The sequence below is a fragment of the Peromyscus leucopus genome, chromosome 13 (genome assembly GCF_004664715.2).
Source record: "Peromyscus leucopus breed LL Stock chromosome 13, UCI_PerLeu_2.1, whole genome shotgun sequence".
In the NCBI taxonomy this organism is placed as follows: Eukaryota; Metazoa; Chordata; class Mammalia; order Rodentia; family Cricetidae; genus Peromyscus; species Peromyscus leucopus.
The window spans coordinates 45,491,412-46,068,127 of record NC_051074.1 but is presented as its reverse complement, the minus strand read 5'-3'; the positions used below and the strand labels follow the sequence as shown (position 1 = coordinate 46,068,127).

The 576,716-nt window shown below is 39.5% G+C and overlaps 6 protein-coding genes and 2 pseudogenes across 52 annotated transcripts in view; 5 read left to right on the top strand and 3 right to left on the bottom strand.

The window, feature by feature from the left end:
- Map2 (microtubule associated protein 2) overlaps positions 1-91,399 on the top strand; it is a 279,474-nt gene extending 188,075 nt beyond the window's left edge. For 6 of the 35 annotated variants that reach the window (XM_037210313.1, XM_037210310.1, XM_037210312.1 and 3 more), the window contains 14 exons: positions 20,898-21,182; positions 41,758-41,871; positions 43,838-43,915; positions 53,421-53,636; positions 55,261-58,968; positions 59,160-59,366; positions 59,547-59,681; positions 63,096-63,157; positions 68,752-68,896; positions 71,593-71,933; positions 80,657-80,749; positions 83,089-83,170; positions 87,869-87,981; positions 88,430-91,399. In XM_037210313.1, coding sequence (XP_037066208.1) covers positions 20,921-21,182; positions 41,758-41,871; positions 43,838-43,915; positions 53,421-53,636; positions 55,261-58,968; positions 59,160-59,366; positions 59,547-59,681; positions 63,096-63,157; positions 68,752-68,896; positions 71,593-71,933; positions 80,657-80,749; positions 83,089-83,170; positions 87,869-87,981; positions 88,430-88,645 — 5,772 coding nt within the window. In that variant the 5' untranslated portion in view covers positions 20,898-20,920 and the 3' untranslated portion in view covers positions 88,646-91,399. Of the gene's footprint in view, positions 1-20,897; positions 21,183-27,690; positions 27,798-41,757; positions 41,872-43,837; positions 43,916-53,420; positions 53,637-55,260; positions 58,969-59,159; positions 59,367-59,546; positions 59,682-63,095; positions 63,158-68,751; positions 68,897-71,592; positions 71,934-80,656; positions 80,750-83,088; positions 83,171-87,868; positions 87,982-88,429 lie in introns of those variants that run through there. The other 29 variants (XM_028870078.2, XM_028870075.2, XM_028870079.2 and 26 more) reach the window with 29 other exon arrangements.
- A 27,021-nt stretch (positions 91,400-118,420) lies between these two features.
- Positions 118,421-298,976, top strand: Unc80 (unc-80 homolog, NALCN channel complex subunit). Of its 7 annotated transcripts, none has more exons than XM_028870069.2 (65): positions 118,421-119,110; positions 120,055-120,103; positions 122,735-122,891; positions 123,932-124,233; positions 134,196-134,319; positions 136,697-136,776; positions 138,861-139,000; positions 149,263-149,524; positions 150,645-150,779; positions 153,466-153,682; positions 154,379-154,519; positions 156,322-156,590; positions 157,561-157,956; positions 161,627-161,773; positions 165,886-166,033; positions 167,102-167,250; positions 169,508-169,674; positions 170,712-170,810; positions 174,696-174,904; positions 176,098-176,204; positions 177,270-177,366; positions 180,040-180,212; positions 193,735-193,947; positions 202,856-202,991; positions 206,417-206,550; positions 210,442-210,607; positions 215,490-215,693; positions 217,471-217,571; positions 220,363-220,563; positions 225,224-225,331; positions 226,934-227,072; positions 230,035-230,216; positions 230,789-230,920; positions 233,391-233,577; positions 234,184-234,312; positions 237,388-237,531; positions 241,937-242,037; positions 243,016-243,102; positions 244,111-244,294; positions 245,428-245,522; positions 247,321-247,410; positions 248,373-248,474; positions 250,689-250,869; positions 252,529-252,797; positions 254,586-254,720; positions 255,081-255,219; positions 255,911-256,007; positions 259,390-259,560; positions 262,867-262,959; positions 263,720-263,755; positions 264,103-264,321; positions 269,072-269,272; positions 271,391-271,514; positions 272,473-272,598; positions 273,737-273,860; positions 274,642-274,848; positions 276,338-276,522; positions 277,278-277,443; positions 278,932-279,111; positions 281,705-281,843; positions 284,221-284,277; positions 291,675-291,756; positions 292,816-292,927; positions 294,052-294,251; positions 295,040-298,976. In XM_028870069.2, the coding sequence occupies exons 1-65, from the start codon at positions 119,019-119,021 to the stop codon at positions 295,304-295,306; spliced, it is 10,005 nt and encodes a 3,334-aa protein (XP_028725902.1). In that variant the 5' UTR covers positions 118,421-119,018; the 3' UTR covers positions 295,307-298,976. The 7 variants fall into 7 exon arrangements, with proteins under 7 accessions (XP_028725902.1, XP_037066204.1, XP_028725901.1 ...); XM_037210309.1 differs by having other exon boundaries at positions 234,181-234,312; XM_028870068.2 differs by having other exon boundaries at positions 174,696-174,910.
- Positions 298,977-300,170: 1,194 nt separating this feature from the next.
- Rpe (ribulose-5-phosphate-3-epimerase) lies at positions 300,171-318,892 on the top strand. Of its 2 annotated transcripts, none has more exons than XM_028870063.2 (6): positions 300,171-300,377; positions 308,987-309,066; positions 315,273-315,412; positions 316,600-316,734; positions 317,139-317,225; positions 318,239-318,892. In XM_028870063.2, exons 1-6 carry the CDS (start codon positions 300,256-300,258, stop codon positions 318,359-318,361), a joined length of 687 nt encoding a protein of 228 aa, XP_028725896.1. In that variant the 5' UTR covers positions 300,171-300,255; the 3' UTR covers positions 318,362-318,892. The 2 variants fall into 2 exon arrangements, with proteins under 2 accessions (XP_028725896.1, XP_037066203.1); XM_037210308.1 differs by having other exon boundaries at positions 300,285-300,366.
- A 1,037-nt stretch (positions 318,893-319,929) lies between these two features.
- Positions 319,930-413,968, bottom strand: Kansl1l (KAT8 regulatory NSL complex subunit 1 like). Of its 5 annotated transcripts, none has more exons than XM_028870057.2 (15): positions 413,860-413,968; positions 398,136-399,255; positions 373,587-373,728; positions 367,010-367,207; positions 366,459-366,580; positions 360,184-360,388; positions 339,626-339,788; positions 337,412-337,519; positions 329,331-329,456; positions 327,341-327,462; positions 326,370-326,494; positions 325,054-325,108; positions 323,776-323,888; positions 322,351-322,522; positions 319,930-321,547 (listed from the first exon to the last, which is right to left on the bottom strand). In XM_028870057.2, the coding sequence occupies exons 2-15, from the start codon at positions 399,224-399,226 to the stop codon at positions 321,317-321,319; spliced, it is 2,973 nt and encodes a 990-aa protein (XP_028725890.1). In that variant the 5' UTR covers positions 399,227-399,255; positions 413,860-413,968; the 3' UTR covers positions 319,930-321,316. The 5 variants fall into 5 exon arrangements, with proteins under 5 accessions (XP_028725890.1, XP_028725892.1, XP_028725891.1 ...); XM_028870059.2 differs by having other exon boundaries at positions 327,341-327,459; XM_028870058.2 differs by lacking the exon at positions 413,860-413,968 and adding an exon at positions 412,167-412,598.
- On the top strand, positions 376,135-384,344 carry LOC119088905 (annotated as a pseudogene).
- Positions 413,969-426,968: 13,000 nt separating the features above from the next.
- On the bottom strand, positions 426,969-461,576 carry Acadl (acyl-CoA dehydrogenase long chain). Its single transcript, XM_028870056.2, has 11 exons — positions 461,448-461,576; positions 452,922-453,077; positions 451,262-451,399; positions 449,546-449,710; positions 445,332-445,398; positions 441,916-442,080; positions 441,297-441,398; positions 440,264-440,377; positions 433,646-433,773; positions 432,275-432,361; positions 426,969-427,641 (listed from the first exon to the last, which is right to left on the bottom strand). The coding sequence occupies exons 1-11, from the start codon at positions 461,513-461,515 to the stop codon at positions 427,548-427,550; spliced, it is 1,284 nt and encodes a 427-aa protein (XP_028725889.1). The 5' UTR covers positions 461,516-461,576; the 3' UTR covers positions 426,969-427,547.
- Positions 461,577-520,920: 59,344 nt separating this feature from the next.
- Myl1 (myosin light chain 1) lies at positions 520,921-540,787 on the bottom strand. Of its 2 annotated transcripts, none has more exons than XM_028870052.2 (7): positions 540,536-540,787; positions 529,146-529,173; positions 526,095-526,238; positions 523,532-523,705; positions 523,009-523,086; positions 521,732-521,774; positions 520,921-521,217 (listed from the first exon to the last, which is right to left on the bottom strand). In XM_028870052.2, the coding sequence occupies exons 1-6, from the start codon at positions 540,647-540,649 to the stop codon at positions 521,746-521,748; spliced, it is 567 nt and encodes a 188-aa protein (XP_028725885.1). In that variant the 5' UTR covers positions 540,650-540,787; the 3' UTR covers positions 520,921-521,217; positions 521,732-521,745. The 2 variants fall into 2 exon arrangements, with proteins under 2 accessions (XP_028725885.1, XP_028725888.1); XM_028870055.2 differs by lacking the exons at positions 529,146-529,173; positions 540,536-540,787 and adding exons at positions 529,418-529,442; positions 530,194-530,301 and having other exon boundaries at positions 520,926-521,217.
- Positions 540,788-546,850: 6,063 nt separating this feature from the next.
- Positions 546,851-548,990, top strand: LOC114693630 (annotated as a pseudogene).
- The last annotated feature ends 27,726 nt before the right edge of the window (positions 548,991-576,716 follow it).

The following is a 576,716-nucleotide window of genomic DNA, read 5'->3' as shown; positions in this document are numbered from 1 at the left end:
CAGAGGGATCCATAACTTGACAGTTTTTCTGAAGCTGTGTAAGGACATGCAGGCTCCTGTATTATAAAATTAAGGGTTTTGTCTGCCCTCTGCTTGCCACCTGGAAGGGAAGTTAGAACTTTTTGAGACTAAAGCATCAAGAAGCCAGGTGAAGAAAGAAATGAAATCCCCAGAGATAGTGGGAAATAGGCAAGTAGCTGGAGGGAGTGCTTCAGATGCAATTAGTATTCCATCTTTAGCTCTACACATAGCTGCAAAAATAAGATGCATTCACTTGGCCCTCCTGATGAGGGATGAACTAGATATACTTAGCAAGAGGTGTGCACATATTTATGTGTGTATGTGTGTTCACATGCACATCTATTTCAATACACATAGTTGCAAAAAACCCATATTTCTACAAAACACTTTGCACGCATGTGACTGAGATTAAGGCATGTTAAACTCAAAGTCCTGTGATAATTCAAACTAATTCTAATCAGGGACAGTTTATGTTATGAGGAACTTTTCAAGCCAGCCTTCAGCCACTATCCCAGAGATCTGGCTATGTCCTTACAAAGTATATTGCCATTTTCTGGAGTTGTGTGATTGGTTTGTGTCCCTTTTGCACCTCAGGCTTCTATTGTCAGCAACAAACCAAATACAAAATACAAAACCTGGAGAAGGCTATGGAGCGTCCTGCCTAGAGTCCCAGTGCTTGGGAGGCTGAGGTATGAGGATTGTCAGGAATTCAAGGCCATCTTGGCTGCCTCATTTCAAAATCAAAACAAAACATTTCTGCCTCATTGCTCACTGGAGCAATTTTGTCATCATTTGGAGGCTGAGGCAGGAGGATTGTGGTGAATTTGTGGCTAGCCTAGGCTATGACTACAGGGTGACATTTTATCTCAGAACTCAAAGGTTTCTGAGCAGGATAATTTGCCCTGTGAAGCTTCACTAGATGGCAAAGATGCAGAATGGATTAAGGGGTCAACTCTGAAGAAGAAAATTTGAGATTTCCACCATTGACATGCACCTCATGTAATGGTGACAAGAACTTTGTAGGAAATGCAATCTGTAGCTAGTGGTGAGGTAAGAATGGATTTGTGGACTGAGGATGTATATACTTACCGAATATATGAAATGTTGGGACTACAGAGGTATGAAGAAGATGGTGCCATAGAAAAAAAGCAAAGAACACTGAGGACCATTCACATTGTGGGTGAGGGAAGAAGAGAAACAGAAGAGTTTAGCATAGTGTAAAAGGAGGTCTCATGCCTAAGGTGAACCAAGAGTGCTCTTACAGAGGCATGCATTGAGTCGAGGAGAATGGAGAATTTACAGCATTAAATACAATGAATTATTAGTGAGCATCAAGGGGCATGAAAACATCAGTAACTGCCCAGCTCCCACCTCCAGCTGTACTTTCCTGAACTTTTTCTGCCTATAAGCACCTTAAGCATCTCCATTGTTACCTACTGAGACACCATGATAGAAGTCAAAGAATTTATTTTTAAATTAGCCTATATTCAAGTGATGAGTTGTAATTTGACATCATCTGTCCTCTCCTTCAGTTCTCTCATTTAACTGGGCTCTGTGATCTCAGAAATCTCCCAGATTTTATCCCTTCAGGCCAGGCTTCCAATATGTTTGTCTGAATCATGTAATGACTTTGATTCTTGCCACTTTCCTGATCCTTATAAATAGATGCCACTCTCTGTGCTATGACCATGGAATGCTGAGGGTACATCACCTTGTTTCTTTTTCCCATATAAAAATTTCCTAAACAAACCCAAACAGAGCTCATGGCAGATATCTCTGAACAAGTTCTACACACACACACCCTCACTAATACCATTTTTTCTTCCCCTTCCAACCACAGTAGAATACTTGTTGATTCCTAGTTAAATGTATACCTTCCATTGTTATCATTGTCTTTATTCATTATGCTCCTTCTATTTGAAGGCCCCCATTTCCCTTCTGTATTTTATCTATCACTTCAAAGTTTATACAAACTGTGAATAGTCCTAAAAATAACTTGTATTAATAATAATTTGTATTGTGTCTCTGGTTAATAAGACACATGCATAGTCTTTTAACAGTCTTAGACTAAAGGAAAATCACATATGATACCTTACCATTTCCATCTCTGTCTCCATGGCTTGGTCATGTTCTCAAAGACAAAGATTTCACCTTTCCTATAGTTGTGCCTTCGCAACAATAGTAGGTAGCAGATAATATTTAAAACATTGTTGATATTTGTTACTGAGTAACCAAAGATTGAAAAGAGTCCAAGTAATCAATAAAGAAGTGATAGAGAAGTGACTACAGATTGTATGGATGTTGGTTTATTGACATTTTTCTCAGGGTCTGTGTTTGTTAAGTGGGTGCATGTGTGGGTGCCCATGCTCCCTCGTGTGTGTGTGTGTGTGTGTGTGTGTGTGTGTGTGTGTGTTGTTGTTGTTGTTGTTGTTGTTGTTGTTGTTTTAGATAGGAGAAAGGGTATATTCATAGTCCTCCGTAAGAAAGAGAAAAAATAGGATGACATTTTGGCATTTGAGATTGCAGGATACTATTATTATTGTTGTTGTTATCATCATCAACATTATTATTGTTATTATTGGAACAGGGTATTGTAAAAGGCAGGAAAATGTTACATTGTTACATTCGGGCAGATTAACAAAGCAGAGAGCCTCCTAAAGCAATAAGGAGGGCAGACAGAAGGGTCACAGTGACAGGCATGTGTAAAGGTTCTGTCTTTGCTTCACTTCAGAAAACTGGATGCTTTCACCACGTCCTTGGGAAAATGTAAAACAAAAACAAAAACAAAAACCTGTGCTCCTAGGAAAGTGACTGCAAATTCTGTCCTCCCTATGGCACATATTCCAGAAGAACCCACCTAAAGCATGGACCATCTGCACTCCAGCTACACCCGAGAGCAGAGGAGCACAAGTCAGAGAAATACCCTTTCTCCCGGTTTGCTCTCACTTCTCCCACGCCAACACCCACGGCTCTTCTCGTGCCCGTGAGGATGGGCTATGCTGGCAGCAACCTGGGGAGGGTGACTTGAAGTGTTTTGTTTAATACTGCCACTGCTCTTGGTCGTCTCCTCTGTAAATGTTGCATTCTATTATAATCTCGAAAAATAGAAGAAACAACTTCTTTAAAGGTTGCATTTTCCAGACATGGTGGTACACTCCTGTAATCCCAACAGTTAGGAGGTAGAGGCAGGAGGATCAAACGGTCAAGGTCATCTTTGCTTACATAGCAAGGTCTAGGTCATTTGGGGGATCTAACGCTCTCTTCTGGTCTCTGAGGGCACCAACATGTATGTACATGCATGCAAGAGAGTGTGTATTTGAACACGCACACACACACACATTATTTTTAAAGTGAAAAGAAAAATTTCATTATAGGTTTTTTTTTCAGACCAAGTATGCTATTCAGGTTATCTAAATGCTTTAAGAAGGAGTTCTGGAACTTTTTGTCATAGCTTTGTTTTGGCCTCATTCAACAGTACTGCTTGGGGTGGGAGGTAATCTTTGTAGACAACCAAGGACCCAGGTTCCTGATGTTTGTGATTTTGCTTCGTCATCATCTATAGTCAACTGATGGAAGAGCAGAAACCAAGAAGTACATGGCAGGTACATACAGGCCAGGGGTGCATTTCCACTCACGTGCTTTTTTTCTCTTTCTTCTGGGCAGAGAAGGGCACTCTACCTAAATGCTCAGAATAAGAAGAAAGCGGCTCCGTAAACTGCTAGTAAACGTCTGAGTTCTAGTAGCAGTCTATGAAGCAGGACCGTTATATACGGGTCACATAGCTTAAGTGCTGACAAAGCCAGACGTCAGTCACACTATGCAGACACAATCGTAAATCATAATTCCTATATCATGTTAAAATAGTAAATGTAATAGGCAAATCAGTCTATCAAAGTTAATTCCTACAACAGTACACAAATGTGTTTCTTTAAAGAAATTCTTTATAAAAATAGTGTTTCCAAAGATAACAGCTAACAAACTCTGATGTCCGGTATTGCTGTTCACTTACTACAATAACTTTTTGTTAAGAGAATTAATTTATTAAATTTTTCAAAGCTTCATTGTAGAATGAATAAATATTTATACTTTGATAGTTAAATTCATTGTTAGAACCATGAATTGGAGTATCAAATAAAAGCACTCTGAATTTAAGAGGAATGTGTGCTTTTAAGGAAAAGTAGAGTAAAGGTAAACAAATGAGGAAAATACCCACACTATTTAGCACTTTTTTAAAAATGTGAAGTTTTTTTTTTACATTTTGATGACCTCCCAAGTAATCACAAAGTCCCCTGTCATATTTTACAATTGTTTCATCAGTATTATGTATTTGGATGGTAATGAACACGTGGCAAGTACCATTGTATCCAATTATTTTTAAGAAATTAATATTCGTCTTAGGGTTACTTTTTCTATGATGAAACGCCATGACCAAAAGCAACTTAGGGAGGAAAGGGTCTATTTCACTCACAGTTCCATATAACAATTCATTATCAGAAGCAGTGAGAGCAGGACCCTGGAGGCAGGAGCTGATGCAGAGGCCCTGGATGGCTGTTGCTTACTGGCTTGTTCCCAATGGCTTACCCAGCCTGCTTTTTATAGAACCCAGGACCACCAGCCCAGGGATGGTGCTACCCACAATGGGCAGGGCCCTCCCGTATCTATCACTAGTTTAAAAAATGCCCTATATCCAGATCTTATGGAGGCATTTTTTATCAATTGAGGTTCCCTCCTTTCAGAGAAGTCTAGCTAGTGTCAAGTTGGCATAATGCTGTCCAGCACAGTATTGTTTCAGTGTTGTACAAAAGTAATTCTGTCGCCTCGGCAGTCCATCAAATAAGCTTATTTGCTAATGAATTCTGTCACAGAGTGTTGCTTTCCTCTGACTATGGAATTCTAGGGGGGTTGTGAGTAACTCCTTCACAGTCAGTGTATGATCACTATTTATTCCCACACAGTTAAAATGTCTACTCCCTTTGAGAGTTGGTGACACTTTAATCACATACGCGTGTCACTAGAGAACATTTAAAATAGAGAAATCCCAAGAGAACTGGCTATTTGCTAAAGTAGATAAGGAAAGGCAGATTGGTGCTTCCAACTGTGAGAAGTTTGAGAAGCAGTGAGTAAAAACCACATGGTTGAAGTTGGAGGCTGATGTTTTCTGGGTGTGTCTGTCAAATCTTTCCTCCTAAGAAGTGTGATGATGTGTCTAACCGTGATAATGTCTTGTAATTTTTTTTTCCTACTCATTTTGCTCCCACCTGCACTGATTTTTTTTAATGAATGTCAAGGATTCCAGTTGTGCTCAGTAATTACTACAGGCGGCAGTTTGATTCAGAGGCAGCTGTAATCTCTGGAAGAGAAATTGAGAATTCACTAAAGCAAATACTTCAGTGAGAGGGTGCCAGAGCCTGAGTCATTTAAACTCACTGTGAGCAAAGCATGAGGCAAGATCCAGTAGTCATCCATCCTGAATGGAGAGCAAAGGGCAGAAAAACACAAAAGACCTTTTCAGTGGCACAGCATTGTGGCTCTGTGAGTTCTTGTTACCAGAGAGCAATGTTTAGTTAAGTCACTGTGGGTTTTGACTGGGGGCATATATTTACAATTATAGTGAGCCTTGTTTGGGGGAAATAAGAATGTTCAAGGAAACTTTGTTGACAAACCAAGAGGAATTTTCAAATTACAGTGCCCTATACAAACCGTGGATATCTAAAATGTCACACATGCCTACATAATGGATTTTTGTATATACTGAGAAAATACTATTGGAACAGAGCACAGAGGCAGGCACGTTTTTCAGTGAAGCTCTGCAGGAAAGTAGCAAACTCATAGGTATTTATAAATATAATGTTCTTGTGGTAGAGTAGAGTAACTATATTATATAATATAAAATATCTGTTGATGGCTGGGACTATAGTCAGTGATAAAGTACTTGCCTCACATGCACGAGGCCCTATGTTCAATCCCCAGTCCTGCAAACAAAAACATAAACTGAAATATTTGTGCTTGGATAAAAACATATTCAGCCTTATTCGCTCCACTGTAATTTTTTGATTTCAAGAAGTCCGTTCTCCAGCTAATGAGCCTGGCATCGAGAATCCACCACCTTCTCCCAGGCTTCCTCAGCATCCTGTCATGAGTCACCATCCTGTCTCCTGGGATAACTGTGAGAGGCTCCAAACTGAACTCTAGGTGTCTGTTATTGCTCCACTACGACCCCCTCTCTTTTCCACATAGTAGCCACGTGATTCTTTTAAAGGTCAACACTACCCTGTAAGAAACTATTATATTTTGAGATAAATCTAAATGCTTGACCAAATTGTCTATGAAACAGTTCTCATGGCACTCTGCCTTTGTCTAAAGCCAGCCTCACACCAGGAAGCTCATTCTTGCCCCGTGGCTTCTGTGCCCACGACAGACTCTGGTCCTTCAGGAGCATCCTTGCCCCACACAACACTCTCCTCCTTAATGGAGCATCCTTTCATACTTTTCTCCTCTGAGGTCACCACCCCAATCCATCCTTGAAACTGAAGATTATTTAGGCAACTGGAGAGAAGGGTTGTCACACAAACATGAGGACCTAAGTTCAGACACTCAGCATCCATGAAAAACTAGGCCTTTTCTGACTTTCCTGTCCAACAATTCTGTCACCAATCATATCTTTAACCTGCCGAAGGAATCTCACCATCCTCAGCTGCCATGTTCTCTTGCCATTAAAAGCCTAAATCTCCTTTACTTTCTTCCTTTCTTCCTTCCTTTCTTTCTTTCTTTCTTTCTTTCTTTCTCTCTTTCTTTTTTTTTTTTGTCGAGACAGGGTTTCTCTGCATAGCTTTGCGCCTTTCCTGGGTCTCACTCTGTAGACCAGGCTGACCTCGAACCCACAGAGATCCTCCTGCCTCTACCTCCCGAGTGCTAGGATTAAAGATGCATGCCACCACCACCCAGCTCCTTTTCTTTCTCATAGCGAGGTCCCAGATGAAATGTTAACATTGCTGTGCTTAATAAAAAGTAAATGAAGCATGTTGTCTTTTAAAAGAATAATATATTTCTCTGTAGTATTTGTTACTGTCTAGAAGTGTGTATTATTTTAATTTTATATTTCTTTGTTCTGTTTTTTTTTGGGGGGGGGTGTTTTGTGGTGTTGGGTGCTGAACCCAGGGCATTGAGCATGAGTAGGCACTCACGATACCACTGAATAACACCCTAAACTTGGTCAGATATGTTTTTTTTTTAATTTTGCTACATAGGTGCCTACTATTAAATTAACCATTGCGTATAAGATAGAAACAGTTGTTTGTAGAGAAATTCATTGCACTGGGTTTTTTTTTTTCCATTTACTTGAAAATATTTTACCATCTCATAACCTTGGACTAATTATATACATTTCAGGCCTGGGGGTTTTCAATATTTTATGTCACATTCTGTCGCTTCGCAAGTTTGACAGAATGCAAGTAGCCAGCCATAAAAATTGACCTTGTTTCTAGAATTCACTCCAGGGTACAAAGACGTCTGTTCAAAGAGAGAAGTCAAACTGTATGTGAAGGCTGACCCATTTGGATCCAACCTGAGTTGTGAGGGAATTCCAAATGATAAGGATTTTATGGACATCCTTTCAGGCTAGACTCACTGGTGTAGTAAGCAAGGCAACTTTCAACTTATCTCAGAATTCCTATGAGTCACAATTACAGCCAGCAGCAAGCACACCACAGCACATAGTCTGCCCCAAATCCATAACAAATAAGAAATAAAAGAATTTGCTGTTTCATATAATTCAAACTTCACTTTTATATGGCTTATAGAGTCATATAAAAGACCTTTCTAGAAGTCAGTGTCTGCTATCACTAGCTGGGTTTAACCCTCTATCCATGCCATAGGGTAGCATCTATTAAAATGTATATTTTCTAATATATGTGTGTATAACATATATAAATGTATATAAACTCACTAGTTTATGCCTATAGTTTTTTTATAATAATGACTTGGAAGATTGATATTTCTTTGTTCATTCTCCATTACTGTTTGCTATGACTCCTCTGTCTTCCACAGTTGAGTGTGAGCTGTTTATAGAGTGAGTCCATATGTTAATCAGCATTTTATTTATGAGGCATAACAGAATTTCTGGTATAAAACTGGTAAGCAATAAATGTTTATTGAATGAATTCGAAAAAGCACAATAACCACATTAGTAACAATCTTAAAATTAAATGAACACTTCAAGAGAATCTCATTAAAGCAATTTGTAAATTGGTGCCTTTCAGAGAAAGATCCAGTTCCACAGCCACTGAGCTGTCTCCTACTTTGCTCACAACCTTTATTTCCTTGCTCTAGCACCTTACCATTTGAATGTAGTTCTGACCATGTCTGTCCACACGCACAAGTTTAGCCTGGTCTCACATCTGAAAACAAATGACATTCTAAATAACCTCATCAGACTTACACTGAACAACAATTTTTAAAAACTCTATAGCTTATTGAAAACTAAAACAGTCAATAATAAATTTCAGTGAAGCAGAACTCTTCAGAACATTGGCATAGGACTTAAAATATTAATAATGAAAACACCTTTCAATATAGTATGAAAGATAATGTTTTATTCTCTTGAAAGCAGATCAATAAGTTATATAGTTAGATAGATAATAGACAATTCAACATGAGGACATTAGTTTACAAGGCAGTTTTGTAAAAACAAATCTATTTAACATTATAGCAATGTGAGGTTAGGCTTTGTTAATTAATCATTATCAGTTTAGCTCCTCACATAGAATCCAGCCCAGTTGCATCCCAAACACAGTCATAGTTCAGATCCATGTGCCCTTTTTCTAAAGCAACTGTCTCTAAGAGCATCTCCATGCTTAGTCATGTCTTCCTCCAGTTCACATTTCATTGGTCCATTATTGCAACAATCATTCTAAATAATAAACCTGAATAAGCCACACCCTTCTTCCTCATCTTTCACAGATGCGGAGGCCCTCCAGGACAGAGGCTGAGTGTGACTTAGTGCATCTCTTATGATTCTGTCTTTGCCTCATTTTTCCTATATCTTCCTTCACTTCTGGGCTACAGGGAACAGTTGATGCTTTACATCTGTCCTGTGTAGCTAGAGTTTTTTTGCTTTGTCCACAGTCAGGACAAGTCTTTGTCACCCGCCAGTCCCACAGCCGCTCAGACCCAACCAAGTAAACACAGAGACTTATATTGCTTACAAACTGTATGGCCGTGACAGGCTTCTTGCTAACTGTTCTTATATCTTAAATTAATCCATTTCTATAAATCTATACCTTGCCACGTGGCTTGTGCCTTACCGGTGTCTTCACATGAGGCTTGTCATGGTGGCGGCTGGCAGTTTCTCTGACTCAGCCTTCTGCTTCCCAGAACTCTCCTCTCTCCTTGTCCCACCTACTTCCTGCCTGGCCACTGGCCAATCAGTGTTTTATTTATTGACCAATCAGAGCAATTTGACATACAGACCATCCCACAGCAGTCCTGTCTTCATTCATTAGTAGACATGTGTTCTTTAGCCTCCTTTGTGCCGGTGGACGAGGTGCTGTAAGTACAGAGATGAATTAAATGCAGCCTGCCTCCAGAAACTCACAGCCTAGTGAGGGAGACAGATGGGACAGTGAAGAACTTCTAACCTGGAGTGAAGAATCATGTAATGAGAATACTGGGAAAGTGCCCATTAAAGTGTCTTTCCAAAAATTATTCCCCAGCCTAAGTTTTAAAAGACAAAGAAAAGTGGAGGAAAACGTATTTGGGCATCAACATTCTCCCTTTAAGTTTCCTGACATATCTTCTGCTAAGTCCTGTTCATGCTTTATATTCAGATGCTGCCTGTCACGGGAGGTACTGTAATAAAAGTTTTCAATGCATGCCTAAAACTCTCCCCATCTCCCTTACAGCACATATCAAGATGTATGTTGTTGTTGTTTTCTGCAACCTCCTACAACAGCATTGTGTCAAACATCTTTTCAATTCCCAGATGCACTAAGCCTTTTCTTTTAATGTTTTAGAGAGTAAACTAATTAATTGTTTGATGAATTAGAGTTGTAATCTTAGAGTGGACATCTTAACATCATCAGTTCAGCCTCCCATCATACTAAACAATTATTGATTTTTGCCATGTTCATGACAGAATGGCCATTTGACTTTTGCTTAATCACAAGTACCGACAAAGAGTATATGAATTTCAAAACACACAACAAATGCTCTGACTAATGTTGGTCTGCATCTGGTTATACCCACTAGATGTGGCGTAAGATTTTAATCTTAACATGTTAGAAGCAAAGCTTCATTCACCTGGCTCTATCTTAGAGGGAGAATTATTCATCAAAAGACTGCCATCTTAAATTTAAATTTAAAAATACAATTTATATTTTAAAAAGAGTTTGAAGGGAGAGACGCAGAATGACTGGGAAAAGCTGTTCCTAGTGGATTATTAAACAAAATACCAGATGTGGGATATCACCTTTTGAATTGATTATAGGAGCCCCAGACGCTTCCCAAACAAGAGAGGCTCTTGCCAGTCCTTTTGGCTGCCCACCAGAACTAGATGGTAAGACCGAATTGCTGAAGATACTATATACCTTAGTTACATGATGTAAATAAATCAAACTAGAACTGAGGTGGAAAGTTCCTTCCTGCTGGCTAGATTTCATGGATCTAGAAGGTTCTATAAAGGTTACTGGGAAAGAAAGAAAAGGTGTCGACAGTCTTACCTACCTATGAACTACAATACCAACCTTCCAGTCAAGATGTGCCCACGTGTCAACTAATGTCAATAATGTTATAGGGGTAACCAATCATTCTCTGTTTGGGATTTGAAGCCCACTCTACAGACAGGAATGCATGTCTAGTACTGTGAGCCTGATCAGGAACCAATGGTAGGTGGAGCCATAGGCCTTAGTAGGGAACTTAATATGGTGGCTAGCTAAATTAGCACAGCTTCAAACTGCTTTTGAAATATTTATGTTTATATTTAGAAAAATTCTACTCAACCTTAATCAAAGAAGCCTTGCTTTCCCATGATTGTCAATAAATGAAGTAACTCATAGATTCACAAGATGCTAAACATAAACAATGGCTGGGTCCTCAGCCCTAAACAAAACATTTATGCTGTCCCCTCTCAGGCTCAGTGGACACTGCAGAAGAAGGAACTGAAAAAATGTAGGAGGAGAGAGACAGGAAGAAGAAGTGCAAAAATGCCATTTTCTGGGCAAAACATGATAATTACAGTCAGGAGCTCACAGCAGCTGCAGATACCTGGCTCTGCACATGAGTGGGCAAGCCTGTCTACAATTAGGCATGGGTAGAGGAAGGGCTCAGGGAACATCACTGCTGAACTTATCTGATAGAGGTAGAGTATTTTAACTATTTTACAGGGACAGGTGGAGTCACTGCCTTGTTGTTTAGTCATCAATGATCCCACCAGGCTCCAAAATGTAGTTCTAATCCAAGGGTCCTAGATATCACCCTGATTAAACTAAATGGGGCTCAAACACAGCCCAAAAGTCATGAATCTAAGAAAGGGACTGGTAGGCAGGAGCAAGGCATGAAGGCATAGGAGAAAAGTAAGATTAGGTAGGAGAGAGAGTAATAAAAAAAATCCATTATATGTGTGTATGAAATTGTCAAAGAAGCAACTTTTTAAAGAGACAAGCTAAGATGGAATGATAAGAGCGAGGCTGAGAGAAAGTGCTCTTTCTCATCATTGACCAAGACTTTATCTTCCAAAAGCAGATCCAATTCATAAGAATCATAGTTTCCAGATTTGGAATTTATTACATTTTTATTAGAAGTTTACATCACCTTATTATTTTTTCCTGTGTTTTTAAGAACTGTCATTTCCTTCTTCAACTTTTAGAATCTTGTTTTTAAGCTGAGTACCACATTTTGTCATAAATAACATGGCCTCTAAGATTACAGATGCCATAACCTCCAGGAAAGAAATGCCCAGGGCATTTTATCCTTAGGGGTTGACCATTCTTTTTGATAGTAGCAACCTTATGAACCAGCCAATGACTTCCCCTCTTGAGGAGTTAAAAAGCTCCTCATCTCATGGTGATGTAACACCCATGGCCTATAAATCTCCTTTGGAGTATCTGTAATTCTATATGATTTTCATCACATTTGTACCCAGAGAAGATTTGATTTTTACTGTGTTTTGTTATGTGATACTCAACAGAGGCTGACCGTCCTTGGATCACAGTTGATGCTGGGTATCTTTGAAATGAAATCATCCACTTTCAAAAGTCCAGTTTATAATTTCCTTCTTAAGCTTTATATCCTGACTTGTACTAGTTTAAAACATTATTAAAGTCATGATGATCGAACTTCAACATTAACAGTAGTGATATGGAGATCAAATCTTATCTATTCATTGCTTCAGTAGTTCATTATACCCTTCAAGTTTGATGCCATGTGTAAGTTGACCTATTTAGTAATTTGTAGAGCCATGATTCAATCTTAGTTTTCTTGTTGGAGACCTATTATTTATCTCAGTGCAGAGAACTAGCATCTAAGTGCAAACCCTTAATTAAAAACCATTAGTAGAGCTAGAGTTCTAGACTATAGCATTTAGACTTTATTTCTGAGAGGTATTTGATCTTCTGTGTGTATAGTATATAGAAGGGCCTAGACATATTACACATTTGTGAAATATATGTTGCATACCAAAGTCACAGTAGAAAACTCATTATTCAGTTTGGGATGATGAGTTACATTGGATAGTGTGGCAGCATTTAGTGAGCATTTCCAGCCTGCTTAGAATTATGACTCATTTGTATTATCCAGGTTTAACAATAACCTAACACTGGGAGTTTTTATATTCTATGTCTATCATCATCAGAGTTAATGTCTTCTGTGCCCACTAACTTTCTTTATACTAATTTTTAATTAGCGTGGTGTGTGATGAAGAATGAGTCATCTGATAAAATTGTAGGTATTCTATATTCAGCCTGAGAAAAGCAGAAAGGATCCAAAACAAATACCCAGGTTTTCAGCTTCATATTTTTCATGTCATTATGAACATTAACTTTGATATTATGTGGAAGACAAAGGGCAGCAATTTTGGGTTTTAAGCCATTTATCAGCAAATGCTTAAAGTTAGAAACACCCTTCGAATACATAAATATGTGCTACATGAAATTGTGATCAATTTAGAGATCAAACAAAGTTTCTCTTGTGTAGTACTGGGATTGGGTAGTAACTGTACGAAGCATTATTGAGCCTCCATGAAAAGAGAAGCAATATTCATTTGCTTGATTCTGTTATGAAACTGCTTGTTTGATTGTTTTGTTCCTCTCTAGATAAGTAGCAGAACAAAATTATATGCCCTCTGTTTGGATTGAACTGCATGCTTCATGACTGATAGGGCAGAACGTCTCAAAGAAAATGCCCTAAAGTCCTTGTGCCAAGGTACTATAAAAATTGAGACTTGTCTGTCTTAATCTGACACATAATACAGTTTTCCTTTAGACTTTCCCAGTTTCCTCTTTTGCCAGTTCCTGACAGTATTTAATGATGCCTGCTAATAATTATAATTGATGACTAAATATTTTGTACTCTTTCCAATATTTAATCCAAAGACAAACAATGAAGTACATGTTTGTACAGGAATCCTAAGAGGAAAGTTCTAGTCCACTTCATCCCTTTTAGCACATACATCTGAATTATTCAGCACATTCAAAATCATCTACCACACGTTCGCACCGAGAATCACCTCATTCATATACAAAGCCATCAATCAGTAAAGAAAATTAAGCAAGTATACTTTAATAAGCTAATAGTGAATGCCAAGTATTAGGCAAAAATAAACACTCTAATAGCAATTTGAATATGTTCCCTAGTCTGTCCATCGTTTTACAACATGGACTAGTTGTCTTGTCATAGAAGAGGGACAAATTTAAAAACAAAATTCCTTCAAGGTATTTCTACCTCTTTCAAGTATATCTATGTACAAGTTAAAAATTACCTTATTCCCTGTAAGGTAGAATAAAAACAATCTATCTCATGATTAGACTCTATCAACTTATCATAAAAGTTCTGGTCAATGGACATGAAAAGCACCTCTATTTGTAAGAATGGTCATGTGTCCTCTCAGCATACTTGACTCCACCCTTTTCTTTGGTCACTCTGTAGCGATATTTCCTCTCTGAAATTTTGCCCCTCACTGCTCTCTCCTGACATGACTGGCTTGTCTGAAAACACTAGTCCTCAAAGCTTTGTCACAGTCACCAGTAAAAAGATTAATTTGCAAGCCCCGCCCCCAGGGAACTGAATTACTACCTCTGTTTTAGAGGGGGGGGGTGTTGAAAATATTTGAGGATGCATTGAAATGGTTGGTAATCTAAGAGCATTTCATTTTCATTATTTTGAGACTTTTTCCTGAGATGGGTTATAATACTTTATTGTGGGGATATTTCTAAACTCTTATCTCATGCTCTGTTATATCCACTCAGTCTTGCTTGGGTCTCTTCATTTGTTCTACTACACGTGCTTTAGATGGAGTTAGAACTTCAGTTGCTTCTCCTCCACCATCGTCCACAGCTCCAAAATGAAGTTCTTTTCTCTTCAGCTAATGGTGGCCAAACATCCATCTCTAATGGAAACTTTTTTTCTCGTGTTTGCCTCATGGTTGGTAGTTGAAGACTAACTCAGGCAACAGTAAACAACTATTTGAAACACATGTTATGATACCTGCTGGCTTTTACTTTCCTGTAAGTTATCAGTTATGTATATCTTTGACTAACCTCTTTTACACTTGGAAAGGAGGGTAAGGGAAAACACCAAATCATTAAGCAAGTAGGTAGAAAAACGAGAAAGTGGCATCTTTTTCCATAAATTGTCATGATTTGAATCTTACCCCTGGATTTTCTTGGAGAAAACAGTCCTTGGTAACCCAGAAAGATGTCAGAACTGTTTGGAGGATTGTCTTCTGTTGTTTCTACTTTCCTGTTTCTCCTTAAACAATGGAGGCAATGTGACAGCTGTATCCTGTTTTCTCGTTTCTACACAGTCAAAAGACATACGAACTAAGGAACCACTTTTTCATACATTTTATGTATATATGTTTCATACATTTTATGTATATATGTTACTTTTTCTAAGGAACAGATAATGAAGGAATCATCAAAGCATACACACAAGCTTTTTCATGTGCAGGATCCAGCCATTTTGATAATAGATGCAGGGGCAGAAAAACACTCTGTATTTTAAACCAGGTGGTAAGTGCAGTGTGTTTTAATGTGCACATCTAGTTTCATAAATAATGAAAACCTGTTAATCTGCCATCACCAACATAAATCAATGGTCATTTGTCAAAAATTGTCATCTAAAGTCATCAGCAATATTTGTGTGGAAAATGATTGAATATTCCAAGAAAGATGAACAAAACTATACTTTAAAACTAAAAATTTTTTCTAGAAAGCACATTTTTCTGATAGAGTATGCTCAGCTATAATCTATCTGAACAATCTAATTATTAAAGTTTAACACAAGCTTTTCTATAGAAAAGACTAGTTGATTCTGTTTTGTGTCTAATACACTTTTTGTACATGAATAGAAATTTATCATAGGGTAACACGTGACTTTCTCATAAAAATCATGACTTAAAGTGTTAAAAGTTAATGTGACAATTATTATTCTCTTATTATATAGCTCCTACTTGATTTCAGAAAAGATTTGATAAATGTTACCAATTAGTCATCATAAAGAACCAATAGCAACAACTTAAAAATGGAAGAATGCAGGAGGGAAACATTAAACTCTTGACAAAGAGAATGTGGGATATATAGATAGTCTGATAAACTAAGAATTATCAGAAATAAGTAAAATATATTATTTTATTTCTAAATTTCAGTGAAAGTTTTCTTATTGTATATAGATCCTTACTGCAAGAGTCAATAATACAATAAAACAATATTTAAATAGTAATTTATCATATTTAGAGACAGATATTTGGGCTGTCTGTGGTCAGGTCTAATTTTTTTTCTCACAAACACAAAAACATGAATCTTTTTATCACATCCAGACAGATACTTGAGCAAACTGGTCAAGTTTTGAAGCACAGAGTGTAATCTTAAGCCTAGAAAAATGTTAAAATTGGTATTTAAATATAAGATAATCTCAATACTGTAAAAAATTTTAAGGAACAGCACTGATAATGGGAAGACCTACCCATAAGCCACAAAACTACTCTGCAGGGGCATATATATTATTTAACATGTTAGATTAAAAAAGTCTAAGTAGGCCAGGCAGTGGTGGCACACACCTTTAATCCCAGCACTCAGGAGGCAGAGGCAGGTAGATCTTTGTGAGTTCGAGGCCAGCCTGGTCTACAGAGCAAGATCCAGTAAAGGCTCAAAGCTACACAGAGAAACCCTGTCTCAAAAACAAACAAAAAAAGTCTAAGTAATTGAAAATTGGAATACATTTGCTTTAAAGTCATGAATTGAGTTTTTCTTGAGTTTTTCATCCAACTGTTTCCTTGCTACCCTAGTTTGATTTTTCTTGCTGTGATAAAATTCTGAGCAAAAACAACTTGGGGAGGAAAGTGTTTATTTCTTCTTACAACTGACAGAATGTCATCAAGAAAAGCAGAGGCAGGAACCTGGAAGTAGGGACAAATGGAAGCAGAAACCATGGTAGAATGCCGCTTACTGGCTTGCTTCACCTTTGTTGCCCCGCTACATTTCTCACACAGTGTAGGTCCTTCTGCCCTAGGGTAGCATTGCCCACAGTGAACTTGACCCGCTTACATCAATTAATGATCAAAAAGATGCCCCACAATCATGCCCACAGGTCAGTTTTATGGAGGCAATTCCTCAACTGAAGTCCCATCTTTACTACTGTGTCAAGTGAACAGTCAAGGTTAGCCATCACAAGTCCACCTCTTGGCAACTTGAAACACAAGTAAAATGTGACTTCAGAACTTCCATTAGAATTTAAGTAAAATGCTTCATCCCATTTCAATAATCAGTTGTGAACATAAATTAGCATGATCCAATAGCATCTTCTTTGATGCAAGAAGCTCCCTCCCCCAAAGCAGCAGCACACTTTTTCAATCCTACTTCCTGTCACAGTAGCTTTGTCAGTATATGAGGACTGACACTTAATAGACAGACTACACACATTTCAAACTTAGGAAATGTCTGAGGAACCCACCATTTGTCATGTAGTTGGGTAATGCTTTGTAGGCAAGGACTTTGATTTATTTGCAATGATGGTATTGAGTGAAATTAGTGTGTGAGGTAATCCTTCTTCCAAAATTAGTTTTTTTATTAATTTTTAAAAGATCCAAATTTTAAAAGATTAAACACTCAGAAATTTACAGTGTAAAATGTTTAGTCTCTTAAAAAAAAAATGATGTGAGTCTTTAAAGTAGATGACAACTGAAAAGCATGCTGTCTATTTAGATACTGGTCCCTTAGTTAAATGTGAAGAGTTTTTGTTCACTGAGAAATTTGTTCCAGAGAGTCCTGGGAATGAGAGATGAGACATAGTCAAATTTAGCTGAGAGCTGTAAGTAATTATCATGCTGTTATTTTGACTATCAAGAACTCCCAGGTATGTAAGAACTATTGATGAGTGGTTTTTGTTTGTTTGTTTGTTTTGTTTTAAAGAGCAAAAGTATATAGTGCTTTTACAGACAACCCAATTTTGGTTGTCAGCACCCACACTGTGTAGCTCACAACCACTGTAATTCCATTTGTAAGGGTTCTGATGCCCTCTTCTTGACTCTGTAGTCACTACACTTACATATGCACACTCATACAGAAACAAATGCATAACCACACATCAGTGTCCTTTGGTTTCTAGATAAACTTCATTTCTAAAAAATAAGTAAAATAAAAGTTTAGCTCTTAGAGTTGAAAGTACACTACAGACTTACATATTTCCCAGATCCTCTTAGATATGCTAATATATAGGATATTAGGAAACAGCCACTGGCCAGTTGTTTTGGGAAACTTTGCATCATCATATCAACCTGAAATGGAAATACCAAGTAGCATAGGAAGCAACTCTGAGAAGGTTCAAAGTGTGCACACTTGTGTGGAATAGCACCTCTTCCACTTCAGTGAGTGCTTAACCTGTTATTTCCTTCATAAACACATAAACCAAAATTAATCATTTAAAAACATCAGACATTTTCAGTAGAATCCAATTGTATGGTCTATTTGAATAGGACTCCTCAATCCAGGAGGTCAAATCTTAGAAAAATCTAGAGATGAAAATTAAATATAGTATAGTATCTCAACTAGAACCCTGAAAAAGACAAGCAAAAAGATTCCAGCTAATAATGTATAAATATTGTTTATTAACTATAATGTGTCATATTAGTGAAAGACACTCAGAATTGAAAAAATTGTAAATGATGAGTTTGTGGAAACTCTATGCTTCCTGTCCATTTTTTTTTTTTTTTACACATCTCAAAGTGTTATAAAACACAAAGCCTATTCATTTTTCAGAAAGATACATTAGCAAAGCCTGGACTTCTGTATGTAAGTTTTTTCCTGTATTCACTATTTGCTCTTCACACACACACACACACACACACACACACACACACACACACACACACACACAAAGAGATTGGGCCAAAGAAAAGTATGGAAATTTTGATCAGGAATAGTAAAGGACATTGAGGCACACAGAAATTCGGATGCTATGGAAAACAGCTCTGTATCTAGAAGGTGACTATTTGAATCTGGATAATTTACTTCATCTCTAAGATGTGTGAAGATACTATAACAATTTAAAAAACACAGTGTTTATATTCTTCTATCAGGTAATTTGATATTTGACTGGTACGTGATGCAGAATGGAATGGGGGGGGTAGAATGTTGCTGGATCACCTTTATAAAATGGGCACATTTAGTTTCTCATATGTACACAGAGGGATGTTAGTCCTGAGGGTACATTTTCCCATCAGGTTCCATTCTGGACTATTTGCCACCTCTGGGCATGCTTATTCATTCCTTGGTGATAACTCAGGACAGATTTACAAGTAACTCTAATTCATGTACTTGACCAAGTTTCCAAGTTCCTGTTATTTCAGCAGAAATTGTAGAAAAACAACTTAAAATGATTACTTGTAATGACTGGTGGTACAGTAAGGGGTGGGCTAATTATAACCATAACAAATGTAACTATTAACTTTTCCTTTGCATTATTTGCTTTAATTTTGTAATCAGTCACACTAGGAATAGTTGGAAAAAACTCTTTGGACCATGAAGTTCTTTGCACGTTGTAGGTGATATAGATACTCCTAGTTGGTACATGAGTCCTTCAATCCATGTTTTAAAAGCTAAGCTCTGTATATGCTGTTTAAATACGGTTTTATGGAAGATAAACAGAATACTTTTGGAAACAATTTGGGAGGCTCTCCGGTGTTATAATTAGTTGAGATGAGTGGACTGGTCTCCTTATTTTCGATATGAGTAAAAAGCATAGGAAGCAAAGAATAGCATTGGATTCAGAAGCAGGTCCAACAAGATAACTCAGCAAGTGAAAGTGCTCGTTAGCCAACAGAGACAGCCTGACAACTTGTGTTCAGTCCCCAGAAGCCACATAAAGGTGAAAGGAGAGGGCAGGCCAACTCCATAAAGTTGTGCTCTGATATATACAAGAACACGCTGACGCATGCATGTATACACACACACACACACACACACACACACACACACACACACACACACAAATAATAAGTAAATATAAATTGAGAAACAAACAAGGGGTTCTTGGAAATCTGGTAAGAAAGCTTGATCCACAGCAGTTTAGTTTATATGTGGGATCTCTAAACAGCTAATAGTAAGAAGTAGGTTCTCCCAAACACGGCCTTGATTTGTTTGGAAGTCTTCACCTTGGTTACTCTTAAAAAAAAAGTAGTGCTCTTGGTTTCCATTAGAGAGAGTTATTACGTATGTTGTCATCCATTGTGTGGGAACGATAAGCCATCAATAAGTCTACATCACCGACTAGAGCTTTCCAAATGGAGGGGTGAATCACCCTGTCAGTTACATCTCTAAACTTAGTAGCATCCGCATGGAAGAGAAGGTCATACGGTATCTTCCATTCACTTAAGGTTAAGAAAATGCCTCCTCCACAGTGAATCCATCCTCTGCTGTAATTCACAGCTTCCTCGCTCACGACAGCACCGTAGCATTTTCAGATCCTACTTGACTTAGTAGTGAAATGAGATCATTAAGCACAACGTAACTCTAACACTATTGTTTTCATTTTTTTATCTGTAAGATTTGGGCTTGTAGAAAAATGTCAGACCCTCTTATATTATAGGTAGAGTTAAGAAATGTTTATTGAAAAATTTAGTGAATAACCTTCATTCGTTACATCAGAGTACTCAGAAAATTATATCTAAGTGGCTTGACGTGAATACTTTTGAAATGAAAGTACTGGCCATTTTCTCTTCAGGTTCTTTTGGAAGTTGTATTTTTAAAGGGTAGTTGAGTTTATCTGATAATCTAATATCCTCTAGACATTCCCCTTCCTGCCTTTTTAAAATTTTTCTCATGCTGCAAATTTCCCCAATGCACAATTCTTTGACTAATGCATCAATATTTAGACTGTATGTCAAAGACATTGGTTAAGATGGGTCCTGAGGTATGGTTGTTGTTGTTGTTATTGTTGTTTGGGGGGGCATTAAAATATATATGATTTCATGGAACATTCCAAAAATTCTTTGCAAAAGCAATGTAAAGGTAAAAATTGTGTTGGTAACATGTTAATTTTTTTTAAGAATGGTTATCAATAAAGTAAGCCACTGATTTGACCTCAAATTTTTCTCTACTTTACTACTGATGCATTTTTAGATCAGGAGATTGCCCAAAGTGATAACTAACACACACACATTCTGTCTTCAGGAGACAGTACAAAGCTCTGAAGGATGGCTGATGAGCGGAAAGACGATGGAAAGGCGCCACACTGGACGTCAGCCTCACTGACCGAGGCAGCTGCACACCCTCACCCTCCAGAGATGAAGGACCAAGGCGGGGCAGGGGAAGGGCTGAGCCGCAGCGCCAATGGATTTCCATACCGAGAGGAGGAGGAGGGCGCCTTTGGGGAGCACGGGTCACAGGGCACCTATTCAGATACCAAAGAGAACGGCATCAATGGAGAGCTGACCTCGGCTGACAGAGAAACAGCAGGTAACTGAAAGCCGCCAGGATTTCTTTGTGCTTTGTAGTCCGGTGACTCTGAAAGTGAATTAATTTGCAGCAGCTGGTCCTTTCACTCTGCAAGGACTGGAGTCTGGTCAGGAAAAGTCGGTGCCCTAGCAAGTCAAGCATCAAACCCCGTGGCAGTTAGCCTGACTTCCCCCAACTTTGTTGTGGTCTTGATCTTGTTTCTCACTTTAATTTTTACTACCCTAATCTTTTTAGGCAAATTCTCAGCGTATGTACATTTTGCCATGAACTGTCAGTGTTTTAACCCATTGGAGAAAAAAAATAACAATGCTTTGTTCTTATTACCTTGAGTCACATTGGGCCTAAGTCCAATGGATTGATTAGTAGCATATTTCTTTTTAGTGTAGAAAGAACTGTGAACCATCTCATCAGCCTTCCAAAGAAGCAGGAGAGAGGAGAAGGGAGATGAGCATGCATGTTCAAATATAGAGGCCTTTCACTGTTTCTCAGCTTTCTAAAAATCAATACCCTGAGGATTAAAGAACAATATGTTATCACTGAAAATTTTTACTTTTAATCTTTATTTTGTTTTGTGTATATGAGTATTCTACCTGCATATGTCTGTACCACATGCAGGCTGTGCCCACAGAGGCCAGAAGAGGGCATTGGATGCCCTGGTACTGGAGTTACAGATGGTTGTGAACCACCATGTGGTTCTGGGAATAAAACTTGGGTCCTCTGGGTTAGCAATCAGTGCTCTACTGAGTGATCTCTCCAGTCCCCAATATAACTAACTCTTGCGTACTTCTTTCTAAAGTACTCTCATTGATACTATCCTAAATGGCCCCATAAGTATAAAGTATAAATGAAAAGAAACATTACCTTACAATATAGCATTCTTCATCAACCATTTCCCCTTTTGCTGATATTCAGAAGTTTATCTATTAGAACTTACAGTGGATCGCTCCTTCAAAAGCCTGAACAAACTGCAAGTAGTCGAATAAAGAGGCAGCTGCACTGTCCCCTTCAATCCCTTACTTATTTGAAGATCGATTTCTGTGCCACATCAATTAAACTGTGATGTTTATCCACTATACACTGTGGTCAAAACCTTACATATAAGGTATGGGGGTATACTCAGTGTTAGATCACATACTTAGCATGCACAAGGTTCTTGGCACAAATTGTGTGTGTGTGTATACACGTGTGTAAACATGTATATACGTATATATATATATATGCATGTCTGATTTTAATGAGGAAATAGTGAAGACATTTTAAGTGACAGAAGAAAATTTATAATACACAGTATAAATTTTTAAACACAAGTTTAGTGGGGTGTTTTCTACATACTAAGTGTTGTATTAGCTTCCACACAAAATCCTATGCCCAGACTCCATGGATCCAAGGGTCTCATGGCATTATGACCTCTATTAAATTAATTTGCATACAAATCATGGGTTGTTAAGTGCCAAATGAGAAGTATAGAAAGGCAACATTTAAAAGGGATTGTTTTTACTTAGGACAAATTTTCCCAAATGTGTCCTGAAGTGCCAAATAAATTTCCAGGGATATAGCAAGATAGTATATCTATTCAGTGAAGTACAGGGTAACTTGGTCTGCCAAACACTGCAGAAACCATTAACTTGTGGTGATTCTGTTTCACCATTAGCACACTCTGTCTCCCTCTTAAAGACTGGGTGTCTTCTTCACTAAGTTCAATCTTCTCCAGTTGCTCTGATACAAGGCCTCTGAGAATTCCATAAAAGCCCTGCAGAATTCCATGTGCATGGGAAAAAAGAATGGCAGTATCTCTTGATTGAACTAGGAAATTGAGAAGCTGTGTAGTGCTCCAAGGAGACAGACATCTTAATAAGACATTGTGATTGAAATGGAATGAAGATATGCTTGCCTTTCATGGTTGCAGTGAAGATTATAAAATAGTATAAAGTGTATAAAGCCAGTGCTCCAAGACATAGTGTCTATTAGTTACCATCATCGTGGGTGACAGTGGTGGTGACAGCCTTGAACAAGGACTTTTGATTTCTGGCTGAGTACAGTGGAACTTGATGAGGGTGGGACTCTCCACTGAAAGGACCCTGATAGGTTTGAGGCAAAAGGGGATGAACACCAGCTACAGCATCATGGTTAGAAGGAAGGAAAGAGATAATGGTGTAGACCAAGAGTTTCCTTATCATCCATCCTGCAGCCCCTGGCTTTTCAGCTGCAGTGTTCAATAAATGTGTGTTGGGCCAGCGACTGCATGATCAGGCAAAGGCAAAGACAGTCTTTTTCAAGTTAATTTGAAAACTATACTTTTGTCCCCTGAGTTTAGAGACCTTTGTTGTTGCATTGCTGTTGGTTTGTTTTTTTGGTGTTTGTTTTTTGTTTTTGAGTATGGCAGCACTCTGTAACCCAAGCTGGCCTTGAACTCGCTGTATAGTCCAGACTCAACTTAAAGTCAAGGTTATCCCCTTATCTCAGCTTACCAAGTAGCTGGATTACAGATACGTATGCACCACCATGCCAATCTAGCTTGGTCTCTTCAATACTCAACACATGACCCTTATTGACTAGCATGGAGTAATACAATGCAATATAGAAAAAAAAATCACTGTGTATAGTATGCATGTTCAAGCCATGGACAACTAGTATCATTTAATATTCTATTTATTCAGTGGTCTTAATGAAGTATTTAACAGCATTGGAAAAATCTATTTGTCAGGTCAATGTGTACTTGCCAGCTTCCTTGAAAAGATAATATAAATTAAATTCAACTCACTGGTATTTCTTTTGAGTGATGGTGTCAGGAACATCCAGTGTTTATGGTGGACTCATCTCAGCGTGTATTAAATGAGTCTTATGTTATCCTGCAGAAATTGATTTCTCAGTGTTCATATGTATGCTCATAGTGACAGAGGTGGTACAGCATCATCTGTGGGTTGCCATAGTGATGTTTTCAGTCTAAACTATGGTGTGATTTTTAAACTAACTCCTTCTAAAAATAACAGACCAATTATTGAATCCCTAAGATGTGCAAGTGTGGAAAACTGTAGGGAAAGAAGGAATGTAAAACTTGGTTTCCTTATACTTACAAAGAATACTCCAATGATAAGTTAGTACGCAGTCAGCTTCTTTCCAAACAAGTTTAATAAAATAAATGTTCTCATGGATGTTTTATGGGTAACTTCCTTAAAAATGTGCTGTAAATCATCACTTGTATAAGCAAATCCTTTTAAATCTCAATATGGAATTTTTAAAATGCTATGCTTTGAGGATGGTGACCTTATGGGAACTGGTGTTATATTTGGAGGTAAACATTTCAAGGACCAAAGAGTTCATTCTTCTTTTCACTCACCTGTAATGCAGAAGTATATTGCATTTCCCCCATAAAAAATAATCTTCAAAAGCAAAACTGTTCACATAAAGCACTCCTCAGGGGAAGGAGGTCCTTGGCTATGCTTGTAGTAGCCAGGAAATTCCTCAAGTTGACTCAAAACTGTTTTTTCTGCTTTCTTCTTGGCTATGGTTGCCTCTTCATTTCCAGAAGGTTTTTTTCCCCTGAGCTTGTTTGTAATCATCTCTATAAACAGGATTACAGAATGGAAGCATCATGTCTTCCTAACACTGGGCCTCCTTCAGCCTCCTGTCCTACCTTCTTCTCTCTCATACACCATTTGAATATTCATTTTCATTTATGGGCTTTGAGACATTTTAAAGATGAGCATCCATCATCAACTTGTCTTTGTTCTTGTGCACTGAGACCAGTATTGGAAATCAGGATATGTTAGAAAGGAATAATATTCTAATTTTACTGCTTTACCCTTTTCTAGATATTGACTCCTGCCATACAATGTAAATGAATGCCCATGGAAAGATGGGTGGAATTATTTTCTCAACTCTAATTTTGATGCTTTATTTCCTTGTCCTTTTTAAAGGACACATAGGCACATGTAAAAACATGTGAAGCTATTCAGAATCAAGCCACCTAACCAAAGGGTAGTTCTTTTTCTTTTTAAATTGTTTTCCAAAGTATAATTGAGAAGAAAAAATGGCTTATAATAATCCATTCCTTTCTTTAGCCCTTTGTTGAAGAAAGCAAGAGAAATACATCTTGGTCCCCACAGAGTTCCAAATCTGAATGACAACTAGACACCTCATCTATAAGTTTCTTATCCAGAAGCAAGGCTCAAAGTTACATTAGAATTTATATTAAAATAGCATGAGGTTACTTGCAAAAATACAGAAAAGAGTTGATTTGTATCTATAAAATCTATAAATCTTTGCATCTAAAAGTCTATAAAATTTTGATCAGAACATCATTGTAGGAAGTGGAAGTTTTAAAAGTTACCTTTCAAGTGATGCTTTAAGGATGTGGAGACACAGTTTCCATAGTCAGTGTGCTCGTGATTTGGCAATATAACTGATTGTCACTTCATTTGGTGTCTTGTTATCTATGGTATTGAATCTTACCCTTACTGAGTCTAATTATGAAATCATTTTGATATAATGTTTCATGGTTGTAACAGCCATATCCACAAAGTATTAATTCCATATTCCTCACCTTGCTCTGAATACCATTATCTATCCAGGGATAGAAAAGTCTCTGGCTCCTTTTCATTCCCCAAGGGTAGTTTGAAAAACTGGAGCCTGCTCTCCTTATCCTTATTGACATCCATGGACAGAGCCAACTGTGAATTAAATGAATCAGAAAGAAATGGTGTTAGGACAGGATAACAGTGTTTTTTCCTGCAAGTCATTGTTCCTTACACAATGTGGAATATCAATTATTAACGTAGAATTTATACACGGTAACCAGTAATATTCACAGTCTAGAGATGGCATATAGGAGGATTGCAGAGGCTTCATGCAAACATGTCATTTTATGTAAGGACTTGAAGAACAGAATTTGATGTTAGAAAGGTCTTTCAGCCATCACCCCACTCAAAGACACCAAAGGACAACTGTGTACTTAGAACCACAGCTTGGAAACTTGTATATTTCCACAGCCTTGCATCACAGGCTTCAACATGGCTCTTCAGTTTGTATACCAACCATCATGGCTTTGATCACATTCTATCATTTTGGGATGTCCACAAAGATATCTATCATTAGTGTTTCCATTTACAAATGAGGAAATAAGGACACAGTCTGATTAAAAGAGTTATTCAGAGATGCTCATTTAGAAGATGAGGGTGTTGAATTGAGAACCCATTGACCGGGAGCCTTGTGCAACTTGGTTTCATTCTGTGTTGTCTATTCCCCAAGAAAAGACTGTGTAAATTTTGTGTGTCTACTTTATCATTTATTTACTTTCTAAGCAGGCTACTGACTGTCAACGCTTTTAAGATTTTTTTAGAATAGAGTTAATTTGGGAGGGGGCTCTCAGAATTAATCTTGTAAATTTCACCATTTGTCCTTTATTGGAAAACATTAATGGAATTTGGCCATTCCCTTGCCATACTTTCAAATAATACAACAGTTATTTGGAAGGAATGTAGAAGATAAGCTTTCCTATCTAACACTCCTCAGGTGTAGTCAACCCCTGAAAGCGTTTGCTACCTGGTCCAGGCTTCTTGTCTATTAGAAGACAACTCCTCCACTGCCGCTCTGCATCAGGCCCCATCCATGGCAGGCAAAGTGCACATTTGTTACAGAACTCACATTCACACTCCTGGAGCATGGCATAAAATCATAGCGTGATTCTCAGTTTCCTCCTGAGTGGAGAAAGAAGGGAGGCAGAGGGGGGAAAAAAGATATTTATAGATGTCAAAATATGCAAGTGTTCACAAGCAGTCTTTGGTGACTTCAACAGGCCTCAGGCATGATGGTTGGACAAAACAAGTCCTGATATGAAGTGGTTCTTTTTTGGATATTACTTGAGGTAAATATAAAAACTAAAGGGCATTTCTTTACCTTACTCCTAACCATTCCCTACAATGCCTTTTTCCCCCTTGGCATGTCTATATTTCTAGATCTGCCCTCCCATACCCAGGAGACAGTAGAGCCTTCTCTACACTTTAACATCCCCATAGCTCAAGCAGCCCCGTGCCAGACAGACCCGGACCCAGACACATACATTTATTGTTGCAAAGATCACATAGTGGAGCTGGAAAGCACAGGATGGCGTTATGGGGGCAAGGTTGTCATCACTCATGAAAACAGCAGATAGCTTGAACCTTCTCTCTGTTCGTCCTTTTCAACCTTAGAAAAGTGAAAACTGCTTTTTGTTACCCTCCTGTCTTCCATGCCTCCATTTCTAAATTGAGATCCTCCTTAAAATACGATCTATTGCGCATACTTTATTAATGTATGCAGAGCAAAATAGTGCAGGGCCCTTTCTCCAGCAAAATGACTAAAGCTCTCCGCATCAGCCCCTGAGGCAAATAAACAAGCAGGCCTAACAATACAAAAGGTTGCAGATTTTCTTCTTCTTCTTGTTGCCATGCCAACCACTCATTGCTCTGGCTGCCATTTCCCTGAGCTCCGCAGAGAGAGGCGTGTGCAGAGCAGTTACTTAGCATTCAAGGGTGGATCTGCAGAAAAACACACAGCCTCACTGCAAAGCGTCGGGCCTGGCGGCACCGGTGGACAAAACCAGCAAATGGGGATCTTTTCAGTGTTTTCCTCATGAAGGTTAGGCATTTGGGCTAGAAAGAATGAGAGAGAGATGGATTTTTTTTTTTTTAAATTAAGGCAGTTCCACGAGGTTTGTATCTGTTGTTTGCTTTGTCCTGTGTGGTCTCTAGCAGATGAAGTGGGTGTGGGTGTTCGTTTCTGTCATACTATGTGGCTTGTGGTGTTGATGCCTACTAGGTCTGAACCTATCAGGTCCAGCTTAAATGGACAGTGTCATAAAGAATGTGACTCTTGCTCTTGGGAAGGAATGGGCTTCTGTGTACCAGGTAATCCCAGCTAGAGCTTTCTATGCTTTACAAAATAGAGGAAAGGCTGTGCGCTGGATAAAGTTTGTCATTTAAATATCCGGTTGGATGGTGGTTGTCACATCATTGTTGCTTCTCAGTCAAAGTGAGAGTGAGATGACATTGTCTTAGGCCAGTGATTCTGAGTCAAAATATTAGGAAAAATCAATTTCTCAAGACCGCTTCGATTAAACCCAATGACTCAGCAAATTGAAGTGTTATTTTCTTTCTTGGAATTTTAAATGCCTACATTTAAATGAGTTGTGATGAGCAAATCTCTATATACACACAAACACCATACACACACACACACATACACACATACACACACACACACACACACACACACACACACACACACACACACATTGAATTAAATGTAGGTATAACTTAATTATATTTTGTTTTTCAAACTTTCTCCTAGTCTGTATTTTCTAGAATCTTGCCATGGTTTCTCCTTTCTAACTTGCTGTTGCATTTTATCACTGTGATTTCGTTCATTGCTTTTCAATCTGAGGGCTAAAAAAAATCTCGATTTAGAAAAAAATTTTCAGCAGTTCATAAGATCTTTTTCGTTTAAAATGAATACGTGAAAATAATAAGTAATGGAAGTGACTCTTTTGAGATTCATTCCTAGACTGTAGTAAGCCTTTGAATTGATTAATATTATGAAGGAACTTTTGATGTCCCCTGTGTTTGCAAGTATTCTATTCTCTCCTCACAAAACAAAAAAGGAGAAAGAAAGAGAGGGAGGGAGGGATTGGGAGAGGAAGAAATGTGGCGGTAATTTTTAACATTAATTTTTCCAGGTATCCTGAGAATTTATGAATCATCGAGCAATAATGTGTTATTTGAGTTATGTAGTAATATATATTTACATATCATGCATCCATAAGTATATAGATACTTTGACAATATTGCTGGCTTTTATCAGATGTATATGGCACTGGATGACTAGTATCTGGGCTTTCAGTTTGCTTCTGTGGCCGTCGGAAGGTTCCTGAGTAGATGGGGAATACTTCGCAGTCAACACGCCTCTCTTTTTTCCCACACGCTACTCAGATACACTGATTTTCTGCTTTGGTGTGTTGAGCCCTCCTCCCTTCCTCCCGGTACCTTCATGCTTCACTGCTCCTTAGCAGGTTACAGAGAGCATCTGCACCTGCTCGCAGAGGAGTATGGAAATTCACGTCAAGAGCAGATGAGTAGAACAACTGGTGCTGCCTTGCAGCCCTGGTACTTTCAGTCTTCTCTGACCAGGCATTGTGAATCCCAGGAGAAAAGGCTAAACCACATGCTACCAGCTCACCATGCAGCAGCTCTCAGAAAATGAGTCACACTGTTCAGCTACACTCATAAAAAATACAGTTCTAACCTAGCCAAGCTGGTGAGCAGAGAGAAAAAGGGGTAGGCCTTGGGTTCTCCTTCATCTTTTAACAGCTATGTAAATGCTAGGTATCTACCAGAATATGAAACTAAAATGTCTGTGTTCAAAATTTATTGCAAGAATATTCAGAATTTCAATAAGCATTATACTTAGGTAGATAAAGAGGAAGAAACAATTCCAGGACAAATCATCTATACTACAGCATCCTGAACACTAGACTTGAGTCTAAATTGGAAGTATAGATCAGGACTGTACTGGCAAATGAGTAACGCCTTTCTTTATGGGCTTCTGCAGTCTGAATGATCAGTCCTCTGAATGAAGTAAAAACCTTTTCTCGTAACACAGTTTTATGGTACCAAGCCAATCTGTGATGGTTTCATTCAAGAGCAGTATTGTGTGACATAATTGGGAAATCATTTGGGAAGGGTTCTCAGAAGTCTACCAGAAAAGGCAGAGAGCTGCTGTGATCTCAATCTCTGGTTTAGCTTTCCTAAACACCTGCAGGGACTATGGTTATATGTTTCTAAGAGCATCCATTCAGGTGTCCATCTACTGAGGTTATTTATTAAACTAGTTTTTATACCAAGACTGTAAATGCTTTGAACTTGTACTCTGCTTTTCTTTCTTCCTTTGGCATACATTACTCTATTTATTTCCTGGTGTAGATTCTAGTAAGTATTTTAATTAACACAGAAAGAGATTGAGAACCCATGTATGGAGTTAAGAATGGAAATCACATAGACAAAATTGTGCTACAAAAAGGATACTGTAGTGTTAGTAATGCATTTGTGAGAAAGACTGAATCAGAACAATATATTGGGAATGAAAGAATAAATTGAGAATCAATGAGATGAAGCTGGAGTCATTGTCAAGGTGAGAGAGCTGGTTGCCATAGAAAGTAATTTCCCCATTTCAGTGGGGAAAATATTGCCAGAAGTGACTTTCTGTAAAAGTGGGGGTGAGAATTGGAGGGTTGGGGATAACAAAAGCACATAGCACATCTAATCAGAGACATTTGCTTGATAACTGCCAAATCGGAAATAATACGAAAAGTTAAGATCAACAAACTGTTGCTGGAGAATTTGTCTCCAGCTCCCGCAGCCAAGTCCTGCCAGTCCTGGAGCCCAATTATAAAATAAACATGCAGATGCTTACATTATTTAAACTGCTTGGCCATTAGCTCAGGCCTATCATTGTCTAGCTCTTACTCTTATATTTAGCCCATTTCTATTAATCTGTACTTTGTCATGTGGCTCGTGGCTTACTGGTACTTTACATCTTCCTTGTCCTGGTGGCAGTGGCTCCAGGCATTTTTCTCTTTCCTTCCTCCTTCCTCAATTCTCCTCTCCCCTTGTCCTGCCTATACTTCCTGCCTGGTCGCTGGCCAATCAGTGCTTTATTTATATAGAGCAATATCCACAGCACTTCCCCTTTTTTTCTTTTTCAAAAAGGAAGGTTTTAACTTTAACATAGTAAAATTACATATAACAAAACAATTATTGAGTAAGAATTACAGTTACAATATTAAAGAAGATATCTATCTTATATTTGTGAGTTTAAGGTTTTATATCTAACTTATCTTTTATCATAACTAAGGAAAATTGTAAGTATCTAGTCTTTAACCACATCAAAGACCTCAGAAGGATATAATACTACCTGAGAAATGGGAGCAGGATGCAAGCAACTTTCAGGAGTCTTGCAGGGTAGACAGAGACAGCTGACAGCCTGGACAGTCATCCAAAGTTCTCTTGTAAAGTTGGGGCATGTCGGCAGAGCATGAGACTCTTAATCTCAGGGTTGTGGGTTCATGCCCCACGTTGGGCGCCAATTGTTGCTGGAGAATTTCTCTCCAGCTCCCACTGCCAAGTCCCACCAGTCCTGGAGCCCACTTATAAAATAAACACACAGACGCTTACATTATTCAAACTGCTTGGCCATTAGCTCAGGCCTATCATTGTCTAGCTCTTACTCTTATATTTAGCCCATTTCTATTAGTCTTTACTTTGACACATGGCTCGTGGCTTATTTGTACCTTACATCTTCCTTGTCCTGGAGGCAGCGGCTCCAGGCGTTTTTCTCCTTCCTTCCTCCTTCCTCAATTCTCCTCTCCCCTTGTCCTGCCTATAGTTCCTGCCTGGTCACTGGCCAATCAGTGCTTTATTTATATAGAGCAATATCCACAGCACTAAACTTCTGAGAGACATAAAAAATCTAACAGATAAGAATCATACAGATGCCCAGTAATTCTCTATTTTCATTCTTACAAAACTGAGCCCAATGTAACCTTAGCCGATTGGAAAATGTCCCCAAAATAGCTTGAGATGGGAACACAGACATGTATGTTCTATTTGATCCTCCAGTTGTAAGGTAAAGATTGATTTTCCCTTCTGTGTCAAGAACACTGCAAATCTCAATCTTGATTAAAGGATAGCCTGAACCTTGAAGCATATTGTATGTTCTCCATCATAGGCTTAATTGTACTCATTTAGAGGAGTACAGTAATACTAGCTTGGAAAAATAATACCCTAATTTTGAAAATCATCTGAGTAGACTATGATTGATGTCTCATTTCCTCTGTTTCATCTCTGAGTCCATGAAATGACTTTTCAAATGGTAAGGGTTTAGATAGTAATCAGTACTTGTATATTGAAACGTGAAAATTGTACATTGACTATAGGAAAAAGAAATTTTGCTGTAGACAGAGCTGAGCATTGAGCCTAGGGCCTTGTTCTTATAAGCAAGCCCTCTACTGTGAGCTACATCCTTGTCCTAGGAAAATGTGTGTGTGTGTGTGTGTGTGTGTGTGTGTGTGTGTGTGTGTGTGTGTGTTTTCAATTGTATGTATTTATTTTGTCTTGTTGTTTAAAGGGGGGCTTCCTGTGATGCATTCTTTTCTTTTTAGATAATAGGTTGAGCTGTAAATAATACCTGTTTCCTTTATAAGCAGCACAGAATGTCAAATAATTGAATGTGTTTTCTCCTTGGATCATGTTTCATTTGAATTCCTGAACTTGTCATCTTCCTTTAACAAAAGGTTATTGGCTATTACCAACTTGAAAAAGCAAAGATTTGAAACATTGCAAAGAGTGGAATAGGGGTTGAAATGTAGCTCAGTGTAGTCTCACTGCCTGGATGTGTGAGACCCTGGGTTTCATCCCCAGTGCTGAAAAATAATCCCACTAGACTGCAGATGCTGTTCGTGGTGCTTTTCTAAAAGACAGCACACATGGTAATATGTAAAAACGGGCTTATCTTCTTTTTCCCCAATCCCTTTTTTGTTTGTTTGACATGAGGACTGTAGATACACACCAATGAGTTGTGAAAATTGACCTTTTCCTAAAAAAGCAAAGCACTATGTTGACTCAGGATTATAAAGCATGTTAGACATTGTCATCAGGTCATTTCTTGCCTAACTTTTCTAAGTCCTTATTTCAATAGGAAGTAAATGATTATGTTTGCAACCCCAAATGTAGCCACTATGGAAAGCATAGTTTAGGAGGGTGAGGTCATTTAGTTGGGATATCAGTCACCCGCTGCCTTCATTCAATGGCATGTCAGTGGATTATAAGAGAATATTCAGTACTTACAATTCTCATTTAACTTGCACATCTGATCCAAGTACATTCGGGATTATGCTCAAGATCTTAGCTGTTAGTGTCATAGATTTCCTTTCTTGTTGTTAATTGTGAATTCACATTTTGTAACCAGGATCAGTTCACAAATATGAATTTGGTATTTTGATGTGAAAATGTATCCTCCATTGTATATTACACTGAGAAAATATTGACCATTTCTTCACTGGGAGAAAACGTTCTGAGGCCTCTGTGCCTCTGCTCTCTGATGTAACAGAAGGGAAAGCAAAAGCCCCACAGAAGCACAGGGTCTCCCTCTTCACCAGATCTGATGGAAAATAATTATGATAAAACAATTATGATAAAATATCTTAGAATTTCTATTTTATTATAACACTGAGATATTCTTAATTACATCAAGATAATCCTTCCATTATGGTCTACAGATTTTCAGATAAGACACTAGTTAGTATAGTACTATATTAAAAACCTCTCTTTCCATGACTTTTGTTGAACCAAGTCATTCTGCCTCGTTTCATGTTACATTTCCCAATTATATTTGAAAAAAAGGAGCAGAGGTGGGTTCTTGAGGCCCTTGGGTTCTTGGGAGCGTTTTGCTTTACCTTTTCTTCCTTAGGAAAAAGAACCCACACTACCAATTCACATCAAACACTCTTGAGGGGTGAGAGGTGGCTGTAGATACTGGGAATCAGCGGTTCTTCAGTGCAAGTGGGATGAAAACAAGTAAGAGAAGCTGGGCAATCTTAGATATGCTCTTAGAAACAGGAATCGGTTCAATGATATTTTCCTATGAAGGTTGTAGGATATCATAGGAAATCTGAGTTTCCGTATCCTCAGGATGCCCCATAAACCTCTTTCACAGACTTCTGATTGCCTTACTAAATCAAGCACTATCTGTGATTATAGGGTGTAGTGTAAGCTATACCCTCATCTTCCCATTGCCCTAAGCAAAGTTCAGAAGTAAATCAAGCATGCGCTGAGCGCTCTTCTGATAGCATTCTCAATTCTGTTTCCTTTGTTTCTCCAAGTTGTCTGTGGTCACAAGCCCATACATAGGCTACTCACTCACTTCCCTCTTGCAAAGCCTGCTCACCTTTCCCCACAGCACTCCCTCCCACATAGCATCCTATCTTGCATATTTCACTCTACCACACCATCAAAGTGCATGCACCATTCTCTTTCTGCTGGGCTCCAATTTAAGGGATAAATGTAGTATTAGAGATGGAAATACCTGAATATTAACAGAGATTGAGAAAAGTAAACAATATTGAAGCAAAGTCATCTATGTAAAATTTTATTTGGATAGGTCCCCTGGATATATTTAATGTCATTTGTAAGTATGTACAGATTTTTTTCTGATTTTCTACTGCTTGTGTCTTACATATCTTTCATAATGAACCTTTTGTATCTTACACGTGAAGGAATACTTGCTTGCACGAGTCCAGAACAAAATTAATCATTACTTTAGATTTTTTTGGACATAAAAATTTTTAGAAATCATCAAATGCTTTTCTTTTATTTTCATGATTATATCAATTGCAAAGGCAATATTGTGCTTTGCATTTCTTTTTCTACTTAAAATTATGCTCTTGGAAAGTCGTTCCATTTTTGCTACTAATTGGTTGGTCCCAGCAGAATCTGTTTAATGTTCAGCAGTTGTGCTTGTTTGGAAGTTTCCAACGAAGGTATCCACCTATGCTGTGCTGTGGCTGAACTTTTATTTAACTATATTATTAATAATAGGGGCTTTGCTTACATGTATACTTCTCTTCTCGTGTTTCTTTTACTATAGGTGTTTCAATTCTCATAATTTCACTGTACTTTCCAAGATTGTGAACAATGATTCTATGTATATGTGCCATTATAATTTGGAAAATATAAAGAATTACTATAAGTAACATATAATCAAGTCCCTTTCAGTGCTGGTACAAAGAAAATACATGTGAACAACATTTTATACAATTACTGGGTCTAAAATAAAATATGTGGTTAGAATATGGGCAATCAATTACTTAGTTTGTAGTTTATGAGGCAAAGCTGATTGCTGCCAAGAATTGCAAATTCATTCTCAGAAATGTGTTAGGACTGAACATTTAATCAAACTGTCCTTATACAGAAATCATGTTGCCTTTCCTGTATGGTGACTGAGTGTACTCTATGATATATGTGAACAAAGTAATTTAACTGTGAAGGGATTCTTAAATTATGTAAGATCTCCCGAAACTTGATCAAGTTATGCTGAAGACAAGCAAGAAAAAGGAAACAAGTGTTCACTGACTTAATAGTTTAAATCATATTATGACACTGGTTACAATAGAAAAAGCTATGTTTAGGTAACTAGTTAAGACTATTTCTGATGTAAAAGGAATTTATATTTCAAAAATCTCATCCCAATGGCTCCTTTTGAAATATCTGTATTATGTTCCCATTTTCTTATCATGTCATTGCCCTCAGGCTTTCTACTTTTTGTTGCTGCAGAAACAATACTTTCATCATGTGAAACCTTACATTCACTCCTGATGCCCAAGTCTCTCATGAAATCCAAACAGAGATTAAACCTTAAAAGCAGGGAGAAACTCTTGTATATTTCAGTGCGGACACACACAGACAGGCATGCACAGGCACACACGTGTATGTTTTGTGTATTCCACAGTTATTCTTTTTAAGGGTAGAGTTGTTCAAGCTCTCATTGTTTTACTAATAATTTATATTCACATTGTTTTATATTCTAATCATTTGATAGTGTAATGTGTTTCAAGTCCTAGCAGAGAAGACACTACAAGTTTTCAAAAGTCTGCAAAAAAAATAGTGCAGTTTTAATAAGATGTAACATAGAATGTTTAAATCTCTCATTTTGGCATTATCAATCCCCTTATGCCAAAATGATTATATTTAATGTGTTAAGATTAGAACAGTTTAAAATTTTCAGGAAGCAAATTCTTCATTAAATTTATGTTTACCCAATTAATTTAGATAAGTGAAATATTATACTTGACTTTTCTGTTTTATCACCCTTCTGTTATATGAGCTACAAGTAGCAACAAGTGTGTGTATACATATAGCACTACCAGAAATCACTCCCAAACCTTAAACCAGAAATTGTAAGTATAAAGCTAGATTGGGAACATATTCACTTAACTATGTGTCTTTTGCTTAAATATTTTCCACCTCTATATCCATCTGGGATACTAAATTTAGAAATAGAATTTCCCGTAGTTTCTGTTTCTGATCTATGCTTGTCTAATTACTTTTGTCTCAATACTTGATGATCCTTACATTGTAGTCTTATCTCACTGATATTTACCTTAGCTTGCTACACCTTTCTCCTTAACCAAACTTGAAAATAAGGGCAGTCCAATTAAATCTCTAAAGAATGTGTTTGAGTAGGCCAAAGTATAATCTAGGTAAGATTATGGATTTGAACACACAGGTTGAGGTAGGAAGAAAAGAGAGTGGAGAGGGACAGAGCAATGGCGTAGTAGTTAAGAGTGTGATGTTCCTGTTCTTACAGAAGACCTGAGCTCAGTTTCCAGCATCTAATCAGATGGCTCACAACTGACTCTAATTCCAGCTCCAGGAGATCCAAACCTCTGGCCTCCACCCACACCGGCCATCACTTGCACATACCCACACTTAGAAATATACACATACATGAAATTTTTTCAAAGGGAGGTTTATAGAAGAATCAGTCAAAAATCCATGGCCACTAATGTAAAAGAAGAAAGAAGAAAAACAAAACGTGTCCTTCCATAAGATTACCTCGGACTTCAAAAACAATGTGTGCAGGGTTGCCACATCTTATCTTTGTATTTCCGAGTAATGGCTAAGCATTCTTACATTGTCTAAAACAGACACAAAATAAACTCCCTTCCAGAAAACAAACAAAACTGAGCTCTATACAACTGTGATTTCTTCTCTTAAATGTCTTTGTCTTCATCAATTGACTCTACTTACAATGTATTTGCCCCCTTAAATAAGGTGGGGCCTTGTTTCAATCAGTATATCTTCAGAAGAAATGTTCAGGAGAAAGGGCTGCTGAGCAAAGATGTGTAATTGCAACATTGCCTATTGTGATGCTGTGTGTCAGTAGAAGTCTGAAGGGTGGGGTATGCCAATGCTGGCCTCCTTAATTAATGCAAAGATGCCAGGGGAACAAACAAACAAAACCCTCCGACAATCTGCTCTTTAAATGCTTTCATCACCAGCTGATTCAAGGAAATACTTTCATAGGAGCCATTTACTCTCCAAATTAAGCAAGAAGCAAGGAATTTTCCTTCCCCCCACCCCTTCTTCATGAATTTATGGAGGGTGTTTGTTCAGCAGAGCACTTCGAACTACACAGTGCTTTCCTTGTTGACTGGATTCCAGCAGCAGCAGCAATTAACATTGGTTTCCTAGGCAACCATTTTGTACCCTACTGAGAAGAACCTTCTTGACAGGAGCATTCTGTCTTAAATTGTTTTGTTTTCCTTTTTTCACCAAGTGTACGGTAGACTGATTTGTCATTTCTTTTAACACACCATTATTGTACCCACGATGCTTCAAAGCAGAAACGTTTAGTGGTTTTTATAGCCATATGGTTGAATTTACTGTCAATGCGTCTTGGTTCACTTTTAACAAGCTGCAAAAAATCAACAAAAATGTGTGCCCTGGCATATGCCGATTTGCTTGCATTTTGTGTTCACCATCCAACTGGTGAACCATTGCAGGTTTAAGGAGGCACAGCTGGTCCTGATCCACATCCACAGGCTGCACATCCAGCAATTATTGGGGCTACCATCAATGTTACATCTTTGCTCAAGAAGCAGCTTAGAATTTTCAGAGCTCTTGAAAGATTGTCAAGTCCATCAATTTTGCTAATCAACTGGGATTTAGTAAGCTAATATCACAGAAACCACAGTCTGAAGATGTACTGTGTATGGATCCTGGACCTGTCTTTAAAATTCTGCCATGATGAAGACTGAGAACAAAAAGGTCCTAGGGAAGGTGTAGTGTGAATGATCTGCTGGAGGAAAGCAAGGGGCTGGAGCAGCTGTAAATTCTGAGCTGTACTGTAGAAGAGTGGTGCAAGGCTAATTTAGACACCTTTTGTAAGGGACAAAAGCCTGAAAAAGTGTCTGGCAAACAGTGCCCAGCATTGAAGCTAGGAGGTATTCCAAATGTTTTCCTAAGTGGTGATACATTACCCATCTCTGTGTTCTTTGTACTGTATCTTTATGTCACGTATTCTTTTTTTTTTTTTTTAAGATTTATTTATTTATTATGTATACAGAAGAGGGCGCCAGATCTCATTACAGATGGTTGTGAGCCACCATGTGGTTGCTGGGAATTGAACTCAGGACCTCTGGAAGAGCAGTCGGTACTCTTAACCACTGAGCCATCTCTCTAGCCCCCATGTCACGTATTCTTATACTATCCAATAATCAACAGCTTTACATCTTTGTAAGAAGTAATGAGATAAATTAGATTCAGAGAAGTTACCTTTCATGTTTCCTTCTAAATAGTTTGTAATCAAATCTACTTGAGTTATTTCTGAGTTATCGTTTTGTTACCTGTGACCTGACTTTACAGCCAAGCTATTTTCATTAATTGTAGAAATTCATTGTTATATTGACATTAATGATAAAATAAAGACTATCACAAGTTTAACATTCAGACATTAGTCAACTACTAGTAACTTCTCCAATGCTAAGCTGATGTTAATCGGCTGAAGTCCTAACATTCACAAAAGAGAAAAAAGAAATACCATGTATGCTCCCTGACTAACGCAACTTATGCCATAAGCTAAAAAAAACCTTTGCTTCTCCAAGTTTTGAAGTTCACAAGATAAATAATATTTCCAAATAGCTACTTGCAATAAGCAGTATTATCCTTTCAACTATAGATGTCAATATTACCTTTTAATTGTGTATGATAACTAAGCAATTTATGTATAATACATTATTTTTAATCATCTCAACAGCCAATTTCTAGTCATAAATTTGCATATGTGTTGAAAAAGAAAAAGAGAAAGTGGAGAAAATAAGCTAAGAAAAAATTAAATGTCTTTTACTCTCTTACCTATAGGAGGAGATTTCCTGCTGTTAATTGTCCTAGGGAGCTTTAAAGCTACCAAGCTCTTTGGACCTCCATCTAGATGGCAGTCCAGAGTTGGGACTTGATGATAGGAATCCCAAGTAGATAGGACCCAATATTTATGCAGTCAGGTTTGAGACCAGAAAATTTAAAAAGAAAAAAAAAAGACAGTGTTTTCTTCCTTCAGAATTTTGTCTTTGAAAAATACTTCTTCTGATCATCATTATACTCACAAATATTAACAACAATGAGTTATGATATCAAGAGATAGCCTAGAGGGGCTGGCCCCTCAGAAACCACTACCATGGTCGTTAGTGAGATATGGAGGTGGTGAGAACTGTCTGGACATCCTCCTTTCCCTTCAGATTCTTGGTGCGCTCTTTTATAATAATGTAATTACCTAGCTGAGATCCCAAGTGCTATTACTTGTTCCATTTTGTGAGTGAAACTTAAAAGCACAGTGAGTTTGAATGAATTTGTTAGGATAAAATAACTAGAAGGTCAAAATTCTTCAGTACAAACCCATATTTCTCTGAACTAAAGACCTTAATAATTCCTTAATAACTTACCCTAAAGGATAGTTACCCCCTAAATAGGTAAAAATATGATGGGTGGATGGGTGGGTAAGTGGATAGATGGGCAGGACAGATGGATGGAAGCAATGGATATATATGTAAGGATGAATGAAAACTATCATACATGATTAAATATATGAAAACAATAGGTGTATATATATGACAAGAGTCATAGTTTTTATAATTTTATTTTTATTAGTTTGATTTTTTATAACTCATACTTGGTCATTTGTGTTTCTTTGGTACATTTATTCTTAATTATCCGTGAACTTACCCAAACCCTGAGTGAATTTGCTCCTATCCCATGAGTCAGTCAGTGGAGATGCAGAATCCACCCAGGAGAGCTCTGATTACATTTCTCCTGGGGAAAAAAGCCATCTCTTACTCTGTAGGGAACACTACTGTTGATATCCTGTTGATAAATTCCTTTGCTGCTTTCAAGGAAGACTGTAAGTTCACTGGACCAAATGAAACCCCCAGAGCTCCTGTTCATGGCCATATATTTCCAAATACACTGAAATTTTGAATAGAAGGTATATTATTTTCTATTTGAAAAGATTTAATAATGTTATTATTCCAAACAACTAGAAGACATTAGGTAAAGCAATATGAACTTAGCTTCCTAATATACTATCAGAGTATCTTTAAAATAGAATTTTTAAAATCAAAAGTGGGTGCTGGGAGTTGAACCCAAGGTCTTATGCATGCGAAACAAGCACGGTACCACTGAACTGCTTCTCCAGCTCCTGATAAATCCTTTTTAAAAAAAATAGAAGTTTACTGAGACTTCCAAGATCATGTTAAAATTATTTTCTGACAATTATGCTTTAAAATGTACATAAAACAAGTCACCTCGTTCATAGATTACATTCAAATGGAAACCAAAAGCACATTTCTAAATGAGTTTTGCCTCAAACAAAAACAAAAGAAATTCAAATTTCTTATGATTTCTCTTCCAAAATAAACAGAAACTAAATTACTGCTCACCAATGAAACATGATAATGTGTATACAGTGCGTTTTGTGTAGGATGAATGTGACTGCATGGACCAGAGGCATGCCTTCAGTTTTCTCCTCACTTGTCTCTACTGAGACTGTTTTAAAAACCCCTTTATAAAATGCCTACAATGTTATTTTAGCTATTATGTATGAATCCATTCTGTATTATCAAGTTCTATTTTGTTATAAACAGTTAAACTAATTCTCAGTTGATACCAACATGCAGTCCTACACAAAAGACTGAAATATTATAGCAAAGCTCAGTTATAATTTTGTCCCATAAGCTAATGATAATTGTGCTTTTTAAATACTGTTTTCCAAATAAAAAGAGCTTTACCTCATATAAAAAGTTGTAATTTTAAAAAGTTAATTAATGCTCAAGTACTTATGACTCCAATTTAAATGATACTCTTCTGAAACATGTCAAATTCTTACAAAGTATATGAAGTAATTGTGCATTTTTAAAGTTGGCAATGATAGTGTGAAGTATAGATTGTTTCTAATTTACACAAATAATAGGAACAAAAACTTTTATGTTCATTTTCTACCCTTTCGCAAAAAAAAAAAAAAAAAACAAATGGTATTAATTATCCAGTCTAGAAAAAAGCTCAGTGAGGAAGGCTTCAAGAATTGTGTGCGTGTCAAAAGAAAACACCCAGGACTGTGATGGTTTACCAAGTAGATAGTCACATGTGTCTCAGTACAGTTCCCTGTGGGGTGTTCTAAATGCTGCTGGAAGATACTAAATATTACATCAGTGCTAAAAAGAAGATTCAGGAATGATCTATAATACAAGGTTCGTGCTGTCCCAATGTCTACTCTGTCTACCTCTCTTTTACTCCCAATTTTTTTGTACCACACTGGAATACTAGAAGAAGCATTCTCAATGAACAACTTATAAATGTTAGACTTGCACTGAACAATTAATGTATCTGAGAAATCCCAAATCCTGAAATTGTTCTTTTTAAATGCTGTTGACAGTTCTTGAAGCTATTTGGTTGGACTTCTGGTCATTATGTGTTCTTCTGTTATTGTTTATTTGCAGAGGAGGTGTCTGCAAGGATAGTTCAAGTAGTCACGGCTGAAGCTGTAGCAGTCCTGAAAGGTGAACAAGAGAAGGAAACCCAACACAAAGACCAGCCTGCAGCTCTGCCTTTAGGTAAATAAGAAGAGCCTAGGTCAGGGCAAGCATTTGCTGCCCCTTGTCACAGCATAAAGTCTACATGTTCAACAGATTCATTCTACTTTGTACATACTTTGTGCACGTGGCATTCACTTATCACCTCTGTTAGAAGCAGGAGGACCTATTTTGGCCCCCTCAGTGGGTTCACTGGGTTACTTTGATAGGCTTTAGGGTAATACGTTTCTTGTTAGACATGGTGACCCATTTTGTTTATTAAATCAGGATTTATGACTCCATGCCCATGAAGAAAGTGAACTGACACTTCAGTTATAGATGACTGTCTCTCCTTATGGGTTCAAGTACACAAAACCAGTAACCAGAGCTTTGTTAGAATCATCAGTGGCTTGAATCACATAGAAAAGACTGACCTTGTGATTTGAGAATTGACCACATAGCACATAGCTCATCCATCTAAGGGCACTTCAATAGCCTTGCCTTTTCCCATGGTCATAAATGCCCTTCGGTGCCACAGAAGCCTGCAACACATAATTACTGAGGAAGGCACTCAGCCAAAGGCTTGCTGCCCAGCACAGAGAGAAAGGTTGATCCAGCACTTCAATATAGATATATATTTTGATACACAAATACATAGATTATAAATGATAGACAGGTAATAAATACAAAGATAAATTACAGATACATAGATAAGTGATATACATAGCTAAATTATAGGTACATAGATGCGTGGATAGACTGATATATATAGCTAGATAAATGGAGAATGGGCAGATCATAGAGAGTTGGATAAGTAGATAGATAGATAGATATGTATAAATGGAAGGAGGCTTTCTAGGATTCAGTTTTTCTATTTCATACATACATGTGCACAATCTGCCAAAAGGCATGGCTTCTAAATCCTAAAAACATTTCCCTATTTTATAGCTCAGTGTATCCTTAAGATTTGTTTTCTTGATTAAGGGTCCTTGACATGTCTCCTAAAAATAAAGAATAAGAATATTTTCCTTTCCCAGATTAAGAGTTTAGAGTACAGTCAATATGTGCCATTCTGAGTGTTTTGATTATCAAGGACTATCTTTCTCATAAACAGAAATGGGGGGGGAACCCTAATTTAAAACATTAACCTTTAATCTATCATTCATTCCCATTCTTCGTTTTCTCTGAAATAAAAATAAAATTTGAAATCATATGTGCCACAAATCCCAAAGAGCCAGGGAACTAAACATCTGTTGTCACAAAGCCACCTCGAAGGTGCCATTGTGTTAGGAAGCTTCAGTTCATAGAATCTATGAAATCTGTTTAGCCACTGGCATCAAGTGGGAACTGTTTCCTTTGGAGTTCCTTCCCTGTGTGGTAAGTGTCCAGGAGGACTTTAGAAAAGGCTCAGAGCTTTTCCCAACATACTCCCTCACTGTGATGCCAAAGCCAGAAGGTGGCCCAGCTCCCACTAGGTGGGTAGAGCTTGCCTGGTGGCCACTATAGGCTGTGCTGCCTTTACTTTTCCTTTCTGAAAGGGAAAGATACAGAAGACTTAACCTTAAACTGGAGGTGAAGTTTCATTTCAGATGTTTGCCAAACAATGTGACTATGAATGATCCAGATAATTTTTGTTTCTAGACCTAGCAGAACATTCAAAATTTTGTTGTTTTTAATTAAACAGTTCTAATCCCAACCAAAACGCTTGTCTAGTTATGTTTTAATATAGTATCTCAGGGCTAAATTAAATACATTATTAACTTTACAAGTTCAACTTGGGTTTTTTTTTTTTTTTTTTTAACAAACGCAACAGAATTTTTTCATTGGTTTCTAACTTGTTTTTATGGAGAAAATGATTTTGAAAAATATGGAATGTTAATCTTCTAACTTGTCAACAGGTAAATCAGGTGAAAGATAAGAGTTTCATAGGAGTCTGTTTGCAGATGGGAGAGCCACTGGGCTGATAGAATTAACTGTTCTGTCTCGTGTCTTCATTTTTGACCTGTAGCAGCTGAAGAAACAGCTCATCTGCCACCTTCCCCACCACCATCGCCAGCCGCAGAACAAACAGTTGCTGTGGAGGAAGGTAAGGTCTTGACCTTATCGGGTTGGGCCCATCCAAAAGGGTAAATAATAAACTCCAGTCCACAGCCAGGGAACCCCAGTGCCAGGTAATGTAGATCAGGGATGGTGCTATTTCAGACAGTCAAGACAATAAGCCCATGAATGAAAGTAGAATCAGTTTCTATGTACAATCAGAAGTATAAGAATATGGTAAGTATTTCCAAAAATGGAAAATATGACTATGTGAAGAAAACTGTGTGTTCAAGATGCTAGAATAACTATAAACAGTTAACTTAATGTGGAGATGTTGGACAGAAATGATATGGTCCTCTTATGACTGAAAAGAAATAACAAATAACAAATATAATCCCCATGACAGTAGTAGTCAGAACTTTCTCATGGAAGTGCCAGAAATGATATATTTTACTCATGGTTATATTGCCAAGAACTTCCCCAGAGTCTGCCCCAAAGCAAAATCTCAAAAAAATATTAATGAATAGACCAGGAAGCTAATGAATGAACAGACTGAGAGCAGTGAACTGGAAGACCATGGCTACTTCCCCACTGAGACCTACTGCTGTCCATGAATACTTTTATGCACTAGCTCCACACAGAACACCACATCAGCATTTCAGTTCTCATTGACAAAACAGAGGGATGCTTTGAAGAACATTCATTCAGAATGTGAGATGAGAGACACTTGATTACACTGCTTCAGCAGAGACTCAGTCCCAGGACTCAGCATATACATAAAGGCTAGCTGATCTGTGTAAGAGGAACAGCAGCAGCTTGTTTTCAGTTTCAACGCACAAAGGCCATTGTGTTCCTTTTCTCCTCCATTTCTGTTTCCTATTGTCACTTCAGAGTTCATTTGCTATGTCAAAGATAAATAACATCATCATTAAATATTTATCATGTGATAATTCATAATCTGATTCATTTCAATATTTCCTAAATATAGAAAGCTAAACTACTCAACTGCATACTGTTAGCTCTGAGGCAATATTTTTTTAGTCACAGATTTATAAGCAGTGCCTTTTCTTCGCAGCAAGCTGTTTGTTAATTAAACTATCCCCCTCCTAATCTGATACCTGAAATAACGTTAAACAAGTAAAATTATTCAATGAAAAAAATTGGCAACTGTAATTAATGTGCAATGGCAATGGGCTGTTGGTTAATCTTCTTAAATGTGGTGTACAATATCATTTATACATCTGATTCTCTTTTTTGCCTTACGCTTTTCCAGTCATCTGTATACCATATTTACTGAGCACCTACAGTGCCCCACAAACTTCAAATTCTGAGCGAATGCTTGAGAACAAAACATTACCCCTGCTTTCAAAGGGCAAACTGCTTAGTGAACAAGAATGGAATAAATAGGCTTACAAATAATTCAAGTGTGTTACCTCTGGGAAGGATAAAGACCGAAGCCTCCAGACAGAACAGCAAGGGGATCCTTCTTTCATTGTATTGCTAGTTCCAAAATAAAAGGAAAATATTGATAGATCACAGATGGAAAATGTGGGGCAGAGGAAACAAGATGCATAAACGCATACAGATAGATGAAAAGATGCTGTATTCTAGGGCAAGGAACCATGGCTGCCAGGTAAAGAGGAAGAGGGAAAGGATTAAGGAAATAGAGTGTAGGAACTATTGGGAGCCAAGGGCCTAGATGTCATTCATTTCCTGCTGGATGCAGTAGGAAGCTGTGTACGACAGTTGTACTGCTCTCAGGTCATTGAAAGTGTTTCTGAGCTCCCACTTAAAACCATTAGAGTGCCCCAGAACCCTCTTAATGCAGAAAGGGCTATGATGTTGACAGAGCTGGCCCACTCCAAAAGTCTGCTTGAGGTCTGGTTATTGACTCCTCTTACTCAATGGTAATTGTAGCAGAAAAGGAAGTAGATTCCTCTCATCTATCTGGAGACCCAGCTGATCTCTTCCTTACAGAAAACGCAATGCACACAGTGAAAATATGAATAAATAAGACATGGATTCACTATCCTGTAAAGAATCACCTTCCCCACATTGGTCCAGTATATTCAGGGAAGACACTAGCTCACTTCTCATTGCAAACAATTCATAGCTATTTTCAAACCTTACTTTGTGTTTTCCTTTTTTTTTTTCAAAAGAGATATTAAGGTACATAAAGATCTAACGATAGACCACCATATTTTAGTTATATGAAAAGATATATGTGTATATTTTATAAATGCTACATTATTAATTTAAATGGCACATGATAATCTCATCTTCAATGCCTGAAAGATGTGATCAAATCAAAGTTCTATTGCTCCTTTATCTAAAACCCCAATAAAATTAATGTTCAACAAATAACAGGCTTTTAAAAAATTATTTAAAATAAAAAAGCCACTGAGAGCTACAAGGAAAAAAAGAAAGACGTATTCAGTTTCTTAATCAAATTTTCAATGAGTTACTAAAGACCCAGCCTGGAGTATTACTGACAGCAGGTCAGCTGGGAGAGGGAACAGGTGAGCTTCATTGCTTTGTCTAAGAGATTCTTTTCCCCCAGGACACAAACTCTCCCAGCAGCTTTGAGGGCACAGGGACAACCACAACATACAAATATACAAATAGAAGAGAGCGCTTGATTTCAAGTTGTGTAAATGGGCGATTCTGCAGACTCTTCCTTCTTGAGACATTTTTTAAAAGTGTTCTTTCCTAAAGGGAAAGTTTCCATTGAAAATAATTTGACATTCATCACTTTTAAAACATCCATATATAGCCAGGCTGTGGTGGCACATGCCTTTAGTCCCAGCACTCAGGAGGCAGAGTCAGGCAGATCTCTGTGAGTTCGAGGCCAGCCTGGTCTACAGAGAAAGATCCAGGACAGGCACCAAAACTACATGGAGACACCATGTCTCGAAAAATAAAAAAAAAAGTCCATTTATTTTAATTAAACTAATATGAGCATATCCCAGAATGTGTCCTTAAATGGGGAAATATCTAGAAGAGGTTTTATTGGGGAAAAGTTAACAAAAATTAGTAAGTAGCTCACCTAGGAAGAAAACCACGGCACTGTTATAGAAGGCTCTATTAGAATGTTTCCGCACCACCTCTGATTCTTCCTTGGTCTAGCCATAACACTTGTCATTTGGACTGAGTAGTTAGAACATGGAAGTCCATGCAAAAACAGTAGAATACTCTGAACCAGGATTTCTTCTGTCTTGTTAGGTTCATACAGAATTCCGGGGGTTATTTTTCCAGTGTCAGAGAGACAGCCACATAGTTATTGTTCTCTGAAAGTAGTTCACCTCCATGTCATTTGGGGGTGGCAGTAACCACCTGGAAACTGAGGAATCTTTGATCAAAGCTTGCATAGTGAAGAAAGATAATGGGGAATACTGGAAGTGGGGTCAGCTGCCTTCTGCTGTGTGTCGTGATTCACAATAATTAGTCCTTGATATCCCATGAGAGCTAGAGTCTCATAAACATGACTGCAAATGTGTTCCAAAAAGGTCTGACCAACCAAGGCTGAGTTTGGAATGACAAGTCTTCCTTTTGCCCAATATGAAATTTTAAATATATTAATAGGAAGTTTAAATAAAAGCAAACTAAAAGAAAAATATTCCTCAGTCAAAACCAGCTAAATTTCATTCCTGAAGTTTGTAGTTATGCAAAAGAGCTATGTAGAAAGGCCAAGATTCACAAAGTCATCATATCCTTTTATATGTCACATTGTTAAATGAAGCAGGTTATTTTGTGACAAAAAATAGTTCCCAAAGCATGTTTACTTATAGTAGTGGATAAATGCATTCAATTGTTACCTTAAGCCATGAAAGTAGCTTATAAAATGAATTCACATTTTCCCTAAGTTTCTCAACTCCAAATTCAAATGTCAAATTAAGGTAAAGAAGAAAACTTGAGCATATATATGGAATACAACATGCAAACATACATGTAGTCATACACTGGCTCAATACAATGGTTAATCTGGTAAAGGGCACTTGCCCCCAAGCCTGACAACCTGAGTCTGATCCCCAGGAACAAAACTGTAGAAGGAAAGAGCCAAGTGGTCCTCTGAATATCATATCACATGCATATGATAGCGTGTGCACACACACACACACACACACACACACACACACACACACACTTAAACAGGCTATTTTGTATGGTCACACATTATGCTTGGCAGTTTTATAAATGTCTTATCATTTACTTCATCCAGCAACCCGCAAAGATATTTACATGTTTTTGTCAGGGATATCATTGTTTACAATTGGATAAACGAGTCAGGTAGAATTTATATCTAAATATGAGTCTTCTAACGCAGAATTCCATACTTCCCTAAAGCTATGTCCTCGGGATTTTTAATCTAGGACTGTGAAAGTCAATTACCTTCAGACAGAAGTTCTTTTACAAGCTACTATTCTTATATGGATTTTTATAAAACTTCTCCCAAATACATACTCCATTCCTTATTTATTTATGTTTATATATTTATTTGTAATTACTTACCCACTCCTAGTGGGTGGTAACCAAAAGCATCTGTCATGTACATTTCCTCTCTTCAACAAATGCGACTCTAATGTCTTAACATCCCTCTTAGAGACTGCTGCACTATTTTTTCACACTTAGTCACCCCCTCCCCCCAGCACACAACTCTCTGGCTCGTCTCCGGAGCTTGCACCATAGATGATATTTGCTCACAAGTTCTGACCAGAAACTTGATGTTCTTAGAGCACACTGTTCTAGGAGAGGCCTGGACTTGGTCAGCTATTTCTTTCGAGTGAAGGGACAAAGACTTAAGAAGAAATGGCCTTTCTGCTTGGGCCATTAAAGGTCCCACAAATGGTTCCGCCATTCTGAGATTAGAAAAGTTTTCAAACTAGAAAAAAATGTCACTTCTTGTGAGACACTATAGATCTCTGAGCTGTTTTTATGTCTTAGCCCTTAGAACAATGATGGCAGCAGAAGCCGAATGCTTCAGAAGGCTGAAACATCACTGATATCTAGCATCTCCTCACCTCCAGCTCTCAACTCTCAATGCCCCCTTTGTATTGTGATCTTCTTCTCTGTTTCCCAGAAAACACATGTTGAAAAGCAGAGAAATACCGATCTCATTTTTAATCTAGGACTGTGAAAGTCAATTACCTTCAGACAGGAGTTCTTTTACAAGCTGCTATTATATGGATTTTTATAAAACTTCTCCCAAATACACACTCCATTCCTTATTTACTTATGTTTACATATTTATTTTTAATTACTTACCCACCCCTAGTGGGTGGTAACCAAAAGCATTTTTACTTACTTGACAGTCCGTGAAATCGGCTGAGCAAGTTAGACATTTTATATGTCATTTGCATGCATGAGAAGTCGGAGAGTCACTGGGGAACATGTGACTGACGAGGACAAACCAAAAACCTGTGGAGGGGACCCACTTGGTCCTCAGCCCCTGCATCTAGTCTCTGCTGCAGAACAGATCCTGAACAGCTTGTCTCCTCAGCTACTACTAAGAACAGCAAACATCATTTGGGGATTATTTCCCAGGGTATAATAACTACCATTATTATGAGAAATTTCTGTGTACCCAACCAGGAATAACTTCCATGGGACTATCAATAACCAGTGTGCTGACTAATAACTAATATGCTGAAGGGTTAACAGCATTCTCTCCACTGAGTGTTATTTTTAATATATTCATATTTGCAAATTTATTTCCAGTTGACAGTACTTGGCTATTGAAAAAAAAAAGTTACGGTCTTTACATTACAGTGTGTTTGCAAAATAAGGCTAGAATATTGGTTGTTTAAAGTCTGAAAGCTGAAAGGTTAATACTGCACAGAGAGATATTATAGGTGTTGTTTCTGTCGTTGAGGGTGACAAACTTTAACTTAGGTCTAGATATAAGTAATTGTGATTAGTGATTACTCGGGTAACCTGAACAGAATTCTGAGAGACAGTGACCACATCAAAATTCAAATAGGGCACATCCTAAAGGTTCCTAAAGCTCATTGACTCATAGGAGAGTCCAGACGGTCCTAAGCAGACTAATCTACAATGGGAACTAAGGAACTGTATTACTTGCTGGTTGGAATCATTAACTAAAACTTAAATTAACCAAAATGTTAAGTATTTGTACATGGTTGGATAATCACAGTTTCAAACAGGAGCCTTTTTTTCCCAGTCATTGAGCAGACATGGTACCCTGACAACGTTTCTCTTTCTTAATTTCTAATTGGAATTTCTTTGAAAGAATGCATTTGTTTTGTGATGTTTTGTTTCTGTTCCAATATTTCCTTGGTTATTCTGAATTCCTGGAGAATAATGCACAGATAATTTCCATTTCGCAGCATGGGTGTCGATTTCTTTTTTATTCTTTTAGATCAATAGCAAAATTTCCTAAAGAGTAGTTTAAATTAAGTGCCCAGAAAAGCATGCACCATCCACTGCCTCCATCCTCCATCAGCCCCCGTTCGTCTCAGCCCCTCCCATCCTGCTGTGCTGCTTTGGTGACCCTTCATGTCCTCCTGCAGCCGTCTGTCTCGTCTGTCTGATCTCACGTCGGTCTTGTCCAGTTCTCCCTGCAGTTTCTTCCTGTGTGTCTGTCTGTAGATGCAGGGGCTGAGGACCAAGTGGGTCCCCTCCACAGGTTCCCCAGCCATGAACCTGCCACCGGCGGGGAGAGGCGCAGGCTTCTGGCCCCCTCCATCTCGGTGTCTGTACCTGATGATGAGCCTTACAGTTCGGATGAGGAGTACTATGAGCATCCTTTGTTCCGCTCAGAGTGGACTGGTGTGCTCCCCAGTGTCCCAGCCCAGAGCGCAGAGGCCCATGTGGGCCAGCAGAAAGGTGAACAGGAGCATGGTGCCCTCTTCTGCTCCTCCTCCCCACCTGCAGCTCTGTCCACCATTCATCACGTTCAGTGTGCTTTCGTGTGGGCGGGGGATGGGCACGAGCTTGTTTTGTCCACATGACAGCGAAGTCCCTACACAAGGAGTTTCCCACTGAAACGCCTCAAAATTTATATGAAAGAAATTTGTTACAGCAAACAAACGACCATTCCTTTTTATACTTTTTTTTTTTAACATTATTTCCTATGGGGTGGGAAAGGAGAAGAAAAAGGGACAAGAAATAATTCAATTGAAATATGGCACCTTTTTGTTCTTTGTCAATAAATTATTCAGTGAGAACATACTATTTACCTAAACTGAAGAAGATGAGCCTTATAATTGTTTTCCTCCTTAGATGTGGACTATTCTCAGGGCCAGCCTTAAATGGAAGTCACCTTTTTACAACTGTATTCATATGCGTGTTCTTAAAAAAAAAAAAAAAAAAAAAAAAAGAACCCACTTAGAAGCGAATAGATGTTATGGGATGAATTTATGACTCCACATCAAGAAATGTGAAACGGTGGGGAGTTCTTAGGTGGCTGTTCTCAGCTCACCTCAGCAGAGCTGGGGGGGAAATGAAGACTGAGAGTCGGAGCCTCCATCCCATAAAGCTGAACCACCTATGTGCCATTGACTATCATGAGAGTGAAATTCATGGGCTGCTATTAACCTCAGATTTTAACTAGGGATTTTTGTGAAGAAGAATGTGTAGCTAAACTATTCTGCTCAGACAGGAGTATTTTCAGGTGAGGATGGTGACTTGCTGTGTGCAGAAGCGCTCCTTTTCCTGTGAGACACAATGTCATGGGAAAGACACAAGGACGGACATCTCCAAGGCAGCCAGGAGTCAGCCCACAGACTGCCAGCCACAACCAGGACAGGAAGGTTCTGCCAAAGTCATTTTGAAAACCAAAGACCTCCAACAGCTGAAGTCCCGAGAACTATGCCCAGCATTAAAAAAGACAAAGCACTTTTAAAACAGTGTGAAGTTCAAGCAATTAAAATATATGAGAGATTTTTAATTAAGATGTAGGTACAGGCCGGGCGGTGGCGGCGCACGCCTTTAATCCCAGCACTCGGGAGGCAGAGCCAGGTGGATCTCTGTGAGTTTGAGGCCAGCCTGGGCTACAGAGTGAGAAAAAAAAAAAAAAAGTAGGTACAGAGGACACAAGAATACTTAATTCAAAATTTAAAAATTAAAGGTCAAAATATTACGTGGATCTGAAAATTTGTAAATTAACTTGGTTAGACTTCATCTAATAAGCAGGCCTTGGTGAAGTTAGATACATTTAAAGTTTTTTTTAACTTTAGAATCAAAATGCATGCTTTATAAAAAAATTTCTGAATGATAAAGAAGAATTGAAAATTTTAAAATATCCCTTACAAAATTAAATTACAGGCACAAAAATGTCTGCATGGTAGATATAAAAAGATAGACGAGAGAGTTCTGCCACCCTCCAGGGTGTTAGTATTTCCTAAAAAAGAAAATTCCTTCCCTTTCCACCTGTAATCTTTCCCACAGGGCCTTTTGCACAATGTCCAGTTGTTTCATGGAAATATCAGAAGAATCTTCCCACTGTAGACTTCTAAAGCAGCTAATGTAGTTTCCTTTAACTTATTAAAGGGTAGAATGGATTCATTTATTTTTGTGGACATTTGAAGTGTAAAGGAGAAGAAAAAATGAACAAAATAATTCATGGCCTTCAGAAGCTTGATGTTTGCATTTAAAGGCTGACATTGTTTCCATTTATACCTTTGGGAGGGATATTTTGAGGAGTCTGAATGCCACTCAGTCATCTTTCCTTAGTGATTTTATTTTGAATTTCATAGTAAGATTAGATTGCTAATATAATCTTTTTTTTTCTTTTTCTTGGTGTCAAAAGAACTATACATGAAGTGTTGCTGATTAAGTAGCACTAAAACAATTGTATTCAAGGGAAAAAACACTTTTATAAATGATAAAGTTTTAACGTTAAAAAGTATTTTATGTTCAATCTTTCTTTTCCTTGTGTATTACATAATTCAATGGAGGCAACATAAATTGACCTTTAGCCCTTTTTCAAAAACACTGTATTTAGAGTGCTCTGATGGACTTTCTGTTAAAACTCTTAAGCAATTGAGTAGGTAATGCTTTGAGGCCAAGCCTATTTTATTCCTAAAATTGTCTTGCAAAGATTGCACATTTTAAATAAAGCAATCAGGGATTCTTGTATAGGGACTTCCTGCATTGGAGAAAACACATGTCTAACCAATTGGAAGGCTTTTTTCAGCACACCAGTACATCTGTCTTCTCACCATCTGCTGGGGCAGCACCATCTCTAATTTCCAACAATCCTTCCCACATGCTCATCTTTACTGCCGTTCCCACTAAGAGTGATCAATCCATAAAACCCTTTCAGCTCTCAATTTTTAAAATGAATAGCAAGTCTTTCGATTAGAGTTTTCAAAGGCATTTCTATCAGTATATTATACATCATAATTTTCCAGTGAGTACATAATGTGTCTGTCATTCAGTTATTAATTTGCTCATCCAGATGGAAAAGGAAAATATACCTAATGCCCTGGAGAGGTTATTCAAACAGAGCTGAAAGTGTTCCACGAATAATATTTCTGTCCTTCCGTGGTGTATTGTTCTGTGGTCATGATGTCAACATCTTTTTCATCCCCAAGAAGAAGAAACGCTAGAGGGTGCGATGGCTGAGGGAAAGAAACCTGCTGTCCTTCCCGGAAAAGAGCACGGGGCTGCTAAGTCCTCAGACCACCTCCAGGGCCTCAGTGAGGGCCAAGTGGAATCTAGTGCAGAGGCGCAGATAGTTCCAGAAGACAGTGTAAAAGAGGTCCCGGAGGTGGCTCCAGATGTAAAAATCCCTTCCTCTCTCAAGGAAGGTGTGTGTCTGTCAGGATTTGCATGTGTGCCGCAAATGTGCTGCCATGGATTTCACTAAGCGAATGCCTTTCCAACGCTGGTCCAACGCTGGGTCTCCTCGTGGTCCTAAGACACCATTTCAGGCTTCGCGAGCAGAGACCGTGGCTTGTGCAGATGCTGTGAGAGCTTGGTCGTCCCCGGCTGCAGCTGGTTGTCCTTTGCCATGATACAATACGCTTTGCCGCAGGCTAATGACGCTGTGTGAACTCTCTTGGTTTTACCCCCTCCCTCCTCATCGCCAGTGTTTGCCAGTCACATTGCTGATACATGTATATTTTTGTTTTTATGTTTTGGGACAGCAATCCATATGCTTTTTCTTTTCAAACCCTAGAGCTGGGTTTTAGCACATACAGGCTTCAATGATAGGATCGCTTTTGTCTGCAGCCGCAGAGCGCTACGTGTTTAATGCTTCAACAAACGCTGCTTTGGTTTCCTTCAGAGACCCTGCCGGGGCTTCTCTTGTTGTCTCTCCAGGGCAGCCAACCCCTTCATCATGCCTGTATCGCTTGAGTTTTCATCCATCCAGCTTTCATTGCGAGCTTAACGACTCCATTGCTCTCATTACAACAGGACACACAATTCTATCAGGTCATGGTAACCCATCTTCAAGAGATGGCTGAATTTTTATGAGTCACTGCCAAATCCTTTTCCGATAACTACGCTTAGCTCTAGTGACCACAGGAAATCGTTTAAAAGAGACACTTGGGTTGGCATGCAAATAAAACCAAGACTGTGTCGTTTATCTGAAGTCAAGTATGTCTGAGGCCAATACTGGACAACGTTTTGCCAGCTGGCCAGGTCCAGGGAATAAAATCAGGACCCTGGGGCGAAAGATATTGTAATAGTTGACTCATTTGGAAAATGTCTTGCTCTTGCGACTTCCCATTGTTATAATTCAGAAGCCGTGACTGCAAATTAAAATTTTAGATTAAGTACAAACTGGCTCATCAACTCTTAGGTCATGTATATAAAATTGGCAGCAGATGTTGACTTTAATCTCAGCTGTCTTCTCAAACTTTATGCCAGTAACTTTTAGTATCCCCATATGGGTCCTCACAATTTTTTTATCAAGTTACCTGGAACTGCTAATACTTGAAGAATCATTATGTATTTCTTGGCATCTGTCCCCGTGGCCTGCCAGCTTATTTTCAAGTGAGAAAACTCAAAATACTCAGTAAACATTCTTCATATATATGTTCTTGTACCCTGTTAACTAGTTCGTTGATGTGGATTAATTTCAACTTTTATCAATAGAAAAAAAGACGACTTTTCTTTTTCATTCTAATACACACCATATAGTGTGTAGAAGAGACCAAATAAACAAAAAGAATACGTAGTCTGAGGCAAACTCCTCTTATAATATTTACAAAATTCATTAGGAACAGAACTTCACTCAGTACTAGTACATACAGAGTCCAGTCCTAACATTCCATGCTCATTTTTCAGTGGGCAGCATGCTTGCATGGTCCATAGCTTCCCTTTTACCCCTTCCATTCATTTCCTATTTGTAAGTATGATTTTTTAAGCTTACTGCCCGAAAGCTGTTGCCTATTGTTTGTTTAAAAATCAACCCGGTTACTTCAGATTTACTTACAGCCTCGAAGATGGAATTCCCAGAGCAGCAGAAATTGACTTCCCCTTTCGCTGAGCCTTTAGACAAGGGAGAAAAGGAGTTGGAGATGCAAAGTAAGCCTGGTGAAGACTTTGAACATGCTGCCTTAGTTCCTCAGCCAGAGCCAACTGTAACTCCCCAAGATAAAAAGGATCTCCAAGGCACGGAAGGAGAAAAGTCGCCTTTTGCGCACACTTTTGGTACCAACCTGGAAGACATAAAGCAGAACACAGAACCAAGCATAGCAGTACCTAGCATTGGCCTCTCTGCAGAGCCTCTGACTCCAAAAGAGCAGAAAGACTGGTTCATTGAAATGCCAATGGAATCAAAGAAGGATGAATGGGGTTTAGCTGCCCCAATATCTCCTGGTCCCTTGACACCCATGAGGGAAAAAGATGTGCTGGAGGATATCCCGAGATGGGAAGGGAAGCAGTTTGATTCTCCCATGCCAAGTCCCTTTCATGGTGGGAGCTTCGCTCTTCCTTTAGATACTATAAAGAATGAAAGAGTCACAGAAGAACCACAACCCTTGGCTCCTTTCTTCTTCCAAGCAGCTGACAAAACATCTCTGCAGGACACCAGTGGCCTAGCTATGGCCAAAGATAGTTCTGGAGATGAGAAGCCACAGAAAGATAAAGCAGACAGTGTGGTAGATGTCCCAGTCTCAGAAGCTGCCACCATACCCAAAGATGCTCATGGTCCAGTTGTGGAAGGCTATGTCACAGAAAGTGTTTCAGGGGAAGAAAAGGGTGCCGCAAATCAAGAGAAAAAAGAAACTTGGACACCCAGCAGACAAGAACCTACAATCACTGAAAATGAACCGCAGACAAAGCTTGAAGAGAAATTATTGGTCTCTATCGAAGAAGCTGTGGCAAAAGATCACGGACCCTCCAAACTGAGAGATGATGAAACAGCTGTCATTCAGCCCTCCACCGAGCGTTCTTTCTCTAAAGAAGAACAGAAAGGCCAAGAGCACGTGACCGATGAGTTAAAACAGGGCTCCTTCCCTATAAGTCTCGAACAAGCATTTTTAGATCAAGCCATGACCTCTGAGACCTTGGGAAAAATTACATCTGAGCCAGAGGCAGTAAGTGAAATGAGAGGAAGCCTGGGGCTTTTTGAGGAGACCGTAGCTGGCAAAGATAAGTTTGAAGGAGTTGGGGCCGCAACAGTAGCTGAGGTTGGCATGCCATTTTATGAAGATAAATCAGGAATGTCCAAGTACTTTGAAACATCTGCATTGAAAGAAGATGTAACAAAAAGCCAACAGTTGGGCAGTGATTACTATGAACTGAGTGATTCAAGAGGCAGTGCCCAGGAGTCCCTTGATACTGTATCTCCCAAGCATGGTGAAAAGGAAAAAGAATCCCAGCCCAGTGCTCCAGCACAAGAAGCAGGGTATAGCACACTTGCCCAGCGTTATCCTTCTGAGTTACCTGAAGAACCAAGTTCTCCTCAAGAAAGAATGTTCACTATTGACCCAAAAGTTTACGGGGAGAAAAGGGACCTTCACAGTAAGAATAAAGATGATTTGACACTTAGTCGAAGTTTAGGGCTTGGCGGTAGGTCTGCAATAGAACAAAGAAGCATGTCCATCAACTTGCCTATGTCTTGCCTCGATTCCATTGCCCTTGGGTTTAACTTCGGCCGGGGCCATGATCTTTCCCCTCTGGCTTCCGATATTCTAACTAACACTAGCGGAAGCATGGATGAAGGAGATGATTATCTTCCCCCCACCACACCTGCGGTAGAGAAAGCCCCTTGCTTTCCGATAGAAAGCAAAGAGGAGGAAGAGAAAGCAGAGGAAGCAAAAGTGACTGGAGAACAAACTATTCAAATTGAGACATCCTCTGAGACACCCTTCCCAGCCAAAGAGTATTACAAAAATGGTACCGTCATGGCCCCTGACCTGCCCGAGATGCTTGATCTGGCAGGAACCAGGTCCAGATTAGCTTCTGTGAGTGCAGATGCTGAGGTTGCCAGGAGGAAATCGGTCCCATCAGAGGCTGTGGTTGCAGAGAGTAGTACCGGTTTGCCACCTGTCACTGATGAAAACCAAGTCACTGCAAAACCAGACAGTCAACTGGAAGACATGGGATACTGTGTGTTCAATAAATACACAGTCCCTCTCCCATCTCCAGTTCAAGACAGTGAGAATTTGTCGGGAGAGAGTGGTTCGTTTTATGAAGGAACCGATGACAAAGTCCGCAGAGATCTGGCAACAGACCTTTCACTGATTGAAGTAAAACTTGCTGCCGCTGGAAGAGTCAAAGATGAGATCACTGCTGAGAAAGAGGCATCTTCACCCACTTCTGCTGACAAACCAGGACTGAGTAGGGAGCTTGACCATGACAGGAAAGCTAATGACAAACTGGATACTGTCCTAGAAAAGAGTGAAGAGCATGTTGAATCAAAAGAACATGCCAAGGAGATGGAAGAGGCTGGTGAGAAAGTGGAGCTCTTTGGATTAGGTGTAACCTATGAGCCAGTCTCCACCAAAGAACTGACAACAGCTGAAGATACATCACCTGAGAACGCAGCAAAAGGTCTCAGTTCAGTGCCCGAGGTAGCTGAGGTAGAACCAACCACAAAGGCCGATCAAGGGCTAGATTTTGCTGTGAAGAAAGCTGAGCCTAGTCAGCTAGAAATCAAAGTCAGTGACTTTGGACAGATGGCTTCAGGGATGAATGTAGATGCTGGGAAAGCCACAGAGCTCAAGTTTGAGGTTTCTCAGGAACTGACCCTCTCATCCAAAGGACCTCAAGAAGAGGATTCCTTCATGGGTGTTGAGTCTGGCCACATGAAAGAAGGTGTAAAAGTCAATGAAATAGAAGTCAAAGAGAAGGTGGCAAAGCCCGACCTGGTGCATCAGGAGGCTGTGGACAAAGAAGAGTCCTATGAGTCTAGCGGTGAGCACGAGAGCCTCACGATGGAGTCCCTGAAGCCTGATGAGGGCAAGAAGGAAACATCTCCAGAGTCATCTCTGATTCAAGATGAAGTTGCCCTCAAACTGTCTGTGGAAATCCCTTGCCCACCTCCTGTTACAGAGGCTGACTTGTCCACTGATGAGAAAGCTGAGGTCCAAATGGAATTTATTCAGCTGCCCAAGGAAGAAAGCACAGAGACTCCCGATATACCCGCCATACCTTCTGATGTCACCCAGCCACAGCCTGAGGCAATTGTGTCTGAACCAGCAGAGGTCCCAAGTGAGGAAGAGATAGAAGCTGGGGGAGAATATGACAAACTGCTCTTCCGCTCAGACACCCTTCAGATTACTGACCTGGTTGCCCCGGGAAGTAGGGAGGAATTTGTGGAAACCTGCCCGGGTGAGCACAAAGGTGTAATTGAGTCCGTGGTGACCATCGAGGATGATTTCATCACTGTAGTGCAAACCACAACCGATGAAGGGGAGTCGGGGTCCCACAGTGTGCGCTTTGCAGCGCTGGCTCAGCCTGAGGAGGAAAGGAGACCATGCCCTCACGAAGAAGAGCTTGAAGTAGAGATGGCAGCAGAAGCCCAGGCAGAACCCAGGGATGGCTCTCCAGATGCCCCAGCTACCCCGGAGAGAGAAGAGGTTGCATTCTCAGAATATAAAACAGAAACCTACGACGATTACAAAGACGAGACCACCATTGATGACTCCATCATGGATGCTGACAGCCTGTGGGTGGACACTCAAGGTGTGCTTCTTTTTTTCAATCTTCTCCCAAAATAAAACCCAGTAGCCTAGTGGGGAATTTGTTTTTTTCTCCTTAAACATTAAAAACAGGTCTCTATTTATATTACATTGTGTTAAGTATGCGAAGGCTTTTGTGCATCTGTCACTAATGTTCTCACTGTTCATGTTGCCGTGGTTTGCTTTGATCCACAGATGATGATAGAAGCATCATGACAGAACAGTTAGAAACTATTCCTAAAGAGGAGAAAGCTGAGAAGGAAGCTCGGAGACCATCTCTCGAGAAACATAGAAAAGAAAAACCCTTTAAAACCGGGAGAGGCAGAATTTCTACCCCTGAAAGAAAAGTAGCTAAAAAGGAACCTAGCACGGTCTCCAGGGATGAAGTGAGAAGGAAAAAAGGTTCATTTCACAATCGATTCTTTTCAAATGTGTTTTTTTTTTTTTAAATTAATTTCTTATTACTCTACTGAAAACGCAACTGCCTTACTGGTTACTTATTAAAAAAAAATTGTTCATTTTTTTGTTCCAAGTGTATTTTCTTTCCTGATGGTATGCTGTTTTGTGTTTTCTTATTCATAGCAGTTTATAAGAAGGCTGAACTTGCTAAAAAAACAGAAGTTCAGGCCCACTCTCCTTCCAGGAAATTCATTTTAAAACCTGCTATCAAATACACTAGACCAACTCATCTCTCCTGTGTTAAGCGGAAAACCACAGGTGACTGTTTGATTCTGCAATGTGGCTGGCAAACATAGATGTGTATTTTATTTTAATCTCATTACTGTAGAAGCTTCTTCATTTTGTTTTACTTCCAAATCTCAGCAATCATGAACAATTTCGCTATTAAGTGTCTTGTATCATTATTCTTTTTTTTTCCCTCCCTGCAGAAGAGGTCATGACCATCTGTTTCTTTGTCATGCTCAGACATAACAGTGCGTGATTGTATCTTGGCATTGTACTCTAGTGTCACGTTCTGGGGATTCCTATTTTCATTCTGTGTGTTTGGTTAGACGATGGCGATGAATTTAACCGTGGTATGCATTCTCATTATTTTGCTTATTTATCTCCTCCATGCTTAAATCCATGTATATTTGTCCTATTTTCTCTATTGTTACTGCCAAATCTGTTACTGGTGTTGACTTTACCGAGACAATGTATAATGACTTAAGATACTGGAAATGAAAAAACCTCCTGGAGTAATACTAATTTTCAAGATTATTTTGCTTTAGATGAAAAAAAGAGACAAAGAAAGAAAGAAAGGAATGAAGGAAGAAAGAAGGGAAATGATGTCTATCCCATCAGATTGTATTCTTCAAGTCCAAAATGAATACCTTTTCAACTTCCTGTACTTCATCTTTGGGATTTTCTTAAAGTTATTGATCCAAACTGTCAAATGTTCTAATATAATTCAATGTGCAGAATTCTTAGTTAAAACTCTAGTCCCTTGAAAGTTAATTAAATTAGAAATAAACACGTTTCCTACAATCTCAGCACTGGGGAGACAGAGGTAGATGGCTCTAGACTTCCAATGTGAGACCAGCCTGCGCTACATCGAGACACCTTAATATAAAGGAGAGGGGAGAGAAACCTCTGTTTTGTCACCTACTTATCCCTGTCTCTCCCAAATATACACATCTATGAGCTTGAAAGTCTAGTAGAACAAAAGAATGAAGTATGGCAGAGACATCATAAAGGGGTCTTTCGAGATGGCTTATTGTTACAAACACTCACTGCTCTTACAGAAGACTGTTCCCAGCACCCATACGGCAGTTCACAACCGTCTATAACTCCAATTCCAGAGGATTCAACCCCATCTTCTGGCCTCTGTGGGCACTGCACACATGTTCTACACTTACATGTAGACAATACACCCATGCACATAAAATAAAAATCCTTTTTTATTAAAAAAACATAATAAAAATCTATACAGCTCTCTACAATGCAATTTTATTTTGAAAATTCACTATAGAGTAGCAGGGTATTCATTTTGTGTGCCTAATTATGCTCTGATAATCTTAATTTTGTATTTTCTTAGTATCTATGTGGATATGCTTGCAGTCTACAAAATATCAGGAAGAAATGTTCTCTTTTCCATTATACATTACAAGTAGCTTAATATAATAGGTCACTTAAAGATTAGGAGTGACAGCATTAATGTAATGGGTCATTTTCATGATGAGGAGTTCACCTAACTGAAAAAAAGATGAGAGTCATTGATCTTCTAGAACGACCACCAAAAGTCACTAGTATTTTTGTTTGCTAGATTTAGGGCTTGGGTTTTGGGCTTCTGGGGTTTTGAGACAAGGTAATTGCATGTAGCCCAGATCAGCCTCAAATTCATGATCCTCATGTGTTAGTCTCCCTAATGTTTGGATTGCAAGTGTGCAACACCATACCTGGCCAAAGTTCCAAGTAGTGTGTGTTTCTGTTCTACATATAGGAACCATATGGTGTGATTTGTGTAAGAACAATACCCAAGCCAGGATTTGAATTTGGAAGGCTCTTTTGTACACAAATATTGAGAAAGGATCAGGGTACGGAGCACTTCCGAATTAGAAGTTAGGAGTTAGCATGTCATCTCCATATCTTGTATCTTGATTTGCTGATTCTATCAAATTTTTAGAAATTTTATTTACTCAGACAAATAAAGAATCTCTTTAAGAAATCCTGTATTCTGACAGCTAAAACTGCTGTCAGAATTGCGGGAATTAAGAGGAACTATAAAATAGTAAATAGTTTGTGTGACATGCCTGCATGTCAGTGGCCCTCCCTCCACCTCCCTCCTTATATTTATTCTTTAAAGGAAATTTAAATTTGGAGACTAACTAGGGCCTCCCCTTGTTGAAGTCAAATACCAAAAGACCCCAGCAGGAAGCCTATACACTATGTAGGGATTATTGAATTAAAGCAAACTATATAGATATGCTAGAGGAATTTTAAATATATCATTGTAGTGGATGACATCATTTTCACTGCTTCTTGAAAGAAAAAATCAACAATGCTAGGATCTGAAAAGTCCTCCTAGGCAGTCCCACAATGAATAGAGCACACTGTAGGTAGCCATTGTCTTGATATAAGAACTCACATAGCATAGGACTCCTTTTCAGAACTAATATAAGGCTTATGAGGATATTTTTTCCCCTGAAAACTTCTTTACCAAAGAAAATTAAGGAGAGAGTAAACATTCAAACTAGAGTATTTTACGTCTGATGATACTTGTCAAATACTGTTATTTTTCAAGACACAAAGGATGATCTTATACTGTAAGATATTAAAGTCCAGTCAGGTAAGTCATCCACATAGAATGTGCCGGAGGTGGTGGTATTTAAAACTGAGACCAGAAGCAAACAGCAGCATCAAGAGAAACAGCAGTAACAGATGTGGTAACGGTGTCATATAGGAAGTGCATGTGTAGAGCTCATTTTGTATTTACTGGACTGGAAGTTTCTCTCATCCTCTGTCCCTGAGAAGCTGTTTTCCTTCCCTCCTTGTAGTAATTTTCACACCAGGCAAGTATGTCGATCATACTGCAAAGTGAAGAGGTGCACAGGCAAAGGGGTTTGCTGATCATGACAGCCTAGGAGATAAAATGCAGAAGGACCCACAAGAAAGCCAATGGCTTACTTCTAGAACAGGAGGGATTGGCATGTCTGTATTGTGACAACCGAGAGAGAAGAGGAGAGACAGACAGACAGAGAGAGAGAGAGAGAGAGAGAGAGAGAGAGAGAGAGAGAGAGAGAGAGAGAAGGAGGGAGGGAGGGAGAGAGAAGAGAGAGAGATTCAGTTTCCTTTCCTTTAGGCATTTGCCTTGATGTTCTGTGACAGTTGATCTAAAGATTCTATGTGTATACAGTAGATACTCAAAAGTACCTTGATGTCCCATAGAAAACGAGATGTGTGCTGCCCTCCCTTGTGCTTTGGTAGAGGCTGGTCTATGTTCATTCACGCACACTGTAGCTGGAGCCACATAATGCATTACTGCTACCCAAGTTTCTTTGGTTATTGAATTTGAGCCTCAAAAGCAAGAAGTTGTACGTTGCACTAGTCTGGTACCGTAGCAGGACACCCAGGTATTGGAAAACACGTTTGTGTAAGTTTTAGCCGCTAACTTACTTGTTTCTTTTCCCCCAGCAGCAAGTGGTGAATCAGCTCAGGCTCCCAGTGCTTTTAAACAGGCGAAGGACAAAGCCACTGTGAGTAAACCAAGTCTTCTCTTGTTTTTTACTTTTAGTATTTATTCAATGTCTTGCACAATGTAGGTATCATGTAGACAAGTATATTTACTTTAAAGGTCCATTTTAGACTGCTTGCCACCCAGCATTATCTCTGGAGCATCCAGACCCAAAACTGACATCATCTAGAATGACCAATCATGGTGGTTGGTGAGGCTGCAGCCAGGCTTGCTCTCTGTTAGCAAGGTAAAATACAGAAAATTGCACAGTGAGTTGGGTGCCTGCAATGGGGAAGAACAGTTCACTGTTAGCCTTTATAATTAACATAATGTTTTACATTTTCGTTACAAAATAAGTCTAAATGGAACTATGGAGAGGAGCAGGAAGTAAAATTAAGTATAATTCATTTCTCTGAAGATGGCTACAGTTACCATTTAAATTTTTTAAAAGTCATTTTTTTCTCCAGTTTTATAGGTTTAGTAATCAAAAACAAAACACTGTGTATTGATTTTTAATTAAGTAGAAGCATTATTACAACCATTTTAATGGCAACATGACATTCCATTTTATTAATTCATCACAACATAATCAGTTTCCTGTTATCTGGCTTTCAAATTATACTTTCCACTGAATTATAAAAATATTGCTATTGAGGTCTTTTGTGCCAGTTTCCTTAAAACAGTTTTCTCTCACTGAAATTATTGGTTAAAGACAGTATTGTATTTTAAAATCAGTGCTTCATATTGCCAGTCATATTGTTCTCTATTTGCTAAATTATGATAATAAGTATTGTTTAAATGTGGATCTATTAATAATTAATATTTCATATGTGTGTCAATCCTTCCTACCTTTTTCTTTTTCAATTTTTATAACATCAACTGTGTTTTAAAAAGACAGAAACCAACATGAAGTATTTTGCTCTTTTTATGATTGGAAGAAAAACAATTAAAGGTATACTAATGAAATCCTAAATTTATAATGAACAATTTGAAGGATTTCAATATGTAGATTATGAGATAATTTGCCCCCCCCACAATCATACATGATATTTAAATCACAGTTCTTAGCTTAAACTTAGGGTCTTGGGTTGAGGATTTAGCTCAGTGGTAGAGCGCTTGCCTAACAAGCACAAGGTCCTGGGTTTGGTCTTCAGCTAAAAAAAAAAAAAAAAACTTACGGTCTTTATTTGATAACAGGATAAATTCATTCTTTATATGAACACATATAAATTAAACATATGCCTTAATAAATGGTAAGTAATATAATCCATTTATTGCCTCAGTAAATATGGAGCTGTATTTTGAGTGCAATGTGATAGTGATATTTGGATCTCTATTGTCTATTTCTGATTTTTTAAAAAACTAGTGTGTTATCATGTCTGAATCTTGAACATTTTTAGCTATATGGTCTTTTATCCCTATATCTTAATTTTCTAAATTTCCTGTGCAATAATTCAGTTGGGAAAATTAAGTATAGTAGTTTTATAAAACAGTATACTACCTAGATACAATAGTCATTTAGTATTTATTAAATAGAATTAATTATTAGTTGATATTATATTATTTTTAAAAATATAGAAAATTTCAGTCACAGATACAAAAAATAAGTCTGAGAATTTCCTCTTTAGGAAAAGTTTCAAGTGGACATTATCAGGAAAAACCAGGAAATTTTCAAGTTGCTTCAGGTCCAAGAAACTCATGGGACTGGCATTTAATACTTAACTTTGAACAGATACTATGTACATTATTGCCATAAAGCTAACATTTGCCCTTCCAAATGTCATACATTTCATGTGTCTAAAGAAAGACTTACTCTATTGTTTCTGCTTTTGATTTATCATTTGTTCCCCCTCCTAACACCTAATGTACTTCTTTATAATTTCCTAAATCCCCAAATTCCCTCATACTTGATTTACTGCTGATAATGTAGTTCAACTCTAAGATTTTCGTTGTTCTTCACTAGCAAGCTCACCAACCCCTTCCTTATTTTGGTTAAGGTTTGGGTGGCCGTTTGCTTCATATCATCGCTTGTCTTGTTCTTGTCTGTCTTAGAAGCAATGTCGCCACTTCATTCTTCTTTCCTGGTTATATTTTTGAAATTCATGCTTCTCCGGTAAAAATCAATCAAGAAATAATGGCTTGTGCTAACCCAATTACACTTCCCACTCAAGGTGCTGGTACCACAGAGGAAGGAGAAAAAATGTGCATCTGTGTAAGCTTATGCCTCCGCAGAAGTGTCTGTGGAGTCAAAGCTTGGGATGAAAATCTCGGTTTCATCCTCTATTTTTATAACAGCCAAGTCAAAGAGATGATTTGAAGTAATCGGTTTGGCTTTGTCATGCCTGTCTACATTTCTAGCAGTGTCTTCCAGGAGACACGTGGTACACAGCACGGCCTCTGTCAGAGGTACCAATCCACACACTCTCCCTTGTGTGTTGTCTCCCCAGGATTTATCCTTACCTGTAAATTAGGTCCTGTGCATTTTTTATTGATAATCTCTTCAGTGCTGATTGCCTTTGTAGCATGCATGACATATTATATATGATTGTTCTGTATCCATAAAAGTCATTTAAGTCAACAAAATAGCTTGGCCAGTTTGTGTTTTCTAAGGTGACCTCATACAATAATTCTTAACATTTTTCTGAGTAAGTCATGCAGATAATCAAAAAAAAATTTTCTTAATCTTCAAGGTAATATTTTTCCATGACTTGGAACAAGATTCTTAAAGCATGTTCAAGTTATGGATGGTATTACCATCATAAAGGCTACACTTACTAAAGGAGCAAAGTGCCCATGACACTTTCTAATGACACATAACTGGAGAACCTACAGATTGTTTGGGAACCTCAAACATAAAATCCATAAAGAATATTTTATCTATGTCCTTGTTAAATACATACATACAACCTTGAGGTGATCCAGAATCTACTGTTTGCCCTCATCTTTTAATCCAGCTCATAGAAAGCTTTGCTTATCGCCATTATATTATTCCTATCTTAATACTGATTCTCTGCTCAATTTTCTAAGTTGGCAACAAATCCCTGATGATTCACACTTCATGATATTAGAGATTTATTGTAATCTTAAGAATAGGGTGATTTTACTCACAAAAATACTAGCAGTTTGTAATTTCCCAGTATTGGCTAGTGCACTGATTCTGTCATTTCCCATAAGGAACCACTCAAACAGCATATTTTTTCCTGTCTTCATAAAGCCACGGATAAAGAAATAACTAACTTCTTTTCAAAGTGAATTCACTGAAAATAATGTAAATTATGAATGTATATCCTATGCACGGCATGTATAGTGAAAGTTGCTTTAACAAACCCTGTATAGCTGACACCTCGGAGTAACCCGTCTCTTTTTTCTGAACAATACACTTCAGAAGAGAATGGACTGTCATGTCTTTTCGAGGATTGTCATGTCTCTTTTTATAATCCACATTTCAGAACCAAAGTCTAGGTTGGCCTTCAGCCATGAGAGATTTTGACGCCAATCCGCATCATCCTAAAATAAATAAATAAATTAATAATAATAATAATAATCTTACATGTTGCTGTTTTGCACAGTTGATGAAGGTGTTTCCACCTTGAGTCCTATCATTCACCTCTTTAGTTCAAGTTCTACTCCTTTGTCATGTAATTTTGTAACCATGTGACCACGTACAATGCTTTGGTCTCAGAATTACACAAATCCAGTCCCTCTGTGTCTAAACAATACTATTTGTTCCCCCATTCTTCTGCCTATCCATCCTTTGGCTGACTCACTATTTAACAACTGTCATTCATGTGCCTCCTGTGTGTGGAGCATAGACAGCATGAGCATTTGAAAGGAAAGGAGCAAATAAGATAGATGCCTGTTCTAGATCAGATACACACCGGATCAAATGCTTATTAGCAGCACTCTTTGTGCATTGACATACAGCTGACATTTCTTAAATGAGTATTCTTGACTGAATTCCATCTGAAATAATGCTATTCAGTGAGCATACTTTGTCTCACATATTCATCTGTTATTGGTTACAGTCATTTATCATGTGTTTTATTAAAAGCAAATGCTTAAGTTCTTAGGTGTTTATGTATTTATAATTTTCCATTTGCTTATAGTTTCATTTATTGGGTACTTATTTTTGTTTTCTTTTATGGCTAGAATTTTACTATGTCAAAGATTCCCGCCTGACAGGCTAGTACAAACTCCCCACGAGACAGCCCAGCCTACCCTAGCATGACTAAACCCGTTGCATGTTCTGACAGCTTTTTAATACAGCCCGCCTCCGCGGGCTCCACACACCACTTGCCTTGTGTAGCTGGAGGGCTTCTCTCCAGGTTCCCCAAGCCCCGCAGTCCCACAATCCACATATAAAATAATCACTCAGACGCTTATATCACTTATAAACTGTATGGCTGTGGCAGGCTTCCTGCTAACTGTTCTTTTATCTTAAATTAACCCATTTTTATAAATCTATACCTTGTCACGTGGCTGGTGGCTTGCCGGTGTCTTTACAGGTTGCCTCTCCTGGCAGTGGCTGCAGTGTCTCTCCCCTCAGCCTTCTGCTTCCCAGAATTCTCCTCTCTCCTTGTCCCACCTACTTCCTGCCTGGCAACCTATTTCTTGCCTGGTCACTGGCCATCAGTGTTTTATTTATATAGAATGATATCCACAACAGCCTTGCTCAGAATCAGGGAACAAAGTAAGGGAGAAGGTCAATAAATGGTGAAGAAAGGAATAAAATCGAGGAGAACGTTATATGCCGTGATGCAGAAAAACCTATGAAAGGAAAAGATGTAAAATTAGGAAATCTTTGACAGTCTTAGCAGTAGACCATATTAATAACAAATACAACTGAAAAATTTCGATGGACCACTTTCATGTTAGAAAAGAAACACGAAAGTTTCCATTTTCTAGAGCCTATTCATTATTTCCTATTTATTATTTTATGAAATATCAACTAAAACCAACAAAATAAAATGTGACATAATCCATATACAACATACGCAATAGATAATATGTAGTCTAATAACAGTAAACTGCCTTCAGTATGACACATAGACTCCCCATCAGACACATCAGGGTGCACTACTATCTCTGCCACAGGCAAACTCTGGGAATTTAAAAAAAAAAAAAAAGCATTATTAAGCTCATTTCCTCAGCTTTAAAATGTGCATAATACTTTGCAGTGAGAATGAAATTCTAACTTGATATGGTACACTTAAGAGTTCCTGTCAGATATCTAGGTGGTTATGTTCATGGGTGGAATGTTATACTGCAAAACCCTCCTTCCAGTCCATTCTGACTTAAAAAAAAAAAAAAAAAATAGGCTGATGGAGCTTTTGGCCCAATTAGCAATTTATGAAGTTAACATTCATAAGTTCATTCCATCTACATTTAGGTTTAAAAACTGAAATTCATTATTCATGTCCCATTGTGTCACTCCAGGATAATAAACTCTGATAGGACAACTGGAAATGTGAATTCTAATGAAAGAGAAAGTTTTATTAGTATATGAAAGTTGGCGGTTTATAATGAAAGAATTTCTCTACCAGGAAAAATGGGCAGGACAGTGTAATCACTTTACATAATTAAAATGAACCTAATTTCTTTGTTTTCCCTCATCAGGATGGAGTCACCAAGAGTCCAGAAAAGCGTTCTTCCCTCCCTAGACCTTCCTCCATCCTGCCTCCTCGCCGAGGTGTATCGGGAGACAGGGAAGAGAACTCATTCTCTCTGAACAGCTCCATCTCTTCAGCACGACGGACCACCAGTAAGCTGTCCTTGTTGGCTTCCCTTGAATCATTGTCTAATCCATCCATTGAACGAGGAGTTTACTTAAAGAAAATGAGCCTGTATTAAAAAGATATGATCTTTCATAGATAAGAATTAGAAAAATTCTAGATTGTAGATTGTTCCAAAATAACTTTCTGAGTCAAAACAAATGATGGAAGACATTGGAACAGATTGTCTCAGTGTCTACTGAATTTGAGATGGTCATTTTTAAAAGACTCTTTTCTCTCTTGTTTCAAAGTTAAAACAAAAAAATCTAAAAGAAATTAATAGGTAAAATCACCTGGTGAGTTGCTTTATACATCTATACACGCTTAACTCTTACCAGAATTCCACATCTTAAATTCGAAATGGAAAAGCAGTCAAAACCAACCTAACATCCCAGGTTAGAGAGATATTTATTAGGCAAAGTCCTTCTACAAAAGCCCGAGGCCCTGAATCTAACTCCCCAGCACCGGTGTAAGACAGTACAGTGTTGGGCATCTGTAACCCCAGCCCTGAGTGGAGCAGGAGGGTCCCTGAGCTCAGTGGCCACAAACCTTAACAAATCTCTGAGCCCTGAGTTCAGCAAGAGACCCTGATTCAAAACATAACGTGGTAAACGACAAAGGGACATGACGTCAACCTTGGACTTCTGCAAGCACCACACATTCCCAAGCAGACACCAAAGAGAAAAATGAAAATTCTGCTCAGTTTCTTGAGTATTTTTATGTCAAATGACCTTTAAAACATGATGTGTTCTGTACAGTATCTTCAATTCTTTTTTACTCCTGGCCCATAATGGACTGATCAGCCATTATAGCAACCTGTGTGGTGTGTATAATGTTCCGGTCATTACACTGTGGTTTACATTGCTGCTGAGGCTATCTAGTAAATCCTGTATTAGAATGGTGTCCCACTTTTCCACTCAATGAAAATAGCTACCATTTTTTTAAGCACATATTACATACAAAACTGTTAACACTTGCGTTAACAATTCTGATGGTTATTTGTTAGCAGCCCCAATTCACTGACAAAGAAACCAACCTAACAGAGAGGATAATGTATTGCATGCTGCACAGCTATTACCTGGATGGATCTGGTCTTCAGTCCATTGATAACTTCACAATTTGCCATAACACCTTAACATTGATTTGGAAGAAATCTTGTTAGAGAGATGTTCTATCAAACTATATGGAGACGCAGATCTCTGTAATTTGGGAACTAGTATGTAAGGATGGAAACTGTCACTACTGTCACATTATAGCTCATTTTAACTCAACATTTGCTTTCAAAAATTTTAATTAATCGTCCTATGCAAACTTCACTCTCACACATGATACTTACTTGTTTTTTTCACAGTGAAAATGTTATTGCCATTAGAACACTTGTGCCCAACACTATTTAATTTCATGGAATATTAGCATCCTTTGAAGTCTATGCTAAGAACACTTTGAAAACCTTAAAACTCTTTTACAATAGAGAAAAATAAACTGTTGGAAAAGAACTAGCAGGAAGGACATATAAGAGTTTGTAATCTCCAAGGGAGCAACTTTAACTCCAAATATCTAGGGTTGGAATTGGGCACAAGCAAGAACCCCAAGACAAAAACATCAAGTGCTGCCTGAAGGAACATCTTAAATTATGCCTGTGTGTTGCTATGGAAACAAAATGGCACTTTCTACATAAATCCACTTCTTCGAGCCACCCTGCTCTTCCCTTTAAGAGGTGTCTGTATATAGACTGCTTTTTAAAAAATGTTCTGATCCAGTGCTTTGTGACTTCTTTGTTCACAAGTCTACTGAACTGTGTCACTTGATAGTGATTATAACTGACATGTTGACATCTACAAATATTGGGCCTCTTTTAGCTCTGTACAGCAATAGCAAAAACATACATAGGCAATTAGAAAGGCAAGCATTTCGCCCTCCTCTGTCTGTCTGCCATCTCCTTAACTACATACAGGAATGTCCTGGCATTTATGCAACCTCTGAAAAGGTGTGAAGGAAACAATTCTATGCAGGAATCTCATGAACTCTGGGAGAAGGGAACATGTGTAATGTTGGATTCATTCAGTAGTTCACTTAACTCAAGGTATAATGAAAGCCTCTTACTAAATGTGTTAGTTTGGAATTATCTGTGCTCTCAATATAAACTGGGACATGAACATTGAAACCCACACAAGCTAAAACTATGGGAAACAATTACACAGTTGTGTATGATGTATACATCTGAGTCTCAGAATGGATGTGCTTGAAGAGAGGAATGAATGATCCATGCACCATTCAGGAGTCTTCCCACAAGCAGGGATCCACATACCTCAATAAATGAATGCTGTTTCTAGCTGCAGGTCATCCATGTGGCCCAATAACAGAAGAAAAATTTCCAAGGATTCCCAGTAAGAACTATGAAACTAAATCAGAAGAAGTGCAAGTTTTAAATTTGTATATTAACATATATCCAAAAATATCACCAGCTTATGAACATAAAAAAAAGGAGGATCTCACCTCTGAGCATTATTGTGGTCTTTCATAGAGTCCTGAACACATTTGACTTTATGACTACCATGTATGGGAAGAAGGGTGAATTGAAGAGAGTTTTCTAATGCTGTGTTGTGTTTTTCCTCTTCCTCGTGTGTGTGTGTGTGTGTGTGTGTGTGTGTGTGTGTGTGTGTGTTTTACCCGGTTGTTAACATAGGGTCAGAACCAATTCGCAGAGCAGGAAAGAGTGGCACCTCAACTCCTACCACCCCTGGATCCACCGCGATCACGCCTGGCACTCCCCCAAGCTACTCTTCACGTACCCCAGGCACTCCTGGCACCCCCAGCTATCCCAGGACCCCTCATACGCCAGGAACCCCCAAGTCTGCCATCTTGGTGCCCAGTGAGAAGAAAGTCGCCATCATCCGCACCCCTCCCAAGTCCCCAGCAACTCCCAAGCAGCTACGGCTCATTAACCAACCACTGCCAGACCTGAAGAACGTCAAATCCAAAATCGGATCCACGGACAACATCAAATACCAGCCCAAAGGGGGTCAGGTAAGCACTCCAGGGTATCACATGCCTGCTATCAGAAATCCAATCCCCTTCACTGTTAAGTGGCTTCTTGTGTGTTATAATCTGACAGTTTTGTGTGCAGGTGATGGGGATGTTACAAGGCCACTGGCCACCATTCTCTCCTCAGTCTGCATCTCTCGTCTGGAGAACCAAGCTTAGGAAATACATTGAAAACCAGTCAGTATGCCATTCCCTTCTGATCACTAATGGATACCAGTGGGCTTAACCATAGGCAAGAATCCTGTAGTTGATTTCTGAACAGGTCTCTGTAGGTTTGGGTATAATAAAATTAACTTGTATTCCAGATTTGAGCTTTCTCTTTTGGATTTAGACCATGAGCTCACCTGACTCTAAACATTAGTGATTTCTATTTTAACTCCTTCATTTATGACTGATGATAACTTGTGATATGTCTTACCATTTCCTAACATTTAGTCCAAAGTCACAGTGTGGTTCACCAGGTGGCTGCATGTCTGTTATTGCCTACATATTGAAAGGGGTGGGGATTTTGGTTGATACTAAACAGACAACTCTATACAATTCTAGTGAACATAACTGTAGCCATGAAAGTTCTATTTAAGAACGGTACTGTTATGAAAAAAGCTCTCTTTCCCCCCAGCAGCAGGTCTAGAGCAAACACTTATTTGCTTTCTAAGCAGAGGGCTCTGAGTTCTCTTCTGACCTGGCTCTTGCTTGGACAAATCATGGAAGAAAATGATACAAAGACTGTTTAATATAGCTCAGACTATTACTATAGTATTGGATGGTTCAACTTCAAAAGGTTTTTTTTTTTTTAATTATTCTCAAAATACAGGGCAAAAGCCAATGTCTACCTCTGTCTGTGAACAAAACACAACGCTCCATTAGATCTCAGATCTCTCTGCACCTTACTGCTTTTTCTGTCACTCCACCACTTGTGTCCTATAATTTCTGCCTCTGACTTCTGACATCCTTCCTTCCTGCCAAGAAAATGCTGTCTTAGGAGGTTTCAGAGAAAGCTCTTGCTGAAATGTGAAGTCTCCAAGCACTCCTGCCTACCATCGGTACCCCAGTTCTTTGCTGATCCATCCTTAGCATCAGCGTTCATTTGTTTTAACATTATGATTCTGTTCTAGGAAGGCCCAAGGGCTTAAGAAAGATCAGCTGATGAGCCAGGGATGGGGAGGGTGACGGGCCCCTTTAAGAACGGCTGTAATAGTGTGGTCACAGACAGATAACATTTCACAGAAGCTGCTGTGAAAATATGAGGTGTAAGAAACTTTTAGAGCCAAAAATATAACCCAAATTCTAACCAATTTGATCTGCAATAAAAAATAAAAAGAACAAGAATCATCTCATTGTTCTTAAATTCATCAGTTTTATCCATATAAGAGAAGGAAACCTTTGAGTCATTTAGAAATAGCCATCTTTTGGCATTTTTAACTATCATATGTAAATCATTCAGAAGAGTAACTTGAATAAAACCCATTTAGCATACCATTAAGCTTAAATGGAATGTTCTTCACCATAGCTTTTGATAGGAGCTGTCTAAAACTGGAGTAACCTGTTTTGAAACAAGGTTGTGCTACAAATCCCAGGGTGGCTTTTAATCCATGCCCCTGCCTCAGCTCCCCAGGTGCTGAGATTACAGGACACCGGACAGGTCCCTATTATGAAAACTCCCATGTCTGCTGATTCTTCTTCACTCAAAGTGACTTTCTTTGTCTCCTGGAGAATGTCTTATCATCTCTTAGATTCAGAAAAAAAATGTAATTTCTAGGATGTCATAGAGAACCTGAAAGGAAAATTTAATAAATATAAAAAAGCATTGATACCATTTCATAGAAATTTTATAATGTGTGATATTCTTTGAGGGTTCTTGTAGGTTGCCCTAACCTTTCTGCTTTAGTTTTATCCATAGATTTACAAGACCCTTTAAACCGATTCAAACACAGGAGGATGCCCATTTTCTTCTCTTTTTGTTTGTTGATGTTGCCAGGCCCACTTCAAATGGACCTCCACCAAGGTGCCAATTCATAAAGTTGGTATATAATTTTGATCTGAAATTAAAAAAAAAAAAAATCCCCAGAGAGTGTGCTTAAGGACTAGTTAAGGCATATTAACCAAAATTTATATCGTGAACAAAAATAGCTTCAAAATCATGGCATTATTTATTAAAAATCTTCTTTCACTGGGAAGGGGGTTAAACTGACTCAGAATCACCCTGTCCCAGCACCAGACAACTCAGAAAGAAATCTACAACCGAGAAATGATGCCATGACTCTTGTTGCAGAAGCAGGAAGTCCTGCTTCACCAAGATGAGAGGAGGAGAGAAAATATTCGCCCCCTGCTCCCGCAACTTTTAGTGAATGCTGTAAATTAATTAAATGTACAAAGGGAAAATTGATACTTGCAATTGAGCTGTCTGTAGAGGAAATATTTATGTCTGAACACTGTAGCATTTTCCTCCTAAAAGCCCCCTAACAGTGAGTGTATCTTCTCAAATACTGGGAGTGAAGAAATCTTTTTGTGTGTGGATATCTACTGGAGGGCTTGACTAGAATGTTTTACAATTCCTACTTTAAAGAATGAATGGGAAATATGTTACGTTAGGGTGTCATAGAAATTATCAGGGCAATGTGTTAAAGACCTTTATTATCTGGTGGCACTGAAAAAAATTGACATGCTACTTTCAATTACAAGTTCATGATTATAGAGTTTTTGAGCAGGCAACAGCCAGCCCAGAATTATCAAAGACAGAGCAATCCTGTAGTTCGCAGAAACTAGGGTTTATAATAGTGGTGTGCAGAAATCTGGCAACTTTGTTACTTATCACTGATTGGAATATTTGTTGATTTCTGTATTTGTAGCTTTTTCACCTGTTTCTTATCTCTTACCTTAAGGTCTAGTTTCTGTCACCAGAGAAGCTCAACACAGTTAGATAAGGCAAGGCAAGCCAGTGTCTGATGGGACAGATGAGTTAGTAAAAAATGTGATGAGCTTTGCAGAAAATAATATAGTTAATCCTCTCAGTCCAAACACGGGCTCATTCTACTGAGGAAAACAAATACACAATCATGGATTCACTGGAGAGAGCAAAGTTGGCTCATTTAACTCAAGGTATAGCTGCAACTTATAGCTAGAGAGTTTTCCCTCTGGGTTCTGCCAAGCCCCGGAAGTCCCTTATCCCACTTTTAAAATAAATATACTGACACATATTATTTAAACTGCTTGGCCATTAGCTCAGGCCTATCATTGTCTAACTCTTATATTTAGCCCATTTATATTAATCTATACTTTGCCACGTGGTTCGTGGCTTACCAGTACCTTACATCTTCCTTGTCCTGGCGGCAGCTCCAGTAGTCTCCCCCTCTGCCTTCCTGTTTCCTCAATTCTCCTCTCTGTTAGTCCCACCTATATTTCCTGTCTGGCTACTGGCCAATCAGTGTTTATTTATACAGAGCAGTATCCATAGCAGCAACTATCTTATGAAATATTTTAAATTAAAACTATCTGTAGCAAAGTTCTCAATCTCAATTTAATATAAACTTTAAATTAGTATTTCCTTTTAAGAAGTAGATGAAACAAACACGTAGCTTAAGAAAAATTAGGCAACTTGTGTATTACCTTTCCTGTGAATCAAGCTTTACAGAAGGGCTTTGATTTATAGGGAATCATCCTATATGCATTGAGACATTTACTTTTTTTTCCCCATCAACTGTATTGAGATCATTTAAAAAAAAAAAAAAAAAAAACACGTTTTTTCAGAGTGTCATTCCAGCACTAGGGAAACAGCAACTGGATGATTGCGAGTTCAAGGCCGGCCTGGGCTACATAGTGAGACCCTGACAACAAAAGCCCCACAAGTTCTGTGCCCCTATACTAGGCTCAGGCGTGGGGATATGCGTGGGAATTTGATTGCTTGCCTTATGAAGTCTCATTTATTGCCTCAATCTGTCTTTCTCAGATTAGCTGGGCCAAAGATAGTGGAATTTCCAAGAAAGACTAGGGCAAAGAGAGTAGATAAGACTGTTTTCTCATTCACATATAAAGATCAATGAGGTTGCCGACTGGTCTATGACAGATGTGCAAGAGAGAGCAAAGCGTGGTCTCTAAATCCTGAGAGACTGGACAGGCTTTGTTTTGACTTCTCTTGCCTTCTTCTACTGCCTTAATTAAGGCTATGGTAAGTGATAAATGGGCAAATAATAAAATAACGAAGTTGAAAATAGTGTCAGTCACCTTAGTATGAAGGGAGGAACTATTCACTGAAGTCCAATGCATTATGCTGAAAAGACTTATTTACTGATCATATTTATCTCTTTTTGTTATTAAATTCATTGCTATCTCAAAACAAAAGGTCCTTAGATCAGTGGGCCTGTCTATATTCAACAGAGATTGTGAAACGATAATTCAAAAGTCTTTTGTAAGGTAACAAAATTTCTAGAGCTGTATTTGTGAATATTAATTATTCAAACCCCTGAGAAAATCATTACTTGGAGTTCACTAAACTGAGATCTGTACTGCCCTGTTTGGTTTGCTATTTGTTCAGCCAAACAAGGGCATGACCAGCCTAGACCTCGGGGTGCAGTGGGGAGCTGAGCAAGGGAGTTTAGAAGTTAATTTACTTCAGTGACCTGGTCTTCTAGTCCTTAGAATTTTCTAAACATTTTAATGACAGGAAAACATCAACATGAAGAAATCGCCCAGCATGACTTTGAAGGGACTCCTTGCTTGTCGCTTGCTGATTTTCTAGAATCACGCTGGCGGCTGAGTTTATAGTGCCTGCCCCTTCCATGCCCTGTTGGGGTGCTGCTTTGAAGTCTTGACGTGTGTCAAATGGAAAAACTTTTCCAAGGTCTCAGCATTGCCTGCTCAGCATGGGGATTTCAGTGTGGTCCCACTTTCTGTGCGATGTGATAAACTGCTCTTGATAAACAGTCTCTAGGAAAGAGTCAGCCCCTTCTTCAACTTATACTCTCCCTCTAGAGTTTCATGTTAATTCTACATGAAATATAAATTTATTTCAACTTACATGTCTATTTAAGATTATCTATTATTTACATCAATTTTGAGGACATTATAGGCAGGGTTAATTAAATTTCTGAATTAACTGTAGCAGTCCTAAACCCAAACGTGTGTTCATGAGAACATAAACTTTTCGGATGAGTGCATCATTGGCGTGGTGACTTTTCATCTTCAGGATATCTGACATATTCTTGCTTTTGCTTTAATCTGATGGTTTTCAGCAACCAGATCAATAGTTTCCATTCCAGTGTAATGGGAGTTCCATTTGAGAGAGGCAGGTGATTTTGTAATCAAAGGATTTTAAAAAAAAATTCTAAGATGTGCTGAGGAGTAACGCCAAAGGAAATGGTCGTTTTTCCGAGAGGTTGCAGGGAACTCACTGCCCACCACCTTTTCACAAGATTCTTAGGAGACAAATTCACCTGGGAGAAGATAGCAACAATATTGCAGCTGAGGTCCATCCCTCCAGGGTGTTGGAAGATTACAGAGTGCTGCATTTGTATGATATCACACACTGACATTACCTGTATCTTAGCAATGGGGCTGACATGTAGTTGTTTAGATAAAGACAGACCCCCTCAGTGTGTGATAAAATGAATAAGTAAATATCTCCTTGTGCAAGAAATTCAAGTTGATCCCCGGAATGAATGTCTCTCACTTATATTGGTTTGCTAAAAACAGACCTCCAGAGATTTATCTTCTTTCATTTTAGATGTTCCAGAATGTCCAAGTAACTACTCAGATTGGCTCTTTACTGGCCTTTTCCTAAAATAATCCCATTTTTGTGGGAGAAATGTTAATCTCTCTAAAGGAACAGTCTATTGTATGTACAGGATATGGTGATAAGTTGTCACAGTTAAAACACCATGCTGAAGTCCCATTAGAGTTATGTAAATAATATCCAGAAATTAACTATGTACTTCTCAATCAAGGTAGAAGAACAGACAGAATTCATAGTAATTTCAAACTTCTGATTAAATGTCTAGTAATATATTGACCTATACTTACGTTGTGATGATACTGTGTTCCCCAAAATATTGTGCACCCTAATAAACTTATCTGGGGTCAGAGAACAAAACAGCCACTAGATACAGAGGCCAGAAAATGATGGCACACATGCCTTTAATCCTAGCATTCGAGAGGCAGAGATCCATCTGGATCTCTGTGAGTTCAAAGCCACAATGGAAACAGCCAGGCATGGTAACAAAGAGCCTTTAATCCCAGGAAGTGATGGCAAGAAGCAGAAAGGTATTTAAGACGTGAGAATGAGGAACTAAGCCTGGTTAAGCTTTTGGGCTTTTGAGCAGCAGTTCAGCTGAGATTCATTCTGGATGAGGACTCAGAGGCTTCCAGTCTGAGGAAACAGGATCAGCTGAGGAAATGGCAAGGTGAGGTGGCTGTGGCTTGTTCTGCTTCTCTGATCTTCCAGCATTGACCCTAGTACCTGACTCCATGTTTGTTTTTATTAATAAGACCCTTTTAAGATTCGTGCTACATTATATACTGCATCAAAATTATATTACTGTTATCTGAACAAAAATTCAGCTAAGCTACTGAATCACCAATGTCAGAGTAAAATGCAGGAGACTAGAATCACCTTCAAGCATTTAAATTGAGCCATTATGCAACATGGAGGGCTATGTATTTTTATTTGTCATGCTTTTCCTCATTTTAAATACAAGTGTTACAAAGCTATTGCAATACATATATTTGTAAAGAATATGTCATTATTCATGCTCAAAGCCTGTTTCACATTACAAATTGAGTAGAGATGTATCATTTTAAAAGACCAGTTAAGTTTTTCTCTGGGAAATGAGTGACTCTGGGAAAAATCAACAAAAGCAAGCTTTTTAAATTATAGGATTTTTAGATTCTAGAACATTCTAAGTGATGTTGGCAAGGTGAGTCTTTTTAAATCACATATTTTGGAAATCATTAAAACTGTCAAATAAATGTTAGGGTCAAACAGATCTATGAAGCTGAACGTGTGTTTCTGTTCTTGCAATAAGTGAATCAGAATCAATGTTTGGGTTCCGATGATTTAATGGTGAGTCACTTGAGACTTTAATGATAAAATTGAAATTTATGAAATAAAATTAGAAATACCTTTCATCCTCATAGATTAGTAAAATGGCTCATATAAATTCTATTTCATTTCCAGAATTATTTAAAATATTACCACTAGGCATAATAAATTGAGAAGATAATTTATGATTGAGGTTTTAAATGTAATGGTCTTCACGGTTTTAAAAACAACTACTTCTGCCACTTATGTAAAACTCGAAGAATGTGGTACATTTAATGGTAGCTGTAGATCCTGTGCTATCCCCACAGTTCTTACATTGAAAGTTTTGTTATGCCCTAGAGAGCAGCCTAGCATCATGTCTTCTGAATTTAAATGTTGACAAGAGGTCCTTGCCTTGGGCTCCTTATGAGAGCTGCCAATGATATTTCTCTGCAAGGGACAAGCTGTCTTGTTCATGTTAGACAGGCACTGTGATTTAAGCCTTGCCTATCTAAAAATAGGATTCTGTGCCATTTTGAATCTTAGATTCTTTTCTGCAAACACCGATAGACTTGTTAATACTCTCAAGAAAACTTACATTTAAACTAAAGTTGTTAAGATTATGTGCAGAAGATAAACTGTGCCTTCAAGATATAACAATGTGATTGTTTTTAAGCCATCGGGGGAGATGTATCCAAAAGAAAGAAAACAAAGTATACCAATGAGCATAACAAAAGTAAATCCTTCTTTTTATATTTATTTTGTTTGTCCTTCAAAACATGCCAACTTCAAAAGACAGATGAAAGAAATTATGGCAGTTATGACTCTTAGAGTATGTTAGAGCACAGTAAAGTCTTTCCAGGTCCTGATTTGCTGTGGTTTTCAGGAAGAATGCTTGACTTCCTGAATAACTAAATAAAACGTTTTGCCTCAGGTCTTGAGGTTGCAACCAAATCCTAGGTGGCCTAACTTAAGTCAGCTGACTGATGGACTTTGGTTTTCTTACCTTGGCATGTGAAAGCAATGCTTCCTAATGTTCACTAATGGGTAAAGGTTGCTCCGGAGCTGTTGCAAGCAGGGGGCCTTTAAAAGATGCAGCCACCCTCACAACAGACCCAGGGGTTCTTTGTTGACCTTCCTAGGGAACCAGGAATTCTTGCATGATTGGGAATCCTGACTTGGGAGTGTCAACCAGACCAAGCATGGGCCCCCACCACCCCCCCACCCCACCCCCACCCCACCCCCCCACCTTGCACTTACTCAGTGTAGGGTAACAGAACAGTTAAGGTGGTTAATAACTGATGACTGCAGGTGGGGGGTGGGGAGGCTGAGAGTAGCACTGGCATATCCTCCAAGATCTTGGGCTAACCTACACTGTACTATACTACTGAGCTACTGAGTAAACCAGAGCCCCAGTGTTCCAGCCTCCCCATCACAGATGATCTGAGTACTATTTTTCCATTCTCCCTGTTTCCAGATTCTATCTATAGAGCTAGGATACTTGGCCTTTGGGGTTCCAGGAAAATGAGGACTCATACTCCAGGACATAGCTACAGTTTGGAGGCAGCTTAGTTTCTTCTCCTTCATGACCGTGGGTGGAAGGAAGTAGAGGGCCTCTGTAGTACTCCGCAGCATACTAGTTCCTTCCTCCCAGGACCTGGAAAGAAAAAATGTTGCCTCCAATTCCTTTTAGGTTAGGATTTTAAACAAGAAGACCGATTTTAGCAAAGTTCAGTCAAGATGTGGTTCCAAGGATAACATCAAACATTCTGCTGGGGGCGGAAATGTAAGTAGACGCTCCTCTGAGAAAGCTGTCTTGAAAGTGTGTGGAGCCTCCTACACAGCCAGTTCCCTCTTCTTCTTCTTCTTCTTCTTCTTCTTCTTCTTCTTCTTCTTCTTCTTCTTCTTCTTCTTCTTCTTCTTCTTCTTCTTCTCCTTCTTCTTCTCCTTCTTCACAATCCTCATCCCACACTTCTTTTTTTCAACACTTGTCATCTAGCGTGCTGGCTTGCTTTCTTGGTGATGGGCTCCCCGTCCCTTCCTGTCAGATCGGTTGAGAAAGAAGAGCTGGCTAGATGTACTGTGGTTTCCCCGGGGGATGGCCAACCCTCCTCACCTGCTAACTGTGTCTTGGCCTTTTCAGGCAGCAGGGTGCTTCTATTGCTTTATCTTTTCCTCCGAAAAAGTGAGCCAGGCTCACACTTTCCTAACTCCATTTCATTTACTCTTGAGGCAAAGACTGGTATACATGAAAGCACCCAGAGTATGTCATGTCAATCCTCCATGGTTCATTATTCATGAAAGTTAGGGTATCTCCTGGAATAGTACAACATTGGCAAAGCATGGCTCATCTATAATTCAAAGAAAAAAGACTGTGGTTCTAGCATACATTCTATCCTGATGGGCTTTTTCCTGTCTCTTTCATTTTGTGTAAAAAATATCCTATGAAAAGAAATGAATACTGAATCCACACTTTTTTTTTTTTTTTTTTTTTTTTTGGTTTTTCGAGACAGGGTTTCTCTGTGTAGCTTTGCGCCTTTTCCTGGAACTCACTTGGTAGCCCAGGCTGGCCTCGAACTCACAGAGATCCACCTGGCTCTGCCTCCCGAGTGCTGGGATTAAAGGCGTGTGCCACCACCGCCCGGCGAATCCACACTTCTTACCTGTTGGTGGAGGCAGAGTGGAAGCAGTCAGTTAAGCTCAAGCTCAAGAAATCATGGTCCCCCAAAAAACAAGAGTAATTTCAAAGGGTAAATCATGCTGACTCTACTTTTTTTTCTGCCATCTAAGCATGAAACTCTGATAATCTGTGACTTAAGTAATGTACAGGGCATCAGACACTGAACCTTCAGTAATCTAAGATTCCTCTAACTTCTCACTCATTGGCTAAGCAGAAATGGATTTAATCACTAAAAAGAAAATATTAGTCCATTCTATAAAGAACGGTCACCTGATGATCAAAGCAGACTGAGCATGAAACCTCTGCTGTGGAAATGCCACAGTAGTGTTTGCTGGGCTCCTTCATGGATGCTGGTCTATGCCTCAGGATAGGAATCCACACTGACTTGGTTGCTCTCCTGAGTATAAGTGTGCATAACATCATGTGATACTTCACGAAAGAAGCTCTGGTCCAGTTTATTCCCTTGAGGGTAGCAGAAGATGGACCATGCTGCCCTACATGGCAAATGCCTTTGGTCCAAATACAGCAGTAAAGAATAAGTTCAGATAACATAAGATCTTACACTAAGCTTAGGCTGGCGCTTCCAACCTGCAAAACGGTGGTATTAAACTTCCCTTAAGAGAGGAATCACCTGTTTTATTGTGCATATTCCCTGTGTCTGAGGGATTCTTAGATTCTTCTGATGCTGATGGACACTGGACCATTCATTCCAACAGGTGGTAGAAAACTATGCTTCAAATATTGACAGATGAAACATTTCAATGAACCATAAAAAAAAAAAACAAGAAAAACAGTATCATTTTATAACTCAGTGTGCAAGAAAAATTCCATTTAGCCAAGCTAAGGGAACAGTTTAGGAAAGCCCACTTAGAGCTCTCTTCTGTCTCCATGCTGGTCTTGTTACTGTAGGCAGCATTAGTCACTTCTACATAAAAGTCACCTTGTACATAATAGCCCATCCTTCTCTTGGTTCTTTGCTATGGAAGAGTTTAACATGGTGGGACTTTTCTCCAGGGATGCTTGCCTTATTAATACAAATTTCTCCATGCTCTTACAGCATTATCTATTTTCTACTAATAAAACTTCTATTCCAGGGTATTCACTTACTTGGGTTCTCCTTTCCAGTTTGAAGTAGGGGAAACAGATGGGAAATTTGTGTGTGTGTGTGTGTGTGTGTGTGTGTGTGTGTGTGTGTGTGTTTATGCGTGTCTGGGTGTGTCTATGTCTTGTATGTGTGTGTATGTGTCTGTGTGTGTGTTTATGCATGACTGTGTGTGTCTCTGTGTGTGTTTCTGTGTGTGTGTGTGTGTGTGTGTGTGTGTGTGTGTGTGTTTCTGAATGTGATGTTACATGTTACAAGTGTGGGTGCATGTCCCGATTTGTGCCCAGCTTGGGAGCCCTGCATGTCTAAGCTATCTAAAGTTCATTTTCTGTGATTCACACAGGTACAAATCGTTACTAAGAAGATAGACTTAAGCCATGTGACATCCAAATGCGGCTCTCTGAAGAACATCCGTCACAGGCCAGGTAAAAATATTTGTAACAGTTGAAGAATACTTAATTGGATTGAAGAAATAGACAAGCAGAATTCTTGATGCTTTTGTAGAAAACATGAGTGAAAAACTGTTTCGAACTCTTGATACTTCATGATTTGTTAGTCGAAATTTAAGTTCAAACTGTCAGAGCAACTTCCTCTGAGATCAGTGAACCTAATTACCTGGAGGAGACCATGTGTATAGAACACTGGAGTTCTTTTAGAATATGTAGACTACAAAATACATCAAGTCTTATATGTAAGAACAGTGACCGAAGATAGTATCTCCAAATATTTTTCCGAAAATTTTTTTCTACAATATGTGAAATAGGATTGGGTCTCACAGCTTAAGAAAGTCATTTATCTGATTCACTTCTCCAATTCTTTCTTGAGTGAGTAATCACTGGGAATCCTCAGCAGAAGGCAATATGGCATCTTACTTGGCCCTAGACTCTTTTGTCTTTTAAGGGTTATTTCATAGGCTGGTACTTTAAAGTAGAACTTAATTTTCCACTTGGTGTGGAAGATCTTCATTTCAAATGTATGAATGTGACATGAGTCATGTTTTTGCTCTGAGTATTACAAACAGTTTATTTGTGCTAAATTTCACCTCCAGACATATATAATAATGGGTAACTGTCAAATGTCTAATGTCTTGAGGATATTTTGACACTGTACAATTTGTAACATACCATTGGATTACAGGATGGCAAGACCATTGGCTTTATCCATCTGTTTGGCATCTTAACATACAAACCAAATGTAGACTAGTAGACTATCATCTCAAATATTGTCAAAAGTAAGTTATAACAATAATTGAGCTGAGACTTCTAGACAGGAAATTATTAAGACCCTTTTGGTTGGATAAAAAGATGGGTAGAACAAGTCTCAGAGTGGACAGCTACATTAGAAATAGCTAGAAATGAGTCTTCACTGTGCCAAAGGGTGTTCATGGCAAATCAAGGAGATTGAATCTTTGTATATGGACTCTGCATTGCTGGTTACAGAGCTGCACCAGTAGACCCATCCTTTCTCCTTGCCTTACCAGCCAGGGCCCTTATCTTAGTTCAGATCTTCAAAACCCCTGTCCATAGCTGGTCTACCACTGAGGAACTGACTACTACTATTAGTTCAGTTTATAACATAACTTGGGTATTTTGCTACATTGCCAATTTTCTTACAGAATACAAAAAAAAATGCTGGCTTCTTTGATTCTAGGCAGATGGAATTAGTCAAATTCACCTGGAGTTTGGATACACAAAAACCATCATAGAAATAAAGGCAATATTCTGTGTATAATTTGCTGGACATAAAAGACTATTGTCACAGACTCCTACTTGTTTCTAAATCTGTCTTCTATTATAACTAAGTTGGATGACTAAATTCATAAAGGAAGTGTCAACCTGGTGATCCTTAACAATAGCAATCTTTTCAAAAAGTTGCTGTGGAATGTAAGCATCCACACTGAAAGAAAAGTTCAACGCCCAAGGGCACAAATAAAAATATCTACACTTCACTTTAAAGCCTGATGAAGATTATAGTTTTTCATGATTACTGCTCAGGGTGACTGCCAAAGTATTTTAAAACCAGAGGCATATATCTTTAAATTCAAATGGGCTTGTCTAAACGTTACATAAGACTCTAATGAGAAACCAACAGAGCTAGCCTTTGTTGGATGTAGTTTGTGTCAATATATTATTTTTCTATCCTTTAAAAAAAGTTCAATAACATTTTAAATGAACTATGTTAACACAGCATACAGTCAAAGAAAAGGATCTTTGGAGAGGAATTTCTACCAGAAGCTACCAAAAAAGAAAAATGCAAAAATAAGATTCCAAAGCAATTAATAGCCTTAGTTAAAAGGTCCAACATTCCCCAGCTACTCAAGGTGATTACATTTGTATGAATCATTATGAATAAAGCTAATCCCATCACAATCAATAAGTGAGACCCACAGGCTAGGTAAAACATAGGAAGAACAATGCTTCATGAAATGATGCATATTCTGAGGTATCTCCCATACATGAGAATTATATAGTAGTTTATACACCCTAAATTCGAGGAGAAAATGAATGCTTTTGAAAATGTACTTCAATACCTTACAATTACAAGAGGTCTTTGGCCAGGCACTTGGGTATTAACATCAGTGTCTAGAGTTAGAACAAGAAAGATGTCACAAGCTCAAGAAACATGTGACTGAACCTTAATGAGACCTCTTTCTTTATCTGGTCGGAAGATACTTTGATCAGGAAGGTTTTCTCAAGGCGAGCCTCCCCTATTGCCCTTGGGATGTGTGGACCCTTGCAATTCCCCCCAAATCTGGAAACTTAACTGACCCCTAAAAAGTTACAGAGATCCCTAAACATCAAGAACTCTAAATTGAAAAGTGTTTTCCATATTTTTTTTATAGATCCTTGCAACCGTTTTTCTAAATCAAAATCCAGTGGAAGTATCAGATTTTAGGATGCACTTCTTCCAGACAAATGCATATAGCTGAAACCAAGCATCCCTTGAAAATCTCTTAGGTGCAGATATATAAAAAAGATTGTAGTTTACCTTTCTTTTTTATTAAAAATTTTTTATTCATTTTTACATACCAATCAAAGATTCCCCCTTTTCCCTCCTCCCACCCCTCCAACATCCCCTCCCAACCTACCCCCCATTTCCTCCTACAAGAAGGTAAGGCCTTCTTGTATACCCATGAGGAGGTACATTTAGTAGAGGCAGGTCCAAGCCCCTCCCCCTGCCTCAAGGCTGTGCGAGGTGTCTCATCATAGGTAGTGGCCTCCAAAATACCCTAACTGTCATCATAGAGCCTTTCTCCAGTAACTGATGGAAGCAGATGCAGAGATCCACAGCCAAGCACCAGACCGAGCTCCAGTCCAGTCAAAGGGAGAGAAGAGGGATTCTTTGAGCAAAGGCATCAAGATCATGATGGGGAAACATGTAGTCTATCTTTCTAAGTCAAAGATACCAGCAGATACTCAGCCATGGTTAACAGTCTGAGAGACACTGAATAACTACTAAGTGTAGAAGGAACCCCTACATTCAAAAGTCTGCAAGGGGTCTGCAGGGAAGGACAAAACAACTCTAAAGGGTGGTCATGGCACCATAATCATCAGCAGATTCTCACACTTCAGACTGTTAACAATAAAGGAAATAGCGTGATCAAAAGCCTATCTCTGGCCTTTAATCCCAGCACTCGGGAGGCAGAGCCAGGCGGATCTCTGTGAGTTCGAGGCCAGCCTGGGCTACCAAGTGAGTTCCAGGAACGGCGCAAAGCTACATAGAGAAACCCTGTCTCGAAAAACCAAAAAAAAAAAAAAAAAAAAAAAAAAAAAAAAAAAAAAAAAGCCTATCTCTGTGTTATCAGAAGAGTGGCCTTGTCACCATCTGTATAGGAATCTATTCAAAGTCTGTATGCTAATTAAATGGAGGTCTTAAAACTAGTTATAAAAATGCAATGCTTGACTCATTTCATCAGCAAAGTTGTTGATATTGAAAACGTACAAGTGAGGGCAGTCTTCTCTCTCATATGTAGAGGATTGGTTCCAAGACTCCATGTGGATACCCAGATCCTCAGGTCTCTGACATAAAATGGCATGGATTTCCCTTTCTATATGTTTTAAATCATTTCATTATTATTTATAGCATCTAACACAATCTAAATGTTGTATAAACTTGATTATATAATATTTGGGAAATAATGATAAGGAAAAGGTCCCGCAGATGTTCAATACAGATGTATTTTTTTTTCAAGTATTTTTTTGTCCAATGAGGTAGACTCTGCAGATACAGAGAGCTAGCTGGATATTGTCCACATACCCACTCTCCCAGTTTGATTTCTGCTGCTGTTGAGTACCATAACTAAAAGCAATTTAGGGGAGAAAAGAGTTCATTTCAGCTCACACTCCTTGGTCACAGTCCATCGTGGAGGACAACAAGGGCAGGAATGTAAACAGAAACTAAAGCAGAAGCCATGAAGAAATCCTGCTTTGCTGGGTTGTTTTCTGACTTGCTTATTGGCTCCTATTCATCTAGCTTTCTCACAGCCCAGACCCACCTGCTCAGGGATGGTGCCACCCACAGTAGGCTGGGCCTTGCCATATCAATCAACAGAGACAGTCTCTAACAGACAGGGCCACAGGCATTCTGATCTGGACAAGCCCTCAATTGAGATTCCCCTCAGATAACTCTAGATGAGTCAATTACACAGCTGTCTAAGACATACACCATTATAGCCTAAAACTTTTTTAGATAAATGGATTTTTATCATGAAGATCAATAAACAATAGTTTCATTTCCATTTAATTTGTTCTGGTAAAAATAAAAGATTACATGTCTGAAGTTTTAGAAAGGATGCAATAGGATATTTTCATGACTGTGTTATTTTTAGAGGTATTATAACAATTAGGAAAACCTCTCTGGTTTCTAAAGCAGACGTGGATAGAGAAGTAATGTATAGTGTGTGAGGCAATCTATACAATGGTATAAAAAGAATGTCATTCTGTTGCCTCATAAGGGGAAATGATGTGGACTGAAGATTCGAGCAGATTCCTCTCATGTCTGGTTAGGATGGTAGAATATAGCACCTCTGGCGTCCTATATGGTTCATCCTTGTGTGAGGATGGTTTTCATAAATAAGAGATTTTATTTAAGCAAGGAATTTAGAAGGCTTTCTCCTCTTAAAGGTGGTGGACGTGTGAAAATTGAGAGTGTAAAACTGGATTTCAAGGAAAAGGCCCAAGCTAAAGTCGGTTCCCTTGACAATGCTCACCACGTCCCTGGGGGTGGTAATGTGAAGGTAAGAGATGAGGCCATGAACCAGTCATGTGTTTGTGCAAACTTATTTCTTATGAAATTTTTAAATATTTCTTTTATTTTTGAAATTATAATATAATTACATCATTTTTCCTGTCCCTTTCCTCTCTCTGAATCCTTCATTCTCTTTCAAATTCATGGTCAATGTTTTTAAATTTATTGTTGTTACATACATATATGCATGTTTATCTACATAGATGTCCCTAAGTGGAAGAACATATACTACCACTTTAGTATCCCAGCATATTCCCTAACTATATTCTGAAATAGCTTGATCAAAATGCGTCTCTGGTTAAAGAACTTGTCCAACAGGAAGGAGGGATGCTGAGCTGAATAGACATCATTTTCTTATCAGCTTTGGGATGCAGGGAAAGAACCAGGGACTGGAGAAGATGCTTGGACTAATGAAAACTAATGTTTCCCTTACACAGATTGACAGCCAAAAGTTGAACTTCAGAGAGCACGCAAAGGCCCGTGTAGACCATGGGGCTGAGATCATCACACAGTCCCCAAGTAGGTCGAGTGTGGCATCACCCCGACGACTCAGCAACGTCTCCTCTTCTGGAAGCATCAACCTGCTTGAGTCCCCTCAGCTTGCCACTTTGGCTGAGGATGTCACTGCCGCGCTTGCTAAGCAGGGCTTGTGAATACTTCTCCTTTAGCTCTGGAGTAATATTTAGGCATGAGCTCTTGGCAGGAGTGGGCTCTGAGCAGGTGTCATATTCATTCTTTACAAACCATAGATAAATAATCTCACCCCCAAACTGTAGTAATTGTTACAATTTTATATAAAAAATGAATAGTATATGCAGAAAATGACCTGATTTCCATCCGCAACAGGAACACATGGCTTTATATGGATACAATTGGACAATTATTTTCGCTCTGCTGTTTTGCATGGAGTATTATTATTATTTTTAAAATTGCATTTTTACCTTTCATGTGCCTGAAGGCTATCCAACTCATTCTGAAAGGCCTTGTTAAAAATTCCAAGCTGCTCATTTCACTATTCTGTTTATGGTTGAAAAGATTAAAAAAACCGCCCATTGTCCCTTAATACAGGTTGAGTGAAATCAAGGAGTCTGAAGGCATCTGATTGGGGGAAAGAACGAGCATGTAAGAAACACATGTTTTAAAGTGTTATTTTATATAAATGGGAAGAAAGATGGAACTAAGTTATTAACATTTGGGACCTGGATGATGATATCAGAGTATGCCATTCCAATAAATTATTTAACTAAAAACTAGATATAAAGCATTTGAGCTATGGTCGAAGAGTTGTGTCAGAGTGCATTTCTTAGGGTTGATGCACTTTCATTAGGATGGGCTTGTGTCTGATTAGAATGTCAGTTGATTGGCTAGATTTGTGTCCACACAATCAGTTTCACACCCCCATTCCATCTGTTTGATACAGTATTATAGATATAAATATATATATATTTCTCTGTGGCCATTTGTGATACTTCCTCATATACTTGAATATGATACTTCTTTATTCACAGTATCTGTGTCTCCTACACCCTTTGGTGTTGCAATTTTAGGTATGTGAAAGTAGATGTTAGCAGGGTCCTCTCCCTATTTAAAACTACATTTTAAAAAGACAAAACGTTTTAGCATGAAGTTGCTTTCTGTAACAACTCAAAGCTGTAACCCTGTTTCAGTGCCAGAATCAAGTCTCTCCTGTGATGCTAGAAAAGTTTATTTTTCTTTGCTTTCACCAACATGGAGTTTGTGGAATGGGTCCAGTTATACATAAAAGGGTTTACAGATTGTTGCTTCAAAGATTATGGATTTATCACATGTTCAATCACCGAACAGTTTGGGTTTTAATCTTACAATCATTCATGAAACTGATTCCTTATTATTTGTTTCCTCCCTTTCTTCTCATTCTTTTTTTTTCCATTTGCTAAAGTTGAAACTATGAATTTTGGATATGTTTTCCTGTTCTCCAAATAGTATTTGTTCATTAAATTCTCTGATAGAAGATATTTGGCTTCCTTACCCCTAAGATCCCTTGATCAAAAAAGAAAATACAACATATGGAGAAGCTACATATGTAAAACCTTTGAGACACAGATATCTAAATCCATCTTTCCAGGATTCAACATCACAGTCTGTACAAGAATATGATATGACTTATTTATCAGTAAATACTATTTTTATTTTATATAGTGTAGACGTCACAATTCAGTTAATTCATTTACAAATCATATTTGATGAATAAGCAATAGTCAATGGCCCAAATAGGACAAAGCATTATCAAATTGGGTGGACTTTTTTTTATATTTTATTCCTTCTTTTTCTTGCTCGGGATTGGTAGACTGAATCTGAAAAATTAAATACAAAAAGTTGACTACGTTTTTTATGTCTATGAAGCAAGCCAAGCCCTACATATAAGGGAGAAGATGAACAAGAACAGGCCAAGTGTAGGAGTATTAAAGAGAGAAGTCAAGAGAATGCAAAGCAGAGAGACACTGGTGGCATTTTGGTGACCCATTGAGTATGATTGCCATTGTAACAGTCAAACAGAAAACTCAACATCAAACCAAGGCAGATCTTCTCAGCTAGGAGGTTGACAAACCCAAAAAGGATGTATTTGTTTGTAAATAACTTGTTTTTGAAATAACTTTAATGTCTGTTTTCACTCTGGACAATTCATTCATTAACTTCTCTTGGAATGCACAAGAAATGGAAGATGGGATATTGGTGTGTGGAGAAGTACATTCTTTTCTTACATGTTTTGATAGTGCTAGACAGGGATTAAAGTTACCTAGGAAAAAAAGAAATTAGCAGATGGTTAGGGTAATTTTAAACTATGAGGAAAATAATTTCAACTTTGTTTATTATAAAAATTAAGGCTAAGCAAACATGTTCTAGGTGTTAAAACTCAGTTTCTTGCAATGCATGTTCAAAACAAAGTTATGTAAGCCCCAATGTGAATAGATTTGGCACCAAAATAATCATTTATTTCTAATGTTAATACAATTATAACAAATACAAATCCTTTTTTATATGAAAATGTTGATCCTACAAAAGTTAACATAAAGGGACTGACTTTTTGAATCCAGACAGAGGCAGAGAAATGCACAGGCTAAAAACATTTTCTTATGGGAATATGGGATGGATCCCACCTTACCTACTCTCTTAAGATAATGACTCAAATTAAGCTTTTTGGACACCACTTTTGTGGGGATACACATACGCTGATCTAGAAATGAAAGCTTCACAGTTCCATTTCCAGATCGACTCATGCCAGTTTCTCTCTGGCTTTAGCCTCTGAGAACCTGTTTAAGAATACGTAAGTATCCAGAGTTCTGAAGAGTTCAAAGGCCAACTTTTGCAATGAACTCACACACTCTGGGTCTCCTGCAACTGAAAATTGGGTACCTTTCAACAATGCAGGAAGGATCCGAGTTCACGATGAGTTTCAAAGGCCGTGTTCACTTAGGAACAGACTCTTTCTGGATCTGCCTGCTGGGTTCCAGCAGGATGGTGGGCTGAAATCTCACCCATAGGAAAGACGCCTGTGTAATTCCAGCTCAGTTTGGCTGAAGGTAGCTGAAGGAAGAGGTCAGCACACTGAAGAGTAGACTATAGTTGGCCTTCTACACACGCACACGCACACGCACACGCACGCGAGCGCGCGCGCGCGCGCGCACACACACACACACACACACACACACAGAGAGAGAGAGAGAGAGGAGAGAGAGAAGTGGTATAGAAGAGAGATCGGCAGCAGTCATATGCAGCATCTTATCAGTAGTAGTAAAGAAATAATCTCAATGTGGATATTCTGACCTAGCTGTGTTTACAGTTTTTCTCTTATTTTTCTTTTTTTTTTTTTTTTTTTTTTTTTTTTTTTTTTTTTTTTTTTTTTTTTCGAGACAGGGTTTCTCTGTGTAGCTTTGCGCCTTTCCTGGAACTCACTTGGTAGCCCAGGCTGGCCTCGAACTCACAGAGATCCGCCTGGCTCTGCCTCCCGAGTGCTGGGATTAAAGGCGTGCGCCACCACCGCCCGGCTTTTCTCTTATTTTTCATGCCACAGGAAGGAGAGGAAATGATTTGTGGTAGAAGTAGAAAAGAAAAAATAGATTAACTTGTTGGGGAGGCAAGTCCAGACATTTCTTCAAAGACTGATGTGCTAACATCAACACTGATGTTGTGTTTTCACACCTAGATATTCAGCTTGGCCATGTAGGTTGAGGCCAAATCCCTGTGTAGGAAAAAGATTTTTTCAAACCCCAAAAGAATGCCAATCATGAAAGTCCACTTCAACTTTAGCAAAAAGGAAAAAAAATTCAACAAAAAGTGTACTCTGTATGCTGGGATCCCAAGGTTCCAACACATCACTACAAATCTGTTGGGGGGTTCTTTCTTCTGATAATTCTAGAGCCTGTTACCATAGAAAGGCATTTCTTCAATGGCTGGTTGTAGTTAGTTCATGTTTTTCAATCAATTTGCAAATGTATTTGTTGCTGTATAGTGATTGTTTTGCAAAATAAAATTGCTTGTCACCTAACTACAAATTTCAGAAATTTTTTTAAAAATTGTTTCTTCATCTCTGGGGGGAAAGTAAGTGTGTGTGTGTGTGTGTGTGTGTGTGTGTGTGTGTGTGTGTATGTGTGTGTGTGTGTTGTGATATGTATATGTACACACACATCATTTGATTCAATCAAAGAAAAACAGATTTTTTTAAAAAGCCACAATTACCTTTCAGATTCCTACTGTGTGTTCAGTCCCTATAAAAGGCAATTTTATGTTACCTAACCTAGTGGATAAACAAATGGTTTATTGTTTTATGGTGCTGGACATCAATTCCAGGGCAGTGTTTATATCTGGGAAACGTTCTAGCACTGAGCTAGATCTCCAGTGGAAATGCAGTTTTCTATTCTAAGAAAATAGTATGAGTGACAGCCAGGTCTTGTGAAAAGTCTTACAAAATTAGCATCTGAAAAAGTAAATTGACAAAGAAAAAAACAGATTCCCTACCCCAAACCCAACTCACTCTATTGGCTCCCTTTCAGTGGTACTGCAAGATGTTCCTGAGTAAATACAGCTCATTATAATACTAAAATGCACACCCCTGGATGGAGAGCTAAGATAATAAAACACTCAGTCTATTAGCTTCTATGTAGAACTACATGTGACAAGACAGAGCATGAACAGAAAAGCTCATGTATAGTTGGACTTTCTTGTCGGACTTTCTTTAGACTGTCAGCCCCTGCATAATGACACAGAGACTTATTTTCAATTATGAAAGCTTGGCCTTAGTGTAGGCTTATCCCATTAGCTTTTATAACATAAATTAACCACTTTCTATTCATCTGTGTTTTTGCCATGTGGCTCTTTACCTCTTCTCAGCACTGTGCATCCAACTGGCTCCACGCCTCCCTGGCTGAATCCACACACCTCATATTCTTCTCCAGTTCACTCCTCTCTCTCTCTCTCTCTCTCTCTCTCTCTCTCTCTCTCTCTCTCTCTCTCTCTTTCTCTCTCTCTCTGGAAATCCTGCCTTTTCTCTCCTGCCTAGCTATTGGCCATTCAGCTATTTATTAATCCAATCAGAAGGTGCCCCAGGCAGGGTAAAGTAGAGACACAGCTTCACAGTGTACAAAAAGATTATCTCACAACACCCATGTTATGTAAATGAGCCAAAACCCCTATGCTAAGGTAATTTATGCCCCAGCTTAGTTCAGTGGTGCCCATGGGCTGATGTCTCCTACATCTGTAATAAATCCTCTCATTGTGCTTGTCACTAACTATAATTCTTTGTCCCAGGATATAAGAACCTGGAACTCATGATGGAACACTAAACTCCAATATCCACCGACATTATTAGCAGGATGCTGTCTGTCGCCGGTACTAGAAATTTAAAATAGCTTAAGCATAGGTTCAATTTCTTGGCTCAATTAAATATTTAGACAGGTCATCTGCCTGCTGTGTTCCCGTTTCCTGAGGGACACAAGAGAGCATCTAGTCACCCCAGGTGTGCGCCAATGACAGATCAAAACATGATTTCACCCAAGTCCAACTTGGTGAGACCAAGAAGTTTATTGAGCTTTCTTACTGAGCATAGGTCAGGGGTTACATCCAGGAGCATGGGTGATTGCACAAAAACCAACCCCATCATGGATGCTGACCTCATAGAAACTACATTGTAAAGTCTCATTTTTAACTTTTTATTTTTAGTATACTCTAGCATCTTCTAAGAACACTTGTAGCTGGAGGAGGGAGTAATAGAAAGGCTCTGCTGATTCTCTGAGTTACAGCTCACAACTGTCTGTAACTCCAGTTCCTGGAGATCTGACACTGTTATACCAATGCACATAAAATAAAGGTAAATAAATTATTAAAAAATAAGATATTTAAAAAAAGAATCAAATAATGAGTAAGAGTCAACATGTCCATTACCATAGATCTGGCTACCATTGATTAGTATTCTGCTCTCATTGATATGGCTAAGGGTCAAAGTCCTGGAAAGGCATCTAGTTATGAAGGGAGGACAATGAACCATACAATACTGTCTCAGGCATGGCTGGATCCAGACAGAGTCCAGAACCTCTCTTTTCCCAGCTCTGAATCCAGTCATTCAAAGCCATTACTAGGAAATTTTCAATTTCAATTTTTAGTTCAGCTTACTTGGTGTTGCTTTTCACTTCAATCAGGAACACCCTTCCATAACAGACACCAGAACCTCCAGACTTCATAACCTGTCAGTGAAAAACTTCATTCCTGCTAGTACTACCCACAATTCATACTCAAGAAACCATGGAACATATTTGGATCTCCTGCCCAGATATCTCATAAACTTTGGGCACAAAACCAGCCCCATCACAGGCCCCTGGCATACAAGGAGCATGGGGAGTACAAGAATACCTTCATCTGAGGCTCCATGAGTTTATTGTGGAGGTACAATGCACCACCATAGTTAATCCAAGTGGATCCTATCAGAAGAGGAACTAATCACTTTAGGCCACAAAACATACCCACATCATCGACTTCGCCAAGCTGCTGTATTTAGTTACTATTTAGTATCTAGTTACTTACTCTTAAAACAGAGACCTACACACCTTTAGGCCTGATTCAGGCCATAGGATAGGGCCACACATCCCTGAAGCTTTCTCTGGAACAGAGTTTAGAAGCAGTTCATGCTATGACTTACCAGGTCGTCGTTTATGGTGCCTGACTCCTTCCAGTCTCCCTGTCACATATGTCTAATTCCTGCTACCATTCTTAAAGACAAGAATCTATTGAGTTCTCTCGCACCAAGAAGACCCCTGAGACAGGCAGAGACAGCGCTGCTATATCCGATGTCAGTTTAGAACTATGTGATAGGGTGGTGTTACTGGTCAAAGAGATAGCTTCATATTAGAGATTTAGAGCTCTACCTTGTCTAAATCAACTTACAGTCATTTCATAGTTTCCAACCACTCAGTGGAGATATTTAGTGCAGTCTGGCCCAAATCATTAGGGTGCTCTTTAATGTTTTTTTTTTTCTCAGTTCTAGGAATAAAACCCAAGTGCTTACATATGATAAGCAAGTGCTCTACCACTGTGTTACATTTTCAGCCCTTGGATCTCTGAGAGAGATCTCACTGCACTTTGAACTGTTAATCCTCTTGCCTCTGGAGTGTTCTCACATCCAGTAATTACATATATATTATTACATAATATATTACTGATATATATTATTTTATATTACTTTATACACACACACACACACACACACACACACATATATATATATATATATATATATATATATATATATATTACATTAGCTTACATGCTTACATCCATGCTGTCCTTCAGAATCTTTTAAAATGAAGGAGATTAAGACATTTGTCCAGTAGCATAAATCATAATGAAATTCTGAGTCCCTTTTTATTGACAAGGCAAAGATGATTTTACTTATCTTGAGAAGAGACAGCAAAAATGTAATATAGGATGACAGGATAAGATTCTGTGTAGCTTACAGCAAAAGGCACCTCTTTTCATCTATCAACTGGCAGTTTGAGAACAGTGACCCAAATCATTCATATCGAGATAACTGTCAACACTTCACAATCGAATTACCTAAAATTGTTTCAAACTGCTGAGTACTTTGCCAGTTTTTCTTAAACATGCTGAAATATCAGAGACACACTTTTTGAAAGCATGCTACCCACTCCCTCAAGCTGAAGAATGGACTCATGGCTTGCTGGTGTGCTTTTGTTTTGTTGTTGTTTTGTTTTATTTTTTTCATTTCTTTGTCTCCACAGTGTTTTCAAACTCAAGGAACACACACACACACACACACACACACACACACACACACACACACACACACGGGGCTTGTCCATTTGACCACCTGTAAGTTTTAGAACTCAAACCTGCACCTTTAGTCCGATTGTGTAGCCTGAATCAGGCCACATATCCCTGAAGCTTTCTATTGAATTGAGAATTAAGAAGCTGTCTGTATTATTACTAAAAGACTCACAATTTATGGTAACTGCCTCCACTATGCTCCCTGTCATGTATGCTAGGCTAAATTAAATTGTGTAATGCGAGACCACTACTTTCTAAAAAGGTCAGACTTCTATTCAGATCCAAGACTCCTCAGGGATGCTGGGAATTTGATCTAGAGATGAAGGCTGCTGTCTGGAGAGGCTCTGCTGGTCTCCTACTGCCTGCCATCCTTCTCAAGGTGGCTCTCTTATTGTCTCTGATTCTCTCTCTCTCTCTCTCTCTCTCTCTCTCTCTCTCTCTCTCTCTCTCTCTCTCTCTCTCTCTCCTCTCCAGGCTTTAAAGGGAATTTCCTCCTCCTTTGTTTTAGGGTTCCATTATGTTTAGGTTCTCTATATATTGTAATGTTTCTAGCCAACCCTCTTTTTTCTCACCATGATGCCCAATCATGTCATTGGGGTTTTCCTTATTGAAAAAAGAAAATGAATCTTGTTGAAGTTTGTGTGGGCTTCTTTGGGGACTAGCTGCTGTGGTGATCTTCTGATATTTAGTACCCAGCTGTTCCTATCATCCTTCTTGACACACTTTGTTATTCTTTACAGACTAAAATGTAATGACATTTATATACTTTTAATAGGATGCTTGTAGGAAGAAAACTTCTTGATTGATAAATGCCATTTTATTAGCAAGGAGGAGTCAGAAAAAATAGAACAAGTTAAAATTATTAGGAAAACATTCTAAGACAACTCCCAAGGTAGCTAGGACACGTGTTAGGATTCAAATGTCAAAATTAAGTATTACCCACTTAATCTACAAATAAAGAGAGAGAGAACCCAAAAAATATTCTGTTTAGTATAGGCATTTCCACAGTAAATATTTGGCCGTTTGTTTTTCAGAAAGTGATACAGCAACTTTTAATAGTTCTCGTTATGCAATGGCTAGAAAATCTCAAGTGCAGCTAACAGGCCATGCAGCAGCTCAGCGAGCACCATTACGCTGTTCTGGAACAGAATGTGCCTTTCATTTCAGTGCAGAAGTGACAAATTTGTATTTTAATGTATTATCATAGTACATTTTTAAAGTTTCCTCCCTCTCTCTCACTCTTTTCTCTTCTTCTCTCTTCTCTCTCTCTTTCTCTGTCTCTGGCATCTACTTCTGTAAAATGCCAGTTCCTGAATACTTCTTTCATTCCACATTAAGCGTTATACAATGGTTGAAGGAAGCTATCACAAAATTCAACTACACTTAATATACTTCAAATATTGCCCTATTTACTTGTTATTTAATTACTAAGGAATTTATACAGAATCTTACTTATATAGAATAAAAGCCACATATAATTATTGGCTGAGGGTTTTCTTTTTTACTTTTATATTATTGTAGGTATTATGCTGCAAATACCTAGTTTGTAACCCTGGCATAGGTCCCTTATCTTTTGCTACAAATTTCCCCTCATTCAGAGAAACCAAAACCCAAAAGAACCGTACCATAATCCTAGAGACGTGTTGGTTAACTGACACTAGAATTATCAGAGTAATACATATCCTAAGAAAACAATATTCAATGGATTTTATTCCCTGCTTTAAGGGCAAAAAACAAAACTTAAAGTAGTATAGCATATTCATTTGACTATAGCAACTGATAATATTCATATCTATGATAAAATACCTAAGAGTCTTCCTGACACCAATATTTATTGCCAAATTATGATAAAAAGGAAACTACAGGTGGTGGAGCACGCGTTTAATCCCAGCACTGGGGAGGCAGAGGCAGGCAGATCTCTGTGGGTTTGAGGCCAGCCTGGTCTACAGAGCGAGATCCAGAACAGACTCCAAAACTACACAGAGAAACCCTGTCTCAAAAAAAGGCAACTACAATGGAATCTTTTCTCCACTTTTCTATTCTACAATAACTGAAAGCTCATTGTCAAGCAAAACATGACAGAAATTATTGTCAGATGATTCACATCTGCACAATTGTCAAAAATAAAGTCCTTGTAGGAAGAAAAGCAAAGCATCCTGGGAAAATGCCATAGACAGGTTGAGGAGAGCTGTGTTTAACTCAGGATGGCCTTCAGGCAACAAGAACCCTCTTCTCCCTTACTAGTGACTGCCTTTGGCTGCTTAGAAGTACTACCCTGTGTTACACTGTCACTCTCCAATCCTAGCATCTTTAAGGTCAGTAACAGTCACAGCACAGAGCCTCCACAATCGTGTTCCATGCCTCCGACAGTCCTCATTTCCCAATGTCATCTGCTACCCCCCAAGAGGATCCATGTGGTGAACCCCTTTCTTAGCAGTTCTTGTAGCAATCACAGGGACACTGAAGGAGGTCTGTGACACCATTGACAAGATCAGCTGGCCTGCACAACTCTTACCAACCATCCTTGTGCCTGCCTTGCCCTGTTTTAGCTCCTGGTGAGAATACTGGAAGCACACAAGAGAAGACATCCTCATAGGCAAATGGATGGTACTCATAAAACTATGCCTTGGTCAACCTGTTACCAGAATTCATTTCCCCAGAATTTCCCCCATGTGGTCTTATGGAAACTACAGTAACCACAAGTCTTGAGTTCATCAGTATGAGTGATAGGAAACACGAACCGAGGGATAGTGGGGCTCGTAAGGCTAGTGACAGATAGAAGTGCTGTACAATAGCTGTGTCTCTTGGGGTGACTTTGGGTTAATAAATGCATAATGTAAAAGCTTTTATGGTCCTCATTGAAATTGTCCTCATTTTAAACCCCACCAAACTCCAACTGTCATAGCCATTAACAATATTGATTTTATATTTATTTAGTGATGATGCTAGGCATCCTTTAAACATATTTCAATACCTAAGAGTTCTGTAATTCTCAGCAACCTCATTTTATAGATGAGGAAACTGAGGAAAAAGGGAGGCTATTTAAAATTTAGTAGAATGGCTAAGGATTGAATCCAGCAGTCTAAAATAGAAGTCTAAACTGATGAATGGTTTGATCTAATCATATATTGTAACCAGCCATTTTATAACAATCAATTATAAAGATGTCAAGCAGACATTCTGTAAAGACCTTGGCGTTACTATCGCTAAAGAAACTCCACGTCTGCTGTTACTTCAGCAGATGATGAAATAGGATTATGAAAGCTCTCTATCAGTTACATAAAGACAAAATCATTTTGCTGAAATAAACACCATTCATCTAGTGACAGTGAGTTGAGAAGCTGTAGAAGTCTAGATGATTCTCTGTGGAAGTCTGGCTCAGTAGAGACATCATTTAGTAAGTAGCATTTTATCAAACAAAGATCAGTCCTTCCTAAAGCTTAAAAACTTAATCTGCAAGTTATTTGGAAAACTGGGTGACGTATTGTATGGCAACCTATATCATCTGACAAGTAAAATTTTTAACTCATAGATTTGAAAGTAGTGGGGAGTTTTCCTTTTTTAAATTTCTAACTCTTAAAAATATGTATTGTTTGAGATTATAATATAATTATATCATTTCTCCTTTCAAAAACTTTCATGTCACCCCTCCCCCTTCCTCTCTTTCAAATTTGCAGCCTCTTTTCTCTTTGATATATATTCATACATATAAATAAATATACCACATGTATACGTGTGTGTGTGCGCGCGCGCGCATTCCTAAATACATAAGGACAACCTGCTCAGTCAGAATAATGTTACTTGCAGGTTTGTTTCAGGGCTGACAATTTGGTGTTGTGTAACTAATTGCTACACTCTTCCCTGGGGAAGAGTATTTCTCCCACTCTCAGCATTTCTTACTTACCTGTAGTTCTTGTCTCATGAGCTTGCCCAGTCCAGGCTAGCATGTCTCCTGGTGTCATCTTGTTCCAGTCATGTTTGATCAACCATGTTGGGGTCTGGGTGCAGCTTCTGGCATTTCTAGGAGACACAATCTCATAGAAAATTCACTGCTCGCCTGGTTTTTACAATTTTTCTGCCCCCACTTCCTCAGTGATCACTGAGCCTTTGGTACAGGGGTTGTATTGTATTTGTATCAGTTAGGACTAGATGCGACAATTCTGCATTTTGATTGGTTGTGGTTTTCTGTAAAGGTCTCTATCTGTTGCAAAGAGAAGTGTCCTTAATAACGGAGGAGTGCTACACTTATCTGTTGGCATAAGAAGAAGTATTTAGAATGTACTTAGGGATTACTTAGTTCAGTAAAGTGAAAATTGTAGATTCTCCTCCAAGATCCATGAATTTACTAACCTGGGTAGTTGTCTAGGTTTACAGGAGCAGGCATGATTTTCTTTTTGATGAGCAGGTCTTAAGTAAATTAGAAAGCTGTTGGTTACTGTCAAGGTGTATGTGCTACTATAGGTATATATTTATTTTTACATAAGCTTACGTGTATTAAAGGTATTTGGGGTGGATAGTATCATGAGCCCATCTCAGACTTTTCAGACCTCCTTACTGTTAATTTATTTCTTCCCTTCTTTTGTATTTATATCCTTCCCTCTCCCTAATATTTTATTATTTATTTACACATTTATTATTTATTTATTTATATCCTTCCCTCTCCCTCATTTTTTATATTTCCATAAAATTAACCTACAACAATGTACTACTGGCCAAGTATTCAACATCATACTTACCTTTAGTATTTTATAGCTTTCTTAGAAGCTATAGTTTTTTTTTTCTGATATCACACCATTACATTTAATTTCTTGGAATTTATTACAAGTCTATCATGTCAGTTTAATTCTTATAAAAAATAAGGATCCACAGCTTACAACATGAAATATAAAAATGTGTGAAATATATTTCAGAGAGTCTTTTTGATTTTTGAATGTTCCTAAACAAAAGTTTGCTGATTATATTAACATCAGGATATGAAGACACAAGTACATACCAGAGCGGTTTCTCAGCAATTTTTCTGGTGGAAAGGTAAAAAGAGCAAAAAACACTCATTATGTAGACACCTTTGTACAAGACCAGTGTACTGTCTTCCTCTGTATAGCCACTACAGTGAGTAATTGTGACTGATATGCAAATTGAGATCAAAACACAAACTTGCTTTTGGTTCCAGATCTGTAAACATTATCCTATCAAGAAACTCTCTGCTAACTCAAGCTGAAGACTTGGCCGACCCCTGACTTTCAAATCATGTTCAGACAATAAAACTGCTCCTTGTAGAGAGTCTTACCAAGAGTCCTGGATATTAAAATCCAGTGGTAAAGTAGTCAAAACTTGGAGCCTGCTGGTGTAAAATAGACACTGTGGTGGACTTGACAGTTTGCTTTGCTTTGGAGTATTCTCTGTGGATTCAATTTGTTTACCCTGGCAGGTGCTGTTTTCACCAGTGATGAATCAACTTAGAGTAATGGCAGGATACATTTAAAGACTGTCATTCTGTGACCACTACAGCTTAAATGGATTGTTTCTCTTTCCTACTGGGCACCCAATAGCTTAACTCACCTGCATTCTGCTGAGTTACAAAGGAACTCTTCCATGTGGTTCTCCCCTGGCCTTCATGGACTTCTTATCCTAAAAACTCTAAACCTGGGGAAGCTCCTCTCTCAGCAGCATGCCTTAGCCCTAAATCTCAAGCCACCAACTTTCTCCTGAGTACTGGATTTCTGTACTAATCTACTGTCTTCCAATGTCTTTGTCTTGAAACCTAATAGATCTCATTTGAAGGCTCTTTAATCATCCCCTTGGATGTCTTCATTAGCCTGTGGCTAAGCAGCTAGTACCTGCCCACCTAAACAGAAAATGTGACCCACAAACAACACTGAGACTCAGGCCCCAAACCCCTTATCAATCTTCCCACATCAAACTACACTCCTGGCCTTCAATGTGTGCCCATTGACTGATGAGACAAATTCTTCATGTTACTTCCATTGTTAATTTATGTACCACAGGAGAGGACAATTTTCACATTGTCTTAGTGCTGCTCTATTGCTGTGAAGAGACCTCATGACCAAGGCAACTCTCATGAAAGAAAGCATTTAACTGTGACTGGCTTACAGTTTCAGAGGTTTAGTCCATTATTATGAGGGGAGGGAGCATGGCAGCATGCAGGCACAGTGCTGGAGAAGTAACTGAGAGCTACATCCTGATCTTTTGGCCAACAGAGAAAGGAAAAGGAGTAGTGGGGTACAAGTTGGGCCTGGCATGGTCTTTTTAAACCTCAAAGCCCAGCCCAGTGACACACTCCCTCCAACAAGGCCACATTTCTTTTTTTTGTTTGTTTTTTGTTTTCTTTCCTTTTTAAAGTTTTATTATTAAGAAATGTTCTGTTCATTTTACATACCAACCACAGATCCCCCTTCTCCTCCCTCCTCCTGCATCCCATCCTTCCCCACTAACAAAGCCCCCATTTCCACCTCCTCCAAGGCAAGGTCTCCCATGGGGAGTCAGCAGAGCCTGGTACTTTCAGCTGAGGCAGGTCCAAGCCCCTCCCCCCTGTACCAAAGCGGCGCAAGGTGTCTCACCATAGGCACTGGGCTCCCAAAAGCCTGATCATGCATCAGGGATGGATCCTGATCCCACTGCCTGGAGGCCCCCTAAACAGTTCAAAATAAACAACTGCCTCGCCTATCCAGAGGGTCTAGTCCAATTCCATGGGGGCTGCTCAGCTACTGGTCCACAGTTCATGAGTTTCCACTAGTTTGGCTAAGGCAACATTTCTTAATCCTTCCCAGATAATGCCACTCCCTGATGACTAAGGATTCAAATACATGAGCCTGGGGGCGGGAGGATTCTTATTCAAACCACCACACCTATTTACTTTTTGTGACCTGATATCAATCAACTTAGCCACTTTTTAGTTTCTCAAGCCAAAAGAATACCATCCTATCATTTTGCCTTTTTTGTACTTTTGGCTAGTCTCTTGAAGTATTTAATAGAAAGTGGATAAAGGTCAAAAACACTGAAAGCCATTGCACTGTCTTCTAGAGTCCTATAGGCATTCAGGGGCAAGTGAAATAAACCTTCTCCAGAACTAATCAGAGCTCTGGATAAATTGAAGCCCACATTCACACAAAGGCCCAGCAGGAAAAGGAAAGGATGGACAGTGGGACAGAAGGGGACATCTGAAGCAAAGGCAGATAGTTGTGAATAAAACACTCTGAACATAAAGTCTCCAGAAATTTACATGAGTTTAGTGTTAGTTTTATGTGGCACAATGTTATTTATTAAGCAGTGCCGTTTACTGTGCAAGAAAAGCCAGGAGGTAAGACAAAACCCATTATGATAGTTTACTAGGGGAAGGAGATGGAAGAGAATGTTCTTAGGCCTATTTGGAAGACATGTGCAGAAAAGCGAGGAAGAAGAAAGGAGGAGGATGGGGGGAGGAGGAGGAGGGGGAGGGGAGGAGGAGAGGAGGAGGGGGAGGAGGAGGAGTAGAAGGAGGAGAAGGAGAAGGAGAAGGAGGAGAAGAGGAGGAGGAGGAGGAGGAGGAGGAGGAGAAGAAGAAGAAGAAGAAGAAGAAGAAGAAAAAGAAGAAAAGAAGAAGAAGAAGAAAAGAAGAAGAAGAAGAGGGTCTGTGACCCGCTTTTTATGGATTCCCCTGCACATGCACATATGAGCTTACATAGCTACGTCATGCAAGCACATAGATTACAGGATCACACTGCACACAAATTATGTGACCATGCAGCATGTGGATTACATAGAACGTAAGAGATGACAGCCTCTTGCTTGGCTCCTGGACAGTGCATGTATCGTCTTATAGCAACGTTCAGGAAAACAGAGCCTGGAGACCGTATTCAGTATTGTAACGTGTTCCAGAGTTGATATCCTACTGTACAAGCTAAAGAGCAGTTATTAAAGGTTTCTGAGGATTAGCAATAGCATTAGATCATAATTTTAGAATAGCAGTTTTCACACCAATGGATCAAGATTCAAGTTAAGAAATGCTGAGGTGACTAAAGCTTGGGCTAGGAAGATGAGTGACAGTCAAGTTCAGGTGAAAAGAACAAGATGAGGATGCTTCTGAAATAAAAATGATAGAACCTAGGCTACGAGCTGGTTAACAGGGAAGAAGAATGAATGAGGCTTAAACTTGCGTAACAAACAGGTAACAACTGTTAACTCAAGTGAACTGTGTCGACAAAGCAGAAGCTGTGTTCACAGAGAATGCACCAGAAAACAGTTATTCTCATCTTTGTTAGAGGTGGAATGATAACCACAGGCGGGCTCATGATACCAGCACCTTCTGTGTGGTCCCATACAGAGAGACAACGTTCAAGGAAGGGCTGGCTTGGCTCAGTCATCTCTAACCTGAGCATATTATTAATAATGGCCACCAGTAGAACTAGCCTTTAAAGTAGGAAGAAACTTCTTGGATGGAGAATGATGCAAAATTAGAAATGACAGCAACAGTACCATCCCTCACAGTTCATCCTGAGCTATTGTTTCCTCCAAGTTTAGACACGATCTCTTCCGGATGGGTCCAGTTGACAGTAAATGTGTTGGTGACCCCATGAATTGTCTGCTCTGGGTCTCTGTAGATTTTGCTTGGGAGAAACAGACACTGAATTTTAAGGCCTCTCACAGCTGGATCTTCATTGGACAACTGTGATTGGGATTCATTTTTTGTTTTGTTTTGATTTGACTCTGGTTGGGTGAGTTGAGACAGAGTAGCCCAGGCTAAGTTCAAACTTAAGTTAATCATCCTGCCTTTGCCTTTCATGAAAGGGTTTTATTAGAGGCATGTGTCACAATGCCCTGTTTCTGAGCCTTTTAGATCTAAGGTTGGGAGAGGGACTTTTTATTTCTCATTTCCCTATTTTCTCTTCATATTAACTCATTATTAATAAGATGTCTTGGTCCCATTTCCTTTTGGATGTAGGTAAAACAACCGGTAATAATCTGGAACAAGGTTATTAATTTTGCAATATCATAGGTCTTAATTTTTTATCTACCATTTTCTTATTTAACAAGATTAATAATCCCTCACAGAACTTTGGAAAATTCCTAACATATAAATGATGACAGTCCTAAGGAAAGGATGAGTTTATGTAAGCTGTGTTCACAAAAGAAAAAAAAAACCTTGAGAGTGAGATGATCAGTAAAGGCACAGAGGGTAGATGCCGCACAGTCTGCAGTGCGCAGGATGTGAGAAATGAGATGCTGGGTGAGCTGTAGGACAGAGTACACAATGACTTTGCAGAAGAGTCAGTGGTGAAGACGGAACAAGGTGACTGGGCTGCACTCTTCATTTCGCTTATCTGTAACTGGGGCAAATCATATCCCAGAGTCCTTTACGACAGAATGTTTTCTGCACCTCTGAAAGGGCAGACTGAGATGTTTCCCACATACCTGGGGAACCTTGATGTAAATGCTTTCCTCTTGCAAAACCTCTCATGCAGGGGATATGGCATTTGTCAGCACCACCAATGGTAAAAAATGCTAGAGCTTCCCTATGCCTTCACCTCTCACCCTGTCCTGCCAATCACTATTGGTGAAAGCCAGCTTCTCCCTGCACTGCCTCATAAGCACATCCACTATTGGCTGACACGTGACTGCCGTCTCAGACACTAGCTTCTAAGTGAATATAAGTAGATTTATTTGTTTGTATAATAACAAGCGCAAATGCAATTTTCCAAAAGTCTGAGCTGGCCTTAGTAAATAATGAAGCCACATCGGCTCAATGAAATTGTGGGGGAAGAGGGGTAAAGGAAAAGTGTCATATCTCCTGCACTATTGATTTGCATGCCCAATTAGAGTTAGTTCTCTGGCCACAGAAATGGTCATAATAATTCTTGCTTATCTCCTAGTGTTCTAGATTAGATTTTCAGAATAATTGGTGATTCTCAGATGAAAAATTATTGAATTTTCTCATTTATACATTGTAAGGGTAGAACAAGATGAGGTGATAGATTTCAGATGCCCTGCCTCAGAGCCAGTCTGGAAAACTACAGTAAATTAATTTTGGTTTTATAATTTATGGGGATATCTTCTCTAGATAGACTTCAATGAATTATACAATCATAGAATCATTTGTATTTAATTGCCTTAAAATTATTTTCTATTTTGACTCCTATGTTTACATATGGATGTGTGACCACATACTACAAATAATCTACTTTTCATGGTACGCACATTCTAAAATTAAGTTAATTTTCATTTTATTGGTTAGTGAAATGCTTCTATCGGTTCGGTTATGAAAGTGGGGGGTCTGAGCTTGAAGATTAGCTCTTATCTCTTGCATAGAACTTGATATTCTCACCTACAACATTTCTTGGATGCTACGGCAATAGCACTGGATTTAAGAAATACAACCACACAGTTTATGAAAAGCAGGAAAAGTCCAGCTGGAGATGGACAACTTACTTTCACTTCGGAAGGAAATATTCCACTAATATTAAAACAAAAATCAAGCACCAAGAATAGTAGCTCACACCTGTAATCTCAGCACTAGGGCAGCTGAAATACGAAGATCACCGCAGGTTCAAGCCAGCTTGGACTAAATAGTGAATTCCAGAATAACCTGGGCTTCGAAATGAGACCCTGTCTTAAACATAGTACCTAATAAGAATTCCTAGAAGTTATTGAAGATATTCATACTTATGAGGATTTCTTATACCTATAGCCATATCATTTCTGAAAAATAAGTGCTAGATTGTGTACCCACAATAAAAAGATACTGCCCCACGTGGATTTTCTAATCAACTTTTATATTTGTTTTTATCAACCTTTTACACTTCAGTTTACATAGATCTTGCAACAATTGATGAAATAGTATTTTTTTATTAAATTTTAAGGGATTAAAAAAAGAATTGAGGCAAAGAATGTGTCCTAATTACTGTCTCTGTGATAAATATCATGACCCCACCCCCCACCCCAAAAACAAGTAGGAGAGGAAAGGGTTCATTGACCTACTGGCTATAGCTCAGCATGAAACCAAGGTAGGAGCTCTAGGCAGAAACCACAGGAAAGCACTGCTTACTGGCTTGCTCCCCATGGCTTGCTCAGCTTGCTTTCCTATACCACCCAGGGCCACCTGCCCAGAATGGCACAGCCCATAAGTAGACTGGGTTCCTTTCGTACATTAGCAATTAAGAAAATGCCCACAACCAATCCCACAGGCCAATCTCATGGAGGCAATTTCTCAATTGCCTTCTTTCTACCCTGAAACTATCTATGACACAAAGATTCAATTACAGGTCTACACGATTATTTTCCAAGAAGCCAAAGGGTATATATACTGTAACTGTACTGTACTCTAGGCTGTATGTTCTTCCACACACAGCATCTCTGTCTACTCATTTCACACATCATGACATAAAGTAGAAACAGACAACACATAAATAAATGAGTACGGCTATGTCCCAGTGTCAGCTTACTTATGGGAACTAAAGTCTAAAGCTCATATAATATTTACATTTCAAATTTTTATTCTTTTAAAAAAAACTTTTCCAAAAGAGACAAAGGATCTGATTTTCCCCTGGCTCTGGTAAGCTGGGGCCTGATTTGGATAGGTATTTTATTGGTCCCTGCTCCCATATCTCAGAGGGGCAAAGGAAGAGGAGGAACATAGGTGAGAGATGAGCCACTCTCGGCCCTCGGCCTGAATAAGTTCCACCTTTTGCAGTCCAAAATGGCTTCAACCCCTACTCTTCAGCTTGATAACTGAATAGACTTAAATTAATTAGCTTTTTTTTTTGGATTTCAGCTTTTGCTTGTCTGTAATGAAGCTGCTGGAATCATTCAGACAGTTCCTCTAATTCACACAAAGCAACTAACAGTCAATATTCTTTGCTTATTCACAAATCAAATATTGCACTGGAATATTGGACACATGGATGAAAATGCACAGACGAGCAGATGTTTACTAGTAAGTGGTATTTTGGCTCTTTCCTTGCAATTAACCTGACACTAGTACCTTGATGTAATTATTACTTTATGTCTGCCTAGTGCTTTTAGTGTGAGTAAACATCTTCAACATCTTTATTTAGTCATTAATAAAATCCTATGAGGTATATAGTCTTGCTGTATTTGACTCAGAAGAGTGGTGGGACCTGGTTTCCCAACATTATATAAAATATGGCATGTGAAGAGAAAAGCCTTAAGTGGAACACAGATTTCTACCTGCAAATCCGGGCTTCCTTTGTCTATAGCCAGATGGATGGCATCATATTTGAAAAGACTAAACAGCTGCCTTCTCTGATGCCCCCTGTCCTAGGGCTGCCATTGAGTGCTGGATCTCCTGGTAGTTGAGAATGAATCTTCCCCCACAGCATAACTCTTTCTATTGTTGATAATCACGGCATACACCATGACTTTTTGTTCTCTCAACTCCTTCACAGCCAGTGTTGCTAAAGACCCTGTGGGCCAACAGCAGTCATCTGCAGAATAGGCATCACGAAGACCAGCTGGCAACAATGAAGACCTGCAGAATGCAACTGACCTATAGAATAGGATTAGAACTATACTTTGAGGTCCTTGTTGTACATGTTTCTCACCAGGAGTTTTATCTGTGGGATGAGGGCACAACTTTGCTAGCCAAAGACTTTGTCTTCTCTCAATACTACTGTGAATTTAGCCTTATCTAAATGAGCACCCCCTCCTTCCCATAAAATAAGCTCCAAATAACACACCCTGATTGACCCTTTAAGCATTATTTTCCCTGTACAAAAAATGAAGACCTATGCAGGCCCATGGAATCTGGGGATAGGGAAATGAAAATAAATATATTCACATATAAGATAGTGAGAAATATTAAAAAACAGCACTTACATTCCATAACTAGGTATGTATGTAAGTACTGAGTAGTATTTTAAAGACATGAGTAAGGCAGATGAACTGGGTTTTGTTTTGTTTGGAATAATATTTTTATTAATTCTTCAAGAAGTTCATATATTTATTAAGCTTATTTTCACATTCCTCCTACATTCCTTCTAACATGTAGTATAATCTAATATTTGCCCAAAAGATCATGAAATTTCTATTCTTTCATGATCAAATGTTGATCAAAAGCTTGAAGATAAAAAATGAATAAATTGTGGGTCTTTGTTGGGGGCATTTTTTTTATGCTCTTGTGGTTGACAAAGTTCTGTTTTCTTGCCTTATCTTTCTTGTTGCAATAATTAGTATTATCTATTTTGTTATAATCCATAGCTGTATTTTCATACTAAAATAATGAAAGTTGGATAATTGTTTTATGTGTTCAATACATGTAGTGGGTAGCCATTCCAGCTTGGATCTGGAAGTACCAACCCCCATTGAGACTCTGGCAACTGTCACGCCTACGAGGCGGGGCCAAGGGAGGCGTCTGGAGACCTGAGACCTGGATGGGGAGCGCGCTGGGTTCCTGGACCCTAGACGGTGGAGGTTGACTGAGCAGTGCTCCAGAGAACACTGCTGGACTGCAATAAACCTTCCCCAGACCCCCGCAATCTACCTATTCCTTCATTTGTAAGTCACCCACTAAATAAATCTTCCTTTTAATTACGTGGAGTGGCCTTAATAATTTCACCAATAAATACATTCAGCTTTGTTCTGAGCATTTATTTTCGAGTCAGTTGAGTAATGGCTTTGCATCCTACTTGCACAATTAAACCACCTGCAAAGTTGTATAGAAGCATCTAGAATCTTACCCCTCCCACTGAAGAGTCCAGATGCTCAAGGATGATCCTTCTCTATTAATGTCCTTTAAGGTTCTTCCTCAAAGTATGAGTCCAGGATTGAGCACCACTAGTTTTAAAACAATTATCCACTATGTTTTAGAGACCCAGTTAATCATATCACTAAGGGTGTGGTTTATGTCATGACAGATAAAGGGATATTGACCCAGGCGCCCCACACTCAGGACCAGGATGCAAGAATCTTGATACAGTGGGAAGTGGACATTCACAGAGGGCTTGGGAAAGTTGATTTTAATAAGAAAGAGGGATTATGCTAAAAGTAAAGTAAAATTGCTCTGAAACTATTCTTTATATTTACTTATAATCACAACAATTTAAGTATGACTTAAAAAATAATACTATCTTGATTACAAAATGCATATTTCTTTTGCATTCTTAAATCTCTGTAGAGGAAAGAGATTTTTCTACTCTTGAAACAGAACTGTATGATAACTGATAGAAATCAGAGGCCTGTAGTAATTCCTCTAGTGAAATCATTAAAATTAAAGCCAGAACAGAGATCTGTCCTAGTCTGGGTCTGATTACTCATGTTTAATGGTTTCAAATAAATGATTTCTAAGTGGTGTCCAGAGCTAGCATCCACTGTGTGCTCTGCAGGTCCCAGTTTGTGCTGCTGAATCACATAAGCCTGTGCCTCGGGGAGGATGTATTGACTAATAAGCCCCAAGAGATGTGAGCAGGAAACAGAGTGTAATGTGAGCGCTGTGGCCTCTTCTCCACTAACTATGTGATTTATATAACATGGTCTCTGACAGGCACTGGCCCAGTACTTATTCGCTTTCCCGAGTCACTCAGCAAAATATTGTAGATGATAACATTTAGTTCAAAATGACAATGAAGACTAAGGTATAGGAGAGTTTGTTGGAAAGGCCCAAGGCTATGCCATCAGGTCAGAAACATAGCAATAATGATTTCACAGAACAGACAGTTTTTGTGGTTATGTAACTACATGACAATTTTTTGACACTTCTCCTTGTTGGACATTGGGGTCTATTTTGCTTCCTCTTGACTCTGGAGCCATGTTGCTCAAAACCATTAGGCTGAAGGTGAAATGTTGCTATGTGACATTGAAGCTAGGTGGAAAAAGATCCAGAGCTTCTACCAGCCTCGTCCTGTGAAACTCACTCTGAGTGAAGTGAGCGGTAAAACGTCTGACTGCCTGAAATCACACTTAGGAAAGGCATGTGCATATGCTCCTTCTGATGGAAAGTGCAAGCCCCCAGCTCCCAGCCACCCATGTGAACTGTCTTGTCTGTACATCCCATTCATATCTTCAAATCATATCTTCATATCTTCAAAACATGACAGTCCCAACCACATCTCACTAAATGAGAGATTCTGAATGAGACCTGTCGTGTTGAGCCCTCCCAGACTCCTGACTCACAGATCCTGAGCACAGTAAAAACTGGTTGATTTTTGCTGCTAAGATTTGGCCTAGTCATTTTTTATGCAACATTAGAAAACATACTAATTCATTTCGTCCTCAGAACAGCTTTTACAGAATGGATGCTCTTCTTATTCTTTGCACTAAATTTTTTAGCTTGCCAAAAAAAAGGCTTCATTATGATTTCAAATAAACATATCACCATATTTTGTGCCCATTCAGCCTCCCATCACCCTTTCTTAATTAAGCTTCTTTGTTCACTTTTGCCCCCCCATAGTCCTCCTACTTTGATGTCATAGTGTACATACAGATATGTCTGTCTGTAAATAAGTACAAATATGTTCATATGTATGTGAGTGTGTGTGTGTGTGTGTGTGTGTGTGTGTGTGTGTGTGTGCGCGCGCGTATTCTACAAAAAGACAAAATGATTGTCATCTGGACTTTTTCACTTAAATGATCAATATTTCATTTGGGAAATGTATTAAAAGCATCTGTATTAAAATGAGTTTTTCTACGCAGGAACATGGTAATTTAAAATTTTTTAAACCTATAGATAATTCATTTTATTTTTCACAAATAGATAGTTAGATAGATAGATAGATGATAGATAGATAGATAGATAGATAGATAGATAGATAGATAGATAGATAGATATTACTTTTGATTAGACATATTCCCTGATGCCTTATAGACTTTTTTCATAGTTCTAGATGGGTAACAACTTAAAGCTTAAAATATTATATATTCAGACAGTGATGAACTTTATAAAATACAAAACAGAGAATTGTAATAAAGGATTTTTTTTAGCACAGAATAGAAAGGAATATTTTAGGCATGTTGATGAGCAATTTTACAAAAGAAGGTTGTATTTGGGCTGGTACCCAGGCACATGAGGATGCTGAGAACAAAAAGATCAGCAGCACACCCATCCTGAAGGGTCAGTGTATATAGAGTAAAGCGGGCAGGAGAAGATGAACAGAATGAAGCCAGATCATGGAGAACCCTACAGACTAGAGTAAGGAGCCAACATAAGGATGGATCCTAGATTCAAGACACATAAGGTATGTCCACTTCTACCTCTTGGGAATAGATTTTAACCTACTTCTGTAGGAATGCAATATCAGTGTAATTATTCACACACTTCTGACACTTAGGCACATGATACAGCTACCATGTTTCACCTTCAACTTTGAAGATATTGTCATTGAGTTAATGGGGATTCTTTCCCTGAACTGTTCCAATGAATTACTATGGACACCTTTTAAGTTATTATTATCAGCTCTCATACACTTACATTAAAGTATTTCAAACTGGGTTTACTGCAACAATCTTTTCTGAAAACTCAGCCAAGAGTTCTCCCCTGTTCAGCTTATCTGCCAAGAATGTTTATTTTTGTACACAAATAGCAACTTAGCATCTGGCTACTGTCAAAACACACTCTTTTCCAATAGAGAGTCTAGGCTTCAGGGCTGATATATATTGAAATAGGTCTTTCAATTTACTCTCACATGTTTCTGAAATCCAGTAACCTCTTGACTCTTTGGACTGACGGCTGTCCCTCACTTGAGACCACCTTTGGAAAAGTGCTACATTAAATACAACACCTCCCATAGTGAGATATTAAAAACTCATAGATGCAGAGCTCAGTCATTTACTAGGTGATTTCCATCAATCAGATGGACTGGTTCTTGACTTCCTGTTAACAATGCTCACCTAAATTGAGAAATAATGTGTGAAAGAATACAGCAGAGATAATACGTTTGGAGAGAGCATGCTGCTTTCCAAAAGGTAAAATAGTTGGGGCATGGTTTCAGTGGGTGTCTGAAGAGTAAACTTTATTGGCAATATTAGTTCCCCAGTAAGATATTGTTTGGAAACTGACTTTGACAGTGCTTGTTATAGATTTCTCCTATCCTGCACCTGACTTGCTACCTCAAGGGTATTCAGGAATGGAAAGTGACATTAGCTCTTTTTCAACTTCTACCGTCAACAGTGCAATTTCTTTCTGTCTTTGAGATGGTCTCATGAATTTGACTCATAGCATTTTTTCAAATACCCCAACTATAAAACCCTCAATATGATGCTAGAAAGTTGGATCGGAGCTTTGAAGTTGGACTGCACAGCTTGTATTTCACCACTTACTTAATAACATCAACTGAGTTACCTAATCTTTCTGTGGCTCAATTTTCCCTTCCTTGAATGTTTAATTTTTTTTTCATCTTAATGCATTGCTGCACCTAATATAACCCTGGATATATAACATACGTTTGAAAACTTCTATACCCTCACCATCAAACTCATTGCTAAAAAATGAATATCAATCTGTTCATAACTGACATAGGCCTTTTCCTGAAAATTCCACCTCTGCTAGTCTTACTTTATTATTTCCAATTATAAGAATTGTTTCTCTTTCAAGGATGAACAATATACCAGGTGTTAGCTCCTTCAGGATTTGTTTATTAATTATTCTTTCCTCAAATAACCTCAACATTGCCTTGTTTTATAACTTTCTTGCCCATAAGTATGTCGTGCTAAAATACTGTCAGTACAGCAAGTTTAAAAGACAGTTTGCCCTTTCCCCAGTATGTTGTGGGGGAGCCCGCCCCCACTTTCCCCCAGGGTACTCTTGAGAAGAGATGGGATAAGAGATATTAGGTAGAAAGTCAGATGGGGAGAGAATTAGATAGAAAACAGGATGGCCTCAGAAGGACCTGGATCAATATCCACCAGCCCCTTCTGTATCTTTTAAAGGGTCTTTTATAGGAATGCCAAGGGGTGGAGCAAAAGATCTCCCCCTAGAACAGCCACGTGCAGACCCTTCCAATTGCCTGGTAACCACGCATGTGTGGTGGTATTGTGTTCCCCAAAATATTGTGTACCTTAATAAACTTATCTGGGGTCAGAAAACAGAAAAGCCACTAGTTAGGCAGTGATAGCACACGCCTTTAATCCTAGCATTCCAGAGGCAGAAATTCATCTGGGATCTCTGTGAGTTCAAGGCCGCATTGGAAACAGCCAGGCATGGTGACTCACTCCTTTAATCCCAGGAAGCAAGCCTTTAATCCTAGGGAGTGATGGTAGAAAGCAGAAAGATATATAAGGCATGAGGACCAGAAACTAGAAGCATTTTGGCTGGTTAAGCATTTGACTGGTTAAGCTTTCAGGCTATGGAGCAATACAGTTCAGCTGAGATTCATTCTGGATGAGGACTCAGAGGCTTCCAACCTGAGGAAACAGGACCAGCTGAGGAATTGGCAAGGTGAGATAGCTGTGGCTTGTTCTGTCTCTCTGACCTTCCAGTATTCACCCCAATAACTGGCCTCGGGTTTGATTTTATTAATAAGAACTTTTAAGATTCATGCTACACGCATGTGGTCAAGCAATCCTCTAATGCAACCCTTCTGGGTAAACGCAAGCTCAGATCTCACTAGGAAGCCTTTGTGGGCCTCCACAGTATGTAAAATGAAAACAAAATATTAAATTAAAAAAAAAGACATTTTGCCTCCTTCCTTCCCCCTCCTCTTTATTTTGTGTCACAGTGTTACCAGTGTATCACATCTCAGTGGCTGGCTGTAAGCTTCATATGGAGAACAAACTGGTCATAAACTTGTGGCAATCCTCCTGCCTCTATTCCCGAGTGACAGAATTCTGGGCATGTGCCATCACAACCTACAAAGTTCCCTATAAGATTGATCAGTTTTATTATAGAGTACAGAAACTTAGGCTCTTTGAACTTAGAACCAAACATGTTGAAAACCCATGTCTGCAAACAACTTATATGGAAGTATTTGTAGCAACTAAATTCACAGTTGTCAGAAAGTAAAAGCAACTGAAATGCCCTTCTGTAAGAGGCACATTGGTCCTTATGCTCACAGAAAAGCACTGGAGAAACCAGGAATGTTAAACACACAGGGTTATCTCTTCAAAGGGAGACATGAATAACCTGTTTTCTACCCAGAAGGCTGGGAATGGATGTGATTAATAGCCTGGTGACCTCTATGTGGATAGGCTGTACCTGCTTCCCCAAACCCTTATCTTGATCTTTTCTGTCAATCTATACTGATATCTTTCCCAGGACCCTTATCATGAACTTGTTTATCTTCATCCCACTTTCTCAGTTAATCTATAGAACCCTTCTTTATGGAGGATGTCACTTGTACTTTACAAGAGTTTCCATGTAGCCGTGTCTTCCTATGCACATGGGATTGAGTTAGTTATCTCAGGGAAACTTTTTCCAAATTGTGCTGCATTTAAATATGCCTAAGATACACTACTTGAGGTCAAACTCTCAACGTTTGAACCCACTGAAAGCTACAGAGTTGTGTTAAACCAAACTGCCTTCTTATGTCTCATGGATCAATGCTCTGCTGGTTTTGGTGATTGCAGAGACCCTCAAGTCCTTCAGTGGACACAATGGAATCATGTTCAATAATGAGCTATCAAGATACTAAAAAACAGGAGAAAATTTAAACACACACACACACACACACACACACACACACACACACAAATGTGAAACAGCCTGTCTGGAAAAGCCCCATATTGTGTGATATTCTGGGGACAGCAAAAATTCTTCAGGCAGTAAAAAGATCAATGGTTGCCAGGGGTGGGAAGAGGGGAGGAAAGAGAAATGAATAGGCTGAGCATAGGAGAATGTGAGCAAATGAAACTGTAATACATGCCACTGTAATGATGGGTATGTGGCATTATTGGGATACACACACACACACACACACACACACACACACACACACACGCGCGCGCGCGCGCGTGCGCGCGCGCGTGTGTGTGTGTGTGTGTGTGTGTGTGTGTGTGTATAAACTGAGCTATACAGTCAGCACTACTATAAACTATGGATTTAGTTAATAATAATGTACCAATATTGGTTAATAAATAATAAAGATTTTACCACAATAATGTACAATGTTAATAATAGAAAGAACTGTGGGTGAGGGACAAAGGAGTATAAGGGAACTCGGCAGTATCTGTTCATTTTTGGTTATTAGCTTGAAACGTCTGTAAAATATAAAGCCTATTAATATTGATAAATCCAGAAGCTTTATATAAATCTCTTTATAGTCATGCTCAAAGTAGAGTTTCATTGAATTTCTAGAAGAAAGTGTATACGGACAGCAAAGTGTGGGAATCTTAGGGTTACTTTCGAATTCTGCTAATGGACACTATTTTAGTCTATGTGTTGTCTCATTTGGGCAGCACCCTTTCTAACCATATACTAAAGTTGATGTCTCCTGTAGTTTAAAGTCAACCCCCTCTTTCATTTGCTGTATATTAACCCCAATCTCATCTTCTGTCATGGTTTCAGTGAGTTGCTATATAAAACTAACCACAAAATTGGTCTTTCTACCGTGTTACCTCTTCTGAAATCTGTATGTGCTTGTCTAGCACTCTCATGGTGGCCATCATTGGAATTTCCAATGAAGAATTAAGAATAACTCACGAATGCTCCTACACACATGTGCAAACAGAAACATGCTCCTCCTTGCCATTTTTTTTTAAAAATGAAGTCACCATATATTCAGTTGTCCAAAATTTCAATATTTGACTGGTACTTTCTGATGTGAACACAGACAAGACATTATTAACATCTTGTCATCCCTGGAGACCTTGGCACAGTTTTCTGCTTTTGTGGGGTATGTACCTAGCAGATGGTGGGTGAGAGCCAAACTCATCTAGTTAAAGCCTTCAGTCTCTGCCAGTGCTGTTTTTCTTTCCTCCTGCCCACCTGACCATCGAGTCCTATTCTGTCTTGTGACTTTAGTATCGTGACATTGACTTGGGCTTTCATAAAATACTTTTCTCGCTCCCCTCCTAAATCTGTTCACATCAGCCACATACAAAGGACATTTTTACTTCCCTGTCAGGAAGTTTCTTTTCAACAACAAATACCTGTCTGTATTTTCTTCCTTGTCCTTCTGTTCATAACTGAACCTGTGCTTATGTTTGCTATAAAACTCTTCTCTGCATGTGGCTGTCTTCTCTTCAACACTGGGAGCCTTTTGTGAACAGGAGTCAACATAAAAACAGTTCCGGGTATATAAATATACTTAATAAATATTCATTGAATACATTTTATCTAGTCTCTATCTTAGTCTGTTTTAAGATCTATGTTTTCCTGGGTATGCATTTCTATAATCCCAGCACTTCAAAGGATGAGGCAGGGGGATAGCTGAGAATTTGAGGGCTGCTTGGGCTCCCTAGCAAGACACTATCTAAAGTAAAATATTTATTTTGAGGTCCTTATTGAAATATATCTTCAAGAAAGAAAATGAAAAGTTTATTTCCGGGTCTTAAAGATCACTATGTATCATAGCGTTTTCTCCATATGGGCTCTGCATGTTGTCAGAGAATATCAAGCCCTATGTCTTAAGATAAAGGCCTAAAATCTGACATGTCCTTTCATGTGGTATAATCGGATCTCTGTTCAAATGGGGGTATGACTACTTTTTTTTTTTTTTGGTTTGTTTTCATTTTGATTTGTTTTAATCATTGGCAGGTAGGTAAATCTACAACACTGGTTTTATAGTCAGCTAGTGTCACCCCACCTCACCTCACCCCCCACTTGTCTCAGTGTTAGATAATACTTGTTAAAGGAACACAGCTATAAATTATGGAGGCATTTCATACACGGAAGAAAAAATGGCAGTTATCACTGGAGTCAACCAAAATGCATTTAACGGCCTGTTAATAAACCATGCTTCTCCACGTGATTCAAACGTTTGCCTCTTAACTTGCGGCTAGCTGAAGCCTACCCTGGTGAGTTTGTTCCAAGCCCGCTTTGGTAAATCAAGCCCTGCAGGCTGACTTATTCGCGCTACCAGTATGAAACCAATTCCCACATAGGAAAACTTCTCAGTTTCCTCTCACCTGCCAAGCCTGCCTCCTGCCCTGATTTCATTTTCTAGCGATTCCCCCCTTGCATGCTTCCTGCTAAACCCCGAGGTGGACTGCTGACCTCTTTGCAAGAGGTGCGAATGATGCCACCGAGTCAGTGACTGCTCTGCGGCTCTCCAAAGCTCCTCCTCCCCAGAGGTCGACAGTCCTTGGGACGCAGAGGCTGGGAAGCAGGACAAGGGAGACACACTCGTGGGGTGCACTCCGAGAGGAGCCAGCAGAACCCTGGGTGCCGAAGAGGCCGCGCGGGGGACCGGCGTGCCCGTGCCATGCGGAGCGTGGGCTCCCGCGGCCACCCCGCAGCAGCTGCAGCCCCGGCCCCCGGCTCTGCTCCGCGGCTGGGCCGCCCGGCGGCGCGGGCCGCTGTCCACAGTGGGAGGTGCTGAAAGCAGGGCGCGGGGGCGGCGGGCCGGCCGGCTGCTCCGAGCGCCCCCCTCCGCGGCGCGCCGCTCCTCCGGCCCTCCCCTCCTCCATCAGCCATGTTCCGCGCGCGGGGAGGGCTGGGGGAAGGGGCGAGAGCCGGGGGCCGGCGGCGAGGAGAGCCGCCTCTGCCTCGGGGAAGGAGGGGATGAGAGCTGGGGGGAGCAGCGCGACGAGGAGGAGGCGGCGGCGGCGGCGGCGGCGGCGGCCGGCGAGGAGCCCGCGCTGGGTTCTGCGGTAGGACTCCCCGGAGCCACCATCATGGTGAAGAGGAAGAGCTCCGAGGGCCAGGAGCAGGACGGCGGCCGCGGCATCCCGCTGCCCATCCAGACCTTCCTGTGGCGGCAAACCAGGTGAGGGGCGCCGGGCTGGGGGCGCTCGGGGGTCGCCGGGTCGTCGCCTCCCGCAACCACCACCAACCACCGTGCCACCGCCACCGAGGCCGCGCCGCAGCCTGCAGCTAGCAACGTCCCTGGGGGTGGAAAGCGAGCCCTCTGCACCCACTTAAAAGCACGCATTAAAAAAAAAAAAGAAAAAGAAAAAGAAAAAGAAAAAAAAATCTCACTGAAGTTTGACAACAAGCAGATTGGCAGTTTTCGAATAAATGGCTACATTGTCGAGGGGGTGAGAGGGCAGAGAGAGCCTGGGCAGAGGGGGCGGGGAGCTAGGAAGGTAACTGGGACTGGTTCCGCTCCCCTCCAGTTCCCCCTCCATCTCTTGCTGTAATCCCTGCCTGGTGACCTGTTGTTTTCTAGTGTGTTTGACATAGCTGCTGTGCCCACTTGTTAACCATATTTGCGTGGATTCCGCCAGCGTCGTCTTCATGATGAAGCCCCTGTGAGCAGAATGATTTTTGATAGATTTATCTCACCTGGCCGGACCTGACACCCGTGCCATAAACAGTAAAGGGCTCTCTTGTTATTTTTTGAGAATGAGTACATATGAAAGAAAATAGATGCTGGGAATTATGACCCATATCTGGGCTCATTTTTCAGTTTTTAAGATAGCTGCACGCATGGGGAATGCACCACTTCTGACCATTGACAGTTTAGAGTCTGGCTCAAAAATGAGAGTGGTATGGAAAATTGTAAAGAGCCACGTCTTTTTTTCCTGCGTGTAATTAACGTGTAAAAGCAAATGTCGTCAGCTGTCCAACAGCTGCTCATTAAGAAGCTATAAGGAAACATGAAATTTGAGTTTCGTAGCGACATGCCCTGTTTATTGAAAATATAATATAAAGATGCTTTAAAAATAGTTTTGCTCATGTTTATAACAAAAACCTTTACTAATTTTTCAGTGCATTTTTGAGGCCTAAGCTGGGGAAGCAATATGAAGCCTCTTGTGTGGTATGTGATTCTTACCATTTAATGATTATTTCCATATTCTGTGTGATAGTTTAAGCCAAGGAAAGACGGAATCATATTAAGATCCCCGAGTTAATTCAATTGACAAATATTAGTGAGCATTTACCATGTACCAGGCACAGTTTTACTGTTGGGATAGGGTGAACACATAAACAAAACACAGTGTCTACATCCTAGCATGAGGCAGAAAAACCACAGATGAATATATACATAAAATACATAATAAGATAGATGGTGATAAGCACCATGGAGAAAAGTAGCAATGCATTATCAGAAAAAGTATGGTAGGGGTTTTATTTTATAGGCAGTGGGTGGATACGGCTTAATTACTAATGTGATGCTTGGGCAGACACAAGGGCTGAAGGAAGGAATCCCATCTTGAGAGGAGAGCTGAGTGAACTACGAAGGATCTAGCATCGAGTGGAAATAAGCTAGAGGAATGAGAGGGATTGAGGGGGCAGCAGAAGAGAAGACAGAGAGAGCAGAACTGGGCCTAGGGGAGCCTTTTAGGGAATATTAAAAAGTCAAGTCATTAATCAACAAAACAGACTATTTGTGGGCTGGTTATTCATACAGGGAATGGCTGTGGAGTGCATAAATAACTTAAGAATCAATGTGATGCTTTTATGTCTTGCACACCTTCTACAGGTCTGAAAGCCAAGGGCCTAAAATCATCATGAAAATAGTGCTATTAATATTTGTAAAGAATGAAGTGGACTTGTCCCGAGGTTCTAAAGGAACCCATAGCCTTATAAGACCTATTTCGCAAACTGAGAAAATAAGACACGAAATCACGATGTAAAAGTGAAATGGATCTTAGCTCTACAAATGGATTTAAGTCATGTATAGTATAGAGGGACAGTAGACAGCTGCACATTCCCATGCTGCCAAACGTATTTGTAAACGGCCGTATGGATGATCTTCCAGGAAGGATTTCTGATGTGTAAGATCCACAAATTATGGTGCAAGCCAAACACACATGTGCACACACATACACACACACACACACACACACACACACACACACACACACATATGCACAGGCACATGGAGGCTTGGCTTTATTGGATTATCACAAAGATACTTTCAAACTTGCCTTCATTGTCAATATGAGTGGAATTTCTTGTATCAGAATCATTATAACAACTTGACACTTTTAATCTTCAAGCCCTTCCTTTAGCTTAAAATAACCACCATTATTCTCTGCCTGGTAAAGATATGTCTGATGTTTCGAAAGTACTCACAAAGTATCAAATAGTTAGGTTTCATGGGTAGATAAGTAGGCAAGTGGGGCATGATGTAAATCAATGTCAATGTAAGACACAACTTCAGAGTTTCAAGTAGCCAGAAGTTTCTCTGGGCCCACCAGGCCCCCGCAGTCCCGTAGCCCACTTTTAAAATAATCAGTCAGAAGCTTATATTAACTATAACTGCTTGGCCATTAGCTCAGGCTTATTACTGACTAGCTCTTACACTTAAATTAATTCATAACTCTTACTTTTGTTACAACCCTCTATAAGAAAATTGCACAAATTATATTGACCATTTAGGGCACTTAAGCATGAATCATGTTCAAAGAAGTTAAATCTGCATCAACTTTCTTCCAGTAGATGGTTGGTACCTTATGCAGGCATTCTCTACCCTTAACAAAGAAACCAAAACAAAGGAAAACTTGTGTAGGTCAAACTTGTTTATTGTAATTTTGTTTACTCTTTGAACACCTATTTGTTGTGTTTTATCAAGTTTTGTAGCATAACTTGATAAAACACAACAAGGCAAAGATGGCTCATTTGACTGTTGTCAAATAAGCATGAAACCTCTTCTCCCTTTCTGATTTAGTTAAGGAATCCCTTTGTTGTATCCTTGCTTTGAAGATTAAATAAGTCAGTGGCCCCAAATCAGATTTCTTGAAACAACCTTGTATTTCCGTTAACACCTGTTGAGCACACTGACATAAATTCTGCTCCTTAAGACACTTTCATAAAACAGATCTCATTTTGCTCTAGAGCTGTGACAGCCACTGTGGATACTCAGCAACATTTTTATAAAATATTATAAGTATAATATAATAATATAATATAATATAATATCTTAACAGCAAATGGGTTGTTATGCAAAGAAGCTTATTTTAACAGAAATAAAAATACAGATCACATGCCAGGCAGTGGTGGCGCATTCCTTTAATCCTAGCACGTGGGAGGCAGAGGCAGGCGAATCTCTGTGAGTTCGAGGCCAGCCTGGTCTGCATACAGAGTAAGTTCCAGGACAGCCAGGGCTACACAGAGAAAACCTGTCTTGAAAACCAAAACAGCAGCAACAACAACAAAACCAAAATAAAACAGAGACAAAAACCTAAGCAAGACAACAAAAGCCCAGATCATTCCAGCCCATATCCCATGTACTTTGGGTCCAAAGCCTTCAAAGTGGCAGTTAACAATGACCTATGGCCGAATGACTGCAGGTCAGTGTACCCTTGGCAAGAATAGGAGTGACCTGCCCCCTAAGAAGACAGAGCTCTTTGATTATCTTTTAGGATATGTTGTGTGTTAGCGTTAATTTTGAATGGTCTCCAATCCTTTATTTTGTAATGCTCCCTACAACTGAACTCGGCAGTCCTTTGAACGAGTGCTGGTCGAAAACAAACTGCATGGCCTCTCCCCGGCCCTCTCTGAAGCCATCCAGAGCATTTCCAGATGGGAGCTGGTGCAGGCCGCCCTCCCGCATGTTCTCCACTGCACTGCGACCCTGCTGTCAAACAGGAACAAGCTAGGTGGGTGCTGCCGCATCGTTGACTTATACTGTCCTTTATGTACAATGCATACAAGAACATGGGCTAAGCAGTTACCACCATCCCAGGCACTTTGCATACGTTATCTTATGTAATTATCATAGAATTTCCTTCCTATCAATACCATCACCATTGGGCATTTTGCAAAGGGGACCAGGCCTCCTTGTCTTTAACTTTGTGTCTGTGAATGGACTCCCCAGGTAAATGTTAAAATAACATCAGGTGAGTAAAGATTCTGACCCAGCCTGCAGTTTGCCATATAGCCTCCCAGTTGCCTAATGCAACTGTGTTCATGAACTTGGCACATTCCCCTAAGGCAGTGGTTCTCAGCCTTTCTGATGCAACCCTTTGCTGCAGTCTCTCATGTTATGGTGACCCGCAACCACGCAGTTATTCACATCCATACTTCATAACTGTAATTACGATACTGTGATGGATTGTAATGCAAATATTTTTGGCGATGGGTTTGCCAAGATGGTTGGGTCTTTCTTGACCCACAGGTTGAGAATCGCTGTCCTAAAGGGTTTCCTCAGCTTCATTGTATTATTTTGCAAATTGGTTTTCTCTTCTAGTAATGTGTTCTAGCCATTTCTCCTACGTTAGAGTACCCACCTTTCAGCTCATTCTCTCCCTTTGTTTGTGTCTCTGCTTTGGTGTTACAGGGACCTTTCCAGGTCAGATCTAAAATAGAATAGTTTTTTGTTTGTTTTTTTTTTTTTTTTTTATATCTTCACGGTCTATGCTTGTCTTCATGATAAGACAGGCCTGTTTGGGAAAACATTTAGGAATCTGCCTGATGAGATACTATAGCATGCTGTTCTGCAGAAATCCTAGCCTGTAAGAAAGAGCCCCAAGTGGCGATGAGCCTTATAAATACTGGTTGCTTGAAGTTTGGAGGTTGCTGGTGTCTCCTGGGAAATGGAGTTAAAGAGAAAAGAGACATTCCTCCAGACCAAAGGGTCATATCCGTGATTCCGGTCAGAGAATTTACCTTCACCTGGCTGTGTGGTTGTCCCATGCAGGCCACCAGGATAAGCTGGGTGTTGCAGAGACAAAACTTCTCCATACCCTACACTGGATGCTTCTAGAGGCCCCACAGGACTGCAACAGCGATCAGTTTGGGGGTACGGACCGAGGATCCAGCTGGGGTGGTGGCAGCAGTGCTTTCATCCACCAGATTGAGAACCAGGGGTCTCCAGGGCAGCCTTGCCGAAGCAGCTCCAATGATGAGGAGGAGAACAACAGAAGGAAGACCTTCCAGAACTCCATGGCTACGGTGGAGCTCTTTGTGTTTCTATTTGCCCCTCTTGTGCACAGGATAAAGGTAAGGAGGAAGCTAATGTTAGGTGTGGGATGGGATGGAAGTGAGGGAGAGTGGCCTTCAAAGAATGCTTCCATATTTGTTTGACCATGTCTTTGCATGACCTTGCAAAGGCATGGGAACTTTTAGTTCTACCTTAAACACTGATTTTACTTAAAAAAAAAAAGTCTCCATATATCTTTTATCAACTCAAAAACCTTCAGTGTGCTGTTGTTTTGTGTGTTTTTTTTTTACTCTTTTGGGGGGCCCACCCCCAGCTCCCAAATAAATTCACAAACAGAGGCTTATTATTACTTATGAATGCCCAACCTTAGCTTGGCTTAGTTTCTAGTCAGCTTTTCTTAGCTTTACCCAGCTGTCCTTTTGCCTCTGGACTTTTCCCATTCTCTCACTTCTGTAAATCTTACTCTTAATCTGTTGCTTGCTATGTAGCTGGATTGCTGGCCCTTAGAGTCCTCCTCTTCTCTGGCTCCTTGATCTCAGTCCCCTCTTCCTAGATTTCTCCTCCTACATCTTCTCTCTGCCTGCAAGCCCCGCCTATTCTTTCTTCTGCCTTGCTATTGGCCATTCAGTTCTCTATTAGGCCATCAGGTGTTTTAGACAAGCACAGTAACACAGCTTCACAGAGTTAAACAAATGCAACATAAACAAAAATAACACACCTTAAAATAATATTCTTCTACCGTGTGCCTACATACAATGCTCCCAAATTAAATGTGCTATATACATTCAAATATGATCTATGGCTTAAATTCTTTTCTTGATTTATTAACTGTTAGCTTCTATTCATCACCTCAGGATCCTTCTTTGGGAGTTGTAAGAGTCATTTGTGAAAGTGCTCTTGCTGTTTGCTCTGCATACCTCTCCATCCTCTCTTCCTTACATGGCCCTTTCAAATTCCACTCCAATGTCATCAATTCCATGAAGTTTTTCTTTGGACCTTCTCCATGTAGATAGAGTTGTCAGCTTCTCTAAATTTCCATAGCCCTTTGCAGCTACCTGTATTATAAATACAGGATCTGGAGCAGAAGCTTCAATTTTTATGTGCCAAGATCTTTTGACAGTGATATAAAGCAATTGAATTTTTATTTCAAAATTTCTTAAATGCATAAAATAGGAAACACAGGGTTGTATATTATAGTGAGTATGGTAACTTTCTAGATGTATGAGCCTAGTTATATCAATTTGTCTCATATCTCATTTGCATAAAATCATGGAAGCCTCCAACACTGTTAAATATATGTCAGGACATGCATATTCTATTCCATTTCAGTACCAAGATAAGAGATAAGAAACTATTCATATGCTTAGCTGTTCTTCAGTATTATAACCCTAATGAATAGCTGTGCCAGTCAGCATTGAATATACGAAGGTGTATGGGACCATTAACCATTAACAATTACTATGAAGGAGAGGACTAGTATCAACTTCAGTTGTCTTTTATAAAAAAGCATTATTCATTAAACACGCTAAATGTTTTAATGCTGTTCAATCAAATTGCTTTAAAAGCTTTAACTTTCAACTACTAAAAGTCTTTTATAAGAGTCACTGAAGGGAAAGCATTTATTCAACTGAGACAATCCATTTGCTTATGGGACCTGAAGGTTCTGGCCCCTGCTCACCTCTTCAGCCTCATTTCTTTTCATGTCCAGGCTCATCCTCAAACTCCATAAACCCATTCTTTTTTTTTTTTAAATATATTTATTTATTTATTTATTTATTATGCATACAGTGTTCTGCCTGCATCCCTGCAGGCCAGAAGAGAGCACCAGATTTCATTACAGATGGTTGTAAACCATCATGTGGTTGCTGGGAATTGAACTCAGGACCTCTAGGAAGAACAACCAGTGCTCTTAACCTCCGAGCCATCTCTCCAGCCCCATAAACCCATTCTTATGTTCAGGTCTTTGAACTATTTTTCTTCTCTGCTTGAAACATTTACTCCTGCCCTCTACCTTCACAGTCCCATGTGGCCATGTATTTCTTGTCAATTCAGGCACTGTCTAATGTCAACACATAGGAAAGTTCATTCACTACTTTTCACCACTGGCATTCACCCTGTGTTTTTCCTTAGCAACATTCACTACCAGGAATTATCAAAGGTGTCTGAGAACATCTTTAATGCCCATTACTGTCACTTGAACAGATTCTAAACGAAGGGATGCTGTTTTCCTATGTCACAACTATATTTCTAGTGTCCAGATGAGTGCATGGCTCTCAATAAATGTTTTGTTACTGGCTCACTGAGAAAGTGATTGTTAATCAGGAACAGATCCCAAACCAGCCATTGTATTTGGATGCATAGTCCTTAAACACGAAGAAGACAAAGGATATGGTTCCCAAAAAACAGCCCATAGAGATGTCCATGTGTCAACAAATAACATCTGAACTGGAAAAATAGGTGATCCCAGAATAGCTATGATATTACTTGGAAGACATGGCTGAGAGTTCAAGGTCTGAAAACCAATGACGTTATATTTTGAGTTCAATGCCTGGAAATGGCTACTGTGTGACACTTGAGTAAATCATTTTTAAGCTTAATTTTTTTATTAAGTGTAAGTTGGACATAAGAACAAATTTGAGAGCATTCTGAGGATTAAACCAGTTATAGTATTCAACTTAAAACATAGAAAGACATTAAAAAGGCATTTTGTTTGAGCATCAGTATTTTATTGCTACTAGTATTCTGTACTGTTGGAAGAGAAGTACTAAGTTCCCTTTCAGTAGATATGATAGAGTTGGAATGCTCCCTAGAAGCCCTCCAAATTTTAGAAGTAGCTTGGCAATGGAGGACTTACTAAGGAATCAGTATATAAGGACACTATTAGTGACAGAAACATTGTAAATAATTGTTATTAGCTATATTGCTAGAATAATTACTATATTAATTATTATCATTTTCCATTGTTGTTTTGTTCTAGATACTATAAAAATATAATTATTGAATCGGTATATGTCTTCAAAGCTTTCTCTGTTTGAGAGTGATGTAGGGTTTTTTCTAAGTTGCTGGGGATATAAGATCTATAGATTAGTATTTGTTGGCTTTGACACTGTTGGCATTTGGGACCCAATAATCCTTTGTTGGACACTACCCCATGAACTGTAGAATATTTAAGGCTATCTTGGTCATCTACCTGCTAGGTGTTGGTCACATTCTCTCCTCCCTAAGTTGTGACAGCCACAGATAACTCCAGAGGTCACCAAAATGTCCCCAGTTCTATGGATGGTAGAGAACTGGACTTGACTGAGAACAGTACCCTAGACTTTCCATTTGCTTATTAGTCATAGGACTATGTTAAGGTCTATTTTCCTCCCCTGGCCTTTCTGCCCCTTACCAGTACTATTCCTACCCTTTGGTCTTCCAACCCCAACCCAAACCAAGACCAAAACTGTCTCTTCATTCGCTGTCTGAGAGGTCTGCATGTTGCTGGAAAATACACACAGACATCCCAGGGGGGCTCCTACAAAGCCATAGTCTCCTGACCTCATGGGCTGCCCACTTAGCACCAAGTCCCCTCTCAGCACTTACACAGACACGTGCTCCTTCACAAAGGTGACAGGGATGTCAAAGTTTAGATTGGCACAAGGCTTTCATACTCTCCCTTCAGCCTCCAGCCTCAGTGCTTGCTTCTATTCCATGCACCCACAGCGGGGGTTTGTATCTTTGCTTCCATTTTCCCAGACATGAAGCTGACGTTCAAAGCTGGATAGCCAAGCAGTTAATAGCCGAACAAAAATTCCAGCCCAGTGCCACCAGATTTCCTAAGTCTTCCCAAGTTTTTGTGCTGGAGCATTTTTCCAGTCAGGTCATAAATAACTAATGTTGGACTTAATCTTGTTTTGCAGTCTTCATTGTGTTAAACCTCAGCCATGTTTGAAATTGACACTGTGGCTTCCTGTCGTAAGATTCTCTTGCCCCGATGGCACCAGCAACTGCTGTTTTTCTTGCATCCCCGGCTACAGCATCTACAGCTTTCCTTGAGGATCCCCTCCCACTGGCATGAGGCATCTGTGGTCTATCAGCTGAGGTCTCCTAATTCTGCCTCTTTAAGCCAGATTCCTTCTTGCTTTAAGGTTAATTTCAATTTAGTGATCCAAGTAGAGAAACCATGGGCATTTTTGTTTTCTCTGGACTGACCCTATGGTCTGTTTTTCACATCATTAACTTTTTGAATTTCTTTTGCTTTCTCCCTCACTCTCAACATATCCCAGGAATCACTGAGCACTGCCCACTTTACCATACAAATATTTCTCAAATTTATCACATCTTCTCCATGCCTATTGATAGCCTTAACCTGACCTAAGCCTTTAGCATCTGTTACTTGAGCCTCTTACTTTCTAACTGGATTTGGTTTTCTGGTTTATCTCATAAAATCCATTGTCAACACCAAAGTGGTTGATATAAAGTGTAGATCTGACTATGTTGAACATACTTAAAATGATTTGTTAGTTTGTGTTCATGCTGAGTGTCAAAGTCCTGATCTAGTAGCCTGGACCCTCTGTGATGTGTACACCACTCTGTGAGCTGTAGATGTTTAGCCATTTCTTCAAGGCTTTTCTCTTGAAGATCCTGCTGCCTGGAATATTAGGATTAGGGTTACATCTACCCCTTTGCCTAGAAAACATCTGTTAGAATTTTACTCAAAAGTTATAATTGCTCATCTCTATCTCAATAATATTGTAGGAACATGTTTATTGTTGTAATTAACTTGTTCATTGTAATTTTTTCTACATCTTTCTCATACTAGTTTGTGGATGGTTAGAAGGTAGAAATTATCATTGCATCTATGGAAGCTAACACAGTATCTGTGTTTGGAAGATAATATTTATTGAATGAATGAATTTATAAATTAGAAGTCATTTAAGTTACTCATTTTAAGGATGTATTCATTGCTTATTTTTCTATGTTTTTAATTTATAGTTCACTCCAATATTTCACCTAAGTGACTCATCTGAATATTCTGTCAAATATGTCATTAATTTTATACTCAATGTAATCAGTGAAAACAAAATAACATTTGTTAAAGTACAGAGTCTCATATTGGCACTTATTCTTTGAAGGAATATTTTTTGGGTGCCTACTATATATGAGGCACTATTTAAAGTCTTAGAGAAACAGCAGGAGATAAAGCAAAGTGCCAAGGCGGCAAATGGATTTGAACAAAATCCATGTGTGAAGTATACAATTTCCTTTAAATGCTAGTTGCTCAGTGAAATCTGCTCAGTGACCAGTAAATACAATTTCTCAGCACTAACATAGGAATGAGACCTCAGTGGAATGGATAGAAGCACCCAAAAGATAGAGAGACAGAATCTGCCCATGTTTACATCTGCTTTCTTCTCAGGAATCTTTAAATCTTCTTAACTATTTAAATGATTTTTAAAAAGTGTTCTCCAGGGACCAAGTTGTACATCACATACATAGAGCACCACTGAAGGAGAATAATTAGGGTGACAGGGCCTATGCAACCTGACAACTTAAGAATACTTTGAAAATAACACGCTAACATAAGAGGAAGCCATAGGTACAGCAGGTGTTAAAAAGTGAAGAGTGTGAACAAGGCATTCCACCATAGAGAATAGATTCGAAAAAGCCACCTCATGCATCAGGGACGGGTCCTGGTCCCACTGCTAGGAGCCCCACAAAAGACCAAGCTACACAGCTGTCTCCCAGATGCAGAGGGCCTAGGTCGGTCCCCTATCGGCTCCCTAGCTGTCATCCTTGTTCAGGTTTGATGGAGGGGGGAGGAGCATGGTCCTGCTGCAATTTGATGCCATGCTATGTGGATTTCCAAAGGAGACTTTACCCCATAGGAATAGAGAGGGAGGAAGAATGAATGAGGGGGTAGAAGGGAAGTAGGGGGAGGAGGAGGGGAAGGAGGAGAGGAGGGAGGGGAAACTGTGGTTGGTATGTAAAATAAAAGAAAAAATGAAGAGTGACTGAATTGAGATGCTGCTGTCTGGAGAAAGTAGAAATATGTCCGCTTAATGAGGACGCATTGATGGTCAGGAGGGTGGCCTCAGAGAGAGTCTAGCTAGTCTTCAGAAATGTCCCCTTTTATTCAGTTGGAGATATAACAAATACAACCAAGTGATTGCAGTAACTATCAGTGAATGTCAAGTATCACACTGATACACTGGATGTTAAAGACCAGGATTTTTGTAAAAGACTTGAGTATTTCCTGATGTCATTTCCACTGGAATTTTTAAGTTGCTTCCTCTCCCCTCCCCCTTCCGTTCATCCCCTCCTCTTCTTCCTCCTCCTCATTATCATTATTATTACTGTTATTATTTGGGGGTTTTCAGACTCATGATGTAGACTAAGCTGGTCTTGATTTCCTAGGCAACCAATCATGACCTTGAACTTCTGATTCTCCTGCCTCCACCTCTTGACCTGGGAGGATTGCAGGTATGTGCCATCATGCTTAGCTTCCGCTACAATTTTGTTTATGTTGAGAATATATATGAGAAACATGGAAATGAAACAGGTTGAATTTGTAACTAAGAAATCATTAAAACCAGGTCAACTGAGGTTTGGCTCCCAGTGTGTCTGCCATCCATTTTAAGGCCTCTAGACCTCTTTAGCTGCCTTCTTAATTTTCTACTGTTTAATGTCAAGTGGTACCTCTGCCTTATCAGGCCATGCTTTCAAAATCCCATCACCGACTCCATCTCATTCTGTTCATTTTTATCAAATCCCAGTCTCATTCCTTCCTCATAAACTACTACCAGTCAATTAGCAAATTCTATAACTGTATCTCCAAAATGCATCCAGAATTGTAATGTTGCTCTCTGCTAGCATTCCATTCTAATCACTTTTCATATAAGTGATAACATTAGCCTGACAGATTGTCTCTTATTTCAAATTTCCCTTTCTCAAACTATTCTCAATGACTCGATTTAAGTTATTAAGCATATATTCTCTGCCACTCAAAACCTGGTGCTTCCTTTCTTCCCAGTCCTGCTGAAGTCTGTGTTCTACCAGGCAACTTTCTCTCACACTTAATAACTTTCCTGATCGTGTATTTTTTCCATTCTCTTTACTCTAGATATACAGTTCATTGTTTGATTCTTGACCCACTAGGCAAACTTAGGAACTGTTCACTGCTGGTGCCTCTCGTGGAATACCTTTCTTCGTGACACCTATGTGGAGACTCCGTCATGTCCCTTAGGTCTTTACTCAGAAGTCACCTCTCCTGCTTTCCCTGGACTGCCTGTTTTAAGAAGTCAGCCTGCTGTATCATTCTACCTATTTTACTCCTGTGCGCTATGAGCAAGGGCTCTGTACTCTTTATTCCCTGATACAGACAGGAACCTAGAATAGCATCAGGTTCATAGCACATAATGTACAAATATTTGAATTAAATGTGGAATGAATTTCAAGAAGGACTTTGTAAACTGTTGTCATACTTCTAGGGGGAACCCAAGAGGCTTTTCCTTTGTGGGCCCCTGTGTGGTTCTCTTACTAATGGATCCAGGATTCTGCTATGTAAGAGGTTTTTTGTTTTTGTTTTTTCCTGAGGAGATGTAACACACTATTCTACTCATCACAGAAGAGAGCCAGGGACAGACCAAAGTCCAACTTGGTGAACCAATGAGATTTTATTGGGGTTCCTAGCAGAAGTGTGGGTAAGGGGTTACTTATAGGAACAGGGGTGCCTCTAAAGCAGCTTCATCACCAATATGGGTGATAACTCAGGAAGGCTGCACATCTGGCTCTCTCTGCTCAATTTTCCCACAGATGGACAGGTCTGAGAAACCGCTCAGCTTCTCTGAATTAGAGTCCCCTCCCGCTGTTGTTTACTGATTCTACCAAGGTGGAGAGGAGCCTTTGGAGAATCTTGCACTTTTTCACTCTCCCAGACATGCTATGTCTTTTTTTTTTTTAATGGTTTTTCGAGACAGAGTTTCTCTGTGTAGCTTTGTGCCTTTCCTGGAACTCACTCTGTAGCCCAAGCTGGCCTTGAACTCACAGAGATCCGCCTGCCTCTGCCTTCTGAGTGCTGGGATTAAAGGCGTGCACCACCACCGCCCAGCAAGCTATGTCTTTTTTACCCCCAGAATCTCATGAGTGTCCCATTCTCTCCTAGTTGGCACATTTCACTTTAAAGGAATCTGTGTATAACAGACCTCAACCCAGTCTTTAGCTTTATGGAAGAGTCAGTGTGTTGGTTAGGTTTAAATGTCAACTTTCTACGATCTAAAGGCACTTAAGGGAAAAAAAAAGACTCAACTGGGAAATTGTCTGGATCAAGTTGGCTTTGGGCATGTCTGTGGGAGAATTGTCTTGATGGTTCAGTGATGGAAGAAGACCCAGCCTATGGTGGGCAGTACCATTTTCCAGCGAGGGCATCCTGAACTATGTAAAACAGGAGGAAGTAAGCAAGCAAGGGTGTATTTATCCTCTTTGCTCTTGACTGTGGAAGTGATGTGACTAACTGCTTTAGTTCCTTCCTTGACTTTCTGTCAGTAATGGACAAATAACCTTTTCCTCTCCTGGGTTGCTTTTGGTTGGGTTATTTGTTACATAACACAACAGAAAGGAAACATGGATACCCCAAGTCTAACAGTGTGAATTTATCTGGGGATTTTAAAAGGGATTTGTTTATTTTATGTGCATGCACCTGAGTGTATGTATGTGCACCATATAGGTGTAGTGCCCTTGGAAACCAAGAGAGGGTGTCACATCCCCTGGAACTGGGTTTTCGGGCTGGTTGTGAGCTGCCTGAGAAGGGTGCTGGAAACTAGACTCTGGTCCTCTAAAAGAGCAGCAAGTGCTTTTAGGCACCCAGTCATCTCTTCAGCCCTTCATCTGGGAAGTTTGCCAACGCCCCTTAGTTGAAGGTTTCTTATGATCCAGTGAACTTACTCTCCATTTGCTGAATTGCTTTTCTTCTCCCAGCTTTCCAGTTCCTCTTAGGAATCTCCTAGCTCAGTGCTAGGCTATGGCTACAGAAGAGGGTCCTTGGGGAACCTTAGAAAAATCGCACAGGGTTTCTAATTTAATGGGTCTGAGTATGAGAGCAAGATGAGACTCAAGCCTCCTCGTTGCTTTAAAACTTTCCAAAGTGGTTGCAATAACACAAGCTAGAGTTTCAAAATAGTGTCCTAAGTGAATTCCTGGGTCTCAGATGTGTTTACTAATCTGTGTTCATATTCCCTGCTTCTGTGTTCACTTTTTGGATGAGCTGAAATGTGTAAGATGTGATCTTATGACAAGTTTGAACGCTATAATATGAGGTTGCATTTTCAAATACTTAAGCCTGTCAATACGATGCAATAATGACACGTAGAATGTGTTTCTGGAAGGAGCTTTGAATTACAAATAAACTGTATGGGCATGGGTTGTAAAAACTGCCAAATTTAACACATATTTATTGAGTATCTTTTTGCACACAATTCCCTATCTGCGTGAAGTGCTGTGGTGATACTGGAAGATTCAGGAAAGGGGAATTCTTCCACTAGCCCTTGCTGTGAAGAATTAGGATTGTCAAGAGAACATTATGAAATCAGTCACTATAAAGAATCAAAACATATTTATCCAATTCCATGAAATAAAGAAAGAGAGAAGCATTGGAGACCGGGGGTCAAAGTATCTAGGCTCTGAGGATATTGCCTCCTGAGGGAAAAATAAGGACAATTATATAATCAAGAGGAATGGCACTTTAACCAAGCATGAAGAGATCTGCCAAGACTATGAAAATAAACAGATCTCTCTCACTGTGAACAAAACAATGATTTATGTATCCCAGGCTTTTTCCAAAGCTACATTGGATTAATTTCTCCTTTTCCATAAAGCAGGTCACTGTAATTTCCATCTTGATTGTAGTATTAACAGGATCATTGGCTTGCCTAGAAACACTCATCTGAGTGTTTGCCAGGGCAAGTCCCTCTGAAAAGGGTCTATGGAAGATGACGAATTCCCTGATACAAACCAATTACTGAACATACATCTCTGTCCCCAGGAATCCGACCTCACCTTCCGACTGGCCAGTGGGCTGGTTATATGGCAGCCTATGTGGGAGCACAGACAGCCAGAAGTCTCTGGCTTTACTGCCCTGGTGAAGCCCATCAGGAGCATCATTACAGGTTCGTGACTCCAGGGCTCAGGCAGATTCCCTCATAGTAGGTATTGTGGTAGAATGGTTTTCCTTTAAGAGGATAATAAAAAGTAAATCTCTCTGGAAAGCTATCTGGGTGACCTAGGTATGAGGCATATTCACATGGGACACATATGTTTTTGGGTAAATCATCTAACTATACTGTGCTTCTGTTTCCACATCTAGGACATGGGAATTAAAGTATTAATATTGCTTGTAGAATTGGTGTGAGGAATAAATTACACACACACACACACACACACACACACATATGTATTCAGAAGAATATCTGTCATATAGTAAAAGATCATTATTATTATAGTTATTATTGAATCATGGTTATGATAAATGAAGTAGAGGGTCCTTGGAGATCTCTTCATAGCATTTTATTGTTATCAAAGTATTTTACTTAAGGAACTGGAATTTTGTGGTGAGCTAGTCCTATGGTTGAATTGATTTGTGGAAGTTGCCCAGCATGATAAATTTATAAGTGTACAATAGGCTCATTTTTCACTGTAAATACATCTCTTGCTATATGTGCATGCCATGTATACAATTCAACTATACAACTTAACTCCAGAATTTGTATTTCTATTCATGTAAAATAGAGGTGCTATAACACCTTATCTGGTTTCTTGATAAATGTAAATGAGAAAGTGCATAAAGTACTTGTTTGGGAGTAAATGCTTAACAAATTCTGTTCTTCTATTCTCAGTCCTACTTTTAGTGTCAATAATAAATAAATTAGATAGAAAATCTATAGAAACATATAAGCTATAATCGTATGTATGCACATCTGTGGAGATGGTTTCATTAGTTTGTACATTTTAGAGGCAGACAGTGGAGGATTGCATAATTAAAGGGGTTCTATAAAGTGGAAGAAAACTACAAACAAATTCTTCCATTCTTTTCCTCTATAATCAAACACAACTTTCCAAGTGTTTGATATATTAAAGAGTCATTGCAGCCTTCGAGTTCCTTATTAGTCATATGTTTGAAAAGATTACTATTGTGACAAATAGAGTCTTTCAAAGGAAACTGATTTTTTTCACATAATAAAAAGTACTTGAGTCTCACTATATATATGTACATATATGTATATGTATATATATATAATTAACTTTTGAAAGATAGATTCAAGAGTGATATCACAGTTTTAAATATCAAGGAACTAAATAAGTAAAGGTGTTATAGCTGTGAATCTGCTTCAGATTCTATGTATAGAATGAGGTTAATTAATCTGGATTCAAACAACTGGAGACAGAATATAGGATAAGTGCAAGATTATTTTAAAAAAACTGAAAGTAATAGAAATAAGTCTGAGAGTAAAATATGCATAGGTATAAAAAAATGTTAGTTGTGTGTCATACCTTCATGATACATTAAGGAAATACAATTTTTTTAAGTTTTGCTGTAGTTCTCCTATGCAAGTGGGATCGACCCTTCACAGTTAGAGGTCTGACCTCCTGAAGCTTACCCTGGAGCATTGTATGTGCTCAGCAAGTTCTCTACCACCTATTTATAACTCCAGCCCCATCTCTCTTTTTGATTCATACATAGAAGCTCATTTAACATGTTTTTAAAAATGTCTAAGAAACTTTGACCCACCAGGACAGCCCTGGACTGTTTATCTCTCTCCCCTTTGGTTTCTGGAAAACACAGAGGGCTGGTTTCTTTCTCCTGTACCTGATGCCTGGGACTTGAAATGGTGCCCAATATCTGAAGGGAATTTGGATGTGACCTGGATGGCATGGCCAGGGAGAGCAATTCCACAAGGAGACCTTCACAGTAACTTGGATTTTCACTACCCAGCCAAGGCAGACACTGCTACCACATCCACCCAGCTACCTAATCCTAAAGTACAGATGTAGTCTACTTGAATCTTACTACAGGACCAGTCCAACCTGGTGACCAAAACATTAATGTGGAGTCACAAAGACTAGCTTGGAATCTTCCCACAAATGTCAAGTTAAACTTCCCATTGCCTGAGTTTTTCATTTATAACTTGGTATAATTATACAGCAGTAGAATAAGGTGAAGAAAAAGATTCCATTAGTTTACAGGACTTGGTATGCAGTAAAGGTGGGATAAACAGGCTATACCTATTTTGTTCTTATTAATACCAACTTCTAAACCTCATCCCCATAAGTCTGAATAAAGAGATAAACATATACATTGAAAACTTAGAGGTGCTTGTTTTTATTGACTGTTTGATTTTAGTTACATGACACATGATTCGATGTTTTCTTTCAAGGTGATGATGTTATAGGAAACTGTTCTTATTTGGAAATGACGTGAACCTATAAGATAAAAATGAACTTGTGATCTTATATAATTGGTGATGGTTCTTTCTATCATCTCTGTAGCCAAGAGAAGCTCTCCTGTCAACAGTCAGAAGAGTCAGACCTGTGAGTCACCAAACCAAGACACAAAACAGCAAGGCGAGGTCAGTTTGTGATCACATAATAAGAGGGGCAGGAGGGACGCTCTGAGCAACACTTCGTAAGGGATCAGACATGAATTTGAGATTCATACTCTCCACTCAAAACCCTCTCCTCCATCCTGGACATGCAGCTTTGCTCAGGCTGAGGTCTTCTGTCAATCATGTGTAAAAATTAATATTAAGCATCTTCCAATAGTATAGAGGTGTTGGGACAAAACAGTAGAGTATTGTATCTCAACCATTATGAAGTAGGTTTTATTTTATTTTGATGGCTAACATGGAACAATAAGTGTTCATTGTCATTCATCTCACTTTCAAAAAGTGTTATTTGATCTCTCTTCACTTTCCATTCAACCGGTGCAAAGTAAAACCTGATGTCTTCCATTGAAATTTGGTTCTTTTTCTAATGAACATATTATTCTCAGGAACAGCATTATCTTTCAAGCTAAACTCCAAGCTGGAGGCTTTAGTGTGTTGATATGTCTACCATACTCAGAGCAATTGCTTACACTGGGATTTATAAACCTTATTTTTTCCCCATTTAATGTCTTTGTAACAGAGTGTGCTTGATGGTCTTGGTTGCTCACAGTCTCACTGCCCGGTGGGTATCTTGACAAGGCAATCATTCTTGTGCCAGCTGAGTTTGGTCATGGGCAGTATCAACATTCGCAGCATCAGGGTCAGTGACTGAGAAGAATGTCAGAGGAAGAGTGGACAGTCTTAAGAAACAATGCTTTTATGAACTAATAGCCTCACAAAGGGGAAATTATTCCTTGGAAAACCTCAAATATCAACTCCAAGTTGACTATTCCAAAATGAAGAAATTTTAAGACTACTACACTGGTATATTTCACTTCTCTCCTTCCACGCATACACAAAATGAATACTTAACCCAGATTATACCTAGATAAACCTAAAATAACTCTTCCAAACTAATATATGATTTAAGCTTTTCGTTGATAAGAAGCAAAAGTCTTAAGTGTTTTGCTTTTCTTAGTGGTATATAACATAATGGAGTGTTTTTAAGTGATGGCACCTTAAATATAATAGACTGTGTGGAGCTCGATTTGCTCTGCTTGGATCGTCTGTTGAGATTTCTTGCAGTGCCTGGTGCTTCTCACTGTGTTGCTCATGTTTGCTAGTTATTTCCTTCAACCAGTTATATAATGAAAATATAATAACGTGATTGCAGACTTGAAGCCCAAATTCCCCTTTGAGGATTAGTACTTCCACCACCTGACACCATGCTTCCTGACTGACTTTCTCTGTGGTCACACCTTCAGCTAACTGTCATACCTCCAGCATACAGCTCATGCTCACGTAGCCTGAGTCTCTGCTCAGCCTACTTCTTCTAACACAAATGCTCTTTTCCCTCCTGTTACCAGTCTAAATCATATGCTTTTGATAGACAGCCAGGATGCATTCTTATAATCCCAGCTGCTCAGAACACTGAGGCAGGAGGATTGCAGCTGACCGGCTATGGTAGATATCCAAGGGTTTTTTTGTGCTTAAGAAGTTAATCTATGATACCTACAGAAAATATTTCCCATTACCTGAGCAGAATTACATTCATCAGCTAAATGGAATTAAAATAAGTTACTCGATAAAATAAATTTTTGAGTGTATGCTTGCAGATAAAGGTCCCTGGGCCAATTGAAAATTGTGTTATATTCCTTTTCTCATGAATGCTGGGAAAACTTTCATCCTCAGGTTCTGACTTGAGTCTGATAACTTCCTGCTATGCTGGCACGAGGCTAAGCCTCACACTCCTGTTCTGTCCTCCTTGGTGCTAGCAAGGAGGGGTTCATAACTGTACTGCAGACGCTGGACATAGAGGGGATCAAGAAAACAATGAAGGGCAAGATGAACAAAACCTATGAAATACTTAAGCCTCATGCATGGAATGACACCGGTGCTGTCTATTTCCATTGCCTTTTAGACAAAGGCAAATCTCTAGGTCTAGGATCACTTTTGCTCTGCAAAATATATGTCTTTAATATATATGACTCTGTATGGATGAAGGAGATAATTCTAGAGGAATTACCAAAGCAGAGAATGGAACTAATCTACTGTCTCACCTCCAAAAGGGACCTCAGGGGGTCAGTGAAGCACTGCAGCCTGATTCCACGTCACCCAAGGCCACCATCTCAGGCTGCCACCAGGGAAACTCCTTTGACGGAAGCCTATCCTCCCAAACTTCCCAGGAAAGAGGCCCATCGCATTCAAGGTACTTGACTGGAAGGCTAGATGAAACATGTCCCAACTACTGAGAGTTAGACTGCATCCTAGCTGCTTTTACAGTCTTCATTTTTTAAAACATGAATGTGTGTTCTGTGTGTGTGTGCCGTTTTAGCCAAGATATAAATTGTCTTTTACAACACCAGCAATGAATGTCCCTCATTTTAACAAATCAGGCTGGAAGTAGGAAGATATGTCAGATTTAGTGAGATGCCTGAGTTAAATATCCAAGTGCAGAAATCCCAGTGATATTCTAAGAAGATTACATTGCAGTTGAGATTAAGGATCTGCTTTAGTGGGTAAGGACACTTGGCATCAGTAAATCCCTGTATTGAAATGGGTGTTGCTAAAACACTTTGAAATTATCAAGTCTGCTCTTTAAACATTCCAACTCTTTCCTGTTATTTTGTGAACATAACAAAGGGATTTGCTTGCAATAAACCTTCTGCAAGGACCAAGCTAGTCTACCTCTTCCTACTCTCTAAAGGGATTGTGGATACTAGATTCACAAAGTATTCACCTAGTGAACCATAGACTATAGGACAATCTCTATATTTCTACTTGCCAATGAAATTATTGTTTGGGTGATAGTACTTTAAAATAAAGTTTTAAATATAGCTTTATGGAGATATAATTTCTATGTCATAAAATCAACCTGTTAAAGTTCATATCTTAATCATTCCTTGGTATATTTACAAAGTTGTATAATTGCCACCAAAATCCAGTTAGGTCCTTTGTAAACAGAGAATGGGTTAGTTTATGGTATCATGCATCTGCCTTCTTTAATTTAATAATGTTTTTAGTTTTTTTTAATCTACATCATTGCACACATCAGTGGTTCATTCCTTTTTATTGCTGAATATTATTATTTTGGGCAAATCAATCAGCTTTCTTTACTCATCATTGGGTGGATAGTTCGTTGCCATGTTTTATATATTATGAATAACACTACTGTGACCCTTCCCTGAAATCTTTTATGGACATAGGTCCCCATTCCACTGGTGGATATCCATGAGCAGAATTGCTGAGTTGTGTAGCAAATTTATGCCTAATATAAAAAAGAACTAAATTTTTTTTTCCAAAAATGCTGGCACTATTTTATACTCCCCCAGCAATATATGGGCCTTTGTATCCTCAGGAACATTTTTATTGTTTTTCTCTTTTTATTATAGTCATCCTAGTGGGTGTGAAATGGGACCTGACTGTGGCTTTCATTTACTTTTCCCTGATGACTAAGGATGCTAAGTATGCTTTCATATGCTTATGAGCAACTCAGAAGTACTCTTTTATCAAAGGGCTATTCAAACTTTTCCCACGTTTTAATGGGGGTGTCTAAGTGTTCACTTTTCAGAGTCTTCAATATATTCTGCATATAATTCTCTTATTAGAGAAAAATGCTTCACAGGTATCTCCTTCTAATATCTGACTCACCTTTTCATTTGATGGTTTTTAATTGATTTATCTCTACCTGGCCCTAAACCTGATTATTTAAGGATATCGGTTTTGAAATTTTTCATAGACTTATTGAAAACATAAAGCCCTGTAGAAAAAATTAGAGTCTTCGTATGTGTAGGCTTAGTACATATGCATTTATTTATTAGTTTCTATTTTAGTAGGTGGAACAACCATGGTCCCAGATATCTTACTTAACAAATCTGAAGGTGCAACTCAGTTAAGGTCTACGTTCATACTCCAGCTCTTCGGAACAGCAAGCCAAAATACCAATCCAAATTCATTCCAGTCCAAGTCATTTACAGTCTACCTTCTCAACACCTTTCACATCCTTTCTCACAATCATTTAATTCAAGTCTTTACCATTTTCCTATTTAGATTTCTGCAGCTGCTTCTGGTGGTTATCTCTACATTCAGCATGCATACATTATCTTTTTATTTACTACCTGTGTCCTGTTACTATACTATTTCCAACTGCCCATGGGCTAAAGAGACAAAAGATATGTAACCACAAGTGTGGTAAAAACAAGCATAAGATACCTGCCTTGTACATGGCTACTGAAAGAGAAGAAGTGGGATGAACTGACTATAGCAGTTCTGATGCTGAGCTCCAAGTGGTGGCGGCCCTGACTAGAATGCAGCCCACTCTTAGCCACAGCAATTGACTTCTCCTTCTAAGCTATTGATTCCATCTTCTAAGCCAACTTTCCTTTTCCCAGGAAGGTAGCCTATGTTCACAGCTTATTTCCTGCAATTACCATTTGGGGGAGGGGGCTGGAGAGCCTATTTTCAATTTTTAATGTCTCGGGAAGTATTTTTGTTGACATAATGTTTATTTTTATAGGTTCATTGTGAATTTTATTAGGATCCAGTGGATAGACAACATGCACATTTCCATATCCCATCTCTGTCTTAGACTTCCATGCTCATAGTTTTCTTATAAGTCATTTTATATGCACACATAAAAGATAATTATATAATGATAATGTTTATAAGGATAATAGACTATGAAACTGTATAATAGATCATGTAAAATTATGTAGTAGATACCATAAAATTATATAACAGATAATAGTATAAAGATAATAGACTATTATGTACACATATATGCAAATATATGTAAACAAATATATATTTATAAATACTAATATACATATATTATAAATATATACATATATATTTGCATCATACTGTCAAGGTTTGTAGAGGGTTTTTGTCAGATTCAATAGTATTCTGAAGTACAACCTTAGGTTATTTTGAAGTCTTAACAAGTAACTCTGTAGTTTCACCCTTGGCTTGATTTTTAGACTGTGTTTTTTTAACAATTCTCTGGATTTTATGTTTGCAGTTATCCATTTCTTAATTTTAGCATCATTTATTCTCTGTGAAAGCTGGGAAATTTCAATATTATTATATCTCATATAATAAATCTTTAATAATTCATTTTAAATTCTTATCTCTTCTCTTCTGGTTTACTGTCACCAGCAAACAGAAACCAGGAGGTGTCTTTTAGACCTTATATGGACATCTCTTTCATTCTGTCACCTAGTTGGGCACATTTGTGTAACGTCCACACCAATGGACACTTAGTCCTGCCTCTACATAGCAAACATTTTCAGCCCCCAACTCCAGTAGCATCCTTTTGCTCCACCAGCAGCTTCCTCAAAGTTCAGAAGTTGTATTTACAAATTTTAGAAAATTTACACTAAAACAATAAAATCACATTCCTCATTTCTTTTTATAGGTTCCACCTGTTCCAGGGTTCTACAGCCATTCCCCATATTAAGGTTTTATTTTGTTACCAAAATATCTTTTGAATTAGCCTCAGTTCCTCAGCATCAGGGTCTCTCTTTAAGGCCACACATGACGTGGAAACTGGCTTCTCTCAAAACAAATTGTACAAGAGGGAGCACACCAATATAGAACTTCAGTGTTTTTATAGTACACTCTGAAACTCACAGATTGTCGCTTCTATTATATGCTGTGCATTACAACATCCAACTGTGGTAGAGTATGAGATTATCCTACACTAGGGTGTAAGGACCAGGAGACAGGGAGCACTGGGAACTCTCTTTAGAGGCCAGCTACAACAAACAATATTGATGATAATGTCGCTATCATTTCATATACTGTAAATTTTATTATTACTTTTTCCGTTGTTGAATATGCCTCTTCTACCAGTTCTGAATTAAATTAAAAAATGTTCAATTTGATTTAATATAAGAAGTAATCTCTTACATCTCTTACTTCAAATGCTTAGCTTATACCAGATAGTTTTAAAAAGTCATAAAAAACAGTATGAAAATAAAATCTCGAGGCTATAAGATATCCATATTTTATTTCTTACAGAGTTTTCTTGACCATTGCAAATATTTAGAGATTATAAGCATAAGCAGAAAATGAAGTTCTTTTCTCTGAAAAATCAAACTGTATTGATTCTAATCTGATTATGTACAAAAACAAAGCTAACTAAGATGTCCCATATTCTTATTTATGAAAGGATGTTGTTTTGTTTTCTGACATTACTGAATTGGAGCCATCCGCCTATCATATATCTGCCTACCTATGTGTAATCTGCCCATCTATCTGCATTTCTTGATGTAAATACATAAACACACTCTCCCAAAGCACAATACACCCACATTATGTGAATTAGACATGAATCAGTGGCATTTTGAAAAAAAAAAAATGAATTGTCTTCTCTCTGCCCAGCTACAGTGGCTGGTTACCATGGAAATTATGCACAAGTCAGACTGCTTAGCAAATGCTAGTGTTAATGTATCTCCATTGGAGGGGTTCTTGTGTTTATTGGGCTTGAAGAAAGAGCCTTAATAATGAAGCCATGCAAATATTCTAGCCATGAAAGCTGTCTACCTAGATCAAGCAAATCCAGATCACTGTGGCCTGCGCCTTGACCTTAAATGAACTCAACATCACTCTTCCCTGAACACTGCATTCAGCAGACAAGTAGCTAGTTTTAAAATTAATGTAAGATTACATCTTTAATTACCACATGCATAGATATAATTTATGCTTCGTTAAATACTGCAGAGGGTCAAGGGTGATTCCCATATTTCCCTGCCATCACAAGTATTACTTCCAGAATAATCACTTGCTCTCAGTACTCATTAATAATAACTTGGTTTCCCAAAACTGTAGTTGGTTGGGAGTAGATTAAAGCAGTATTACCTTTGTGAAGACCTTTTCTCATCATCATTGTTTATTGTGTACACATAACTTAGTGAAATACTATTTAAATATATTAGAAATATTTAAATATGTTTGTTAAATTATAAATTTATATAAACATATCTAATAAATTATATATTAACTTATAAATACTTTTAAATTATATTTATAATTATAAATGAATTAATATTTAAAATAATGAGAAATAGGACACACTCCTCCACTAGGTAAATAAATGCCATTAACTTCTCTGTAACTGAGCCTCTCTTTATTGTTTCCATATATATCATTTAGAAGAAAAATTATATTCATATTCAGTCATGAAATTTTCTTTTTTTCCTACCCTCTCATGTTTTAATTTAGTGAAAATGGCTTTTAGCTTCCATTGGTCAGTTAATTACATATGATAATGCTGTCCTAGATGAAATACTTTATCATTTTTACTTTTTAATGACCTCCAACCAGCAGAGTTCACACATCAAGTTAAATAATATAGTGACTGAAAGAAAAACTAAAGGTATTCGAGGTTCTAATTATTTGCTGCTGAATCCCTTGTTAGTTCACTGTTACTATTTTCAGGGGGTCTTGGGTGAGGGGTGGTCATTTTGGAGGTACCAGGGAGTTAGTTCCATGGGATAGGAAAAGAATCGTACTTCCAGGAAAAAAGACCTGCTCAGACCAGACAGCCAGGTGATAGTTGGATAGAAGCCACTGGAGAGTTTGTGAGGCAGGGGATGTGAAATCCTAACTGCTTGATCTTGAAAGCAGCGGATGAGAGTCCTGGGATGGAAGCAGCAGTTACAGATAAACTCTGAGGGTAGTGGATGCAGTGAAAGGAATTTACAGATTGACTATGGAGCAGAGAAACACCAGCCAAACAGAAGAAAAAGAATTCAAGGACTTTATTAGAACCAACAAACAATTCCCATCAAGGGAATGGGAGAGGCTCCAGAGGTATGGGTCCACCCCGGGTGTCTAGGTTGGACATTTTATAGGTTCCTGGGGACCCATTTCCTCCAGACTTCTTCCTGGTTGGTCCTGTGGGACATGCCCTTTCAGGACTATTTGTTACAAGAGCAATCTCTTAGAGGTGGGGCAAACTTGGGGGCAAGAAACAGTCCTTCTTAAAGGGTCATATCTGTTTCCAAAATCAGCCTAAGTTCCCATTACCTTTCTTCAGTTTCAAATAGTTTCCTCCATATCAAACAACTGAAATACAAATCTGTGATTACCCTATTTGGGGACACATTTTATGGTCACAAACCTATTTATATCCTTGGAGCCTTGCTGTTCTATAGCCCATCATCCAATCACTGAACTAACAAGTTCTTTTAGAAGAAGAATGAAGGAGGAGGAGGAGGAGGAGGAGGAGGAGGAGGAGGAGGAGGAGGAGGAGGAGGAGGAGGAAGAAGAAGAAGAAGAAGAAGAAGAAGAAGAAGAAGAAGAAGAAGAAGGTGGTAGAGGTGATAATGATGATGATATAGATGTTAATGCCTAGAGGACTTAACTGAACAGTTAGTTAGTCTTTAGTTTCAGTTGAATAAACTCAGTGTGTAGAGAAAGACATAAATTTAGTCATCAGGTGTCCTGGACATGAAGTTGTCAACATAGCATCCCAATTATGGTGTTTCAATTTAGCAGTTGTTTTGAATATCGGTCTAGAGGGACAGAAATCATTCTTTAAATGTTTCTCTAGGGTATTTGTTCTTCAAACTTATTAAGGGTATTTAAGAAATACCTGAGGATACTGTTTAGGACAAAACTTCTCGGGCCTGACTCTTGGAAATTTCAGTTTAGGAAATTTTAGGGGAAACCTTGGTGTCTGTTTTCTTAACATCTTCCCTTTTTTTGTGTTCCTGGGAGACTTCATGGAAGTGGTCCGTTGGTACCTCATATGGCACAATGTTCTAGGGACTGGAAAATTTTAGGACATTACCAAATCTGATAACTAAAGAATTAGAGAACTCTAAGGTGTGAAGACAAAAGAAAGAGTTTATGCTAACTACAGCTCGTCCAAGGAAGGAATGATTCTGCTGACCTGCTGAAATCTGCCTTCATGCAGAGGATTAGTCACGGAAAAAAATGGCATTCAGAAACTCTTGTAAATTAGATGACTGTCATGAAGGTTTGAGGACCTGAAATTACACAGCTGGTAGCCAGCCAGCCTCTTATTTTGTCTTTTCTTTCTAGATCTAACACTGGAAAGAATTCCTGTTAACTTAGGTGTAAATGATAGGCTTATAGGAACCAGTCACATCACGGTTCTTTTAAGGAAGAGAAATGGAATGGGTTCAGGGAGAGGAGAGTGATGAAAGTCTCTTAGAAAGATGTGTGGAAATGAAAGCCAAGGTTATTATTTTCCCTCAAGCTAGTGCTGAGAGGGTAGAACCAGTCAAGGTTCAGAAGGCAATAAAGAGCCCAGTGGACAATTTGAAAAGAGAGTGGAAGAGGTTCTTTACCAAAAATAAATAAGTAAGAGCTGAAAAGGAGTGCAAATACATTGATAACTGGTACACCAGCGCATGCATAATAGAGGATGAGGTTGGAATAGATAGCACAGTACACACCCATTATCCCAGCACCCAGGAGAAGCAGGAAGACCCTGAGTTCAAGCCCAGCCTGAGCTACTTAGTGAGTTGGAAGCCAGCCTGAGCTACATGAAACCTTATCTCAAAAACAAAACAACAATGACAATAAGAAAGACTAAGAGGCAGAAGAGGAAAAGGAAGCAAAGAAAATGAATTTGAATACACATTAGACAGACGTTTTTCAGCACTGTATGGATTTTGCATTTCATTCTAAGGATGATTTAATAGTTTAAGGAATGGAGAACAAGAGAAGAAACAAGGAGATCTGAAGGAAATAATTGTGATTCTCCAGGCGGTATGTGTTGACCACTAGCACTTGGATGCTGTCTATAGGTAAAGCTGATGAGAAATAGTAGGAAGGAGACTGTAGGACTGTATGGTAGATTTAAAATTGAATCTCTGGGAATCTATGATAGATTTAAAGTTGTCCTGTAACTGAGGATCAGAGTATTTTACTTCCCAATCCAGTGTGTGTGAGAATTTAGAGTTATATAGAAAGCTTATTAAATATGATTTCCATTCCAGTTAATAATTTAATGTGTTAGCCAGGCAGTGGTGGTGCATGCACGCCTTTAATCCCAGCACTTGGGAGGCAGAGGCAGGTGGATCTCTGTGAGTTCAAGGCCACAGAGTCTACAGAATGAGTTTCGGGACAGTCAGAGAAACCCTGACTCAAAACAAACAAACAAACAAATAAATAAATAAATACAAAAATGAATACTTTAGCGTGTGGCATCTGATGTGCTGAAATGTCTTAAATTTAGTTTCCTAATTTCTAGTTAAATTATTCAGAATCTTTAACTATAAGACAACACTAAGGGCTGTGGAGATGGCTCATCAGTTAATACTTGCCTCCAAACCTGACAGCCTAAGTTTGACCTCTCTAAGCCACACAGTAGGAGAGAACTCACAGCCCCAAGCTGCCTTCTCAGCTCTCCACACCCACGGTGGTGCAAGCACCCACATGCATGCACACATATACAATAAATAAAAGGCAACAAAATTTGAAAAAATACAAGATTTTTTTGAAGACAGCAATGGCATTCAAAACTTTCATGTACATGGACAGGTGTCACTCAGCGCACCAGAGGATGTTGTTAATGATAATAGAAACCACAGTGTGACATGCGCTTTGATAGGGGAGTAGAAAGAGATGTGAAAAAGACAAACTATACCAGATGTGACCTGCGTTTGTATTTTTTAAAAAGTATTTCTACAGCCTTCATTTGTAGGGGTGTGTGTGTGTGTGTGTGTGTGTGTGTGTGTGTATGTGTGTGTGTGTGTGTGTGTTTGTGTGTGTGTTTGACTTGTGATTCTTAATGAAACTGTAAAACCAAGGTTCCACCAAACACACAAAACCCTATTCCATATTATTAATTTTGATAGCAGGCTAACTGTAAGCACATGTCACTTTGTTAATTTTAAAACACTGATAAATTATTGATTGTCAATTCAAGACATGCCTATGACCCTAGCACTTGGGAAGTTGTGTTAGGAGAATCAGAGTTTAAGACCAAACCATGCTACGTAGGGAGATCTGTCACAAACAAGCAGGCAGACAAATGAACAGACAATGAAATCCCCAAAATAAGGACCTTGGAAGTTCCAGAAACTTACTCTTCACTCTCAGTGGTTGCATTATTTCTCTCTAGAGGTCTTTCTTTGTGTGGAGATAGTGTCAAAACTTCCTTTCTGCATCATCTAACTTGGAAAAAATGGTGCTTGGGGATGGTGCAAGTTTCCAGTTTAAATCCCAGGTGGCCTCAGCTCACATAAAGATGATTTTATTTTGTCATTTATTTTCTATCACTCTTACTGGACTGTATGTTCCACAGGACAGACTTTTACATCCATGACTTTCTTAGTTTGGGACCTGAGTGGCTTCTAAACAAGAGAAATGTATCTCCAACAACCCTGGAGGCTGCACATCCAAGATCAGGGCATCAGGATGATGGGGTTGGAGTGCAGACTTCTGGCTTCTGATGTTCCTATGTGATAGGAAGACAGCAAGAGGGCACCATGAAATCTTTTGTGTAAAGGGCATTATTCCCACTTGTGAAGACTCATGACTTAATTATCCCCACCCCTAATTACTAGCACATTGGGATTTGAAAATATTAATTTTGAAGGACAAAAACATTCAGTCCTATTCTCTTAAGATACTTAACATGGTGTAATAATCTAAGTAATTACTTAAAACTATTCTTTAGTACACTGATCATTAGTTAACGAATATATCACTCATTTAAGTGGAACAAAGCATTCTAGAACTTTGAGAATTTTTAAGTTGCTTTTACAGTCTTACATAGATATATAACTTGAGAATTTTCAAAGTGATTAATTGTAATAATAATCAAACTTTGGTTTGCTTAGAATGTTTCTGTTTTTTGGGGTTTTTTTTTGTTTGTTTGTTTGTTTGCTTGCTTGCTTGTTTCTTTGTTTTGTTCTTTTACATAATACCTTCACCCTGAACTTAAAATAGCCCAAGACAAGTAAGGAAGACAAATATTTTTCCCTGCTTTTATTGTAGTCAAACCTGATCACTTAGGAAACAAAATGACTCAAATCTCATTAGTTTCTTTGTCTCTGGCTATCCTCATTGCCCACCGCCCAAATTACTCATCATCTCTACCACCCATATATGATGCTCACACTCAACTCATTCTTCTTTTTTTTTTTAAATCAAAACCTTTACAGGCATTCTTTCCTTTAACTTAAAATACCAATTTGTGAGCCAACCTTACTTTACGTTGCTAATTTCTTACCCCTCCTTCAAAACTCTCAATGTTTCTACTTTTAAGAAATGCTTAACAAAAGTGGAATACACTAGACTAGTTAGGAAGTCATAAGAGTGAACCATGCAAGAGATGAGTGAATGAATGAAGTAAAATAATGAATGTAGTAAAGTAATAATAAAGCAAAAAAATGAATAAGTAAAAAAGTAGAGCCTGCGGCTAGATTGCGTTCCCCCTTGGGAAACTTGATGAAAGTATGGTTATCTTTCCTCTGTCACTGGGAGCAGGGCCTCTCTTGTGATACCACCATGCCAGAGGTCACGCTATGCCACCTACTTCGATGTGGCTGTTCTCCGCTGCCTCCTCCAGCCCCACTGGTCTGAGGAAGGCACTCAGTGGTCCCTGATGTACTACCTGCAAAGGCTGCGACATATGCTGGAAGAGAAGCCAGAGAAGACCCCAGATCCAGATATCCCTCTCCTGCCCAGGCCCAGAAGCAGCTCCATGGTGGCAGCAGCTCCCTCACTAGTGAACACCCACAAGACCCAAGTAAGACAAACCTGGTTCCTTGTCACTTGTGCTAGCAACATCAGCTGTAACATGTTCTCTCTTCCCCTTCTGGCTTCAAGTAATTGTGCATTCCCGTAACTATAGCTTGGTGGGTGACTAACTCTTTTGTCAATGTTCTTTTCTTCTTTTGCCTGGCCAGAACCTTTGGCTATTCTTCAGATCTCTATTTACCATTGACAGAAATAGACCTTTTTAACATATACTTTAGTATAAGCCTTTGTTTAACCAGAACATTGGAAACAGGCTGTTCTAGGAAAATTTAGAGAAATAGTTAGAATAGGGATCTGACATGCAGCCTCATAATTAAATATCATAAAGCAGGAAATTAGCATTTTATAAAATGTCATTAAACATTTTTTGCCCAACTCAACATCTTAAGCATCTCAAAGCTACCATTGGGAATATTACTTTTTGATACTCAGGCTTACAATTTATCATGAATATTGAGAAAACTAACCCGAGTGCACCCTGATGTGGTAACATTCCTATGAAGGTTGTATTCTGATCAATGATGCCCACTTATCAGGAAGCACTTGTTCTTCCCATCTTTCTCATCATCTCCACAAGGTGAAAATATAGAGAAATGATTAGCGTGAAGAACATTCCAGCTATTTGGTTGTAGTTAAACTTGAGTAGGTTGTTTCTGAAAATGTTTTCCTGCACATTCTAAAGATAAGCACTTCTTTGGTCGTAGACATCCTCCCACAGTTAGCATCTCCTTTAATGAGTTATTACCAGAAAAACTCTCATGTTGGAAAGATCTGGGTAAGTTTGGAAAAGGGGAAAATGATCAAAATATATCATTTGAAAAATATTTTATATATTAAAAATATATATCTCCTCCTTTTTTCTTAGTACTTTGGATCTGTGGCTAAATGGTCTCTGTTAAAATTTGCAACAGAAGTTATGATTAATAACATTATTAAGAAATATATCTTTGCCACAGCACAATCTAGATTCCAGAAGTTCAAACATGCAAGTTAAAAATTTTAGGGCTCTCAAAACAGGCCTACTGCCATTGAAAAGGTGACACCTCGATAAAATAAATATTTGAATTACCTTAGTCCCTAGTCATAGTCTATGTTTATTGTTTGTTAAGGATCTCACCATGAAGTGTAATGAAGAAGAAAAATCTCTGAGCCCCGAGGCCTTTTCCAAGGTTTCATTGACCAATCTTCGAAGATCTGCAGTCCCAGATCTGTCTTCAGACCTGGGCATGAACATTTTTAAGAAGGTGAGTATTCATTTTGGCATCTCGGTGATTTAGAAAGACAGAGGGGCAGACTGTCCCTTGATCTGTCACAGGATGCAGGAGTAGAAAAGGGAGAAAATATCAGCTTCTAAGTGTAACAGTGACTCACCACATGACTCTGTTACTCAGTGTGTGTGTGTGTGTGTGTGTGTGTGTGTGTGTGTGTGTGAGAGAGAGAGAGAGAGAGAGAGAGAGAGAGAGAGTGTCCTATTCTAGATGTTCCACACAGCTATCATGAAGACCCATGCTGGTTATTCAGTGTGATAGTGGAGAAAGCAGGGGTGCAGTGATGCTACTTTTCATTCCTATGGCTCCATTTCATTTATCAAATACTTTATACAAGTAGTTCTTTTTTTCTTTATTAAGAAACTTTTTATTCATTGTACATACCAACCACAGATCCCCCTCTCATCCCTCCTCCTGCTCCCCAGCCTTCCTCTCCAACCCACTCCCTATCCCCTCCTCCAAAAAGGTAAGGCCTCCCATAGGGAGTCAGCAAAGCCTAGTACATTCAGTTGAGGCAGGTCCAAGCACATCCCCCTGCATCAAGCCTGTACAATGTCTCCCACCATAGGTAACGGGCTCCAAAAAGCCAGCTCATGCACCAGGGATGGACCCTGATCCCAGTGCTAGGAGCCCCTTAAACAGACCAAGTTACACAACTGTCTCACTTATGCAGAGGACCTAGTCTAGTCTCATGCAGGCTCCACATCTGTCGGTCTAGAGTACATGAGTTCCCACTAGATTGGTTCGGTTGTCTCTGTAGATTTCCCCATCATGATCTTGATGCCCCTTCTCATAGAATCCCTCTTCCCTCTCTTTGACTGAACTCCCAGAGCTGTCCGACTGGACTCTGCCTGGTGCTTGGCTGTGGATCTCTGCATCTGCTTCCCTCAGTTACTGGATGAAGGCTCTATGATGACAGTTAGTGTATTCACCAATCTAATTGCTGGGGTAGGCTAGCTCGGGTACCCTCTCCACTATTGCTAGTAATCTAAGCTGGGATCATCCTTGTGGATTCCTGGCAACTTCCCTAGCACCAGGTTTCTCCCTATCCCCATGATGTCTCTCTCTATCAATACATCCCTTTCATTGCTTTCCCACTGTATCCCTGTTCCAGCTCGACCATCCCATTCCCTTATGTTCGCATCCTTCATCCTCTACCCTCTATTGCCCTGCTCACCCCCAGTTTACTCAGGAGATCTCATCTATTGCCCCTTCCCAGAGCGATCCATGCATCCTTATTTGGGTCCTCCTTGTTAGCTAGCTTCTCTGGAGCTGTGGTTTGTAGTCGGGTTATTCTTTGCTTACTTAATCCAGTGAGAGTCTAGTCTTTAATTTCTTCAGAACAGAGATTGACCCACAGTAGTGTTAGGCAGTTTGCTCATGCTTAATACTAGCCTCAGAAATCAAGACTTTCATCTAAAAAGTTCACATTCTTCTGTACCTGCCACTCTCTCTCTCTTTGTCATGGTGTAGAGTTAATCAACTAGAAAATGATATGTGGGGTGGGGGTGTTTGCGTGTGTGTATGTGTGTGTAGCAGTTTTGTTTTCTCTTTTTCAAAATTATTTGTTTAATTATGTCCACGAAGAGCATAGAAACAAGTATTTACTTGTCTATTAGCTCAACTCATTACTGAAAAATGAGTTGTGTCTCCTTCACTAATAACAGAGCAGTAGGCACTGACCATCATTCTTCTAAAAAACATTGACTATTTGAGAGGCGGGAAAAGGAGATATATTTCTATTCTTGCTGCAAATGGGTATTTTTGAGTGCTTTAAAAAATCTAAGTGCCTGGGCCTGAACCTAGAATAATGTATTCAAAATCGACAGCTAAAAGCTAGATTCATACATAGGTGTGTTTTTAAAGCTTTCCAAGCCATTCTAAATTCTGAGTTACCCTTGATCTTGAACGTCTTTGGCATGAATAATAGACTTGTTCCAATGTCTGTTGGATGTCCTCTTTGACCATCCTTGTGAACAGTGAAGTTGCCAACTAGAACAATGGACCTCAAACTTGGAAAGTAGAGTTGAAAGATAGGTCCAACCGGTGTCTAGGGACACTGATCTTCTGTCCCAGTGGTTCTTGACCTTTAGTGTGCATCAGAGATCAAAGGCATCCACAGGGCTCGTTAAGTCATAGATCACCAAGCTTCTCCTTCTGAATTTTAGATGTTAGGTATGTCTGAGGGTGAAGCTGCAAGCTTGTGGTTTTTTGGTTTTTATTTTGTTGTTTTTGTATTTTACATACCAACCACAGTTTCTCCTCCTCCTTTCCTCCCATTTCCTCCATCCCACCCCCTTTATACCACCCCGTCTACTCCTAAGAAAGGGTAAGTCCTCCCATGGTGGGGTCAACAAAGCCTGACATATCAAGTTGAGGTGCAAGCTTGCGTTTTTTTAACAAGTTCCCAAAGGACGCTATGGCTGATGGTTCAGGGTTTTCTCTGTGAGAACCAAATGCTCAAACTCACTAAGCAGAAAGACTTCTAGAATGTATAGAATTTTGCTTTGTTTTGCCCCCTCCACTAAGACCCTTGTGACATGTTCCCCGTTTATTGGATGATACTCAGTGATGCCCTGCATGTCCTCTTCCTCAAACATCTCCTGTGTTTCCTCTTACATCTGCTTTGCCCTGTGTCTGCCTTCATCTCTCATCCTTGCAGTTCAAAAGCCGCAAAGAAGACCGAGAGAGGAAAGGCTCCATTCCATTTCACCACACCGGGAAGAGGCGGCCTAGAAGAATGGGTGTACCGTTCCTGTTGCATGAGGACCATCTGGATGTGTCACCCACCAGAAGCACATTCTCATTTGGAAGTTTCTCTGGGCTTGGAGATGACAGGAGAGGCATCGAAAAGGGAGGCTGGCAAACCACCATCTTAGGTGACTACAAAGATCTTCCCAGTAGCCCACAGCCCAAGTGACCTATTTGTGAATGTGCATCTCAGGATCCCTCCCAAATCTAAGTCTTTCTTGAACAGTTTATTCAAGAACACTGGACCCAAATACAAGTACCCCAGCATTAAAATAATGTGGAGTTTTCACAACCAAAGAAATGCAGATAATTTAATTAATTATGCAAGATTTCTCTATGATTATCCAGTAAAAGCCGTATTTCTTAGATTCTTATAGATGCAGAAACATGGCCATAGAGGATTCTGTATATTAATTTTCATCTAGTGACAGACTTCTACTTAACTTCCATTTAATAAAAGAAGGAAAGCAAAGGAAATAGGAACCCATTCCTCCCACCCCCTTGGGTGGCATATTAAGAAGGGAAGCTTCAAATCAGAAGCCGACAGCCAGCAAGCCGGGACAGATGGTCCCTGACACTTGTCTTAGACTGAGGCTGACCTTGTCGCAGACAGTCTCATCAATCATATTGACCTTGACTATTCCCCAGTCAAGTCCAAATCTTGCCATTTTGATTGAGCTTCATGCTCATCTTCATACCCTCTGTATTGCTGTCCTCTAGAACAAAAAAAAAAAAAAAAAAAACAGACAAACAAAGAAAAAAAAAACTCTCTGCAGAGTCTTCTAGATTTTAAAAGCCTCTTGTGATACTCTCGTCCATCTCAGGGAAATTGACCCGGCGGGGCAGCTCAGATGCCGCCACTGAAATGGAAAGCCTGAGTGCCAGACACTCCCATTCCCATCACACCCTGGTGAGCGACCTGCCAGACCACTCCAACAGCCATGGAGAAAACACGGTCAAGGAAGGTGGGTCAAGCATGAATGGTAGGCAATTGGCAGGATGGGGAAAGAGTGCAGATTTCCTTCATGGCTTCCTGTTCTTAAACTAGCACCCACATATCCTAGTTAGGATTTTTAATGGTGTGATGAAATACTGTGACCAAAAGCAACTTGGGGAGGAAAGGGTTTATTTGGCTTATGCTTCCATGTCACTGTTCACTATAGAAAGAAGTCAGAACAGGAACTTTTCTGGGGCAGTAACCTACAGGCAGAAGCTGATGCAAAGGCCATAGAGGAGTGTTACTTACTGGTTTTCTCCTCAGGAATTGCTCAGCCTGTTTCTTATAGAACCCAGGACAAACAGCCTAGGGATGGCACCACCCATATTGGGCTGGACCCTCCCCCATCAATCACTAATTAAGAAAATGCCCAACAGGCTTGCCTACAGCCTGACCTTATGGAAAAATTTTCTTAATTTAGGTCCCTTCAGGAAGGGAGAGAACAAGGGAATCTGTGGTTATTATGTAGAACTGAATAGTATTGTAAAATAAAAAAATAAAATTAAATTAAAAAAAAATTTAGGTCCCTTCCTCTCAGATGACTTTAGCTTGTGACAAGTTGACATAAACTATCCAGCACACTATGTTGATTGTTCTCTGCATTCTTATATTTTCAAAACCCTGCACCCTTTCAGAAATTGGCTCAGAAACTTACTTGTTAGCTATTCTTAGCACAGCTTTAGTAAGTAGCAGGGGATGTTGAACACTACTTGATGAGCACCATACCTCCAGGGAGAGAGCAAGGACAAAGCAGTCATACATATTTTAAAAGATCACAAGCCCAAAGGCTGGAGAATGTCTAGACTCATTGCTTGTCCACCTCCATGCTATACCCCCAAGGCAGGCAGCTCCTACAAATCAGTGAGAAGGAAGTCTATCCTCTCTAAGTCCACCAGATCATTTTTCTGACAGCTGCTATATCATCTTGGTGGTTTATTTGGAGCAAATATGTGTGTCTGGGTGGTACCCACACAGCTTCTTACTCTTTACACAGAACAAAATCATTTATCCTTTTCATTATTGGTATGTTCTCATGGCAGCATGAACTTCATCCCTTGATTCCCTTTGTCCCCAAACTGTCCTATAAGTATTCAGTGGTATCTATTATTGTTCAGTACAAATCTAAGTGCCATTACTCATGGACAAAAAGAAATTTGTCTTGTTATTCTTCAATACTGTAGATAAAAATAGTTTTAGAGATGCATTTTTGTTGATTGACAGTTGTGTGTGTGTGTGTGTGTGTGTGTGTGTGTGTGTGTGTGTTCTGATTACTCTCCCCATCCCACCCCCAGGCCTCTCTTATCTCCTTCTTGTCTCTGTCAACATCAGAGCATCCTCACCATCCCCATCCCTAATAGTTTCTTTCTCAAGTTCCTGATGTTTGGTTTAACAAAGTGAAGTTTATTTAAAAGCTATAAACTCATAGGGAAAAGATCTCAAATAAATGAGTTTATACCAATGGACTGTTGTGTAACAGTAAATAAGGTCTATATAATGTTATCAACTTAAGTCATCCTTATAAAATTTAAATTGTAGCTTCAGTCTTAAGGAGAATACTTGTGATCACATAGTTTTCTATGACCTTCGCTATCTGTCAGATCTCAGATTGCCTTTACAGCATTCCATGCCAGTTGAGAATAGCTTTGAGACCATAAGTCCATTATCTTTAAAAGTTATGATTGTGGTCACAATGTAAGAAATAGCGCAACAGTCAAACTGGTGTGTCAGGTCCACACGAGGGCAACTGAAATCTTTCTCTTGTCTTCCCAGTGCGATCGCAGATCTCCACCATCACGGTTGCGACCTTCAACACCACTCTGGCCTCCTTCAATGTAGGCTATGCAGACTTTTTCAGCGAACACATGAGGAAGCTCTGCAGCCAGGTGCCGATCCCAGAGATGCCGCATGAACCTCTGGCATGCGCAAACCTGCCACGCAGCCTCACAGATTCCTGCATTAACTACAGCTACCTGGAGGACACAGAACATATCGATGGGACCAACAACTTTGTCCATAAGAATGGCATGCTGGATCTTTCTGTAAGTGTCAGTACTTTTCCTTATGAAGACTAGAAAGAGTTTAGTGTAATTTTTACAAGATTGGATAACATGGGCATGTAGATATCTTAGACAAATTTGCTGAATCTTAGCATGAAGAAGCAACCCATATAAAAATTCCACAAGAATACCAACCATCTTAAATGTACCTTTTGCTTTTTTTGCAAGTATTTTATTATATTTGATCTTATCTCAGAATATTTTTTACCTAAAACCTTAGTGAATCCAAATACACATATGTAAGTTCATTTGTGTGTGCTCCACTACGCCTCTGTGTTTTTCTACAATAAAAGTAAGAAGTTCTTTTATTTTTCTTTAGTTATATAATCACCAGGACTATAAACCTCCCATGAAGCTAGAAGGAAATGAATAGAAGTCCTTGAAAGATTTAAGCTTGCCTTCTTGGAAATGCCTGTTTTGAGTAGTCATTAGCCAATGAAAGGGTTGTTATAGTTTACAATTATATTTTACCAACATTTTTATTACACTGTATGGAACCAGGTTCAGCAAATAATTTAAGATATTAAAATCAATAAAGGATCATAATTTAAACATGCAAATATTATGCATTTAAAATTGAATGTTAAATAATGATACAATCATGAGGGAGTCAATGTTCCTGTGGTATAAGTGTAAGGAAGCCTTTGTTCTTTATTATTTCTGGGAAGGGAAATGTAGAGGATTAAAATGTTTTGTATTTAAAAAGCCAGTTAAGTGTTCATTTGGGCAAATGATTGTTGTTGTTTTTTCATTAACTCAGTATGCTTCATTATTTCCATCAACTATCTCTTTCTTGGCAAGACTGGAAAGTTTAATGAGCTATTAAATGTCTTGAATTATTTATAACCATTTCTAGTAGTGCCCAATGAAATGGATTAAATAGGATAAGGAACTTTTAGAAAAGGGAATGTGGACAACTTCATTGTCCTATGTTTACCTTTGTGCTCTGCAGGTGCTTCTGAAGGCTGTTTATCTTGTTCTTAACCATGACATCAGCTCACGAATCTGTGATGTGGCACTGAACATTGTGGAGTGTTTGCTTCAACTTGGTGTGGTTCCCTGTGTAGAAAAGAATAGGAAGAAGAGTGAAAACAAGGAAAACGAGACTGTGGAAAAGAGACCAAGTGAGGGGACTTTCCAGTTCAAAGGCCTGTCCTCAAGTTCTGCCAGTGGGTTCGGAGCCCCTTCTGCCAGTGGAGCTGGAGATGGTGGAGCAGGAGAAGGAGGAGGTGGAGATGGAGGAGGAGGAGGTGGAGGTGGAGGAGATGGAGGAGGAGGTGGAGGAGGTGGAGGAGGTGGAGGAGGTGGAGGTGGCCCATATGAAAAGAATGAGAAGAACCAAGAGAAGGTATAGTTGAACTACCTGCTGTATCCTCAGGCAGTTTGGTGTCAAGAATTCTTTTCCATCTGTGCAGGTGAACGTGTGTGTGTGTGTGTGTGTGTGTGTGTGTGTGTGTGTGTGTGTGTGTATGTGTGTGTGTACATGTGCATACTTGTGTGTGTATGTGTGTGTGTGTAGTCTTGTTTATTTTCCAAGATATTTATTGATTAGAATCTGAAAGCAATATTGGTAGAAATCTCTTAATGAAGTACTCAGCGGGCTTTTGTAGAGACTTAGATGAACTTGGCTTCTAAATCCAAAAATTGGTGGTATCACCCATGCAATGTTATAATTGTTAACAAAACATTGTTAACAACAAGTTGTTGGTTGGTGGTTGTTTTTTGTTTTTGTTTTTGTTTTTTTGTTGTTGTTTTTTTCTTGGTAAATTTTTTTCTGGAAGGTAGCATCTCACTATTCACCGTTTGACAGCAAGGATAGGATCTTTTTCAAGACTTTCCATATCCAGCCTAATAGTGTAGTGGCAATCTGTTCAGACTCTGTAAAAATATATAGACTGATCAACAGACATTTACTTCTTGCATTGTTGGAGGCTAGAAAGTCCAAGTTTCCAGTGCGAGCAGGAGTTTCCTGCAACCTATTCTCTGGGCTAGGAGATGACTGATCAGTCACTGTGTGCTCACATGACCTTCTCTGCAAGTGCAAACAAGTCCTGAGAGATCTAGTCTCTCCGTGATGTTCCCTGGCTCCGGACACCAATGTCTAACCTCATTTAATTCTAATTACCTCCCAAAGCCAGTCTCCAAATACCAACAGATGGACAGGGAAGGCTTTGGTGTTTGAATTTTGACAGACACAGAAATCCAGCAGTCTGACTTTTTGCAGTGTTATTTTGGCGTGTTTGGTATGGAAACAGCTACCCAGCCTCAGTTCTCTCGAGTCCCAATGTATCATCATACCCCGGAGGTTTTCATCTGATTATTATTGGTTGTTTCCCAAATTTCATTCTTGCTACTTATCATCATGCCTTAGGATCTCTTGACTTATCAGGAATTTCTTTCCCGGCATTTGAAGTTTAGGTACAAATTATCACCGTTAAAATTCATATGACTTACACTAATTTCAGTTGGAGGTTTTAGCTCCCAACTGATGTTTATAAATTGAAATAAACCAGAGAATTCTTTAACAGGTGACAATCTACATATCATGCCGAATTTACAAGTAAAAGATTACACTGTTCTGCAATTAACATATTAATGAATAATACTTTTTTCTCTTCCTCTAGTCTCACTGGTGCCTATTTACTCTGCTAACCTTCTATTTCTTCATCTCACAATTTGCTTATATCTTTCCAAAATTCATGAGATCTGATCCACAAATCTATTCCAATATTCTTGGGTTCTGGCTCTCTTATTTAGAATTTTCTACTCTTGTCTTAATCATGTCATGTCTGGATATTATCTTAAATATATTTAGTTAACAATTATATAAACAATTAATTAAATTATATCATTGTATAACTACAATTAAACAACTATATATAATTATTAGTTACAATAAATGTCATAATAATTATATTAAATATTATAGCATGATATAATAAGTGTTATTTTGACCAAAATTACCACATGTGGAATATTTTAAGGTCAAACTTTATTATGTCCAAAACAGCCACCAAGATGTAAATATTATGTAGATACTTACTAAACTGTAATTGGACTTTCAGATCTACAGAAGTCTATTCTACCTTAAAACCATCTGTTATTTCCAGTGGAATCAGAGTTTATCTGCTTTTACAACCTGCTGTGGGGGACTCAAGAGAGAAAGGGAAAGCCAATTTCTATTTCTTTATTGGCCACTGGCCTATAATAAGAGCCTAAAATATCATTTCGTAACTCTGATTTCTGCCTGGAGCTTGATACATCTTTCTCCACGTCTCCAGGGAAAGCAACCTAACTCCCAAGGACATCTGAAGGCCTAAGGAAATAATGTCTGGATGGATGTGTACAGAGAGTTTTCAGAACTAGAAAGGCTTTTAAAAGAGCATATAATAATTTTAAAATATATGTAAATCAGCCTTCCAAAGAAACCCCTGTCACTGTGACCTTTGCCAAGGTGCTGTTGCAGAAAGCTGCGGTGTTCCTGAGTTTACCCAAAGGTGCTGAACCAGGGGAGTCAGTGAGGACACAAGTCTCCTCAGTCTTAGTCTCTCCTTACCGAGCCACCACTCAAGTCACCTAGCCTGCACACAGTGACTCTGGAGGACAGCAGTGACATCTGCCTAAAAATAAGACTGTGTTTGTTTTGATCTTTTTGTGGACATCACATGTTGTCAGTTATCTCTCACTATATCTCTACAAGACGGGTGTTAGTGTGGTGCCCTTTTTAGAGAGCACGGGGTTCTAAATATTAATAGCTTGCCCGAGATTACATAGTTGTTAAATATTGAAGTTAAAATTTGGATCCAGACTAAAAATCTTTTCTGACTTAGCAAATGCAGAATTTCAGAGCCTTCTTTGGATTCAGGCTGATTCTTCAAAGCAGTCAGCAGGTGATGCCAAAGTGACTTGTAACCCCCTTCTTACCTTGTGCCCTGACTAGTCACTGGAGAAAGAGTTCCTTCAAGTAAACACCATGATGTTGGATGGTCAATAGGGGCAGCTTTGCACCCAGAGGAGGCCTTCAGTTGTGGCAGGTTAGCCACCAACATTTCTGTCAGCTCAGAGACTTTTCATTCCTGAAGTGTGGCTCTCTAGGGTCCCATCCCACATCTGCTACCTGAATTTACAGACAGGAGGAGGATCAGTTGGATGATGTTAGAGAAGGAGATGTTCCATCTCACCATGTTGAGGTGCATGATAATGCCTCTGGAACCTCCTGGCCCTTTCACACCCTACCCACATTGCAGTATTCATTGTTTGTCAACCCAACAGGGTGGCTAATGGGAAAAAAAAAAACCCTCGTGATTGTGGTTTAATTCTCTTCCACGATTCCATTTGGTGTATATGGAAACCTATGGTGAAGAGAGGATAGCCATTAGCACCCTTATTTCACAAGCAGAAGGGTAAAACAAAAGAGATTAGTTAATTAGGCAATTGTCTTACATCACCATAAGCAAACAGGGATCATGAGCCTCCAGAGGAAAGTCCAGCTGAATATTTGTTGAGTTCTCTACATTCTATTTTGTTTGTGGTTGTTTATGTATATTGCGATACGATGGAAGTGTAAATTGGGGTATTATTCTCCAAATTGTCGCTCTTATTACCATAACAGTCCCAAGTTCCTGACTTTGATCAGCTCCAGAGAGCTCATAATTATTTTTGCCAGGTGCTTTCATCAGAAACTGAGAAGGATAATCTCAAAGAAAACATATTTGTGTTCACTGTGGATCAGCCCACTGTCTCTGCCTATCTTATAGTTTTAATCATCCATCAAGGATGGGAAAGTATATCTTGTAATAAACACATTCAAATTCTGTATCATTCATTGTAGGACATTCAGAATGCAGTTTCTTTCTATTGGCTAGGTTTTGGGAAAGTGAGTTTGTCTGAATTCTTGAAATTTTTTTCTAAATTGCCATAACACACACATTAATTTTATAAAAATAGAATTCTAGTACAAAAAGAGCTTGGTGGCAAGGTCAACAGGCTTCTCTTTCTTTCTCAACCATGGTTACTAGGATGAAAGTATACCTGTAAGCAACCATAGGCTTGCCCTCACCATGCTGATCAAAATAGTGAAGTCTTTGGGATGTGCCTATGGTTGCGGAGAAGGACACCGAGGGCTCTCTGGAGATCGTCTGAGACACCAGGTATTCCGAGAGAATGTAAGAGAATTAAAGTAGATTCCATTTCCTCTCTTTCTCTCTCTCTTTCTTCTCTGCTTCCCAATGAGGAATGAGTCCTTTGACAATGAGGGTCAGTGTTCCCTGAAAATATTGTATTTCATAGGCAATTAATATCATCTTTGAGTGAGAGGATTCCCACAAGGCATCTCAAGACATCTAAAACCAAGGCTTAGGAAAGTTTAATTGGGAAAACTGGTCTGCCTCCTGCCTATTGCAGAACATTTGGAAAAAGGGTGCAGAATCAGAACAACTAGAAAGAAGCTTGAAAGAACCTTGCACAGATACAAACACTTAGTAAACATCTGTTGGTCTGTGCAGATGCTCCTTCAATCACCTGGGTAACAAAGGAGCATTTTACATTAGAGGAAAAGGTCAAAGACATTGATATTCTTACTTAGAAATGGAAAGTGGCCCTTATTGAGACAAAACAGGACTGTAAAAGTAGCCAGACATCTGGCTGCTTTGCTTGAGAATGCTCCTGAACTTCTATATGTCTGAGATCATGTTCCTTTGAACTGTATGAAACTTAAAACTCTGCATGTGGGTTGCCATTAGACTGCAGTAACAGCACATGGTTTGTTACAGCTTGCTTTCAATTGCATCTATCGAGTGTTACCTTTCCTTCTGACTTAAGCAACAACCCACATCCAACAAGCCTGATCCAGGCTAGTTGCCTCATTTCTGTATTGGAATTGAAATTATAAGAAAAAATTCTTTTAAAAATGAAATTTGATGCAAATTTGAGCACAAATCTCTTTGGCATATCTTTGCAGAGGTTTAGGATCACGTCAAAACCTGATGCCAGCCCATTTTCTCTGGCGTAGGTTTTGTCATGAGATGTTCATACAGTATTAGCATGCTAGAGTTCTTGCTTAATGTATCACCTACCATCCATTAATTTATCCATTTCTCTTTCTTTTGTATTCAATTATGTTATAGTATTTTGTTTATGTGTATATATGGGAGGTATAGTCACAGTGGCTAACTTTTAAATTCCCCAACTTAGACATTTTGACCAAGATCTAGATTTTGAGACCAAAAAAATTTTTAAAAAAATCAAAACAACTAATAAGACAATAAAAGCTTCTCTTACATCAGTCCTTACACATACATATTTTTAATTCTGTTACAAGATGAATAAAAACTGTCAAGGCTAACGAAAACACGTACAGAAGAACAATTTCACAGAATTCAGCTTAAACACTAAAAAGAAGCATCTTCCTGGAGGTGTAATCTGGCTTTGAGAACTATATTCTGTTTTTCTGAATTGATGGAAAGCAGGACCGATTAGGTCAGAAGAGAGGTTGCTGTCATTACCTGGCCAAGAATATCTTGTGTTTCTGTGAGACTGGCTGGCCAATTTTCTACTTACCTTTTCAGCCTGGCTTCTTGGCTGATTGCTTTCTAGACCTCTTCTGTACTCATTATAAATATTATATGCACAAGTTTGAGAAACTTCCCCAGGAAAAATGTCTAGTTTACGAACTGTATATTTCTGTGTTTCTGTACCATGGAATTTTCAAATGCAGTCTTTCTTGAAAAGTTAAGATTATATCTCACCTTCAGACCAGACCATTGGGTTTTATATATATATATATAATGTATGTATTTTAAGACATTACTCTAGTGATATTCTTTAAGAGCCTAATGGTTCTAACACCCATAATAATCATAGGTTATTAATCTAATTTAGTTAGTAGTCTCAAATTATTGAAAAGAAATTCATAGATTAGTGCTTTTATATTTCTTGAAAATATAAAAATATCAAAAATTATGATATGTAATTCCTTAACACTTCTTAGGTTATTAATCTAATGATTTATTAGTAGATACAAATTATTGAACAGAAATTAATTTTTTATATCTCTTGAAAAAATTAGGTTGTTTATTCAGAATAAGGATTTTAAAGTCTGGAGAGCCTTAAGCTAGATGACATTTCCCATTGAACTCTCACACCATTGTAGATAAACTTGTTGCTTCGACAGCAGAGATATGAAACTATACCTTTTTGGTGTGTTTTATACAGAGCATGAAGTAATTTGTACTTCAGAAGTTTATTCTCTTTATAAATATTAGAGTGAAGATCTTTACAAATCATTTATGGAATGATAGTTAAATCCATGTAGATCACATTGTACTTAAGTGCTTGTAAACATCACTTTATCACAAAGCAGCATCTATTTATAAAAAACAAAACAACAAAAACATGACGTTGTTTCAGTTGTGGTAACTTGAAAGTTCTCTGGAATAAAAACTCTTGATTTCAAATCCTATAAAACATAGTAACAGAAGAATGAAAAAAAAATCTCTCAATGATACAGATGGAGAGATTATAGCAAGATCATACCAAAAAGCTTATACAGTGAATTCCAAGTTCCTTTTCTACAATTTATTTTTTCCTTTTAAATGTCCAGGTACCTTTCCTGGGTCATAATCACATCAAATAGTAGCGCAACTTATGTTTCCTTCTAAGTCACGAGTAAAAACTCATCAATTGGATTCCAGTTCTCAGGGATCACCTCCCTCAATGCCTACACCCAACTGCAAAGTTTTCCATCTTCAAGGTGGCCTCCCCGATCTGTAACTTCTTTCTGGATCCTTTAACCCTTTCCCTCAGCCCAGACACCTCCACCATTTTCCCATTCCATCCCATCATCAGGACCTTTCCTGTGTCTCTTTTGTTCATACAGCCTTCTTCAAGGTACCAAAAAAACTCTAGTAACAGTCATCTCAACCCCTTGATATGAGCGGCTGGTATCTAAGCATAGTTCCTCGAGACCATCAGTGGCTGAGTGTTAATGAGACTATTTCCCAGGAGAGCTAACTGCACTTTAGTAGGCAAGACCCTGACTTCTGGTAATGACTCCACTGCAGAACTTACAGTATCAGCTTGGACAAAAACCCTTGATTTCTTTGGACCCCAGTTTCTTTAGCTGCAATAAACAGAAATCAGAAAATAATAAAGTCAGGCCCGATGCCTTTTCATGCAAGAAATGCATATTTTACAGCAAAGTACCATGCAAATGAGACTTATCTGTTAATAGTAGGAGAAAGCCAAGAGCCTCCTGGTGTCCCCAGTAGATGGGAATATTCTGTCTGAAACCTTTACTCTCAGTGTCTGTGACTTTGTTGCTGCTGATGGTAGTAATTTTTCCCTTTTACTTTTCGAGGTGACAAAGTTATTCACTAGATCATAGGAAATATACCGTTATTTTGAGCAGAAGGACCATATCATGAGACCAAATTCTATTTAAATACCATACTTTCTTTCACATTTCAATATGGACAAATAATACATGGATATAATATTTTATGCCTCTTACATGTTCCACAGACCTTTTCCCTCTTGGCCGTGTAAGAGGTCACTGTACATCTGTGGCTATATCTCAGTTGGTAGAGTGGCTGTCCAGCATCCATGACACCCTGAGTAAAATATACAGTAGCACGTTAGATGGATGATGGTATACATCTGTAATCCCAGAATTCAGGAGGAGGATGCAGGAAGATTAGAAGTTCAAGGTCATCCTCAGCTATACAAGGAGTTCAAAGTCACAATAGGTTACTTGAGGTCCTGTCTCAAAAAAAATAATTAATTAATCAAAAACTGTAAAAGGCCACTGGATTTCCACTCACTACTCCTCTGTAAATTTCTCCATTAAATCTATCTAACTTCAAAGTGCCTGTGCAGGAAAACTACATGCTTTTTCCAGTTGCACACAGTCTTTGAGTTTTCCTAAGAGTGGCCTGTCGATTCTATGACTTACTTCAATCTTACTTTTTGAGTTATTCTCACTGATCTTAAAATCTTGACCTTGGTGAAAAGACTGGGTTCTTCCGGGGCCAGCATGGAACATTAACTATGAGGAGTTTTTCTGAGGAGTGGTTTTTCCAAATACAAGCTCCTTCAGCCTGACTAGTTGGCTTCTGCCCACTTCTTATTCAAATAACTTGGCCTAGCATGGGGAGAATCTGGCAGCGGTATGAAGGAGTGGGTGGGAGTCTTTGCCTCCGGCAACTTTTGTCTCAGACTAACGGTGTCTGGCGCTTAAGTTGGTACTTGTGACTTTTTCGCTCTTCTTCCTTTGTTGCAGGCCCAGAACTGCCTCACTAAGCTATACAAGCTAGATAAGATGCAGTTCCGACAAACCATGAGGGACTATGTGAACAAGGACTCTCTCAATAATGTAGTGGACTTCTTGCATGCTTTGCTAGGATTTTGTATGGAACCAGTCACGGACAGTAAGTAAAGCCACCTCCGAGTTCGGAGACCAGCCACTGTGAGGTGAAGCAGGTAGTCTTTCCCTGACACACTCAATGTCTGGGACTAGAACTCAGAGAGGAAAAGTACTGATGCATGCCCGCACCCATGTAATCGTGTATGTGTGTGGGACTGTGTGTAATAAAAAAACAAGAGCTGCCTCCAAATTATCTTTTGACGCATGGTGTCCTCACAAGGTAATTTACCTCATTGAATAGGAATTTGGTAGTTCTGTCTCTCATCTGACCTGTGTATGACAATGGAGACCCAAATCAAAAGATAAGGAAATATATTTACTAGTTCAACAAGTATGAAATGAGAGCCTACAACATGCCACTTGTAGTGTTTGGTATTTTTTACATAATAAACTAAAAGAGAAAATGCAATTAGCATAAACATTGTGTAGTGATATAATTGGCATATGTACATACAGACTTAGTTCATTTAAATTAGGCAAATATACAGACCAACAGCCTACCTATAGTTCAGTGGCTTTAAAAGAAGTATGGAGGCCTAAGCTGCAGCGTGAAACTAGAAGGTACCAGTCACATTTGTACAAAATGAACTCTTTGGGGACCTTCTGAATGTAGACGCATTAAGAAGCTGGAACCCAAGTTGAGTCAGATGTATAATTTGAGTCGAGCTTTGAAATAAATAACTTCTTGGCATAGATTCATTGCTCAAATGATACATGAATGGAGTTGACTAATTTATGGTAAAAATCATCTGTGTGTTTAGAAGCAGTTTTTTCTATTCTTTATTATCCAGCTATCACACTAAGAGAAAATGTTGCTTACTTGTAGACCCCCTGGAATAACCTACCCTCTCAGATCTAGTTTAAACTCAACATTTTATAAATTTGAAAAGAATAGAGTGAGGATTGTAGACTGTTTTTCTAATCTTCCCAGGGATCATTACCCTGGGTGTGTCTTTAATCACCAGTGTCTGTACTTTCATGAAGACCTTCCCAGTGTCCTAGCTGCCAAACCCCTCCTTACATCCCTCAGTTGTGTAGCTTATTGCCTTTAATGTATGTCTTTGCATTCCAGACAAAGCTGGATTTGGAAATAATTTCACCACCGTGGACAACAAATCCACAGCCCAAAATGTGGAGGGCATTATCGTTGGTGCCATGTTCAAGTCCCTCATCACACGCTGTGCCTCAACCACACATGAGCTCCACAGCCCTGAGAATTTGGTGAGAAGCATTCCCCACTTCCTAACAGCAGGTCTCAGACTCAGTTCTGAGAAAAGCTCTCATACTGTAACCTGGAGGAAGGAAAGCTGAAGTCTTAAAGTTACAGTATTCATTTTTTCCACTGTCACCCCTAACCCACCATGGAGTCCTAACCACTCCGTCCTACCTACAAATTGACTTATCTTCCTCCTCCACCCCACAGGCTTGTGTAGAGAATGGTAAAAAGATTACGGGTACTTTTAGTCTTTCAGAAATAAGGTGATAAAAATACGTTAGAGGTTCATGAAATATGAAAGGATGTTACTCCGAGAATTATTTGAAACTGTGTTTACTTTTAAGAATTCTTGCAGCCGGGCGGTGGTGGCGCACGCCTTTAATCCCAGCACTTGGGAGGCAGAGGCAGGCGGATCTCTGTGAGTTCTAGGCCAGCCTGGTCTCCAAAGTGAGTTCCAGGAAAGGCGCAAAGCTACACAGAGAAACCCTGTCTCAAAAAAACAAAACAAACAAAACAAACAAACAAAAAAATCATGCAAATATGCTATTGAAATTTGTTTTACTTTCTTTTAATTGAACCTTATAATCTTTATCTGCCCTTCATAAAAGCACGTCATAATTAATCAAATGAAGTTGTAAGTAGTGTGGGAAGAAAAACTATTATGAAACGTCCAAGTCCTTCCAAGAAGAACAGGATGTCTTAAGATACTCAGTGCACAGATCGGTGAATTCAGGGCCCTTTAGGGACCGAATGAGCATTCCTCCTACATCTGTTAGAGATGATGGTTTCTACATAGAAGTGAGCCCAGTTACACATGTGGACCTATCTACTGTTTTACTAAATGGAGGACATTATTTTATATTATTCTAAAATGCAAAGTTCACTTTAGATAAAAATAATTTTCACAAACCAAATGGAATTTACATTTGCTGATGGTCAATAGTAATCCAGCAATGTTCTTGGACCTTGAGTGTAACACAGACACCATTCATACAGTCTTTTTGGTCCTGGCTAGGCGTGATGTTTAGAGTTGGTGATAGTGCATGTGAGTTCTTACAAATTTTATTGTGCAACTTCATACATAGAAGAAATATTAGATTCTTTAGTTACCCATAGACTTACCTTTGAACTGCTATCCCATCAGAATAAATAGAAGTCAAATTCGAGTCATTCTTAGGTTTCCCACTCTGCAAAGTCTCAGGCAGTGTCCAGAGTGAGCCTGCAGAGATGCTAGCCATTCATAGGTAACAGTTATTTCCCATAGTGCTCTCTGCTGATGTGTAGGCCTGTGCATACCATGGTGAAAAGAGAATCTTTGCTCTTAGCTGGCTTTCTCCTCCTTGGAAAAGCAAATGAAGGGCAGAGTGAAGGCCTCGGAGCCCTACTCCCCATAGACCGCAATGGACACTGCTTCTGTTGTCCTCAAGGGCCCTTCCTTTGCCTTCCTGAAGATCATGGGCATAATTGTCCCACAGCATTAGGGTTTTATAAAACAAAGATATCAAGGAAATTTTTTAGGTTTCTAAATTCTGTTTTACCACGAAGACGAAGACTATGGTAACTACTGCTTTAAAGAAGGGAGGCAGAGATGCAGGTGCTGAGAAGAAAACTTAGTATCTCAAGGAAAAATAAGTATACAGACATTTTTTTAAATGTCGACCCACCAGTGCACTGGCCTTAAAGCCTGCTCTGCACAGTCTTAGGTTCGTGGTCATGTTCACACACAATGTGACGACAGCATACATATAATTTACTAAGTATGTCCAGGAAAGTTAATCATCCTGTGAATAATCAGCCTTCATTAGAAGTATCTAAATGAATTACTTAACATTTTACCATAGTCATCCAGGCCACTTGGAGAAGCTGATTAGGGGCTAAGGTTTCCATTCTAAACAAAATTCTGGCTACCATTTTTTTTTCTTCAGGCAAATAAAGTTCTCTTCAGAGCTCACAATTAAGAAGGGAAAAAATGGGAATCTAGCGTTTAAGAGTGTAGACTGATGTCTTCCAATTGGTATAGCTGACTATGAATCTGAAGCTGTGCCAGCCATTCTCTCCTGCACAGAATAGGAAGGGTAGCATTCTCCTGTGGGAGAAATGGGGAAACAAACACATCCATTACTACAGTAGAATTTTGTCATCCTTTCGTAACGTCACTGCTCATCAAAGCCCAAGCAATTGGCTCCTCTCCCGAGGACATCTAACCAGACAACTTTCTGGTTATCTTTACTACTCCCAAACCTTCTTCTTGCCTTCAAACAGGGACTGTACTGTGACATCCGCCAGCTGGTCCAGTTTATCAAAGAAGCTCATGGGAATGTCTTCAGGAGAGTGGCTCTTAGCGCTCTGCTGGACAGCGCTGAAAAGTTAGCCCCAGGGAGAAAGGTGGAGGAGACTGGACAGGAGTCTAAGCCTGCAGGTGGTAAAAGGTTGGCAGCTTGAGCTCTCTGAATATTAGTGTTTGCTAACTGTCAGAAGAACGTTACCCTTCATCATCATGTCTAGTCCATGTTTCTCCTGATATGGTACAAAGTCGGGGTAGGGATGGTAAAAGCATCTTGTACGACTGGTATCACTGACAAAGTCCAACTGAAGTATTAAAATAAGTGATTTTTAAAGGCGAACACTTTGGGATAATTGGGTTACAGAGACTGACCACATAGCTGGATTAGTGTTTTCATAGATTATCATGGAAGTGGCTTTGTCATAAGATTGAGCATGCTATGGACAGGTGACTGTTTTGCTCTGTGATGTCCTGTACCATTCTTTGCCATAGCAACACAGTGAGAAGCCATCATCACCTGCCTTTGGGTTCCCAGGCCTCCAGAGCCATGAGCTAAATAAACCTCGACTATTTATTTATTAGATGGAATGAGCTCATATACTCCAATTTCACTCTATAGTTCTTGATTACATGTTAAACATTATCATTGTTTTAGTCCCTTTTTTATATCATTTATATTTTAACCAAGAAAAGAAAACACAATTACTGACACCATGTTCTTTTGTTCAGTAAATGGTATTCTAGATGTAGTAAAAAGATAAATTGCTGAGCTGAGACATAGCTCATTACTAAAGTACTTACTTAGCTTGTACAGTGTCCTGAATTCAATTGCCAACACTCCAAGGAAAACTGCTACGCAATACTGTGTTGTTTATCCTTCCAGTAATGGTGAATTTATTTCATGCCTACTGTATATTAGACGGTTCTTACAAAAATTAAAATCAAAAGCCCTTAAGCTAAAAATCTTGCTTGCATCTAATGCCTCTGCTTGCTGTACTGGTGAGGAATAAGGTCATGAGTCTAGTAGCAAACTATAAATTCCATACAAAACAGACTCCTGGTGAGAAATTTTAACAACCAGATAAGTTGTCAATAGTGAATGGTTTGCTTTGTGGAGCATGTGGAAGATTAAACAGTGGTGACCTACTCCATTGTGATTGGTGGATTGTGCCCTTTGTGTAGGTCGGAGGCAGGAAGCATCGCAGATAAAGGCCAAGTATCCTCAGCACCTGAGGAATGTCGAAGCTTCATGTCTGGTCGCCCCTCACAGACGCCAGAACAGTAAGTAGAATAGAGTTTTGTCTCCAATGCAGAGAATTTGGCAATTCACATTGAAACAAAGTTTGTTTTCTAAACTGCTTTGGGTTTTTGTTTGTTTCTATATTTTGTTTTTTATTAGTTTGCTTTCATTTCCTTGAAACATTGCTTTCTGCCCTTCCAATTATATTCCCAATGCCACCAATCACTCCAGGGGAGGCCAAATAACAACCTTTGTGCCTATAGAATGGATCTCTAATTGTATTTTCCATCTTGTCTTTCTTGTACCTCTGCATTTCGCTATGCAACAAATAAACATGAAACATAGTGTGCATTTGAGGCGTCATATACTTTCTTGTTTAAAAAGTCACAATTTTAAAATAGTTGAATTAATCCTCAATATACTCAATAAATATTCTTTTTTTTTCTTGAAAAAAAGGAAGGGTATATTTCAAAAGTGCTGAATTTTAGTTGAAATGTAGACTCTACTCCACAGCACTGTGATGTTGGATTCATTCCAGTATTTTAACATCAGTTTATCTCTGGTTTTCATACTGACAAAAATCAAAAGCATCTCACAATAGTGCCTGCAGAAGATGTGAGGGTTACTACAGATATTAAATACACAGCCTAGGCCCATGTGAGGCTCATGCTATTCATTTTTCTTTGGGGAATTATTTACACACAAGTAGAGTAATGTACATTTCAAATATACATTATTGTAGGTGTACAATTTTGCTTCCCAAAGCCCTTACTCAATATTAGTTATTGTTCTAGCAATTTTGCAGAATATTCTAGGTATTAGAGTATCCTTCCTTCTCAACTAGTTAACTGAGAAGCCAACGTCCATCAAAAATAGGACTATGCAAATGAAATCTTCAAAACCACGAATGCCCACACAGTTTTTGTGGGCTTCAGAATTGTAGAGATTGTGCCTTTTAGCAGAGTTAGTCAAGTAAATGGACCTAGTAACCACATGGATTTATTACTAAAGCCCTAGAACCAAAATGGATCTTTGCTCATTGTAGAAAATTAATACATATGTTTCGAGAATAAATGAATGGTGTGCATTCAATGTATGAATGGTATACAATGATTAGAAGATGGAACTATCCAGGCTATCATTAAGCTCTCACTTCATTTCGCTTTCTTTTAATTCCTTCCTCAAAATTAAACCTTAGGTTTTCCTTTAAGGATATCCTCAAAGACACAGCAAGGGTCCAAATTTAGCTCCAAATGGGGCATAAAGAATTGGTAAAATAAGTTCCATGTTCAAGTGGCCAGAGGATTCATTAAACAGCAATAGAGGAGACACGATTTTTTCCCCAATTGACATTGGCAACTATTAAAGTGATCTGATAAATGAAAATTTCTAAAAGATCTTTTGGATTTTACAAATAAAATTGGCTGTGCTAACACACGTTTGGGGGTTTTTTTAGAACTCCAAATATTCTCTTTGTTCAGTGTTCTGTAGACACACCAAATTCCTCTGCATTCGGCGTATGTCTGTTTTAATATGCCTTGCCATTAATATTTCTGCTTGGAATAGTGTCGTGTATCATCAAATATGGAACTTTTCTATCACTTAAATGGGCCCAGGAGGTGATCCTTTTAAACATCCTTAGTTTAGCCCAAAGAAAGGTGAGAAGTCCTCTGATAGTTCTGGCTCCTCCTCTACCCTGTTTCTTTCTCTCCCTCCCTGTTCACCCTGCTGCTTCTTATTCTTCCTAAATACTCAGCACACTGAGTCAATCATTCTAGTGATGTTTTAATGTGATTGTTTTCCTGATACTCCTTGCTGCTGATGTAGCAGTTTCTCAGGGAGGTAATAAATGACAGCTTCCCTGAATATTGGAGATTCTCTTCATCTGTGGACTTATACAGGCTCTCACCATTGTGCCTCTCCTTCCAAGAAGGCAAGAAGAGCTTGGCACACTGTGTTGCTTTCCTAAGTAACAGACTAGTCAATTCTAGAAATCTAGTTTAAATATATACCTCTTCATAAATATAATGTCATAGGTTAGAAGAAGAACTTAAAATAACTTAGTCCTTTGATGACATTTGAGAGATAAAATCTGAGTTCTGATCTGTCTCCTGAAGATGATTGTATTATGCAATATTGTCCATTTTTGGATCAATTCAGGACTCTACCCTAAAACTTGTAAATAAAAGTTACATAAAAACCCATAAATAAGTGTCATAACACCACTAGAACATTTTTAAGCATCATTTCTTTCCAACCTACAATGGTAATGCATGCTGTTCAAGATGGAAAATATGGAAAACATAGAAAACTGTACAAGGGAAGTTGAAAAATCAAAATACCACTGCTAAAGATACCTCTGTAAACCTTTTGCATTTTATGCTGAGAACACTTTGGAGCATGCACATGCAAAGTCACACCCAGACACATGATCACATGTGTGACTTCTAAAGGATATTAACATTATTTTATCCTATTTTACTCATTCGATCATTGCTTTTAACTTTAAAATGTGTCATAAATAGTGCCTAAGTCAACCTTCTTCTAAAATAGGATTTTTTTCAACTAAATCATTTTTTTTTATTTTGAGAATACTGGAGCCAAGATAATGTAAAGCCTTTTAATTTTGCCCCTAATAGTACTGGCCTGTCATATTCATCTGAAAACATGACTTATACCAGGAAGGAATTCTGTCTGTAAGGCTGTCATGGGAGAGTTGTGCCTTTACAACGTGCACTGGGAATTGCCTAATGGCATTTGTAGCCAATGATACAAAAAGTCAAAAATCCATCACCACATGAAAGTCCCACGATATATTCAGCCGTCTTCCCAGACCTAAGACATTGAGATTATATCCATTGTTCAACACTGGCACTCCTGCCTTTTCATGTCTTAGTGTACAATCCTATCTTTTCCTTGATATTACTTCTTAGAAATTGAATTTCTCAGTCTAGGGGTGTGATATTGACTTTCAAAAACATATCTTGTTGCATAGAACATTAATGTTCCTAAAATACCAAGATATTTTCTCTCTCCAAGGGAAGTATGGTGGGACATTGGTTTTTCCTTCTAACTACTTTAATCTCTGCTAATTTAGTGGATGAAAAAATGGGAATTTTAGCTTATCATTGTTATTATTATTATTATTATTACAAGATAAAGATCTGCATAATATTAGTAATTTTCCTAATTGAAAACCTTCTTTCAGGACTTCTGACTTATTCTTTTGGGTTGGACCTATATTTTCACTTTGATACTTGACAACTTTCTTCAACTTAATTAGCTGTAGAATGATATGTTCCCTGAGCATGATGACAAAATTTCAGATTTCATCAAATTGAGAGTTTATTGAGTGTCAAGTACGATACTGTGTTGCAGTGAGAGGTGGGACATTGCACAAGAGCCAGGATGCTTTTTTGTTTGTTTGTTTGTTTGTTTGTTTGTTTGTTTGTTTTCGAGACAGGGTTTCTCTGTGTAGCTTTGCGCCTTTCCTGGATCTCACTCTGTAGCCCAGGCTGGCCTCGAACTCACAGAGCTCCACCTGCCTCTGCCTCCTGAGGGCTGGAATTAAAGGCGTGCACCATCACCGCCCGGCGAGGATGCTTTTTAAAGTTAAATATTTACTGGCATTTTAAATGCTTCTGCTTTTATGACTCATACTGTAGGTGGACATCTGCAATAGTATTTAGTCTTTTTATTAAAGTTGAAAGAAAAATGACCACCTCCACTTGGTTGCCGGGACAGCACTGTTTCCAGGAAGAGCTCAGAGTCAACCTTGGTCTCCTGAGGACCACTCTGACTCCCAATCTTCTCATACCCAGCCCATCAAAGAACATTCTGCGCGATTCGCCTAAAACCATAGCTGAGGGTAGAGGGGGCACAGAGCTGCTAGATGTTCTTTAACCCTGTACTCTACTTCTCTGTAGCGATGAACAAATGCAAGGGGGCAATCTGGGACGGAAGGATTTCTGGCGGAAGATGTTCAAATCCCAAAGTGCAGCAAGTGATACCAGCAGCCAGTCTGAACAGGACACTTCAGAATGTACCACAGCCCACTCAGGGAACACCTCAGATCGGCGTGCCCGCTCTCGATCCCGCAGAATCTCCTTGCGAAAGAAGTTGAAACTCCCCATAGGTAAAAGTATGTCTGTATTTATTTATGGATTCTCTTATTATCATGTCATCAAATCAATGAGTAATTGAGACAGAGCATGGCAGGTGGGGTGGGGGTTGGGGGTGCTGAGAAGAAACGCTTTCAAGCTGTGAGCCTGAGGCTGACATCCTTCCATTCATTCATTCATTCATTCATGCTTGTGTTAAATGCAGCTATTTCCCAAATGCCTACTACATGCCTCTGCTGTGTGCGAAATGCACAGCTCTTGGCTTTGCTGAACTTGAGCAGGAGCCACTTACCACAGTTCATCACACAATTAAGTACAGTTGCAAACTATGAATTTTGTGAAGAAAAAACACCTAGTGCTATGAACACAGACAACGAAGCCTGACCTCTACAAAGGGGTAAGGAGGACAGACATTAAAATCTGCCAAATACACGGAAGAAAGAATGAGAGGAGCCCAAGGGTAATGTGCAAAGATCCTAGGCTGGGAGGAACTGGAAGGAACCAGTTAAGTGAGAAAATGGCTGACTCACTGTAGCAGAAGAACAAGCCAGATCACAGGCGATCAGGGTGGCTCTTCACCATAGCCCTCCATGGTACCATGGTACCAAAGTGTTAGGGAGAACGCAATAATGCAAGCGAATGAACCTTATAAAAGACAATTGCATTAGAGGAAATATTTGTCAATAAGAGAATCTGACTGAAAGTCCTCTAGTGGCCCAGGCATAAACAAATGAACTTTTAGATTGTATATTAAGCAGAAACAGAGAAATAGACAGATTTGAGAACTGTTTACGTGGTAAAATGTATAGGTTTTCAAGAGATCTGGAGAACTTGTCTAGCATAGCCTCTTGATTATCAGTTTTGTGGAAGGGACATTTATGGAAACCTTACTGTGATTCTCACCCACTGGCGGACCCTGAGTGTGCAAAAAATAAGACATGGCCTCTTGTCCTTTTTATATTGTCATTTCCTGCAGTGGAGGCGACCAGGTCTATTTGTCCTGCACTTATGTGCTCACGTAGCTTTATAGTTCAACACTGAACATTTTGATTCAAAACATGTATACTAAAAACGACTTGTTTTTGCTTCTATTTATAATAGAGCCATGTGACTTTCATTGCTAGTTCAGTACATTCTGGCATTTCTATTTAATCCATTTGAACGCAAATGCTATAATGGCTTAATTTTTCAAAATATCATTAACTAGGAAACTGGCTGAAGCGGTCCTCCCTCTCTGGCCTGGCAGATGGTGTAGAGGACCTCCTGGACATTAGCTCTGTGGATCGCCTGTCTTTCATCAGGCAAAGCTCCAAGGTAAACAGGATATTACTCATGAAGTGAACATTGGGATCACTGATTAAAAATTATTGTGGGCTGAAGAATGGTAGATGCAAAGAGTTACAGAAACTTTGGAGTTGAACAAATTCAGAAATTAGACAAGCAATGGAAACTAAAATATTTACATAATAAACCATCATAAGAACAAAAAGAAAGAAAGATGTAGTAAATAGCGACAGCTATATATGAAGAGTGACAGAAAATAAGGAAATATAATTGGAATTCTTACGTACATTTTTTTTTTGCAAAAATATCAATTATTGAAGTCTACCTGCCTCTAGCTTCCTTTCTATGCTAAGTTACTTAAGTCTTATTGAGTTGACCTAAAGTCAAAATCATGAAGACATATTAATGCTTTAAAAGAAAATAGAGCCAGGTCTGGTGGTGCCTTGAAGAGCTTAGTGGCAGAGTCTTAAGTTCAAGCCCAGCCAGGGCTATAGAATGACTTCAAGACTAGCCTGACTAGCCTGGGCGATTTAGTGAGTTTCTAACTCAAGATAACAAGTCAACAAGAAGGCTAGGGATGTGGCCCAGTGATAGAGCACTTGCCTAGCATGTGTCCGTTCCTGCATTCAGTTCTAGGAGAGCGAAGAAAGAGGGAAAAGGAGAAAAAGACAAAGAGTGAGGAAGGGAGGGAGAGTAGGGGAGCAAATTAGGTTATAAATTGATTTATAAATTTAAGTCACTCTGGTCGATTTTCTCTTTGATCTGATTTTCAACTGTGGCTGAGTTCATGAAGGATGAATAAGGCATTCAGTTTGGACTTCATCCAAATTAACACTACACATGACTGCGTTGTTTACTAAATTATTTTCACATTCACCTTCTGATCTCTTACCTGGTATTCCTTGCACCTGCAGTTTTAGTGAACATCTTTTTTGGAACATGGGTGCATATTACATGACAGTACTTACTAGATGTGGAAGCCAGAGGATGGAGTCGTTTTCACATCCTAAACAATTTACTCTTCAAACCAAGGGCTGGTATAACCCAGTGATTGGCTGCTGAATATCTATCTGATGGCTTTCCTTTTCTCCCCAGGTCAAGTTCACCAGTGCTGTCAAGCTCTCTGAAGGTGGGCCAGGGAGTGGGATGGAGAATGGCCGAGAAGAGGAGGAGAATTTCTTCAAGCGTCTTGGTAAATGTCGATAGCCTACGGATGCCATTCAACTTTCCTTCTTTTAAGTTATTTAAATTAACTGCTCTGTTTCTTTCTTTCTTTCTTTTTTTTTTTTGTAAAACTGTCTCTTTAAAAAAAAACGGTCATTTTCTATTTGTATTGTCTTTTCCTTTGTTCTTTAAATGTGTCTTTCACTGCTATCTATAGCTTCTTTATTACCAGTTTTGTGGAAGAGACATTTATGGAAACCTTACTGAAATTCTCACCCCCTGGTGGGCCCTGGTGGGTACAGAGAATAAGACGTGGCCTCTTCTCTTTGTTAGAATTTGAGAGTCACAGGACCTTCTGTCCACCCACTCTCTGCTTCAGAGTTCTGTTCACCGCGTGGCTGACAGGTGGCCACCCTCCCTCTGCGTACTTCCGCTGAGGGGGAGTGTGCAACTTCACAAAGCAATTTGTTCCAGATCCAGACAGCTTTAATTGTTAGGAAATCTTTCTTTATCATCTGAAAATATATTTGCCCATAAACTTGATGATTTGTCCTAGTGATGATATCCATTACCACACATACACAGCTACACATAATACCATAACCCCTCTTGCTCATTTCCTGTTCTCTCTTTTGATCTCTTTTGACTAAATGTCTTTGGTTTCTTCAGTTTTTATCTCATGGAAGCTTCTCTGGTTTTAGCATATTCTGACTCTCTTTTCTGTATGTGCATGGTAGATGGTGAGCGTGGTAAACTGTGGAGCTCTATATGGAATATAACAGGCCGTATTTGAAATTAATCAGTGTAGCCAATACCTAAGCCATGGATATAGCAAATGTATGGAGAGAACTTAAAAATATCAGTGTTCTCATCACATAGCTGTTTGTATTGGTCACCTTTTGCTAGTTCATCTTTCTATCAACGAATATCATGATAGGCTTTGATGTAGCCACTATGGAATCTTCATTTCATAAGGTTCATTATTTTGGTATATGGAATGCACTTAGAATATTTGTCCAGGGGAAAAAAATTAAAGGAAAAATTCAAAATCAGTTTGAATTCTGTATCTTTTCTTCATAACTGGACTTTGATGATCCATCTGAAGAGACATGCATTTTCATGCTTTCATCCAAGTTTCTTACTGAGCAGGAAAAAAGATACAGTTGTAACCACTAATGTCGAATATGTTTAATTAATAATTTGTGGACATAACTTTTCAACAATCTATGCCATTAATTTTTGAATAATGCATGAATTATTTTCCCATCCCATTACAGAAGTTTCATTAAACTTTACCAGAAATGACATCCTTGATATCTTTATGATAATGTCAAAAGTTAAGTGTCACCTACTTTGGTGTGATATGTTCTTCATGAAGGCATGATATTCCTTAAGCTTTATTACATCACAAAAAAATCATCCTATCCTCTTAACTGTCTCTCAGCATTTAGAATAGACATCAAGTTTTTAGCATAAGGGTTTAAGTGTCTTCCTAGGCTGGAACTTTTGGTCTGTTGTAGATCACTTGTCTAATAGATGAGGATTTAGATTTGATTCTCAGTACTGAAGAAGAAGAGGGAAAACCCCTCATAAGGCTCTTTTTTCTTGACAACCCAGGTCTTTGCCAGCTTCATCATTTCAGTTCAAGCACACTTTACCCACTTCCTGAGGAATTTCAGAGACAATCTCTCTAGTGTTCAGAACCAAAAGCATCATAAAGACAGTGTTTCTCTGTTTGCTTTTTGAGAATGATGCTAATGTGTGTCCTGAAGTCTGTGCCATGCTAGCTCCATGTCACCTGGCTGGTGCTGTGACCATGTCTCTAAGTTCTTTCTGCACACTGGAGTGTTAACTTGATGCACCTGCCGCGTAAACCCAAGAGTGTTAGGTGGTAAATGTTCCTTGTTAATGAATGTTTTCCATATAGTATAGATTTCCAAAAGCTATAGAGTGAATGTTTACATCTATACAAAGTTCATGCTGTTAACTTCCAGCTTGCACTGTGATAACATTCAGAAGTGGGACTTTGGGAAGGTGATTTGGAAGATATCATGAGGGTAGCACAACCATGTTTGGGTTTTAGTACTCTTATAGGAAAGAGAGATGAGATATCTCTGTGCTCATACAAGGAAAGGCCATTTGGGGACATAACCAAACCAGAAAGAACTGACTGTTCTTCAACCCAGGATCAAACTTGTAGGCCACAGAATTGTGAAGGGCAGATATTAGTGGTTTACAAGTCAGCTGGCCCATGGTATTTCATTATAGCTGCCCTAAATGACTAAGGGGCTGGACTCTCCTGATTGTAGACTATTCTCCTTCATTGAGGAGATGAAAATATCTTTGGGTTGTTGTCATTTCCATGCACTCTCTTCTTCAACTGTCAGTCCAAAACCTATGCTCCTACTTTTGCTTATTTCAATTATGCCAATCTTATTCACCAGCTTAGAGATGCAGTAGCGGAGTAATCAGACCCTACGTTGAAACTGTTTGATGAAAATCCTGAATTTTTATCTGTTACATGTCACCAATTAATTCAAGTCAAAATGTGTTCATAGCAAGCACCTTAGAGGTTCAGAGGAAGGGGAAAGAGTGGGAGAGAATTTTCAGGCCAACAGTACAGAAAACATACTAGCATGACTTTGATACTGTTTTATGATCCATTTTGTTCTCTCCTTTCATGATGACACAACCCCTACAGGTTGCCACAGTTTCGATGACCACGTTTCTCCCAACCAAGATGGTGGAAAAAGCAAAAATGTGGTGAATCTGGGAGCAATCCGACAAGGCATGAAACGTTTTCAATTTCTGCTCAACTGCTGTGAGCCAGGGACAATTCCTGACGCATCCATCCTAGCTGCTGCCTTGGACCTAGTAAGTTGCAGAATTTCCCCACCCTTATTCACATTCATGCTAGCAATGGAGGAAAGCATGAATTCCCAGTCTTAACCCTAACAATGGGTTCATATCTGTTTAGTTTTATCAGAATTAATGTCAAAAGGGGAGAAAGATGGCAAGGTAAAAGAAGTAAATAAAAGGGGAAATCTTAATAAAGCACTAGGAGGTAGCATATGTTAACAATGTGATCATTAGTATGTGAAAGCATTCCAACCTCAGGATGCCTGAGTTGAAAAATCGACCTGACATTTATTAGCTCAATAACTGTAAAATAAGGGTTAATGCTACTACTGAATCTTCTTTGATATCAGTTACGAAATACATGTAATTCCTAATTAACAGACATCCATTGAGGTCTTCCTCAGTACCAAACATTGTACTAGCAGCTACAAAGATGCAAAACTTAGCTTCAGAACCAAGTTTTGTTTTATCTCTACAGGCTTTCTGTGTCTAGTCATCTGGTCTTCTCAGTAAGTGTCACAGCCCAGGCTGATGATTCACATTATGACATGCCTAGTGTATTTCCACGGGGAAATCCTGGAACCAGGAAGAACAGCTTATAGTCCCGTGGTTGAAAGCTAGCAATGGATAGACTGGGGCCTTGGCATGTCTTATGTCCTCAGAGAACCTATATCCTGTACTCTGTTATGTTGATTCTTAATAAAAATGATGTGAAGCTACTTTAAAAATTTGAAAAGTTCTGACAGCTCAGGTGACTTTGATCAATGTCATATGCTAATTGGTGCTAAAACTGGGATCAGAGCAGAATCTTCTAATTCCATTCAGGACTTTTATAGCAACACCATATGCTTTCTCTGTCAAGCAATTATTTAAATAAATCAAAATTAGTATCAAGACACATGGAAAATATATGTATATGGCCTCCTATAATCAAGTAAGTTGTGAATAATTTTTTAATGATTCAAAAAGCATTTGGTCCTTTAAAGATATTTATTATTATAGAAATACATGATAAAAATTTATCATAATAGGAAAACCTGAACTATTCTCAATTTTGAGTATCCACACCACATTCATTTTCCAAACCAATGATTCTTAACATTTGGCAACACTGATTCTTTTAGATTTGGATGAAAGTTGTGAAAATTCTCCCAAGAAAAGCACAGTTATAGACAAAATTTAGCATGTATATCAAAAAATTAATGGATTTCCCACAGAACTGATCTATAAAACCTCAAGAACTCTACCTCAATAAATGTGTCATCACTAGCAAGGAGACTCATCAAGCAACTGGAATTACTTCATTTATATTCATTGATGATGGAAAGCCAGAAGGAACCCATTCACCATTGCTTCCCATGTGGAAAACTCTTAGCATTTATATTAAGATATGTGGGCCTGCAGAAACACATGGCTTGCCACAGGAAGAACACCCTGAGGGAGCTGAAAAAGAATCTCATTGGAACAAACTAATGCTTGCTTCCAAATCAAGACAATTTTAATTACAATATTGATGGTCAATTTGATATTTAAATTTTCTAGGTGGTGGAATTTCATTTACTCTCATTAAAATTATTCCACACCTGCCTGATTTCCAACTGTTGTACCCCTTACTTGCTATAAAATGTGGTACAGGCATTTTCAGTCTCTTCAATGCCAGAATGTGACTCCTACCATTGGATTGGAAGAAAACACAGCAAATAGAGATTTTTTTTCCTCATGTCCCTAAATGTAAAGCTGTGACTGGAGAGTTCCCAGATCACTGAGTTCTCATTTCCTCCTTTCCCTGCAGTACGTCCTCTGGCAATGTTTGTTCTTTCTAATCTCATAAATTCCGTGGTAAACAACAGAAAAAGTATGGTTCAGTGCACAATTAATGTCTCTTTGCCTCCAAGCAGAGACACATGTGGAAACACGCTGATGGAGTGACCTGCGTAGGGTGGGGAAGGAAATACACTCCTCATCAATAATTATATGTACTGGGAGCACTGTGCAGCCCTGGAGCAGTGGGTGGGTGGGCCTAGGAGGGGTTTTCATACCTGGGAGTCTTTAATTCTAGAAAAGACCAAGCATTGTGCCCAAGTTTGGAAAACCAAATCCCAGATGTCAGAATCAGTGAAAATTTAGAGAAGCCCAAGAATGTCCTTTATCAGGCAATGGTGGTGACTCATTGACTTGCATAAAAGCAAAGGTGATGAAGAGAGGAAGAGGAGGAGAGAGATGGAGGTTGGTAGAAGGGATAGTAGAGGTTAACAATGACAAATTTCATTCTGCAGACAATTTATAGAGCATTTCCCCATTATCTTAGTTGTTGGTGTAAGATCAAATGGATCAGGCCAGGATATGGTCCCCAAATGCAGGCATACTCAGGACCATTCCATATCTAGGAAAAAGTGGAGAAACTGAATTTGCTAGTAAATGTTGACAAGCCATCTGAGAGAAAAGGATGTGTAGGTAGGTATTTTGTTTTCCTGAATTGAAGTGGCATTTTGTGCTGGCTGTCATTTGTACAGGTGTGACACTGTAATTTGTCAGTATAGATCTAGGTTAGGAGTTCCTCAAGATTACTCTTGTGTTCACAGATTTCCCCTCTGTATTTGGTTTTTCCCAGCATCTAATCCAAACTGCTTCTTATTTTGAATCAAGTCCCCTGTTTTATAATATTTTTATGTGTTCTCTAATGCATTTGTAGTTTTAGTCATGTGTATGATATAGATAAGAATATGGAAACACAAAGATATAGAAAATATAGGTAAACTTACATACATACATGCATACATATATATGTATGCATGCATAGATGCATAGATACACAGATACATGGATAGACAGAAGCAGGCATGCAGGGGTGCAGGTGCAGATATTCAGATCGAGACATAGTGGTATAATCTGCTTTTTATCAAGTAGTTAACAACAAAAGTGGAAACATGAACTGGATTCAGAATTATATTATAGTCGATTTTATCCTACCTCTCTTGAACTATTTTGTCCTGTTGCTTTTACCTATGACTTAAACTGAATTCTATATCAAAACACAATTTTTGTTTTCATTGCTTCATTGATCATACAATTTAAATGTGATTTTTTTTCAAATTGACATTTTTCATCCGAATCAGAAAGTATTCCTAGGGAAAAGAAATACTAGAAACTTGCAAAGTCAAATATAACAAAAGAAAGTTTGTTTGTTTTAAATAATCTTACTATTATCATTACAAGCATGAAATTCAAGATCATTGATTTAAGGCCAATGCAGCTATTTCTTATAATCATTTTCTTTAGTATAAATGTATCAAAAACAACTGTAATACTTTTTTTAAAGACATGTTTACAAAAAGGATCCCTTTTACACTAAAGTTATATAATCTGCCAGCACAAAAGGAAAAAGAAGCAGTCTTGGTACACTTGTGTTTACTGTGTTCACAGTCTATCCTTATTTATCTGGTAGAATTTGTAATGTGTATAGATGATAACTTCTAATTTGGGTGTAACTTATTAGCATGAATACAGCTAACAATGATGTCAGTTGGCTTTAGCACCAATTTCAGGGAATATTAACACATCCCATGCATTGGATTGTAGAATTCTCCCTCATCTATGATTGGAGAAAATCTAATTCGCATTCAAGTATTTGGCCTTATAAATAGGTCGAATTAAAGAAAAAAATCAGTCATATCCATGACAGACCTGAAGCATAGGACATTCCCCATGACTTTAGGATTCCTACCCTCTGATCTAATGGCGTCCCTGTGCCGACCAAGACCGCTGCTGTGTTATGATGCTTTCTTTTACTTGATTCTGAAATTTCTTGATGTGTAGTCATGCCTTCCTTCCCGTTCAGTATTAGGTTTCCCCTGATGCAGTTAGTGCTACTACATGAATTTTCACTCAAGAATAGTTTCATTAACTACAGTACAAGTTGTAAATTCATTTCATTTTAGCAAGACATTTCTTTTTTTTTTTTTTTTTTTGGTTTTTTGAGACAGGGTTTCTCTGCGTAGCTTTGCGCCTTTCCTGGAGCTTACTTGGTAGCCCAGGCTGGCCTCGAACTCACAGAGATCCGCCTGGCTCTGCCTCCCGAGTGCTGGGATTAAAGGCGTGCGCCACCACCGCCCGGCTTAGCAAGACATTTCTATGATTTTTTTTTCAGAATTTTGGCAGTTCTGGATGATGCTCCCATAAATGTTAGTGTACATGGGCCTTGATTCAGAATAGTCTGCTAGGTATACAGAAGAATTCAATTTTGATTATAATTTTGCATTTGGTGTAAAACCCATATTTCATATAATTGCGAGAATTCTACACAGGTGCCAATTGTGTAAGGAAAGTTGGTACTAGTCTGTGTTCTTGCTTCTGTTTTTTACTTGTTCACTTCATTGTTTTTACTAGTCTGGTGCCCCAAAGTGACCAACTTTGTATTTCAACGTAAGGCTTAAGATGTCCTTACACAGACCTGATGAATAACTTAATTAGTATCTTTGTCCATCCTTTACTGAAGAATTATTTGTCTTTTGTGGTTAATTTTACAAGATTGTAGGCAAGGATTGGTGGTGCGTTCCTTGAATCCTAGCGCTTGGGAGGTAGAGGCAGGCAGATCTCTGTGAGTTTGAGGCCAGCCTGGTCTACAGAGTGAGATCCAGGACAACCAGAGATACATAGTAAGATCCTGCCTCAAAACAAACGAACAAAAAAATGAATCAAACAAACCAAAAAAAATGATTGTATATGGTGCCAATACTAATTGATCTTTTTTTTTTACAGTGCATCACCTCCTTAATTGTGGCTTTTATTTACTTTATTTATGTGGTGTATTTTAATGAAGAGAATTTTTAATTAATTGAAGATAATTTAATTAATCTGTATTTTCCTTTAGGGTGAGCACATTTTCTTATATTTCCTCTCTCTCTCTCTCTCTCTCTCTCTCTCTCTCTCTCTCTCTCTCTCCCTCTCTCTCTCTCTCCCTCTCTCTCTCTCTCTAAGGGTATGTGTGTGAGTTCATGTGTGAGTACAAATATGTCACTCACATACATGTCACCCCATATGGAGATCAGAAGACAACACTGAGTATTGGTCCTTGCCTTCCATCTTCCATCCTGTTTGAGTGAGGATCTGTTGTTCACCAGCTATCCCCAGGAAGCTGGCCTTCAAGATTCCAGTGGTCTTTTCTCTGCCTCTTACCCCAGGAGCCCTGGAATTACATATGAGCTGGACCACATCTGGCTTTATGTACACTCTGGGAATCAGAACTAGGTCCTCATGCTTAAATTTCCCCAAAGTTTAGCAGATTTTGCTGGCTCCTTCTCCTTCACCCCAATATTCTTTGCAAACTCATGTTCCCTCTCAAGTATGCCTCACCAGAGAGGATTCAGAGGCCAGCCAGCTGGAGTAGCTCTCTCAGCCATGGTGTGTTTGAAAACATTTTTTTTTTAACCTCAACTTGAAGCTCCTTCTGTTGGAATTGTTAACAAGTCATAGGCTGACATTTTCTTGCTGCCCTTCCAAGATAGTATTCCATCCCTGTCTTAGTATTCTGTACTGGCAATCAGTACCCAAGGCTGAGCCTGTTCTAGGCACCTTTAGTATCTTCTGGTGGCTGTTGATAGTTTACAGTTTCACTAAAATGCTTCTGCCATATTTCACTAGATGTTCATGAGGACCCTAATTTTTGCACTTGGAATAATATATATTCTTTTTCTGGAAAATTCTCAGGTGTTACATCTTTGATATAAGGTCCCTCACATTTTCTCTTTCCTTCTGGACATTGCAGGTACATTCAAGGTCTAATTTTAACCCTGACTGCCTCTTCTATTTCATTTCTTTGTCACTCTTGATACTGTGTCTTAGAAAATGTTCAGATACCACATTCACTTCGCTTCCTCTCTGTCAAGTGAGTCTGATCCCACGGTTCTTTCATATAATTGAATTAATGTGTCGGGACATAATGGCTACATGTATATCTATGCATCATGTGCATGCTTGGGGCCTGCAGGGACCAGAACACGATGTTGGATTCCCTGAGACTGAAATTACAGATGGTTGTGAACTACATTGTAGGTTCTAGAATTGAACCCATGTCCTCTTGAAGAGTAACCAGGTCTTTTAACTGCTGAGCTATCTCTCCAGCCCCAACCCCACCATTCTTAGTCAAGAGCAAGGCTGACTACCACAGGGTATTTCATAAGGTCCAGATAAACTTTGATTTTCACAACTTGGATTCTGATAAACATCATATTCATAGTATGCCACCCACAAAACAGCGATGATCCGACCCAAAAGTTAATAGTATCAATGACATAAACAAACAACAAACAAACAAACAAAACTCAACTAACCTGTGTTTTATCCTATATTTGGGGTTTCAAATTTCATGAGCAGTGCTAATTTATTTGTAAAGGTCAATTTAGAGCCAGGGATGGTAGCACATTCCTATAATCACAGCATTCAAAATACACACCCTGGGCTACCCAATGAGACCCTTAACTCAAAACAAGCAAACAGAGTTAACTTTACATAGAAGTGTGTGGCCTGACCCCCACCAGCTTGAGACTAGATATTTAATCAGTGGACCAAAAACTCTGAGAGCAAATATTTCTAACTCATCCATCGCTGCCCCATGATTATCTTCTGTGGTCTTCCATCTCACCTTAGAAATAAAAATAAAACAAAATTAAAATTTTGTCTAGCATCTTTAGGTGTTTTAAATCAAAGGAAGTTTGTCTTACCACCCAGTCCGTTATATGAAATAGAAGACATCATTTGTTTTTATAAATACTGACCCAAAACACAACCATGACTTGAATAAATGGGGAAATGACTAGTCATCCAGACCATGAGTTGAACAATGCCCATCCCAGACTGCCCACAGCTACTGTTGAAGTGGACAGAGGCAGCTTGTCAGTTAATGAGTCTGTTAGTCAGTGATCTCAGTCAGGGAGAGAATTCAATACCAGCAAAGTAATAAACATTGACTCAGAAACATATGCCCTCTGGCAAAAAAAAAAAAAGAAAGAAAGAAAGAAAGGAAAGAAAGAAAGAAAAAAATTCTAACACATACTGAGACCCATAAAAACTGCTTATTCCCACTGGTTTTAAATAAACATATCTCACAGCAGCAAGCACTTTATATTTTATTGTAAGGCAATAAAAATTACGTGATTCCTCAGGGACCATCATAAAATATTTAGCTTTCAAAAAAATAGGTAGTTCCTGTGCAGTGTTATGTGAATTTTCAGAATCTGTTGGGGTTTCTTCTCATATAACCAGCTAAGATAAGCCCCTGAGGGAAAGGAATGTATTGTAATTATACCCTCCAATTAACTGTTGTGTCCTGGTAAACATATTTCTAGGTCCCCAGGCAAAAGACAGCCCAGCTGTTTGGTTTAGTATCCATCCCAATTTTCTGCTTCATCGTAACAAAGAAGCATTCAATACATACAACAATCATAAAATCCAGGCGAAAGGGCAAAAAAGAAAAAAATCAAGGGAAGGTTCTGGATGTAGGAAGTTTTCTAGTTGAAATGTTGAAGAATGCTGAAGGAATTCAGACTGCACAGGGACAATGTCATGATTGCATGTGACTTTGACTAGATAACTCGATAGCCATCAAAAAACACGCCTTCTATTCAAGGAGAATTTTTTGAAATCACTGATACTCCACTTTCTTATTTAAACTTTATGTTTGGAGATTCTAATTCATATAATTTAGCTTAATATAGTTTGGTTTTCCACTTAAAATGGTTCTACAAAACTGTGGCATAGTGGAATCGAAACTTGGCGTAGCTGTGAGAGCTGAAATGTCTCCTGGACAGTCAGATTCATAAGAGAGAAGACATTTTTTTTGGGGGGGGGGGTTCGAGACAGGGTTTCTCTGTGTAGCTTTGGAGCCTGTCCTGGATCTCACTCTGTAGCCCAGGCTGGCCTCGAACTCACAGAGATCCACCTGCCTCTGCCTCCTGAGGGCTGGAATTAAAGGCGTGCACCACCACTGCCTGGCAAGAAGACATTTTAATATATCGACCTCCATGCTGTCAGCTTTTGGTTTTGTTTTTTTTTAATTTTTTAAAAAATTTTAATTAAAATACAATTGCAACATTTCTGCCTTCCCATCTCTCATGTCTTTTCCTTCCAACACCTCCCATCTCCTGTTCCTCCTCACTCAACTGCCAAATTTTCTTTGAATATATATATATATATATATATATATATGTACATGTATACACACACATATATGTGTATATGCATGTGTACACACGCGCATATATATGCATGCATACACAAATTATGTACATTTAATGTTGCTTTGTGTATATGATTTCAGGCCGGACCACTTGGTGTTGGATAACCAATTACAGGGCTCATACACGGGAAAGACTAACTCTCCCTCCCTCAACAGTCATTAGTTTTGCACAGTTCTTTGTCTAGAGGCCTGGTGAGATTTTCTGCTTCTGTCTTAGCATATCTATTGGTGTCGGCCTTGTTTAGCAGCTGTATGATTGTGATAGGGACATAGCATTCCTGTCTAAGAGACACAATCTTGCAGTAGCTTTCTTGGTTCTCCAGCCCTTATAATCTTCCTGTCCCTTCTTCTACAAGTTTCCTGAGCCTTAGGTGCAAGTGTTGTGTTGTAGATGTATCTGTAGGAACTAGGTACCTGATGACCAGTTGATCTCTTTATTTTGATGAATTGTATTCTGTAATGGTCTCCATCTGCTGCAAAGAGATTCTTTGGTGAGGGGTGTTTTAGTCAACATGAAGAGACACCATGTCTTAGTTGCTGTGAAGAGACACTATGACTATGGCAACACTCATAAAGGAAAACCTTTAATTGGGGCCGGCTTACAATTCGGAAGTTTAGTTCATTGTCATCATGGCAGCATGCAGGCAGACATGGTGCTGAAGAAGGAACTTAGAGTTCTAAATCCAGATCCACAAACAGCAGAGGGAGGGAGGGAGGGAGGGAGGGAGGGAGAGAGAGAGGGAGGGAGGGAGAGAGAGAGAGAGAGAGAGAGAGAGAGAGAGAGAGAGAGAGAGAGAGAGACTGGGCCTGACTTGAACATTTGAAACACCAAAGCCCACCCCCAGTGACACACTTCTTCCAACAAGGTCACATCTACTCCAACAAGGCCACTCCCTAAGTATGCAAATATATGAGCCTATAGGGGTCATTTCTATTCAAACCACATAAGAGATGAGAGCTATGTTTACCTGTGGATAGGTTAAGTTTAACATGAAGTTAGGAATTATACTGATCCAGTAAAGTGGCAATAGTTGGTTCTCCTCTAAGACCTGCAACCTCAGTGGCTCCGGGAAGCTGGGTACCAGGTTTCTGACACCAGACATGATTTCCCTTCGGGTGTTAGGGCCTTCGAAGTCCAATTAGCCAGCTGTTGGTTACCACCAAGATATGAGAGTCAGCTTTAGGAGTTTCTTGCCATGCTGGTCATTGTTGTGGTTCATAAGAATCACAGCTGGGTGGGACTTGGATTGTTTTCCCCCGTAGAAGCTTGTATACTGTCTTCTGGTACTGTGAAAGGAGGAAGCTTTCAGGCCAGACCCAGCTTGAACCTTCTGAATCCTATATCCTAAGTGTGTGAAGCCTTCAGCAACCTCTGGGAGGCAACCAAGGCTAAACACAACAGACTGTATTGTCTGGTGGGGGTGTGTCTCTTGGACTACCCCGACCAACAACTCTCAAGGAGGTTTCTCATGCCTCTTACCTAGTGTTTTGTCATAGAGTCTGTGGTTCTTATTAGGAGCATTGTCATCCTAAGTGGCATAACTTGGTTTCAGCGCACGCGTGTGTGTGTGTGTGTATATATAATATAGGTAAATAGAAGAAAATATAGTTCTTTAATGGCTTTAAAAAACACCCTTAGTGTTATTTGTCCTTCCTCCTGATAAACCTGAAAATTATGAGAATGACTGGATCCATGATTGTCCAGTTGAAGCAAGCTTTATTAAAGACGGGCCAGGAATATGGAGAGTGACCAGATCCACACCCAGGATTGCTAGAGAAATGGTATGAATTAGGTCAGCCAAACCCATGAGGCTGTGGACTTTCTGCTTTTTTCTAATCCGGGCCAAGTATACATCCTTGATGTACTTCCTGCCTACGTAACTCCTGCCATTGTGTGATAAAGCACATTGTGTGCAGCTGAGGCGATCAACCCTGTTTACAGACATCAAAACAGGTGGCTTGTTATCTTACATGAACAACAGCCCCCAACAATCCAAGAAGTTATGTGTCCTTGGGCAAGTCATGCTTATAGGTTAACTTTAGCCTTATACTCCCTCTCTCTCCCTCTGTAGCTTGCCCCAATTAAGTACCATGTTTCCCCCCACTTCCCCTGCATATCACCTGTATCCTGTTATTTCCCTCTCTAGACCAGTGTTGACATTCATTGTGACTGGGCCTTTGATATTTGATGATCTTTTTAGCAATGCAGCGTTTGCTTGATTCGTTCCCCATCCCCTTGAGTTATCTTTCTCCCTGATGTGAATCCATCCATCTCCATTACGTCATACCTCCATATTTTATTGGTCCCGCAAATTGTACTGAACTGTAAGAGTGAAGCTCCATCAGAAGGGACACCTTGGCTTTCCTTAGTGGCTAGGAAGAACCCTCTGTTCTAGGTAGTCTATAGTCCTGCCTCCCCAAATCTCCCCTTCTCAAAACTGTGATTTAAATAGTACTTAAAAAGATACTCATCACAGCCACATCCATAGTAGAATACCTTAGATTTTGTCGTACACATGTTCTGTATTTATTCTTATTGCTTAGCATCTTCTACTAGAAGGCATAGTAGTATCTTTGGCTTTGTGCCTCAGCATCCCCCTCAACTTCCTGAATAGAAATATTCACAAGGCACATTTTCAGTCCCAGCATTCAGGAGGCTGAGGTAGCAGATCTCTGTGAGTCTGAGGCCAGTTTGGTCAGTTCCAGGACAGCCAGGGCTATGTAGAGAGATCTTGTCTCAAAGAAGTGGAGGATATGAATACTTAATGCTTTAGGAACTGACATAATTCACAACATCTTGAATATAAAATTCCCAAGCCTGCCTCTCATTAACCAGGATTATGAGGATTATTCAAAAAGGATACCATTTGAATGATTCTTTATTCAAGCTGTGGCAGTTCTCAGTGATACTGGATCTTATAGCATGAATCAAAACCATTGGATAATAACCAGTCTCACCCTTTGTGTTGAGTTGTATAATAAAGAGAATATATCCTCAAATTGATCTAAATTGCATTTCCAAACTTCAAACTACCAAGGCTAATAACTATATGCTGGTAACATCTGGGTTTTATCATGCTAAATTTTTAAAAGTAGAAAACTGAAATTTCTGTTCATATTAAAACACTTCAAGCTTCTTCTACCTCTTCATATCCATCCATCCATCAATTGTTCATTCCTTCATGAGCCCATAGTTAGGAGTGGTGAAAAGACTCTACCACATGTAACTAATCTAAGTTGGGTTTTACCTTTAATCCTATAAAAGTCAGAGTTCACTGTATGGTGCTCTGCCATGGGTGTTCTTTCTGTCTCCTGTCATTAAGCATTGAGTTCACATTGTTTTATAATGAGAATCTGTCACAGTCTGACAGGAAGAAAATAAGTTTACAGTACTGGCCTTGCCCTCCTGCCTGGCATTCATTTTCTAGAGACAGATGTCTCAGCCCTTTTCAGATGCAGGCCAGCACATCCGATGTGCTAAGTAAACATTTACATGGGAAGACTCAGTATTCAGACCATGTACAACAGCATCATCGTATTTATGCCTCTGCTGCAGACTCCTGGCATTGAAGAATGGACTCTCCCAATGACCTGTTTCCATGTCTCGGTCTCTACAGACTTTGATCACTTATCACTCGTGTATGAATAACAGAGTCTTAACACAGTGTTCATCTGGTATTTTGTCTTTTCATCTATATTAACTTTCTGTCTCCTGTCAATGAGGTTTGAAAAATTAAGCCCCTCTGTAAATGTGGTTCTTAACTAGAATTTTTATGATGCATTACTGTAATTATTTTCCTTTAAAAACGTTTTTAAAATTAAGTTTATAGAATTCTCGATGGCTGCATTTAAGCTTTAGATAAGGGGGTTGTAATTTACTTTAATCATCTAATGAGATCTCATATGTAAGAAACAGCTTCCTTTTTGATTCGCTTAGATTGTACAGCATTTGAGATGGGACTACACTGGGAGCTAAACCAAGTCACAAAGGTTGAACATCGTTTTTCATTATACAGAACTGCAATATGTTTTAAATGATAGAATGCATGTGATATGTGTTAAAAAAATATTGTATTTACTGATTGATTTTTATTCCTAAATACAGTCTACCTACACCACCCAAATTCTCTTTTAGTAAGGTCTTTGAATACAAATTAAGACAATGTAAATATGAAGACAAAGCATAGAATTGGGAATGGGAGAACATCAGATTGGATACTGTATGTTCACCTTCACAGTCTAGGTTATGTGGAAAACATGTTGGGTTTGTTTTTTAAGACTCCTAAAATGAGGGTATTATTTCTTGATCATAGTGTTGTTATGTGTTATAATTTGTAAGAAGTCAACTGTGACATAATCTCTATACATTAATATTTATTTTAGCATTATAGATTGAATTGTTCTAAACTTTGTTGATTAAAATGATGAAAAAAATTTACCATGCGTCAATGGCGCACATCTTTAATCCCAGCACTTGGGAGGCAGAGCCAGGTGGATCTCTGTGAGTTAGAGGTCAGCCTGGTCTACAGAGTGAGATCCAGGACAGGCACCAAAACTACACAGAGAAACCCTGTCTAGGAAAAACAAAAAACAACAAAAAATTCTTTTCAACCTGAGAATCTGTGATCACTGACAGCCTAGAGTTACTGAGCACCCTAGACTGGAGTAAGATTAATTTTAGACATGGAGTATTTGCTTATTCGTGTTAAAGGTTTATGCTTTTTGAAACTTCTTATTTAAAAGCTTTGAAATGTCATTCACACATACCTTCAAGTCCTAGTTGTCCTATTCTGGTTTGTTATTATTTTATTGTGTTTTATTATTATTTTAAAGATGTCTGTATTCTTATGAGAAAGAGAAAGAAAGAATGTGAATTTGGGTAGGTAGGGAGTTGGGAAAGATCTGGGAAGAGTTGGGGGAGAGAAAACCATAATCTGAATATTTTGTATGACAAGAATCTAATTTCAATTATACACACACACACACACACACACACACACACACACACATATATATATATATATATATATATATATATACATATATAGTGAAAGAATGTGAGAAGGTAAAATTAGCATGGGCCCTCTTAGGATACCTCATTCCTTGATGTGTACAGCGTCTTTGAATTTAAGATTTCATTTTCAGATTTCCCACTACTATGCTAATGCCATCCTGAAAAATGTGGCCAAGGTAAATTAAAACACCAGGACTGATGTATACCAGGAAGCTCAGTCCTTCCACTTGAGGCCAATTTAAAGAAATTGGTTATTAATCCCACATTGTTCTTTCCTTAATCCTTCTCAGGAAGCCCCTGTGGTGGCCAGAGCAGCTCTGTTTCTGGAATGTGCCCGTTTTGTTCACCGGTGCAACCGGGGCAACTGGCCAGAGTGGATGAAAGGGCACCATGTGAACATCACCAAGAAAGGCCTTTCCCGGGGCAGGTCTCCCATCGTGGGCAACAAGCGGAACCAGAAGCTGCAGTGGAATGCTGCCAAGCTCTTCTACCAGTGGGGAGATGTGAGCCTTTGTCTTTCTTCTGTAAAACCTCAGACATTCGAGTGGAATGAAGTTTCTCTTAGGGAATTTGTTTATTGTCTGTTATATTCCAGGTACCGAATGAACGCTTTGGGGGGGAAAGTAATCATTTAATCTCCCCCAATAAATCTATAAGGCTGAATATTACTGTTTGGTTTTATAGTTAAGGACACTGAGGTTTATACAGGGGCAATTAACTTGGTGTAGCATAAGGTTGAAATTATCAGTATTTCATCTCCCGTGTTGGATTCCAAAGCCTTGGTTTTAGTTACTGAATTCAAGAATCATCTATGTGATCAAATCATTATAAAAATATTTAGATCCTAGAAGCAAAATTTCTTTTCTTTTTAAAGTTTCAATGTTTTTAGTCTTTGGAAATTTTATGTATGAATATACTGGCTTTACACATTTTCACCTCCTATCAATTATCATCTCGGCCCCCCTTTCCCCTTGAAACCCTTCCCCGCAAGGAGCCCCTGCTATTTTAATTATTTTTCTTCACTCGCTGAGTTTCATGGTGGGTACTTTGTGAGTATGAGGATTTTATTTATCAGAACATGGGCTACTTAGCTCTGACCACAGCACTGAAGAAATGCTGTCCTTCCCAGCACCTATTTACCACCCAGAGTCCCTCCCCTTTCATTCCATAGGAGATTTCTTCTTTCCCTAATGTGCCATCTATGATTATAGGCATATGTATGAATAAGTAAATAACTAAGAAATGAACAACTCGGCTTTAAAGAATCCTAATAAAATGGACCCTTATGGTGCCAACTTCCTCACTCTAGGAAGGGAGAAAGTGAAGAATTAAAACAAATTCAAGAAGACTAAGGGGTTTTTTTTTCTACTAATTTTAAGCAGAAAGAAACACAAATGCATACAAAGGGTTCAATATCCCTATATTACTAGTATAAATCCCCTCAGTGGCTCCGAATTCAAGAATCATCTTTGTGATCAAATTATTGCCACCAATATGAAATATTTACATCCTGGAGGCATAATTTTTCTTTTTAAAATTTTAATGTTTTTATTCCTTATCAGTGTTATGTATGTATATATTGGCTGTATGCATTTTCACCTCCTATCCATTATCATCTCTCAACCCCTTCTTTCCCCTGAAACTTATCAACTAATGTCACTAATTCGGGATTTTTCTCCTTCTGGTCGAAATTTCTTCATCTCTCTTACATGGTAATTCAGAAGGCACACACTGTACCAAAATTGTGTGCTCTCTGACCATAAACATGAACACATGAATCACTCTCTTTTCTTTCATTTTCTTTGAATTGTCTTATATAACCATCTTATGTAAAAAAAAAAAATGTGAGGTATGTTTCACAGACATCAAACAGTGCTCTTTATTAACACTAACCTTCATGATCTGTGCTTGGCATTGCCTTTTCCAAGCTTCCGTTGCACGGTTTATATGAGAGAAAACCTTCTTCCTGTGTGGCATCCAGTGTTTAGAAATCAGTGAGTCAAGTTGCATAACTCCATTATATTTTTCCTACATTCTGTTATGCTTAATTTAATACTAAACGCAAGAGTTTGCACCAGTCAAGCAGTATAGGCAAATGTATATATCATGGGACACGAAGATACACCAGACCCACAGGAGCAAAAGGAAGGAAGATCCTTCATTGAATGTGCCACCATGTGCCTGGCATAACATCAACATTCATAATTATAAGATGAAGCTTCGCTAGACAGGAAACCAAATATACCAAGCCTGAGTTCGAAACTTCTCTTCCCACTGAAACCTTGACTTTGTGCTTGTTGTATAAATTCCTTGTGTCCCCATAGACTCACCGTGGACTAATTTCCTAAGTCCTTTTTACCAGATTTTAAATTAACTGAAGCTGGAATGATAGTACAGTTAGTGAAGTATTTGCCAGTGAGGACTTAAGTTCAATCTCCAAAACTCACACAAAGAAGAAAACCAAGCATGGGAGCCCACTTGAATTCCCAGTGCTGGGAGGCAAGGCAGGTGGATCCCAGAGATATTAGCCACCAACCTAGTTTAACCAGTGAGCCCCAGGCCAGTGAGAGACTCTGTCTCACAAAAACAAAAGTTGGTACGGCCTGCGGAACGACGCTGGAGTTTGACCCCTGGTCTCCATTGTGTACATGTACATGTGTGTGTTCACCACCACACACATGAGAGATGGATGGATAGATAGATAGATAGATAGATAGATAGATAGATAGATAGATAGATAGATTGGATGGATGGGTACATGGATGGATGGATGGATGGATGGATGGATGGATGGATGGATGGATGGATGGATGGATACATAGGTAGATAGATAGATAGATAGATAGATAGATAGATAGATAGATAGATAGATAGATGGATGGATGGATGGATGGATGGATGGATGGATGCATAGATAGATAGATAGATAGATAGATAGATAGATAGATAGATAGATAGATAGATAGATAGGATGGATTGGATGGATGGGTACATGGATGGATGGATGGATGGATGGATGGATGGATGGATGGATGGATGCATAGATAGATAGATAGATAGATAGATAGATAGATAGATAGATGCTATTATTATACTTGATGCAGGTTAATTTTATCAGAGATTATGATAAATACATGCAAACATTGAACTTTATGACACATGAATAGCTGACATCAGATTTTTAGGTTAATTGTTCATTCTAACTGGTTAGGGCAGTTTATACCCCAGAGTTTAGTTTTTGTTTTATTTTGTTTTGGTTTTTGGTTTTTTTGAGACAGGGTTTCTCTGTATAGTTTTGGTGCCTTTCCTGGAACTCATTCTGTAGCCCAGGTTGGCCTCGAACTCACCGAGATCCGCCTGCCTCTGCCTCCCGAGTGCTGGGATTAAAGGTGTGCGCCACCACAGCCCGGCCTAGTTTTTGCCATCAATATTTTAGAGAAGGTGAGTGTATTCATGACCTAGCCTGAACTGTCTTGCCCATAAACTAAAATCTTAATAAATGGTAGCCTTTCACTATTGTCTCTCTTAAAGTGAAGATAAAAATCATATAAATGTTGAAGTAAAATTTTAAGATTCCCTCAGTGTTGCTTATTTGAAAAATGTTTTCGCTCCCCCCATTCCCTGATCATACTTTAACCCTGCCTGACTCTTATCACCTGTGTTCCAGGATGTCCCCAGATGTTCAAGATAATGGCATTAATTGCTACTCTGTCACCTTGTTGGTATTTTAGTTTTTCTTGTTAAAGGTATTCACTGGCCTGTACGACAGACCTCTTATAAGATCTCTTTTCTAGGTGATAGAAATATCACCCAAAATTTGTTTTGTGAATAGCTATGCTAAAAGAAAATCTTAAAGGCACCTGTCATATTGAACAAAACGGGACTGGTGGAGAAAACGTAACTGGGCTGGGGGTGGAGGTAGAGAGTAGGGAATGGCAGCTGCCTCAAAACTCAGTCTTCAGAGACAGTGCCTTTAAAATATTCTGTAAAACATGTTGACAGGATGGTTGTGACGCTGCGGTACAATGTTAAAGGCAGAAATGCGAACATGGGATTCTAGGGAAGGTAGGGCAGGTCATTGGAGCGGGGCTGGTTCTGTTGTCTTCCTCCCAATTCATGAACTCCTCCCTGAGACTCAACACCTAATCCATGTATGAGTTCATCCTGAATGGCCTCTCCTCTGGTTGGAATAAAGCTATAACCCAAGCATTCTCACTAAGCATACTTGCAAATCCCCAACTCTTTCATAGTTAGTGTTCTTGTTATTAAAATATTTGAACACTATTTCCTAATTATTTGGTCTCATAATCCTGTTGAAATCAGAGTGATTGTTTTTCTATGAGACTATATTTATTATTATCAAAGCAAAATCATCATATTGGAAATGTGTATTACCACATGACAGTGAACAGGATAAAGGTTTTTCTTATTCCAACACCCTTTATTTTCTACCCCAACTATATTAAAACCAATCAGCTCCCTGCTGGTAGAATGGTTTTCCATTTTCAAAAGCCCAAGTAGTTTTGGACAGTCTTGCTCTCAAGTAAAATGAAGATGTAAAGTGTTTGTCTTCATCATTTAACTCTTTGAAGGGGGTAGAGTGCTTAACTCCTATATTTCTCCCAGGCAAAGAGACAATCAGCTATAAATAACCAACATTACCATCACCTTATTTGAAGAGATTTTTACTAGGTGGACCCTATTCTGATAATATTAAAGAGGACATAAGAATACATTTTGAGACTTCTTCCAAGAATTCATAAATTATAAAGACATTCACCAGATGTATGTCTGGTGAACATGGTGTTTCTCTCTGAGAAAGGTGCCTCCAGGCATTGTTTCAATTTAGTGAAAAGGGGCTATCATACAATACCAATTCCATTGGAGTCTTTAGTATGATTAATAATCAATTGTATGATAAATTTAGATGTTTTATAGAATATGCCAAGTTGATCCATCTCTTTTTGCATTCCTGTGTTTAGAAAACAGATGGGAAGAATGTGTGAGGCCTGAACTGATCTGTTATTTCACCCATTAATCTGCAAAATAGAGATGTATCACTGGTAGTTTTGGAAGCAAGAAACAGAAACAGACCGATTTAATAAGAATATCTATGTAGCTTAGTTAAATGTAGTGAGATTAATAATTTGCCACCAACAGGTAAAATTGCATTTAACTTCAGCAATGTGTGGGCCACCATTTTAAAATCTTCAAATGATGGATCTTATACTATAATTATATTGATGTCGTTCCAACTCTAGTATTTCTTCATGCTTTATTAACTTGATATAATTAAAATATGATTGATTTATTTTCATCTTATCTTAATTGAGACAGTCTGCAACAGAAATATATTCTATCACAGAGTTCACAGAGCTGCCCTACATATCACTCTTCCCCCAAAATACAAAAATCTCCCACGCAAGTGAGTGTCAAGCTCACTGCTACACAGCTATTAGAATTTGGACGCCACCTCCGTCTTATCGTCAACATGCATGTGTGTCAGAACCCCTGTGAAATTAAGGGTGACTCCCTTGCCTAAGTCAGATAAAATGGGGGGGGGGGGTCTTGAAAAGAAAGCAATGAGATTTGAGGTCATTAAGATAGATAATCAAGCCAGTTTTCAGTTTTTAGCTTTATTCTCCACATAAATCAATTTTAAAGACCTTTTTAGTAACAACATTCACCATTTCTAGTCCTCTGGTGGTGAAACACACACACACAACACACACACACACACACAATTGTTGTTGTTCCTAAAAGTTTGAGCAGTTTTGGAGTCTCTCAGTTTACGTGGATTTGGAAACAAAAGTGCATTTTCAAAACAACTGGCTAGTTACTTTATGCTACAGAAACATTTGACCCCATTTGAACCCTCTACCTCATTTGATGAGTGTCCTCCTCCCTGATGTCACCTCTTTCCTCCCCATATAGTCATCACCTGAGATCTCTTATAATTTCTTCCCCTGTGGTTTTCCTCAGGGTAACTCAGTTCCCATGTGTCCAATACTTGATGGGTGGAAATAGCCAAGCACCCTGTCCAGAGCACTTTTTAGGTCCCAGGTCTGCGTTGCCAATTTCATCTGGGAGGTATTTTATCTATACCCCTAAATTTAGTTCAACCAAAAATAAAAACCCTTCTTCCTAAATCCACACTCATCTGCAGTCACGTCAGAGCTTCCAGCTCATGTCAGAGGTACCCACCAGCATTGGAGACGCCCACCATGCAGCATATTCCAATCTCTCTCTTTTAATCAGAGTCTCCACAGGTCAGAGTTTCCTTACCTCAAACTTACACGATTGTCTTCAGTTTGTCTCAGCCTCCCAGCCACACCATACAATCCGCCTTGCACACAGCTGGTAAGGTCACCTCCATGGGACACAATCTATCCAAGACAGACTGTTCTCACTGATCTCCCTGCCTCTAGCCTGCCCTCTCTGATTCATTCTATAAATACTGGCTGTTTGGTTAGGAGAAAATGGTTTTAGTGCCCACCCTTTTTCCTTAAGTTACAGCCAAATTTCTCAGGTTGATATCATTGTCTAACCTTTGCTTAAATCATTACTAAGATTAGGGGTGATGACGTTTTATTAGCTCATACACACAAAGCCTACTTACCTTAACCTTCATACTATAAATTTACTTTATAAATTTATATATAACATATACTTTAATTATATATTATATTTTAATATGTAATGTTATAATTATATTATATAATTAATAATATATAAAAATTATAAGTTTATGTAAGCAGTAGACTTCCATATATTTTAAAGCCAAGCTTCATGACTTTTCACTGCCTTTCTGAATAGCCCTCAAATGGCTCTTTAGGCTGCCTAGTCCTAAGAGACCTTCCCTGCCTTCCTGCACATTTTCCTCATTTAAAAAAAAAAAAAAAAGAGTAGTTCTTAAATAATTTTCTGGTGAGTCCCTGAATGCCTGGTATCTATTTTAGGCCCTTCATGTGAACATCTATTCTCTCCATTTCCAGTCATCCAACACATCAGCCTCTCTAGGTCTGTGGCGATTAGATACCTCGCTCTGGGAACAGAGTATGATGATGTTTCTCTTCTGAACCAGTTGGTGTACCATTTCAACACATTCTTGCCCCACCCCCCAATAGACTAAGAGTGTAGTAAGGACAAGGGCAGGATGCGACGAATTAGATTCTGTCCACAGCTTTCAGCTTAGCCTCTTCACCTCCGTAACTTCCCTGACCATCCGTGATCTTCCTGTAAGTACATTCATAATTCATCAGGACACATTGAAAAAAAAAGACACCACCAATTCGCTTTAACAGCTCATGTAGGTTCATGTTTCATTTAAAGCCTTACAGATTACCTCACTTTATAAATATTTCATGAATGGAGGTAGAAAGGAATTACATCTCCTTAAGGCATTCCTCCAGTCTTAGATGAGACATAGAACCTGAAATTATTATTTAGATATTAGTGTTATCTTAGGCAAATTCAGGGTTTGATTTTTTTATATGCATTTATTCTGCCTGTATATATGCCTGCAGGCCAGAAGAGGGCACCAGATCTCATCATAGATGGCTGTGAGCCACCGTGTGGTTGCTGGGAATTGAACTCAGGACATCTGGAAGAGCAGCCAGTGCTCTTTACCTCTGAGCCACCTCTCCAGCCCCAGGGTTTGATTTTTTTTTTTTTATAAACTGTAGGTTTAATTTAAATTATTTCATTATAATCCATATAATTCATAATATCCCAGAAGGATCAATATTTTTTAAAAAATTATCTTCTTTGAGTTTTTCCCTTCAGCTGGCTAACTCGACTCCAAACTCATCATGGCTCATCCTCAGTACAAAGTCTTCCATGGTCTTGTTTTATTTGTTTAAAACTTCTGGAGTTAACAAGTAAAATGGGGGTGGGGTTTGTGATAGCTTTTGTTGGTACTTTCTTACCAGGGCTTTTGTTCCTTGGTTTTTTAATTTTGTCACTTAATTCCAGGTCTTGTGAAGACCTTTTTATTTCCAGAAATTTAACATATTTAAAACAGTTGTGCTTTTGTTGAAAGCATTCTGGAAGCACTTTGCACATACATTCATGGGTCCAGGTTGGTTTCCAGCAACGAGTCTAATTCTTTGCTTGCCTAAGACTGTGTAACTTTGCTAAACATTCCCTAAGTATGATACAGGAAGAAGAGGACAAGCAGGGGTTTGTTTGGATTAATGCACAGAGCACAAGACTGTCAGCACCAAGTCAGTGGTCATTTTAGCTTCATCCTTGAGACTCCTCCCTAAGGCTGTGACCTTTCATTGTTGCATATTCTACATTGTTCGGATACAATAGGAACTGGATAGAGATAGTGTACTCACCTCTTATGGAAAATTCCTTTTGATAAATTGTGGAGTCATGTGTCATGATTCAGAAGAACAGATAACAAGAGTCTGATTCTGTGTGTGCCAAGTTAAGAGCCAATATTGTCAGGGTGCCAGGTTATTAAAAAGTCCTGTTTCTAATGTGGTTTTTAGAAGCTCTACCAGAAGAGCAGTTAACATTTCTTACTAACTTACAGACCATCATGGGAGGGGGAGAGCTCCAAAAACACCAATAAGTGCATGCATAATGGTATTAAAAATAAAATCACAGGAATAGAATTCTTGCCAACTTCCAAACTCATTAGCATGGCACTGACATTCTTGTAAGATAGCATAATCAGAAGCCTCAAAGGAGTGATGCTTTCTTGTTTTTTCACTGCCCTAAAACCCTCTGTTAAAAATAACTACATGCAGGATGGGGAAATCGCTCAGGGCATGAGTGCTTGCTTTGCAAGCATGGGGACCTGAGTTTAAATCTCCAGTACCCACATAAAAGGTCCAGTGTGGCCACCCCTACCTATGTGGGATAGACACACAAGTCTTGCTAGGACTTGCTCTACACCAGCCCAGCTCAAGTTTCATGGAGAAAGCGTGGCTCAAAGGAATAAGGTGAAGAATCATAGAACAAAACACTCAATATCTTCCTCTGACTACACATTGGCACAAATGCACATATCTGTACACTTACCTTGAATTAACACACACAGAGAGAGAGAGAGAGAGAGAGAGAGAGAGAGAGAGAGAGAGAGAGAGAGGGAAAACACTGCTTGCTTGCTTCCTTACATGAGACCTATAAAACAAATGAACTTTGAATAAAGATGGACATTTGGTTCCTAAAATGTTTGTATATGCATACAAAAGTGTCCGTTCCATTTTTTCCAAATCTTTAGAACAAATGACTCTGGAGACACTATTCCTTCCTTCTCTAGATTCCTTATTGACTAAGATGGTGGTGACAACACACGGAGAGTTGAGTGGGAAGTCAGCCCCATCATTTGGCTGATTGTGTGATGTTTTATTGTCCGTCATCCTTCGTGCTGTTTCATTCTTTCCTTTTCCCCTTTAGGCAATTGGCATCCGATTGAATGAGCTGTGCCATGGAGAGAGCGAGAGCCCTGCCAGCTTGCTCGGTCTTATTTATGATGAGGAGACCAAGAGAAGACTGCGCAAGGAGGATGAGGAGGAAGACTTTTTAGATGACAGTAAGGAGACTCCCTTTACTACAAGACCCCCTGCTCGTAAGAAACTCTGCTTTAGGAGCAGTGAATACTTCCTTCCTCTCTCATCCTCTCCTCCTTCCTACATCTCTCATAGACCATTCCCCTTCTCCCCATGTGGGTGTAAAATCATGTTCATAAAGAAAGAGAGAGAGAGAGAGAGAGAGAGAGAGAGAGAGAGAGAGAGAGAGAGAGAGAGAGGAAGAGAAGGTAGATGGGGTGAAGCATCGTAGACAATGTGGAAGAGACGAGAGACATTTCCTTCTAACTTCTGCTTCTTGCTGTTACCCACAGATTCATACTAAGCCTCTGAGAGGGAAAACAGTTGTGAAAAAACATTGCTTGCCCTGAAGGGTTTTCTTTTCTTCAACTTTTTTTTCAGGTTTTATGTTGTTACTGCTTTGAGAAAGAAAAATATCATTATAAAATAGAATTGAACAAGAAGTGCTTTCCAGGGGCTGGGGAGATGGTTCAATAGGTAAACTGTTTGTTGCACAAGGAGGAGGACTTGAATTTAGATGCTCAAAAGTCAGACACAGTTGTGGGAGCCCATAACCTTAGCACTGGGGAGACAGAGACAGGGAGGTCCATAGAACTCATTGGCCAGTCAGTGTGGCCAGTCAATCTAGCTGAACGCATGAGCTGATTCACTGAAAGAGCCAATCAGAGAACAGAATTTTACAGGTGGAAAGCTTTTAGAGAAAGACACTTGACCTTGGGTCTCCACATTCATACACATACGTGTGTGTCCACATCCACACGTGCACATACCTATACTAGCAAGTATATGCACCACACCACACACACAAGAAATGTATTCCAAAGAATTAAAATGTTGAGCTGTTTATTCAGAGCATATTACAGCTTAATAAGAAAGTCAAAGTTTGCTTAAATTGTGGCTGTGCAGTACTGTATCTATTAGAGTTGCCATAGAATTAGGGACAAGAACACTCCTGCCAGATCCTCTACAGCATTGTTTTGTACATACATATGCTCTGTACCATACAAGCCTGAGTGGAATATATTGAGAGATATTTTGTTGAGTGTAAATTCCAGTTTGGCCTATATAATCAGAATCTTTCCACAAGGGAAGTAGCAATATCTTCCATTTAGCCTTTCCTCTTCATTTGCAATTCAAGTTCTCTGGTTATATTTTAAGGGTCATTCTTGTTCAATTCATACCAAACCTGCTGCACCCTTGTGCCATCACATATAAAATAATGGCTAGATGGTAACATTGGAAAAGGTTAAACATTAATCAAGGAAAACTCTCACTGTGTTCCTTTCCTCTTTTGCACCAGGAACTTGTATTTTTCCCACTATTTGGCTCCCTTTTCATACCTTATAAAGTCAAAGCAAAAAAATCTTTATATCTCTGTTGATAAAATACTGAATTTCTACATGGGTGTGTCAGCCCAATGATAAAAGTTGACTCTGAAGATAACCTAGCCTGTTTTTGAATAATTTAGAGTGTTTAATTTCACTCATAGGTTAAACTAAACTTAAGGAAGGCTTGCCATGAATGCCAGTCAGCCAGAGGCATACTTTAGAAGCCACTCAGAGGCCTTTCAGAATGGAGGGAGCTGAAACAACTTTAAATGAGTACACCCTCCTAGGTTGCAGTGTACAATCTACCCTAAACCACTAAAGCTCCATTAATTCATATGTGATGGCTGGCACATCTATGTTTTGTTTGAGTCATGTAGAGCTCCATCTTTTCGTATGGTGACAGAATAATTCAGGTAATAATTAGGAAAGAGACTAGACCACAGACAAGTTTACTGCCTCCAGAGGTTTCTGAATGGTAACCTTATGAGTAAAAAGACAGATCCAGAGGTTGACAGAGTGTCTAGTGCTCAATTATTTCTGTTATTTACTTTTTTCCAGTCATGATCTTCCTATGTAGCTCAAGGTGGTCTTAATCTTCAAATTCTCCTGCTTCAAACAGCTGAGTAGCTGTCTTACAGGTCTCTACTACCACGTCTAGTTTCTATAAACTTGTTCTTTAAATTTCACACATCTAGGTAACTTTCAGAGTCCTGTATCCTCTGTGGAATATAAGACTGATATGTGTGATTCTCCACTGATTATGAGGTTGTTATGTGTGATTTAGCTAATCTTGCACTCCAAAGCTAAATATAACATAAGCACATGCCTTGTTGGAAATTCCACACAAGCTTGTCTCTTCCATTCTTAATGAGAGACAGATTTTCCAGCCATGTTTTAACTCTGAAAAAAAAAAATGGTTCTCAGGAGGAAAACAGGCCAGATACCCTCAGAAGACTGACTTTACCTTCTATGTAAAAAAAAAATCATGTATACTAGTCAGTTAAGAAATCTCATTATGCCAAAGAGACAGTTTAGAGATATTTTTTAATTGTTGATATATAATGGTATTATGAAAGTTTGATGACTTGATTCATTCAACTGATAACTACTTTCTTTCTTTTGTATGAGGCAGAATGATACTACATGGCCTTGTTCTTTGCTGAAGATGAAATAGTCAGGCTATTTCTTCATGCTTGATGTTAATACAAGTCTCACAACCGATCCGGACGGTTTTTAAGTCCTGTTGTTCCCTTGGCCATTAGCTGTCTTTAGATCAAAATCAATTAGTTGGTCCATGGAGGAGTGGGCGTCGGACAAAGTAAAAGGCCAGTGTTCTTCAGAAAGAGACTGTCGGTCACTTCTGGCACAGCTGAGTCTTAACTGTGACAGGACAGCTTTATTAAAGTATGTAGTATAAACTAGGAGTGGTGGTGCACGCCTTTAATCCCAGCACTCGGGAGGCAGAAGCAGGAGGATCTCTGTGAGTTTGAGGCCAGCCTGGTCTACAGAGTGAGTGAGTTCCAGAGCAACCAGAGCTATGTAGAGAGACCCTGTCACAAACAAACAAAAGGGTGTAGTATGAGTGACCAGGTGACACATTTTCTTGTATCTGTGTTGCATAAACACCAATTGAACTAGAGCTGAAAGAGCTTCACCGCTCCCCGAAGACAAACATCCCTTCCTAAAAATGAGCTGAAAGGATTTCAGGGCTCCAAATCTAGCTGGTGGTCATACATGCAGTCAAGATCTGATTGAATACAAGATAGCTTCCAATTTCTGTTTTCACCAAACAGTCTTCTGGTGGCATTGGAGCTGTGTTGTATTACCCTATAGTACTTTAAACAGAAGCACTGGCTTCTGCTCGTCTGATACATTAATACTGAAGCACCTATTACACAACTGTAGAGAAGAAGAGTTGGGCATGCCCAAGTCATGCTGACAGGAGTAGGTAAATTGAGGTCTGTGCCGGAAGTATTCTCATGAGCAGATTGATATTACATGGGTGTCGCTAGCTCCATCACACCATGACCCTCTGTTTGATGTTGGCTTGTCTTCTCATGAAGATTTCTTTCTTTTCTTAGGTACTGTGAACCCCTCTAAATGTGGCTGTCCCTTTGCCTTGAAGATGGCAGCATGCCAACTTCTCCTGGAGATAACCACCTTCCTGAGAGAGACTTTTTCTTGCCTGCCTAGACCACGCACTGAGCCTCTAGTGGTATGTTAAAACATCATGTGTCAGTAGCCAGGCTACTTGGAGAAAATGAACTGTAGCTGGGTTTCCAGTATTCCCAACATCTTTAAATGATTGAAGACCAAGTGTGTTTTGATCTAACATTTTAACCAAAGGTTTTTCATACATTAAAAAGACAATCTATTTTGTCTGTTATAATAATAACTCCAAGGTTGACTTAGAAATCACTGGAGACAGTGCATTCAGGTACAGCATTTGACCAATGATCGCCTGTAGCAAGAATTCTAATTGGTCTTATGAGGTAAGTGCTGAAAGATCAGAGAAGTAAAGGAGCAAGCCACTAGAGAGACTTCTTGCCTCTGCCGAATCTTCAGACTGAAAAGGGTGAGCTCCTGTCTCCACTTGCCTTATATTCCTCTCTGCCCAGCCATATTAATTCCTGTCTCCACTTCCCTAATGCTGGGATTAAAGGTGTGTGCCTTCCAAGTACTGGGATCAAGGGTATGAGATCCCAAGTGCTGGGATCAACGGCATGAGCCTCCACTGCCTGGCTCTGTTTCTCTTTTAGACCGGATGAATCTCGTGTAGCCCATGGTGGCCTTGAAATCCTGGTCTTCCTGCTTCCTCCTCCAAAGTGCTGGGATTAAAGGTGTGTGCCACCACTGCCTGGCTGCTAGAGTTAACTAGTGTCTAGCTCCTCACTCTGATCTCCAGGCAAGCTTTATTTGTTAGAGCACAAACAAAACATCACCACAATCACCACTAATTTTGATGGAAATATCTAGAAACCTATATTCTTTCACCCTACAAACAATGAGGAACTTTATGGTCAACATTATTCAGAAATCATTGCTGATTTTCTTTTGCACTGACTGTTCCTAGGTTCATATAGAAGTGTGCTTGCTTCCCAAGAGTTTCCTGACATACAGTATGGTCTAAATGACTTAGGTGTTTAGATTTTCAACATTTCCAATCATGTAGATATGTTCATAGAATTTCTTGTGAATTGTGGATAGACAGAAAGTATGATACTGCATGAACAAACACACACAGAGTACACATATAGGCACATAAAAATGCAGTCATGTGCCAGGTATTATTTATTTCACTATAGATATAAAAATTATGCAGGGCTCATACACCTTCAGAGTGTGTGGTAACAGAGAGCACCTTGGGCTTCTGAGTCCCTGATGGACACCAATGGTGCGTTCATCACAGTCAGCCTTCAGCTTTACCTGAGGAGCCAGACAAACCCAGATTCTCTTTTATACAAGGCTTGTTCCACAAACTGTCACATCAACTTCCATTTAAGGGTATTTTAGAACCCACCTCTCCTGCTGTTAAAACTGCACAGCATGAATAAGTTAGTACCCCCAATTCTGGGGTGCAGCCAGAGATTGGATAAAGAAATCAGTGTTCTGCTACTGTGGGGCACAGTCTCTGGCTTTATTTTTTCAAAGTTCTAGAAAACCCATTTCCTCACATCCAAAAAAAAAAAAATGGGTATTTTCAAATTAGAAACATTTATGAATAAAATGCTTGTTTCCAAGAGAAAAGTACCCTCATTTGAACTGTGAAACTGGACCATTTAACTATTGGAAGAGAAAATTCCAGCTACTGCCCTCTGTGATGTCATGTTGACTTGGCCTTTACTTTTCTGTATTGCCATTTTCATCCTGCCGCTGAGAATACTCTATAAAGTCAAATCAAGATGCTTAGTTTAAAGTCAAAGCAAAGCATCAGACCTGTTGACTTCTGCCAATATCATTCCTTTTAGCCTCCTGATGAATGCAATCTTTGGAAAAGCACTGAGTGCTTCTGATTTCATGTTTTCAGAGTAGCCACAATTTTGATAAAAGTATGTAAGGTTCTTAGTTTCACTCCATCAATTTTGTTCTACCTTTTAACTCCTAAATCTCTACCTCAGTGACTCTTGTTAAGTGAGGAAATTCTGTCTCATGTAGCCTATCATATATTGAGGACAAACTTAATAATCACATTCCCTTGAAGATGAGTGCTGGATGGACTGAGACCTGTCAGTGAAAAATGAAACGTTTTATGTTTCATTAAATCAATTGGGTCTTTTTAGCCTGAGTACGTGGCACTATCAGGACTGTGGGCTGCAGGAATCTCAGCATTCAGAGGATCACAAGCTAGGCTACACAGCAAGGCTCTGTGATAAATAGAGTCCGTATAACCAACTAGAAGACTTACAGGGAGTATGAAGAAAGGAACCTAAAAAGTCTAAGACAAAAACAGCAGCCTTCGGTCATTTAATAACAAGTGGATAGTGTCCTCTTCACCTTGAACTAGGTTTCTGAGAACTTTTCTTCACTATACCAGCATTGTCACTGCTAAATGTAGGCTTGTGTATTTTTTTTATCATTTCCTTCTTGAGATTATAACATATTTACATCATTACTCCCTTCCATTTCCTCCCTCCAAAGTCTCCCATAAAACCCTCTTTGTTCTTTCTCAAATTCATGGCCTCTTTTAAAGTTATTGTCCTATAAATATACCTATATTTATATATTCATACATATATATTCCTAAGTTCATAAGTACAAGCTGCCCAGTCTGTAAATGTTGCCTGTGTGTATGTTTTCAGGATTGACCATTTGGTGTTGGAAAACCCATTGGTGTACTCCTCCAGAGAGAAGACCGTTTCTCCTGCTCTTCACATTCCTTAGTTGCCTGTAGTTCTTTGTATAAGGCTGATGCCTCCTGGGATTTCCCCCTTCTTGTCCTTAGTTCTTTTTAGAAGTGAAACAGAAATCCCCTCAATACAAAATCCCCCATAGAGGTTCTGACCTCACACAAGCATTTTCCTAAACCTGAAATGACATTCCCCAGTCATGACTAAGCAACTTCAATCAAGGTTTACCTTGAATGGCACCTTCTCCCGCTTCTGCGAGCATACTTGTTTTCAACAGCACAGGAATGTTATCTTCCTAACCTAAAGTCAAGATACTGGTATAGTTGACTTCCTTTCTGTAGTAGGGGGAAAAATCTGCCTCCTTGTTTTTTTTCTGCCTTCTAGAAACTACTACACCTATCGCAAATCCTCCTTCTTCCATCTTCACAGGCAGGAATATCATAGCTGGGGAAAGGTCCTCCATTGCTGAGAATATATGGAATTAAATTTGGTTCATTTAGCTAACACAGTGTAATCTCTCCATCATGAAGTCATTAGCTGTAAATGTATCTCCAAAGTTCATGTTGCAGTGTAAAGCAACATATTCTCCGGCTCTGGGGACTTAGGGTTTAGATTTCACTTGGGGACCATTAGTCTATGACTATCGTCTCCAAGTCTGATGATATCTAAATTCTATACTTGGGGTTTATTATTTATGCTTGCCCATCTTCCATCTTAGAAATCTGAGTTTCTCAGAGAAGGGGTCACTTCTTACTTAGGCCATTTTATGTAACATATTCAAACTGAATGAATGATTATGCAACTAATATATAAATGCCGAAGAAACCTCCAAGACATTGGACAAAGAGTTAGAGGGTAAGGGAGCCAGTTCAACGTCCTGTGTTGTTGAAAGACAAAACACCTAAGAAGAAGCTAGCAGTTAGGGAACACTTGTTTCCCAAATCAAGAATATTTTTTTTCAAGACTACAATTTGAAATGAGCAATAAGAAAATTTTAAATGTAATCGAATGTGATTTAGAATGAATAGAGGTTTACCACAAAATCAGTGCAGGAGACGGAGCAATGTGGCACCCGCCTATCATTGCAGCACTTGGGAAACCTAGGCAGAGGCAAGAGGGCTATAAGACTAGTTTTCTGGCTTCAGGTCAAGACCCTGTCAGAAAACAAAAAACAAAACAAAACAACAACAAAAAACAAAAACAGGCAGTGTTTATCTCAGGACATCTCAACACAGATGTGCTCTTCTATGCCATTTCAGGACTTGGAAAGCTGTAGGCTCCGTCTGGATCCTGAGTTGGACCGGCATAGATATGAGAGGAAGATCAGCTTTGCGGGAGTGCTAGATGAAAATGAAGACTCCAAAGATTCCCTCCACAGCAGCAGCCACACCCTCAAATCTGACACAGGTGCTGAGGAGAAGAAAGGTAGGGAAACGCAAAGGTTGCTTCATGTTTCTGGCTTTCTCACAGGAAATATTTGATCTGGGATCTAAAGTACAAAACCTGTGTGCCCAAATTCTTGGCTCGACACAGTGTGACTCGGGGGACTCTTCATGGCTGGTGAGGTAGAAAATACCACTAGTTACAGACTGAACTTAGCAGCCAGATTGCCTTGGCTATAACACCGGGCTTAGCAATTCTCCTTTGCCCATGTTGAATGTGTTGTTATCAGCCTTAGGATGACCTGTTATTTCCTTAACCAATAAAAAAGGAAAACACTCAAATTCAACTATTTTGCAACAATCCCTACCACTTTACTTTGTTTTATTGACAGAGGACTTTGAGACAGTAAAATATATGTACATAGTCATGATGATTATTTCATATAATTCTTGTGTAACTAAAAACAATACAGCTAAAATATGCTGGTTAAAGCTTTGCAATTCACAGTCCAAATTTCTTAATTACTTTTCAGTTCAGAGTTGTCAATGTCCATGTTTTTCTATAGGATAATGTCTTCTGTAGCATCAGAATGTTAATGCATGACACATCAGTTCAGAAGTAGATCAAAGATTAATACATATATAATGAGAGATAATAAAAAAATCACACAAGATCAACAACTACAAAGTAGAGCTGCCTATGCTAGCTATGGAAACCAGTCAGGAAGAGTATGAAGCTGGCATCCCTGGAGTTCCTCTTCAGGACTATCCAGCTTATCCCCTGACCCGCTTTCCTGCCCCTCACTACCACTTGGCCTTGGTGCTGGGAGATACTCTGCATGTTTTGCTGCTGATGCTTTCATGTCCACAGACAAAAGCAAGAGCCTTTGCATTTCAGCTGCCACTTGGCACAATGCATCTTAAATTCAATTGCACACATATCATAATGTGAAGATGAGCCTATGAAGATGGGTGGTATATGGCCCCTCTCTGTATGACCTTGTATACGTGACTTGCCTTGAAAAACCACAATCCTCTTTTCTAGTCAAATGACCAGCTTCTGTGCTGTGTTGTGAGAGCTTTAATTAAGGCAATGCAAGTAACACGTAGAACAAATATATAGAGCAAATGGAAGAGCATGGTAAGTTACCATTGCCATCCTTATCTTCCTGTATTACGAGCAGCTAGGTCAAATATCAACACAGAAAACCCTAGGTAGGGCTGAGAAATGTCAGTTTTAAGTAAGTCATTTAAGGCTCCCCTAAAACGTCACCTTCACTATCCAAATTTTTTAGTCTTTAAATTCTGGTGCCCTTTAATGCTTTTTGTACAGAGTTTCACGTGTTAGAAAAATCTGTACATCTTTGTAGAAAGTTTGTTGTGTACATTGAAATGTTTTCCAGTGTCCTGGTGACAATGAATGAGTGCATATTTGATTACTTTAATCAATTATTGAGTGGCATCGCCCTATCTAGAGAAAACACAAAATATTTCAAGTCTTGTAAGAAATGGGGAGTGCAATGGGGGAAAGTTTGAATATTTCAACATCAGAATGTTGCCACCTTTTAAATACAAATATCATTATATCATATCCTATTGAATTTTGATGGCTAGTAGTCTTGAGCAATTTATAGACATGAAAAAGTATTAAGTCAATGTGATTTCAAATATTTACTGTATATGTATCCAATGAAGGTAACTTCCATTTTTAAACATATACCAACAATACTTATTTGGAGAGCAGTCTCTAGCCATTCAAAGTTATTGTCACAAAATTATTATTTAAACTGAATAAAAATTCCAAATGCTCACCCAGTTAAGCTTAAACAATGTAAATTCTACATCATCTTAAAAAGTAAAATATTTGCTTAATTTTAAAACTATGTCAACTTCATTATTATTTATATAGTTGTCTTTACTGTTCAAACTCTCTCATGCATAGTGATTTTTATCATACAATGTACCTATATTAATATATAAACATTATCTTATAAGTAGACAACAGAAAGCTAAAACTATACATAAAATGAGAATATAACCATAAAATGTTCTTAATTAGTTAGCAAAAGTCTCCCTAAAGACTTGCAAATATTCTGTGAGCCATTTGACAAACCCATCAGCTACTGCAGCCAATACAAAAATATGACAATGGGACACTGAAAACAGTAATTACTATTTTTTCAAGAAAAAAATGTCATACCATCTGTTTTTATAAAAGCAAAAAAAAAGTCAGCTCCTGAAACAAACAACTTAAGAACAAGTAGAACAAAGAAAATGAACCTGAACTTATCCTTTAAAACTGAAAATATCTGCTCAAGATCCCTAAGCAGAGTTTATGCAATACTTTTACTCCTGCCCCAAAGACAAGCTAAAATTAGTATCCCAAAGTACAAAAACATGTCCTCATTTCACATCTAGCTACTGAGCACCTGCTGTATACCAGGAACTATTACAAGTTCCCAGAAGGCAGCCACTAACAAAAGCATGTTCCTGTATGCATTTCCATTCATATTAATTCATGGTTAAAAGCCTATCACTATTGGCATAGCAATTAGTAACACTAAATGCCAGACTTTCAAGATATGTCATGGAAAGTAAGACAGAGTAGGGTATAGGGAAAGATATGGTCAGAAAAGGTCATAATAATGGATATTAAACTGAGAGGCTTTCATGGGACATTTCAGTAATGCAGAAGGCTGAAGACCAAGTGTTCCAAACAGAGGCAACTATGAGGCCAAGGATGTCATGAAGAGTGAACCTGGAACATTTGAAGAAGGGCGAACCATCAAGAGAGTTATTACAGAATGAGTTGGGGGAGGAGTGGCAGGAGATAGGTTAGAAAGGCAAGGGGCTGGCAAAGTCTGGTAGATATGTTTAAAAAAATTAATTCTATTTTAAACATGTTAGAGATTGTTGGCCAGTGTCTGTGACTAGATGTGCAGGAGATGGAACAGTTAGAGGTAGTGGCCTTGGACCAGAGAAAAGGCAATAGGACTTTGAACTCTGGTGATGTTTTGAAGCACACAGGCAGTGGGACTTCCTAATGGAGACGGTGTGGATGTGTTATCCAATTCTGATGAATCTGTTTCATTTTGATTTTAGTTCTTATTGTTATGGAGACGAAGGCTAAAATTCAGTAGCATAGAGTCTCAGGTGACTTATTTCATGAACAACACTAAACCTGAATTCTCTTCACTGTGTCCCTTGTAAGTAATTGATGTCATAATTCTGAACCCTAATCTTTCAGGGCTGCAGGAGGTCTCCAATTATCTTTTATGTTAGAACAAATTCTCAGAATTAAGTCTCTTCAGATCCCACTAATTTGAAGTTATTTAGTTTCATTTGTACCCTGAAAAGTATCATAAACTCAGGCGAAAAGCATCAGTATGTGCCTCTATTAAAAAAAAAAAAAAAAAGAATTATCACTGTAATCTGTTCTTTATTTCTCAGTCTATTTACATATGAAATTGCAGTGGTGATCATTAAAAATAATTAACCATGAAGTCCAAATTAAGCCTAGAAATAATATTGAAAAATAGAATTGGGTGAATCTTGTGTTATAATTAAACTACAGCATTGTGCTCTATAGCTTATGTGGCATTTATCCAACTGTGCTGCAAGAAATTCTTCCAGATGTGCACTTCTACTCAGATATGTTCAGAGAGCCCCAAGAAGCTTGTATAAGCAGAGCAGTGATATTTCTAGGCTCTTTCAATCACAAGAGTAATCTAGAGACTAATCATTCACTTCTCTATAAATTCTTCAGACCTCCTTACATGGCATTGAAAGTGTACATTTAACTAACATTTTAAAGAATGCAAGTTTTATTATTGTCTCATATAAGCATTTTGTTGTGGGGAGAAATGCAAAACTAAACTTTGAACTTTCTGATTTCAAAATACATTTGTGGCTTTGATTTAAATAATGAATGGGAAATCTTGTTCATATCTTAAGTGTTTAAAGTTAGCCCCTTCCTTCCAATGGTTTTTGAGCCTTAAAAAATCTTTATCCTGCTATTATAAAATTAATATTGACATTATTAAAAATTAAAAAGAAAAAATGTATACATTACCTGAAAAATGATTGTGCTTATGATTTTTATAAACTGAGTTTGAAGCTTAAACATGTTTCTTTTATTATTTTACTCCCACCATGGGGGCTGTTTCTTCCAGAATACTAAGCATGAACAATGCTTTCCCTTCTTGTTAATATAGACTATAAGATAGCTCAGGGCATGCAACATTTATACTCACATCCCATTAGCCCTTTGATTGAGAGGAGGATTGGAAATAGAATTACATCACACACACACACACACAGGCACACACACATACACACACGCATGCACACACACAGGCACACACACGCAAGCACGCACGCACAGCATTCTCCTGAGAACAGATCCCTTGAAGTCTTTGCTAAGGAGCAGAGTGCACACAGCTGCTGGCTGTGAGGGAGAGGCGCACTTCTTGTGCTTATTTCTTTAATAGGTTACTCCAAAGAGAAGGGTTCCAAAGACAGTTCTCAGAACTCTCTAAGTCCCATTGCACAAGAAAAACAAAAACAGTGGAGTGTGGCTCTATGGAACCGAATAAGAATGTGATTTAAATTTGCTGGCTGATCTTGGTGATGGTGCTGTGTAAACACACTCATGCTTATGAACCCTGGGCCAGAATGAGAGCAGATTGTTCCCAGCCATAGGTGCATTTCACCCAAGAAAGATCATCAGCCCTGCCTGGTTGTCTTGGTCTCCTGCCTGACCAAATGTGGTGACTGGGGGCCGGCAGGAAGGCCTCTGTCCAGAGATGCTGCTTGATCAAGCCGGCAGAATCGGCTGGTCAGGGACAAACTGGGAAGAGTGTGGATATAAACTGGCTGGGGAAAAACTAAGTGGGGGAAAGCCCTATTTTATTCTTTTAATACAGTTCCCAGCAGGAAGATCAGGATAGGAGGTTCTCGCCTGCTCCAGATTAAAGGAACCCGCAGTTTCCAGGTGAAGAAGGGGGGTTCCTTGTCCAGCATCCGCCGAGTCGGCAGCTTAAAGAGCAGCAAGTTATCACGGCAGGACTCAGAGTCTGAGGCTGAGGAGCTGCAGCTGTCCCAGAGCAGGGACACTGTCACTGACCTAGGTAACAGAGAAGAGTGGGGCGTGCAGGGACGTGGGGGGTAGGAAGACAGGACTCAGGTCCTGGCACAGCCAAGTCCATTTCATCCCATGTATATAGAGCCAGATCAGAGCCGTAGTTTAGACAACTCATCCGGTAGAGAAACACACTCCATTCTCAAACAGGTACGTGTGGCACCTGGAAGTCTGTCCAGGTGCAAAATCTGAGTCAGCAGATGATGTGGGGAATCTGAGAGTCTACGTCTGACATTCAGCTTTCCCGTGAAGTGGATGCTGCTGGCTCAAGAACCACGCTTTGAGCTGTGAGCATAGAGAGTGTTCACTAGGGCACAAAAACCGCGTTAGCAACAGGGACAGTCTTAGAGCTCCGGGTGCTGTGTATCTACACTACTCATTAGGACCTTGAAGGTCAAATGTTGAGGACTTCATATTGTAGTCTTCATTTGACAGTAAAAAGGCTGAGAAGGCATGGTTGTCTAGACCTGAAACCTAGGGAGTCTTTAGCGGGTCACCTACTTTCTCAGGGGTGTATTTTCACCGAACATCTGGTGGGAATAGTTGTTTGCTCATGGTCTGTTCCATAAGGATGCTCTTGCAAAATGTATAAGTGTACAAGGATGAGCTATAAGTACAATCAAATCACTAAAAGTCATAGATTACCACTGTAGGAAATGAAGAGACTCCAAATCTCCTAATGTGGTTATCCAGTATTTGGGCATCTTAATTGACAAGGAAAAGACTAAGTAGGATAAATGTAGTGCTCACCAGGCTGCCTAGAATTACGTCTTTAGTACATGTTCAAACACATTCTCCCTACCATTCAATCTCTGCTTTCAAGGCAGCAGTAAGTGTGGATAAATGATTGATAAAGTCTGTCAAATGGAAGCTGAGTGTCTAATCAAAGAAAGTTTAAAATAGAAAATGCTTCTACATCCACCCACCCTCGCCTTTAAAAATACCTAATTTATGCATTAGTTAAGATTCGGCTTTTTTTTTTTTTCAAGGAGATAATAGGGCAAAGTGATTTCTGTTGTTGCATGGTGAATATTATAACTTTACCATCAGTTAGTGTTTAGAATTATCTGAACTGATCAACCCATCCTCACCAGTCAAGTCAAAGTAACCAGACTAGAGATGCAGCTTTGTTATTAAGAAGAATCTGTAAAGCTTTTAGATTTGAGGGCAAGGCTTCGTGGGTAATAAACTAAATGGAGATTTCCTTTACACTTCTCATAGACAAGAAATGAGGCTTGCTTATAATCGGCTGTCATTGCTTTCAAATCACCTTATTCCTTCCAAGGCCCCCTCACAGCACTGAATAGCTCCCATAGCAAAGCCTGATGCCTACAACAGTAGTACAGATGCAGCCACAATCCAACAGAGGCCTTATCACCCTGTAATGTCAGCACAGGTCAGTTTGTGTCCCTGGATAGCTACAACTGTGAAGTCTGAGCAGTCTGGATTGGGTTTGGGCACACTCAATATATAACTGGCTCATCTCAAGGACTTGACTCTTTTTTTCTCTGCTCTCATGTCTTAACATGGAAGCTACTTTAGTGGAGATCACCAATGTCTTTGAACTTGCCAGTTCAGTTTGTGGTTAGGGAACAGCTCTTCTTAATAATATAATATTCTTTGAACAAAGTCCTATGCCCTGTAACCTGTTGGGCCATGGTAGAGTCTGCCCTTGGTTCAAAAGCATGGACAATGACACCATATTGATATGTTGTTACCCAGGGAGACTGAACATTGAACTCTTTCTTGGTGTTCTTTTTTTGAAGAAGGGAGTCCTTGGAGTGCAAGTGAACCAAGCATTGAGCCTGAGGGAATGAGCAATGCCGGCACAGAGGAAAATTACCATAGAAACATGTCATGGCTTCATGTAAGTATCCATCCCAGGTGATCTCTAGAACAAAGTCCTTTCAGCACTGGGGAAGATTCCTGGAGAAACAGACTAGCAACATAAGTGTGCTTCCAACAGAAAGTGGAGCCTCATGTTTGAGCTGAAGCTCTGAATTCAAAGTGGAGAAAGTATGCTGCTGGATTGTGTTTATTTTAAGATTAACTAAGACTAAGGTCTTTTGTTATGTGGCCAATTTCTGGGTCACCACATGTCAGGAAAAACCATGAGGGACTGAACTAAGTTGATGGTCAAAGTATCCTGAATGACACAGGCCAGGCATCATGGTCAATTTCAAACATATTACTATGAACTTGAGGGCAAGGTCAGTGCACTCTTGACTCTGTGTTAGAGATTGGTAGGGACAGGGAGTTGATATACATATGTAGGACTCATCTACAAAATCATAAAAAAAAATTTAAATTAAAATATTGTAAATGAGTCAAGGAGATTCTAGATGGGAAGATCATGCCTCAGATAGATAGCCAGGGTGCAAAGGCATGAAGGCCTCCCTGAAAAACTTTTGGGCATAGGTTGGAGCAAAGATTTAAACTGGGCATGAAGAAGTAATGTGCTCTCTTCTCCTACTGAAAGAATGCTATCTCAGACAGGGGAACTTTCTGCTACTCCTCTTGATCTTGTTCCTTGCTATAATCCATCTTTTCATGGACAAGGCAGATGAAAAATTACAGGGACACAATAATAGAGACATATCATTACCCATTTCGTAGAAAGTCATAGGGTGGACAGCACCAAATGAGCTACCTGGTATCAGCTGTGGACTTTGCTGATGCTGTGTCAGTGTTGGCTTATTGTGATATCTGAGTCACTGTGGTGCAGGGAGTTGACAGCAGGCAAAGACAGCAAGAGTCAGCTAAGGAGAGAGAAATCACAGCCATATGCAATGTAGTCAGAAAAGGGATATTCCAACACCTTTGCCTTATGCTACTGTGGAAAAAAACAAGATGTTAAACTAACTCACACTCAATGGGAGGAGCTTTCACAGAGCTTCAGTAGCAGATTGTATAGATCACTGAGCATCATCTTAGAAATACACCTACTAAAGGAATATCAGTGGCAGAATTTTTAAAGTTATAGATTATAGATTGCTAAACCAGTTATCACTAACCTCAGAACTTTTGTATCAGAATTCTCTGAGGCAAAGTCTAGTGATAAGCTGTGTGTGTGTGTGTATGTGTGTGTGTGTGTGTGTGTGTGTGTGTGTGTGTGTGTGTGTACGTGAAAGGCTTTCTTGGTGTTTCTCTTGATCACCAGATTCAGAATAATTTGGAAATCTTTAGAGTTCTTACATATGACTGCCCCATACTGCAGTATAAAGCAGAATATCTGAAGATACGCAGTAAATCTGGAGATGGGCTGGATATTATACCAAGACACCATTTATATATTTGAAAACCTTGGAGATTTAGATATTGTTAGCTTGACAGGAGTATAGAGATGACTGTAGCTTTCATCTTTGCCTCAGAATAAGCAAGACATGTGAGTCTTAAGGCAGCCTGGGGCAGTTCTGGCAAGTAGGTTCAGTTGGCCTCCTCGGTGTATACTTGCATTTTGTTTTCATTCAGTATGATGCAAAGCCCTTCACAGCTTATTTGCCGAGGTGGAAGCTAGTTTCCTGGGTGACAGAAGAATTCAGAAGGTTTTTCTATACACACTCTCTTTTAAGGAAGGTTACTTTAAAAGTTATGTACTTAGGTTTAGGGCCTAGCACCCACATCCAGGTCACAACCAACCATAACTCCAGCTCCAGGGGATTCAACACCCTCTTTTGACCATCACAGGCAGGCACGGGGCACATACAGACATTCAGATAAAAACCCTAATACACATAAAATATCTTAATATTTTACATTTTAATATTAAAACATTTTGAAGTTGTAAACTTGGGGTCTGGGGGATGGCTCAGTGATAGAGCACTTGCCTAAGCATGCATGGTTCCCAGAGTTTGATCCTTAGCACTAAAAAAAAAAAAAAAAAGCCCACAAGCCACAAATTTTTGGTGAAGAGTTGTAGCTCAGTGATAGATATATGAATTTGCCTGTGCAAGGCCCTGAATTTGAGCACTAGAATTGCAGTTGCAATTTGTATATTTCAGTTGCAAATTCATTTCTATCTTAAAATAACTGTACCCTTTAAATTGGCTGAGTTCATTTCTAGAATCCTAATGGGAAATCTTAGGAGATGTATATGAACCAGTTAAACTATTTTAGAAAGGGAGCTAGAGTGGCTTAAAAGTCAGAGTGGGAAGTGTGTGTAAGGTGACAGGGATCTGTGGTGAAGTTAAAATGAAGCTTTATAGTGGGGCTCAAGTTCCAGTTCATGAAGAGGATCCAGAGTGAAGGTGCCAACGTGTTCTCAAGCACCACGCAGTGTAGGTGGGAGTTTAGAGCGCATCCAGGGGTTTCAGGTCAGGTAGAGAGCTCTGGAACTGAACTTACCATAGTATCCTCTTCCTTCTGGCTCCTATCACAGTGTAAGAGCTGGGATGGGCTTTCGAAACTAATTGGAAGCCATATACTTCACAAATAGTCTTCACATGTTTCCGAAAGATCCTGTTATCAATTAAGAATAAAGGGAGAACAAAGGCCAAAGGATCAGAGACCTGTAGCTAACCATCCACCTGTGGGAATTACCCAGTTACTGTTTTTTTGCTCACTGATTAGGAGTTCATGCTCTGACTTTCCAACTTCCACGCCTCTCTTCCCTCACTGCCTGGTTAAATGTGTGAGTGTTTTTTTTTTTTCTTTTCCAGGTCATGATCTTACTATGCAATCAACAGAGTTTCATTTGTACGCATGTGGAGTACTGCCATCCACACTGCTACCTGCACCACAGCCGCTCCTGTGCCCGGCTGGTCAGGGCCATTAAACTGCTCTATGGGGACAGTGTAGACTCCCTGCGTGAGAGCAACAATATCAGCAATGTGGCTTTGAGGGGCAAGAAGCAGAAAGAGGTGAGTGAGAAGTCACTAGGTAGCATAGCAAGAGCAAGAGAAGAGATATATTTATAATAATATTTTTTATCTGCCCTGGAAATAAAATTTCAAGCAAAAGCAATTGTATAAAGCACACTACACATATCCATGCAGAAGATATGTGCGAGACAGACAGATGCTTTGTCTGTGTTTGTGAGTCAACATGGGGCATTACCCAGGCTTTGTGTAATAGATAAAAAAGTCAGGGAGTTTGTGTTGATGAGTAAGGAGAAGAGCTTCCCCCTGGGACCTGGGAACATGACACCCTACATGAAAAGGAAGGCTTGGCAGGTATGGTTAAAGATTTTACAGTGAGCGAGTGTCCTGGATTATCCAAGCGGGCTCAGTGTTGTCCTGTGTGTCCTCATCTAGGAAGAAAGTACTCCTGAGAATCAAGAGCAGAGCAGATGATGACAGCAGGCAGCAGAGTGGGAGGGGCCGTGAGCCCAGATAAACAAGCAAACTCCAGATTCAGAGAAAGGGAAGGGAACAGAGTATCTCCTGGAACCTTTCTGTTCCTTGGAAACCTCTGACCCTCAGAATTGTAAACTCAAAAACCCGGGGTGTTTTAAGCCATAAAGCCTGTGATAGTTTGTCAGAGCACCAGTAGAGAGCTAATGGAAGTATTCATTATGAATAAATGTATACTCGTGAATAAATGTATGAATAAGCAATAAATGGCTCAGCCATTTATAGATGAATGTACTAAGAAAATTCTTTCACGACCCTATGGTATTTCCAAGCATTAAGCTGAGCTGAAGTCTTCTTTTAGCTGAGTTGGCAGAAGAAAGTGACCATGACTGCGATCCTCTGGCAGGAAAACCTCCAGTTACCCCCCTGCCCCTGCACACGCAGTATAGCCAAAATGCCCATTCAACTGAAGGTCATGGACCTCCTCTACAGATGCTTTCTCAAACGGTTCTGCAAAGAGACTTTATATAACACTTGCTCACTTCAACAAGCACTCTCTATGCACCAGCTATTGGCCAAGTATTAGATCAAATATCTTATTAAAAATAAATCAGCAGGAAGAAAGGATCTTTCCACTAAGGAGTTTACAAGCTAGGTTTGGGCTTAGAGCAGGCAAGAATATATATGCAAAGCAGTTTTGAGAATTTGAACAAAAATACAGTTGAATTGTATAGCAATGTTTAAAGCTTCAGCGTTCACTGTGGGGTATTTATATTAAAGCTTTTTTATTTCAACTCATAAGTCCAGGTTATGGTTCATCCTAGCAAGGATGCCAAGGTGGAAGGAACTTGAAACAGCTAGTCACATCGCATCCACAGTCAGGGGTAGAGAAAAATCAATGTATTCATGCTTACTTGCTTGCTCAAGAGTTGATTTCTCCAACTCCTACATTTCAGAATCCCCCGCCTAGAGAACGGTGCTGCCCACAGTGGGCTGGGTCGTGGGTGGTCACATTAATGAACTGAATTAAGACAATGACCCACAGATATGCCCATAGGCAAACCCAGTGCAGACAATCCCACATTATGACTGTCTTTTCAAGTGAGTCTAAGTCATGTCAAGGTGACAGTTAAAGCTAACCATCTCACCATCTCTTCACGGAAACCTTACCTTGTTGGTGTTATGCACAGAACATACACACAATTAATAAATATTATTCTCCTTCCCTTAGCCTTTCATCTAAATTTTAATGGGGTTTTACTCACGTCTTCTCGTTTGTCTTTTATTCGACCCTCCACCCGTTTATTTCTTCAGCAGAGTTGTAAAGAACCTCTGGACCACGCTGAGCCCATATTTTTTGTTCAGAATATAATAATGGACTAAAGAGGACTGAGGATGTGGCTTACTCCTACGGAGTACTTGCCCTAGCATGCATACATCCCTGGGTTTGATCTATTATAGTACCTCATAAACTGTGTGTGGTAGTGGTACACACATGTAATCTCAGCACTCAGGAGATGGAAGCAGGAGGATTAGACATTCAGAATATTCCTTGGCTGCATAGTGAGTCTGAGGCCAGCCTGGCATACATCAGACCACCTCAGTAGTAACAGTAATAGGCCAGAGAAACAAAGCCCTTGCCTTCAAATGCCATGGCAGTAGTCAGCCTTCTCCAGTATCCTGAGAGACCTTGTGGCCCTGTGGCTGCCTCTCCCAACCTCAGCTGCTGTGGTAGAAGCATGTCAGTAGTGATCAGGCCCTTGTTAGATGAATTTTCCTGAGGAAACAAAATACCTAGTCACTCCATACAGAGAAGGAACAAGCAAACCAAAGGAAGGATTGCATCCAAGTCCAGCCTAGTAAACCAATGAGTTACATACCCACAGCTAGCTACACCACCAGGAACTCTGCTGGGCACCAAAATTCCCTTTCCTGTAATTTCAGGGTGCCTAATGAGAGTCTTAAGCCAGCCGCATGAGTGTCTACCCTCTCTCCGGGTGGGCATGTTAACATGTCAATCTCATGAGCATCTCTTGCATATGATCACAGTTGCCCTGTTATATAATAGCTATCTATGTTCATGCCCATCCCAGAACAAACAGCTAAATTACAGTTCTCCATTGGTGATGAATTCTGTCCTTTGTCTTGGCTTATTCATCTTAGATGTCTTGGCTTATTCATCTTAGATTTCTCTACAGATTCTTGCTTGATTGTAACCATTCATCTAGTCCAGTAAGATCTCAAACTCTTCAAAAACCACTACTAGATGGAATTGGAAATAGCCCTTGGTTCCATTTAATGCCTAAGTTCCTTTGACTTGAGTTTCATTAAAAAAAAAAAAAAAAAAAAAAAAGTTCTCAAAGTAGTTTGGACTGAGTCAAGAGTCATACTATAAAGGTACTCAGGACTCTCACACGGTGTACTAAGTCCCTCTCATTCATGTTCCCATCTCTGGTGTCTACTGCCTGACTCTACTCAAGTCAGCCAAACACAGTGACCAGCCTGTGGACCTAATGTGAAAACCACGTAACTCCCTCCCCTCCCACTGAAACCCACACCCTAGGTATCATGGAGCCAGCAGGCACACCATTCCTCCTCAGCACACTTGCCAGCGCGTGCTTGTCCCAGAGGGGGCTCGCAGACAGAATAAAACACAAGTCTGTGTGTGTTCTAGCACATTGGGTTTAATGTAAGTGCTCAGCTTTTCTTTCTTGAACTGCATACCATTGTGTCCTATAAATTAATCAAGAAGAATTGTTTGTAAGTAACCATGAAAAGGATGCAATGTCTAGCCAGGGAACAAAGGGATATACTTGTAAAAGTCTAAAATCATTACTCCCCAGAAAATACGGAGCATAAAAACCAGTGAAATGGTTGTTTAAAAGTGTGTGCTGCATACAGAAAGCTATCACAGCTTTGCTAAGACGCATCAAGGGAGAAAGACTAAATGGAATGAAGGAATTGCTGTTATTAAATTGGGAATTTGGGAGTTTTCTGTTTTCTTCATAGTTTCTGTCTTTTCCAGAAACTCTGAAATGCACGTGTATTATTTTTGAGTAGAAAGATACAGCACATAGGTAGGGATTTTAAATGCCACAAATATTTTCAGAAGGATGAAAGACATACCTCTACATCTCTATGGAAAGCTATAGTGATATATGATTTTAAAGGTTTTCATTATATATATTTTTTTCATATACATATGTATACTTTTTATACAGTATGTTTCACAATTGTTTTATGTTTCCAAGCATGTATTTCCATGCTTTTTATTCTTTTACTTTAAAAAACACAGGTAGAGCTCTGATATCCTCTTTTCTATGTAAGTTCATTTTAAAAGATAGTCACAGACCAGCCCTATAACAGATTCATTGTCTTGGGTTTTTTTGTCAGAGTTTCAAGAGACTTTCTTGGGGCATGTGCATGCTTGTAGATTTACTTTTTCTTTCAAAATATCTCCATCTATCACACTGTGAAGCTCTGCCAAAAGTGCTTAAGTTTAGTATTTCTCTTGGCATGGAGGGAGAACGTGTTTCATTGGCCTGGCCCTGGCAAAATAAATGAGCTTCATTCTGTGAGGACCTGTGCATCCTGGAATGAAAAAAAAAAAAAAAGCAGGAAGGAATCAGAAGTCAGGATTAATAAACAAGGAAGGACCAGTTCTTCTCCAAACTGCTCTGACCCTGGCAGGCTTCCCCAAGAAGCCGCATTGCCTGTTCAGTTTGTGTTGAGATGGGGGGGGGGGGGGTAATCAACTTTTTATTCCTCAGCATCCCTGTTTGCCCTTTTGCATCTTAACACTTGAAAAAAAAAAAGTCCTTTTTTCCCTGACCACATACCTCAATGCACACCTTAGAATAGAGTATATTTTATCTGGATTAATCTTTATTTAAAATGGTTTTTTAACCACTTGACAGAACATAATCAAACCTGAAATGAAAATTAGGAAACCTTTATCTTTCCCAACTTTTGCAAATAACTAGCTTTGCAGCTTGGCCAGATCATGCCACATGTGTATCCTTGTTTCTTCAAAGGTAAAAGAGAAGCTTCATAGGAATCTTATCGAATACCCCTTTTCTCAACAAAACCAATGCTTTTCAGGAAGTTTGGGTCTGTGCAAAAAAAATTTATGCCATCAATTAGAAGGTATACTGTGGAGAAATTGGGAGACATAAAGCACTATGAGCTTTGTAAAAGCATCTTCAATACACACCTCACCTTCTCTTAGTGCTCAGATAAGTCATGCCTGAGGACGCCTTCCCTGAAGAAGAGAGTTTCAGATGTCAACTTGGAAGGGAAAAAGGACTCCGGAATGCTGAAGTACATCAGACTTCAGGTATTTGCATGTGGATCAGAAACATGCATGGGGCATTAACAGGAAAGAGCTCCCTTATAACCTGCCAATGAGTGTTTGGGACACAAAATGGAAGCTGGCACTGTGTTGGTATGAATGCCCACTTAACTGGTGAGCAAGGTACCACCAAGTATGGGAGAAAAATCCATCTTGCTATGACAGCCAGTTGTGACAGAACGAGGCCTAGAAGTTTTGGTGGGCACCTCTCACACTCTGCTGTCTCCAATGGAGCTAATCTCCCACTAGTATGTAATGGTTATCCACAGGTTTCTAAATGAGACCATCTACATTCATATACCCAGTCTGCTTCTCTGTCTCTGAGACTTAGGCAAGGAATTTCATTTCCCTTACTCTTTGTTGTCTCTTCTATGAAAAAGGTATTATAGGAATAGACTTATCTTAAAGAATTATTGCATGGATTAAATAAAATAATACATTGACCTACTTATCCAGTTTTTGACACACTATTCTCTTGTTCTTACGAGTCAAGCTTGAAATCATCCCTTTTCCTTATGGGGAGAAAGGGCTTTGCATGTTTTTCTAGAATGTTTAAAATTTTGAGATTTATAATCTGCATATATATATATATATATATATATATATATATATATATATGGCCCAAATTATGAGAAATAATTGATTAAGTAGGACTTTGTGGGTGGACATGGGGCCATAGTCACAATGTATAATTATGTTGTTTCAAAGTGAAATGTCATCCAAGTTCATGCTGCCTTCAGAAATTAAATTTATAAATGGACTCCTTTATGAGTTACAGATCCCATGTGGTTTTCAGTGGAACTCTTTTAGCATGGAGAAAATAAAAGAAAGAAAGCTTTAAAAATCTACTAAAACTTTGAAGACAAATCCATGATTGTTGCTTTCTTTCTTTCCTGTAGAAGTTCCCATACTCCATGGTTAATTTTTTAAGTAATTGTAAAACATTTTTGTGTGTGTGTGATGAAAATATTACAAGATCAATATTTCTTTCTGACTTGCCTCAACTAATAAAGTATAAGATTTACATACCACATCACCTAAATTCTCTCCCATTTTAGGAAACAGCTTAAGATCACCCAAGAGAACCAGAGAAGGGAGATGGTTCTTAAGTTTCGAGAAGTAATTGTTGTCTTAAAAGATTTTGATATGGGAACTATCAATTCAAGTTTGGGTCCTTATGCTTATTCAGTAGATTCTTTTTTTTTTTTTTTTTAATTTCACAATTAACTCAATTTCACACATCAGCCACGAATTCCCCCATCCTCCCTCCTGCCAACCCCCAGCCCTCCCCCCAATCCACCCCCCATTCCCACCTCCTCCTAGACAAGGTCTCCCCTGGGGAGTCAGCCCAGCCTGGTAGACTCAGCTGAAGCAGATCTAGTCTCTTCCTCCCTACACCAAGCTGAGCAAAACGGTGGTGCTTCTTAGACTTTTCATATTTCATGTTATCATTGCTTGTATCATGAATTATGGGTTAGATATTTTTATTCTTATTTTAGTGTGTGTTGCTTAATAAAGGCATTGAATGATTAAAAAAACAAAAACAAAAAAAAAGATTTTGAAACATGATTTGCGCCCCTCCCTCAGGTGATGAGCTTGTCACCTGCTCCCTTGTCTCTGCTAATCAAAGCAGCTCCAATCCTGACAGAGGAAATGTATGGGGATATCCAGCCTGCTGCCTGGGAACTGCTTCTCAGCATGGATGAGCACATGGCAGGTGCAGCAGGTAAAGAAACACTACCTGAGATCTGGGTCCTGTGGCCATTAGTGACCACAGTATTGAAACAGAAAAAGAGGCATCTTCAATTCCACATAAGGATGATGGAAGTTTCTAGACCTCTAAGGAATGTTGTACTTCTAAGGGAAACAGGCCCATGTTTTCAGGGCTTTCTTCAAATCGTGTTTATACCGTTTGCAATAATACAAGATCATCAGATCTCTCTCAGGGTATTAATGTTCTATGACTATGATGGAATACTTTGGGGCTGAAAATGAACTTCACTTGATAGAATGCTTGACCGTTGTACACAAATCCCTGGGTTGGGTCCTCAGTGCAACATAAAGCCAGGCAAGGTAGCACATGCTTGTACCACCTCCACTCAGGGGGGAAGGCAGGAGGAACAGAAGCTCAGCATCATCTTTGGCTACCTAGTGAGTTCAAGGTTGGCCAGGGCTACATGAGACACTGGCTCAAAAACAAGGAAATCACACACACACACACACACACACACACACACACACACACACACACACACACAGTTAACCCAGAGGAAATAGTGTGGGCAAAATGACACAGATGTAAAAATAGATTCTGTTTGTTTAGAAATCTTGAGGAGATGAGTTTGACAACTTCAAATGGCAGTTTCACAGAAGGGCTACTCGCTTATAGCATTGGACAGCTGAGTGGGACTCAGGGTGCTACAGACTGTTTTATCACAGGTGTAGACTTTTTTTAAGATTTATTATTTTATGTGCATTGGTGTGCCAGACCCCTTGGAACTGGAGTTACATACAGTTGTGAGCTGCCATGTAGGTGCTGGGAATTGAACCTGGGTCCCCTGGAAGAGCAGCCAGTGCTCTTAACCACTGAGCCATCTCTCCAGCCCCAGGTGTAGACTTTCTAAAGTTACTGTAGAAATTGCTCATGGGCCTTGAAACAACAAGTTATATAACTGTTGTTTAACTTAACATGATATTAGTTTGGCTTTTGAAGTCCTGACTTTCGTGGTGACGTATGCCTACAGTTCCATCACCCAGGAGATTGGAAGTAGGAGAATCCTAAGTTTGAGGCCAGTCTGGGCTAGATAATTGAGTTCCAGTTCAGCCTGAGATACATGGTGAGACTTTGACAACAACAACAAAAAAAAAAAAACTTTCAAGGATTAAGGATATAGCTCACTGGTGGAGCACTTACTTAGTGTGTACAAGATTCTAGTTCATCTCTAGCCTGAAATTAAGGTAGTGATTGGTTTTAAGTGAACAGTAAGCGGTGAAATTTAGAGTTAGTCATAAGACACTGGTGTGCTAATGCCTGTGGCAGCTGAAGCAATGGGTGCCTGGTGTCTCTTGAGGGAAGGGATCTGTAGAATAAAGGAGTACAGAGATGGCCTTGAAGCACTGGCTTTCTCTCCCTTCAGAGTTCTAGAGAAATAAATTCAGCAGAAAAAAAGACCCCCCCACACACCAAAAAAAAGTGATGAGAGCTTTCAACTTCCAAAGCCATGAAAGCAAAGAAGACTAATTCTTCTCAGAGATTTTTATGGAGGTGTTAAGATTTTATGGAGGAAATAATTGCTGTTAACACACACACACAAACACACAATTTGGTCTGCTGGCAGCTTATGACTGTTATGAGAAAACTATTTTGGTAAGAAGACTTAAAGTAGAACTCTTCAATATGTAAAATATAAACATGGTGTTTAAAAATTAAAGCAGGTTGGAATACATTTAAAAATTGAAAAGTGGAAATTGACATAGATAGTAGGCTAAAATGGTTTAGGATTACAGGTGTGTGCTCTATTGCCTGGCACAAGTACATCATTTGATAGAGGAACAGACTCAAGTCAGAGTTGAAGGAACTTGTGCAAATTTGTCCCATGGAGAATCAGAGAGCCATAAAACCCAACCCAGACCTTTAGACAGCACACTATAGACGGCTGTGCTTTATATCACTTTGCTAGAGAAAAATAAAATGCACTTCAGAACTTCAGTGCACTTCTCATTTCACAAGGCTCTTTCCAGGCTGGAAAGATGGCTCCGGCAATCTTGAGAGGCTCAGACTCAGAGCAAAAGCACGGAGCACTTTCCTGCGCATCCTTTGCCTTTTCCTGGAATAGTATACTTGGAGTCGGATATTTTCGAGCACTCATCATCGTTCTTCCTGGCCATTTTCCAGGGAAGAAATGGAAGCTCCGAGGTTAAGAGTCTTGTCCAAGATCGTGTAGCAAAGAAGTGTCAGAGCTAGGACCCAACCTCAGTTCCGTTGGCGCAACGGAGCATGGTTTGGGGCTCTAGGGAGAGAAAGCATGTGTAGATTATGTCCTTATGCCTGCCACTGGCCCTTCTATCTGTGCTATTGGGGTGTTCCTCTTCACTCACAAGCCCTATAACTTACCACCACACCCATATTTCTCTTATTAATATTTAGCTTTTGCCAAAACTTAAGATTTTAAGTCTTCTGATTCATGGAATCACATTTTGTATCTCCATCTCTGAGAAGGGCTAATGTCCTGATTAGAATCTACATCATGGACTTAGCTTTTCATATAGCTGATAGAGCTGGAGTTGTTCTAAAGACTGTATCCTTATGTCGTCCTTAGATCACTACTGAAGAGTCTAGCCATTTCCTAAATGGCACATTTCACTGCATAACTTTTTTTCATTGCTTTCTCTGGCTCTGCCTTTTCACCATGAGCCAAAAGAAGCTTTGCTTAGAATGAGTATTCTGCTGAAATGTCATGCTGTCCCTGCTTTGGCACCAGCTAGTAGATGTCCCGGTCAAACAAAGTTTGCTGTTTAGCTCCTAGTGGCTGGAACATTGTTAGCTTTGGCCCCTGCTGGTGGCCAAGCCTCTTCACCTCAGGAGTGGTTGTGAAGAGACAGGAGCAGTTCCCATATCCCCTCAATCCTAGAAATAAGGCAACACCTTAAGATGTGCATCTGATGAATTAATTGTTGGCTGTCTCTAGCCGCCATGTTCCTGCTGTGTGCGGTGAAGGTCCCTGAAGCTGTGTCAGACATGTTGATGTCCGAGTTCCACCATGCAGAAACTGTACAGAGGCTGAATGCCGTCCTCAAGTTCCACACGCTCTGGAGGTTTCGCTATCAGGTCTGGCCAAGGATGGAGGAGGGAGCACAGCAGATATTTAAGGTGAGGGGTGCTTTGTACGTGGAAATTAGATCACCACAACCAACCTAGGGCTTCTTTAAATCCATGAAACACAGACTTACAATGTACAGCCAAAGAATTCTTCTTCCCTCTGAATATATTGGTAAGCTTAACCCATATATAAATAATTCTATTCGATTCAGCAAATTGGAATATATAAGAATATAGAACAAGAAAATCAAGTCAGTAGCAGCCTGAATATTTCATTGGCATACTTGGGGGTAAGCACCTAAGTGTGGATTGTAACTGTCCAGGCATTTTGCTTACTACACACATACAGATGTTTAGGGCAGAATAGAGCGATCAGCACAACTTGTGATCATTTTGTTAAAACATTTATTTTACTAATGAGTAAACTGAGGCCCCAAGAGGATTATCCTGTTGCCTGTAACAGAAAAGTCTTAGAAGACAGCCCTTTCCTCTGGTGTTTCTTATGCCTCTAAAAAGCCACTCAGACCCTTGACACCTACCAAGGCTGTGTTTACTTCTACCTGGGACTCTTTCCAGCTTCTACTCCATCCTCCCTCACCTCACTCTTCTGTGTCAACTAACAGATCCCGCCTCCCAGCATAAACTTCACCCTGCCCTCACCAGTACTTGGAATGCCATCTGTCCCAATGTTTGACCCTCCGTGGGTCCCTCAGTGCAGCGGGAGTGTCCAGGACCCCATTAATGAAGACCAGTCTGTGAGTACCAGGCCCTTTCTTTCCCATGTCTCCACCTTGCAGGGGATGCATGAGACCATTTGACCATCCCCGTCACAAGAATGCAGTGACAGAGAAAGCCACAGTGGCCCGCAGTATCGGGGATAATAGAAACTAGCTTCTATCAAGCTGATTGGCTTTATTGTCAAGGAATCAAACAGGCATTTATTTACTGGCAAACAAAACATCTTTCCTGCTGTTTGTTGTTATATTAATTTAACTGCAATGTGTGAGCTGCCTGGCGGTTGAAGACATGGGTCCAGCAAGAGTAAGAAGTAAAGTGTCAGCAGCTTCTGCTTCTTGTTTATTTCTAGTTTTGTTGTTATCACCACCATTATCATTGCCACCATCACTCAAAACTTTAGGAGTTACAGTCTTCCTATATATTGCTGCCACGTGTAACAGATACAGCAAGGTTTATTTGCAGGAAAAAAAAACACGAATTTGTGCCTTTTGTAATAGATGAGCCTTCGAAATACATGTTTATTGTCTATTGAATAGCATGCCTCTACATTAACAACAATGCTTTTTAAAAACTCAACAAATGAAGCAAAAACAGAAAGGGAACACACCTCAGTACAGTCCCACCATTATGTCCATGGACAAACTCCCATGGAATTTCCATAATTTGGTGTGTATATGTTAAATATATTTCACATATCTCCTAAAAGGCCTTCAGAAGTATTACACTTTATACAAAAAAATATGTTTTCTGTTGTCAATGCAAAACTCATCTCTTGCTGTAAGGATAATAAGAGATAACTCATTCTAAACCGAATATTAGTGGCATGGTTTAGGAATGTAGATTTATGCTACTCTGAATGATGCCTTGGAAGAAGTTTCATGAACGCCTATAGTCTTAGAACAAAAGAAAATCATTAATCAACACACTTACTGAATACATGTATGGGGAAACAGGAGACTTATAGAAGAAAGATGAGGAGTTCTTGCTTCAGATGCTACCCTGTAACACTTTAGCTGGGAGGTTGATGGGGTCTCGTGGTGAATGAATTTAAGACATCCCAAAGGTTGCTTGTTGAAAGGGCTGGTAGGCCAGCTGCAGAAGTTTGTAGTTAGTGGCTATTAAGGGGACTAAATATGGCCCAAGATAATTTTGGCTTTCAGTCTGCAACATTCCTACTTCCCACAAACCAGAAATTCTAGCCAGTCAATCTACAAAATTTTGAACACCAATATAATTTTTTGCAGTGTGTGTGGGGTTGGGGTGGGGACTGCAGCTCATGCTACTTCTTTGAATGGTAAAAATAAATGACTGGTGTTTTAATTCACACATCTTTGAAAACATTAGTTGAATATATTTCTGATTCCTATAGTATGCCTTACAAGAGACCGGCTTAGCGACCTGGCTCTGAAAATTAACCATGTGATTCATTGCTGTACCATTCATCTGTTGTACCATTCATCATGGTAAACTGTTAGTCTTGTGTTAATATCCTACCTAATGGAGCTTCTGTAATGAAGCCAAAATCTCCAGCACCATCAGTGACTACAGGGCAACAGAGAGGTACGGATTTTCTGGTACTTCAAATTGGCAGAGAAAGACTGTAGTAGCCACTGCTTTGCTCTGATCCCTGCCTGTCCCTACAGCTCTCAGCATCTGTCTCAGCATATACATCATGACTAAGGAAGGCATGAATGGTGTAGCCACTGCATGGGATGAATCTTCTGTTCTTTGTCTCTATCGTTCACCTGTGGAACAGTAGATTGGTTTTAAAGTTTTTCACTTCATGTTTTATGTTCAACCTGGGTAAAACTTTATAGTGTCCTACTTTCCATTCAGTAACATTCTCCTTCAAAATATTTCCAGTGTGCTGCTGTACTTACTGATGAATGTTATTTACGTTGTGCTAAACACTTGAGTGATAAAATGAAGTAAACCATATAACTAACTACCTTATTTGAGAGGCATGTCACATTCTTCCTCCTTTGCATGCTCTGTCTTTCCATTTTACTGACTTTATATGATAAACATACTTCATTTAAAGCCAGTTCAATAAAAGTTGTTCTTCATGTTTAAATCGTGAATTGATATCACCTGAACATGTGAAATAGAATTGTTTCCAGAAATTACAAACATTCTTGAGAAATAACAATGATGAGTGGGGGCGGGGAGTCACCAACTGTAGAAATTTAGTGTGTGTGTGTGTGTGTGTGTGTGTGTGTGTGTGTGTGTATGTAGGTAGGTAGGTAGATAGACTTGAGTAAGATAGATTTGAATAAGATAGGTAGATAGAGAGATAGATAGATAGATAGATAGATAGATAGATAGATAGAGAGAGAGATAGATAGATAGATAGATTTGAATTAACTCATGAATGGCCTATCATTTCATAAGGGCAAACTCCAACCTTTGAGTGATTTGTTGGATCACTCTTTGTGCCTGTGACCCTGTAAGAAATGAGACCATGCACTTGCTTTTGTGTATCCACAGAAATCCTTCTCTGCCCGGGCTGTGTCCCGCTCTCATCAGAGGGCAGAGCATATCTTAAAGAACTTGCAGCAGGAAGAAGAGAAGAAACGGCTCGGTCGTGAGGCGAGCCTCATTACCGCCATCCCCATCACCCAAGAGGCTTGCTATGAGCCCACCTGCACCCCCAACTCAGAGCCTGAGGAAGAAGGTGCTTTCACACCTTTTTTTAATGGGGATTTTATGGGACCAGGAGGGGCATGCCACAGGGAATGGACCTGCTTTCATATTAAACAGGGATGACATCATGTGAAATGCCCGTCTCGTCTCTCCCTCACAAGGAGAGAAAAACGCTGTTTCTAAAGTTAGAGTGGTCCGGTCCCTGGAGAGTGGTAGTAACCTTGAACGAATCAGTCTGATAGCAGGAAAAGCATTGGTTGTGGTCCAGGGAGGCTGAATCCACCACGCACAAGCCAGCAAATGCATTGAGTCTTCCTTACTAAAAATGAGTTCGTCCATTAACCACTTTTAACCTTCCCAAGTATAGATAACTTTCTGGTGGTTATCAAAAAAAAAAAATGATTAGTGAACCATTCTAAATTCATTGATTCTCTGTTCGTTATTTTGTGGGAAATTTTGTAAGGCATTTTCTGTTCTGTAGAAGTCCTATGTTTTGTTTTCTAAGTATGCGGTAAAGTTACTTAAGCATTCTGGTCTGAGGGTGGCTGTGCTTGATGTAAGTACAACTTTACTTGTAGTGATGATAAATTTGGGTTAGAAAACCAAAATTCACATTCCCCGTTCTGCTTGCCAGTAGAAGAAGTCGCCAATCTGACATCCCGACGGCTGTCTGTGAGTCCATCCTGCACCTCCAGCACATCCCACAGGAACTACTCCTTCCGCAGAGGGTCAGTCTGGTCCGTCCGTTCAGCAGTCAGTGCTGAAGGTGTGTCCTCTGACCAACATGTTGTTCTTCATAACTACTTTGTTCTAAAATATATTATAATATCAGAAGTGCTTTATGGCTTAAAGTTTATATTTAGTTATGTGAGCAATTTTTGAGTTCAAAGTTTTTGTAATATTAGCTTTATTCTTTGCTCAGATGCATCTGGTTGTCCCATTTATAAATTACTAATTATGCTCTTCCTTAAATTTTCTTGGCACTATTTTCAAAAGACACTTGATCGTGAGTGAGGGTGTCTATCTCATGATTCTATTATACTAATCTGTTTCGGTCTCTATCTTGATCCCAACCCCAGGCAGTCTTGGTTATAGCTTTCTAGTTAAGTTTTTAAATTGCAAAGTGAAAGAGGACTTTCACTTTCCTCTTTCATTTTGTTTTTCATTTCTAAAATTATTTTAGCTTTTCTTGAACTCTTGGCATTCCTGTGTGAATTTTAAGATGGGTTCATCAGGCAGATGTATCTTAATCAATGGACCCATGAACATGGGTTATCTGTCCATTCATACTATTGTAATGGGTGTGACTTTTGGTCTACAAAGTTAACACTTCTTTTGTTGAATTTATTCCTGTTGTTGTTGTTGTTGTTGTTGTTGTTATGAGTTGATAGGAACTTGTTTTTCAAATTTCACTTACAAGGCTTTTTATTACTAATGTGTCATTTGCAAACATAAATTATTCACGTTTTTCCTAATGTAGTTTCCTTGTATTTTTTGTTATTGACTACTTAGCCCTGCCAAGTTTCAAGGATAAAGTTACTACAAACAGTGACAATATATATTTTTGTCTTGCTAGCAGTCTTAAAGAGGAAGCGTTTAGTCTTTCACCATCAATTATGATATGAACCATAAATTTTTAATAATCTTTGTAATGTGAAGGAAATTCCTTTTGATTCACAGGGCTTTCATATTTTAATCATGAAAATGATCTTATGTTTGTCAAATGGCTTCTATGCACCTATTAAAATTCTCCTGTGCTTTTTTTTTCTTCATTTAATTAACATGGTATGTTGCATTCCTTTTTTCATAGGTTGTCCTATGCTTACTTTCTATTCCAAAGATACACGGTCTTGTTCATAGTATGCAGTCTTTCTTTTGCATGGTTCTAGATACCATTTGACAAGACATTGCTGAGGGTTTTCACCCATGTGTTCATAAGGGATATTGGCCCCCAGTTTCATTCCTTGTACTGTCATCAAATAGTCTCAGCATCAGAGTATATACACAGCTGAGTAAATACACAGGTATAAATTGCCTTCTAAACACTGTTCCTGCTGAATTCCAAAAGGAGAGATATATGGTTTTCCTTTTCATAAAAATCAAAGTCCTTTTAATTTCCTCTGTGAGTTGTGATTTGATTGACTGGTGTTTTAGAGTCAAGGTAATTATTACATATTTGATTTCCTTGTGAATTCTGTCTAGCTGCTTTCTTATGAAAAATTATATATTCTCCATTGATTATTGTCACATTACATTTCTCCTTTTACTTCTGCCTTCATTTACTTCATATTTTTAGAGTTCTACAATTACATGCATATATGCATATGATTACTCTTCCTGATAAGTTGAGTCTTTATCAAAAAATATCTATCCTTGCCTGTAGTAAGAGCTTTCCTCTTAAAATATACATCATCTAGCATGAAGTTCACCATTCCAACTCTTTTCATTTCTGTTCACATGCTTATGTTTGTATTTTTGAAGCAATATTTTGATTCTTATACATAGATTGATTTTTAGTCAATATGTTTATTGTTCTTTTTTTTAACCCATTCCACTAATTCTGCCTTTTGTTTGGAGAATTTAGTCGATTTTCATTTCCTGCAATTGATGGATAAACTAAGATTTATGTCTTCCATATTAAAGGGCAAAATATGTCACATGAAACACAGTTTTGCAACATTTATTTTAGGTTATAATCACCTTCATTTATATGGCACTTATATGAAAATACAGCATATTCATAATAACTACCTCAAAACCATTGCCTAATAAGTACCATAAGATCTAAGCATCCCCAGGACAGTTTCTACTGATTGCATTTGTTCCTGAATGTGAACAGAATTTTCTTGTTTCTTTGAGTGCCTTATACACTTTCTATTGAAAGTCAATAAAGTCAAAAAAGAAAAAAAAAGCTGAGTGATGGTGGTGCACACCTTTAATCCCAGCACTTGGGAGGCAGAGGCAGGTGGATCTCTGTGAGTTAGAGGCCAGCCTGGTCTACAGAGTGAGTTCCAGGACAGCTAAGGCTACACAGAGAAACCATGTTTTGAAAAAGCAAAAAAAAAAAAAAAAGTGAACACAGTTTGTAATGTGACAGATGTCTGTCATCTATCTATCCACCCACCCATCATTGTTAGCATCTGATATGCATCTAATGAGAAGTAGGATTGAGAACAATAAGCTTTTGTCTTCCAGCCCTTCATAGGACCTCTAAAATCTCATCAGTCACAGAAGTTAAGATAGGAGACTCAAAGACTCAACATTCTCTATATTCCATAAAAAATGTTTATTTTGTATTAATAATAAGTGGCTTTATTTTCATATCAATCTGCTGGTAAATAACTTTGCTACCTTTCTTGACGTCTACTACCTCCACTGCCTTTTTCTTTATTCTAAGTGAAGTAATTATCGATTTTAATACTTACTGAACTTATCAGATGAGGGTATCAATATGACTGGGTTACGCTGTGCCTGCTGTAAATTCACATGCTTTCTGCTACCCAATGTTTGTGCTCATAATCTCTCACACATGTTTGTGAAACATGGTGTGACATCTATGAAAAAAATGCCTTAGTCCTCACTTAGAATTTTACTTTCTTTGATTTCATATTATGAACTAACTTCCTCTCTCAATACGTCTGTGCCTCTCTTCCTCTGCAGAACAAGATAATGACAGTGCTTAGGAAGTGGGTTAATTCTGTTGTTTTATAGGGGGAGGCGCTCTCCATAAAGCCACATTTTTTTTTTTTTTTTTACTTTTTAGCAGTATCATAGATTGTATTGTCAAACAGGATTTGAACTGAAAGTCGTGGTTGCATTGGGATTTTGTCTCTCTCTGCAGATGAGGAACGCACCACTGAACACACACCAAACCACCATGTGCCTCAGCCTCCGCAAGCAGTATTCCCAGCATGCATCTGCGCCGCGGTCCTTCCCATTGTTCATTTAATGGAGGATGGAGAGGTGCGAGAAGATGGAGTGGCAGGTATCATTGGGCCAGCCAAATGGCTCCGTTCTTACCCCACTCATTTGAAGGGAAACAGATGTTTGTTTTTTTTTTTCTTGAACATACCATCTACCTACCACATGCTAGATTGTTCTGTTATATTATATTTACAAATGTACATAATTATAGATGTTTAACATAGCATGCTAATGTTGCCACTTATTTGCCTCTTTCTCTTGCTATTTTTATTGCCTTTACCAAGAAATTTCTTCAAAATAGTTTGCTAGGTCCATGAAAAATTTTTATGACCAGAAAGTATATCAGTACATATTTGACTATCAAGATGTCAAACAGTGATTTTTTTTCCCACCTCAGAAATCTTAGCTATTAATTCAGCCACACCAAAGCCTTCATTCCTACTTGATTATTTTTCCAGATATAAAGAGAAGTCTGAAAGAAGAAATAGTAGAATAGGGATACAGTGGCTATATTTATAATGGGTAAAACGTTAATATTTTTTGCCTGTTTTTTTTTTCTTTTTCATTCTTTGCTAAGGATTGAACCCAGGGTCCTGCACATAATAACCAAGAGCTCTAACACTGAGATCTACCCTTATTCCTCTTCTTCCTTTAAAAAGAATTGAGACATTGTCTCATTAAGTTGCCCAGGCTTGCTTTAAACTCACTTATAGCTGAGGCAAGCCTTGAACTTGAAATTCTCCTGTCTCAGCACCCCCTGCCAAGTAGCTGTAATTTCAAGCCTATGCCACCAGACTCAGCTTAGGTTAATATTCTTCCAATTTATGCAAGAGAGAGCACAAGATATATATTAGCAATATTAAAACTCAATAATAATAATTTTAACACCCCACTCCCATGAGCAAATGATGTGAACAGTCTCTAGGCCAACAACACCCATGAATAACATAGTTACATAAACAATACTATCTCACATTTTGTCTACAAAACTGCAAAACTTATTTCAAATTTAACTGTCCAAGGTTAGTGAAGAAACAAGAAAAATATCAGGCTAGCACCTCACAGGAGAGGCATAAATTTGGGACAAGCATTGGAATGTTGTTTCACAATATGCATAAAAAGGCAGAAGCCCTTTAGCATAGACTTGGTTTTTTTTGTATAAAAATTTGTAGAGGACATTGTACATTATATATCATATATGATAATGAATCTTTGAAAATAATGTGAATGCCTAAGCACAGGGTATCAATTAATCTTGTTGCCTTTGTATGATAGCATTCTCAGTGCTTTGGAAGTCAGAGTCAAGAAAATTAACTTAAAGAGTGTTCTATGTAATGCAAAGTAGAGTTTGAAATAGCATTTTCTATATGCTGCTTTGAAATATGTGTATGTATGATTTTCATGAATATGAAAAGCAGATCCCAGTTAGTAGCCTTCTGTATTGATGAACTTAACAGTTTTTATTTTTCTCTCCAATTTTTTTCTGTATTTCAACATTTTAAACATCATATTGCTTTATTAAAGCAGTAAGATTTTTTTTAGATCTTATAAATATATTTTAGTAAGCAGTTTTAACCTAGGAACCCCATCTCTAGATTGTGTATAGAGCTCAGTGGTAGAACCTTTGCTTTGCATATGTGGACCCTTGGGTTCAGTCTCCAGCAACATACACACACACACTCACACACGCATTTTAATTATTTAGAAAGATACTTGAAAATTAAAGCTTATACTTATATATTTCTTATTCATAGCATTTATTTGTATAGCTCTTTATCTTAATTTGATGTTAATTTATGAAGCAAAAACTTAATATAATTTATTCAAAATATAGGCTGAATGATAAATTCATACTACATTCTAAGTTTTTAGCTTGGAAACCAGCAGAACTGAGGGCCACTGTTCAAACTGAAGATCATGTGTTGTTGACCAACCCTCCTCTGCTTCCTTTCCCAGTACACACCCAGGGAACCTTATCCTGACCTTGTGTTACAATGAAGTAGCACTGTCCCCATAGGATTATGTATTTATTCCTAGGAACAGAATTACTGCCAACTCAACTGTTTTATCTTGCCGAAATGGATACTGTTTAAAGTATCTGGATAATAAAAATTCATCCCTAGTTCATAGTTCATTTGTATTTTAAGCCAAACCATATTTTAAAACCTAAATAATTGCTTTTGGAATTTATGCTGGGATTAAAGAGATGGCTCAACAGTTAAGAACATTTGGTTTGATTCCCAGCACTGACATGGTGGATCACAACCATCTGTAACTAGTTCCAAGGGATCCAACACCCTCTTCTGACTTAATCTCTACAGGCACCAAGCACACACGTAGTGGGCATATATACATTGAGGCAATACACTCATATATATATATATATATATATATATATATATATATATATGGAAATTGTTTAAATAAAATAAAAATTAAATGTTAAAGCTGAATTTATACAAAATGCTGGTTTGACTTTAATTTAATGAAGACTTACATTGCCAACATTAGGTTGGTCTTCAGCGCTAGGACTACCGCCTATAATTGCAAAGGCAGTGCTTGCCAAGCAATGCCAATACCTAAAGACCAACTCCCTCTTGCTTTCCTTTCCTTACACAAGCAAATATTCAGTGAAAACAAAACCAACAGCTTTCCACTTTTCAATACAGAAAATGTTCAGAGGACCTTTTTTTTTTCAATATCATGACCATATGAGCTTTATTGCATTTTACTCTTTAAAAAATAATAGTTTAGAGCCAGGCAGTGGTGACACACGCCTTTAATCTCAGCACTCGGAGGCAGAGACAAGTGAATCTCTGTGAGTTCGAGGCCAGCCTGGTCTACAGAGCAAGATCCAGGACAGGCACCAAAACTACAGAGAAACCTTGTCTCAAAAAAAAAAAAAGACTTTAAAAAATAATAGTTTAATTATTTGAATATTTCACACATGTGTACAATTTTACTCTTATGCATCCTTCTTTCTACCTTCTTCCAACTCACTCTGGGACCCACAAATCCTTCTCCTTCCCAGCTTGATGTTTTCTTTCTTTTTATTTTATCTTATTTTTTATGTGTGTATGGTTTCTGCCTGTATATACATCTGTGCACCACATTCATGCCTGGTGCCTGCAGAGACCAGAAAAGAGCATCAACTCTCTTAGAACTGGAGTCACAGATGGTTGTGAGCCACCTTGTGGGTACTGGGAATTGAACTCATGTCCTTTTGAACAGCAACTGGTCCTCTTAACCACTGGGCCATCCTTCTAGCAATAATGCTTTCTTTTTTGTTGTTATCATTATTAATAGCCCCCTGCATCCAGTTATTGCTGATCCTGTGCAGATAATATAGGGCTATCCACTGAGACAGAGGCAACTTGCTAATAGCCACAGGCCCAAAGAAGAGTAACTCTCCCTCCCTCAACAGCCATCAAATGCCAATTGTAACTAGAGTTTCCCTGCCTTGCCCACAGTCAGGACAAATCTCTGTCACCTGCCAGTCCCACAGCCACTCAGACCCAACCAAGTAAACACAGAGACTTATATTGCTTACAAACCATATGGCCGTGGCAGGCTTCCTGTTAACTGTTTTTATAGCTTAAATTAATCCATTTCCATAAATCTATACCTTGCCACGTGGCTTGTGGCTTACCGGCATCTTCACATGCTGCTTGTCATGGCGGCGGCTGGCAGTGTCTCCTTCTGCCTTTCTGTTCTTTCTTTTCTCCTCTCTGTTAGTCCCGCCTATACTTTCTGCCTAGCCACTAGCTCCTTAGCTAAAAGTTCAGACTCAGGCTCAGCCTCCACCCATACTGGAGTTTTTTCGGCCTTCATCTCATACAGGCAACCACACCTGCTGAGGGGATTTTGCACCAGCCATGTCATGTGCAGAAGACAGCATTTTGCAGTTGTTCTGCTCCTCTGCTGGCTCTTTAACATTCTTTCTACTCACTCTTCCACAATGTTCCTTGATCCTTGGATAGAAGGAGGGTCATACAGAACACTCCTTTTACAGCTAAGGACTACATGCAACCACTGATTCTCAGGACTTGGACCAATAATGAGTCTCTGTCTTAAGCAATTCTCTGAAGAAAAAAAAAAAGGACATCTCATAACATAAATATTGAGAGGTAGTTTGACAATATGACCGTTTAGTAGAACACCAGTAGGTTCCCCCTAGAGCCCTAGTCATGAGGTGTTGATCAAATTACAATACCATCATGTGGAGCAGCCTCAAATCTGATCATACGAGGTTAGTTTCCCCTATAACCACCATGCTACTGTTGGGCCAGTGGGTACAGCGTGCCTGGCAGGTCAGGAGTTAGATCCCTGGGACCCACACGATAGAAAAACATCAACTTCAGAAAACTTTTGAAAGCAGAAAGAAAGGACTCATTAAAGCTTAGTAAATAAAATGCTTGAAAACTTCTTCTAGTTGATGAACTGATGGCCACTTTTCTCTTCTGAAGTCAGTGCTGTGGCCCAGCAAGTCTTGTGGAACTGTCTAATTGAAGATCCATCAACAGTTCTTCGACATTTTCTGGAAAAATTGACCATCAGCAATAGACAAGTGAGTTGCTCTTCCTTGTCCGTAGCTATGAGTATGAGCTCTGCTGGAAGCAAGCAAAGGACTTTACAGTGCTGCCATGTGATATTAGCTATTCTGATGTGTAGCCAATAGATGCCTTTTACGTAATGATGAGCAATATTAATTTTTGCTAATGCAGTGGAGATTCTTGCAAGATTCTCCATATTTTAAACAAATATAAAATGAAGTTTGTTGTGTCTAGGGTTGAATTCATTTAAAGAATTCTAGTTGTTTGGTAGCCTGGAATACTAGTGGAATTATTTCAATATGTTAACGTTCTCATATTACTACCCAAAAAGCTAATTTACCAGAACACCTGTAAGGTGTCCAAAAAAAAGGGAGTTTTCTAGACAATAAAAAAATCTGATGATTAAAAATTATTTCTATTATAATATGCTAGAATATATACTATAATATATCGGTGATTGTATTCACTGGGAGATTGAGTTTGGTTTCTGGGGAGCGAAATTAATTACAGGCATTTCAATTTATTTTCCCTTGGCTTCATTTTATCTCATTGATTTGAGACCTAGGAAACCAAACTAGAAAAGTCAATTCACCTGGCGTTCATATTAGTTTCTCAGATTAGCACCTCCCCACATTCCCTTTACACCTGGCAGCCATAACAAATACAAAGAGCTAAGTTTGCAGCTCTTCCATGATTTACCAGTGACCAGTAAACACAGCGCAAGGCCATATTTTAAAATAAAATTTTCTGCTCCTTGGTGATATTTATATAGTATCCATAAAAGAAAAGTATTCCCACTCATTTAAATAGTAAGAATCACATATAGTACCAGTCTCTATGAATTGGGTTTGCCTCTGCCATGTTAAAGTGGTGATATAATTGAAATTAACTAATGGGCAAAAGTTAGGAAAATTTCCCCTCTATTTTCAAGCAGTTAGTTTCTGACAACATGGCTGCTGATTGAGGGCTTGACGCATCTGCTCTTCTTTCAGGATGAGCTAATGTACATGCTGCGCAAACTTCTCTTAAATATTGGAGACTTTCCAGCTCAGACATCACACATCCTGTTCAACTACTTGGTGAGTCTCCGCAGCTAATAGATGAGAAATGATTTCTGGTAGGAATCAGGAACATGGAGAAAGAAACATGGTGGTCCCTCCCCAATAAATTCCCAATAGTTATATAACTGAAGGAGAGTCAGCAGAAGTTTCCACTTTTAATATGAGGAAAGCCCTGCCTGGCACATTCTTTGGTGTGTGGTGGATCCTCAATAAATGTTATTTTCTTGATCCTCCTTTTAGCATTAGGCAACTTTCCTATGTTAGTTAGCTCATATCATGGTTAGTCTTCCCACCCACCCCCTTCTCCTACTTTGCTGATTAACTAACTAACTAACTAGCTAGCTAACACACACAAACACACACACACACACACACACACACACACACACACACACACACTTGCTAGAAGGAAATCATAAATGTAGTCTTCCATAGCGACTCTTATGTTTCATCGTGCTTCACAGCTTCTCTCTGACCCCTCCCATATTTATCTTTTGTCTTTTTACATTCTTCTCCTTAAAACACAAATGAATATGCATGTGGTTTGGAGAGTGGGGCATGCTACCTATTTTGAAATTGTCCCTCAACCCAGACAGACAGGAGGACAAGTGAATATGCTTGTGGACATTTTCTCTCTTTCCATTATGAGGGGAAAAGCCATATGCCTATGCATCTATAGCAGTGTGACAGACTTAGCTCATACTATAAATCTAGAAGTGCAGGCGATGTTTGTGATTCCTTTACTGTGTCTATGACTAATGTGGTCTCCCTTCTCAGTGTCCACTTGTTGGCCAACCCAGGAAAAAATAAGAACCCAATCCACATGAAAGCCAGCTTTTGCCAAGATTTTCTGTTCTCTTCACCTGCCTAGTGCAAGTGTTAAGGAATGTAACCGAAGTGTTAAGGAAGCGTTTGAGCAAAGACTACAAATGCAGGGGTGATTTCATTTTACAAAGAAAAGCCAAGAAAATGGGAACTGGAGTGTAGGAAGAATGTGGCTCTGTGGTTGTTGTTCTTTTGATTCAGGTGGGACTAATCATGTACTTTGTGAGGACCCCATGTGAGTGGGGCATGGATGCCATCTCTGCCACACTGACCTTCCTGTGGGAGGTGGTCGGGTATGTGGAGGGCCTCTTCTTCAAAGATCTCAAGCAGACAATGAAGAAGGAGCAATGTGAAGTGAAGCTGCTGGTCACTGCTTCCATGCCAGGTAACCCCTATGCATATTTATATGTGTATATGTATTCTCCTTTGAAAGACTTGTGACTTTTTCCATTCACAAGAAAAATAAGAGTTCTAACCCCTAGTATTGAATGCATTCAAGAATTTTTGTTTAGTATAGCCAGGAGAAATATAATAGCCCCTTCAAAAAGTCAGGAGTTGTGAGATGAAAAGGCAGATAGATATCTGAACAGAGTGCCAGTGAATCAGCCTTGAAGAGTGGCCAAGGTTAAAGATTTATTTAAGTCTATCGCAGCGGGCCAGTTGGACTCAAAGCCATTGTGAGTGAATTTTTGACACTGCCATTTGAATGATATTGTTTGTATGGCAAGGACCCTGGGCCTTTGTAAACTCACTGAGAGGAGGCTTTCTGAAAAGTTGGAGAGGCGAAAAACCGGAAAAGGGAGAAATAGAAAAGAACACAGTGTGTGTTGTGAACTCTGGATGCTGTTCCTCTCCACTCAGCCCAGCTTGTTTGCCCTTGAGATGAAGATTTTAACAATACTTTATCCTTGTGTGGAGGGTATTAAAATGTAGGATGATATGTGTATTGAAATGAAGAGAATGGCTAAATTATGTGGAGGTGAGAACACAGGTTCCACAGCAGAGAAGCCCGCGTTAAAATCAGCCCTGCCATTTATTAGCTGTATAACCAGAGTTAACTGTGGAAAAATAAAATCATTTCTCATGCCTTCTTTTCATGTGTGTGATATATAAATGTGATTCCTGACTCACAATTATGATGAATGCATTAGTTTCTGTATATAAAATACTTTTTTAAAAGGCCTGCTCTGTGATAACCATCCAACAGGTGGTGAATAATTACGAATTTTTATGCTGTGTAGAGTATTCAAAAGAGTAGTCAGCTTTTTATTCTATATCAAAAAAGTCATATTGTCACTCACATTCTTAAAAGCTTGGCTACATAGCTAGTTTGAAGTCGGCCTGGACTAGATAAGATCCTATTACTTGTTTCAAAAGCAAGCAAACTAACTTAAAGAGAACTTGATAGTAACGACAATGGAAATCAGCTCATCGATACTATTTTAATTTTAATGTTATGTGACTTAAATGCAAACTTAGATGAAAGACTCTGTTCATAGTTATTTTAATTTTGGGTAGGTACCAAAACCCTGGTAGTTCATGGACAGAATGAATGTGACATTCCAACCCAGTTACCAGTCCATGAAGACACTCAGTTTGAAGCCCTGCTGAAGGTAGGAACGCTTTTTTGACAGAAATGATTTTTTTAATGCATACCCATGGCCTCCTCAGTAAATATGTTTTAGAATTATAGTGAATGGCACTTTCTGTATTCAGACTAATACATCCAATTCTTCACTCTCCAGAAGCCCCGCTACCGTTGCACCCTTGTATAATTTCCACCACTTTTCACTGGCATTTTAGCTTTGCATTAAAGCAGGCAGAATTGGGCAAATTCTGTCTCAAACGACAGTGTTGCCTTGGGATGTTATTCCAAACCCCCCTGAAAGCTGTGAGTTCCGGCTTAGGAACATTTGCTTTTCCTGTCTTAGTTTTTTACCGTGCCCTGGTTTTGCTCAGAGAAGTAAATTCTAGGCGTCTCTCATGCCCACGAGGTGCCACTGTCCCTTCACAGTCTGTCGGTCAGTCTGAATTAAAACTGTGCTACTTTGGACACTGTAAGAATAGATGATTCACATTACCAGTCTTTACTATATTACTTTTAGGTAAATGTATCACTATATGTTGTCATGTCCCTATAAGAATTACCTTGCATCCTTCTAGCATACCATCTATCTACCAGGTAATATAGTCTTGATAAATGTTTATAAAATTTGTTGCTATTGTTCTAGGAGTGTCTAGAGTTTTTCAACACCCCAGAATCCCAGTCAACACATTACTTCCTCATGGATAAACGATGGATATGTTAACACCAAGAGCAATCTATACAATCCGGAAACCACTGGGTGATGCAGGAAAATACATACTTTAGAATAAATCAAGCCGGCAATGAAAGAATTTTCTAATGGTTCTAACAATCCCCCTCAAAAGAAGTGCAGATGATTGCCACCCGTACTGGCAAGGCTTTTCTTGTAAAGTAAGAAGGATGCTAGGACAGCAATCCTCACTCATCTGGAGTCTACATCTTTAGTAACTTTACCTCACTAGAGAAGATTGGAACCCACTTCTGGACCCTACTATAAGTAGAAACATGTAGGTGGGGCCATGCCTCCTCTTTCAGACTTTTTTTGAGATTGCCGGTGAATATCTAAGGTCCTCTGACACTGGCAAACTCTTAAACTCTTAACACCACCCCGTTTGCATACTTAACACTGGATGGTGGATATCAAGATTCAGACAGTGACATCATGACAACCATGACGTCATTACAACCAGGGCAATGTAAATCACAGGACCTCTCTAGTTAGTTTCTTTTCCATAGTTACTTCTTTTCAGTAGTATCATATTAGTTTCATTACACACGTTACCTACATGAAAAGCACTGGATGTATTATAGTTTGGATTATTCTAGATCTAAATATAATATAATATGTAATATAATATAAATACTAAAAATACTTTCCCTAATCTCATGCCCACGAGGTGCCACTGTCCCTTCATAGTCTGTCGGTCAGTCTGAATTAAAACTGTGCTACTTTGGACACTGTAAGAATAGATGATTTATATTACCAGTCTTTACTATATCACTTTTAGATAAATGTATCACTATATGTTGTCATGTCCCTATAAGAATTACCTTGCGGCCGGGCGGTGGTGGCGCACGCCTTTAATCCCAGCACTCGGGAGGCAGAGCCAGGAGGATCTCTGTGAGTTCGAGGCCAGCCTGGGCTACCAAGTGAGTTCCAGGAAAGGTGCAAAGCTACACAGAGAAACCCTGTCTCGAAAAACAAAACAAAACAAAACAAAACAAAACAAAAAAAAGAATTACCTTGCATCCTTCTAGCATACCATCTATCTACCAGGTAATATAGTCTTGATAAATGTTTATAAAATTTGTTGCTATTGTTCTAGGAGTGTCTAGAGTTTTTCAACATCCCAGAATCCCAGTCAACACATTACTTCCTCATGGATAAACGATGGAACCTTATCCACTACAACAAGGTAAGTCTGCCGTCATGATGCCCATGCTGACTTGTGTCGAAAGCTCCCCAAACCTTGCATAAGTGCAGCTTACTACTGGTAATGTGTCACTGGTTCAGTTTATAAGCATGTACTCCTGGGTCTCTTGGGCTTTGAACCAATTGATTTACCTTTCTACCCCTTTGTGCCCATATCTGTAAAGTGAAAGTGATTGTAGTATGTGTTCTGGGATGGTTGTAATCATTGAAGGAGCTAGGCCAGCTTGAGCACTTAGCTACTCATCATAGTTGATATGGGTGAAAAATTCATATTTTTGTATCGTGTTGGCAGCTTTTCTAATTGCTGTGACCAAGTACTACACAGAAGGGAACTTGGGAGGAAGGTTTATTTTGGCTCACTGTTGAATACAATCCACTAAGGCCAGACATACACGTGAAACTAGAGGGGGGCCCATCAGTCACATGACATCTGCAGTCAAGAAGCCGAGCAAGAGTGCCTGTGCTCAGCACACCCCTTCCTCTTCCTTCAGTGCAGGTCCTCAGTCCACGAGGCTGACGGTGAGGACTAACCATCCCATGCAGACAGTCAATGGCAACAGTGTGCCTCTTTGGAATTTCAGCTGTTTTGGCTTTCTTCCCCTTACTTTAAACATGATGATGCTGACTTGATCTAATGGACAAAATGACACTTCAGGTGGTCCCCAGCATCTCTTGGGTTAACTCTCTAACAGAGTAATGTGTCCCCTGACCTTACACCCAGTGCTGAGCATGGGTACCCAGACTGGGCAGAGGGAAGCTCTCCTGAGGAGGGGGTAGTGCCTTCTTAAAGGTTCTCTGGAAATGGGGAGTGTAAGGAGGCAAGAACAAAAACCATTAGAAAATGAATGAATGTTTTGTCTGTCTGACGTTTGAATAAAGAGGAAATGAAAATGAAACACAACTGGTATTGAACTGGTTTTTCTCTCTGTGTGTAACCCACCACAGACCTACGTTCGAGATATTTATCCCTTCCGGAGGTCCGTGTCTCCACAGCTGAACCTTGTACATATGCATCCGGAAAGGGGCCAGGAGCTCATTCAGAAACAGGTGTTTAACCATGCCTTCTTATTCTGGGTCGTGTTGTTGGGAGGGTAACCTTACACACATCACCAACCTTGAGAGTCTGCAATTCTATTGTGATTCTCCCTTCTGATAATGGCTGAAAGGTAACCTTGCTCAAAATAGACTGTCCTCTCAAACATGCAAGTTTTGTAAGTTGCATCCTAGGGCATAAGGTATTCAGAGAAACTCACATGGGATACTGTTATGAAACACATAATAGAAATATTCTAACTTATTAACTGGCTCGTTTCGAGGTATGGGTTTTCACTTGACATTTTTATAAAGTATTGTATGTATTTATTGTATGTATATAAAGTATTTATATGTATTGAAAGAATACATAGGTGACACATGGTGGTGTATGACGGCAACCCCGGTACTGAAGAGGTGGAGGCAGATTGGGTGTTCAAGCTCACTCTCACTCATATGAATTTCACGGCCAGGACGAACTCCGTGAAACCCTTTCTCAAATAAAAGAAAAAAGTATGGCCTAGGAAGACGGATGGCCCATGGGTAAAGTGCCTGCTGTACCAGAGTAAGGACATGAGTTCTGATCCCTAACACACATCAAAAGCTAAGAGTGGTGGTGGTGTGTGTCTGTAACCCCAGTGCTGGGGACGAGGGGAGGAAGGTGGATCCATGGGGCTCTTTGGCCAGACAGCCTAACTGAAATAGTGAGCTCTGGGTGCAATGACAGCTGCTGTCCCCCCCTCCCCCCAAAAAAATAAGGTTGAGTGTGACAGAGGAAGATGCACAAAGTTGACCTCTGGCGAGCACACCTGTACACACTCATGTGCCACATGCACACAAAGTATACAATGTATACAACAATAGTTTGGACACTATGAACACAGTGACTTAAGTCAGGTGAAAATAAGTAAAAAAATATAGCGCCTCAAAGCAGCATCGAACAAGAGCTGGAGCTCTAGACTCCTTCCCTCCTGTGTGGTTGACTAGGACTCTGACCTTAGTGGCTTTTTGGAAACGGGAAAAGACACAGCCAAGCAACCGTATTTACATCCAATATTGGGAGAACAGAACAGCATTCACATACTCGATCACAAATCAGACTTTGGTCTTAAAGAGAGTCAGCAATCTGCATGCAAAACATGGCTTCATGCACAATTCCAAAACTGATTATTTTCTTAATGTGATTTTAATGCTTATATATTTGTTAACTTCTATTTTTAAGTAAAATACATAAACAATAATTTGAAGATATTTGATCAACTCAATTTTTCTGCATACATCAAGGATGCTCATTTTTACATTAAAATATCATTCATGAGATAAATGAGTTTTTTTTTTTTTTTTAAAGATTACTACCATTAACTGCCTCCATTTCTTTTCAAAGAAAGGAGATGCTGAGTCCATTGCCAAGTGTGAGGTGCTGGGCAAAATTGAAAGGTCTTCACCATGAACAGTGTCCAAGACCACCTCACCAAAATGACTATAGCCTTTAATTTTGACAGCCAAGATAGTCAAAAGCATGGTCAAAAATGCTTCTTCACAGGTGTGTGTTTGTGATTATTATGTTTAAAATCACACTTCAAAGAGTGCTGTAATCAGGGCATTATGCTCTCTACTCCAAGCTGGAATCCTGAGATGTCTAAGTTCCCCCGGGAGATAAAAACATGGAGGCTTATGGTCTGGCTCGGAAGTTTCTGCAACAGCTGTTCACTGCTCAGGAACTTTCTAGTCCTATTCCTTTGCCCAGTGATTATCAAAAGAAGAGACAATGAGCTGCAGAGATATGACTTCCAAACGCCGGAACAAATGGGTACCTGGGGCTGTCAGTTTTGTATTAATTATTTCTAGATTCTGTTTTCTTAAAAAGACAAACCCAGAACTGCCAGGTCAAGGCATCTGTGGAGAAGCAGTAGCAATTGTCACTGACGCTAGCTCCCATTAGAGAAAGGCTCCTGTGTCAGGACATGCACACAAATAGGACTCTGTGTAGTTCTGGACTCCCTTGCCAATCCCTGATTTGTGCTCCTCTAGGCCACAGCATCCCTAAGCTCAGACAGGTACAGGGACTGAGAGTCCACTAAACACTGTTTATTCCTTCTATGTGGTTAAGACACTCCTTCCTCTTCCCAGTCTTCCCCTTACATTCTACCAGCCAGGTTTGTTACTGAAGATCTTCAGTGTCTTCACGCTGCTACTTTCAACTTTCTAATTCTGTTCTGCTCCTGCTAGGTGTTCACCAGGAAGCTGGAGGAAGTAGGGCGGGTGTTATTTCTCATCTCCCTCACCCAGAAGATTCCCACAGCCCACAAGCAGTCACATGTCTCCATGCTGCAAGAGGACCTTCTTCGTCTGCCCTCCTTCCCTCGGAGTGCAATCGATGCCGAGTTCTCTCTCTTCAGTGACCCTCAAGGTACTACAGGAAGAAGGCCATTCCTCTTGACCTTTCTCTCATGCCTTTGTTTTGATCTGACCACTGGATGCCAGTGGTTCTCAAAGCTTGGGTATACGTCTGAGTTAGCTGGAGGTTATGTTGAAACTCAAAATGCAGATACCCATCCTCCCACTGCCAGTTTCAGGGTGGATTCCAAATTTAACATGTCTAGCACATTTCCAGAGGATGCTGGGGATGCTGCTGATGCTGCCATTCCAAGCACTGGCTTTGGAGACCAGTGCTGGAGGCTGATGGCAGCAAGTGAAGGAAGCAGGAAGATGATGTTTGGAATCAGGGAGATGATGTTATGCGTAAACCGCACCCCCAACACCTGTTTTCACAGATATTAAGCAGAAAAGAAACATTAAAGTGGCTGTGTTCTAATTCTGGCAGAAAAGCAGCAGCCCATGACCTTGCAGGTGTAATTTTTAAGAATGGAAAAAGAGAAAGAGGGGAGGTCTGTGTTAGAGTGGGCTAGGATGCATGCAGTGGTAGGGGAAATAGAGGAAGAGGGAGAAAGAGAAAGGAACAAGGGATGGGATCAGGAGGGGCAGGGATATTTGTCCCAGGATAAACAGCCTCTGGATAGAGAGGAGACAAACTTGGCCGATAGGAAAATGTAGGTTTATAGGAAAATAAGGAACTCCATGATAGGATGAGGTGTTTAATTTTAATTGTACATGTTAATTAGATGAACCAAAGGGAGCTTCTGATGGCTGGACTTTCAATACTTGAATACTTGATATCTGGACCTGGGCAGTCAGCCCCAGGAGGAGGAAGTGGTCAAATAAGGGATTAGACCTTGGGGACTAGCTTTAGGAATGTAGTCTAATGGTTTTTAGCAATGCAGAGGGAATGGGCAGTGGGGAGGAGAAAGGGCAAGGCCTGCCCAAGCCACATGCTCCAGTAGGCTAATGTCCCTTCAGTGTTTCTTCAGGGAAGTCCCTTGAATAAGCAAATCCCAGGGTGCATAAGAAGATCCAAAGGGGGCCCAGCAAATCCTGAGTGAAACAGATCAGAACAGTAGTTGCTTCTGGGTGGGGAGGGATAGAGTGCAGTTCTGACAAAGCCTGAGGGAGCTGCAAGAAAGGATAAAAATTAGCTGCAGAGTCCTTGGGTTTTGTTCACCTGAGTCATTGAACATGCCATTTAAATTCTGTGCATTTGAGTGTGGCTTATGCCTGAAGTGAGGCCGAGTCAGAGAAGAAGCAAGAGACCCAACTGAGAACCTTACTTTGTTACTTACATCCTTGATTTAGGACAAGCCACTTAAATTGCCATCCCTGTGCTTCAGGCTCCCTGACAGAAAGGGTTCTGGTCTAAACAGTGATAAGAAAGCCAGGCACTGATTCCCAACACTACCTGTTGTCTAGCTAGAATACTGAGATGCAGTTTATTTAACAACACAATGCTGCAAATACCTGTCTTGGCTTGCCTGGGTTAACTCAAAGAGGTGTTGGTGCAGATCCTTAGATGGAGGGAGTGTTGTGCCCATGCTGGCAGTACTGTGCTGGAAAATCATTCAGCTGTAGAATTACCTGGAGTTGGAACAAATAAATGTAAAACAGGCATTTGGTCGCCTGCTCATGCTGACTAGTACGGGACTTACTCTGTCTCTGCTGTTTCATGTTCGCACAGCTGGGAAGGAGCTGTTTGGCCTTGACACCCTTCAGAAAAGCTTGTGGATCCAGCTCCTGGAGGAAATGTTCCTGGGCATGCCGAGCGAGTTTCCCTGGGGAGACGAAATCATGCTTTTTCTCAATGTGTTTAATGGGGCTCTGATTCTCCACCCGGAAGACAGTGCTCTGCTCAGGCAGTACGCTGCCACCGTCATCAACACGGCTGTACACTTCAATCACCTCTTCTCTCTCAGTGGCTACCAGTGGATTCTCCCCACCATGCTACAGGTGCCCCGAATCTCCTCTCCTAGCTACACAAGTAACCCAGTCCTGCTCAGACCTAGCTGTCCAACAAGATCTGTAAAGAGACCATTCTATGACAAAGTTAACTTCTTTGTTACAGCAGAAGGCACCCACTGAAATCCTCCGCATAAAATTTCAAGAGTTCACACTATTCTGTGCTATCCTGAGATACTGCCCCAGAGCCGGGAGCTGGGATAGTCTTCCCGAGTTCTTGGGCATGGTAACTCCCAAAAATATGGCATCTGGAATAACAGCTTCAGTATTGCCCAACAACTCACTAGAAATTCATTCTCCTACAACCCCATCTCAGACCTGCTGAATAAGGAAATTCTGTTGTGAGGGCCCAACAGTGTGTGTGTCTTTAGCAAGCCATGAGGCAGTGCAGATTCTGTAGACAGCGAGAGGACCTCTGTACTGCCCTCGAGCCAGCTGGACAGCAGATGACCATCTGCTGTGACCTCAGTTTGAACAGGGATTTCTCGTGCCATAAATGTGGGTCCAAGGAATTGGAGGGGTTGACTTGAGCAAGGTTTTCTGTCTCACATGTCCAGTGTGCATCTGGCTGCACTTAGGAGTAGAGTACCAAAGATAACTTAGTCAGGACCTGGGGCTAATTCTAGCTGCCTGTTTGGAGGAAGATTTTAATGAACATTATGAAAATAGCATATGTGTGTACAAAGCACAATCCATTTCATCCCAATGATGGCAAGAAATTTGCTTTTACCACAAGACTCTCTGACTCATTTTTAAGTAATAGCAATTTTTTTTTCTTTTATCAGTTACCAAAAGTAATTATACTCATTGTAAAATTGAGACAACAAAGTTTGAACTGAACATGGAGATCACCTGCATCTCTTCTCCCCCAGAAAACTTTTATATTCCCTGAAAAATAAACATGCTGGCATAAAAATAAAACTCCATCATACCATATTCAAATGTGTAGCCCCTTTTCAAGTAATAAAGACCATCGTGTGAATTTCACATAGCTATTGTGCTTTAGAGCATCATTTGACACAACTATGCTTCCCTTGTTTTGAGATTTCATCTTACCCTGAACAGAATGGCTGAAGATCTGAAACAAATGAATGACATCCCACAGTGAATGATGACATTGCTGGTGTGGATGTAGGCAAAGAGTGACACTTACTCACTGCTCTTAAAAGGGCAAACTGGTGTCACCAATATGGAAATCAGTGTAAAGATTCCTAAAAGAACTACATAGAGATCAACCACACAACCCAACTATATTACTTTTGGGTATATTCCCAAAGGATGCTATATGCTACTATAGAGATACCTGCTTGCCCACATTCTCTGATGCTCTGTTTACAATAGCCAGGAAATGGAAACAGTCAATCCATCAACAGATGAATAAGTAATAATAAAAATGTGGTATATTTACACAATGCATGTACCATGTATTTACACAATTCACTTAGCAGGATACCACTTATGATTAACTTATTTCAAGGTTTCCACTATCACAAACAATCTGCAGCAGACAATTTTAAGTAAACACCATGTTGATTTCTTCCACTGAAATAAATGCCTAGTCATTAGCTTCCTAGAGGGAAATGCATGTATGGTTTATAGGAATTTTATGTCTATCACCAAATCATCTCAAGAACGCTGATGCTCTATTACAGCCCACCCTACCAGTTTATACAATTAACCCTTTGCTCTGTTTCCTATGACTATAGGAAGTTTTAGAAGGAAACGCCACTTTGGCACACTGTGAAGGCACTTTCTAAGTCAGGTGGTATTTCTCTGTAGGTATACTCTGACTACGAAAGCAATCCCCAGTTGCGTCGAGCCATCGAATTTGCCTGCCACCAGTTCTACATTCTGCACCGGAAGCCCTTTGTGCTCCAGCTGTTTGCTAGTGTGGCCCCCCTCCTGGAGTTCCCGGTGAGTAAGATCTGAGAGAGTCAGTGAAGAACAACCAAAGTGAAGAGCAACCAAAGGAAACGTTTTAAAGGCAGCAGCCGCGGAGATGGGCATCACTTGCGTTTGGGCAAAATGCAGAGGCAGGCAGAGATGCTGCTGAGTGGACAGGAAGGACGCTTAAGACGTGCTTGACTTACCGCTGACGTTTAGTAGATCCCTGAAGTCCTTCTCCAGAATGTCAGAGATGGGATTATATAAGTTGAATTGTGATGTATATTTGGAGGTCAGTTGTATTAGTGCTCAGGTGGCAATCAATAAACTGAAAGTGTTCTTGTTGTTGTTTTTGTTTTGTTTTGTTTTGTTTTGTTTTGTTTTGTGTAGGATGCTGCCAATACTGGGTCCAGCAAAGGTGTGTCAGCCCAGTGTCTTTTTGACTTGCTACAGTCCCTGGAGGGAGAAACCACTGATATTTTGGACATCCTAGAGCTGGTTAAAGCTGAGAAGCCCCTTAAGTCACTAGGTAAATGCAAAACTGCCCCCAATTGTTCAAAGAGATGTATGTATGTATAACCAACTATACATCACTAAAGTTATTACATATGTAACTAAGTCAAAAACAAAAATAAATGGAACAATATTATACATTAAGTACATTTTATTTTATTCTCTTGTTGTAAATTTCTTGTGAATCTACAGAATAAGGAATCCTCTGCTGTGAAAATCATACTAAAGTGTTTCTCAGTAGGCCCGTACTCTAACAGTTTAATTTCAGCAATTCTAAGCAAATAGTCTTCTAGGATAGTCTTTTGTTGTTATGTAATGAACGGATTAGATATAATTCAAAGATAAAACTTTCTGTTCTACCTCAAACAATTCAAATGCCTTAGTGTCTTCTATTATGTAAGATTATTAAAACTTCCCTTCTTTTTTTTTATTCACTTTTTTCACTTATTTTGCATACCAACCACAGTTTCCCCTCCCTCCTCTCCTCCCATTCCCTCCCCCCACCTCCCATCTACCCAACCCCATTATCCAGAGGTTTGAATGTAGGAAGCAGAATTTTGGTTTGTTTTTTTTTTTTTTTTTTTCACATGAAAAAACAATGCGTAGTTTGCAGAATTCAGGAATAAAATCTAAGAGATAAAAGAATTTTGGTAGCAATGCATTCTTGTTCTCCCGGAGCCACCCAGGCTGACTCTGCATCTTTGCAGATTTCTGCTATGGAAACGAAGACCTGACATTCTCCATCAGTGAAGCCATTAAGCTCTGTGTCACTGTGGTGGCTTATGCTCCTGAGTCATTCAGAAGGTAATTGCAGCCCTCTTTTCTGCCCCTTGTGATAAATAAGTATAGCCAAGAAATAGAACTGAATAAGAAAGGTAATGTTTGGCATATCTTTCTGTAACATTCTGGTGAGTAAGCCTCTAAAAACCAAATTTAGAAGATTTTTTTTCATGGCAGAAGTCCTGAAAAATATTGTAAATCATCCTGAATTTGAAACTCCCTAATTTGGAATTCTGTGCAGAGGCTAGGATGTTTACTCCTGTTAAAAAAATATTTTCCACTTATGTAATACAAGCTGTTAGCAAACAAAATTTTGCAACAGACATGTAAACCATCTGTGAAAACCCCCTCCAAAGGCTAATGAGAACACAGAGGGCAAGGATATAAATCTCATGTTTTATTTTGCCAGGAACGGGGAAGCCAAAGGACTTAAATGGGAAATGAGTCACCCCAGTGCCAGGAAGTTGGCTCTGGTCTGATACCTAAGTTTCATCTCCTTTTAACAACCCTACTATGTTGGCATACCCTCCAGGAAGAGAGGACAGCCTTACTTCGCTCCCTATGTCTTTGTACATTTGCTCTTTAGATGGGCTTCTGCTCTCCCCAAGAACAAAATAAAGGGCCAAGAGGTGGCCAGGATTTTCTCCTAATTCAACTCTTCTCGAAAGAAACATCAGGAATGAACAAAAATGTAATCAGTAGCCTAGGTTTTTGTCATCTTTAATGACATTAAGCCAAAAGTCAGACAGGCGTGTGACTGTGGCCTTTAAGAGAAGAAAATCTGCAGTCTATAGGGTAATAGACTCCCACTTCTCGGTTCCTCCTGCAATGTCCCAGCTTCAGGAAGCACTCCAGAATGAATACAAACTTCATGCATTCTGTTCCATTTTGTATTCTAAGTGTACACATTGTTAGTGAGATGCCTCGGATTCTCACTGACATTAAGACATTGTCACAATGAAATAAGTAATGTTCCCCCAGTGTTGAACTGCCAGCAACACAGAAAACCACCAAATTTGACTAAAAAAATCCTTTTCCTTAACCAAGTTCTCAGCGAGACATGAAATTCTCTTTCAAAATACAATTCAATCACATTGAAACCAGGAGGAATTTGAGCTTGTAATCAAAATTCCTTATCATGTGAGTTAAAGACCAAAGTCAGCTATTTTGCAGTCATATTTAGTTTAATTTTTTTTTGATGATCCTCTTTATTTTTTCATTCTGCTCAAGTTAAACCAGAGGACATCTTGATGCCTGGGGAGAGTGGAAGTTTCTTAAGTAGCTGTTTTCTGGGATGTCGTTACAGGACTTCCATATTTGAAACATCAAGTCCTTGTGGTGCTTAAATTCTTCCCTTTAAAAGTATATTTTACTTAAGGATAACACTTATGTAAACAGTTTTTTAAAATCATATTTCTATAATTGAGTGCCTGCTCATAAAGTTAGCTGTATAGTTATAATTACCACTCAGATACAAGAATCAGTTGGAGCGTTACCTACCTTCATTCCCACAGGGAAAGTCAGCTTCGTTTCCTAACTGCCTTTCAGTGAGACAGTCTACTGAGACCCTCTAACGACTCACTTCTGTTCATTTGTATTCTTTCAAGAGATTCATCCACACCGTAGCATGTGACTGTAGCTTTTATCATTCGTCTACAATATTCCATTGTGTGACTGTGCCTTATCCATTTCTTCTCTTGCTGACGTACAAGTTGTGCTGTATTCAGTTTAAAGCTGTGGCAAATTTTGCCCCAACCAATGTTTGTGGTTTCATGCACACATCGTATCAGAATTTCTGTGTGTGAAAATGCTTTGCTAGATCATAGAGTACATGCATGTTTTGCTTTGGTAGATTTCGCCAACAGGGTTCCCGAACTGGCTGTGTCCATTTTCATTTCCACCAGCAATGTCTGTTACTTATAGACTAGCAAATGCCTATCATTATGTTAATATGTATCTCATTCTTTCTAACACAAGAAATGATATTAGTTCTTTATAAAGTTAGTTTTTATCTGTGTGTGTGTGTGTGTGTGTGTGTGTGAGAGAGAGAGAGAGAGAGAGAGAGAGAGAGAGAGAGAGAGAGAGAGTGAGAGAGAGAGTTTATGCATCTTCATGGGCATGTATATGGGTGTTTACATATTTGTGGAGGATGAAGGACAACCATCTCTGGTGCTGTATGATGTCAACGTGACTTAAACGGATTTCTTCTACAGAATTATGGTCCTTATAAAAGCTACCCAGAGGCTTCAGCTTCTACCTGACTCCTGTAATTATTTTTAAAACTCACCCCACCTTTCTGGGACAGTCAGCCTACAACGAAATCCTTTATTTTTTTTTTCAGGAAATACCCTCTCTTGCCTCTTTTTTTTAAGGCTATCACAGAGGTATTAGGACCTGAAAATGTGTCATAGTTTTAACTCCATACCCATCAAGTTCTGAAAATTGTCATACCCTTACAGTAGAGCACTAATGCTATGCAATTAGCCCATCAGAAAGCCATACTCGGTGCTGAAAAAGATATGACAGAATGTCTTGGTGTTTTGAGGGAGGGAATGGATTATGCAATTGTTCCAGACTTTCCAGAATATCAACCATGGAACAATGTCTTAATGTCTCTTAGAATACTCAGCTTAAGAACTTAAACTCAGTTGAGTGGATCTTGCAACAAAATATTTATGTTGGAGTTGTACGCCAACAGTGTTTCATGATAGCTACTGAATACCCATCTCCTCTTTACATTGAGGTTTCTGACCACTCTTTACACCCACTGCGCACCCTATCCAATGAGTTGTGTCTACTCACTCTAGTAAGGACACATTGTCAGACCCCCATGATGACAAACTGGACTTTCAGAAAATATTCTCTTTTCTTCTATTCTGCCTTTCTTAACAAACAAGTCTAGTGGCCAGTTCTTCTGCCATAGAAACCAATGAGTCAAATGTGGTGGCTCATATCTACAGTTCCAGGACTCAGGAGGCTGGTATAAAGTGGCTTAAGCTTCTGAAGGCAGCTTCTTAGAAAAGGACCTAATGTTGTCTCAAAATTACTTCAGCTGAAAAGTCACCCCCAGGACATTCCTAAACAAAGACTTTGCTGGGGAATGAAGGCTTTTACTCTGGATGGTCTATGGTTCCTGACAGTAATCTGCTCTTCTTTTATCCATTTGCACAAAAGGCTAATTCTTCTTACTTATCTCATATGCTTCGTTAAGACAGGCTTTCTCACCTGTTACCAAGTGCTTAATTAATTAAAGATAGTCAACACATCCAGCAGCTTTCCTTGCTTTGGATGGGTGTGGCACAGGAAGAAGGGGTATAGAATTCAGCATCTCTAGTGGCTTCCCCATGCTCCCCAATATCACATGGCCCAATCAGATGTGACTTGGTTTTCTTTCTGTTGCTTACAGCCTTCAGATGCTCATGGTCTTGGAGGCATTAGTTCCATGTTACCTACAGAAGATGAAGAGGCAGACTTCACAGGTCGAGACCGTGTCAGCTGCCCGAGAGGAGATTGCTGCCACAGCTGCCCTGGCCACATCCCTACAAGCCCTTTTATACAGTGTGGAGGTCCTCACCAGGTAATCTCCGAGGCAGATATCCATAGCCTAAAACCAAACATGCCCATTGAAAAGATGAGAGAACTGGTTGGCTAAAATATCTCTAAGACCTGATCTTTGTTTACAGATTACAGATGACTGTCTTTTTAGAGATAGCGACTCAGCCCCTTATAGTTTATTACTATAAATACTATAATAATACTTATTACTATAAATATAAGTTATCTAGATAATTAGTGCCAAGTACTCTGAGTAGTGGCAGTAGCAATATGATGACTTTCCTACACCCTATGTCACATCCTAAGATGCGCTCCACAATTTAATTAGCTGTTTGATGAATTTTTAGTTTTTACATTTCAGAAAGAGAGAGGGGGTGGAGAAAAGAGAGGGAATGAAAATGAATGCACACACAATTCAGAGGACAAGTCCTGAAGATTGGTTCTCTCTTTCTACCATGTGGGTCCCAGGGAACGAGCTCAATTTGTCAGGCTTGGAACCAAGCACCTTTACCTCCTGAACCATTTGCTCACCATATCCAGTTACTTTAAGATGTGTGTTTGCAAATGCAACCAAGCATTCTTTTATTATTTTACTATTCATAAAGAGTTGGATTTTTAACTATAATTTTAGAAACTACAAAACAAATACAAACCTCAGAATGTTACTCTATTCCAGAAGGAGCAGGTTTGTCGAGGAATGGGATCAAATAATTCCAGAGGGGAAAAAAATGAGAGCTCTTGGGAAGGAAGTTACATTGGCACCAGACGTTAGCCCTAAACAATTCAAGAAGCCATCCTGTCACAAGATTCTTGGGTGCAGAAGTGAAAGGAAATAAGCTGTCATATAGTAGGAAGATTATGATGGGGGCTGTAGATGGGCAAAGGATGGCCTGAGAGCAGGGAAGGCTAGTGTGGGTGCAAGTCATGTGGTTGGTTTTCTTGTCCATTCCCTCTATATTATTGAAAGATGTCCTTCCTTGAGGAGCTGATGGGGACCATCCTGTGTTTGGGTCTTTGCCCCTTCATTCCATTCTGCTGCTCTGTGTATCCTCATGCCAGCCTAAAATCCTTCTTAGGATTTCGCTCCTGTCCCTGCCCGGGAATCAGTTCTCTCCCTCTATCACGTAGGTCCGTCTCCATGGATCAAACTCAGCTTGTCAGTCTTGGAAGTGAGAATCGTTACCCACCGAGTCATCTTGCTGACCCTATTTAATTATTTTGGGGTGTGATGTGTGAGAGTGAGCGTGATGGTTATTTATGAATAGTGATATGTGGTTAGTTTCCAATGATGAGTCACACTGCCAACCAAGGCAAGCAGAATAGAGCCCCAAAGTCAGGGGTCATTCATCACCCTGAAATGCACATCTGCACCCAAAATGAGTAAGCAGAAAAAGGGGGAATAGAAACCAGAACAAAGTGGATAACCTGGCTGTTCCAGTGAGTGGTCCAAAGCTTTGCTAATGGTTTCAGGAAAGCCTTGGGAGACGATACTTCCAAAGAGAAGGATTCCTTCTACACCTGTCTCCTAAGACTCCCTCCAATAGAGGAGAGAACAGCAGCCAATCTTTTCCAAATGCCACTGCAGTCACTTCTCCCATTTTATAATGGCAGCTCTTTCCTCCTTTCTGTTACCGTTTATAATAACAAATGAACTACACACATCCAGAATTCAAAATTTGCTTGGCCAAAATTCCATGAAGAGTTATTGTCATTAAAAACCCTGTAGCTGCGGCGATGAGGTTCTCTTCATGAAAACTTGGTAACCTAAACTGGATCCTTGGAATTGAGTCCACAGAGTTGTCCTTTATCTCCACCCCCACAGGAATCAAGCAAATATTAAAATAAAATAAAATCTTGTGGCTTTAAATATTCCATTGCATTCACTATCCCTTTTGTAGAGAAGGGAGCCTTGTTGGTTAGTAGTAACTACAACAAGATTGATCTTATTGGGTTTTTTATTAATGAAATTTGCTTTTAGGCTATTCACATCATATGTAGTGTATCCAGCCTACTCTCACCCCAACGTCCCTACTATGCCCTGCTATCCCCTACAAAACCTCTCTCATGCTCTTGCCCATTTGGGTTGTTTGCTCTTTTTTTTTTTAAAGAAGAGTCCCCTTTCATATCCATACTGCTACTTTTATTATCTCATGAAAAGAGATATTTGACAGTTAGATGGGTATCATATAAGTATATTATACGTACATTAGTTTCTATTTTATAACTCTGTCAGAAAATTAGAGAATAAAAACAAATCTGATTTGAGTGTATCACTTCATTCTATGGAACAGAGTCCAGGATGGATCAGCTGATCTCAGGGGCTCAAAGAAAGAAAATGAAGGCATTGGTCAGCCCAAACGCTTATCTCAAGGCTCAGGGGAGAGCCCACTCCCAAGCTCATTCAGGTTTTGCAGAACTAGGTTTCCTGTGGCTTTGGTCTGAGCAGTTTCTTTGCTGGCTCTCCACCAGGAGTCATTCTGCATTTAGAGGGCATCTCATTCTTTTCACATGGTCCTCTTAACAGCCCCAAGCTGGCAATAAGGCATTGAATCCTCATGCTTCAAATATCTGTCCCCACAAAGAGAAAAAAAAAGATGATTTTTAAACATATCATTGGAGTAAAACTAGGCACAAAGGCCTTGAGGCCATCTTATAGTTCTGCCTGCCACAGCAAGGCATTCATTCCTGCATGTCATTCCTGAAAGTTACCAGACTCAGCATTCAGAACAAAAGCAGGCCATAAAGATTTTATCAAGGTAAATGCCCCAAAAACCTACATCATCTTTTCTGTGTCTCAGATGCCAATACATAAGCAAAATTTTATCTAATACTAAAGAAGACCCAACAGACATTACGTGAAATCATTTGACTCTCATTAAACATATGACTTAAGACAGAAATTTACTCACTTCCTAGGGAAACTAAACTTAGGTATAATTTTCACTAAAAGAGTTACTGCATTATGTGATGATTTCTCAGAACCAGAGGAATTCTGGTGCAGATTTATGTGCACTCTTGCCTCTGTTATCTAGAATGCTGGATTGCCCGCCACCCGAGGGACCGTTGAATGGTTTCTTTACTATCAATTGACACTTACAATTTGAGCATTTGAAGAGTCATGGTTTACTTCTGAGAATCAGGAAATAGTACGTAAACCTTGAGTGTATAGAATACGGACATCAACCTTGTCTTTAAAGGGCCTCTCGGGACAAAGCTGGACAGTTTATCCTGCTAAGATTTGAAAACTTACTTAGGTGGGGACTTCAATAGCTTCATAAACATTTCTACTTCTGCTGCTTTGTTCTGGAAACCACTATTATTGTTGCAGGCCAATGACAGCCCCACAGATGAGCAGGAGCGATCAAGGTCACAAAGGCACAACCACAGCCAATCATACCATGTCATCTGGAGTGAACACCAGGTAACTCGCTGTGTGTGCCCTGTGTTTCTGTGGCCTCCAAGTTGCATTCCAGTGGCTGGGAGTAAAAGGAATCCTGAAAATAAAACAAACAAAGGAAACCACCATAGTAAGTGTGGAGATCTGTGAGGAAAGCCTTCCAAGATAAGAAAAGAGGGTGAGAGTTTAAAAGTATAAGAAAAGACCAGAGTTGCTTTGAAAATTATCAAGGAGAAACTCAGTCAGCCTTCATGAGGCGTCACTCATGCTGGTCTGTTGAACTCCAAACTGGCCAGAAGATTCACCGCATCCTAGGGTAGAGAGGCCCTGTCCTTCTCATACTCCATAGTTCCACTGTCTTTCTAGGTTGTCTCAGACTCAACTGGTCAAAAAGCAAGTGTTTCGAAAACGATAGAAATAAGTTGCACACCCCTCCCTTACCACCTGAAACAGATGGGCATAGTATTTAATAATAAGGCTCAGATTTCAAAGTTTAAAAAAAAAATTCCCTCCTTTGGCTATATTCCATGAGTTTATATGGATCCTTAAATGTTTCTTTATACATTTCATATGACAAGGAAACAAGTTTTATAGGAGCTGTAATTGCAGTCTCTCTGATGGCCAAAGGGTAGAAGAGAGGAGTTTTCAGGGATAATATGTGTATTTGCATTTATAGAAGTGTGTGCCTCCAAGGGTTTTGTCTATGAAAAGACTCTAGGGATCCTCAGCCTAAGAATTCCCTTCTTGCTCCAAAGCTTATTCAGATTGTTCTTCTTATTCTCAGGTACCAGGAGCAAGGAGCCAAGCTGCACTTTATCAGGTACTGAAAGACTTGCTCTGATTTTATACCCCTCCTGACACACTGAGGTGACTGATGCCTTTAGATCTGGGCTCTGGTTCCATTTAACACATCCAGCGGGTGCATGACAAACTGTTGCCATGTAAATCCTCAGGAAATGGCTCAGGGAAAGCCACTGTGGTGTGGTACTGCCAGGTCTCCTGGGAAGATAAATTTTCTTCAGCCACCAAAGGAGCTTCTGTGGGGCTCTGCCTACCAAGTCCTCAGCTCAGTAGGGATCTTATTTCTCTGCAGTGAGACAACCTGCACTCAGAGTAACCAGGTGCCCAAGTTTTCAGAACCCTCATTAATCCTTCCCAACTCCTCAGGGAAAACCTTCACTTATTGGAGGAAGGACAAGGCCTTCCCAGAGAAGAGCTAGATGAACGGATTGCTCGAGAAGAATTCAGAAGGCCCCGGGAATCCCTGCTGAATATTTGCACAGAATTCTATAAGCATTGTGGGCCAAGGCTGAAGATCTTGCAAAATCTGGCTGGGGAACCCCGGGTCACTGCCCTGGAGCTGCTGGATGTGAAGTCCCACATGAGGTATCTCTCTCTGCCTTGGAGTTTGCTAAGAGCTTAAGCCATGTGTCTGTGTATGAGTGTCAAGCTGGACTGTAAGGGCTTCCTCCAGGAAAATGAATGAGATACTTAAAATAATTTGTGTCCTGTGACTTGGGTATATACCATTTAGATCCTTCTAATAAAGTGAACATTTTACCTATTAAAGGGATCTTGGTTAGAAAGGGGGAAATGGTTTTATAATGGTAATTTAGTCCAAAAATCTGTTCCCAGATTTTTACATATAATCTCAGAGGACCTAGTAGCTGTATTTCTAACAGTTTGTAAAGAATCATAAGAATTCCTTCAAAGAAAACGCTCATGGTTAACAAAGACTTACTTGGAATGTTTAATGTAGCTATAAAATTAAACTAAGAGTTCTCTCCTAGCCGTCCCGAAACAGCATTGTGATTTTGGCAAAACAGACCAATGTCCTGATTAGTAATCTCTGTTTTGATTTCTTAAAATGATCTTTTGAAAGGAGTTTAGTAGGTGCCGGGTGGAAGTACCAAGGGCAGGAGGGTGAGGCCGGTGCAGACCCTTTCTCCTCCAGCCTCTCCCCTCTGCTGAGGTGTGGGCACACACCCAGCCAGGCTGGAGAGCCCCAGCCCCCCACACACACACACCCACTGTGCAGTGACGAGGAGATTATTTCACACTGAGAAGTGAAGCTCCCAGACAGAAGGCTGCAGTGTTTCCAGGACCTGTTGCCATGGCAACTGAGGCCTCTCGTCAGACCCGCCCCTTCTTTGCCCACAGATGGTCTCTAATTGATCGAAGCAATTCTGTGAATAGACAGACATCACGATTCCAGAGTCAGAAAGTGACTACGACTGGCAGGCATTTTGTGAGGGTGCGTGTGTGAGTGTGTGTCTGCGTGTCTGTGTGTGTGTGTCTGTGTACATATGTCAGTATGTATGTCTGTGTCAGTACGCATGTGCATGTGTGTCTGTACACATGTGTAATATGTGTGCCTATGTCTGTCTGTGTGTGTCTTTGTGTGTGACAGCATGCATGTGTGTCTGTGTCTGTGTGCATGTGCCAGTGTGTATGTCTGTGTGTCCATCTGTGTTTTGTGTGTGTGTGTGTATGTGTGTGTGTCTGTATCTATCTCTGTGTGTGTGTGCCTGTGTTTATATCTGTGTATGTGTCTGTGTGAATCTTATGTTTCTCTGCATCTGTTTGTGTATATGTGTCTGTCTGTCTCTCTGTCAGTCTATGTCTGTGCCTGTCTATCTCTTTGTGTCTGTCTCTTTCTCTCTTTCTCTCTCTCTCTCTCTCTCTCTCTCTCTCTCTCTCTCTCTCTCTCTCTCTCTCTCTCTCTCTGTGTGTGTGTGTGTGTGTGTGTGTGTGCATCTGCATGTATGTCTCTGTGTATGTATGGGCAGTAGGATAGTCCTCCTCTTGGACATTTCAGGGAAGGAATACTAGCATCAGAGAGGCCTGGAGCGCCCTCTAGAGTACTTACTGAGGTTTAACAAGCCCTAAGTGACTACTTGGTACTAGGTGTGGATTTAAGGTACAAAAGACATTAACACTAATGAAAATTATCTATATTGTATTAGACATTAGGGGTACAAATAAGAGCCCTAACTTTCAAGGTTATTGTAGTCCATTTTAAAAGACAAAAAGAAAAAACATAGTTGCAAGTAACTGAGATCACTTGTATAATCAACTGTTTATTATTTTCAGGCAACTTTGAAAATATATGATACAAAAAGATAGCATACACTAACTAGAGAATCAGGAAAAAAAGTGAAATTGGCATGCAAATATTTATATGGTTGTGATAAGATAAACACAAACATAATAAGAAATCATTTTAGATTTATTCATGAACCATATATTTGATGTTAAACTTCTGGAGTCGTAAAGCAATTAGCAAAATAAGATCAGTTATAAAACCACAATGTCAATAAAATAAAAATATAGTTGTTCAGTGAGATAATAGTTATTAAAAGTAATGTTGGTCATGGTTATTGACATCAGTGATCAGTGAGCTATGAGGTGGAAGGGTCAAAAGTTCAAGGCCAGGTTAGTCTCCACAGTTCCAGGATACTCTTTTTATTTTTTCCAGGTTTTTTGTTGTGGTTGTTTTGTTTTGTTTTGTTTTAAGACAGGGTTTCTCTGTGTAGCTTTGGAGCCTTTCCTGGATCTTGCTCTGTAGATCAGGCTGCCCTCGAACTCACAGAGATCTGCCTGGCTCTGCCTCCCAAGTGCTGGGATTAAAGGCGTGCGCCACCAACCACCTGGCTCCAGGATACTCTTGGCTACATAAGGAGACTCCATCTAAAAACAAACAAACAAGGAAATAAAATAAAAGGACAAGCAATATCTCCTGATTGATATTTGTTGAAAAGAAAAAGAGTAGTACAAAGAATAGTGTCCTCGACAATGTCCTTTTAATAGATAAGGGGCTGGCTCTGAGTGGCTGTGTAGATAGTTGGCATAATGTCGTTATGTGTTTTGTCACAAGCAAGCTCTCTAGAGCCGGGTTAGTGTAAGAGGACAGCTACTTCGTGGCCTGGATCTGTTGGAGGGCAAAAGTTACATGGCCTAGAGATTATTTAAACCAAGTGTCCCTATTAATGTACTACTGAACAACAAGCTTTTGATGAAAGACAAGTGTATGTTTCTTTGTCTAAATATGTTCTATGTTATGGGATGAGAGGTAGGCGGCAGATCCAAATACATTGACACAGTGCCAGCATGTATTAATGTTTCTTGTAGTGTGTGTGTGTGTGTGTGTGTGTGTGTGTGTGTGTGTGTGTGTGTTGTGTGTGAAAGTCAAACTGGCATGAATTTTGGAACTGTGGGTCATATTTTAAAGTTTAAGAATGGATGTTACCCAAATAGAAAAGGCTGGATTGAAAAAAGGTGAAATGGAACTGCTATCCAGGTAACACCGGAGATGCTTGCTCGAAGAGTTTGGACCAGGCTAAAGTGCTAAGAAGCAGTGTTGAGGGAATCTATACTCTGCATTTGCGCGATACATGATTGATTTCAAGGCTCTCAGAGAAGATATTCTTGCTTAGATAGACTCTCTGCGCAAAAGGAATCCCTTGCCTCGTTACCCACTCCTGAGTACCCAGTGGAGTAACATCTACAGTTTTCCCTCTTTCCCTCCTCCCTCACTCTTCCTCTCTTTCCTTCCCCTGCTCTGCCTTCTCCTTCTTGAGTTCCCATCAGAAAAGGACCAACATAACCTGATTTCCTTTTGAAACAAGAATATGTGTGCAAATACATGGTATCACGCAGGTAGGGTTGGAAACACTGTATGAAAGGAAGACTCTCTTGTAGGCTGACCACTAATCCATTTTTCACAACCAAAGGTTAAAGAAAATCATGTATTGATCTATACTTTTTCTCTCATATTCAGCCCAAAATCTTGCTCCCAAGCTTAAAGAGAGACCGTTTTTCAAACATATCTCAAAGCTATCTTTAAAATACACTCTTTTCTGAGAGCTAAACTCTAGTGCTTATTCAACTTAACAGGGAATTGCATTCACTTTCTTCGACAAAATATGGTTTACAAGAGCCCAAGTTTCCCAAGTTGGTTTAGACAGGTTACGTGTTACAGTAGAATGTCTAAGAATGTGCAGGGATAAGGTGAAGATTTCTAGAAGAGTCTGTGTGGCTAAAACTATCCTTATCTGGGTAGTCCTTATCAAACATTCTAAGAAAGAATCCTTTTTCCATGACATACTTACAAGAAAGAGATAAACCATACAAATGTGTAGGCTGTTTGAAACATTTCTTTAGGGCACCCACCCTCACACACAGTTTCCAGGACTCTGTCCAGTTAGGAATGAAGATCATGAATATGAAGAGATGGTAACTATTTCTTGGCATGAAGGGTTGCCATGAAGATGATGAATGGGACTTGTGCATTCACAAATAAGCCTAGCAGGAAGATGTTGAGAGAACTTAAAGACCTCACATGATTGCAGCTTCTAGCAGTGCAGCCTCCAAAGAAGGAATGAATTCTTTGGACAGTAATGGGTTCTGCCATCTATGGAGCTAGTCAGATGAGGTACATGTTATGAAATCCAAGCAGTGGAGAGGTCGGCAATAGCTTAGATGCTATTCCTAAAGAGTGCCGAGAGGTGGTCCTATTGATCCTGTCAAGCATTCACTTTCCCTCTCCTGCTGTTATCAACTTTTCTCTTTACCAAAATGCTATAGCTAATATAGCTACTGCTTCGTGTGTGTGTGTGTGTGTGTGTGTGTGTGTGTGTGTGTGTGTATGTGTGGTGTAGAATCACATTCTCTGGGAATTTAGCACTACATACAACAAGGCACAGTAACAAGATGTCTGTAATTTCAGCACTTGGGAGGGTGAAGCAAAAGGTTATAAAATTCAGGATCATTTTCTGCTACATAGCAAGTTTGGAGCCAATCTGAACAACATGAGACCTGTCACACACACACACACACACACACACACACACACACACACACACGAAGCAGTAGCATTCTCTAGATGCATTTGGCCCATCCTTAATCTTCCTAAGTTTCTCCTCATGTTTACTCTCTGAAACATTCTCCATGTCTCTGCGTGTGCCCATATCGTTGTATTGATATATAGGAGAAGAACAGAGGGACAGAGGGTGTCGGAGAGGACGTTCTTAGTTAGGAAGTTGGTGTTTTGATTAGCATGAGGTGATCAGCATGACGCTGTGTGGAAATATTCCTGCTGTGGTATTTCTGCTCATTATTTCTAAAATGATTTTAGGCTGGCAGAAATTGCACACTCCCTTCTGAAGCTGGCACCGTATGACACCCAGACAATGGAGAGCCGGGGCCTTCGGCGCTACATTATGGAGATGCTGCCTATTACCGACTGGTCAGCGGAGCCAGTGAGGCCAGCCCTTATCCTCATTCTAAAGAGATTGGATAGAATGTTCAACAAAATCCATAAGATGCCTACCCTGAGGTGAGGAGGCCTCCTGGTCAGATATTCTAGAGCACACGGTTAGAAGTTTTCCATCTTAAAACATAGTAGGTCACTCGGTAGTTAGATAAACGAGGCAGAAGGTTTCTGGTGGTATTTGTGCACAGATAATTGGGAATATAAATGTCCCAGTAGCAAGATTTGTTTTGAGGCGATAACATTTCTTTAGGAATATATGTGCTTCTCTTGAAGGAAGTGTCCTTTTCTCAGTTAGTTCTTCATCGAATGCAATGAAGAAGTCCAATTAGAACTCAACAGTCTCTAATCCTTGAAGTAAGAGAGAGTATGCCTTACAAATAGCCACAACAAAGAGGAGAAGCATTAATTTGATGCTAAAAGTACTACATTTATTATAGTAAGTTATTCTATTTGGGTACATAGCAAGATAAAAAAATTTTCAAGTTTTATAATTATCAGCCAAACTTCAACTAAGAAGGTCACAGAACTGATAACAAACCCTAACTTTCACCTTGTTCAATGGAGTTCTAAATGAACACAATCATAGCCTAGTGACTTCTTGGCGGCCTGAGAAAAATCCACTCATCCCCTTCCAATGAGCAGATGCCTCTGCACTAGCCTTTCTGGAGACGTGAACCAAGTTTGGAAACTATAGTCATAGTGAGTAGGTGGTATAATTCACAAACCCACTAAAATGGAAATTTCAAATTTGGATGAATGAGAGAGCTTTTTCTCTCCTTTAAAACTAAACTCAAAATCAAATCAACTTTGCCTCAGACCATAGTACTTCAGGTTCAGTTTGCCAGCAGTTTTACAGGTATTAGCCAGCGCTTTGCACATTTATGCCACCATGAGTCACACAGAAAAGCAAAATTGGACAATATCAGGCTACTGCCTAAGCGCTGGTTCTTATTTTTTTTTCTTTTTTGTACCATGGTGATGAATGTCAAGACTATATCAAAATCATTTATTTCAGTGGCATGGAGATGCTTGTTCTTAAGCATTATTTCTTTAGTGGTCCCAGTAAAACATTACCAGCATCTGCTGGTAAATGGCTGATCAAACATTTATAAATTTCTTATGAGTGTGTGTCAAAATAAATTATTTTTCTTAAGTACTCTGACATTTGAAGATGTTAAACATCTCCATAAAATGGTTCATTTGACATACAGTTAAACCTATTATAAATGACCATACCTCTCCAAAGGAAATCTTGGATTCATTCACAGATTTGGTCAGCTATGGGAAATTTTCCTGGGAAGGCTGATGTAATATACAGTCGATTTGCCTTTAACCCTTTCATGTGACCTCAGTTCAACAAACAAAGGATTGTCTGAAGCCGAGCTGTGGGTTACTTGGGCACTTCTGGCCTCCGGAATGTCAGTGTTTTCCCATTTGTGATACATCTCCACCCTTTCATTGTACAGGCTGCAGTTTTGTAGGAAATGTAGGCTTAGAAATAATTTCCAGATTGAAAGAGCCCAGCCTGCTGCTTGTTTTGGAATTGTGAGGACTGCGACAGTCTCAGAGTATATTCATTGTTAATACAGAAATACACTGTGTTATTCTGATTGGATCGTGGCTCCACCATCTGTACTTCCACAGAAAATAATCCGAGACATCATTTCCTTATGAGGCAAAGAGAACTTTCTAGACCAGTTCCCTCAAATTTCATCTTTTTGACAGGACGTAAGCCATATAAATCCTACTGTGTGAAAGTTGACTGTATCAAGTATAGTCAGATAAGTAGATTTCAGGACTGCAGCTGGGGGCAGATTAGTTCTATTGGAAGATTTCTCAGGTCTCCTGAAATGACAGTATAGGGCTCCTCTCAATAATGACATCACAGGGACCTTATGATGTGACCCATTCATCATCTCTGTTTTTTCTTCAATAGATTTTGTCTCATTAGTTGGTTGGGCAGGAGTGTGCCTCTGCTGCGTTTTCCGTCCTTCCTCCCCTCCCAGTGTGCTCTGTACTTTTGGAACACCATGGGTAAATGTCATCCCTCGTGGAGCACTCTGTTGTCTCAGCACACACATCCTGTCTCAGCTGATGCCAGGGTCACTGTCTCGTTCACTTGTCTCAGACTCTCTCCAGAAGGGAGCCCAGGGCGCTAATGGCTCCTATGTTGTATTCCAGGAGACAGGTTGAGTGGGAGCCTGCCAGCAGTTTGATTGAAGGGGTTTGTTTGACACTTCAGAGGCAGCCAATCATATCCTTCCTGCCTCACCTTAGGTCACTGATCAATGTCTGTGTCAATCTGGTGAGTAGCCAAGTGGCAACCTTACGAAACTTTGCACAGTTTAACTCTGCTATTGATTTCTCTAAACTGAAGATTTACAGGTCAACCACTTTGTGCCCCTGACTTACCTATGAAAACGGATGGCTCAGGTGACACTAAAAACAGTGAGGTACATTTCAAGGTGGTACATGGGAGACACAGGGGCCCATCCCTGCCGAGGCGGGATGTCGGAATGCCTGCTTCCCACGCACTACCTTGACAATCACCTCCAAGTTGCGTTGAGAGTTGAGGGCTGCCAGTTGGAGAGTGGGGTGTTGGAGTCTGCACAATTGGCTAAAAGTTGAGATAACTTGGGAAGGAGAACCTTAAAACACAAAGAAGGCTTTCTTTTCCTTTTTCTTCTAAAAGGGCCAAATAACACCATGGGTTGGCCCTTTTAGGATTTTATGGAAAGAAAAATTATTTTCACCGTTTATGTAATATCTAGAGTTTGGTCGTGACAAGGTTTTGTACAATGTGTGGAAACCATGTTAGAGCATATCATCCAGTAGGATCTGCTGCTTAACTAGTTGGGCAACAAGTGTGTAGTTGGAATGCCTAGTGCACATAGAGCTGTGATCACCATCATTGTTGTCAATATTCGCTCCATCAAAGAATGTTGCCTGCACTCCTTTGAATCCACAAGTAAGTGTCCAGTCTCCCAATTAGAATAGTTTTCTTTAGTTCATCTCTCATTACCTACATAGCTAGCTATAAACAACATCCTACAAAACCTTGGCTGAATCCAGTATAATGATCGACCTGACTCCAGACATTACATGCCTTAGAGGGCGCAGAAAAAGGAAAGACTGAAAAAAAAATAACATGCCCAACCTTCAATTTTGTTAATATTATTATTATTAGTGAATGAGACTCCTTTGCTACAGTTGCATGAAATTGCAATGGTCAAGGCTGGTCATGTGCTCTGTTTGTATTTCAGGTGATGGGAGTGGTAGGACCTTCCAGTGTTGCGGATGGATTACCCCTTCTTCATCTCAGCCCTTATCTCTCACCACCTCTGCCCTTCAGCACAGCTGTTGTCCGGCTTGTAGCATTGCAGATACAGGTGTGACTGCCTTACCTGTTTGTCACGCTCATTCAGTTGCTGGTGGAGGCGCCACATCTCGTGGTGCTCCCTCTCTCTTTCTCTTTCTGCAAAGGCTGGGCAAAATCTGTGAGCCAGAAGTGTGAACACCTCCAAACCGTGATAGGTTTGGAGCTTCAGCCCTGAGCATGGCCCTAAGTTGTGCTTCTGTAATTCTTCTTGAGATCTCAAAAATAGCAGAGTCCTTTAGTCCTGGCGCAACCACAGGAACCGCTGTGGTCATTTAAGCGATGTGCAAACGAATGTCTTATGGGTAACCAGCTCACAATTGTTAATCAAAAGAGGCAATAGTATTCAAAGTCTGGCTTAAAATTATTTTCAGAAAGAATTGCGGTCTAAAATTCTTTCACACGTTACTACCAGACTTTGAATATCTTTATTTTCTTTAGTGATTGTGAGTTGAATATTATTTTAAACACACATATGGAGTATCCCACTTTATTAACAAAGGTACAGAATCTTAATTCCCCTGACTGTTTCTCTCTGTGTCACCCAGTTTTAAAGCTCTGTGATCAACAGACGGAATACGTCGGATATAAAGGCATAACTGACCTACCTATTATCTGACAGTCTTACCATCCGGAGAATGGGTAGATGTACAAAGCATGGGAAGAATGGCGGCTACTGTGGAGAAGGGGGGTATGGCAGTCCTATAAGCACTTTGATAGCCGGTTTCCAAAGATCACTAATTTCTTCCTTTCCATGCTTCCTGGCCTGAAGAAGGCCTAGGCAGGGGTGAAAGAACTTTTACATAACCCCAAATGGAGAAAAGTGCCAAGTTGTCATTTTCTTCATTTTCCTGGGTAGACACGTGGAGAAAATTAGCAGGGGAAATGAGGTGGGTCTTATATTAAACTTCTTCCCTTAATGCTTAAGCTATTAATGTCTTTTTAGGAATGTGGCTCTGTTATGTGAAGCCAATGGTTAAAGCATCAGTGTGGGTCAAACGTCATATGCCACAAAGAAGACACTTGAACTCGTAGTTTACAGGTGCAGCCAGCGGGGAGGCACCTTCGCCGACACACTCTGTAGAAACAAACGCACACAATGGGCACAGTGGTCAATTAATCTTTTTTTTCTCTCTATTATCGCTGCACAGGCTTTAAAAGAAGATTTCCCTTTAAGCCATGTGATCTCCCCATTCACCAATCAAGAGCGAAGGGAGGGGATGCTTTTAAATCTGCTCATCCCATTTGTGCTCACAGTAGGATCTGGAAGCAAAGGTCTGATTAATTTAACTAAAGGAAACGTATCATTGTTGTTGTGTTTTTTAACTACCAGGGTGGTGTTTCTATTCTTCCTCTCCCCATGAAACTCATCAGTTGAAATAGATCTAAATGGTTTAAGCAGGGGTTTGGGAAACAGGAGTTTTATTTGGTTTAACTGACCTAGGACGAGAGTTTCTCTGCTCTACTTCTTAGAAGAAATATCCTATTTAAAATTACTTCAATACAGCAGAGGGCAGAGTAAATTGTTTCAGTTAAGTTAAGAAAATGTTAATGAGTTCAAGTTCAATACACTGAGAATTGATAGATGACTGAACTATAACATGGCCACTGTGGTTAGCAGAAATTCTGCAGCTGCTAACTGTCAATACATTTTCATTACTCTTCCTCTTCCTCCTTCTTCTTTTTTTGTTTCTAAGAAACCTTTTAATTCTTCTTTTTTAATCCAACATAACCTTAAGGGGGTCTTTCTTTTAGGAAAAGCGTATCTCAAATGTAAGGTCAGTACATCCTAAGTATTTACCAAAAGAAAAGAGAATGAACTGGTAAGCAGGAGATCTGGCTGAGAACACAAGCCCTTGGATGCCAGCTATTGGCGACCCAAGGGTGCCAATAACACTGTGTTGTCCTTGGAAGAAACCGTACTTGGTGGGAAATGCCCACATTTCTGTGTGTTCTGGCTTGGAACTGGAAGAAGTTGCATTGCTCGGTGTGTACCATGGAAGGTCTGCCTTGTGATTGTTACGCTCTCCCCTTCCTTTCCCGAAATGCACTTCAGATAGCCCGTGGCTGGAGCAGCCCGAGGTACAGCTACTGCTGCAGACTGTCATTAATGTGCTCCTGCCCCCTCGGATCATCAGCACCTCTAGGAGCAAGAACTTCATGCTCGAGAGCTCTCCCGCCCACTGCTCCACCCCTGGGGATGCAGGCAAAGACTTGCGCAAGGAAGGGCTGGCGGAGTCCACCAGCCAGGCAGCATACTTGGGTAAGGCTCTTTTTTCCCTGCCTCCTCTTTTCCGCTCGCCATGGATGTACTTACCACGATCTATCTTGGCTCAGAAGGTATTTAAAGAAACACTCTTGCAGGGCTGGTTTGCTTCAGTAAATATAAGACAAAGAGTAGTTTCATCTATGCAGTATCTGAATTGACTTGGTGGTTTGCATAGGATGCCTAGAGTATATAAAGAAGGGGTCTGTAGGAAGGATTGCCTCTTTCTGATTGACAGCACAATCACTCAGATTTGATAGCTACTGTGAGGTAGTATATGCTATGAATCCCATTGGTCTGTCATCTATGTAAATAAAGCCCTTGGAGTTGACAGTCAACATCCTGAGCAATAGGACATGGTGGCCTTGCAGGACATTATTTCCTCAGCCAGCTGTCTTATTCTTGCCTAACAATGTCTTTACATTTCCATCTTGATCTTTAATCATGTGAGGACAGTCTCCTCTTCCTACAAACTTCCAATTCATCTGCCCACTTACTCCCCTGCTTCCCCATTACCTCAACCCTGCCTTTAAGGGTTGCCTTCCTATGGCGTAATAGAGGGCCAGTCATTGTCCTTGAAAGAAGTAGACCGGGGGAAAAGACCACTCTTGGACTGACACCAAGAATAAGGAGCACGACAATGGGAACCCAATAAGAGGACATCTCATGTGACACTTTTTCATCCACCAAAGTGAATGTTGGTGGGAGAGTGCAAGACGATCACAAACTCATGGAATCAAACAGGTCCTTGGAGTTTGGAATATGGGAAAATGAGGTGCTTAAGAAGCATTCTGAAGGGGTGTGTATGTAAAAGATATCATTTACTATGACCTGAAAACAAAAAGAAAAAAAAATGTGTGTACACAGGACCTGACCGGATGGGCGCTCAGTTGCCCAAGGCATAAGAGATCAGGCTTAAATGAGCTTCAGGCTGGCAGAGAAGTATCTGTGAAGTCAGGGAACACGGAGGATGGTGGGGAATGGAAACTCTTTATGTAAGACTAGGAATAAAAACTTCGAAGAAATGTTTTCATTCCATTCCACTTTCTGCCTTTTTAATGAAGGTGTTACCTATTTTTCTTCCTTGGTCAGACTATTGTACTTCTTTTTTTGTGTATTTTAGCTGGGAATGTGGGTAATATATTGATGATTCCGTAAAGCCAAAGGCTTTAAACATTAGCTAAAACATTAGTAATACATATAATTGCCTCTTTAGTTCAACAGACTACCTACCTTACCCTATTGTTTGTTTGTTTGTTTTTCCAGAATGGGAATTTTCAATGCACTTAATAAAATTGTGTTCTAACCCACCAAAATACCTTTACCTGTGTGTCTGGAATACTGGCTCAAGGGTGCATGTTAAGTTTCTAGAACCGCGGAGTTTAATCAATTAGAAATTGTCCCGTGTACACAGGCAGTGGCTATGGGCAGGATTCCTCTGAAGCACCAGCCCTCAGGATCCTTTTCTCTTTTCCCCGCTATGAAGCCCTAAAGGTTATTCTCGTCTGCTTCGAGAGGCAGCTGGGAAGCCAGTGGTACTGGCTGAGCCTGCAGGTGAAGGAAATGGCTCTGCGGAAGGTGGGCGGCCTAGCCCTGTGGGACTTCCTCGACTTCATCGTGCGCACCCGGATACCCATCTTCGTACTCTTGCGCCCTTTCATCCAGTGCAAGGTGAACTTGCTGTTTTCTTCTAAGGCAGGAGTGCCGAGAGGTGAGGGTGGGGGAGTGCACATGGTGGTGTACAGGACACATACACGCTGCGGCCAGTTAGCAGAGACGCTTAACACCGTGTTGGATGAGGAAGGAGCCCCAAGCAAGCATCCAGACACTATTTCACATTCAAAGCACCTTCTCACCTATTACAGTATGCCAAACTTATTCTCTTCCCATTCATCACCCTGTCTTCTTAAAGAAAGGAAAAAAACTGGCCCTGTGAAATGTTCTGGAGAATGTCCTCCCAGGTCAGTAACATCATCTGAAATCTACTATTTAAAAAAAAACAAAAAACAAAAAAACAAAGCCAGGCGGAGGAGGTGCACACCTTTAATTCCAGCACTCCGGAGGCAGAGGCAGGCGGATCTCTGTGAGTTCGAGGCCAGCCTGGTCTACAAAGCGAGTTCCAGGAAAGGCGCAAAGCTACACAGGGAAACCCTGTCTCGAAAAACCAAAAAAAGAAAAAGAAAAAATAGGATAGTTAATGCTCCTTTTTCCCTCCATGATTCCCAGTATTTATCTATTCTTTAGTTCTTCTCATGCCCCAGTTTCTTGGGGTAGAGACACTACTCAGTGGCACCATGCTGGTATCATCGTTTCCTGCCCATCACCTTCTTTTTCTTCCTCTGTCTATGAAGTGGGTCGGTATCACAGCCCAGGTTACAGATGGGGAAATTGAGGTCCTGAGGATGCAATGCCTTCCTTCCTTTTAGCTCCTGGCCCAACCAGCAGAAAACCATGAAGAACTTAATGCCCGACAACATATTGCTGACCAGCTAGAGCGGCGCTTCATCCCCCGCCCTTTATGCAAGAGCTCACTCATTGCCGAGTTCAACAGTGAACTGAAAATTCTGAAAGAGGCGGTCCACAGTGGATCAGGTAAGCGTGAAGGGTGCCTCTTGAGTCTGACAGTTGGAATTCACAACCTCTGCCCAGCTCACTGCTCTTTTGGGGGACCAAGTCTGAACTAGCTATCTTGATATACTGATAGATTTGACCAAGAAATTACGTCTAACAATAAAACAAAAGCCAAGGGCTGACATGGGAATTTGGTTACATTCTTCTGAATATTTTAAGTACTCTTTTTAGTATTTAAGTACTTAAATATTTAATAAGGGGAAAGGGTGTTTACATTCTTTCATTCCCCTTTTTAATAGAAGGATTCGCTTTATTTATAACTTCACAGGTGCTATTTCCTTTAATCCACACAAGTATCTGCACAATGTATCATTCAAAGTCCAATTTTAAAAGGAGGAAATTGACACTCAGAGGATTAAATAGTTTATATACAGACATAGTGAAGCCAGTGAGATGGTTGTTTGTTTTTTGTTGTTGTTGTTGTTTTGTTTTTTCGTGACAGGGTTTCTCTGTGTAGTTTTGGTGCCTGTCCTGGATCTCGCTCTGTAGACCAGGCTGGCCTCGAACTCACAGAGATCTGCCTGGCTCTGCCTCCGGAGTGCTGGGATTAAAGGCATGCGCCACCACTGCCAGCCAGTGAGGTGATTTTGCACTAGGTTTATGTTGTGGATTCTAAACCTTAAAGTTGCACAAATTGGAATGGGGAGGAGCTAAGTAGAGTTCACAAGCAGAAGGTACTTTTAACTATTTGAAAGATTTTTCCTTGAGTCCTCACTGCTTACTGGGCAGTTCTACCACAGCAGACTCCTGAATGAGAAAATTAAATCCCTGTCTACCATTAGAGGGCACTCATCACCCATGTGTAAAAGACTGGGCTTTTATTTGCTTTCTAAAGTGTTTACTGTTGTTTGCAAGATGTTCAAAACACAAACGTTAAAAGTGCAACCTTGGTGATATTTACACATGGCCATTCAGAGTTTCTGCTGAATCTGATAGAATCACCTGCCACAGAGCTGAGAAGGTTCTAATGCTTCAGTCTCCAGAAAAGGAGAATGGGAACTCTTTGGCATTGTATCCTGATTTTGAGTTTAGGTTCATATAAAAGATACCAATTTTCTTATTATTCCAATATTCTTATGTGGGCAATACACATGCGGTGGTAATAAAAACCAAGGCTTTGGAAGCAGCAATTCAAGTTAGTTGGTATTCTATTAGCCTAAGCAAACGAAAAATAAATACACTGAGAGAAAAAAAAAAAAACTGCAAAAGCCTTTCCCTTGGTAGGGATCTCAGGCCTTTGTAAGGAAGCTATTCACTTAGAGTACACCAGTGGCCAATACTGACCCCCTGCCCTTCAAATTCTTATACGACTGTATCTTAAAACTCCTTAGTCTGGGACACACTAGTTACACTTAAAAAAAAAAAAAAAAAAGTCAGGAACGCTTTGAAGCAAACATTTCTGTTTTTCATGACCTTACCACCCATTTCCTTTGGTCTCTCAACTCCCAGCCTACCAAGGAAAGACATCCATCAGCACCGTGGGCACATCTACCTCTGCCTACCGCCTGAGCCTGGCCACCATGTCCCGCTCCAACACGGGCACAGGCACTGTCTGGGAGCAGGACAGTGAACCATCCCAACAAGCTTCTCAAGACACCCTGAGTCGGACTGACGAGGAGGACGAGGAAAGTACGTAAGAATAAATTTTCATTAAATGTCTCTGCCATGTAAGGGGCTTCTTAAATTGCACTGATTATTTTCCACTTGTGTTTTTGAGATGCTCTTACATAATGCTTACAGAAAAGTTGTACTTTAAAGATGAGAAGGAAATATAAGAACCCCTCTATACCAAACGAAAGCCACAAAAGGCCCCTCCCTGAACTAAATAAAGTAGAAGAAATGGAAATGAAGCTTAGAATTTTAATTAACTAAAATAAATGAAAACATTTTAATATCTCCCTGAATTTAGGCATATACGATGGAAAAAGAAATATGTGCTTTGTTAAAATACTTTTCACCAATATTTCCAGATTTAGTTTGGGCGTTAGTCATGTAAAGTAGCAATCATATTATAAACAACTTATAACTAGACACCTGGCCACTGCTCATGGACATACCTCTACAGTTGCAGCTCAACTCTTATGAAATATTGACCAAGAAAGCACAGTGTAAGAGATAAGGATGAGGAGTTTGCTTTTAAATTTTTCTTTACTTATTTATTTGGGACAGAGTCACATCTATCCCAGGTTGGCCTTGCATCCCCTACATTGCTGAGGATGACCCTGCAGCTTCTGTTCCTTCTGTCTCCATCAATGACAGCTGGCATTACAGGCACAATCATGCACCAGCACACTGGGTCCCTGACACTTTAAATCAAAAGTGTGCTTCTTATTTAATTGGGTAGTGCTAGGGATTAGTGGTCCTGGGGACTGAACTCGGGGTTTCATGTCTACAAGGCACCGTCAAGTACTCTACTACTGACTATATTCTAATACCAAAATTGATCAGTTTAAAATAAACAGCAAGATTTGATACCAGTTCAAAACATCAAGTGAATTCTACTTTTCTTTAATGTATGAAATAGTATCTAGCTGGGCGGTGGTGGCGCACGCCTTTTAATCCCAGCACTCGGGAGGCAGAGCCAGGCAGATCTCTGTGAGTTCGAGGCCAGCCTGGGCTACCAAGTGAGTTCCAGGAAAGGCGCAAAGCTACACAAGAGAAACCCTGTCTCGAAAAACCAAAAAAAAAGAAAAGAAAAGAAAAAAAGAAATAGTACCTATTAACATTTTTTTTTATGATAGGAAATGATGCCCCCTGTGATTCCTGGAACTAAGTCTATTCTCGGGGTAACTTCTTGAATAAGTGCTTGGCCAGAACAGTAGAAAGGAGTTATGGAAGAAAAGTAGAGAAGACTTAAACAGATGTCATCAGCAGACTCCAACACTCATATAGGGGGAGGAGAATCAGAAGGCATGTAGTCTTATGCTAATATCTTTCTCAGATATCACAGTGATCTCAAAGAAATTGAGGCCACCAATAAGGGGTGCATTGTAGCTGTGATGTGGGTGAGCATTAGTTTATATGGAAAAGGATATGAAAGCAAGATGATGAACTGTTTTAATTGAAACCGTTCTTCCAATCATAGAAGCTCACATTAAGACTTACCAGGTGTAGAACAAAAAAAAATGAGAAAGACATATTCTCTGTCCTCCATGGTGTTAGAAGTAATCTTGTAGAGAAGATGGCATTTACAGACAGCACTTAAAAGGCTTAATAGAAGAAAACACAAGACTAATGAGCAAACAAATCCTATAGAGATGTTAAGACACGTGAGTTCAAAGGACAATCAAAGAGAATCTAGGAAAGGCTTTTGTAGAAATAACTCAATGTGTTCCATCATGTTTTCCATATTTTTAACTTTTTTGTAAACATACTACAAAGGCAATATGTCAAGACTCAGTTCAAATCACTTATAACAAATTAAAACTTATAGCAGTTTTCATGTTTATGATTTTATTTGAAAATTTATATTAGATATATCACTTAGAATATTCTAAATAGTATCAGATGACCTTTCATGGTAGCATACATTTGCTAAAACACAATTTGTTTATTGAAGTTTATGTGGTTTAGTAACAGACAGTATTAGATCACTTAGCATAAGGTCAACTTAACTCAAATACTGTTCTAAGCTAACTTTCATATGGATTGGGGTGCATTAATTTCTGCCTCTGCAGGGAAGGAAGGCCTCTTTAAAACTTAAAATTTAGATTAAAATAAGCACTTATTTCAGGATATTACAGTTTTCAAATATTTTTTCTTGAAATATTGCTTCCCACAGCAAGCTGTAAATCATTAAGTGAACAGAGTAGCTTTATAATGTCAAGGAAATGTAACTGACTTATTAAAAAACAAACTCCTAATTGAACTATTCCTGCAATAGTCTTTAAATATGTGTGCACAGTCTAGCTTTTCTGAAATCTTTAATTTGTGGGTACACATTGATTTACTCTTCTCTACTTTGTGAGTAAGAAGTTTGCATGTGTTTTGTGAAGGCTGCTGTAGTGTGGGGGACAGATAGGAAATGTGTTGACATGAAGAATTATCATTGGTTCACTTGTGGTGTTAGCTGATCATATATATGAAGATGGCTATGATTGTTTCTCTTTAGAGATAGATCTGAGGTTGTACCTATGTCAGGCATGGAACTCAAGTACAGCTTTGGCTGCAGTTTTCTGATAGGCATCATGGTTTTGTAACAATGGTTCCTTCGCACTTTTAGATGACTCTGTAAGCATGCCCAGTGTGGTAAGTGAACAGGAAGCTTGTCTCCTGGGTAACCTCGGAAGGAGGAGATTCTCCAGCCACGTCTCCAGCATGTCTGCACCTCAGGCTGAGGTGGGCATGTTACCCAGCCAAAGGTAAAGAGCTATGACTGTCTTATATACTCTGCACTTGGGGCGGGGGGCAAAAGAAATTCTGAAAATACATTAATGTTATCCTATAAAAAAGGAAAGAGAAGCAAGCATGGGTCATGTTTCTAGAGAAATTGTTCAAGAAAGCACTTCCAAGTAGGTTCCTGTGGGTAATTGTAGATTTCCAAGCCAGGCTTTGAAATGAGATCACACCTGCAGGTCCAAGTATTAATTTTATATTGAGATATCCATAATTAGAAATATAATCCTTTGCTTCTGGTCAAAGTCATCCTTATATGTCAGATTTATCATCAGGCAAGATAATGAGTATTTGGTAAGAGTGGACCAGTTTACTTGATACTCTAGAAATTTAGCCCTTCTGTAGCTGATGTTCTGCATGTAGGAATGCTTCACTAAGGGAAAAATGTACCTCTGACACTGTGTGGACCATGAGTGGGACACTTAAATACAGTCCACAGTTTCTCCAGCTATGTGCTGAAGTAAGCTAAAATGATCTGAAGGGTAACTTCTATATCAAAAGCTCTAAGATTCAATGACTAAACCATTTAAAGAGTTGCCTTTGGTGTTCTCTGCCATATAAGAATGTAATTTAAAAAATACATTTGGGGGCTCTTAGTTTTTAAACGTTTTATACTTGGGGAAATGAAAATACATCATTTACATAATTAAAACTTAAATTTATATTTAAATAAACACTCATATTTGAATTCTACATATTTTTAAATAAAATTATAATACAAAAAAATGATCTGACAGAGTTAATCTAGTTTTTGAACAACTACTATTTTCATTTCAAGAATTGTATTCTTTCAAATAATTGGTATTGCCTGATTTTTAGTGTGTTATTTTATATTTTTGCAATACAGCCTTATGTATGCTATCTCACTCAGCTATATCCCTACCTGCTGTTATTTTTAATACCCTTAGACTCACTCTAGTACAATTCACACATAGAACATAATATCAATAGAGATATATGACTGTGTTCAAATTAAACTGGTTTATATACAGGAATATACTATACCCAAACCACTCAATAAATAGTTCATGTAAACTAACATTTGATAATTTCCCTTTGCACAAAAAAATGTATGAATAAAATATGTAACCAAAGAGCCAAATGTGTCCCAAAAAAGTAACATAAGCAATTAATGTTGATAACTATTAATTTATTCTTAATTGTTAGTTGTCCACATGTTTGTATTTAGAATAATATAAATTTTAATTAGAGAGGTTTTGACCTATCCAAAATAAGTCAAACTACTAATTCCTTTTCCATGTCTATAAATAATAGATCAACTTTTTTGCAAGGAGAAATTTTATCTAATATAAACATATCCTAGAAGTTAAAAAGAAGATATTATAAGGCATCACTTTGTTCTTGGATTATATTTTGGAAAATTGGAGAAGGAAACACTCTCTTTGTCCATTACCAAAAAATGATCCCCTTCCTGGGGACAGAGACTAGTTTTACACTCAGATCTTTTGTAATAGTCCCTTCAGTTTTTTTGATGCTTAACTATACATAATTTAATATGTAAATATTGAATGCCTTATGGTTGCCTGGCTCAGTGCTAGACCTGAGGGGAAAGTCAATAAAATATAGTACAGCTTATGCTCACAAATATCAGCTCAACTATATTCCAGTAAGTGGATAAACTGTGATTCACTCACCAACCGACAGGCTTCCATTGCATTTACAATTCAGTCAGTAGAGAGTATAGAACAGGGAGGTAAATGTGAGTTCTTTGTAATGTTTTGAAGACACCTTCCATTTGCTTACTGATATTTTCATTGCAAAATTAGCAGGGGAAGTTGGGCTCTTTCTTTGCTTTTCTTAATGGCATCAGCTTCCAGATTTTGGTTGTGGCCATTTATGGTAAGTGGTTTCTGTGTGGTAATGTTAGGATGTACAAGAAAATGTGGGGGTCTGGTCATTGAAATACTTTGTCCATACGATATGTTAAAAATAATAGCCACCTAGCCAAATGGCTACCAAAGAAATCATAGATTCATCTTCTACAGATCTACTCTGCAATGCATTTCAGAGCTCATGTGTCCATTTGGAGCTCATTTTAACTCTTGACCAATAAACAGACCACTCCTCAGAGAGCCGTACCCATCCGGTCTTTCCTTCCCCCATTGCCTTGAGTCCTATGTCTTGACAAACCCAGCACAAGGTGAAATGGTTGACTGTCTCCTTTTCCTTCCTCGTTCTGTTCAATTTATTTTCAGTTCTTGGAAACAGAAAATTGCATGCTTTTTTTTCTCCCTTTCCCTTTTCTTTTTTTTTTTCCTCTTTTTATTTTTTCTTTCTGCATTTTCTTTCCCTAAATGCTTCATCTCCCTACCCCTCCTGCAGTGAACCTAATGTCCTCGATGACTCCCAGGGCCTGGCCGCCGAGGGCAGCCTCTCTAGGTACAGTGTCAAAGCTACCTGTCTATTGGTGTCTGTGCTGGGAAACTAGCTGTTCCCTGTCACCTCCGTCACTCTTGTCTCCTCTGTCTTCTCTTGCCCGTCTTGGTATCTATTTCCATCCCTCGCCCTTTGTTGTTCATGAACACACGAGCCTGGAGTCAAAGGTGTAGCAGACCCTCCTTCTTTACAGACAGCTTCAGAGATCAATCACAAATAGTCTAAAAAAAAAAATGCAATTAAAAAAAAAAAGCTACAGAATTCTCTATGGGGCATGTCTAATGAATCTCTAAAATGTTTGCTATACCAAGGGCTAGAGCTGTAGTTCAGTGGTAGTGATATGTGCTTAATATATGCTAGACCCTAGGTCCAATACCCAGTACCTCCCCCAAAGTTTGTTATACAAAATGTTAAATTTGTCCCATCTAAACATTCATTTCCACACTAATATTCACTGAGAATTGCTTTTTTTTTTTGGAGGGGGGGGATCTTTTTAGTACAGCTCCCTCTCAGGGAGCCCCTGTACTCAGTCCAGTCATATCTTTTTAGCTAATACCATAGAAGGTAAGAAAACAATGATGCTGAGAGAATAGCAATCAAGGTCACTGCCACTTGTGCGATTGCTATTCTTGGACGCACGCTGTGTGGCATGCCATTATTGTAGCTTGTTCAAACACGTTATCAAGAATATTGGTTCTAGCACAAAGATGACTCAAAAACTTGCCACGGAAAAATCCAATGCAAACTTTTTCTTGGTGAGCAATAAGAGAAGCCATAGAACAGAGACAGTAGAATACCTAGACTATTTATTTTTTAAGCCTTCAGAAATGGGTACTGCACCTTTAACACTCAGATAAACCACGTCAAACATTCCTAATCTTGTGCTGTCGATTTACACCTCTCAACTAATCCTCATTAGGGGCAATGCTTCTTGTTCATCTTTAGAGTGTCTTTGTGCCATCTCAAGAGAAAACCCTCCCAGGGCTGAACTCTATAGTGAGTACGATACCCACCGTGTTTATTGCTTTAACACAAAGATGAGGAAATGTTGAGAGGCCGTTCCTGTGAAAGGTTGTCTTTTGTTTTCTTCGCATCTTGTTCAGATTTCACATTTTCTTCTTCAACTGAAAATGGGAAATTTAGTCCGTCATCAGGTCTATTTTTTTATTATTATTTTACTGGATCCATAACTCATGACATTCATTTGTGTTTGCGAGCCCTCGCTTGGACAGATTAGTCTCATATTGGGAAATGTGGAAGTGCTACAGAGAGCAACTTTAATTAGCAAGAGCTGTAGGGCGAGGCAGGTTGAGAAACACTGTCCTGGAGAAGGTTTCCCTTAGCCGTTCATAGTGTCTGAAGAACTTTCAACAAAGTCTAGCACCCGGGGCATCAATACTTTCAAAGATGTAATTGTTGAATGCTTAAAATGCATATGGAGTAGGAAAGCCTTTATTTCAGAAGGTAGGATCAGTGGCTGATTAAGAACAGTCAGGCTTGAGTGTAGATGAGTTTGCACTGAGGGTTAAGTCCAGATTCTGTATGCGGATATATGGGTAGAGTTTATTTTTATTAATTTTCTGAAGGACTTGGCGAGCCCAGGGTTCAAACGACTGGAGTCATCTGAACTAATTCCTTCTGTGCCTGGTCCGGTGCAAAGGGAGGAGACTCAAGATTTATGCTAGGTACTAAAACAAGTTGAGAGCCAGAGTTAGAGACCTCATGTCCAGGTGAATTCATTGTGTTAGCATTTCGATGACCATCTTCAATCGGCTATTGTTGATCTGTTGTTGCTGGCGCTGTTTCTCTTTGAACCTTGGTGTTAGTCAGCAGGCCCAGCTGTGATCATTAAGAAATGGAAAGATGAACAATTTGCTTTGGATTCTGAAATAATTCTATTAATGTGGAGGCTTCCCACCTATTCCTAGCACATCCACCTTTGCCGTATGCTGCAAGCCTTATCTCTTGAATGCCATTGGTCAGCAAGTTCTCTTTGGAGGAGAGGAAGTTTGAGCATTTACTAAAACGGGGGTTTATGAAATGCCACATTTTTATATATTTTGTTTGCAGGCTTTCTTATTTTTTGGCATAAGAATTCTTTATGCACATTCTGAAAAATCCAAAAATAGAAGGGCAATAACCATGTGAATTGTATTTAATAGACACTTTTGTACTTCAGGTCTGAAGTACAGTCAAAGTTATCCTGAAGAAAATCTGACCCAAACTTACCAAGAAGCATACTGGAAGGAGACCAGTAACCACACACACACACACACACACACACACACACACACACACACACACACACACACACACCTTTGCTTAACTTTTACAGGGCTTTGCTTCTGACAGGCCACTTGTTTTAGACAGAGGAGGCAAGTTGAACTGAGTGGGCTGAGTGAGGAAGATAATCAGATAAAGTTGGTGGGAACTGAAAAGAATTATACACCAATTGGAAACTTCTAAGATTTTTTACTAAATTGCACTAATACATTTCTTTTAATGTATTAGACTCAGCCCCCAAATTCCTGTCAGAAACATTATTTCCTGTCTGGTTCCATTTCCTAAAACTTCCATTGGAAATTAATAAGCTAAATCAAAACTCCATGGAAGATTTTTCTTTTCTGGAGAGCACTGCTCTGAAAGGCACAAAAACGCATTGTAGAGGTTCCTTAAACACATGTATATACACAGCATGGGCATATTTTCCCTCTGGAATAATAGAGCTCTAGAGAAGCTATTTAAGTCCTTAAGGCTGAATGTTTATAGTTCAGAACCAGATTTTTATTTAGACACGTTAGGATATTTTAAAAAGCAGGAGTCAACAGTGAATTCTTAATTTAAAAGGAAATTATCATGGCATTTTCTTCTTGGAAAAGTTTAATCACAGTGGAAATTAAGAATGCAGTCCAAGTTTGAACAAAACTGTATTCTAGAAGAGATAACAATAACCTTTGTAGATAACAATAACCTATGCCCATCTTGTGCTGATATGTAGCCTCTAAGCGTGAAAACTTGCCAGGTACTCTGAAAATACAAGGAAGGTCCCACCAGCCTTTAACACAGCGGAAAAGGTAGGGCCAAAATGAGGTACACTGAGACACACAAGGTGCTCTTTGCCATTGCTACGCTGGTTCTCACACATTGTCTAATATCCAGTCACTCCTTACGATCTGATCTAGTCAGATCTAGTCTGTAAATTCAGTAGCACTTAAAATACATTTTCTTGGGTGCCAGGAAAGCTAAGTACATTCAAATAATAATTGTTGTGTGAAAGGGAGGAGTAAGCTTTGGTCTTGTGTTCACTTCCCTGCTGTGTGCCTGTTACTCCTTCAGTGTTGACTTCATGAGTTCCCACCATAAGGCAATCACTCAGGATAAATGGCTGTGCCATATGCATTATGTCCCGCTTCTAGAGTTCTACAACCAAATTAAAGCAGAAGCCAAAAGTATAGAAAGAAGCAATTAACACACCAATTCACTAGCCAGGTAGTGTTGTCATCCAGAGTGTCTGCTTAACTTTTTATTGATGTTATATATGATATATTGTAATAATATAGTTTATTTTTTATCATTTAAGTGACACACATTATCCTTGCATTACTGAATGGCTCCTTGTTTACATAGCCCTCATTTAAGAAAATATTATCAAGCATATACTTAGGAAATATACACATGTATATACTTTGGTCCAGGCCATTATTCTGTAACAATGAAAAGGAGGTAATCTTATCAGAATCATTTTCCTAACATTGCCCAAATTCCCCTAGCTTATGAATTGCTTCCTTGCATTATAAACAGGAACTAGTTTTTGAAGACAGTTTCAATCACACCAACTCTGCTGTGCCCTGGTTGGATTTTCTTCTCTAAAATCTGGATTTTACTGTCATTTGCCAAAATGATATTTTCAGGAACTCAGAAACACAAGACAAGGAAAGGCATGCCAATGCAGACCTGTCATGTAGCCGTAGCACTTGGGGGGGGGTGGTGAAGGGGGGGCAGGGAGGCTTCAGCTGGTGCTTGGCACATTCTAGGCCAGCAAGGGTAACATACTGGGACCATGGCCCTCTACAACCAAAGGTTATTTACTTATAAATGTGTTTCAAGATGTTAGTTTAAATTTAGAAAGTTTTATTAGCTTTTGTACTTATTGTTTCACCCTCTTTATTTAAGACAATAAAAATCAGCTGTTGCCGGGCAGTGGTGGTGCACGCCTTTAATCCCAGCACTCGGGAGGCAGAGCCAGGCGGATCTCTGTGAGTTCGAGGCCAGCCTGGGCTACCAAGTGAGCTCCAGGAAAGGCGCAAAGCTATGCAGAGAAACCCTGTCTCGAAAAAACAAAAAAAAACAAACAAACAAACAAAAAAAAAAAATCAGCTGTCATTCTTAAAGTTAATGCTTCCAAGAAACCAGTATTCTATATAAGATAAAATTTTTAGTATTTGATCAACTAGTTTGACAAACTTTGACACCATTTCAACTTCTCAATTATTTTTCATAACTGTTGTACATGAATAGATATTTCTGTTATTCAAAAGGATTTAGTTGCCTACTGAAGTACACTTTTAAAATTTGAGACTACCCAGTAAAATGTTAGCTCCTTGATGAGGAAAATAATTTTGATTATTACATTTGTGGTAGGTAGATGAAGACTCTGGATAAGACTGCTTCAGAATTTTAAAATAGAAGGCAGAACATAACACAGATAGATTCTTAATACAAAAAGCTTGGCTTTCTCCCAGTTCCTACAAATAACTGAAATATTACATTATATGAAGGAGCAGAAGCTACATTGAAGCTTGAAGTATAAATCTATTTAATTTTATCAATAAAAACCAGGAGTCAGATATTGGGGTGATAACCTGAAAGATCAGTGAAGCAGAGGAACAGCCACCAGTGACTTCTTACCTGTCCAGATCCTCCAACCAAAAAAGCCGAGATCCTGTCTCACCTTTTTACTTGCTGTCTCTACCTCCCAAGTGCTGGAATTAAAGGTGTGAGCCACCACTGCCCAGCTTCTATGGTTAACCAGTGGCTAGCTCTACCCTCTGATCTCCAGGCAAGCTTTATTTGTCAGAACACAAACAAAATATCACACAACAGAAGCTAATTTTTATATTTAGTTCCAATTTGAAATAAACTCCAAGATACAAAAAAATTTGCCTACATTACATTCATTGTTAGCTTTTTTTTTTTGCTGTTTCACATGACAATTCATTGATGCAGCAAATAGAAATTGCAATATCATATTTCTAGGGCAAGTATAATTTATTGCCTGGGATGTGTTCCAGGAACATGTTCTATAATTTCACTTTTGATGTGTACATTCCTATATTATATACATAGAACAGCCAATTACTAAAGAAACCTGATAGATTTCTCAGCTGTAAGCCTCTCTGTCCATAGAGAAATGTTGATGCTCATGATCTTCCCTTGGAGTAACCATCATTAAATTACTGTTATGTTGTGACATTTAACTCTCCAAGTAATGTATATTTTTCTTTTCTTGCACCATTTTTTCTCACAATCTCAGATTACTAAATAAAAATGAGACAAGAGGACTGCCTCGTATTCATTTTCTCTGTCCCGTTGTTTTCAAAATGTATTACCTACTTCGTTTTAGTATCCTAGAAGCAATAAACTCATTACAAACAACAAATGTAAAACAAGAAAGCATGCTATCTAAACATGTCACTCTTCATATACAAACCATTTTACATCAACTAACTTCTTTTCTCCACCTTAATGGGAGGTAGTTGGTAAGTATCAACCTCCCTTTATGGCCAAGGGAACTGAGGTAACATCTAGATGTCAATGAAGAATCCATTCCAATGGTAGCTTTGCTTGGTATTGGGAGAAATGTGTTCCTACTTGTGTGCATATATATGTTTTCCAACTTAACAGACACATGTTAAAATGGATAATAAGGAGATGTCATTTCAGACATGCCAGCAACATAGTCTGGACTGATTATCAAAATGTGCTACATTGTTTCGTTAGCATAGAGTTCCTTCATACACACTACAAAACAGTATTAAGATAATACACATCAATCTGTTGAATTTGGGGGAAGAAAAGCAGTTTTAAACACCTCTTTTTTGGTAGTCTTTGTAGAATTTTGTGTTGCATACATCAGATGGTGTAATCATAGCCCTATTTCATAGAAAATTCGACAGATCTTACAGAGTCATTGCTTTTTCTTCTAGTAAAAATATGAGCTGGACTTTAAATAAATGATACCTTTGACTGTATCAAATGTGATTATTAGCCTGTTGTTAGGACATGAGAAGCATCTGAATGCCCATCTTGCCACAATTTCTTTTACTAAAAGTGCAGCGAGGTGTTTATGTAGCACATTAAAAAACAAAACAAAACAGGATTGTGTAGATATAATCATTCTCTATTTTTTTCTTGGACAGTTGCTGACTGGGTTCCTCTGTGGGATGGTTTACCCTAACAATATCTGTAGATGACTCTCCTTTTGGAAAGGCAAAGACATCATTGAACCATAAATCAATTAATCGCATTGACATCAACCACAGAATTAAAATATCATATGGGGCACAGTGTATTTCTCTTTTCATTCTCTCTTCATTGGAGATTCCTATGATACATGCATGGAGAATGAAAAAGAAACGTGGCCCATTTCAGTGTGTTCAGCTTCACCAACACCAAAGTAGCAGACCCTGTCAGTAGTCATTTTTGCTTATGAGACACACATACACAGTAATTTGGGAGGAGCAGACTGTTCCTTTTATCAACTGCACAGCTCACTTGAGTGCAGCTAATTGAGTTTCCTGCCAGTTTACTTTGCCAGCCTTTTAAATCTAAAACAGTTTTCAAATATCTTTAAATTTTCTACCCATGTGACTATTTGCTTAGCTGTCACAGAGACTTCAGGCTGCAAACATGTGTCGAATGTGTCCCTTCACCCAAATGGATTCTGTGTCTGATGTGTTCAATATTTGTCCATCTTATTTTCGTTTAAATTGGAAGTTTTAAAACAGGTGTTCCCATCCATGTGACAGAGTTGTTTGTGTGTATTTGTCTCCAGCGTTTCCATTCCCCTTGGAAAAAAAATTGAGATTAGAATATGACATATCAAGCCTTTTGATGGCTTCCAAACCAGGGGTGTGATCGAACCAACGTCCTGCTGAATGATAGCTATGCATCAGTGATTGAAAACAGAATCTCAATTTTGACAGCTTGGGGCTATAAGGCCTTGTCCTCCTTTCCAAGCCTTTGAAAACCCCTACCCAGGGACTCTTCCCCAACCATCCTTCAAAGATAATGGTATCTTTGAAGTGACTGTTCCATATAAGTGGTTTTGGCTAACACCCACCAGAGAACGGTCTTCCGTGCCGTCTCCAGGGTAGACTAATGCTGTTGATGCTTGGCAGGGTGGCAAGTGTACAGAGTGAACCGGGCCAGCAGAACCTCCTCCTGCAGCAGCCACTGGGGAGGAAGAGGGGCCTGAGGCAGGTAAGTGGACCCAGAGATGCTAAGGGCGTCAGCCTGTAAGATGGAAGACCCGCTTGCTTGCTAATGCCTGCCTGTGTTTATTAAGATTACACTCGGCCTTCTTGTCTGAAATAAGCAGCGCACAGCAACCTCAACGTATGGTAAACGCTTGGGCAAGCTGAGCACATGAGGCTTCTCTTTCAAATAGGAATCTTTCATTGTGCAAAGCTGGTTCATTTGATAAGGAAGGTTGGCCTCTAGACCTTCTTTTTCTCTATTTGGCAAGCTTCTTTCCCACCCAAACTCACGGGGCAGTGCTTGCATTGGCTGTTACACAGTTAACCAAATACCTGCTTTTATAGAGTCAGAGAAAGGTCCTTTCTCACTCTAAGGTTAACGATTTAATTTAATATTGAAACAGAAGAGCCTATTTTCAGCTGAGTGTTGTGATGCATAACCTGTATTTCCAGAACATAGGAGGCTGAGGGAGGAGGTTTATGAGTTTAATGCCAGCCTGGGTTACATAGAGTTGGAAGCCAGCTGGGAGTGGTAATAAAGTACAGATTTCCTTAGGGGAGATTCCTCCCTTCCTAAACCCCTTCTCTTCCCCCTCTGCTCCCTTCTCCCATCCCTCCCTCACTCCTGTCTCCTCTCACTTCTCAATTTCCAGACAGAGTTTTACTGTATGGTCCAGGCTGGTGTCGCACGCAATCCTCCTGCCTCAGCCTCCTGAGTATTAGGATTCCAGGTACGAACCCCCACTCCTGGCTCATACATTGTTTTATAAATAAAAGTCTGAGAGAAGCTCTGATGTATTGCTATGGTCTTGGTTTCTTAGTAAATCTGAGAGTTGAGAGATGTTCAACTATAGTTTAGATAAGCAAAAGTCAGGTATTCAGCACTATTTTTGGGGGTTTTCTACTCACTGAACTTCTCAAATGTGGCATTTGAAGTTCATTGACATTCCAGGGCTACAGGAAGGAACAGGTAAGACAGTCGAGTCAGGGTCACCTGAACACAGTATCTGTTCGCAAATAGTTGGCCTTTCTTGCCAGTTTTATTTTTGTCTATTTCCTCCAGCTAAGACGCCCTCTCCTGTCAAGGCAGAAGACTCAGACAGAACCCAGAAACCGTCACGGGGCTCGGCTGTCCACCACTCGCAGGAGCATTCAACCTAAAACGAAGCCGTCTGGTGAGGGAGGCCTCATGTGTCCCCTCCGACTGCACCACTGTCATGTGGCAGACAGCTTGGCCTAGAAGGCGTGCAGAAAGTGACGTGATGTGACTGACCTCACTTCGGGGGGAGGTCTTAGGATATGTAGATGTAACCAACTGTCTTATTAAAATAACAAACACAGAAAAAGAGGTCAGAGCTCAGAGCTAAAATCTTACCTTTCCTTCAGTGCTCCTACCTCCCCAAAAGAGAGCTACTTCCTGTGTGTCTATCTTTAAATAGTCTCTCTGTTCTGCCTTCTCATTGGTTGTAAACCCAAACACATGACTGCCTCATCACTACCTTTAAGTACAGCCCCTCAGGTCTTAAAGGCATATGTCTCCAATGCTGGCTGTATCCCTGAACATATAGAGATCTACCTAGCTCTTCTACCAAGTGCTGGGATTAAAGGCGTGCGCCGCTGCCGCTGCCACCGCCGCTGCCGCTGCCGCCGCCGCCGCCGCCACCACCACCACCACCATGCTCTTGCTATGGCTCTAATAGCTCTGACCCCCAGGCAACTTTATTTATTAACATACAATGAAAATCACATTTCAGTACAAATAAAATACCACCAATAAGGATAAGTTTCCCAGACAACTTTACTACCTTTTTTTTCCCCTCTTCTCATCCTCCCCAACCTTTCCCCACCTCCAGTGAACCTAGATAAATGAAACAACCCAAGGTGAACTGTCAATATTTTGAAATGTAAAAGGTTGTATTTTCTTTACGCAGTCCAGAAACTAGACCATTCTGCCTCTTACTAAAGGCAAGAAGGGGTGCAGCAAACATTGGCTTTTTGAAGAGAACTCTTCAAAAAGAAAACTCTTTGGGCTTTTTGATTCTAGAACTCATCACTAGGAAGGTCATTGTGAGAAGTTAACCTTTGCAAGTCTCGTTCTAGGCTATTTATGTAGAAATTGTTTTCTCTCTTCAATTCTAGCCTATGTAAGCAAGAGAAATCAAAACACATAAAATGGCCATATAGGATCTCATTTATTACAACCCAGCAATGTCTTTACAATGAATCACTGGTTAATGCCAATTATTAAGCATCAGCGGTCAATTTCTCTCCTACTGATTGGTTCACCTCTAACTTACAGCTGATCAGAAGCGATCTGTGACCTTCATTGAGGCTCAGCCGGAGCCAACAGCTGCCCCAACAGACATACTTCCTGCCACAGGCCAACCACAGGGCTGCAGCCCAGGCCTGTCTAAGAAACCAGAAGGAACAGACAAGCCAGTGCTGACATCCTCTCCCGCCATTGTGGTCGCCGATCTTCATAGCCTGTCTCCCAAGCAGGTGAGGGCACTACAGACACAGGCAAGGCCTGCTCCCTGCATTCTTATTTGCAGGAGCGTCTTAGAGATGCACATTCCTTCCAAATATTTAAGTCCGGATCTGTAACGTGCTATTGACCAAACAGATACTATTTTTGCCATGGTGAAAAAGAAAATCTATATAAAGCGTTTGCTCAATAATGCATCTATAAATAAGAAGGACCAAGAAATGGCTTAGTGGAAAACAAAACAGGAATTATTTTCAGCTGGAATAATCACTGACAACAGAAATCTGATACACAGAATATTTTTCAGCTAGAGCATATGGAGTCACTAGCTTAGACAAAGTCTTCCCATAGTTTTCTGTGTCCTAGAAGATCAAATGAACTTAAAATTTTTCCCTCGTTGTTTTAGTATTATTTAATTTTGCTTTTATGAATAAATTTCTATAGGTGCCAAATTCTGATGTGATAGTTAAAGAAAACTAAAGGGTAATATTAGCATACACATTTGCATGGCCTTTAATAGTTAAAAGGAACTGTAGCACATCGTTTATGTCAGTTCATTTTTACAGTCTATAAGATAAGCATGGCCCCTCCCCACCAAAACAAAAACAAACAAATCCTATGTCAAAGGTAGAAAAGCAATGCTTTGAAAGCTGGAAGGGTCCTTATAGATCCTCCTGTGACAGGGGCTGGACCTCGGCTTCTCCTCTGAGTTCTTGTCCAGTTGGAGCTCCACAGCAGTTCTTATGTTCTTCTCTGGTACCCATCCTACTTGCCCATGATGCTATGATCCTTTTGATCACAGAGTGAGCCCCTCCTTGCTGAAGAAGGAGAACAGAAGGAGGAGACAGAAGTACAAGGTGCGGCAGCACACAGCCCCCTCTCTACTCAACTCTCAGACCCTGATGACTTCACTGGCCTTGAGACATCCAGCCTCCTACAGCATGGAGATACTGTTCTTCATATCAGTGAGGAAAATGGCATGGAGAACCCCCTGCTGTCCAACCAATTCACTTTTACTCCTCCTGAGCTGGGGGAGAAAGATGCAGCGCTAGATGAGTCCCATGTTTAGCTCGGTGTCACAGGAGCCATGAAGTTGACCGAAGACCGCTGACAACAGAACGCTTTTGGTGAAAAGAGTTAATTCCAAAACAGCACTTTATAGCCAGTGGGTGGCGTTAAGTCTGAGTGAATTTTGCTGCCAAAACTCCTAATGTGTCATAACCATCTTAAAAATCAATAGCTAAAAGTCTTTAGTCATGTGAAGACCATAAAAACAGGGAGGAACAAGGGGAAAGAGCCATTTCACTGCACATTGTGTATAGCTCGCTTTGAGCAGCTAATATATATACTATTACAGACAGCTGAGAATATACACTATTGCTTCCCTCATAAGAATACTAACGATATGTTCTAAAAAGGAAGGCAGTCTTTTAAGATACTCACATTATACATCACCTGAAAATGTTTATTTTTGTAGTCTCAAAAATTGTACATTACGTGGCCATACATATAGCAACTCATATAAAACAACCAATGAGAAAAATAATTAGATTGGAGAAACTAAATTACAAACCCTGCAGTTATTTTTGTTTTGGTCAACAATGTACCCAGTAATTAAAGGAACAAAACACTATTTTTTAGAGCTGTGGACTTTTCAAAATTTATTTTTTAACTGTCATTTTCACTCCATGCTACAAATCAAAATTCTAATGCCACAGATCATTTCATATCCATCACATTAGACATAATGTTCTAGAAATTCTCAGATATGATTCTGAATGAATAACATAGACAGTTATGTAATTATAAAAGATAAATGTAAATAGCATTGCTTAAAAGAGCTGGCATTCCTACTTCTAGTCCTGACTACATCAATGTCTAGATTGGATCTATTGGGAAAGGGGATTGCTTTTCCCGTATAGTCCTTGTGCCTGCCCCTGAGGGCATATTTTCATACATTAAAGCTAAGTTGTTAGAACTAGATCGGAAATTAACTCTTTCTCACTAGTCAAATAGTATGTGATCCTTAGGAGATCTCAGCTAATGAGGAAGAATACAGAGGTAATCAATTTCTTCATCGCCTCAGACAGCTTGTATATATCACTAATAGGGCTTTAACTCGAAGTGCAGTTACATCAATAAAATGAAATAGAATTCGGAAGGCTTGTGAGGCCAGTACTTAGTGGATTATTAAAGGGCTGGGCACCATGCAGTTCATAAATGGTTTTCAAAGGTTTAGCAGTTTACATTAGAGAAATGTTGCATAACTACTAAGCATTGAAAGAAATATATACATACCTACATTAGTATGGGAATGTGTGTGTGTGTGTGTGTGTGTGTGTGTGTGTGTGTGTGTGTGTGTGTGGTGTGTGTTAGTCTTCAAGTAGAAGTTAATAGAGTTTGATTATGTTGAAATGAGTTTAAAATATATTCTATAAGCTCAGTGTTGACTATGTTGGCTATGAACTGTACATGTATATAAAGAGGAGATCTATAAACCCAAACAAATCATAAAGGAAAGTAATTTTTATGTTAGAATTGTTTATTAAATAAGCACAGTTTATATTGTGACTTATAAAATCAAATATATTTTGGGGCTATGGCCCATTCACCAAGAAAATGAAAGTATCTATAAATTAATTTGAACAAGATTTAAAATCCCCAAGTTGACAAAATCAAGATGGTATCACCTCCAGGCCTTTGACTAAGAACAAGTATGGGAAATCAAGGAGATAAAGGGATCTGTTTTATGTACTATAGCACCTTCACATCATTTATTCTTAATGCTGAGTTCATCCCTAAGTACAGAAGTCGACATGCAAGTGGTTTTCTGGTTCTAAGCTGATGTATTTTGCCTGTTAAAAACTATGCTGCTCAATTAGCATTAGAGGCCTTATGTCTGGTAATTACAAGTGTCTGAGTTATGTGCGTCTATGTGCTTTGTTCCAGTTTTGGGATTCTTGATTCAAATTCTTTATAATTGTGTCAGATATTTAAGAAGTATAGAGGTCAATGAATTGTTAAATACTCAACAATAACCCTAAATACCTTTATATATTTTAAATGTGTTGGGCTGTTTGAGAAATGTTACTGTTTGAGAGATTTTACTGGTCTGTCTACCTTTTAGCCTGACTCCTTCGGTGTCATGTATAGAAATCTGTTAGAAATTTTTTCAATAAGCTAAGTAATGTTTTACATTGGAAAAAAAAAGACTTGTCCACTCTGAGAAATAGGAACTTACAGAGTGGAAATATTCTCTCCTGTGTTGGACTTCTGAGATTTTACAGATTTGTGCATCTGTTCCATTTAAGGTGTCCTTAAACGTGTTGAATGTAATGTGTTGAATGTTTATGTGTGGTGACTAAAGTATCTATATGTATGTGCATAATACTGTCACAAGATGTATTCTCAGGAATACTGTTACCTGGAGTTTGAAGGAATAACTTAAAGAAAAACAGTTAGGGAAGAAAAGAAAAAAGTTCCAGTTAATTGACAATCTTTTGTAACATTCAAAATGTGACTAAGAACTTATTATCACTTATGATCAATATAATATTAGTAAAAATAGATTTATTTCTTAATCTATGAGGCTTAATCATATTTATCTCATTCAGAGGAAGGATAAAACAGGCACCCAATTTCACCAGGTATTAAAACAATTACATTCAATTAAGATTGGCCCTTTGGACAGTAACTTTATAGAGAGACCATGGAATAAAAAAAAATCACCCATGATAATGTGTATAGATTTATAATATTCAGGTTAAAGCAGTTTAAATCCTGGGTGCAGAATTTTCTAGAACAAACATTTTATTTTCATTTTCAGCATTCACTGCTTTCTATAATTCTATTAAACTACTTGATTCTTCTGACAAGGAAAGTGAGTTAGTGAGCACCTTGGAAAAAGCCACGAAGAACTACAGTGTCAAGGGGCACAACTGGGCACATGGCAGTGCTGGAGGCAACCGTTGGTTTGTTTCATCAAGCCTCCAAGAGTAACTTAAGACAAGATGGCATCTCTCATTTAGCATCTGTTCTTTTAGTCAGTGAAGAACTTTCTCCACTTTGCTGCCTGCCTCCTAGAGTTTCCGAGGAAATAGTAGTGTATGGATAGTGATCTAGAGGGATGAAAGGATTATAGAATTATAGTTCAAAGCATGAATGAAATACCTTCCTTGAGTTTCACAGGATACTTTTCCAGAGAACTCTCCAGAATTTGCTGCTGTCACACTGAGTCGCACCTTTGCTCTGTGACCTCACACTTCCAATCCATGGCCTTGTGTCTCAGCAGGGAGTAAAATGTCCCACTTCCTCACTTACTTTCGTGGGTCTCAACTGAGGCATTTCAGAAGCAAACTTTGATTTGACACTCAGGAGAATAAAAACAAGCTGAGGGCAGAATGTATTTGGAAAAGTTTATGATAAATTTACTTATATTATTTAAGGATCATTTAGGATCATAAATCTACGTACCTCCATGATATTTTCAATAGTCACTGTGACCATGGGATTAAAGTCCTTTATTAGCCATTTTGTAGGTAAAAACAAAGGATTGACTACACAGCCAACTTCCCTCAGATAACTATAAAGTCTGTTATGAATACTGAATGACCAAAGAGCATGGAAAAATGCATATGAATAAATACTGAGATGTTTATGAAAGATATTTATGAAAGCTATTGACTTCTGTGTTTGAATATGCACATATAATAAAATAAATCTAAAAGTATTTAATGTGACCCCATTTCATTTCTCTCCTTTGAGAATGGGTTAGCTCATTCAGGATCATTTTTGAAGACTTGGAGTGTGCCTTCCTTTATTCACCTCTTGTTCTTCCTACCTGTACTCTATACCTGGCCTAAAGTCACCATTCAATACACACCTTCAGTCCCTCTACTTCTACGTACAATTGATAGCCACCTACAGGTGCTTCCCATTCCCCATCTTTCAAAAATAAAGCAGAATGTAGATATGGAAGACAGGTAGCCAATTTGACTTCATTGCCCAGATTATGACCTGCTGGAATGCTGGTAGTCCAAGTCAGAACATTAAAGACTTGACTTGATTGTCCTCTGACTGTGGCCATAGAAACTATGGCATCTAAATTACCACCAGCCATGTTTTGAATAAAAAGATGAACTATCTTATCCTTGTTCTTTAGGAATTGCTCTTGTTTAATCCATGTTTTTCTTCACATAGCTTTGCATTATTTCTTCCTGACCCAGAATCTGGACACATTTGGCATTAGGACACTTACCCATTTCAAGAATTATGGCTGAATAAAAAGCAACTGTATCAAATCCATCTACTGCCTAAGAAAACTCCTACACTGAGTACTCAGCAGTCACCTGCTCTCAGCACCTGGACCTGGGAACATCGAAGAAGAGAGGACTAGAAGAATGTAAGGTGGGGAGAAGTGTTATGGAATACTGTCCGCTGGATATGACAGGGCTGTTGCAATTATGAGCAGAAACAACTGTGGCTCCCTGCGCAAGACCTACAGACACAGCAAGATATTGAAGTAAGAGAGGGATTGATTAGGAAGAGGAAAAGGGTCAGCGGGAGTTGAAGGGCAGTAAGAGCAGGTACTGGGGACTATGATCACAATATAAGGTATACATGCATGAAATAGAAAAAAAAAACATTTTAAAAACAAATTCCTGCATTGTAGGCAGTAGTCCAGCTGATCAGCCCGTGGCCTTCTTGCATCATACTCAATAAACTATTTTTCCTTACAAAATTAAAAAAAATCCAAGACAGGAGGAGGCAGAAGGTCCGCGCCTGGCTCCGCCCCCTAAGCCAGCCATCGGACAGCCCTGCCCCCTAGGAGGAGGAGGCGGAGGCGGAGGCGGAGGCGGAGGCGGGACTTCCTCGCCGCGCAGGGCAGCTGCTTCCGGCAGAGTCCGGAAGAGAGTGCAGGGCGGGAGGGGGCGGAGCCAGTGCGGCGGCGCCCAATCGGGACGAAGTCTGGGCTGGCCCGGGCTCTCGTGGGCTCACTCGCTCTAGGGAACCGGCACCATGGCGTCGGGCTGCAAGATCGGCCCGTCCATCCTCAACAGCGACCTGGCCAACCTGGGGGCCGAGTGCCTGCGCATGCTGGACTCGGGGGCCGACTACCTGCACCTGGATGTAATGGACGGGTAACTCCGCGGGGCTCGGGGCGGGCTGGCCGCGCGGGTCGCGTCGCTGCACCTTCAGCGAGCGCCTGTTGGGTGCACGGCGCCCCCTTTGCGACGGGCGGCCTGGCCGCCACGGCGCCAGCGCTGCTGAGGGCACCGAGCCGGTCCTGGCTGCCTTCCGGGGGATGGGGGTGAGGGTGGGGGGCGCCCAGGCCACCCCCCCCAGTCCTTCCCCGCCCCCAGTCACCTGTGGTCCGAGGACCCGGAAGCCACCTTCGGTATTCAGGACATGTCTCTTTCCTGAGCTCGTAGGGAAACTGAGGCCCAGCGGGACAGGCATGGCTTGTCCAAACTCAGCTAACTAGTCTCCGTGGCCAGAGCTGGGCGACCAGGCTGGTCCCCCCTCCCCCGGTGTGACGAGCTTGACACCTGGCTCTGATTCCTAAGTTCGACCACTTGCGGATTCGTTTTAGTTAAAGCCGCCTCGGCCCTCGCTGAGGTTCGGTCGCAGGGTCTGGAAAATGGAAGTGTTATTGATAATAGAACGCTTCCGCGTCCTTGGGAAAAAAATGAACTGAGCGAGTCCAGTGCCTGACATGTCACAGATTCTCTACAGTTGTTAGCCTGATCGAATAACCATTCGAAGTCTGATTTTCCTGTCCTGTTTTCTCTTCAGGCACCCTGCTCTTCAGGGAGGTCAGTTTTTTTTTTTTTTTTGTAAGTAATTTTTTAAGCACCATAGTTATAGCTTATAATGCTCAGAATCAGGGTCCAAGTTCCTACATTGGTTATAAAGTGAGTAAATAAACCTAGACCCAAAGGAGGCCGTAAGACTTGCTCAAGATTACAGAAGATTGTGACAGACTTGGAACTTGAGTCTTCTTGGCTGTGACTACCGTTTCCCGCCGGAAGTTCCGCATAGGATTATAAAAGCCTTGGGTTGAGATAGAAAAATAAATTTATTTCAAATAAGTAAAATTTGTTTGCCCTCAGTCGCATTGGCAAATATGTGTTAGTTCCCAGAGGTTAGTTTGTTTCTTGTTGGGGGTTGCTGTTCATTTTGTTTTTGAGACAAAGTCTATGTAAATCAAACTGGCCTCAAGCTCAGAATCTTGCCTCGGCTTCCCAAATGCTAGGATTACAGGCATATGCCATCACACTCAGAAGCCCCTTTTCTTTTTAATGTCACTGGCTACTCTGTAGCAATTTTTCTCCTTTTGCTCTGTGCGGTGAAATCTCTTGTTTCTCTTAACACTTCCTGAAAGCCCTTGACTAAAGAAAGTGTACACCATACAGGTGGTAGCTATATTTTTGGTGCCTGAGAAAACTTAGGGGTTCCAGCATGGAACAGGCTACGCGTGTAACTGTTGTGAGTGTGTTTATCCAGAATGAATGAATGGAGATCATTTCTTTCAGTTTGCTAATAGGGATATTGGAGAGCAGTACTTAGAAGCACTTGACTTTCTGTTCTGGTGCTTTTTTTTTTTAAACTTATTTTAAAAATCCTTTTATTATTTGAGATTATATATGATATAATAGTTTTCCCCTTCTCTTTCCTCCCACTGAACCCTCCCATTACTACCTCCTTTCTCTCTTTCAATTAAATTAATTGTTGTTGCACGCACACACGCATGCACACATAGATATTCCTGAATCCATAAACGAGACCTGCTCGATCTGTCTAATGTTCCTTGTGTATATATTTTCACAGCTGGCCATTTGGTATTGGGTAAGACTGTGTCTCCTGCTCTCAGCATTCCTTAGTTTTCTAGTTCTTTGTGTAGGGCTGGAACCTCTGGGCTGATCAGGTACTTTTTGAAGTTAATGTTTTGTCAATGAAGAGTAAGGTGCAGTTCCATGTTTCATAGCAAAAAAAAAGAGGTGGAACCAAGGTAGAAGCCATGTAACTATGTCTCAAAAATAGTTATATAGCTTTCAGTGAGTCCTGGAGTAATTTATATTTGTATTACTTTCTCTCTCTCCTGAAGTACTGAGAGCAGGGTCTGTCTGTCTTGCTCACCTTGGTATCTGAAGTAAAGCTCTGTACAGCCATGTTATCATTGCTTAGTAATAGTAGGAAGGATCTCTAAGAATTACCTTTGCCCCTCCCAGCAGATCCCCTGCCTCTATGGCAGACTTAAGTTTAGTAAATAAGGCAATTTTTTATTTTTAAATGGTTCTGCTTTTGCTGAGAACACTGGCTTGGAAAACCTAAATTCTTCATGTACAATTTTTACGCCTTTCAATCTTTGCCTACTTTTTTTTTTTTTTTTTTTGTATGAAGTAAAAGCTGTTTCTATTCATCATTTACAAAAGAGGAAACCAGATTAGGGAAGTACAGCTACTTTCCCATCGTCCTGCTGGAGCAGACAAAACCTGATGGAGATGGTGTCAGTCACCTCCTTAGCCATGTGGTGCACCGTTTCCAGGACAACGGTACAAAAGTGAGCTGTGGGATCCCTTTACAAAGGTGGCCGGCCTCAAAATATTTCCCTCCCGTCTCTACTTCATCCCCCAGTTTTCTTTCCTGCTTAAAACTGAATTTATCTAGAAAGTAAAAAACTGGGTTGGGAAACACTAGGTGGCCAGACACAAGTATGGTTCAATATCTAAAATAAAAGGCAGATTTATTTTCTGCAAAAACATTTTGAGGAAAATACAAAGCACATCATGACAAGATGGTGGCTGGAACGGGTTGATCCCAACTGTGGGAGCAGAGCAAATATCTATTTCTAAATCAGTCATCAGGATTTTAAATTGGGGAGATGTCAGATGAATACTGCATTTCTGACTTTGGGGCCTGGGTCATGGTGGGGGATATCAAAGCTTTGGCATTCGTGTTCTGTTTTCTGATAAGGCCATGATGGGCTGGAATGGAGTGAGGCAAGCACCCTTAACCAGTTACACATTTATTTGTGTACTGCGCCTTACCCTCTCCATCCCGTCTCGTCTGCTCCGTTTTGTTTCTTAACTTTGCCAACTGCAACCGGCCAGTGGATCTGATTCCTGATTCACAGGAAGATTGTATTCTGCTTCCAGACATTTTGTACCGACCTTAATCCTCTTACCATTTTGTTTGTTGATCTGTCCACAGTGGACTGCATTCCAGTTATAACTTAGTAAAGGATAGCACTGGTGGTGGAACGTGGTGAGAGGAAACTTATATCCCTGCATTACCGCAGCTGTAGCTTAACTGCGGCAAGCCCCTGGTTTCTGAGAGGCGGGACTCCTTTGTTGAAGTTCCTTTCAGACTTTACTCCAAAGGGCTGCAGTCAAGGAGGGAAATGTCAAAATGAAATCATGATGAAGCTCACTTTTCTGGTGAATTCCTTTTCTTGAGAGTGAACTAATTTAGATTTTCCCAGTCCAGTAAGAAATCTTTGAGACATTTGATAAAAATTCATGTTCTTAAGTCTGTAGAATCTCAATAGCCCTCATGAAGAAGCTGACAATCCCTTGATAGTTGTTGTCAGGCGATTCTAAGACACCTGACTTCATGCCTGGGTTTTTGTCCTTTTGGGTTATGGCTTAGTGACAAGCCTTTAGTGTCTTGTGAGAATATTGATGCATTTTGTGCTCTCAGTAAATTTAGTGAACCCAGTTCATTTAATTCATCAACAGGAACACAAATTGCTCACATAAGTTGAGGGTCAGTTTTTCTGTTTTATGCTCGTGTTTCTCAAGTAGATTTGTGTTTCCGTCTCAGCTCCTCAGCCAGTCTTTTGTCACTGTTTGTTTTTGTAACAAATGAGACCTAAATTTGAGCAAACCGATTTTCAAGGCCACACAGTAAATTGAAAGAACAGTATATGCAATTAGACTTCGTCTAAAGTCGTGGACTAGTCAGCCTGCTTACTGTCCCTTATTTCTAGTGTAAGAAATGGTCACGGTGTGTCATCGAGCGTTGATAGTGATTGCCCTTAGGCAGGCAGTAGAATAATCTTCTAAATGCCAGAAGTGGAACCTGAGGGATCTGGTGGTTAGAGAACTTCTCCACACGGGTCCACTCGTTCTGTCCTGCTCAGGGGTGGCCTGCATGAGTTCCTGCCCTCTCCCCGGGACGGTTGTTGTAGCTGCCATTGTACCGGCAGGTGAACACAGGAGACTGGACTTTGTCGTGTGTGTTAACTCCCGCCATCAGCACTTAGTGGTCTGTGACACGGACTGTGTCCCCTCACCTGTGGAACACAGGCGCTGCCTGTCTCCCAGGGGTGCCAGATAGAAAGGTGAGTGCATGGAAGGGTTTGGAACTTATCCCTAGACGAAGTTTTTTATGAGCACTTACCTGTCAGCCAAACTCACAGCTGTAACCATGGCTTTACTGTCTGTTAACACCCCCCAACACACCCATCTAGTCAGTTGTTGACAGACACTCGAGGTTTTGCCTGTCTCTGTCATTTTTGCCAATTCTTAGTATTAACACCTGTGGTGGTTGGACTGAAAATGGCCCCCATAGACTCATAGTGAGTGGCATCTTTGGAGGTGTGGCCTTTTTGGAGGAAGTGAGTCACAGGGTTTGAGGTTTCAGAAGGTCAAGCCAGGCCCAGTGGCACTTTCTCAGCTTTAGAACTCTCAGGTGCTTCCCCAGCACCGTGTCTGCCTGCCTGACACCAAGCTTCCCACCCTGACAGTAATGGGCTAACCTCTGAACCCATAAGCCACGCCCAATTAAGTGTTTTCCTTTATAAGAGTTGCCATGGGGCCGGGCAGCGGTGGCGCACGCCTTTAATCCCAGCACTCAGAGGCAGAGCCAGGTGGATCTCTGTGAGTTTGAGGCCAGCCTGATCTACAGAGGGAATTCCAGGACAGGCACCAAAACTACACAGAGAAACCCTGTCTCGAAAACAACAACAAAAAGGGTTGCCATGGTCATGGTGTCTATTCACAGCAATAATACCTAACTAAGACAACACCTCCTCCTTCCTTCTTGCAACTTATTGCCTGGTCCATCTTCATGCTTTTATTGTATATGTTTTATTACTTGCTCCTTGCCCTACTATCCCACTTGATATTTACAGTGCAATAAACTCCAGACACCTGCGTGTAGCATTGGACACCCTTAATCTGATAGAGTCCACACCTGCTTTGATAACAGCCTTTCCTCCTTTGACCTAAACTTGCTTAGTTCTGCTTTCACTTCCTTTAAAGCCATTTCTGATCCTGTAAATCTCAGCATCCCTTAAGTCCTGTGATCTTCTAGTTTAGAATGCTACAGGATACTTGCTTTTATATTTATCTTTTGCTATTTTCTTTCTTCACATTTCTGTGGGCATTATTGTTTAGCTTTTCTCAAAGCCCAAATTTCAGGAACATAGCACTGTTAGTGTCTTTCTTGCTAAGGTAGCTGTTGAGTATGTGTGCCCCTCTGTGCACTTGTTCTGGGAGTTCCCCTCCTCCCATCCCATGTGAAGAGCTTTCTAGGCTTGTAGGTAGAGTGAGAGCAGGAAAGGGGTGCAGGTTGAGTGCCTCTCATCCAAAATGCTCGTGACCAGAATTATCTCAATTTTGGGTTTCTATTTGGATTTCAGAATATTTGTGCGTGCCATTAAGTTACTTTGGGGATGGGACACAGGTCTAAGTTCATGAAATTCATATATGTCTCATGAAACTTTATGTACAGTTCTTTTTTTTATTTTTGTTTTTTCAAGACAGGGTTTCTCTGTGTAGTTTTGGTGCCTGTCCTGGATCTCGTTCTGTAGACCAGGCTGGCCTCGAACTCACAGAGATCTGCCTGGCCCTGCCTCCCGAGGAGGGCTGATATTAAAGGCATGAGCCACCGCTGCCTGGCCCTCTTTTTCTTTTTTGAGGCAGAATTTCTGTGTAGCTGAGGATGACCTTGAACTCCTGATCTTCTTCCAGCTCCCAGGTGTTGAGATTACCATGTGCACCACCACACCAATTTAACCGTCTTGACTGTTGTGGCATCATATTGGTGCTCCAAAAGTCCCTAATTTTGTAGGATTTCAGATTAGGACTGCTTAACCTGGGCTCTTTACATTCTAGACTCTCTGATGACATGGCGTCACTTAAACTCACAGACCATTGACAAGAATTATCACGGGGCTGTCTTGGGTGTATAGGCGACTGGGGAGTGCTCAGTTGGCTTCCTGCTGATAACTGTCCTGTAGCTGAGGATCTGTGGAGTTGTTGACACTCTCATTCATCTCCTGCTAGTGAGATGAATTATGGTTGAGATTGGAAACTCTTTGCCTATTTCTATATAAAACCCAGTACATGCTGCACCCAGTATAGGATGACCTACATGTTGGAAGGGGTTTTCCTAAATATTTAAATGAGCAGGAGATACAAAAGGAAGATGAACTAAGAAGGTTAAAGGTTAAGTGCTTTGGGGTTGGTATCGGGCTGACTTAATTTGAATTCTATGCCACAGATTATTAACTGATTGAAGGATGTTAGTTATATTCTTCCAGCAGAATGTAAATAGTATCTATTTTATTAGTCTGAGGTATGAAGAACAATGCAATATCTGTTGTGAACTAAGCGCTCAATATACTACTGTCTTCAATGAACATCAAGTTATTTTTTTTCAGCACAGCTTTATAAAATTGCTTTTTTTCAGTCTTTGCTCTTGTAAGAATTTTTTATTAATTAAATTTATTCATTTACATCCTGACCATCGTTCCCCTCTCTCCTCGACTCCCATTTCCTTCTCCCACCTTCCCTTCACCCCCCTGAACCCACTCCTCCTCTGTTTCTGTTTAGAAAGGGGCAGACCTCCTCCCATGGGTATCAACAAGGCATGGCATATAAAGTTTCTATAGGACTAAGCTCCTCCTATTGTATTAAGGCTGAGCAAGACAACCCAGTATGAGGAATAGGTTCCTGTAAGTCAACCAAAGTGTTAAGGACATTCCCTGTTCCTACTGCTAGGTGTCCCACAAGTAGACCAGGCTACACAACTGCCACACTTATGTAGAGAGCCTAGGTCAGTCCCATGCAGGCTCCCTGGTTGTTGGTCCAGATTCTGTGAGCTCCAGTGAGCCCAGTTAGTTGTTTCTGTGAGTTCCCTTTTGATGTCGGTGACCTGCCCTGGCTCAAACAATTCCTTCCTTCCTCTCTTCAGCATGATTTCCCGAGCTCAGCCCAGTGCTTGGCTGTGGGTCTCTGCATCTGTTTCTGTCAGTACTGGATGAAGGCTCTCTGATGACAATTGGGGTAGTCACCAATCTATGAGTATAGCAGAATACCATTAGGCATCATTATGTTAACATTTTTTGTTCTCCAGTTGTGTTTGGTTCTATCCTAGCTAGGTCTCTGGGTCATCCAGCCTCTGTGTCCTTGCACTCCAGGCAGTATCGGGGGTGGGTTCTCTCCCATGGTATGGGTGTGAGGTTGACCCAGTCATTGGTTGGCCACTCCCACAATCTCCATGCTACCCTTATACCCCACCCCCACCCCATACCACCCCATACACACACACACACACACACACACACACACACACACACACACACACATCCTATAGGCAGGACAGACTGTAGGTCAAAGGTTGTGTGGCTGGTATGCATCCCAATCCCTCCACCAGAAGTCCCACCCACTCACAGGAGGCCAGTTCAGGCTACGTATCCACCATTGCTAGGAGTCTTAGCTGGGGTCATCCTTGTAGATTCCTGGGAGTTCCTCTTGTATCAGGTTTCTACCTGACCTTGAAATGCCCCCTCTTTCCAGTCATCTCTTTCAGTACTCTCCACCTCCTTCTACCTCCCCCGACCCAATCCCTCATGTTCCTATATCCACCCAACCCTAGTCCACCCATGAGATCTCTTCTGTTTCCCCTTTCCTGGGAGATCCATGCGTTCCCTCCTTGGGCCCTTCTTGTTACCTGGTCTCTCTGGGTCTGTAGATTGTAGCATGGTTATCCTTTATTTTACAGCTAATATCCACTTATAAGTGAGTACCTACCCTGTTTGTTCCTTTGGGGTTTAGTTACCTCACTCAGGATGATTTTTTCTAGTTCCATCCATTTGCCTTCAGATTTCCTGATGTCATTGTTTTTAACAACTGAGTCATTGTGTAAATGTACCACATTTTCTTTATCCATTCATTGGTTGAGGGGTGTCTAGGTTGTTTCCAGGTTCTGGCTATTATGAATAGAGCTGCTGTGAACATAATTGAGCAAGTCACCTTGTGGGATGATTGAGCTACTTTGTTTATAGCAGCTTTATTCATAATACCAAGGGTTTGTTGTCATTATTTTTAATGGTTAGTGTTTATAGGGTTTAAACAAACTGTCATTTAGTGTTCTGATTGGAGTGGATTAGCTGACTCAGGACACCTGTATTAGAATCCTTTATTAACTAGTGTGTCACTTGAGCAAGTCAGAAATTGTCTTCCGTCATCTTTCCATTTGCCATGGTTATGAATTACAGAGTTGTCATTATGAAGATAAATGTGACAGCACACATTAATTGTACACCTGATCTTACCTGGTTATTTTTGCTTAACTTTGTCTAGTTTTAAAATTGTTCAGGATTATATGGCAAAAAAAAAAAAATGCAATCCAAAACATTCCCTTGTTCCCTTGTCAAAATTCATATTGATAAATGCAGAAGTGAAACTGAAAATGTTTTCAGAGTAAGATTTTATTTATTTATTTTTTTGTCTTGTAGGCATTTTGTTCCCAATATCACTTTTGGTCATCCTGTGGTTGAAAGCCTCCGAAAGCAGTTAGGCCAGGACCCTTTCTTTGGTAAGTGGGTTGCTAAACATTTAAAACTGACAAGATTGCTTAAATAAAGGAAAAAGAGATCAAGTTCATCTTGCCCCTTCTCCTGTTTCTTACTGTGGTGGGCATTCATTAGCTTGATCTTAGCAATCCAACACCCTTCTCCTTTCCCAGGGCTGTGAACCTGATTCTGCCTGGGAAACTCTTCTGCTGAGGGCCTTCAGGTCACTTGTCATCTCTTTAGAGAGGCCTTTCTAAGCACCTTCTTCAAACTCACTTTATCCACTTTTCAGTCTGTTCTTGGACTGATTATAAGATCCATGAAGGTAGGGCTAGAACTCAACTCATGATTTTCCTTATAATTTATTTATAAATGTATATTTGTTATTTACCATATATGTTTATATTGCAATATATAATTTATTTGTTTGGCTGTTTTGCCTGCAGGTATGTGTGTGTAGTGCCCTCAGAGGGCGTTGGATTCTTTGGAATTAGAGTTACAGAAGATTGTGAGCCACCGTGTGGGTGCTGGGAACCGAACCAAGTTCTCTGGAAGAGCAGCAGCTCATGCTCTTAACTGATGAGTCCTCTCTCCATCCCCAGCTTTTGGTTTTCTTAAGGCTAAACAGACATGATTACATTTAGTATTAACGAGTAATTGACTTTATGATTTAACTAAGTGGTCCAGCAGCCAATTTATTTTTTTCAAATGTGGGCTTTTTGAAGATATGCTTCATTTCATGAAATAGTAAATCTAAAGGGTTTTTTGTTTCTTTTGGAGGGGGGTTGTATTTTTGGTTTTTGTTGTTGTTGGTTTTGGGGGTTTTTTTTGTTTTTTTGTTTTTAGATCACTCCAACCTAGAAATTATTGAACTGAAGCAGATTCAAGTTCATAATATTATGTAACTTGTATAATTAAGTAAAGCTTAAGTTTTTTTTTGCCAGTAGAACAATTTTATGAAGGAAGGACTCTAGCTGAAATGTTCAGTGTGCTAGCTCTAAAACCCATTTTCAACTACGTATATTAAAATAAAAATTGAGGATCTCATTCCCAGCAGGCCATCACAGGCCTCAGTCGCCGTATGTGTCTGTTGACTGTTCCCAGCAGTGCCGCCACGGGCGTTCCTGCTGGTGCAGACTGTTACTCCCACTTGTGCGTCCTCTCGCTAATGTGTCCAGCCTTTGGACATGCGGAGTTCATGTTACTGTCACCAGAGAAGGTCACACCTGAGAAGCACATAGTTGAGTTACAAAAACGAAACAAAACCAAACAGCTTGTATAAAGTGAGTTTACAATTTTGTGTTGGTCTTATCCATAGCCATCCCTCACCTTATTCAGGCTGTGCTTGTACATACCTGTGAAAGGATTCATCCATTTTGAGAGGTTTAAAAAAAATGTGCATTATTACCTCATATCTATCAACATGTTCATCTTTTAAAATTTCATGTAGTTGAATATAATCTTGATGATGTTAAAAAATTTTTTTGGAAAGGAGTTTTCAGAGTAAGTTTCTTCTTGAATCTGCTCCTGTTATATACCATGACTTTTTGAAATTAAATTTGTTATCTTAAGAGAAATGATGAAATAAATTATACTATTCCTATATACAGTAGTCACACATCCCACTGCTCTGTCTTTCTCATTTTTTTTTTTTACATTTTTTTCGTTTCTCTCATGTTGTCTCCTGTTGTCATTCCTCACTGTTTCCTCCATCTTCTATCACTAGTCTTTCCTCCTGTAACACCACTGCTACCACCAGATCCAGTCCACTTTTCCTTCTGGACATAGGCAGATATGGATGATGTATATATGTATATACATTTGCTAAGTAGTACTTTAGGAAATTTATTCAAAATAAGGATGAATATGCTTTGTTAATACTTGGGGTTTTGAGGCCTTTATTTTCTATAGTTTGATTTGTTTTTGGATCTTAGGTGTTAGATAATTGATGAATGACTTCATTTTAAGAAGTAGACCAGGGTTAGAGGTGGTTCAGTGATGAAGAGCATTTTCTGCTCTTACAGAGGACCAGGGTTTGGTTCCGACACACACATCAGGTGACTCACAACTACCTGTAACTCCCTCTTCTGGCTTCTGTGAGCACCTGTACTTTTGTGCAAATGCCCACACACAGAGACACATATAAACATAATTAAAAGTAAAATCTTTAAAAATAAATGAGTAGTCTATAAGTTGTATTTATAACCTCTAAGATTCTGGTGTTTTGTTGGTTGAACTAAAGATCAGAACTTGGGCCTTGCACATGCCAATTCCACAGCCTTTTACTATTTTCAGAGTCATGTATTTGTGTGTGTGAATACATGTGGTACATGTGTGAATACATGTGATACAGTGACACGGTGTGCTTGTGGAGGGCAGGTCAAAGGACAGCATTTGCAAGTCATCTTATACCTTCCACACTACTGAGGCAAGCTCTATCTATCTTCCTGCACACTCCACTTAGCTGGCCTGAGAGCTTCCTGGATATTCTCTCCACCTCCCATCTCATTATAGGAGTCCTGGAACTCTAAATGGGACCCACTGCTGTATCAGCTTTTCATATGGGTTCCAGGATCAAACCCAGATTGTCAGGCTTCCATGGCTAGCACTTTTATCCACCATGCCATCTCCCTAGCCCCACTTTTAGTTTTGAGGCAGGGTCTCCCTAAGTTCCCCTAGCTGACTTAGAACTTCTGTTTCCCAGGCTGGCCTTGAACTTGGAATCCTCTTGTCTTAGCCACTGGAGATGTTTATATTACAGGTCTGTACCCGCCAACCCTGCTATTTAGAAAGCTCTCAACTATTCAGTCTTAGTTTTGAGTACAAAAACATCTAAGAACTAAACTAACAAGAAAAGCCTTTATTATTCTAAGGCAGTGCTCTGTACTGTAGGGAACCATGGAAATCCTCTTTAGCTCCTTTATGAGGTCAAAGCTATTTTCATAATACTGAGACATTATTTATCATTGTCCATACTGTTGCTGCAAATCAACGGTAAGTTGTTTTTTTTGGTGTCATAAGTAGTCAGTGGTGCAGTGGCATCAGATTCCTCCAATCAGGACTGTGCTTCACTCCTGTGTGTCTGCAGTATGTATCTTTGGTGAAGCAGTTTAGAAAATGTGTTTTAGTAAGTTTGTCTTGAATAATGTCTTGTTGACTTTCATGTGATAGAGTAGGAAGAACAAAGCATTTCTGCTGCATGTGTGATGACGCTTTTCATTTGAGCAGGTGCTTTTCTCGGGCCAGAGACCTTGTACCATTGCTTGAACTGAACTGGCTGCCTTTTCCTAACACCAGTTTTTGCTTGGGGAAAAAAAAACAATAACAGCTAACTTGTTTGTTTTAGAAAATGGCTATTTTACAGACTTCTTTTTAACTAACAAAGTAAACTTGTCACTTCAAAGAAAATACCTTGTGTGTTGCCAAAGAGTTTGTAAGAAGAAACTAGAATTGAAAGCTTTGTGCACAACCACACCTAGAGAGAGATGCTCCTTACCATATATCACAGGGCTGTTCCCATAAATACATTGTAGATTGAGACATCATAAGTCGAAAGTGCATTTAATATGAATAACCTCTAACCTTCTCTGCTTCCACTGTGCCCCGAGTATTTAGCTAGTCCACAGTTGGACAAAAACCACCTATGTTGTTATAAAGTATTGATTGCCTCTTGTTATTTATTACCTGTATCTAGAAGATACTTCCTATACACTGCACAATACACATAGAACAAGGTGTTTAGGGTTTTTTTGGCGGGGAGGATCTCATGTAACTCAGGCTGGCCTTGAACTCATTTTTTTTTCCCTGTTCCTCGAGACAGGGTTTCTCTGTGTAACAGTCCTAGCTGTCCTGCAACTCGCTTTGTAGACCAGGCTGGCCTCAAACTTACAGAGATCTGCCTGCCTCTGCCTCCCAAATGCTGGGATTAGAGGTGTGCACCACCAAGACCTGGCTGGCCTTGAACTCTTGACCCTCCGGATTCCACTCTAACGTACTACAGGACCATGTATAAGACTGTGTCTGATGTGAGCAAGGCTTCTTAAACTTCTTCTAGACTTGACTCCTTATCCCATGAGAAATTTTTACATAGCCCTGAGTATACAGATATATAAAATAAGCATATAAACCATACCTTTACTGGTAATAAGTCGTAAAGTAATTGATTTTAAAACAACTTTTTGGTATACATATAATTTTACCATTTATTAACAAATTTGCATACTAACAAGATGATGAGCTTGTTTTAAATAAGGAATATCTTGTCTGAATATTTGCTGCTGCAGGATATAGCATTATTCATGATTTTCTTATACATATCTGTGTTAAAAGCTTAATTTATAATTAAGCACAATGTTTAGTAAGCAACAACTCATAATAAAAGAGAACAGGGCAGTGTACTGTAATTATGTGAGTGCAGTCTCTGAAGTTTTCTTATGTAATCCTTGCAGTAATGTGAGATGATGCTCAAAGGAAGAATTTATGACTTGTACACTTGCCATCATAATGACGCTTGTGCTGTGTTACTGATGGCAAGTAAAAAATAGAGGTCATCAGGATAATCCAGGGGGTAAAAGTGCTTTTTATGGAGGCTTGGCAACCTGCGTTCTAACTCCTTTTCCCATTGTGGGAAGGGAAAATCAGATTCCCAACAGTTATCTCTGACCTCCACATGTATACCATGGCATGCACACACATGTACTTACACATCTGTCATACACACACACACACACACACACACACACACACACAATGATTTTATAGAAATAGGATAACTCAATCATAAGCACTGTGATACCAGGACATTGGGTGTGATCACTTCAGCCAGCTGCCAAGTTGTGAATGGTGTGTGTACTCCAGTCAGAGGGATGACTCAAAGAGCAAGTTGGTGTGGGGTACACAATATAAAACTTAACAAGTGTTCATTTCTGGAACTTCTGTCTAGCATTTTTAAACCACAGATGACACAAGAAAACCTCCAGAAGGAAGCTGCACTAACTAAACTGTGCAAAACAGAGGTCTTCTGTAATCTGTTAGTATTTCATGTGCTAATTAGTACCCTGAATTGTCTAATACATATAACACCTGTACATTTAGCAATATCAGCCAGAGTGTGCTAGAATCTGTCTGAGGACTGCTGATCTTACGTGAGGTTTTTACCTATTAACATGTTTTTATTTGTTTGTTATTGTTAGTCTGGAAATATATACTGTAATGCTGGTATTATTGCCTAACTCCTTTCCAAAGCTCTTGACTTTTGTAATTTTAGTTAAGTTATGAAATGTTAGAATTTATTTTTAAAATACAGCATAGCAAGGTCAGAAATATACTTCCTCTGACGAAAATCAAACAAACACTCATACCCGCCACACTGCACTGCACAGAATGGGTCACAAGGTTATCTTGTGGTCTGGCCTCTTTGAGAGGCCCTTTCCTCATGAGACACATTCAGGTTTAAGAACTTGAAGCAGACCATGCCTGTGTTCTGCTTACTGTGTTGTGTACATCCAGCTTCAGGCTTCCACCCTCCCTCACCAGCCTGCCGTCTGTCTCCTCTGTCACTCCATACACTGCAGCACTGCCCTCCTATGTGCTGAGGCCAAGTCTTGGTTCGGCGCCGTTTCTTTTCCTCTCCCCTTCTAGGTGGCTGTGCCCCCAGAGCCCCACTTCCTGGGTTACTGTCACTTCACTGAAACCTGCGTTTCCCCACCGCCTTAGGCTAAGTCCAGCAGCCTGCAGAGCTCGGCCACCTTCCTCACTGCCTCTTTCTCAGACATCACGTCCTCCGCAGCTGGCATTAGCTACTCACCCTAGTTGGTATTTTATCATTTGTGCCGCCGTGAAAGTTCAGGAAGGTTGCTAAAGGAGCACATGGAGAAAATCACGTTTAGCTTTCTGAAAGAGAACAGGCTGCATAGGTAGTGTGACCCCTTTCAGCCATTAAAAGTGGCGTTCCTGGACTCACACCTCAGTTTCCTATTTTTTTCTCATTACTTTTTATATGTAGCAGCATGTACTTTTTGTGGAAAAACTATTTCATAAGTAAATATAACCAAATTGTATCTTTAGGATGAAGACTATCTATACCAAAGTATAACTGATCATTTTGTGATGCCAGAATAATTTATATAATGACCAAAACAAAACAAAACAAAAAACCCTATAGGCTGACTTCATCCCATGTGCTGGGTATTCCTCTCAGTAATGAACAGAAAATGTCTTTTCTTCTCAGATATGCACATGATGGTGTCTAGGCCAGAACAGTGGGTAAAGCCAATGGCCGTGGCAGGTGCCAATCAATATACCTTTCATCTTGAGGCAACTGAGAACCCGGGGGCTTTGATTAAAGACATCCGGGAGAATGGGATGAAGGTAAGTTGATGATAAGAGTCATGTTTTATACCAGTTCTTGTCAAAGTTTGAAAGACAGGTGGGGAAAAAATGATAGGGAAAGGACTGGACGTGGGCAGCTGGGAGTCCAGAGTTAAGTATGAAATGTTTGTAAGATAGATTCTGCCTATGTTTCTGAAGGTCACTGCCTTGGAATCATTCACATTTAATGACCATGTTATCGTTAAAAACAAACGAAAAACCAGTGCTAGAATCCTTTCTGGCCTGAATGTGTCACTGAGAGGGGGAAGTGGATACACAGAGTCCAACCCCTGAAAAAGAAGCTATTTGTAGTTGATACCCACTGGGAAGGAGAAAATCAGTTTTCTACAGTGGAGTTTTACTGAGTCTATCGGCCATACTCTAGGGCAGGCCCAATCTCCAGGAGTAGTTGACCAATACAAAAAGAACTCCTTGTTTGTTTATTTTGGGGGCGGAATTGTTTTTTTGTCTCATTGTTTTGTTTGATTTTTGATTTTTGTATATGTTTGCATGTGTTTGGTTTGGTTTGGTTTCATTTATTTTTTTTTAAATAGGGTTTCTCTGTGTAGCCCTGGCTGTCCTGGAACTCACTCTGTAGACCAGGCTGGCCTCGAACCCAGGGATCTACCTGCCTCTGCCTCTCGAGTGCTGGGATTAAAAAATTAAATTAAAAATTTAAAAAAATATGTATTAAAAAAATGCAGATGTGCCACCACCACCAGGCACATGTGTATCTTTTTAAGAGAGAGCAGGAGAGAATATAAAGTTGAGTGGATAGGGAGGATCTGGGAGGAGTTGAGGGCATGATCAAAATATATTGTAAGAAAAATATTTTAGCCGGGCGGTGGTGGCGCACGCCTTTAATCCCAGCACTCGGGAGGCAGAGCCAGGCGGATCTCTGTGAGTTCGAGGCCAGCCTAGTCTCCAAAGTGAGTTCCAGGAAAGGCGCAAAGCTACACAGAGAAACCCTGTCTCGAAAAACCAAAAAAAAAAAAAGAAAGAAAGAAAAAGAAAAATATTTTAAAGTAAAAATCAAAAAATAAGGTAGCAAAAATAAATCCAAATCAAACAAACAAACCTGATGTTGTACTCTGGATATTTGCATATTGTTTTGTGAGTTGGTTTTTTTAAACTTGGCCACAATACCCAATAGGGAAATGATGTGATTTAGCATTTGTGTGTTACAGGTCGGCCTTGCCATCAAGCCAGGAACGACAGTTGAATATTTGGCCCCATGGGCTAATCAAATAGATATGGCTTTGGTAATGACCGTAGAACCTGGGTTTGGAGGGCAAAAATTCATGGAAGATATGATGCCCAAGGTAAAAGAAATACTCTGTTCTGGGGTGAGGTTTCTACTATAGGTGTGTATTTAGTAGATGTGTCCTGCTTTGGAGGTGAGGGAACAGAGATGCCTTCAGATACTGTAAGACAGTAAGATAGGTTTTAAAATAAAAGCTAATATCCATATTGCAAATTTTTTAAGCTGCTATTTTTGTGACCTTGGGTCACTTGAGAATTTTCATTAGTCTTTGCAAAGCTATCACAAATTGATGTCATTTGCTAAACTTCTTTGATAAACATGATATGCTTCGGTCCATTGAAAGTGATCCCCAGTCATGTTGTGTGTACAGCTAAGCTCGGGGGAGCGCTGATGTTTTGTGTGCTTGGTTGTTTTCCCTTGCGTGTGCACTGTGGGAGTCACTGTTTCTTCGTGTATGTCTAGGTTCACTGGTTGAGGACCCAGTTCCCAACTTTGGATATAGAGGTCGATGGTGGAGTAGGTCCTGACACTGTTCAGAAATGTGCGGAGGTGAGAGTGCTCCTCAACTGTGACCAGGCCAGCTTCTGTAGGCGCAGTCTGCATGACAGTCCATCTATCACCAAAGAATTGCTTGAGTTGAGTTTTTCCTTGGGAAAATATTTTTCGCTCAAACATAGGGTTAGGAAAGTAAAGAACAAGTGAGTTTCTAAATTGATGATCACTGAGCATCGTCTATTAGATCCTGCTAAGTTGTTTGGTTTTGAACTCTTCTGCGGTGCTGTTCCTGCTCAAATTAAGAGACATATTAATCAATAGTCCTATAAACTCTAATTCCTGAAAGAATGTTAGTGGAGATGTAAAGCCCTGCTATCAGGTGACTGGGTCTCATTGGAGAGATTTCCTCACCGTGTGGTTTTCCAGCTTCTAACAATGGACTACACAGCAGATTGGCTTTCCCTCAGCTCAGACCCCAGGCCCAGAGCTGTATTTGGAGCTATCTCATTTGAGCTTTTTAGGGTGTTCCCTTTACCCCCCATTTCTTTGACTCCACATTTAAAAATGTTATCCAGGGAGAATTTTCTAAGGAACTATAAGTGCTGGAACCTAAGAAAGCATAAAGATACATTTTTACATTCTTTCTGACACAAAGTGACAGAAATGTTCCAGTGTTTTATGGCCAGCTTCTCATTTTCAGTCTCCTTTCAGACTTTCTTGAAACAAACAGCTACCGGGTTTCCTTAGTGTCTGCGGTCCTTGGTGTGCGTTAGGAAAAGCCTGACTGGAATAGAGATCTAAAAAGGCAAAGCCTCATTTCTAAGTGTCAGCAGAGGTACTGTGTGGAGCTAGGACTAGTTTACGCAGCAGCAGTTCAGTGACTTGGTAGGCGCATTTACAAGTAACTGTGGCCTCATTTATGAGCATTTTCCCTTCTTACCTCAGTGAATTAGAGTGCTACACTCAGCTTCTGGGGAAGCGCTGGCAGAGACAAGGGTGGAAAGGCTGCTCCAGGACTTCTGTGTTGGTTTCTTCCATGCTAACACACAGCCATGTACTTCTTACAGGCAGGAGCTAACATGATTGTGTCTGGCAGTGCCATCATGAAGAGTGACGACCCCAGATCTGTTATCAACTTACTAAGAAATGTCTGTTCAGAAGCTGCTCAGAAACGTTCTCTTGATCGATGAAGCCACAGGAACCCCGGTTCTGCTCATGAAATCTTTTTTATTGGAAAAGAGGAATATTAACTACCAAATCACATTGAATCGAAGCAGTGCTGCATTCCAGTGATTAAATTCAATTGTGCAAGATGTTCAAGAGGTTAGAAATAACTACCTTTTTAGTGATGCCATTTAGAGATTAGCGTGATGAAATATTCATGTTTATATTGGGAGAATGATTTTTGTAAAGAGTGAAAATATGGTTTAAGATTAGACAGAAATGTGTCTTAATGCCTAAAGAGGAAAATTAGCTACTATGAAAACCATTTTTCTGTATTTTTAAAAAGAATGTTCTGTTGTTTCTTGGTTTATCCCTAAAGCAAATGACATCCATTTTCTCTGTTTCATGTCATTTGTGGTTTGTTTATATGCCTGAGAATATGAATGGAATGGGACTAAAATTAGAAGCTTTGTTGGGGTAGCACGTCATTGTCTGGCATCTGAAACATTTTTACTTTTTATCTTACACTTGGTTTATTAAAGACTATAAAAAATGTATGAGGGCTAGGGTTTCTGAAATCCAAGCACAGACTCTTATCAAGGTATTTTCTTTGTCACAGCAGGCTTTTCAGTAACTCCTTTCTGCTTCTGGTTCTCACTCAACTACCATTCTTAGGGCTATGAAATAATACTGTTGTGGTAGCTGTGAGCAGAGAGGAACCATACAGTCTTTCTTGGAAGCTCCACTGGGTTGAATCCAGGTTAGCTCCATTCTAGATCTTTGATTTTAAGAAAAGTCACTCAACCTGTTTTCACTGTCAACTCTTACATCTGTTAAATGGAACCATTACTACTGTGGGTTGAGAATTAAAAGCATAACATGATACTAGATAGCCTATAGTTCTACTCTTAGACTGTAGGGGATGATCAACACAAAATGGCAAGCATTGTCTGGTTTGTGAGTATTACACACTTTGGTTGTGCTTAATTAACTCCTAGATTTTCTATAATTGTTAGCAGGTATGTTTTGTGCTGGCACATAGAAAGGGTCCAGGAAAAGCGGGCTTTCTGGTGTGTCCTGCTGCTCAGACTACAGACGGCCCCTGAGAGGTAGGTTAGGGAGAAGAAAGGTTTTTTTAACTTTATTTTTAGTGTAACTATGCTCTCTAGCAGAATAAGCGTGAGTAAAGCATACTCTGGAAATACAGATGGGGCCCCAGGATGTTTATATCATTTCTAAGAAAGAAGAAGCAGGCTAAGAGAGGACAGGGTACAGACTTCATCCATGAACGAAGTATTACTAACAGTGTTCCCAGTTACCGAAAGACTGGCAATGCGCATCAGCAAGTTCACTCTCATTCTTGACTATGACAAGAACACAACCAGTATCATTACATTTCTTCAGGCTACTATGAGTTTTGAGAAATAAGGTTTTAAAAAATAAGAACACTGACAAACTTAGGCATGAAACAGAGATTGCTGGGGCTTTTTCCTGCCCTATAAGGTAAAGTTTATTAATACTTGTTTTTATTTTGGCTTAGGAAAAGTTTGTGCCACGAGTAATAGCATTTAATCAAATCACACAATACAAGGCATATAGAAATAACTTTAATTAAAAAACTATGTAGAAGATTATAATATCAGTCATGACAAAGATTTGAATTACTTGCTGGGACAACTTGTATTTTTCTGGCTTTTGTTATCTTTTTCTTTAAAAATAAATGTACAGTAAAACTATAAGCAAAAGTTTGTAACTACTGAATTTGAATGGTTCCCCAGCCCCCTTTTGCAGGGACCAGTTTAATTTCTAATCCTCAACAAAACCTTAAGTATCTAATCCCACAGACGCTAAGCCCAGTGGCCAGGATTTTCAGTATTATGGGAACTACAAATTGAGTAACCTTTCTTTGCATAACAAAAAGTGGTTGATACAAATTGTCCTTAACTTTCGTCTAGAAAAAAATGGTATTATAGCTCCAAAAAGAATTTTCCTTAATGTACACTCCTCAGTATTCTATATTAAAGTCTTAGTCTTTGAAAAAACTTGAATTCTTGATCTAGGAGCCTATTAAGAGTAGATATTTGAGTAAGCTATGGCAAGGAGAAACCAAATTAGAAGCTTCTAGCTGTACATTTGCTAGAATTACAACCATATTATGATTTGTATGCTGTTTTGCATTTTAAATTACTGTCTTGAAGAGGTACATAAAGCAAGTAAAACTCAGGGTGAATTTTCAAAGACGATAGTTTTAAAATGTATCAATATATTAAACTCTAAGTTGCTTCTCTTAATTCTGTTAAGAGTAAGCAGAAAGTCTGTGGTTAGTCCAAGAGAGAACAATGATTTCAAATAAATGAATATTGTATTATCTGATATAAGAATTTCCATAAATAACTTATATTGGTTAAACAATTTTTAGAATAAAAGAAAAAACAACTCCCTTTCCATAGTCAAAGCTTTCAGATGTCTATTATCAGTCAACACCTGTGCTAGATATTCATGGCAACTTACATTGCATAGAGTAGTTCATAGATGCAGTTTTAAGACTACGTGTGTGCGTGTGTGTATATATTCTGTATACACACTAGTATATTCTCATATTACTGAGGCAATTTTAATGAACTGCCATGAGAACAGATACAAAGAATAGTTGTCATTTGATGCAAATCAACTGTATTGTCAGGAAGGGTCTCTTAACAGTTACCCCATAGTGTGGTTTCACATCAAATTGCAGCAGTGTATGATCTGTGTTACTGACAGACACAAGTTACTAGCATTTGTGTAGGTGAAAAGCTAGCTACTTCTGTGATTCAGGAAAAAGAAACTTCTCTGGCCTGTTTCATGAACAGTGAAAGATGGATACATGCAGCACATCCTCCTTGTCTGGAATTGTGACCAGAGGAGCAGAAGAGTCAGAAGAGGGTTTAGGTTTTTCTTCCTCTTTTCCTTTCAGTTACATAGTTTTCATAATTTGTTCCCTGTCACCTATTTCTTTTAACATTAGTAACTCCTATACCAAAGGTTTTATACTCTTCCATTCCATCTAACTGCATTTTTGGAGGGTGGCCATCCTCTGGTGTAGTGCTACAGAAGACTTCGTTGCGGAAGGCTGCGCTTGCCCCCTCAGTCTGATCCTTTCTTTCATCTTGGCATAATAAGGCTGCAGCATCCTCATCCTTCAGTGGAAAAGCTCGTCGCTCCCACCGCAAAGACTGAAAGGGGAAAGAAACATTTTCAGTTAAGTTTCACCTAATTTGATTATTTGTTAAGGAATTTGTAATGTCAGTTTTTATAATGATTCTTTGAGTATCTAAGTTCAGGTTTTTATTTCCTCTCATATCAAAATGGAATATACTAAGAATTTCTTGACTTTAAGGAATTATTTCTTTACTCTGCTAAGAAGAGCAGATACTGCCACAGAACCCTTTAAGGAAGGATTTCTTCCATTTGCTGTACTTCATTTCTGTCTCATTGTTATTACAGATCCTCTTTCTTCCTAATTTTCTGCAACTTGCATATTAACTTCTATAGTCCCTCCATTCTTGATCTAGTTATTTTTCAACACCCTGTAATGGGGATAGAAGCATGAACTTTGCACAGTTGTAGGATATACTCCCCTACAGTAGGAGCTGGATCTGTGTGGAGACAAGTCAAACCTTTTGTTCGCAGCAGGGAAACAGAGGCTGTGCTTACTGTGCGCCATGTGCCAGTCTCCAGTGCTCAGGTTTGTTCTTAAAGAAAGTGCAGTAGAATCCCCATCCCCTAACAGGCAAGTAAGTAGATAGGTCAGGGTTGTTACTGGCAGGCTGTGCCCCCCAAAAATAAAAATACAAGTAAATTTCTAATAGAATGGAACTAGAGTGCTCCACTATAGACCTTCATGGCCATGCTAGACTGAACATCTCACTGAGTTTGATATGTAGTAAAACAATTTACAATAAGCAATTTCTACACACAAGTGAGATGAAGTTAAAAGACAGTTAAAAGAAAATGCAGTCATATAACCTAGGCTTACCTTGATTTCTTGACTATCACTTAAAGAAAGTGAATCCTGAGCACACAGACTGTGGTTGTCTGCTGGGAGCTCGAGGGGACTCTCGGCATTAGCACACTGCTGAGCACTGCTAAGTTCACTTGGGTTTTCCTTCAGAACCAAGTCCTGTCCTTCCATGTTTTTACTGTAAGCTCTAGTAAGGAAATAAATGAATACAGGGTATCACACTAAGTCAGTACTGTGTTTTTCTAGTGTTTCTACCCAAGGTCATCTGATGATCTTCCCAGTGTTGTTTTTAGGAAAGGTTTCTATCCAAGGCTTAAATATCCTCATTGAGTACTCAATCATTGTTGTTACAGTTCTTTGGTTTGACAAGACAGAAAGGGCCATGTATTTGACTTTTACAGTCTTTGAGTTCTCAGTTTATTCTAGAATTGTTTTAACATACATGAAGACCTCAATTCACATTTTTTCCTCTGTACTTCTGGAAAGTTCTATCTAGGATGTGGAAAAGAACTGGAATTCTAGAGTTTCATTTATATTAGGAGAACTCTTTAAACAAAGATTTACAGTACATCTGAACAGCTAGGCAGAGAAGGGACTTTATTATTATTTAACTAATTGAAAGATGTTCTTTAAATGAAGAGACAGCTAGATTTTTACATGAACTTGCTTCTTTAGTTGTGGCTATATTAAAAACAATGAAATGTAACTACAAAGGTATTTCAAATACATAATTACTAATTATGTCACATTTATTCTCTCCCAGTCTTCTTAGGAGCTTGTTTCTGGTTTTGAGACAGAGTTTGGCTCTGTGGCACATGTTCTAACACATGATCATCCTGCCTCATCCCCATGAATGCAGGAACTCTGAGCATGTGCCCAGATCTAATATTTATATTTTTAAAAGTCCCATGAACTATTTGTCTTTTATACTAAAATAAAATTTCTCAAATAATTTGTGTTAAGTATTATTTTTGAGATGTTTGTTAAAATGGATTGCCTAAACTCCAGTACCTTATGCTGGGTTCACTCTTTAAACAACATTGAAATAACTTGCTTTAAGATTCTGGAGAAGAGTTTCCTCACTGTGCAATCTATACTGGTCTTAAACTAGAGATCCACCTGCCTCAGCTTCCTAATTAATTACTGGCATGTGCCACCATGGCTGTATGAAATGACATGCATTATATAGAATGTTCCTTATATTTCCTGGGTAAGTATGATACCATGGGTGGTAGCACATAAAATGTGAGAAACTCATTCTGTCGTGTAATTTCCCAGATGCATGTGGGATGTCAGTTTCTGTATGCAGATGTCACTTTACACAACAGCTGGTTTGCATCCTGTGATTTCCTTCTCGGGGGTCTTGCCTGAATCTCATGGCTGGGTTCTGTTCATTCCTCATGTGTTACGGCTTTAATGCTTTAAACTTGAAATACTTGCCTGTTATTTCTTCTGTGCCACTTGCTTTGCTCCCAGAGTGACCACCTAGCTTGCTCTCTCTCTTCGTATTTTTTGTGTCTTAGGGAGAAGACTTCATCAGAAAGATCTTCTATCTGGTAAGATTTTTGAAACATGAAAACAAGTTTCAAATGGTCTTTGTAAGCACAGAGCTTTTTAAAACATCCTACTCTTGGCCCAAGTTCTAATATGTACCTAGATTACAAATGGGTTCTCTCCATTTGCCACAGCTGTGGGATTATTTTGTTATTGTTTGGGTACAGGCTCTAGCTGTACTAAGGCAAGCTTGAATATGCACCCCTCTTACCTTAGCCTCTAGAGTGCAGGGATGACAGGAATGTGCTACCTTACCCAAGCTACAAAAAAATAGTCTTAAACTCTATTCATTCCACAGAGTAATTATGGATTATCCATTATGAAGTACAATGTTCAAAGAATATGTCAAATGTCAAAAAAAAGTAAAACAAATTGAGGTAAATCAGAATTTAGTTAATTGACTTAGTTAACTGGGTAACTCTGGGGAATTCGGTTTTCCTGGTAATGATCATTCTGACTTAGCAAGAGTGCAACAGAAAAGCAAAGTGCATTAACAGTAAGATATTGGTAGCTGAAAAATAAGACGAGTGGGTGTAGAAGCACTGTTAGTTGACAGAAAGTATGTGTGTGCCCTCTGTGTAACTCTAGCTTTCATTAGAGGCCATCATCTTGGAATTAGTGTTACATTGTATTTCCCCCTAGTTGCTCCTTTCCTTAGTTCTTTGAGCGTTTTGAGGTTCATACAGTGTGTTTGATTCCCATCAGTGTTCTTAATGTAATTTTATCTATGCAGGTTTAGAATCCTTTACCAATAACTTCAGCATCCAAAAGTTGGGGTCGGGGAGACAAGCTTTTCATATAATTCACAGCTTGATCAGAAATGCTGTGACAATATTTATTTTTTCTGTTATATCCCATTTGTTCTGTATGTTTAACTACAAAAGCATTAATATTTAATTATTGCTAGGACTGTCCTTGCCTCTTGGTACTAACACTACAATATGTATCACACTGCCTTTTTGTTTGGTTTGGGAAATAACACTATGCTATATGACTTTTGCAATCAAATTTGGGAAGGAACATTTTTCTAAAAATATCCTTTTTGAAAAGATTTTTATCAATAAAAATCATGGTTTATATTTCCTTTTAGATATTTAAATATCAAATGATTTAGGCTTTATAATGTGAAAGGTGCAATTATCACATTAAACATAGGCAGCTTACCTCTTCTTTGCTTAAGTTCTGTTCATCAAGAGGCTGAAGAACCACCATCCTCCAGCTGTTGAAAACAAAAGAATTTCAGACAGCTTTTATCCAAATACAGCGGTTTTCTTTTCTAAACACAGCTAAAAATATTAGGTTTTATTTCCTCAAGATTTCCATAATTCAAGTGGTTGCATTTTAATAGTTTGTCATTTTAAAGAGAAAAAAAAAGATTTTATAAGAGAAGAAAGAAGATGAATTTTATTCTTTATACCTTACAGTGAATAGTTTCTTCTACGTAGTCGCATTCTCTAATTATGTACTGTCTGAATTAACACACTGGTAAGCTAATCACTTGGCTTGGGCAAAAATGAGAACCTGACCTGATTCAGTTTTCTTTGGTATGGAAATGTGAATCAGGCCCTTTTTAATTACTAGCTTAACAAACTGGCTCACAGAATTCTCCACTGTGAGTTGAAAACATTGTTGCTATGAAACACTATTAACCACAACAATATTCCTTATTTTAGAAAATGCCAATCTTGTAGATACGTAACTGTAGTGCCTACTAGTAGAGTACCAGACTAATTCCTCAGATTAATTGTGAAGTAGTAAGTGAACTTACAGAATTAAAATGGAAATGAATGGGCCCATGTGTTCATCTCCAACTTTTTCTATTTCCTAGTGCCATTTTCATATCTAAAAGAGATATGAAAATCTCTATTGCTATAAAAACATAGTTGCCTTCATTGCCAGTGGATGTAGATCTATGCATGGAATCGAGGAGTGCCTTAGTCTAGTCCTTTTCTAGCTCAACCTTCATGTATAAACTATTCCAAACCTCCTTGTCTGGCTAGACCTTGCACACTGGTATCTATGTAAATAAACATTTTTACCTTTTTGGATTATTTTCCTAGATATTCCCTCTCATTTTTCTATTTGATTTTTTTTATTGCTGAATTAGAGATAAATCAGAAACTCATTTTGTTTGCAAACATTACTGTCTTAACAGTGAGTGCACATGCAAATAGTTGATTTTTGTTTTTAATTCTTTGCAACCAAGTATACCTCTATCATAAAAGGCAAGAGCTGTTTGTTGTAATGTTTACACTGCTGAAATACTATGGTAATAAATATACATAATAGATACTTAAATATAACTAAGTAAAAATCAATTTTGAAGGCTAAAGTCAATCAATTTAATGTAAAGTTTCCTTTTACCATTTCCCTTCTATGCAAATAGGGAAAGGGGAGCATTCTTTTAGTTAAAACTTGACTCTGAATTTAAGTTTATGAAAGAAAGAAGAAAGAAAACAGATGGAAGGAAGTATACATACCGTGGAGTAAGTATTTCTTTATACTGGAGTTTCTCTAACTTAGCAGGTGCTACTAATGACATGGGGATCACGATGTTATCTATATCGTAAGAGCTCTCACTTCTTAGCCTCCTCCGTGCAGTACTCTGGAACACAGGATTATTGTACTAATTTACAGTAATGTTTTAGTTATCTGTGCTCATGCCTTCATTAGTTATATAAAAATAATACGTAGTATATATCTATGACATATTTTTTGTAAATTCTTGTTCTCAAATTTGATTATAAAATGCTAAGAAAGCCAATTAAATTAAGAGTGTTTATCTTTTGTAACCTAAGACATTTCTTTTAGAACACATGTAAAGAATATTTTGTGTAGAAACACACACAATTATTTGAAAGCTCCTGAGTGAAGATGGCTGCCACAGATCTTCATGTATGTATGTGCTCCTGGCCCCTGGGCTTCAGACTGCCCATCTTCATACCTGTGACCTCTCTACTTCTGGGCAGCAAAAAAATAAAACAATTTAAGAACACAAATCCCATATGTCAATAGCAAAACTGTGTTTAGCTTCAGATGTTAAAGAGTAGAGATAGTCATAAGAGTTATTGTTGTTTTTGAGACAGGGTTTTTCTGTGTTGTTTTGGTGCCTGTCCTGGATCTCGCTCTGTAGACCAGGCTGGCCTGGAACTCACAGAGATCCGGCTGGCTCTGCCTCCCGAGTACTGGGATTAAAGGTATGCATCACCACTGCCCGACTGAGGTGGTCATAAGTTTTTAGCAAAACCAAAGAATAAGGTGCTAGCTTCCAAGTCAAAAATGATTTATTTAACCAAATTTACTATTTCCTAATAAGATAGTTCTAAAATTTACTACTGAATAAGACTGGCATAGATTAACAAAATATTCTGACAGTTTTTTATTAGCTTGTTTTATTTTTAAAAAAATCTACAAAGCTAGTTTAGAATTTACAAATTTAAAAACAACCTACTTGTGAGGATGAATTCTGGGTTCTTGTTGTAACATTGGCATTAGAGACAGTAGTAAAATCGCAATGGGATCCTGGTTCTGTACGTTGAAAAGCAAATTCTTCAAATCTAGTTCTTTCTCCTGCTGTGGAAAGAATCCTTCAGAATGTCACATGTTAAAAATGACCACATGTATTAGAATTATTTTCCAAAATAAGTGAGAGGTGGTTGAGCATTAGTTTGTTTTTGTTTGCTTGCTTTTAAAGACATAATTTTGTCCAGAAAACAAAAGAAAATTATAAAACAAGTATATTCTTGCTACCAAGTATTTCTGGGGCTTCAGTGTCGTCTGCCTGTTTCACTTTGTGTGGTCCCTTGAGTAACCTTTTCCATTGTTTTTTCCCTATTCTTGTTTTTTAAGTGCCCCATTCAGGCTGTATTGTCAAGACTGATCTTAAGTTTCTTTTCTTTTTTTCTTATCTTTGCCTGTATTACTTTCTGTGAGATTTCCTTAAGTTGACATCTGAGTTTTTATTCTTATTGTTTTTCATTTATTTTTTATTTAATTTTAGTAAATTCTAAAGATTCATGTTTTCTGGTATTCATTTGATACAATATCCTAATCCTGTTTCATGAATGAATTTTTTCACAATATTCATTTCATATAAAAAAGTTATGTGTTCCATCAAGTTCTGCTTTTTATTCCTATTTGTAAGTATATTTGTGTTTCTGTTCACTTGTTTAGTACTGTTATCTGCATTACTTCAGTATGAATTGTTTAAAAAAAGAATATTTTCTTTATAATGTAAAAAGTAATAGGACCAACTATATATTTCTTCAGTTGTAAAAAAATAGTCTTTATTGGTTAGTAGCTTCAAAATTCACATATTAAAATGGTAATTGCCTTCTAGGTTTCTTTTATCCCAGAAGAATTCATTTTTCAGGGCACTGTCTTGTTAGGGACATGCCTAATTTACCAAATTTTTGTAATTATCTACTTATTTATTTGAAATATATCATTTTATTGATTTTTTTTTACTATCCCCTTATATCCATTAAATTTGAATCTATCACTCATTTCTATTTAGATAATCTATATTTTATAGTCTATATTATTAAGAGATTACAATTTTCCCCATGTATTGGCATGTATATATGAAAGTTCCTTAAAAGTTAGGTGATCTTTGCTTGACTGCTCTTAAAAGACACTTAAGCAAAATCTCGAGATGCATTTGTGAGCTTGTTCATTTTCTACCACAATGTGTTTGATCAGATTGTAGTGATTATAGATCTGTTATTTCGAGTGAAATTTCTAAAGACACTGGAGACAAATGTAGATCCATTGTATAAAATTATAAATCAGTACATTTTGGTTATAATTAGTTTCTAATTTACTGAGTATGTCCATGTTATTGAGATATAACATCTGGGAAAGATTTAATTCATGAATGTGATGTGTGATAGGACAACGAGCAAGAACCAGATGTGTACAAATGACTTTCTCTCCAAACTATACCATGCTGGTTTTCTTCTTAGCATTAACAATGAGTGTCGCAACTCGTCTCCTAAGTCCTACAACAAACCACACTTGATGTTATTAGAACATGTCTATTTTCAACTACTATTTCTTGTTCATCTCACAAATGTTACGTAGAGAGACTAAGGAGAATTAAAAAGGGGCATTGAAGTTCCTCAGTTGAATCCTGACCACTTTCTCACAATCTAAAACATTTAGTAATACTCATAAATTACTATCAGGTAACCTTACTCTGACTAGTCTGATTCTACTATAACCCAGAAGACTAAATCCAGTCCAGATAACAGGTGGCAGAAGGCACAGGAAAGAACCAGCGAGCAAATTCTGAACTAAGTACATGACTGTACTCATAGGGACATAGGTATCTGAGGTAGGTAGTGAATATTCTGGATTATAAATTCCCACGAGACAAGGGTTCTTTGAAGAATATAATTTTTATTTTCAATATTAATGGTCACATCTTCATTTTAACCTACCTAATGCTGTTTCACTCAAGTGTCTCTTTTTTCTTCCCTGTAATAGTTGTGATGACTGTGACCTTATCTGAGGCTTACATATAGGTGAATATCCATTTCTCCACTGATTCAGAGAAGTCCCTTGTACTAAAACAAACGAAAAGAAAGGCTATGTGATGTTTTTGTCCTTTAACAGAGACAGTGAACAGCTAACTTGTTTCTACTTATAGTATTGAAAATTTTAAGGTATTATTAGTTCAGAATTACATGAAATGAAATAAAAACTCAATTACCAAGATGGATAATTCCTAAACTAAAAAGAAATGAAATAGTAGGATTTCTCAAAAATGTTCTCAGGAAATGCCCAATTTCCATTTGTGTTTTACTTATGTATAAGTGAATAAAAAGAAGGGGCTGTGCTCTTAATGTCTTCAAAATCAGTGAACATTGGGTCAGATCTGTGAGTCTGGATGAATGCCAATTGAAATCCTGAGGTTGATGTCCTTAAATCTAGAAACACTCTTCACCAAGTAAGCATCAACATGTCATGACACATGGACTCTGTAAAAGCATGAACCTCATTTTACCTAATTGTGACAATGATACCACTGTTACTTAACTTTTGAAACCTGAATTTAAAATAATTTTACGTTAGTATCTCTGCCTCAGTTTCAACATATTTATAAAAGCAGCTGTCTTGGGGTTATAAGGATTCAATGAAGTATTCCTGAAATAGGTGTCTCTATGGAAAATTTGTCATAAATGTTACCTTAGTCATCGTGAGTGCTGATTATCTGAACCTCATAGTTCCAAATATTGCTTTAGTCAGTATCTTGGCTCCTTTTGGGGGAGCAGGGGATAAAGGTTTGGAAATGTGGGAAAGAATTGAAAAAAACATGTAGACTCAAGTGTCCAACCAAGGGAAAATAAAAGGCATAGCCTGACTAGCCTAACCACAGTTATCACGAATCCAGTTATAAGATGTCAGAGCACCCTAAAAATGGCAAGCCAGATTTTGTTATACAGGCTTATGTGTAGATGCACACATTTGCCAGCAAAAAACAAAATATAAATCAGAATTTATGAAGCATCACTGCAAAACTAATGTCCTAGGGAATTTAGCTGAAGAAATCCAAAGCAGAAGTACAAAGGAAAATGGTTACCACAAAAATTTGATAAATATCAGTGTTTTACTAGACCTGCAAGAGAATAAAAATGGCAAAGGAAAAATGATGTGGAGCAACTGGTAGACTGTAGAAGCCAGTACCTACCTCAATCAGCTAGATGGTTTAGAGAGGCTAACATTCAGGTAACAGAATCTACCTTTCCATAGAGAAATGGGTCTAAGGTAAGGTCCTCATCATGCCCCGCTTTGAAATGTTCTGTGTTTTCCCAACTCCAATCTGAAAACAGTTTTGAGTTCAAATCTCTGCGCTTTTCTCACAAACTGATTACTATAAGTAATAGTGGTAGAACAGCGCTAGCCATAAAGATCAGTTTCAAATGTAAGTATACAAATTCCTAAAATCTTCAGTACTGACACCATAAATAAAACAACAATGTAGAAGTAAAAGGACCATCTTAAGAAATAGTTTGTGGAGTGTTCCCGGAGTATAGAATAATAGGACTATAAAACAATAAAGAGAAGCAAGTCCTCAAAGCCTCTGCAGAGAATTCTCAGAAATAAAATATGCTTGTTCAGATTTTAAAATGATAATTAGTTGAACCATGGAACAAAATAGCCACAGCTAGGAAAATCAAAATTTGCCTGGAAAAGCTTCCACAATTGAATGAAGAGAATGAAGAAAAGAAAATGGAATGATAAGAGCAAAGTAAATGAAGAGCATTTGAAGAAATAGCCCTGGATTTTTCCTGAATTGCTTACAATAACTCTTAAGATTTGAAAGAGTTCACTTGAATGCCAAACAGCAAGTTTTTAAATATGTTGTGTGTCATAACAGTACACATAGATAAATATATCCTAAAAGTTGCAAGAAAGAAATTTAAAAGATTACTGTAAACGAATGAGGATTAGTTAATTGGATGTAAGAAAACACTGAAAACAGAATTCTTAAGACATCTGAAACTTCCTTCCATCCAACCAATGGAGAGAAAGGTGTTCAATAGGAAATGACAAAGAATAATCTTCATATACCTGGACAGCATAACCTAAGAGGGGAAGCTTATATCAATTGTACACCTTTACTGTCAGTTGGGTATTTTAAGCAAGTAAGTCCCATTTAGATCTTCATTGCTTTATAGGTCATAGTGAGGGGAAAGAGGACAAAATAGCTTGTATAAAGGTGCAAGACAAAATGCAAGGTGCAAGCAGGACACAGTCTCTTGTTGGAGTTTAAGGGTCTTCCATTAATTCCCTAAAGTACCTTAAAAGGATACAGGTAATAATTTGTAATCTAAATATCATTGGCTATGGTGATCAAAGGAAACTAAAAAATTAGACTTTCAGTGTAAACAGGTTATTGTGTTGGACTTATGTAGACATAAAGAGATTTCAAAACAAGCTTGTAAGATCATACTGGATGAAGCAGCCTGAGCCCTGAGTTTTTAGGTTGTTTATAGGTTATGCTTTTCTTACTCCTTGCAGATATTCACTTTAAAAAAGTTAAATACGACAACTTTGACATACTCAAATTCAAAAAACAATTGGAACAATACAAAGAATTTCCATATGCCCAATACTCAAATACTCAGATCCTCTTCTGTATGAATACACCTTTCTGACATAATGTTCCCTTACAAAACACACAGTGTTTCTCAAAAGCAAGACCTTTTATATACCCACATAGTTGTCAAGAATCAGAAAATATTACTAGCTAATTTATAGACATTCATATTCACCAGTTATTCCTATAATCTTTATGGACTCTTAATCATGTGATGTGTTCTTTAGGTCTTCTCTTAAAGCCTTATCTTGAGTTCTGTTCCCTTATTCATACCCTATAATACTTTGATAAAGACAGGCCTTTCAGTTGGCTTTTGCTGGCATCTCCTCTTGATTAGATTAATTATGTATTTACTCAACTTTACAGTTGGACTTTACCCTGCTTCTTTGTCAGTAGTCCACATGACTTTGTAAGTATAAAACCTAAGAGGACAGGATGAAGTGCTGTAGTGAGCCAAGGATCTGTCTGCTTACCTCCCAGAATACTCTCAGAAATATCAGGCTATTTGTAGATACTTGGAAGCACCACATTGTATTATGTCTCCACAATATGCATTTATTATCCATTATTTAAAATCTTACATAGTGTAAGCCAACATTGCATGTAATAACATATCACATAACTGTGCCAGTGTCTAAATCAGCTGAGCCATAATTGAAATGCAGAGTCTTGGGCCCCATACATACCAAACTTCTTGAATCGGAATCTGTATTCTAACAGTATTCTCCAAGCAATGTGTTTGCATGTTGAGTTTGAAGAATACTCATTTGGAACCTTTCATCTTTGTATAAATTCCAAAATGGCTCTTAGCATTTTTATCTTTCTAGAATTCCTCTGTCTATATCTCATCCCCCTTAACCTTCCTTTTTGCCTTATCATAAAAGAAGTTATTATAGATTGTTACCATGTTTCTTTGCATCACACCCATAATAGATATTCTTGTTGACTTTCTCCTTTGTTCTCTCTCTTCCATCTTTCTCTCTCTATATATATATGTACAGTAAATCAAAGGAAATTAAATCTTTGTTTCATTATATATGTATATAATATATAAAAATATATTTAATTTCCTGTGCTTTACCTTTGACTTTTTCAGCATTTTAGAGTCTGCTTAGCACTAAGTACCTTCTCACTGTGGGGGCCTACTTTTCTTTTAGACATAGGAAGAATCCTAATGCTTATTTAAGTTGAGAATGGTAGGGAATAGAGGAAAAGAAACTGGTACACAAAAGAATATTGCCTAGTAGTGTGGCAACATGAATCTCAAGCACATTCCACTCCATACATTTACAGTTTTCCATTTTATGTAGCATGTGACATATCACTATATTATTGATAAATTCAGTATCAATTCATTGCCTAACATACTGCCTCCTTTCTTTAAGTCAGAAAAACGGTAGACCATGAGAAGAAACATAATCCTCTTCTCTAATGCATCGTATATGCTCATTTTTGCATATTGCCTTTCACTGAAACATGTACATTTTATAATCCATACATACCTCAAATATGAAGTCATAATTTAAATTAGAATATAAGTATGTAGGTATTTTTATCTCATACTTTACTACTCATTATTATCCAGATGTTGCCTAATATTTCTCTGACTATTATTTAGGCATTCTGTAGCTGCTAGGCATCAGCTGTTGTCACCACCATCATGAAGGACCACTTTAGAATACTGCATTTCTGGGTTTGTAAAAAGAATTTATTAAATCTCAAATCTTATGTCATACGAAAGTACCTGGACATTGCCTATATTTTCTAATACTGCTTCTGTCTTCTTAAGCATGGGTAATTGCTCCTTGCCCAAGGTGTTTTGATTTATTCTGTAACTTTTACTATGAGAAATGTTAAAACACAGAGACTATAAAGATGATCTCTTCTGAATGTTGCAGCCATCTTTAACATAATCAACTAATGACTAATTTGTTTCATGTCACTGTTGCCAACCTTTATGCTGCAATTTTTAAAAATTTATACTTTTTATTTGTATCATGTCACCATAAATCCCTAAAAAACTGATTAAGTATAGGTATAGTTAAGTGATCACAATGCATTATTAAAAATGACAAAATATTTATTATACAACAAAAGTCCATGTTCATATTTGGATTGTCTACAAAGTGTATTTGATAATAAGCTTTTTTTTTTTTTAAAGCCAGGTGGTGGTGGCTCACACCTTTAATACCAGTACTTGGGAGGCAGAGACAGGTAGATCTCTGAGTTTGAGGCCAGCCTGGTCTGCAGAGCAAGGTGCCAGAGACAAAGAAACCCTGTATTCAAACTACCCCCGCCCTAAAAAAGTTGTTTTTAAATTTGAATGTATATAATTTCTTCATCAGAATTCCAACAAACTCCTTACATTGAATATGACTTATATATTTACTTTTTTACATAACTGTAATAGCTAAAAAAAAAAAAGAAAAAAAGAAAGAAACCCTTCCATTACATGGCAGTATTCTTTGTTTCTATCCTTAGATGAGCCTTTAAGGTACTTTTAAAATTGCATATTCTAGTGTATATTTAACCAATTAACATAATTCTATCATATTTAAGTTGTTACTAATCTTACATTATCACAAGTGCTAAGACATTCCTGAATAAAGACTTTTATATGTAATATTATACTAGATTTTTGAAAATAACTGGATCATTATACAGTTTGCAGTTCAGTAAATATTCTCAGGAGGTCCAGAAGCAGCAATTTAGTCTTAAAGTCTTCTAAGTGAGTCTTCGTGCCTCCTAAGTGGTCTGTCCCAATCGTTGGTGTTATGTGAAATATTCAAGAATGTTGTTTTCATTGTAGTAATAGAAATTATTTAAAATGTATCATCTTATCAATAGGCAAAATATTTAAACATTCACAAAGTGTCTAACACACAAGTCCTCAATAAATGTTATATTTCTTCTTTTCATTATAGTTATTACCAGGGATATCTAGATTTTCTAGTTTTCTTAAGGCATTGTTAACACATATATCTGAAACATATATAAAAATTCATCAGTCTTAAATTTGTTTTAATGTGCTATGTGAGAACAGATTGTAATCAGCCATTATTTAATTATACTGAGTACAAATACAAGGTGGTTACTCAGAGCACAATCTTTGACTCAGACTGCTCTCTAGTCCTACCTCACTGTGATTTGCCTATTCAAGAATAACAATACCTGCCTTTTGTTTAAAGTACCTTCTGATACTGTTGATATAAGACTACATCAAGCATTTGTTCTTGTCATTGGTTTAAAGATTTGTGTGTTTGAGTGTTTTATTTGCATAAATGTATGTGTATCACCTGCATACCTGGTACCTGCGGAAGTCAGAAGAGGGCATAAGATTCCTCTGGAATTAGAGTTGCAGATGGTTCTGAGCAATCACGTGGGTGCTGGGAACTGCACCCAGGTCCTCTGCAAGAGCATGTGCTCCTAACTGCTGAGCCATCACTATAGCCTCTTGTCATTGATACTTATTCACTAAAGCCTCCTTTCTAAACTATAAAAATACATAGTAAGTACCTGTCTCTCTCTGAGCCTTCCTTTTGTTTTCTGGCTTTTGTTCAGTATCATCATACTTTATTATAACTATAAAGCATTTTGATACATGACAGCTCCTTTTGAAATTTTCAAAATTATATTTGCTATCTTTCAACATTTTTTCTGAGATAAACATCAGGATAATTTTGTTCAAAGAGAATATTTCAGCCAGGCTTGGTGGCATACACCAAGAACCCCAGGATTTAAGAAGCTGAGATAAGGGGACCCTGAGTCAACAGCAGAGCTGTCTTAACTGTGTTCCACTTCGTCCGGGGATAACTATTGCAGCCCAGGCTTCCCTAATTCTGGCAATCCTCTTATCAGCCTCCTGAGTGATGGGATTGTAGAAAAACAATTCTTAATAAATGTAACTTTAAGGGTGTAGTGGTGCATGCCTTTAGTTGCAGCACTTGGGAGACAGAGGAAGAGAGATCTCTGAATTCAAGGCTAGCCTGGTCTAATGAGTGCTCCAGGACAGCCAAAACAAACAGAAATCTTGTCTCTAAAAACAACAGCAACACCCTTTCCTGATCCTAATTTAAATTCTCTGTATACAACAATATAAACAGACATCTTAAGTTTCAAAGTATCTTCTGACAATAGCAATTTATTCTCTTCTTAAGGGAGCACCTTTCATGCTTTGTTCCTTTAAAACTGTAATTTATTAAAGTTTTCCAATGTAAATCCTACTTAAGAGACATTGCCATCTGTCTTGAATGAAGACTTTGTTACTTTATATATTCTGTTTAATTACTACTGCACTTTATAAAAGTTGGTGGGTTTTTTAAATCAGTTTTCTCCCTCTGCCTCGAAGTACTCTTAACTGAATCCAGGGCCTTTGAACACTGAGCAACACATAATCTCCCCCCCCAACCCCCGGCCTAAAATGGCTGGGGTTTATAATAAAAACCACTTAACATATATTTATTTTACTCTGGAGTTTTGCAAGTAGATATTTTTGCCTGGAAATAATTTGTTTAACTTCTTTTGATACTAAATTACAGCTTTGCAGACAATCAGAAATGCCGTTTTTTCATTTCATATTGCTTCTAAACATAGACAATGTCTTCATTCCTTTTCAGAGAACTCATAAACAGTTCATTTTTTTTACTTAAAATTATAGAAGCCAACTCCAATTTATTGTTATTTATGTTATTAAATAGGTATAATTTTTTTACTCAGAAAAAGTAACAATGCTATATATTCTAATGGTTACCAGCTTTCTTGATCATTTCATGGTTATACTCTTTGTAAATATAAACAAAATCTATGCTTTCTATGGTTTCTGGTATGTCTTTATATGTGGTTGAGCTACATTTTTCAATACTACCAGTTCCTTTTATGTTTTCTCCTCTTCAGTACTCTTGATGAGCTATGGGATATTTCAAGATCACCAAGTCTACTATAACTCCAACTTACATTGCATTAAATATCCACACTAATAAAACAAATTGGTACCTGTAATTTTACCATATTAATAATACTGTCTTCTACTTATCAATACTTCATAACTTTCAAGAGGTATCAGACGTTGCATCCAAGGATTGTTCCTACGTTCGTTCATTCATTCCTTCATCCATCTAGTCTTTCTCCCTCTCACCCTTTCTTCCCTCTATGTCCCTCACCCATGCTCTTTCACCTTCCATCTTCTCCCTCCCTGTCTCATGTCCTATGACCAAGGGACTCAAACAATAAGCAATCCACACCACGTGTTTCTGTGTGTGTGTGTGTGTGTGTGTGTGTGTGTGTGTGTGACTTATGGAAAAAGTATTAAAAATTAAGAATTTGCATTTATTATTTTGTTAAATTTTATTATGAAGCAAAAATATAAACGTGGGCAATGTAAGAACGTACAAATGCACAGGATTTGTAAATGTGACATACCAGATGGTGGCGCTATGATACAGTCACCTACAAATGGATTTTCAGCAAGCTCTCCTTTCAAGTCAGTCTTCCTAAATAAGGTCTCAAAATGAAGATGAAGGGGAATCTCTGGAAAAACAAAGGAAAACATTAATTTTTAGGGAACACCACTTTCCATAGCCTAATACTAATCTTGTTTCCTTTTAATAATTAGCTCATAAGCTTAGAAAAATAAAAGTTTACACAGTAAGAACTTCGAGAGATAGAAGCATCAGAATACTTTTCCGAGAAGGTTGGTGACCATGTTTAGAAAGTTACTAATTTGGTATATTTAATAAACAAGAAGCTAGCATATGAATAACTCTTAAGATCTTTCTTTAGTATGTAAAAAGAAGAGTCATTATAAATGTAACTTAGATGAATAGACACAAATGCACCTAAAAGATCTTTATAAAAGCATTTAAAAATAATGAAAATGATATGTTTATATGGTGGTTACACAGGGAAACACTGCTAAGAGCAGAACACATGAGAACACCAAATTTCACATTCTTTGACATGAGTATAAAGACTAAAATTCATTGAGAAGCTGTCTTCCTTCAGATAGGTTAATGCAAATGAAAATATTGACATATTTTATGCTCAAAAATGAGCCAAGTTACAAGCAAGATGTTCTTTATATTTAATTACATTAATTTATTGTGTTCAAGGGTGGTAGGTTTGTACAAGTGCCACACGTAGGCATGTGGAAGTCAAAGACAACTCATGGAAATTGGGGTTTTCCTTCTGCCATATGGGTCCTTGGGACTAAACAGGTTCTCAGCCTGCGGTAAGTGCCTTTTACCTGGTTATTGGGCCAACCTACTAGGCCAAAGTTCATACTTATTAAGGATCTTTTTCAGTCATAAATATGAAACCTGGGCCAATGAGATAGCTTAGCAGATAAGGCGCTCTCACCAAGCATGACCACATGGTGGAAGGACAGAACCTACTCCAGAGAATTGATCTCTGACCTATATACACACACACAATGAATACAGGTTTTATAGATGTAAAAACAGTCATTTTTAAAAGCATAGGTAACAGACACCTAAACTTTTCCTGAGAAACATTTTTATAGAGACTTTTTTGACCTATTGAACGTTTTGCCAGCAATAGGCAAAATTAGTCATGAACATGTATATCAGGATAGTCTAAAGAGGTTCTGTGGATCAGGCTAGCCTCAAACAGAAATTTGCTTAATCTGTCTCCTTAGTTCTGAGGAAGTGTGTCATAAGAGGGGTGTGTCACCTTGGCTGGCTCAAAGGATATATTTAATGGCAAGTCCATGTGTAAATAGAAGAAAATATACTTAAAAAACGTCTCAAATGTCAATATGGAATTTGCTGCAAAAACATGAAAAAAATAAAATGGAAACAAATTAAATACTATGCTTTAAAATGCTTTTTTAAACTTCAAAATTTTGTTTTCAAGTTGCCTAAATATAACTTTGTTTCCCTCACACTGCTCTAACAAGAAATCCATCTGTTCTACCATGGTGAGGGCTGGAAACATGACTTAACTAGAGATGGCCCTTGTTCCTATGTACCTCCCTAAAGTACCTTATAGATTTTTAGCAAAGTATTTTATTTGTTTATTCCTTATATTTATATGTGTATGGTATTAAAACTAGAATACAAGTACCATGAGGGATTTATTTATACTTCTAGCACCTATTTAGTATAGAGTAGGTATTGAGATTTCTGTCAAATGCAAGAAGCTTTAGCTTGTAGGTAAAGAAGCTAATCTTATTAGACTAGAAGTCTTAGAGTCTGGAGAAGTATATATTGATCTAGTCTCAGAGTTATGATTTAGAATGAGGCTTTTAACCTTTAAAGCTACATCAAGAGAGAAGCAAATCAGTTAATAAAGAGTAATAGGAATGTCAGTCTGGTGTCAACTCCTGGCTCCATTGTTCATTAACTAAATGACTGTGGGTGAATAACCTCTCCAAGTTTAATGTGCTCATGTGTGAGATGAAAAGGACAACAGAATGTACTCTTAGGGGGTTATGAGAATTAAAAATATCCGGTGTGCTTAGTATACATAAATAATTCCAGGGCCACATGGTGAGGCCCCATCTCAACAATCCCCCCACCTCCAAAAATAAAACTCCAAACATTTTTAAGAGATTGCCTGTATTTAAAGGTTATATTTTATTATAGGAAATATTCCAAGTTTCATGAGGTAGCTTACCTGATGGCAGTGACAGCACAGGATGAAAAGAGGAATCTAGCTTTGAGACATGCTCTCTTAACAGCTGGGACTTGGAAGTCTGTTCCCAGTTGTCCCAACTTAAAGGTGATCCCATGTAAGGCGTCTGTGTTGCATTTAAAAATGCTTCTTTTGAAGGTAATGTCTACAAGAAAAAATGAAAGGTTTCACCTTTTAAGACTTGATCGCGGACTGTTACACGGTATGTACGTGTGACACCAGAACAAAGTCCTGGCTTAAGTAAGTCACCCGGATGTAGAGCGAGAGAAATGAATGCATTGGCCATGCATCTGGAGAGCTATGGCCAGCCCCTTCTGGGTTTTTCCAAATAAACAGTAGTATCTGACATCCTTTTTGAGCCTCCTTAGGCACCTGCATATATTATTGCACACATTTCTGTCAGATGTTTTCAGTTAATTTTTTACTGTTTCCATTATAAAAGGTTTAATTTTTTAAAAAGATGTTTTATTATATATGAGTGTTTTGCTTGCATTTGTGAGTGTCTGTCTGGTGCCTATGAGGGCCAGAAGAGGATGAGGGATACCCCAAACTGGGTTTGTGTGCTGCCATGTCTCTGCAGGGAATTGAACTCAGATCCTCTTCAAGAACAAGTGCTCTTAACTGCTGAGCCATCTCCCCAGCCCTATTGAAGGTATTTTAAAATGGAATTAACTGTTACGTATTAAGTATATCCCCACAACTCTAACCAACTTTCTTATTCCCCCAGTGTATTTATACTTTTCCTTTGTCTTCAGTAGGAGATAGGGGTCCAAATATACTGTCCATATGTAATACTAGTTTGAATTTTTTAGTTTATTCTGAAATCTTTATTTGAATGAAACAATAAGTTCAGTTTCATTAATAAATAGAAAACTGGACAAAGGAGATATTCTTGTTTTGCAACTGATTATAGCAGAAATGACATTAATTTACAGAATTTCAAGTCGTGTGTGGGGCTAGAGAGATAGCTCAATAGGTAAAGAAAGTCCTTGCCACGCAAGGATGAGAACCTGATTATACCCAGCACCCATGTACTGTTTACAAGGATATATTCTCTGTTTGCCAAAATAACTTTTAATAGCAAATTGTTTTCTGGGCCTATTGAAATCACCATGTTTTTCCATGGTGAATTTCATTAACATATGTATAAAGGTCAAGTCAACCTTGGATTGTTTTGAAGAGTATTCGTAGGGGTTCATCAGATTTACTTTTTCAAAGACTTAGCAATTGGTTTTGTTGGCTTCATATTTGCTTGTTTTATATTTCACGGATCCCTGCCTTACTTTTTTTTAGGATTAATCAAGTACTTTACATTTTCCTCATTAACATGTTCTTTTATTTCTATTTGTTTGTGATATACAAGGATGTACATGCTTATGTCTATGTGCACTTGTGTGGGCAGGTGCATCCACTGTGTGAAGAGGCCAGAGATTAATGTCAAGTTGTCTTCCCCTGTCTCTCTCCACTTTACTTGTTCATTTTTGAGACAGTGTCTCATGTAACCTGATGCGGGCCAGGAAGATCCAGCTCCTCTTCTCTCCTCCAGGCATGTGCCAGCACTCCTGGCTGTCTATGCAGATGCCAGGGATCTGAACTTGAGTCTTTATGCTGGTACAGCAAGCACCTAGCTGACTGAGCCCCTCATTCGCTTTCTTGTGGTTTCCTATGGAGTCTTAGATTCGTACTGACTTTCAATACATTCTTTTACTTTTCTCATAAAACTCTAGGACATCAAAATACTTTAATCCCATTTACTCTTTTTCTTGCCATGTAACATTTTAGACAATTTTGTCTAACAAACTGTTTTTATATGAAACATTCATACATTATAATTTTAATGATATTTTTAATAAAATTCTGTTTACTTTTTCTTTCAATACTTAAGGAAATTTTCATTCTTCTGGCATCCATTGTTTTGCTGAGTAGTTAGCCTATCTCTAGAGTCTAGACCATCAGTGCTCTCATTTCAAGATTATTTATCAGGATGCTGTTAATATATTCTCTGTCTCATTTGTTTTGTTTTGTTTTTAAAGCACGTTCTTCATAATGTGTGACCTTAGTCTCCTTGAGCATCTATAATTAAGTAATGTAGACTTTTTGGCTTGTAAATAACAGATTCTAGAGGCAAGAAAGTCTTAAGTGACAGATTCTATGTCTGTTGATGGCCTACATTCTTCATGGTTGTATTTTACCTAAATTGTCACATCGCTCTCTGGAATTGACTTATAAGGTCACTAGTTTCATTCTTGAGGATTCTACCCATGAACTAACTACTTTCCAAAAGTCCTGGCTCTAAAGAATCAATGGAAGGTAAAATTTGTAAGTTTGGGGAAACACATTCTATAGAATTCCACAATGGCTCTCTAGGAAATGTCTTGATGGATCACTTACAAAATACATTAATTCCTTCTTCCAAAGTTTTGACTCATCAAACAACAACACAAAAATCCAGCATCCCATTATTTAGATGTATATACTTTTTTTTTTTTTTTTTTTTTTTTTTTTGGTTTTTGAGACAGGGTTTCTCTGCGTAGCTTTGCGCCTTTCCTGGAACTCACTTGGTAGCCCAGGCTGGCCTCGAACTCACAGAGATCCGCCTGGCTCTGCCTCCCGAGTGCTGGGATTAAAGGCGTGCGCCACCACCGCCCGGCTAGATGTATATACTTAATATACATCAAGTACAAGTAAGATTAAAGATTCAATTCACCCTACAGCAAATTCCCCTCCATCTGTGAACTCACATTATATACTTCAAAAATAAACAGTAAGAGGGAACAAGACGGATATTCTCATCCACCCACCCAAAAGAAGGAAATACTTGTGCAGAAACAGTCAGCTTCAAAATATGAGAGACAACACCCTAAAGGAATTAAAAGATAAACAGACAATAGACATTTTTATACTTATCTTTGGGAGATTTGAAAAGAAGGGAAGTATCTGTGAGGCTATCAATGACTTGGTCAGTACTATTAATTAAGTGAACATAATTAGCGCTAATTAAAAGTTCATCTAAAATCAACAAATTTCAACTCCTTTCAAGTGTGGACGGGACATGTATTGTGTTGGACCAGAAAACAAATTCTGTACATTTAAAAGGTCTGAGTGGAGGGCTAGAGGTGTGGGTTTAAGGTTAGGAGCACTTGCTGCTCTTTCAGAAAACCTGGCTTTGTTTATTTCCTAACACTGACTTCTGGTGGTTTACAACCATATATAACTGCAGGTTTGGGCATCAGAAACCCTCTTCTGACTTCTGCGTCACTGAATGCATGTGGTGCACACACACATGCAGGCCAAACACTCATACAGAAGGTGTTTTTAATCACAAGACAAATCTGAGATAATAATACTGTGATGTTTGGAAATTACTTGTAAATCTAGGATCAAAGAAAACAATCATGAGACATCAGAAAATACAAAAGATGCTAATAAAAGGAAAGGAATTAAGCCTCAAGTGTGCAATCTGAGCCGTGCTAATGTGGCACTCCCATTAGACTGGCCAACATTAAAGCACTGACCATCTTTGTGCTAATGTGACACTCCTATTAGACTGGCCAACATACTGACCATTTTAGTTAGGCACCCATAGGATCAGTAGGACTCTCAAGTAGTTATATTTCTGATGGCAATATAAAATACTGTCCAAAAAATGATGACACAAAAAAATGCACACTAATATGTTTGCAGCTTTTATTAATATAGTGCCAAGTCAGCAGCAACCCAAATGACCAACAGCAGATAAATTATGATAGTCACACAATATAAAGTACTTTATATGATCTCATTCCTCATTAGTCCCTGTTTCCTTTCATGCCCCTTAAAAGCATTTCATTGTAGTTGATCCAAATTTTTTTTTTATTCTTTATTACAGAAGACACTACTAAGATAGAAATACTTGAATGTGTGTATGTGCAATTGTCCTCTTCTCATTCTAGTTCTGTTTGTCTGTACTGGAGCCACTGCCAAGTCCATATTACTGTAAGTCCCAGCACCCATTCATTCTCTTCCCTGTCTAAAACGTACACTAAGCTAGTCCTAAGTCTTTGTCGTTATACATATCAATAAGCTATTGAATTTCAAAAATGACTTGCTAAGTTTTACTGAGCTTATCTTCAATTCAGAAGATAAAATGCCTGCTATTTAGGAAGATATTTTACATACTACATAAAAACTTTCATGTTTCTATGAAAGAGTTATATGATCTTAGAAAATTTATAAACTCCTTTTGAGGCTATACCTTGCTTTTTAAAAATAGTTATTTAAAAGGTTCCTATATGGTAAATGATTCTAGTTCTAATAATTTGTTGATATGATTATACTTCCTATAGAACTCACATCATGATCATCATCATTTCGGGTCACTCCTAAACTCAGAGTAATTGTTCCTTCAGAACCACCACTGTCATCTGGCACCTAAAGCAATTAGTTTCAATGGCGGTTGCCCATCTCATCCATTGTAGGCCAGATGTTGTTTTGAAAACTTTGCTTTCTCTTTAGAAGCTTTATGATTATTTATATTCATATTTATATAATTTATAATCTCATGAGAATCTGTTTAGGTATGGGTTATTCAATTATTTTAGTTGATGGACTTGTTCAGACTAAATGTGTGCTTTTTTTCTCAGGTATCAGAAATGTTTGTGTTCTAGGAAATTCTCTTAGCCTTATATTCCAGTCCTTACAAAGGCAGACTAATTCCAACCACTCTATTTTTAATTTCTAAAGACCCAATTTTGTTTTATGGTTGTTACAACAATCTGTTCTGGAAGTTATCCTATCTCTACCAAGCTCAGCTTTAGCTCTTGGCCTCTTTCTTTCCTTTCTCCAGAATCTTCTATCTCCTCATTTCTCATTTTCATTCTATTTTTTTCCAAGACACAATATTCATTAACATTTACATTTCATCTTTTTCAAAATTGAATGTAAGCTCCATGAAGGTGTGGCACACAGTAGGTAATGTTTCTTACAAAAAGACAGGAGAAGGAAGAAATGAAGGACATATCAAGTACATTATAAAAGCTAAATATTCCAGTGATAGACATGAAAGCCTGTTTTCCCAATAGACGTCCTTCCTGAATGACGTTTTATATGTACTTAAGGAAGTTGTTAACTATACCAGCTTTAACCTACTGGAAGTTTGCACTTTGTAAGGCTCATTCGTATTAATCAGACTGGTGCTCTTCTATTATGAAAGGGAGAATGGAAATGTGTTAGTCCTGCAGATTTCTCCAAAACAAGAAATACTGGGCAAATAATAATAGTAAAAATAAATCAACAAAGAAGTATGAGAAAAAAATGTAGCATTTTATTTGGCAAATATGATAGAGAATGCCATTCTTCACTGGCTTGAAAGAACTAATACATAACACAAAGAAAGTATAGGGAAAACAAGCCAAGGACCACACAAGGTTGCAAATACCATAGACTGTGTTCGGAAGAAGATATAACATTTTTTCATTCACAACACAGTAGAGTTTATTCAGTTGTAAGTCAGATGCATGAAGAAGAGAATCAGATTTGGTTCATGTTCTACCATATCCTAATTCTTGATGTTAGTATACTATTATCAGCACATGTCTGGAACATTTTACAAAATGAATTCATTGGTATCATAATTGAGAGTAACTTTTTTTCATCTCTTCCCTTCTAAAACTTTCCTATATCATATCAAATCAGTTAAGACCAGTCATTCATTGTACAAAATGTCTCTTTGTATCAAGTCTTTTTCCTTCCAATTCAGTCTTTATTACATTACATCTAATATATTCTAATAGTTACTTGTTTTGCAGGTCTCCTCCTTATGGCAAACTGGCCTTTTCAAAGGCACCATAGTAATTGTTCAAAAATAGTACTTCTGACATTTAACTTCCCCCCAAACAAAGCTCATTACTGATTCCCCAACTGATTACTCTAATTCATTGAATCCTATCATCCTCATTTATACTTGATGAAGACTTACATGGCAGACATTGAGCTGTGTGTGTGTGTGTATGTGTGTGTGTAACTTAATGTTACTTAGTCTTAACATGACCCTATAAGGTAGCCATACTATTTTGCTCTTTGATTTCTCAAATGGGGTTACCTGTGTGTTCCAAAGCAGACCTCATTTGGAAAGTTGCTTAATGGAAATGGACTGAAATGGGCTCAAATTCCTCCCATTCTTACCACTGTACCTTTTTGCTACAACTCTTTATAAAAAGATTTCTATTTCTATGAGGTTAGAGAGATGGCTTAGTACTTTCTGCTCTTCCAGAAGATGTGATTTTGGTTCCAGCACCCATGTGAGATGACTTAGAAGCATGTGTAACTGCAGGTCTTAAGTATCTTACAGGCATCTGCACTCACGTACTCCCACCTACCTAGTTAAATAAAAATAAGTCTAAAAATCTTCTTGGAAAGGTTTGTTTCTCCAGCTTCTTAAATCTGGGATGCTTTGTCCTACAGAATACAGTGGAAGTGGTATTTGTGGTTTGTATCTTCTTCCTTGTCATCTTCGGGAGATTGTTCTTAGGTGACATGAAAGGAAGTCATTTTAACTTGTGGAACAGAAGTCACAAGGTGAATGGAACTGAAGCAGCCAACTGAGTGAGGCTAGCTTCCCACAGTGTGGCACAACAGTACCACAGTAAGAAATAGAGCAGGGCTCGAGGTGGAGCTCAGTGCAGAGTGTTTGCTTGGCAGGAGGCAAGCCTTGGGTTCCATCTCCAGTGCTGACAAAACGTGCAACTGGGATTACAGTCCAGTGTGTTTTCCAAAACATACGTGAAATGACCAAAATGTGCACTCTCTCTAGGAAATCACTCAGAGTTCTTAGGAAAGTGTAGTACCATCCAGATTGACCCATAATTATATAAGGCGTATTTTCTCACAGAAGTAATGTTATGCATGTAGTAAAGTGAATTTTCCAACTCATAAATTCCTTGGACTATAGAACTGTTGCAACAATCTTTACCAAGATTACTTCTCATTCTCTAAAGAAGATATTCTTTCCAGGGAAAGTAGATGTGACACACAGATGACGAAGAGCTGCTTTCCCAGTAGTGAACTATTACTTAAATGATACTTAAGTCCCCTCCTTTTCTTCATTTAATCAGACACCTCATACCTGGAACTTACCCGTTTCCTCTGTCAATAGAGTCATTATCTGTTACCTACAGATTATTCTCTCTGCCCTCAAAATACAAGAGATTATCTGAGACAACTGACATGAAATTTCACTTGTCTGTAGGTGTGCCTTGTTCCTCCAGCAAGAATTTAAATTTATGTAAAATCAAACTACTTAGAACTTTTTCAATTTTTTTTAACCAAGGAAAGTTACAAAAGGATGGACATACCTATGTTTATTTTAGATGTTATCTTTTTCCTGTTTTTAACAAGCATTTTTATTTTTATTCAATTATAAAGGGTTCTTTAAGCACATGAACAAAGTTTATAAACCTATTCATTTCACATTTTAAAAAGAAATGATAACATTAAAATGAATACCTTAGAAACATTACTTTTGCTAATTGTCATAAAGACTTATGGAATTTTGAACTTCACATCCATTTTTAAATGTTAGGCCTGCTAAAACTGTTTTTTTGTTGTTGTTTTGTTTTTTTGTTTGTTTTTTGTCTATGACGTGGCTTGTGGATTACATGCTAAAACTATGAATTCTTAACTGTGTGTCTAACTATAATAATCAAGGAAACTGAGGCTATTAGTTTGAGAGTGGGGGAGGGCTTTTGGAGGAAGGAGAGGAGGAAATGAAAGTAATTAAATTTTAATTTAAAATATGCCAAAAATGCCTTTTAAAATACCACGAGAGGTAGTTTGACAGGAGACAAATGAGGCTCCCACGAATAAAGTTTGACTTATATAAAATCCTGACCAGTTAATATTCCTTATATTACAGTGTAATAATTTATAATTCACGTTGTGAGTATGTAAATATTAATATACAAGGAGTAATCATCACTGTCCTAATCCCTAATATGAATGGGGATTGTCTGACTTTTCCCTACCTCCTAGCCACATCCTCAGCCAGCTGTCTCTGCTTTCATCAATTACACATGAAATAACCTCATATCTACCTGCTCCAATAAATTTCTTGATTTGTTTCAACATTTAAGTTTATTAAATAAAATCTTAAAATAATCCTAACATCTTAATTTAAACAGAATTAGTTATTAGAATATTATGTAAACGATCTGTATGACTAATCAGCCACCACCTATTTATTTTTAATTAGCATGCAGAAGGGTTCTCTTATGGTATTCCCAAATGTACTTCGTTTCCCCTCCCCCACTGCAGTTCTCTTAACTCCTTTATACTCTTCTCAGTATTCTGCCTTACACTTTCACATCAAGTAATTCTAGTACCTTCCCACCCTGCTTTCTTAAAGCCTTCCCCTCCCCACTTTTCATAGACTTCTTTTTAGTGTCCTGGATTCTACCTACATATACTCCCACATACATACACATATATGAAAATTTAAAGCTAGATTCATGTATGAGAGAGAAGATGCAATATTTGGCATTCTGTTGTAAGCTATAGTGAGCATTTCACTTTTCCCAGTATTACAGAGAACTCCCTTTGCCAGGAGTTGGGTAGGGTGGCTCCCTGTTACCCGAGGCTGAAATGCCAACTGTGTAGGACAGAAGGTTGAGTGGCAACTGGCAGGAAAGAATATCAAGAAGGATCTAAAGTATATTATGGTCAGATAATCTTTTTATTTACTAATTATAAGTGGAATATTACCTTAAGGAATGTTATTAACCACACTTACATAGTAAGACTTATAGTATTTTTATGGAGAACATTTTTACATGTCATCCATGCTTGCCAATGAATTTTTCTGGATCTAAAGATAAGTCTATACTGCAGACATTTCAGTTAACAGCTGCTGACCTGATCTCCCAGCTGACAGGAAGAAACAACCCAAAGAAACTTACGGAAGATCCAGCTCAGATGGGATACTCAGGCTGGTGAAAGTACTGTTCAAATAGCAAGAACACTTCCAATTCTATACTGATATTCCTTTGAATGTATGCATTCCTTAATTCTATCATGGGTCTTAGTTTCTCCAAACAGTTTATGGATATTATGTATGAAATAAACATAGAATAAACACAGAGAAGTTAAGATAAAATTATCACATGTCAGGTACTATCTTAATGATGTCTGAGTAAATACCTCTTGTCTGTATGTACATTCATGCAGGAACCCACAGAAGCCAAGAGAGGGCATTGGATCCCTGGATCTGGAGTTAGATTCTTACTGCTAAAGGCAGTTGTGATGTACCGTGTGGGTGCTAGAAACTAAACACTGGTTCTCTGCAACAGCAGTAAGTGTTAGCAATTGTTGATTTTTTTCTCAGAGATGAGTATTATAAAAAGAGTAGCTAAAATGCAAATAATCATTCTAATTATACTAATTTGTTTAAGTTGCAGAGTTTTTTTCTTTTTTCCCCTTTTATTGAAAATACATTCTTTTCTCATACAAGATATCCTGGTTATAGTCTTTGTCCCCCCCCATCCTCCCAATTCCACCTCACCACTCCTCCCATCTGGATCCACTCCCTTTCATTCTCTCATTAGAAAAGAACAGGCTTCTAAGAGATAACAAAATAAAATACAATAAGATAAAGCAAAAACCATCACATCAAGTTGGACAAGGCAAACCAACAGAAGGAAAAGAGCCCAAGAGAAGGAACAAGAATCAGAGACCTCCTCATTCACACACCCAGGAGTCCCCCGCCCCCCAATACTATCCTGAAAGCTATAATATATGTGCGTAGGACCTGGTGCAATCCTTAGACTTCTATTGCTGTAGGAGAACAGTTACTACAAGTGCTATCAATAAAATATGTACGGTACATAGTACATAATAAATCCAAAGATCTGACCAAGAGGTTACTCCTAAAATTTTTAAAGTGTATTATTAGCATATGTGTGTGGGTGCATGCATGTGTGCACATACATGCATGCACAGACCACCATATACATGTGAAAGTTAGGGGACAACTTTTGGGCGCTGGTTCTCTCTACTGTGGGTTCATGTACACTGCAAATGTTTTTACCCATTGAGTCATGGGTAAAAGCACTGAAACTCCCGACTGTTTCTAGGGTTTTAGGCAGAATGTTCAGAGTACCAAATGGTTTCTTGAAATAGGAATGACATTAGTATGAAGATTAATTCCAGAGAACCAAAGTTAAAACTGTGTCCTTAGTGCCAGGACCTCAAGTATAAGAGCCTTTATTGGGACTTCAGAGAAGTACCACATAGTAGAGCTCACTCATATTCCCAGGACTTTGGAGGCAGATGAAGGACTTTGCAACTTTAAAAAATAAAGAGCCAATTCCATGAGTACAGACTTTAATCAAGAAACCTGCTATGTGTCTACTTGTACTTCAAAACTAGTATGTGCCACACATTTTCCCGGACTGCAGTTTCTTTTCTGCCTAACTCTGTTGGGTATTTGTAGAGCAAACTAATAATTTTATTCACAAAATTATACTTTTTACTACCGAAGATCTATGCTTGAAAACAGCACACAAGGATCCATACTTGAGAAGCCATACCTAAAGTCTCAATGCAGGTACCTGGACATGTTACTTGATGGCATCTGAGACCTTATACTTGAGTCTAACACCATAAATGGCATGATACTAGTAGATTTGAAAGAAAGGTAAAGTGGTTTAGAAATGTGAATCATTGGGACCCAAAGAATGGACTGTGGTGGTTTCAAATGATGACCCCTATGAATCATGTCTTTTAGTATTATTCTTGGCCTTTTATAAGCCCTCCAAAATTAAATCCCACATTCATTCTTATTAGTCAATAAATTCAATATTTGCATTTTGGAAAGCCTGGATCACAATGAGAAGTTTGACTATTCTAAGGAAAACATCCTAAGTAAAATCTGTCAGCAGAGAATCAACCCTCAGCAGAGAAGCTTCTTGCCGTAGATGGAATTAATTCAAGACCCACAACTGGACAATGTGCAGAGAATGAGACTTTGGGGCACTCAGTTCCAAATAGGATCTCTTCATCAAAGCCCTCCCCTCGAGGATCAGGGAACTGTGCAGAAGAGGAGGTAGAAAGGTTGTAAGGACCAGAAGTGATGGATGACTGGAAGGAAGTAGTCTTCCAGACACAGCAGGACTAACACATACATGAATTCACAGACCATGGCAGCATGCACGAGATCTGCATGCATTCATGCCAGAAGGAGTTCTAGCACTGAGGGGAAGTGCACACATGGTCCCAACTCTAGTCAAGAAGCACTTTCTGAATTCAGAAGAATCGAGACTTTTTTCTATTATGCACCTTACAGTTTTTTCATTCTTTACCTATTAGCCAACTGCAAAGCAAGTTTGATATAGCAGCTTATACTCTTGGGGCTGCCCTAACAAGGTGCTATAGATGAAGGGGTTGAAAATCTCCACATTCATTTCTTGTAATTATGGCATCCCAGCTTTAATAGGGCAACCTTACAAGGTCCTAGGAGGCAATGCTCTTTTGCTTTTTCCACCTCCCAGAACTTGTATCATCTTTGATTTATGGTAACATAACTCCATTCTGTTTTTATTTCCACCATACCTTCATCTCGTTGTCTTTGTTTCCCAAATTCTACTTTTTCTCATAAGAACATGCATCACTGGATTTAGGGCTCATCCTAAGTCCAAAATGATCTTGGTATTAAGTTCTTTAAATATGCAAAGACCCTATCACTATCACAATTTAGCCTACAGTCACAGTCTTAGGAACCAGGTTTCAGAACATGAACATCTTTGGGGATAAAAATGTCAATATCATCACAGTTGTTTAAATGTTTTACTCCCCCTCTCTGCTTCCATGGGTATAACAAAAAGTCACCTATACTTCTTTTATTCTTACACAGTTAAGCTGTTTTTCCCCCTCCAGACATTTCCCAGATTTGACTTTGGATTCTACAGTTTGAATGTGTTTTAGATAATAGGTAGATATATGGATAAATAGATGGGCAGGTAGGTATTCAGTCTGAAATTCTTTTTACATGTTTGATTTGTTGTTTGCCATTAATTTTGGAAATTTCTCATTTCAAATCTTTTTTTGCCCCATTCTTTTTCTTTCCTTTTGATATTCCAATGCCTCCAAATTCTTACATGTTCTATTTCATTTTTTAAAATTCCCTTTTCTGTTTGAATTTAAGTTTCTGAAGTTTCAATAGTTGTGCTATGTGTGGTGATCTTTCCTCAACCATGTCCAGACCACAGATGAGCTTGCCAATGGCAAGCTTAAGTTATAGTGTTTTTAATTTGTAGCATAAATTTCTGGTTCCTCTTGATTTCCCATCTGTTTACATTGCAAATCTACTATGTTTTCTACTTTATGTATTAAAGGCCCTAATATAACATTGTAAATTAAGATTTTCCATATGACAATCCAACTCTTTGTCTTGAGGTTAGGTCTAATAGTATCTTCAGTATGTGTTCTTTCCTAATATGCCTTGCAGAGTTTTGCTGAATGCTGAGCATGATACACAATGTAATAGGAGGTAAGTACACCTTTTATTATTGTTATATAAACTAAAAGTAATTGCTATTGCTATATAGGTGCCAGATACTTCAGACTATCATTTTATTAGTATATATTCATGGTAAAAGTATGTTTCTTTATAACATTTATATATATATATATATATATATATATATATATATATATATGATGTTCTTTGATTTTATCTATTTCAATATTTTACCCTCTCCTATTCCCATTTCTTTCTCCTACTGATCCCTTTCTCTTCAAAAACAGTCATACTTTTTGTTTTCATATTTTTTATTTAGATTCAATATATGAGAGAAAACATGACACTTATCTTCTGAGCCTGTTTTATTAACACAGTAATATCTAGTTCCATCCATTTTCCTGCAAAAGAATAATTTGCTTCATTATGACTAAATCACTCTGTGTGCATATGTGTCCTCTTTGTCCATTAACATTTGCAAAGATGGGTTGATTAAATGACTGGGCTATTGTGAAAAGTGGTAGGATAAACAGAAATGCAGTTGGTTATCTTACCAGTATGCTAACATACATGCCTTTAGGTATATGCCTAGGAGTGGGAGAGGAGAACATGATATTATTCAATTTTTTTCTTTTTTAATTTATCTCCATACTGATTTTTGTAGTGGTGGCATTATTTTATATTCTACTAATGATGCATATAAGCTGCTTATTCATCTATCTTTGCAAGAATTTCTATTCCTGGATATCCTGATGATTGTCATTCTGACTAAGGTGAAATGGGATCTCAGTTTAGTATTGATTTGCATTTTCCTGATGGCTAAGCATGCTGGACATTTTCCTATAGATTCATTGGCCATTTGTATTTCTTTTAAGAACTGACTGTTCAATGCATTTGTCCATTTATTTATTGGATGGTAGAAGGCTTGATCAGTTTTTTATATATACTCTGAATTTATTGTTCTTGAGGTAGGTTCTAATTATGTAGCCCTTTCTGACCTGGAACTCTCAATGTAGACCAGATTGTCCATGAACTCATAGAGCTCCAACTGCCTCTACTTCCTGAATCTTGGGATTAAGGTGTATACTTCTACACCCAGCCTGTATTCTGGATATTAATCTTTCTTCTGTTGGATGAGTAGTGGACACAAATTTTCTCTCATTCTATAGGTTATTGCTTCACTTCATTTTTTAATTTGTAATGCAGAAACTGTGTCGGGGCAGGAAGGGGAAGGTACTATGCATGTGTATAGAAGTCGGAGGTCAACACCAAATGCCTTCATCTATAGCTCATACTTTGGAGACCAGGTGTGTCACTAAATCTTGAGCTTCCATTTATCTAGACCAACTAGCCAGCAGAACCCCTGGTGTATATGTGTATATGTGTGTGTGTGTGTGTGTGTGTGTGTGTGTGTGTGTGTGTGTGTGTGTGTATACCATTGCTGAACCCATACAGGCTTGTCTGCTAACCATTTTAAATGTAGAGCTGTTGGTGTCTTTGGAAGATCATCAGTTGTTGTGCCCTGTTCTTGTATAATATGGATGGCTGGTGACCACTCATTAGAATAATATCTTCTAATATTTCTCTCAGAAACATGTGTTAGTTTATGATTTGTTTCTGAGGTTGGATGGATGTTAATCTGAATATTCCATTGTTGCAGCAAGTCTCAACCCCACAGGTTCATAGCTCTGTTAGCCACATATGGTTTTAATTTTCCTATCTGTCCTTCTGGGCCTATATATTCGAGCCATCTTGCACTCTGTTTCACTTGAGATAATGTCCCCCTTCCCATAGCTACATACACACACCACTGCTCCCAGATTTTACAGGGGTGCTAGGTAGTAACTCAGGTTCTTATGCTTGCAGAGCAAACCCTTCATACACTAAGCCATCTCGCCAGCGCCTAGGAACATTTTAATTTCATACATTTGTCGATTCTTTTTTCCTGTGTTTTTGACTTGTACACAGAAAGCCCTTGTACCTGTGTTTTAAGAATTTTCGCTAAAACAGTTTCAAAGTTTTGGGTTTTATGTTAAAATCTCTTATCTAATTTGTATACATTTTGACAGGGGCAGAGTAAAAGAACTAGTTTCACTCTGCCACAGGAGAACCAATTTTTACACTACCGTCTGGTAAAGATGTACTTTGTACAAATTTGTTTATGAACCCTCTTGGAAATCAGCTGGCTGTAGCTATGTGGGTTTGTTCTCGGTCTTCCTCCTTTCCAGTGCTTTGAGGAGTCTTGTTAGCATGGCTCTGTTCTATAAGTTGAAATCAGGTAATTGATTCCTCCAGCACTGCTATTTCTACTCACAAAGCCTTTGGTTATATGGGATCCATTTAGTTGTGAAATTGCTTTTTCTGTGAAGAATGTCATTGAAATTTTGGTAAGGATTGATTGGATCTATAAAGAACTTAGGGTAGTATACATATTTTAACAATATTAACTCTGCGGATCCATTGACATAAGATGTCTTTCCATCTTCTATCTTTTTTGGTTTCTTTCATCGGTGTTTTACAGTTAATATTTCTATAGTTAGAATCATTCCTTTATTTTGGCATTTGAAGCTAATGTGAAAGGGATTCTTTTCCTTATTTCCTTCTCAGCATAACTGTTACTGTATATTTCAAATTGACTGTATTTTGTATGTTGATTTTGTATTCCACTATGTCTTGGAAATATTTATCATATGAAAAAGTTTTACTGGGGAGTCTTTATCATAGTCTTTTTTCTTTTATTTTTATGTGTCTGGGTTTGCCTGCATGCATGTTTGTATACCATGTGGATAGCTGGTATTGATGGAAGACAGAAGAGGTCACTAAATCCTCTGGAACTGATGTTACAGACAATTGTGAGCTGCCATGTGAGTGCTAGGAATTGAACCTGGTCCTCTGGAATAGCAGCCAGTGCTCTTGGCTGAACCATCTATCCAGCCCCTAGTAAGATCTTTTTAGTATCAAATCATTTGCAAATAAGGCTAATTGAATATTTCTCCTCTTTTAAAGTTGTATCCATATCATTTCTTTCTCATGCTTCATTGATCTAGATAAGAATTTCAATGATACATTAGATAAGAATGGAGAGTGAACACCATTGTCTTGCTTTTGATTTTAGGGAAAATGCTTTTATTTTTTCCTATTTTGTATATTATTGGCTATACATTTGCATGCTTCAGTGTGTGTGTGTATGTGTGTGTGTGTAACATACCATAAACAAGTTAGTTTCATTCCAGAGATTCAGGAATGGTTCAAAATAAGCAAATTAATAAATATAACACATACATATACAATAGGAACATAAATCTCATGATTATCTTACTGTCTCAATAGATACAGAAAAAGCCCTTGACCAAGTTCACCATCCTTTTTTTTTTTTTTTAATATAAAAGCCCTGAAGAAATTAGGAATAGAAAGAACATAACCACCCTCTATCTATATTTAGATAGCTAGACAGACAGACAGACAAACAGACATACCAGAAGCCCTAATTCTTAGATGCTATCACCCCATGCTTTCTGGCTTCTCAAGCGTTTGTTGGGAGGACACATCTAATGTTATTCTGATGGAGATGCCTTTGTGAGTACATTGACATTTTCCTCTAGTAGCTTTTTTTCTGAGTTGTCTGACATTTCGTTTTCATTTTGCCAGTCTTCTGTTACTCTTCATGTATTCTCAGTGTACCACAAACTCACCAGTGACTCACCTTCCTAACGGCTAGTGTGTTACATATATGATGGGTGTGTTACACCACACCTAACTTCCTCATGTAGTTAGTATTCTTCCCTTGTTCTGCTGTTCGCCTTTAACTCTGATGGGACATGGAAAGCCTCTATTCTTGTCATATTTATTAGGGATTCTTAGTGCCTCCAGTCCCAGTCTGTCTATATCATTGGTTTGAGAAATTTTCTGTTACTCTGTAATTAAATAATTTTTTCTATGCCTTTCGTTTGAAACTCAGCTCTTCTATTACATGTATGCTTAGGTTTGGTCTCTCCCAAAGTTTTTCAAAGTCATAGGCATCCTGCGTTTTGTGTGTTTTTTTCAAACTCATCTGCAAGTGTACTCTTGACCTTCATTATCATTTATTACTATTACTATTATTTGTTTGCTATTTAATTTGTTTCCTTGCTGAATTTTCAATCCATGTTGCAGACATTTTATTTTTTAGGTCCTGAGTTGGTATCTTCTTTAATGTCATTGATCAGGTTTAAAAGTCGCCTTTTGTATTCTTTGTCTTGTATTTCAACTACTTCAGCATCTTTGGTTTTACCTATTGAGAAGTTACGATCTTTTAGATAAGGAGTCATACTGTCTAAGTCTTTCATATTTCTTGTGGTTTTATACTGTGACTTAGACATCTATTAGGATGTATATATATTTTCTTTCCTTTATATAATTCATACCTTTTGAGAGGATAGTTTTCTCTTGGGCTTATGGTTCACACTACTCTTTAAAGGAGATGAAGCAGAGATTCATAACAAAACAATTATTTGTCCAGAAAATAGTTATTAAAATGCAAATGACTACCTACATCCTTAGTAAGGTTATAAAATGTCTCAGATCCTAACTCTAAAAACAAGGAAGTTTAAAGGTTATTATTGCTGAAGCTACTACTAAGTAAAAAGAGTGGAGGATTTTCAGGGTTAAGAGAGGACGTGAGGAAGGAAAAATGGTAAAAGCTTATGTAGGAACTATAACAGAGGTAGGAAGAAGACTCAAACTCCAGAAACAAGCAAACAATCATAAAACCAGGACAAGAGGAACAGGACACAGAAAAAGAAAACTCTAAAAAGGGAATAAATAGAAAAACAAAACAACAGCCAGTCTTTCCTCCCTGCTTCGATACTGTGAACCGTCTTTTTAACTTAGGCTACAAGGCGTCCACATCCTGATTCCCTTCTGAATCCTTTCAGGTTACTTCTCAGAGTCTGCAGCTATACCCTGTTCTTGCACTGGAGCTCTTTTAGTTTGGTAGTAAAGTGTGTGAAAAAGGAAGTATTCTTAATCTGTGATTAAATCTCAGTCTTTTAGCGTATCCATGTCCTTAAACTATGAATTTAACAACTGTTTCTAACCCACATATACACACCTATGATGATATTTTATTTGTACTGAAATGTGATTTTATTTGTATGTTAATAAATAAAGTTGCCCGGGGGTCAGAGCTATTAGCAAGCCATAGCGAAGGTGCACACCTTTAATCCCAGCACTTGGTAGGCAGAGCTAGGTAGATCTCTGTGTGTTCAAGGATACAGCCAGCATTGGAGACACACGCCTTTAATCTCAATACCAACCATAGAAGACCTGGAGGTCTGTACAGACAGGCAATGTCTAGGAGGTCATGTGGTTGGGTTTACAACCAATGAGAAGGCAGAACAGAAACTCTATAAAAAAAAGACAGACACAGGAAGTAGGTCTCTTTTGGAGAGGTAGGACCACCGTGACAGTGAAGGGTAAGGTTTTTAGCTCTTAACTATTGCTCTGATCTCTTGGCTGTGTTTCTTATTTAATAAGATGGTTGGTTACATCTACACACACCCACATAAGTGAGAAATAACCAGTAATAAAAATGGAAAAGATGTTCTTCCCTCAGGTGGTAAATCTTTCTCCTGAAGAATCGTCGTTACAGATAATGCCTAAGCCAATTTCACACTGGTTCTCTTCCTCCTTACATGCTAGAGCCATTAGCCATCCCCTCTTAACTTTCAGTTTTAAAATGTGTGAGTCCATGAATGAATGGCATTCCATGTGGTTAGTATACCATATGGTTTCTGTGCCTGCAAACAGAATTTGGCTCTAACTCTCGATTTTCCTGTCTCCCAATATTTCAGGGTAACAATTAGCCTGGCAATCTCAAATCTGTGACAGATCCATGAAAAGGAATTAGCTTTAAGTTACTCACTGTTTTAGTCTAAAGATAGGAGTGATTACTGTCTAATTTCTTTGTATGCTGGAACTGAAACCACTAGTCCTGAAAATGTCCTTAGTAGTATAGTATTTAAAAATGTCAACATTTCCCCCTTGGTTGTCAGAGGAGTGGTGATCAGTTAAGAACTTTCTATGTCCTCTCTACTACTGTAAGAGCACTTACCCTCTCCACTGCATTGTAACTTCTCCACATTGCCTTGTGTCAACCAGTGTGTATAGAAATGTACATAAATGTTTGTACCTTCAGTTCTCCAAAGGATGACCCAGAACTAATACCATTGTAGATGCGCAGGAGTTAATTTACTATATGTATTAGCCACTAACCTTTACTTTCAGTGGGTCCTTCCTAGAATAAGTTGGTTTCTTAGATAACAACACAACAGTTATCACATTGAGAAATGTCAACACTGGCTCTTTGTTGTTTGCTTAGAGTGCTGGGGATGAAGCCAGAATAGTTTATGGATGGTAGACTGGGGATGTAGTCAGTAGCTGCTACGGACGTAGCTATATACCCAACCGGATAAATATTTTTATCTAATCTACCAGCCACACTTCAGTTTTCTCATTGTTCTAAGAAAAATTGTTCCTCTGACAATATTCTGTTTTGTACTGCACATTAATTCTGTCATATATCTTAATATCTCAATCAAAAACAATTCTTCATGACATGACACTGAGAACTTTTAAGTATTCCAAGCTAGTTGTTTCTTAGTAGCATATTTCTAAACTTGGCTTTGTCTAATCATTACTCATACTTACATTAGAATGATATATCCCTGCATAATACTGTCTCTTTCTAGTAGGCAACTCTGGCTTTGATAATTTGGGTGACTTATTTTCTCATTGTCTATGATACAATTATTATGAACCCCTGACAACAGGCAGGAAGGGTGGTTGTACTTTAAGCCTATGCAGCTGTCCTATTTACAGTCTCCTCTTGTCCTCGCCCCAGGTTGTTACTAATCTCTCACTGTTCTTGCTCAGTCATTTGTTCACTTTCTCATCCATTCTACTTATTAACACCTTGCCCTGTCTCTACATACCTACCTACCAGCCAATCCATCTTCTCGGTGTCATCACTGTGAACTCATGGGTGCATTTGGTTTGTTATGTTGTGTTGTGTTGTTTTGAGACACTGTGTCATGTAGGCCACATTGGCTTGGACCTCATTATGTGGCCTAAGATGACTTTGCTTTTTTCATCATCTTGCCTCCACCTCCCAAGTATATGTCACCATGCCTCAAACGCTGGGGCTTTGGGAATGCTTACCAAATGCTCTTATAAACTTATCCATAGCCTAGCCCTCTCATGTTTTCCGTAGTTCATTACTATCCTTATAGGGACGGGGATGTAGCTCAGTTGGTAAAATACTGGCCTAGCATTCACAAAATTTGGGTTCAATTCCCAGCATACTCATAATCCAGGCACCCCAGTGGTGGAACAGGAGGATTAGTTCAAGATCATCCTTGGCTACACAGTAAATTAAGGCCAGTATAGGATACATAAGACCCTGTTTAGAAGGAAGGGAGGGAGGAAGGGAGGAAAAGAAGAAATTAAAATTTTTGATACTCAAATATTCCCACATTTGGCCAGAAGAAACTTCTCAAAGCTACCTCCTGCATTAGTGTTTCTCACTAATCTTATACCTTGTGTTTACCTGAGCAAATATTTCTAACACAGATATGTAGTACATGTCATTATTACCCTTACCTGAAAGTTTCAAAAATCACCTTGACATTTAATTTTCTTTAAAAATTATTTTAATGTACTTACAAAACAGCAAAATACATTTATTTTTTTAAACCAGGGGCTTGGTCATAGCTCAGTGTAGAGTGCAGGTTAAAAATGCAAGGGGCCCATGTTAAATTTCTAGCAGCAAAGAAAACAACAATAATTTTTTTTAAAAAATGGAGAAAAAGAAAATTTAGAGTACACAGAGTATACTGCTATGTTAAAAACTTATTAAATACCAATTTTTATTGTCACTATCAATTATTATCTAATTTATAAACTGTATTTTAAGTTTTTATATGCAGTTATTCTAACTATATATAACTCACATCCTATTGTACTCAAAATATACTGCAGTGAAGTCTTTCTTCATGTTCCCCAAATGCAGCCTTACCTGAGGAGTCCAGTAAAAAGTGGGGCTCAATCGGTAGAGCTTTCTCTTATGGAAACTCTGAAGCGGCCTTGTTCGGGCAGCTGTGCTCATGACAGCCAAGGATGGAGATTTCATTCTTGTCCTGTCCTTCCTCCTTTTCTTATTGTGCTTCTGAGTAAGTAACCAGCTACTGGAGGAAGAGAGCTCATCTAAGTTCTCTGAAGCACTGAAATAGATAAAATAATTGGAGAGGGGGGTAAAATAAAATGAACAAAGACAAAGAAAACTAAATGTCAATTTTCTTGTTTTATTATGATAGAAGAGTATTCACTTTTAGCCAGTTTTTGTGATAACAATAGATAAAATAATTGACATTAATGGAGAATTACATAGCAAAAATATAGAAATAATTTCTATTTTCTCCTGCAAAAGGTACATCTTCAAAGTTAAAATGCTCTTTAGTATAAAATGAATGTTCCTTATAAATCAGTAATTCACATACGACACAGTTTTAACTATTTATGCCAATTTCTTTTTGCATTTAGGTAAAGTACATCAGAACCAAAGGCTTAAAAAGTACCAAGGTCTCCTCACTGTATCTTTAATTCATCTTAAATAAAGAAGCTCACTGCATACCAAATTTTAGTGAATTCTGAAACAGCTACAATCCTATTATAGTTTAGAAGCTTTTAAAACTTATAAGTTATAACTGTAAAATAATGAAATAAGCTATATATGGAAAATATGATTCTCTAATTTCTCTTTATACCAATTTTTAATGTTATATTTAAGGTTTTGTGAACTGAAGTTCCCAGAAAAAAGACAGATTTAACAAACTGCCAGGTTAAAACTGCTTGATTATGTTGGACTGCTTCACATCAAAAGAAAAGTGTGTGCTGTCTTTAGTCCCTAACAGCCATTTGTTACCTGTCTCTGAATTTGATTTAGTTTTATTTTAACTAGCAGTAGAAAAACCTTTGGAATATATTAATAATATAATAATATATTAATAACTAAGTTATTACCAGACCACCAGCTTCTACCAACACAAAAACTAAGAATGTCAAGAGTCAGCACCTGAAAAGGCTAACAGATGCCCGCTTTGCTGCAACTGGAGTACCTGAATCTCCAACCCTGTATTTGTTAGGTGCCTTGGTGTGTGTTTTTCTTTTGTTCATAAAAATATTCATGAAATTGTTTCTGCAGTGGAACATATTATTCAAGGCAACCTGAACCTGTTCCTAAGTGTAATCATTCAGAATAAGCTGTCATCGAATTTTGGATAGCTATTTGAAGTTAACACACTTCACTTACATTATTAGTATATTACATATGATATACTAATATACTGATATATAATACATAGCAATATATTTATGTGCGAATATAAGTTAAACTTTTCAACCACAACAGGTACCAATTTCAGTTACAAGGCCCAGCACTAGTTGACTTAGTGGTCAACAAGTAACAAGTGAGTTTGAGATAGGCTAGACAGACACAGGGATCCAAGGGACCACCAGCATACTGGCTGATGGGTGATCCAACTCTAGTGTACAATGGCAGAGCATTATGTGACCATTCAACAACATTCACACTTACATCATTAGAGATAAAAACAAAAAGAAGCCATTTTACAAATAAAAATAACTCCTATTGGCACTACTTTAAAAATACAGCAGGGAAGTTTCATTTCCCCATTGACATCATACATCTCGCTAATATGATAATTAGTGTCATCCATCAGAATCCAAACTTATACTGAAAACAATGACTAGGAAAATACTGCTAGCAAACAATATTCTCATAACTGAGAAGTGACTATTGAAAACATTGTGATGGTATAACTATTACTTTATATTGTGACTAGTTGGACAACATATCTGCAGCTTTTCAATGATGACGCCCAGTTAGAAGGAATGGCTGCATTTCACGGGAGATAATTACCATTAATGGAAATAGTATGGCAATGATTCATTGGAATTTAATTATATACCCCATTCTGGAACTCATTAAGGAAAAAATCAAACAAAAATTTAGACCTTGTTTCAAGTAGAAATTCACTTTCTCAGAGATAATATATAGCATCTTCCGTTCATTTTAGAATATCAAGTCTAAAAACTTATAACTACCTCATTAGCAGAATACAATGCTTCATTTATTTGGACATTTAAACACACTTATTTGGTTCTCAGTGACTCCTCTCAGGCTTTAGTGCTAGGACTAACAATCTAAAGGTTAAATCCAACCTTGGCACTTTCAGGTAGATAGTCCCCTTAGTTAATAAACAAGGGTTAGGAAATCAGTGAATAACAAGTGCACAAACAAGTTCCCCAGAAAATAACTGACAGTGAGTTAAAGACATGATGAGAAGAGGTTTTAAGATACTTCTAAAAATGGCCTAAATATTTAAAGATATTTATCATAGTTTTATTTGAACCTCCAAAAATTACATTAAAGAAAGGCTAAACTTTACAATTTAAATTTCTTCCATAATATGCAACATTATGATACACCATGATGGAAAGGTAGAATGAGTACACTTTGACAGAAGAACTAAAACATTTTACTTGGGAAGTTCCTTCTATGACGTCAGCTGTACAGAATGCAGCGAAAATCACAAAAGACCTCCATTGAACCCAGAGATCTCAGTATGGCATGCAAGCTTCCGTTACCGTTAAGCGTGTGTGTGCTTGTGTGTTCAGATGCTTATGGAGAGCAGAAGAGGAGCTCTGTGGAGTACGAGTTACAGGCATTTAAGAACCACTCAGCACAGTGCTAGGATCAGGAAATCTGATCCCTAGGATAGGGCAGCAAGCACTGGGAACTGCTGAGTCATCTCTCCAGTTTTTGTGTGCTCTAATCCAGACACAAATTAGACGAGAAGCAAAACCAATAGAAGCAGGAGTGAGAGCAACAGAATACTGAGAATACTGATGTGACTATTGCAGAGTAAAAATAAGTACAATTTCTTTTTTTTTTTTTCCCTTTTTCTTTTTCCTTTTTTTTTTTTTTTTTTTTTTGGATACAGGGTCTCCTACATCCCAGACTGGCCTCAAAACCCTGATCCTCCTGCCCCAGCTTCCTCAATGCTACAATTAGAGGTGTGAACCTCCGTATCCAGAATATGTCATAATGGGCATGTAATCTAGAGCCTCGTGTAGGCTAACACTGTATCTGCTGAGATATACCCCAGCAGCCCCTCAACAGTGTTTTAAGAATGTCACTTATCTGCAAGAAATTGCAAAACATATTGGCATAGTTTGGAGCCTGGTCTACCAAAGGTCTACATGCTCAAGAGTTGGCACAGAGGCTGGCATCCATAGAGGGTGGTGGAACCTTTAGCAGTGAGACAGAGATATAGACTACAGAGAGGTTCTGGAGCCATAAGATGGATGACCTTAAGAAGGCTGCTTGAGAACCCGGACTCTCTGGCTTCCTTTTTGCTCCCTGGTTCCTGATGAGCAGGCTGCTTTGTTCCACCAAATACTCTTGCCAGAGTGTGCTGCCTCACTGCCAGCCTCAAGCTAAGGAATGGGACCAGCTGATGTGAACCTGTACAACTGAAAGCCAAAATAAATATATCCAAATGCAAAGCCGATCATTTCAGGTATTTTTCTTATACTGACTGAAAGATGACAAATATTTCTTCATTCATTCAATATTAATTGATGTTCATAATATGTCTCTTACTGATCAAGTGTTCAAAACTGCAATTTAACAAGATAAACTAAAGAAACTCTACTTTTTTGAACTTTATATAAGGTCCAAAACAGAAGACAGATAATATGTAAAAACTTTAACAAAATAAATCACAACTGTTATCTGATATTCAAAAGTACCTATGAAATAACTGATTGGTCCCATGTTTTTTCTTTGAGTAGTAGTAAGTGAAGGCAGAGCATCACACATGCTAGACAAGAGTTCTACAACTAAGCCACATCTCCAGCTCTTGCAATGCTCCTGCCCCAGCTTTGCAAGTGGCTAGGATGACAGAAATGCATCACCATGCCCATTTTGACTATTCTCTTCCTGTAATATAGGGAAATATACAAGATTATGCTGCTACCAGTTAGCTAAATTGGGATTATCTCAACTCTAATTCCAAGTTTTATGCTTGGTTTTTACTTTTAATTATGTGTTTATGTGTACGCGTATCTTGTGTGAGTATGTGAACATATGAATACAGGTGCCTGTGAAACCCAGAATTGAGTATCAGAGTCCCTGGAGCTAGAATTACAGGATATAAGCCATTTGAAATGGGTGCTGGGAACCAATTTCAAGTCTTGGCAAGAGCAGTTTGTGCTCTTAACCACTGAGCCATCTCCTCAGACTGTTTATTTTTTAAGACAAGGTCTCACTGTATAACTCACAGGATGGACTTAAACTAGCAATCCTCTTGACTCAGCCTCCCAAGTCCTAGGATTATAGATAGGCATGAGCTACCATGCCTGCCTGGCTCCAAAATGACATTTTTAGCAATAAAATTTGTAGAGTATTTATCAGTGTTTAAAATTACGTATTTTATCTGAATGACTATGATAGTGAGGTGGTTTGAAAGAAAATGCCTCCCAAAGGGAGTGGCATTATTAGGGAGGTATGGCTTTGTAGGAATAGGTATGGCCTTGTTGGGAGGAAATGTGTCTCTATGGAGGTGGGCTTTGAGGCTCAAGCCATGCCCAGTGAGACAGACTACTTCCTGTTGCCTACATATCAAAATGTAAACTCTCAGCTCCTCCAGAACCATATCTACCTGCATGCCGCCCTGTCCCACCATGATGATAATGGACTGAACCTCTGAACTGTAAACTGTATATGGTAGGATGTAAACTGTATATGGTAGGATGTAACTGGCCCCCATAATCTCATAGGGAGTGGCACTACTAGGAGGTGTAGCATTGTTGGAGAGGGTATGACCTTCTTGGAGGAAGTGTGTCATTGTGGGGGTAGGCTTTGAGGTTTCTTATGCTCAAGATACTGCCCAGTGTCTCAGTTGACTTTCTGTTGTCTGCAAGATGTAGGACTCAGCTACTTTTCTAGCACCATGTCTGCCTGCATGTTGCCATGCTTCCTGCCGTGATAATAATGGACTGAACCTCCGAAACTGTAAGCCGCCACCTCATTTAAATATTTTTCCTTTAAGCCTGGCAGTGGTGGTACACAGCTTTAATTCCAGCACTCAGGAGAGAGAGCCAGGAGGATATCTGTGAGTTTGAAGCCAGCCTGGTCTACAGAGCAAGATCCAGGACAGGCACCAAAACTACACAGACAAACCCTGACTCAAAAAAAAACCAAAAAAAATCCTTTATAAGAGTTGCTATGGTCATGGAGTCTCTTCACAAAAATAGAAACCTAACTGTGTGTGTGTGTGTGTGTGTGTGTGTGTGTGTGTGTGTGTGTGTGTGTCCATCCGTCCAGTTATATAGTCAGGATTATAAGCATAATTTAGATAAGCCAAATGATATAGAAAGTGTATTTAGCCTGAAACCACAATGCTTATTCATCATCTTATGACTCAACTTGTAACTGACTTTCATCATTAATCCCCAAACCAGGGTTCTTGTAAATAGACTCTCATAGTTGTCCTATACAACCAGCAAGTATTACTTTCCAAGTGAAGCATCAATGGCGCACAGAATGACACTATGTCAAAAACCACATCAAATAAGTAGAAAGACTGTTTTCATCACAGAACCAGGGAAAAATGACTGGGCATAAATAAAACTAGAAATATTTTAAAATGAGCCTTCTGAACAGTCAATTAGAAATAAAAATAATTTTTTATTTAAGATTAGTTTATATTCACTAATGTAATTTAATGGAATAGCCATTCCATTAATATTAATACCTAATATTTTTATCAGGATATACATTTTCCTTTTTGTTATATTTGAAAGTTTTTAAAATAACTAATGATGTGATTAAACATTATGGTGATATGTGCCAGTCTTATGTGCCCAAACATATATATTCTTTCTTTATTTAAGTTATAGTAAACTGGAGATCAAGAATAAAAGATGTACAAAATAGAAGTCATAGTAATAAGACAATACTTCCATAGCTAATATTATCACTAGCATGATTTTTTAGAAGCATTACAATTCCTAGAAATTATACTTACTCATGGAACGGTTTTATACTTACATTAATCTCATGAACTTACTTATGTCTAAAACTGTATCCATGATCTACTAACTGTACTATTGTAGTCCTTAATGTAGAAGAAAAATGGCTGTAACAGGTAGAGATCAACAAAATTAAGTCAAATTTAGAAGCCAAACTCTTCAAGTAATACCTACCTCCTTGAAATGCCATTAGCCAGACATTTGTGGCTACAGGATTTAGAGGAGAGGGGTGATGAAGTTGGAGACAAGTTGAGAGGGGCAATTAAACTGTTAATGATCTCCGTCAACTGTGCACTCTACAAAGAAACAGTTAACACTTTAGTACAGTTAAGCATCATTAAGATTCTGAATTTCTCTCGAGTATATGTATATGCTGTATTGTGTTAACTGATTTGCATATACTGAACCATCCTTGCATCACTAAAATGAAGCCTACTTGGCCATAGTGTTTGTTTCTTAAAAATGTGTTCCTGGTGGCCTACTTTCTCCAACAAGACCCCACCTTATAACTTCTAACAAATGACAGATCTGTCACTGCACTGATCTGGTCAGAACCTTCATGAGCCTTCAAGAACCTTCAGAACCTCATGGACTGGGTCTATGAGATAGAGACTAATGCTGAACACATGACTTATGGAGGATATTTGATATCTAAACCCTATCAATAGTTTATGAAGCAAAAACTTCTCTACAGTTATTTGATAAAGCAGACACTCTAAGCTTACCTGTTTTTCTATGTTTCGAAGAAGGAGTGTAGGACTGCTTGGTGACATCTCAAAATCGTGCTCTGGCAAAGGCTCTTGGCTCCGCTGGGGAATCTGAGAATTCACTGAAGTGTTTAAGGAAACTGCTTGGTTTGAAAATTGTATTTGTTTTTTCAAAATGTCTTTTGGAAGCTGACATTCTTCTAAGATCACTATCCCCTAGGGGGTAAAAACAGTAAAAGTGATCACATCCTACTGTCCTCATAGGAAACATAGATGTAAAATTAAAAATGCAGTTTCTCTCTCTTAAAAAACTGGATGATTGGGGCTAGAGAGATGGCTCAGCAGTTAAGAGCATGTACTGTTCTTTCAGAGGAACTGAGTTTGGATCACAGCACCTATGTCGGGCAGTCTACAACCACCTAAAACTCCAGCTCCAGGGATCCAACAAACTCTTCTGGCCTTTGAGAGCATGCACGCATGCATGCATGCATGCACGCACGCACGCGCACACACACACACACACACACACACACACACACACATTATTTTAAAAAACAGCTTATTTTATTTATCCTGTGTGATTGGGCCACTAGAGTAAGATAGTGGACTAGAAACCATCTCCATATGCCTGTGCCATAGTTAAGGAGAAGTGCCAAGAAAAAGAAAGCAAGCAAGCAAGCCTTGATCCACAAAGAAAGGGGGAAACAGAACTTGGAAATCTACCAAAAAAGTAATGGGGCACCTGAAAATTACAGAGAAACAAATAATAGACTGAAAAGGAGAAAGAAAAGTCACCCATAGTTTCACCTCCCCACCTACAGAGGGAAGGGGAAAAGGAAAAAGGGGCCACATCAAAAAGTAGAACTGGGGATTGAGAGCACAGGAGTATGCAAATCACTAAAAAGATTTCCCAAAAACCCGAAAAGATAGCCAAACCAAAAGAGAATACAGACATACACAAAACCAAAAGCCCACTATAACAACTCCAAAAAATAATAACAACTAAATTAAAAAATACTAAAAAAGATAAAATTCCAGATAAAGGCCTAAAAAGCTTACTAGCAAAAATGATCAGTGAGCTCCAAGAGGACTCAAAGAGATGAATGAAGTAAAGAAATCAATCTATGACCTGGAGAGAAAAGAGAGCAACATATAGGAAAAAATCAACAGAATAGAAGAAAAATTCAATGGGATAATTGAGATTTTTAAGAAAAAAAGTTGGAAACAAAAAGTTCATAAAAGAAAATACATGAGAATTATAAAAACAAGCAGTATTAAAACAATGGTTTGTACTAAAACTTTTGTCTTCTATTATTATTTAAGAGATCAGATATTTAAAAGAATTATTAATTTATGTTTTGTGGCATAAAAGACACCAACATGAAATTTTATAATAAATGAAGATTGAAGTTGTACTGTTACAAAGTCATATTAGAATGCTAAAATTTTGTAAAGTTAGAAGCAATCTCAAGTAGTAACCAAAGAAAATAACTACAATATATACACAAAAGAAAAACAGAAGGACTTTCAACATCAAAAATAAGCAAATCTTTAAGCGAAGTACTTGAGAGGCAGAAGAAGGAGAATGTATGTAAATTCAAAGCCAAACCAATCTACATATCAACTTCCTAGCCACCCAACACTTCACAGTGAAACCCTACCCCCAGAATAAAATAAAGTACAAAATAAAATGAACAAAAAGAGGACAGTAATAGAAAAAGAAAAAAATCATACAACATTCAGAAAACAAACAAGATGTCAAAAGTAAATTGATCCTTGTAATTAATGACTTTGATTATAAATAGATTAAACCCTCCAATCAGAAGTCACAGAATAGCAGAAATGAATAAAAATGTATCAATGTAAACCTGTCTAGAAGACATTCTTAATCCAATGATATAATAAACTGAAAATGATAGAAAAACATACCACACAAATCGCAACCAAAAGAGAACAGGGTGGCAATACTAATGTCAGTCAGTAGAGACATAACAATTATACACATTTATACAGCTAATAATTGACCATCAAAATACAGGAAACAAAACATAATAAAAGTGAAGAAATAGTTGCACAATAATAACTCACTATTGAAGGTAAGATAAAAAGTAAATAAGCACAGGACATAACACAGTGGAAGACTAAATAGATTTAACAGACATACATAGACCTATCCAATAGCAGCATGTAGATTCCTAAGTATACACTGTACCATTTTCCCAAAAGACCATATATTAAGCCATGTATGAGTTAAAGCTCAAAATAACAAGAAAAAATTTAAAACATTCTTCAGTACACATATGAAAAGAAGTAAAACTATCCCTCTTTTCAGATGATATACTATAGAGATTCCAAAAATTCTATCAGAAAACTCATAGAAACAGTAAACAAACTCAGCAACATGGCAAGGTACAGAATCAACCTGCACAAATCAATAGCTTTTCTATACACAAAAAACAAACAGAGGAGATCATAGACCACTCCCATTCACAATAGCCTCAGAGAATACCTAGGAATAAGCCAAGCCAAGGAAATGAGGGACCTCTGAAAAAGAGACAAACATTAGGATATGGAAGAACACCATTGCTCATGGGTTGTTAGTATTAACATTGTAAAAATAACAGTTCTACAAAAATATATTTACAAATTCAGTGTACTCCAAATCAAAATCCCTATCTCATTATTCACAGAAACAGAAAAAGAAAAGTATTATACACTTCATACGGAACCACAGAAGAACCATGGATAGCCAAAACAATTCTGAATAAAAAGAACAATGCTGAGGGGATTAAAATTCCAGATTTTGCCGGGCATTGGTGGCGCACGCCTTTAATCCCAGCACTCGGGAGGCAGAGCCAGGCGGATCGCTGTGAGTTCGAGGCCAGCCTGGGCTACCAAGTGAGCTCCAGGAAAGGCGCAAAGCTACACAGAGAAACCCTGTCTCGAAAAACCAAAAAAAAAAAAAAAATCCAGATTTTAAGATATGTTACAGAAACATAATAATGAAAACAATATATTGGTACAAAAACAGACATGTGGGCCAGTGAAATAAAGTCAAAGACCTAAACATGAGCACATCTAACTTCAGCCACTTAATATTTGACAAAGAGGCCAAAAACATATGCTGGAAAAAAGAAAGCATCTTTAACAGATGGTACTGAGAAAAAACTGGATGTCCACATGCAGAAGAATGAGATTAGATCTATTTTCCATCACCTTGCACAAAATCTGTCTCTAAATGGATTGAGGACTAAACAAACAAACTGCTAGAAGAAAACATAGGCAGTACCCTGAATGGGACTCCATTTTCCCCAAGACTTAAGGCTAGCAATCATTGAGATCTCATGAAAGTAAAAAGCTTCTGCACAACTAAAGAAGCAAGCAGGTGAAAGGAAGCCCAGAGAACGGGGAAGGATATCGGTCACCTGCACATCTGACAGAGGTTTAGTATCTAGAACATACAAAGAACTCAAAATACAGAGTCCAAAACAACAACAAATGACACATTCAAAAAATGGGCCTAGGACCTAAATGGAGAGGGAAAGAATGGAGAAAAGATGACTGAGGAATATCTAAAAAGATGTTCATCATCCCTAGCAATTAGGGCAATGCAAAACAAAACAACTTTGTGATTTCATATGATCCCAGTCAGAATGGCAAAGATCAACAAAACAACAACATATCAAATGCTGGAGAAGATGCAGGGGAAAGGAACCCCTCCTTCCCTGTTAGTGGTACTGCAAACTGGTGCAGGCTCTGTGGAAAACAGTGTGGGGAATTCTCAAAAAGCTAAAATAAGTCGACCATCTGATGCAGCTGTACCACTCCTGGGCATGTGCCCAAAGGACTCGACATCCTGCTCTGCAGGTGCTTCCTCAGCTGTGTTCACTGCTATTCTGTTCCCAATAGCTAACACATGGAAACAACTTTACAGCTGACAGATGGACAGGGAAACTGGTCCATACATGCTAGAGAATATGATCCGGCTATAAAGAAAAATGAAAACATGAACTTTGCAGGTGAGTGGATGGAACTAGAAAAGATCATAATGAGAGAGGCAAGCAAGACCCAGAAAGACAAACTGCATGTTCTCTTATTGGAGGCTCCTAGCTCCAAATCTTGAGATATGAGTGCATAGTCTGTAGTAACTACAGAAAGCAATAAAGTAAAATGGGACCATTGCCAGGATAGGGGGGTTGAGGAGCAATAGAGAGGGGAACAAGGTACAAATAATGAGACTAGGGAAATGGGAGGGAAAAGGAGGTAAATTTAAAAATGTGGAAAAAAGTAAAGGGGAATGGGAGGATACAAGGGATTGGCTTGTCTCTACCCCAAAGCGCTGCAACTATCAGTATGTACCACAACATCTGGCTAAAAGAACCAACTTTGATTTTCAGCGATTTTCTCAAAGCTGGGTTAGTAACACATAATGTATAACTGACACTCAGGAGGCTGAGACAGAAGAGTTGGTTGAGGACAGCTAGGCTACATAGTCAGACCTTGTCTCAATAACAAAACAACTAAACAGAAACTCTAAACCTTTGATTTTTTTTCTATCCTCATTTACATTTATCTCTAATTTGTATTATTTCCTTTCCTTGGCTAGTTTTTGGGTCTGACTGCCCTTCTAATGGTTTAAAATCAGGTTGGTGCACAGAGATTTTTGTTTTGTTTTGTTGTGTGCTTGTAGCTATATATTCTCCCCTTAGCACTGCTTTCACTTTGTCTCATGTGGCATGTTGAATTTTTATTTGATAAGCAAAAACATAAACCCAAAACTAGAAGACTTGCACTCCTTGATTCTATAGTGACTAGAGTAATCAAAATAGTGTAATAACAGACAAATGTAGACAGACATATAGACCAATAGAACAAAGAACAGAGAAAGAAAATATTTACATATATGGTCAAATGATTTTGAGAATGGTGTCAAAACCATTCAATAGAGAAAGCAAAATCTTTCCAACTAATTTGGCCCTAGGGAAGCTGGAGAGCTATATGCAAAAGAATGGAAGTTAAACTCTAACTCCACATATAAAAGGTAACTCAAAATGGACCAAATGCCTCAATATAAGACCTAAAACTATAAACTCTTGAAGAAAACATGAGAACACCAAAGGCACAGATAAAAACAGAATAGATAAATTAGACTTCATAAAAAGAATATAAAAAGTAAAATTACAACAAACAAAATGGTAGAAAAGATTTGGAAAGCACATATTAGGGAAACAATTATCTAGAATGTACAAAGAACTCCTAAAGTTCAGCAACAACAAAACCAGCTAGAAATAAGCAAAGCAAAAGACTTGATGTCTAGATATTTCTCCATAGAATATATACAAATAACCAGTAAACATAAAAAGAAATGCTTAACATCATAAATATTAATATTAGGGAAGTATAAATCAAAACTCAAGAGATATCACCTTACATCCAGTATTATCATTTTTTAAAAAAAGTAAAAAAGCAGAATATTGGTTACAACTTGGAATAATTGGAACAACTGTATAATACAGTTCATTAAAAATTAACACTTGAATTACCATGCAGTCCTGCAATTCCATTTCTAGATGTATAGCTAAAATAATCGAAAGAGTGCTGTGTTTTTGTGTTTGGTTGTTTCTGAGAAAGGCTCTCACTATGGAGCCCTGGCTGACTTGGAACTCACTATGTAGGCAAGGAGACCTTAAACTCAAAGAAATCCACTTGCCTCCCTTCCCCAAGTGCTGGGATTAAAGGCACACACCATGTTCTACTGAAAAGAGTGCCCTGAAGAGAAACTTTCTGCACTCTATTAATAGCATACTCACAACAGTTAAAATGCGGAACAACTTAAGTCTATCACTGGATAAACAAAATGTGATAAATATACAATTATTCAGCTTTTGAAAAGGAAAGATGCAAATTTATACTACAATGTGCATAAAATGGGAGGACAGTAGGCTATAAAATAAGCCAGTCATAAAAAGGTAACTATTATGTTTCCACATACATGAGATACTTGAAAATAGACATGGTTATTAAGGTTAGGGAGAAGGAAAACTAGACAGTCACTGTTTAATAGGTATAGAATTTTCAGGTTTTTTTTTTTAAGATTTATTTATTTATTATGTATACAGTGTTCTGTCTGCGTGCCAGATCTCATTACAGATGGTTGTGAGCCACCATGTGGTTGCTGGGAATTGAACTCAGGATCTTTGGAAGAGCAGCCAGTGCTCTTAACCGCTGAGCCATCTCTCCAGCCCCAGAATTTTCAGTTTTAAAAGATGAGAAGAGTTAAGGAAATGGATGCCTAATACTATTAAAATACTTAATACTATGAAATTGTTTACATAAAATGAGTAAGATGGCAAATTGTGATATACATATATATGACCATAATAAAATTTTTGAAAAAAAATGTATACTATTTTTATCAACCGGAACTTAGTTAATATATCTAAAGGCTTTACAAAAGTAGCATCAATTTTAAGAAATTAATGTATGAATATTTTAAACTAGCTACTTTTATGAAACTTAAAAATTATTTTGTATGCAGAAATGGGGAGAGATTATACAGGTAACAAATTTAACAAAAATAGAACACTGAGAATACCTTGGAGGCACGAATATGCCTGTGAATATCGGTTAGTTGCTGGATTTTGTATTCTAGCTCTGAAATCTGAGCTTGAAGCCAAGTCCATCGGCTGCCGACTTGCGCTCTGTCTACAAGCCACCTCCATTCAGTACTAGAGTTACTGTGGACAAAGCAAACACTGTTAGTCACAGCCCAAAGTCAGTCAGCTCTTCAGAGTGCTCACAACTTCCCTGATGGCTTTCATGAAATCCCATTTCTACAAATATCTACACTGCATCAGAGATGACAGGCTGACTTCTTATCAAAGAAGGTAACTTGATTCCTCACCATTCAACTACACAAGTACTTGACTTTAGGCAATATTATGTACCTAACAGTAGATAATCCTTCTGTAATTTAATATGTCATTAATGCTAAGGGCTTACATGGGGCTGAGCCAAAGTAAAAATAAAACAAAAATGATAATTCCAACATCCTGTAAAATAAGGGTACTGAGCCTGAACTGGCCTTCTATAACCGGGCAAGGCTTCCAGTGGTGGGACCGGGACAACAAACCCACCACAGAAATTCAATCTACAATTTGTTCTGCCTGCAAGATGTGCTGGAATAATGGTGGCTCAGAACTTGTAGGAGTGGCCAACCAATGACTGATCCAACTTGAGGGCCACACCACAAGAGCCCATGCCTGACACTACCTGGATATCAGGACCAGAGACCTAGGACAGAACCAAACAGGACTGGCAAAAAGAAAAAGAAAAAAGTCAATGAAAGGATTCCTAATGGTATTCTGCTATACTCATAGGATCAGTGCCTAGCTCAATGGTCATCAGAGGAGTTTCATCCAGCAACTGATTCAGGGAGCAGATGCAGAGACCCACAGTCAATCATTAAGTGTAGTTCTGGGGAGCACCGTTGAAGAGGGGGAGGAAGGAAGAATTGTAAGAGCCAGAGGAATCAAAGACACAGGAGAGCATGGCTGGCAGAATCAACTAAGCAGGCCTCATAGGGTTGACAGAGGCTGATGCGACAATCATGAAGTTTATGTCCTCTGCATGTGTTCTGGTTGTGTGCTTGGTGTTCTTGTGGGACTCCCACCTGAGGATATGGGGGTGTCTCTAACTCTTTTGCCTACTCTGGAATCCTTTTCCTCTTACTGGATTGCCTTGCTCAGCCTTGATCTGAGGGTTTGTGCCCAGTCTTATTGTAACTTGTTACGCTATGTTCAGTTGATGTTCCTGGGAGGCCTGCTCTTTTCTGAAGGGAACCAGTAGAGGAGTAGATCTAGGGCAGAGGGGAGGTGAGGGGACAGGTTGGGAGGAGAGGAGGGAGGGGAGGCTATGGTTAGGATGAAATGTATAAAAGAAGAATTTTAAAAAACAATTTTGCATGTAAGAGTAGATGCCAAGTATTGGACAATCCATTTGAACTATACCTAAATTCACTTAATAAACTGTAATGTACTTAACTATGTAATTTTTACTTGGTGCAATATAAGTATCACTATTGACTACCTAATACTTAAAGGCATTGACAATAATATACAAAAATATGAATTCTCTACTACATTTCTTTCTCTTTTGCTTTTCTTTCTTTCTTTCTTTTCTTTTTTTCTAATAGTATTCCACTACATAGCCTGGGCTGTCCTGGAACGAGCTTTGTGGCCCAGACTGGCCTCAAATGCACAGAAATCTAACTGCCTCTGCCTCCCAAATGTTGGACTGAAGGCATGTGCCACCATGACCAGACTTACATTGCAAATAATTATCTCAAAGACATGGGTCTTTAGATGTTTATTAAGATATCTTGTGGAAAACCCAATGACTTTGCTTTACAGTACAGAGAACACAAAGAGTTTATAAGGAGCTCTACTTTCATACATGTTTTGAAATAAAGGTTGAAGCCTCTTAGTTTCTCTATCTTTTGGCAGGGCATTCTTTGAACCTGTAATTTTAGATTGCAAATGATTTCATGAAAATACTATAACCACATCAACTAGAAAAATAAATAACTGGAATCATACATGGTATGAGGGGAGGATGAAAAGTGGGGAAGAGGGAAGGAGGAAGAGATGGAGGGGAAGAGAACAGGGAAAGGGAAAATGAATAGATATAGACTACCAACGAAAAAAATATCACCAAAAACATGAAGGTATAACTTGGAACTAATAACTATGTAATAGAAAAACATATGAACCTTTATTTTTTTAAAAAAAAATAAGTACCTAAGATGAATTTATTATCAAAATCATAGACTACCCCACAATCAACCATAATGATAATTACAGGTTATAATAACATATCAATATAGGTTCATCAGTAATAGTAATTGGTATGGATGTTGATTCTAAGTATATTTGGGGGAACAGAGAGTACACAGGAACTCTGGTATTTACTCAGTTTTTCTGTGAACCCAAAACTGTTCCAAAAGCTAAAGATTAGAAAATATATAATGGAAACCAAAATGAAAGACAAAAACCAAAAAGGCCAGCTGTGGTAACACATGCCTTTAATCCCAACACTCAGGAGGCAGAGGCGGGTTGAACTCTGTGAGCTCAAGGGCAGCCTGGTCTATATAGTGAGTTTTAAGACAGCCAGAGCTACATAGTGAGACCCTGTCTTGAAAACAGTAATAATAAACTTTATAATAGAATATTCATATGAACTCAGCCAGAAAACATATTAAAGAAACAATTTTCTGTCAGATAAACAAGGCTATTGTAACTTTGCTACACAGTATTTAATAAGTATAATAGGATTTTATATCAGTATTTCTAAAAGGCTATTTCTAAAAGATTTTAGTTGCCTGTACTATGAATGAAAATACCTTATGCAGCAGGATTTCTCTTGACATTATTACATTGCAAATTTTGTATTTTTTAAAAAATCACACTTTCATAAATATGAACAAAGTGAGAGTGCCTATTTAAAATTAGCTTAATATAGAAAATATTTAGTAATAATAAATGCCAATAATGAAGTTTGGAGAGTAAGGCAAGAGCCATACCATACACAATTTGCACAGGTGATATTAATTATTTTCCCAAGCAATGTGACTACTAAAGTGTTATAGTGAGACATGACAAGAAACAAGCAAGATGTAACTGACTGGGGAACAGACTGTCTCCAAATACCTCAGTGCTACCCCTATATAGTCCAGCCTTCTTTGTACTTAGGTTGGAGCCATGTGCCTACTACTGACCAACAGGAAAACTGACCATCGTTTTATACACCTGAGGACCTTCAAATCCACTGGTGTAGACAGTATAGCTCTAAAACCATTCTAGAGAGTAGGAGGAGAGCTCAATGCATAAGTCACAGTAGATTTCCACTGTGTTCAAGCACTGAGATTATGATCCTAACTTGTTACTAAATATAACCTATTCTGACTGAAACAATCTGAAAACTGTTTGGACTGAGAAACAGAGACAATAAGTAAGATGCAAAGTTCATTGAAAACCAATGGAATTAGGGGAGTTCTTTATGGAAGAGACCATAAAGAAAACAAAGGATTTTTTTCAAATTCTTCTATTACATTTTGCTTCAGTTAGAAATTTCTCTATTAAACACTCACTTTGACCTGGTTATAAAATTGATGACAAATGATCAGATACAAAAGAGGAAAAGTTTTCATTTCTTCATATTAAATTTCTGGTAAAGTTACTGTAACTGAAGTTAGTGTCCCACACATTTTTATGTTTACAAATTCTGTCAAATTACACTAAGTGACATTGCAGTACTAGATTAAATGTAAATGAACCAAATCACACTAAAGCCTTATGGTGTGTGGAATGCATGTTTTACAATGGATAATTTATCCTACACTTTACTATGAGTGATTAAAAGCCTGTTTGCTAGATGTGAAGGGACTAAAGTTTTATTCATCCAACGTACTTCCTTGCTGAAAAATGTTTTTCTTAAAAATATTAAGTTGTAAACATGTAACAAATAAGTACATGGCTGACTTTTTTCGAAGAATGACAACTCTTGCATTTAAAGTCAAAATATGGCTTATATATACAACAAATATAACCAATGATATAACTATAGTGTAGACCAATCAGAACATAGATAACATATATTAGAGAACCTGTATAATTTGAGGCATATGTAATTAGTATAAGTTTGGGCTGCTAAACCTAAGAATAACGGCTCGCTGCATCTCAGAGAAGTGCAAAACTAGCCACAGACCACCAGTTAGTGACTATTGGTGGTATTCCTGTCTCTAATAAAAAAGCAAGGCAAACACATCTAAGTGTGGACACCACTGGGCTCAGATAAACCAGTACGTCCCCCAAAAGATAGTCTATGCCTTAAATTTCCATCCTTGCTTACTTAGAGTCAACACTTAACTTGATGATGGAAATAACACGTTAAAATAATTCTGGCTGCAATATCCCTTGGGTGTTGTTTTAACTTAAAATTTTATTTGGGGGTGTTCGCCTGCATATATGCATGTAGAACATGTGCATGCCCAGTTCCATAGCAAGCAAGAGAGAGCAAGGGGCCTCCAGAACTGGACTGAGGTGGGTGGGTGCTGAGAAACAAGTCCAGGCCCTCTGCAAAAGCAGCAAGTGCACTTAACCACTTTTAGACTTGAACCTACAGTCTAGATTTTGGCTTTGAAATGAAGTGACTGAAGCAAAAGCTTTCCAGTATTACATCTTAGACTACCAAGACCTAAAGAAAGACATGTATGATTTAATCTTTCCTTTAACACAAGGTTTTGTTAGCTCACTAATATTGCAAATTGATGATGACTAAATATCAAGAGAGAATATCTACTTGTAAGAAATGACTATGTAAGGAAAAGAAAGATTTGTCCTAGAAAAAGGAACTGGGTCAAACTTCTCAACTGGTATTTGCTCACCTAGAAAAATCTTATTCTCTGAAATTATTTTCCTTTAGACCAGAGGTTATAAACTTTTTCTGTGAAGAATCAGATAGTAAATACTTTGGGCTTTGTGGCCCACAGGATCTCTCTAACTAGTCAGCTCTACCTTTGTAATATGAGAGTAGCTATAGGCCATACACATCATGGATGGCTGTGTTCCAGTATAACTACTTTCAAAACAGGAACTAAATCAGATTTGGTTCATGGGTTTGTTTGCCAACACCTGCTGAAGATTTTTTCTCATATGCATCTTCTGCTTCCCAAAGGATTTTGAGGTGGTCCTTTTCTTTAATAACTAATGCCTGTGCAAATACTATATCCACATCCAACTGGGCTATCTTACTGGTGTAATTCTTTTATTAAACTTACCTTATTAGAAAACTTCATTCCCAGTCTATACATAGATAGGCAAATGAGAGATGCCCTAAGGTATGTATGCTTATGGAACAGTGGTCTGAATGTGTTTTGTTTGTCTTGAGAAAGGGTCTATGTAGTTGACATGTTGTCATTATAAGTGGGATTGAATTTTGTCACATTACTTTTGGCATTAATTTTTATTTAAATGTTCAGTGTTTAATCATTTTCCTTCCTCTCATAATGTGTGTGATCATGATTAGACTACTGTGCCACATTCTGTTTGATATTTACTTTGGATGTTTTGTTGGCTAGAGTGAAAGCAGATATATTTTTGCTGCTTTCTTACATTTTTGTGTAGTGTCAGAATCAAGCTAGTGCTGACCTCATAGGAAGTGGGAAATATTTTTTTTCCTCCTTTATCCTTTCAAGGAGTTTTTATAGAATTGTGATTATTTGCAAATCTGTTTCAAAATTTTCAATCAGTGAAAACATCTAGGCCTGAAATTCCATGTGGAAAAATTGTTAATTATCAAGTAAGTGTTTCTAAATGATAAAATGTCTATCATGTTTTCTCTTTAGTAATATTTGATAATTTTATTGCAAATCATCAAACTATTTGGTCCTGACATTTTCATTGATTAGCACATAATCACTCATAATAGTCCATGGTTATTGTAATAATACCTGTAATATCTTTAGTGATGGTTTTCTTGCTTTGGGTCATTTTTCCTAATCAGCCTAGAATTGTTTATCAACTCAGTTTGAACAAAGATCTGTGGTTCATTATTCCTTGATTTCTAGGGTTCTTCCCCCCACTCTCCACACCCCACCCCCCGCCACCACCTTTTGCTTTGTATTTCATTTGCTATAAGTTTTAGAGTTTTTAAGCAGGCCCAGACCAAAGATTTTATACCATTCTTTCCTACACATACATTTATAGCCAAACATTCCTATTGGCATCACTTCAGTAATATATGGAATTAAAATAACAACATAAAGACGCAAGGTATGCAATTTGTAATATCACCCACTTAAAAACATTTCATATTATTGATTTGTATCATCTAAAAGCATTTAATATTATTGATTTTTATCATCTATATTATTTGGAAATGTGTGGTTTACATATTCCAGATCCATATATTTACCATTTCCAATAAGTCTTTCTTTTCTATAGATATGAGTTTAAAACAAGTATGATTTTTCCTTATCCTGAATATCTTATGAAAGTATATTTAATGCCCATTTTCTGTCTTTCAGTCATGGCTGACCACCTGTCTCACCAGTAGCTCTCTCACCAACACAGTGCAGAAATGTTTCCACTACCCACAATTCTTTCACAGATGAGACCAGTTTCCCAGGCATTGGCTCCTCAACTCACTCAGGCTTCTGTTAAAGATTTTAAAATTTTGTGCAGAAATGCAACTCTTCATGTTCAACCAACCAACAACATCTTTTAGCCAATGCTGTAGCCATTACAATGGTGATAAAGTGAAGATCAATAATTACTGAACAGGAGTTGGGGAGGTCCCAAAATAACAAAAGATGGCATCACTATTGCAAAGGCAATAGATTTGAAGGGTAAATATGAAAATATTAAATTTGATCAAGACCTTGCCAGTAACACAAATGAAGAGATTGTGGATGGCACCACCATTGCTACTGTTTTGGAATACTCTATTGCTCAGGAAGGCTTTGACAAGATCAGCAAAGGTGCCAATCCAGTGAAAATCAGGAGAAGTGCCATGCTGGCTGCTGATGCTATTAACTGGCCATCTTAAAAAGCAATATAAACCTGTGACAATCAGGGAAGAAATTTCTTAAGTTGCCACAATTTCTGCAAATGGAATGGAAACATCATTTTTTACTCGATGACAAAAGTTTGGGGAAAAAAAGGAATCATTAAAGTGAAGGATAGAAAACCTTCAATGATGAATTATATTGAAGACATGACATTTGATCAAGGATATATTTCCCAATGTGTTTTTAATATATCCAGAGGTTGAAAATGTGCTTTTCCAAGATGCCTATGTTCTGTTGGGTGAAAAGGAAACTTCTAGTGTCCAGTCTATTGTACCTGCTCTTGATATTTCCATGCTCGTCAGAAGTCTTTGGTTCTAATCACTGAAGACACTGATGGAAAAATTCTAAGTATACCTCTTTTGAATGGGATAAAAATTGCTTTTCAGGTTGTAGTAGGCAAAGCTCCAGGGTTGTAGACAATAGCACCAGCGTAATGATGTGCCTATTCTCCTCTCTGGGGACTAGCTTTTTGGTACCTGAAAGAACATGCAAGCTTCTAAAGGCGGGAAGCAACCAACAATGCTACCCAGCTATGACACCCATGAATCACAATGACTAGCGTGGCACAATAACCCTACGGATGTAGCAGTGGCACACATACCAAGGCAGTAACCAGTAGCTATATAATTGTCTTAAGACCCACTAAACAAAAGGGAAATAATATCTAGTGCTCAAAATCTAGCCAACTACTCAGGCCTAGGGAAATTATGGATCTTAGAGAAGAAGTTACAACCACCACTTTACTACACCATCATAATCCCTAACTCCATTCTAAATATTTGTCCTCACCCCTTGTCAAGGAAACTTCTCTTTAAAAAAGATGGCCATCGGTACAGAAAACCACAACCTATCAAACTGCGTAGTAGAGTCCACTCCCAATGAATATATCTACAAAACAACTCCTGCCCCTAAGGTTCAGGGAACACTGAAGAAGAAGGATGGGAAAGATTGTAAGAGACAAAAATCAGGGAGTTTGTTTTGAGATGGTGTCTATTAAATTTCAGAAGCCAAACCCATAAAGTTTCACCAGCAGACTACCTAAACATAAGCTGAACAATGACAACAACAGACTTGCCAAAGTGGACAGGGGAAAGACCACGAGGCCTCAACCCTACACAAAGAACTACAGACAACTAAGGAATGCTGAAAGCAGGGTAAGTAATATTCCCCAGGAAGAACACACTAATTGGTTATCCAATACCAACTGGTCAGCCAAAAACATACAAGTAATACTATACAGACTAAGCAGGTTATATTTAGGAACATATAAGTACATACACATACATATACATATACATACATGCATGTAATAACAATTATTGAAAAAAGGAGACTGATTTTGAAGAAAAGCAGGGACAGTTATAGAGTAGGGTTTCAGTGGAGGAAAGGAAAGAGGGAAATGATTTAGTTATCTCCAAAAATAAAATAATTTAAAAAGAAAAAGATGTGGCTATTGCTACTGATGGCTCAGTGTTTGGAGAAGAGGGGCTGAAACTAGATCTTGAACTGGTGACAACGTTCAAGTTGAAAAGCTAAATAAATGACTGGCTGAACTACCAGAGTGGCTATTCTATGGCTCGGAGGACAAGTGATGTTGAAATACATGACAGGAGTTACAGATGCTCCCAGTCTTGTAAGAGCAGCTGTAGAAGGCGGCACTGTTGGGGGCTGGGGAGAGTTCTGCTTGGACTCATGACAGTGTATTCGTAAAGATGAGGACAGTGGTAGAATTGAAATAGCACTTAATGCCTGTAATGACTATTGCTAAGAATACAGGTATTGAAGAAACTTTGATACTTGAGAAAATCCTGTCAAGTTCCTTTAGAAGCCAGTTAGGATGTTGTGCTTGAAGATGCTGTGAACATGATAGAAAAGGGAATCACTGATTCCAGAAAGAGTGTGAGAACAGCTATATTAGATGCTGCTGGGCAGCTTCTCTGTTACCTGCAGTAGATGCTGTAAAGACAGAAAAGTCCCAGAATGGACACAGTGGCCATGCCTACAAGATAATTCTCTTTCTTTCTCTTTCTCTCTTCTCTTTCTCTCTCCTCTCCTCTCTTTCTCTCTCTCTGTCTCTCAGTCTTTCTCCTCTCTCCTCTTCCTCTCCTCTCCCCTCCCCTCCTCTCCTCTCTCTCGAACATTTCTAATCCAGGGATGTGCAAAAAAAAAAAAAAAAAAAAAGATTTAAAGTACATTTATACTGAGTTTTGTCAGTTTTTAACTTATTTGGAAATGTCATTTATCCCTGTTTAAAAAAAAATCACTTCACTGAACAGATAGCATTACTTGGATGTTTCTTTTCAGCATTTCCACTTTATCATTCCATTGGTTTCTGAAATCATATACTCTAATGAAGGGTAGCAGTATTTTATTTAGTGAACAAATCTAAATAGCCATTTTCTTCCTAAGATAAAAATAGGTTTCTATTTTGGATACCCAAAGTTCAGTGGTAATTTTATTTTCAGTTTATCTTGTTTTATGTCTTCCTTAAGTATGTTCACAACAGATATTCTTCTCTCATCATCTGTCATTTAAAGGTGTGTGTCTACTGTTAATTATTCTTCTTTGTGTATATATGCATATACATCTATCTTTTAATTGGTCATACAAACACACAAACATCTTATAAAAAGAAGATTGTTCAGTGTTAGCCTTCTCTAAAAAATTATTTTGGTGGGTTATTAAATTATTGGCTTATTTAACTGCACCAACTTCATCTTGCTTTTAAGCTTTGTTCAAGCAAGTATATAGTAAACCTGACCAAAAAAAACCAACTCATTAAATTGATGTTGAGTTGGATGGTCTGAAGAAACAGCAAATTAACAAAGCTCAATTACCAGCAAAGGAGAAATTTGACTTTGGTAGTTTTGTATCTAATTTACTAGATGGAAAAAAAATTGAAACATTGAGAACTCTATTAGCAAAAGCTACCATGAGACTAACAGAAACTAATCCTGGGGATTCAGGGTTAATAATGTAGTGTAACATCCAATAATGGTATAAAAGTCATATAATCACAAAAGAAATGAGAATACATTTCCAGAAAGGTGAGATACTACAAAAACAAAAGACTTACTTCACAAAACAAAATTAGGGTTCCTCTAAGACATTACTTCACTACTACAGCAAGTCTTGGTATTATAAAGACCAGGAGCTATTGTGCATACATATCCACATTTTTCTTCTTAACCAATGAGAGTTTTATGTGTATGATGTTGGATGCACCTGTTGAAGCCAGAGGTGTAGACCTCAGGTATCTTCTTAGAGTGCTCTCCTGATTTGGGGGGATAGGGCTTCTCATTGGTTGACCTGGAGTTCGCCAATTAACTCCACTCAATGGCCAGCTCTCCTAGGATCTCCCTGCCTCCATCTCCCAGCACTGGTATTATAGCTAGGCTACACACAGATTTTGACATGTGAGCTGGGGATCAAAACTCAGAGCCTCATTCTTACATAGCAAGCACTTTACCCACTGACCCTTTTCTCAGCTCTCCTGTTAGTTTTATTGTGATTTTCCTGTCCTTGCTGCATCATGTAAGAAACAGGAGGTCAAGAGGGATATAAAATATGTCCACTAAATTGTAGCTCATCACAAGATGATGAGCCACATCTGAACATAATAGAGGAATACTCTACTCCACTCTATGGTTCTAGCTTGTCATCTTTGAGGAATTGGTATGTTTTACATAGAAGAAAGGGGTAGATGACTTTATGGAAAACCAAAGATAAGCAAATAGACAGCACATATGCAGTCCCTCTCCCAGTATCTAGTCATTTTTCTTTCTGTCTTACTTGTGTGTGTGTGTGTGTGTGTGTGTGTGTGTGTGTGTGTGTGTGTGTGTGTGTGGTTTTTGAGAGAGAGTCATACCATGTACTTCAGGCTAATCTCAGACTCACTTTTTAGCCCCAAATTGCTCTCAGGTTCATGATCCTTCATACTCAACATCCAGAATGCTGGGATTGTAAATACTCACTAACATATTCAACTTTTTGGTAACAGAACTCTGAGCCCTGAGCAGAACAGCTGGAGACTCTATTTTCCAATCTGAAATGCTTTGAAATCTAAGTTTCAAAGTCTGACTATAAGAGGTAAGCCAAGATAATTTGTACATTTGCTAGACCTTGCCTTTAAATCTAATTGAGTGGCTCCTTAAAACTAGTTGGGTATGGAAACAAGATGAAGTGCTAATGAATCAGTGCAGGATCTTAGGGAGATTTCAAGCTAACAGATCCTCAGCAAAATCTGGGCATGCCTAATTACTGTTAAGTGAGAAAAAAAATCCTATGTATATGGAGGTTCCCCTCCTATGACAGCTTAGCATGCATCTTAATAAATATCTCCTTCAACAATACTTTATACCATAAGAACGTTAACAAGTTCTTAATGTGTTCACTGTCTGCCAGACATGCTGGCTCATGCCCCTAATCCTGGGACTTAGGGGTGTGTAGGCAGGAAGATAGTGGACCCAAGCCCAGCATGGGCTACACAGCAAGATTCTGCCCCCATAAGCACACACACACAAAAAAAAAGACAGAAGGAAAGAAATGTGGACTTTAGGAATTCTGATGAGAAACAAAATTAAGGGGAGAGGGTATTAAAGAGTTTTCAAATATAAATGAAAGAGTGGCACAATGTGAAGCATTATTTAAATTAACCGAGAACCTAGTTTAGCCAGCAAAACTAACCATGTAAACTGCCTAAACTAAGCTTCTAGTTGACTTTAAAAGAACTCACACATCACCCAGAAAATTTAGTTCGACCCTCCTTCTCCCTCTCTCAAACCCTCTCAACACAAAGGAAGAGAGAAAGAAGTTGGGGTGTATATTTATATACACTATTGCTACCACCCTTTTTCTCTTGAATAGAATATGGTTTGGTTTGATTTTTGTTTTGTTTTTCAAGACAGGGTTTCACTGGATATCCTGTAACTCACTGCATAGACCAGACTGGCCTCAAACTCCGCCTGCCTCTGCCTCTGCCTCCTGAGTGCTGGGATTAAAGGTGTGCACCACCATCATCCAGCTAATAGAAAGAAATTTGAGACTGTATATATTTTTGTACAATATTTTGGGGAACACAATACTACCACATTTCCTCTCTTTTTGTCTAAAATTAAAGAAAGCTTATAACTAATACAAGAAAAACTATCCAATAAGTATATACAATATATACAGCCAAAAATATTAAGTATTCTTAACTGTTCTTATACAATTCTTACGTATATTGACAACTACAGACATAAGAAACAAAAGCATAATGAATTTGTAAAGCAGACTGAAGCATACTTGCAAAGGACAAATCAATAATTCAATAAGCATTCTGTATGTGTACATGTATGTACACATACTTCTTTTGTTCAAGAAAGTAGACAATTATGTAGACTGAACACTACCTAAAGATCCAGCTGAAGGGAAAGTGGAGTTAAAATCCAACAAAAAAGTTCTGAACTTCCAATTTAAAACAGCTCAGAGGAAACCTATCTTTTGTTAAGGCACTACCTAGGTAGACCTACTGGTAGTTCTTCCAAACACTACTACAGCTCTAAAAAGAGGATAAAAGAGTACTATAACTACCTCAGCAGCAGCAAAATCAAAACAAACAGAAGCCAAAATAGAAGTACCTTTGTTACTTAGAAAAGGTGACTGCAACTTAAGCAAAAGTAAGTTGAGGCATTTCTGAAATACGTTATACATTCCCAAATAGCCTTGTATTCTGCAAAGTAGCTAAACTTACATTGAAAACACTTAAGTGCCAGGGAACTTTAAAATCTGATCCTTAACAATAACTGTTATAAAAATAGTTTTCATTGATGTTTGTACCTAAAATTAACCATACCATCCTTTAAAGGTTTGTAGCATGCTTTTCCTTTGAGGCAAGTCCTTGAAGACATTCAGTTCCAATGGAGACTAGCTTAACTAATGATGTTTAAAGTATCATCTAGAGATAGACTTCATTATTCAATTTGTTTTGTAACAAGGAAAATAGAGTGTATTCAACTGAATCTGCAACCTGAGATCTTTTGATGTAGCAGGAATATAGGGCAAATTTGAAGCCAATAAACTGAGCTATAGGAGGGTATTTCTACAGAATTTTCAACATTTTGTTTAGATATTTATATGCCACTAAGGCTTTCTCTTTAGTTATGACTAAGTCTGACCATGAATATTTAAAAACATTAACATGATTGAAGTGGTTTGGAAATAATCCAAATTAAACTTCACATACTCACACCATTCTACTATATAACAAATATACATAAAATTCACACATCATTTTTAAAAGCAATAAATGTTAACATTGTAAACAATCTTTAAAAATTTTTACATGCGCAAATTCAACTACTGTACTTCCTCAATGCAACACCAATTTAAAGACACCATAAATAACAGAAATATGATTTGGAGAAATCTATTAATTGTACTCATGACTTATGTATATTTATATACATCCCAGTTTTAGAAACAGTGATGTGGAGCCAGGCATGGTGGCACATTCCTTACTCCCAGCACTCAGGAAACAGAGACAGGCGTCCAATCTCTGAGTTCAGGGCCAGCCTGGTCTGCATAGCTAGTACCAGGCCAGCAAGGGCTACATAATGAGACCTTGTCTCAAAAGAAGATAAAATGGATTGATGTTATCAAAAGTACACATCTGGAATCCAAGAACTATTACACTGAAAGTACATATAAATGTTCATTAGCTGTTTTCTAAGAATAAAAATTTAGTTTTAAAAACTTAATGGCAGTATTTTCATTAAAAAATCATTTATCAAAATAGTTTCTGCAGGGCTTAGATTTTTCTATGACAACATAAAACCATTTTTTTAATGAGATTTATTATGGGAAAACTGACAAAAATTATACATGATTCTTTGTATAGAGTGTGATGTCTTCTTACAAGTCAATATGAGGTGATTAAATGAGGCTCATTAGAAATCACCCCTTGCCACACCCACACTTTAGTTGTAACAACACTTAACATCCACTCTCATTGACTTTCAAGCATACAATGTCATGTTACATCCAATAGTCCGCATACTGACAAAAGAGCTCCAGGACTTACTTCTCCTGAATGGAAAGACTGTCTCTTTCGCCCTCCTCCTCCTCCTCCTCCTCCTCCTCCTCCTCCTCCTCCTCCTCCTCCTCCTCCTCCTCCTCCTCCTCCTTCCTCCTCTCCCACTTCATCCTATGACAGCTCTGGTAAGCACTGTTCTTCTGGGCTTCTAGGTTATGACTTCTTTAGAGTCTCCTTCTAAGTGAGATTATGCTTTCATTTTCCATTATTGACTTCTATGTTCAACTACTTAACAAGTGATGTATTTCACTTTTTTAAAAGGCTGAATAATATTCTATTACATAGTTGATAGTGGATGAATATGAAAATGGTAATGCAGAAATGAACTCAATTTACTGATTTCATTCCCTTTGGATAAATGCCCAGAGTAGGATTGCTGGAATATAGGTGTTAGTTGTATTTTGAGCTTCCTGAAGAAATTTCTTTTTTCCATAATGACTGTACTAATTTACATTATCAACAATGTGCGAAGTTTTCCTTTACTCTGTACTCCCTCTGGCACTTGTAACCCTTCTCCTAACCACACTAACATACACATGTAAGACAGTATCTCACTGTTGTTTTAGTGGGTATTTTTCTGATAAGTAGTACTGCTGAGTGCATTTACTTTGTTTTGAAGTACCTGTTGACCATCTGTATGTCTTCTTTAGAGAAAAGTCTACTCGGGTCGTTTGATCAATTTTAATTGTTTTCTTATTACTGTTTGTCTGGCTTGAGTATGTAGTTTGACCATTAACTTGTTAGTATGATTAGCAAATATTCTCTTCCTTATAGATTTATAGATTTCTCCAATATAAGCTGTTTATATTGTTTCTTTTGTTGTACATCAGGTTTCAATTTAATGCACTCCTATTTGTCTGTTTTTGCATTTGTTGCTTGTGTTTTAAGGCCAGACCCAGAAAATCTTTGCCAAGACTGTGCATCAAGCTTCTTCTCTCTACTTTCTCCTAGGAGTTTAACATCTTCATTCATTTTAAATTAATGTAAGAATATGGAATGGCATAAGGATTCAATTCCATTATTCTGTATGTAGTTGTCTGTCCAATTTTCCCAACATTTAAGAGATTATCACTTCCTATTTATATGCTCCTGGCATCTTTCTCCAAGATGAACTGGACACAAATGACTAGTTTCCAGAGAAAGAACTAAAGAATAGGATTACAGGCATCTGCCACAATGCCTATAATTAGAGTATCTTTCCATTTATTTGTGTCTACTTTGATGTTTTTATCAATATTTTATAGCTTTTAGTATACACATCTTTCACTGCTTTTATTGAAGTCAATCCTAAATTATCTTTGTTTTCATGCTACTGTAAAAGGAACTTTTATTCTTCATTGCATTTTCAGTTTAGAATTAGTGTATATAAACAGTATTATACATTGATTTTATATACAGCAAGTTAACTGATTTCATATTTCTAACAATTTTCAGGGTACCTGTTTTTCCCACGAGATCGTAGCATTTCTGCACACCCTATTTAGCATCTTCTTTTTGCATTTGTATGTCCTTTTCCCTATTTGGCTAGGAATTCCAGTCTTGACTGGGAAGCAGCAGGGTTCTACAGATTCAATGTCCACGCCCCCTTAGACTTCCTATACTGAAACTTAACAGCAGTGTTGTGATTCTAAGAGGTAGTCACTGGGAAATAACTGGTTCTGCTTTCATCACAGGACAGGTGTCCTTAAGGCCAGTGGACTTGTCCACTCCCAGTACCATGTGAAAACATAGCTAGAAGACAAGTGTCATGTATGAAGACATTTCCAAGAATTCAATCTGTAAGTTCTTTGACCTGAAGACTCCCAACCCTCCAGAAATACAAGTAGTAATATCTCTGTAGTTCATACATTTCCTGATCTAAAATGTTTCCTTATAACAGCCTGAAAAATAAATATCTATGTCTTGTTCCTTATCTTAAAGGAAAGCTTGCAAGTTTACTATTACTAAGATATTACCTGGGAGCTTTTCACATGTAAATTGCATAAGATACATTTCTTTGATACCTAAATTGGTAATTTTAACCAAGAAAGAATGTTGAATTGTTTCAATTTTTTTCCCATTTATTAAGATGATCATGTAAAGTTCTGTTGTTTGGTTAACATAATATATTCATCAATTTGCATATTGAATCATCTTTGCATCCAAGGAATAAATTCCACTAAATAATGGCTCATGATTATTTTAATTGATGAATTAAATCCTTTAACTGAATTATTTTTGTAAAGGGTTTTGCATTTATATTCATTACAGATACTGGCCATTGTTTCTGTGCTGATCTTTATTATTTCTTACCTTACAATAACAGGGCTAATTTATTCTTTTCTGACTTCCTTATGTCTTAACACTACTTCACATACTTTTTTGTAATGTAGGCATTTCTACAAGCCTCCTTATTAATAACAGCTTTTGCCATATTCTGGTACGTTGTTTTCCACTTTACTTTCTCTAATATTTTACAATTTCTCTGTAAATTCATTCATTGATATATTGGCTTTTTAGGAAAAATGTTTAATTTCTATTTATTTGCCAATCTTCCCAAACTTTTACTCATTTCTAGTTTCATTCCATTTTAAATGTAAAAGGTTCATGATGCAAGTTTTTTGTTTAGTTTATTACTTTTGTTTATAAAAGTGTGACTTCAGGTACCACATGCCATAAAGAACAAGCAGAAGCTAGAGACAACTTGTGGAAGGCAGGAGTCAGTTCTCTCCTTCCACTGTGGATTCCGGAACTGAACTCAAGTTGTGAGGCTTGCCAGACAAGCACTTTTGCCCAGGAAGCCATCTCAGTGGCCTTACAGATACAGTTTAAGTCTTAAACTTGTTAAGGTTTATTTTGTGTACTATCTATAATGTGACCTAGAGAATGTTCCTTGTGTGCCTCAAAAGAATGGACATTCTGCTGCTTTGCTGTTGGATAGAATGGTCTGTTAGGTCCATTTGATCCAAAGTGTAGCTTAAGTCCAGAGCTGGTTTTTAGATAGTCTATATGGATGATTTACCTACTGTTGAATGTGACTTATTAAAATCTATTGTTACTTAACTAGTATGTTTTGTCAAATATATTCACATTTGCTTCATACAGACAGGTTTGAAAAGTGTACACCAGCAAGCCGAGCACTTGAGAGATAAATTCAGGATACTGAATTCAGTGTCAGCCTGGGGTATACACTAAATTCCACACCAGCTTCAGCAACATAGGGAAATCTGATCTCAATTTTTTTCCTTTTACATTAGTTATCCCAAAGTTGGAGAGGTGTATATTTATAATTTTCTATCTTTTGATAAACTACTTACCAGTATATAATGACCTATTTTGTTTTACAGGTTTTGTCTGGTTTTTCCTGCTATGGGTATTGCTAACCCCTGCTCTCTTCTAGTTTATATATTCATGGAGTATCTTTTTTTAAACTCCTTGGACTTTGTATCTTTTTAAAGCTGAAATCACTTAGTGAGGCGTTTATAGTTGGGCCTTTGTTTTTCCTCAATCCATTCAGCAATTCTTGTCTTAAGAATTTAATCTTTTAGCCGGGCGTGGTGGCGCACGCCTTTAATCCCAGCACTTGGGAGGCAGAGCCAGGCGGATCTCTGTGAGTTTGAGGCCAGCCTGGGCTACCAAGTGAGCTCCAGGAAAGGCGCAAAGCTACGCAGAGAAACCCTGTCTCGAAAAACCAAAAAAAAAAAAAAAAAAAAAAAGAATTTAATCTTTTACATTCAAGAATTAACTATTAATTAGATACAGATTTCTTAGTGCCATTTTTATTATTGCTATTTTAAAAATACAATCTCTTTGTTCTTCATGATCTAGCAATTTTCTGTTGTGCTTTGATTCCCTAATCTTTTCTGTAGTATGAGGTTTTGCATGTGGTAACCATGAGACACAAAAGTGATTCAGCTGTGAGTCTATTTTAAGCTGGAAACAAATGTACTAGTTGTTACTCTTCTATAATGAAGTAGCTGACACTTGGTACCCTGTGAAGAAAAGAGGTTTATTTTAGCTGATGTTTTTGATGAAAGTCCAAGACTGGCAACCCAGTTATTGCAACCCCTTCTGCTTCTGGTGAAGAATTTCTGGCTGTATTATGTCATGCCAAATGGCATTACTATGGTAGTAATGAAGTCAGATATCATAAGGTGAGATTAGAAGCCAGTGAAACCAATGAGGAGTTACTCTTCTTATTTTACAGCAACCCTTGTAAGAATTACCTTAGGGCATGACCACATGATCTCCTAGTAAGAGTCCCCTCTCAACGCTCACACATTCTCATACATGTGTTCATACTAGGAACACATGTATTCTTAGGGAAACATACTCACACTACAGCTAACCACAGACATAACCTCAATTGCATACAAAAGCTCCATACTTTTACTCCTCTCCTATTTCATGACTTGCCATCACAATGATACTTTTATATTCTGTAGCCACTATACACTAATATTGCTAGTCCTTGACGTTGTTCTACCTTCACAGTAAAGACTTAGGTTCTTTCTACATCACTATTATAGTACATAGCATAAATCAGAGAATGCTGACTTGACTATTACTTTGACTACCAACTATTTGGCTGTTACCAGTTAACTTTTCTTTCAGCTTAAAGAATCCCTTTTATGATGATATACATATACATATACATATACATATACATATACATATACATATACATATACATGTGTGTGTGTGTGTGTGTGTGTGTGTGTGTGTGTGTGTGTGTGTGCATGAGGTTTACTGGTGGTACACTCCTCCTCAGCTTGTTATTCTGTCTTCATGTTTGAAGGATAGCTTTGCTGGGTGAAGTGTTCTTACCTGGAAGTTTATTTGCCTCTGAGCACCTTGTCATTTCATGGTTTTCTGGCCTTGGAAACCTTTTGAAAATCTTCTATACGCAGATCTCTTGCCACATTCAAGAGCCTGCCAGTGATTTGTTCTTCATGTAGTATGTGTTATGTGTGGGTGTTCACATGCCACAGGACAAGTGTGGTACTCAGAGCACTATTGCTGGAGCCAGTACTCCTTCTACCACGTGGGCTCCAGGAACCAATCAAGTGTTTCTCACCTGCAAAGCCATCTCACCAACCTGCCAGTGGTGTCTGTGGAAACTCCTGATCCTCCTGGACCCTGATATACAGTTTCTAAGACACAGTTAGTTTTCAGTCATTGACTTCCCTGAAAAGGTTTCCTACCTCTTCCTGACTTCCTGTAGGCTTTCTTCTTAGTTTCTTCTCTTGGGATTCTTTGGGATTTTCCCAAATAACTCTGCATTTCATAGATCGCTTCTATTTGACCACTCTCCCCCGTGCCCTCTGTTGCATTTTTCATTTCTTTCATTGTATTTCTCAGTTTCAAAATTGTTTGGTTCTTTATTTCAGTCTCTCTGCTATACTTAAGAAAAATTCTCCTGATTTTAGTGTCCATATTCTCTCATAGTTTGCTGAGCCTCTCTAAAACAATTTTGAAGTCTTTTCCAGCAAATTTTCTTCTCTGAGGTCAGTGACTGAAAAAGTGTTGCCCTTGTTCGGTGGTATCTTGTTTCCTGTTTTATTTTTTTCCATGCTTCTTGCTTTGCATGACATACACATCTTGGATGGCCTGTTCTTTTCCTTTATGAGCTGGTACCAGTGCGTGCCATGATGACTGGCAACAAGGTGAGGTGCAGCAGCTCTGGTTCAGCAGAGGCGGAGCTGGGACCTTTAGGTCTGCTACCTGAGGCCAGAGTAGCAAAGACTACAGACAGGTTCTCATCCTCTTAGCTTGGGTGTCCAGTGAGGTAGCAAGGGCTATTGTGCTCTTTAGTAGGAAGTCTGGTGGGTTCTTTCTGGCCTTTTTTCCACCTGAAAAGTCATGGTCAAGCTCCCTCCTGGAACTGAATCTGGCTGGCAGATGTGCCTTCAGTAATGGTGTCAAGTGGTATCTGAAGCATGACATCTAGAAAGTAGCCATAGGTCTGAGGCCTGAGCATGGCCATAGGTTGAAGGTATTGTTCATTTTTAAGTGAAATAAGGATAGTAACAACTACATCCCATGGCTGACAGAACTAAATGAGGTATCACATAGAATTAACCAGCAAAATGGCAGCATGAAAAATAATTTGTGCTTAAGAACTACCCTAGTTCTCCCATCCAAGCAAATTTCAGTTATAATGACATCAGAACACCAAAAGACAGGAATGCTTACTTTGTCACATTTTACTCATTATAAAAAATAATACACTAGTTCTATATCAATTACTAAAAGTAATACTGTTTCTAATTCTATACTGATTATCCATTTTGGAAAATTTAAAAAAATGACAGACTATTTCTGCCTAAAATGTCACAATTATATCCAGGAATTTGTATCAATTCAGAAACATTAACAGATCCCAAGAAATTTGAAATTGTGCTCCATGTGACTGTTTACATTAAAGTCAAATTAAATTGAAAACTTAGTCCTTCCTAGTAGATCATCATTCACTGCAGATGAAATAATATGTTTTCTATTTACTTTGTTATAATACCAGGTTGAATAGATTGTGAATTGAAATATGATCATATTCTCTCTTGTCAAAAATAAAAACCAACCAACCAAATAAACAAACCCATAGCAGATCAAAGGCATGCTTGTAATCTAAATTAGGAAGCACAGGCAAGAATATGAAGAGTTCAAGGCCATCCTTGACTACATAATGAGTTCAAGAAGGCTTGGGCTATGTAAGACCAATCTCAACTCTACCTTCTATAAAACAGCATTAACACTTTACATGTACTTACAACTACACACACAAAACCAATGAGGGTATCCCATGTAATCTCTTAAAAGTTCAGACTTTAATTACATTCAAGGATAGAAAAAATGCTTATTTATGCCTAATTGGTATTACTATTCCTATGTGTTTTCCCCAGAAAGTCGAGTAACTTACTTTTAAATACGTTTAGTACTCCATATCCATAGATACTGTAACATCTGCAGATTCAACCAATCACAAATTATAACAATTGAGAACTTAATAGCTGTAGGAAGCCCTATTACAAACCAAATGTACAGAAAATTCCTATCATCTCTGAAACTACTTCCATACAGAACACATAGAGGTTTTTTTCCTTGTTTTTATCCCCTACAAACTTAGTATAGCAACTATTTACATGGCAGTTACATTGTTTTAAGTATTATAATTAATCTAGAGATGGTCTAAAGTATACAGGAAAATGTCACGGTTGCACATAAAACACCCTTTTATATAATAGACTAAAGATGGCCTATGGATTATAGTATTTGCAGAAGATCCTGAGACTGACACTTAGCATATCTGACTCGCACATATAGCCTAAGAAATAAAACATTTTAAGACATCATTATCTCAGATTTCAAGTCCTATTACAGAGCTATTGTAATAAAAATAGCATGGGTCTGGCAGAAAACAGACATGAAGTGGTTAATGCATACCTTTAATTCTAGCACTCAGAAGGCAGAGGCAGGCAGATCTCTGTGAATTGGAGTCTACCCTGGTCTAGATAGTGAGCTTCTGGCCAGCCACATCTACATAGTGAAATTCTGTCTCAGAAAATACACACACACACATACACATACACACACACACACACACACACACACACACACACACACACGTTGATCAACAGAATAGAACTGATGAGCCAGACATAACTCCACATACATACAAACACCTGATTTTTGACAAAGAAACCAAAAATATAGACTGAAAAAAAGACAGCATCTTCAACAAATGGTGCTGATCAAACTGGATAGCTGCATTTAGAATGTAAATAGATACATATCTATCACCCAGCACAAAACTAACTCTAAATGGATCAAGGACCTGAATGAAAGACCCGACATACCCTGAACCTTACAGAAGAGAAATCCGACAGAAGAGGAAGTGGAGAATAAGTTTGAACTTATTGTCACAGGAAAGGATTATCTGAACAGGACGCTGATAGCAAAGGCATTAAGAACAACAATAAAGGGAACTCATGAAGCTAAAAAGCTTCTGTAAAGCAATGGACACCATCATTCAAGCAAAGTGGCAGCCTGCAGAATGGGGGAAAATCTTTAATTATACATCTGTTAAAAGATTAATTTCAATAATATATAAACAACAAAAAAAACTGAACATCAGGAAAATAACCCAATTAAAAACTGGGACATAGAACTTAACAGAGAGTTCTCACAAGAGAAAACGCAAATGACATCCTTAATGTTTTCAAAATGTTCAACATCCTTAGCTATCAGGGAAGTGCAAATTAAAACTACTTTGAGATTTCATCTTACCCCAGTCAGAATGGCCAAGATCAACATAACAAATGACAGCTCATGCTGGCCAAGATGCAGGGAAGGGGGAACATTTATTCATGGCTGATGGAAGTGCAAATTGATACAGGCACCATGGAAATCAGTGTGGTGGTTCCTCAGGAAGCTGGGAAGGAGATCTACCACAAGATCTAGGCATACCACCACTCTTGGGAACTTGCTCATGCATAGTCACTGCTTTTCTATTCATAATAGCTAGAAATTGGAAACAGCCTGGATGTCCATCAAGTGATGAGAGGATAATGAAAATGTGCTGCGTTTACACAATAGTTTATTATTCAGTTATTAAGAAAAATAAAAACTATGAAATGTTCAGACAAATGGAGTCTGCTATAAACAACCATCCTGACTGAGGTAACCCAGGCCAAAAAGACAAACATTGAATGTTTTCTCTTATATATGGATGCTAGCTTTTAATTTTTAGGTATGTGTGTTTTAATATGAATAACCACAGAGATTAAGTAGCTAGTGAGGGACCATGGGAGAGGACATCTTCCAAGTAAGGAGAAATAGAGTGTAATATTATAGAGGGATAAAAGGGAAACCAGGATAGGAGGATTAAATTGAGAGGAGGAAGGAAAGGCAGGGTAAAGGAGGGAATATGGAGAGACAATACTAATGGCCTTTTGAAAGCCATATGGGAACTTCCTAGGGTAGAAGCTTCCTAACAAACACATATGAAAGGAATTTAAATGGAGTCAACATATAATGGGAGGAAATGTCCCAACTAGATATACCACCAAGTAAAACCTCTAGTGTCAGGAATGGGTTAAATCTATTAAGTCATTGGCCAAAGGGGCCCCACAGACTCCCTCTCCCCAGTAAAAAAGTACAGGCTATTTATTGCCAAGGCTATTGGTTACTCTCCATAACCTGATAGTAAGGCGTCATCAAACATGGAGAAATGAAGCTGGTGTATAACCCAGAAGCTTTACCCCTATTGCTAGTGTTCATGATGCAGGAAGGCACTCTGCATGCTACTGGAAGAGAAAAGTAGTCATCAACCTCACCTGAGTAGAAACCTTACTATGAACAACAAACTTGCAAGATATACTGGAGCAATAGTAACATAAATGCTCTCCGAGTAACTGCCAACTATTTCATTGGGTTTAAGGCCCACTCCATGACATGGAACCCATACCTGACACTGCTAAGGTGGCTAAGAACCTGAGACTAGACCGGTGATAGGCCTAGGGCAAAACCTACTACTATTCTGTTAAAGGAATATAGCAATCAAATGACTCCTAATGACTAGTCCTACTGCTATACCCACAGGGCATTCACTCAGCCCTCCTCATAGGAGCATCTTCTTGCAGTAGATGGTAAGTAACAAACAGACCCGCAACTGGACAATGTGTGGAGTGAGAGACTTTGGAACACTCAGCCCTAAATGGGCTATCTCCATCAAACCCTTCCCCTCAGGACTCAGGGATCTATGGAGAAGAGGAGGCAGAAAGATTGTAAGCGCCAGCAGTGGTGGATGACTCTTAAAGAAACAGCATCTTCCAGACACAGCAGGACTGATACACATAGAACCTCACAGAGACTGTCAGCATACACAAGACCACACAGATTCAAGCCAGACAAAGTCCCAGCACTGACCAGGGAAAGTAGACACAAAGTTTCATCTCTAACCAAGAAGCTGATTACAATCCATACCTGCTGGGAAACGGAAAATCAATTTTCTCCAAAGCAGTGTTACTGGTCTATGAATCACACTCTCAAGAAAGGTCCCATTCCCAGAAATAGTTGGGCAACACAAATGTACTCCGTGGTGGGTGGGTGTGTGTGTGTGCGCACTTGCTTTTTGTTTTGTTTTGATAAAATTTGGCTTATTTTCTTTTTCCAGTTTTTCATCTTTTTCATTTTTGTTGTTTCTCTTTTATTTTTTGAGAGAGAAAGAACATGAAGTTGGGTGATAAGGAGGTGGAGAGGATCTGGGAGGAATTGGGGGAAGGAAAATCATATGATCGAAATATGTAGAAAAAAAGAAACATTTTCTTAAATTCACCAGTTTTATGACTTAGAGATCATGGCAGTAAGATTTTAGAAAACCTACTTTCTTATATCTTGAAAGCAAGATGATTGCTACTGTATACAGAATAGAAAAAAACAAAATCTAGTAATTTTGCACTTACACTGCCACATTTTTTCTAATGGTATATTCATCCAACTCGTCATCTGAGCTGCTATCGGTGGCATCAGAATCCAGACCCTCTTCCACATGAGACAACAGCCCTGTAGCAGACAGGGCAAATCTTTGGATTTCTGCAGCTGTACATTGAGCAAAGCCATTGTTTGTATCATCCCAAAACTTATTCTCTGAAGCCAATATGTTGACTTCTGGCTTAATTTCAGTGTGTTCAAGTAAACTATTCCCCAAAACTGTGGTGGGGTCATGAAAGATCTTCATTGTGGGCAGCTGGCGCTTCATAGAAAATTTCATCTGTTGACCATAGTGCTTAACAACATGCTTCGCTAGGAGCATCTGCAAGTGTTTCTGAGTCCGTCTAGCCTGGCTGAGTAAAATTTTCTGTTTACTCACACAATGAAGCAAACGAGCATTCACCTCCTCCTCTTTTTCAGCAGCTGAGGAACTAACAGGCATATCTGAGTGACTAGGTCCAACTTTCCTTTGGGTACATTGCAATAAACTCTTTTTAATCTTAGTATCAGTGAATTTACCAAAAAGTGCATTCTTTTGGTACCATTTACAGTTTTGTAGATGTATTTTATCTACATTTGTGTCTTTGGTGAGATTTGAATCCAAAACAATCTGTATATCTTTCATGCACTGGCTTGTGGTATCTGAGAGTTCTTTTTTGATGACCTCATTCTCAGAATGAGAATGGCAGATCTTACTGAGTTGAATACTGCTGCCGTTACACAGTACGTTTTTCAGCTTACAGCACTTGGACTCCATTACTTTCTTTTGGTTATAATTCTCATTATACTTATTTAGTGTCGAATTAGAACTCATTAAAAGAACTGTCTGAAAATGTTTTGAAGCCTGAGGGGAGGCAAAATGTTTAAAATTCACAAAATTAGTATTTAGAGTAGGTTCAGGAGTCGGAAATCCCAGCATCTGAGAGAAAGTGTCTCCTCCCTTAAGCTTTTCATCTACAGTTCTTGGACTTTCCATGCACAGCATCTTGTCAGATTCCATGGTACTTGGCAAAGATGAAAAGCAGATACCCTTTGTTGTTGCCTCCTTCAGAGCTGGGGTCATGGCGAATCCTGGAGATAATTACTGGAAGCCTAAAATTACATAAAAAATACATGATCAAACGTCTCGAAAAAAAGCTTGATGCTTATACTTTTGCCAAGGGCAACTTTTATTTTTGATGTTTCTGATTAAAATGAGCATGGCACCAAAGAGTTCCTTTATCTCTCAGCTTCCCACATTATCTCAATAATGAATAAGCTGTTATTCTTCACTCTGATTGTGAGCCTAATATTCACAATCCCAATTAAAGTTGCACATTATTAGACTGGGAATATTGCTCAGTGGGACAGTACTTGTGCAGCATATGTGAGACCCTGGGTTCCATCTACAGCACCACAAAAAAAAAAAATGCATTTGCACACTGTCACAGTAAGGGTTTCATGACAAATACATGTGGGTCCAAGTATATCTCACAACTGTATCATTGGCAGTGTTTAGTGCAAGTTAATAGAAAAACTTACAACTTTGAATCTCTCTCTTTTTTTTTTTTTTTTTGGTTTTTCGAGACAGGGTTTCTCTGCGTAGCTTTGCACCTTTCCTGGAGCTCACTTGGTAGCCCAGGCTGGCCTCGAACTCACAGAGATCCGCCTGGCTCTGCCTCCCGTGTGCTGGGATTAAAGGCGTGCGCCGCCGCCACCACCACCCGGCACAACTTTGAATCTCTTAATCATATTTGAAAATGTAAATCAATCACACAATTGCAAAAATATTTATCTTTATGAAATAGTCACTTTTTCTAAAATGAAGTTCCATTTACAATTTATTTTTCTCAACTTGAACATTAATAACTAGAATAAAATAACCTAAGTAACCTGTTAATAAGTAGACCTAAGTGAGCACAAAACATGAGTTCATAGTTGTTCAAAAATAACGTGGCAGTGAGAAATCACCTGATCTGAGACATATATTTTTCCTGGAAAATCTAACTGCAATGTTTTTCCATTATCACAAATACACATTTATTACTTATCATTGTAATGTATTCCTTCTACATACAAAATAGTGAAAACCATGCCAGATGACCAGTGAAGATTAATTCCAAAGTTAAACAAATTTCAAAAGACAAGATTGTGCAAAACTTTACAACATTATCTATTTTAAGTTTTTAATGATAATACAGTAGAACTATTAAATTCCATAATTTTTTCAGCACACATAACACACTCTAATATTATGTGCACCCAGATGCTAGCTGTAACTGTATTTCCTTCACTTTTATTTTCCATAAAACCAGCACAAATGATCAAGAGAAAGAAAAGGTGTAAAAAAATTGTTAAAAAAAAATCAAAGGGTTAAGAGCAGATAGCTAAGTAGACAATATCTACAACATATAAAAGAGAATTATTAATAGCTAGGATATATAAAGAACTTCTGCAAATAAATAAAAGACACAGTAATAACGTACTTTAGGTGATAATATCTAGATGGCCATTGACATATACGTGATCACAGTAGTAAGAAATGCTTATCAGCAAAGTAAGATCCAAGTTTCCAAACACTAAACTGACCAAAATGATTCCAGTTTGAAACACCAGTTATGATGAGGCAGGAAAAAAGCAAAATTTCTCACATCCACTGAAGCAACAAATTGGTTGGGCAATTTGTACATAAAGTAAAAACTCTGCCTGTCATAGGTATATAAGCAATGGTTGTAACACCAAACATTAGTTGAAAACAAATTAGATATAAAAAAACAAACACAATGGAATAATATATTGAAGTTAAAAGACTATCACTATGGACAGACTAATGGTAAAAGGAAAAAAAACAGTGTAGGTACACGTACACACACACACACACACACACACACACACACACACACCAGCTTTATACTATATAAATACAACACAAACATAAAAGCTTATCATGTATATGGATGCTCAAGCTTATACTTAATAAAAAGTGAACTAGAAAAATGCCCACCATATCTGAAACAGTAGTTGCATCAAGTTTCATGAGGTTTTCATTTTTATTATAAATGTTATGACTTTGGAAAAAAGAACAAATGTAAAATAAACGTTAATGGTTAACTAAATGATAAAAATATAGATGTGTGTGTGTGTATATATATATATACACGTATATATATACATGCACACATACTTTGTCTCATGTAAAATGTGTTTATAGTCTGCCTTCAAATTTGAATTATCTCAAAATTAATATGCTTTTGTATAACTAAGCAATGAGCTCTCTATGTAATACTCACATTCATCCTAAATTTTAAAGGAAAAATGAAAATATGATTTTTTTTGTTTGCAATTCATTCTGATTTTAATGGATAAAGGAAAAGCTACCGAGCATCATGAAGTGGTGTTAGGAGCACTTGCTCTGGCAGTGGGCCCACTTTCTGTCCCCACACTGGGCATCCCACAAATGCCTGTAACTCCAGCTCCAGAGGGCCTGAAACCCTTCTTCTGGGCTCTGAGGGTACCCACACACAGGTGACATACAAACACACACATGTATAAAAAAAAAACAAAACACAACTTCTTTTAAATTAGGGAAGAAAGTTTCTAGGATTAAAAGCATGTGCCACCAAATCCAGCCCCCCCAAAAATTAATATTTAAAACAGTAGTTTGGGAGCCTTTGAGACATGTAGTCAAAAAGTATAGGTTTGGCAGTTTGCAAAAATTAAATGTGCATATTACTAAAAATCACTGAGTTTTAAATCACTCGTGTGAACTCCAAATGAGGGCTCCAATCATTATGCAGGTTTTAGTTAATTTATTCTTAGTTGACTATGCTTCATTAACACACAAAATAGCTAATTAGAATAAGACAAAATATAATTTTAAAAGCACACAATAGTGAACAATTCTGTAAGTTCACCTCAAAATAATATCCTTTAGTTCAATATAATTGCAGTTACTTCATAGAACTTAAATGCTTATTTGCGCTTTGGAAGCTAACTTCAGAAAGGCAGTAAGAAACTGACTACAAATCAAGCAATCTGTTTTCACTGAGAATATAACAACCAGCCACACCACACACCTTTTTCATACTGAGTATTTATGAATGATAGCTAGAAAACTATTAGTTTTAATAAACAAGGTTAAGGGGCTGGAGAGATGGCTCAGAGGTTAAGAGCACCGACTGCTCTTCCAGAGGTCCTGAGTTCAATTCCCAGCACCCACATGGTGGCTCACAACCATCTGTAATGAGATCTGGCACCCTCTTCTGTATACATAATAAATAAATAAATAAATCTTTTAAAAAAAAAAAAAAAGTTAAAATGGCCAGGCAGCGGTGGCGCACGCCTTTAATCCCAGCACTCGGGAGGCAGAGCCAGGTGGATCTCTGTGAGTTTGAGGCCAGCCTGGTCTACAGAGCAAGATCCAGGACAGGAACCAAAACTACACAGAGAAACCCTGTCTCGAAACTCCCCCCCCCAAAAAAAATAAAAAAATCAAATTAAAATGCACAATTTATGGAAATAAATAAGTTTGCTTTCTTAAAGGTGGAAAACAAGAATATAGTCCCTGAATCATAAAATAATTGTCTGCATTGGGTAGAAAGAAACTAGAGTCTTCATCTCCATCTAATATGTATTCAATCTAAAAATCAGCAATCCATTTCAACTGTCAGAGGTAGACATGTCTGATACTATCCTAAATACTAGAAAGATGCAGTGATCATGACAAATAAAAATTCTGCCCTCACAAAGTTTACATTTAGAGGAATATGCTGGAGAGGAGAAGGGAGGGTGAGAGAATTTATTTTAAAAAATAACATTTTTTTAAATCTACATTCATGTGAAAGGTGACTATAACATAAGTGTGGTGACTTGAATATATTTGAATAGTTGGTCTCCAGTTGGTGCAACTGTTTGGGAAGGATCAGCAGATGTGGCCTTGTTGGAGGAGGTGTCACTGTGGGCAAGCTTTGAGGTTCCAAAAGCCCCAGTGTCTCAATCTTTCTGTCTCGTGTCTGTGGATAAAGATGTGAGCTCTCGCCGGGCGGTGGTGGCGCACGCCTTTAATCCCAGCACTCGGGAGGCAGAGGCAGGTGGATCTCTGTGAGTTCGAGGCCAGCCTGGTCTCCAAAGCGAGTTCCAGGAAAGGCACAAAGCTACACAGAGAAACCTTGTCTCGAAAAACCAAAAAAAAAAAAAAAAAAAAAAAAAAAAAAGATGTGAGCTCTCAGCTACTGCTCCACTGCTGGCTGCTGGCTGCTGGCTGCCTGCTGCCTGCTGCCACCATGATGGCCCCAGACTCTGAACAGCGAGCCCCAAACAAAACTCTTTCTTTTACAAGTTGCCTTGGTCATCATGTCTTATCACAGCAATAGAAAACTAAGACAATGAGTAGATACAATATTCCACTAAATAAAGGTTTTGTAAGTGTTTACAAAAGCTACAGTATAGAGCATATTTATATTGGCACAGGGTAAATCTGGATGTGTGGATGAGAAGTGGGCCTCTCAAGGCTTCTCTCTTGCCCTAAGATCTCAAACAATAACATGTTAATAGGAATTTGAGATGTATTCTTTCCACTCAAAAAAGATAATATAAATCTTTGGGCAAGAATAAGCTTGGTGTGCTTCTGGGGGAAAAAGCAACTATGTCCAGAACATAATGACTACAGAAAGAATAGAAATAAGACCAGAGGAGTAGAAAGAGCCAGACCACTTCATCAGAAATTCAGATGAGGAAATAACTTGATTTGATTGACTGGAGAAAGGGGGGAGGGGAGAGAGGGAGAACAAGTTAGCTCACTCTGGATGGCTGTCAGAAAAGACCTGGAATGCAGAGGAACCAGAGAGGCAGTTACTGAATCAATGCAAGCCAAATTGGCTGCTTAGACTAGTTAGGTATTAAGAATGATGAAAATTTAAATATGTCTCAAGATAGAGTCAACAAAACTTTTGGTTTTTTTGGTTGTTGTTTTGGTTTTGGGGTTTTTTTGTGGGGGGGGTTGGTTTTTGTTGTTGTTGTTGTTGTTGTTGTTGTTGTTTTGGTTTTTCAAGACAGGGTTTCTCTGTGAAACAGTTCTGGCTGTCCTGGAACTCATTCTGTAGCCCAGGCTGGCCTTGAACTCACAGAGATCTGCCTGCCTCTGCCTCCAGAGTGCTGGGTTTAAAGGCGTGTGCCACTACCGCCCAGTCAAAACTTCTGATGATCAACATTTTGCAGGGTTTAAGAGGGGCAAAAAGAACCAAAGTTACGCTTGGTTTTCTAGCTTCAGCACATGCATGGTCAATGGTGACATTCTGGAAACAAGACATACTTGGGAACCTTTTTTTCTTCTTTTACAAGTCTTGTTGGGGTCACATTATATTTAAAGTATGTATCAGCCACCCATGTGGAGTCAGCCAATCAAGGCTAGAGTTCAAGGGGTCATAATTAGACAGTGGTTGGAGAAGTCATGGCATATAAACAGCATTTAAAGCCAAGGAACAGGAGTTTACCTAGGGAGAAGGTCAAAACAAAGGAAAGGAGCCCACAACAGAGACTAAGGGACTTTGTAATGGCTATGTCAAGGGAGCTACAAGAGAGGATGGGCCCACAAAGGAGAAACAAAAAAATGTCGGGGTGGGTACAATCAAGACAGCCAAGTATTGAGAATATATAAGAGGTCAAATAAGAACAGGTCAAAGTTACCAGGGATATTACTTTCTAAGAGATCTGTTGAGAAGTCTCCTGGCTTTTGTTTTGGGTCCAGTGTAGTTAATTGTAAGTTTAAAGATCGACTGAGCTCTAGCTTTCCATCTTAGAGAAAGGGAAATACCTAACTCCAACCCTCTCCCTGTCCTTTCTAATCCCCAAGGCACAGAAACACAAGGCAGACCTAGCCACCAGACTATGCAGTATCATTTTATTAAATGTTTGCCATCTTATTAAGCATTTTATTAGAGTTCATTTTACACAGCTTTCAATTAAAAAGCTTGCAAAGCACCCTAAGAGGAAAAATAAAGCTTTAAAAGATGGGATCACCAGACAAGGGATTTAAAACAACCATAATTAATAAGCAATGGGCTTTTAATCAGGGGAGGAAGACAATACACAAGAGATAAGTAATGCAAGTGAACTAATGAAAGCCCTAACAAAGAATCAAAGACGAATTCTACAGATCACACACACAGTGGCAGGGCACAAGAGACAGCTCAGCAGGCAAAGGTGCCTGTCACCAGGACTGAAGGCCTGCTGAGTTCATCCCCCAAACCCACACGTTGAAGCGATAACACTAACATGAACCAGACACCAAATCCCAGATCCAGGAAGCGCAGAGAAAACCAAGCAGAACAAATGTCAAATCAGTTCACATAATTTTAAATCATAATTCATGTCGCTTAATAAATTCAACCCTGTGTTCAAGTATTATGTGAAATTATGGTACTTGCGGTATAATAGTATGTCCACAACAAATAACACATTTAAAATGATGTACTAAAATTTCTTATTTGTATGCATGTGTTTGTGGTGCAGGTTCCATCAAACTTCGGCTTGCATGTACTAGGAAAGCACTCTCTGACTTAGCTATTCCACCAGCCCCTGATTTTAGTGACAGGTTCTTAAAAGCAGCACTGGATAACCTCAATTCATAATCCTCCTACAGCATCCTGCATAGTGTGCCTCGTTTTGGGGGTGGGGGATGGAGTTGTTGCTTGTTTTTTTTCCAAACAAAGTTTCTTGGTGTAGCCCTGGCTGTCCTGGAACTCACACTGTAGACCAGACTGGCTGCCAAGTCAGAGATCCACCTGCCTCTGCCTCCTAAGTGTTGGGATTGTACCTAGCTTTTAAAAGAACAGATTTGATTTATGTATTAGATGGAGCTAGAGACCTAAGCCAGGGCTCAGGCATGAAAAGAACTCTGAGCACCATGTCCAGCCTCATGTCAGGTACTTGTCATGACGAATGAAGCTGCACTGGGCTTTGTTTTCATCAACAGTTGGATCCTAGGATATTGTTTGGCCCATGGGAAGCTTTTTTTTCTTTTTCTTTTTCCCCAGGCAGTCTTGCCGGGCAACATGGACTCACTATGGAACTCTTAATTCCCATACTTTTGCCACAACAGGAGTGAGCCCCTATGAGTGACTCATACAACAGGCTCTTAACAAAACATCTTGAACAAACACCATCCCTAAATGATAAAAACTGCTCTAAATTTTAACAAAGGAGATTTATGAGACATTTTCTTGCCAGGTTGTCAGATAAAAAGGTTAGAAAACATTAACACAGAATGTAACTGCCCAGGAGAAATATGGTATGAGCTACATATGTTCTTTTAAACTTACTACCAGACATTTTAAAAATAATTATTTCATTTAGCAAATGAAAATATATGTGATCAAAATAAAATTTCTTAATGACACTATATAGATATATAGATAGACAGATAGATCCTTTATGTATAACAAATCTTCAAAATCATGAGTTTCTTTTCTACAGTCTTAATGTAGAAAGAGCCTCATTTCAAATGTTCAGGTCAGTCTTACAAGAAATTACTGTACTAGTACAATGCAAGATGTATTCTTCCTTAAATAACCAGGAATCAACCATTAACTACAAAATTTCAATCCACAAATTTATCTTAACCAAATATATGTATATTTTTAGGCACCTACAATAGTCTAGACAATACAGAAAAGAGAAACTCCAACAATTTTCTAAAAAACATCTTGATCAGTTTCTAACTACACACTGGGACATTTCATTCTAGCTAAATCTAAAAATACCTTTCTAACTACAAAAATATTGGGTTCTCTGATTCCAGACACTCCTCCTGTTGGTAAAGATGGTTTTGTGTATCCTCTAGATACTCACATCTAATGTGGCACTAAAGTAATTTAGTCTAACAAACTCAAAGGGAAAAAAATAAAACCTTTTCTTTGTCAAAGACACTCACTAAAATATCAAGCTACTGGAATTTTTTAAGTGGATACTACAAGCTTAAAAACTGCCAACAGTCTCTGAAAGAAAGCAGCCATGCAGTCTTGATTCTCTGCGAAGGCAAGAGCTCCTCATAATCCAAAAACCAGTTCTATTTAAGTTTCACAACCAATTGATTTTTCAGCTTTTGGTTTAAGTTAAATTCACTAGTATCTTGGCAAACAGAAATTCTGTGGTTTTATGAGTAGCATAAAAGAAGTTTATCACAAAACCATTATAGATGATCTGTCAAGTACATAAACCTTCAACAAACAACCCAGATCCAAATATATACTATTCTTACAAACTCGGAAAAATACCAATAATACTTTCTGTAGGACAAGCAAAAACTTATAACTTCAATAATAAACTCTTTACAGTCACTTTTTTCTTTCTTTTAGTATATATTAGTTGTATTATTATAAAACCAAATTAATGCAAGAACAATGAACTGGATTATACTGTTAAATCTATAGCATAAATTCTAAAAATTGAGCCTACAATTTAATCCAAAGAGCATTCACTGAGAATTAAGAGTTTACTTAATTTGAAATTGTACTATTACAAGTAGGTTTTGCCTTGTCCCCAGGTTGTGTTCATAGTAGCTCAAGCTGTACTTTTAAGATTCATAATACATTCATATTTGAGTTTGGCATTAACTAAAAGTAATCTAATCCTCTAGAGATCATGGAATATAGGAAAAGCAGTTATCTTTCAAAACTTGCATGTACAGAGGGAGATAACTGTCAAGACTATTACTACTGACACTTAGTAATCAAATCTTTACAAATTAATAACTTACATATTGCAAATGATTTTGTTTGACATTTCCTGAAGAAAATTATTTAAATACCTTCACACTTCAATTTAATAATCTAGATAAGAACCACTGGTTCTCCTGAAAAATGAATATTAAAATTAACTCTGATTGCCTATCCCTCCTATTGCTTCAGATTTTTGTTATGCTTTCTATTCTAGAATGCATACAAGCATTCCATATTGTCTTTGGAAAATATTCTCTCAGGTTTTAAACCTGAACATTAAATTTACTCTAAGACACAAATCCACCTATAAAAATAAAAACTAAAATGGGCAGTGGTGGTGCACACCTGCACTTGGGAGGCAGAGGCGGGCGGATCTCTGAGTTCGAGCCCAGCCTGGTCTACAAAGAGTTTCAGGACAGCCAGAGCTGTTACAGTGTAGAGACCCACAGAGGTTTCCTGGTGAGTACTTACTCAGGGTACGAGAATTGAACTTGCTTTACTCAGCAGGAGTGTTTGGAAGGGTCTACACTTGGCTATGTGGTGTGCTTTGATGGGGGGGGGGGTGTCTTTTGCCCCGCCCCTTGGCATTTTTATTAAAAAAAAAAAAAAACACTTTTGAAGAGACAGAAGGGGCTGGTGGATTTTGATCCAGATCCTCCCGAAGCTATCCTGTGTTTCTCTGTCTCCTCTCCACTATCTTTCTATCTAAAAGTTTCTTATTCCTCTCTCCTCCTCATAGGAATCCTTTAAAAGGTGGGAGCTGGCCCCCCACATTACAGAGAAACCCTCTTTCATAAACCAAAACAATAAAAATACGAAATACAAAAACTACCAACAGTATTTGAAAGGGAAGAACCCAGAAGCAGAGCCAAATCTTATTCCACATATATTACTTAACCCATGATAATAAGGAAAAGTAACTAACAAAATGTGAGAGGTTCTCTTTTTGTCTTTACATTTATTTAGTGTGGGGGTGGGGTGGGTGGGATAGGGAGTGTTGCTATGGCAGAGATCAGAGGACAACTAGTAGAAATGGGTGGTTCTCTCTTTCCAATATTTGGGTTCCAGGGTTCCAGCTCAAGTCATCAGACTTAGTGGCAAACACTCTTATCAAATGAGCCATCTCAGTGGCCCAAGTTGGACTTTCTAACATTACTAAAAATATAAGAGAATTCAAATTTTCTAACTTGTCCTTATAAAGGCAAAAGCCAAAAATACAGAAACACCAAGGAGAATGAGTTCATATTGGTTGAATTTTTTTTTTTTTTTGGTTTTTTTGAGACAGGGTTTCTCTGTGTAGCTTTGCGCCTTTCCTGGGACTCACTTGGTAGCCCAGGCTGGCCTCGAACTCACAGAGATCCGCCTGGCTCTGCCTCCCGAGTGCTGGGATTAAAGGCGTGCGCCACCACCGCCCTAAATTGGTTGAATTTTTATCTCATAGCACTAGAAACCAGGGGCTGGAGACATGGCTCAGGCGTTAGGAGCACACACATTGCTCATGCAGAAGCTCTCAGTTCAACCTCCAAAGCCCAGGTAGGCTGGCTCACAATCACCTGGAATTCCAGCTCCAAGAGAGCAGACACCCTCTCCTGGCTTCCATAGGCCCTGCACTCACATACACAAACCCACAGGAGGAACTCGGATATAAACATGATATTTTAAAAAAATGTTTTAAAGTATCAAAAAAATAAGTAAAGCCATTAAATACAAAATGCAACATATTTCCAGATTCCTTTATACGTTCTTTTAGGGGAAATCTCTGAAGTTCACTACAGAAAACTTTACCGTAATTGGCATGAGTTGAATACAGTTAGCGCCGCACTTTGTAGTCTATGATGTTTATAAGCAAGAGCTTCTTCCACTTTGAAAACTATGCCTAAAAAGGAATTCTCATTGAAGACTAAAGAATTTAATTAAAGATAAAGCCACTTGGGTGGCCACATAACAGATCAAACAGCTCATACTTGAAGCAGAATTATTACTATTCAGCTGTATGTGCATGAGTCATAAGAATATAAATGAAGTTTATTCCTGCGTACATACATTTGGATGCAGAAATTTATGTTGAAAAGGGTATTATCACACATTTGTTCAGTCCATTCATTTTGGCAATTTAACGTCACACAGTTCAACACTGATTAATGACCTACTACTGTGCACAGTTTTGGGGGTTTGTTTTGAACTACTAAAAACGTACTTAAGAAATCTGGGTCTTCTAGAGCTAGAAAAGAACCTGAAACATTGTAAAGTTCATAAATGATTTAAAATAATAACAAATTTTCGGTTATAAATAGCTGAATTTTAATATCAATATAAAAAGTGTTTTTGAAAATATAAAAATAACATCTGGTATTAAAATTTTCCATTGTGGCAAAACAAAATCCCAACATGAAAGATAAACAAAAAAAAAAAGATAAGTTACAGGCCAGTTTGGACTACACTGTAGACTTCCAGGCTGACTCAGATCTCATATTGACATCCTAACTTTAAACACACACACACACAAATGAAAAGAAAAATTCCACTATGAATTATCTTCAATTTTCACTATACACTATCAACTAGCAACTATAATGACATCATTTTTACTAACATTTTTTTAACCTTTCATTGACTAGGAAAGGAACAAAAATTCTGTGAAATGCCCATTTAGCTCAACATTTAAGAGAAAATGAGGGGAAAAAATTTTAAGAATTATATATCTTCTCTTTCTAAATCTAACATACTGAATAAAATAAGAATGATTATGAGTTATCTTTTGTATGATATTATATTATAGTACTGTAAAGATAAAGGCTTTACGAACAGATTAAAGACGTAAACTGGCTGCTAATTTCCCACTGTCATTTACACTATAAAGCAGCCTCATTTTTTGCTGTAACAATTTGATAAGCCAGATCAACATCAACCTTAACTATAATCCTAAACCTAAAGGAAGCAGCTTTCCACTCCTTCAAGTGACACCTAATATAGTAAAGACAGACTCCCGGGAAAATGAACAAGCTATCTATGAAGCCACGAGAGACATCATGGAAACAAGAATGGCTTACTGCATACAAGGTTTATGTGATAGACTAAAGGGCAGTAAAGAATGCCATAGGTAGTTAACAAGTGGGCTACCAACAACAACAACTGGAAATAAAGAACTCTAGACACTAACCATCTTATTTGTCTAACACATAGTCTACGAGAAACCAGAATAATCAGAAGGAAATTTTCACGTTAGCTTCTTGGAAGAGCAGTAAATGAGGAAAGGTGGTGAAACCCTGTAAGTAATGTTATAAGCAGAAAGGGTAGATGAAGATTTGGGCTATGCCATGCTTAAGACAATGGGGAGTTCCTGGAACTTTTAATTAAAAACTACTAAGATCAGTGAGGCCAGCCTTAAGGAACAAGTACTCAAATGACTCACTCAGCTACTACATTATCAGTTATGTACTCCTCAGACAAAAAGGAAGAGACCATTTCCCAACTTCTCACAGATGAGAAAAAAGTTAATATTGGCAGCCAATTGGCAAGTCTTTATTGTGCATCCATTATTTGATACACGGTATGTAAGTCTGAAAGTTTTCTCTCAAGTACCCAACAGTAAGTTAGGAAATGCAATAGAACCACATACTTGTCCCTCGTGAAAACAAACAAAAAATAAAGAAAACACTACTGTGATGAACAAAGATGTGACAGGAAGCACACTCATACCTCTGAGTAAATTAATGCCACATTCACAAAGCTGGGGATGTCACAAGAGCATAAAAAGAAACAAAAACGACTCTGACCCAGAAACTCCTCTCCTACAAATCTAACGGGTGGGGCGGAAAAATGTATTATTTCAAAGACTTGTGTAATAAAATTTACACAAAACATTAGAAAAATCCCAAACTTCTGCCAATAGGAAAAAACTTAAAATAGACTCGTGATGAAATGTTATACAGCTATTAAAATTATTTTCCAAAAAAATATTGTTATTTAATAGCATTAAATGTTTCTGGATTAAAATTAAGTGAAAATGTATGATCTCTAGTTTTAGGAAAAATTACACATAGATGACAAAAAATAAAGAGAAGTACAAAGTTTTCCAGGAAAATTTAAAATAACATGTAAGAAAATAAGCAGGTATTATTTAAAAAGACACCTATTGCCAAGAACTGTAAATGTGTTAAATTTACTGGCCAAGATTATGAGTTTCACATTTAAGAAATTATTCTAGAAAGGCTGAGAAAGGGGAGTAACAATAATCTCTGTAGATCAAAACTACGAAGCGATGAAGGACCTTGCCAGTGATCTTTAAAACCGGGAAGAGAAACATACATCAAAGTTACAGCAGCTGGGGTGGTGCCACGCGCTCCCAATGTCAGCTCTAAAGGGACCTGGACTGCACAGCAAGTTCCAAGGCCAGCCTGGGTTACATGGCCTGAAACAAAACAAAGTGCAACAGGTCTGGACTAAATTAAATATATCTTATTTCACGGCTTGTTGTTAAAATTCCGAATCTATGCGGGCTTTATTAAAACTGACGTTTTGTTACACCACATTATGTGGAGATTTACAGTCACTAACAGGACACGTGATCTTCATTACACTCTTTTAAGGCAGGGACCTTATTGCGCAACGGTTTACTAGAGGAAACAGATGTATCAGCAAGGCTGTGACTTGCCCAAGAAAACAGCTAGCTAGTTCTCTGGAAACCGCAAAAATCAACCACCGGTGTTAAGCCTCTTAAGCAATCTGGGTTCCACACCTGCACCTCTTCTCCCCACCCCCCCACCCCCGCCCCACCTCCACTGTCGAATTATTTTTAGAGCTGCTTTTCCTAGCCCCAAATCCTGCCTAGTTTGCCAGCCGTGCTCAGTAATAGTTTCGGGTAAGTTCTGTTGCTAATAAACTTGCCCCGTCCAATCAGGATCTAAAAACCTTTCTACAGACACCAAGTTAAACAAGTCCAAGGCGGCGGCGGCGGCGGCCAGTCTTTTCAGTCTCTCCAGCACGTAACCGCTCTCGAGTTTGGGGAAATCAACCAGAAGGTGACTCCCACAACTCCAAATCTCCCCGCCCCCGCGACGGGACCAGCCAGGGCCGGGAACCGCTACCGCGCCTTCTCCGGGAGCACCGGGGGGAGGGGGAGGGACGCCCACGCAGCGCCCGCTCCCCGCCAGGCAGTGAGCCCGACAGCTCCTTCCCGGCGGCGGTTCGAGACCACACCACGCCGGCCAGGCATGAGCCCTTCCTACCGAACCTCCTACTTCTCTTTCCCGAACCGAACCGAGCCCTCCCCTCCGGCACCAGCCGCTACACGAACTCGGACGTGTGGTTGGTCCCTCAATAAAAACCACTACCATCTCCCTTCCCTCCGGCACAAATGCTAAAGGCCAAACCCATGACGGCCGAGCAAAAGCAAAAAAAAAAAAAAAGAAAGAAAAAAAAGCAACGTCGCTGCAGAGCTCGAGTAACTTGCACCCAGCCTGGCTCGCCCGTACCCGCGGGAGAGGAGAGGCTCGGCGGCTCCGGCTGGGGGGCGGGCCCGGGGAAGGGGGGGGGAGAGAGAATGAGGAAAGCCACGTGTTCCGCCCTGTGCGCACGCGCCAGCCAAAACAAAAGGGAGGCTCGCCAGGCCCCGCCCCCTGCCCCCACGTGACTCGCAGCCGGGCCCGCCCCCTGCCCCGCCCTCCCCATCCCCTCCCCTCCCCGCCGTGTGTCTGCCAAGGCTGTTAGGGTTTAGCCGTTTAAATTTGGCTGCGGTCCGACCCCCTGCCCCAGAGCACGGTCCTGTGCCGGGGCCCGGGAGTTCCAACGGCCGGGAGGATTCGGGGGTGCGAGGCGGGGGACGACTGCCCGGCGGACGCCGAGCCCGCGAGTCTCTCCCCCTTCTCTCTCTTCCCCCTCCCTCCCGACGACGGTCTTCTCCGCTCTTTCCCGCCCCGCGCCGCCGCCGCCGCCGCCGCCGCCGTCCCCCGCCGAGGAGACCCCACCCCCTCTGCCCGCCGCTGCGACGCCGGCCACTCGCCTGCTGGGGCGCCCTGGCTGCCCTCCGCCGCCGCCCCGTGGGTCCGGCCGTGGTGGGGGCCCGCCGCCGCCGCCGCCGCCGCAGGCGATCTCTAGGAGCTGTCCGCCCGCCTCCCCCCGCAACACCCGGGGCGCCGCCGGCTCGTCTCCAGAGCGCGCCCCGCTCCCGCACCCCGGCTGACGCCGCCGCCGCCGCCTCTGCCGCTGCCGCCGCCGCTACCGCCGCGGTTTAACAGTCCGCCCGCTGCCCGCAGCTCCGGGCGCTCGGGGACGGAACCCTGCAGCGGGAGGCGGAGGGAGGGGGGAGCGGGGGAGGGCGGGGCCCGGCCCGGCCAATGGCAGCGGGGGAGGGGCGCGCCATGCAAATGAGGCGGGCGGCCGGGGAAACCCCGGCGGGGGCGGGGCCTGCGGAAGCCGCCCCGGAGCGTTCGGAAAGCGGCCGGACCGAGCGCCGGGGCCGAACTCGGCGGCGGCTGAGCCGGCTCCGAGTGCCTTCCGCTCCGCTCCGCTCCACCGCCGCCGCCGCCGCTGCTGCCGCTCCTCGGCGCTCTCTCCACACCGGCGCCAGCCGGACTGCCGGGCCGCTTCCCGCCTCCGCGCTGCGGTTTCTCTGGGTCCGTGAGACGAAAATAAAACGCGGGGCGGGCGGAGGTGGGGGGTGGGGGGGAGGGGAGAGAAGGGGGCAGGCGAGTCCGCGCGTCCCTCTCTGCTCCGCTGCGAGCCTTGGCGTCCCGGCTGTCCCGGCCAGACCGAGGGTTAGCAGCTTTCCTCCACTGCCGAGGTCCTTGGAGCCTCGGTGCCTTTGCTTGTAGCAAGAGAGACTCAGATCCCAAGTCATACTCTGCCGGACCTTAAAATAAGTGACAACTCTGCCTTGGATAACGTTTGAGTTAGTTTATGATCGAGGGGCGCTGCAGTTAACTCTCCTCTGCCGTAGCGCAGAAAAGCGGGATTTTATATGGAAACAGTTGACTGGAGAGACACAAAAACATCGCTTGAGTCTTGCACCTGGCCCAGCTTGCAGCTTCACCGTTAAACGCACCCGGGCATTTCTCCAGGCTTGAACTTGAGGCTTAAAAAAAAAAAAATGATAACCTAAATATAGCTACTTAGATAATAAGAGTAGAAGCTTTGCTAAGCAGATTTTTGTCGGAATGCTTTAGGGAGTGAAAGGCACTAAAATTTTAGATCCAGATTTATTATTATTTCTACCTTATTATTTATTTGCAAGGGATCATGGGGTAGGACCATGGCAGAAGTGTGAAGAATTGAAGTCATCAGGAAGTAATACTTAGACATTACCGGAATTGGAAAATTAACCACTACTTCTCTTTCTAGTACATCAACACGCATAGCTGAAATAATTTTTAGGATAAACTGTTTTCAGTGGGGAGAATAGTTATAAAAATTACTCAAAACAATAATTACTCAACATGGGTCAAGGGAAGACATTTCAAGAAATATTAAAATGGATTAAAAATCATGAACTAATGCGTATTGGAGAAAAAATAAAACACCTACTGGGTATTTGTCATATTTAAAGGGCTGCCATAGTCCCTGAGTACAGAGACAGAAAATGAGTAAAGCATTTAAATAAAGTATGTGATGGGGCCTGGATTGGGGCATTCCAGGCCAAGGTGGGCTAGCCTGTTCTCCATGGTGAGGTCCAGGACATCCATGGCTATATACCAAGACCCTATCTAAAAACAAAAACAAAATTGCATGGTGGAGGTAGTAGCAGTTTGAGAAGTCAAAAGTGTTAGAGCAGTTCTGGGATCTTGGATTCAACTGGGCATTCATTTTAAAGACTTCAAAAAGAGAGAGGAAGGCATCAGTAACTCAGGAAATAGTATCCTTAAGGGGAGGTAATATGTATCATACTATTAGAAGAGAAAACCACATTGTCAATTACACTGTTAAATCTTGAATGACAAGGTCTGGGGGTGCACCACAGCAAAAGAGCACTTGCCTAGCATTAGTGAGGGGTGCCCTGGGTTCAATTTCCAGCACACTGATGAATGACAAGATTTTAAAATTCAGATTTTAAATGGAGGCAGTTGTACAGCTATAAAATTACTTGAGGTACAGTTATCTCCTGTGAGGTAATTATTATCAAAGCAAAATACTTGTAAGTTAACTATGAAATGTGTATTGAAAACATATTTTGTGATGGTTAGAAAGGAGTTAAGGGAGTAAAAGTTCCTGCCTGTGCAAAGTGTAGTAAGCTTTTCCAAATGCAGATAAAAACCACAACAAGGTCTTAAATATATTGCCTAATTCAGTCATCAAACATAGTAGGAAGTAGGTTCTTTTCCAATACTCAGGGTTAATTCTTTTAGCTAGCCTCAGTCTGCCAGATTTTGTGGACCTTATATAAATATTCCAGTCTATGAAACCATCATGTCTGTAACATTTTTCTCTTCCCTTCATACTCAACTTATGGTACTTCAGAAGTAATGGAATGAGAGGATATTTAATAGCATGGGTTTGAAATATCCTTTTTAAAAACGCAAGGAAGAAAACTCAGTCATTTCTGTAGCCTGTTTTGTAACTAATAATTTCATAAACTAACTGCTGTAGTGTATGAAATGGTGTTAACCATCACTTAACTACACATTAAGCACATTGTTCCTTGACACTAAATGCTGTTCTAAAAATATGCTTCTGTTGCATGTAATATAACACGCCAGCTTTCCAGACACCATAGAATATAAAGTGCTAAAAATTGATAGACTAAGTCCTTTGTCAAATGGTTTCCTATTTTACTTATTTAGCAAAATTCTGTAAGAATTCATGTGCTCTTAATCTATTATAAGATACATTAAAAAGAATTCTGGTTTCCAAGAAAAATCTATTGCTGGTTTGAGAGGGGTGGGGAGTGTGTAAAGCCAAAGATCGAGCCAGAGCAAGGAGAAGAGAAGGGCACAGTTCTTGCTGACATAATTCCGACGACCTGACTGGAGGCCTGTGAAAAAAAAAAAAAAAACGCCCAGGTAAGCGGTATTGCCGTGATTTCAGGAGATAAACTCCTACACCGGCATTCACTCAGTCCCTTCTTCCATTCAGGAAACACCACGGCAGCACTTATGGCCCAGCTGACACTGTGATAAATGCCAGAGATAGAGATCGACACACCTGGCTTCAAGCAACGCGGCCAGGAATGGATTACAAACACAGGCTTTTGTGTCTCCCTTCCCGCTCTGTGTGTCTTTATAGCACTTCACCATCCAGCATAACACAGATTTTTATTTTTCTCTCCCTGCTCTGGAATAGAAATGAGCTCCATGAGCTCTGGTTATTTTGCTCAACACTGAATCCCGGAGCTTAGGACATGGTTCCCAACAAATGTTGAATGGAAGAACATTTCATTCTTACATTCTGCAGTTCTCAATTAATTTCCTGTGTTTAAAAAAAAAAAAGATTAAACTCAGTGCCATCCAGGTATCAAGATACTTACAGTAATACGTAGTCAGTCTTGGATTTAAACGCAGTCTTGACTGGATCCAAAGCTAGCCTTCTTGCCCAACTGTCATAGAACAGAAAGCTTATGGCGTTTATTATTGTTCTTCATGTTTCTGTGCCAGAAACAACTGTCTCCTACTGTCCTGTATACATTTTGGGAATTTTTAGGGTGTTTTGTGTTTTTTGTTTTTCAAGACAGTTTCTCTGTGTAGCTTTGGAGCCCGTCCTGGAACTCTCTCTGTAGCCCAGGCTGGCCTCAAACTCACAGAGATCCGCCTGCCTCGGCCTCCCGAGTGCTGGGATTAAAGGTGTACGTCACCACCGCCCGGCTGACTAACCAGTATTTGTAGATGAAAAGGTTAGGGGTGTGCAACAGAACTACAGGAACCAGGCTGGGTACAAGAAAAGACCATACTGGCCCACAGAGGTAGAAGAATAAAAAAGAACTGAATCCACCACTTTTATCTACAGTAGACTCTAAATTGGAAACAACCCTAAAATATATCATCTGTAAAAGGATAAGCAAATTGTGGGGTATCCATATATGCTATTGTGGAATGCCACTGTGGAATAACCATAAGCGCTTTTTAAAGTTTTTTTTTCATAAAATGTATTTTATCATATTTTTCACCTCCCCCAACTCCTCCCAGATCTTCAGAGTCTTTTTTTTTCTTAAGTGAGCATACAAAACAATGGATTTCATTATTACATTTTCATCCATGGATGCATCCTAAACAGAATGCTGAGTGAAATAAACCAGACACCAAAGAGAGTAAATATTGCACGATCCCATTTATGTAAGGCTTTGGAAAGACACGTGTGACCCAGAGTGACAGAAAGCAGACCAACAGTTGCTGAGCTGGGGGACGGGGTGGAATGGGACTGACTGGGGTCGGTAAGAAGGCTTTGGAAAACGTTTTGTATCTTGAACCTGGTAGAATGAGTGCAAATTTCATCCAAACATTTAAATATAGTAACACATATTGTACTTCACTACACCCTCCTTGATGAAAATGGACACAAATCTCAAGGAGTTTCTAGTCCTTAAGTGGACTGTATTAGGAAAGGATAGGTTGTGTACATCAGAAAGCCCAAGAGACTGGGTCCAGCTAAGTGGTAGAGTGCATGCCTAGCATGTACCAGCCCTGTGTTCAGTCCTTAGAATAAAAAACAATGGTTTAAAAGCAATAGTTTTCTTGGGGAGTGAGGGGATGGGGAGTAGCAGTACTCTAGGGATTAATTAAACCTAGAACGTCGTGCATGCTAGGGAAATACACTACTTGAGCTCCTCCTCACCCTCTTTTCTTTCCATTCTGTTTTATTATTGTATTTTCTTTGAGATGGGCTCTAAGTTTCCCAGGATGGCCATGAACTTCCGTTGTCACCCAGGCAGACGGTGAACTTGCCATTCTCCTCTCTCAGCCTCCTGAGTGGCTGGAACCACAGGCCTCCGCTCTAGGCCTGTTTCCTTAATACATAAGCAAACGGTCCATTTTAAGAGCCAATGAAATGTACTAAGAGCTCCGGAGCTAAAATAATAGCACCACTGACCCATCATGAGTCCAGCTTCTGCTATCCTTATCTGTTCTCAAAGTGCTCATGGTTCCAGATGCCCACCAGTTTCCCATCATTACTGTTCATTTCCCAGGTACCTGAAAGAGCCTTCAACGTGTCTCTCCTTAAGTTCTAGCAAAACCTGTACACATTTATCATGTAACTATATATAGTAAGAAGGGAGCCTAGGAGTTGCAAGTACGGTAGTCCAAATACATTTTCTCCTCCAACAACATAGGCCTTGATTTTTAGGAGAAAATACTTTTTGGTTGGACAATGGTCTCCCAAGTGGTAAAAGTGGATTCTTGACTAAGTGAAGCTGTTCACACAGCGTTGAGCCTGCCCTCCCTCTGTCCAGTTTTGTGAGCCCATCCTTATTTAAGTGAAATTTGATTTGGGCTTTGTTTTTGGCAAGAGAAAATATTCTAAAATAATCCACTGTAAAATGGAACATAACTTACTTTGCAAGATGGTAAGGTAAATTCGTAATGGGTTTAGCTTAAAGGAAAATACTCCTGCAGGAGTATAGTTTTTGGTAATAAGACAATTTCCAGGGGCTTTCCTGAAATGGAAAAAAAAAAAAAAAAAAAAAAAAGTGAGCGGCTCGTAGGATCTTGAAGCTGGACTCCGGGACCGAGATGTGGCTCCAGTACGGGTACTGTGGGACAGTAGAGGGGCTGCTGTCATGCCAGATGGAAGGTACTTTCATAAATAATGAGTCATGACACTATTCCTCAGAATTACCTGACATCTGGTATCTATTTTTAAGTAATCTCTGAGAGTGGGGAATATAAAATCGGTCCAGCTGATAATTGGCAAAGATAGGTGACACACATGTCGTTTATTAAATGCTGCTCTGTACTTTTTAATGTGTCTGACATGTTCCATAATTAGAAAAGCAGGGGCAATGTTGTAAGGGGTTCCCCTCCCCCTTGGCTTTTAAAGGCTGGCCCTGGACACTCGATGTACCTCGGACTAGTCTTTAACTCTTTTCTTACTCCTTTTGTATTCATTAACTGCATTTTATAAGAATTTTCTAATGTTTGGTCTGTGTGTCCTTTGGGCCTCACAGAAGTCAGAAGCTGAGAAACCGACCTTTCAGAGATTTACTGAGAAGTAACTTGAGTGACACACAAAGGGGAAAGGAATTTGTACTGAGCAGGGTGAACACAGCCCTTAACCACGAAGTTTACTGGACAAATCTCGTCTAGTTTCCAAAGGGAAGCTATGGAGTTGACTGCCTACTAGAGTGTTCCAGGATTGGACAGAAATACCTCCTGGACAATATTTGATACTTGCTCCTATTGTATATAGTTTTGTATTTAGTTAGAACTTCCTTATTTAGACAAAAGGGGGGAGATGTAGTGGGTAGCTGCTCCAGCTTTGACCTTGAAATGCTGCCCCTAGTGTGACAGCTGCCACACCTGCCTATGACCTGCTTGCCCCAGCCAGCGGGGGTGGGGGGGGGGTGGGGGGTGTCAACAGGGGTGACCCACCTGAGGGAGAGAATGAAAGGGATGGGGGAGACACGATAAAAGGGACGGGGGAGACACGAGGGAAGACAGCAAGACAGGGTTCTGATCAAGCTGCAAATTTTATTTTCCTCAGCAAGGCTTATATAGCATGGGAGGGGGAGGGGGCAGGAAGGAGGGAAGGGGTGCAGGATGTGCAGGATGGGCAGGTGAGGGGGGACGTGCAGGTCGTGAGGCTGCAGGGTGTTGTGACAGGTGATAAGGTCACTGGTCAGGGCCCATAGGATACTCTATGCACATATCATATTAATCCTATCTGAATCCCCTGATCAACTTCAGGATCACTGCGACTGAGAAACGTCATGTGTGTCTGATGAGCTGATACGATACGAGTATCTACAGTGCAGCTTATTAAGTACCTGGGGAAAGAACTGAACCCAAACCGAACTAAGCCTCTCCATCTTTCGGTTTACAGGAACTAGAGAAGATGGAATAATAAACAGAAACCATCATGAAAAATCAATGAGGCAAATCAATAATGGTGGATAGTCTACAAAATATGAATTAATATTTTGGTTCCTAACAAATCAACTTTATGAAGAATTGGAGAAAATGAGACCTAACTCATTTTGGTAACAGTATTACCTTGATAAAAACCAAAAAAGGTAATATACATACAGGGGGGAGAAAAGGCACAATACAAAAAGAAAATTACAAACCAAAAAACCATACAACTCCCTCTCCCTTGTAAACCAGCACAATTCTCACGTTGTCAAAGAATATGTAAAAGGGATAAAACATAATAACCAAGCAGAGTCAAACTCATGGATATAAGGATGGTTAGCTATTCAGTGCATTCTAGAACTACAGTTTGAATGTGTTGTACCCCAAATCCATGCTGACATGTCATTGCCGAAACAACAACATGAAGAGACGAGGCCACTACAAAGTGATGAAGCCACAAGAGCTCTGCCCTCACGACGGGCTAGTGTTATTACAAAGGACTTGGGAGAACCAGCTGGTTATCCTTTGGCCTTCTGCCATGTAGGATGCAGTGTTAATCCCCACCCCAGGACACAGTGTTCAAGGTACCATTTTGAGAGCAAAGACCAGACACGGGTATCTTAATCTTGGACTTTCACAGCCAACTGGGACAAGGATGAAAAGTTAGTTGCTATTGACTCTTCACTTTATTCTTGCTCACTGTTGTAGGGAGAAGTTCTATCATTATTTAAATAAAAAAAAATGATGGGGGAATGAAGAAATGAAAGATAATACAAGTCAGGGAGAAAAAGAAAAGTAACTTCTGATTCCTGGATAACATTGTTTATATAGGAAATTCAAAGAAATCTACACAAAGTAACTCCTAGGATTAAGTTCAACAAGTCATAGGCCACAAGATAAATAATTATCTTGGTAATAAATACTTATAGACCAGAATTAAACAGCAATGCAATTTTCAGGTGCTCCAAAATGGGTGTTTGCATACTAGTATAACAAAGCATGTCCATGACACTTTAGTGATGAAATGTAAAGGCAGTGGAATAAATAAAGTCTGAGTGAACAGACCCCTTAGACATGCCCTGGAAGATCCCAGCAGATGACGCTTCTCTTTACACTGATCTGGAGATCTAAATCATCCCAAACAAAAGCTCCACAGGATTATTTTTATGGATATAGACAAATTCATTAAAAATACATATAGGGTTGAAAAAAAAGAGTAGCCAAGCCAATTTTGAAAAAGAACAAAGCTAGGGAAATTCCACCATCTACTTTTCAATCTTTCTAAAAGCTACGCAACTTGGGACAGCAGCAAAGGAATTATAGTCATAGATGACTGCCACAGGACAGGGCTCACAAATGGACCCAGATAACCACGGTCAGGTGGTTTCTAACCAGGGTGCAAAAGGCAGTTCAATCATTAAAGATACCCTTTCCACAGTTAACACTGGAACACTTAAACATAGGCTGAAAAAAAATGTTAAAAGAAAAAGCTCACAGCCTTATATACAATTATTGAATGAGTGTAGATCTAAATGAATAATACAAAAATAAAAAAATTCTAAGGAAAATATAGAAAAGTGGAATGGCCTAGGTTTTCAGTAAAGAGTTTCTAGACATGATAGCAAATATAGGATGCATGAAAGAAAAGAAATGATCAGAAAGCAAACATTAAGAACAGTTAGTGTGAAATAAATGGTGGAAAATGAAAAGACTACCTAGAAATCACACATCTGACAGGGGAATCATCTACAGGCAACAGCATGAGCCCAGGCTCAGAGACCTTGCATGTTTCCACACAAGCCACACAAGCCAGGCTTGAGCAGCACCTGGATCAGCAAAATGAACTGAGGGTCCCCTGGAACAAAACAAGGGAAGCTTGTGAGGTCCTGCTACCCGGCCAGTCCTCCAGGGCTTGCCTATGCATCAAGTAGACTACCCTGGGAATAGTTTCTCATTGTCTCACTAGAGCTTCTGAGGACATTTTGCCTCATCACCCTTAAGGCATACCTGGAAAGTGCTTAGCAGCATCAGGGAATGGGCTCTTTAGCAACAGGGTCATCTGTTTCACTTCACTCTGCATGAAGGACACTTGGAAGTGGCACTTTTAGCTACTCTACTTTCTATGCTAGCAACAATCTGAATCTAAAAACACCCACTACTAACACACACACACACACACACACACACACACACACACTGAGAAAGAGAGAGACAGAGAGAGACACAGAGAGAGAGCTCCTGGCTTTGCCCTGTGTTTCACAAAACCTAAAACAGAGAAACTCTCCAAGCTCAACATTAAGAAAACAACCTTCCCCACCAAAATGGGTAAAAGACTTGAGAGAACTCATCAAAGGAAACAGGTAGAAGATAAGCATAAGAAAAGCTTCCTAGCTGGGCAGCGGAGGCTCATGCCTTTAATCCCAGCACTCGGAGGCAGAGCCAGACTGATCTCTGTGAGTTTAAGGCCAGCCTGGTCAACAGAGCGAGAACCAGGAGAGATACCAAAACTACATGGAGAAACCCTGTCTCAGAAAAAAAAAAAAAAAAAAAACCAACAACAACAGCAACAAAATAAAACCATGAGACATCGAGGGGCTGAAGAGATGGTTCAGTGGTTAACAGCAGTTGTTGCTCTTTCAGAGAAACCAGGTTCGGTTCCCAGCACCCTCATGGCAGCTCACAACCATCTGTAACTCCAGTTCTAGGAAATCGAATGACCTCTTCAGGGCCCCATGCCCACCAGGCACACACATGGTACACAAATACACATGCAGACAAAACATTCATGTGCATAATATTAAAATTAATCAAAAAGTTTAATGAGACATCAGTAAATGCCTTTTATCATAGCTAATATAAAAAGGTGAATATTTAGAGCAATTGGAACTCTTAAGTGGATGGTTAGAAGGTAAATGGTACAGATCTCTGGAAAAAAGAGTTTGCAGTATTTTTATACATGCAATTCAACAGCTCCATCCTGGGAATTTAACCTTAACAAGAAGCTAGATTTAACTTTAACCTGGACCAAGCTCTCCTTGCAAAGGGGAATGAATAATAAATCAACTGTGGTATACCATACAGAGATACTGCTTAACACCAAAGAGGAGAAAGCTATTGATTCATGCAAAATGGATGAATCTTAAGTGCAGTTTTCTAAGACAGGGATGTTTTCAAAAGGTTATGTGCCGTATAGTTCCGTTTCTATCATTGTCTCAAAATGACAGAACCATGATGACAAAGATCAGATCAGGGGGTGCCAGGGGCTGAACGTATGGGAAGCTATGACCATAAAGAGGTCAAGGGACATTTTGGGGGGGTGCAAAACTGTTCTGTATCCTGGTTGTAGTTAGAGCTGCATTAATCTATGAGAACTGAAATAAATCTATATATGCTAAAATCCGGAGAGCTGCAAAAAGCAATTTTACAGTACATACAATCAAAGGAAAAAATATACATTATTTTAAAAGAGATAAGGAGAAAAAAAAAGATAGGGTAACTCCAATACAAGAAATTTAAGGGTTGATACAACCAAAGCTGTTTTTTTTTTTTGTCGGGGTGTGTGTGTGTGTGTGTGTGTGTGTGTGTGTGTGTGTGTGTGTGTGTTTTATATGCATGGCGTGCCAGTGTAGGCCAGATGGTGGTGTAGGATCCCCTGGAGTTACAGGCGGTTGTGAACCACCTGATTTGGATGCTGAGGATGTATGTAACTGGTCCTCTGGGAGACAATACCTGTTCTTAACCGCTTCAACTCTCAAAATAGAATTTGTAGGTCTTGCTTAGATCCCAATTTAAACAAACCAACAACAACAAAAAAGGCATTTTTTATATAATCAGGAGACATTTATAAATAATCCTAGAATTACACGCTAAATTGAAGTTTCTGCAGTATGAGAATAGCATTCTGGCTAGATGTAAAAAAACAAAGCAATTTCATCTGTTACATATGAATTCTGGAGTACATATGTGTATAAAATGACATTAAATCTGGGACTTGCCTCAAAAGACTCGAGGGGGAAAATGTCTATGATAACGACTGAAAATCTAAACTGGAGGTTAGTTATACTATGCTATTTTTAGTATATTTGTAGCTCTCCAGAAATCTTTCTGGAAAACAAACATTTGAAAGATAGTATTTTTTCAACATGTATTATAAAGCAAGAGACACAGACCTGCAGTTGATTTCAATCTCAATGTCAAATTTTTCCAATGACTCCAAATAAATAGATGCTGCATGTGCTAAAAATAATACTGACATGGAAAAAAAAATCTAGAAATCGTGTGCTTTCAGCAATAAACTACTGAGATTACTAGGTTAGTAAAGATTTGCAGTCAGATTTTAAAACAGCAACTCAAAGCAGTTTTCAATGACACCATCAGGAAGTAAAGGGAAAAGGGGAATTTTAAAGCAGTAATTTTTTGATCCTACAAATCGCAGCCTTCAAACAAAATTAACCAAGCCTTTAAATTCTCATTAATATTTACAAAGCAGTGCTTCCTTCTGCTTGCCCAGCTTGCTCTTTTGAGCGTTGTTATTATTTATTGTTTCTTGAACACTCAGCACTGCGTGGGATTTGGATGATAAATTTCCTCCCTAGGGGACACTACTCCCGAAGCCACACAAACAGAGCACAAAGAATAGCTATTTAAGACATGAACGCCAAATGCAAAACTGAAGAGCACATTCTGATTCTTTTAAAAATAAGGTTATAAATTCTAAGTTCTAAAGGAAGAATATGCATTCAAATCCAGGGCTGTCTTCCTCCGCATTGTAGACTTGAAGAAGCCAAAGGGGTAAGGGAGAGTCTAGCAACTCCTTTAAAGCTCCTCTTGCAGGAGGAAGGTCCAAGTTGCAAATGTAATAAGAATTTACTTTAGGGACTGGAAGGATGGCTCAGTGGTTGAGTGCTTGCTGTTTCTGCACAGGCCCAGAGTTCAATTCCCAGCACCCATCCTGGGCAGCTCACAACTGCCTATAACTTTAGTTCCAGAGGATCCAGTACCCTATTCTGGTCTCTGTGGGTACCTGCACTAGCATGCACATATTCACACACGCATAGCCATAATTAAAAACAAATTCTCATTTTTAAAAAAGAATTTGAGCCTGGGTTAGTGGCACATGCCTTTAATTCCTGCACTTGGAAGGAGAGGCAGGGCAAGCAGATCACCATGAGTTCCAGGCCAGCCTGGTCTATACAGCTTTTCCAGACCAGCCAAGACTACATAGTGAGTTTTCTCAAAAAATAAATAAAACAATTTGAACCCTTCTTATGTTAATAAGTGCATATAAAAAGGACCTAATCTGGCAACCATGCCAAGTTCTGTTCAAGAAACTAAAGCTGTGAATTATGAAGAAAGGAATATCAAAAGATCCCACCTCTCATCTGCTATACCCATTTGTGGGAATAAAGTAGTGTTTATGTTTCTGGAAGTCGAACAAGAATGTATTTTCATTTTAAATCTTTTCACTGTTATCACTATGTGCCAGAAGAATCAAACTACTAAAATGTCAGTTTATAAACTAATGACTTTATTTTTCATAATAATTATGTAAGTCTCAAATACGATTTTCCCACTTATATTTTTTTAAAATTTTATTTGTTTATATATTTTGTTAGGTATGAGTACACCATCTGCATGCATGCCAGAGAGAGCTTCAGATCCCATTATAGATGGTTGTGAGATACCATGTGGTTGCTGGGAATTGAACTTTAAGACCTTTGGAAGAACAGCCAGTGCTCTTAACCACTGAATTTTCTCTCCAGCCCTACACTCATGTTTTAAAGGCTTACTTCTATTATACTTAGCTTGGCTGAAATATTTAAATTCTATTACGGCTAGTTCATAGGAGGATTACTGCATGCTTGCTTTCCAACATTTTTAACAGCCTAGTTTATAGAAGATACACAATATTTAGTAAATATAAATAAATCACACTGTTGAAAATAAAAGGCTTTGCTTTGGTACCTACCAAACATTTTTAATTTAAGGATGTTGAGTTAATATTTAAATTAAACTGAATGGGATCTGTTGAAAGCTCACATATCTCACCTAAGAAACTATGCAATCACATCAGAACACATTCTCATTTTTCAGTGCCTCATACACATTCAACACATGATTTGTTTTAAAGTTTTACTTTATTTTTAATGGATACATAATTGCCTCTAAGTGTACAGTCCACAGTTCGTTCTTTTCTGAAGAAAGGGTTCCATTCATTACGTAAAAAGCACAGGGTTGGTGGTAAGATGGTAGAAACCAATGTTCTAGGGAATTTGGAACAAAAAGTAGCTGAAATGACTCTCTAGAGTTACAATTATCTTGCCCTTTCAAAGTCTGTAAGTATTATTAATGTTACAAGAATATAAAATTATTTCTGCCTCAACTTTAAGGATCAAAGCAATTTATACTCTTCAGAATTTGAAAGACAAGTAAGACATTAAGGCTCTCAAGTTAGAAAATCTTCAATATTCACTGTATAAAAAAAAGGTTAAACCTTTTACAGCATAACTTTAGACTCTTTGGGTTCAAATTTTTTTCTTTTTCCTGTGTTACTCTTTGTGTTTTATTTCTTCCTCTGTAACAATCATACATAAAAACAGCTTGACTCTTTCCCCCCTTTCCAGGTTACATTTTATCTCAAGTAGATTTGAATCCAGATTAGCTGTATATAATAGGATTCCAGGGTGCAGACAGATGTCTAGCTGTCACTGACGATCTGTCTTGCGATCAGCTCTCTCATTATTTCGTTGGTACCACCGTAGATTGGCTGAACCCGAGCATCCACATAAGCCCTAGATAAATTAGAAGAGAGTTGAATTCATATAAACATGGTAAAATTTTCAAATTCCATCTTTCCAGATAATTACTAATTGTTTAGTTAAGGAACTCTAAGCAGTAAGAGCTCCTTACAAATAACTGGTTTTTCCAGTACTGCATTCACACTAGGTTGGTATCCGAAAAGCCATTAAGATAAGATATTACAACTCAAAACAACCCAGGAACAATAACTTAATTTTATAAAACTGAGCATATATAACAACTTGAAAAGTCTATGTTTAGAAGTACACGGAGCATCTTAGTTTCTTATCTTTTAGTCTCCCCAGAAAGTTGAAATCCCCTGACCTTAAGGGGAAAAAAAATTACTCATTTCCAGACATTTCTTTTAATGTCATCACTACAAGCACCCAGCCTTAGGACTCCCTTTAGACAGCTACGGTAGCAGCCATCTATCTGTTCTCACCCTTTCCCCTTCCCCTTCAGCCCTCTGGAGCCCAGGGGGACAGATATTACTGCTTTGCAGACTTAAACAAAAAAAAAAAAAAAAAAAGGAGATTTAGAGAGGCTGATGCATTTGCTAATTAATGATTACCATTTACTGGTGGCATAACAGATAATTGTCCGACTGGAACAAGAATGTAGGTGTCTCGCCTCTTTGGCAAGCGAACTTTTATTAGGTCACAATACTTTCATTGTCCCAGTCCTGTAGAGCTAGTGATTGAAGCCCCAGACTTTTCATGGCAGGAAAATTTAAGACCTATAAAATTGGGGCTTCAATTATTTAATTTCTAAGACAAAATGTGCTAATTTCTCGACATATGACCAACTTTGAATTTACACTTTTCCCCATTTCCCAGGGTACCTTGCAGATAAGTAGGCCCTCATTTAATATTTACCTACGGGATGAACCACATTAGAAAGGGAATTAGGGCTCCCGGTTCTTTCTGAGATATATAAAGCCCACCCCCAACCCCGGGAAGATTTTGTTGTCCTCTACAAAACCAAGCACTCGCATCCTCTGAAGACTTTCCTAGCATTCCAGCCTACCCAGGCAATCCCAACGCTTCAGACATTTTTGAGCTGGGTTGGGTATTTATTTTCACATTAAAGGAGTTCTACCAGGATATGTAATGACAGACCAGCAGACCTTTCATAAGTTACTAATTAAATTGACTCTACTAAGATTAACAGAGAAAGGCAGTAGAGAAATGTTTAACTGCACTGAAGTTTTCTGTCTCACCTCCTCCATCCAGAATGGCTAAAGATATCTTCAAGTGTCTAAAGCGAAACTTAATAAAACTAAAACCAACTCACATGCCAAGAATTAGCTATCTACAAATTGTAAAAAGGGAACAAAACACCCCCTTTACCTATAAAGCCAAGACTCAATAACTTATCTATCACTTTCTCCACCTCCCCCACCCCCACACTAAATGGAGCTTAATCTGGGGCAGTTATAAGAATCACAAGTTGGATGATTAATTCTTAAATCAAAGTCTGTATATACTATAGCCATATACTGTCTAAGGTGTGATTGGCTTTTGTGCAATCAGGATTTCCCACATCTTTGGGGGAAAGAAAGCTTTCTAGGTAAAAGATTCGCATACTTTTTGAACTGGAAAGTCAGGCAAGGATGGTGATTAGTATTTCTTAAAGGAGTTCAAGTCTCCCGAGCTGAAAGTAGAAACTGTAAGTCATCGGTTCCCAGGTTTTTCTTGCTACTGACTTAAAGCAATGGACTCCAAGACAGCAGACACCCCAGCTTATGGCACCCTAAGACCTTGACTTCTCTTCTCTTGGCATGCCTTTCTTAGAACATAAACTGAGCCACACAGACACTGAACCGAGGCATGCCTAGAATCCCAGCAGCCGCTACAAGCGCTTAAGCACACAGCTATAAACATCCATTATCATTTCGCCCACAAAGCCCTCTTATAAATAGGATGGATGACCGCTGCCAAATCAAAAATGCACAGGACAAACCCCACGGATGATAACCTCTGGGCGAGCAGAATGCAAAGCCTCGCTTCTATTTCATGACGACACAGGATCTACAAAGGGAGCTCTACTGTGCCCAAGGCCCACCTGAAGGAGTTCTGAAAGGACACACCGAAGTCTAAGTCAAAGGATTTATTTGGAAAAAACAAAAAAAACAAAAACAAGTCCATGTTTAGGTTCTCTCTCAGAGAGAAAAACCCTTGATTGATTGTGAGTTTATCATAAAGTTATAAATTACAGCAAGTAAAGCTTCTAAGCTGGGTGATAACTCTAGAATTAGCAAGTTATACCTACGTAGGAACCTCTGTTCTTAGTGAAACGGCAAGAAAACGTTCATGTTCCTCAATAAGGATTAGAAACCCATGGGATACCGCCACTTAGGCGTGTTAGAGTGGGACATTCAAATGTATCCAGCTAACAGTGTGAGTAGGCATTTGTTTGATACTTTCTCTAACTATACAAAGATATGCAGGTAAAAAATTAGGAAAACTTTTTAGAAGCCTATAACATTCCTACTCTCATACTCAGAACTAAAGCCAGTGTTTATGTGTATTTATCAAAAACTTCCTTGGGCAATTTCTATAAACTGAATATACTGTTTTTTTTTTTAAGATTTATTTATTTATTATGTATACAATGTTCTGGCATGTGTGCCTATATGCCAGGAGAAGGCACCAAATCTCATAGATGGTTGTGAGCCATCATATGGTTGCTGGGAATTGAACTCGGGACCTCTGGAAAAGCAGCCAGTGCTCTCAACCTCTGAGCCGTCTCTCCAGCCCCCTGAATATACCATTAAGAGGAAAAATATTTTCTAAGATGATAAGGAAGAGTGAAGGAGAGGCAAGAGGTGATGAGAAGGAGATGAGAACAGTGAAGGGAGACATATGGAGGAAGACATTGTTTAAATTGTAACTGCTACTGTGTCTATCTGAGGAAATTCATATATAACCCACTAAAAAGAAGCATCTCTATTTTTATTTTTCTTTCTTTCTTTTTCTTTTTTTGTTTGTTTGTTTGTTTAGTTTTTGGTTTTTTGAGACAGGGTTTCTCTGTGTAGCTTTGGAGCCTGTCCTGGAACTCTCTTTGTAGACCAGGCTGGCCTCAAACTCACAGAGATCCACCTGCCTCTGCCTCCCGAGTGCTGGGATTAAAGGTGTGTGTCATCACCGCCTGGCTTATTTTTTCTTAAAGATAGAATTCCATTCAGAAAAACACTTTTATTTCACAAGCAAGATTCTTAAGGCATGATATGTTAATTCTTCTTCTATGCAAGTGAATCATTCTGCATTGCTACTTTGTTGGTGTCGTTGTTTAAAAAGTAGCTAGGGATGGTGGTCAGTGGCAAATTGCTTGTCCAACATGTATACAGCCCTCAGTTCAATTTCTATGATGGCCAATTCTGATTATCAACTTGACAAAATCTGGGAAGACACAAGCTTCCTGGTGTAACTGTGAGGCGTTATTTGTATTACGTCAGCCTTGGGGCATGCCTGTGAGAGACTGTCTCAACTGGGTAAACTGAGGTGGAAGACTCCCTCCAAAGGAAGGTGGTATCATTCCCCCGGGCTTGGGTCCTGGACTGCCCACAGAGGAGGCCATCATCTGAGCAGCAGGATCCTTCATGCCACGGTTTCTAACCTCAGGTCCAACCTGACCCCTGACCGCCCACTCAGGCTCCTGCAGCCAGGACAGCCCCACTCCGACGGGTGATATCCTCAAGCTGTGAGCCAAACTCAACCCCTCTCTCCCCTCAGGGGGTTTTGTGAGGGTATTTTATCACACCAATAAAAAGAGTTAGTAATACAGACAGAGAGAGAGACAGACAGACAGACAGGCAGGCAGGCAGATAGATAGAAGGGGGGAATACGAATAAATTAAGGAATGATATTTTTAAGTGGCATATCTTTTAAAGCCATGCATCGTATTTAAAAGTACGCTAGAGTCTTCATTTCCTTTAAAAATAAAATCCTAACGAGAAGCTAATAAAATAAGGCCACTTCTATTTCCATAAATATATTCACAGAAAATACAGACTTTAGATAGACTTTCCCTGTATAGTTGCCATTTAAGGCAGAGTAAGGAAAATTTCCTTTCTCCATATCCTGAAAAAAGCATCAGCCAGGTGGTGGCGGCGCACGCCTTTAATACCAGTACTCCAGAGGCAGAGGCAGGAAGATCTCTGTGAGTTCAAGTCCAGCCTGGTCTACAGAGCGAGATCCAGGACAGGCAACCAAAACTACAGAGAAACCCTGTCTCGAAAAACCAAAACAAACAAAAAGGCTCATCGTAAGGAAATCGAGAAAGAAAGGGTGTGGGTTTGGGTGGTGGCGAGGATCTGGGAGGAGTTAGGGAAGAGGAAACCTAAATCAGAATATATTGTATGAAAAAAAATCTATTTTTAATTTTAAAAAAATGTGTTTTTTTAAATAAAGAAAGTAACGAAGGCATCATAGGCTGGATGTGGCGGTGGTGCACACCATTAATGTGTCCCAGCATTTGAGGCAGAGGCAGGCAGAGCTGGGGGAGTCAGAGGCCAGCCTGGCCAGACAGGGTTATACAATAGGACCCTATCAGAGAGAAAGGGGGTGGGAGGAGGAAGGGAGAGGGGAGGGAAGGAAAGAAGCATTGCAGAACCAGCATACTTACTTTGCAATCGGGTACTCCCACATGTATCCCCAGCCTCCATGGAGTTGGACGCAGTCATAAGCTACACTGTTTTGCAATTCAGATGCCCTAGATGATCAAAATAACAAGCAGAAAAAGAGATAAGAGTTTAGTTGGTAGAGTACTCACAAGTCCTTAGGTTCAAACCCCTACCACATAGAACTGGGACGGTGGTGCATGCCTGTAACCCAACACTCAGGAGACAGAGGCAGGAGGATCAAAAGTCCAAGGCGAGCCTTTGCTACGAAGTCGGTAGAAGGCCGCCCTTGATACAGGAAACCCTGCCTCTAAAAAAAGCTTTCTCACTACTCAACAATTTATAAACTATCTTTTACTACCCAGCACCATTATGTCCACAAGCCTGGCATGTTCAAGAGCAAGGCCATAGCTGCGCAAGATCCTCTTCCCCAAAATACATAAAATTCTTTTTTATACTTTTCCCCATAAGCCAAAAATCTTGTCATAAATGTAAAATATCTCCCCCAATCCCAAAGTGTAAGTTCATGTTAATTTCACATTCCATTTTAATCTCGTAATCCTATCCTTATAAAATCATTACACAGAGTACCATTCTGCCATATTTCCCTTGTCTAGTAATGACTGAACTCAACTTGAGTTAATAAATAACAATGGGAATGTTTTCTAGGCTGCTTTTGGGCTAGTGAGATGAAATGATTTTTTTTTTTTCCCTCTTCTTTAAGGAAACCAATCCCCATTCCAACATCTGATTTAAACCACACGTGCACCTTAAAACACATAAAAACTTTACCGGGGTCTGCTCTCTAGCTCACCTTTAACACCACTGTTAATCATCCTCAATTCAAATGCAAGTTTTTCTAAACTCTACAGGACTTTGGCCAGACAGTCAATGCTTCAGCATTTTTTCTTAGATCTGGAAAACACCTCACATTCTATCCAACCTAAACATTTCCTGGATAATATAATGCTGTCCCTAGAGAATTAAATTTAGTTGGAGTTATTTAATGGAATCCGACACTGCAAGACTCCCAGATTTTATCCTTTTATTCTTTCTGTCTCCCTTTGCTGCCGTCCTTTAGGTAATTTGAAATTAAACATAGGACTTGAATGTGAATTCCTCACCGATCCTCCTTCAGGCTCTTAATATTTTACTTTTAATAGCAAGTTATGAGTTACATACCAACTTGAACAATTTTTAGGACATTATAAACAAACCCAATGGGACTTTCCAGATTTTTTTTTTTTTTTTTTTTGGATGCTATTTTTCACTTACAGACGTCTTCCTTGAACACCTTCAAGGTTGAGTTTAAAGGCTGGCAAAATCCCATAGCCGGCTGAACAGACACCACATTTTAATTACAGTAATGTGCATACCAATATTTTGCCATGGAAGCTGTGCCAGAATCCAGACGTTTTGCTTCATGCAACTGCAGGCAGCTGTCCACAAAAGCTCTGGTTACACATATGTGTGTTTTTAATTCTGCTAGTTTATGCTGCACCGTCTGGAGACGAAAAGGGGCGTGTTAGAAGTACAGATCGCAACTCCGCACCTCAAATGATTACATAACAGTAACATTTTTTAAACAAAACAAAAGTGGAACTGTGGGGGGTTTCTTCCAATTAAAGCGCATATGTTAACTTAAATGAAAAAAGAAAAACCCTGCACCTTAGCATTTAAAACACTGTAGCAAATGATTCCAAAATAGGTAAATGCCTGGCGTGGTTTAAAGGGAATGAATGGCTTAAAGAACATCGTGAGTGAATGTGTGAGCACCACCTTGTGGTAGGAGCTGTCACCTGCAGCTGCTAAAACACCTAGTTTCCTCTGGAGGGTCAACAGGATTTACCGTGTATTAATGAAATTAAGGACCTGCATTTCCCCCGCTGTGCCGCTTTGGCTTAAAGTGAAATAGTAAAATAACACGCTAGAGGGGCAAGATGGATTTATCTAATCACATACACATCATCCAATACTTATTAGGTTAGTAATCACAGTACTTATAATGGAAACTGAACAGGCAGAGACCAAACTCCAGGGACCTACAGCCGAGATCTCCCATCCCCTGAAGCGTCTCATGTAGCCTCCAACTAGTTCTGAATGGCCCTATTTGCAAGTATTAATAACTACATATCTACCCTCTCCTGCTGCCCATAGACAGTCAACAGTAAACTCTATGATCTCTAGATCATTCTATTTAGACCATTCTCAATTGTTCCTGATTGGTCTTCCTTTCATTAAGTTCAATTTCACTATGTCTTGGCTCTCACACCCTGAGCTTTGAGTTTACGTCTGTTCTCGCTAGCACCAGCTCTTAAACCTCCTTCAGGACACTGGCTTGGACATGGGCAGAGCCTCCAAAAGCACACCCCTATTCTAACTGAGGCCTGAGACCCATCTGTGGCCAGCTGCCACTCACTTCCTTGAGGAAGTTACAATTTGATCACGCTGCTGTGGGGTGGAGGAGACATCCATTGTGGCCAATGGCAGGCACACCTGTGGTGGCTACGCTGAACACTTAGAAATGAACCTTATGCTTCAGGGTCCTAAGGCAGGCTTGAGTTCTCAAAGGAGGCTGTGGGAACAGTCTCTCGGGGGATGTTGGATCTAATGCTGAATTTTCAGGGTGACCAGTGCAGTGCCGGGTACAATTTCGGTGTTTTTCATTCTTGGAAAATCAAAGAATGGGAAGAGAACAATGGCGGGCCCAGGTGAGAGCTGGGTATGTCAGATGGAGTGGGAGCTTTGAGGGGCAGATGCCTCACGGGTGTATCAACTCGTGTTGATAAAACCAAGTGTTAGCCGGGCGGTGGTGGCGCACGCCTTTATTCCCAGCACTTGGGAGGCAGAGCCAGGCGGATCTCTGTGAGTTCGAGGCCAGCCTGGGCTACCAAGTGAGTTCCAGGAAAGGCGCAAAGCTACACAGGGAAACCCTGTCTCAAAAAAACAAAACAACAACAACAAAAAAAAAAAAAACCAAGTGTCTTCTTGCAGATTTGCCCCACCCTCTTCTAGAAAGTGTAACTGGCATCTAGTGATTCCAAAACCAAGCTGTAGCAAGGCCAGCAGCACCCCACCTCCACCTGTGAGTTCGGGCCTCCGACGTGGAGCGTGCTGGCACGTCCACACTTTTTCTATCTCCTTTTCTAACTCTTATATGTCCTTTGGCCAAATCTCTACCTTACTCAGCATAGAGTTCCCCCTCCCGCCTTATACATTCCAGTTTACAGAGAGAAAAATCTGAAAGAGGGGTCAAATAATTTTCTCTAGACATCGAAAACCCTGGATCCTGAAGTCTAGGTCTACCGCTGGCTTAAATCCACGACACTAACATTTCCCTGGAGAGAAAAAAGCTCGGATGGGGAGGAAAATCAGACCGTTCTCAGGAACAGTTAGTTGCCCCTGTATGATGTTACGGATGAGGCTTCATGCACTATTTAGACTATGAAAAGGTCAAAGGTCTCTCTCCCATGTAAGCTATTCCACACAAATGCCGGGAGCTTCTAGAAGCTGAAGTTAAAATCCAGACCCACTTAAAATTCTTACTGCAGCACACGCACTGGGTCCAGAGGTCTAAAAATAACGAACGCTGCCAAGAGCACGTAATTTACCGTCTGGAGATAAAGAGATTAAATATTTACATATTCCTGGAATTGAACTGGGAGCCAGTGAACAGAACTGCCCTTTGTTCTACACCAGAGACAGCACCACGCTTTCTGAAACCACTCTCCAGCGAATGGCTGCTAACGATTGCATCACCCATCACGGGGAGGGTGCTTTTCATGAATGACCGACAGTGCTCACAGGAGTATCTCTCTTAACTGTTACTGATATTTGCTAACAGTAAAAAGTGCAGCAGCTCAGATTTAGAGAGAAATCTTAGCCATGCACAGTGGCCTGAGTCTGAAATTCCAGTGCTGGAGAGGCAGAGGTAGGGGGTCAGGAGTTCAAGGCCAGCTTATACTCTATGAGCCCCTGTCTATGTCTCTCTGTGTCTGTCTGTCTGTCTGTCTGTCTGTCTGTCTGTCTGTCTGTCTCTCTCTCTCTCTCTCTCTCTCTCTCGCACACACACATACACACACACACGGGGAGGGGGAGAGAGAACAAACAAACTAAAAATGTAATTTAAAAAAATATTAAGCAATAAACAACATCTTGGAGTTTTAGGATTTGAAGACACCTTGGAATGGTTACCAAGGCAAGAAGTAAAACTGTGAGTCATTATTAGCAAGTATTATGAGTTAACTGCTAAAAAAAAAACGCACCAAACTCGGTTTGCTACCTAAACTTACTGTTCATTAATGCCATATTTAAGGTCTTAGGAATAGATAGTTTGTTTGAAGACACTGAAGAAAAAGACATTTTTTTCCTATTCCTATTTCTTTCCCATAATAGTTTGTCTTTAAAATCAATAGTATGTACCACATAAAAAATGACGCAGACCCTAGTTAGAAAAGAATACCATTCCATCTTCACTTCACTGCCCACAGGTGAAGGAAACAGGAAGAAAAGAGGACCTTCCATTTTAAACATAGTATGATTAAAATGTAGGTTCTAGCCAGACACGGTGATACATATCCTTAATCCCAGCACTTGGGAAGCAGGTGATCTCTCAGAGTTCAAGGACGGCCAGTCTACAAAGCGAATCCCAGCTTAGCCTGTGCTATCCAGAGAGACCCTGTCTCAAAGACAACACAACAGCACAGAATGTAACTCTGTGGCTGGAGAGAGAGCTCTGCAGTTAAGTGCACTGACTGTTCTTCCAGAGACCCAAGTTCAGTTCCCAGCACCCACATGGTGGCTCACAAACATCTGTAACTCCAGTTCTGTTACCCTCTGTTGACTTCCATGGGCACCAGGCACAGAAAACCACATGGCATAAGGACATACATGCAGACAAACACCTATACACATACACTAATAAAACTTTTAAGAGAATGTAAGTTCTAGACATAGAACGTCTGTGTCATTTTAGTTTACTTAACCTCTCTGCCTTAGCTACTTTATTAATAAAGATAATAGTAATAACTATTATACACAGTTATGAAGAAAAAGATAAAGCTGCACTAAACAGTGTCTAAGAAATGGAAAGCAGTTAATAAATGATATATATATTATTGTTATTTTTAACACTGTAATTATACTATTTTATCAGCTATTTCAGGGTAAATCATGAGCTGTGGTCTTACCCCTGGAGTGCACATGTAACACCTGCTTCATTATTATGGTAATACTCTAGTCTAAAAAGGAAATGATTTTTGTGACATGTACTGGAGTGGGCCCAAAAGCCAATATGTACAAGATTCAAGAATTGTAAAAAGAACATAATTATGTGAAAGTAGCATTTATCCAAGTATAATGTGGTATGTACAGGTTATCTACTTCTGTTAATAGTTAGAACCAGAGTGCAGCCAGTTCTAGATTAAAAGATACAGGGATGTATTAGCCATCTGTCTTCTCTGCATGCATTTCTAACTTGAACTATGAAAATACTATTCAAAGATACTTACTAAAGAAAACTGAAAGAAATCTCAACATACACTTCCTACGAAAACAATACTACTTTACATAAAAATAGGAAGCTGTAGGGAGCTGGTGAGATGCTCAGTGAGTAAAGAGCTTCCTCCGCAAGCTGTTTAGATTCCTCAGTAAACCCATAAAAGCCAGGCGTGGTAGTACGTCCCTGTAACCCTCACACAGCGGGATGTAAAGACAGGTAGACTGCCAGGGTTCCCTGGCTAGCCACTCTAGCCAAAACAGTGCCAGATTCAGTAACAGACCTTGTCTCAAAAAAATGAGCTGGAAAGCAATAGAGAAAAAATACTCAGCCAACTTCTGGCCTCCATACATGTATACACAGGCGTACCCACCTGCACACATTCATGCACATACTCATCACGCACAGCATACACCCACCCATCCTCCACCCATACACACCCACACACAAGTGTCTAGATCAGTGGTTCTCCCCTTTCCTCATGTTGCAACCCTTGAACACAGTTCCTCAAGTTGTAGTGACCCCTCAACCATAAAATTATTTCATTGCTACTTCCGAGCTGAACTTTTGCTACTCTTATAAATTGTAATCTGATATATGCTATATCTGGTATTTGATCCCTGTGAATGAGTCCTTTGCGACCCCCAGGCAGAGAACCACTGGCTAAAGATTACTATTGTTACCTACTGAAACCCAGTGAATTACTTTCCTTGTGTAGGAAAGTAACAAACGGCACATGCTTTGAAAACAGGCACACAATCACTCATCTCCTTGCTATGAAAATGAAGCACAGTCATGCATTGCTTAACAAGGTGAACCGCTTTAAGTAACAGGGCCATTACACAATTCCACCATTGTCTGAGCCACAGTGTATCAAAAGAAACCTGAGTGGTACTGGTCACATGTTCGGCAAAGCACCTTGAAAAGCAAGAGACATGTGAGCAAGAGACATGTGGAGTCCGAGGATTCTGCTGGCACAACATATTATTTTAAGGTAAACTTCCTTTAATGAAAGAAGTAATGTAGCCCAAGACAATGACAATGAGTGTAGCATAATACATAAGCAATAAATTTATCATTAAGTATTACGTACTGCCTAATTGAATGAATGCACTACGTGTCTACATGACCGATAGACTGCTTACACCAGCATCTCCACCATCTCGTACTGAGCTACCATGTTGTGAATGTTCTATCACCGGGTCATATTTGCAGTCCATCGCTGATGACTACATTGTTATATAGCACATGACTATATTTTAAATTATATGCATTTCTTTCTTGTACGTGTGTATGTACGTAGGCATGTCTGTGGGCACAAACATGCCACAGTGCCTGAGTTGAGGTCACAATCGTCGGGAGTCAGTTCTGTCCTTCTACCCCGTGGGTTCTGAGACTCACAGTCATCGTCAGGCTTGTTGGCAAGTACGTTTGCTCGCTGGGCCATCTCACCAGCCCCATGACTCCATTTTAAAGGAATCCCTTTCTTTTATGGAACAAGAGTACAGATCAGTTGCTGCTTCCTTTATGGTCAAATGTCTAATCACATGCTTGGTGAATCATTCAGGAAATCTGGGTAGCGTATTTTAGAGATTTATTTTATTATTCACTTATTTTGTGCGTGTGTGTGTGTGTGTGTGCGCGCGCGCGCGCACATGCCCATGGCAACAATATTCCAAGTATTTTATATATAGTGCCCCATCAAATCCTTACAGTAATCACACAAGGCAGGTACTAATTTTATTTGCAAACAGAAGAAAATATATTATCTCCACTTGTAAATAAACACAAGTCTTACAAACTTCAAAAATTGTTAATAGGAAGACCTTACAGTTTTGCACATCAAATGAATTTTTAGAATCTGCAAACAGGAAAATATTTCTTTCAGAACACAACTTGCCTTGACTTGCTCCTGAGATTTCAGGAGCTACGCGAGGACGTCAGCTGCACTTGACTGTAATGCACTTGACCGTAATGCCACAAGGCCGTTTCTGTAGCGCTACGAAGCTGTTTCCGTTTTTACCTCTCCCTTCACAAAGATGCTGCACCAGGGCCGTTCTACTTCAAACAGATCAAACCTAACGCCAACCCTGAGTCTGCCAGTGAGAAGTACCACCAACAGGGGGATTGTACGGTTGACACAGGGGGATTGTACGGTCGACACAGGAAAGCAGGGAGCCCAACCGTCCATGTCACCCTACTGAAGTCTTCCCTGCTGGCCTCTGCGGTAAGCCTCCCCCGCCTGCCTTTTCTCTTCTTTCTTCCTTTGCTTCTTGCAGGGTCTGCCTCTTCCATGTCACCGCCAAATCTTAGTCTCCTCGGGACTCTGCCCTGGGCCCTCTTCTCACCTTAGCATTCCCACTCAGGATTTCCTTAGGCATCTCGTGCCTTCTTCTAACACCAGCTTGTATCAATATTGCTCAATTAACCTTTGACCCTGGCCCAACCAAGCCGACTACCTTGATAAACAGAAACGCGGCTGTGAGGACACACTTACCTGTATGTGTGCAACTGTTTTCCCAAAAGCTTTCCTCTGCTTAACATAGTTCCTGGTTTCTTCAAACATGAACTCACAGGCAGAAATGGCCAAATCTGCAATTAACAGCCTTTCCTAGAGCCCCAAAATTAAGTCGTTAGCATTATTACATAAACGATTTTCATACCATTTCAGCAAGTCCTATAAATAATTTTTTATAACAAACCACTAAAGATTAAAGTTCTAACTTTACATCTTAGCACCAAGAAAAGGCTCCCACGGAGGTCTGTGGTCATAACACAGCAAAGAAAAATGCTAAGGTGTCTGGTTTTTAACCATACTGTCTTAACCACACAGATGTAATCAACTCCCACGTTGGTTGTTTTCCCTCATTATCTACTACAGAACCACGCATCGGTGGTGCATTGTTCCACAATATCTTCAAGTACACAGTTCAAATTCTACCAATTAGTGCAAACAGAGCTTTAGTCACCGAATCCCACCACGCTGGGGATTTCTGTAGTCTTCTTCACTACTGGAGCCACTGGCTTTTGTCAGTTTCATGTTTACCCGGAGCCATAGCCACCACCAGGTGAACGCACCTACACTTGCATGGAAGCGCCAACCATTAGGCAATTCTGATCCCAAAGCGCAGGCTCAAAGACTGCAATGGGACAGATTTTTCTGTCTAACCCCTTTTCCCCTCTGAGTCACAGTTATTTACAACCTGCCACACGTTCTCGGTGATGTTTTTTTACAAAGAGCTACAAGTTCTTCACTTAAGACGAAGCCGGAATCATTCCAAGGAAGAATGACAGAAATAAAGCTCCTGTTTTCCTTACTTTTGTGACGTCTTGGCTGGATCCTGCCGAGATCCATTACTTACTTCTCTGACCTGTAACAGTGATCCTTCTTTATAGGCAATTTTATACCTAGATGCCTGTTGTGGCACAAGCTTGGCATGTGTGGATCTGTAAGGCTATGTATTCTGTTTCTGCTCAGTATCTAACAGGAAGTGTCTAACCGGAAGATGGCAACATTAGGCATTTAATACCTGTGGGAGCTCTTGCATGAGGTAGTAGAAGCCTTTATTCTCTTCCCCAAGGAGGGCACTAGCTGGCAACCGGACATCTTCAAAAAATAGTTCTGCCGTGTCCTAAGGAACATAGATCAAGCAGAGAATGAGCACATTGGTTTCCCAGTAACCCAAAAATGTTCATAACTTCCACAGAGGAAGAAACAAAGAACGAACTGGAATGGACTTGGAGATCAAATGTCAAGTCGTGAGCCATAAGCCAGGGCACTTTATCTATTTCCATCGCATTCCACCATGTGAGGCTCTCTTACTGCAATACACTGCCGCCCAGGCTTTGGCACTGTCCAGTTCTCCAGCTAACACACGTTAAGCAAAACATTTTTTCTGGTAATGTATACCAAAAACTGTTATTACTTCCTAACGTTCTTTCTTAATTCCACAGATCATGGTTCATTACAATTACAAAAGCTACCTTTCCCGTTTCTAAAGCAGATATTCAGAACTCCCCGGTTTTCATTTATGAAAACACACCCTGGCAATCAACAGAGGAAGAGGCCGTAGGTAACTCTGCCTCTCTGTTTTCTGACGGAGAGTAAACACGGCGCACTGCCAGGATCTGATTCATGCCGTGACTCACCTGAGCTTTCATTCCCATTTTGTGGAGCTTCCGGCCCTTGATAAATCCTTTCATTCCATTCTCCACCAAGAAAAGGCTAATACCGTGGGCAGGCGACCGAGCTTCGCGATTGGTGACGGCGACCACGATCACAAGGTCACTTAACCAGCCATTAGTGATGAACACCTGCGAAAATCCAAATGCATGGTGATGCCCTGTAATGTTCTGGTCCATGTGCAAGCTAATACTGGGGTGGTGTGTGCACACACAGACGGCCTGTTCACAATGGATGCTAGTAAACAGCAGGGGGTCACCAGTGCAACAATGAAGTATACACACTTCTCCACTACTCGTGTGATGAATAATAATAATAGGAAACTACTAGATTATGTCTCTAAAATAAGACCAAACTTCCCATTCACTTGGTAAACTCAATTTTAGAGAGGAGCTATAGAGAGGAACAAAGAATTGGCTTTTGGAAAAGTAATTTAAATATAGTCTTAAACTGACAGGTTTTTGAAAAGACAGTTTTGGGTATTTGTTTGTTTTATAAAGATTGACTACTTTCAAAATGGCCTAAATAAAGAAAGCATTATAGTTAAGTTGTGTGGGAGTGAGGAGGGGGATGGCGATGACAAGCTAAACCGGAAATACGAGCTGATGACGCACGGCTACTAATAACCGACACCTCCTTCTGTACCTTGCCTAGGCCATCTCAACATTCTGGGCTTAGTCACCCCTAAGTCACCCACTGAATCTGCAAAACTGTCTGTCCCCTTCATTTTGATGAGACAGGCTCCCACCAAGCAGCTGGCCCGAACTTGTTATGTAGCCGAGGCTGGCTTAGAGTTTAAACTCTTTCTGCTTCAGCCTCCAGAGTGCAGCAGGGAATAGAGAAGAGAGATGTGCACCTCCATGCCCAGCTAAGCCGCATTTCTTGATACGATCTAGACCTGTACGCCTACCTGGATTCCACAAAATGACTCGTGACCACAGCACATCCCACATCCTTCCCACCCCACGCTCCTCCTCAGTAATGAATATCAACCTACCCTCTACTGCGACGCATGCTTTGATAAACTACACCGTCATCAGCTCCACATTCAACTCGGCGTGATTCGTGCTGGTCCACTTTACCGTTTGAGCCTATGTACTTCTTTTCTACGCCATCACCTTGTTTCCCCAGCCCTCCTCAGTTCGTGCACAAGGTTCTGTGACAGCTCTCACTACAACTCTAGCATTCATCAGGTTCTCCGAGGCACCGTTCTAAAAGGCAACCTGATCGCGCCATGTCCACACTCCAACATCCTCGAACAGCCAGGCTTCAAGACAAACTCTCAACCCTTAGAGCAGGTATACAAAACTCCTCACAAACAGATGGTAGTTTATGCCTCCTTCCTCCTCTCTCGTATTTTGCCTCCGTTTTCTGTCCTCGGCTCAGCTCCATAGAAGCGCTGGTTGCCTCACACATTTTTTAAAGCCTTCCAGACCCAGGTGTCTTTGAAAACTGCATTTCCTCCCCTATGGAGGCCCTTTCTAACTCTGACAAAGTGAATCCTACTCATCCAGGTTAGACTAAAGTATGTATCACATCATCGAAAATTCTTCTCAGTCCTCCACACTGGGCTAAGTACTCCTAATGCGCCATCAACTTATCAGCATGCCAGGCTTAGATGAGATGTTTTGTTTTGTTTTTAACAGCACCAAAACCTGGGTCTTGCACATAGCAGGCACACTCTCCCCCACTGAGTCATATCCACAATACCTAGGACATCGCTTCTTAAAGTATATTTGCATAATGTCAATGAGTCATGACAGTCTATAAAAAAAAATTCTAGGGGACAAGAAACACTGTCTTCAAATTTTAGAGACTCACAATGCACACTGGCTTCTCAAAGAATGAGAACTTCTGCACACTTTCCCAGATGTATTTGATATCGCTGCTGCTATTTTCCTGTACAGGAATTGCTGATGTCAGAGAACAAACTGTTCCTAGGCACTGACAACGTAAGTTAGAGCATCAGATTTCAAGGAGCCTGACAGTACCACGATATTATTTGATTTTGTAAAGCTAAAAGCATGAACATAAAGCAAATTGAAAATGTTTTCAATGAATAAAGTAAACACAACATAGTTGCATATGCTTGGAATGCCAGCACTTGGGCAGATAACACAAGAGGATCATGAATTCAAAGCCATCCTAGGCTTTATGGTAAGACCCTGTCTCAAACAAACAGATACACAGCCCAAACAATGTCCACCAACTCCCCCCCTCCACCACCACCACCAGAGTGATACTATTTAGCATTTGAGAAACCCTGGGCTTAAACTTTTGCACCAAAAAAAGAGCAACCAAACAAGAAAATTCATCCACAAACAGGCCTTGTATTAAAGACAGACATCTTTCCTGAACATTTAGTCAACTGGAACATTTCTCCTCAGGGATATATTTGCTCTTGAGTCATTGGAACCTGTTTGAGGAGCTCTCCAAATCTGTCAGTAAATTGATTCTCGAAAGAACTGGAGGGTTCTTAAAATTCTATCATCTGCACTTTTATTGCTTAAGATCTCTTGAAACTTTCTGATATTTGTTTAAAACCTTTTCTCCCAATCTTTTCTTTTTTCCATTTTATTTTATGTGTTTGGGTGTTTTTTTTTTTTTTTTTTTTTCTGCGTGTCTGTGCACATGTATGCAGTACCCACAGAAGCCAGAAGAGGGCATCAGATTCCCCAGAGGTGGACATAACAGCCAGTTATAAGCCACCGCGTGGGTGCTGGGAACAGATCCTAGGTCCTCCAGAAGAGGGGCCAGTACTCTTAAGTGCTGAACTCTCTCTCCAGCTCCCTCTTAATCCTTTTTTATAAAATTTATTTACTTATTTGTTTGTTTACATACATGTGAAGTTCCTCCTCTATCTCTCTCCACCTTGTTCTTTGAAGCAGGGGCTCTCCTTAAACCTGGGGCTTGCATTTTCCCCCCTCTGCTAGTAGCCAGCAACCCAGTGATCCTCTTGTCTCTGTCTCCTTCAGGGCTGGGGTTAAAGGTGTGCATGGAACCACACCCACCTTCACCCAATCGTTCATCGGCATAGAGTTCGCCATTTATGTACCACTCTGGGGCAACAAACAACCTTATTTTCATTGCCATGGTCATCGTCACCTTTTTTCTGGGGCGGCGGCAGCAGGGGCGGGAGGAGGGGGATTTGTCAAGAGTTATTTGGAAGCTAAAAGCAGTGTTTGTGGAGGCTCAAGCAGCATGGAACACTTAAGAGTCGAGCTACAGACTCTGCCATATAAAAACTGTGGATTTCTTACTCCCTTGAAAACTCTAAAGCAATTCCTGTGTACGTCCTTAGATTGACCACAGCATCCACTGTGTGCAGTTCTTAGGCACTGGGACCCATGGCCTGCTTGCAAAGAGAAGCCCTTCCACACACCTTGCTTCCATTGAGAATCCAATCACTCCCAGACTTCTTGGCATTTGTTCTTACGCCCTGTAAGTCACTGTAAAGGAAAATAAAGGTCAATCAGTTGGTAATAACCAAATTATGCCAAAGCTAGTACGTAAAGTCTTGTTTGTGTATTAAAAGTCCTAATATTAGAAATGGTCCCAGAATTGCACTAAAAACACATCTGATGTATTTTAAAGATCTTACATAACCGAATATATGAAGATTGAATGAACTAATCAGACTTTGCATGAGCCACAGAAACCCAACTATGTTTAAGAACTCCAAACTAGACTACAGTGACATTAGGCCTTCTATCTCCCTAAATTATGAATCAAATGTACTTACCTGCTTTTATTTGGTTCTTATTACTATCTTTTCACTAAAAAATGTAGGCATTTAAAAGACAGGGGCTGGAGAGATGGCTCAGTAGTTAAGAGCACTTGCTGCTCTTCCAGAGGACCTGGGTGTAGCTCCCCAGAACCTATATGAGAGCTCACAGTCATCCATAAGTCCAGTTCCAATACCTTCTTTTTACCTTCATGGACACCTGTCATACATGTGGTATGCATGTATACATGTAGGCAAAAACAGTCATATAGATAAAATAAATCTTAAAAGTTAAACATTTTTCAACTGCCTTCCTCCTAACAAACCAACTCTAAAAGGAGTGCATCTTTCTAGATATTTCTATTTAAAATATGAAAAGGGGCTGGAGAGATGGCTCAGTGGTGAAGAACACTTACTGTCCTTCCCAGGACCCAAATTTGGTTCCCAGCATCAACATCAGGTGGCTCAAAACCACTTGTAACTCTAGCTTCCAGAGGACTCAATAACTTCTTCTGACCTCTGTGGGAATCTACATTCACAAGTACATACCCACCCACACATATGTACACATAATTTTAAAATAATAAAAATATTTTTTTAAAAACAACAGTGTTCCAAGAAGAAAATTATCCATTTACTTTTGGTCTTTGGAGACAAGATTTGATATGTAGTTCAGGCTGTCCTAGAACTCACTATGTAGCCCATCCTGACCTCAAAAAAAAAAAAAAAAAAAAAAAGAAGAAGAAGAAGAATCCTCCTGCCTCAGTCTCACTAGCGCTGGGATTTCAAGTGTGTCCCATGAGGCCTGGTCATCAAAAATAATTTATCTCCTGAATGAACATTCTTAAAATATACCCTTCTAGTATTTTTCAATGGATATAAACACACATATGTAATATATGTATTTTTTTTAAATAAAATTACAACTGTACATGATTTTGATCTTCATTTCTAGTATTTTTTTGTGTGATTATTTTTGTTTATTTGGTTTTTTGAGACAGGGCCTCTCTATTATGTAGCTCTGGCTGCCCTGGAACTTGCTTATAAACCAGGCTGGCCTTGAACTCACAGAGATTCACCTACTTCTGGTTTAAAGGCATACACCACACCCAGTATGGTAAGATAATTTTAATTTACATGCTTTTTTTAAATTACATGCTTTATTTAGTGTATGTCTGTGTGTGTGCATGCACACTACTACAGCATGCGTGTGGAGGTCAGAGGCCAACTTTTAGGAGTCAGTTCTCTTCCACCATGTGGGTCCTGGGAGGAGACCAAACTTAGGTTATCAGGCTTGGTGGCAGGCATCACTACCCAGTGAGCTGTGTCACCAGCCCAAGCATTAGTTTTTCATTTTCATTAATACTCTACAGTGAATAATAGCACAGTGTATAATGAATCCACATTACATTATTTTATGTGATCCTTGTATTTTTATACTTCAAGGTCCTTAAGAAAATTACTTTCTACTTTAGGTTAAATAATATTATTCACCCTCCCAAAGATACCAGGTCCTAAGGTGTAATACCTACAGTTACATCATCTGGAAAAGGAATCTGGCAAGTGTGGCTAACTTAAGGATTTTTGAGGCAGAAAGATTATCATGGATTATCCAGATAAGCTCTAAATATCACAGATAACCTTAGCAGAGGGACAGAATGGGAGGAGAGGGCAACCCTAGGTAATAAGCCAGTGAACCCTAGAAGTCACCAGGAAAAGAGAGGGGCAAGGAGTGAGTTCTTCCCTTTACCCTCTAGGGGGCGTATGGCCCAGCTAATATTTTGATTTGGGTCCAAAGATACTAAATGTGGATTTCTAGCCCCCAGAAATGTGAAAGAAACTCATTTAAAGGCTAAATAATGTTGACTTCTAATGATATAATTTTCACCATTAGGGTCAGTTCCTAAAATCTGTACGTGGGTTGTTAAAATAGTTGTTCGGAGACTGGAGAGATGACTCAGAGGTTGAGATCACTTGCTTCTCTTGCAGAGACCTGGGTTCAGTTCCCAGCACCCACAGCAGACAGACAGTGCACAACAGCAAGTCCAGCTCTAGGGAATCCCATGCCCTCTTCTGGCTTCCATGGGAATACACACACACACAGCATATATACACAGACACAAACATGTAAAACAAACAACAAAACCTGGTTGTTCCATGCAGGAACACACACAGGTTAAAAAAAAAAAAAAAGGTCATGAAAAAGGTTGGTAGCTTGACCTTTAAACTTATCATGTATGAATCGCTGAAAATGGCTTAAACATATACAACCTAGTAATGACAAGAACTCAGACCCTCATAATATCCTTGAGTTTCCCGGATTCTAACGTTGAGACTTAGGAGATTTCCAGAACACAACAGATCGGGTGCCATCATCTCCCAAATACAATTCAATCATCAATTTGCTGTATGTACTTCTTTTAAAAGACCTCCTTTCTCATTTTCTTCTTTCTCCTAACACGGGGACCATAGTAGTTCTCTATCTTATATGAATTATTATCACCGAATGAGAATTAATATGTGAGAATTAAGTGTGAGAACACTTACAAAAACCCACACTATGGTGCAAATGTACATAAGTGAATACAACCAAGTCTCCTGTGAGCACGGGCAGGGAAGGGCCGGCGAAACGGAAAGGTTTCCAGCAACTGCAAACATTTAAAAAAATTATCGCCGGGCGGTGATGGTGCACGCCTTTAATCCCAGCACTCGGGAGGCAGAGGCAGGCGGATCTCTGTGAGTTCGAGGCCAGCCTGGTCTACAAAGTGAGTTCCAGGAAAGGCGCAAAGCTACACAGAGAAACCCTGTCTCGAAAAACCAAAAAAAAAACAAAAAAATTATCATCAATCACCTTTATGACTGCGTGTATGTCAGTGTGTATGCCAGGGCATGCGCACCTTGGGGAGCTCATTTCCTCCTTCCATCTTTATGCACACTCCACTCAGGGTGACAGGCTTGCAACAAGAGCAAGCGCCTTTACCTGCTGAGTCACCTCACTGGTCCAGCCATGGCAACCCCCTCCTGTGGAGGCCAAATCTCAGAACAACGTGTTCAACCCATATCTGACATAAGGCAAAACCAACTGTGTCCCATCTTTTCGATTTCTGGCCTCTCATACATGTGTCCTTGTTTCTCAACCTTTTGACATTCCTCTTAACTCAAAATGTTTCTGTGTTTGCCCTCTCTTCTTTTCAAAATGCACAGCCTTGGCAGCCTGGGTCCAAGAGTTTCAAATAAGCATGTTTGAGCACAGTCCGCTCAACACATCCCACTTAAAAAACAAAACATCATGCTAAAGACTCACCTCACAGGCTGTCACTGTGTTTTCGTTACACCACATTGATATCTTGAACATGGCAGATATTGCAACTGCTTTGCCGTTACTTGTGTGCAACAATGCCTTGCTTTCTGACTGCAGTTTCACGTTGTGAATTACGCCGTGTCCACTTTCATCTTGCATACAGCTCAGAATCACTTATAAACTGCAACTGTCACCTAGTACCATAAGGGACGAGGGGAATTGGACCCAGGACCCCTATTCCCAGATACCCAAACCTACAGATAGTGCAAAGGGCCTATTATACACATGTGCACATACTTTAAATTTTAATTTCCAGATTATCTATAGAATCCAGGCCAGTGTAAATGCAACGTAAATTGCTTGCTGTGTTTTCTAGTGAATAATGACAAGAAAAATGCTTACGTGTTCGGTACAGCTGAAAATATTTTTTCCCAACTGTTTTCTATCTGAGATTATACAAATCCATGAACGCAGACCCCATACTTATGGAGAGCTGTGGAGTATACCTAGCAAACGTTTTCTGTTCCGATACAGCCTCTGAGGATTCGAACCCAGCGCCATGTAGACTCACCTTCCGGCACCAGGCTCTGTCATCGCTATGGCTCCGATGCACTTGCCCGCCGTCATCTGGGGGATGAAGTGCTCAATCTGCTCTTTTGTGCCATAATTTGCAATATAGGGCATGACAATATCTGAGTGAAGGCTGAAGCCAGGGCCTGTGCAATTTGAGTATGCTCTTAAAACAAAAAGAGAGGGAAACGGAACCATGACATAGCTAGTTGGCTGCTTTGAGGTTCTCTAATTTTCAATTTTACTGAATAACGTAAAGCATGAAAGGTCTCACTGGGCTGGGTGGTAACAGCCTGCCTTCCCATAAGCCTACGACCTTCCCAAATGCCACCTCTGTCTTTACTAACCTTTTAACTGTGCCTCTAACACAGCAGTGGTGCTCTAGGCTCCCCTCTGTAGGCACTCACTTGATGAACTAAGAGATAAAATACTGACGGCCTGCAATTATATTACCCTGACACTGCAACTGTCTGATTATGGAGAACAGCTTGGGGATATAGCCTAATGCAACTGCAGTCGATTTATGAACATCCGACTTTACTGTTTTCCTCGTAAAATTTATGATTAAGTCCCACTGCTTACAATTGTGTAAAATTATGTTCTTAAATACACATAAAATATTCTAAATTACTTATGTCGCATAATTTACAGATTGTCCCATTGTAGTACATTTAGACTGCATCACAATTTAGGGGGTTGTGGTCAGACCTAACAAGGACTCGAGAGCACAGCTTCCTCTTCTCCTAATAAACTATGTTCTTACAGGAAATTCCCCCAATAGCACCCTGGTGGGAGCATGTTCATTCACCCTTCCTATGCTTACATTTAAGTCCCAGACATGTTCATTTTTCTAATTCTTAATGCAACCAATGGTGAATGAATGTGTTACCTCCACAACTACCTTGTTATTATTGGGTATCAGGATTTGACCATTTTCACAAATTTTAAAGATAGGTGAAATGATAATTCCAAGTTAACATAATTTACGATCACCTGGCAGTGAGGAAGATCTGCTTTCATTAAATAAAATCTAAGTGCATTTCCCTTATGAAAAACTGTTGCTTCAAAATCTTCTGTCATTTTAGCTGAAATCTTTATGTATGTTTACAATGTAACTTTTGGCATATTTCAATGAAATATTTTTCCAATCTGCTATAAAATGGGGGAGGATGAAGAATTAAGCTATCTTTTTTAACTCTTCTTTTCTGTTTGTTTGTTTTTATTTTTTGAGACAGGGTTTCTCTGTGTAGTCTTAGCTGTGCTGGATCTAGCTAGCGCTGTTTACCATGCTGGCCTCGAACTCAGATCCATCTGCCTCTGCCTCCAGAGTGCTGGATTAAAGGCGTGCACCACTGGGCCTGGCAATTTTTGTTTTTTAAGACAGCTTCTTACTATGTAGCTCCAGCTGGCATAAAATGCTATGTAAAACACCCTAGCCTTGAACTCTCAGCAATCCTCCTGCTTCTGTCTCCTCCATGCTAGGGTTACAGGTAGGTAAGACACCTGGCCAGTCAACAGCATCTAGTTCAACAATGTAAAAGGACTTAAAAAGAATGGACTATCTTTCCACATCCAAGACCTCGTACACATGGATCATCTCCCATATTTTACTCTGAATTTTCAGTCTTCCAAGAACTCTAGAAAGTCTTCTCATGATCCCTTCAGGAAGGACAACTTACAAAACACAAGACTCCCCTTTCAATGTCTCTGTACTTACTGCTCTTCCCAAGTAACTGCTGTGGAAAAGAAGTCTCCACCGATCCCGCCGTGTTTCTCAGCGATGTTGACGCCGAGCAGGCCCTGCTTTCCAGCTTTCTCCCAGAGCTCTCTACTCACTTCTCCAGCTTTCTCCCATCTGCGAAACCAAACTTAAAGTCAGACAGACGTCCTGAAGATGATGTGAACGACCTCACGAGGAGCTTGAGGTTTGTGCAGGAACGCGTCCTTAATTTGAAGTAACAGACGGCACTGGCCAAGGCCTTTCCATGTGTAGCTGGGTCTTGTGTTATTTCTCTTTTTTTCCTTCCTTATCATTGCCATCTTCTGCCCCCTCTTGATCTACCCACTAGACCTGTAATTCATAATTTATAATTTCTCAAAAAGCTCTAGGGTACAAGCTTAGTTTTAGCACATAGCCATGAAATCTCCCTAACAGGACTTGTGAAGATTTTCCACATATTTCCTTAAAATACTGAATTTAAACTGGGCATGGTGGTGCATGCCTTTGATCCCAGCACTGTGAATGAGGCCAGCCCGGTCTACATGGAAAGTCCTAGGCCAGCCAGGGCTACATAGACCTCTCTCAAAAGAAAAGAAAAAAAATTCACAGAAGCTGTTTTTAAATAATACTTAAAACTCATTTGCAATGTAGTAAAATTAGTGACTTTTGAAACACAACAAAATTCTATTTTAATACAAATGAATTTCTTGTTCAGGGATGGGGGGTGGGGGTCATGGCTGAACTGGCTCAGTGGTTAAGAGTGCAGAACCTGGGTTCAATTCCTAGCACCCATACGTGGTTCACAACTATCCTTAATGGAAGTTCCAGAATGCACAGGACACGCAGAAATGCATTCTAGCAAAACACTCGCACACATAAACCTCTAAGACTTTTAAAACACAGCATCGGTGTAAAAATATTTAGAGGTGGGTGGCCAATGACCTACCAAGTAGCACTATGCTGATCTTTTTTTTTAAACATTTGCATACTTTAGTTCATAACAGAAAAAGAAAGACTATAAAACAGACTAAGGATTCGACAATTAACCATAAGTTTTGGGTTTTTTTGGTTTTGGGTTATTTTTTTTGTAATTCTTAGGTTCCCTTGTAAATCTACAAACTTTCTCGCTCTTGAATGCCACACTTTAAAAGGCCAAATGTGGTGGCACAAGCTTGGAGCCCCAGATACTCAGGCACCTCAGGAGACAATACTTGTGTCTGAGAATTCAAGACTTGGGGAACACAGTGATATATGAGGACTCAAAAAACTAAAACTCCTAATATTAACAGTAATAATCAAGTATTTACAAAACCTCGAAATCCTACCATAACTCAACAGTGTTATGGTAAAGAACAGTGAACAGAAAAAGAAAGCACTTTTTTTTTTTTTTAAATGTTAGGGCTTTTTTTTTTTTTTTTTCTTTTTTTGAGACAGGGTTTCTCTGTGTAGCTTTTCGCCTTTCCTGAAACTCACTCTGTAGCCCAGGCTGGCCTCGAACTCACAGAGATCCGCCTGGCTCTGCCTCCCGAGTGCTGGGAATAAAGGCGTGTGCCACCACCGCCCGGCACAAGAAAGCACTTTTTGCATCACGTGCACCGCATTCCAGAAAAGGGTCCTTTCCAGGTGTAACGTTCAAGTGGGGAAGGAGGGCACTTACTCTGTATGGTGAGGAATTACTTCTTCCTGAAAAAACTTCCTTACACTTTCCCGGAAAATGTCGTGCTCCGAGGAAAAGATTCTTCTGATTCCAATATCAGTTAATTTTTTAGCAGAAGGGGTTTCCAGACGTGCCTCTGCTCCAGAATGAGAGCATCTTAAGGAAACAAAGCAGTAAGAGAATTAAATCAACCGTTAGTTACTCCTTATACCCAAATGAATGCCAGTGAACAACATAGACCCCTGAGATAGGTGGCCCTTAGGACCTCCTTGCCTCCCAGCCCGTCTCAGAATCCTCCTGGACCCCCTGCCCTCCTGCCACAGCCGAAGAGAAAAGAGCACTCCATCACAATTCAAGTCTCCATTCTGAAATCTGCAAGGTGAACCTCGCCTAGCTCGAACCACAGATGTGAGCTGAGGTGAGTATACTGTTTCCAAACAGTATATGGACTACACTGCCTAAAAGCCAAACAGTACAATAAAATAACTGTGGTAAATTTTCATGTCACACACAACTTCTAAAACAATGCCAACCCTCCCAAAGTAGCAGTGTATCCAGAATCACAATTCCAAACAGCAGAGGCATAAGATGTGGACTGGTAATGTCGCTGTCACACTGTAGTATCGATCAAAATGTCCACTGGGGTCCATTGGAATGTCAATCAAAATGCTCAGCGAGACTCTGTGTGGATCTGTACGGAATTCTTTTTTTTCGTTTGTTTGTTTTTTGAGACAGGGTTTCTTTGTGTAGCTTTGCACCTTTCCTGGATCTCGCTCTGTAGACCAGGCTGGCCTTGAACTCACAGAGATCCGCCTGCCTCTGCCTCCCGAGTGCTGGGATTAAAGGCGTGCACCACCACCGCCTGGCTTGTATGGAATTCTTTAGGATGTTCATCAGACACTTGGCTCTCCCCTTCATCCCTCTCGTTCTCCACATCCCTCAGGGAAGATAAAATGACTTTTTATTAGTTCCCTCAGTTCAGTTGTATTCTGGGTTTTATTTGTTTCTAGTTCCCCTTAGGAGGACAGCCCTTTGCACATCTTCAAACTCACACCTGAATAAAACTTTTTTAAACAAAAAATTATTTTATTTGAAAACAAAAAACATGGGTTTTAAGAACAGGGTCAGTCCATTCACCCTGGTGGTGACTTTGACCTTCATTCACCATGCTGTGAACAATGATTCCCATGCCTGCCACTGTGTTCTGGTCCATGCATTCAGGATGGCACGGGAGCTGGTTTCAGTAGGTATTCTGGATCCTTCTGGGACTCTCAGGGAGAGGCACACATCCCATTCACTTGTTCCAAGCAGTTGTCAGAGGATACAAAGCCCACCACGAGGTAGCCAATGAACTCCAGAGAGCCAATGAGGGGCTTAAAGATCTTCCAGTCTGAGTTAGAAATTAGTAACTCTGTTTTGTAAAGGTCAAACCATTTGTCACACAAGAGGTTGGCCACCATGCTAATGAGGGTCTAAGGCTTGATCCTCTTTCACAGCACGCAGGTGATGGGCAACATGGCTGCAGACCTGGCCAGTCACCAGTGGAAGGGATGTTCTGGAAGTCTGTGGCTATCCCATGAGGCTGAATACCAACACCTCTGCATACTGCAAGAGACACAAAGTTCTTCCCTTTTAAGGCCATGTTGAGACCTCTGTTATGGGGCACGATAAGCATCAGTGCTCACTAGCTGCCCTCAATCTCATTGCTACTGCAATTCTAGTAAATAGCTCTTGGTGTTCACTGTACCAATGCAGGGGCTCTAAAATAAGTTAACACATATTAAAATGCGGAGAAAAGTGTTTTCTGCTGTGTGTTAAGTTCTAACTTAGGGTTCTCTCTTTCTGGGGTGGGCCTTGTTTTTTTCTTTAGTCTTTTTCTGGAAAAGATCCATTTTTTTTTCTAGTTCCACCCATTTGCCTTCAAATTTCCTGATGTCTTTATTTTTCACAGCTGGGTAATACTTCATTGTGTAAATGTACGTTTTCTTTATCCATTCCTTGGTTGAGGGGCATCTAGGTTGTTTCCAGGTTCTGGCTACTACAAATAAGCTGCTATGAACATGGTTGAGCAAGTGTCCTTGTGGGATGATTGAGCATCCTTTGGGTATATGCCCAAGATATGGTATAGCTGAGTCTTGAGATAGATTGATTTCCAGTTTTCTGAGAAACCACCACACCAATTTCCAAAGTGGCTGTACAAATTTGCACTCCCACCAGCAATGGAGGAGTGTTCCCCTTGCTCTACATCCTCTTCAGCATGAGCAGTCACTTGTGTTTTTGATCTTAGCCATTCTGACAGGTGTAAGATGGAATCTCAGAGTCATTTTGATTTGCATTTCCCTGATGGCTAAGGATGTTGAATATCTCCTTAAGTGTTTCTTAGCCATTTCAGATTCTTCTGTTGAGAATTCTCTGCTTAGATCTGTACCTCATTTTTTTAATTGAATTATTTGGTTTGTTGATATCTAGTTTCTTGAGTTCTTTGTATATTTTGGAAATCAGCCATCCCTCTGTTGGATGTGGGTTTGGTGAAGATCTTTCCCCATTCTGTAGGTTGCCATTTTTTCCCTATTGACAGTGTCCTTTAACTTACTGAAACTTTTCAATTTCATTAACTGTCAATCTTAGTTCCTGTGTGATTGGTGTTCTGTTCAGGAAGTTGTTTCCTGTGCCAGTGCATTTGAGATTATTTCCCACTTTCTCTTCTATCATGTTCAGTGTATCTGGATTTATGTTGAAATCTTTGATCCACTTAGACTTAGGTTTTGTGCAAGGTGATATACATGGCTCTATTTGTATTCTTCTACATGCTGACATCCAGTTAGACTAGCACCATTTGTTGAAGATGCTTTCTTTTTCCCATTGTATAACTTTGGCTTCTTTATTAAAAACCAGATGTCCATAGGTATGTGCATTTACATCTGGGTCTTTGGCTCAATTCCATTGATACACCTGTCTGTTTTTATGCCAATACCATGAGGTTTTTATTACGGTAGCTCTGTAGCAGAGCTTGAAATCAGGGGTGGTGATACCTCCAGAAATTATTTTATTGTACAGGATTGTTTTAACTATCCTGGATTTTTTGTTTTTCCATATGAAGTTGAGTATTGTTCTTCTGAGGTCTGTAAAGAATTGTGTTGGGATTTTAGTGGGGATTGCATTGAATCTGTAGATTGCTTTGGGTAAGAAAAAGATCCATTTCTTAATTACATAACTAGAGTTAATGACTTAAATTTCTTATGAGCTTTTGATTAAAAAATTAATACTTGTCTCTAAAACAAGTTAATACCTAAACCAGATAAAGATCCAACAGAAAAGTTAAAGACCAAGCCCTTGAAGAACACAGACCCCATCATGGTAAAAGCCAGAGAAGCTAGGAATAGAAGACCATATCTCAGGATGTTGAAGGTTATCAATGACAACTTACAGCAAGCATCATGAGACTCTAAAGACTCCACCAAAAAAAAAAAAAACAACCCACAACAACAAAAAACAAACAAACAAAAAAACAACAAAAAAAAACCTTCTCAGAGATAATAAACACTTTCATCGAAGTAGCAAGATAGAAAATTAACACACAAAATTCAGTGGTTTCCTATATGCCAATAACAAATATACTGAAAAAAAATCAGGAAAACAATCCCATTCATAGTACACACACACACACACACACACACACACACACACACACACACACACTTAGGAATACACTTAACCAAGGAAATAAAAGATGTCTACAATGTAAACTTTAAGACACTGAAAAATGAAACCAAAGACACCAGAAGATGGAAAGACCACCTATGTTCATGGCTCAGGAGAATTAATCTTATGAAAATGGCTATCTATCTTTATCAAAAAGCAATCTACAAATTCAGTGCAACCCCAACAAAAATTCCTGGGCTATTCTTCAAAGAGATAGAAAAAAATGTTAAAACTTATATGGAGGGGAAAAAAAATTATATGGAGGCACAAAACACCAAGGTTGGCCAAAGTAGTCCTGAACAGAATACTGCTGTAGGTGTCACCACCTCTGACCTTGTTAGAGGACAGAGCCACAGTGATAGAAACAGCCTAGCCATGGCAAAAGAACACACAGAGAGAGAACAATGGAGTGTGGGATGCCAGCGAAGTGCAGGCAACTCCAGCTACCTGATCTCTGGGGAAGATGCCAAAAGTCTACACTCGGGGAAAAGACAGCATCTTAGGAACCCATACCGAGACTGAAACTAGATTCTTATCTCTGACCCTGCACAAAGCTAAACTCCAAATGGATCAAGCACTGTGATGTAAGATCTGATGTCCTGAGGCTCCCAGAGAAAAAAAGTAGGAGGTACGCTTCGACACACAAGTATGGCTAAGCCTTTTCAAAATAGGACTTTGGTAGCACGGAGCATAGGGAATAAGATCAACTACCAACAAATGTGACCCCGTGGAACTAAAATGCTTCTGTTCAGCAAAGAAAACTGCCAATCAAGTGAAGAGGCAGCCCACAGAAGGGAGAAAATCTTTGCCAACTCTCCATCTGACAGAGGCTTAGTGTCCAGAATGTACAAGAAGCAGCCAAGCAACCCAATTACAAAATGGGCTATGAAACAGAATAGGAAGATCTCAAAAGAAGAAACACCTAAAAAGTAAACACCTAAAAAAAGTGTTCAGCGGCCTTAGCCATCAGGGGAAAACAGATTAAAACTATTTTAAAATTCTACCTCACCTCAAGTCATCATGGCCATCAAGAATAATACAACATGATAAGCTGGGAGTGGTGATATTGCCTTTAATCCCAGCACTCAGGAGGCAGAGGCAGGAGGAGCTCTGTGAGTTTGAGGCCAGCCTGGTCTACGGAGTGAGATCCAGGACAGCCAGGGCTTTACACAGAGAAACCCTGTCACGAAGAACAAAAACAAACAAACAAAGGAGACTACAAAATGACAATTAACCCTTGCTGGGATGTTGGGAGTGTAGAATAGTGAAGCCACTTTGGAAAACAGTGTAGAGGTTTCCTGAAAGGAAAATAGTAAGAGAGAGACAAAGAGAAAACTAGAAACGGAACTGCCATATGACCCAGCCATACCACTCCTGGGCATGTACCCAAAGACGCTGTATCCTATCACAGATTTTTTTCTTTTAATTTATTTCTATTTTATATCTTGACTGCACCAGTTTCCCCTTCCTCCTCTCCTTCCATCCCTTCCCCTCCCCACCCCTCCTCTGTTTCTGTTCTGAAAGGGGCAGGCCTCCCATGGGTGCCAACAGAGCATGGCATATAAAGTTGAGGTAGGACTGAGCACCTCCCCTTGTATTAAGGCTAGGCTGGGCAATCCAGTATGAGGAGTAGGTTTCCAAAAGCCATCCAAAGTGTTAGGGACAGCCCCTGATCCCATTGCTAGGTGTCCCACAAGTAGACCAAGCTATACAACTGTCACATATATGTAGAGGGCCTGGGTCGGTCCCATGCAGGCTCCCTGGTTGTTGGTTCAGACTCTTGAGTTCCGACGAGCCAGGTTAGTTGATTCTTGTGATGTCATTGACCCCTCTCAGTCCTATCGTCCTTCCTCCCTCTCTTCAGCAGGATCCCCTGAGCTTGGGCTAATGTTTGGGTGTGGGTCTCTGCGTTTGTTTCTGTTAGTTACTGGATGAAGCTCTCTGATGATAATTGGGGTAGTCACCAATCTGATCACAAGAAATCAGGCTACCTTATCCACTATTACTAGGGGCCTTAGCTGGGGTCATCCTTGTAGATTCGTGGGAGTTTCCCTTGCATCAGGTTTCTACCTGACCTTGAAATGCCCCACTTTTCCAGTCATCTCTTTCAGTACTCTTTCCCTCCATCCACGCCCCCAACCCGATTCCTCATGTTCCCATCTCCACCCACCCACAGTCCACCCAAGAGCTCTCTTCCATTTCCCCTTCTCAAGGAGATCCATGTATTCCCCCATGGGCCATCCTTGTTACTTAGCCTCTCTGAGTCTGTGGATTGTTGCATGGTTATCCTTTATATCTAGAATCCACTTATGAGTGAGTAAATACCATGTTTGTCCTTCTGAGTCTACCTCACTCAGAATGATCTTTTCTAGTTCCATCCATTTGCCTGCAAATTTCCTGATGTCATTAATTTTAACAGCTGAGTAGTACTCCATTGTGCATATGTAGTACATTTTCTTTATCCATTCTTCAGTTGAGGGGCATCTAGATAGTTTCCAGGTTCTGGCTATTACAAATAAAGCTGCTATGAACACAGTTGAGCAAGTGTCCTTGTGGTATGACTGAGCACCCTTGGATATATGCCAAAGAGTGGTATTGGCTGGGTCTTGAGGTAGATTGATTCCCAACTTTCTGAGAAACCGCCATATAGATTTCCAAAGTATCACAGAGATTCTTACACACCCACATCCATTACTGCTGTACTCACAACCACCAGAAAATGGAATGAGCCTACATGTCCATCAACCGATGAAAGGATGCTGAAAATATGGTGACTATATTAAGTTGCTTTTCTGTTGCTGTGATAAAATGCCATATCCATAGAAGAAAGGATTTTGGGGGCTTATACTTCTAGAGGAATGAGGGTCTTTCACCATCTTGGCAGGAAAGCATGGCTGTGAACAGGTGGTTGGGGCAGGAAGCTGAGATCTCGCATCTTGACCCACAAGCACCAAGAAGAGAAAGCAGACTGGAAATGTCTACAGACACCCCACCCCGCCCCCGCCCCAGTGACTTTCTTCCTACAGTAAGGCCACACCTCCTAAACCTCACTGGAGGCACCTACCTCATGACCAAATTTTCAAAAGGTCAGAGAGAAGAGGTCACAAGACCTGCAGGTGGCCTCACATATCTCGACCACGTCATATCAATTAGATAAAAGTTTACTTTAGATTACTATTCGATAAACACTGTAAAGTACACGTTTTTTCCTTACAGATTTCCCATACATTGGTTTTTCCCTTCATGTCAAAGCAATGCTGGGATTGGGATACGATGCTTCTTAGATTCAGACGAAATCATTTACCAATGTAGAGACAGAACTTGTGTGTAAGCCTGCCTGGGTTTTAAAATATTACATGAAAATTTCTGAAATATTTCTAAGCGCAGAGAAAGAAACGCACCAAGAGTAAACACTTTCCAGTTCAGTTAAAGGCGCTGAAAGGAGTGTGCGGAGGGCAGAAACCGAAACATTTACTTGGCAGCTGAGTTTGTTGGAACATCTATTTTCAGTTTTGAGACACCTGTACTGAATAAACCAACAAGCTACTGGTTAGTTTCTTTTTAGTTTTCTCTGCCTTTTAAGTCAGGGTCTCACTAAGTAGCTCAAACCAGACTTCAAATTCGTCATGATCCCCCCCCCCCCCGCCTCTGTGCTACCACTTTATAGCCTCATTTACATAAAAAAAAGCAAGAAACTAAATGAAACCAACCACTAGCACCCTCAGCCTCTGGGAGCTGGCTTAAGTACTTGCTCTTGGCTCCGCCTCTCTCCATAAACGCTGAATCAGACGGCGTTTCAACAAGATCGTTGATCATTATGCTCATAAAAGTTTAAGAAACCCGTGAAGATAAAAATGTAGCTCCTGACTCATTATTTTCCAATAGTCTCTTTAAGGTAGTTCCTCCCCCCCCCGCCCCCCTCCCGTGAATCAAAATAAGATCATTTGGGGGTTCTCTAAACTTAAGAGCGCAAAGCCGACCTGATCAAAAGGCAGAACATCACTTCCTCAGTGTATTCTGTACCATAGAAAGCATTCTTAAAGTCCTAGGAACTTTTCTCCCCCACCCCATGGGTAAGCATTACCACAACACTTTATGATACTTCACAACAATGTGCTAATTAGCTCATTTAAATGCCCCGCCACCCTAATTAACAAAGCTTTGAGCTTCCAGTTTGCTTTATCCAGTGAATGGATTTTAGGAGAGGTAAAACTTTTGATCTCAGCGTAAAGACCCTTAATAGTCTCTAAAGCCCTTGGGAGCTGCCCATTAATCCCTCTACATTTAATGAGTTCTAAGGATTTGCTAATAAAGCTACAGCTAATTTATCAGATGGGGCCCTCGCCTGGAAGCTGGAGTCGAAATTAGTATTGTTGCAACCCCGTCTTCCGGTCCGCGCCTCCGCACCCGGAGTCCCAAGTTCACTGTCAGGTTTGATAAGTCCCCAGCTCTGGTTCCAACTGGGCCAAAGGCTGCGGCTACTCGGTGGCAGCGCGCCCAAGGGGTGACCGCCCCCGCTTCGGGGCAACAACTTTGAAAGCAAGTTCCCGTGACACCGGGTAGGACGCGGGGCGGGCCCCGGGCCCCGAGCGAGCATTCGGCCGAGCCTTGTCTTCTGGGGCCCCGCGGCCCGTGTTGGGGAGCGGGTGGTGACACCCCGAGGTCTCCGCGCCGCGGAGGGCAGCCCCAGGTTCCGGAGAGACGATCCGGGCCGCCTCGCCCTGCCCCGGCCGCGACATTCCCGGCTCGGCCGTGGCTCCCCACACCCCACCACTGCACGCTGCGACCCGGGCTGCCCGCACCCCAGGCTGGCCCCGCACTCACCGGGCGGAGGGCGGCGGGCGTGGCGCGGAACGGAGGCGCAGGGAGCGGAGGAGCAAGCGCGCAGCCATGGCGGGACACCGGGCGGGCGGAGGACTGGGCTCGGGCTCTGCAGCGGACGCGGGCGGGACGGAGGGACGGCGGGGCGGCGGCGGGACGGCAGGACGGCGGGGCGGGCCTCGGGGGACAGCCAACTGCCGGCCGCAGGGCGGGGCCGCCAGCTCGGGCGGGGTCTGCGCCTAGCCCGCCCGCCTGCCCCGTGCGCCTTCCGTCTGTCCTGCCGCAGGGCTGAGCAGGGGTCCCCGAGAAGGTCCTGGACACTCCGTGGAGCATCCAAACACCCCAAAGCTCCGCACGGCGATGTGCATGACATTATTTTCTAATGTTGGAAGGCTCACTTCACATAGACAACTATGGGAATACTCTCTGTAAAGGATTGTGCCTTTTTGTTTTGTTTTGTTTTGTTCTTGAAAAAGTTTGTAGCTACCCTATGGGGGGAAAAATATAAATATATTTGATATGGAAAAAAAAACCTCAACAATTGATTCAATTATCCAATAGTACTTGAACTCGTATAGGGTCGTTTCTTTTTCTTTCTTTCTTTTTTTTTTTTTTTAAGTTTAATGACATTTGTGGCAATTAAGTGTATGAATTTGACCTTTTGTAATGGGGAATGCCTGAAAGGTTTTGAACTCTAAAGAACGTCCAGCCAGATTAGATTTCTAAGGAGGCAAAGTAAGGGGGCTTTCTTTAAGTCAAGGAGAAGAGCCACTGAATCTGAAATAATGGAATAGTGAAATGGAAAGGTGCTTTGTGTTAGAAGTCAACAACTGACAGCTTTCTGAAAGGAAGACATACAGAAATGTTTAAAAGGCAAGTTTTAGGACTTCACAGAACCAACAATCTGGGAAGACATGAAGCCTTGTTTGCTCTTTGAATTTTTAAAAATCTTTTAAATTATATTTATTATTTACGGTGTGTAAGCGTGGTGTATGTACATCTTGGGGTGTTTGTGTGTGTGTGTGTGCCTGCACATGTGGAGTTGAGAGTCTATGTCAGGTGTCTTCATCAGTCGCCCTCCAGGTTGTAGATTTGGCTAGCCTGCCTGGCCAGTGAGCTCCAGAGATCTACCTGTCTCTGATCCCCCTACAGCTCGGTTTACAAACACACTCAGGAGAGTCGCACTAATGCATGGGTGTAGGGGTGTAGAGTGTAGGGGTGTAGAGTGTAGGGGTGTAGAGTGTAGGGGTGTAGAGTGTAGGGGTGTACGAGATTCAAACTCAGTTCTTTTTACCCATAGGAAGCCCCCCACTGGAACCCCCTCAGCCTCCTCAGATTCTTAGGCCCCAAACTGTGTGAACCACTAATTCCCTCCTAAGGTTGTGTGTCGAATGAAATGTCACAGCACTCCAACTCCCAGAATGCAAGCTGTTTTAATTCTCCACCTTTGCATGCATTGGCCCCTGCCTTTTTGAGGGATGGCCACAACGACCTTTTACAATCAAACATACACCATGCCTCTCTCCCGTTCAGTGAATTAATGCCAATAGTGTCAAGTAAGGCTCGCCAAGGTAGGACTATGAGGACTTCCCTGGGATTATTGGGCCTTAATGATACTCTTCAAATCTAGCCCCGCTGCTCACCATTTTTCTAGTCTGTTGGTTTCCAGTAGGGCCAGGGGTACACATTCCAATAACATTTCTTTTAGAGTCTAAGATGTACTGCAAAGTCCTTAGGAAAAATCTTCCGCTTTCACAGCAAGTATTTATCCACCTATACAGAGATCCACTTTATTATAATACACATTTGCATAAACATATGATCCAGTGATCTCTTCTTGATTTTCCACACCATTCGAATGACCTATGAGCCCCTTTCCATGTGATAATAAGAACCAGTTGGTTTGGACTCTTAACACACTACCTTCAATGACGAGCTTTCCGAATTGCCTTTGGCTTCTAGTGCTGTGACTGTGCAGCTTTATTTTAGGTAATCTCCTGTCTCTCTTTTATTTTTCAAAATTAAATGAGCTCAACATCAGTATTTGCATCCAAATTACTTTGCTGGCTTACTGAGAAAAATGTCAGACATGAACGAAAGTTACCGAATAGTAAACAATCTCCTGTTTGCCCTTTCCTCAGATGTTCAAATACTAACATTTTGACTCACCTGCCACATACACAGGAGTTTTTCTGAACCATTTGAAAACCAACTGTATATACTACACCTCCTTCTCCCTCCTGTTATTTCCTAAGAACAAAGGGATTACCTTAATAACCATAGTAGAATTATTAAATATAGACATTTAATACAGTAAAATTCTGGTGTGTTTGTTGAGACAAGATCTCACTATGTAGTTCTGGCTGACCTGGAACTCACAGAGATCTGCCTGCCTCTGCCTTCCAAATGCTGAAATTAAAGCAAGGTGTGTGCTACCACGCCCAGGTTAGGTAAAATTCTTTAAAAATTTCCAGTCTGTTTTCCCATTTCAGCAAATCTCCGGTAATAGCCTTTCATTACAATGAGCTCTGAGACAGAACCCCATCCTGGCCTGCTTTTGTCTCCAGGTGCTGGGGACGGACTTGAGGGCCTTGTGCTTGCCTAGCAGACACGCTCACACAGAGCAGGATGGCTTCCTTATCGTGTCCCCACACACAGTATCAGCTAACCTGGAGCAGTTTGCTTTGCCTTTCTTTGTTCTTGGTTTGCTTAGTTTTAGTTTCATTTGCTTTTTTGCCTTTCTTTATCATTCCTTTTCTAGAAGTAACTTAATCTGATTGTGCTTGGTTCCCCGCCCCCAGGTTTCCTAGTGGCAGAATTAATGCAAATTATGTGTGTCCTCCGTCTTGTTCTAATTCGAGCCACATTTGGCTAAGATCTTGTTCATCAGGTTTCTTTATCATGAAGTTGCTGTTTCCTTTCATAAAATAAAAACAAGGAAGTGCATGTTCTCTCTCTCTCTCTCTCTCTCTCTCTCTCTCTCTCTCTCTGTGTGTGTGTGTGTGTGTGTGTGTGTGTGTGTGTGTGTGTGTGTATTTCTGGGCTAGAACTCAGACCTTCCACATACATGCAACAAACCAGCTTCTAAGTATACAATCAGCTGAGATAAAATGATATACAAGGTTAAACAATAACCAGGATTTTGTGAATCCCTGGTAGTATAAATTGAGCCCTTGTAGGAATATGGTACACATTTACTTGAGAGTTCTAAAAGGCATGCCCTTTTAGAGGGTATGAGACAGGGTTTTTTTGTATTGCCCAAACTGATCTCATATACTTCTACACATTTAAGCAATCCTCCTGCCTTGGTATCTGAGTAAGTAGACTACTGGCATTTGCCACCATGCTCAGGAAAGGGCATCCTTTTATTAATTGAAATGTCAATGACAGCCAGAGCCATATGTCAATGGATATGCCTGAGCTTGGAGCATTAAAAAATAATGAAGAAAAAGATGGGCTATGAGGAGTGTAACAAAATGAGGAAAGCTCCTTAGAAAGAAGAAGGGATGGGTAGAGAAACCTGTCTAACTGGAAAGTCTACGTTGGCAAATAGGAATTCCAGCTTAATAGGTAGGTAATCTCAGGCCAATACTTTGGCAGACAGTGTCTCACAGATTTGCCTCTGAGACTACCTGAATTTGAAGTTCTCATCACAAAGATCATGGATTGGTGCTTGCAAAGGGTCAAGCACACAGATTTGCTGCAATTACTGGCAGGCAATGGTTGGAGGCCAGTATTTTTATAAGTACTAAATATCAAAGCAGGTGGTTGACATTTGGTGTGATAGGAAGTAAAGAGTGCTTTTGGCTAAAGAGGGCAAAAGTAGCCCATTAATTCATTCTTACTCTTCGTAAACAAAAGAGTGAGTTTCTTCCAGTCATGAAAGTGTGACCTTGTATAAGACAAAATGCCTGCTCTCAAAGGGGCAGTTGTATACCTGTGAAAATAGGAGTAATAAAGGCTGGAGAGATGGCTCGGTGGCTAAGAGCACTGACTGCTCTTCCAGAGGATCAAGGTTCAATTTCTAACATCCACATGGTGGCTCATACCTTCTGTAACTCCAGTGCCAGTGGATCCAAAGTCCTCTTTGGCCTCTGCAGGCGCTAGACATGTAGGTGGTGCACAGGACATACATGCATACAAAATAAAATAACAATGCTTAATATTTTTAAAGAAGGGGGAGACTTAAGACAGAGTGTGTCAAAAGGAGAAAACTGTTGGTGAGAGAAAGAGAGAGAGAGAGAGAGAGAGAGAGAGAGAGAGAGAGAGAGAGAGAGAGAGAGAGCTGAGTAGTGGTGACCTTGACTTCCACCCCTTTTCACTCTATTTTATGGTGTAATAGGGAACACATGGGAAAGAACATTCATGACTGTGGCTGAAAAATCTTTTCTTGAAGTTCCCTAATCGCCCTGTGTCTCCTTTCCTTATTTGTAACATGGAGATATTAATAGCATCCACCTCATGCCCTTGTTGTGAGGCGAAAAGAAAATATGTAGAGAATCCATTCTGGGCACAGCAGGAAACCAGGACACGGCACTGTCATGGCTGTGTCTCCTCACCCTAAACCTAAGAGGCGGGCATGTTCTGCCCAGGTTGCCAGGGAGACATAGAAACCGGAGAACCTGACCCTTCCTCTGATTCAGTTCCCATGCCTACCTTTAGGGAATGTCTGCAGCAGCGGATCCTGCCAATGCTTGTGTGTTTTTTGTTGTTGTTGTTGTTGTTTTTTCTAACGGACAGTGTGGGTATTCCTTGTGTTGTTTCTAGACCCCAAGAGGGAGAGCATGTGATAATAATCTCTTTTCTTCATTTCTTGTTCTTTCCATCAGAGAAAAAAACAAGACAGATAATGCCAAAGCCTCCTTTAGTAACACTATTTAGGGAAATTCTGACCTTAGTATCCTCTAACCCAGCATTCATAAACAACACAGGGACTTTTAAAGTTGGTGTTAAAATAGGTTAAAGGAGAAAGGAATTTCATTTGTCTATAGTGTAAAACCAAGTGCTGTTTCTGGCTTGATGTTCTGATCTGGTATAAGCGATTGTTGTCAAGATTAAACGTTAATCTTGTCATCTTTAGGGGATCAGAATGTTCATTTCTCAAGGGACACCATAATCTCTAGGCCATGAGAGATACAGGGGTTGACCAAGTACTTAAAACCTTTAAAAGTCACTAAGCTATGAAAATGAATAAGATAGTATCACTGTCTAGCAGATCATACATACATCAAGAGAGCAGGAAATATTAGGAATATGGAGCCAATAAGTGGGCTGAAGTTGAGAGTTTATCTGATTAAAAGAGAAGGAAGACAGGTGTGAAGAGATCAGGGCTCAGCTGATATCTTCTCTAAGTGTGCAAACTACTATAGCTCGCCTGGATTTTCTGAGGCCAGTGTGTGTGTGTGTGTGTGTGTGTGTGTGTGTGTGTGTGTGTGTGTGTGTGTGTAATATATGTGGGTTGGAACATATATATGAATACTGGGAGGCATGAACTTAGTGGGTCTAGCATATAGTATTTAAGCCTCTGCTTACTCAAGATCAAAGAAAAATAGTACCTGTGTCATAAGACTGTTGGGGAGATTTTTCACTTAATGGAGGCCAGGCAATTAGCATACAGATAGAATTACCATAAGCACTTGTAACTAATATTGTCATCCATTAGAAATAACCACATTTTGGAGTAGTGAAAAAAAGAGCATTTTAGTTCAAGAGGATTTATTTTTCCTTTTCAAATCAGCCACCCTCTGCTTATCTCTATGTACTATAGTCTTTTTCAACTTTTCCTTTCCCTCAAATTTGTCTTCAACCCAGAGATTAAGTTCTCCTGCTTAAAGAGCTATGACCATTCCTCTTGAAGTATTGATGTATCTGTTGGTGGGGAGCATGGTGGCATGCAGGTAAGTGCTGGAGTTCCATAGGCAGAGAAAGTGTACATCTGAGGCACCCAGCCTGGCATGGGCTTTTGAAATATTAAAGCCCACCCCTAGTGACACATTTTCTTCAAGAAGGCCACGCCTATGTCAGCAAGGCCGAAAACTCCTAACCTTCTAATCCTTCCCAAACAGTTCCACTCACTGATGCCCAAGCATTCAAATATATGAGCCTGTGGAGGCCATTCCTATTCAAACCACCACAGATGCTAATTCCATTCATGGAGGCTCTGCTCTCTCACCTTCGTTGCTTACCAAAGTCTAGAACTCTTAACACCCTCAGAATTTTAAATCTTGCTCCATGTGAGTGTGTGTGTGTGTGTGTGTGTGTGTGTGTGTGTGTGTGTGTGTGTGTGATAAACCCTCAGGCAATTCCAAGAACCCATCTTTGCTACTCATTTAAAATACTTTCTCATATGAAGTCTTACATGTTGGGATCTGCTCATAGATTTTTTTTTTTCTGTTCTATTTCTCTACTTGTCTATATATCTCTGGCTGTCCTGAAACTCTCTATGTAGACCAAGTTGGCCTGAATTCACAGAGATCTGTCTGACTCTGCCTCCCAAGTGCTAGGATTAAAGGCATGGGCCACCATGCCCAGCTAATATTTTATTCCTTTTTAAAATTTAACTTATTTATTTATTTTACATCCCAACCATAGTTTCCCCTCTTTCCTTTCCTCCCACTCTCTCCCCCTACTTACCCCTTTCCCCTCCACTCCTCCTCTGTTTCTGTTCAGAAAGGGGCAGGCCTCCCATGGATATCAACAGAGCATGGCATATCAAGTTGTGCTAAGACTAGGTACCTCCCCTTGGATTTAGGCTGGGCAAGGCTACCCAATGTGAGGACAAGGTTCCCAAGGGCCAGCCAAAGTGTTGGGGGACACCCTGCTCTCATTGTTAGGAGTCCCACAAATAGACCAAGTTCCACAAGTTCTAATCTCTTATTCCTGAAACATTTTCTTCCTCATTTCTTCACCTGTTTTGGAAAGACGCCTGTCCCTTAGATACAGGTCTCCCTGTTTTCCTTGCCTTGTCGACATTTCCTTTTGTTTGGGGGTGGGTGGTATGTGCTATGGTGCACATGCAGAGCTGAGCGGACAACTTGTGGGAGCTGGTTTTCTTTTTCCACTGTGTGGGTTCTGGGCATTAAACTCAGGTCATCACACTTCTCGGCACCTGCCTTTCTCTCCCGAGTTGTCTTTACCAGCCCAAACTGCCTGTTTTTCCAATATGGTATTTTCACAACAGAGTCTGGGTATGGGGTTGGGTCTGGGGATTGTTGAGTACATGGAAGATTTCACTGCTCTCTGAAATTTAGTGAGAAAACACCCATACTGGCCTGACTATCCAAAGCCCAAACCTTCTTGGCCCTGAGCACTTAACGGTATTTTACCTGTAGTTAAAAAAGAAGGAAAGCAAACACGAGGGGCTGGCGCTGACCACTAGCATAAAGGGAGGAGGTGAATAAAGAATATCCTTTGGGACTTGCTCCCCTGATGGACGTGCTTAAGCTTTGTGTCCCAAGGCAAGCTTTGTAGCCCGTGCTCTGGAAGGAACAGAGCCAAAGCTTGCAGAATCTAAAAGCATTCTGTCCTTGATGGCTGTGCAAGGTTGTGCCAGATTTCAGGATTCTGGCTGCTTGCCTGAAGTCTGCATGTAGGTTCATATAAATCTGTGCTTCTGGTGGCCAGAGGCCACAGAGCTGCTCAACCTACCTACTGGGCAGAAAGCAGCAGGAAATACCAAGGGTTTGCTTGGACTGCTCCTTCTGAGCACTCAAAGAGAATTCGAGCTGAGTTTCACTCACTCGAAATTCTTGGGACGAGAACTGTCTCAAATTTGGGGATATTGTATATACATTCTGCGATATCTTGGGAAGAGGACCTGAGTCTAAGCACAGAATTCCCTTATGTTTTATACAGATCTATGTGGAGGGAATTAATTTTATGCAATAATTTTAGTGCCTTTTCTTTTGACTAGACCCTATCAAGTGATCAAATGTGGGATTTGTTACTTGTTCTATCATGTTGGTGTTCAAAGAGTATTTTGGCACCTAGGATTTTTGAATCAGCAATGCTCAGCTGATTATAATTTTCTTGTATCCCCAGAGGGAGATGATAACTCTAAATTATACCTTCACCATGAGTTTTTATTCAGCTACTTATGGATAGAATATGGACTATCTGTGCTACAAAGTGTTGCCTTTGCAGCTGAAGAAAGTTCTAGAAAAAAATATTAACTTCATAGGAAGATGGTCGAAGAGTTGATAAACAACGTCTCATGCTCTCCATTTAAAAGGGTTTATAATATCTCTTGGGATATTCAACAGAGTGCCTTCAAGACATGAGTTTGATAGTGTTTGCACTTAGACTTTCATTTAATTAAGCAAGAATAATATACGCTTCTGAGAAGTTTGCATCTCGACAAATAATACTATACATGCACACACATACACACACTATATATGTAAAAATACATATAATAAAAATATATACACACACAAGGTTGGGGGAAGGGAGGGAGACTTTATTTTCTCTTTTGTATTAGATCTCACCTTTTAATGACTGTGCTATTATAAGATTAGGACAGGACCAAACATCCTTGGTGTTTAATAATTGCATTATAATATGTAAAAGTGAAGTTCATATATCTTTTTTATTCCATTTGGACTTTCTTCCTCCAACAGGCTGTCTTGGTTCTTGGAGAAAGTGTACCAGTATTCATTGCTTCGTTAAGTGTGTGTCGAGTTCTTACACTCCAAGATTATAGAATTTAGCTAAGAATACAGCGAGGGCCTGAATTCAAGCATCCTTATTTTCTTACTTAGCTCTTAAAATGCAGAAATAACTTACAATATTGGCCATTCAAAACTTTGATTACAAATAACATTCAATTACAATTATAAAATTACTGGCAATTAAGACACTAACACAAATAGCAATAAATCTGGGTTCTCTGAGCAGAAGTAGTATTAGTTTGGAGTAAGAAACTGTATTTCTCTTATCAGGATACTTTCACTTTACTTCAAGCAAGTATTTTACTCAAGGTGACCACTGTTGTCAACGAACCTTCACCTATTAGGATACATATAACTTTTGGCAGATAGCAGTAACTAATTGTGGAAAAGTTCGAGGTGAGGAGAAGCTGTCCAATTCACAATGTACTCAACTGGGAAGCAAAGTTATAAGAAAAGCAAGTTTGAAAACTGTGCCACTTATGTAGGCACGCACCAAACATAAATTTGTCAGCAAGCTCAGAACAATTCACACAAGATTTAAAAACAAACAAACACAAACAAACAAACAGCTCTTTATCCTATGAATAAGAGCCTCTGACCTTTGGTTTATTTGCAGCTGACTCAAAGATATTCTACAAACAGAATTCTGTTATTATTTGTGTGAATGTGTGTTCATGTTGTGCGAGGCCGGCCATGTATATGAAGGCCAGAGGGTCACTTGGGTATCTTTGCTTTCAATGAATCATATTTCGTTCGTTCCTTCCTTCCTTTCTTGTTTATCATTATTGAATGTACTGGCTAGTTTAATGTCAACTTGACACAAGCTAAAATCATCAGAGAGGAAGGAGCCTCAATTAAGAAAATGCCTCCATAAGATTGGGTTATAGGCAAGTTTGTAGGGCATGTTCTTAATTAGCAATTGATAGGGGAGGGCCCAGCCCATTATGGGTGGTGCCATCCCTGGGCTAGTGGTTCTGGGCTCTATAAGAAAGCAAGCTGAGCAAGCCATGGTGAGAAAGGCTGTAAGCAGCACTTCTCCATGGCTTCAGTATCAGCTCCTACCTTTAAATTTCTGCTCTTCTTGAGTTCCTGTCTTGACTTCCTTTGATGACAAATTGTGAGTAGAACCATAAGCTGAAAAAAACTCTTTCCTTCCCAAGTTGTTTTGGTCATCACAGCAACAGTAATTCTAACTAAGACATTGAGACAGAGTTTTATTATATATTCCAGTCTGGTCTTATACTTACTTCATAGCTCAAACTAGCTTCAAGTTGGACGATCTTCCTGCATCAACACCACGTATGCAAGTTTATAGGCATGTGTCATCATGTGTGACTAGTATTCACTGTTTCTTACTAACATTCATGGACATTGTATGATATGAAGTATTTTGAGATTGTTATGTTATCAGTAGAACATGATTCTTCCATTTTTTTTGCTACTAGAAAAAATTATAAGGATTTTTTTTTTCTAAAATAATTCCTTTGAAGAACAATTTTTTTAGAATGAAAGTAGAGTGTGTGATTAGGAATTAGGATGTATAGAGCAAATATACAATTCAGAATACAGCTTCTGAAATGCATTGAGTTCATTTTTAATAATTCAAAGCCAACTAGATGGAGAACTGTGATTTGTCTGTTTCCCCCTTAGTTTTCTTTATTTTGCACTTGGTATGTTCGAATCAAGCGTACCATTTCTTTTAACCCCTTTCACTTTGAAATCCTCAAGTCTGTTGAAGGTGCTGTTGTTCTCTGGACCACTTAGGCTTTAAGTATGTGCAGTTACCACACAGACATTACACTAGCTACATACTTTCCATTTTATGACCCCGATATCTGTAACTGAGACCTCCAGAGTAGCCAGGAAAGAGGAAAAGCCTAAAGAGAGACTCATGGGTAGGCTTGAAAGTGGCCTGCATTCCCTTAACTTGCACTGCATGACTCATAACTGGTTATGTGCTTCGTGTGGCCACACTTCGCTCTTTCTATATGTGAGGAAGCTGGAAAATATATTCCCTCATACCAAGGAAGGAAAAAGCAATGGCTGCCGAACATATTTCCTCAAATCTCCTACACCTGCCTACTACAGCTTGTCACATCCTTCCAGTGTAATGTAGTTGCCATTTTAAAAACGATGTACATATTTCTATTTTATGTGTGCATGTGTTTTGCCTGTGTGTTAACTGTACCATGTACATGCAGTGTCTGAAAGGTCAGAAGAAAGCATCACAGATCCCCTGGACCTGGAGTTCCAGGTAGTTGTGAGCCCCCATGTGGGTGCTGGAATCTAACTTGGGATCTCTGCAAGAGCAGCAGGTGTTCTGAACCATAGAGTAAGCTCCCCAGCCCTCCATATTACTATTTTTAAACTTTGATTTGTCAAATGATTTTCTTGTGTGTTATTCTCCTTTTAGGTTGATTCGATGAAGCCCATGCATACGGATACAAAAATCTGTAAAACAAAACAAAACAAAAAACAAAAAGTAAGTCCCTGGCCATAAGTACTTGTCTCTTGAGGGAGTTATAGACATGCACAATATGTTGGAGTAAGAGACACAACTATATAAGCTCATACATATTGCCAATCAAGTATTAGGGGACACAATTTCTTGATAGTGAGGACTGTGCCTTGTTAGTGGTTTCCATAACACAAGGTATGTGTGGTGCAGAGGGGAATCCTACACATGTTAAAGACTTCATGATATTTGATAACTGAGTGTAAGGGCTAAGGAGGCCAATGAGGAAAAGATGAATAGACTTCTAAGCACTTTGAGATACACAGAGGAGAGTTTAGAGGAGCCTGCACATATGGGTGTATGGGTTTTTCCATAATAATTATTAAATAAAATGAACTCAAACAATTAGATGACAGCTTCCAGGGAGCCCAGAAAATGTAATGTTGTAAAGAATATTGAGACACGGCGAAGAATTTTGAGACATCAACCCCATCAATCCATGAAGTGGTAAATCCATGAGGGTGAATGTCTATTCACAAAATTGTGCTTTTTAAAATTATGTGATAAAATTATACTCTCTGTGTGTAATTTTTTTTAGTACAAATTTTTATTATTTGCTACTTTGACTTTTTACCCAACATACTCTCTCTCTCTCTCTCTCTCTCTCTCTCTCTCTCTCTCTCTCTCTCTCTCTCTTTCTCTCTCTCTCCCCCACCCACCCAGCTTCTCACTATGTACCTCAGACTGGCTCCACACCACACTGGGATTGCAAATGTGCTTTACTGTGTCAGGTCCTACTCTTCTGGTAGGAAATTTTAAGAGTCCTCATCTTTTATTGACCTGTTAAAGTTTTTATTTGGTGGTGAGTGAATATCAGAATCTCTTGAGGAAAGTTCTCATATTAGGTTTTGTGAATCAGTCAAAATTGGACAGTAGAGGCTTTTTACACGCTCTGTCTAAAAATCCTGCCCATATTAGTTTCCTGCTGTTGTTATAGCAATCTGTGCTGAATTTAGTGTTTAAAAATAACATAAAATTTTACATGACATCTGAAGGTCAGAGAATGAAATCAGTTTCACTGTGCTAAGGTGTTTACATGCTGTGTTCTATTCCAACATCTACTTCTGTCTTCACAACCATGTCCTGGCTGATCCTCACCAGCTGCTATAAAGGGCTCTTATGATTGATTACATTGGGTCCACCAGGCATCCAGAATATTTTCTTCATTTTATAATCCTTATTATAATATGTCTATCAACTCCCATATAAATTAATATATTCATGGGTTCTAGGGATTCACATGTGTCCATGTTTTCAGCCTACTACATTTGCTTAGCATGTGGAATTAAGAATAGGAGAAAAATTAGGGATAAGAGGAGTAAATATGTGAATCAATCATTTGGCACAAGCTCTACTACTACTACCACTTTTTAATACTTTCTTCCAACAGATCTCCTACATCTACAACATGTAGCTAAAGTTTTTCTGTGTCCCACCAGGTCCGCAGCTGCTCGGACCCAAGTAAACACACAGAGGTATATATTAGTTAAAACTGCTTGGCCATTAGCTCAGACCTACCAACCACTGACTAGCTCTTACATTTAAACTCAGCCCATTTCTGTTAATCTATATGTTGCCATGTCTTCCATGGTTTTACCTGTGTGCCATTACATTCTGCTTCCTGGATGGCAGGCTGGCATTTCCTGACTCAGCCTTCCTCTCCCATAATTCTCCTTCTCTGCTTATCCCACCTATACTTCCTGCCTGGCTACTGGCCAATCAGCATTTTATTTATCAACTAATCAGAGCAACATATTCACAGCATACAGAGCAACATCACCCATCAGCAACATCTACTTGTTTTGTTCAGTACACACGTGTCTTGCACATAGTAAGTGCCCAGTAATACTGCTACGAATGCCTCAAACAGAATGCTTCAGTGGATGCCTACTAACTTTACCTGACATCTTACCTCTTCCCATTTTGTGTGAGTATAATCTCAATCAATAGGCTTCCAGAAGCCAGAAATCCTGCTATTTGGTGTATAGTATGCATTTTGAGGAGATCACTAATACCCAAGAAGTTAGAGATATAGAAATTCTTCAACAAATACTTATTTAACAATATGAAATCATCTTTAGATTAAAAAAACAAAATATGAGGTAATTTTTATAAAAGTGGTTCAGTAAATGTATTGGTAACCTCTGGTGAGTTTGACTTATAAGATGTACACTAGTGAACAGTACAAAATATAGCATATGTATTAGAACTACTGGTAAGGAGGAAGAGGGGAAGAGTTGGCTTTCTAGATAAAGCTCCAAAAGGCATTGATGAATTATTAACCATACAGAAAATGATTCTCTATGTTTAAGACTCTCAAATCCCATTTTATGAGTTCTGAAAGTGTGTCTGTTTGGCAGTGGGACAAATATATGAATCAAACCTTGTAGACATCATTAGGTGAGAACGTAAAATCGCTAACTACAAAGAGCAAGACAATCGTCGCAAGACTAAAATAATTCAGTTAGCATGATCTGCACATTTCTTTTTTTAGGCAGGTAGTATGGGAAGCCAAGTTATCATCATAAGGTCACCTAAGGGACGTGGTTTCAGAAGAAGGGCTGTTACATAACTTGGACGTCAGATAGGATCAGGTTACGGTATCCTTGGTAGGGCCGGCCTTCGTGAGGGAACAATTATACAGAAGGTCCACAGGCTGTTCTCTCATTTGTCTGTTCTCCTTCAGAAAGTATGAGCACCCAAACGCTGCGGCTTCCTCTGTGCTTCATTGCTGTCCAGCACCCTTCATTGAGAGACAGGATCTCAGGGTGGTTTTGAACTCATGACAATCTTCCTGCCTCTGTCTCTTGAGTGTTGAGGCTTACAAACATGGACCACAGTGGCAGTTCTAGCTTTTCCCCCATTTTAATTAGCACAATGTTTCAAGTAATAAAAAAAAAAAAGTCAACAAGTTATCTTATTGAAGGATATCCTTTTCATCAGAAAATCCTCCTTATGCTTATCCTCAGATTAGATAAGGGAATACTAAGACGTGCTCAAAATGAGTATTGGGTACCAAACATATTCCTGCCTACATCTGTAATGTAACGGCACCTTACTTCCTCCTGAAAATAAGGTCAATTACTTCTTGCCTGCTGTTTTGGAATATGTAAGACCTAAGCCTGGAAATTAAAATTCAGTGGAGGCTCTTGCTGTGTCTCTTGGTAGAAGCAGTCTTCCGCTGGCATTCATTCTCCAAACCCACAGAGCCCCAGTGTTTCAGGGTTAGAAGCATAAACTGTCTAAGCAAGCCATTAGAAATGGTGATAGTGGGGACACTAACTGAGAACTATGTCTATGTGTCTTTAGTGGAGATATGACATCATATAAAGGTGTCTGATTGACAGTGTATTCCATGACTGGAGGATGAAGTCTCACCTGGAGAAGGATGCCTCATTCTCATCTCCATGCTGGTGTCTCAGCTTTGTTGCTAATAGGTCATTATGCTCCTCTACTGGGCTGTCAGCTTTGAAGGTAAAGTTGATAATAACAATGGATTTTGTAGCAGTTTGAAGCTTATTCGGCCCATAAGCTCATAGGGAGTGGCATTATTAGGAGGTGTGACCTTCTTGGAGGAAGTGTGTCACCGTGGAGGTGGGCTTTGAGGCATCTGATGCTCAAGCTACACCCAGTGTCTCATTTCACTCCTTGTTTCCCAAGGATCAAGATGTAGGACTCTCAGCTCCTTCTCCAGCACCATGTCTGCCTACATGCTGCCTTGTCTTGCCATGATAATAATGGACTGAACCTCTGAACTGTAAGCCACCCCAATTAAATGGTTTCCTTTATAAGAGTTGCTGTGGTCATGGTGTCTCTTCACAGCAACAGAAACCTTGACTAAGACAGATCTTATGGTAATGTGCCCACTGCTGTACCTCCTTAGCTAGACTTGGATGCTATTTGAGATTTCATTTGGTGGATAACATGCTTCACAAACATTTGAATAATGATGCTCGCCGAGGCTTCAAAGCAAGAAAGGGAAAAACCACATCCATACTATGTATTAATCCTGAATAACAGGAGTCCCTACCTGTTATAGTTAGAATGTGAAATGTTTGCCACAGACTCCTGTGTTTGAGCATTTGGACTCCAGCTGGTGGTGGTGTTTAGTGTTGTGGGAGTCTTGGAACATGTGACATCACTGAAGGCAAGCCTCCAACATTAGATATACTTCTGATTCCAGTACGACTGCCTTGCTTCCTGTCTGCCGCTGTGATGTGAGGAGCCCTGTACACACACTCCTGCTACCATGAACTCTGCCACACCTTCTCCATGATGGATGGAGATGCCCCTAAGACTGTGAGCTAAAATACATCCTTCTTCCTTTAAGCTGGTCCTGTAGAGTATTGAATCATAGTGACAAGGAAAGCAGCTAATATCCCATTCCTTTCAGAGTGTAGACTTGAATGGGGCTTAGCATCGCTTCACATTTGATTTTGAAGACTGTGTAGCACTGTTTTCTGTGGGTTGCTGCATGGACTTTCAATTGAAACAGTCAATAAATGAGGCTTGGTGAGGGGAAGCCCACGTTATTAGTTCCATACACAGTTTTTTATCCTATTTTGGGATGCTCCACTTGTGTGTGCATTTTACCAACACTTGAACATCTCCTTATAGAGCAAAGCTGACTGAAAACCATTCTAGGTGGTTATTTAGTGCTTGTTCCATGGAAAATTCACCCTGGCACATCTTGACTTTGAATACATACATACATACACACACACACACGTGCACACACACATACATATATATATATATACATACATACATATATATGCACATATATTCACAATTTTATGTTATAGTCTATTATGTTTGTGTGTGTGTGTGTGTGTGTGTGTGTGTGTGTGTGTGTGTATGTGTGCATGCTGCTGGTACATGTGTGCCATGGCAGGGTAAGAAGGTCTGAAGGCAACTTCCAGGAGTTGATTCCATACCACTAAGTAGTACACTGAGCAGGTTACAGACCCATGAGTTTCTGGGCTGATTCTCTCATCTTTGCCTCCTATTTTACAGTGGGGATACTGGAGTTACAGTTGGGCCACAGTGGCGCACGCCTTTAATCCCAGCACTTGGGAGGCAGAGGCAGGTGGATCTCTGTGAGTTCGAGGCCAGCCTGGTCTACAGAGTGAGGTCCAGGACAGCCAGGGCTACACAGAGAAACCCTGTCTTGAAAAACCAAACCAAACCGATATCTGCTGCTTTGTCTGGCTTTTAGGCCAGATTTCCCCAGTTCAGTTAACACAGTCAACATAATATCTCACAGGCATGCCCAGACACTAAATAATCCTTTAAGGATGTATCTGGAAATGTGTTCCCTGGGTGGGTGATTCCAGATCCTGCCAAACTGACAACGAACACTAACCATCACATCTTTGCAACAGGCCAGGAAGAAAAGAGACACTGGACTAAGGGTCAGGACAACCTTCAAAGGCCCGCCACTAGTGTCCGTCCCCCCCCCCCCCCCCCGCCATCCCGCTTCCAGTAAACCAGGTTTTAACTCCTAAAGATGCTCTACCCCACTCTGCCAAGCAGTGTGCCAGATGGAGAAAAAGTGTTCAAAGCATGAGCCTGTGAGAGACATTCCAGATTCAGACCATAACATGTATTAAACTTTGTGGACATGGTTTCACCTGCCCTTGATCCCAGCACTCAGGAGGCAGAGGAAGGACAATCTCTGTGAGTTTGAGGTCAGCCTGGTCTAGAGAGTGAGTTCAAGGACAGCCAAGGCTACATAGACCCTGTATCAAACACCCCCCTCATCTCCCCCCCAAAATCTCTTGAGTCCATATAGATAGATTATTCCTATTTAACTTTATATTCTTTCCTCTTGGCACATCCCTTTAAGGCCTCATTCTTATCATAGTCCTATGTGATTGCAGCTCCTCTGATAACTATTCCATCCCATATGTTAGAAACTTAGCACTTCTGATACCAAACTCTTTTGCACTTCACCCCTGGTTACCATTATTGCTGCTAGAAGTAAGGCAAGAGGAGTAGATTTCAGAGAAAGCAGTATTGCCTTTTAAGACAGAAGTCTACATCTGGGAACGACACAGTGCTAGCCTTTAGCAGGAAGAAAGATGTGGAGCAATCCTGTGGACCTGAGGATCCAGGATTTGGAATTCAAGACTTTTGAGCATACCAGGCCAAGGTCCTCCTCCCTAGCCTCAGAAGCCCAGTTCTTTCTGATTGGTGGACCCTCAGACTTGCCTGGATGGAGAACACTATCTCTTCATCTCTTCTGGGGCTCCTTGGAAATGAGACTTCTTTATACATTTATGTTTTTTAGCTGAGATGTAATCACCTTCATCCTCTCACCTTTTTTTTTTTTTTTTTTTTTTGTAAAGCATCTGTTCCTCACCTCTATGTCTCTACTCCATTAGTGCATTCTGCTTCCCCTGCCCATTCGTATATTGAAGTGGGAAATCCCATTGCTTCAGACTGAGATGGTGTTCAGAAATAGTGACTACAGACATAATTAATTGGTTTTGCCCGGTTAAATATACTAGTTAGAGTCCTTATAAAAATGGAATTTTGACACAAATTGAATATGTGATTGGAAATCAAGCTGATGCTTCTGCAAGCAAAGAATGTCCAGGGTTATAACCAAGCTACACTAGTGAGCCATTGGCAGGTCCCTTCCTACAGTTCTCAGGTGGAAACATCCAACCTTCAGAACTGAGATGGTTTATTGTTTGTGGTCCTTTGGTAAAACAGCTCACGGTGATATGAATGAGATGGCTTCTGTAACCTCAAGCAGTTGAATACTTGGTTCTCAGTTGGTAGCTATTTGGCAAGGGTGAGGAGGCATGGTCTTGCTGGAGGAGGTGTTTCACTGAGGGCGGGCTTGGGGTTTCAAAAACCTCACCCTGTCCCCAGTGTGCTCTCACTACTTCCTGTTTGTGGACTGGGATGTGACCTCTCAGCTGCTTCTCCAATTCACTGCCTGCCTTCTGGCTGCCACAGTCCCTGTCATGATGATGATGGACCCCAGTTCCTCTGGACCCATAGCCCCAAATAAACCCTTCCTTCTATAAGTTGCCTTGGCCATGCTATTTTATCACAGCAATTTAAAAGTAATTAAGACGCAGTCTTAGTAAGTTAACGTATCACCCAAGGCTGTCTAATATTTACCACTTGCATGGAATTTCTCAAATGCCACAGATTTTGCTCCTTTCGGTAAACTCTCTTTTATTTCAAGTTTTAAGCGCACTATTGTAGCATGCCAGGAGATATTTGTGACGTTTCTCCCTCCAGTGACAGCCAGTTGATAGCACGTGACACACATTCAGAATCTCATTTGCTTCTTCAACCCATACCCGTTGTCTTAGGCTAATTACCCCAGAAAATATGTTAATCTTTGAATATAAGAAGTTATAAGGTGATGCTGTTTGTGATCAATGCATCTGAAGAATAAAGACAATTGAATTAGGTAGAGGTAGGAGTTAAACTATAGTTGGGTTGCAACAATGGCTTCATCACATCTCATTGAGATCTCTGAAATTGCAAAAAATTATTCTAAATTGAAACACGGGTGATAGTATAGACCGGTCTTGTTCTGGTTTTAGAAGTAGGTTGATTTTGGAGAGAGGGCTGGGAGTTGAGTCCCCCAACATTCTAAGCATTTAAGGATGCATGTCCCTTTCTTAAAGGAGATGAAGGAATCTGACCAGTGCATGGGCTGTTTCCATTATACAGTTTTAGTTAGGGTTTTATTGCTATGACCATGACTACAGCAATGCTTATAAAGAAAAACATTTAACTGGGGCTGGCTTACAGTTCAGAGTTTTAGTCTACTACAATCATGGTGGGAAGCATGGCAGCATGCAGGCAGACATGGTGCTGGAAAGGTAGCTGAGAGTTCTACATACAGACTGACAGACAGCAGAAAGAGAGAGACACTGGGCCTTGCTTGAGCATTTGAAACCTCAAAGTCCACCTCCAGTAACACATTTCCTCCAACAAGACCACATCTCCTAATAGTGCCAATTCTTGGTGACCAAACCTTCAAATATATGAGCCTATATGGGTCATTTCTCTTCAAACCACCAAATACAGCAATATGGAAATTTTAGAAAAGGATAATAGCATTCTTTGCAATCATAGTGAGACATTTTTGCACCTGTCTCTAAGCTTAGTCATAAAAAATATTTATTTATTTATTTGTAGAAAAAAATCAATGGGATAATAACAGCTGATAAACTCCATTTTCTTTCATATTAGGAAACAGAGATCTTTTGCAGAATTGTCAAGTTCATTTTTGAATCTAGGGCACCTGAAATGCAAAAGACCTAGTCATGTTTACAACTACTAGGTACAGGATGCTACATGGCAAAGGCCACAAACAAATGCATCTTAAACGTAAGAAATTCACTCTTTTTTTTGTTTGTTTGTTTTTTCGAGACAGGGTTTCTCTGTGTAGCTTTGCGCCTTTCCTGGAACTCACTTGGTAGCCCAGGCTGGCCTCGAACTCACAGAGATCCGCCTGCCTCTGCCTCCTGAGTGCTGGGATTAAAGGCGTGCGCCACCATGGCCCGGCTAGAAATTCACTCTTAAATGTAAAAGCTTTCTGTTTCATTGACCAAAATATAATGAAGTGTGATATGTACAGGGTCAAAACTGGGCTTGTGTAAGCTTGAACAGAAAAGTGAAACACAAAACAAATACACAAAACGACCCCCCACCCCCAAAGCCTAGAGAACAATGGTAGCAGGTTTCATAAAGTTACAGGAACAATATGTGTGTGTGTGTGTGTGTATGCTTTCTAAAGGCAAGGGACTCACTTTTAACTGTGAAGGTAATATTTCTTATTTATAGGATCAGCTTGCCAGCTGAGCTACTGGTAGAAGGCCCGTGTGTAAGACTTGCTCTTTGTTTCTGTATTTTTTTTTTTTGGTTTTTCGAGACAGGGTTTCTCTGCGTAGTTTTGCGCCTTTCCTGGAGCTCACTTGGTAGCCCAGGCTGGCCTCGAACTCACAGAGATCCGCCTGCCTCTGCCTCCCGAGTGCTGGGATTAAAGGCGTGCGCCACCACTGCCCGGCCTTGTTTCTGTATTTTTAAAGTAGACCCAATTAGCTAAAGTAACTTAATCCTTACAGCAGAACTGAGCAGAAAGCACAGACAATTCCCTTGTATGTGATCCTTGCATCCTGCCACTGCCAACAGTAGCACACCTGAATAGAGCATTTGTTACCATTAATGAGCCTTCACCGGTGCATCACCTAGAACCCTGGTGCATCACCTAGAACCCACAGTTTATGTTAGCGTCTGCTCTTGGCATTTTTACAATGGTGTAAAGGACAATGAAACATACCACAGCTAACATCATATAGAACATAAATTAATACGTACAGAATAAATATTTATGTTCCACCTTTTCTTCCTTCCTGCAAATCTCTGCAAAGATTTAGTCCAGTGATTAGCCAAAGTGCTTGGGATCTAACCACATTCCCCAAGCTTGTTAGCTGGCAACCAGACCTCCAGTACATGAACCCAGAGGGGACATTTCACATTCAAATCACAACAATGACCTTTACCAAGTCAGGAATGTGGTCCAGCGTTACACAGGTTATTCTGAACTGGAAGATCTAAGAAGGACCATTCCACTGCTTTGTCATGTCAGGGTGTCAGAAGGCAAAGTCTGGAGAGTTTAAGTTGTTTTTCTCATAATACACAGTCCAGCTTGATGGCTGTTGAATTCATGTCTAGATACTATTTGTTTTATTGATAGGTTCCTTTTTTTTATTGCCTTTTGTTTTTTGTTAATCTCTTTCCCTTGACCTTTTCTGCTCTCTTGACCCATTTCAGCATCGCTTTAGCTCTTTTGTCAAAGATCAACCAATTCTGTTTAAGTCTGTCTAGCGTGGGCCATCTATTCCATTCTACTAATATTTGCCCATTCTTTCGCCAGTTCTACACCGTATTGATTGTTGTAGTTTTACAATAAGTCTTGAGGTTGGGCAATGTCAGTCCTCTGCCTTCATTCTCCTTTGATATGGTGTCGACTCTTTAGCTTTCTCTTCTCCTTTAAGGTTATTTTGGTCTTTTGCCTTCCGTATAAATTTTAAAATTGACTTGTCAAAATCCATAAAATAGCCCATGAAATCCTATAAAAACGCAAACCAGAAGACATATGTACTGGCTAGTTTTACGTCTACTTGACACAAACTAGATCCATCAGAGTGGAAGGTACCTCAATTAAGAAAATGCCTCCTAAGATTGGGATATAGGCAAGCCTGTAGGGCATTTTCTTAATTAGTGATCCATGGGGGAGGGCCCAGATCATTGTGGGTTGTGGCATCCCTGGGATGATGGTCCTGGGTTCTATAAGAAAGCAGGCTGAGCAAGCCATGAGAAGCAAGCCAGTAAGCAGCACCCCTCCATGGCCTCTGCATCAGCTCCTGCCTTGAGGTTCCTGCCCTGTTTGGGTTCCTGTCCTGACTTCCTTTAATGATAAACTGTGAGTGGAAGCATAAGCTGAATAAACCCTTTCCTCTCCAAGTTGCTTTGGTCATGATATTTCATCACAACAATAGTAACCCTAACTAAGACAACATAATATATACATAAAGAACCTGTAAGTTTAAAAAAAAAAAAGAAATAAAGAAAAAGAAAAGAATGAGCCCTGACAAATAGTAGAATGATAGAACAAATAGTAGAATAGATAGAAGCATTTTGTTGCTATCTTCCTTTAGCAGAACAGTAGTATCTTACTTGGAATTACTATTTCTGTTTTAAAACACCATGACCCAAAGCAAGTTGGGAGAAAAGGGTTTATTATGCTTATGCTTCCAAATCACTGTTTTTCATGGAAAGAAGTCAGGGCAGAAACTCAAATATGGCAGGAACCTAGAGGCAGGAGCTAATGCAGAGACCAAAGACAGATGCTGCCTTTTGCCTTTCTCTCATGTCTGGTTCAACCTGCTTTCTTACAGAATCTACCACTACCAGCCTAGGAAGGACACCACCCATAATGGGCTGGGTCCTCCCCTATCAATCACTAAATTGGAAAGGAGAAATCAAAATATCTATATTTACAGAGGCTGTGGTAGTATACATAAGTTGCCCTAAAAATTTCACCAGGAAACTCTTAGAGCTGATAAATACTTTTAGCAAATATGTAAAATATCTTGGGGTGACTCTAACCAAGTAAGTGAAAGATTTGTATGACTAAAGCCTTAAGACATTGAAGAAGATACCAGAAGACTGAAAGCTCTCTATGCTTGTGGATAGATAGATTTAATGTAGTAAAAATGGCCACCTAACAAAAGTAATCTATATATTCAATGCAATCCTCATTAAAATTCCAACACAATTCTTCACAGACCTTGAAAAGACAAATTTTAGCTTCATATGGAAGCACAAAAATCCTGAAAATATTTTCTGTGCCTTTGACCTGGGTTTTTTCTCCTTCCTTTATTCCTACTATTTTTAGATTTGGTCTTTTCACAGCATCCTTTTCACACACTTTCTGGATGTTTTGTGCCTGATTATTTTTAGACTTAGCAACTTTTTTTGAGAGAGGTACCCATTTCTTCTATCTTGTCTTGAAAGCTCAAGATTATTTCTTCCATCTCTTATATTATGTTGGTGAGAATTATTTCTGAGCTTCCTGTTTGAATTCCTAAAGTTTTGATTTCTGGTTACCTTAGTTTGGGTTTTCTTTTAGTGATTCAATTTTTGCTTTCATGTCTTGAATAATTTTCTTAATTTCATTCCACTGTTTGTATTGTCATAGCTTTTTTTTCTGTGTAGCTCTAGCTTTCCTGAAACTCTTTCTGTAGACCAGACTGGCCTCTAATTCACATAGATCTGCCTGCCTTTGCTTCCTGAGTGGTGGCATTAAAGGCATGTGTCACCATACCTGGTGTTTTCATAGATTTCATTAATGGATTTATTCATATCCTCTTTTTTTTTTTCATTTTTGAGACAGGGTTTCTCTGTGTAGCTTTGCGCCTTTCCTGGAACTCACTTGGTAGCCCAGGCTGGCCTTGAACTCACAGAGATCCTCCTGTCTCTGCCTCCCGAGTGCTGGGATTAAAGGCGTGCGCCACCACCGCCCGGCTTATTCATATCCTCTTTAAGGTCCTTGAACATATAATATCTATTTTGAAGTAATTGTCTTGTGCTCATCTATATGAATTTCTCAGGACCCACTGTCATAGAGATGCTGGGCTCTAATAGATATATTGTCCTGGATGTTGTTGATTTTGTTTTTACACTGGCATATAGGCATCTGGGTTTGGATGATTGTAATTCTAGGTGCTGGTATCTGGTCTTGTCTTTGTTGGGTCGGTTTTCTTGCTCCTTGGTGTCTGTTGACCACTCTGGATCTCATAGAGGTGGTGGGTGTGGGTTGTCTGATGGGGATGCTCCTGAATCACTGCCAGGTGTGGCATTGCAGGGGGAGAGGGTCCTGGGTAAAATGTGTTTCTAGGTATTGGGGAGCTGACACTTAGGAATGGGGATGGGCTAGAAAAGGGGACTGAGAATATCCACAGCAGGGAGGAAAGCTGGGTCTGTCAGGAGGCTCTTTGGAGTTTCCAAGAAATGGAGGAAGAGGGGGAAGACAGTCTTGTGCAGGTGGTCTGATAGGGGCTGGAGATGAGACTGGGGAACTGGAATTGGAGGCTGGGAAGGAGATTGAATATCACCTATCTAATTCTCTGGCTAGCTTCGTCAGTGAGTTCCCAGGGAGAGATAGCCTTGGGTGTTGGCAGTTGAGACAAAAGGTCTGAAAAACCCTTAAAAGTCTACATGCTAAGTGAACAGGCCAACAGAGTAGGAGGCTGGCACTCAGCACAGACAGGACAACAAGGAAACCTGTGATTCCCAACCTGGGCTTTGAGCACCAAGAAGATAATCTAAAGACTCCTAACAAAGGCCCGACTGCATTGGGATGTTCGTTCCAAACATAAGCACAGGAATGAATGAGGTGAGACAGTTGGTCATTTTATGACTTCTCTTCAACAATGCCAGAAGAAAACGAAATGTGCACATTGAAAAGTGCAGGGAGGTGGTGGTGGTGGTGGTGGGAATGGTGCTAGCCAGATGTGGGTCTGGCACATGCCATTAACCCTACACTGGGGAGGCAGAGGTAAGTGAGTTCAAAGCCAGTCAGGGCTACAGAGAGAGACCTTGTCTCAAAAAGAAGGGCTAGAAGATGTCTCATTCAATAATGTTACTTGGCAGGGGTGCAGAAGGACTCAGCTTCTGTCCCCAGAACTCTTGTTTGTAGCTGGAAGTTTTCCTGTGTCCTGGCCGGCTGGCAGTTGGGACAAATCTCTCCCACTCACATCCCCCAGGTAAGCACACAGAGGCTTTTATTACTTATAAACTGTATGGCCATTAGCTCAGGCTTATTACTGACTACTTCTTACACTTAAATTTACCCATAATTCTTATTTATATTTAGCCAAGGGGTTTCGTACCTTTTCCCAGTTCTGCCTTCACATCTTGCTTCCGCTGTGTCTGAATGGTGACTCCTGACTCAGCCTTCCTCTTCCCAGAATTTCTGTAGTCTGCTTGCCCCGCCTATACTTCCTGCCTGGCTACTGGCCAATCAGCGTTTTATTTTTTTAAACCAGTGTGCAAAAGCATTATCCCACAGCACATGTTAAATATTTTTTTGTTTCATATTGCTTTGTTTGAGCATTTCCCCCCAACATAATATTTCTATTGATTTTTGGGAATTTTACATCATGCATCCCGATCACACTCACTTCCCAGTCCTCCCAGGTCTGTCCACCTACCCTTGCCACTTCTCTCAACAAAAAAGAAGAAGGGGGAGAGGAGAAGAAGAAAGAGGAGGAGGAGGAGGAGGAGGAGGAGGAGGAGGAGGAGGAGGAGGAGGAAGAAGAAGAAGAAGAAGAAGAAGAAGAAGAAGAAGAAGAAGAAGAAGAAGAAGAAGAAGAAGAAGAAGACAACCCAGGTCCAATATATTTGGTGTTGCCCATGTACTTACTGGAGTGTAGTCAAACTCCTAGTGGCCAGCCCTTAAAGAAAACTGAGTTCTTCCCCACCCACATCCCCACCAGAAGCCCTCATTTGTGGATAGCTACACTTCAGCATCCTTATTACAACTTTTAAGAGTTCTCTTCAGTGGTTTCCTGTCTAGGTTGTTACTTTTTTGGAGATGATGGATGGGTGGGGGTAGGGGTTGTCACAGAAGCCTTCCTGTGTCCTTCTTTTTCAACTGTGAGTCTGAAGTCATCGATTCTACTGCAAAAGCAGCTTCCTTGCCCTTTATAGTCACTGGGAGCTCAGATCATGGACTTCTACATGGTTTCTGGGCAACACCATGAACTGTGAACATCCACATGGTCTCTGGCATCCATCACATGCCACAGACCTCAGCATGGCATCCAGTGGCAGTACAGACCATGGACATCAACACAGTCCTCTGCTACAGCATGGGCCATGGATACCATCAAAGCCCTTGGTGGCAGTACAAAATAAGGACATCAATGTGGCCTCCTAGGCAACATGGGCCAAGGACACCAATCTGGTCCCCAGTGGCAGCATGTCCCATGGATATCAGTATGGCTTTAGGAAGCAGCACAGACCAGGGACATCTGCATGGCCCTCAGTGGTAACACAGGCTGCAGACATCAACACCACTCCAGCAGCAGCAGCAGTAGGATCATGTACCCTAGGAACATGGCCCTCAGTGGCAGTACAGGCCACTTAAATCAACATGGCCTCTAGAGACAACCCGGACTACAAACGCTAATATGGCCTCCTGCAGTAGCATAGTCTACCGAATTCTACCTGCCTCTGGCAGTAGCAAGGGCCTCAGATATCTACATGGCTTCCAGTAGCAGCCCTGACGGTGGACGTCCATATGAACCCAAGGGTTGAACATGGCCTGGGGCAGTGGCCTCCAAGGACAGCATGGACCATAGAGGTCTTCCAAGGAGGTACAATTCCCCCCAAAAAATGAACTGTTCTTCATCACAGACATGCTGTCATTACTTAGAACCAGGGTGATCATCTGGCTGGGCAATGTGTTGGGTGCTGAGTCTGTGCAAACTCCAGGCTGCTGCATACCACCCTGTTGGCCCTACTCAGCAACAACATGTTGCCCTGTTCAATGCAGCCCTCTCTAATACCTGTCACCACGGTTTGTCTCTAGTTCCTCCTCTCTCCACCACACACTCACCTCCATCCTTCCTACGTCTAGTTTGAATAGTCATTTGTCATAGTGACATTGGAAACTATAATGTGTTACACAGTGGGTTTTTTTTTTTTGTTTGTTTGTTTTTTCTCAAACAGCTTTACATGCAAATAATATTCATTGCACTGAATCTTTGGTCTGGTTCAAGATATCTGGCTTCTGAAGCACCATTGCTAAGACTCAACTCAGATATCTTGCTGTTGCCTGGAGTCAGAGCGATGTTGCAGCTAGGCATGACTGGTTCCAAGGGAGCTCCTGGTTGCCACACACCTCCCTGCCCAGGATGTCTGCTGTACCAGGCTTGCTGGGCTTGACCTTTGTGCTTGTAGCAGCAGCTCTGCCCCCACGCTTTCCATGGGAGCTCCAGGCTGCCGCACATCTCCCTGACCTGCAGACCCATGCCTCATCAGGCACAACAACTTTTATGCTTGCAGCCTGCTGGCTGAGATGCCTCAGCGACGGGTATAGATTCGTCATTCTCCAACAAGCATGGCTCTGTTCAGCTAGCTTTCTTTCCAATTTCATGAGTCCATTTTTAAAAGCATCTTTCCATAAAGCTTGCCTTTTTAATCTTTTTTATTTTTATTTTTAGGTTGTTCCAGAGCTACTGAGGCTCTGCACACTTCTTTCCACTGCCAAGTCACCCTTCGGAGCCTCCATGGGTCTCTCAGAGTCCATGGAGCTCTGAGGCAGGTGCAGGTGGCTACAGCCATCTTTTCTCCTGTTTGGGCATTTTTGTCTTATTGGTCTTTTGTTTGTATATAATGGTTTCCTATTTTGTGTTTTTATTTTATTTTTCTTTACTTTATTTGTGTGTGTGTGTTTCTTATGCTGCTTCTTTTTAAAAATTCTGGTTTTCTTTTTCTTTTTTCCTGTTTTTTTTTTCTAAAGAGAGAGAGAGAGAGAGAGAGAGAGAGAGAGAGAGAGAGAGAGAGAGAAAGAAGGTGTGGAACTGGATGGGTGGGGAGGTGGGGGGAAACTGTGATAAGAATATATTGCATGAAAAATTTATTTCCAATAACAAATTAAAATTAAAGTTAAAAAAAAAAAGGTCAGGCATGGGTGCAGGCACCTGTAACCCCAGCACTGCAGAGGCCAAGGTAGAAAGGTTTCCCCAGCTCCTCAACCACAGAGACAAACTAGTGAGAACTCCAGGTTCAAGGAGAGACCCTGTTTCAACACCTATGGTGGACAGTTGAGGAAGACAACGAATGTCAGCCTCTAACCACACACACACACACACACACACACACCACACCACACATATCCAGCTATCTTTATGCAAAGTTTTAAAAATGGTACATTTAGTTTACGAATATTGACATTTACTACGGAAGTACAAAATATGCATGGAAATAGCGGGAACCAGTTCAGCACGGTGCTTGTCTCTTAGGAAGAAGACAGGAATAGGATCCAGGGAGAGTTAGAGGATATCTGCAGACCTGTGTTTCACAAGCTTTTTTAACAGTGCTCAGGTGGTTGTGACATCATTCTGTGTTCTTTGCATGCTTGACATATTCTATTAGTATGAGAATAAATTTCACCCATGAACGTGGACCACCCACCCAGGTGGGCACTAGATAAACATAAGCCCCTCTCCACCAAGTAGCTCAGCTTTTATGCTCAGCCAGCACACTGTTACCAATCACAGGTCTCCATTTTTTTTTTTTTTTTAATTACAGTCAAATGTTAGACCATTAAAAGAATACAGGAATATTGTGAGACCAAAAGAGGAGCAGTATACCTTGCAGGTTAAAGTTTCTGTTTGTAATAAAGACATTCCTGCTTGTTCTGTGCAGGTTAAGGGTTCTGTTTGTAGTTGTAGCTCCTGTTTGTCCTGTGTGAGGTCCTTGCAAGTTAAGGTTTCTATTTGCAATTAAGAATAACTTCCTGTTTCTTACTTAGATCTGGTGTAAAGTGCAAAACATGGTTTTCAACCTACACTGAACTTGTGACCCCATTCACGTGATGTACATCCTCACTCTTGTTCCTTTTCCTTCATTCTATTTTTCTAACAAGGTTTAACAGCCAACTCTCTCAACCCTGTGAACACCTTATCTCTGCTGTAAAAGGACCTCAAGAGGCTGGCAGGGGCGGCTTTCTCAAAACCCAACTTAGAATGAGACAGCTGGTTGGCCAGTCCCGAGTGTACACCCCAAAATACAGCTTGCTTTAATTGGACAATCACGGATTTGGACTTTTCTCCTCATGATTCTCAGGTTTAACAATATCTAGCTATTTATGAGTAACCATCAGTATAAACAAAGTAGGTACGCCTTTACTCCAAAGCTACACAGAAAAACCCTGTCTGGAAAGACAAACACAAGTAGCTCTTGTTAGGTGATGAGTTGGCTTCCTTTTTATAGATATGCATCTCCCAGTCACTCAAATTGAAGGAAAATCCCATCTGGTTTCAGAATTGTCTTGTTATATGTGTGTATTTGTATTTATTGACCTAGTCCAGACACAGCTTTACAAGTGTGATAATGAACAGTATTTCTCCAGCCTGTGTGTGTCCCTCAGACTGCAAAGCTTAAATAATGCTGAACATTAAGTTCAAAGGGAGGAAGGGCGGGCTCAGGCAAGAGCTGGCTATTGATTTTTTTCATTTCTCAACAGCACTGCTCAAGGAGCACTAATTACAAACACACAGAATTAACGCCGTGAAACTGGCCGCCATCTGTTGGTGGACCGTTTGAGTGACTCTAGGTGGGTCTTAGCTTCCTTAGGGCTCTAGCTTTCCTGATAGAATGACCCACATTTGGCTACTGCGGGCACTCAGCCCCATCCAGATGCATCAGTATTTGTTTCATTAATAAGTCAAGTTAACAAATCTGAGTTCAGCAGTGTGTTTTAGTTCCAGCCACTTCAGAAGCTGAGGCGAGAGAGGGTTGCTTGAGCCAGCCTGGGAAAGCATAGAGAGAACTCAAGAGAACTCAACGAACAACCAAACCAACGGGAAAAGTTTGTTCTAGAAGCCACATTGTGTGTGTCCCTTCCGGAGCTCACATTCTGGATGTCACTGCTATGAATGTCTTTCTCGCCTATGCCCACAGCCAGATTGACAATGGCAAAATGCATTTTATAATAAAACCAGAAGATGGCAATAGAGTCACATCAATTTAAAAACCAGAAGCTTTCGTGTGATTTTATGTATGTAGCCTTTGTCCTTCAATATAAGGCTACAAACCGGTTCTCCAACCTTTTGTCCCCCAGTTCCTGTAAAGATCTTATTGTAGAAGTGGGCTGAAACACACACTGTCCTTAAAAACAACAACAAGAGAACAGGCAATAACAAAATCCCACATAGAGTCAACATCCTCTTGCTGTGTGAAGCTGAACACAGCAAAGCCGTTCTCAGTTGGGCGAGTCCTTATTTTAAGAAGGTTGTTGGAATACCAAAAAACAGCAGACAAATGAAAACAACAAAAACAGAACAAAATGACAAGGCTGTCCAGGGAAAGTTCAAAAGGAACCTGTGATCATTTTTGCCTCCAGCTTCTGATGTATAATGCCCCAATATGGTTAAGTACTGAGCTTGGTTGAAAGGTTTCGGGGTCTGTACTCATCTTTCATTTACAGGCTGTGTGCTCACAGGCAATTCCCCCCTCCCCCGACACTAAATTTCCTCTTCTATGAAAAAAGAGTGATAATAACAGCGCCGGTTAGTTTGTGGTGATGTCGTAGGGATTAGGAGGAATGATACATTTGACTCCCTGATATGTAGTAATAGGAAGCTAAAACAAATGTGGGCTATGTTTCTTGCCATGATGCTTGCACGAAGGAAGTTTGCTTTGTGTTAGGTTCAACTGAATACTAATCACCGGATTGTATTAGAATTTTTGTTGTTGTTGCTTGTTAAGTCTGTAATCGAAGCAAATTGAAAGCGTCCTGAAAATGTCCATGGGCAGACCACAAGTTGGTACTTTCAGTGTGTGGTAAGTAACTACAGCATTCTATCAGAACTAAGAGAGTGTGGTGTTTTCTCTAACACTCCTTCTGTGGCCCGGATCTTCTACTCTTTACACCGCATTCAATCTCTTTTAATCAAATTACCAAATACCTAACTGGTCTATTTCCCCTCATTGATGGTGTGATTAGAAAGCCATAGAGCAGGTCTATGTGAAGTGGTCTTATTTGTGACCGTGATAGTAGTAAACATAACTAATAAATCAAGGTTTTGTTCATTGCCACAGTGAGGCCAATATTCAGTAGGAAGGCGAATGTTTTCACACTGAAGTTTTTCATTTGAATTTGCGTATGGTGAAAGGCTTCATTGAAATCAATAGAAAGGTTCCAACCCACTGAGAGAACTAGCATTAAGGATCAATGACCTCTGTAAAAGTCTATAAGCCTGTAAGAAAAAGCCCCCCGTATTGACAAGCTCTTTCATACCAGTCAAAGCTGAGCTGAGACTGAGTGAATTATTATTCACTACTGCCCACACAATTACTCCCATTGTCTTTCCAGGCACCACACTACCTGTGGTGCGGCCATTTTTGCTCTCTTTGGAAGGGCAGCAGTGCCGGTAACAGAGGCAAAATACTTTTCCTTTAAATAGTGAAGTTCTACCAAGGCAATGGTTTTTATCTCTGGCTACACATTAGCAACACCCAGGGGTTTAAAGAATGTCAAAGCCAAGGTCTCACTCCAGGTCTTGTAGATCAGACTTTCCGGAGGCAGATATGTAACTCATTTGTAAATGTTTCCTAGGTGAGCCTAGTCTGCACTCAGGGCTGATCCCACCTGAGCTCAGTGTCAGGAGGTTAGCATTCTAGCCCGGACCCGGATGATGTTTTGATGATGCCCCGTCTTGGTTTCTCAGTCTCTTTTCTGATGCATTATATTCTCCTCAGCATTCCTGCCGCACCTTTCACCACATCAACCACAGACAACAGAGTCTACTTTATCTGTAAGGATTTCCTTGGCTTCATGTCTGTCCTCATTACTGACAGGTCTAGCTCTCTCTCCTTGTCTCAAAGTCTGAAGGGCCTTTTTATTTTTTTCCCTGCTAAGGCTTTCTCTCCCACCTCAAGCCTCCTGCTACTTTCAAGACTGGCTTCTCCGTTATCCTCTCACCCGAAATAAACAATTCAGACTCAGCAACTTTTGAGCACCCACTGTGTGCCGGGCGGTAGAAATAAAAAGGAGAATGCAATAGAATCCAGTCGAGGAAGAAAGAGGAAACACAGACCTAATTAGACTGGGGTGTGAACTGAGCAACAAGGGAAATATGTGAAGAAGACAGAACAAAACACAAGGCGGTTGCCAATTTTTCTGTACTTATTTCTTCGTATGCTGAGATAATGTCACTTTGCATAGTCCGAATGGCCATCAGTTTCCCCCAATTTTAAAATTAATTGCCCTTTTCGTCAATGCCGAGTTTCATGAAAGAGCAATTTACATTTTGTGCTTTAGGTTCCCCTTCCATTTTTTACTTTTCCTTCAGTTTGGCATCCATTACATACTTTCAATGTTACCTGGTTTACATCTTGAAGATCCCATTCAATGACCATTTCCATCCAGACAATCAGTCTCAATAAATACTGTAACCCTGATTAGCCACCAAAGCACATTCCAATGGTAACACCAGTATTTATCATTTGAAAATATTTCCAGTGCTAAATGCTTGTTTACTTGAGTCAGGGTCTCTATTGCCCTGGCTGTTCTTATGCTCATGGTAACCCTCCTGTCTAAGGCTAAGTATAGTTTAAAACACACACACACACACACACACACACACACACACAATCATAGATCAATTCATTTTGTGAATTTCCCAGTTAGTTGCATTTAGGCATTTTAGTTGTTTGCTGATTATGCTTATATGCTCCAAACAATTTAATTTGTCCCAAATCATTCATTTCACTTATTTTCCTAAATGAAACCATTCATCCTTCTCCCTCTGTGGTGGGTGGGATATGGTACGTGTGCGTGTGCGTGTGCGTGTGCATGTGTGTGTGTGTGCGTGTGTGTGTTTGTGGTGTGTGAGGATGTGTGTGGTGTGTGTATGTGTGGTGTGTGTGTGTGATGGTGTGTGTGGTATGTGTATTTGTGGTGTGTGTGTATGTGGTGTATGTGGTGTGTGTGATGGTGTGTGTGGTATGTGTATGTGTGGTGTGTGTATGTGTGTGTTTAGGGAGGTGCATGCACATGTAAAGGCAAGAGCAGGGCATTGGGTGTCTTCCTCGGGTGCTTTCCACCTCCCTGCCTTGAGATAGGATCTCTCAGGGAGCAGAAGCTTGCTGTTTGGTCTAGGCTGCCTGTCCAGTGAGTCTTTGCTGTCATAGCATGTTCCCTAGATCTCTGGGGTGCTCCAGAGTGGAGGGACAGTATTTTGAAATGGATTCACCTTGTCTTCAGACCTGATAATCACACACATATGACATTTATGGTGCAGACAGCTACTTTTTCATGGAAGTCAGAGTTCTCAGGGAACACTAAGTGCTGAGTCAGAAGATGAAGGGAATTCTAGAAGAGACTGAGAGATTCTGGGTCTGTATTTATTGTACAATGAATTTTCCCTTAAGAGATTCACAGTGGTCTGTTCTGCTATAGACTATGGCTACCCACCATCATGATATTAACTGGAGATGAAATATTTATAAGGTAATCCATATTATCCTTGTGAAACACAGATTTTTTTTTTAAGAGAAGAAAGTTGAGTAGAATCCTCTAATGAACTTAATCTAGGCTGTACTGATCTAATTAATCTAGAAAGTTGGTGTAAGAATGAGATTGGTTTTTAGCTACTTAGATTCTCTGAACATAATTATCTGTCTAAAGGAAGAGTGTTTCTCAAGGCAGCAACAGTGTGCACTGTCCCTGGCTTTTTGGAGCCTAGTGCCTATGGTGGGACACTTTTCAAAGCCTTGGTGCAGGGAGGAGGGGTTTGGACCTGCTTCAGCTGAGTGTGCCACGCTCTGCTGACTCCCCATGGGAGACCTTCCCTTGGAGGAGGTGGGAATGGGTGGGGCTGGGGGGGGAAGACAGGGTGGGGTGGGGTGGGGTGGAAGGAGGGAGGTGAGGGGAATCTGTAGTTGGTATGTAAAATGAATAGAAAAATCTCTTAATAATAATTTAAAAAAAGAATCAGATTGTGGTTATAGTTACATGAAACTTTACATATGATTAAACCTCATGACATATATACACCCACACACATACAAGGAATGTATGTGTATGTAGTTGGGTGACCTCTGTGGACGGTGATAATGTCAACATTGTTTTTTATTTTATTCTTACACGATATGTCAGCATTGGATGAAGGAAAATGAGAACTTCATGACTTTCCTGTACATTTGCTAGTAACTTCTTTTGAATCTACAAAACTAAAGAGTTTCAAAAATTGTCATTAGTTATCCCAAAAAATTCAAGCAGGTGAGAAGAATGGATACACATTTACTGCATATTGGCTTCAGTCAGCTTGTTTGTTTCTCAGAGTACGGCCTCTGCTCAGTTATCTGAGCAAAGTATCTCTCTTTTAGATCAATTTATACCCATTAATTTGATAAACGCCTAGAAGAGACATGGGCAAAAATATCTACAGCTGGTTTTGGGTGGGGGAAAAATTCCTCGGATTTCTTAATCTAGGACCAGGACTATAGGCAAGAATGTTCCCCAATGCTTGACTACTTCTGTTCAAACTATTTGTAGGATCTTAGAAGGGAAATGTGACTACTCAACAGACCCCGTTCACATCCACACAGCTGTTAGAAATGGATTCAGGATCAGATTCAATGCTGATTGCTCATTACGGATATACCATGAGGGTCTGAGACAGATCCATGCACAAGGCTGGCATTAGAGCTGTGTAACACTTTTCAAAGAAAGGAATGATTAGGCCTTGACATTTAACTGGCAGCCAAAGTACTCCCCCACAGTGTGCTAAACTAAAAGGGAGAAATACATTCATTTCATGTTTGCCAACAAACATATGCTTTATGTTTGTTTCTTCTTCTTTTGAGATAGAGTCTTTATACAGAGCTCAGGAAAGCCTCAAAACTGCGCTGATCCTCTGGACTCTGCCTCTCAAATACTAGAATTACAGGTGCATGTCACTGTGCTCAGCACATGTATATTTTGATTTGTGCCTTTTACAGATATTCCTTCCACTTCTGGCAGCATTCTCAAGGGAATACATTTTATTATGTTTTCTAGGTGCTTCTGGATAGTGGATGATGGCAGTGGTTTCCATTTGTCTGGGGTCTTTTTGAGTTTCCAAATCTTTATATCTTCATAACAATATGCATAATGCACAGAATTTATTATTTTTTAAAAATTATTTTTAATTGTTTTATGTGTATGAGTGTTTTACCTGAACGTATGTCTGTGCACCACTTGGGTTCTAGTATGTCAGGCCCTGGGGCTGGAGTTATAGAGGATTATGAGGCTCCATGTGGGTGCTGGGAATTGAACTCAGGTCCTCTGGAGGAGCAGCAAGTACTTGCTCAGGTCCTGAGCCATTGCCCTGGCCCTGGTTCTTGGTTCTTAGAACCAGGGAGGGAAAGACGATCCTGATTATACCATAGCAATTATCCTATGATTGATCTCCTCCCCCAGCTTCACCAAAGGAATGTTTGTGCCTTCACCAGCTGTCAGCCCTTGTACCATGGTTGTACAAAAAAGGTACCTCATTTGGATAGATGCAGCCCCTGAAGAACATGTCGAAGGGGCAGAGCAAGATGGTGGTGCCTCTGTAGGAAGTTGACAGCTTCTCCTTTTCCAGGACATGGGGCCCCTCTCCACCGGCTTAGGCAGCCTGACTGTGGCTCACAGCCTGTACTCCACTATTTGCTTGTAAATGTAGCATCCTTTTGTGTACCCCATCGAGGCAAGGTTCAAAATCACACTTTAAAACAAATTTCATCTAAACCGTAAAATGCTAGCCATGCAGCAGCCCCATGGAGGGACTCTAACAGAATTTATTCCAAGGCAAGAGTGGCACTGGCTTCATCACTCCTAGGTAGAGAATTTTGGCTCATACATTTAATTTCCACACTCAGTAGGCTAAGTCAGGAGGAGGAGGAGGAGGGCCTTAAGTCTGAAAACAGCACGAATCACAGACTGAGATTCTCTCACAACAAAATACAACAACAACAACAACAAATAGAAAACCCCACCGCTCTGACCATTGAAGAAGTTTTAATCAGTCTGGAAGACAGAAGGGAGAGGTGTTCAGCAGACATCACCAAGTGCAGCCATCGCCCATCACAAACCGCAGGTGTCCAAAGGATGTTCTGGTACTCCGTGGATGCCAGTGGAAAATGGCAAGTATGAGGCAACATTAAGAGTAGCAACGTCACACCAAATTAAATTGTACAATTGGCTGCTGAGTAATGCACCAGCTCTGCTTGGTCAGAAGGGAATGAGCCTTTATAGGACAGTCCCAGGGATGCCCAGATGACCTTGTTGCTGGCATCATCCTACGGAGGAGCCAGGAGGTCTCGTCAGAATGCACAGTATTGGTGAAATATTTGGCTTTCTGTGGTCCTCAGCCCATCTGTTCCCACAATTTGCAAAACCTGAAATGACTCAGGTAACACAAATAAAACGTGAGTTAAATACTGCTTGGTGCAACCTATTTTGAATATTTTATTTGAAGCCCACAACTTTAAAAAGACTTTAGAGGGGAAACACGGCCCACTGACATTCCTGCAGGAGAGTTATAATTATTTTATAGGAAAGAAAATTTGATAGCCTTTTCCTGCTTTTGTACAAGCCACACTTGAGTCGTCTCACTATAAAATTTTCATATAAGAAGACACCCCATAAATAACATTAATGAAAAGCAAGCTGGCTGAACAGGTGCAAATTGACAAGGAGGCTGTGGGCGTGGGGGTCAATGCCTGGGTGATGTGCAAATAATAGATTTGAGGATCTGACTGGTCAAATGCAATGAATAAGAAAATGACTTTGGGGGAGGTGAGAAAACTACTTTGGAAAACTTCTCCAGATATTTGATTTGATGATTAAATTTGCAGATAGATGATATGCTGCAGGAAAAAAGCAGCGAGATAGCTGAATGCCCATCATTACCCTTCATGAAAGAGACAAGATAACAAAACTTTAGTCTTCAGATGACTATATTTGAGTGATCTGGACTTTATGGGGCAGGGGTAGAGAAACAGCTTTATTCAGGCTTGCAGTCTTCTGTGGCACGTTTCTGTTGAGTATCTTTCATCCTGTATAAAGCCCTACTTCACATACAACGAATTTTCTAGCCATTTTTATTCAATTAAAAATAGCCCCTCTTATTATCCATTTCAGCCAAAAGAAAGATCTTGTTTTATTAAGGAATTACAATGTGTCATTTGGGGACCTATGAGATGGCTCACTTGGTAAAGTGCCAGCCACACAACCATGAGGGCCCGAGTTCAGATCTATGGCACCCGGGCATGGTTGTACATGTCTGGAATCTTAGCCAAGGGGGAGATATGGAGACTGGCAGCTCTCCTGTGATCTCTGGCCCATTGGTCTAGTCAATTGTTGAACTCTGTGTGCAAAGAAAGACCCTGTCTCAAAAAGAAAAGATGATCAGTAATAGTAGAAGGGACTGAACGTAAACCTCTGGCCTCCACATGCAAAAGCATCCCCCCCTAGCCACCGCCACTACCCTATTTATTGTAAGAACCCCAAACACAATGCTGTTTCCCTCCATCCTAACCTACTCCTGCACACCTCTAGTAAGAACTGGCCTCAGACTCTGTCTTCCTTGTTCTCCTCTGACCTCTGGAGCAGCCTTCTCTGGGGGATATGATAGAGAGAGGATTTAAAAAAAAAGGAATACAAACCTTCATTGTCTGGCATGGTGTGTTGGAGCCTCCATTTCCTCTGCCAGTGGAGGATGTCCATTCAATGCCAATAGACAAGCATTTCTGACACCTTTCTGAACTCCATGCCTGGGCTTCCAGATCTATGCTATGGATCCTCCCCAGGTGTTACCTGGAGTGAAATTCAAAGATGCTATCATCTGTAGATCCCCTTGACTTGAGGCAACACTCTACCCTCTTGTCCTTATAAGGGGGAGGCACAGTTCCCTCCATGAAGTTGTACTCCTCTTTGTGTGGCCTTAGCAGTATTTGCAGGAGTAGCCTCTTAAACTCTTTCAGGCTTTTTTTGAAAGCACAAAGAGGAGACATCAGTTTCTCAATTTCAGACACCTTTTCAAGTACTGTGTCACTTGGCTGGATGTAAAGGGACCATTGGGCCCGATGGCCCGATAATTTCTCCATTTCTCAATACACACTTGAAAATTCTGGAAAGCAGAGGATTGTTACCAGCTGCTGACTTCTCTTTGCAACCTTGCAAGCCCTGCATTGGTGTTCTGAAGTCACACCCTGAAACATGGAATCCTTGTCATGCTTTGGACAAAAAGGGAAGTGTATTAGATGCTCCTTTTTAAATCAAAGTGAGTGAATAGTTGACCAAATCCACTCATGAGAGGATTGGTTTTTGGCTCACAGGTACAGCAGGGGCAGCCATGATTGTTTGGCCCCATGCACTTGGGCAGAACATCCTGGAAGCTGGAGTGGGTGTCAGAGAAGCTTCTTCACTTCTGCTTGGCAGAAAGAAATTGAATGAAGAGGATGTAGATATTCATCTGGCTTTCTATTTTTCCCATTTAATTCTGGAGTTGGGAGCCCATGGAATGGTGCTGTTGCATTTAGGCTGGATCTTCCTCATTAGTTAACTGTAGATGAATCTTAAATGGTCTTATTAATAAAAAACTCAGTGTGTAGAGGAATTTCTAAACAGTCTTATTAAATAAGAAACACAAAGCCAAATACAGAGGTAAAAGCCAAAGAGATCAGAGAACTATGGAAGAGCCATGACTGCCTTATCTTACCTCCTCACCGCTGTCACTTTCCCAGGGAGAGCTTCTTCCCATCTAACTTGTGTTTTTATTGCCTTCCTGTTCTGCCTTCTCATTGGCTCTAAGCCCAGCCACATGACTTCTTCGTCACTGCCTGTCTATATAGACCTCCAGATCTCTATGGCTGGTACTAGGATTAAAGGCTTGTGTCACTACACTTGGCTGTGTCGTTGACCACACAGAGACTCTGCCTGCCATGTGATTGGATTAAGGGCATGTGCTACCACCGCCTGGCTTCTGTTTATGGCTATGTGACCTCTGATCTCCAGGCAAACTGTATTTACTAACATACAAATAAAACCACATTTCAGCACAATTCATTATCACCACACTCAGTGCCAGCTATTAGGGTAAATTCTGAAAGATCAGAGAGACAGAATCAGCCACAGCTAACCACACCTTACCAACTTCTCAGCCAATTCTGTTTCCTGAAACTGGAAGCCTCTGAGTCCTCACCCAAATGGATCTCAGCTGAACTGCTGCTAAAAGTCTAAAAGCTTAAAAGCCTCTAGTTCCTGGTCCTCAAGTCTTATATACCTTTCTGCTTCCTGCCATCATTTCCTGGGATTAAAGGCGTGTGTCACCATGCCTGACTGTTTCCAGTGTGGCCTTGAACTCACAGAGATCCAGATGGATCTCTGCCTCTCAAGTGATAGGATTAAAGGCGTGTGTGCCACCATTTTCTGGCCGCTATGTCTAATCTAGTGGCTGGCTCTGTCCTCTGACCCTCAGGTAAGTTTATTAGGGTGCACAATATATTGAGGGACACAATATCACCACAGTTAATCATCTCCAGAAATGACTTCCCAGGCCTCACCAATCCTATAGTTGCTCCTAAGTCTAATCCAGTAGATAATAAAACCAACCATGATAGTAAGTAGGAAGTGTCTGGAAGACTGTCTTTCTATAACAACAGGCAATCATAAGGAGAGACCATGAGGCTCAGGCTGTTAAATCGCCCCAAACCCACTGTGTTTATTGAATCATATTCATCTGGTGACACGATTAGTTTCTAGGGTCCCCCCAAATCCATGCATTGACCTCTTCTGCCTTGCTCAGTGCAGGGGGGTTAGGGTGGAGTCTCGGTACACAAAGCTCTAATATCCTATTTCCCTGACTCTGTGGCTTCTGCTTGGATCTTGACACCTGTAGGAAGCTGGAAGATGGGAAAATAAAGAAGACAGATTTGCCTGTTTGCTTTTGAGATGTAGGGTGTGAATGGCTCCCCATGATGGCCACCCTCTGGATGTGTAGCACAAATTCTAATTGGTCTTAATAATAAAAACCTGGAGTCAGATATGGGTAAATGATGAAAGATCAGAAAGTAAAGGAACCAGCCACTAGAGACAGTTTTTACCTATAGAATCCTCAGACCTAAGGGGTCTGAGCTCCTGTCTCCTCCTGCTTTATATTTCTCTCTCCAGACAGCCATATCACTTCCTATCTGTTGTCTCTTCAGACCTCCAGACATCTATGGTCAGCTAATGGCTAGCTACACCTCCCTAGTGCTGGGATCAAAGCCTCCCACTGCCTGGATCTGTTTCTCTTTTAGATTGGATCAATCTTGTGTAGCTGAGGGTGGCCTTGAACTCCTAATCTTCCTGCCTCCTCCTCCCAAGTGCTGGGATTAAAGGTGTGTGCCACCACTGCCTGGCCTCTATGGTCAACTAGTAGCTGGCTCTGCACTCTGATCTCCAGGGCAAGCTTTATTTGTTAGAGCACAAACAAAATATCACCACATTTCCCCCTTTTTGTCTAAAATAAAAAAGGTTATAACTAATATAAAAAAACTATATACAATAAGTATAATAACTATTTAATATATGCAGGCAATAAATATATCAACAATGTCTAGGTGATAAACATTTGACAAATTCAGAGAAAATACTCCATTATTTATTCTATTTTGTGAGTCTGAAAGGTTATACCTAATTCACTTTCTATTCTAACTTGCATTACCAAAACTATCTTTTAATGTCTGTCAACCCTATACATTTTACACCTGTTTAGTTAATTTCTTTTTTGAATCTGGTAACAAGGAAAGCTACAACTATAAAGTCTTCAACTCCATCAGTGACCTGAGAAGGAAATAATATTACCTGAGTAAACAGGACGTGCAAGTAAGAAACTTCTAAAAAAAAGTGTGAGAAATGACAGAAACAGCTGGCTGCTTGGAAGGAAAGTCACTCAAGGTTCCTCTGTAACATTCGTGCATCCATCTTCAGCCTGCAAGCCTAGAATATCATTAGAATATTTTTAAGTCTTGAACTCTTTCCTTCATCCATTTTATTGGTTTTTTTTTTCTTCTTGGCTTTCTTTAAGAGATTTATTGATTTCTGCCTGGCTCTGCCTCCCGAGTGCTGGGAATAAAGGTGTGCGAAGCCAGCCTGGGCTACCAAGTGAGTCCCAGGAAAGGAGCAAAGCTACACAGAGAAACCCTGCCCTGGAAAAAAAAAAAAAAAGGAAAAAAAGAGAGATTTATTGATTTCTTCCTTTTTTTTTTTTTTTGGTTTGTCTTTTCCTCTATTTCTTTAAGGATATTTTTCATTTCCTCTTTAAGAGCCTCTATCATCTTTATAAAGTTATTTCTAAGGTCTTTTTCTTCTGCTTCATTTGCATTGGGATGTTCAGGTCTTGCTATTGTAGGACCATTGGGTTCTGGTGGTGCTGTGTGTTTTTATGTTGTTGCATGTATTCTTACACTGTGTATTTACCCATCTAAGTTTAGGATAATTATAGGCACAGGTGTTGATTCTTGTAATGTCTTCATTAGATGGGTCTTTTGTTTCCTTATTGTCTGTTTCCTTTATTGTCTTTTGGCCTGAATGGCCAAGGGTTCTGGTAGTTGGCTGGTTCTCAGGTCCAGTAGGATTGTCTCAGCTGAGGTCCAGACTTTTCTGTGAAGCAGGATATTCTGAAGGGCTGTCCTGCCTTGTCTTGGCAAAGTTCAACAGTTACTTTCTTTTTTGTCCTGCTTGTCCAATTTGGACAGCATACTGCCAGTAGCCAAGGCAAAAGTACTTTCTTACCCAGTGGCTAACTTTTATCACAAAGAAAGTAAACTCTATATGGAGTTTTTTCAATGCCTATCATCTTCTCTAAAGTAGATTGGTGCTGTCAGGAGAAGACATGGCTCATTGTCATAAAAAAAAGAACTTATGTTGTTAAAATGTCATAAATGCCATATTCTGTAGATCTCTGAAGGGTTTGAAGACAATCTGTCTATCTAAAATATATCTCTGTTTGACCTTGAAAACATGCCTAACATGACTCCAAATTTGATTGTATTGACTAACTACTAACTTGCATTTATTTATTTATTTTTTATTTTAAAAAGGGGAAAATGTGGTGATATTTTGTTTGTGTTCTAACAAATAAAGCTTGCCTGGAGATCAGAGTGGGAAGCTAGCCATTAGTTAACCATAGAGGCCAGGCAGTGGTGCTACACACCTTTGATTCCAGTGCTTGAGATCTCATGCCTTTGATCCCAGCACTTGGGAGGCACACATCTTTAATCCCAACATTAGGGAAGTGGAGACAGGAAGTGATATGGCTGGGCAGACAGAAGAATATAAGGTGGAAGGAGAGAGGAGCTCAGCCCCTTTTCAATCTGAGAAGTTGTGGAGATAAGAGGTGACTGTGGCTAGCTTCTTTTCTTCTCTGATCTTTCAGCATTTACGAATGTATCTGACTCTAGGTTTTATGATTGAGGCCAATTAGAGTTTGTGCTACATGGATGCTTCATTCTCTTATAGTTTTCTTACTCTACCCATACCTATTTGTATAACTGCTTCATTACTCTCTCTTAAGTTACTCCCTTGAATTTCCCTCTGTATGCATCCATGAACTAGGAATTGCATACATTAGCATTAATTAGGAGGTCAGATGCACACCTGTAATGACTAACTTTGGGTGTCAATTGGATGGAGTATAATAACCAGTTGTTTAGAGAAACAATATTCCAGATGTTGCTACAAAGATTTTTGTAGATGAGAAAACAATTGTAAGAAGTGGGCTTTATTAAGGCAGATTTACATTGATAAGATGTGTGGGTATCATCTAGTCAGTTGAAGGCCATTAATTTAAAAACTAGTTCCCCTAAGAAAAAGGAATTACAGACAGTTAGTAGGATAGAGTTCCTACCTTTCTGAGCACACTGCTGCCAGCGATATAGTCTGAGTTCATTAAGAGACCTCCTGCGAGACCCAGGTGAGGCTGGATCCTGTCTGACACTATACACTACAGAAAAGAGTTTCAGCATCAATTGTTATAGTCAAAGTTGGAGGTTATTTAAGGAAAAAATTCTTTTTTTTTTTGTTTTGTTTTTCCAGACAGGGTTTCTCTGTGTAGCTTTGTGCCTTTCCTGGATCTTGCTCTGTAGACTAGGCTGGCCTTGAACTCACAAAGATCCGCCTGCCTCTGCCTCCTGAGTGCTGGGATTAAAGGCCTGCGCCACCACCGCCAGGTGGAAAAAAATTCTTTTAATATAAACTAAAGTGTGTGCATGAGAGTTGGGGAGACTGTGGTGGTATTGTGTTCCCCAAAATATTGTGCACTCTAGTAAACTTATCTGGGATCCGAGACAGAACAGCCACTAGATACAAAGGCTAGAAAATGGTGGCACTCACACCTTTAATCCTAGCATTCCAGAGGTAGAAATCCCTCTGGATCTCTGTGAATTCAAGGCCACATTGGAAACAGCCAGGCATGCCCTTAATCCCAAGAAGGGAGCCTTTAATCCCAGGGAGTGATGGCAAAACCAGAAAGATATATAAAGCGTGAAGACTAGAAACTAGAAGCTTTTAGCTGGTTAAGGTTTCGGGCTTTGGAGCAGCAGTTCAGCTGAGATTCATTCTGGATGAGGACTCAGAGGCTTCCAGTCTGAGGGAAACAGGATCAGCTGAGGAACTGGCGAGGTGAGATTAGCTGTGGCTTGTTCTGCTTCTCTGATCTTTCAGTATTCACCCCAATACCTGGTTCAGCTTTGATTTTATTAATAAGAACTTTTAAGATTCATGCTACAGGAGACAAACACTGAGACTTTAGCAATAGTTCATATCCAAGAGTGGGTATAAGTTTCTCAAGAAAAAAGTCCCCATTAATGGATGTGTCTTAATGCTCTTCACACACACACACACACACACACACACACACACACACACACACACTCACGCACACATGCATGCAAATGCACACAGGGTCGGCATTCTCAAAAGACCCTGACTTCGTTATAAATATATTTGTATTGTGGCTTTGATTCTGGCTGTGTGGCTTTTGAAAGGATCCTGGGATTCTGAACAGGAGATTCTGTCTAGCATGACTTAGCAGGGCAAAAAGGTCACTTTACTCACCTCATAAATATTCCCCAAAAGTTCTTTGAAAGTCCATAACATAGAACCTAGCTGTATGCTAATACATGAGTGTATATGCATGTGTGCATGGTTTAGTGGCCTTTGAAGTTTCATTGCTCAAGAGATATAATCTTGTAAAGCTTCAAAGATTAAGTAACATTATTTTGTACACTTATTTTTATCTAAAGAGATGTTCTTCAGTACATGAGATTATGAGTGGATTATGAGGCACTTTGTAGTGTTTACAAGTGATGAAATAAAAACAGTTCAAAGAAGGTCAAAGAAATCTTAATATACATGGGTCGCAGATGGTCAAGATATGTTTGGCTGTAAACATGGTTTGCACTCTTGTCTGTAAGCTTTTTCTTGGAAAAGGGATTTATAGGCCTTTATAAGCTCTTTGGAAATTCTTCACAGATACTTGCTTTGTTTTGAAACAGGCTTCAAACTCAATAGGTAGTGGTGGATGACCTTGAATTTGTGATGCTCCTGTCATAGCCTTAAAAGTGCTATGGCAACAAACAGGGTCAACAATCTTAGCTTCATGGTGAGTCTTAGACCAGGTCCTACGTGCCAGGGGCTCCTTTGTTTTCTTATATGCCCTTACTTTTCCTGTATTTTTTTTTTTTAAAAAACACTGATTTATACCTATTTTTTTACATTTGTATTTGAACATCACAAGTGTACTACGTATTTCCTTCATTTGCTCTGGAGGACTCAGACTACTGAGCTACCTTTACATCCTAGCTGGACTATGGAATGTCACCTCATGTGGCTCTGGCCTATGCAGTAAGAGAGGGGAGGGGCAGCACTATTGATTATTTCACAAAGACATACACAGTAGAAGGAAGGCAATTCCTCCAGGAGAATTAGAGTGTGGTTAAAAGGGAAGAGCATATGTTAGAACCTTAAAGTGAATGTCTTCTGTAGACACGGCCTCTACTTAACAAGAATTTGTATCTTTAACTTAGAGAGCGTATTACTATCTAGTCACAATACCGAAGCTGTTGCCATGCCACAGAGGCAGAAGGATGTACCGAAAACAACTCTAACAAAGGCTATATACTCATTCTCATTCTGCCTTCAAGAAACTTGCATGAGTCTCTTAACCCAGTCTTCCATTGTCTGCCAACTTTTAATAGCAGGCAAAGCCAGACCTGTGGACACACACCTATAGCCCTAGAACTAGGGAAGCTAAGGCAGGGAGGTCATGAGTTTGAGGCCAATTGGGCTATAAGTGAGATCCTGCATCATATATATATATATATATATATATATATATATATATATATATATATACATATATATATAATAGATAAGTAAATATATTGAATATGCTAGTAGTTTATAAAAAAACAAAAACAAAAATCACAACTACTTTTCTGAGCCCCATGGAGACAATCACAGCTGCTGTGTGTTCACAACTATGATAACCTGTGTTGCATACAGAAGACAGTACCCTACTAAGGAGAAATGTGAGGGTGAGAGGGAGCCAAATTAGGAAGAAGGGCTCATCAGGAGTGGGAGGGGTGAGAGAGGGTGTGGGGAGTGAATTTTTTCTTTTTATTAAGAAATGTTTTATTCATTTTAGATACCAACCACAGATCCCCCTCTCATTCCTTCTGCCCCTCCCCCAGCCTCTCCCCTGCCCCATCTACCCCCCATTTCCTCCTCCAAAGGAGTAAGGCCTCCCATGGGGAGTTAGCAAAGCCTGATGTATTTAGTTGAGGCAGGTCCAAGCCCCTGCCCCTTGCATCAAGCTATGCAAGGTGTTCCACCATAGGGAATGCACTACAAAAAGCCAGCTCATGCACCAAGGATAGATCCTGATCCCACTGCCAGGGATCAGACCAAGCTTAGAAGTCCAATTTGCTATCCATTGCACCACAGAGCCACATGTAGGGAGTGAATTTAATCACAGTGCATTGCATACTAGTATAATATTGCCAAAATGAAGAACCAGACCCAGTGCGGAGACGATTAGCACCAGATGCTCATGGGGATGGACTGAAATAGTTTAAGGCCTGTGTGTGCTCCTCTTAGGAATAGTATAAGTCAGTTTCCAGCTTTCCTGACTTTAGAACTTAATGGACTCTCACTGTCCTTAAGGGACTCACTTGTACCAACCATGAGCAAATCATTCAGAAATTTCCAAAGACTACACACAGAAAACAAGACTGTACGTGGCATGTCTTACAGCAAAGAGGTTATTACCACCTGCAGGTGGACTCTCTTTGTAATTTCCCATTGCCTATCTTCTCTCTCCTTTCTCTTTCCCCTTTCTTTATCCCTCCTCCTCCGATGTATTTCCATCACATGAACTAATGCTCATGCCTCTGTTACTATTCCACAAAATAAACAAATAACCAAACACAAATAAATATATCCCTGAGGTGAGCAACATCTAACTTTGGAGTTAGAATCTGCACTGTCTAATCATATTAAAGTGTTTATTTAAAGCATATATAATGCTCTCCCCCATAACTCTATTACATGTATTCAATATTCCTTTATCCCATTACATAAAAATCTGCCGAGTGTGGCTAAAGGGATAGGAAGAATGGAAGCTGGGATCAGAAGTCCTTCATTTGGTGACTTTTCTTTCATCTCCTGGAACACATGTAGCACTAGAAGACTCTTCCTGTCAGAGAGGCTCTCCAGTTCTAAATTATCTAATGGTCATACTGTTTTAAAATAACACTATTAAAAGAGAATCCCAGACACACTTGTTTTGTATAATTGGAGCTTGTAAAGAGAGATGAGTGTCAGTAATTAAACAACACTGGATTCTTTCCTTGGAAGAAGAGAGCTTTTGCCCTACTTTTGGAAGCATGTTAATCTCACACCACTCCAACTGTCCACTGAGTCTTTAGAGAGAAAAGAGGGCAGGCAGGCCGGAGGGAGTACAGGGCAGGTGAAGGCATCTGTTGGTTCTGCAAGTTTGGCTTTCATGTTGGTGTGGTGGTGGTGGTGGGGAGTCGCTAGAAACCAGCTAGGGGTAGGCTGTTCTCATTGTTTTCCGGACACCCACACGCACAAGATGATGACTTTTAAATGATTCTTTTCAAAATTACACATACATACCAACACACAGGCACACACACACACAGCGGCTGAAGCAAAACTCGAAACAAACAGAATAGCAAATTATCATTGGTCATCCAGCTATCAACTATGACTTAGCTGCATATATTCAAAGCAGGCTTGTGCAGCCTACGCACAAAGCCATCAAATACCATCATTGTTGAAAGGGTTATATTATCAAGAAAAGGAAGCCGAATTAAGCAAAATTAATTGTCTTGCCTATAATCTAGTATTTAAATCTTTCTAGTTTGCTAGCTCCAATTCTTTTACCACCACACATTATGCAAGGAGAAAAACAAATTCAATTAACTTCCCTTCATGCTTTGCAAAACAAATGAACGATCATTAATGTATAGCTGCAGATTCCATCTCGTTACAAAGAGGCTGGGAAAGTTTATCAAGGCAAACAGGGCATTCAAGCTTAGTGTAGCTCATGAGAATGAAAGGATGCTGCAATCAACAAAAGGATGAATGGGGTTTTAATTTCAATTCTGGTTACTCAAGAGTGTGATGAAGGGACAGGCAAGAGCCAAGAGCCTAAGTAAGGAGACCCTGATAAAAGAGTTCACATTGTCATTATTACCCTGTTGGGGACCTTCATATTATTATTATTATGTTATGATGATACTTCACAGTTTTGATTTTTTCCCACTAGTATAAGAAAAATCAGTATTTTTGTGGTTTAGGCAACTTCCTTTTGCCTGTGATTTTAGCAAAGTTGGTAAATGATGTGCTAAGTCCTCCATCTAAGGCCGGGTGAATTTCAAGGGATATTAAACTTGTTTCTGATCTGGTTATACATTACCTACTGAAATATTATTTGGTAGGAAATGCTGGATGTCCAGAAACCTTATGATCCATTTTATCATCTTTATATTTGATCCAGGAAGTTGATTTTCATGGGTGGTAAATAAAGTTTATATCTAGAAAGATGAAATTATGAAGCCTGTCAGTATGCTTATTACAGTTTATACCACCAAACAGGTTTGCTGTGACTTACAATAAAAGTACTTTCAGTGAGGCAATTAATAATAAAGCTAGAAAGTTCGATAAAAAGATATAGAGGAGTAGAAATATATATAACTGTAGTGGGCTTTCTTTTAGGCCACTAACCAGCTCCCAAATCATGAAAGGGAGACTTAATATCAGTTTTAAATGCTCAGCCTTATCTTATGCTTGCCCCACCAGCTCTTATAACTTAAATTAACCTGTTTTTCTTCATCTACATGTTTGTCTATTGGCTTTTTACCTTTCTTTCATTCTGTATGTCTGGCTTGCAGCTGTCTGGCTAGCTAGACCCCCCTGGGGGGGAGTATACCTCTCTTTCTCCCCCTTGCTTCCCCCTTCTCCCCCCCCCAGTCACAAGTCCTGTCTATCTTTCTCCTGCCTAGCTATTGGCTGTTCGGCTTTTTATTAGACCAATCAGGTATTTTAGGCAGGCAATGTGAAACAGCAACACATCTTTATATAATTAAACAAATGCAACATAAACAAATGCAACACATCTTTACATAGTTAAAGTAATATTCCATAACATATAACAAGTGTGGGACAGTTTGCAAAAAAAAGAAAAAAAAGTAAATTTGTTATGAGCTTCCTGACTGTCCAGGCAAAAGGAAAATCCAGTGGCTTTACTTGGAAGCAAAGACTTCCATTTTGTTTTACCATTGTTATGGACAATGTACACATTATGTTACAGCCTCCAAAACTAGGTAAAGAAGCTCAGAAACCAGGGACACCCTACTATAAGAAAATAATGAAATAAATGAATGAATAACCGCAAAGAAATGAAAACCCATCCTCCTTGCAAAGTCCTCCTTAGCAGATATGAAGGTCTACAAGGAGACTACCATACTCGCCATTGTGAGCCGAGAAGCAATACTGAGTGACCTGGGTAAGTATCTGGAGGTCGCATTAATGACCTGTTTAATTTTTATCAGATAAACATTTTCCTAAAGAACCTAAAATTCCTTGCAATCTCTTTTCCCCTTCCTTTGACCTTTGCTCTATTGCCATTATTTGTTTTAAAAACTAAGAAAAGCAGAGTATGTGGGGTTCTGGTGGTGGTGGTGAGAGGTCAGAATGCACTGCGTGAATGTATGAAGTCCTCAAAGACCAAACTTGATAAAGGTTTAAAAAGAAAAGAAAATGAAAGCAACATGTATGTTACTTTTCATTACAAAGTACAAAATCAATATGCCTCACCTCTGCAGAGAGGTCAAGAACGGGCACATAAAAGTAAAGAAAACTTGCAAATGAACAAAAATGTTGTAGTTGTAGTTGTAGTCTTGCCTAGGGAGAGCTACTAACACTACCTTGACATTTGCAGATGCCTACCTGCATTTTGTAGTGCAAAGTTTTATTGTCTTTTATTTGTTAAAACTAATTGATTTTAAGCTGAATTATTGATCCAAATCCAAATAATGTCTGAGATTCACTGTTTATTAGAATAAATATGGATAGATTTTTTTCCCCTCTGTGATAGCTTAGACTGGGTAACATAAGAAGACTAGACTGGGTAACATAAGAAGACACTGTCTCAAAGAAAAATGCTAGGTGTGATGGTATACTGCTCTACCCTTGAGAAACCTGAAGTAGGAGGATTGTAAATTTAAGGTCAGCTGGGCAGTGGTGGTGTATGCCTTTAATCCTAGCACTTGGGATGCAGAGGCAAGCAGATTTCTGTGAGTTCTAGGCCAGCCTGGTCTACAGAGTGAGTTCCAGGCCAGCTAGCTCTACAGAGAGAAACCCTGTCTCAGAAAGAAGAAAGAGGAAGAGAAGGAGAAGGAGGAGCATGAGGAGGAGGAAGAGGAGGAGGAGCATAAGGAGGAGGAGAAGGAAAAGGAGGAGGAGGAGCATGAGGAAGAGGAGGAGGAAGAGAAGGAGGAGGAGGAGAGGGGGAGGAGGAAGAAGAAGAAGAAGAAGATCTGGGCAAAAAGAATTACTAAACATTGAAACCCAAAGAGTGACAAGAGTTATATTGATGTTTAGAAAAGTAAACTGGAAATATTGGGGGTATGAGTTGTGACTTGAACATGAGTTAATTATTTCTGAAATCTGAGGACCAAATTATGACAGACTGCATGAAAGGGAAAATGGAGAGAAATGCTGGCAGGTGGGGTCATCAGGCTTTGAACACACAGAGACCCTGCCAGCTAAGTGATAGGATTAAGGGCGTGTGCTAACATTGCATGTCATCTGTTTCTGCTAATATTTATCCTCTCATTCTTAGATACATTTTATTGGGGGACACAGATAAATTTTCACCACAGAGAGGCACACAATGGATAGGAGTCTTAAGTTCATGGTCTGGGCCACAAGGTAGATTCAAGATTAGAAATGGAACAAAAAGAAAGCGCTTCTGTTCAGATAAGATGACTGCTTTCATTCATTCAGGATGGATGGAAAGTGGTCTGCACAGTGATGTACAGGAGCCATGTTGGGTAAGTTGAGGATGGCTGGTTTAGCATTTGGGAGAAACATCTGTTTGGCTAAAGGCAGAACAGGGTGTTGCTAGAGCTAAGCTGAGTTTATGATATATGAGACTGAGAGCCTGTACATGGGGAAGTGAAGAGGCAGGTGACAAAAATCTGTGGGCCATGAGAGGGGGAAGGCAAAAAAGTGCAGCAGGCAAAAAAAGGAGCAACTGAGGAGCAGAGTCAGAATGCCTTCCCTGGAGGCCAGGGGAATCGATGATAGGCCAGAACGACAGATGTATCAGGTGGTTGAGAACTGGGAATTGAACTCTGGATTTGGTCATTCATCTTTTTAAAGAAAGCAGGATGGGTTTTTTTGTTTGCTTGCTCATTTGTTTTTCGAGACAGTGTTTCTCTGTGTAACAGTCCCAGTTTCCTGGAACTTGCTCTGTAGACCAGGCTGGCCTCAAACTCATAGAGATCTGCCTGTTTCTGCTTCCTGAGTGCTGGGATTAAAGGTGTGCACCACCATGCCTGGCAAGAAAGCAGTTTCATGGTCTGTCTAAATAAATAAATAAATAAATAAATAAATAAATAAATAAATAAATAAATAAATAATCAAAGAATTTTCCTATTTGCTGAGTAATTAGAGCATGAGAAATTGAATGTAGTAGCGCAGAATATTCTTCTGAAAGTTGCAATAGTGAGAAATGAAAGAAACTGAAGAGCAGTGAAAATATGCACCTTCAAGGATATTATTCAATTTAAACATAATTGTATTAAACGTTACATTTTAATCTTTTTATTTAACATACTCCAATAGGGGAATAGATAATAAGAAGTTCTAGAAGTTGAAATCTAGAACAATGCATGTTTTGCTGGGTTAGGTCGGACCCCATGGGAGACCAGAAAACAGCAATACAGCTCAGAGTCTCTGTGAAAGGACTTCAGAACGCAGTTGTGGCATGAAAACTGAGATGGAGTTAGCTGGATAAAGAAGCCGTGAAATGGAGAAGCTTCTTTGAAGGTAAAGAGCACCATGTACACATTTCCAGAAGGAAGCATCTGCAGGGGTAAGTGGATCCTTATGGAGTTCCATTTGGCTCACCCAGTGTAGGGGCAGAGGCGGGTGAGTGATGAGAGGGGGCACAGAGGGTATGCACAGGGGTCTCAGAGAGGTTTTTGAACCAGTTTGGAGTGTGTTGGTCTCCTCTTGGAGGTAATAGGACCTTTGAAGTGCTCAAAACTAGAGAGTGACACCATTCTATTTAGTTTAGAAAGGGGCTTTGGTTGAATGAACACTGTAGATATCTTGGGAAGGAGAATGATACGATGAGTGACGAAAAGAACAAACCATCAGTAGACGGTACCAGGAACTAAGAGCTCAGGGCTGTGCCAACAAAGATGTTGACAATTGGAAAAGTAAAAAGTTGGACTTGCCTATGTTTTTTTTTTTTTTTTTTTTTTTTGGTTTTTCAAGACAGGGTTTCTCTGTGTTGTTTTTGGTGCCTGTCCTGGATCTTGCTCTGTAGACCAGGCTGGCCTGGCTCTGCCTCCTGAGTGCTGGGATTAAAGGTGCACACCACTGCTGCCAAGCTAGACTTACTTTTAAAAGAATGCTAGAGTGATAGGTTGGTAGTTGATAAGTTGTGAGAGCTAGAAAGGAGGTTAGATTAAAATGATTACATATATCACTCCACGTCAGTGTGGAGAAAGTGTGTGCTCTGATTTTAACATTTGATTTTGAGATGACTTTGAGATGTCGGTGGGCAGAGCAGGAAAACTGCTTCATATGGCATCTTGAAGCACAAGGGAGAATTGCAAAAGCTAAGGATTTGGGAGGCAGGCATACATGGATTATAGCTTAATTCACTATAAGAGTTGAGGTCACCAAGGGAGAGTGTATACAATAAAAGAGGACAGAGGAGAGACTCTTGAGCAGCCACAAGATTTAAGAGATGAGTAGAGAAAGCAGTTTCACCAAAGAGATTAAGAAACACGAGGGAGATTTAGAGGAAAAGGGAAAAGTGTAGTGTTGCAGATGTAGAAGCCAAGAGATTGAGCATTTCAAAGAGAGTGGGCAGATAACACAGTACATGCTGTAGAAGGATAAAATAGGGACTAAATAAAAGTTGCTAGTTCTTGATCACTTTGGCCAGGGTGTTGCAGGTTCCTATCTGGTAGTTTCTTTTCTAGTGTGAATAAGTAGATCTCTTTATAGTCTAACTTTGGTCTTTGCACAGGTTCCACAAAGTAAACTGAACCTACTATCATGGCATCTTCATACCAGTCCAGAGGGCAGTACTACAGAAAGCAAGAAGAGGACACGTGAGCTTGCCCCATGCCTAGGAACTGACACTCTGAATTTATTTTGTATCACATAATAATCCCTTTAAAGACGATTTAATAGAAGATGAACTTGGAAAGGTCAAGTGAACTCCACATGGTTGCACAGCTTAGAAGAACCATAAGGGGATTCAGACCTAAGCCGGGCTCCCAAGCACCTGCTGGTTAGGGAATGCTTTGATTTCTCTGACAAACGTCTAATAGAAAGAGACAGAAAAAAAAATCAACAGAAGGAAGTGTAGATTTGCCACTTGGACATTTTTTGGCTGAATTATAGTTTAACTTTAAAAATATTTTAGATTAGTTTACTTTATGTGGATGTGTGTTTTGGCTGTATGTATGTCTGAGCACCGCATTTGAGCCTGGTGCCTAGAACACTTGAACATTTGAGCCTGGACACTAGAAGAAAGAGTTGATTCCCTGGGACTAGAGATACAGGTCATTGTGAACTGCCATGTGGATTCCAAGAAAGGAACCCTGGTTCTCTGGAAGAGAATGAGTGCTCTTAACCACAGAGTCAACTCTCCATCCTCTGCACTGAAGTTTAAACTCAGCTTCACCAGTTACCAGCAGTAGGTGATGATGAGGTACACTTTATGCACGTGGGTTGAGATTTTGATGGATTTTTTTTATAGTTAAAAAACCCTCAAATATATTTTTAGCTATAATGTTTTATATATGTGTTTATAAACACACACATTAAATATGTTGTGTGTGGCATGTTTGTGTAGTTGCATGTATGTACATGCATATGTGGAGGCCGGAAGTCAGCGTCAGATGGTGTTTTTCAGGCAGTGTCTACTAGTTTTTTGAGACAGGGTCTGTCTCTAGCCTGGGACTCACCAGATAGGCTCGTCTTGTCTGACAGCCTCTCCAGGGCGAGAATTTTGAGTGTCCATGCCGTTTCTTTTAGGTGGGTTCTGGGGATCATTTCACTAATAGAACTATCTCCCCTAGACCCACATCTCTATTTTTTTTATTTCACTGCCAAACATTACCAATTACCTACTTCTTTGCTAATTGTAATATACTTACTTCTGTACTATATAAAAATTTTATGAGATGAATTGATTTTTCTCTTTAACAGGTTGGAGAGGAAAGGAAATTTATTATTGTCCTTTCAAGGATAAAAAGAAAATATAACTGATATGCTGCTGTGTGATTACTGAACATAGTATTTGTGATTCCTTTCTTTTTTTTTTCTTATTTTGATTTTCATTTTGACTGTCATATGATCTTATAAGAGCCAATAGAGTTTACATTAGATTTTACATTTACAATGTCAGTTCCAAATTTTTTACACACCCTTGTGAACACCCTTTAGTCTTCAAATGTTTTTGGTAGCATGCAGAGAAGGATGATACATGAATGGTAGTTATCAACTTACATATGTGGCATGATATTAGTGTCAGTAATTGAAAACATCCACTTTTAAATTTATAATATTTTTACATTTTACATACCAACCACAGATCCCCCTCTCATACTTCCTCCCATCCCTCCCAATATCCTCCTCCAAAAGGGTAAGGTCTTTCATGGGGAGTCAGCAAAGCCTGGTACATTCAGTTGAGGCAGGACCAAGCATCAAGGGTGAGCAGGCATCTGACCATAGGTAATGTGCCCCAGAAAGCCAGCTCATGCACCAGGGATAGATCCTGATCTGACTGCCAGGGGCCCCTTAAACAGACCAAGCTACACAAGTGTTTCTCATACACAGAGGGCCTAGTCCGGTCCCATGCAGGCTCCACAGCTGTTGGTCTAAAGTTCATGAATTGAACCCCTCCTCCCCTTGCTCAGAGAATCCCTCTTCCCTCTCTTCGACTGGACTACCAGAGCCCAGCCTGGTGCTTAGCTGTGGATCTCTGTATCTGTTTCCATCAGTTACTGGATGAAGGCTCTATGATGACAGTTAGGGTGTTCACCAATCTGATTACAGGGGAAGGCCAGTTCAGGCACCCTCTCTGCTACTACAAGTAGTCTAATCCGAGGTCATCCTTGTGGGTTCCTGCGAATTTTCCTAGCTCCAGGTTTCTCCCTTACCCCATAATGTCTTTCTCTATCAAGATATCTCTTTCACTGCTCTCCTACTTCGTCCCTCCCCCAGCTTGACCATGCAGCTCCCTCATGTTCTCATTCCCCATTCACTCCCCTCTATTGTTCCCCCCCCCCAGTTTACTCATGGGGATCTCATCTATTTCTTCTTCCCAGGGTGATCCATGTGTCCCTCTTAGAGTTCTCCTTATTTCCTCGCGTCTCTGGAGCTGTAGGTTGTAGTCTGGTTATACTTTGCTTTACATCTAGTATCTACTTATAAGTGAGAACATATCATGTTTGTCTTTCTGAGTTTGAATTACCTCACTCAGGATGATATTTTCTAGTTCCATCCACTTGCCTGCAAATTTCATGATGCCATTGTTTTTTACAGCTGAGTAGTACTGGCATAACTGGGTGTCAACATGTAGAAGATTGCAAATAGATCCATATCTATCGCCATGCACAAAACTCAAGTCCAAGTGGATCAAAGACTTCAACATAAATCCAGCTAACGGAACCTGATAGAAGAATAAGGAGGAAGTAGCTTAGAACCCATTGACACAGGAAATCACTTCCTAACCATAACACCAGTGGCACAGACACTGAGAACAATAATTAATAAATGGGACCTCCTGAAGCTGAGAAGCTTCTGTAAGGCGAAGAACATGATAAATAAGGCAAAAAGACAGCATACAGAATGGGAAAAGATCTTCACCAACCCCACATCTGACAGAGAGCTGATCTCCAAAATACATAAACAACTCAAGAAACTAGCCATCAAAATACCAAACAATTCAATAAAAAAAAAATGGGCTACAGAGCTAAAAAGAAAATTATCAACAGAAGAATCTCAAATGGCTGAAAGAAATTTAAGGAATTGCTCAATATCCTTAGACATCAGGGAAATGCAAATCAGAATAACTCTAAGATACCATCTTACACCTGTCAGAATGGCTAAGATCAAAAACACTGATGGCAGCTTATGTTGGAGAGCATGTGGAGCAAGGGAAACACTCCTCCACTGTTGGTGGGAGTACAAACTTATACAGCCACTTTGGAAATCAGTATGGAACTTCTCAGAAAATTTGGAATCAATCTACTTCAAGACCTAAGGATATCACTCTTGGCCACATATCTAAGGAATACTCAATCATACCACAAGGATATTTGCTCAACTATGTTCATAGCAGCTTTATTCGTTATAGCCAGAACCTGGAAACAACCTAGATGCCCCTCAACCGAAGAATGGATAAAGAAAATGTGCTATATATACACAATGGAGTATTACTCAGCAATTATTTTCTTAATTATTTAAATGAAGTGGGCCTCTATTTCTGAGCAATGTTAAGACTGGTCCCTGAAAAGTCTAAGCTTTATATTCAGAAAGTCCACCTTCAAATCTTACAGACAAGAGCACAGAGAGAGATTCAGTTAGAATAAATTTAAGTGCTTGCTTATGGATCAAACTAACAAGCTGTGACATAGATTTTTGTTTCCTTCTGTAGACCTTTTTGTTTTCTTCTGAAAAATATGGTGTCATAATTACCGAGAAAGCCAAGGTGGAATTTCTGACTTCTTGGTGATCTGCCACATAACACAGAGCTTGCTCATCTTCAGTTCTTTCCTTCAGCACCGTCCTGGACTGGCAGGAGTGGCCTGGGTGAATAAGACTCAGGTGAACAAACAATGCTAGGAGGCATTAACAGTCTCTTTGTCTCATGGCTATACTCACCACTGCAGGTCTTCCCCTAGAAGGGTGGGCCTAGGAAGATGCCCACTCTTGTCCTTGGAGGAGGCTTGACACCATTAGGCAGGGAAATTTGGGCTCCTGCGTACCTTGAGTGGCCTAGGATAGAGTGGCATGCTGTATTCCTGAGTATACAGCTTGGATCCGGAGGGAGGGGGGTTTTCAGTGAGAATTAAGGCTGGAGTGGGGTGCTCTAAAGCTGGAGTTCAAGGCATGGGCCACATTTGGCCTGATCTAGGAGGGGCACTGCTTCTGTTTTGCATGGCTGTGGTGTCTCTGGTCAGTCACACTGTCAGGAAATAAAGTCTGTTAGGATACTGTTAGGAGAGGAAAAGTTAGGTAGGATTTTTTTCCTACCAAATGCTAATGCTGGTTGAGAATACCTCTCTTTTGTGAAGCTTCTGGAAGGCTTGCCAGCAGGTCTTGTAACCCATCACTGTTCCCCATGCCATGGCTTTTTCTTAGCCTGGGACTCACCTACTTGTTGCTTACCAAACTGTAAAATTGAATTCTTTGCCTGAATTACTTATTCACCCTCCCACCCCCAAACTTTCCTGCCTTGGTGATTGTAGTGTTTCGGTCATTAGTCTGGACTTCAAATTGATATTTACTGTTTAATCTCCATTCTTTGGGGATTATAGACATTGCTGAGGATATCTGTAGATTCACGATTTTATGAAAATCATGGCGTTGAGGGAAGATATTCTTTCTTCATTCTGATAAGTTGCAAGTTTTATTTGTCATCACTGAAAAAGAATTTTACCATTGCTACAAAAGGCTGCCATAAGATGACAAGTTAGGGAAGGTATATTACAGTCCCTTTACTATGTGATATTTCTTGAAAAATATTACCTATAAGTTTTAAAAATGTAACTTAATTTTCCAGTTAAATAATAGTTATTTATTTCATTGCTAAAGAGGAATACATTCTTATGGGCTTAGATTTCAAATGTAATTTTGAGACCAAAAAAAAAAAAATCGATGTATAATGTATTTTCGTGGGCAAGGTAACTCGAAGACGGTTTAAAAACAAACTTGAAAATATTTGCTTATGCAGCACAGGCTTTTTAAAAGTTATTTTTAAAGGCTGAGGAATTCAGGCACCTGTTGTCTTGCCAGCTGTTGGGAGTGTTAAAAATGGCTACCACTCTTCGGCCTGCGACTTCGTTTTGCACCTGCTGCTACTTGAGTTATGGGCCTTTCACACATGGTAATTTAATAAGGTTAGGTCCCATGACAGTGTGCTGAAGCTGTCCCGTGGGGAGGGTTAAAGCAGTTTCATAAAATCTTGAGAGGAAAGCACTATACATAAAGCTTGAAAGTAACAATTTAGTACCACTCAGACACCATGCTTTTCTGGCTGAAAAAGGTTTTAAAGAAATGGGCGTGATGGGAATGGAGTCGCAGACCGTAAAAGAAAAATGAGCCCTTTATGGTGAGACTACATGTAGCCGCCCTTTTCTCTACATGGTGACCTTTATACTTTTGAAAACATTCTTTAGGTTTTTTTTTTTTTTTTTGGTTTTTCGAAACAGGGTTTCTCTGTGTAGCTTTGTGCCTTTCCTGGAACTCACTCTGTAGACCAGGCTGGCCTCGAACTCACAGAGATCTGCTTACCTCTGTCTCCCAAGTGCTGGGATTAAAGGCGTGCGCCACCACTGCCCGACTGGTTTTTGGTTTTTTGAGAGATGGTTTTTTTGTGTAGCCTCGGCTGTCCTGGATCTCACTATATAGACCAAGCGAGCCTCGAACTCAGAGTTCCACCTGCTTCTGCCTCCCAAGTGCTAGGATTAAATCCATGCACTACCACACATTTTAAAAAAATGACAATTCCATATGTGGACCTTGTGAATTAAAAAATCTATTTTAATTGTCTCATGTCATAATTAAAAGTAAATGCGTATTGAGAGCCTCACAGTTCAATATGGTAGTCATGAGCCACATGTAGCCATTAAATTAAAATCTTGAATAAGTTAAAGTGAAGCATAATTAAAAATTTAATTAACTCATCTCACTAGGCACATTTCACATTCTCAGTGGCACTGGTGTGTGGTCCCCATAAAGGAAAGTACAGATGCAGCCTTCAATTCTCCGAGATATGCACTCTGTGGTGTTTCCAATTCTTGGTTTAAGGTAAACGTAGCTTAAAGGTCACGGGGTCATAGTTCGTTTTTCTTAAACATGTGGTTGCAGCGTCCCAACTTAGCCACAAAAGCACAAGTTAGTGACTAGAATACAAGTGACTTTTGCCAGACAGAAGAAGTTTGTTGTCCTGAAGTTGTTAACATCCCCTCTCAAGAGAGTATACCTAAACCAGTACTTCTGGGAGAATTTGTAATCCTCCTTGTGATGGTTATCTTTTCAGGGACGTGGGGACATCTACACAGCACTAACACTCCCTCCTTCCGGGGTCTGCTGTGGAAAGGTATACATGATACACGGAGGTGATAAAGCTTATTCTGTAAACTTTTCCATTTAGGTTTTGTGCTTCTTTGATGTTTAGTAAAGGGCTAAGCTGAGATGTGGGCACATGTGCACAGAAAGCAGAACAGGTCATATTGGGAGAGGCATAACAATGAACAGAATCCCAAGATGAGCAATGAGCCCTTCATCTCGGGAGCTTTTTTTTTTTTTTTTTTTTTTTTTTTTTAGCAACAGCTAAAAGGTCACACTGGATTTTATTTTTGAAGTCATCAGAGAGAAAAGTCAAAGTCTTCTACAGTTCTCTAATAGGCTGATTGCTACTACAAAGGAAGTAGATCAAGTCATAAATAATGATTAATATAAATTTGAAGGACCCAATTTTACCTTAAATTGCCTAGTCTGTTAAAATGTCCCAGCTCCTGTCTGAATTTCCTCGTCCTCTTATTTAACTTTTAAAATAATACATAACTTTATTATTCAATCTGTTATTGCTGTAGATTGTGATGACTTTAATTTTTTCCTGTTTGAATTTATTATCTATTCACCTGATTATTTTTATTTGTGTGTATGTGTGGGGACCGGGGCATGGCATGCATTCTGTGATCTGAGGACAAGTGTGGGAATCTGTTCTCTTCCACCGTGTGCATCCCAGCGATACAATGAAGGTCTTCTAGCTTGGTGGCACTTGACTTTACCCACAAAGCTGTCTCATCAGGCCCTGCAGTGGTATTTTTAAAGTAAATTTGTAACTCATCAATTTTTTTTTTATAATTTACCACAAGAATTGAATTCTTAAAAACTATTTTCATAAAGCAAAAAAGTAAGACACAACACAACTTGAGTATTCCAGACTGACCAAGTTTATTGATGTAGTGTTTTAAGAATGTTGTGGACCCAAGTAGATGATAAAGGGATGCTTGGACTGGATATCAATATTTATTCATCTCCCCTCTAACAGTGGATGCCTGAGATGTGTGTTTTGAAAAGCTCAAGGCTTATAAAAACTGAGGGAATCCTTCAGTCTAGAATGGTCTAGATTGCTTTGATCTTCTGGGTAGTGGTAAGAAGATATGGACAGTTAGCCGTGGGTCTTCTTGAACTGACATTCTGGCCAGTCTTTCCAAACACTGTGTTCTGTAGGGGAAACAGAAGCAAGTTAGATGTTGATGGCATCTCTTTGGAAAGAGCACTCTGATGGAAACCATGAGCCAACACTCTCAAGGCAAGTCACATCTTTGCTTCAAGAGCCTGGTTGCTGGCACTTGAATCTCAGCTACTAAAACGTAGTTTGTTAGAGCAGTATTTGTTAAAATCTATTGTTATTATTCAAAGAACTTAAGACAGTGTTTTCAGTAGTGTTACATGCCAACTAAATTAACTAGTCTCTGGTTAGTGGAATTTCTATTGTCTAATCGTAGTATAGTTTAAAAGGCAGGGTTTATAGACAGAGGCAAAAGAGTTTTGCTTGTACACTCACATGAATATGTTGCATCTATTGTATCAAGAGGATGGCATATTCTGGTTAATATAAACAACTTGCAATTAGGAGGCAATACTAATTATATCTAAAGCATATGCAGTGAAGCTGTTATTTCTTTAAACAAAATATCACCCAAGCCTTAATATTATAGAGAGGGTAGGTGTATACCTTGAAAACTCCATTTACACAGACATGATGTGCTTGACAAAAGCTGTGGGACAATATATACAGTTAAGAGTTAGAAAAGTCAAACTGGATTAAAAAGAAGTTGAGATTTGACTTTATTTTGCAGATGACTGTCTATTTGTCTCAATGATATTATTAGAGGTTATTCTACATAATGTATTTATAACAACCAAATAGGAATTATTTATGGGTAAAAGGTACATTCTAGCAAAGACTGATTGACTTGGCTGGATGCCTTTATTTTCTTCTCTTCCCTTCCCCCCTCCTTTCCTGTCCTCTTTTTCGTTTATTTTTCCTTATGCTTTTTCTAAATTTAGAACATGGTAAATTTATATTTTCATCAAAGCTATTTATATAGATTTATTGAAATGTGGCTGGTCTTTGGCGAGATAAAGTATATTGGGGATATTGTAAATTTCAAATGATATTACACAGCTTTATTTTCAATATTTACTTTGAGTATGTATTGCTTTCATACCCTCTGTGTGACATTGTTGTCTGGCAGCTGGAAATAAACAGCTGGCTACTATGGAGTGGCATTCTCCTCTCTCCCTCCCCCACTTCTGTGTGTGTCTCAGTCTCCCCCCTTGTGTGTCTATCTGTCCATGTGTAAATGATTTGACATCTCTTTGACATCCAGTTTCTTGATTCTCATGGTTTTTGTGCTAGTAAATGACTTCAAAATCTATTCAACTCTGGTGTTGCAATACACTTAATTCTAGTTTTAGCATTGTCTATCCTTCAGGGATATCATGGAAAAGTTAAGAGAAAACATAAGGAAACATAGGTTAAACTGTAAGACTGCATGGGATTTCCAAAAAACACTGGAATTAATTCTGCATATCTGTTTGGGGCCTTATACAAATATCTCAGAATTAGGCCATTTACTTATAATAAATAAAATGCATCAATAAAGAAAGGGAAAATAAGTTAACATTGAAAAGGAATCTATCACTGGGCAGTGATGGTGCATGCCCTTAATCCCAGCACTTGGGAGGCAGAAGCAGGAGGATCTCTGTGAGTTTGAGGCCAGCCTGGTCTACAGAGCAAGTTCCATGACAGCCAAGGCTACACAGAGAAACCCTGTCATGAAACAAAACAAAAGAAAACAAAAGAAAAAAAAACCAAACAAACCTAAAAAAAAAGACAAAACCAAAAACAAACAAACAAACAAAAATTGAAAGAAAGAAATGAAAAATAATAAATCTATCTTCAATGAGGTAAGAGCTGCTGAAGCGGAAGGTGCAGGCTGGCTGTACCTTCATAGTTGATACAGCCGTTGGAGTCTTCCTGGCCTGCCAGCAATGTTTCCACTTCTTCCTCCTTCATCTTCTCACCTGGTGAAACAAAACACTCCTAGTTTTAGAAATAGGATGACAGAATATTTTCAGATTCCCACTATAAGGGATCAGCAGCCATGGGCTCTTGAAACCCTGAGTGAACTCTTGGAGGATGAACGCTTGTCTCTTCTTAGTTCCCTACCCTTGAGCTGATTTTGGATGGATGGATGAAATAATCATTATCCCTCATGCCCCATCTATAGCCTGAGGGAAGCACAGTGTTTTACTTATTCATGTCCAATACTCTGTGTTCTTGCTTCACCCCCAAACAGACTCACTGTCCCAGAGGCCAAGGGAAGAAGTCATAGACTTTCAACTACTATTTTTTTATTTTTCTTTTGGAGTCTTTCCCCTGACTATTTTGATTATGACATGACTTTCCTGCCATGGTCTTCCCTGTGTATAACTCCCCTGTTAAGCCCATGGAAATGCTTGCCCTTACCCAGAGTGGCAAGGACGTGGCGGAGTTCAGCACCCATCACGGTGCCATTGCCCTCCTTGTCAAAGACACGCAGACCCTCAACAAAATCTTCATAGCCTCCCTGGTCCTTGTTGTTGGAGATTGCTTGCATCATGGGCAGAAATTGTTCAAACTCAATTTTCTTAGCATTCATCTCTGGAAGAAATTTGCCGTTTACAGAGTTAGTAGTCACCGTAAGATACCACCCTTGAGTCACAAACCAAATACAAATGTTCATAAAAATCTTCACACAACTTAAATTTCAGTTGATAAACTACTAAACTGATAAAAAAATATAGTAACAGACAATAGTATGAGTTCTATGGTCCCAGTGCTAAGCTTTATCCCCAGCTCAGTCTAACTACGCAGCAGTGAGCAACTTTGCTAACTGCTTTATTTTTATTCATTGTTAATTTTTAAAGACAGGATCTCACTCATCCCTGTGTGGCCTCCGACTTGCCATGGAGGATGACGTCAAACTCCTGAGCCTTCTCTATCTCGGCTTTGAAAATGCCGAGATTAAAGGTATGCCCCGCCCCCCAATGTGGTTTGACTTTCCTCTCTTTAAATTATTTTACATGTATGTATGTATGTATGTGCGCCACACATTTGAAGGTAAGGAGGGTGTTGGACCCCTTGGAACTAGAGGCACTGGTTGTGTCACTTGATGTGGGTGCTGGGGACCTGACCCGGCTCCCCTGCAAGAGCAGTAAATGCCTTTAACTGCTGAGTCCTCTCTTCGGCCCTTTGGCTCAACTCTTCCAACCTCTTTGCGCACTACATTCTCAGTTTTAAAATAGAAGTACTCTATAGCGTTAATGTGAGATTTTTAATGAACCCAATGCATGAAAAGCTTGTTAAAGTGTTTGGACAAATTGATTACTTAATACATTTTATTAGTACTATGATTTACTATATTCCATAAGTACCAGGGAAACAATATAAAAATTTCCATAATAACATAAACACAGTGAAATGTCACTGAACTTTGACTCCATATGGCCCCTATGCCTGAGTCTTTGTAGAGTCTTCAATTTCTTTAAATTCGAAGTAATTTTAAAAAGAGGCTCACAAGGAAAGAGTGTGTGTCAAATAGTGTGTGACATTCTGACTCCTTTCTAATTCCAGGCTAGAGATGCTAGGATGTTCTTCAAAATCTCTGATGAGATAAAACTTATTCACAAAAAAGTGTAAAATAAACTACCCATACGTGTGTGTGTGTGTGTGTGTGTGTGTGTGTGTGTGTGTGTACATACACACATATATACTTTCATCTATACATATCTATATATGTATATAGATGACATTATATAATCCCCAAGTAAAAATTTCCCTCGTCTTTTATAGAAGAAAATCTGACACACTGGGCAATATTAGAAAGATCACATTTGGGTGTTGAGTAAATGAGGACTTACCTAATAATTCTGTTAAAGAGGGATGATTCTAAGTGAGACATTGTCATGTTAAAATAGAAAATACTCATTAAGATGTAACCCTGCCTATTTAATTAAGATAGCTGAGTTCCTTTAAAGTGGTCATTGTACATTGCCAAAGTGCATTGATTAAGGTCAGTAGATGTGTCTGAGTGGCTTCAGAACACTGTAACTTTATGTTCATGGCTGTTTATCAAAAAAGAGGTGTTCTCTAGAAGGATGTCATTATGATTATCCCTGGCTTTATACAAAGTGTATTATATTTTCGCTATATTCAACGTCTTTGTTAAAATTTTGTTTTATGAGCCAAGGATCAGAAAGTCTGCTGTGAGATTGTGTCTCCTAGGAAAGACATGGGGAAGATGCATCTATAACTTCAACAGTATGGCTACCTGAACAGAACCCGAAGAAGGGCAAGAATAGACATGACAACATGGATGCAGTGAATCTTAGACCCCACTTCTAAACAAAGAACTACAGGCAAATGAGGAAACCTGAGAGAGGAAGATTTCACCTTTCCCAGGGATGAGCCCCCTAATTACTCAAAACCAAGTGGTCTGCCCTGATATCATACAAGCAACACTGAACAGACCCAAAGGGTTGTATGTATGTGTTTATATTTATGCACCTATATAAGAATAACAGTAAAAAGAATAGAGTCTGTGAATGTGAGAGGGAGTGAGGGGAAGCATGGGGAGGTTTGGAAGGGAGGGGACAGAGGAAAGCTCACTCAGTATACTGGCTCCACGAGGAAAGGAGGGAGGTGATGCAATTATATTGTAGTTAAAGTTAAACTACTTTTTAAAATGTACTTTTGCCTTTGAAGGTATGGACTCTGGAAAAGGGATTGTGCTCATCTATGCCTTACCTCATTAGCCCTGGACTTAGATATGATGCTGAGCACGATGGTTTCATCATTCCATCCCATTTCTCTCCTCTAGTGTGCTGTTTTCATCACACTTACAGGTCCTCAATGAAAGGTAGCTCCTTTTTTTATTTACAAAAGCTGAGGCTTCCCAGGGATGAGAGGCAAGGCTGCCACCCTCAGGAGCAAACTGAGTTTATTGTGTGGGAGCCTCTTCCCAATTTTCACTGATCTTCGAGAAACCTACCTTCATTGCTCGGGTTCCCCAGAACCTTCTTGACCTCTGCATTGGTGGGGTTTGTGCCCAGAGCCCGGAGGACATCTCCCACTTGACTTAAGGTGATCTTGCTTTCTCCTGTTCTGTCAAACAGGAGAAACGCCTCCTTGAATTCTGCAAGAAGCACAATACGTTCAGGCCCTGGTGGGTACTGGCTTTTTATTTTCTGGAATCTTCTAATTAACCCCAGGTCCTTCAAGGGTTCAGTTCAAACTCTTCTCTGTTTTTATAATTTCTTCCAACCACTGAAGTTATCTCCCCCTATTAAACAATCACCGGCCAACCCTTTTGGTGTTTCTGTGGGGAATTGTTTTAAAGCAGCATTTCTAGTTTTAAGCCACGTTATTACTAATGTGGAATTAATTTTAATTATGGAAATTGGAGCTCCCAGTGGTAGTGATTCATATTTCTTTCATCTGTGTAGGAAGCAAGAGCTACTTAAAATATTCTGATGCCCTGAGAAAGCTTAAGTGTCTCCAAATAGTCCTTCAATTAATTGGCAATGTTAGTAAAATTTCAAGAAAGCAAATTTCCAGCTGGGGCTATTTTATGTGAGTTTAACTCAAACTTCTTAAGTTTGTAGAAACATCTTCTTTTGGAACACGAATTTTGTGATATCCCAGTGCCTTTTAATCTAAGATTACACTGGGTGCCATGTACACAATTAGCTATAGTTCATGTTCCCATTCTTATTTAAATCCTATGCAATCTCACCATAATCTGCCCTAACCTGGAAGAAAAATACTTATGCCTTGTGGTTTCATGAGTCACATACTATTTTTTATCTTTCTAAAGGTCACGTGGAACTGGACTCCTCTCGCGACTGGCTTCAGACACCAGGCACAGTGCTCTGAGGACTTGCCGTCACCCAGCTCAGATGCTGGTGTAGAAATGGGACTTTTATGACTGTAATGGAATCTCTCTGACATTATCCTTTGGTAACTTAAAGGCAGAGGCCAGAGAACTAATTCTTTTAATCCTGAACTTTTAGCCCAAGGTTTAGTTCTTCTCTTCCTGGTTCCAGAACAGACTGGAGACCTCCTTCCTTGACTGGCTATAGTAACCGCATTTTATTATAATCTCACCATGCCCCTTTGTTTATGTATTGTTTGTGGTTTTGGCTGAACCTCAAGAACACAGTGGAGTTGTCTTCACAGACAACAGTGCAGGCAAAGCCTAGCAGGTTTTCCTATTTGTCCTTTAAGAATGTATCAGCTGACCTTTTGCCCAGAACCACACCATTTCCAAAATATCTGGTGATGAAATTATTCTCCAACTGCCCTATAATGGTGATTTTGAACACTTACATGTGGCTGGTGAGCGTGAAGATACAGACTTTAACATTGATAATTTAAAAATTAATTAATGCTTAAGTAGCCATATGTAGCTGATGGTCATGCTAAGAAACAGCCTGAGTCCTAAACCTTCGAAATGCTGTAGTTTTCTGTACTTTCCCCCCCTTCCCTTCAATCCAAATAGAATGGAACGAACAACAATCTTCATTCATTAAGCAAGGACACAAATTCAAGTGGTTTTGATTTATGCTGAAGGCACAGAATTCCCACTTAGTTTAAATAGTTTACATCTGTTTTTCTGACACAAAGAAAAAAAAAACCAGGCCAATGTATCAATGTTTATTCAATTCTGTGGCTAAAACCTGTTTTCAATACTGGATGATGGGTCTCACCCTCAACAATAAGTACATTTGTCTCAGCAAGAGTTTTTGAATCTTTCATTGTTTGGTCCAGTGATAGTTTAGCAGCCATGGTGATATTGTAAGTCAAGAACTGTAGAGGACCGGGAGGCCAGGGTTAATGATGTAGCTGCATCATTCGTTAACAGTATATTTAAACAAATTAGAATCATTATTTCCTTTAAGACAAATCCTTCATAGTATAACTTTAAATAATCTTGAATTAAAAGTATCCAATCGTCTAAACTGTCTACATGAGGCCAATAACCATGATGTTGATATCAGTGAGTTTGTACTACAGCAGATAACCTTTTGTTTTAAACTGATACCCACTCAACATTCATAACAAACATGATCCTGAAAGAGACTGAACAATATGGAAGGCTTTAGGTAGAGAACAGTTACTAACCACCCATAATTACTTGTATCTTATATATTGCAATATACTATACATTATTATGGCCGATCGCCTAACATATAACATCACAAAACTAACCTGTTTCTGTCTCTCTTTTCTACAAATGAACTTTATTTAGTTTGTCCATATACTGTGATGATTTCATCCCATTAAAATTTTCTCCCTATACTTCCTAACCCAAAAATTGAGCTTGTTTGGGAAATTGGGCTCTTTTGAATCCAAAGACACAAAGGGAAAAAAATTAAAGTTTTAGGGAAGCTATCCAGGGTCTCTTCAATTTTAAAAAATGTTTGAGACTCATTGATAGTATCTGTTCATGAGAAAACTGTCTAGTCCGTTTGAATTCACCTAAGATCATGATACTCTTACTAATTCTTTGATCATTGAGGAAGAAAGATGTATCATCTCTGCAGTTGTGTGTCTCATATCCCTTAATGAAGTGCTGGACTAGGATCCTTCTCTGTCTGTGAATTCACTGCTAATCCACAATGCCATGTTTCCACAGAAACTAGGCAGGTTTGACCATCAGGACAGCTTTTATTGAACACTCCAGACCTACCAAATCTCTTTCTAGGGTTTTGATGAGTAAATTAGTTTTCTAAAACCTATATCCTTTGTGGCTGTGTCATATATAATCTTTCCTATGTATCAAGTTCATCTTATTTAGAAATCAGTGGCTATATAGGCTTATATTCTATTTCTTATTTCCTTAGATCTTTGATCACTAACTATAAGCAAGGGTTTCAGTTATACAGGTTTATATTTAGAGTGAGTGAAAGCAATTTATATTTAGAGGAACACCACCAGTGTGGATAATTAGGCAGCACTTAGCTCATCCCAAGGGAGTTGGTTTTCTCACTCGCCATCTCTATGAGTCTGCACATATGAACAGCTACAGCTCTTAACTTACCATCCTGCTGCTCCTTAGAGAACTCGATCTGTTAGAAAGAAATTAATCATAAAATATGTTTTAACCAGAAAAGAGCGTCCTGATTTATAAGTGCGTCCAGCTCATTCCCTGAGTGCTCTTCAAAGTGAGCTCCAGAAGTCAGCCCAGTTTTCTGAGCTCAGGCATGGCATGGACACGAACAGTCTGAGCCACAAAGGAGCATGCTGTGGAGTTAAGTGACATTTCGAGACAGGCAGAGTTCTGCCTTCGGTAGAGAAGCTCAAATCACTTACCGGCAATCTGGTCAGCACTGAAGGACTGCATGGCAAGAGAGAGAGAGAGAAAGAAAGAACTTTCAAATGCATTGACAGAGTGAATGCTCTCTGCTCTGAGACCTTTAGGAAACCATGTAGGGGTCTCAGCACAGGAAGGGTGTGTGAGGGCAATTTTGAACCTAGGAGCGTAAAATCTACTGCAAAAGATAATTAGGAAATCTTTTCTCAATGTCTTAATGATGTAAAGATACTAAAAATGCTAAATTGAACACTTTCTAGAATGCCCTAGTGGTCTATATGTAGCATACATCTGATAAGGTACACATTTAAAACTGCAAATAAAATGGTATATAAAAAAAAACCACCTTAGGTCCCTCTGTTTAATTAACACATTTTTGTACTAGTATATGAAATTGAAGAAATCAGATGCAATTTGCTTAATTTTAGCTATCAGTTATCATTGAATTCTATTTTTAAAGCATACTATTTTACTATAGTTGCACTTTTTTTTCCCTTCTAAATTTAGATGAATCTTACGTGAAATAGCAAAAGCTGGTGAAGGACTGCTCTGGGGAAGAAGATACATTTTCCCCCCAATCTGGTGCAATAGTTGGAAGTAATTTCTTCTATCTTCATCATAGATCATAGATCGAAACCAGTATTAGGTTCCCAAATCCTTATACTAAGCAGGTTCTCCCCTCCATTCTATTCCTTGTCTGCCTGTCTTCTCAGTAAGCTCCTGTTGCCCAACGGTATCCTTGTATAAGGACGTATCGTTTTCTCGTAGAACCCACCATGATGGAGTTCTGGGCTGCAACACAGCAGGGCGGCTGAAGAGTAAGCTGAAGGCAGCTCCGATCCCTGAGTGGAGTCTTCCTTCTCAGTGGCTTCCTTTTATTTCTGGTCCACCTGACCTCATATCTAGCATCGGATTTCACAGGACAGTTGCCACTCTTCCTGGAGGAGTTCTTTAGCTTTCTTAGGGCAAAGAGAGAGAGGGACACGTACCCTCGGGCTATTTATAGGAACCCGGGATCTACAAGTGAACAGCCCTAGTGAGACTGAAGCCTGTCAGTACTTTTATGGTCTTTGCCTCTGAGATGTTCCCTGCCATGTCTTCCTTTAAGACGTTTCTTCTGTGCTCATGGAAAACTCAGGATTCCTCCAGGGCTCGGGCTTCTGTTGGATAATTATGGACCTTGCAAGTGTCTAGTCAGCAAGTGTGGAACGTCTTAGATGAAACTGGATTGAGGTTTCAAATAGAAAGAACACTCTCCAAAACCTCTATCTCTTATGGTAAAATTCTGAGGACTTGAAAAGGCATTGTGTGCTCTGTATAGTTCTTCGGATTCTTCAGGATACATCCACATGGCAATCTGGTCAGGGTCTCAAGTATCCATTAAAGATTATGCTTTTGCAAGCAATATTCTCAGGAGAATAATCTAAGCAAGAAGTAGCTTGGGGTTCCACTTCCTGCCTCTTTTCGTCTCTGATATTAGATTTGGGTATGTCCTACCTTCCCTGTTTTCTTTACTATTGAGACTATTTATGTATTTTTATTTTCTGAAATTCTTAGCAAGCAAGAAAACTGACACATCAATTTTTTGTTTGTTTGTTGCTAAGTTCTTACTAAAACCAAGCTGCCTTGTTCAATGTTTTGGGGCTCAGTCTGCAGACCAAGAGTAAAATAAACTAAAGTTATTTAGGCTCATGCAATGCAAAATAGCACTTAGAGATTTTAAAGTTGTTTAAGGGACTTGGCCAGCAATGTGCTTTTACAGCAGCTTCTTTGAAAACAGGGAATGCTGGGATGACTTTGGGGAGGTGACCACTTCAGAGTGTTCGCTGGAGTTCAGACCCAATGGTTTTTATTCTCTACACATTTCAAGTAGCTCAAAGAAATGAACTAGGTGTAAGATGAATTGTGACTTCTACAACTGTCCCTAAGGAAGCTATCCATAAAAATCATGAAGTGTGTCACTGAGAAGATGGATATTTTGAACATACCCTCTTACTATTCCAGAAGAAATAAATAGCTAAATATATACCTCTTCTTCAAAATACATAATTATGTGCTTATATGAAAATATCATGATGATACTCTTTGTTCTGTGTAATTATTAGATATTAATAATAATATTTATTAGATGGTAATAAAAATAATTATTAGATGCCAATAAAAGTATTAAAAAATAGATATCACTTTCAGCCCAAAGTTTACAAGTTGTGAAAAAAAATCTTACAGGATCTTGAGTGTCCATATGAAGAATGATAATTTTTAAGTTAGCAGTACCTGGGTAAACAGATCTTTATAAAGAAACTGATATTTTAAAAGGTTATTGGGGAATGATAGTTAACAGAGAAATTAAACATGCTTTGAATAATTAAAAGTAAAATGAAGGAAAGTATTAAAATTGGAAATGTATAATCTTTAATAATTGTGTAACTTAGAATCTCATGATTTTCGGTGTCTAAGTTAAAGTTCTTATAGAACATACTTTTTAATCCTCTTTCTTGATTTTGTAATTGTATTTATGTATTTGTCCCATTAAATTTGATGTAATTATATTTATGTATTTGTGCCATTAAAATTGAAATTTCTACCTATTATTATTGAGAATAGTATATAACTTTAGTGAAGCTAGTAACTATAAATATTACATTGAAGTTGCCTAATTGCCCATAATGATAATTTTCACATTTCACTTTTTTTCAGGTAGAAAAATGTGGCATTGCATACATATGAAACCTGATCAATTTTCATAAAAGCTTGTGAATAAACTGGAAAGTCAGCACAAAACTTGAATTTATGTTGTGAACAAGCTATTCTTAACCACATAGATATCATATAAAGGTTTGTCGTTACTATTAAAATAGAAGCTTTAGGGTGGTAAGAAACTATTAAATTATTCCATCCTAGTTTTTCTCCGTATCTTTATCATGTCCACAAAACAAAGTCTAGATTTTTTTTAACCTACTGAAAATCAAAATATAAGCTTAAACAAATCAATTGACACAAGAAAGAATAAACTATAGCTAAGTCTACAGACTCTTAGATCTAGGTTATGTGCTCAAGAGTAAATGGAAAATGCAACCCTGCCTGTCCTTTGTTAGGATGGTATGCTCCCTCTTGCCTCTCCTCCTTGTTACAATAGGAACACCATTAGCTGTTTGAGCAAATGCTTGATCTGATCACATAGCCATTTGGTTTGGACCTCAGTTTGAGAGTCCATCATCTGGTGTGTTTCAAAGGTTGGGTGAGTTTAAGTGTTTTCTGTCTGGCATGCAACCCACTGTCCTCTCCTCTTTTCATATGAAGCATTCTTCCAGCCTTCATAAGAATTCTTCTTCTTCTTCTTCTTCTTCTTCTTCTTCTTCTTCTTCTTCTTCTTCTTCTTCTTCTTCTTCTTCTTCTTCTTCTTCTTCTTCCTCCTCCTCCTCCTCCTCCTCCTCCTCCTCCTCCTCTTCCTCCTCCTCCTCCTCCTCTTCCTCCTCCCCCTCCTTCTCCTCCTCCTCCTTCTTCTCCTCCTTCTTCTTTGAACATGTCTTTCCCAGGGTGCACCTGGTGCCTTGTTCCCATTGCAAGCTAGTCAGCCTTCTTGTTTAATCTGCTGGGAAGGCCACATCAATGCTGAAAGCCCATTGTTTGTTTCTGATGTGGACCTGGATGTGTTTTAGTACAGCATCTCTCTCTAGAACAATGACTTTGCCTTGTACTTAGGGTCTTGTCTATCACAGCTCTACAGGTACCTCCCCTACTAGATACGCAATCAATTTTCATTCAATTAAAGCTATTAGAGTGCTAATACACTAAACTCTCCGGTGCATTCAGGGTAGTATGGCTGTAGGCCGAAGTTCTTCTTTCAAACGTTAAGTTTTTCCTCTAGAGTATATTTCATCAAATTTGATCTATTCTTTTAAAAAAGTTTACATTCCAGAGAAAGTATGTATATTCTCTGCATCTTCAGCACCCACAACTGCTCAGCACATAGTAGGCATGTTTGTTTAAAATTCTTTAATATTTATATTCCTAGCATTTTTCTTTAGATTTTATATGAGTGCTTATGGCCCAGAGTTCTAATCTGTCAATCTTCAATGTCTTTTAAAAGACATCTTCATTCTCTTAGCCTATGTCTTTATCTCACACAGTTAGTAGAAGGCCACATTTCACATTGCAATAGCTCATCCATTCACATTTGGTGTTGAGTTTAGGCAAATAGCAGTCTGTAAGACACCTGCTACTAAGAATTTTTACTGCCCTGGTGACAGACTCTTTCGCTTTGAGAATTGTCTTTCAGCTAGTCATCATCAAGTTTGGTTCACTGGTGAAAGATAAATTTTCTGGCATCTAGAAGGAATTGCTTTATAGGAAAAAAGCATTACAATGCGGTTAAACAAAATACAGAATTGATATATGTTAAACTTTAGTATCTCAAAAGAAGAAGAACTGTAATTAAAGGCAATGTGGGGAATGTATGGTGTTGAATTCTAAGGGAAACACCCCGGGAAGGAACGTGGACTACGACAACGATCAAAGATCTCCTTATTTCAGGGGATGGACAGATGCCAATGGCTGGAACTAAGAAAAGAAGATGCTGTAACCAGAGCCGGTTTTCAGTCAAGAGGACATTGTTGGATATTCCCTGCCTTCTTGCCTGGCAGAGAAATCAGAGTTAGACTATATAGACCTTTAAGAAGAAAAAGAATCTAATTTCTCTTACAGAGTTTTTAAAATCTACCATAAAAGGCCATTAGAAATAATATTTGAAACCCTTAGGATGTTGTGCTTCATGATAAGTTACTTAAGGTCAAAGGAAAGGAATTATAATTCTGTGCCCAACAAAATGTATGCTTGTTAAAATATCATATAAGCAGGGAAAGTTAGAACAATGAGGACATGGTACCAGTCCAGGCTCTCTGATACAAGAGCTACTAGATGGTTGCGTTGGATTCATTGGTCTGAAATGAGACTAACCTAGTAAGGCTATGCTCAGCAGGCTAAGACTGGTCATCTGAATTCTGTCATCTAAGCACAAAACCCGTGCGATTAAAAATAGCTCAGTTCAGATCTGTAGGAACCAATAGAGACCTAAGTGAATTTTGATACAAGTTTCAAAATGGGATCCAAGTCTGCTCCTTTCCAGTTTTCTCTCCTGCTTTTTCATAGCTAATAAAATTGAGAAATAAATTTAAATTTTCTTGTGAGCTGCACATTTCCATTGTTCATTTACTTATTTGTATGTAATTTCTTAAAAATTAAAAATGTGTTTTTGTTCCTTCACTTTTTAAGTTTTATAATGTAAGCATTTGAAAAAAATATTGTACATGCTAAGAAATTATTTTTGTTTTTCCAGTTTGTCTGGAATAGAAGTTTCTTTTGGGACAGCTGTCATAAATAAATACTGAATACTCTTCTAGAGGCTTTGATGGTACATGGAGAATTAGAATGGGAATCTTATTCTGGATGTCATGGCAAATCCTGTGTCTTTTCATTTAAATAACATCTCTAAATGATTTTTCCTGAATATGTGATTTCTTGGGTTGCTTGTGGGTCCAATATGGTTCAAATTTTCTATCCTTTAATTAGTCAACTTACTTTAAGTTGGAAAAAGACAGGATATCTGAAAATTGAACTGATAATTATGTTGCAATCTCTGCAATAAAGAAAAATTTATCAAAATATAATTTCACATCAGTACACTCAAGTTGACTGGATTTTTTATGAACAGGAGCTAATATACTGTTGGGTGCCTGGTGGTTAAGGAACAGCTCACTCACAAGGACAGAAGGAAAAATGTCTGACCTAGGGAAAGCTCCCTGCTTCCAACTTCAAGTCACTAGTATTAATTTCTGACTACAACAATTGGATTTATCACCCACATAATTTAAAATTTAGTGTATTCTAAAGTCACCGATACTTTTATCTTGCAGGTTTTGCCGTCACGATTCTGGTCTGGGGTGAAAAACAAAGCGGAAACGTCGATGAAGACGTAAACTAAATAATATCCTATTTTCATACAAGAACTGTTTCAGTCCGAAGAGAAGAAAGTACAGTCTCAGCAGACTAAATATAATCCTTTCCACAATTTCCATGAGTCAGACGGTGCTTAATGCTGTGTAATTATGGAATGGCTGCTAAAGACAACTTGCCAGGGGCTTCATTTGCAGCGTTGAAATGTCAAGGGCTAAATTTGGCACTGTTACTTTATGATCTCCTTCTATTGCACAGATTTAACTCTCTTTAAATGAAAAGCGGTTTTGCTTGTAGTTGGTGAACACATCTCTTCTTTGGCAAGGTGCGTTTTACGTTGTAAAGACATTGCCGCGTTATGTACACTTCAGAATGTCACTGTGGAGAGAGTTACAAAATGCCCTTCAAGGCTTCCACTCTCTTCACCTGTTTTCTTCTTTCACAGTAGAGACACGTCAAAGATGAAAGACATTCTTCACCCCAACTCATACGTTTAGTTGTTGCTCCCCCCGCCAGGAAATATTGTTTTCACTCATTTTATTTTTAATTAGAGACTGATTGTGTGTATTTGTCTCATGCTTTTCCCTAATGATATTAAAGTTAATACTTAACCACATCATATCTGTGACATTGCTATTTCTGTTTATCATTCCAAAGAATGCTAATTAAATTAGTGTGTTTATTTACAAGCAAATAGAGGCCTCTTCTCAGGAGAGTAGCCTGATGATGATAGATTTAAAGATTAGATTTGGTATATCTGAGGGTTTATTGAGTAAGACAAAACCACAAGCATCTTAAAATTCAACATTTCATTGCACAAGTATTTTTATATCCATTCCTGTTTATAAATTTTTACAGGGAGTTGGGACAAAGGGAGTAAGATTCCTTTGAAGTGCCTAAAATTCCATCTTCTATCTATAAAAAAGAATGTGTAACTCCCCAACAACAGGTGTAAGGGAGGGTAAGGGAAGTCGTGAGAAACAGAACACTCAGAACTGCCAAGGTCAAAGTCTTGCAGAACTCACTCTGCAGCGGGCCTCTCACTCCCTCTCCTGGCCGCAGAGGACGGTGCAGTGCAATACAAAACAGCCCTAGGTAGGACCTTCGCCTTGTTCTAACCCAAAAGACAGCAGCTTTAGAAACCAGAGGTAGCTGAATGTTTAACACAGTTAACTATGGATTTCATCAGCTGGTTAAGTCTTAGCATCACCACTTAACTAGTTATTTGATGATGGGCCTCATGTGAATTCAGTTTCCTTCTTGGGAAACAGAGGATAAAAACAGCAGTGGTGCACACCTTTAATTCCAGCACTCAGGAGGCAGAGACAGGAGGATCTCGGTGAGTTCGAGGCCAGCCTGGGCTACAGAGGGAGATCCAAGGCAGGCACCAAAACTACACAGAGAAACCCTGTCTCAAAAACAAAACAGAACAAACAAACAAAAAACAGAAACAAAAACAATCTCTGTAATGTTGAAAAGGCTAAATGTGAAAACAATCCAGGATAAATTCACAGTGGATGTTGGGTACTATCATTACAGTGAGGTTTATAATTTTCAGTCTTTTTATGGAGCCTGGCTTCAAACATTCCCAGAAATTCTTTTAATGGGGTTGGGTTTATTTTAGACTTATTTCAAATGAGATGCTCACAAATATAGGTGATCCCAAACAAGTTCTCATGTCTGAGCCAAAATAAATCTACACCTTGGACCTCCTACACAATATACAATGTTCCTTCACCAAACATTCAGCAATATATATACATATATATATATACATATATATATATACATATATATATGTATATTTGGGAATGGTGGACAAGTTACTCGCTACATTGAACATTTAAGTCTTTCAAAGTATGTGCTTAGTTATTGTTTGGAGATGTGTTATTTGGTAGAGTTTCTGTCAATGCATTCTTTACCACTACTCATTTTGTAATTTTGCCTGCAATATCCAGTCAGGAGTGACCAGAGTGTGGCATGAATACAATGCAAATTAAAATTTAAGCAACACATTATAAGATACGATGAAGGTCTCCACTCACAGCAAACCCGGCTTATCAGCCAACACATGCACCATGCAAAAAGAAAAAAATCACTTTCATATTAACGATATCTTAAAATTCAGGCACGTGGTCATCTCATTACTCATTTACTTTCACCATGTTGCTTGGTTGCAACTAATATTCACTCCTTTATGTGCACCCACAATCATAAGGGTAGGCTTTAATTCCCATCAATGTGATCCTGGGAGGCAGTATTACTCTAGACCTGGGATTTGTCGCTGGAAATATCAGCTCTCTGAAGGCAAAGAGAGCTGAGAACTACCAAGAACAGTAATATTAGTGTTATACTAATGCTAGTGGAACTTTGTGAAAATGTCACTCACAAAAATGTTTATGGACATAGGATATTGGGTAGGCATTTGCTCAGAGACTCTCAAAGATTTTATATCAGGACAACTGAAGAAGCATTCTAAATAAATAACTAGCCAACCAGGAAATCAAATTGGAAAAGCACATTTAAGCAAACTAATAAAAAATATCCAAGATTGTTCAGAGTTTATGGTGAGTCGAGTATGTAGCTATTAAATGTGGTATATTTTACAACAGACCATGGTCTTAGTTGGGAAAAGTATTGAGGAACGAATTTAATTATTGTTTCCTATATATAATTAAACTTTAACATTACCCACAGTTTAAAGGATAGTTAGCTTTCTAATCTTACAGGATTTATGAAATAAGCCTTACAATCCAATTAAGTTTTGTTCTTTATAGAGTTTTCATAAAGTTAATGAATATGTATAGAGATATGTTCCTTTTCTCTGCTTGAAAAAAGGTTATAACTTATATGAGAAAATATATCTAGAAACATCAAGTAATTAAAAGCATCACAATAGGAAATGTTATAATATATTTTCTAATTAGCCCTGTTACCTACTGGGATGAAATTAAATTTTGTAAAGCTCCCAAGTTGCATCATATTTTCTGGCTTTGCTAAAACACTCTCAAATTTGTACTGATTTCATATTGATGAGGGAAAAAAAAATCACTGAAGGAATTTACATTCCTTTGCAGAAATGAGACAGCTTCATTTTCTTCCTTACTGCCCCCTTCCATTGGGAATGGTCCTTCTGAACAAAACAAAAGGTTAATTTCCTTCCATTTCTTCAGATTCATTTGGCTTCTATTTTTTTTTTGATGTGTTCCTTCTCAAAGTCTATTTTGTTTCTCGTTCTGCAATGAAAAGCTGATAATGGGGTGTATTGCATCCCTACCACTCAGGACTTCCTTACTTTTTCTTGCTCACACCAGCATTAATTTAATACAAGGATGGAAGGCTAGAGCAGAGAAGTGCCACTTCTCTACTGGCTGGAACAAGTGATTGGCTTGATTTCTGGATTAAAAAAAACTGATGTTAACAGAAGTTTATTCATTTACTTTTTGATACATGATTTCTCTGGATAGAAAATTAAAGCCTGTTTTCATTAGTGGGACACTTCTGTTTTTTTGTAAGAAGACACATTTTCTTTCCTTCCGGAAGCTTATCTGAGGAACAGGGATGATACTGTCTCATAAATCACAATAAATATAAAAAAGAGTGGCCTGTTTTATAATTCTACAGCCATTGAAGAGAATCAGGAAGTACTGTGTGGCTGTAATCACATTTGCATGCTGCAGTCAGCGTGCATCTATAAAGACATGGACTGTGATGGCTGGAGATGAAAGATTTGGTTTCTTTTTAATGGACTAACTATATGCATCTTGTCCTCAAAATAAAAGAAAAACCATTTTTGGAAGATCCAACATGCATTTTTCCTAAATGAATATTCATTAATAATGTTACATTCTATGACCAAGTCTTTTCAAATCTAACTTCAGGTACAGATAACATGCTTGCCCCCTTTGGAACGTGTCTCATTTCGTGGGAATGTTACAAAAATTATAACTATATTTGATTTCATCACATAAACCCATGTGAGTTCTGATTCAATATTATTTTAGGGTTTTTTTTTTTTTAAAGCTCCATGATTGTATTAAGAGACTCAGTTGAATGCTTGTGTGTGGAATGCTTTGTAACTTTCTTCTACAGTGTTAAGCTTGAAACGTCAGATGTACTACACACAGAATCCTTGGCTTAGATGGAAGGATCACCTCATAAGCACTTTGACTCTGTACTTTTCCATATAAGGCTGGGTTCCTTAGATGAAGGTTTTCAACCTGCCTCAAGGACCCAATCTGAGCCCAGTTAATGAGGAGAAGGTACATATCTGATGTGTTGCTCGGAGATAACAGGGACACACTCATTCGTCATTTTCCAAAAACAGATCATCTCTTCTGAAGCTGAAAACTTGGTTCACAGAAAAGCGTTCACACAAAAATCAAGCCCATTCTCCTTAGTTCAAGATCAGTATGTAAAAGGCTCAGCACACACTCACAGTTATAGAAATGATCGGAGATATAAATATATATTATATAGGTATACAATACCCACCTGTTAGTTTTGTTTAGAAGGAACTCACACATTCTGAATTAAATGCAGTGCATAAATAAACATGATGACAGTTATAACCACTGAAGCATCTGAGTGCCTGATTTTCTGCACTGAGATCTCACCGAGTGTTATATGAAATTTTATTAAGCAAAGTTGAAGAGGGAATTAACTTGAATTGAAAAAAAATTCTCTGATGAAATGAAGCAGCTGTGAAATAGATGTGTCCAAGACAACTGGTTCATCAGCTGTCTTCAACTTTTTTTTATGGTGTCGTTTTAGAGTTAAGGATCCAATTTCCACGGAGATTTTAATTTTAAAAGTGCACTCCTTAAGTATCTGTAAATGCAAAAACCTATAGATGAGCATATTTCCCCCTAAACTGCACTTTTGGCAAACTAGGGGGAAATGGAAAACAGAATCAGCAAAGATTGAACCACGAGAAAAGAGGGAGAGCACAAACCTCACTTGTAGTACCCAGTCTTAGTAATGTCACTGGAATTGTATGCCGCAGCCCACGTTATTAAGCAGGATCCCTGGCTCCTAAAACACACCAGTTCACTGAGTAATGCCGTTCCTTTTCAGTGAAAAATTTACCTCTTCGCTCAAATTCCTTCAGTTCCTTAGTGTTGAAAGATGTTTCAGTGACCAGAACGATTCACCTGTTTAGTTACCTTAATAGCAGACAGGTCGATTTTTTCTTCTTTAGGTTTGGCTGGGGCGGGGGCCGGGGCCGGGGCTGGGGCCGGGGCAGCAGCAGGCTTCTTCACGTCTTTTTTTGGTGCCATTTGGATGAAAAGGATGGGTTAACAAAAGAAAGATCTCCTCCGGAAGAACCTGTCAGAGTGACACTTGGAAGAGCAGAGGTGGCTCGCTTGACCCACAGCCCAGCGTCTGGAGGTTGGACCCCGAGTGTTGAATGGTATAAGGGCATGCATATATATTTCACTTAGTGCCTAACAGAACCTTGACACACGCTGCTGGATTGGACGATTCACTTGTCCAGGGGGGTGGCATTCCGGCTCAGACTATAAATGGAATCTAAAGGGTCAGGGCTTCCTCAAGTTTTTTGAACGCCTCTTGCTTTTTTTTTTTCTTTCTCCACCTCCATGTATTAAGGAGAAAGAAGCATGACAGAGCCAGTCATAGTTGGCTTGGTGACAGCAGATGGACATACCTTTTTCTTGGTAGAATTACAGTTCTGTTGAAGCTGTAAATCTTTTTTTTTTTTTTTTTTTTTCCCGTCCGAAGAAACGTTACCGGATTCAATTTCAACTTGGAATTTTGGCACGGGCCATCACCAACTTTCACCCAGCTCCTTCCCTCCTGCCCCTCCCTCCTTGGCCATGATGTGCAAAAAAATGTTGGTCAGCAAAGAGGTCACTGGTAGTGTTTAAAAATAAAAAGCAGACGTATAAGGAAAGTCTATCAAGTCTTAAAGTGGTTTCCTTTCTAAGGAGTACAGTCTCTGTCTCCGTCTGTGTGTCTCTGACCCAAAGAAAAATAATTTTAAAATTATTCCTATAGCTTCATTTTTTTCTGTATAATTTAATGAAAGAATGTTAGTAAAATAGTTTTCAGCCTAAGTATGCATTTAGCCACTTTGCTTTCTAAGTGACATAAAATGGAATTATTTGTTACCTGATAATCTTACTTTCATGTCAGAGGGACAAATAGCTTTTTAGGCAAGTAAATAAAGAAAAGGTCTTTAATTATCAATACTGTGCATGTTTTGCTGGCAACTATTTGCTATTTCTTATTTTTGTTCTTGGCTTCCAGTGTGCAAGGCTAGACTCATATTGAGTAATATATGAAAACCAAAACCGGGTGTTTTGGTATATATCCGTAATCCCAGTACCCCAGGGAGGCAGAGGCAGGCGGATCTCTGTAAACTCAAGGCTAATCTGACTTAAAATTTAAGGCTAGTCTGGTTTACATAGTGAGTTCTATGACTGCCTGAGCTACATAGTGAGATCCAATCTCAAAAAAACAAACAAACAAACAAAAATGTATGAAAAACAATGGATATAACTCTCTAAGTGACAAATTCTACCAGAGAGGATGTCACAATTATATTATTGCCCCGTGTTATCCTCACTTTTGTTGTTTAACTTGTCTGACATTTAATTAATGAGTACATAAAATTTTGTCATTATTGTTGGTGGTGTGTGTGTGTGTGTGTGTGTGTGTGTGTGTGTGTGTGTGTGTATGCACGCACGCGCGCATGCGCGCGTACAATGCACATTTGTGGACATAGCTTGCATGTGGATGCCAGCGGATGACTCTGTGGAGTTGGTTGTCTTCTTCCACATTAATGTGGATTCTGGGAGTGGACCTCAGGTCATCAGGCTTGTGCAATAAACACTAATCACCGAACAATCTCACTGGCCCTGAAAATAGTTATCAGGAGAACAAAATAGTAGAAAGTTGGGATTTTTAAGTGAACTTGGTCATATTCCACATAAGAATCCATTATGTATATGTACATATATGTGTATGTATATAGGTGCATATATATATTGTTATTATTATATATAGTTGGGGTTAAAGACAGCAATTCATTTTGGTCTAATAAAAGTCTTTCCCATACATTGTAACAACAGAGATTGAGACTCTCAAAATATCAACAATTCACCTGTTTACAACTGATCTGCCACCAATTGGTCTCCTCAGCTCATGTATTGGCTTGATTTACCAAATCTGTCTTGCTCAGGAAAGGCTTTAATTAATTAATTAATTTTTATTTTTCAGTGCTAGAAATGCTTGTGTACACTAGGCAAGCCTTCTACCACTGAACTACTCTGTTAGCTCAGGACGAACACTTTCTAAATCATGCTAAATTAAATGATTTTTAAACTAACAAACAAAAACCGTATTCATGAACGAGGTATCAGGTATAGTTTCCATATATAGCTACACTGTGCAAATGGGTTAAACAGATTTATTGTTTAAACTTTCATCACTTCTTTATGGTGAAAATATTCCTCCTTTTAGTTCAAAGAGTTCTGAACACACAGTAACTATCTGTGCTTGTCATACTATGTACCCCCACACTAGAGCTTCTGACACTCCGTAACGCCAATATAGTCCATTGCTCCACCTTCATCTATCCCCACCTCCCTGCTACCCTCCCCAGGCACTGGTAACCTTCGACACTCAACTTTAATCACATCCTCTCTCTGTGTCTGCCTCTGTCTGTCTGTCTCTCTTTGTGTGTGTCAGGTTGGCATTGCAATGGCAGTGATCCACTTGTTCAGATTCCCAAGTATTGGGATGATAACCACGTATAACCACATCTAGCTCAGATCAATGTATTTTGTATTCATATGTAAGGTTACTCAGTGCTCGTCTTTCTGGCTTCAGGAGATTTTTTTTTTTTCAAGCCTGACCTCAATTGTATTTTTGAGTACAAATTTTATCGTCAAATAATGTTTAACTTTTCTTCAAATTTTCATTTTTTGCTAACATTGTTGTTACCTTATGCCTACCTTTAAAAAAATTTCTTTTCTTTTTGGTGATGCAGGTTTAAAGTAATAATTATTCAGACATGATTTGTTGCAAAATTTTTGTTTTAGGCTTTATTTGATGTGTGATTTAAGAGATATTAGCTATACCTTGTTTTTGTTGTTATTGTTGTTATTTCTGTTTTTTCAAGACAGGGTTTCTCTGTGTAGCCCTGGCTGTCCTGGAACTCTCTCTGTAGACCAGGCTGACCTCGAACTCACAGATATCTGCCTGGCACTGCTTCCCGAGTGCTGGGGTTAAAGGAGTGTGCCACTACCACCTGACCTAGTCATACAATTTTATTTGTTTGTGTGAGTGTGTCTGGATTGTGTGTAAAGGCACTATGTGCATACACTGACATGCAATTTTAAACCTAGAATATGCGTGGTCATTGTGAGATTTACTTCTCTACTCATTGGTTATTAGGAGATGGACCTTATACCCAAAACACACCTACCCCCTAGATAGACTCTGACAACAGTTCCCTAACACAGACACTGTATTTTCTAACAGTTCTCTCCCAGATGTGTGCTTCCTACCATAGACTCTGCATCACCTAAATTAAGACTTTGATACTCTTTTCTTACATACAAGTCAGTCATAAGAATCTGAATATTTTTTAATCTAAGCATTGGCTTATAAATAAGATATAATTAAAATAGTGCTGTTTATATTAGAATAACCATTTTTATAAATAAAATAGCATTGTCCACTGGTTAGTTTTTCTTGGGATTTTCTTCAATGAATATGCTCTTTGAATTATGCTATTAATTCAAAGGCCTACATTAACACTTTGTTTTGCATGCAGAAAGCCTTTACAATCTTGAAAGGGATGAAGGGCAAGGGAGTTTTACCTTTTCCAAGGAAAAAAAATTGTTTTTTTTTTAATATTTAGATGAAAAACACAAACAACAAATATATGTAATCTTGATGTTCTGTTAACTCACCCAAATTGTTTGACATTAGTAATGGCAACAAATAGTGACAATTTCTGCACTAAAGTCTCGAATACTCTAAATTGGAAATAGGGAGACCATATTTTCATATTAAGGGAATGTCTTGTGATGCTAGATACCCAAGTCCCTTTATTTTATCTCATAGATTTGTGGATTCATAGAGAATAATGTGCTGGTGTGAGTTTTTCTTCTTGAAATCCCAGATAATGAGTGACTTTTATGAAGTGAAAGGTATCTGACACCCTCTCTTCACTACTTATACTAGGCTTGACCATGTAGCTGAGTTATTACTTGAGGACCCCAAGCCCATAACCCAGTTTAATTCAGAGGAAAATATGAATCAGACTGAAATTTAGGGGTAGTCTACAAATAGTTGATAAGAACACCTATAAATTTTCAATGTTACCAAATGTAGGGAAAGGCTGAGAAACCGTCAGCTAGAGAGACATAATAAAATGGAATGAAGTCATCTGATCTTACTTAGGGTGCAGGGATAAAGGAGACATTAGTTAAAAAACGATGTACCAATATTGTCTTGTTGATATTAACACATGTAATACATGTGTTCTGCTGATAACTATTTACAGGGCCCATGGGATTGTTCACTGGATAGTATTTGCTGTGTAAGCCTGATGACCTGCATCCCATCCCCAGAATCTGAGTTAAGAAAGAAGAGAACAAACCCCACACAGCTGTCCTCTGACATCTGCATACAAACTGTGCCCACAAATGTGCATTGTACACTATTGATGTTGTTTTTGCTCTTTTGGGGGGCCCACCACCCTGCTCCCAAATAAATCGTGCACAGAGGCTTATTCTTAATTATAAATGCCTGGCCTTAGCTTGGCTTGTTTCTTGCCAGCTTTTCTTAACTTAAATTAGTCCATCTACCTTTTGCCTTTGGGCTTTTACCTTTCTCTGTTTTTGTATACCTTTAGTTATTTCTTATTCCGTGTCTGGCTATGTAGCTTGGTGGTTGGCATCCTCCTCTTCTTGTTCTTCTGTTCTTTCTTTCTTCTTCTCCAGATTTCTCCTTCTATTTCTTCTCCTTGCCTGCCAGCCCCTCCTATCCTTTCTCCTGCCTCGCCATTGGCCATTCAGCTCTTTATTAGGCCATCAGGTATTTTAGACAAACACAGTAACACAGCTTTACAGAGTTAAACAAATGCAACACAAACAAAAGTAACAAACCTTAAAATAATATTCCTCAAAAGTACACAAACACACAGAGAATAATACATTAGAGCAACACAAGGCACAGCTGGGCCATGATGAAGTCAAGTAGAAGTTTGTGCTCAAAACTCCCAAGGGAACCTACTAATGTAAGGTGTTTTCCCTGGAGGGAACAATGAGATACATGGGAACCCCCTGAATTTTATTCTTACCTTTTGTTGATATATCCTCAAATAAAAATGTTTCATTATATATTTTTTTAAGAAAGTAAAACAAATATGGAACATTTCAACCTAAAACTTAGCAAAAACAAAGGAAAGAGGAAGGAAGGGAGAGAGAAAGAAGTACATAATTTCCTTCCTACTTGGTAAATTGTCTTTGTATACCTGTATATTATTGTGTAATAGACATTCTAAAAAATAGTACAATTGAACAAATGTGTATGTTTGGTCATTTACGCATCATTAGTCACACACAGAAATCACTTGTGGAAAAATAATTTAGAGGCCTTTAGAAATGATAATGCTGACTGAGTTGGATATGGTAATCAGAATTAAAGTGGAACTTCTCGATGGACCCACATACGGGGCTACGTGACACTGACTTGTGAGAGCAGGAAGGGCAACAGCTGAGGATTCGTGTTCTCAGTGGCAGCTGATGCCTGTCTAAACCTCCCTCCCAAGTGCTCCTTATGTGTAACTGTACCATTTGCTGTGGTAGTGTTTTTAGATGCTTACCAAAGCTCAGGGGAATGACGGAGGACAGCACAGGCACCGTGGCTCACCACATGGTTAAGCCCTGCCACGTGCTAATCCATTTATTTGATTCAGATAGAATACTTACTTGTCTTCTCTTTAAGGCTCTTGGGCCTAGGAACTGAAACAACCAGCATTCCCTTTCGTTTCCCTGGCTTATACAACAGCCTTGCATACATAGCCACGGACAAGGCAATGGCTGGAGCTTATTATTTATCTCATACATACTGCTCAGTTGTTTTAAGCCTGGTGTATATCAGAGTATGCACCAAGAATGTAGTATTATTATCAGGTAACAGTGGGTGGATAAATTGGAGTTCATTCCTGTTCTTGTGGGAAACGGACAAGAGCACTGGGAGAAGATAAAAATGGGGCTCTGAGGGGCTGGAGAGATGGCTCAGAGGTTAAGAGCACTGGCCACTCTTCCAGGAGTCCTGAGTTCAATTCCCAGGAACCACATGGTGGCTCACAACCATCTGTAATGAGATCTGATGCCCTCTTCTGGCCTGCATGCATATATGTGGGCAGAATACTGTATACATAATAAAAACTAAAAAAGAAAAAAAAAAGGGCTCTGATTGCATAGGGTTAGAAAGACTGAATTCTTGTCATTAATAAAGGCAACTATGAGTCCACCGAGGCTGGTTTTGATGGCAGTCAGTTCCGGGTAGCAGCCAGGAGAGCAGATCACGCTGGGCTGGAGGAGCTTGTGTGACCTCAGGGAGAGCATGTGCAGGGCCTCAAGCAGCAGAGAGCCATTGCCAAGCAAATAGAGAAGGAGGTGGCCAAATTTGTGAAACTGAAGGCCTGGGTGGGGCATGATGAAATCACAAGCGTGTGCTCAAAACCCCCAAGTGTATAGGAGATTAGAGTCTATGAAAGATGGCTTTGATGCCACCACCCACAGCTTCAATGCCATGTTGGACTGATATACCTGTGTCTGAACTAAGGGAGCCCTGATTGGAAAGTGCAGAGATGATATCAAGCTTATCTGTGACCTGAAGGAACAGCTGCTGTCCTTTTCTCATGACCTCCCTATCTCTTTTGCTCCATATTTGGCATGAATAAACTGATCAACATTAACCACCACATAGCTAAGGTGTGTTGCTGGGTTAACCCAGCTATGACCCAAGGCCATTAGGATGAATTCTACCAGTGTAATTTTGACATTGCTAGTCCATTTGACTCTCTGAGTCCTGATTCAGAATGCTTAAAGATCATGTGTGTGAGATCTCCAGTTCACTTCAGAGAGGCAACTTCCTGGTCAAGGCAAATGATCTGTGCATCCTGGGTGAAATGTATGCCATCTGTGGTATTCCTGATAGCAAGTTCCGTACCATCTGCTCCTCGGTGGGCAAGCTGGATAAGGTATCCTAGAAGGACAGGAAGTGTGACATGGTGGAAGAGAACGGCTTGCACCCAAAGCAGCTGACATCTTTGGAGACTATGTCTGGCAGCGTGGTTGGGTGCTCTGCTCTAGGATCCTAAACTGTCCCCAAACAAGCAGGTATTCAAAGGGCTTGGAAGATCTAAAGCTGTTATTTGAGTACCTCACCCTGTGTGTGGTACTGATCACCATATCTCCTTTTAACCTGTGCCTTGCTTGAGGGTTGAACTACATACTATACTGGGTTCCTCTATGAAGCAGTGCTACCACAAAGCCCAACCCAGGCATGGAAAGGACCTTTAAGTGTGGATCGTATGACAGTATACTTGCTGGAGTACGTAACAACGGGCCAGCAGGCATGTTTGGCCCCAAAGGAGGCAAGATGCTATGTACAGGGCTCAGCTTTGGAACAGAGGTGGTCTTCTCCATTGTTGAGCAAAGATTAGAAGTTTTGGAGGAAATGATATGAACCCCAGAGACACAAGTGCTTCTGGCATCTACGCAGAAGCGGCAGGAAGAGAGATTGAAGCTTTTCTCAGAGCTGTGGGATGCTGGGGAAAGGACCAAGAAGATGCCATAACAGGCTGCTCAGTCTTCTCTCAGAGATCAGGCCTCAATTTCAGTTTCCTGTGACTTGAGCAAGCAGTTTCTGGGAGGGCCGTGAACAAAAGACATGGTCCTTGCAGTAGCTTCCTTTCTGCATGTACTCTGACTGCTCAAGGTTCAGCCAGTTGTTCGCTGTCTGGGACCCCTCACCAACTTAGAGCTACGTGCATGGGTCAATGTGAACGTGCTAGGCCAGCCAGCCTCCATGGCAGCTCAAGGAGAAAGCCTGGGACTTGTCCAGGCCTGCCCCCAAATTATAACTGTAACCCCCAACCAGTAAATTCAAAGGTTACACACCCTCACCCAATCATATGATGCCAAGGCTTGTACCCCCCTGCTTGCAGTTTTTCCCTTCAAAAACCCTTCACCCTGAGAGTTCAGGGCCGTCCTCCTCCACCTGCTGTGTCGAGTGTTGGACACAGACCAAGCCTGGGCTTGCTTGTTATCAATAACCCCCTGTGTGTTTTGCATTGGATACTGGCTCTGTGGTGTTCTTGCTCAGGGGTCTTGAGACACAGGCCCAATACAGGCTGGGCTTCTCTACAAGAAGAACCCAAAGTTACCGAACCAGCAGTGGCACTTTGAGGAAGCAGGTATTCCACTTGGGGCCATTGCCGGCGAGCGGGGGCTCAAGGATGGTGTTGGTGTCATGAAGCTCAGTTCAATGACTAGTAGGGCAGAGGTGCACATGCAAAGAAGAAAGAGACCTGTGGAGGAGATGGGAAGTAGAATAAGTCAGCGCCCCTGAATCTGCTGAGCTGAGCGAACTAACAGAGGAAAAAGGACTGGTGTTATTTTGGGATAAAACAAAACTGCATATGTTCTTAAATAGTTTGCATCATCTCCCTGTCCTAGCAGAAGACTGAGGGATGGTCAGAACAGAGGATTTTTGTTATTATTATCTTATTGTTTGTAACCACTGGCGATGATGATGATGATGATGATGATGATGGCCAGGTATTACACTTTCTCTGTGGGAGGCAGTGGAGTGTAGGTGGGTTAATCAAGTCTCTGCCTCTTGAGCTCCTGGGATGGGCCTAAGATGGCCTCATTGAAGAGTCACACACTAAATGGAACAGATGACTCCCTACAGCCTATCATCAAAAGTCCCGGAATTGGGTTGACAATTGGAGGAAGAAAGGAGGGGAAGGGTTCTAGGCAAAACAAGAAAGAAATTTACACTACTCCTTACAGAGACTCATGTGCAATGATTGTGGCTAGTATCAGGAAACAAAAAGCCAATTAAGAAAATAGCTTTAAAATGTTAGGGTAAGATGGCAAATTGAAGTAGCTGTACCAGTTGTCCTTTCTGAAGGCTGGGAGAGAGGGGGCAGGTGTTAAAACTTCAGCACTCATCTTGGCTAGGTATGTATCCTCAGAGTAAAGTAGGAATCCCATATATCCAGCAGATTGGAAGGCCAAGTACAGTGACAGCAATTTTTAAAAAATATTTTTGAGCCGGGCGGTGGTGGCGCACGCCTTTAATCCCAGCACTCAGGAGGCAGAGCCAGGCGAATCTCTGTGAGTTTGAGGCCAGCCTGGGCTACCAAGTGAGTTCCAGAAAAGGCACAAAGCTACACAGAGAAACCCTGTCTCAAAAAAAAAAAAAAATCTTTGAGACATCAAATTGAATAATGGATTTTTACCTGTGGTTAGCACGCTCCTGTGAGGAAAGAGGAGTCAGTAAATGGATTCCCACTTTGTAATGAAAACATTGGAGAGGAGAGACACTGACTAGCTCAGTATCAGAAGTTCGTTTTATAATTTTTTCTTCTCTCAATCATTCACTCAGAATTGTATGCATGTAAACTCATGGGAATACTTCCTCAGAGCACAGATTTTATAACTTTCCTCAAGAGTGAGGTTATTAAAAGAGCAAAGTCTAGTCTTCTTGAGATAGGACTGTTTAGTAGTTTAAACTTTCTGGGAGAAAAGGTATTGGGCTAATGAAATACTCAGTGTAGTGGTTTGAATGAGAAATGATTTGGATATTAGAACACTGGGTCCAGTTTATTTCCTTGTTTGATCTGTCTGCAAATCACAATCCCCATTTGGATGAAGTCTACATGGAAATCACGTCGTCTTATTGACTTTTCCCCTTAAATTGAGTAGAATTCACGATTCTGAACATCCCAAGCTCTACAGAGCAAAATTTGTTAAATCACACACTATTCCAACCTCAATTTGTCTCCTCAGGAATCAGACCACATTTGCGATTGATCCAGACAATGATTATGTAGTTCACACAATCCCAGCTCACAGCCACAGCAGGTTCTGAAGGGTTGAATTGTTCCATATTAGAGTATGGGCTTGGGAGAGCTGGCTTGTGGTTAGCTAGCTGTGTGATGGCTGGCATTATTTTTAGCTTCAAGGAGGCATAAATATAAAGCCAGACAAATGAAGAGGGTGAGGTCTAATGTCTATTTTTTTTTTAGTTGAAGAATTCTATAGTGTTTGTTTGCTTTTAAAAAGCAGTCACTCGTTGGAAGTTAATGTATGTCATCTCTTCTAATCCTATAGCAACTCCCAGCAGGTGTCATTCCACCTTACAGACTAAAAGACTCAAGAGGCACAAAGCACTACATTAGCTACACACAGGAAAAGAGTCAAAATCAGAAACAGAATTTCAGTGCAATCCAGTCCCTAAGCTCTTAATTATTGCTTCCTATTAGCTAAAGGAAGGATAATTACATGTGAAGAAATATGGGTATGATGTGTTATTTATTCACTTAGAATAGACTATAATAACATGTTAGCAGGGTGGCAAGGTGGCTCAGGGATAAAAGCATCCCCTGCCAAGCCTGATGACCTATGAACTTGACCCCACGTAAAGGAAAGAGAGAACCAATCAATAAGTTGTTCTCTGACCTCTATGTGAGTGTGCACCCACATATACCATACAAATAAAATTTAAAAAGAGAATAATATGCCAGATTATACAAATGATCACTAGGTTATCCTTCAAAGGAAATAGGGCTCCAGGAAGAAAAAGAACTTCCAAAGCACTATGAGTATGAAGGGTGAAGATCTTGGGTGTGTTGGGATGAGCACACTCATCATCCAGAGAAAAACTTGTACATATGATTCAGCCATTGAAGCACTCACGTGGAACTTACAAAACTCCAAATGATGGCCAGCAAGGCTGGACTTCCTCCGTCCCCTCCCTCCCTCTAAACTCCCTCTAGTTCTCTCACTTTGTTGGCCACTGCTGTATTCATCCTTACCTTCCTACTCAGACCTGCCACTGTTTTACCCTTTGCTGGGATACTTTCCTGTGCACCCTTGGTGGCTACCACCTTAGATCATTTCGATTTTAATCCACATGTGATATCTTTAGAAAGATCTTGTTTTAATTCAAGCATCCCCCTACAATGTGTCATTATTTAGCACAGGAATTGCACATCATGCTATGTGATAGATTTAGCCTTTTCTGATACACACACACAGACACACACACACACACACACACACACACACACACACACACACACACACAGGTTCCTGGGCTACATGCTGCTTTGATAGAAGTATAGTCCCACTGCCTCTCAGAGTCAATGGACATCATGGCTCCCAGAGCTGGTGGTGAATTACCTCTACCATGTTAAAAATCTGAGGTGGGTGGAGTCAGCAGCCAAGGCTGCTGCTTCACTCCTAACCACTGCAGTTTAAAACAATAGAGTCACAATAAAACAGATTCAGATAAAATAAACCTCTAAATGGTTTACAATGTATGTAAAAATATACGTAGACTTAAGTAAAAAAAATAGACAATTATATAAAGAAATAGTTTTAAAAAATAAAGTCTTTAAAGAGACAATAAAGGTAATATGAAAAATAAACCATGCAAAGATGGATATTACACAGAGAGTCTGGATTATATTGTCTTAGGGATTTTTAACTGCAGAAATACATTTGATTGTAAAAGCTGCTGAGTTAAATCAATGTGTATATATATATTAAAGATATCTTGATTTCAAAATTTATGTCTAAGGATACATTGCTTTGGAAAAGAGGTTCTGTTTTTGTTTCCACAAAGGATGAGAACCTATGGATTGCTTCCAGGCTCATATGGTTTGATCAAGGAAGACACCCTGAGAGGTCTCCAGATGATCCAACGTCCAAGTCAGCTTCAGGGCAACTGGCTCAGACAATGCAGTGTCACAGACTACTCCAGTCAGGACTTGACCATAATTCTTAATTTTCTCAGGATCCCCATAAGATTACCAGTGCCCACAACCAGCAGGAAGTAGTATGAGAAGCTATGCCCAAATTCCCAAAATATTGTTTATAAATGTTTATTTCTATTTAAAGGGGGTTGATTATAAAGACAATCTCTTTCTAAAGAAGAAAAAGGGATAGTATAGATATAATACAATGAAAGTGTAGATTGTTGAATCTACTTTTAAAGAGCAACAACTTGTTTGATATGTTTTACAGTGCTATGGATTTTAGTTTACTGATACAAATTTAGTTAATTTTGTTATACTGTATGCATATTTCTACTCTTGTTTAAAGTATTTTGTTTGTGCTACTCATATAAGATTGTAGTGTATAGTTGAGAAATACAGATTAATAATTAGTCATCTATGATAATCAAACTTATAGTCATGTTAGTTAAGTTTTCTAAGTATACATAGATACATTTCAATTAGGTAGGTGATCTTCAAACACTTCAAAGACCTACAGAATATGGCATTTAAAATGTTTTAAAAACTTAGACTTTCTGGATAGTGAGACACATCTGCTCCTGGCAGCACTGATTTACTTCAAAGAGAAAGATGGACATTGAAGACACTCCATATGGAGTTTATCTTCTTCTTGGCAAAACTAGCAATTTGGGAAAGAAACTGTTCTTCCTTGGACTGCTTGACAAAATGTTGTATCGACTAAACATACAGGACTTGTGGGAAGGTGACCACTGAACTTTGCAAGGCAAGATGGTCCTTCAGGTTCCTGCTTTACAGAAGAAACTGCCAGGTATTATACAGGACACAGAAAAAAAATGACTGAGAGACTAGTCCTATGGGTTGAAGACTGGATACTCCAACATTGCAGAGGAACTTTGGGTGACGGTCCAGGTAGCCAGCTGTCTCTGTCATTCTAGATTTTTGGAAGTTGCTTACAATGCATTTCTTGTTTACTTAGGTAATATTATATCCTTCTGAGGTCTTTGATGTAGTTAAAGACTAGATAGCTTTAATTTTCCTTGGTTATGATAAAAGATAAATTAGATATGAAAATTTAGACTTTAACAAATATAGGATAGATAAAATATTTTCTTTAATTTTACAAAATACAAATAGACTAGATATTGTAGCTGTAATTCTTACTTGACATATGTAATTTTACTAGGTTAAAGTTAAAACCTTCCTTTTGTTTAGAAAGAAAAAGGGAAGTGATGGGGGAATGTCTTTTTGTATGCTGTGAAAATATGTTATTCTGATTGGTTGATAAATAAAGCTGTTTGGCCAATGGTGAGGCCAATAGGGTTAGGTAGGACATTCTAACTAGAGAGGAGGAAGGAGAAAGGCAGAACAGAGGAGGATGCTGCCAGCTGCCACCATGAGAAGCAAGATGTAAAGATACCAGTAAGCTATGAGCCATGTGGCAAAGTATGGATTTATAGAAATGGGTTAATTTAAGATGTAAGATCTAGCTAGCAAGAAGCCTGAGCCAGTAGGCCATACAGTTCATAATTAATATAAGCCTCTCTGTGTTCATTTGTGTCCGAGTGGCTGCAGGACCTCAAGGACGCAGGAGCCAGGCAGGCACAGGAAAACTTTTAACTACACTTTCTTATGGTCCTTATAATTTTCCAGTATTTTATCTGTTTGTTTCCTGATACATTTAGGAAATGGGCTCTGTGCTACCTGGGACTCATCTATGAGGTTCTCTGGGGTATTGCCAGTTGCCGACACATAATGGCCTCAAAGCAACTATTTCTTCTTCTATGAAATGGATAAACAAATGTTACTGATTTCAGCACTTACTAGAATTAAATTGCTTGGGACAGATGTCACTTTTCAAATCTCAGCATTCAGAAGAATTGGAACAGCTAGTCCAGAAGACTGTTGATGAACATATAAACAACTATTAGAATCCACTCTAAAAATGAGAGGCTTCAGCAATATTTACAGAGGGAAACTGAATTACCTCTCAGAAAGAGAAAAAGGGGGCTTAAAAGTAATTCAGTTACACAGTCTCACTATAAAGTGAACAATCTTTAGCTCAGACTTAACAGAGACTAATGACAAAGAGTGGAAGGATGTCCAGTTAAAAATAAAACGCACTAACTGGGGAGTGAAGATCTTCCAAAAGTGTCATGAAATATTGTCAACTGTTTCTGCTTAAGAATAAGTGGGACCTTAACTGCTGACTTGATAAAGAACTGGGAAGTTTTTGTCTGTTTGTTTTGCTTGTTTTACACTCCCATGCCTTTCATCACTAAGTTTTTAAGCAATGTTGTTTCTTTAACACTCAATAAATTCAATCCCTGGGTAAATAGGAGAAGGGTGCAACTTGTCTCCTTTAGCTTTCAGTTACCTTGTTACGGGTCATACCACATCCAGGGCCAGGCTGGGGCCAGTGCTCAGGAATGATGTCTTGTGGAGGAGATAGTAAGCCCTGTGGAAATGGAGTCAGCCTGGTTCTTGGCATGGCTGGTTGCTGCTTTTCTTGGAGGCAGGGTGTAGTGTTTCTTAAGGAAGGGCATTTATAGTGATTAAAATTGCTCCGAGCTTGCTTCACTGTGTAATTCTGGTACTGTAGTATGTAACTCTGACAAGAAGGGAGGAAGAAAGGGACAGAAAATCCCAGATGGTGGCATGGAAGGGCACACAGTAGATGCAACCTCAAGGGAGGGGGTTGTGGCGGTAGAAGAGGGGACTCTGATGGTCAGACTCTTGGTCAGTAGTCTTTGATTATTTTGACCCCCTAAGGAGAGTGGAGAGCACAGATTTCATAGCTGCGCATCGGCCCGCTGTCATTCTACAATTCTTAGGCAAGTTCCAAGAACCAACTGACAAATGGAGCTTTTGAAAGTGAGATTGTTCTTCTAGAAAGTAAGTTCAAAACTATCTTCCAGAACAAAAAAAGATGAAGACATGCTAAACATCTACGTTAAAAGCCAGCAGTTCCATTTTTAGGTATATGGTCTACAAAATGTGCACATAGATGTGTGTAAGTGTGGCAACACTATTGAGTATAGTGTAAAACTGAAGTCCATCAAAATGTCTGCCTATGTATGGATATAATACGGCACATCCATGCAGTGGAATACCGTAGGCCAATGAAAATGGACAAATGATAGGCAGGCGAGATAAGGCAGGCCAGTCTCACACAGTTTTAAGTTAAAAATTCATAAAAACCCAACAACATATCCTGAAGGATTCTATTTGCATAAAATTCAAAGCCAATTAAAAGTAACTGATGACCCTCAAAGACAGGAAGGCGGAGCCCAGTGGAGAGAAGGGTGGGTCTGCAAGATGGGGTTAGGGTTAGGGTTAGGGTTAGGGTTGGGGTTGGGGTTAGGGTTAGGGTTAGGGTTAGGGTTAGGGTTAGGGTTGGGGTTGGGGTTAGGGTTAGGGTTGGGGTTAGGGTTAGGGTTAGGGTTAGGGTTAGGGTTAGGGTTAGGGTTAGGGTATGAAGGTGCTTATAGGGACTGGCAATACCCAACGGGCTTTACACCTAAGAATTTTGCACATTTCCCAAATGTATGGTATAGTTTGGTGAAACATTAAGTATGTTTAAGAAGCAATGCTGTCTTCAGAAGTAAACAGGGGACACTAGATGGAGTCAGAGGGATCAGCAGGGGCCCTGGGTTCCAGCTTGTGTTGGGGGCTTCAGAGAGCATGCGTGGGACTGTCTCCATTTTGAGAAGAAACATAAATGTAGGGACAAGAATAGCCTGCAGCTGATGGAGCATTTGCTTTTTCTTGTCGTCATGAAGGTTTTCTAAATCTGGCCCAGGAAAGTAGCCCGTGTCTCTCTTCATGTCTTCTGGAGCCCCTGCTGTGCTACCTTAGGCATTTTCTGAAAACTGGTGGCCTCAGTCCTTGTGCTGGATGAGGGAATGACACAGAGGGTATCACTATGCCTACAAACCTGTCACCTGGACTTAGAACACATGAAACAGCTATTCCCCTGAATTAGGAACTTTGCCTTGAGTTCTAGCTCTTCAGCTGGCCTTGTACATTTTTTTTTTTTTAATTTTTAAATTAAATAACCTTGGGCTTTTCTGGCAGGAAGCTGAGACTGTGAAGACTAGGAAGGAGGCAAAATGGAATGGCAATGTCATTTTCTCAGCTATCAACAGGACATGTGTAGTTAAGAGCAAGTGTACACACTGATTCTTGCTTGTCAAGTGAGATTCTTTACAGAGTGAAAACCTGGGCTGCCCTGGGAGTGAGTAAGCTGGGGATGCTTCATGCTGCTGTCTTTCAAATGAATAAATGAAGGGAGGCTCTTCCAAGGTGTGTCTTGTGTGTTAAGATCCTCCTTGGCGCCCTTTGGCTGTTAGGACTCCTGTAGCTTCGCTGCCTGCCAGTCCGTGTCTCCGCCTGTAAGGTGCCTTTTGCCCTTCCTTGGAAACGTGTAAAGGAAGAATTGGATTGCTGTTTGTTGAAATGGACTGTGTGTCTCACAAGTCCCATTTCAATAATCTTCTAGAAAAGCAATGCTGAATTTGGAATTGGAAAGGGCAATAAAACATGTCTAAATAAATAGCAGCAGGTCCCTCAGCACTTGCTGGCTTGCAGTGTTACAATGTGATTTCTGGGCCTTGTATTTCCTCTCTTTTCTTAAGCAAACAGAGTCTGAAAGGGCTTAAACAGAGACAGAATTTTAAATCTGAATGCTCAGGAAACCAGGTCTCTGAAATTCTAAAGCCGGGCTGCAATCCCTTGAGAAGTGGAAACTTCAACTAAACCGTTTACTATGTTCAATCATTGTTAGCTCTATATGCCTTTGGTTTCCCTGAAAATTTTGTCTTCTGAGATGCATGTCTGTTCTTGTACTTTTCTCCTGTTTCAAGGCTGAGCGCTACCATCCCCCATGTGTGGAAACCATCTCTAGGGCTATGGGTCTAAGAAGCCAAGATGTTCGGGCTATTGGAGAAAGACTTTTCAGGGCATGGGGGATGAGGAGACATGGGCTCCATGTGATCAAGTCCCATGTTTAGTTCGACTCCATTTTCCCCTCATATTGGAAACACTATTTTTACATGAAGAAGACAGAGACTATGTGGAGCAAATCTTCTTATATGAGTGGGCTGATTTTCATCATGTTTCTTCTCATGAGTTTCTCTACTAATACTATTTTTTGAGAGAAAGAATTGAGGAATCAACAAAAGGATTGCTCTTCTCTTATAATACCAAAAGCTGACTTTGTTATGTAAATAATCTTCAGCCTTCAGAAATGCACATTAATTTTAATAGGGAAGAATTAACCATGCTATTAACTTTTACCTTTCATAGGGTGCAGCCTGTCAGCCTTGAAGCCCAGATCATTCTTCTACTTTCACCCATCAATAGTTTTATCTTGTCCTTCTCTGGCTTAGAAAAAACAAAAAGGTGTACTTGGTTAGATTTATTCTAATCATTAACTTTAATGTCTAATACACAGAATGGGCATTTTCAATTCTGTGTCTGCTTTTCTTAGTCAAGATTCATTACAAAAACTTTTACAAAAGTATTCTGGTAGACTCAATTGCTATCACTACACTCACATTTTGTACATTTGTAAAAATGATGTTGGAATTTAAAGGACAGCTATAACCAACCAATACCTACCCAAATTATCTCTCCTTAAAAGCCTCAGAGATCCCAAGCCCTCTTGGCCTCCAACTTTATCAAGGAAGCACAGAGCAGTATTCGGTAGCATAAGAATGCTACTTATTATGACTTTGTAGCTAGGCTTTGCCTAAGAGAATTTCTGTATCACTTCAAGAAAATTAAGTTAGTAATGCGCACCCTCTGGTTTGGGGAAGATATTTTTTATGGGATAAATGCTTTGTAGATCAATTTGTCATTGATTCTAGGCTCAAGTAAATGAATTAGTGATACTCAACCATGGCATCATGGAAATATGCATTGCAGAGGTTGGTTTGTGGGAGCCCACAAAGATTCCAATTTGTGGTTTTGTAGATGTTACCAACCATCTTATGAAATAAGAAGCACAGAACCAATGTAAAAAAGAAAGCCAAGAGGTCAGAGCTCAGAGCTAAAACCTTACCCTTCCTCCTGTGGTGGTCCTACCTCTCTGAAAAAGAGCTACTTCCTGTGTGTTTGTCTTTATATAGTCTTTCTGTTCTGCCTTCTCATTGGTTGTAAACCCAAACACATGACTGCCTCGTCACTACCTGTATGAACAGCCCTCCAGGTCTTCTATGGTATTGAGATTAAAGGCGTGTGTCTCCAATGCTGGCTGTATCCTTGACCACATGGAGATCTACCTAGCTCTTCTACCAAGTGCTGGGATTAAAGGCATGCGCCACGAATGCCCAGCTCTGCTATGGCTTGCTATTAGCTCTGACCTCCAAGCAACTTTATTTATTAACATACAATTAAAATCACATTTCAGTACAAATAAAATACCACCATATGGTTTGAGTCAAGGTCAGAGAGTCAGAGTTTGTTGTTCTCCAAGGCTGCATAATAGGGTGCAAAGGTATTGCTACCAGGTGTCTTATACTTCAAGGCCTAATCACAAGATGCTTTACCTTGGGGCATGGTTATCAGATGTTTTGAAGGGTCTACACTTGGTTGTACCTTGTGCTTTGATCTTGAAAGGGGAATGTTTTTTTCCTCTCTCCTTGCTAGTGTATAAAAAGCCCATTAGAAATAAACTCAAAGCTGCTGGGTATTGACCCAGGGCCCTCCCAAAGCTATCCTGTGTCTCTTTCTCTCTGTCTACATCTATATTTCTTCCTATCATTTCTCAAGTCCTCACTCCCCACTTCAAGGGACCCTTTGATAAGTTGGGGCTAGACCCCAACACTGGGTCCCAACATTGGTGAAAGACTTTGATGTACACAAGGTGAATACACAATAAATAAATACATAAACCATTGATAAAACTAACTCAATGTAATAATCATAAGGAGCAAAAATGAATAAAATAGCATAGCTGAGACTCACATTTTCCATTGAAAGAGTAAAGATCAAGTAACAGAAGTGTATTTGTCTGTAAATTTGGATATGTAAACACATTATTGTATTGTTTAATATTAATGTTTCACTCACAAGTGTATCCAACCAATGGCCTGAGAGCGGCACAGGTACCCGAGGGCCTCTATGAATATGGTCAAACTCAAAAGGCATCAACTTATTTGACTTATTATGAGTTTTGTTTTTAGATGACACTGTTGTATCACAACACCAAGAGGCTGGACAAGCCTGGGTGGATAATAGTATTAATAAAAAAGACAAGCCATTAATTCAAGATAGTTTCTTTGTAGGTGAAAGAGAGTGGAAGAGGGGAAGAGGGAGAAGGAAAGAGAGAGTGAGAAGGAAAGAGAAAGGGAGAGGGGAAGAGAGGGAGAGGGGGAGGGGAAGAAGAAAGAGACGGAGGGAGAGGGAGGAAAAAAGGAGGGAGAGAGATAGAGATAGATTAAATGATCAAATAAAGTCCAAAGTGTTAACTAGAAGAGTTTTTCTTTGTTTGTTGTTTGGATTGGATGTTTTTGTTTTTGTGTGTAGATTTTTTCTTTCTTTTCTTTTCTTTCTTTCTTCCTTCTTTTTTTTTTTTTTTTGTTTCTTGAGACAGGTTCTCACTGTGCAGCCCTAGCTGTCCTGGAACTTGATATGTCGACCAGGCTGGCCTTGAACTCACAAAGATCCACCTGGTGCTGCTTCCCAAATACTGGGATTAAAAGTTAGAAGAGTTTCATTATACTTACAATGTTTTATTGCTTGCATTTGACATGTATATGTATATTTGTAGACTTTTTAATGGTTTGGAAATATCAACGGAGTGTGCATTCAAAAGCCACAAGGCAGGGTGTGGGGCCCAGAACAGCTTGGCCACACCAACTTTATGCAGTTTTTTATTTTTTATTTACTGGAGTTTGCTTGGCTTTCATATACACTTCACCACTTCCAACACTGGCCTTATCCTTTTTGGATGCAATTATTCTGTGAAAAGCCACACGCAATCTTCTCCTACTTTCCCCATTGGTTCCGTTAGAAAAATTTGGACCCACTATGTTGCTGGGCTATGACGTTTAACTTGGGTATAAAAATGTACTCTTTTGGTACATTTGCTGCTGTGGGACGGTCTGTATGTCAAATTGCTCTGATTCGTCAATAAATAAAACACTGATTGGCCAGTGGCCAGGCAGGAAGTAGGTGGGACAAGGAGAGAGGAGAATTGTGGGAAGCAGAAGGCTGAGGCAGAGAGACACTGCCAGCTGCCGCCATGACCAGCAGCATGTGAAGACACCGGTAAGCCACCAGCCACGTGGCAAGGTATAGATTTATGGAAATGGATCAATTTAAGCTATAAGAACAGTTAGCAAGAAGCCTGCCACGGCCATACAGTTTGTAAGCAATATAAGTCTCTGTGTTTACTTGGTTGGGTCTGAGCGGCTGTGGGACTGGCGGGTGAGAAAGATTTGTCCTGACTGTGGGCAAGGCAGGAAAACTCTAGCTACAATTTGCCTTTTAGGATTGCTAATGGAAGGAAGAGCCGTGGGGACACAGGGAGGCAAGCTTTTCTTGAAGAAAAGGCACAGCTGCTGTAATTCTTGCCACCAACAATGTTTGGTGACTTGTAGATTACATTTCTTCAGGAGATTTGGGATTTCCCTCATGGTAGAACCGTGGTATTCTACTCTTCATTGGAGACACACTGGTGTGGATGCTTGGCATCTGGTATCAAGGAATGGTTGGCTGTCTTTAACTTCTAACACGAACAGCTAATTTTCTATGTTCTTTAGGAAATATCAATGATCACAGAGTGAATATTTCAGCATCCATTTGTAAGAAACACAAAGGGATAACACCAGAGATGCTTGGAAGTCCCTTAGGGGGTTGGCTCTGCCCCTGACTGTTCACTGAAATCACCTGGAGAGTTGTAAGAACAAAAATATCAATGTCAAGACTCATTCCAACAGATTCTGACGCTGGGACCTCCTGGGACCTGGTTGCCAGGGAGTTAGAGATGAAGTAACTGTGCTGAATTACAACAGTTATGTCTCCTTGTGGTCAGAACGGTTCTATGTGGTTAAACACCCTCACAGCTTCAGTTGAATTTTTCTGCTGTGTCAGAAACCTAGGTTGGGCCGATTGGTGGCGCACGCCTTTAATCCCAACACTTGGGAGTCAGAGGCAGGCAGGTCTCTGTGAGTTCCAGGACAGCCTGGTCTACAGAGTGAGTTCCAGGCCAGCCAAGACTGCTTCACAGAGAAACCCTGTCTTGAAAAAACAAACAAACAAAACAAAACAAAAAAACAAAAAAAAAAAAAAAGAAAGAAAAAAAAAAAGAAAAAGAAAAAGAAGAGAAACCCAGGTTTGTATTTTCCCAGGGAACTGCCTCAGTTGCCATGCAAACACACACAGTCTACATGGTCCAAAGACTTCATAATAGTATATTTGTTTTGTGGTTTTGATTCCTGCTGTTATGCCCAGATTTTGGGGACCCCCCCCCCAAAGACCACTATGGAGACCGAATCTCATATGTAAAAGCAAAGAGCCTTTATTTCAAGCCTCTCCATCTGTCCAACGCAGTGATGAGAGCAGAGAACCCTGAGCGCGGATGGGGTAGGGTTTTTTTTTTTTTTTTTATCATAGTAGAGGTTGGGGGTAAGGGAATTTCCAGGGTTCAGGACCCTGATTGGCTGACATTTGTCTCAGGGTGTCTTGGTGAAAATGAAATAGGTGCATGCTGGGCTCAGGGACATCTGGTGATCTTAGCTAACCTTACCTAAAGGTTGGAACATTGGGAATGTCAGGTACCTTCCCTTAGATGCTGCCCCATCCTCGGGTGGGGTCAGCTTATGCCTTTTTCCTGGAACTGCTGGGTGCTGCCTGCCAGTAAACCTAAACTCAGGCCTACTTTTTCGCTGGTTTTTAGTAAGCCTGTCATGGCAGCAGTGTGGCCAAGCTGTTCTGGGCCCCACACCCTGCCTTGTGGCTTTTGAATGTACACTGGGATCCTGAAAAGGAGACCCTGTCCAGCATGACTTAGCAGGGAAAAAAGGTCAATTTACTCACCTCATAAATATTCACAAACAAACCTTTGAAAATTCCAAATATTGAAACCAATGGAATGCAAATACCCGTCAGCTAGGCTCCCTGCTATCGGTCTCTGGGTTCGTGTTTGATTTGTTTTGCTAAATAAACTTGTATTTAAACTGTCTCTTGGCTGAATTCTTTCCTTTGAGGTGGCAAGGATGGAGGAGACATTGATAGCTGGCAACATTGAAATTTAAGAAAAAAAAAAATCACTGGGAGACCCTGATAGAGCAAAGTTCACGAGAGAGAGCCTCAATGTGTTATTCAAAATATATGGACTTGAAATTCATCTGTATTCCTGATCTCCATTGAATCAGTTCATGTGGGTTGCAGAGAAGTCTGCTGTCCAGAGGCACACCCGGTATGAACAAAAATGGAATGGAGGGCCCCTACAGCAACACCCCCGGATGTTAAGTATCCATGACTTTGTGTCATGGCAAGTACTTGGCAGGGCTTTGGACATAGCAAATGCTTAATGTGAAGTTCCCGAATAAACAGATGCACAAACCAATTCAAGGAAAGAAAGATTGAAGAGGAAAACTCAGAGGAAGAATCATGCTTGTAAGAAATAAAATCACCTAACGATTCTCTAAATTTGGCATCTGGGACCTTGCCAATCCAAGGTCTGGATTCTAGTTACTCTCCTACAAAGGGCCGGATTTCTTTGTAATGTAGATCCTCTCTAGTCCTAAGCAGGAGTGAAGAGTGTCCTTGCTTTCAGCTCTGGTTAGATTTCACCGATCATTAATTCTCTCCTAGGAAGCCAGATAAGGGTGGATCTTCCCACACAGCTGGTCCACGTTCAGGAGGTTCCTTAAATAGACCACTACTGAATCGTCAAGGACGTTTCAAGATGAGGTGCCCTTCCATTTTTACTTTCTTCGAGATTCCTTAAGTATTGAGGATAGCATCTGATGAATGATGGTTCTGAGACTATTTTTAATTTCCTTAACTGGCTCAGAAAGCATGTTCCATGTCCACTCCCTCTGTTTGTGCCTCTGCCCTTTGCCCTGAACAGGTGTGAGCTTGTTCACTGCAGATGTGATTAGACTCTGAGCCGAGTCGGTGTTAGCTTCCCGACACAAATTCCGGGCAATTGTGCATGGGTGTAGGGGGTTCATCTTGGGATGTTGACATCACTTCAGGTTGAACTAAGTTCTTCTGAGGCCTCCCCTGGGAGAAGTGCTGGCTTCCTTATCTGTCTGCTCCATTAATACTGCACCAGACTGATTTCTACTCAACTTGTTAGTTACAGCATTAGAGGAAAGATTCCAGCTAACATGGAAGGGGATCAGACTGAAAATAAAGTGCCCACGTGTGTCAGAAAAGTTAGAACAAAAAAGAAAAAAACCTAAAAAATCTGTTTTTAGATTTTTGTATTGATCGAATGTTAAGTGTGGTGGTTTGAATAAGAGTCCCATAGGCTCATGTGTTTGAATGTTTACCCATCAGGGAGTGGCACTATTGGGAGGTGTGGCATTATTGTAGGAGGCATGGCCTTGTTAGAGGAAGTGTGTCACTGGGGATGGGCTTTGGGGGTTCAGAAGCCCAAGGCATGCCCAGTGGTTCTCTCTCTCTTCCTGCTGCCTATAGATCTGGACATAAAATTCTTAAGTTGCTTCTCCAGCACCATGTCTGCCTGCATGTTGCCCTGCTTCCCATCCTGGTGACAATAGACTAAACCTCTGAACTGTAAGACAGCCTCAATTAAATGCTTTCCATTCTAAAGGTTGCTCTGGTCATGGTGTCTCTTCACAGCAATAGAACATTCACTAAGACAATCAAGATACAAGGTTTCTATCCCTCTTGGCTTGCAAATAGAGAAGAGAGGAAAGATTTAGAATATATGTGGTGTCTTTTATTTTCTAGTTTAAAAATGACTATTATTTGCTTATTGCGATGGTTAGTGTTAATGTCAGTTTGACAAAATCTATACTTCCCTGGGAGACGGGGCTCTGTGCATGCCTGTGGTGATTATATTGATTATGCTAATTGGCATGGAAAGACCATTACTGTGGGTGGCACCATCCCCTTGGCAAGGGATGGTACATGGTATACATGGTATAGAGCAGAGGGAGGAGTCGAACCCTAGCATGCATGCATGAGTTGCTCTCTTCTGATTCCAGACAAAATGTGACCAGCTGTGCCAAGATCTCCCTGCTGTGACTTCTCCACCTACTACCCAAAAAATTAGGTGTCAGGTGTTCATGTCTCTGTTGAATTTGAGGCATTTGTCTAAAAAAAAAATATTTTCTTAACACAATGATGTATCGGTAGTCATAGAAACAATAGCTCATTTCCATCTGGGATGGCAACATAAACTTTGATTGCACATGCACAGGATGCTGCGATGTGACTGGGAGGTGACAGAAAAATGATGAGGTTGTTGCTGCCAGTTGCAGTGTGGTACAAGTGGTAAACTGCAGAGTAGTTGACATCTAATGGAAGCAAGTTGAGTCTTCTTCCGTGATCTAAGTGAATTTAGTTGAAAGGATAGAAGAACAAGAGATTAATTATGACTGAGGATAACCATGGATTTGGGTTTCTTGGAGGACACCAAGCAGGTTTTTAACTCAAAGTGAATCATAGGCCTGCAGGTAAATCACAAAGCCATAAAACTCCTGGGTGACTTCAGAGAAAACTGAGGCAATCTGGAGTACTGCGGTGACCTTTCAGCTGTATCACCAAAGACATATCCATGAAGTGATTATTCGTAAGTGGAGGCTCTTTAAAATTAAGGATATTTTTCTCTGGAAAAAAAAAAGACTGTAAAGAGAATGAGAAGGCAAAGCCTGGAGGGAAAAATATCTGCAAAGGCAGCTGATAGAGGATGTTCACCAAGAGCTCTTCAGTTCCACACTTACAAGAGTAGGCACTGGGAACCTGTGAGAAATCTCCACACCTTCCTTTGAATTTTGCCATGACACTAGAAATACAATCTTAAAAAAAAAAAAGATATTATTTGACAGGCTAAGGCAGAAACGTCACAAGATCAAGGCTAGCCTAGGCTAAAATTTAGTGAGCTCCTATCTCAAAACAACAAGAAAAGTGGCTGGAGAGATGGCTTAGTGGTTAAAAGCACTGATCACTCTTCCAGTGTGTAGATGAACGGTCTTGTTAAGTAAGAAATACAGAGCCAATGCAGAGATGAAAGTCTAAGAGGTCAAAGCTAAAAACCTTACCCTTCACTGCTGCTGTTGTCCTCTTCAGCAAGAGACCTACTTCCTGTCTGTTTGTCTTTTTTATAGACTTTCTATTCTGCCTCTCATTGGTTGTAAACCCAACCACATGACCTCTTTGTCACTGCCTGTCTGTACAGACCTCCAGGTCTTCTATGGTTGGTACTGAGATTAAAGGTGTGTGTCTCCATGCTGGCTGTATCCTTGAACAAACAGAGTTCCACCTAGCCCTGCTTCCCAAGAGCTGGGATTAAAGGCATGCACCACTACTACCACCACCCAGTTTCTGCTATGGCGTGCTATTAGCTCTGACCCTCAGGCAACTTTATTTATTAATATACAAATAAAATCACATTTCAGTACAATCAAAGTATCACCATACCAGTGAATCTGGATTCAATTCCCAGCACCCACATGACAGTTAACAGCCATCTGTAACCTCGGTTCCAGGACATCCAATGCCCTCTTCTGAATTCCTGTACATATGTGTGTGCAGGTGAAACACCCATACACTTAAACTTCAAATCAACAAGAAAAAAGAGGGTAAGAGATATAGCCTACCTCCCATGTGTACTGCAAAGAGAGAAGAACCAGAGAAAAAGACAAATAGATGGATATGTTGATAGATACATACACAAACACGTAGAGAGATCGAAATATGTTCAACTGTGTAAATTCTCTTGTATCCTCTAACTCAGACTTGTTTGAAGGATTTATCCACACGGATACATGTCAATGCAATCCAATTTTGAGACGGTGACATTTCATCATATAAATGCAATGTAATCTCTTTTTCTAGCTCCTTCTGATGACATAATGACCATAATGTTATATAAGTTCTTTTGTACTTTCACAAGTATAAAATGGGTTTGCTGGTCCTTGCACATGGGTGTCATCAACTTAGCAAGGTATGGCTGTATTGGCTTTCAAAGATGGACCCTAGTTACCCCTTTTTATCAATGTATAATATCCCAGAACTACAAATTCTCACTTGAAACTTAAAAATTTCAAATCTATGGGAATCGTATATATTAATATTATATTTTAATTTTTGCTTCAATTAGGATTGATATTGAGTATTTCTCATTTATACTAACAGGCCATTCACATCTACCTTTCGTGAATTCCCTACATAGAGAGTTTGCCCATTTTCTACTGGGACGTTAACATGTCTTTCATATTTCCTTGTAAGAGCTAATTAGAAGTATGAATGTATATAAATATATTCTCTGTCACATATTTTATCCATGTGTTTTATACAGACCTTTTTTTATTTTTATTTTTTAAGGACAAACTGAGCTATCATTATGTATCCTAGGCTGTCCTTACAGCTGTGGTTCTCCCCATTCAGCCTCCTGAGGGCTAGGATTATAGGTAGGCACTACCATGCCCAGTCCATATTCTTCTAATTTAAATTTACCCTGTCTTTTCTTTTATGATTTTTTTTTGAGAAATTATTGTTGGGGCTGGAGAGATGGCTCAGCGGATCAGAACACTTGTAGCTCTTGCAGAAACCCATGGTTTGGTTCCCAGCACTCATGTAGAGTGGCTACACATACCTCTAACTCCAGTTCCAACACCCTCTTCTGGCTTCTGCCAGAAGATATGGATCTGCACACATGTGGTGTGAGAGGATGCCAGTGTTGCAGCCATCTTAGAGAAGGGTTAGACAGCGGGCAGCGGGACCTTGGACAAATTGTTCTAAAAAAAAAAAAAAACCGACCAGAGGATGTGCTGTCCCTTCACCCCTAGACCCAGACAATTAGGAGCTGCACACCAGACATTTGCTGTCATCACCTAGAGGATATGATAGAACATAACTGTCATAATAAACAAAGCACCAGATATGTCCTGTGGGATGCTTTCCGAGGTCATAAATTGTATACCATAACTGTTAGAGGGAATGAGTGTCCTGCAGATAAAAATTAGATGTCCAACTATCAGAGGAAATGGGTCTGTGGGCATAATAGATACAATGACATAGATTGCTAGAGGAGATGGCAATTTCCTTGCAGCTGCAATTCTCCAATCAGTTCAAACCAAGCATCTCTAACCTGAAGTAAGCACCAATCCTAAGCTTGTAACTATATAGAGTTGGAATTCCCCTAGAAACCCGACCCTAACTGTGGTGGTATTGTGTTCCCCAAAACATTGTGCACGATAATAAATGTATCTGGGGTCACAGAACAGAACAGCCACACTATTAAACATAGAGAATAGGCAGTGGTAGCACACGCCTTTAATCCTAGCATCCAGAGGCAGAGATTTACCTGGATCTCTGTGTGTTCAAGAATATAGCCAAGCATGGTGACTCAAGCCTTTAATCCCAGGGAGTGATGGCAGAAAGCAGAAATGTATATGAGGCGTGAAGACCAGAAATTAGAAGCTTTTGGCTGGTTAAGCTTTTAGGCTTTGAGCAACACAGTTCAGCTGAGATTCATTCTAGATGAAGACTCAGAGGCTTTCAGTCTGAGGAAATAAAACCAGCTGAGGAATTGGTGAGGTGAGATAGCTGTGGCTTGTTCTGCTTCTCTGATCCTCCAGCGTTCACCCATTACCTGGCTCCAGGTTTGTTATATTGATAAGATTCTTTAAGATTCATGCTACACCTAACCATTATAAAAACACTGCTTGATTGCTACTCAGGGTCTCTCCTGCTCTGCTGCTGCATCAAATGGACGGAGAGTCCCGAGTTAACTCGCAACAATAAAAAGACTCTTTGCTTTTGCATTAGATTTGGTCTCTTGGTGGTCTTTGGGGGACTCTGGGTACAACATGATATATATATATATATATATATATATATACATATATATATATATATATTTGGGTACATGCACATATATGTAATATAGAATGAAATAAATCTTTAAAAAAATAATCCTTGTTAAGAAATATTTTCTTAAGCCAAAATTTAAGTGTTTCTCTGTATTTTTATATTTCAGCCTGTACTTTTTATTTTTGAGTATGATATAAAACTTGGATAATTTTTTTATGTAGATAACAAAATGCTTCAATACTAGGTTTTAAATATGCCATTTTCTTATTGATATCTAATAACACAGACATATAAAAAGCTTCTATTGATTTGGAAACCTATTTCTAGAATTTCTGTTGTCCTCACTTGATTTCTTTCTCTATAGTTGTAAAATTATTGGAAATAGTCTCTGTATTTATATACTGACCATGCTGTATAGAAAGGTGATTATTCCCGATGAGAGAAATATAGTCAAGTGTGAAGACTGTTGTGGTTGATTTAAATAACTTTAGCATCAAGTGAACAACCCACAGAAGAGCCTCTGGTCTCCTGACCCCTTCATTTCTCTGGCTCTCAGGTCATGATGAAGAAATCAGACCCTGGGGGCTGGATCTCTTTCTAACTTGAGTTTCACAAACGGTACTTAGCAAGCTTGAAGGTCACTGCTGATGAACAACTTGGAATGTGGCTATTAATATTCACAGGACATGCCTATGCTAAGTGACACGACTGTAAAATACTCCAAAAGCCATACTATAGCAATTCCTGATAGCATTAACTATTTCCAATAAAATCCCATTAAAGCAGAAGATTACCACCATAATGACAACTTTGGATAATTCATCTCCCTGGGATTTTATGAAAGAGTGAATCTAAAGTGCATAAACCTTTCTCATCTGAGAAATGATTATTATATTTTCTTTATTCGATTCTCCTTCCTGCTTTTTTTTTTCCTGGTTACTTAACAGTTTCACACCCACTGTTGGACAACTAACTTCGAAAATACTTTCCAACCCATTTCACTACCAAGTTTAGCATTTGGGCAGTTTCTGTTGATTTCCCTACCGAGAACACTTAAATGCATATTCTCCTTCCCTTTCGTTTCCCTAGATTTGTTGATGTAATCTGAGATTGTATATCAAGATCACTATTCTCATGTGTCGTTGTCAGAAAACCATTTCTAAATAATAGCCAAAGTACCAGCATATGTGTACACATACATCTTTTTACTTTCCATGTATTGTTCCTGTTCGGACGAATTGGGTGGATTATGCCTTTGTATGAAAATTTCAAAACAAGGCAGCTGATGATGTCACATTGCCATACAGCCTCTGCCTGCATGATTCTATCCAGCGTGGCCATCTGAAGCCAGGTAGGAAAGGGGTGCATTCTGTACCTATTGCTCCATCTCTTTGTCTCTTCTCCAGCTCCTTCTCTGATGAAACAATTTTAGTGTGAACACCAGGGGACAGGAGGAAACTCATTTCCCCCTCTGTCTATGATAATAGCAACAGGTTGCTGTGTTTTTTTTTCTTTCTTAAAGAATTTACTGGAAAATAATCACTTTTTTTTTCATGTAACTTTACTTTCTCTCAGCTTAGACATTTCTTCTATTACCTTAGGTAATAATTTTCAGTGGGAAATTGGGGGCAAGAGAGGTTAAGAATATGGGTGGGATGAAAGGCTTCTTTTAGAACTTCCCACTTTAGAGGTGTTAGCAACCACGTTAACACACTCACCCATGCATGAGTACTCCTGGCCTCAGACTATCTGGATACTCTGCAAAGGACCTCAAGTGTTTCTGCTACATAAGCAAAGAGATTGTCAAACTAGGTCCTACATGTCAGAACTGGGCTAAAAACAGTCATAGTGTGTTTAATTGTGGAATAAATAATAGTATGACCAGTCAAAGTAGGGGCAAGAGGCTAAAATGTCTTAGGGTTTCCTTCCACTGAGAAAATGCCAGCTCAGAAGTAAGCCCTCAGCCCATCTTTGATATTTCCCTTGTTGACAGTTTTCTGATTAGAATTCTTAGTGTTCTCTTAATTTCATAATGATCCTACATCCAACAGCTGCAGACTGTTTTCTTTAATTAGTTTGTATTTGTTCTGTAAAATGTTGCTAAATAGAGGTGATTTATAATAAGAATTAATATCATCTCCCAATTGTTAAATATCATAAAACACCCAGAAAATATTTTTAACACCTACATTTATTTAGTTCTACATAAAGTTCTGAAGGTTGGTAGAAAGCATTAATATTTAAAATGTAGCAGGAAGGTCTCAGGCCATGCACGTGGTCTTTCAAATTGGAGCTTTTGAGGCTGTGCAGAACTCGGTTCCAAATACAGTACCATTGCATCTAATTGAACGCTGCTGCAGAATACAATGATGCTGAAACTGGTATTTGTGTAATTAGTTCTAAAAGTGCATCTCCTCCTTTGTGGAGGGGATTGAAAGGGAACAGGGACAAAGCTCCAACTACGCTATTAAAATGATGGCCAGCTGAATTCTGTTCCCTGAGATTATGTGAACAATATTCTATTCTGCTAAGTAGCTCAGAATAAAATAAATGAAGGGAGCAGGGCAAAGCAATGACGGGGGATGCTCACAGCAATAAGACATCTGGAATTGAGAACGCTGTCCTACTAAAAATCTAGATGGCTCAATAATAGAGTGTGTTGTTTCTTAGGTTCATGCCAATTTGGAGGCTGGTAGCTGCTGGAAGTTGCTACTACCCATTCAAGCATCACTTTAGCAAATGTAATGATGTGCATTGTCGAATAGGTAGCATTTTCTACTTCCCTGGTAAACCTGCGGAGAGTTTTATTAGCATATCTAGCAGGTTCTCTCTCTCTCTCTCTCTCTGTCTCTCTCTCTCTGTCTCTCTCTCTCTCTCTCTCTCTCTCTCTCTCTCTCTCTCTCATCACAGTTCCTGCTCAGATTTTAAGGAACTATTAATCATTTGCAGGGCATATGTGGCAATGTAGTTTGCTACAGGCACAGACTTAGATTTGATAACCACTGCAGATCCATTCTAGCTAGAACCCAGAAGAATGTTCCAGGCACATGTTCATACCTCCTTTCTGGAAATCTGACCCCAAATTTGAATCTTGGTCTCTTACCTTGCTTTGATATATCGAAGCGAGTCTTGATTATTCTTTTTACTTTCTTATCCTAAAGTCTACATTTGATGCAGGGATAAAAGGGCCTACTTCTATTTTCTTCCTTTTGCTAAGGACTGCATGAAATTTTGGAGCATGTCTTTTAAGATTTCTTTGTTTTTTGTACATGAGTGCTCTATCTGCATGTACGCATGCATGCCAGAAGAGGGCATCAGATCCCACTATAGATGGTTGTGAACCACCATGTGGTTGCTGGGACCTGAACTCAGGACCTCTGGAAGCTCTCAACCACTGAGCCATCTCTCCAGCCCTAGAGCTTGTCTTTTAATTGCTATGGAAGGAGGTGAGAAAAATATGGGAGGGGGAAGGAGAGAAGAAAAAGGAGAAGGAAATCCTTCATTCCTCAGACAGGACTATCCTGAAGCCTGCCCCTCTTTCCGTCTCTGTTTCTTTCTTTCTTTCTTTTTTCTTTTTTTTTTTTTTTTTTTTTGGTTTTTCGAGACAGGGTTTCTGTGTAGCTTTGCGCCTTTCCTGGGCTCACTTGGTAGCCCAGGCTGGCCTGGAACTCACAGAGATCCGCCTGGCTCTGCCTCCCGAGTGCTGGGATAAAAGGCGTGCGCCACCACCGCCCGGCCCATCTCTGTTTCTTTTTTTTTTTTTGGTTTTTCGAGACAGGGTTTCTCTGCGTAGCTTTGCGCCTTTCCTGGAGCTCACTTGGTAGCCCAGGCTGGCCTCGAACTCACAGAGATCCGCCTGGCTCTGCCTCCCGAGTGCTGGGATTAAAGGCGTGCGCCACCACCGCCCGGCCCATCTCTGTTTCTTTCAAGGTCCCATCTAACATAACAAACGTAGATGACAGATATGCTCAGGTCCCAGTAACTATATTGGCACAGGAGAAGGAAGAAAAGTGATAGAAAAACACTATCTAAGGGGGAAATCCATGAAAAACTGAACTCTTCCAGGAAGTGTTTGCCCTGGGGTCTTACAGCTAAATTTGATGACTGGGTACCACCTGCTGTGGTGGCTTACTTCTAAGTCCCTGGTGATAGCCCCCATCCTCCTCTTCCTCTCCCTCCTCCTTTCCCTCCTCCTCACTTTCCCAAGGTGGTTAGCTAAGTCCTTAAAAACAGCTAACTAGACTCACATAGCCTTCAGAGGACTCTGCACATCTGTATGCACGCCACAATGTCTCACATAATTTCCCCCTCATTTTGCCTTCAAAATTATGCCTTGGTTTCAGCCCGTCGGAATATCCCTATACTTCATAATGGCGTGTATTTTTCTGTTGTGACAAGTGGTCATGGATATTTTCGTAAGTGACAGAATTCCCTCTGAGACTTGCTTTCATAGATACCATGTCAACCTGGTCACTGGGTTTCAGGAGCGAAGCCTCTCGCTTCGAGTTTCACTGGCATAGGCTACTGAAATCCACCCAAAGGACCCGAAAACAGAGAAGCTCAAATTAGTTTAGGTCTTTGTGCGATATTAGGAAGACTTGAAAAGATGAAACAAGTTAGGGAAGACTCTGAAATCCTGCGGCTTCAGCCAAGTTATTCTTAAACTCTTACCATCTTTAAATGTGGCTTTGAACTAAAATTCAACGAGTTTACAGCCCGCACTCCGGCAACTGTGTCTCCACCTCACCCAGCCACACAGGAGCAATAGAAAACTACTGAGATGAGAGGCAGGCTTCTTTGAGTTCCCTTTGTCTGTATTGCACCAGGATCTTTTGAAAGTTGGGGAATGTTTGGGCTCAGTTGGTATAAGAACATGCGCAAGGCTCCAAGTTTAATTCTGGGTGCTTCCCCAAACAAAACAAAATCAAACAGAACAGCACAAACCAGAACAACCCGAGGACGTAACTTTGGAAATTTCCCTTTTTGGTTTTTGTCAAGGTGAAGCAGGAACCCAGCGCCTCATGGGTGCTAGGCAACCATCAATTGACTTCAGGAGGAAGCACTGAGAGACTTGAAGTCTAGAGGAGAGCAGATGTGTAGACATACTCCACCTCCTTCTCTCTTTCCCTCCCTCTGACAGGGTCACACTGTCTTGGCCCTGATGAACTCGTGGACTGAACTGACCCTCCTGCTTTAGCTGAGTCAGGAGCTGGGGATATGTCATGTGGCTGTGTGCCCAGCCACTAGAAGTAATCTTTGATTAGCACAAATCTAATCCAAATAAACCAGCTCGTAGAAGATCATCGACCAGTTAACAAGTCTGCAATTAATTCAGGTGTGTGCTAGGGAAGGGGGCAAATCTGATTTAGAAAGTTACATCATGTGTTGTTTACACATTTAAAGATTCCAGCCTGACTAATGAAAAAAAAAATCCCCCCCCCCCAGTTCTCTGTTGTCCACAGATAACCCTCTCTCTATGTAACCATCATCCCAATGTGTAATCATGTTCAATTGTCATGCATTTCCGCTTCCACTAAATTGTCGTGTCCAAAAGACCAGGAGAGTAACTTTTTTTTTTGAGACAAAGTCTCACCACATAGACCAGGCTGGTCTTTTTTTTTTTTTTTTTTTTTTTTTTTTTTTTTTTTTTTTTTTTTGGTTTTTCGAGACAGGGTTTCTCTGTGTAGCTTTGCGCCTTTTCCTGGAACTCACTTGGTAGCCCAGGCTGGCCTCGAACTCACAGAGATCTGCCTGCCTCTGCCTTCCGAGTTCTGAGACTAAAGGCCCTGCCTCTAGTATTTCTTATGATGAAAATATTACACTTATGTGAGCATGTGGCTAGCCACATAATAAATGTTCACAATTCTGAGTGGAGAGATAATTACTTCTACGAGCAACAATCTTACCCTCCTCCCCATTTCTTAAATCCCCCAGATCATCACTTTGTTCTACTTTGCAGCTGTCCCCTGGTTCTTAAATTCCACTGACGTGGCTTTCTCTGCTCGGTCACATCTCCAGCCCATCACCTCCATGGCTCTGCTGGATACAACTTCACCAGGGGCCTGTCTCCTGCAGACTTAGGATTATACTCTTACACTTTCTCCTGCCTGTCAGGTTCCAGGACCCCTGGCAGGGACTGGGGAATTACCCCACCTTCCAGCTACTGTTTCTTTTTCAGTCTTTTCCTGTTTCTGCTACACTCCAGGCTCTTGAGGGAAGAATCTTTCACTTTGAGACTCTCCCTGTATAGCCCATGCTGGCTTCAAACTCAGGATCCTCTTGCCTCCACCCCTGTGCGCTGGAGTTAAAGGCATGTGACCCCACACCTGAATAAAGATTCCTGAGGATTCTGTCTCTCTGTGTATTTTTTTTTTTTTTTTTTTGAGACAAGGTCTTACTATGTAACCCTCACTGGCCTAGAACTCACCCTGTTCACCAGGCTGGCCTCAGACTCACAGAGATCCCTCTGTCTCTGCTGGAATTAAAGGCATTCACTACCATGCTTGGTTCTGTGTGTATTCCTTTCTTCTGCGAATGCAAGTTTACTTAAAATTTAAAAAATTATTTTCATGGAGTCATAATTTTGAAGCTACAGAAGACTTCAGGTCCATCCTTTATTTTATAGATGGGAAGTTTTCGTTGGAACTCCATATGTATTTGTTAGGGTTTTGGCAGCAGAGTATCTTGGTGGATGGATGGGGCCAAGGAATGCTGCAAGGGTCATACCACACAACAGATCTCACGAAAGAGGTTTGTCGGGACACACACACACAAAGATATCAAAAATTAATAAGGACTTTGTTAATGTGAATAAAGCAGGTTCACTTGCTTCTCAAACTTCCTATCTAGAGTAGAAACATGTGGTAAGGGAAATGGGAATTCTGGAAGTGGTAAAAGTAAGGGTAAGAAACACATTGTGTTGACCCATTTCCCAAGACTCTCACCATCCTGTGTCAACTATAGAGGCAAACACATTCATTAGCTTTCCTCTCCTCAAGACTGAACACAGTGACAGACACACTGTAGAGCATCAAGAAGTTAGGTGACTACATATCCTGGATGTTCTGCTAAAATTGATGCATTTTCACTGTCAAAGTGTCCAGTTTGGAAGGCAGGTTACATGGCCATATTATCAAGATCTGTCAGTGTTTGTGGAGGGCAGACAGGGGCTTGAGTGTGAGTAAGAATAGCAGTTCATGGGCTGAGGAGATGGCTCAGAGGTTAAGAACACTGGCTGTTCTTCCAGAGGTCCTGAGTTCAATTTCCAGCACCCACATGGTGGCTCACTACCATCTGTAATGAGATCTGGTGCCCTCTTCTGGCCTGCAGGGATACATGTGGACAGAACATTGTATACATAATAAATAGATAAATCTTAAAAAAAAAAAAAAAAAGAATAGCAGTTCAATGTTTTCTCAGCCATAGGAACACTGTATATCCTTAGAAAACATTAATTTCTCAGGCAAATGCTCCTTTTCCTCAGGTATAAACTCACAAATGGCGAAAATTCTCACATCATTCTGTACTGGATGAGTGTAGGGGTTAATGAGTTAAAAATAAGCCACTCAAATGCTTCAGAGAAAGAAAAACATCTTCTCTGCATCAATTCAATGACTATTTACTGATTTCCTACTGTGCACAATGCCAGCCACGTGATGGAGAGTAATTAGATGAAGCCAGCCTCTCCAGAAAGAGTATGAACTGCATAGGAGAGTTTTCCAATTGCATGTCTTAAAGGGTGGCTAATCACATGTGGAGTTCCATTAAATGAGGGAGAAAGCGACTCCTTAGATGAAAGCAGAGAGTAGGTGGAAGTAGTGCCATGGTCCCATGAGCTTGATGGCATGAGCAGAAGTGATCCTCATTAATTCTGCGTCATGCAGTAATACTGAGCTTTTCAATAATCCCACCGCATTTGCATCGATCCTTATCCTTGCAGATTATTTCTACCCCCAGGTGTAAAGAGCCTTGGATGGAGGGATCATTGGTAGAATCACTGGGTTAGAACAACTTTATCTACTCATGAGTTGGTTGGCAACATCTGGGTAGTTGAGTGGATAAGAAAGAGAAGGGTAAAGCTGAGAGCAAACAGCATCACCGTCCCTTGTCCCTTCCCTTTTCTCCTTAGCTACTTGTTTTTACATTGCTTGTATTTTTTTTTATTTTGAGAAGTTTATTAACATGCACAGAGACGGTGGTGTCTTCTCTTGGCTCTGGTTCAGCTAGAGGAGGATTCCTAATAAGCTCAGAACAACATCTTTGGCAGCGACTGTGGTTATGGGATG

Excerpts from the sequence above, each read along its gene's own strand:
- Kansl1l (XM_028870057.2), bottom strand. The coding sequence starts at position 399,226 with ATGACCCCAGCTCTGAAGGAGGCAACAACAAAGGGTATCTGCTTTTCA. Across the intron at positions 360,389-366,458 it reads GCTAATGGCATTTCAAGGAG|TGCTTCAGAGAACTTAGATG; the intron begins GTAGGTATTACT and ends TATCTATTTCAG. Across the intron at positions 321,548-322,350 it reads GTGATAGTCAAGAAATCAAG|TCTTTGCGGTGGGAGCGACG; the intron begins GTAAGCCTAGGT and ends TTCCCCTTTCAG.
- Unc80 (XM_028870067.2), top strand. The coding sequence starts at position 119,019 with ATGGTGAAGAGGAAGAGCTCCGAGGGCCAGGAGCAGGACGGCGGCCGC. Across the intron at positions 120,104-122,734 it reads AATATGAAGCCTCTTGTGTG|TCCTTTGAACGAGTGCTGGT; the intron begins GTATGTGATTCT and ends TGAACTCGGCAG. Across the intron at positions 136,777-138,860 it reads ACACAAAACAGCAAGGCGAG|GGACCTCAGGGGGTCAGTGA; the intron begins GTCAGTTTGTGA and ends CACCTCCAAAAG.
- Acadl (XM_028870056.2), bottom strand. The coding sequence starts at position 461,515 with ATGGCTGCGCGCTTGCTCCTCCGCTCCCTGCGCCTCCGTTCCGCGCCA. Across the intron at positions 449,711-451,261 it reads GCAGTTACTTGGGAAGAGCA|AGCATACTCAAATTGCACAG; the intron begins GTAAGTACAGAG and ends TTTTGTTTTAAG. Across the intron at positions 445,399-449,545 it reads ACAGAGCCTGGTGCCGGAAG|TGACTTACAGGGCGTAAGAA; the intron begins GTGAGTCTACAT and ends TTTCCTTTACAG.
- Rpe (XM_028870063.2), top strand. The coding sequence starts at position 300,256 with ATGGCGTCGGGCTGCAAGATCGGCCCGTCCATCCTCAACAGCGACCTG. Across the intron at positions 309,067-315,272 it reads AGGCCAGGACCCTTTCTTTG|ATATGCACATGATGGTGTCT; the intron begins GTAAGTGGGTTG and ends TTTTCTTCTCAG. Across the intron at positions 317,226-318,238 it reads CTGTTCAGAAATGTGCGGAG|GCAGGAGCTAACATGATTGT; the intron begins GTGAGAGTGCTC and ends TACTTCTTACAG.
- Myl1 (XM_028870052.2), bottom strand. The coding sequence starts at position 540,649 with ATGGCACCAAAAAAAGACGTGAAGAAGCCTGCTGCTGCCCCGGCCCCA. Across the intron at positions 526,239-529,145 it reads CTCTAAGGAGCAGCAGGATG|AATTCAAGGAGGCGTTTCTC; the intron begins GTAAGTTAAGAG and ends TGCTTCTTGCAG. Across the intron at positions 523,706-526,094 it reads GGGGAACCCGAGCAATGAAG|AGATGAATGCTAAGAAAATT; the intron begins GTAGGTTTCTCG and ends AATTTCTTCCAG.